General features: G+C 41.6%; 4 protein-coding genes, 2 long non-coding RNA genes, 1 other non-coding gene and 4 pseudogenes across 20 annotated transcripts in view; 6 read left to right on the top strand and 5 right to left on the bottom strand.

Annotated features, from left to right (window-relative positions):
- Positions 1–10,203: 10,203 nt before the first annotated feature.
- RCOR3 (REST corepressor 3) lies at positions 10,204–63,208 on the bottom strand. Of its 5 annotated transcripts, none has more exons than XM_019429182.2 (12): positions 62,800–63,204; positions 62,346–62,402; positions 53,386–53,463; positions 50,707–50,759; positions 48,668–48,829; positions 47,118–47,242; positions 46,284–46,362; positions 35,673–35,891; positions 29,938–30,015; positions 21,582–21,639; positions 13,299–13,540; positions 10,204–12,833 (listed from the first exon to the last, which is right to left on the bottom strand). In XM_019429182.2, exons 1-12 carry the CDS (start codon positions 62,972–62,974, stop codon positions 12,489–12,491), a joined length of 1,671 nt encoding a protein of 556 aa, XP_019284727.1. In that variant the 5' UTR covers positions 62,975–63,204; the 3' UTR covers positions 10,204–12,488. The 5 variants fall into 5 exon arrangements, with proteins under 5 accessions (XP_019284727.1, XP_019284737.1, XP_019284758.1 ...); XM_019429192.2 differs by having other exon boundaries at positions 62,803–63,203; XM_019429221.2 differs by lacking the exon at positions 13,299–13,540 and having other exon boundaries at positions 12,479–12,833; positions 62,803–63,206.
- Positions 31,493–33,633, bottom strand: LOC109254902 (vesicle transport protein GOT1B-like). Its single transcript, XM_053909136.1, is given in 3 exon segments — positions 31,493–33,190; positions 33,192–33,215; positions 33,217–33,633. Coding segments are annotated over 3 exon segments (549 nt in total). The 5' UTR covers positions 33,574–33,633; the 3' UTR covers positions 31,493–33,022.
- A 172-nt stretch (positions 63,209–63,380) lies between the features above and the next one.
- On the top strand, positions 63,381–64,908 carry LOC128778841 (uncharacterized). The gene is made up of 2 exons (XR_008424626.1): positions 63,381–64,159; positions 64,493–64,908. It is a non-coding gene; the product is annotated as an uncharacterized LOC128778841 (long non-coding RNA).
- A 25,637-nt stretch (positions 64,909–90,545) lies between these two features.
- LOC109250388 (ribosome biogenesis protein NSA2 homolog) lies at positions 90,546–95,654 on the top strand (annotated as a pseudogene).
- A 21,036-nt stretch (positions 95,655–116,690) lies between these two features.
- LOC109250394 (dnaJ homolog subfamily C member 2-like) lies at positions 116,691–123,764 on the top strand (annotated as a pseudogene).
- A 14,020-nt stretch (positions 123,765–137,784) lies between these two features.
- LOC128778963 (U6 spliceosomal RNA) lies at positions 137,785–137,889 on the top strand. Its single transcript, XR_008424816.1, has one exon. It is a non-coding gene; the product is annotated as a U6 spliceosomal RNA (small nuclear RNA).
- Positions 137,890–142,054: 4,165 nt separating this feature from the next.
- On the top strand, positions 142,055–144,517 carry LOC109250634 (40S ribosomal protein S4-like; annotated as a pseudogene).
- A 5,514-nt stretch (positions 144,518–150,031) lies between these two features.
- On the top strand, positions 150,032–537,860 carry KCNH1 (potassium voltage-gated channel subfamily H member 1). 3 transcript variants are annotated; one of them, XM_019429238.2, is made up of 11 exons: positions 150,032–150,339; positions 179,819–179,942; positions 183,582–183,688; positions 196,745–196,873; positions 205,276–205,394; positions 232,546–233,019; positions 300,619–301,048; positions 419,598–419,797; positions 426,022–426,274; positions 449,741–449,937; positions 532,027–537,860. In XM_019429238.2, exons 1-11 carry the CDS (start codon positions 150,261–150,263, stop codon positions 532,879–532,881), a joined length of 2,967 nt encoding a protein of 988 aa, XP_019284783.2. In that variant the 5' UTR covers positions 150,032–150,260; the 3' UTR covers positions 532,882–537,860. The 3 variants fall into 3 exon arrangements, with proteins under 3 accessions (XP_019284783.2, XP_019284787.2, XP_019284784.2); XM_019429242.2 differs by having other exon boundaries at positions 150,032–150,346; XM_019429239.2 differs by having other exon boundaries at positions 150,033–150,339; positions 232,546–232,938.
- LOC109254959 (uncharacterized) lies at positions 408,505–415,623 on the bottom strand. 3 transcript variants are annotated; one of them, XR_002075040.2, is made up of 4 exons: positions 415,509–415,623; positions 412,372–412,442; positions 409,178–409,372; positions 408,505–408,919 (listed from the first exon to the last, which is right to left on the bottom strand). It is a non-coding gene; the product is annotated as an uncharacterized LOC109254959 (long non-coding RNA). The 3 variants fall into 3 exon arrangements; XR_002075037.2 differs by lacking the exon at positions 409,178–409,372; XR_002075038.2 differs by lacking the exons at positions 408,505–408,919; positions 409,178–409,372 and adding an exon at positions 410,016–410,228.
- LOC109254953 (methyltransferase-like 26) lies at positions 505,746–506,184 on the bottom strand (annotated as a pseudogene).
- A 3,268-nt stretch (positions 537,861–541,128) lies between the features above and the next one.
- HHAT (hedgehog acyltransferase) overlaps positions 541,129–541,823 on the bottom strand; it is a 324,958-nt gene continuing 324,263 nt past the window's right edge. For all 6 annotated transcript variants that reach the window (XM_019429308.2, XM_019429317.2, XM_019429288.2 and 3 more), the window contains one exon: positions 541,129–541,823. This exon is cut by the window's right edge and continues 324 nt beyond it. The gene's annotated coding sequence lies outside the window, so the exon portion shown is untranslated.

The following is a 541,823-nucleotide window of genomic DNA, read 5'->3' as shown; positions in this document are numbered from 1 at the left end:
CAGAAAGAGACAGGAAGGAGGCCCAAGGCTGCAGTCATGGAGGAGGGGGAGGGACACTGGTGCACTACAGAGTTTGTGTGGGATCTGGAGGAGCAGCCAGGCTCCGGCTCAGGCTCAGGTTCCATGCCATCCTGTCCTCCCGTGGTCTCCATTTTTCCACAAGAGCCAGAAATCCAGATTCCAACTTTTGGGTTGGTGAGCCAGATTAACCACTCCAGTGGGCATTGCTTTGGGACTCTAGACCCACCTCACAATCCTGTGTGAAATAAATGAGATAGCATTCCTATATTCCTGACACAGAGTAGGCGCTCCATGAACCTTACTGTCTCTCCCTGTTCCCTTATACATCTTCTCTTATCGTTGCCTACTTCCTGACTCATTACCCACCACCCCCCATACCCTGACCAGCATCTACAAGTCATTGTTGATATGTTTTGTAAGGGTATATCTCCTTTCACTGGCTAGAAACATTTGCAGGTGTGCACTGGGCTCCTTGTACTGTCATTGACTATGATTCCATGGTTTCTCCCCTCTCTTCTTCCCTATCAACTGAATAAAGTAGGCAATTTGTCCCTAGAATCATATCTGAGTTTTAAATACAATGAAATCAGATGCTGGGACAGATAGAGAATCTTTAGTTGTGGGGAATGGGGGCTGCATGACTTCAGGGCTAGGAAGTTTAGAGAGAGGAATTTTCTTTTTTTTAAATTTTTTTTTAACGTTTTTATTTATTTTTGGGACAGAGAGAGACAGAGCATGAACGGTGGAGGGGCAGAGAGAGAGGGAGACACAGAATCGGAAGCAGGCTCCAGGCTCTGAGCCATCAGCCCAGAGCCCGACGCGGGGCTCGAACTCACAAACCGCGAGATCGTGACCTGAGCTGAAGTCAGACACTTAACCGACTGAGCCACCCAGGCGCCCCAGAGAGAGGAATTTTCAATAGGTGTTACTATTAGTCAGAACTAAAGGTCATGTTCCCAGCTCCCCATGTTGATCACAGAATCCTGGGCAGGGTGTCTGGGAGAATAGAGAAGACAGAAGACCCTGGGAATAGACCAGTCTGATGGAAGAGATATGATCCCTTTCATCAAGGATCTTGAAGATGGAGGGGAAGGACAGAATGTAAATGTACATAGAAAACCAATATTAAATACTTGCAGGTTATAGCTAACATTTATTATCTTATTATACACCAGGTACTGTGCTCAGTGCTTTGTTGATATCAACCCATTTAATCATCAGCCCTATTTTATAGATAAGAAAACCCATGTCTTGAATAATTTGCTCAATTGCAAAATTCTTAGTTTGGGAAAGGTGGGATTTTAACGTTGGAAGTCTCGTTCTAGGGCTCGTAACCACTACACTGCGTGTAAATTCAAACAGAACAACTTTAAGAAGGAGATGAATGTTAGCAATTTTATGTTCTGAAAATATTTGCAATGTTACAAACAGAATCCAGTCTTCAAACTAAATCCATCTAATAAAAATAAGGGCAAGATTGGTATATACCAACTTTTTACACCGAATAAAAGAGCTAAACTTTTTATCTGTCTCATATAAACACTCTAAATTTACCCCCAAACTTCAGAAAGACATGGCTTTCAGCTGTTTAATTTGCTGGATAAATTAATAGGGTAGGTGATTGTAGCCCTGGTTGTCAATGGAAAGATTGTGTTGATGGAGAGGGGAGGACGCCACCTACTGGAACAATAGATGGATGTATTACCTTCCTCAAGCTGCCCTTGTGTGACAAGACTGATCAATACAAGCATTAGTTAGAGCAGAGTAAAAGGTCATACCTTCCAACACCTAGAGATCAGTGAGATGAGAAAAAAGGAAAAAAATTCTTCTTGAGACCTAGATTGCATCTTTAACTTCCATTGTAAGTTACAATGGAAATTCTTTGCCCATAATGGAACCACACGCGGAAAGTGTGATATAGCAGCAAACCACTCCCAGGCAAAAAGCAAAACCTCAGGGTGCTGAGCACATAGAATGCTCACTTGCTCGCTAAGTAGGTCCTGCATCGAGGCAATAAATGAATGAATATCTGTGGGTTTTCTGAATTTAAATTCTTGACCCAGTGATATGTGGTCCCTTTGCTTTCATCAAATAACCTTTACCTCAGTTCTGCCTGTCAGTGAGCCCAGCAAACACCACAAGAGAGGCAGGAAGTGCTGGGAACAGGGAGCTTCTCCCAGGATGGATATAATTTAAAAAAACAAAACAAAACAAAAGATTTGTTTTCCAGATACTGTTTTTCCAGAGGTATATCCATTATCTGGTAGTACCAGAATTTACTTATCCATTCACCTAATGAAGATCATCTTGGTTGTTTCCCATTATGAAGTGGAATTAATTGGCAGTTATGAATAAAGCTGCTATAAATTAGTATGCAGGTTTTGGTGGGATATAGATCTCCATATAGTCTGTATTTGTTCCAGAGGATCACTCTCTCAATATACACATTCCTCCCTCCCCTTCTCTGTCCGTGGTTTGATTGTGTGATTGTCAGCTCTTTTGTTGCAACAATTAGATTTTTATTGTTTTAAAATTAAGCCTGCTGTCTTCACTGTATGCTTGGCCAAATGTGGATTCTGTCCATTTTGACAGTACCTTTAATAAGATTCACACATGCAATTCCCATCAGTGCTTGGCAAAACATTTTAACATGTTAACTCTGCATAGTCACTGTAAAGTATTAAATATATATATATGTATGTGTATATATATATACACATATATATACATATACATATATATATGTATATATATATGTGTGTATATATATATGTGTATATATATATATGTGTATATATATATACACACACACACACACACACACACATATATATATATATATATATATATATATATATATATATATTAAGGTTATTATTTAGCCTTAGGAACCATGAAGTAAGATTGTGGGTTTGATTGGCACAATCTGGTTTTGTTAGACCTTGTAGTAGGTTGGTAACAAGGAAGACCATTCATTATTTGATATTTCTCTCTTTTTTTTTTTTTTTTTGGAGAATGGGGCCTACTCTATATGGAGACATTTTAAACAATGCTCTTGTAACCCTGGTTATCCACATCCTCTGTTTTACAAACAGGACAGAAGCATTAAGAAAGAAAGGCATATGCTCAGAAAGGGTTTAACATGGGGAAAACTGACAAATTTCAAATGCCTTTGACTCTTACAACACCTCTGTAGTCCATGACCTTGCCTCTCTATCCTGAGAAGTTCCATATGATCCTCAGCAGTCACAATAAGGGCCTCTCATTATGGTACACCATTCTGGGGCTGCTGCATCCACTGCACACACTTTGGTTACATTTCCCCCCTTTTTAAACAAATTTACTGTCATACTTTCAATACCACAAAATCCACCCAATCAATGAATTTTAGTAAATGCATACAGTTATGCAACCATAAAATTTTAGAACCAACCCATCACCCTATGTGTCCTTTTGCGTTCCATCCCTACTCCCAGCCCTGGACTCAGGCAAGAGGGGATCTGCTTTCTGTTTCTATAATTTTGCGGTTTCTGGAAAATTTATTTAAATAACTACACAGTATTTTGTGTCAAGTGGCATAATGGTTTTGAGATTCATCTAGTTTGTTGCATATACCAATAGTTTCTCCCTTTTCGTTGCTGTTTAGTATGCCATTGTATGGATACGCCACATTTTCTTTATCTCTTCACCATCTGATGGGCATTTGGATTATGTTCGGTATTGGGATATGAATAGCGCTGCCATGAACATTTAAGCACAAGTTTTTGTATGCACATACGTTTTCACTTCTCTTTAGGTAGATACTGAGGAGTAAAATTACTGGGTTGTATTGTATGTGTACCTTTATTTATTTCTCTTTTAATTTTTTTTAATGTTTATTTTTGAGAGAGTGAGAGACAGAGCACGAGTGGGGGAGGAACAGTGAGAGAGGGGGACACAGAATCTGAAGCAGGCTCCAGGCTCTGAGCTGTCAGCACAGAGCCCAACGCAGGGCTTGAACCCACGAACAGTGAGATCATGACCTGAGCCGAAGTCGGACGCTTAACCGACTGAGCCACCCATATGCCCCTGTATGTGTACCTTTAATCTGTTAGAAATTGCCAGCTTTCCAAAGGGGTTGTATCACCACATCATACTGCATTTCTACCAGCCATATGAGAAATTTTCAGCTTCTCTGCAAATCTGGCAATGGTTAGTACATATTGTCAATCTTTTTAATATTAGCCATTCTAGTGGGTATTCTGGGTACCTTATTGTGGCTTTACTTTGCATTTCCTTTATGACTAATGGTGTGACATCTTTCCATGGACTCATTTGTTATTTGCATAACTTCTCTATCGAAATGTCCATCCAAATTTTCCGCCCATTTGAATTGATTTTTGTTGTTCTTGTCTTCTTATTGTTGTAAGAGTTCTTATTTTTGGGTTCTTAAGAGTTCATTATACATTCTGGATACAAATCTTTTATCAGATACATGTTTTATAAATATTTTCTCCCTGCCTTTTTATTCTCTTAGTTGTATCTTTTTGAAAAGATGTAAATTTTGAAGAAATCCAATTTATCATTAATTTTTTTCTTTTATGGATCATTCTTTTGATAATGTATTTTATTCCAGGAGTTTATAGTTTCAGTTCTTACATCTAGGCCTATGATCCATTTCAAGTTAATTTTTTAACTTGCACAGTGTGAAGTAAGAATCAAGGTTTTTTGTTTTGGGGGCGGGGTTCTTTTTGGCATACAGACATCCTATCCTTTCTGCCATTGAATTACTCTGGCACCTTCACTGAAAATCAATTAACCATATATGCGTGAGTGTACTTCTGGACTCTATTCTGTTCCATTGATCTATATGTCCATCTTTACACCAATATCACAGTGTCTCTATTACTGCAGCTTTATAACAAGTAATCAGTTAGTGTAAGTCCCCAGTTTTGTTCCTCTTTTTCAAAATTGTTTTGGTTAATCTAAGTTTCAGGTTTACATTTGTTTGTATAAATAAAGTTTTGTTGATAAATAGCCATGTCTGTTGATTTATATATTTTCTTTAAAAATTATTTATTTATTTATTTATTTATTTTTTTTATTTTTAAGAGAGAGACAGAGCTTGAGCTGGGAAGGGTCAGAGAGAGGCGGGCACACAGAATCCAAAGCAAGCTCCAGGCTCTGAGCTGTCAGCACAGAGCCTGACATGGGGCTCGAACCCACAGACCACAAGATCATGACCTGAGCCAAAGTCAGATGCTTAACCAACTGAGCCACCCAGGCACCCCTGATTTATATATTTCCTATAGCTGGTTTTGAACTACATGGGTAGAGATGAGTAGTTGCATGCAACAGGTGTGGACTGCAAAGCCTAAAATAGTTACTGTCTGGCCATTTATAGAAAAAGTTTGCTGACCCCTGGTCTAGAGCCTTTACATCACCATGTAAATTTTGGAAATAATCTGACAATTTGTACAAAACAAACCTGCTAAGATTTCAGTAGAGATTGGGTTGAATCTATGAATTTGAGGAGAATTACCATCTTAACAATATTAAGACTTCCAATCCATAAACATGGTGTATCCCTCAATTTATTTAGGTCTTCTTTAATTTGCCTCAGCAATATTTTATAGATTTCAATGAATAGGCATTCACATCTTTATTAAATTTATTCCTATTTTACTTTTTGATACTATTGTCAACAAAATTGCTTTCTTAATTCTATTTTTAGATAATCCATTGCTAATATATATGTAATTGATTTTATATCGAACTTGTATTCCATGACCTTCTTAAACTCATTTATTATTCTAGTAGGTTTTTGGAGGTTTATTTTTTACATGCCATCGTCCACAAATAGACAATTTTTTAAAATAAATTTTTGTTCTTCCAATCCGTATGTCTTTATTTTTCTCACCTTTTTGCATTGCTAGAACCTCCAGTAAAATGTTGAGTAGAAGTGGTGAGAACAGACATCCTTCCCTTGGTTTCAATCCAAGGAAAAGCCTTCAGTTAAGTGTGATGTTACTTATAGGCTTCTTGTGGATGGGTGCTCTTTATCAGGTTGAAGAAGTTCTCTTGTATTACTAGTTTTCTGAAAGTTCTTATCATGAATGGGTGTAGGGTTTTGTCAAATGTCTTTTTGTGTCTACTGACATGATCCAATGGTTTTTTTTTTCCCTTTATTAACATGATATACTACAGTGATTCTCAGCAGAGGGTGATTTTGCTCTCTGGGGGACATTGGGTAATGGCTGGAGACATTTATGATTGTCAAACTGTGGAGGGGACTGGTGCTACCGACACCTGCTGGATAGAGGCTGAGGATTCTGCTATACATCCTACAGTGCATAACAAAGAATTATCTAGCCCCAAATGTCAATAGTACTGAGGTTGAAAACCCCATTACATTAATTGATTTCTGACTGTTAAACGAGATTTGCATTCCTGGGATACACAGGAATGGGTTATGTCATGCAATTTTTTTTTGGATACTGGTGATTTTATTTAATATTTTCCTAAGGATTTTTGCATCTCTGTTCACTAGAGATATTAGTCTGAAGTTTTCTTATCTTCATTTGGCTTTGAATCAGAATAATAATGCTCTTATAGAATGAGCCCTGTATTTTCTGAGTTTGTGTGGGTTTGATATTATGTCTTTAAGGATTTTATAGAATTCATCAGTAAAACCATCTGGGACAAGACTTCTCTATGTGTGAAGATTTTTAAGTTACAAATTCAGTTTCTTTACTTAATTCAGATTTTCTCTATCTTCTGAGACAGTTCTGGTAAGAATGTGTCCATTTCATTAACCTTTCCAAATTTGTTGGCATAAAGTGGTCATAATATTCCTTTACTAGTTCTTTTAGTTTCTGTAGGTTATACAATGATGACCCCTCTTCCAGTTTAGATTTTGGTAATTTGTGCACTTTTTATTCTTGATCTAATGTATTTTGTTGATCTTTTTGAGAACTACTGGTTTCAGAGATTTTTCTCTATTATTATTTCATTTATTTCAACCATCTATTTACTCTTTTCTATTTCAGTTGAGTTTACTGCTTTTCCCCCCTAGCTTTCAAGGTAGAAGAAAGCTTAGATGACTTATTCTTTCTTCCTATGTAAAATAAATACTTAAAGCTATAAATTTTCTCCTAGGCACAGCTTTGTTGCATCCAAAAGATTTTTAGATACTATGTTTTTACTTATTTTCAGTTCAAGATATTTTCTAATTTCTCTTGTAGTTTATTTTCTGACCCATAGCATATTTAGAAATGTGTTTAATTTCCAGACATTTGGGAATCTCAGAGATTTGTTGCTTTTTTAAAGAATGTTTTTAAAAGTTTATTTATTTTGAGAAAGACAGACAGAGTGTCAGTGAGGTAAGGGCAGAGAGAGAGGGAGAGGGAGAATCCCAAGCAGGCTCCACACTGTCAGCACAGAGCCTGATGAGGGGCTTGAACTCTTAAACCATGAGATCATGACCTGAACTGAAACCGAGTCAGAGGCTTAATGGACTGAACCACTCAGGCCCCCTCTGTTGCTTATTTATAATTCCATTGTACTTAGAGGACATTCTCTGGATGATCTGAATCCTTGTCCACTTATTAACACTTGTTCATGGCACAAAGCATGGTCTATCTTGGAAATATTTCATGTTTATTCTGTTGCTGGGTAGAATGACCTATGAATTTCAATTAAAGGTAAAGATGTTGATAGTGTTGTTCAAGTCTTCTATATTCTTACTCATTTTTGGTTTTCATGTTGTCAGTTTATGAGAGATGGTTATTGAAATCATGGACTTTAATGAGGATTTGCTTATTTCTTCTTGCAGCTCTAAGAGGGATCCTCTGATGAATGGGCACCTTTATCATTGTTAAATGACCATCCTTGATAATATTCTTTGCTTTGAAATCTTTGACATTAATCTAGTCATTCCAATTTTCTTTTGTTAAGATGGGAGATAGTCATCTATTTCATCAGTTTTCTATTGCTGCATAACAAGTATTGCCCCCAAACCTAGCAGCTCCAAACAATACGAATTCAGTTTCTGTTGTAAGAAATTAGGGCACAGCTTGGCTGAATTCTCTGCTTCAGAGTCTCTCATAGGAGGCAATGCAACCAGAGAATGCAATCATCTGTTAACAAGACATAAATCACAATCTTTTAGCCTAACCATAGAAGTGACATCATCATCTTTGCCATTTCTTATTGGTCAGAAGCAAGTCACTACATCCAACCCACACACAAGGGCATGAATACCAGGAAGGAAATCTTTGGGGGCTGCTCCATATCTGTGCCTCTAATCTGAGGTTATTATGGGATACTTCTGAGAATGTTTTCCTGTACTTTTGCCTTCATGGAGTTGGGAAGTTCCTTAATTCTATGAGGTTTTGTCATAATCTGTCTCCATCTGCTGGTCGTACCTCCCCTGGCTTTCTAGCACTGCTAAGTGTTATTTTGATTTTTGTTATTTCCTGTCAGTTCAGTAAGATTTTGGAAGGGAAGAAAAATAAACTGAGGATTGTAGAGGTGAAGTAACTTGTTCAATAGAGTTGGAAAAGAGTCATCACAGTAGAGGGAGGACTTTTTTTTTTTTTTTTAAATGTAAGTCAAGCAACAAGCCCTTCAACGATCAATTGTTTTAAAACTCTTGGAAAAGCTACAGCATGTGAACAAAAATGGTCTCGGGAGTAGAGGCCTCTTGAAGCCAAATCCTGCCAATCATGAAAGCTGTTCTGGGCAGTAAGCTAGGTAGATACTTCAAGAAGTAACTTTTGTTGTGGTGTTAATTCAGGACCTCCTTAGTTTTGGTAACTGCACCCTATATATTTAAATAAGATTAGACCATATAACAGAGAAAAAAGACATTATATAAAGCAACCTGGGAGGTTAGCCTTTATGCCATTTATATTGTGAAGACTGCTCCTAGATCTCTCCAGTTCGCATTCCCAGCATCTTTTCCTTAGAGACTCTGCTCACCCAAATTCCAACTTTAGGATTCTCAAGTTTCAATTAACCACATTGTAAACACCCATTCCCTTATCAGTAAACAATGGTCTACTTTAAATCTGGAAAACATCTCAACCCAACACTAATTCCTGGTCTTCATCATTCTCCCTTAGGTGTGCCAGACTTTTGCAAGTAAAGGAAGGGCAAATAAAGCCACATGGCCTTTTGATAAAAACACACATCCAGGAGCAATTCAGTAATTTACTTCCCAACTCCATTGCTACTAAAAATTATTGCTGCAGAACATTCCTTCACTGAGGTAAAGTTATGATACGGATTGAAGTTAGGAGGGATTATATGTGACCTATTTTGTCCTAGGAGAAGGCAGTTATGTACTCCCAGTAATGCTGCGAGAAAATGAGGTCGCTTTACATTTTATATCACGTGGTTTCTCAGACTTGATTATTGGATTCTTTCTGCATTTACTTATTCGGTTATCTTCTTATGGATATCTATAATGAATGCCTAAGTTAAAAAACTAACAGACGTTAATTTCTTTTTCTTATGTTTCCTAGTCCAGATGTATTCATCATTTTGGAGAAACACAAAGAGAAACATAGATCTTGCTCTGAGTTCTAAGTCGGATTATTAGTAGCTTTGAGGAGACCTTGATACTCTAGTGTTAAGTGAGCAGCCATTATTAACATGTCTGAGTAATATTCCTTGGATAGCAGGAAGAAACATTAAAATACTATAACATACTTACTAACTAAACTTGGTACTTTAACAAAAAACTTGCAATATTATTTTTTTTTTAATCATGACTGTCACTTTTTGCTTATTCCCTACATTTATTCCTAAAAAGAATGTTGGCCTATATTAATACAGAATTTTATATTCTTTCATCTTTATTCTACATTTTTACTCACTTAATTGTAAAATTATTAAGGAAAAGTTATGATCAAAACTTACCTTTACCTCCATCCATATTACACTGGAATTAAAGAATATATAAAAAATATTTTTTCATTAATATTACCAGGCATATCAATAGTGTGATTTATTTTTAGTTATGTAATGAAAAAAAATACTTGGGTGTAGATTTTTCAAAAATGATAACCTTGACATTATGAAATGGTCATTAAAATATTTCTAGATTTTGCTTTTTTATAAAAATCAATAGAATTTCACAGTGAAGAGGTCCTAAATTCCTCATACAGCATGAAATTATATAAAAATAGAAGACATAGACACCTTTAACTCTTTAATCCTTTGATTAAGCAGCAAGCATATCACTCTTCCAGGCCAAACACTGCTTAAACAAAAAAGAAAATTAATGGCGTGCAAAATATTTACAAAATATGCAAAGCACACAATAAGACATCTCACTATATACATGTGTCATATTACTAATGAAGCTCAGATTCTTCTACTGTGTGCTCTAGTGTACGTAAATAAAATCACAGCACATCCCTCAGATACAGCATCTTGGCCCACGGGTGGGATAGAACAGATTTTTAAATGAATCATAATATACTTAACAGCCGGACAGATGCTGGTGCTGACCAACGTGACTGACATGTCCCACACACTGTATACTGAAGGTCTACTGACGAGAGACAAGACAATAAGAGCTGTATAATATGCACGTATGCAAGACAATCTTTAGAAAAATGCTTTAGATATTTTCTTTTAAGATATATAACTCCCCCCCCTCCCCTCGTGGCTTTTAAAGTAAAAATAAGTATAAATTCTTGAATATTAAGGGTTTTAAATCAGATTTTTATCTAGTTATAATCCAGGGGCAGGAACTATTTAAAATGATCCAATGAGAAAGAAAAGACACACCCTGGAAAAAGTTTGTGCCAGAACTTAAGGTCCTTCTGAAGAAGAGTGGTCTAAAACTTCAAAATTGAAACTAAACAATGAATTTAAATCTACAGCTCTTTTAAGGCTTTAGAGCCAATGTAAGGATTATTTTTCCAATATTGAGAATATATGACTTCTCAAAACAAATTAGGGCCTTAGATGTTGTAAAGTAGTTCTAAATATGAGAATGTAAATGTGCAAACATTTAGCCTTATGTTTCACTAGGATAGTAATCTAAGTGATCTGTCCCTTTGCACAAGTCATGATTCCAATATGAAATCACTGTATCAAAAATATTAGTAACACATTGTTGAAATACTATTACTTGCAAAATATTCTTTGTAGGTACTTAATGATTTATGAGTTCAATTAAGACTTGAAATGTTTTTGCTTCTTTATAAAAAGGGGCCTCAGCATTTTAAGTTAACAGCACAATTGTGACAATATACTGATACATCTTTAGATGACACAGAACAAATTCTTAAATTTATTTTATGAAATAATGTTGATGATTTAACCCTAAACCAAACCCACAAGCACAGGTCGGCTGCAAGGAATACACAAATGTATCCAAATAGTACAATAGAGATTTATCAAGAAAACATCCTTTATATTAAATGCAGACCATATTAATAAGTATGAGGGCAATTTTAAGTCGGAACCTAAACACAAAAAGGGTACTGTAAATAAATGCTTCCATAACCACTATCTCCACGTTACTGACAAAATATAATTCTCTTCTAACGTCCCCGAATATAGGCAACTAGTTGAAAGCAGATAGCATTTAGAAACATTAAAAAAAAAAAAAAAAAAAGTCAAAATTAACTCCATCTTCAAGGAACTTAAAGACACTGTACTTCAACAAATTAAGTCCTCATTTGTACGTAAAATTATTATTCCGATCCTCTTATTACTGATAGATGATGGGTCAATGACCTTTAAGCAAGGACTTTGTACTAGGACCCTGAAGTGTATGTTAAAGGGTTAGTAGGTTCAGTACATTCTTTGTGGTTTCATATAATTGCTTTGCAATTGATTAAATTGCTTTCTTTTAAAGGAATATATTAAAATTCCTTTGGAAAAAAAAGCAAGATTTTTTGAAAAAAGGGATATGCACTATAATTTCTTAAATATGCATTAAATGAACATATGTCAAAATCTGAAATGCAGGCTATTTATTCTTGCACTCCTAACATAGGAAAATGTTGTTAAAAATTAAATTAAGGAAGAAAGAAAAAAGTCAAACATCCTTAAGAAACTTAAGGAGTTTTCACAATTCCTAAGTCAATATTCCTGTACTAAGAGCCTTGACTATGAAGAGGCAGAAATATAAAGAATCTCAATAAAATAAATACAGTAAAAATAAAACAAGAAAACCTTGGTATATAGAATACTTAATCTTTTTTTTCTTTTAATGAGATCATGTCACTGAACGTATACTCTACAAAGGAGGCTAACCGTACGTAGGCTTTTTATCGTATAACATTTAGTTCAGTTGCATGAACTAAAAAATTTCTTAGACATCCACTTATGCTAGCCCACTGCCACAGAACTAGTTCGCAGCCTCAGTATCTAGGAAGGATTATCCTGTCCTCTTTTGCATCAGTCTGATGAGCACTGGTATAACGGTAGGGTGAAAAGTTACTGTAGCTCTGTCCAATTTAACTTTAGTGCAGTGAGGACTGTGAATCTGTCTGAATTCCGATAAGTGACGGTGGCTGTTGACCACCAACCGTGGACAACACTGGTCTTGGGTTTAGACGGGGTGGCATAGAATTAGCAGGGCGAATGAGAGGTGGTGGAGGCTGATTTAAAGTTGGCCGGGGCTGGATGAACCGAGCCTGCTGCTGGAGTGGAGGAGGCTGCCGGTGAAGAGCAGGGGCAGCAGGCAGTGTTGGACGAAGAAGTGGTGGAGGCTGGTTCAGAGTGGCAATGGGGGCTGTTGGTGTTGGAGTGGATGATGGGGCAGGAGGTGATGGACCCAGAGTCCGAGGAGCCTGTGGGGTCTGTGCCTAGAGGTGAGGAAACAAAAATACATGTATGAGATGATAGTTCCTAATGAACTTAGTACAACATAGTTCGGGCTGTCACAGGAAAAACAAAACAAATCAAAACAAAACAAAAACGTAACACCAGTGTTTTTTGGAAGCACAAGCTTCTTTTATTTTAAACAAAACAAAACAAAAACCAAAAACCGAAAAAGCAACGAAGCTACCAAACAGGCATCTTTATTAGTAAACAGCTTAACACTGGAAATAAAAATAAGACTATGAAAGAACAATACACTCTCCATTCTTCTGGGATCAGAACTTAGCATGTCATTAGGACTTAAGAGTCACGAGAGAGGCACCACTGAGTAAGTGTATTGTCAACCTTTCATGCTCATTTAGCTAGTCCTCTGACAAATTAACCTTACAGAACACCACACAAAATGATTCCTCAACTCATATGAGCTCAAATTCCATACACAAACACACCTCCTCTTCTTCATCAGTGCTCTTCCCTGATGGCACATTAGAAGCACTTTTTGTCTCCTCCCCTAAAGCAGAAGCATCACCATTAGAAGCCTGGGTTCCTTGTTCTGCTTCCCACTCCTGCAATACCTCCTCTAAGTTAAACCGACGCCTGTAGTTTACAAAGAAGTTCTTCACTTGGCCAACAGTCTTGTTGCCAATTACATCTGCAATAGCTTGAAAATCTTTACCATATTTGCGGACACCTGGAAGGCAAAGTAAATAATACACCTGTGAAGGATCAATAAGGAGAGCTGTGTGTACTACACATCATGCACACACAAAAGATACCAGCAATGAAAATCCTTTCTCATAAACTCTGCTCATTTCTCAATTCTGAGATAGAGACTAAGATATCAGGGTCACAGATGAAAACTATCAATTATGTCATTTCATCGAGCCAGCCACTTGCCTTCAACTGAACAATCAGGAACTTACCATTTTTTACATACTCAGTTATTTTCTCCAATCCTTTCTTGAACTCTCAAATACAGTCCATTTATTGTAAAGCATTGAATTCTTTGTTCCATCCTCAATTCCACATTCATTTATTTCCCTAGTAGCCAGTCACCTAAATTTGAGCAACACCGTTTGTAAACAAAACTGGATGGGAATAAGCCATCTCTTTTATCCCCTCAATGGACTGAGTGAGTAGTCTTAGAGTTCCCCCATTAAGAAAAGCGTTATAATTTGGTTTTAATATCGGCTTCACTATGATTACTTGCCTAACCTCACCAGGGTACCAACGTAGAGAAATAAGAATTTAAACACACACAAAAAAGAATCATCACAGTGTGACGGACAAAAACAAGGGAAGCTATTCTTTGGAGGTAGCTGGATTTCAACTCCCCTAACAGTTGCAAAGGCTGTGCATGTGGAGGAGTCCCAGTGGTACTGCAGAGAGGGCTTGTTGGGCTTATCGTCACTGCTGTAAATTTAAGAAGGACTGCACATTCAGTTATTTGAGAACTTAACTTTTCACTATGGAAGTTTTATTATAACAAAAGATTACATTTGATTTGTGAATTTGAGATAGTCAATTATACTACAGAATTTGAAATGACTTTCTGTAATCAGATGGGTAATAAATTGCTCTTAAGGGAACTGTAAAAGGAGGTTCACTGACTCATTCTAGAAAGAGATGCACTTAGCTCAAAAGATAAAAGCTGTCACAAATTTTGATTTTACAATTTGATAACTACTGTTTAAAATACAGAAACAGTAACTCATTAATTAGACATGAGAAAGGAGGAAAAAATGATACTTATGATATTAAAGTGCGTAATTTAACCTAAGCAACCAGAATCATGGGCCTTTAAATAAATTCAACATGTACACAATCACAGATGAGAGAATAATATGAGGATATGTTAACACCCCAGGAAAAACGCTAGACACGTTTAGTGGTACCTATTGATATCATCTCCCCAATTATCTTCTTAAAGCAGCATCATGATATGACAAAATTCTTGCTTTTAATTTCTGCCCTTCTTTTATATGGAGAACTTGGGAATGAGTATCTCCTGCTTACATTCAACTAGCTAGGCTTGACTCCATGGGGTGTTCCTTTATCTTAAAGGCCATTCTGGGCAAGAAGTTTGAGATTATTAAGCTATAGTGATTTTTAATATAGAGTTCTGGGTTTATAAACTATGCTCATTTCCTCTGTTCTCAAAGGCGAAGACATGCATGATAATAAATTATGACACTTGATGTTCTTTACAGCATTTAGCAATATAAATTCTCTTTAAATCCATGAGCTAATGTCCACTTTAAACTCTGTAGTTGAGTATAAATTCTAATGGTGACTAGGTTCCATTGAGGGCATATTTGGCAATAGAAATCCAAGGTTATTTAATATTAGAAATTACTTCTATATATTCAAGTACTTCTCTATTACTTATACTTTGAAAATAACAAATTATTTGAGATTGCTGCACTTGAAAATAACTACTCTTTAGAAATCAGACACAGTGTTCTATCGATGTACTAATTTTCAAGGGATATTTAGTTTACATTTTAGAAATGACCAAATCTACTGAATACATGAGATTAGAAATGAAAACTTCAAATAAATCTAAGATTAGTTCTTCTGTATTCTAGCAAGAAGTCACATTAAAATTAACTGAGTCCAAGTATGAAGATATTATAACGCTCAGAACACCTATTTCTTTAGCAAAATATATTCCAAAATCTACCAGTAAGTTGTCCCCATGTCTGATTCCATTTTATAGCTGTCCCCTTTTTTGATTTCCCATTTTCTCTTGCTCAATGGACTTTACCATGTCACCAACATTGTTGCACTTCCAGAGTTACAGACCCCTCAAAGCAAAACTACTTCCTATAGGAGCCTTAGTTTTCCCAGATACTCTGGATATCAAGGACCTTTTCCAAGTCACCTAGGTTCTGAGTCACCCAGCTATGTTTATTATTAACTCATGGATGCCAGTCTTATATAAACTACTTTGCAAAATTTTAAGGCTCAGATCAGACCTCTGGAGTCTGGTTGAGGATCCCACTCATGTCCGGAGAACAAGTGGGCCTTCAGGGATATTAATCCCCTCAGCCTGCAGGACAGCTGGGCAGGTTCTGGAACAGCCAGAGCTCTTTGGCAGTCTTTTCTGGACAACAGCAGTCTCATCTGTTTTCCCCAGTGTGTTGTGACAAATTTTGTATTTTTTTTTGTATGCCATGATGTGAGAAAGGTTAGGAAGTACTGTCCAATGAAATATAATGCTAAGTACACAGAAAGTGTTCAGGAAATAGAATTGATTTTTTCTTCCCCAAACAAGAGTCACATATAGCTAACTTCATCACCTTTACACTCCCCATGATGCTGGCTCAACAGCCTATTTTGGTTAGAAGGTGGAATTCTTAAGTTTATACCGTAGCTGATTAACTAGGTAAACTCTAGTGAAACACCAGCTGAAGACTTAATGGGGCAGCTCCTTCAGAAGAATCCCCAGCTAGCCTTCTGGAGGAAAACCTAGCAGGAGCAGTCAAAGCAGAGGAACTAACTTTAACAACACAGGACATCAGAGCTACTGTTGTGCCGATTTGTACCTTGAAGAAGGGTGGTCCATTCTTTTCTCATAATTTATAATAGGCAAGGCCATCTGATTGATTTATCAGCAAGGGAATTAAACACAATGATTAAATCTCTCTCTTTCTATAGATGAAAAAGGCTTATTAGGTCCATCTGAACCATGGTTTTAAATTAAACTTCTCACCTTTAGGGCAAAAAGTCAGTTTTTAAAGGTTAGTAGAATGAAATTTTAGAAAATCCTGGAAGATGTAAATTGTAAATTTCCCAGGAAGACAAAGAAAAGCATTTTCAGTCAAATTTCGAAAGTTCATTTGAAAGTTACAGTGAACAACTTGGCTTCCTATGCTGGCAAATGATACTTTAGAATCTTTAACATACACTTTTAAAGTTCTGTTTGGGAATTAATATAAAAATATGACTGATATTACATTTTATAAAAGCCCACATTTTCCAAACAGTATTCTTCATTCCACCCCCCAAAAACCATATTCGTATATATTTTTTAATTTGGCTAGTAAGATTGTAACTTCAGAAGCATTTGTAGCATGGTGTTTCCCAGCTTTCGACATGAAATTACAGACTTTTTTTTTCTTCCTGAGACAGAAGGGATATCCCGAGACCGTATTTGGTACGTTTAAAAAGTTATTTTTTAAAATCTGATTTTGGACTACAAAAAATAAATCAAAACATTACAGTGGCAAGCTGCTTCTGGGTAGTAAAATTTGGGGGAGGCAGAATATTGTTTCCTGCTTCTTGTAACAAAATTTCTTAAAGTGAGCATATACTTAGTATAACCAGGAAATCCATTTTGAAATAAGAACATAGTGACATCCAGAAACTTCAGGGATACAGCTCTTTCCTATCAAAAAAAGATTAATTTTAAACTCAAACCATTTGGGAACATGCACTTCTTTGTACCTCCTGCAAATCCCTTCAAGAATTCATATTAAGGTGAAAAAAAAAAAAGATATCAAATAGCAGTAGGACAGTGAATGGTGTCATGTAGGTGAGGGCTAAAAGTCAAAATCATATATTCTCTTTCTAATGTCTACCCTTTCTCTTCTGAATCTTGTGTTCCAATCTTCCCTGTTATAAGTTAAATTCTATCACAAAAATGCTGGAGATTTTGAATCAATTATTTGAAGTGCATGCATCAGAGGGCTGATACTTTTGGGTCTCCATTCTTATGATACCTTATGATAGAAGAAACTCTCTAAAGCAAACAGGTGTTTTTTAGATGGAAAAATATGAATCACCTATTTCCATTTCCTTTTGATCATTCATGTACTGGGTTACAATCCCTATGTTTTAATCAAGTGCCAAATCTGTTTTCCCCTCCTTTAGGAACCATTCTAGCTTTTTAAAAACGTATGAGATAAAATTAGAAAGACAATTTCTAGACTTGCTACTTAATTTCTCCTAAAAACAAATGAAACATACAAACTACAGGAAGAGAAGGTAACATTTAAGTGTAAAAGCATAACTGACTAGAACAGTTTTGTCGTTTCCTGTTTTAGAAGAGAAGGCAGGCAATATGGAAAAAAAAACACTAAAAATTGAAGTTGACATCTTGATAAAACTGGAAAAATTTCTTGTCGTTTACCTTAAAATAGCGCTAATATTTTAGGTGGGGGATGTATTATTTTTTAGCACTAATGATTAACACAGTTAAGAGAAGGTCTAAAATAAATATTGAATACCATGCTCTGCCTCTACACACTTTAAAGAGTCAATGGTTTGTACTATCATTTAAACGTATTATTTTTTGAAAACAGCTAATAATTGTTCCATTTTACATGAAAAAAAATACACCGAGAATCTAATTCCTTTCTTAATTCTTGTTAAGAAATGTTTATCATATGAGTATCAAGACTGATTTTAGGATAATTCTAAAAGCACTATAGATTAGAAAAAATATTTATATGTAGACGACACAAGCCATAAACAGAGATATTTCCATTAACACAAACTGTGAAGACTATAATTAATTTCAATGTTAACTAATTTGTTATAGTAAGAAAACACAGACACATAAGGCTGGAACAGATTACAGAAAATGTAGAAATACCATTCTAAGCAAGTACTTTTAGAGGTTTAAATTAGTTGGTGTTTATAATATCCTACCTGTGGACTCTTGAAGAATGTTACTCAAGTTTTAACATAGCTAGAACTAAAATTAACATTTAGTAAAGTGATAGATTACACAAGTATAAACCAGATATTCTTGTTTGGTCTGAGCATGACTTCCCCCCTTCCAAATAAGGGAGAAAGAAGGAAAAATAGTTTATTATTTATTTAAATATTTATTATTTAAATGGTAGTATTTAGTTAACAACAATATGAGTATATGGTAAAAAGAAAAAAGTGGGAAATATATGTTTAAGCCCTAGGAAATGATCTTAATATATTTATGTGGTTTTAAAAGAGTTACAACAAATAAGTTTATTTAACAGAATTATAAATCTCACTAAATGACACTAGAATTTACAAATTTCTCTTTCCAAGTCACTCTAATAGTCAACTATGAGCAAGATTTAAAAAAGCATTTAACAAATGAGTAACCAATCAGAATATACACACAGAATGTCTTAAAAATAAAGTGCTTATAAACTATTAATATCAAAATATAAATGATTTACTTTGTGAAACTGAAACAGTCATAAGAATAATATCATCTAAAGGTTTATCACAAATAAAGATTAAAGAGAAAAAAAAACCCAAACAACTGCCCGCTAAGACAGGTACTTCTGAATAGCAAACTCTAAAGTTAAAAAAAAAACTGCAGTTATGTACCTTACCTACACTGAGACTCAGGTTCAGGTGACATTACTATGTGATTACACTGTTTATAAGACATACTTCTAAGAATTTTATAAACGTGTGGGCTCATTAGCAAAAAAGGCACTTTTTAATTTTCCCTAAAATAACTATTTTGGACACAAATAGCTCTATATTATTTTATTTTATGAAACAAAAACCACCCAAAATGAAAAAAAACAAAAACAAAAAAACCCTTAACAAACCCAAAGAGAAACAAAAATTCCACATACAGAGTTAAAATAAATAAAACGATGACATTAACATATTAAGAGAGTACCTTCAAAATCCTAAGACATGCATATTTCTGTACAAATTGCTACATCAGTATGATTTATTTAAGGATTACTTTTCAAATGGGCATAAGAATACAATACTGAATATATCTCAGCAGAGGGGAAATGTTTGATTATATTCATAACTATTCTTTTAATATATATAAGCTGAGATAATGTCCACATAAATATATAGCTTAAACTATAAATGTAAACCTTGCCATTATCCCTTTCCTTGAATGCAGCTCTGCATCACATCCAGCCCAGCCATAAGACTCAATGGTCTCTACCACTTAAAAACAGTGCTGCAGAACAGTTTCAAATCCTGAATGCTTTGGAAACATCAGCCCAGATTTCCCAAGTAAGTCTCTTCAGAAAATCCTTTACTGGGATAATTTTCTTATACTAGAGTACAGGATTAATATACTAACCTTTAAGCAACTGAAATACTGGAAATCAGAGTTAAATTCTCCAGGCTTTATACACACATGCACACGCACGCACGCGCGCACACACACACACACACACACACACACACACACAAGGATGGACAGAGAACACAGGCTTTACATCAATAAAAACAATGCCTCCTCAAATAACTATGTTAGAGCTATTAAGTCACAGATCCAAATCAGTATGAAGCAGCCTCTGGGGAAAAAAAAATTTTTTTTTAAAGTAAGCTCTACGCCTAACATGGGGTTTGAACTCATGACTGTGAGATCAAGAGTCACATAACCTACCAAATGGGCTAGCCAGGTGCTCCTGCTAATTTTTTAATCTGAATTTTAAATAGTTTCTAATTTAAAACTGGCTACTACTGAACATTATAAACTAATTAAGCTTTGTTCTGACTCATTCAGAAACTTAGTTCCACAATTATAGATGTGCTCAATGCACGTCCAGTACCCTGCCTCCGTAGGATCAAGCATTCTGTTTATGAAATGACTATTTTGTGCTGTACAGGCCAAAGAGAAGGATGACATCACCGTGTTGGCACCGTCCTGTGACAGTTTCTAATCACAGTGGCCAGGTAATTCTTACTCACTCTAATCCAAACTGCAGAGTTGTCTATTAATCAGTTTTTAATTACATTATTCTCATATCCAAATGATACCTGCAGATCATTTTTGAGTTAAATATGTTCTCTATGCTTGAATACCTAGAAATATTTTTTAAAGTACTTATATGTTTCACGAGGGCCCAACTTTCTTAGATAAAAAAAAAAAAATTGCTAGTAGCTACTGACCTAGCAACTATTAGCGCTCAACACAAAGAGGGCTCAGCCAGGAAAACCAAATTATAGACCAAACTTACAATTACACAATCAGTCCTGCAGACAGTTTATCTTGAAGGGAAAAGAAAAAAACAAAACAAAACACAGCTACAACACTGAATAAAAAATATACAGTTTGTCCTTCCTTAATTCAAACATGGGAAAATCCAAGTTTATAATGCTTCCAATTTGCCGATAGGCATTCATAATACAAAAAGTGTTCTGTCATATAATTCAACAAAGCATTCTTATAAATAGTGCATTTAAAAATGCTTTATGTATATTTTTAAAAGCATCTCTTAACTCTCTCTTTTGTTTTACATATATATATATATTTTTAAAATTGGGTTTCTAATCATTCAGTGTCACATATCTCAAGTTACAATACGTTGAAAGTGTATCACTAATATTTTCAGTACCTGACATTTATCAAATAGAGAAACACTATTATACAGAGTAATTAGAAAAACCAGAAACATAATAGTTTATGCTCTTAATGATGAATTATCAATGACTAATATAAAGAATGAACCCAACTGCAGGAACACAGAAGCAAAGGCACAGAGAAACCATATGACTTGTTTGAGCTTGTCATCACCGTCATGGTTAAGGCTGAGAATGTGTTACATGCTATACAGGACCCAAAATGCATATAGGCTCAGTAAGTCACATCCACAAGAACAAAACAGAATTCCTGATTATCAGGAATTTTTGTGTTTGTGGTAAACACAAGAGCTCTTTCTTGATCCATTTCTAAAGAAAGGGAAGAACTATGGTCGTCACCTTTCATGACAGGTTAAATAGTTAACAACAATAACTGCTTATCTTTAATATACCTTGCACTGCTAGAAGCTGCTCCTCTGTGGTCCAACGGGCATTAATTTTCTGATTTGACTACAAAATTAAAGAGAAGTTTCCTAATGAGGATATGAAGACAGACATTTTTCCAAAGTGCTTATTTTTTTTTAACTTTTCACCAAATCACAGACATGAGATTACTAAAACTCTGATTTACGTAGATTCTGTTTTTATAAGGATTAAAAAAATATATTCTGAGTTACCTTTTACCCACACAAAAAGATAATGAAAGTGAAATGTACCAATTTGGGAGCATGAACAACATTCACATTTATACTCTAGTCAGAGGCATTAAAACTGAGAAAATCTATTAGTCACCCATTTTCCAACTACAATGTTCCTACCACACATGGCAAGTGTTAATTTTAGCTTGGTTTTAAACATTTAAGAGAATTAATCTTCTTTAGAGAAGATCTGTGACTCTCTTTAAAATTTTTTCTCTTCATATTTAGAATAAACCTAACCTTGCTCCACCAAAACCAGTGTTACAAATGAATATAGAACTAGAGACGAGGCCTAACTCCTAAAATATTTCTTTTACTTTCTGAAGCAGAGAGTGACGCACTATAAGAACAGATTTTTCCCCCAAGACCTCCCCACATTTCTCCCAATATTTTTGTTTAAAAAAAAATCCAAGTTCAGGATTTTTATTATGACAAAATTACAATATTAAACACCTAATCAAATTTCATTAGTGTATACTCACTGATTAGTACAAGGACTTCTGGCAGAAGAAGGAGGGACAGAAATAAGTACACCAGTCTACAGAGGTTTGCAGAAGACACTACCAGATAAATTGTCCTGGTGTAATACATGGATGGATAGGCTGTGATACATGGATGGATAGCAAAACAGAAAGAAATGCTTTCTTTGAGAACAAGTGTTTAGGTCTTATCTCACTCAAGGTCTTAGCAATAAGAGTTTCTACAGTACAAAGAGGTTCTGGGTACATCTACTTTCTCACCATGAGGAAGGTGTATAAAAAGCAAGCATTCAGAAGAAAGACTAAAAGAAAAAACTTAAATTAGAAAAAAATTATTAGAGAAGAAAGGAAAAAAGTTTAAAAAAAGACTGAATAAAGGAGGGACAAACCTAAACCAGAGAGCACTGAATACCAGGTGATGAGATTAAAAGAGATAGCAAGGCAAGGCCAGACAGACAGTGGATAAGCCTCAAGGTTAGGATACTGGCAATGAAATAAAAGAACAGCAAAAAGGTCAAGAAAAAGAGGGGGCTATAGCATAAAGAAGCAGTAATAAGAAAAGAGTGAACCAAACTTTAAAAGTGTGAAAACGAAAGAAGGAAGGAATGGAAAAGCAAAAGGAGACAACAAAAGAAAAATTCAAAATTTTAAACATATGTTCCCCCAAAAGAGGGCTAACAAGAATGGAATAGGAGCTAATATTTGAGGTGGCAATCTGATGCCACCTGGGCTGTGAAAGGTAGATAAAAGAGGTCCTTGGTACCCAAGGATAATTGTTCTAGAACCTTTTTAAAAGGCCCAGGCATTTGAGAATAAATGGTGTAAAAAAAAATAAAGGGTTGACTACAACTTAATCTGAAATATGAAACTAAAACTTATGAAAATTATTTTTTAAATAGTTAATGGTTTCACTCATATGCTTTTATTTATTTTTTTATTTTTGGCATATAATAGTATAATGGCATAACATTCACCAGCTTTGAAATTTGTAACATGAGCATATAATAGGTAATTCTGTTTTGAAAACTTCCAACAATTTTTTCAAGGGCCTCCCTTAATTCTTTGCTACTCAAATTGTTCTCTGAAATGCGTATGAGTCATCAACCTTTTTTCAATTGTTAACTCTGCTAAATACCCATCTGTTAACAATTTTGCAAGTGATTAAAGCCATTCTCTTGTACTTTCATAGACTTTATGAAGTTTTGCATCTTTTGCAAGGTTTATAATTTCATTTTGGTTTGTGCTGTATTTGCATTAGATTAGCAAGGAAGTAATAGAGAAGGATGCTGATGTGATGGATGGGAAAGATAACAGCCAGAGTTAATGAGGGATAGCTGGTGAGCAGGGCCTAATTTTAGAAGTGCTTAGTTCATCAGTGAATATTCTCTTGTTTGGCAAATTTGCTTATCCATGAATCCTTCAGATTAATGAACACTGGATACTGAAGATCTCCTGTAATACTACATTACAAGTGTTCTGAAGATTAAATTTAGGATAAATGTAAAATTTTTGTAAAGCTATGTTTAGAACATATGTTAAAAACCTCTAGCACAATGCCTGAGCCAACTGAAGTTGAAGTTGATTAACTGATGTTTGTTAAACCTGAAAGGCAGAAACTGGGAGAAAAGGTACCATTAATGAAAAGGGAACAAAAAATAAAAGAGCAGTAACACGCACTATGAAAACTTATTTTCAGTTTATAAGCAAATCAGGACACAGGAAAAACACAAATAGCTATTAATAAAATTAAAAGTTCAGAGTATATGGGGAATTTAAAGCTGAGAGGGAAAAGTCACAATGACTAGAACAAAAAAGAAGGAAAGTTGGAAGGGCTGGACATTGAGGTGGGTTTAAGAACAGAGTAAGTTTCCGAAAGGCAAAGATGAGGAGAAGGCATATCACGTATAGGCAACAACAGATCAACAATTAGGAAGAACTAATAAATAATCCTAGAAAGTTGGTGATATTTAACTAAACTAAAATATGGTAAGGATCATTTATGGAAGGGCAGTAAATATCAAGGTTAATGAGTTCACACTAAATTTAATAAGCAATAGTTTCTTGGGGGAGAGGGAACAAGGGGAGAGAAAGAGGATTCTAAGCAGAATAAGACTTTAAGCCCACACAGCTGGGAGAAGGGTGGTGCTGTTAAGGACCTAAGAAGTTCTGAATTGCTGACTGGGGAGGTGTGGGAAGGCAAGGCTAAGATGGTGACAGTAACTGGGGATTCACTGACAATGAGGTAATTAAGCCATGTCCATTCAGGTGGAGCTCAGGATCCACTTGAGGCTAAAACAGGTTCATCCATGTAAACACAGTTTTTAAGGGTATGGAAAAAGTTTGAGGGAAAACAATGGAGCCATAGCTTACTTAGATGAAGGTTCTAGAATCAGCCCATGAATTAAAGAAAGATTTTTGCTTTTAATTCCAAATTACTCTTGAAATATTCTTAAAGGTGGTAATGGAGACAGGCACACAATCTCTCAGTAAGTCCACATGGCCAGGTATTCCTTCAGCACTGAAACGGACCATTAGTTTTTCAGTGAATCCTAGATGAAGCCTTTGGTTGAAATTTAGGGTAGCAACGAATGAACAACATGAATACATACATAAATACTAGAACTTCAAGTCAAGGAAACTGCTCACACAGGAGGCACATGGAAGCTGAAGCTGACTCAAGAAACAGTGGATTCACAGTTCCACCTCCTAACTGCTCACTCTGGGGGAGATGCTTGATAAATGGAGTCCAGGCAGGACTGCCAGCATTACTCTACTTGCTATTATTAAACATTCTTTTTCATTTGGCTGAGTATCTGTGGTTGAGTTTGTGTCATTTATATGTACATATGATATAATTTTAATATTTGAAGTGATGAGCTTGTATGCTGTCTCCAAAGAGAAGAGCAATGAATGAGGATAAAAACTTGGGAGAATGCTTATATTTATGTACAGAAAGGAAATTACAGCTGAGATGGGAACATAATAGTTATAAAAGACAACATCACCTCTCAGAAGTTAAAGGGAGAAGGAGAGGCTGTCATCTATGTCAAGGGCTCAGAAAAAGGCCAGGGAAAGGAGTGAGAGCTGTGGAATTCGGTCACTAGCACCAGTGTTAGCCTTTAAGCAGCAGCTTCAGTTGAAAAATGTAGGGAGGGGGATTGAAACTGCATGAATTAGAAAGTCTGTGTATGACAGAAGGGAAGCAGTGGAAGAAAGGGAAGACAAGGAGAAACAGGGTCAAATTTTTTTAAATATACAGGATTTCTTTAAGTTATTGATTTTCCTATTCTCTTTTAAACTCAAGAAACTTTGGTAGAGATTCAACTTAGGGAAAGGACAACTAGAATATATCTAGCAGTCTAAAACTGTGTAGTAATTGTGGCTAGCTAGGTAGTAGCACAGAGAACATACTTCTACAGCAAAGCCCCAACTGAAATGCTGTTGTTTTAAAAATAACACATTACTCTAAACTAAAATAATCCAATGTATAATAGTCATGAAACTAATAAAAGGCCTAAAGAGCCTTCTAGAAGAATCTATGACATCCTTAGAAGATCCTTCAGAATCTTCACTGCATCCTTTCCCTGTTAAATCAGTCTTCACATCTTTCCCATTTTTGTCAGTAGCAGATTCATACTATCTCTGACTTGAAAGAATTAGGAAAGGTCACCAAGTTAAACCTTTCATCCAATGCTTAAAACTCCATCCAATATCTGTAATGAAAGGAGGTCACCCACTTATGCATGAAAGCATCCACAGATGGGGAAATTTCTAGCTTCAAAAAGCACTTTTTTAAGTTTCTTCCTTCCTGGATTCATTAATCTCCTTGTCCCCACGCACCTACCTCCAACTAAAACAAGTCAAAGCATAACCCCACATGTCACCACTCCTCCCAACACTCTTACACGGTTTCAAATAGATACATTAATTTCTATTTGGCAATGTTCTTTGGATTTATCACTTGCTGGCCACTCCTGCAATTAATACCTGACCCTACCCAAAACTCCTTTTACCATTTACTTTATCACTCACGTGCTTAGTATTTTAGCAGCTATAAAGATTCCAACTTAGCCTATGCAATACTACCAAGATAATCTTCCTAAAATTAAAAATTCCCATTACATCCTTCCTATAGGAGGAACTTACTGGTCTTCCCATTTGACTTAATTTAAAAGGCAAACTTCTCTTCCTAGCTCTCAGACTTTTATACTCCTGCCCTTGCCCACTGCTCTCTATCATAAAGAAGTCCCTGTGAAACCCAATCTTGTTAATATCTCTCTCATACACCATGTTTACTCATCCTCTGCATCCAACTTTGCCTTCGTAAGTAGACAACATGCTTCATGAGAAAAAACTGTTTTATGTTTTACACTTCCACTGGATTCTGAATAGTAATCAGCACTACAATGAGCACATCCTAAGTGCTCAGGGAATACCTGTTGACTGGTTTTTCCCCACTGGATTTATACATAGTTTGAATGTACTGTTCAACACCAAGCCAGTGTTCATACTATTCCCTCCACTTGCCCTTTCTTTATGTGTAAAACTCCTATTCATCCTTCAAACTTCAGCTAAAGCATCTCCCATTAGGAAGTCTTTCCTGATTATCCTAGCAAGAATGAATATTACCACTTGTTTTCCTGTAGCATTTTACTTGTAAATCTATCACACAACTTCAATCATTTCGTCTTATAACATCTAGACGGTAAGGTGGTGTTTTTTGGTTTTTTTTAAAGCAGATGAAAAAATCCATCTCTTCCTCATTTTAATGTGTCCCCTCTTTCCCTTACACACTTCCCCCAGTGCCTAAAACAGTGCCTTACATGAAATAGGTGATCAACAAATACTTATGGGAGTGAATGGACTTTCTTCACCAAATATTTTCCTAAATGAAAACAACAAATACAACCAAATGAGTAAGTAAAGCATCTTAATAACTGTTTACTTCCCGTTGAGTTACATCATTTAGTAGCCTACTGTTCCAATGGTTAATGAAATTCTTTTGTTAGGTATTAGGTAGAAATCCTATTAACTAACCTAAAGAAAAGGGGATAGATTAATTTTTCAAGGTGTTTACGGTGACTGTTAATCTAGTATTTTGAAATGTATCTATTCAGGTTATTCTCCCCTGCAAAGCAACAGAAATTATATGATAAATATAAATATATCCTGGGTATTTTCTAGATAATAAAATACACATATTTTTTCAAGTCATCTGAGTTCAATAAATCAACCTCAAAGTAATATTCAAACTTCACTCTATGGATAATAGAATGTTAAGATTTTGGTAGTTTCATTTTATCATTATTTTTACAAAAAAACCCCAAAAGATGTAATAAATGTTTGATAACTTCTAACCCCAAAACTGCATTTATTTATTTATTTATTTATTCATTTATTTATTTTAAACATTTTATTTATTTTTGAGACAGGGAGAGACAGAGCATGAACAGGGGAGAGTCAGAGAGAGGGAGACACAGAATCTGAAACAGGCTCCAGGCTCTGAGCTGTCAGCACAGAGCCCGACGCGGGGCTCGAACTCACGGACCGCGAGATCATGACCTGAGCCGAAGTCGGCCGCTTAACCGACTGAGCCACCCAGGCGTCCCCCAAAACTGCATTTAAATGTGAGAATCAATATACAATTTTGTTATTAAATGAAAACTTTCAAAAGTAAGAGGGAGCATGATATTAATCTAGGACTTCAACTGAACTCTAAGATTCTGAAATATAGCCAAAATTTGACTATTTATTAGATGTGTGGCTTTGATCAAGCCAATTAACCTCTTTGAGGCCCAGTTTTATCGTGTAAAATAATAGTATTTGCTTCATCTACTTCTTGGGATTGATATGAGCATCAAATGAGATGGCATAAAGTTGTAAGTGCTATTGCATTTTCATGTCTTACTTTATATAATGTTCATGAGTGAGGTTATCCTTCAATTTTCTGGAAATACTGAGGTCAGAATCAGTTTCCTTGAAAATCTGGTAGATGTTTTCTGTAAAACTGTCTGGGCCTGGTGTTTTCTTATGAAAAAAATGTTAATTGTTCCTTTATCAGGTTTTCTTTTTAAAACAATTTGGTGAGATAGATTTTCCTATGAATTTCTAAGTTTTATTTAAATTTTCAAATTTATTGACAAAATTCTTTAAGGTACTCCCATGTTTTCAGTATCTGCTATTTTTTTAAGTTAATTTATTTTCAGAGAGACAGAGAGAGAGAGAGCGCACATGAGCATGTGCACAAGTAGGGGATGGGCAGAGAGAGAGGAAGACAGAGAATCCTAAGCAGGGCTGGAACCCATGAAACCATGAGATCATGACCTGAACCAAGATCAACAGTTAGACATCCAACTGACTGAGCCACCCAGGCACCCCTATCTACTGTATGTTTTAAATTTAAATTTTAAGTTATGAAATTATAGGCATTTAAAGTTTTTGGCTTTTATGCATTTAAAGGCATAAATATAAAATTAAAATAATTTCAGTGTAAAACTTAAAATAATTTTTGTTACAATAATATAAAGTAGTATTCTTTGCATTACTATTTCTAGATAAATAGAAATGTCACTAGAATGTTTGCCGGATAACCTGTGGTTTTGGAATGAGATATTTTATTAGTCTATATATATCTTATTCTTTTCCATTACCTAACCTTCTTGAAAGAGACCATTTGAAACAAAAATACAAAAACAATTTTATTCCTAATGATTCTTCCTTTCTAAAAGATTCAAATGAGACAGAATATGGTGCATTAGCTCTGAAGCACTGTTTTTCTGCCCTCCCCCCACCAGCCCCTCACACATATTTCATTTGTAGATATTTCAGGCAACCTGTGATGGGGCGTGGGGGTTGGGGTACGGGGCATCACATTAGGACCAAATAAGATTATTTGATTATTACATACATAGAAAGGCAAGTACAGGATATGAAGCATAGCATAGGAGTCTTAAAAAGAGAGAATGGAGAAAAGATTTAAAATAGAAGCTTCTGTAGAAAGATTTGATTGGACTTTACAGGCATTTAAATACTCCTATGATTGTCACAAATATCAAAAATATATTAGATTTCAGACGAAATACAAGAAAGGCTTGAGAAAAAGGTTAATCTATATCTTGTTTTTAGATTTCACATTTTCAGGGGTATGAGTACAAGAATGTTAATTAAGTCCACCTACTAAAATCCTAACACAAAATCTGAATCAAAAGACAAATACCTTAAAATAAAAAATTACAATTGCTAAATGAGCTCCTTTTCTTGTAATCTTTTTCCTGTTGTATTACCAAGTCACACACCTTGAGCAAATACTGCTGTAGACCCAGAGATGTACTGGCTTGCTTCTCAATTACCTTCTACTCTCAGTGCACTGGGCCTATTTGTATAACTGTTTTTCCCTACTTCGCTTGATATGAATTGCTAAGGGCAGGAAAGAAATGAATTCACTTAAATCATTAGCCAAGTCTCAAAAGACTAACTATCTAAATGACAAAATAGAGACATGACAAATTACCCACATTATGACATCTTCAAAGTATTAACAACGCATGTGACCAAAATAGTAAATACTGGATAGATAATTCAGAGAATAAGGTTTCACCACACTTAGTCACATATATTCTTCAATAACATACCTCAGGAGGTTTGAATTCTTCAATTCCACCTTCCATTTTCTGTTTAAGTGCACTGTTTACTTGCTTAGCATTCTGAACCTTCAACAAAATAACCCAAAGTATGAATCAGATCACATACTTAGGTAAATGTATGAATATTCAATAAATGAAAAGGATATAGGATATATACCAAAACCTGCTTAAATTTTATTTCAGGAGGACAAACACTTATACTTTATCACACTTGGGGCCATTCAACTAATACCCACATCAACTATATATGTATCAACTAATTTTATATATATCTAAAAAACTAAAAGTCTACAAATCATAGTATCTGAGTATCTTTTAACAATATCGCCTCATAAGAAAAATGGTATATAAAGGAATTAAATTCCATTACTATTTCTCATTACCATAATGTTTTGATCAAATAATTATTCCAGTAAGAATGATAATTTTAATAATCATAAGTATCACTGTTGGTGCTTCACATGTAATAAATCATTTAATTCTCAACTATTTTGTGAAGTAAGTATAATCAGTTCTGCTATAACGTGACATACGCATTCTCAAAAATCAGCCCACTACGCAAAGCTGCACAATAAAAAACCACAGGACTTATGGGGAAACAGTTAGGGACACAACACTGAAAAACCTCATCGATGACAAAAAAAAGGAACCTCATAAAAATAATAGTTTTATGCATTCTAAATAAGAAAGAAATTCACAAATGCTACAATATAGATGGTACTTCACCTTGGAAAAGACCTGAGGTTGCTTAGAGAAGGTAGTGTCAAAACAGTTGCAGCTTGTGAGTTACTGGGAAGTGGCAGAAGGAGGTCATTTGAAATCAGATGCAAAGTTTTAACACCACATGTGGATGTGTGTGGTTCGTAATATGCAGTGAACTGAGGGAGACAGTACACATCTGAAGTGTGTGGATACATACTCAGCAAGGTACAGTTTTTCACTGACAAAAGTCAAACATAACCAAATGCAAAATGCACATTATACTCAAATTGTTTCCTAGTGTTATCAGTTGTGTTGGAACAGATTCATGTTTTCAAACCAAGCTTTATAGCAGAACTGACTCTACTTTTACTGTAACCATTTTAGAGATGAGGAAGGTAGGGCACAGAGAAGTCAAGAAACTTTCCCTAGGCCACAGCTCTAGGAGGCAGAACATGAATTTGAACCATGCCAAGTTTTTAACTACTATTTTACTAGAAATATTATTAACATTTACTAGAATATTAAGGGTTAGGATTTTTTTTTTGCTCATTTGGTTACATTTTTTCTTGGTTTGCTCTTTTTTTTAGTTTGCACAATATTTATAAAGTGATTTGTGGAAATTTTTTCCTCAGAGATCATTCAAATGTGGTCAGCCATGTTAGACATACAAAGATAAAATGTAAAAGTCTCAGTCTTTAAAGATTTCATAGATTAGTGGGGAGATAAATATAAAAGTATAGTAAATGCTAAAACACCCAACCTAGACTTGGAGGAAGAGAGAGAAAGGAGTAAGTGTTTTGTATATGTGTTAGTGGGTGTGGGTAGTGGGGAAAATAGGGTAAATTTTCCAAAGGAGATGACACCTAAATTTAGTTTTAAAGGATTAACAAGAATTAAGCAGGGAGATAAGGTTGGAGCAGGAAATGCCTTCCAGGCAGAACAGCAGGTAGAAAAGACAAGAAAGCAGTTAGGCTGGGCCAGAACAAAGAATTTGAATCTTGCCTAAAGACTAAAGGAAACTTTCTGAAGAACTTTTAAGCAAGGGAGTAAATGTAACCATATTTGTCTTTTTAGAGCAATAATTCCAGTTGTAATTTGGAGAAGGGGATAGAGTGAAGACGAAAATTAATCTAACAAGCCAGAGAAGAAATACTGAGGACTTCAATTACCACAGCAGGAAAGAAGGGGCGATGGTGGTGGCACACAGACGGATAAAATAAATAACTTGGAAACAAAATTAAGATGTGCTTGGGAAAAGCTGACAGGGGAGACTCAGGAATCAAGGGTAACTCCAGTCACTGGCCTGAATAAGTGAGTGTGCGTGGTGCTGAGACAGGGAATGCAAAACGAACAGGTAACTGGAGTGGGTAAGGGAGAAGTCCGTTTAGACACTAGGAGATGGGTCTGGGATATAAAAGTAGTAGAATTTATAAACCCAAGAGTGCAAACCTTTACTACGTCACACATCAAAGGACTAACCAAGAAAGGAGTTTAAAGCTTTAAAGAAGGTCCTTCATAAAAATCAATAAATATAAGCTATAAGTGAAGTAGTAGTGTCAAGGATAAAGTATAAATACAGGTGACTGAGTACATTTTATCCCTTCATTATTTAAAAAAATTTTGAGCACTTGGGCACCTGGGTAGCTCAGTCAGTTAAGCATCTGCCTCTTGATCTCGGCTCAGGTCATGAACTCATGGTTCGTGGTTCAAGTCCACATCAGGCTCTGTGCTGGCCGTGCAGAGCCTGCTTGGGATTCTCTCTCTCCCTCTCTCTCTCTCTCTCTCTCAAACTAAATAAAAATAAACTTAAAAAAATAAAACAAAAAATAAAAAAACAAAAAATTTTGAGCACTTTTTAAAAATTTTAACCATGTTACCAAAAAAAAAGTCGAACGACTTTCATACATCAAAACTGGGTTTTCCTTGGCTTTAATACATTAAAACGACATAATCCAATCTAACTCATGTTATCACTTTCAGAGACACAATGCAACTGGAAATACTTTTGCCATTCCAGTGGATATTTCCAAAAAGCAAATGCCTATGGGTGCTCCTGCATCTTCAAAAGAAAAAGAAAAGAAACAGAACCACAGTTCTCCAATGATGGCTGTATTTCCCACACTGCAGAAAAACAATAAAAATCATCCTCAAGAGTTTCAATATGTATTGTAACAAAGATTTCACTCCTTCAGTTTCCTTGCTGACTTCTTAGATCACTTGATTAGAAGACTGCTTTCATTGCTTTTTAACTGCTATTGGTACTTGGTGGGATCTAAGTTTTAAACTTCTGTAAAAAACATTACAAGCTATTTCATGTAATTTAATTTTGTGCTGAATATTCTTCAAAGGACTTTATAAATAATACAATATTTTAAATGAATCCCCGATTCACTTGTCTTTCTACCATATTGTTGCTTTCTCCAACTTTATCAACAAATGATCTAATTCCATGTAAATTCAAGAGGAACCCAAGGACTGGCACTCTTCTAATAAAGCCAGTGACCATAGGAAAGAAACCCCTGAAAACAAGAAAAAAATCAATAAATTTCAAAGATCATGCCTACCGAAGGGCCAACCAACAAGGACAACAAATATACCACCCAGGAAAAATCTTGTAGCTTTCATGTTATGTTTTTGGAAGAAGACTGTGAATGTTCTTTGTAAACCAATTGCAAAAGCCAAGCTAGTCACAAATAAAACATTTCCAATAGCCAGTAGTGCTTTGTCAAATAAGAGAATCACTCCAAAGAACAGGAAAAATACTCCATATCCTGTTAATCCCACTCCAATTCTCTGGGTGTCCGGTAAGGAGATCATGGCTGCCAATGGTGAGAGCAGTTGCAAAAGAACCTCGGGGTGCCCAGGGCGTGAAGCAAAGTCAAGAGAAGCGCCAGGAAGCAGCCCAGGCAAGAACCACCACATCTTCTGGAAAGATGCAGCCACTCCTACCCCAGCTTTAAGACCACTCAAGCCATTTTTAAAAATATTACAGACAAAGTGTTTTAGAAGTTCTCTAAGGAGAAGGGGTGTTGTAGTTTGGGAGATGGGAGTCTTACATACATTCACTGTTCAACTAAAGGCTAAGCATTCAGTCAAAAACATGCTACCTATATTGGAGTCCAGCGTCAGAGCAGTCAAAGGAAAGGAAGTCTAAGAAGGAAGAAGTGGTTGTCAGTGTCAAATATTATTGAGCAGTAATAGATTCAATAGAAATAAGAACCAAGAAGAGGGCATGAGATCTGGCAACTTGTTAACAAATAAACTTGAGATTGCTTTTGCAGTGGTAGAATTAGGATAGTGTATGGGGCAGAAATTAGATTGGGATGGGTCAGAGAATATGTGATGATAAGAAAGCAGAGGAAGCTAATATGGTAGATATTTATTCAAGAAGTCGGTTGGAGAAGAGAAGAGGAATGTAAGAGCAGTTTGGGGAAAAAACAAGGGTCAAAAGAGAGAAATCTGAATGTTTGGGACACAGAAAAACGATCTTGCTCCCACACTATACTGCTGCAAGATTCTTACATTTTATATACAGTGGTATAATATTAACTCCAAGGAAGCATATTGTAATACTTAAGCTAGGACGATTATGGTAGGTTGAAGATGCATACTGTAATCTCTAGGGCAACTACTTAAAAGATGCGAAGAGATACAGTTGAAAAATGTAAGTAAGATCATGTCACACTTCTCTTTAAAATCCTTCAGTGGTTTCCTAACTCATGATTAATTTTACATTTCTTAACATAAATTCCTGTCTGCCTGTGCTGTAACGTGAAGGCAAGTAGAAATTAACGAAGAGCTTTAAGATGAATGATTCTGATCATACAAGTATTTTAAGAAGATAACACTGACAGCAATGTATAACATGGAGCTGCAGAGAAGTGGATAGTAAGGACAATCAACAAGACAGTTAGGGTTGGATAAGAGGTGGTAAGGGCCTGAACAAAGGTAGTAGTGATGGGATTAAAAATGAGGGGACTGATTTAAAGAAAATTTCTCAGATAAAACTTACACAACTTGGTTACCACTTGGGTTTGTGTGTACTGGGGGATGTGATAATAGCAAGGGATAAATCAAAGATGATTCTCATGCTTCACTAAGACAGAAAACAGAAAAGAAATCTTTAGGGGATAGATTAGATGCCTAGCAGGTAGCTAGAAATACAGCAATATAGAGCTTGGGAGAAAAGTCATAGCCTGAGAAGTAGATTCAGCTGTCACTGGCATGTAGTGTATGGTTGATACAGACCAAGAAAGTACAGACTTGGAAGAGTACCTAGATCTAAGAGACACGGAAAACAACGGAGACAAATAAAAAGAGGAAAAGGTGACCGAGAAAGGCCAGACACCTAATGAAAACCATTAACTGAGTACATACTATGTGCGAGGCACTGTTGTAAGCATTCTCATGTATTTTCTTATTTAATTCTTCCCAAGCATCATGTTGTTATCCACATTTCAAGATGAAGAAACTGAGTTAAGAGTTAAACAGCTCCCCTAAGGTTACACACGAAGTAGACGATGTAGGTGGGGTTAAAATTTAGGTTCACTGACCCTATATCCTTACTCTTAACCATGATTAACCTAATTATGATGAGAATACATTTATAATACCTCGGCTGCTACCACTGGTAATAATGATGAGGAGGTGAGAGCAGCCAGTACTCACTGAGCATTCAAAATGTTCCAGACGCTGCTCAACAACCTACATGTAAAATCTCAAACAATTCCCAACAACTTGCAAGAGAAGTAGGATTATTACCCCCAATTTCATAGATATAAAATTGAAGCTCAGAGAGTCTATTATTTCCCAGTATCACAGAGCTAACAGGTAGTGATGCTGGGATTCAAATTTAGAATAGACAGAAGCATCTTTGAATTTGGAAACAAAGTAAATTTTAAAGACTGAAACTTATGTAAACAGGTAGCTGAGAAAACGTGCAAAGAGCTGAAGTTCACTGAGGTTTCAAAAGGGGATAAACAAAATGGATAGGATCATTAAAAATGATTTTTATGAAATACCTGACGTTTTAAAGAGATCAGCTCCATGTCCAGTTGCCGCAGGATGGTGTTGGCTGCATTGGGACTACAGGAAACTGCTACCACATCCTCCTGGGTTAAATACATGCCCTTAGGTGGACGGCACTTGGAGCGCTGAGAGTGATGGCGGTGTTGTAAACTCTGATACTCTCTCCTTCCAAGTCCAATCTTGCTGGTTTGGACAGGCTGTTCAGTATTGCCCTAGAAGGATAAAGGTAGAGTAACAGGTTATTTTGTTTTCACACACAAATAACCTGAAAACAGTCTATTACTAGAAGTATCTGCTGCACTAAGTACACCTAAAAAAGACTTCTAACCCATTACATCACATATGAGTACACACGCAGCACTTACCAACGGGGGGAAAAAAAGTATACAACATAATGCATCCCTGACCCAATCTACTCAATAAAATGTTTGGTTTCCAGCCCAGAGGCCTATAGAGGACTATGAACAAATGAAAAAATAAGTTGGACTCTAAACTATTCTTGTTTGCTTCAAAATAGAATACCATTTCCCTCAGCAATAAAGGGCCAAAAAAGCTATAACTTATTAAGTGCAAAAGTATTTTAAGAAATTAAAAAGAAGCAAATTAGGAATTATGACAAGTGGCCAATAACATTTCATTCTCACTTTAAAGTTGTTGAAAGAGAAGTAGGCCCCTAAAGATTAAAAAGGACACAGAATTATCTTTTTATTTTTTTATTTAAAAAAATTGTTTTAATGTTTATTTTATTTTTGAGAGAGAGAGAGAGAGAGAGACAGAGCATGAGTGGGGGAGGAGCAGAGAGAGAGGGAGACACAGAATCCAAAGCAGGCTCCAGGCTCTGAGCTGTCAGCACAGAGCTCGACGCGGGGCTCGAACCCATGAACCGTGAGATCATGACCTGAGCCGAAGTCGGATGCTTAACCGACAGAGCCACCCAGGCACCCCTCTTATTTTTTTAAATGTTTGTTTATTTTTGAGAGAGCGAGCGAGTGAGCATAAGTGGGGGAGGGGCAGAGAGAGAGAGGGGGACACAGAATCCGAAGCAGGCTCCAGGCTCTGAGCTGTCAGCACAGAGCCCAACGCAGGACTCGAACTCAGAACCATGAGATAATGACCTGAGCCAAAGTCGGACACTTAACTGACTAAGCCACCCAGGTGCCCCAACACAGAATTATCTTAAACTTGACATTTCTAAACTCTAAATCTATTTATCTGTGAATAAAATATGATGTGAATTTGTATTTTGGAAGAGGTTAAGACAGTCCTAATAATAATGACCATGAAATGTTAAGTAGGATTTCATTGTTACTTTCAATATTCTTAAAGTGTGACATAAAAATACAATGTCATTCTGTGCTTCTGAGACAGGAATCCATTTGAAACTGCCCATTAGGTTGAATAGCACCTAATTTCAACTGAACAGATTTAATACTCCAATTCTTTAGAAAAGGAATCCAAGGGGATAAGTGAGTATACAGGAGCTGGCACTTGCCTAACACCCATGCTTCAATGGACAACAGGTGTCTCACACTGGGGGACATCTACGCGGCTCAGTTGGTTAAGGGTCAGACTTCAGCTCAGGTAATGATGTCACTGTGAGTTTGAGCCCTGATCCGGCTATGTGCTCTTGATGCAGACCCTGCTTTGGATCCTCTGTCTCCCTCTCTCTCTGCCCCTCCCTTACACTCTCTCTCTCTTAAAAATAAATAAATTAGAAAGAGAGAGAGAGAAAGAAAGAAAGGGCCTCAGGTTGGTAGGGCCTTCAGACATTTAGCAAAAACAAATGCAAAGTGTCTCTAGAAGAATGCATTTTATTTATTTTTTCTTAAAGTTTATTTATTTTGAGAGAGAGAGCATCCATGTGCATGTGGGGGAAGGGCAGAGAGAGAGAGAAAGAGAATCCCAAGTGGGCTCCGTGCTGTGGAGCTTAAATTCACAAATCCGTGAGATCATGACCTGAGCTGAAACCAAGAGTCGGATGCTTAACCAACTGAGCCAACCAGGTACCCCTTAGAAGAATGAATTTTAAACCCACGTCTCAAAAGTTTTCCACAAGTATGTTCCAAGGAAAATGAGCTCTCAACCACAAACTGCAAACAAGTCCCATGAGTGACAGACAGCGGAACAAAAGAATTAGATCTGCAAAGATTGAAGATATTAGAATTACTGGATAAAGAAAATACAATGTGTTACATGTGCGTAAAGAAATAAATGACAGAATTGAAAATATGGAACATTCTTTTATGAGTCTATCAGAACTGACTAAGCAGATATGCAAAAGAACTGAATAGAACATCTAGAAATAAAAAAAAAAAATAGTATAAAGAAGATTAGAAATTCCGTGATTAGAAACTCAGAAAATTAGACAGAGCTCAGAAGAACAGCAGCAACTGCACACATGTAAAAATGACCATAATGCAGTACAGAAATATGGAAAGACAAAAAGATGGAAAATGAGATGGTTAAGAGACATGTTAAAGTCCATTAAAATGATTCCCAAAGGAAAGAATAGGGAGAATGAGGAAGACATAATATTCAAAGAGGCAACCAGTGAGAATTTTACAGAACTTAAGACATAGGGTTCAGGAAATACAATGAATCCAAAACAAGTTTACAAACAAAAACAAAAACAAAAACAAACAAAACAAAACAAAACAAAACAAAAAACAACAAAAACACCAACAACAAAAAACCCCAGCTCCACACAGATACATTAAAGTGAAACACCACTGGGGTGCCTGGGTGGCTCAGTTGGTTAAGTGTCCGACTTCGACTCAGGTCGTGATCACCCGGTTGACAAGTTTGAGCTCCGCGTCAAGCTCTGTGCTGACAGCTCAAAGCCTGGAGCCTGCTTTGGATCTATGTCTCCCTCTCTCTGTCTGACCCTCCCTGCTCACACTCTGTCTCTCTCTCAAAAATAAACATTAAAAAAAAAAAAAGTGAAACACCGTTAAAGACAAAGTAGACGTGTGCCTGTGTGGCTCAGTCAGTTAAGCATCCGACTTCAGCTCAGGTCATGATCTCACAGTGTGAGTTTGAGCCCCACATCAGGCTCCGTACTGGTGGTGTGGAGCCTGCTTGGGATTTCTCTCTCTGCCTTCTCCCATACCACACACGTGCCCGTGTTCTCTCTCTCTCTCTCAAAATAAACTTAAAAAAAAAAAAAAAAAAAAAAGACAAAGAAGAGACCATAAAGACAGAGAAAAAGACAAATTACCTCCAAAGGAATGATAATTAGCCTGACAGCAGACTTCTCTGCAGGAACAATAGAAATGAGAAGCAGTAGAATATTATATTCAAATAATTAACTGTCAACCTAGGAGTCTAATCCCAGCAAAACCAGGGTTTCAAGAACAAGAGAGATATAGACATTGTAGACATACCAAAACTAACTGTGTTTATAAGTAACAGATTCTCACAAATTTAACTTGTAGAAGATACATACACTTCAGGACAAGGGGAAATGATTTTTGAAGAAATGTCTAAAATTCAAGAAAGAATAATGAGTAAATTTTAAACACGTGTATAAATGTAAATAAAGAACAACTATATGAGATTTTAAAAAACAAGATGTAACTTAAATTAGACAAAAATAGCATATAAATGAGGAGGGTAGTGAATAAAGTCAAAGCATTCTAAGGGCCTTGTATTAATCAAAAAGTCATTAATTTAGATTTTAAGTTAAATATGCAGGAGAGTGTCTGGGTGGCTCAGTCAGTTAAGCGTCTGACTCTTGGTCTCAGCCCAGGTCTTGATCTCAGGGTCTTGAGTTCAAGCCCTGCATTGGGCTTCACACTGAGTGTGTAGCCTATTTCAAAAAACAAAAACCAAAAAAGCCTCCACCAAGTTAAACATGCAGGAAAATTTTCCAGGGTACACAATAAGAATAGAAATATAGAAACATCCCAAACTAGCAGAGACTAAAAAAAATGGAACAGAAATTGCAGTCTTAATGCCAAAAAAACAAACAAACAAACAAAAAAACAAGCCATGAAGGAAGAGAAACAAAACTAGAAAAAACAAGACAAAAGGTAAGAACAAGAAAGAACAAAAATACACATAGATCAGTGATTCACAGAGGACACTGTTGAAATGCTGAAAGAAAATAATAGAGATATACCAGGTAAATACTTAATAAATGAAAGATACCAGGCAAAATAATCTTTAAAGCAGAACACATTACAAGAGATGAAAGGGTCATTACATATTGATAAAAGGCTCAATTCAACAGCAAGATAAAATAATTCTAGACTTCTATGCACCTAATAATAGCTTCAAAACATAAAATATCACAAAAACATCACTTCTCAATTAATTGATCAGTAAGCAGATAACAAAAACCATGCTAGCAAGGAAGCAAGCAGTAAGAGAACATAGACTTCAAGCACAGAACGGACAAGCTACAATTAATAGACACAGACAGAATCCTGTAACCAAAAGGGTATATATTCTTCTCAAGCACATAAGGAAAAACATTTCTGAAAATCCCATATTCTAAACCTGGAGGTTTCAAAACATGTCATCAAAATTCTCAACATTCCAGTCACTGAGAAGTGGGGATCTATATCCTCTCCCCTCGATTCTGGATCAACTTCAGTAACTCACTTATAACCCACAGAAGTGATGCTGAATAACTTCCAAGGCTAGGCCAGAAATGGCTGGGTAGCTTCCACTTAGTGCTTTTGGGATGAATGCTTTGGAGAAAACAAGCCCATGGTAAAAAGCCAGATCACTCAGATCACTCACGGGCCATCAGGCTAGAGAGGAATGCCAGCTGACAGCTAGCATATCAACTACCAGTCATGTGAGCAAGTCGAAAACCTTCAATTATACTCTAGTCGATGCTGAAACATAAAAACCATGCCCTCTACAATTAGGAATAAGGTAAAAACATTTGTTATCATAATGTTCTTTTCAACATAATAATGGTGAACCTAGCCAGTTCAATAAGGGAAGAAATTAAAAGGTAGGTAAGAATTGAAAAGAAATAAAACTGCTATCATTTTCAGATAACATAAATACCTTTGTAGGAAATGTAAACTTATCTACAAATAAATTACACAAAAGTTTCATCTCTCCCTATTTGTATATCTCCACTTCTATATGTAGATTCAAAGGAATATCTAATATGGCTTTTCTAGGAATTGTTAAGCCTCAAGAGCAAAAGTCAAAGAACTTACTCTTTTTGTTTTATTTAGTTTTGAGAGAGATTGAGATCCTGCACAAAAGCAGGGGAGAGGCAAAAAGAGAGAGAGGAACACAGAGGATCTGAACACCAAGCAGTGGGACTTAATCTATCAGCTAACAAGACTTATTATAAAGATATAGTAATTAAGACATTGTGGGACGGGGGATATTTAAGTGACAAGAGGAGCAGACTAGACAGCCATGTATATACAAAACCTCATATATGATAAAGCTGACACTGCAGACCAATTAAAAGAGATAAACTCACTTCTATATTAGAAAACAAAAATAACAATGGATTTCTACCTCACAACATGAACAAAACTAAATTACTAACAGATCAAGGACTTAAGTGTAAAAAGCAAAACTTTAAAATTTGAAGAATATAAACGAACATTGAAATTTGAATATTTACACGCTTCTGACAAAATAGGTGTTCACCAAAACATGTAAAGAGAGTTAAAAGATAAACCACAAACTGCTAAAAGATATTGCAACATGCTTAACTAAAGGATTAGTATCCAAAATACATAAAGAATTCAATATGAAAGAAAACTTTCATATTCTGTCTTAAAAGACAAAAACCCAACAGAAAAGAAGATAAAAAACAAACACAAATAGCATTTTTTCTAAAAAAGACACAATAGACAGAAAAATATTCAGTGTCATTAGTAATCTGATGAAATTGAGAAGACAACACCATTTCATATTACCATATCTGTAACATTTTATAAGTGATTATGTCACATATTGGCAAGTGGCTAATAAGTACCCTATGGCCCAAAAGAAATACAACTGAACTTGAACAATGTAGGGGATGGGTGCACTGACCTTCCTTGTAGTCGAAAATCTGTATGTAACCTTTAACTCCCCCAAACCTTAACTACTACTAATAGCCTACTGTTGACCAGAGCCTTATTGACAATACAATTAACACATGTTTTGTATGTTGTATATGTTATACACTGCATTCTTAAAATAAACTTGGCTAGAAAAAAGAAAATGTTATGAAGAAAATAAACCTTACAGTACTGGATTTATTGAAAACATCTGCATGTAAGTGGACCCACAGAGTTCAAAACCCATGTTGTTCAAGGGTTGACTGTACATCAAATGTGGAAAATGGTTTGCCATTACCCAGTAAAGTTGAACATGGTTATACCCTAGAATAATTCCATTCCAAATACTGCTAGGGTATTACTTACTCCGTCAAGTCACTGGTGGCATTTTGGTGGGAAAAATCTGTGCTGTGCATTGCAGGAGAGCTGGTGGGCATGCCTTTCCCACCACATACCGGCAGTGCTCTACAATCATCGTAATAGCGAAAACCCTCCATAATTTCTACATGCCCCTTATGGTTGCAATATTAAAACCTGCTAAACCTGAGAAGCTCTGTTCCAAAAGAACGCTTTAAAAAAATTTTTTTTTAAGTGTTTATTTTTTGAGAGAGACAGAGCATGTGGGGGGGAGGGGCAGAGAGAGAGGGAGACACAGAATCTGAAACAGGTTCCAGGCTCTGAGCTATCAGCAGAGCTAGGCAGGTTTGGGAAGAAAGAGAATTCCAGAAAAAGAGAGAACCAACATAACCACAGGACAAAAGCCAGGGAACTAAAAAACTTATCTAAAAACACTGCTAGTAATTTGAAATATGTGGGGTGGGGTAGGGAATGCCTCACTGGAGAGCTTTGTGTTTTATCCTAATCCTACAAAGCCATGAAAAGGTTGCCAGCAGTAAATTTGGTTTTCAAAAGATTGCTTCAGTAATAGGGTTAAAGAACAGACTGGAAGGGGTGGTGGGAAGAGTCTGGAAGCAAGGAGAGAAGACAGAACATTCCAGTAATTCAAAGAGATGAAAACCTGAAAATAAGGCAATGGCATACAACATAAAGAAAAGGACAAAATTTATACTTGAAAGAAAAAAATTAAAAACAATGACAAAACAAACAGAATTGAGAAAGTATAGAATAGTATAGTTTAAAATAGTAACTGAAAAAGAAAAAAAGTCACCAAAATTGAGACACAACAGTTTAAAAAGTAGACAAGAATCGCGGAATCGTGTTACAAAAATCAAAGAACAGATTTTCAGGAAGAAGGGAGGGGTGAGTTACTTGAAATGATAAAGAAAGCACAAGTAGAATACAATGAACAATCAATCACTGGATATGGCAGTTAGGTCACTGATGACCTCTGTCCATAGTTTCAGTGAAGTGAAAAGACAGAAGCCTGACTGAAGCAAAGTCAAGAGTGAAGTAGTATTAAGGAGGAGAGTTTCTTCTAGACTAGTAGAGAGATACTTATGCTTTTCTATTATTTTTTACTTTAGTGAGAGCGAGCGAGTGCACACAAGCAGGGGAGAAGAGCAGGAGAGAGAGAGAGAGAGAGAGAGAGAGAGAGAGAGAGAGAGAGAGAGAGAGGGAGAGAGAGAATCCAAAGCAGGCTCCACACTCAGTACAGAGTCTGATGTGGGGTGTGGTTGTGGTGGGGCTCGATCTCATGACCTCAAAATTGTGACCTGAGCTGAAATCAAGAGTCAGATTCTTAACCAACCAACAGAGTCACCCAGGCACCCCAAGATAGTTATGCTTTTAAACAGAAGACCTGGATATACTTTTGAACTGCAATGAAAAAGCTGAGGGGCATCTGGGTGGCTCAGTTGGTTGAGCATCAGAGTTCATTCAGCTCAGGTCATGATCTCACAGCTCGTGAGTTCGAGCCCCACATTGGGCTCTGTGTTGACAGCTCAGAGCCTGGAGCCTGCTTCAGATTCTGTGTCTCCCTCTCTCTCTGCCTCTTCTCCACTCACGCTCTCTCTCTCAAAAATAAACATTAAAAAAATTTTTTAAAAAAAGAGAAAAGGCTGAAAATATGGCATAGAGAGGGATAACTAATGGGAAAAGTTCTAGATGTGACATGAAAGGATAGACGGGATCAAACAAGCAATGGAATTATAGCACAAGGGAAGGGACCTTTGTTACTGTGTGAGACAGGCATTTAGGCAGACTTCATTCAGTAAATGTTCCTGATATCATTTCATACTGACAGATCTGTAACATTTTTTTTAAAGTCTGATCACCTCAAATACTGACAAAGAAGTGGACAATGAGTACTGTGTAACGTGCTAGGAGATACAAGATACACAATGTAACTCAGTCCCTGACTTCAAAAACTTTGCTGGAATGTAAGGGAGCTCCTGCTTGATATTTTCTCTGTGGAGTAGGTGAAGTTCTCTGCTGAGATTTTGGGCGGGGGAGAAGCGGTAGATGATGTATACAGAAAACCAGCAACTTTTATTCAGGATTTATTATGTCCTGGGTACTCTAAGTGATTCTATACATATTACCTCTCTGATTCCCAGAACAATTCTTATTTTCATTTTACCAATGGAAAACCTGGAGGCTGAGAGGTTAAAAACAGGCATTAAGGACTACACAGAGACCTGAAGCTATTTTTTCTAAGTAGCAACAATTTACATGATTGTGCCATGTTCTCCTGCTGTGCCTCTCAGACCAAGAACAGCAACTGATGAAGCAGTGTGGGTTTACAGGGTTAGGGAAGGTATGCAAAATAGGGACATGGGGACTTAAAGATACTAGGAAGAGAGCAATTTAAGTAGTTGATCCTTGGGTCTATAGCTCAGGGAAACAAGGCAGACTTGGAAAAAAATTAAGGAATCAAGTAATTTGAAAACATTTAGCAGTAGTAAGAAAATTAGTTACATATCAAATTGAGGCAAGAGTAGGATCCTTAAGTTGTCACTGATGAGAATTTAAGATGATGGCCAAGGGGGGCGCCTGGGTGGCTCAGTCGGTTAAGCGTCCGACTTCAGCCAGGTCACGATCTCGCGGTCCGTGAGTTCGAGCCCCGCGTCGGGCTCTGGGCTGATGGCTCAGAGCCTGGAGCCCGTTTCAGATTCTGTGTCTCCCTCTCTCTCTGACCCTCCCCCGTTCATGCTCTGTCTCTCTCTGTCTCAAAAATAAATAAACGTTAAAAAAAAAAAAAAAATTAAGATGATGGCCAAGGGCCAGGATAGGCCACGGCAGTGAGTTCCTTAAGAGGAATAGGGGTCATTAAACAGGATGAGGTCACATTCTGTCTCCCAATTTCAGTTTCACCATTCCACAACTGTCTATAACACAATCTTTTACCCTTCAATATTGGGTCTATTTTGTACCATTACATAATTCCTTGCTTTTATAAATGAGTGTGTATAACAATTTAGCCTTTGCTTAGTAACTTTAAGTTATCATTATTATCATTTTGAGGAATATGGGTGCTTTTCTAGCTGGGGATTCTTCCATCTCTTCCTTTGAGGCCGCTTTTAAGTTTCACTGCTATCAGTATACCACTACTACAGACAGTCCCCAATTTATGATGGTTCCAGTTACAATTTTTCAACTTTACGATGGTGTGAAAGCCACAGGCATTCAACAAAAACTGGACTTCGGATGCTCCTTTTCCCGAGCTAGTAATACGCAGTATGATGCTCTCTCGTGATGCCGGGCAGTGGCAGTGAGCTGCAGCTCCCAGCCACCCACGCAATCACGAGGGTAAACAACTGATTCACTGACAGCCATTCTATTTTGTCCTTTTGGTACAGTATTCAATTACATGAAATATTCAACACTATATTATAAAATAGGCTCTGTACTAGATAATTTTGCCCAACTGTAGGCTAATGTATGTTCTGAGCATGTTTAAGTTAGGCTAGGCTAAGGGATACTATTCGCTAGATCAGGTGTATTAAATTTCATTTTTGACTTCAATATTTTCAACTTACAATGAGTTTATTGGGATGTAACCCCATTATAGACTGAGAAAGATCTGTAATTTCTAATTTGCTATAACATGGAACAAAAAAAGTATTTTCAAGAAAAACTGTGTAACAAAACCAGAAAGCGTAATTTTACGCTATACTATACTCATATTATATCATCTGAGGGTGGTTTTCTTTTCTCTGGATTAAAGACTAGGGATTGTGGCAGGGCTTTTACACTTCTAAGTGGATGAGATAACCCAGCAATTTTTTTTTTTTTAATTTACTTATTGTAAGAGAGTGTGCACAGAGGAGGGGCAGAGAGCAGGAGAGAGAGAATCCCAACCAGGCTCCTTGCTGCCAGCACAGAGCCTGACGCAGGGCTCGATTTCACCACCACAAGATCATGACCTGAGCCAAAACCAAGAGTGGCATGCTTAACTGACCGAGCCACAAGGTGTCCCCCCCTGCCAACAATTATTTAAACTATTGGCTAACTAGGAGTTCTAGATATTACTTTTTTTTTTTTCAAAAACCTCTAACACTGAAACTTACTACTTCCTATGCCATTATATAAAAATGTTTTCCTTAACATGAAATACGATTCATTCTTTTTTGCATGGATTTGTAGAACAACTATAAGCACTCTAATGATCATCATTACCTCTTTCTTGGCTTCTTTTTTTGGATCATAATCACTATCATTTCCATCCATTGGGTGTGTTTCTTCCACATCATCATCGCTGAGAAGAAACAAAGATCAGTAAACTTAATTCCATTTTTATTCTATTCCAGGGCTCTTATCAAATTGCAATACACCTTGCCAATAATCTCACTAAATATTCCCCAACAAAACATGAGCTGTCTTTGGGAAGATGAGCTTCTATAATTTAAATTTCTGTAGTATTTGGAAACATTGATCCTTTTGGGCACATATAATCATCTTAGCAAACATTTCTACCTAAAAAGCAGAGACCCAATAGGAAAAATATTTAGAAAGAGTATCATTGGGAAAGAGAACACATATATTAATTTGATATAATACTCATGATTTCAGTTCTCCAGTTGGAGGATAAAGACAAACACCAGGAAGCAAAATGATTTTATATCACCAGAAAGTGGTGAAATAATGTGGATTTCAATTACTCAGGTTACTGTACTCAGGCAAGCCATGTTCTAGAGAATACACTTCTTAATGTATTCTAAAATATGTATTGAATACAGCAATACTAAAAGAAAGCTATCATGAGTACAGTTAAACACAGCTCCAATATAACTCAGCTGCAAGTTTGCTGGCTATGACTAACAGTGAAAGAGTTGCAGAAAGTTCTTGTTCTTAAGACTTCTGATCACTCAACTCTTCCTGTCAGAGCAGAAACATGAATGTAAGGTTAAAAAGTATTTACAATGTGTTGTGATAATTTTTCTGCCTTGGGAAATGTAAGCAATCCAATCCAATGTCCCTAGCAATATAACTATATAAAAGCATCCAACCTACCTGTCACCCTGATTATGTCTATTGGCTAGTTTACGAGCCTGGCGATCCATCAAGCTTGTCCTAGATCGGGTTTTTTTCCAGGAATAGTAATATTTTACAAGGCTAGCAATTGTCTTATCTGGAAGCTTGAAAAAAAAATCATGTCAATATCAGCAAGTTTAATTCATAAACTGATTAACAGAATGAATAATATTTCTGATATTATTCTTTGATACTTAAAGTGATAGATGAAAAATATTTTCATGGGTACCTTTATGAATTATAGAACTAAAAAGTGCTGTTACAGTCACAGGAAACCGTCACACCTGTGTCACTGACATTTCTGAATGACTATTCCTATTTGTTCTGAGGGGGGAGGGGAGAGAAGAATGTCACAAACTAACATGGTAACAATGCACCTAGATGTCCCCCAGTCTGATGTTAGCATTTCATACATATTTCCCTTAAAGAGTTACTTTTTCCCTCCTCTATAAATTGGAATTTTTAAATTGATACATAATTAATATACCAGGAAATTCACCCATTTAAAGTTTACAATTCAGTGGTTTCTAGTATATTTGCTAAGTTATGCAACCATCACTCTTCAATTCCAGACATTTCCATAACTTCAAAAAGAAACCCCATACCCATTAGCAGTTACTCCTTGGTCTTCTCTTATCCCAGTCTCTGGCAACTAGTAATCTACTTCCCATCTCTATGGATTTTCCTATTTTGGACCTTTCATATAAATGGAATCATACAATATGTGACCTTTTATATCTGGCTTCTGTCACTTATCATTAATGTTTTCAAGAAAAGCTATTCAATTCTTAACAATGAATTCTTTTAATCATTTTGTTTTAAATCCAGGTTTTAAGATGATAAATAATACAAACAGACTTTAGCTGCCAAATAAAGTCTTTGGGTATTAAAATGACTAACGATCATGCACTGATTTGTCATCCTAGCAAACAAGGATACGCACTCCCAATCAAAAAGGCTCTCTTCAGTTAATGGAACACACTTATATATATTTGTAAACATTATATAATTTTTCATCCATTCATCCATTAATGCAGCAACTTCTCAGGTTTATATTATTTTGACACCATACTAAAAATTTAAAAAATAGAAATAAAGCGTTTTTCTCCTTAAAAAAAAGCAACAGCACCTGTGCAATATTGAAATACAGAACTTTAAAAATTGATTTTCATATCCAAAGGAATATAAATTAGAAAATAAAATCCTAATGTTAAAAAATGAAACATTTAAAAATAAAATTGAAATTATGATTTTTTCCCTAGAACAAGCACATTTAATAACTCTATTACACATATATTTAAGCCAAAACAAAACATGACTTATAATGAAATAGCACATTAACTGTCATGCTTTAGAATGGCTGTAGAAAATAGGACCATAAGCAAGTATATAGGTATTTTAAATGTCAGATATTTTTAAAAATGGAAATTAGACTGAAAACTTTTTTGTATTTAATAATCAGAAAGTGTTTAATCATAGCATAAGATATCTTTCAGGTATGAAACACAGTAAAACCAAAATTACCATACCATTTGCTGAATCCTGTGAAAGCTTTTCCCATGAAAACTAAAGGCTTGTTCAAACAGGACTTTATCTTCCACTGTCCACTCATCCGGAAAGGGAGTGAAATTAGGGAGATCAGCAAGGGACTTCTCAATGTTATGTTTATGCCAGAACAACATGCCAAGTGCCTTTGAAGAGAAATCATTCCCCTTTGGTTTTAATGGACTTATGTTCCATCACACTTAAGAGAGTTAAACACAAATTAGGTTAAAATCTTAAGCCTAATACTTCAACTGAAAATACACTCACAGTTTGGGGCTTTTAATCAAGGATGCCCAGGTAGCAGACCTCATTTATTTATTTCTTTTAAAACAGGGCCTCAGAACAGTGAATGTTCTTACATACCACACTTGCTGCATAATCTAGGAAAAACAGTGAGCTGAGGAGAGTGACTATAATTACTAAAGCAGGTTTGTAGGCTCATATCAAGACTCTGACCCACATTTACTCATTTGTCAATGTGTAGAGAAAAACATGCTATAAGGAAAAATATCTAGTAAATACGGGAATGAAACTATCAATCATAACACAAAACTAGAAGTGCTCAGTCAAAACATAGTCATGTTTTAAGTATTAACCTTTTAAAAGTATATCACCGGCTCAATAGTTCCAAGGAGTACCTCAATTGCAACCTTATTATTTACCATATATATTTCTTAAAGTTCTTCATTATCATAATATACACAAAAAATTTTTATGAGGCATATTAATAACTCCAATGACTTGTTTACCAAATCATAAGAAAGCATGAAATGGGTAATTTCTAACTATTGCACAACTTTCCCTTCTATGATTAAAGTAAGTCACAGACCTTTACCTTTACTATAAGGTACTAACACATTTCATTTTTTAAGAAGAGATATAGCAACTTTTTAAATAATGAGTTTTAAAATTAATTTTTGTACTTTGGTAATACTCCTTTAAAATGAATAAGAAAATTAACATATGTGCTGTCACATTTTCAAGGATTAATGCCTCAAACATTAAACAAAAAGTCAAGAATTAAAAACAAAATATATAATCAAAGGCTTCAAAATTCATAAAAAAGGTAACTACATTTAGATAAACATCTCGATTTCACAGAAATGATTTCTTAGTATTTAACCATGTTAGACTATAAAGTTAGTTCTCAAATAATACAGGTTATCAATAATTTATTTGTTTTACTATTAATTCTGATAAAGGTCATTCCAACAATTAGCTGAAGAGATTTAAAAATCTCTTATTTCATTTTTAATTTTTCATATTCTTCATTCCCTCATTATTAGAGATAATGAACCATCTGCTATATAGATCTTTTATTTTTTTTAATTTTCTTTAAAGTTTATTTCTTTATTTTGGGAGACAGACAGACAGAGAGAGCAGGAAAGGGGCAGAGAGAGAGGGAGAGATAATCCCAAGCAGGCCTCGAAATGTCAGTGTGGACCATGAGATCGTGAGATCTCGTGAGATCGTGAGACCATGACCTGAGCCAAAACCAAGAGTCAGACGCTCAATCGACTGAGGTACCCAGGAGCCCTGTCCTTTTAAAGCTATCTGATTTTTAAAAATGTTCTTTATGAATTATTTTATTCAAAATTTAAAAGTCTTAAACATTTCTTTCAATAAAAAGTTTACCTTGTAGGTCTTTTAGATTAAAAGATCACAGAAAATTACCTGTACTCAATAAATAAATAAATAAATAAATAAATAAATAAATAAACAAACAATTCCATTTTTTGGTAAACATTTGTCAGAGTCATCCTAAAGGCTTTCAGATACTTTTAGAACTCACAGTAGAGTAACAGACAGAAACAATGAAAGAAAAATGTTCAAGTCCTTGAGACAAATAGTGTTTATAAAAGCAAAATCCTTTATTCTGAAAGGTCAGACTTTGCTAGGACTTTTGTGGTATCTACAAAATTGGTTCAACTACACTTTCTTAGGACAGAAACAACCAGGAGATATTCTTTGGATTCAGCAAGTATTGAGGCAAGCTTTAATATCAGAACATTTCTCTACACACCTGTTCCACGTTGTAGCCATGTTTCTCTTTTGCAATTGCAATATATTCATCCACTGCAATGAAACAATATTATATAATTAATTATTCTTTACTTCATTTTCTCAGGTCTACATTTTTTAACAAAGTAAAAAAAAAATAGCTGAATTCATTTTCCATGAAGTCATTACAAAAAAAAAAAAAGACTTTTACTTCTAGGAACAGGATTAGAAGCTTACTTGGTTTAAAATTTTACCTACTATGATTTATAGCTATGATTATACAGCACGTATGTACTAAATGCAATGACATTACACAAGTATTTTTGTGTACAAAAAAGACCAATTGGTATGTAGTCTATAGAGCCTAATACATGTAAAATATTGGATAATTTCTTCATTTTCTGTTGCAATCTTTATTTGAAGAGACTTAGCTGTTTCAGATCCCACCTTGTAGTAAGAGTTGGCCCAAGTCTTTACCTTCCCCTTTCTGATCACTGTACAAAGGACAGTTTATGTATGGTTTTGCCAGCTATACATAATAACAACGCATTTAAGTGTGCTTCAGTATCCCTAAATTTTCTTCAGCTCTTCCTGCAGGCCATATAGAAGGTGTCTAAATATTCCATTTTCATTCAACTTCCATATGTAATCAAGCCAACAGAATTACTTAGATAAGCACAGCTTCAATGATTATATACTAGGTATTTCAAGGCCTCATTGCTGAGACATCTGCCATTTCACATTCAGCAGGACTCGGTTTTATGTGAAATCCATATAGTCACTCCTGTTTGATCCTTTTTTGAGTATATTATATATTTTTTAATATATAAAATTCTCCTTTAGTGTATTTGGAGAAGCAGAGGTTAAGAATTCTGATCCCAGAACAGCTAGTTTACCAGGGCTTGATTCTCAGCCTTGCTGCTAGCTTTTTGACTTTAGGCAATTAACTTGACCTTTTCGTACCTTAATTTCCTCACTTTAAAACAGTATCTTCTTCCTAGGATTAAATGAGCTAATATACATCAAATGCTTAGAATAACAACTGACATAATTTTAGGTACTTTATATGAGTTTGCTATTATTAGTAGTCAATATAATATAGCTTAATATATAAATAAGATATTATAACAATAATGTTGTTAGAATAACAACTATTTTTTATGGATGCTACTATATAGTTCCCTAGTGCAGGGATCCAAATATTGGTGCAGAAAACCCAAATATTATATTTCATTTAGAACTTCACATAGCATTAAAACACAAGACAGGTCTAAATACATGCTGATTAACTTTAACAAAAATGTCTTACAGTTCTATAAACAGAAGGCTAACCAATACCAGTTAACTTGTGGTTTTCAACCTGGGCTATGCATAGAATCAGTGAGGAAGCTTTTAAAAAGTAAGTCCAGACTCCACCCCTAAAGATTCTGATTTAATTGGTTTGAGATAGAGACTAGACATCAGTACTGTTTTTTAAAAGTTCCCCCAAACGACTCCAATGCAAAACGACTCCAGGGCTGAAAACCACTGCACTAGATGTTCAGTCTAGGACATTCTACATGGATACCACACAATCAGGATATGGTGGCTTTCTGAATTTTGTTTTCCACTTTGCTAAGAAATGCACCATTGTATAAAACACTGCTAAGACAGCAAAAGCCATTGATACCCTGATGCTCAGTTTATGAATGAAAACCTTTGCTTGTAATGAGAACTGAACCAGAGAAATCTGATAATCTCCTTCAGGTTTCTCAGTATACAGTCCCAGGCCAAATGTACAATTTTGTGTTTTCTGTTAAGAATGCCTCAAGGGCATGTAACTCCTAGATTACCAGCTAGACCTTTTTGTTGGTATTCCAAAGCTCTCAAATAGGAATTATCAGGTATGCAACATAATACTCGATCTTCCATTTTTAGTTCTCTTATTGCATCAATAAGTATGCTTAGCCTTATGCACATGATATATAAGACATCATTAATTTTCATGGGACTAAATAAACCATCATGGGACATCTTTAAGATTTAGCAAATATTTTTAAAAGACAAGCTTATTTTATAGCTGCAAGAATAACTGTGTGGTGGTTTTTGTTTGGGTTTTAACAAATTCAATGATAACTGAATGGAGGGGTGGGTATCTTAGTTTTGTTACCTGCACGTTTCCTATATCTGATGTGCCGCAAAGGATCAGGTCCGCTACATCACATTGAAGTCTAAAGCCACACCATGATTCAAGAAGTGCATGGTCAATGATCCAGAAGGTCTCCGTCCAGAAATGGAGAGCTCAAAGATGACCTGATTGATGGCTGCTGAAGTCAGTTCTTTCCCCTTTCCTCTTTAAAATGGTAATGATAGTGGGGTCTTTGAAGTTTGAAGGCATTTCTTTACAGCTCCATATACTGAGGAAAAGCCTGTGCAGATGTCTACATAGTAACTCCCTCCCCTGCTTGAGGATTTAAGCAGCAATGCCATCAGATCCTAGGTATTTTCAGTCTTCCTGGGACTGACACAAATTGGAACGATCAACCCACTATCTTTCAAAAGGAAAAACATTCTAATAGAACAACCTCCATCAAAACACAAAACAAAACAAAAGCAAACCGTTTTCTTACGAGAATCTAAGCAACCCAAAACAAATACAGGTTGGATTTTGAATTGGTTGATAGATCCCTATGGACATAACATTCAATTTCCGAAAACTTACATTTGGTATCTGGGATACTGTGATACGGAGACCATACAAGCATTCCTCCATTGTCTTTATCTGTGTATTTTGTAGCACCTGGGGAAAAAATTGATTACTTTAAATATGATGGATTTTATTTACATTCAAAATAAATATAAACAAAGCAAGCTTTATCTCTATTTTAGTATAGTACCTGCAAAAGGACAAAGAAAGTACAGGGAAACAGAAGGAAAACAGGCTCACATTAAATATACTAAATATTTCATTTATGGAATTGAAGAAAATTTCACAAACACTACAATTTACCCCCAATAAAGTTTACACTCTTTAAATTAAAAAAAAAAAAAAAAAACTTTCTTGAGTACATTATATAGCCCTAATTCTTGGCAGGTAATAAACCTGGTTTGATCTTCTGTACATTACTTAGGGATCATTAAAAACTTTTTTTTTTAAGTTTATTTATTTTTGAGAGAGAGAGAGCATGAGCGGGGAAGGGGCAGAGGGAGAGGGAGAGTATCCCAAGCAGGCTCCACAATGTCAGCAGACAGCCCAACAGGGGGCTGGATCCCGCAAACCACAAGATTATCACCTGAGCTGAAATCAAGAATTGGGCACTCAACTGACTGAGCCACCCAGGTGCCCCAATTCTGACTTTAAAAACTAGAGAATACATCAGGTGGTAACTTATTTCTGTTTTGCCCCATATCTAAATGGGCCAAGATTACCATAATTTAAAAATACTTATGCCTGCTTTTTAAGGTTTTTATTTAGTCTTATTCCTTGTGAATCTGCCAGCTATTCTTTTTCAGCATTAACTTCATTTATTACAGTTTATATTTATAAAAGTATGTACTCTGTGTAAGAGGAAAACAAAGTAAAAAACTGTAAAAGTTAATAATGCTGTTGAAATGTAACCTGAGAGTCTACCTCTAACGTAGATGCACGCCATTACTGTTTCTTATTTCTAATCTGTTATAATCTAAAAAGTCAGAAAAATCAAGCTCTACTGGAACTGCATGTAAATTAAGCACAGAATGGATGTAAGGCTGACACAGCTATCCCAATGCCAAGTACATGCCCGTGGGTTCTGTCTTTTAATTACTTGGTGGTCTTTTTCTGGCTTCTAATTCCTAGGTGCATTCAAGTTAATTAAAACCATCAAGAAATGAAGCATTGTTGCCACCTACTCACTTGAAGACTTGTGTATGAATATGTCATAACTGACTTTTATGAGGTGTTGATAGCTACCACCACTAATGGCAAGAATTCCAAAATTGTTCACATAAAACATTAACAGAATTCTCAGGTTCAACTGTAATCATTCATAAAGTTATAAGATATTTGGAACAAACAACATTCACTTCCAGGGGTAAAGAACTACTACTACAATCTCAAACTAGAGAAGTTATCTATCCAACAATAATTTAATATAGTTCAGTAGTTTTCAATTTTTGGAGAATCATTACACATCACTACTGTATATTCAATCAACAAATTATAGTTAGAGAATGATATATGTGATATATATGAAGCTAAAATTGTTGAAAAAATATATGTGTTTTACTGTAAGGAAAAATTAAGGATGGAGAAATCTGAAATGAGGGAACACTACCAAAGTAGTAGAAAAACCATAATTACAAGTGAATCGAAAAGCAAAACCTACTGCATTTTGTCATAAAGGTCTTCAAAAAAAGGTTTTTTAAAAAATCTTTATTCATTTTTGAGAGAGAGAGACACACACACACAGAGTGCAAGCAGGGGAAGAGCACAGAGACAGGGAGACACAGAATCCAAAGCAGGCTCCAGGCTCCGAGCTGTCAGCACAGAGCCTGACGCGGGGCTCAATCCCACGAACTGTGAGATCATGACATGAGCCAAAGTTGGATGCTTACCCAACTGAGCCACCCAGGCATCCCTGTCAGGAGTATCTTTAATAAAAGAGGACAAAAATAAAAGCTGAAAATTTACAAAAATGCAAGTTAGAAGTACATTATGAAAAATTCATATTCAATGAAAACAAATTCCAGGTTTTTTAAAAAAAAGACTTCAAAAGTAAGATCTAAATTAAATTTCTAACCACATAAAATACAAACACAAAAGCAAAACAGGCAGCCACTTGATGGAAATAAAACAGACATGCTATCTAAGTGTTAGAAACCTTTTATCTACTGCTATTTCTAGTGAGTATTCTAAATTTCAAATCTTTAACATGGCACTGATCCTTTTTCACAATGGATTATGACAATAAGATAATTTAAATCCTACTTAATAGAATAAGGAATGCAACAAAGGTTTCCATAAGTCTCAAGTCTTAAGAGCACATCATGCTTAATATTTAAACATATTTCCTTGCATTTGATTCTTGCATTAAAGAAAATCTTAATTAAAATATCTTCCTGAAATGTCTCTCCTTACACAGATATAAACTTTTTTTTTTTGTATTTTTCCCTATGAAGAATAACAGTTAAGTTTCCAAAAAAATTCTTAGCACTGTAATTAAGGGCCTGATCTGACAAAAACTGACATCCAAACTGTGAGGACTAACAGCTCTTCTAATATGGGGGTAGGGGGGTGGTGCTAATAAGGGAGAGTAATCATGTCTGGTAGTAGAGAATGCCTAATTAGGCATTTCACAATGTTCTTTTCCTAACCCTTGAACTAGACTTCACCATTTTCAATCATGTATGTGTCAACTAGGCTTAAGAGATGATTGATGTTCATAGGAAATGAGATATTTTAGCATAATGGTTAAGAGTGTAACCATTATACAGCCAGACTCCAAGTTTGAATCCAACCTCTGCCACTTCCTAGCTTTATCATCTTGGGGAAATTTATCTATGCTGTCTGTGCCTCAGTTTAAACTCTTCTTTAAAAACATGGATAATGAGGGTTGCCTGGGTGACTCAGTGAGTTAAGTGTCCGACATTGGCTCAGATCATTATCCCGTGGTATGAGTTCAAGCCCTACCTACATCAGGCTCTGTGCTGACAGTGCAGAGCCTGGAGCCTGCTTCATATTCTGTGTCTCCTTCTCTCTCTGCCTCTCCCTCCCCCTGCACTCTCTCTCTCAAAAATAAATAAAACATTAAAAAAAAAAAAGCCACGATGATGAGAGTACCTACTTCGTAGTATTATTTAAACATTAATGAATTATGGGGCACTTGAGTGGCTAAGTCAGTTAACCGTCTGACTTTGGCTCAGGTCATGATGTCACGGCTTGTGGGTTCAAGCCCCCATGTTGGGCTCTGTGCTGACAGCCCAGAACCTGGAGCTTACTTTGGATTCTGTACCTCTCCTTCTCTTTCCCTGCCCCTCCACTGCTAGTGTTCTCTCTCTCTCTCTCTCAAAAATAAACTTAAAAAAAATTTACGAATTAATGTATGCAAAGTACCCAGCATCTAGTAAGCTTTACCTAGGACATTTCTAAGCATAAGTATATGCTTATTGAAAACAGTTCTTTCTTGAGTTCCCTTCTATCTCTGAAACGGGTTCTAGTCACCGTATCAATCAGATAACAACATAAATGAACACAAACAGCTGATGCCTTCTCTCACCAACCCCTTGAAAATGAGATTGGATAGCTGAAGTGACTAGCAACTCAGACCTGACTCCTCTCCTACAAAAGAAGAGGAGAAAGTAACTTGTATTATTAAAAACAATGTACCCCGCAGGATGCTTTGCATCCCATAAAGTTTTATCCTTTCCATTATAAAAGGTGAACAAAAATATTAAAAGGACATAAACTCAATGGTTATTTTTCTTTTATGTGTACTAATATTTAACATTGTATCCCCAAACTGTCTGGTACTCAGAAATAATACTGAGAATCAAACTTGACTCACCACAAAATAATCCAGTCTTAGAAGTATCCTATCTTCTAAAGAGATGAAAAAACAAATAGAAACCTAGACAGCAAGCTACCATCATGTAAAAAAACTATATAGTAGCAGGACAGTTCTGAAAACAAAATTATTAAACAGTTTTTAAAAGCATGAAACACTTAAAAACTTAATCCTTTTGAAATGTTTTAGATATCCTTAACTGCAGTTGATAAAGTACATTTATGAGACCAACTGGGAAAAACCAACAACTAAAAACCAAAGGTATAATTCTGATAAGCCAGGATTTCGACATCTATAGGAAATTTCAAAATAGGTACAAAAATAAAAATCTTCTATTTCTTCTCAGATTTAAGACATTTAAAATAAGGATTTTGACTGAAATCCTGGGATACATAGTCTATATAAAGAACTTAAATCCTGGGGTGCCTGGGTGGCTCAGTTGATTGAGCATCCAACTCTTGATTTCAGCTCAGGTCATGACCCCAGGATTGTGGGATTGAGCCTCACATCAGGCTTCATGCTAAGCATGGAGCCTGCTTAAGATTCTCTCTCTCTCTCTTTAGGGGTGCCTGGGTGGCTCAGTTGGTTAAGTGTCCAACTTCAGCTCAGGTCATGATCTCATGGCTTGTGGGTTTGAGCCCTGCATCAGGCTCTGCGCTGACAGCTCGGAGCCCGGAGCCTGCTTCAGATTCTGTGTCTCCCCCTCTCTCTGCCCCTCCCCCGCTCATGCCGTCTCCCTCAAAAATAAACATTAAAAAAAATTTTTTTTAAAGATTCTCTCTCTCCCTCTCTCTCCCCCTTTGCCACTCCTCCCCATTCTCTCTCTCTCTAAAATAAGAATTTAAATACTGAGAATATTAAGACATACCAAATATATATTTTTAAAAATTTTTTAACGTTTATTTATTTCTGAGACAGAGAGAGAGACAGAACATGAACAGGGGAGGGGCAGAGAGAGAGGGAGATACAGAATCTGAAACAGGCTCCAGGCTCTGAGCTGTCTGCACAGAGCCCGACGCCCGGCTCGAACTCACGGACCGCAAGATCATGACCTGAGCTGAAGTCGGATGCTTAACCGACTGAGCCACCCAGGTGCCCCCATACCAAATATTTTTTAACATTCTACAATTTATAGATTTAATTCACCACCTTCAAACTGGGATAAACAAAGACTTTCCAAGGAGTACATGAGCATAAATAGATTTTATGGGAATCAATTTTCCCTTTAACTTCCCTATGTTCCCTTTCCCACAAAATCTGCCTAAGAACTCACCTGCAGTCTAAGCTGTATGCTCATTCTACTCTGACCCTCTTCACAAATACCTTCTCTCACTTAAAAAAGCAGCTCTCACCCCCTCCCACATCTGACAAGAGTATACTGCCTAAAATCTTAAACCTCCATAGTGCCAAACAAAGGGTGTTTGCAAGGCTCTCCTTTACTCAAGGCATCATAGCTATTACAATTTCAATCAATTACACAATAATTGTAATCATTCAAATCAGAAGAGACTTAACACTTAGAACCTTAGGTTCACAAGAATACATATTACAGTGGTAGAGATCAATAAAGCACTTTCAAGCAAAAAAATATAAAATCCTGTGGGGAAAATGCACGGAAACGATGTAAAAGATAAGAAGGAAAAATGTAAACTTTCAGACTGTGAGCCTATTCATTCTTTTTTTTTTAAAGTAGGCTCCTCACCAAGTGCAGAGCCTAATGCGGGGCTTGAACTCATGACACAGAGATCTAGATCTGGGCTGAGGTCAATTGGAAGATTAACTGACTGCGCCACACAGGTGCCCCATTTCATACTTTTTATAAATAGATATTATCATATTACTGCAGTAAATTTAATCTCATACACTTAAAATAAGGTATAACAACTTTATTTCAAAGTGTTAATATTTTCAATACACTGGAGATAATGTTTTTCAACTATTTAAACACAGCAACAAGTGATAGATGTCAAAAATATGTAAGAAAATATTTTTTTTGAAAATTCTTTTATGGATATACAAGCAAAACATCTGTAGACCGCTGCTTTATAGACATTAATTTTCACCTAATCTTATGATATAGTTAACATTATCTCCCATTGACACATGAGAAAACAAAGGTCTGGATACATCAGATGGGTCATCGAGGTCACTAGGCCCTATTAACTAAGAGGCATACAATACGATTTGAGGCTATAATCACCACAGGAAACTGCTCCTCCTTGATTGATGAATAGTCAGGAGGCACTAAATAAAAGTTGGGAAGACCTAGCGAAAAATCTAAAAAAAAAAAAAAAAAAAAAAGGCACCTAAGAAAATAATCAAATCCAATTAGTAAATTTTTATGAAGGTCTTTTTAGCAATGATCTGTTAATTAACATAAACTATTCCTAATCTCCTATATTCAGTAATTCCAACTTAAATCACACTTCTTCTCATATTTTTTAAAATACCCATTTTAGTAAGTCATTCTGTGTTTGATTTCTACCATCACTATCATCTCCCCCAATAAAAATATCCTCCAGACACACCCGAATCCTCTTTTAATTTTCCTATATTCTGATCATAATAATCTTGGTAGCTAAGGAATTTTTCTTCCAAATAGCTTGCATGGTTACTGGTGAATAAACTCTATGAAGTGGTTAACAAGACTAAAGATGATGTTCTGAAGAAGAGAAAAGGAGACAGGAAATGACCATTTCTCAATTTCTATCATTAATTAATGAAGATCTCTTTTCCTTTTTCCAATGAAATGTTTTAATTTCTCAGTGAATTACATTGAATTGATATGAAGTAGAAACTTCACACAACAGTACAACACTCAGAATAAAATAGACAATGGTACTATGTTGAAAGGTGTAGAGGTTCAATACTTCCTCGTAAAAAGTATCTAACAACTGATAATCTTCATGTTTGACAAGATTTGCTTACGATGGCCATAGAAAAGTCCACCTAGGTTTAAATGATAACTGGTTTTAGTTGTGTCCTTGGGCTCAGTATTCTTCTGCAGATGATTAAGGAGAAAACGTCTAGATGAGGTTTTAAAATAGGACATATATCCTTATTCTAATAAAGAGTATCAATTGTAACCTAAGTAAATTGAAAATATGACTAAAAAGCAAAAAACAAAACAAAAGAAAAACCTTTACAGTGGTCTATGCCATGGCATGTATAAATGGGTTCCAGCGAGAAGCCTGGGTTTTACACACAAGACCACCTAATCTACCTGTGTACAGCTGTCTATGAAATATAAACCTACCTAATGGAGCAAAAAGATAAATGTTTATTAACTTATGAACAGTTCTGACTGTTGAGTTCTAATCTGTAAGTAAGTTTATCATTTCCCCAAAAAGCAGAGTACCAACGAAAGCCCCAAATCAGAAAGGTATAAGTGTATGCAGAATCATTCTTCCTAATTATGAAATTTAACCTTTACTGAATAACTCCCACATGCCCAGTCATGTATTCCTTATAAGAATTCCATGAAGTTTTTTTATTTCCATTTTACAGCTAGGAAACTAAGGAACAGGGAAGGCCACTGGCTTGCTCAGAGCACAAAAATTAAACAGCTGGGAACTGAAATCAATGTATCTTAAGCCAAAGCATGCTTTTTCCAAATGTCAATACCTGAGGCAGCATAGTAATGTGAAAGTGTCATCCACCTACTAGTTGCATCAATAAACAAAATTAATTTCACAAAACATTTAAAATTATTTAAGCCCACCAGCACACACATTTGATAGCTTCTGAATAAAATCTATTAACAGCTATGTCATTTAGAAGGCAACCCAGATCTAGTGAGAGCTCTTGTATCATTGTTTTTACCTACTGAAAAACAGACTGCTTTGACAATCCTTTTAACACTCATTATTTTATCCTCTCCCCTGGGACAGGAGGAGCTGCTATCTAAAACTCTTCAAATGGTTGGTAAATAGTTCGCATTGCCGTAATGGGCAGGGGAAGAACGATAATACCCATCTACACCCTATAATGAAGCAAACAAGCTATACCCCCTCCCCAAAATACAAGTAAGCCATATTAATTAATATCTAATACAGAACTCGAGAGTTCGACACAATGTTATTATAAGCGGGCAATGGGCAAAAAACTGATCAACTGTAAGGGAGAAGGGAAGAAAAAAAAAAAGAAAAACAAAAAAGAAAAACAAAAAAATGAGAGAGCTCCTTCAAAGTCTGTCCAAAGCCTGCACTGAAGAGGGTCTGGGGTGGGGGGAAGGAAACCCGCTCCACTCCGGGAGGCTCCAGCAAGGGCGCCTCCATATGCGGAACTCTCGCCCAATCCCCGTCCAGACTGAAATCCCGTGACCGCCAGAGAGCCTGTTTGGAGAAAAGTAGACAGGGAGCCCGCAAGCTGGGTTGGCAGAGGACGCTGGAACCTGGCTGCTCGGGAGAAAATGTCTCCTTGGCAGCTGCAGCCACTGTCCTGTGGTCTGACTTCCCAGGGCTGGCTCGAGGGCGAGGTGTGCCTCTGGCTTCTCCCCACCCCCTTCCCCCATCCCTTTCTCTCCGCGGCTCCTACACTCCGCAGAGCTGTCTCGACCAAAGCTACACCACCTAGCCAAAAAGAAAAAAAAAAGAAAGAAAAGAAAAGAAAATCCCGTGTGAGCGCGGGTCGGGCAGGGCTCGCCCTCGGCTTCGGCCGATGACAGCAGCCCCCGGCATCCGCCGCCCTTGCGGAGCGCGGCCCTCCGCTCCCCGGGGCCGGCGGTGTGGCAATTGACATTTGCATGGCTCTTCCACACGCAGCCCGCACACCCTCTCTTCCAGCCCTCGGCCCAGGAGCCGCTCCTTTCCCAGCCCCGGACCCCCGAATCCGCCGAGGGCCGCCTCCCTCTGCTCTCTCCGACCTCGCCCCAGGCTCATGGGGGCAGAAAGGCGATGCCACCAGCGGGCAAGTGGCCTCCAAAGGAACCATGTTAACCTTGCAATGCACACATCTGCCCACACGCCCTGTGTCACAGCCCTGCCAAGCCTGACAGCCTCCCCGCCAGATGCCTGCCCATCCCAGCCCCGCATCCCCTCCCAACCGCACACCCGGACCCCTACCTCGCCCGCCCTTCCACCCTAAGCCATTCCCAGAAAAGGGGAGAAAGGATTTTGCTTAAAACAAATATATCTACCTGGATCAAATTCAGGGATCCGAGCTTGGTATTCAGCTCCGACTCTCATCCCAACATCTGCAAAGCAATGCCAAAAAGAAAAAAAAAGAGAGAGAGAAAAAGAAAAAGAAAAGAAAGAAAAGAAGAAAAACGAAGAGACACTTAATAAAATATAAAAATTGCTGGAGGGAGGAAAGAAGAGGCGGGTGGATGGGAAGATATTAACTCCGGGCACTCCGGGAGATGGCAGCGGATGGGGGCGGGGAGCGGGGGGGGGTGGCGAGGGCGGAGGATTGGTCGAGGGCGGAGGGACGGGGGTCGTGGGGGGTGCTGCTGCACTGCACCGGGAGTTCGAGGCTACCGCAGCGCCCGGGCTCCGAGGGGAGGGAGGGCGGGAGCGCGGCGAGGGGAGGGGGCTGGGGGAGGGGAGGAGGGAGAGGGGCAGGCGGGCTGGCGGGGAGGAGTTCGAGGCTACCACCGTGCTCGTCGTCGCTGCTGCAGCCGCTCTCGGGCTCCGAGTAGTGCAGCCCGCCGTTGGTGGACGAGGCGCCGCCGCCGCCGCCGCCGCCGCCCGCCGGGCTCTTGGCGCTGCCGTTGGCCGATCGGTTCTTCCCCAGTAACTCGGGCCCTTTCTCCATCATGCCGGGCATGGTAGAAGAGGGGAGGGGGAAAGGTGAGGGGAAGGGGTAGGCGTCAGGGTGAAGGGGGAGATGGCTTACGAGTGAGGGCGGGAGGGAGAGGAGGAGGAGGAGGAGAAGGAGGAGACGGCGGCGGCGGCGGCGGCGGAGGCGGAGGCGGAGGAGGAGGGTGTTAATACGGAGCCGCCATAACCGCCCCGGTCCGGCAGTAGCGCAGTCGCCTCACAACAACCCGCCCCGGCCCCGCCTCTCTCCCCTCCTCCCTCCGCCCGCCCCGCGCAGTCCCGGGCGCCCCTGTCGGCCGCGCCGCGCTCTACGCCGCCGCCGGTATCACTCCGCCCCGCAGGGAGGTTCCGGCCGCGGGGCGGGGAGGGGCGGAGGGGAAGAGGGGGAGGGGCGGGGAAGCCCGGCTCGTCGACAGCCCGGGCAACCCCAACCGTGCGCTAATAAAATCGCCGCAGAGGCGCGGCCGCCTCTCGGGCTTCCTTCCTAGGGGGCGCTCTGGCGCGCGGGCGCAGGCAAACGCGAGGGCGTGGGACTCTTTGCCCTCTTAGGGCGGAAGGAACGCGTCCAGTCTGAGAAAGGGCGGCCGCGACCCGAGGCGCCCGAGTCAAAGGAGCGGCCCCCCTCTCTCCGAGGGGTTGGGGGTCCGGACGGCCGGGCGGGTGTCGGCGGGAGCCTGGGCCCCTTGAGAGACTGTGGCGGTGCGGCTGCTCGGTTTCGCGGCTTCTCCGCCGCCGTCGAGCTGGTGTCGCGCCCTTGCCCGCCCTGGAGTCGGACTGTGTAGCGGGGCGCCCTGCGAGTTCCAGGCCCAGTGGGCCTGAGTAGCAGACGCGGTCATGGTTATCTGGACGCTGCAGTTATTGTTTCTGAATCCCGGAACTGGGGCCTGACTCCCTAGAGAGACCGAGGGTGCCGAGATGAGTTTCCACTGCTGACCAGTGCAGCTGTATTTTGCTAAAAGGTGTTTTGGGGTGTTTTTTTTTTTTTTCTAACCTTTCCCCCGTTTTCTCTTCTCACCTTTTTATTTTTAGCCATTTTTCGTCTTGCTGTTTTTTCAGTTAGAAGTGGGTGCTGTCAGTGGTGAAATAAAATTAGGACCGAGGCCTTGTCCAGTTGGTGCTTACTCAGTCCGTGCTGACCCGTGGTCAGGGCTTGGAGCAGAGCTCTAAGGGAGGGCGGAGTCCTCCAGTAGAGGTGAGGCAAGAGCTGCATTCTGGCAGGGTTTCCAGCCTGGCAGGCGACGTGCTCTGTAATGCTTTTCTGAATTGGCTTAGCCAGAAGGAATAGGGAACTGCATATTTCGTTTACTAGATTTGAGGATGTCTGCTATGTGCCACGCTGTCTGGCATTGGGAGCGATTTATGATTTGCTTCTCTTATCATTTACTTACTGTTTTTGCTCAGCAGTAAGAATTGAGGACTTCCTGTGAACATCTAGCATGCAAACCTATGCAAAGCAGTATTTGGGATCCATAGGTAAGGTCTTCTCCAAACCCTTAAAGATTGTCTTGTATGAATTCTGTTATAGGTCAATGCGGAGTGGATCAAAGCAGAAATAAGCCTCTCTGGCCAGCCCAAGACTTCACTGAAAGCAGTAACATACCTAAAGCAGGAATGCCTCAATCAGGAATTTAGCCAAGAAACAAACAAACAAAAAAAAAGCCTGGGAAGTAAATAATTTGGCAAGATCCCTGTCTAAAGGGAAAGTCTCCTGAGCAGGTACAAAACCTATCTTGTTCTGATAGTGGAGGTAGTTTGCTCTATCAAAGTTTTATGTGATTCCATTAAGGCATACAACTAAACCTATTATTCTTTTACTTTTCTCAATAAGTGCAGGTCTGAATATTATTTTATTTTCCATGTGGTTTTTCTACAATGAAAGAACGGCTTGGCCAAATGAAATAAATAGCCATTTCCTATGACAATTACATTTTTCACTGTAAATTAATACATTGGTATTTTTATTTTTATACACAAGCTTCTAATGAACATGATTCAGCATGTATGGTCCAGTAATGCAAAGGCCGGACCCTGAACTAAGTGAATTCACAAAAGATAAATATTGCTCTGAGGCCTTTTGGCCAGCATGTTTTCTAACTCCCCAATTTTGCAACACCTTCCAACCTCTTTTGCACTGAAAGGAATTTCTGCATACAGTCAAGGATTAAAACATGGTGAAGAGGGGCACTTGGGTGGCTCAGTCGGTTGAGCGTCTGACTTTAGCTCAGGTCATGATCTCATAGTCCGTGAGTTCGAGCCCCACGTTGGCCTCTGTGCTGACAGCTCAGAGCCTGGAGCCTGTTTCAGATTCTGTGTCTCCCTCTCTCTGCCCCTTCCCTGCTCATGCTCTGTCTCTCTCTCTCTCTCTCAAAAATGAATAAACATTAAAAAAAATTTAAAAAGAAAGAACATGGTGAAGATTTGGGGACTTTTGTAACTTATTTCTAATTATTAGTAAAACCCTTAAGGAAGATTCTACACTTTATTTGAGTAAAGCAAAGAGGGCAGAACAAGGGCATTCCACTCTTAGGAAAAGAACCTCAGGGATGGGGGCTTTTCTTTCTATTCTGCCCCTGAAGAAAAGGAAAGCACCTGAAGCTGGCCTGGTTCTGAAGAATAATAAGCCTTAAAATGATTTCCCGACAGTTAACAAGAACAGTATTTTAAAAAAAGGAAAAACCTAAGAAGAAAATCTTGGGGATGTCTGTATCATCAAGGAAGAAAAAAGCTTTAAGAAAGCATTAATAAATAAGGCCCAATGATACAGAATCATGAGAAGGGTTTAAGAAAAGGCCTCTCGATTCGTTAACTAGAATAATGTTAGTTATTTTGTTTGGCTGCTTTTTTATTTAAAAAAAAATTGTTGTTTTTTTTTTTTTACTATTTTCATTGTAGTTTAAATTTGGAATAGATGATACTTTCTCATACTTCCAAAACCAAAAATCGTAAGAGGAGGGGGCGGCTGGGTGGTCCAGTTGGTTGAGCATCCAACTCTTAATTTTGGCTCAGGTCATGATCTCACAGTTCCTGAGACCAATCCCTGAGTTGGGCTCTGCACTGACAGCTTGGAGCCTGCTTGGGATTCTCTGTCCCTCTTTCTCTGCCCCCACCTGCTTGCACTCTGTCTTTTCTCTCTCTCTCTCCCTCTCTCTCTCTCTCTCTCTCTCTCTCTCTCTCAAAAACAGACATTAAGAAAACAAAAGATATAAGAGGAAATACTTAACTATGGTACTGGACATCCAGCAATTGCAAAAAGGCAAGGGAAAAATGTATAAAGATAGGAAAGAAATACATAAATCTGTTATTTGGAGAAATCTTGATAGTCTGTAAGTAAAGTTATAATCTATAAACCTTTAGTATTAATAATAAATTTAGTGAATTGCTGGATACAGTCAGTATATAAATCAACTATATATATATATATTTTTTTTTTAATGTTTTTTTAAATTTATTTTTGAGAGAGAAAGGAAGGGACAGAATGCGAAGTAGGCTGCAGGCCCTGAGCTGTTGGCACAGAGCCCAACACGGGGCTTGAACTCAAACCCTGAGATCATGACCTGAGCCGAAGTCAGATGCTTAACTGACTGAGCCACCCAGACACCCCATAAATCAATTATATTTTTAAATACTAGCACTAAGCAATTAGAAAATGAAATCTTAAAAGTGGTTAACATACAAATGCATCAAAGATATCAAATACCTAGTGTATTAGCTTCCTATGACAGCTGTAACAAATTACCACAAACTCAGTGGCTTAAAAAAAACTCCTGTCATATTTCTGGAGACCAGAACTCTGAAATCAAGGTGTCAGCAAGGCTGCACTCCCTATAGAGGCTTTAGGGAGAATCTGTTCCCTGCCGTTTCCAGTTTCTGAGTTCTGCTGGCATTCCTTGGTTTGAAGCCACATCACTCCAATCTCTGCCTCTAGCTTCACATTGCTTTCTCTTCTGTGTGTGTCGTGAATTTTCCTCTTCTTCTATTACATAAAGACACTGATAGCATTAGGACCCATCTGGATAATCCAGGATCATCTCCTTGTATCAGGAGCCTTAACTTGATCACATCTGCAGAGACCCTTCTTCTAAATAAGGTAACATTTACAGGTTCCACAGATTAGGGCCTGATATTTTGGGGGCACCATTTAACCCATGACACCAAGGAATAAATCCTAATGAAAGATATATAAGAACTATATACAGTAAAACCTTAGTTTGCGAGCATAATTCATTCCAGAAACATGCTTGTAATCCAAAGCACTTGTATATAACAGCGAATTTCCCCATAAGAAATAGTGGAAACTCAGATGATTAAATCCACAACCTCAAAATGTTCATATTAAAATGATTATAATACTCCAATATAATACAAAATAAAGAAAATGCAAAATGTAAAGGAAAATAAAATTAACCTGTACTTACCTTTGAAAATCTTCATGGCTGGTGTGAGGGAGAAGAGAGAGGAAGGTTACCGTGTAGGACGACTTCCCCTGTCACTAATGGATCACTGCTGTCTGTTGGCGCAATGGAATCTTCTTTGTTTTGTGCAGCTAAAATGAAGAACCTATCCAATGACACTTGCTTTTGACTCCTTTGGAGGATTTCGTGGAAATGTGACATCACATTGTCGTTAAACAGATTCATCACTAACTGCTACAGCCTTATTCGGGTGGTGCTTTTCTACAAAATTTTGCACCGTTTCACACATTTTACACATCTCCCTAATCTCATTTGAAGTGAGGGATTCTTCTGCCTTTTTCTCCTCCGCTGCAGATGAGATGCAGACATAGACTTCTTATAAAATCTTACAGTTTCAGCCATTCGCATACCTCATTCGTATTTCTCAATGATTTCCTTCTTCCACTATAATCATCCCTTTCTTACCACCTTTCTTTTGAACCTTTTTCTTCAGGGGAGTGGGCATTGTAAACACTCGCACGGATATTGACTACAGTATAGTATTAATAAACTCTTGTCATCTACTGTATTTAATGTAACTGACAAGCAGCAGAGAAAAGGGTCTATATCTGCAGGCAGCCTGACCTAGAAAAAAGCATTCCTAGCTTACTCTTATATAGAAAAGCAAAGGACTAGCCACAGGTGCTTTGAAGTGACAAAAAATTCACTAGTGCCAGTTGTGACAACATTCTGAAAAATCACTGATTTCTGCCAAACACCACGTCTCATGTGACCAAGCATGGGAGATGATCACCCACAATCTCGCAGAGAGAGGGAGGGAGAAAAGAACCATTGGCTCAGTTGTGAACATGTGACATTTGGTGTCTCTTACTACTCGTATTGCAAGACGTCGCTTGTTTATCAAGTTAAAATTTATTAGAAATGTTTGCTTGCCTTGTGGAACACTCACAGAACAAGTTATTCTCAATCCAGGGTTTTAATGTACTGAAAATTATAGTATTGAGAGAAATTGGAGGAGGCCCAAGTAACTGGTTAGATACAGTATGCTCATGGATTGCAAGACTCAATATAAAAATGTCAGTCACTCCAACTGATCAATAAATTTAGTCTGATCCTTATTAGAATCCCAGCAGATTGTGTGTATGTCATTTGACAAGTTGAAACTTACATGAAAATTCAGCAGATCAAGAACAGCCAAGACAATCTGGAGGAAGAACAAAGTTGGAGGATTTATGCTACCAGGTGTTAGAAAGTAGATGGATGGAACTAAATAGAACTCGTGAACATTTTATGCAAAGGTGACCCTACTAATGTGGAGAAAACAATGGATGCTTTAATCAATGCTGCCAGGTCAATTGACTATGTGGAAAACAAAATACCTTGATGCCTACTCATACTAAAATAAAAAAACAAAACTCAATAGATTGTGGACCTAAAATAAAAGGTAAAACAATAGTGCTTTAAAAAACAAATTTTTTTTAAACGTTTATTTATTATTGAGATGGAGAGAGACACAGGATGAACGGGGGAGGGGCAGAGAGAGAGGGAGACACAGAATCTGAAACAGGCTCCAGGCTCTGAGCTGTCAGCAGAGAGCCCGAAGCGGGGCTCGAACTCACGGACCGTGAGATCGTGACCTGAGCCGAAGTCGGACGCTCAACCGACTGAGCCACCCAGGCGCCCTGAAACAATAGTGCTTTTAGAAAATACCATGGGTTATTGTCTTCATAACTTTGGGTAGTCAAATTATTTCCTAAGCAGGACATAAAAAAACATGAAAATGTTGAGGATTCCAGAAAATAGTATGGGGATTGCCTAGCTGGCTCAGTTGGTAGAGCATATGACTAAATCTCAGGGTTGTGAGTTTGAGCCCCACATTTGGGTGTGGAGATTGCTTTAAAAAAATCTTAGTGTAGGAAATGTAAAGGATCTTGAATTATGTCAGGAAACTACAAATAATTTTGTATTCCTGGAGCATGGAGTGAACTCAGAATGAGCCTAGAGAGGCAAGGACTGAACCACATAAAACCCTTGATAGTATTCAAAGGGTTAAGCAATTTATAGACCATGGAAAAGTATCAGAGGGATCTAAGCAAGAGAGTGATTTAGTTCAGTTGGTATTCTAGGTGAAAATTAAATGTGGCAAAGAAATCAATTAGGCTGTTGAATTAGGAAATTATGAGGTTTCAAATTATGGCAGTGATAGCATGAATAGAAGTGGGGACTGATGAAAATATTTAGGAAGTAAAATTAGCAAAATTTGGGGATTGGTTGAATATGGAAATAAAAAGGGGATAGAGGAGTCTAAGCTGATGCCAGGATTTTGGCTTCAGTGTCTGGGTGGATTGTGTCAACAGAGTTGATGGATACTGAAGGTGTATCAATTTGACAGACAAGGAAAATAAATTCATTTCCAGATATGTTGGATTCTCAATGGGGAGATATCCAGCATGCAGTTAGATATATAATTAAGATCAGGAGTGCAGAAAGTGTTTTATTACCAATTGATTGTAGCTAACTGAGGTCATGAGACCTAACTAGATCTCACAAGAAGAGGATGTAAAATGAGAAGTATAAAGAGCTGAGAATGAAAGCAAATGAGCACCAATGTTGAAGGGCTATAAAGAGGAAAAGAAATCCATAAAAGAGACTAAGCATAAATACAGAAATAAGAGAACTCGGAGAGTATAACTTCCTAAAAGCAAAAGTATAGAGAGATCTGAATAGAAACAGGATCACCAGGACAGCAGAGAAGTCAGTTAAGATAAGGCAACAGTGTGTACAATGCTTCAACAAGTAAGAGAACATGAATGATTTTGGAGAGCAGTTTTACTGGGATCATGAGCAGAAGAACCAAACTGCAGTGGTTTGAGAAGTAAAGAGGTCCTTTAAGGAAATGGGAACAAGTAATATGATCCTACTCCAGAAAAGTACTCCTATGGAAAAGAAAAACACGGAAATACACTTAGCATCTTAAAGCCAAGTAGCTATAGAGTTATAGGCAAGAGTATGTATATATGTAATATTTCAAAAGTTGAAGTACCAGGGATGCCTGGGTGGCTCAGTCAGTTGAGCGTCCAACTTTATCTCAGGTCATGATCTCAGGTTCGAGCCCTACATTGAGCTCTGGGCTGACAGCTCAGAGCCTGGAGCCTGCCTGGGATTCTGTGTCTCCCTCCCTCTCTGCCCCTCCCCTTCTCACATTCTGTCTCTGTCTGTCTCTCAAAAATGAATAAACATTAAAAAAATTTTTTAAGTTGAAGTACCAAATGCTATTTCTTCCCTATTATCAGAGGGATATACACAGCTGGAACTTTATGCTAAGGAAAAGAGAGAATAAAGGTTATCTAGGTCTCTGTACATAGTAGATGCTTAATAAATGTTTGCTGAATTGAACAAAACTAATATCCAGACCATAGCAGTATGTATCTCCTTTCTAATAAACACACAAGTAAATATATCTGCCTTTATATGCTGAGAATATTTCTGAAAGTATATATAAAGAAACTTTACTGTTGGGGAAGGGGTGTCACAGTCTGAGATGGAAGGGGGATTTTATTATTTGTATATTCCATTCACAGTTGGTCTCTTTTGCCATGTATATGTATTACTGTTCTGAGGAAATAAATGTTTAAAGAATCAATAGACAAAACAAAGATAAGTATAATTTTTAAAATAATGTAAAAGTAAAGTTCCACCTAATAGAAGCTGAAAAGTAGAAAGGAAGAGGAAAGATGGAAAGAGGATAGACATGTTGTCTTCATTTTACAAAAAGAAAAAAAAATTAAGCAGGGCGGTAATTGTGGACTACACCTTAATTCACCAACTAAACTAGGCACACAGGAAGAACATCAACAGATGTCCTATTTTATTCATACTATCAAGGCTTATAATGATTTTCTTTATGACACCAACTTTGCTGAAAAGTTTATTGGTTTTTGTACTCTTTCACTATTACTTTAGAAGTGCCTGTCTCAGAATAGGTTTAACGCCAAAACGGAGTGAGATGATGCTGTGCAGCATTGGCCCAATGGTGGGGAGAGCCCAAACATTTACATATTTACCACAGGAAGGAGCTTTATGTTTTTGTTTTGTTTTTTGAGAGCCATAGATTCCTAAGGTGGGATGGGGGTGGGATCATATAATCTTAAAGAGCTGACAGGACATTTAGAGGTCTGGCAATGCCCTTTTTTTTTTCTTCACTGCCGGGAATACTTACCATTTCTGAAGCTGCTCCTACAAACTCCATTTAAACAGATACAGAGACAGTAAACTGCAACACAAAGTAGATTATTTCATTTTTTAAGATGTTTGAATCTTAGAAAACCTCTTATTTCTCTCTTTTCTTCTTTTTTTTTTTTTACCCAAGGTTTAACTATATCTAGAAAACCCCCAAACAACTGTCTTAAACAAAATGAAAATTTACTTTTCATATAAAAGATATCCAGAAGTAGGCAGTCCTAGGCTGAAATGACAACTTCAATGAAGGTGTCAGCGATCCAGGCTCCTTTTATCTCAGCCCTCCACCTTTCCTAGAGTATCACTTTTTCCCTTGTGATCCAAGATGGCTGTTAGACTCCAGGAAGGAGGAAGAAAGGCAGAAGGGCATACCCCTTAGCTTTAAGGAGATTTTCTAGAAGGACCGCATACAATTTTATGCTGATATATCGATGTTCAGAACTTAGTCACGTGGCCCACTAATTTCAAAGGAGGCTAGGAAATGTCAAAGTGCTCCACTAAAACTCAAGGTTCTAGTGCTGAGGATAAAGGAGGAAATGGGTACTAAAAGCCAACTAGCAAGCTCTGTCACACTAGTCTCTTAAATATTTGAAAAGAACAATCATGTCCCACTTCAGCTTCTTTTTCAGACTAAACAGCATTATTCTCTTTGAGAAATCTTCAATGATACTGTTTTCAGATCCAACAGCTTTTTTATTATCTTATTAAAATGCTCTCGTTTATACTTAAAGTAAGACACTCCCCTCCCCGCCCCCCCCCCACCCCCATGTGAGGTCGAATTGGTGCAAAATCAATTGGAAATACGTTGGCCCCTTTGCACCTTTTTATGATTAATTAATCTCAGGGGTGCTAGGTGGCTCGGTCGGTGAAGCATCCGACATTTTATTTCTGCTCACTTCAAGATTTCATGGTTGTGAGATCAAGCTCCTGGTTGGCTCTGTGCTGGGGGTGGAGCCTGCTTGAGATTCTCTCCCTTTCCTTCTGCCCCTCCCCCGCTCGAGAGCGCGCGCTGCGCTGCGCGCGCTCTCACTAAAAAACAACAAAAGACACGTTAAAATTAATCCATCCTGAAATAAGCTTTATTGGCAATAACTGCACATGGTTACTAAATCTGGAGTCATCTCTATTATTGTTTAGCTTGTCTCTCTTAGACTCCAGGAGGTTTATTTCCCCTTTTCCCTCCTTCCCCTCCTGAGCAAATGAATATAAATGTATTGTCATTTAATTTCACCTGGTTGTTTTAGCTTATGTGAACCTTTTGTGGACTTTTTGAATTCTAACTTTCCTACTTAGCATATGACTTAGCTGTGGGCATTTGCACCTATGATAAAAAGAATTTCTCTTTCCAAAGCATAAGAGACTGTTAAAAACTGAGAACAAACTGAGGGTTGATGGGGGGTGGGAGGGAGGGCAGGGTGGGTGATGGGTATTGAGGAGGGCACCTTTTGGGATGAGCACTGGGTGTTGTATGGAAACCAATTTGACAGTAAATTTCATATATTAAAAAATAAAAAAATAAAAATAAATAATTAAAAAAAAGAATTTCTCTTTAAGAACAGAAATAGTGTCAGGGGGCCTGGGTGGCTTAAGAGGCCAACTTCCGCTCAGAGTCATGATCCTGTGCTTCCTGGGTTCAAGCCTCTCGTCGGGCTCTGTGCTGACAGCTCCGGGCCTGGAGCCTACTTGGGATGCTGTGTCTCCTTCTCTGTCCCTCCCCAGCTCATGCTCTCTTAAAAATAAATAAACATTTAAAAAAATTTTTAAAAATAGTGTCTTAATTTATATTCTCAGCATTGGGTACAGTCCTGTGCATAGTAGATTCTCAATATTTGTTTGTGAATGAATCCTGCAGTTAGAAGTAAAGTACATTTTCCTGAAGATTTTTTTTTTTTTTAATTCTGGAATTGTTTATGAAAGGAGACTATGAAATCTCCCTGCCTTTTAAAATAATATAGACATTTATGTGTCTGGGACAATTATATTTGAACACATATCCTGACTTTTAAAAGTGGGAAGGTGATTTAAGCAGTTTTGCTAAATTTCTAGATCATACAAATATGATTTGGTAAAGACTTATTTGGCTAAATTAAAAAAAAATGAAGACTAGACGCTGACAAGTTTAAAGTTTATATCTTAACTCTGCCCCTAATCCATATTATCCTTTCTTTACACACTTCTTTCCCTAAGTTTTACATATTACAAAAAATAGAATTCACAAATCAAAATTTGTTTTCAATTGAAAAAGGCGTTTAAAGAACATATTCACCAAAATCAGTCTAGGATCCAAATTCTGAGCTAATTTGAAGATTTGGGGATAAGATTAGGGGCACCTGAGTGGCTCAGTTGGTTAAGCATCTGACTATGGCTCAGGTCATGATCTCATAGTTCGTAAGTCTGGGCCCTGCTTTAGGTTCTGTGCTGACAGCTCAGAACCTGGAGCCTGCTTTGGATTCTGTGTCTCCCTCTCTCTCTCTGCCCTTCCCAGGTCATGCTCTGTCTCTGTCTCTGTCTCTCTTAAAAATAAAATAAGCATTAACAAAAAATTAAGATTTGGGGATAAGATTAGATAGGGCAACCTCTGAAATGGAAACAAACTAACATTAAATTCATTTGTGGAAATAACCCTAGAAAGTGACTTGAAAATGTTTTAGAAAAATGCTGCTCATGAAATTAGGGGGCTCCTAATGTATATTCTTATAGACTGGAGATAGTAATCTAAATGTAATGTATAGAATGATCTATAAATTTGGCACTTAGACCTTAATCACACACACACACACACACACACACACACACACACACCAGTAACTGGCACATAGCAAATATTCAGATGTTAATTATTATTATTAAATGTATAGATTAGAAATAAAATCAAAGAGCTTATTCAGAAAGAGACCAAGGAAATGGCACCCCAAATCTATACAATGTTCCTTTACTTAGAATACAATATTCCTAGAGGTAACAATACAAAGAAACAGGTTCCCTGAAGAAACCTGGATTTACTGGATATATACAGGATTTGTTAAAAGTAACTTACCAACTGTACTATGTTTAGTCCCCCTTTCCTTCTGGTTACAGGGTCTCTTAGCTACATCTTGATCTGATTTCATTACTTTTGGTTATCAGAATAATGTGATTCTATTTAGCATGGGCCAAATTTGTGGCTCTCAGGGCTTGCAATGGACCCTTATTGCTATTAAGTCTCTCTCTCTGTGTCTCTCTCTCACACCTACACACGCACACACACACATGCACACACACATACACACACACATACACACACTCAAGTACACATCTCATTTCTCATCTCTCAGCTCTATTTTCTCTGTGTTTACCTTCATTCTCTGTTACTGCAAGAAGCCACTTCTAGATAGGAACTTCGTTTAAGCCTTATTAAATAGCAAGGAATGAAGGAGAAATGGGGTGCTTTACTAGACCAGTGGCTTTTCAAACCTTTTATAACCCAGTGCAATACAGATTATATTGTCAACCCAATAGAGACAGACATAAATGTGTATCAGTCAGCTGTTTCTGCATTATAACAACAAGAAAATCTCAGGGGCATGCAACACTAAGCATTTATTTTCGCTCAATGGTGTATATTGGTTAGGGTCAGCTGATCTATGCTAGACTCAGCTGGGTGTCATGGCTAATTCTTGGCAGGGTTTGCTCATGTGTCTGGATTGGTTGGTGGTTAGCTGACATAGGCTTCTCTTACTCAGGGGAGGGTCAGCCTTTTTGTTTTATTATGTTTTCAACTGACTGGACAAGGCTCACCCACATTAGAGAGAGCAACCTGCTTAATTCAGTCTAAGGATTTAAATGTTAATCTCACCCAGAAACACCTTCAAAGGAACACTCAAAATATTTGACCAAATATCTGGGCACCCTATGGACCAGTCAAGTTGACACATAAAATTAACCATCACAGCCTTTTTATGCTTTGCTTTCCTAGAATAGTAACCGACCCCAATCTACCTCTTAGGTTACTCCTTCCCCACCCTCCTTCAGGAAGAAAAATCATTGTAACACTCTTGTTTCTGAAAGATGTATCATATTTATCTTGTGGTTTTGTGAACTCCCAATCCACCACTGAATACTCTTTGGGGTTTAATACCTCACTGTGAATAATACTATTTTACACAAAATTTGTCTTATATGATTGTATATTTTGTTTACAAACACACATAAAGCTATTTAAAATCCTTGTGAGGGGCGCCTGGGTGGCGCAGTCGGTTAAGCGTCCGACTTCAGCCAGGTCACGATCTCGCGGTCCGTGAGTTCGAGCCCCGCGTCAGGCTCTGGGCTGATGGCTCGGAGCCTGGAGCCTGTTTCCGATTCTGTGTCTCCCTCTCTCTCTGCCCCTCCCCCGTTCATGCTCTGTCTCTCTCTGTCCCAAAAATAAATAAAAAACGTTGGAAAAAAATAAAAATAAAAAAAATAAAATAAAATCCTTGTGAAATAGAATGGAATATAAATATGCATACATTGTTTTTACCAACCAAATGTTTTACATCTTTAACAATTTCTCTTATAAAATGAAAGCTGTGTTTTAAGAAAGGTCTTAAGTTGTTGGGTTTTCAGACTAACTCAGTCTTCTCTTTTTCTTCCTTTTTTAAAAATGTTTATTTATTTTTGAGAGAGAGAGAGAGAGATAGCGAGCAGGGGAGGGGCAGAGGGAGAGGGAGACACAGAATCCCAAGCAGGCTCCAGGCTCTCAGCTGTCAGCACAGAGCCCGATGCAGGGCTCGAACTCACAATAGTGAGATCATGACCTGAGCCGAAGTCAGACAGTCAACTGACTGAGCCACCCAGGTGCCCCTTTTTTCTTCCTGTTTTATTAATAAACCAGAAAAGGCTTTCCTGGTTCTTAGTTTTTTTCTATTTTTTTTTTTCACAGTTTCTTAGTTTGAAAGAACAGAGATGTTGTAGACACTAGCTGATAAACCCAGAGTCTTTAAAATTCATTCCATCAGGATTTCATAAACATTTACCCATCATAATTTTGAGATATTTGGAACACATAGATGAGTAATTTATAGTCAGTTGCTTTTAGGGATTCATAACCATATGAAAGAGAGAGAGAGAGAGAGAGAGAGAGAGGGAGAGAGAGATAGAGAATGATCAAAAACATAATCCTGGAACTTAAAGCCCCATGCTTTTCCACTTAACAGGTGAACTAGATGCAAAAATCTATAACCAGTTGGGCAGATTATATTGAATGGTGTAACCCAGTACAAGAGAAAACACTGAGGTGACACCCAGTTTTATAAATCTGTACCTGGGTTTGAGCCTGGCTCAAGAGAATTAAGCCAGTGGGCAAAATGCCAGTCTGGTGACTGACTGGCATGAGTTCAATATGACTTGCCATACCTCCCAACAATCCTGTTGTTTAAAGTCCACTCCTTTTCTCATTCCCAACAAGGGCTATTTCAGATATTCTCCATTGTTTTCATTTCTCCATCTGTACTACTCACTTCTCCACTTTAATAGATGACCTTTTTTTCTGACTTCAACCCTCTCCCCCAACCATAAGCTATTAACACTCAGCCACCAAATTATAGTCCAAGCCTCTACCTTCCCTCCCCTTCCAAAGGTCAGTGTAGAGATCAAGGGGAAGTTCGGACTCACATTGCCCTTAAGCTGCCTACTCAGTTTCTTTTCGAGGTACCTAGTCAGCTGTGTGTCACTGTTTTCTGTACTGCTGGTCACTGAGAGGAAATCTAGGACAGGGTATCCTTCAGGGAAGACATGAGACTGAGGAAGACTACCACTCCAGTTTATCCAGGATCATCAGTTAGACTGCAAATACACATGAGTCTCTTTACTGATGCGTTGAGCCAATTTTAAAAGTGGATTTGCAATGTGGAAGAAAAAAGGCCAAAACTCTGCACTGAATGGGCTTCTCCCTGAATCCAAAGGAAAACTATCTGTAGCAAACACTGTCAGTATCCTGCCTCATATCCCCCTGGGCTTAAGTTCACTGTGAGTATGGTTTCCACACACACAGTTTCTTACCTCAAGCCTCCATGTCTTTTTCCTTTGCCTGAAGGGTCTCTTCAGTCCCATGGGAGGTTGTTCTGCTACAGCAGGTATGCAACACACAAGTGTGGAGGGGGAGTTACACCTTTGGGGCCAATCTTCAACCAATAGGGATTGGGGTGGGTGAATAAATGCCCCAGCTACCTCACCACCACAGGGATGATTCTGTGCTGTCCCACCTGGTTCCTCAGAAAATTCTCTGTGGGATTGAGTCCTAGTTGTCTACTCATTAACAATGGAAAACCACTCATTGCTAACCCACTCATTAACGCCACTCAATAAAGCACACTTGCTGGCTTTTCTCCATTTTCTGTCTCACTTTTCCCAAGTCTTCTTCTGTGCTTCTTAGAATCACCTCACAAATAAACTTTCTACACCCAAAGCCTTGCACCCAAGAGTTTGCTTTTTAAGAAGCCCAAACTAAGATGTTGAACAACTTAGGTTTTTCAGAAAGGGATTCCCATAACTAGAGTCACCTACACTGACTATGCAGCTTTCAGATTTGTTTCTGTATCAGATACCTCTTGTGAAACTTCTTGTGAACCATTTCAGTGTGTCTTGGCCTCACTTATCTTTTATTCCAGCTCCTGCTGTGGCAACCAATTCTCTGCATATCCTTTCAGCTTCCTCTAGGTGCAACCTGGCAATATCTCACATCAGGCCCATGGAGCTTGCTTCTCACTCTCCACCTGGGCTTTGTCTGATGATTCCATAGTGAAGAACAGTGTAGAAACTGATTGTGGTTCTCATGCTTATGCAACTCAGGAGTACTGAGCCATGCAACTCATGGCTTTGGAGGGGGGATCTTTGAGCAGTGGGGTATGGGATCCAACTGATAAATACTACCCCCGTTTTATCTCTAATTAACAGCCTGGAGATGTATCTCAGGCAACTCCTTGGAAGCCCCAGTGGATCCTACAGTAAATCACCCACAGTAGTGTCCAACTTGATAATGCATCTTTGCAGTGTTTTTTTGTCTTCCCTGTTCCCCCACATCCCTTGATCCTGCCTCCTGGTTCACACTCCTCAATAAAGAATGTATACTTAAGCTGTTGTTTCAGGCTCTGTTTCCTGGTGAATTAGGGTAAGATAGTACCTTTCTTCTTATCAGCCTCATTTTTTAATTCTTCCCTGTGAAAGTTTTATCAACCTTTTGGTAAACCAAGAATGGTGGTGGCTCCCTGGATTCATACTTTTTGCCTCATTTGTACTATTTGTACTATTCTGTAAATTTGCATCATTTAGAGTGAAATGATGCCCTGTAGTTTCAGAGCCTGGTGAGGGATGTCAAATCACACAGATACTTTTTTTTCCCCCCTTTTTCTTTTTGCTTTGGTGCACAGCTGTGGGGAGATTTGATACACCGGCTCTCCTAATGGGTCCAAAATAGGTTGGAACTGGTGAGTTGGGCCCTTTCTTTGATGTAGCTATCAGTGTAAATTGCACAACTGTTGCTCTCCTGCTGTACACGAAGAGACAAACATGAATACACTGTGGTGGTAGTCACCATCTAAAATGGCTCCTGGTGATCTGTGATCCTGATATTCACTCCCTTGTACAATCCCCTCCTCTTGAGTGTCAGTGGGATCCAGTGACTTGGTTCTAACAAATAGAATACAGCAAAAGTGATGAGATGTCACTTCCAAGATTAGGTTAGAAAGGACTGTGACTTCCATCTTGCTCACACATTCTCTCTGGTTCTTCTCTCTTGTTCATTCTGATGAAGCCAGCTGCCATGTTGTGAGATACCCTATAGAAAAGCCTACATGGCAAGGAACTGAGAGAGGCCTCTGGCCAACAGTCTGCAAAGAACTGAGGCCTTCAGTGCAATAGCCCAGGAGAAGCCAAATCCTGCCAATGACCAGATGGGTGAGCTTGGAAACACATTCTTCCTTCAGCTGATCTTTGAGGTGACTGCAGGCAGCCCCCAACTTACTTATAATTTTTTCACTTTACAATGGTATGGAAGCAATACACACACACTCAGTAGAAACTATACTTTAAATTTTGAATTTTAATCTTTTCTGGGGCTGGCAATATACAGTACGATCTTTTTCATGACACTGGGCAGAGGCAGTGAGATGTAGCTCCCAGTCAGTCAGGCAATTATGAGGGTGGACAACCATTCTGTACCCAAACAACCAGGCTGGTTTTCACTTTCAGTACAGTAGTCAATAAATTACATGATATATTCAACACTCTATTATAAAATAGGCTTCCTGCTAGATGATGTTGCCCAGCTGTAGTATAATGTAAGTGTTCTGAGCATGAAGGTAGGCTAAGCTATGATGTTTGGTAAGTTGGTTGTATTAAATGCATGTTCAACTTAATGGCATTTTCAATTTATGATGGATTTATATGGATGTGATCCCATTGTAAGTCAAGGAAGATATGTATAGCCCCATCCAACATTTTGATTGCAGCCTTGTGAGAGACCCTGGCTCAGAGGACTCAGCCAAGCCATTTTGTGATTCCTGACCCACATGAACTGTGAAATAATAAATGTTGTATTCATAATATATTGCCCTCGGGGCACCTGGATGGCTCAGTCAGTTCAATGTCCAACTCTTGATTTCGGCTCAGGTCATGATCCCATGGTTGTGGGATTGAGCCCTACACTGGGCTTTGCACTGAGTGTGGAACCTACTTAAAATTCTCTCCCTCTGCCACTTTCACTCACTCGTGCATACACACACTCTCTCTCTTTCAAATAAAATAATAATAATAATAATATATTGTCCAAAAACAAATATTAATTCTCTGGGACAGTAAATCTAAAGCCATAAAGAAGAACATATTTTCTGATTACATTTGATTTGAAATGGGTTGCCTTCCACAACTCGCCCCCTATTGGAATCAACTAGTTACTTTAAACATTTTATTTATTTATTTATTTATTTATTTATTTATTTATTTATTCATAGCATGTGCACACATGTGAGCAGGGCAGAGAGTGAGGAAGAGAGAGAATCCCAAGTAGGCTCCAAGTTGTGAGTGCAGAGCCTGACACAGGGCTTGATCCCACAAACTGTGAGATCATGACCTGAGCCAAAATCAAGAGTCAGACATTCAACGAACTGAGCTACCCAGGCACCCCTACTTATTTTTTATTTGAGAGAGAGAGAGAAAAGGCAGGGGAAAGGGGCAGGGGCAGAGGGAGAGAGAGAGAGAGAGAGAGGGAGAGAAACCCAAGCAGTCTCCACTCAGTGCAGAGCCTGGAGCAGGGCTTGATCCCACAACCCTGGGATCATGACCTGAGCTGAAACCAAGAGTCAAACACTCAATCAGCTGAGCCACCCAGGTACCCCTCTACTAGTTATTTTAAACTGTAGAGTAGTTAGTTCCTTTTATATTTTCTCTTTCAGCCTTCAGATATAATAACAGAGTTATGAGTATACCTACCTTAGTTGAAACCACTAAAATGATGGTTTGAAGTGTTTCCCTTCAAGAAAAACAAGTTTCCATCCTGTTTTTATGGCTGCAAGGCCAAATCTCTCTCTCTCTCTCTCTCTCTCTCTCTCTCTCTCTAAAGTATGTATTCAGCAAACTTTGAGAACCTACTACTGGGTGCACCAAGTCCCCTGACTAAGGTTGGGGGTTACAAGGATTAACTAGACTTGGTCTTTAGTGAGGGAGTCTAACAAGCCGACAAGGCCATTAAATACGGTAGGATAAGCCTCAGCCGCTTTGGAAACACAGAGTGGGGATTCTGTAAGATTTTTTGTAGGACTTGATTTCTGAATTGAGATCTGAACAACAAGTGGTAGATGACCAGATGGAGTAAATGGAAGGGAGTCTGTGTTAAGAGCGGAACAGTATGTGCACAGCCTTGGAATCTTAATCATTAGGTTATTCTATTTCACTTTTTCTGTATTTTTAGTATCTCCCTTTCCATTTGGCCTCTTCTTCTTGGCCTTTAAACATCTTAATATTTATTAGAATCAAAAACAATGAAAAAGAAGATGGCAGAGTAGGAGGACCCTAAGCTCATCTTGTTCCACAGATAACAACTAGATAATATACCAGTGAATAACCCAGAAAATGACCTGAAGACAAGGCAGAACAAATGCCACAACTAAATATAGAGAAGAGGCCATATTGGAGAGGGTAGGAAGAGTGGAGATTGGAAGCTAAATGGACCTGCAGCACTATCCCTGGGAGGGAGGGAGACTGTGGGCATGGAAAGAGGAAAGAAACATACCCTTACACTGAGGAGCCCACACAGGAAAATGAATCCCCATAACATTTGGCTTTGAAAACCAGAGGGGCCAAACTTCGTGAGTTTTTACAACCAGTAGAACTTAAAACCTGGATTTTAGAATCAACAGGCTCAGCTCTGGGAGAGCCAGGAAAGTCAAAAGGAAACTGACTCCCCACCCTTAAAGAGACAATACGAAAAATAGTCCATGGAGATACAGCATAGAAGCAGCAGTTTGAAAAATGCCTGGGGTGTACAGGAGGGAGAGTAGTTTACTCATCTCAGAGCATGTCCCAAAGGGGCAGAGATCCTTGGGAGACCTCTCCAGGAATAAAGGAGCAGACAGGGGCCAATTTCCTCCCTTATCCCCTAGCATAAACACATGGCCACCTATAGGAACCACCCTAGTGCTGACACTACCTAACTTGCTAACACCAGTCCCCTATTCCTCTCTGTCGCCTTGTGCTGTGTTTCAGTCAAGTCTTGTCTCCAGCCAAGCCTGCCTCAGTCCTGAAATTGCAGGGCCACTCCCACAGAGGGCCAGTGGCCCAAACCTTGCTAATACCGCTGGACTGCTACACTGCCCAACACCCCCCCTTCCCGCATATTGCAGATCTGCTCCCTCCAATATGTTCTTGGCTAGAGCCCATCAAGGGAGGTGCCACACACCTGGTAGTGTGCAAGCAGCCCCTCACTGCCTAGCACCACTCCAAGATGACTCCTGCCCTGGAGAGAGGGGAAGATAACCACACACACCAGTCAGAGGCCTCAGCAGTGTGCTGAAGGCTGACAACTGGTCTGACTGCAAGCCTCGCACAATAAGGAAAGCCTTTGGGCTTTGGGAAAATACCCTGCAGTTTGGTGCTACCACATCTCTGGTAAATGCTTAGTCTGACTCAAACCCAAGGCAGCTCCAGACTGGCCCACTAACACCACAGGGAACCAAACACTGACCACAAGAGGCAACGAGAGCCACTGCAGATAACAGGACTGAAGAAAAATGTGGCTGAGCCACAATAGCAGGGCACATGCACATAGGAGACACACCTGAAGAGCCAGATTTCAGTAAACAGGGAACATTGCACTGCAGGGCACTATAGAACCTCTTCTTAATAAGGCCATTATTTTCAAGAGCAGGAGACATAGCTGACTTTCCTAACATAGAGAAAAAGACACAGGGAGTTAGACAAAATGTGGAGACAAAGAATAAGTCCAAAATGAAAGAAACGGACAAAAATCACAGCAAGATATCTAAGCAAAATGGAAATAAGTAATATGTCTGATAGAGAATTTAAAATTATGATCATAAAGATACTTACTGGACTTGAGAAAAGAGTGGAGGACATTAGCAAGACCCTTAACAAAGAGATTAAAAAAGAACCAATCAGAGATGAAGAACACAATAAAAGCAATTAAAAATACACTAGATGGAATAAATAGTACATTAGAGGAAGCAGAAATACAAATCAGAGACCTAGAGGGCAGAGTAATGGAAAGTAATCAAGCTGAGCAGGTGAGAAAAAAATTATGCAAAATGAGAATAGACTTAGGGAATCAGTGATACCATCAAGTGTAATAACATTCACATTACAGGGACTCCAGAAGGAAAAGAAAGAGAAAAGAGGGGCAGAAAGTTTATTTGAAGAAATAATAGCTGGAAACCTCCTGAATCTGGGGAAAGAAACAGAAATCCGGATCCAGGAGGCACAGAGACGCCCAACAAAATCTACCCAAGGAGGTCCACACCAAGACACATAGTAATTAAAATGACAAAAAGTAGTAAGGAGAGAATTTTATTTTTTTTAAGTTTATTTATTTGTTTTTTTTGTTTATTTATTTAGTTATTTATTTAGAGAGGGAGAGAGCACACATACACATGTGAGCAGGGGAGGGGCAGAGAGAGAGAGACAGACAGAGAGAGAGAGAGAGAGAGAGAACCCCAAGCAGGCTCCTTACTATTGGCGCAGAATCCAATGTGGGGTTCAATCCCATGAACTGTGAAACCATGACCTGAGCCAAAATCAAGAGTCAGATGCCTGACCAAATGAACCACCCAAGTGCTCCAAGAGAGAATTTTAAAAGCACCAAGAGAGAAGAAAACAGTTACATACAAGGGAAACTCCATAAGGCTGTTAGCTGATTTTTCAGCAGAAACATTGCAGGACATAAGGGAATGGTATGAAAATATTCAAAGGGCTGAAAGGAAAAAATCTACAGCCCAGAATATTCTATCCAGGAAGGCTATCATTTGGAATACAAGGAGAGGTAAAGAGTTTCCCAGACAAACAAAAGTTAAAGGAATTCATGACCACTGACCTAGCCCTACAAGAAATGTCAAAGGGGACTCTGAATGAAAAGGAAAGACCGTAATCAAGAATAAGGAAAGTAGAAAACACAAAAGTAGTAAAGATAGGTATACCTGAAAAATCAGTCAAAGGACTCACAGGATAAAAGGATGTAAAGTATGACACTGTATACTTAAATATGGGGAGGAGAAATGTAAAAAATGGGTTCAAACTTAAGCAGCCATCAACTTAAGATAGACTACTATATGCAGAATAGTAACCACCAATCAAAAGCCAGTAATAGAAATGCAAAAAATAAAGAGAAAGGGATCCCAGTATATCACTAAAGAAAGCCTACTAATCATGAGAGAAAAGAGCAAGGAAAGAAAGGAACAAACTACAAAAACAACTATAAAACAAGTAACAAAATGGCAATAAATACATACCTGTAAATAATACTTTGAATGTAAATGGACTAAATGCTCCAATGAAAAGACATAGGGTGATAGAATGGATAAAAAATAAGACCCATCCCCATGCTGCCTACAAGGATTCATTCCAGACCTACAGACACATGCAGATTGAAAGTGAAGGAATGGAGCAGCATTTATCATGCAAATGGATGTTAAAAGAAGCTGGGGTAGCAATACTTATATTGGACAAAATAAAAAAAAAAAAGATTCACCAAGATCAAATGGGATTTATCTCTGGGATGTAGTGTTGTTCAACATTCTCAAATCAAGTGATACATCGATAAGAAATGGATAAAAACCATATGATCATTTCAATAGATGCAGAAAAAGTATTTGACAAAGTACAAAACAAAGAGGGTAACAAAAGGCAAAGAAGGATACTATTTAATAATAAAGAGAACAATCCAGCAAGAAGATTTAACAATAGTAAATATTTCTGCCCCCAACAAAGAAGCACCCAACTATTTAAAGCAGTTAATGACAAACATAAAGGAAATAATCGGGGGTACCAGGGTGGCTCAGTCAGTTAAATGTCAGACTCTTGATTTTGGCTCAGGTCATGATCTCACAGTTCATGAGTTTGAGCCCTACATCGGGCTTTGCACTGACAGCATGGAACCTGCTTGGGATTCTCTCTCTGCCCCTTCTCTGCGCTCTCTTTCTCTCTCAAGATAAATAAATAAGGTTTTAAAAAAGGAAGTAATTGATAATAATACAATAATAGCACCCCACTTACATCAATAGATAGATCATGCAAACAGAAGATCAACAAGGAATTAGAGGCTTTGAATGACACATTGGACCAGATGGACCTAACAAATATATTCAGAACATTCCATCCTAAAACAGTAGAATACACATTCTTTTCAAGTGCACATTGAGCATTCTCCAGAACAGATCGCATATTAGGCCACAAAACAAATCTCAACAAATTCAAAAAGATCAGTCATACCATGCATCTTTCCTGACCACAATGTTCTGAAACTAGAAATCAACCACAAGAAAAAAATCTAGGAAAAGCTCAAAACATAGAGGTTTAATAACATGCTACTAAACAATGAATGAGTCAACCAAGAAATCAAAGAGGAAATAAAAAAATACATGGAGACAAATGAAAAAGAAAACACAATGGTCCAAAATCTTTGAGATGCAGCAAAAGCAGTTATAAGAGGAAAGTTTATAACAATATAGGCCTTCCTCAAGAAGTAAGAAAAACCTCAAACAACCTAACCTTATACCTAAAGGATCTAAAAAATGAACAACAACAACAACAACAAAACCCAAATACAGTAAAAGGAAGGAAATAATAAAGATTAGAGAAGAAATAAATGATATAGAAACAATACAAAACAAAATGAACAAACAAAAAGAAACTAAAAAACAATAAAACAGATAAATAAAACCAGGAGGTGGTTCTTTGAAAGTAACAACAAAATTGATAAACTTTTAGCCAGCATCATCAAAAGAGAGAGAGAGGGGATTCAAAGAAACAAAATCAGAAATGAAAGAGGAGATGGGAATGCAAGCTGGTGCAGCCACTCTGGAAAACAGTATGGAGGTTCCTCAAAAAACTAAAAATAGAACTACCCTATGATCCAGCAATTGCACTACTAGGCATTTATCCATGGGATACAGGTGTACTGTTTCTTTTTTTTTTTTAATTTTTTTTTTTTCAACGTTTATTTTATTTTTGGGACAGAGAGAGACAGAGCATGAACGGGGGAGGGACAGAGAGAGAGGGAGACACAGAATCGGAAACAGGCTCCAGGCTCCGAGCCATCAGCCCAGAGCCCGACGCGGGGCTCGAACTCACGGACCGTGAGATCGTGACCTGGCTGAAGTCGGACGCTTAACCGACTGCGCCACCCAGGCGCCCCAGGTGTACTGTTTCAAAGGGACACATGCACCCCCATGTTTATAGCAGCACTATCAACAATAGCCAAAGTATGGAAAGAGCCCAAATGTCCATCGATGGATGAATGGATAAAGAAGATGTGGTATATATATATACAATGGAGTATTACTCGGCAATCAAAAAGAATGAAATCTTGCCATTTACAACTACATGGATGGAACTGGAGGGTATTATGCTAAGTGAAATTAGTCAGTCAGAGAAAGACAAACATCATATGACTTCACTCATATGAGGACTTTAAGAGACAAAACAGATGAACATAAGGGAAGGGAAACAAAAATAATATAAAAACAGGGAGGGGGACAAAACAGAAGAGACTCATAAATATGGAGAACAAACTGAGGGTTACTGGAGGGGTTGTGGGGGGGGATGGGCTAAATGGGTAAGGAGCATTAAGGAATCTACTCCTGAAATCATTGTTTCACTATATGCTAACTAATTTGGATGTAAATTTAAAAAAATAAAAAATAAAATTAAAAAAAGAAATGAAAGAGGAGAAATAACAACTGACATCACAGAAATACAAAGGATTATAGCAGAATATTATGAAAAACTATATGACAACAAATTGAGCAACCTAGAAGAAATGGTTAAATTCCTAGAAACATATAACCTTCCAAAACTCAATCAGGAAAAACTAGAAAATTTGAACAGACTGATTACCAGTAATGATATTGAATCAGTAATCAAAAAACTTCCAACAAACAAAAGTCCAGGGCCAGACAGCTTCACAAGTGAATTCTACTAAACATTTAAAGAACAGGGCGCCTGGGTGGCTCAGTCGGTTAAGCGTCCGACTTCAACTCAGGTCACGATCTCGCGGTCTGTGAGTTCGAGCCCCACGTCAGGCTCTGTGCTGACAGCTCAGAGCCTGGAGCCTGTTTCAGATTCTGTGTCTCCCTCTCTCTCTGCCCCCCCACCCCGTTCATGCTCTGTCTCTCTCTGTCTCAAAAATAAATAAACATTAAAAAAAAAAAAGAAGACTTAATACCTATTCTCAAACTAGTCCAAAAAATAGAAGAGGAAGGAAAACTTCCAAATTCATTCTATGAGGCCAGCATTATCCTGATACCAAAACCAGGTAAAGACATTACAAAAAAAGAGAACTTCAAGCCAATATCTGTAGTTGCAACAATCCTCAACAAAATATTAACAAACCAAATTCAAAAATACGTTAAAAAATGATCCACTGGGGTGCCTGGGTGGCTCAGTCGGTTGAGTGTCTGACTCTTGGTTTCAGCTTCAGGTCTTGATCTCAGGAGTCATGAGTTCAAGTTCTGTATTGGGGTACATGTTGGGTGTGGAGACTACTTTAAAAAAAGATCCACTAAGATCAAGTGAGACTTATCTCTGGGATGTAAGTGGGGTTTAGTATTCTCAAATAAATCAAAGTGATACATCACATCAATAAGAAAAGGATAAAAACCATATGATCATTTCAATAGATGCAGAAAAAGGAGTTGACAAAGTACAATATCCATTCATGATAAAAACCTTCAACAATGTAGTGTTTAGATGAAACATACCTCTAAGGCCATATATGAAAAACCCACAGCTAACATCATATCCGATGGTAAAAAACAGAGCGTTTCCTCTAGGAACGAGACAAGAATGTCCGCTCTCACCAGTTTTATTCAACATGGTACTGGAAGTCCTAGGCACAGCAATCAGACAAGAGAAAGGAATAAAAGGCATCCAAATTAGTAAGGAAGATGTAAAACTTTCACTATTTGCAGATGACATGATACTATATATAGAAAATCCTAAAGACTCTAACAAAAACCTACTAGAACTGATACATGAATTTAGTAAGGTCACAGGATACAAAATCAATGTGTAGAAATCTGTTGCATTTATATACACCTAAAATGAAGCAGCAGAAAAGAGAAATTAAGAAAACAACCTTATTTACAACTGCACCAAAAATAATAAAATACGTAGGAATAAACTTAACTGAAAAGATGAAAGAAAGGTATTACATGCTCAAGGATTGGAAGAACAAAGTTTGTTAAATGTTCATACTACCGAAAGCAATCTACATGTTTAATGCAATCCCTATCAAAATACCAACAGCATTTTTCACAGAATCAGAACAAACAACACTAAAATTTGTATGGAACCACAGAGGACTCTGAATAGCTAAATCAATCTTGAAAAAAAAAAAAAAAAGCAACGGTGGATGTATCACAATTCCAGATTTCAAGTTTGCTACAAAGGTGTGGTAAGCCAAACAGTATGGCACTGGCACAAAAATAGACACATAGATCAATAGAATGAGACAGAATGCCCAGAAATAAACCCATGACTATATGGTCAATTAATCTTCAATAAAGGAGGCAAGAATATGCAATGGAAAAAAGACAGTCTCTTCAACAAATGGTGTTGGGAAAACTGGACAGCTACATGCAAAAGAATGAAACTGGACCACTTTCTTACACCATACACCAAGAAACCTCAAAATGGATTAAGGACCTAAATGCAAGACCTAAAACTATAAAAATCCTAGAAAAGAACACAGGCAGCAATTTCTCTGGCATCGCCCATAGCAACATTTTTCTAGATATGTCTCCTAAGACAAGGGAAACAAAAGCAAAAATAAACCACTGGGATGACCTCAAAATAGGAACCTCTGCACAGCAAAGGAAATAATCAACAAAACTAAAAGACAACCTACTGAATAGGAGAAGATATTTCCAAATGACATATCCAATAAAAGGTTAGTATCCAAAGTATATAAAGAACTTCTATAACTCAACACCCCCCAAAACAAATAATCCAATTAAAAAATGTACAGAAGACACAAATAGACATTTCTCCAAAAACATACAAATGGCAAGCATCTCAACATCAAAAAGATGCTCAACATCATTCATCATCAGGGAAATGCAAACCAAAACTATAATGAGGTATCACTTCACAATTGTCAAAATGGCTAAAATCTAAAACACAAGAAACAAGTGTTTGTGAGGATGCAGAGAAAAAGGAACCTTCTTGCACTGTTGGTGGGAATGCAAACTGGTACAGTCACTATGGAAAACTGTACAGAGTTTCCTCAAAAAATAAAAATAGAACTACCCTATGATTCAATAATCACATTCCTGGGTATTTAGTCAAAGAATAGGAAAACAGTAATTTGAAAGGATATAGGCACCCCTATATTTCTAGCAACATTATTTACAATAGCCAAATTATGGAAGTAGCTCAAGTGTCCATAGATAGATGAATGGATAAAGAAGAAGTGATAGATAGATAGATAGATAGATAGATATAGATAATGGAATATTTATTGGACATAATGGATATATATATATAATGGAATATTCCTCAGCCATAAAAAAGAATAAAATCTTGCCATTTGCAATGACTTGGGTGGAGCTAGAGAGTATAATAATAAGTGATATAAGTCAGAAAAAGACAAATACCATATGATTTCACTTACATGTAGGATTTAAGAAACAACACAAAGGGGGAAAAAATAAGAGAGAGAGAGACAGAGAAATCAAGAAGCAGTCTCTAACTGTAGAGAACAAAGTTATGGTTACTAGAAGGGAAGTTGCGGGGGGGTGGGGGATGGGTAAAATAGGTGATGGGGATTAAGGAGTGCATGTGTTGTAATGAGTATTGGGTGATGTATGGAAATGTTGAATCACTGTGTTGTACACCTGAGACTAATATTACACTATGTGTTAACTATACTGGAATTAAAATAAAACCTTAAAAAAACAGAGAAAGTCATTTTTATTTTGTTTTTATCTAACCTGTTTGGTGAATACCTTAGTCATGATCAAAATGAGATAATGCATTTGGAAGCAATATGTAAACTGTAAAATGCTACACAAAAGAATCTAAGACTATAGTTAAAGACATGAGATTGCTTCTTCTCTTCCCTAGAGGAAACAATCCTAAATCTGTTAACCTTTCTAAACAGGATTTCAATTCCAACCACACAAATTCTTGAGAATCCACTAAATTGCAGGCAGAAATAGGGCCCCACACTGATCCTTTACATCCAACATGTCCTTATATGAGGCCAGAACAGAGTTCCTAAGCCTGCGTCATGCTGCCCTAGGTCTGACTTGGATTTCTAGCTTTTAGTGAGGTGGAGTATTCTTTGCTGATTTGCATTTTCCTCATTGTAGCATTAAGCTCAATCATGCAACCTTTCTCTGTAGCGTTTCTTTGAAAGCACCAAAAAAATTAGCTTCAAAATTATTTTAAGTGGTAGAGAATATTTAGTCCTTCCCTCTCACCACCAAGAAAAATATGACAAGTTTCAGGTTTGGAAAAAACTACATTTTCCTATTTATATCCAAATTTGAATGACTGCTTTACTACTCACCAGAAAAAAAATATTTCCAGTTCTCAGAAACCCACTATCTACTGACTGCTAAGTAGCTTATTTGTAGTTGGGAGTTACTAAGTTACTTCAAAATTCCTTTTCTATATAAGATACCACTAAACTTTTGGCAACAATAAATTTTATTTTTTTTTATGGGAAGCTAGGCAAAACTGCCAAGGGAGTATTACAAACCACAAAATTGTTATTATTGAGAACAATCTTAATATTATGTGGCAACAAAGATACTGAGCCACATTCCACATTTGTATAAATTCTTCTGAAGTATAGCACGGCCATAATCAATGTTATATGATTAAATTTATTTCAAAATCTTGGTGGATCTGAGGCATATAAAATAATAATAATAATAATAATACAGAGAGTGAGAGAGAGAGAGCAGGCAAGGGAGGGGCAGAGAGAGAGAGGGAGACACAGAACCTGAAGCAGGCTCCAGGCTCTGAGCTGTCAGTGCAGAGCTGGACGCAGGGCTCCAACCCACGAGACCATGACTTGAGCTGAAGTCAGATGTTCAACTGATTGAGCCACCCAGGCATCCCTAAAATAATAATACGTTTTAAATGAAGTCAGAACACTTTCTGAGTTTTCCCCCAAATTTTTGGAGAATAAGTTTCTTGGTCAATGTCAAGAATTTTTGAGACCCTGATAATTTGTCTTAAAATAACATTTTATTTAAAAATTTTAGGCTCTTTAGAAAGAGAAATTGCTTTGAAATGCTAATTACCCCCACCCTCCTTGGTTTCTATTGCATTTGTCATCATATCATCTTAAGACATGTTGGTAAGAGGCTGATATGGAAGGGCTTTGAAACAAGAAGAAAGTCTTTCCAACCTTGAATTAAGGTAATTTTAAGTATCAAGTCTGCAGACATCCAGGGGGTTGTTCAAGAACAAAGCTTCATCTGTTGCCTGTTCTTATGCATTTTAATGTACTGTACACTAAGACTCAAGAAAAAAAGGTTTAACAAGCTTCTGACTTTTGATTGAAACTCTTTTGCAGGGTTTTTCACAAAAAAACCACACATTTTATAACCCAGAGAACTAAGTAAAGATTTTTTTTTTGTTGTTTTAAGAAGAATGAGCCAGGTTTTGAAAGGCATTCTTCTAGAAACCTAAAACTTTGCTGATTGCTTCCAGGTTTTGATATATTTCTGTGGTTAACAGGATACCACAGTAGGGGGCATCAAAGAGATAGTAAGTTTGCACCTAGAAAATAATTCTATTTTTGTATTGAAATTGAATTTGCCTTTACAGATAGAATAAACTTACATTTCAAATAGCAAAGGGAATTCTGCAAAGGACTCCTATAACATCCAGACCCAAGTTATGTATAGTCTACCACCGTCAGTGACTTCTTTGCCAATTATCCTGGATCTGCAGAGAAATTCTTATAAGGGCATTTTAAGCACCATGAGAAATGTATGATTAACGTTTAGAGAAAAGCAATCTAGAATATAAAAACTATGGGTTATATGTCCAAAATACCTTTTTCTGAAGATCAGGAACTGTGGTCATCAGGGAGAATAGACACCTAGTAAACAGAAATGGGAGCTGCTGGGGAGTAACAGGAGTTTAAGCTGAGTGAGGTGTGCCCAAAGCTCGGGGTGCTACATGGTGACCTGGATGGGGTTGGGGAGATGCCTGCCTGCATGGTGAGCCAGGTGCCTGTCAGGTGCCTGCCATCCTCAGAGAGGCTGTAAGGATTAAACTCACCTTGTTGCTCATCCCTGTTTTCATTTTTTAAAAAATGTTTATTTATTATTGAGAGACAGACACAGAGCGTGAGCAGGGGAGGGGCAGAGAGAGAGAGAGACAGAGCATGAGTGGGGAAGGAGCAGAGACAGAGGGAGACACAGAATCCGAAGCAGGCTCCAGGCTCTGAGCTGTCAGCACAGAGCCCAACGCGGGGTTCAAAACTCACAAACTGCGAGATCATGACCCAAGCCGAAGTCGGTTGCCTAAACAACTGAGCTATCCAGGGGCCCCTCATCCCTGTTGTCATTAATCAACACCTAAGTTTCTTGTCCTTGGCCTAGTCTTAAACTTTACTTCCCACCTCTTTCCAAATAACTTCACTGCATGTTTAGGAACTTCTAGTCCACAGATTAAACAAACTCTCGAATAATTTCAAACTATGACTGGGAACTCACCTTCAAGTCTTGGCTTAACTGAAACCTGGCTCTCACCTAGAGAAACCCTCCTCTGTGGGGATTTCCTTCCAGTCGCGGCTATTTTGACACCCAGCTATGGAGAAAGACATTTTATCAGCCCATAAATGTGACCGCCTCCTTCTTGCAAGTATTTAAAAGTTGCCTTTTTTCTTTCTGATTTTCTTAGCGTGCATAGCCTGACCCTGCTCAGCACTATCTTTGAGGTTCATTCAGCCTCCGAGAAGAATGTGTCCTCTTCTTCTTTTGTTTTTGTTCTTTGTTTTTGGCTGACAAGAGGCATGTAGTTTTTGGTGAGTACATTTAATTGGTAAAGGTTTGGTAAGTCTAAATGATGTTTAATAGGAAAAGTTTATATTTTGATCCTCATATTACCTTTCATTTTTTACAATATAAAAAGGTTTTTTATATTAAACTGTGAGTATGTATGAGAAGGGAGCCAATTTTTTAAATGTTTCTTTTTGGGGGCGACTGGGTGGCTCAGTCGGTTAAGTGTCTGCCCTTGGCTCAGGTCATGATCTTGCAGTGTGTGAGTTTGAGCCCCGCATCAGGCTGTGTGCTGACAGCTCAGCGCCTACAGCCTGCTTCAGATTCTGTCTCCCTCTGTCTCTGCTCCTTCTCCACTCATGCTCTGTCTCTGTCTCTGTCTCTGTCTCTCTCAAAAATAAACAAACATTAAAAAAATTAAATGTTTCTTTTTGTGTGTTAATCAACTACCTTATGGAGTTTTGTTTTGTTTTATATATCATTTGCCTGGAGTTACTTAATTATTTTCTTAAGTACTATTTACTGAAGCCAAGTACAATTACTGGTGTATTTAGGTTGTCTTTTCCAAGTTTTGCTCCCTAAATCAGACTCTAACTACTTTGAGGGCCACACTACCATGCTTATGTGACAATTACTTAAAGAAGCATTCTTAAGTCCTTGGAGGGATTCTGATCAATGCTTTCTCTGAAACCTTGTAAAAGTATTTTACTTCCTTTTGCAGCAAAGACAAGTAATACTGCTTATAATAAGTTTGGAAAGATTACTTGAATGGAGGCTGCTGCTTCTCACATTTCCATAAAAAGAGCCCTGTAGCAATCAACATTCTGCTAGTGCCATCCATGTTCTAGACCTTCACTTTTCCATCCTTATGTAACACTCCTTTCTCTGGAATTGATACTATCTGACTATCCTCATTGCTGTATCTTCACATCTTAAGGTTACTCCCCTCATTCTTGAAGATTTTGGCTCATGTCTTCTCTTCATAACAACTTCCATCATCCTAGATGGCTCTATCTAACACTAAAGCCTCAAAGTTCTTTGACAGCTTGACCCCATTAACCCATCCCTCCAGTCACAGTTGTGGGAAGGAAGGCAAGTGTAGTAGGCCGAAGCTTTCATAGGCCCTAATGAACATGCTAGTATTTATGCTCTGTATATCTCCTTGCCTTGACTCTGAGCTGGCTGTGTGACCTGTATGGAAAAATTACATCAGTTCCAGCCCTAATACTTAAGAAGTCCTGAGAGCTCTCTAAAAAACCTGGGTTCAGAACTGATGTGTCATGCTTTCTTTGGAGTCGGTCGTTTTAGAACTGTCTCTTTCCCATTGCGGGTTGCTTGGAGTGAGCTCGCGGGTCTGTAAGACCAGAAAATTGAGAGTTTCTTCGCGCCCCTGTAGCTGCACCAGGGGGCTCTGCTGCTATCACCAAGCCACAAAATGATCATGTTGAGTTACACCGGAAGCACTGTGGCTATCATTTAGATTACCATGAGAAAAAGAGAAAGAAAGAAGGTTGAGAGGCTCATCAACATTCAAAGAAGGCAAAAACGATGATTGGTCTGAAAGCTAAGTTCCACCATAAACAACGCCATCCTGAGAAAATACAAATGAAAAAGACTATCAAGATGCATGAAAAGAGAAACACCAAGCAAAAGAATGATGAAAAGTCTCCACAAGGAGCAGTACCTGAATATGTACTGGACAGGGAGGGACAGTCCCAAGCTAAAGTACTTCCCAACATGATTAAACAAAAATGAAAAGAGAAAGCAGCAAAATGGGAAGTCCTTTGCTCAAAGTTCGTGCCCAGGGAGAAACAGAAGTATTAAAAGTTATTCGAACAGGAAAGAGAAAGAAGAAAGCATGGAAGAGGATGGTTACTAAAGTCGGCTTTGTTGGAGATGGCTTTACTCTAAAACCACCTAAATATGAAAAATTCATTAGGCCAGTGGGCTTACTTTTCAAAAAGGTCCATGTAACACATCCTGAATTGAAAGCCACCTTGTGCCTGCCAATAGTTGGTATAAAAGAGAATCCCTCATCCTCACTATATACATTTTTGGGTGTTCTTATGAAAGGTACTGTCATTGAAGTGAACGTAAGTGAGTTGGGCCTTGTGACACAAGGAGACAAGGTTATTTGGGGGAAAATATGCCCAGGTTACCAACAGTCCTGAAATCGATGGATACATAAATGTGGTCTTATTTGTTTGACAGCAGTTTCAGACAAGTAACTTTACAATTACTGATTTCAACAATAGAATTTAGTGATTCATCACTTACATATAACACCCAGTACTCATCCCATCAAGCATCTTCCTTAATGCCCCTCACCCATTTAGCCATCCCCCACACCCAACACCCCTCTAGCACTCTTCAGTTTGTTCTCTGTATTTAAGAGTCTCTTATGGTCTGTCTCCCTCTCCGTTTTTATATTATTTTTGCTTCCCTTCCCTTATGTTCATCTGTTTTGTATCTTAAATTCCACATATGTATGAAGTCATATTTGTCTTTCTCTGACCGACTGATTTTGCTTTGCATAATAGACTCTAGTTCCATCCACGTAGCTACAGATGGCAAGATTTCATTCATTTTGATTGCTGAGTAGTATTCCATTAGTGTGTGTGTGTGTGTAAATATATATATATATATATATATCACCTCTTCTTTATCCATTCATCCATTGATGGACATTTGGGCTCTTTCCATACTTTGGCTATTGTTGATAGTACTGCTATAAACATTGAGGTGCATGTGCCACTTCGAAATACCATACCTGTATCCCTTGGATAAATACCTAGTAGTGCAATTGCTGGGTCATAGGGTAGTTCTATTTTTAATTTTTTGAGGAACGTCCATACTGTTTTCCAGAGTGGCTGTTGCATTCCCATCAATAGTGCAAAAGTGTTCCTCTTTCTCCGCATCCTCACCAACATCTGTTGTTGCCTAAGTTGTTAATTTTAGCCATTCTGACAGGTGTGAGATGGTATTCCATCATGGTTTTCATTTGTATTTTCCTGATGATGAGTGATGTTGAGCACTTTTCATGTGTCTGTTAGCCATCTGGATGTCGTCTTTGGAAAAGTGTCTATTCATGTCTTTTGCCAATTTCTTCACTGGATTATTTGTTTTTTGGGTGTTGATTTTGATAAATTCTTTATAGATTTTGGATACTAACTCTTTATCTGATATGTCATTTGCAAAGATCTTTTCCCATTCCGTTGCTTTTTAGTTTTGCTGTTTCTTTCACTGTGTAAAAACTTTTTATTTTGATGAGGTCCCAATAGTTCTTTTTTGCTTTTGTTTTCCTAGCCTCCAGAGACATGTCAAGTAAGAAGTTGCTGCAGCTGAGGTCAAAGAGGTTTTTGCCTGCTTTCTCCTCTAGGATTTTGATGGCTTCATGTCTTACATTGAGGTCTTCATTCCATTTTGAGTTTGTTTTTGTGTACGGTGTAAGAAAGTGGTCCAGGTTCATTCTTCTGCATGTCACTGCCAAGTTTTCCCAGCACTACTTGCTGAGGAGACTGTCCTTATTCCTTTGGATATCCTTTCCTGCTTTGCCAAAGATTAGTTGGCCATACATTTGTGGGTCCATTTCTGGGTTCTCTATTCTGTTCCATTGATCTGAGTGTCTGTTCTTGGGCCAGTACCATACTGTCTTGATGATTACAGCTTTGTAGTACAGCTTGAAGTCTGGGATTGTGATGCCTCCTGCCTTGGTTTTCTTTTTCAAGATTGCTTTGGCTATTCGGGGTCTTTTCTGGTTCCATACACATTTTAGGATTATTTGTTCTAGCTCTGTGAAGAATGTTCATGTTACTTTGATAGGGATTGTATTGAATATGTAGATTGCTTTGGGTAGTATCAACATTTTAACAATATTTATTCTTCCTATCCAGGAGCATGGAATCTTTTTCCATTTTTTTTGTGTCTTCTTCAATTTCTTTCATAAGCTTTCTATAGTTTTCAGTGTATAGATTTTTCACCTCTTGGTTAGATTTATTCCTAGGTATTTTATGGGTTTTTGTGCAACTGTAAATGGGATCAATTCCTTGATTTCTCTTTCTGTCGCTTCATTGTTGGTGTATAGGAATGCAGTTGATTTCTGTGCGTTGATTTTATATCCTGCAACTTTGCTGAATTCATGGATCAGTTCTAGCAGTTTTTTGGTGGAATCTTTTGGGTTTTCCTTGTAGAGTTCCATGTCATCTGTGAAGAGTGAAGGTTTGACTTCCTCCTGGCTGATTTGAATGCCTTTTATTTCTTTGTGTTGTCTGATTGCTGAGGCTACCCCTACCTTACTTTCTTTCCCTACCCCTACTTTCTTGAGGGTTTTTATCAAGAAAGGCTGCTGTATTTTATCAAATGCTTTTCAGCATCTATTGAGAGGATCATGTAGTTCTTATCCTTTGTTTTATTAATGTGATGTATCATATTGATTGATATGTGGATATTGAACCAGCCCTGCATCCCAGGAATAAGTCCCACTTGATTTGGAGAATAATTCTTTTAATGTATTTTTGGATCTGGTTGGCTAGTGTCTTGTTGAGAATTTTTGCATCCATGTTCATCAGGGAAATTGGTCTGTAGTACTCCTTTTTAGTAGCGTCTTTGTCTGGTTTTGGAGGGTAGGTTCTAAATATAATGACTGCTACTTTTATATTAGAAAGGTGAGAGAGATTTGGACACACAGAGACACAATGGAGACAATGTGAAGACAGAGACAGGGATTGGAAAATGGGTCTATAAGCCAAGGACTGCTGGAAGACACCAGAAGCTGGAAAAGGCAAGGAAGGTTCCCCCCTAGAAACATTGGCATCTTAATTTTGGATTTCTGGCCTTCAGTACTGTAAGAGAATAGATATCTCTTGTTTTAAACCATCCAATTTATGGTAATTTGTTACAGTAGCCCTAGGAAATGAATACATTGACATGCACTAATGGATGAAGTCACTGCCTTGAAAGGAAATGGGTGACCACAATTCTTGGATCCATCTGTACCTGGATGAATGCAACAGGCCTGAGCTTCTAATGCATATAGCTGATTAGAAAAGTGGACTTGGAATCTCTTATACAGATCCTGTCATATCCCTGACTCTCAGGAACTTCTTCCTTCCCAATGCTACTTCAGATGTTAAGTGTATCTACCTGCTCTCTGCCAATCCAGGATCCTATCTCTTCTGATATAAGGTAGTTCAGTTCAAATGTAGTGTTTCCAGTTAGCACCAAAGACAGTAACTGACTTAACTTTTTAATAGTACTGTCAAGGGACATAATTATGGACAAGGGACCTATGTTGAGGGACATAATTTAGGAGTTTGGAGGGCAGTTTGCACAGGATAAATCCAAAATAATATTGATATTCATCCTACACTATGCAGCTTGCTTTGCCAATGAACTATGAACTGAAGTAACATGTATCCTTTCAGCAGAAGTTTTGAGAACTACATGTGATTCATCATAATATCTTTTTCCTGTTTCTGCATACATGGAATCATGCGTCAAGATGGTCTCCATCAGTATGGGTCCTTGAGTGTCTTTAATGAGTAAATTTCCCTTAGTGCTCTATAGTAGATATGTAGTGTGAAGAAGAAATAATGTTTGTTTTTTAAACAAAGTACTTTTAAAACCACTGAGATTTTCAAGTTGTTTGTTGCCTCAGCATAACCTGGTCTATCCTGTCTATTTCAATATCAATATCAGTAAATTCAGTGAGCATCTAAAATTATACTCTTCCTTTCTTGCTCTAATGCCTTTAGAATTCATTTTAACACTTACTCTCCGTATTTCTGTACAACATAAGATAGCAAAATCTTAAAATTATTAGAAACCGTAATCCTTCTCTTCTTGTTTTAAGTTTGCAATTGGCTCTCAGGGAATCTCTAGAGGTTCCAGACATTGTATGATGCTACAGTGGCCAGAATTTTGGAAACTGCATTTCCTAAACTCCCTTGTCATCACGGTTTGGGTTTTGATTCTTACAGTAAGAGTTATTCATGCTAGATTGTGGAAGGTGGAAGACAGTAGAAATCATTATGGCTCAGTCTCAGCAGGTAGGCGTGTGGTCTTCAGCAACATCAGGTATGAGATTTTGCAGTGGTTTCTAGGCTTTCTACTGAACACCATGTTTTGGTGTAACAGGCTGTTGAGATGATTGATGTCAGTTTCATGTAATTCCTGAAACTTTCTGATTTCCAAATATAACTGATGACTTTCACTGTCCATTGCCCTCTTCCACACTTTCAAAAGTTTTATAAATACTTTCCTGCCCAAAAAGCAGTGGTTTCTGTTTTCCTGACCATAGACTTATAGACAATGATCTGACTCTAGTTATTATTCAGGCAGACACCAATCAATCAGAGCAGATGCTAACCTAATAAAAATAGATTCCAGTTATAAGAAACCAGTACAACTTCACTGGTGGTACCAACTGAATATAAATATCAGCTCTGGTTAAGGAATTGGAGAAATGTGTATGTGAGAGAGGCATGAAGTGCATTGCTCTCCCTATGGACGCAGTCTTCACAGTTTAAAGTAACAGCTTCATCTGATAGGTAAGAGGTAGCTGCATTGCTAGTATGGTGTAACAAATGTATATGGTCTTTGTCTCAAGTTTCTGGCACAGAGTTCCTAAGACCCTTGGAAATTCCTGAGTGATAGGATAGTCTTTTGTCATGCATTAGAAATCCTTTTGAGCACACTTGAGTTTATGCTAATGAGACAACTTAACATGGGGTCTCCAGATAGCCTTGAGATGGAGCTGGTCACCAGAAAGACCAAGTGATTAGAGTATTGGAACTTTCAGACCCACCCCCTGACCTCCAGGAAGAGGAAATGAAGGGCAGCTACTGATTAAGTGCTATAAAAACTCTTGAACAGCAAGAGTTGATAAACTTCTGGGTTGGCAAACATGTGAAAATGGGGAGAAGTGGAGCACCCAGACATCATGGAAGCTCTGTACCCTTCCCATAAACCTTGCTCTATGCATCTCTTCCATATGGCTGTTTCTGAGTTATATCCTTTTATAATAACTGGTAATACAGTAAGTAAAATGGGACAGGGAGGAAAACAATAAGAAAACATCATAAACATGGATTTATTAAGGAGTTTTTGTGTGTCTGAAAATGTCTTTATTTCACCTTCACTTTTGAAGGACATTTTATTTTTATTTTATTTATTTATTTTTTTATATGAAATTTATTGTCAAATTGGTTTCCATACAACACACCGTGCTCATCCCAACAGGTGCCCTCCTCAATGCCCATCATCCACTTTCCCCTCCCTCCCACCTCCCCATTAACCCTTAGTTTATTCTCAGTTTTTAAGAGTTTCTTATGGTTTGCCTTGAAGGACATTTTAACTGGATATAACTTTTTTGGTTGGTGTTACTCTCTTAAAATTTAAAAACTTTATTCCGTGGTCTTCTGTCTTCCATATTTTATTTTGAGGAGTCAGCCATTGGTTTTTATTGTTACTCCTTTAAAATTATGCCTCTCTCCCTCTTCCTCTGCTTTTAAGTTTTCTTCCTTCTTCTCTAATTTCAACAGTTTTATTCTGATATGTCTAGATATTATTTTCCTTATATTTGTCCTACTTGAGATTTTTTGAGCTTTTTGATTGGTGGCTTATTGTCTTTCAACAATTTTGGAAAATTTCTCAGACAGTGCCTCTTCAAATACAATTTTTGCCCATTTTCTTTCTCTTCTCCATTGAAACTGCATATTTTGATTGTTTTACCATGTTTTACAAGTCCATTGTATAATTTTCTTTATTTTCCTTTCTTTTTACCTGTTTTAATCTGTATAATTTCTTCTGACCTATCTTCTAGTTCACTGATCATCTCTTCTATTATGTCTAATTTGTTGCTAATCGTATATATATATATATATATATATATATATACATATATACATATATGTACATATATATATAGTACTTTATTTCTTAAATTGTATTTTATTTTATTTTTATTTTTACATGTCTTCAATTCTCTAATAAAATTCTCTGTATTTACCTATTTCTGCACCATTCCCTTGATATTCTTGGATATATTAATCAACTTATTTTATTTTTTATTTTTTATTATTATTTTTAAAATTTTTTACTCTATTTTTTTAAATTTACATCCAAGTTAGCATATAGTGCAACAATGATTTCAGGAGTAGATTCATTAATGTAATCAACTTATTTTAACTTATTAAAATGATAACTTCAAAAATGAATCATCTGAGTATCTATTTCTACTGTTTATTTTTAGTTTGCTTTTTAATCATTTGGTCCAGTACATTTTTTAATTTAATGCTGGACATTGTATATGAAACTTTTAGAGGCACTGGATGATGTTATCTTCCTCCAAAGAGAAATAAATTTTTAAAAATTTCTTCTTGCCCTTATTTAAGTAGAGACAGGTTACATTGATTCTTATCAGTCTTTTTGATGGTTGGAAGCTGGGTTTAAAGTTTTGTGAGGGATGACATATCACTGTTGTAGCCTTTAACCTAGAGTATAGTTATTTAAAAAATGTCTACTTGAAAACTGACATACTGTCCAGAATTCCTTTTCCATTTCAGACTCTGAGCTCCTATTTTTGTCTGTTTAGCTTCATAAGACTGCCTAAATCTCTATGTATCCTTTAGACACCTTAACAAGTTTGAGGTGTGTGTGCATGTGTGTGTGTGTGGTTTTTTGTTTGTTTGCTTTTTTTTTTTTTTTTTTTTTTTTTTTACTGTTAATGGTCTTCTTCCTTACACCATTCCCTCAAAGTCTTAGGATTCAGAAATTTTCTTGAGGCAAAATCCTTGTGGAATATTATACTAATTTCTCTGTGATTCTCTTCTGTGATCCTGGCTGTCATACTTCTCTTGAATCTTAATTTTTGTATTCCCATCCTCATGAGAGTGCTAAAAGCTCTTGGCCACTGCATTAGGCTGTGCCCTTATCTCTTAGTTTGAAAATGGCAAATTCCCTGAGCGGAAAAATTTGTGGAGAATGTCTGATATTTTTCAGTTTGTTTCCCTCTTTTCTAGGATTTTGACTTTCCTGGTCTGGCTATTTGGCTGTCTTCTGTATCTTCAAATGACTGACTTTTTGTTTCTGTATTTTATCTAGCTTTATAGTTGTTCTTGATGTGTGTTAATTTGACAAGAGCTTCTCTTAAAAATCTTAATGCTATACTTAAAAATTAAAAGTCTAAATCCCATACAGCCTTTTATGGTTAAAAGAAGCAGAATATTTCCAATTGCTACTTATTAGACTCTTAAGTTTTTAGCATCCTCTGGTTACACCGAATAGAAGATGACTTTCAAAGATTTTCTTAAAGCATCTCCTGTGTTCTCTTCACTTGTGATACACTCATATAAATGTCCACTATGTGTCTATTTTTCCACTACATTTATCCCAACAGAAGAGTCTGAATAGCAACAAAACAAATGCTTCCAAATAGATTAGTTGAGAGGGAGAAATACAACTCTTCCTTAAGTAAATAATGCTGAACACAATTCTCACTTTTTGCTTATTGAGAATCAGGGTAGTAGTCTGCATCAGTGCATTTTTGTTCTTGAAGTAAATAACTCTCTCTGGTCCTACTTTCTTAAAAAAAATTTTTTTTAATGTTTATTTATTTTTGAGAGAGAGAGAGAAAGAGTAAGAGTGGGAGAGGGGCAGAGACAGCAGGAGACACAGAATCTGAAGCAGGCTCCAGGCTCTGAGCTGTCAGCACAGAGCCCAGTGTGGAGCTCGAATTCATGAATGGTGAAATCATGACCTGTGCCAAAGTCAAATGTTTAACAGACTGAGTTACCCAGGCACCCTTATGGTCCTACTTTCTATTGCCCTCAGATAGTGGCTTATCCCAGTAGTGACTTTTCAAAATGCAATCGATACATTTCATTTTCCACTAGAAAAAATTTGTCATAATTTTTAACACTTTTTTGTGATGTGGCATCAATATGGTTATCCATGATTCATTGACTGAATGCTTGTCTTGTTCTAGGTATTGAGCATGCAGTGGTAAGCAAATAGACCCATGGTTGTTATAGTCGGTGATAAAAATGACATGCCTCGGGGTGACTGACTGGCTCAGTTAGTTGAATTTTGGCTCAGGTCATGATCCCAGGGTTATGGGATCAAGTCCCATGTCAGGCTCTGTGCTGAGTATGGAGCCAGCTTAAGATCCTCTCTCTCTCTTTGCTCCTCTCCCCGTGCCTGCACTCTCTCACTCTCTGACATGCCTCAGGGGGATGATGCAGGTAGAACTCAACCACTCTTTTCCCTGAATATTGCCAGGCTGCTGCACTGTCTTCATTCACAGTTTGGCTGTCTTCTCCTTCAGTGATGCTTCTGAAATTTTGTGGTTTGTAGTACTGAGTGCTTCCACATTGCATGCTCTTATTCTGTTTTTTTCGTGGTGATGATGTTGTCTTCCTTTTTGTTTCATCTATCTTCTCCATGGTAACTTCTTGAATCTGCCAAATTGATGTTACTTTTTTCCTCTTCCTTTCTCTCAACCATTCCTGCACAGTTGCCAAGGGAAACCTGATAAGTATTAAATGTAGTATTAATTTAAATATTCTCTGTTTGTATAGAGATAAAATGCATAACTTTAATGACATCTATTTCAAACTAGCTTCAGGCTTTTACTGCATTTGCTTTAGTTTTTTATTAGGCTCACAGATGTTCCAGAGTTGAGGTTCCTGGAAGTCTTAGTACCAGTTAAATAGAGTGATGTCTATGAGGAAAAAGTTTAGATAATGTTGTTAGGGAAATTGGGGGTGGGAGGTAAGCATTATGGCCTATTTGAGATTATCTTAATTAACAAAAAAAGACTCTAATATGAATACGTAAGGGATGGCCTATAGGCATTTTTAACTCATTCTTAGCATCTCTTGCTCCTGGTTCCCAAGTGGTAAACAGCAGGAAACAAAGGCTACTCTCTCCATAAAGTTGGCTAACTTCATCCTGCCCACTTTTCCCCTTCAATAAGCTGGTCAGTCTACTCTCAGCTTCTCAAATTCTCACTATCTTTAGTTCTACAGTTTTGATTGGCTCTGTCACATTATGACAGTTACTAACTAGTTGATTATTCTATTCTCTGCTTTGTGTTGCTGGACTCTGAAAACCACAGTTTTGCTTTGCCAGCTGCCTCCTGTTAGGCTTTGACAATAATGATTCTTTACATTGACAATGACAAGTGGTTGCAGTGTTTGGTTTCTGTGTGCAGTTTTTCCCATAATACCAGTACCAGAGAAAATGTAAATGCAGAGAAATAATACCACCTGACCAGTGTTCTTCCTCAAAGGATTAAGTACCAGCTCCATGGGGCTCTTCTTCCAAACCTCTACATTTTAATAATACCAATGTCTCCCTTTTCTGTTTTCCCTCAGCCCTAAGACTGGTACTTGCTTCCTGAGGTTACTTTCTTTGTGAGGCCTTAGCTTCCATGTTTGCCTTTTCCATTCCTTACACATGACTAACAATTGTTTAGATTAAATTCTCTCTGTTGAAATAATATATGTGGTTTTTCTTTTTTGAACGTGACCCTGACTGGTGCATATGTGCCATTTTATTTCTTCCATAAGACATGCCGTAGGTTTATGGCACACTAAAAGTGTATAGAGAGTGACCAACATTCATATCAATCAGCCCATAGTTCCTGGCTCCCAGGTAAGGAATATACTGTAGCAAAAGGCTGTTCAGATAGGTACAGGGTGGTATGTAGTTACTGATTTCTAAAACACAGAAATTTCTAGTAAAAATTTTAGCACAATGCAGAAAACTGATGAAAGCATGAGGAATGAAGTTTATTACTACAAAATTAAGCTTTCTTTTTGGTTCTCCAAGATAATTGAATGTTCCCAATGGACGAGGCTTAGGATCTCTGCTGAAGTAATCTGCAGTCTAACTCTTGTGGTAATTTTTACTTAACACTTCTCATAAGGATTATTAAACAATTATTTATTAACCCAATTAGGCTGCTTCTTAAGGACGGGGACTATGTCTGTTTTGTTCCTTTCTGTATTTCCAATTTATAGCACAATGTTTGGCAGAAAGATGTTCAAAAATTTTGTCAAGTGAGAAACAGGAGGAAAAAGATTTTAAATCTAAAGATCACATGCATAGAGCACACAAAATGTCCCTTTTTGGAAGTCACCAACTGGTCTAGATGCCCAGGACATTATTTTCCTCTAAAGTTCCTCTTATTTTATTGTCGAAGGCTGTCTATCAACCAGGAATAGAATTATTTGGTGCATATAAGCTGTTGCCATTCTACTTCCCCTTTCTAGTAAACTCACAGTGTAGGAGGACATCAGATTTCTTGTTCAGAAAAATGATGGGCCTGAAAGCCTTTCTGCCAAAAGCACCCAGAAATGCTGGATAAAAGTTAAGAAGCATCATTTTAAATATGTTTCTGAGTTGAGTCCTGCTTTTCCCCTCCGATTATCTATTCTGGTATTTGTTGTCCCCTTTTTTGGAATGTTTAGTCCCTTAACATTTAATGTAATGAGAGGTGTAGTTTGGTTTAAGTCTGGTTTTTCATATTTTTTTTCCTTTTTGTCTCCTTTGTTTTTTGTTTTGTTTTGCAGTTTCCTCACCTTCTATCTCCTTTGAAATTTTATTTTTATTTATTGGATTTTTAGCACTAATCTCTATTTATTCCAGAAGTTACAATATACATAATTAGCTTTTCAGTATATTTGGATTTAAAGTTTCATGTCTCATAATGTGTAAATCTTCATTTGTCCATTTAACCCTCTATCTGCCATCCTTATGCTCTAGTTATCATATGTATTACATCCACATTCATTATAATCTTCACAACTAATTTTATAATTTTTTCTTTAAACAATTATGTTTATTTGAAATAAAATAGGAGGAGCAGTCATATATATTTATTCGATATTTACCATTCTTGATTGATGGCTCTAATTCATTCCCGAAGATCTGAGCTTTTCTTTTATGTCACTTCCCTTTAGTCTGATGAATTCCCTTTAGCATTTCTTATAATGCACTCTGGTAGTAATGAAATCTCCTAGTTTACTTTTATTTAAACACCTTTTTATGGGGCACCTGGGTGGCTCAGTTGGTTGGGTGTCCGACTTCAGCTTAGGTCATAATCTCATGGTTCGTGAGTTTGAGCCTCTCATCAGGCTCTGCGCAGAGCCTGGAGCCTGCTTTGGATTCTGTGTCTCCCTCTCTTTCTGCCCCTCCTCCACTCGCACTCTGTCTGTCTCTCTCTCCCTCTCTCTCTCTCTCTCAAAAATAAATAAACATTAAAAAAATTTTTTTTTAACTTTTTAGTTTTCTTTCATTCTCATAGGATATATTTGCTAGATACAACATGCTGAATTAATAGTTTTTTTCTTTAAGGACTTGAAAATTATTGTTCACTGTTTTCTGGCCCTCATAGCTTTTGATGAAAAGTCCAAAGTCATTGAATGATTTTCCCTTTTGTACATAATGTTTCTTAGAGCTGCTTTCACAATTTTCTCTTTATTTTTGGTTCAACAGTATTTGCTTCTCTGTTGCTGTGTAACAAACTATTCTAAAACTTAGCTAAAACAATACACATTTATTATCTTACTGTTTCTGTGGGTCAGACATTCAGAACGTGGGTTCTCTGATATAGGTCTCTCATGGGCTAACTACAGTTTTCTCAGGCTTGATTGTGAAGAATGTGCACATAGCTCATGTGTGTGATTGTTGCCAACATTCAGTTCCCTATGGGCTGTTGGCCAGATGTCTCAGTACCTCATGAGCTGTTGGCCTGAGGTTTCCCTCAGTTCCTTGCTACATGGTCCTCCATAGAGCATCTCACATCATGGTAGCCTGTTTAGTGAAAGTAGGCAAGCAGTATGGAGGAAGGGGGGGTGGCAGTTGGGGTGGGGAGAGAGAGAGAGTGTGCACACTACCAAGAGGAAAGTCATAACTTTTGTCATCTAATCATGGAAGTTACATCCCATCAGTTTTCTCTATTTTATTCACCAAAAGCAAGTCAAAATGTTCAGCCGCACTCAAGGAAATGGATTACACCAGGGCATGAATACCATGAGGTTGGAGTCATTTGGACCCATGTCAGAAACTGCTTACCAGTTTGACTATAATATGTTCAGACATTGTTTTCTTTGTATTTTTTTTAAAAGTAGTCTCCATGCCCAACATGGGGCTTGAACTCACAATCCTGAGAACAAGAGTTGCATGCTTTACTGACTGAGCCAGCCAGATGCCCCTGTGTTTACTCTTATTGGGATTTGCTAAGCTTCTTGAATCTGTAAATATATGTATTTTATCAACTGTGGTATGTTTTGTTGCCATGATTTCCTCATATATTTTTTCTACCCCATTTTCTCTCTCTCCTCTATTTTGGGGATTCCAATTGCCTGTATGTCAGCCATCTTGATATTTCATCCCTCAGATTCCTAAGGTTCTGTTAGTTTTTTCAAAAATTTTCTGTTTTTTCAGATTTCTATTGATCTAACTTGAAAATAACTGACTCTGCTCTCAACTTTATTTCAGTATTAAATCTATCTAGGGAATTTTTCATTTCAAATATTGTATTTTTTCGTTCTAAAATTCCCATTTAAAATATGTAAAAATGTTGTAACCCTTATTAGAAATTTTTTCAAATTTTCACTATAATAGTAGCCTCAAAAAATGGAAGTGGTCAGACCTCTCACAACCTCTGGAAAGATGATTACTTAGAAGATATCCAACAAATGTTCACTGATTTGAATTTAGTCATAACAAAGCCAGTGAACAGAACATCAAGTCATAGAAATCCAGGAAAGGAGCAAGTAATACCAGATATCTTTACTGACTTGATCTGGGGAGTCAGGCACACTGACTTCAGATAAGTCTGATTAGTAGAGTACCAAGAAAAGGGATTGTGTGTCTTCACTTACAGACAAGGAAGGTTTCAAATCTGTGTGGCAGACAGATTGTAAGATGGCTCCCATGATTTCTGTCAATTGGTGTTTGCATCTTTGTGTAATCCCCTGCCCTTGAATGTAGACAGGACTTGTGACTTGCTTTTAACCAGTAGAATATGACAAAGGTGATGGAATGCCACTCCTGTGATTATGTTATATAAGACTTTGTCTTGTTAGCAGACTCACTTTACAGGCTATTTGCTAGCTTGATGAAGGAAATGATACTGTTGGGGAAACCTACATGACAAAGTCCTACAGGTGGCCTCCAGCCTCCAGCCTCCAGCCAGTAAGAAGCTGGTCTTACAACCACAAAGAACTGAATTCTACCAACAGCCCAAATCAATTTAAAAGCAGTTCTTCCCCCAGTTGAGCCTGCACATGAGAACGCAGCCCAGCTAACACCTTGCTTCTGTCTTGCAGAGGACTGAGCTAAGCCATCCTAAGTCTCCTGACCCACAGAAACTGTGAAATAATATATATGTGTTGCTTTAAGCCACTGAATTCATGGTAATCTGTTATGCAACAATAGGAAATGAATACAAACTGCATTGTTACAGAGTTGTGCTACCTTTTATTTTGTTGATTTTCTGAAGTGATTTCCATACTTAACATGCTGCTTAAGTTTTAGCAAATGAAATATTTTGAGAGCAGCAATTTTATAGAGTCATTGCAGGAAGAATAGGACTCCGGGGAACCCACAAGAAAAGCTTCTTTTTTATGATCTGGGGCCAGCATTACCACTCTTGTGAATTTGTCCATAAAAATAAAGGCTTATTCAGTGAGGATAAATGCATGTATATAGTTTTAATTGTATTGTTGTAGTGGCAAAATAACTGGAAACAAATTTTTAATAGCTAAATTGCTTTCCAAAAAGCCTGTTAGAATTCGCATTTCTTACAGCAGTGTGTAAGTGCCCTTTTTCCTCTGTCTTTTAATGGATTTCTCCTATCCATCTGTATTAGTTTGCTAAGGCTGCCAGAACAAAGTACCGGGTGGCTTAAATAACTGAAATATATTTTCTCACAGTTCTGGAGGGCTGTTTTTTTTCTGGGCCTCTCATCTGGGCTTATGGAAGGCTGTCTTCCACCTATGTCTTCCCATAGTCTTCCCTCTGTGTATTTGTATCCAAATTTTCTCTTCTTATATGGATACAAGTCATATTGGATTAGGGCCCACCCTGATGACTTTATTTTTATTTAATAAGGAAATATATATGTGCTTGTACTTATCCTTCATGATATATCACCGTTGTGATATTATCCTATTTTTTTAAGACAATGACAATTCTCCTTTGTGTATATGTTTATATATTTGTGAATAATTATATAAAAGTGGAAAAAGGTATAGAAAGATACAATATAGATTGGAAATATTGGATACATGGGGGGTGGAGGAGAGGGATGGTAAGGAGAGTGGCAGAGATGTAGAAAGCAAGCAAACAAGCAAATAAAAATCAACAACAAAATAAAAAAATACGGTGTTCATGCATGGATGGATAATACTATAAAATTTATTATTTTGAAAATTTTGGAGAGGGCCACCTGGGTGGCTTAGTCACTTGAGTGTCCAACTCTTGATTTTGGCTCAGGTCATAGTGCCAGGGTTGTGAGATAAAGCCCCGCATGGGGGTCCACGCTGAGCACGGAGCCTGCTTTGGATTCTCTCTCTTTCTCTCTCTGCCTCTCTCCCTCATTCGCATGCTGTCTCTCTCTAAAATTAAAAAAAATTTTTTTCTTTCATTGCCTATATATAGTTGTATAAAAAGAGTTGCAACCTCTCATTGACAAAGAGCAATAAGCATTTACTTATCTTCTCCAGCTGTGGCTTAACTGGACCAGCAGAGAAGGTTTTGCACAAAGCGGGATCAGTGGGAGGGCTAGGCAGGCTCTTCTTATGGAATAACAGAATCTCACGAGGTCAAGAAGAGATATGAGAAGCATGAGCAGGCCTAGGCTTGAAACTGGTACATTGTCATATATTGGCCAAAGGGAATGACAAAGTCAGGGGACTGGGAAGTATGCGCTACTCATGGAAGTGGAGTCGGGAGAGAGAGTTAATATTTCTGACCAATAATCTAATCTACAATAGTTATATAAATATCTATTTAGCGTTATGTATTTCTATGTGTACACAAAGAGTTTTATGAAAGGATAGATCCAAAATTAATGGGGATTATCTGAACATGGTAATGTTGGAAATCATGTTTACTTTTTGTTCTTTTTACTTTATGTGTTTAAATTTTTTGCCATGCATATACTGCTTTGTATCATCAACGATAACAATAAACGTATTTTATTGGGGAATAAAGTAATTTCCTCAAATGAATGGGATGGTAGGGAGAGAGAAGAGCAGTCTAAGTAGAGAAAGCCCTCTGGAGTCAGGCTGGCTTTATACACACAGCCATGAATCCTTAAATAACTTAAGTAGAAATTTTCTGACTTTGCCAACATAATTTTGGTTATTATGCAAAACCACTGAGTTCAGTCAAGTAGATATTCAGTTGTAATTTGGTATATTATCATCCTAATTTAATTTAATAATTATTTTCTGCTCTATAAGGAAAATAAAGGAGTGGTTCTCAAAAACCCAGCTGGTCCCTAATTGACCGGGGAGCTTTTCAAATTATATAAATTTCAAAGCCCTACTGCTGACTCAGGTCTGTGAGGTGAGGCTTAGAAAGTATTTTCACAAAGCTCGCGGATAATTTTTATGATCACTCACATTCGGAAACCCTTGGATAAAGCTGATGTTGTAGACATTGTCCAGCATCCCCTCTTCCACACAGACGATGAAAATGAAAAGAATTCAATTATGTGATTGTCTACAGGCTTTCAGAAGTCCTGACCGAGCAGACTAGCTCTTTATATTGCTCCCATGTCACTAGTGCGAACACTTGCCATGCGGCTTGACTGTGTAGACTCAGATATAAGTAGCCGTGAGATACGTGAACCTGATTCCTGGGGTTCATTTATATACCTGCTGAGGAACTGATTTACTTTTAAGTGAAATTTAATAGTTCTGAGAAATTCTTGATTAGGCTGACTTCCATGGAGAGGGTTTTCTAATAGGGTTGACAAACCTCCATATCACTAGAAACATCCTTCCTTAACCTCAAAATGCAAGTTTTCCTTCAGACATGCAGGTACTGGCTCAGTGAGCCTACAGGTACATGCCCTAGAGAGGGTATAGAATAAGTTCCTGAGGTTTAATTTTTTTTAACATGATTTGGTTCCTTTTATGCTTTGTACTTTCTTAACAGCCAGGCTTTGAGACTGCTTTATTCCCAAGTGGGCTGAGCTCAGGCCCATTGGAAGAGGAGATAAGCCTATTCTCTGCACTCTGGCTAAGAAAATAGAACAACAGACAAACAAAAAAACTAATGTCCAGAATTTGGGGGGTTAGGGGAGGTAGAAAAGATTTGGAATGTTTGGATATGCAAACGTCCTTTCCTTGAGAGAGGAAGAAGAGGAAAATCGAGGAAGCTACAAGGTTCTCTGACAAGCTTGTCAAATTTGTCTAATGTGGAGAACAAAATCAAATTGACAGGCAATTAACAATCTGGACCTGTTTTCAAAATTTCTCTGCATTACAGCCAAAGGAATTTGGAATTTACAGAGATACACAGTAGAGTAAATTTCCTCTCATATTTCATGTGCGTAAAGTGTGCTGAGAAAAATAAATAAACCTAAACTACACATACAAGAATATGTATTTCTTGTTCTCTTGCCCATCTCAAGGGCTGGAAAATTCCATCTCTACCCATTGCATCTTGAATTTCTCACTTGCTTGGTTTTGGAGAGAGTCTTATACTCCAGGCTGTAAAAGGTAGGCACAAATTCCTGTCAGGTACAGGCATCCTGATTCTTTCTAGCCACAAATTTGACCAATTTGTCCCTTGTGTCAATAATTAGGATTGCCAAGAAGAAAATGCAGAACAAATAAAAATGTGACTAGAATTATAAATTAAAACAAAAGACACAAAATTCAGATTTAAAATTTGGTTCTGTTGAAATGTGCTGACTCTGGTCTGGGGGAATGCCATCACTCTGTGGCTAGTCCTAACGAGTTCCAACATGGCCCTTTCCCTCAATTTTTCCGTCCATTATTCTTCCCTCACAGGATGCCATTCATCACTATATTAAAAGTGGTGATGTCTTAAGAAAAAAAAAAACACCTTTCAGTTCTTCTAAAGATATTCCATATAATGCTCAAGGTAAAAACGCTGCCTTCCCTTCTCAAAGAGTAGAACTTAACCAAGTGGCTATTACTTTACTTTAGGTTGTTTTGGAGAATATTTTTGTGGACCAAATTTATTCAATAGTTTTATGAAACAGCTACACATTCCCTTCAATTTGAACTAGTAAAGTGCTTTCAAAAACCTTAATATTCACTTATGAAATACAGCTAAAACATAGTACTCAAATTTATTATATGGATACAACTTGCTTTTGGATTTAGATTGTTTCAATTTCGTTCCAGTGTCAGTTTAGGCTACCACTGTTAAATCAGCCTTGGAAATGAAAGAATGAGTCTGGTTAAAAACATTTTTAATGTTAACTTTGGCCCTTGATAAAAGAAGAATTTTTTCTTCTAAATAGGGGAAGAGAAGGTTGGGAAGTACCATGTCAATGATTCTTTTTTTTTTTTTTCTTTTCTTTTTTTTTTTTCTTTTTTAATATATGAAATTTACTGTCAAATTGGTTTCCATACAACACCCAGTGCTCATCCCAAAAGGTGCCCTCCTCAATACCCATCTGTCAATGATTCTTAACATCATTGTAGCAGCCTGAGCTGACTAATAGAGATAGTTCAAAGGAGTAGTAGTCATAGGATGTACAGAGTAATCCTAAAAATAAGTAATGGCACATGTAGAGCATAACAGAAATAAAAGTAGAATGGGTACAAGTTAATCATCTGGTCTTAGGAGAACCAGACTGAAAATAAATGTTTAGGACTTCTCCTTTCCAACCATTACTGGACTAGTTAGTCTTGGATTTCTTCTCCTACTGCCGACAATAAGAACACCAGAAAAAATATGGTTTTAAGATTTTTCCTTATTTTTGGTTTTCATCAGTTTTCAAACTTATTTATTTTTTAAATTCCAGTACAACTAACATATAGTGTTATTGGTTTTTAGCAGTTTGACCCTGATGTGCTAACTAGCTGTGGTTTTCATTGTATTTATCCTATTTGGGGGTTTGTTGAGCTTATTGGATATGGAAATTAATATTTTCTACTAAATTTGGGAAATTTTCAGCCAACACTCATCAAATATTTTTCTGTCCCATACTCTCTTCTCTTTTGAGACTCCAATTATATTGTCCTACAGGTTTTTGAAAATGCTTCAATCTTTTTTCTGATTGTTCTTCATATTGAGTAATTTTTTTGATCTCCTTAAAGTTTACTGATTCTGTTTTCAAATATGAAGTTGAGTCTGACATTACAAATATGTAATGATTTCCATTTCTATATTCTACTTTTCACTCTAGAATTTGTATTTGTTCTTTTTTAAAAAATAATTTCCACATGTCTATTGAGATTCTTTATCTGTATGAGAATTGAGACCACTGTTTCCTTTAGTTCTTTGAACACATTTTAATTCTTTATAATGGCTGCTTTGAAATCTTTGACTTCTATATATAATATTGGGCCCACTTGGAATCACTATATGTTGACTTCCTTTCTCCCTGAATGTGTCATGCTTTCCTGTTTTTTGGGGGTTTTTTTTGTAAGGCTAGTAATTTTTTATTGAAAACTGAATACTATAGATAATACATTGTATCAACACTGGATATTCTTATATTCTTCTAAAGATTGTTGGTTTTTTTCCTTAGGCAAATCACATTCTTATCTTCATATTTTCTGCTAATATTATTATTAATTATTATTATTTTATTTTGAAGGGAGAGAGAGGGAATGAGCATGAGCAGGGGACAGGGGCAGAAGGGGAGAGAGAGAGAGAGAGAGAGAGAGAGAGAGAGAGAATCTTAAGCAGGTTCCACGTCCAGCATGGAGCCTGATGCGGGGCTCAGTCCCATGATGCTGGGATCATGACCTGAGCCAAAACCAAGAGTTGGACACTCATCTGACTGAGCCACCCAGGCGCCCAGGATTGTTGTTTTTTTAATTTTAATAAGCACTTAATTTGACTGGATTAAAACTGTTATCGTCCCATTGGTATCATTGGTATGTCCCATGCAATCATAAACTAGTAGTCAGTTTATGGGCAGATTAATATTCAGGTTTTGACACTTTTGTCCTTTTAGGATTACATTTCTAAATTTCTAGCTGCTCTTTCAGCTTTGAACTCTGCCCTCTGTTGCACTGAATGAGTAAGGCTTTAGTTTTCTGCTTCTGGATATATGGAGTTTGGAAGAATATTTTAAGACAAAAACATCCCAAACATAATTCTTACATATTTCAGTCATGGGTTTTCAAGTGGAAACTTTTCCGTGGTTTCTTTTGAATGCCTTTAAATAGTTGTTTTTTAAAAACATTTTGTCCAGATTTCATAATCAGTATCTGTGGAAGGATCTGCTTGAATATATCACCCTGTAAATATGGGAAACTAAACCTTCACCCTTACTTTTGAAAGATATTTTTGCTGCATTTAGAATTATGTGCTAAAAGCTTTTTCTTGTTTTTGTTCTGCACTTTAAGAGGTGTTCATTGAATTCTGGCTTCCATTGTTTCTAATGAGAATTTAGCTGTCATTCTTATCATTATTCCTCTGCATGTAATGTATCTCTTTTTCTCCAGCTTGGGTGTGTGTGTGTGTGTGTGTGTGTGTGTGCGGGAGAGCATATGTTGTACTTTGTCTTTGTCAACCTGGGGTTCACTAAATTTCTTGGATAAATATATGCCTAAGTACATGTTTTTCACAGTTTGGAAAAGTAATTTTTGCTCCATTTACTCTCTTCTCTCCTTCTGTGATTCCAATTATAAACATTAGACTGATTAATTTCTTTTAAAAACATATTATTTAAAAAAATAGTAACACTTCATAGTGGGATTTAAAACATATGTAACAATGAAATATATCACAAAAAAAAAGCCAAAAAATATGGAGGACTAGGAATGGAATTGTACAGTATACTCCCTTAATTGTATGTGTACAATATTAACCCTAATTAAGCTGTAATAAGTTAAAAATTACATATTGTAGTAAGTTAAAATTATATATTGTAATCCCTAGAGCAACCACTAAAAATAATGCAATGACGTGTTGCTAAAAAAAAGTAGAAGAATTGAAATGTAATATTAAAAATATTTGCTTAAGCCCAAAGAAAAAAGAAAGGAGGGAGAGAAGAAATAATAGATAGGACATATAGAAAACTAAAAGCAAGATTGTAAACCCAGTCCCAAAGATATCAATAATTATATTCACTGTAAATGGATTAAATACTGCAATTAAAAAAATAAGATGGTCAGAATGGATTAGAGAGAGAGACAAGTGTCTACAGAAGAATGCACTTTCAACATAAACTGATAAGTTCAAAGTACAAGAATGAGGAAAAAGGAGATCATGCAGGCAATAAGCATAAGAAAGCAGTTGTGATTATATTAATAGAATGCAAAGTAGACTTCAAGGAACATTGCCAGAGATAAAGAGGAACATTTTTTTTTAATGTTTACTTATTTTTGAGAGTAAGAGAGAGAGAGAGAGACAGAGCGTGAGCAGGGTCAGATCAGAGAAAGTGGGAGACAGAGAATCCAAAGCAGGCTCCAGGCTTTGAGCTATCAGCACAGAGCCTGATGCAGGGCTCAAACTCACAAATTACAAGATCATGACCTGAGCTGAAGTCGGACACTTAACTGATTGAGTCACCCAGGCGCCCCAAAAGAGGAACATTTTATAATGATGAAAGGATTGATTCATCAAGAAAATATAAAAATCCTAAGTATCTATAAACCTAATAATACAACTTCAAAATACATGAAGCAAAATTGAGAGAACAAAAGGGAGAAATAGACAAATGCACAGTTTTTAACATCCCTCTCTCGGCAATTAATGTAACAAGTGGATAAAACAAATAGACAAAAATCAATAGGAATATAGAAGATAGATCAACCAACTTGACTTAATTGAAATTTATAGCATATTTCACCCAGCGACTGCAGAATATGAATTCTTTCAAAGTGAATATGGAATGGTTGCCAAGTTAGACCATATGCTGGCTCATAAAGTAATTCTCTATAAATTTTAAAAGGTTGAAATCTTATAGAGTATATTCTCAGAACAGCATGAAATTAAATTAGAAATTAATTACAAATAAAGTACCTAAAGAAACTCTAGATATTTGGAAATGAAACAACTCATTTCTCTATAAGCCATATGTCAGGAAACAGCAAAGAGGAAAGTAGAAAATATTTCAAACTGAATGATAATAACAAATACTTCAAAAGTTATGGGGAAATTTTTTATCTTTTTTAAATGCTTATGTCAGATCATGGCAAATTCTCAAATCAATGACCTCAGTTTCTACCTTAAGAAGCTGGAAAAAGAGGAGGTAAACAAAGTTAGAAAAAGTACAAGGAAAAAACAAAGAGCAGAAATCAATAAGACAGAAATATCCAAACAATGGGGAATAATAAATAGTTAAAAGTTGGTTTTTTGAAAGAAGTAATAAAATTGGCTAACCAAGAAAAAAGGAGAGAAAACACAAATTACTAAAATGAGGAATGAAAGAGGGACTATGGATATTAATGAACTATCTGGGGTGATGGAAATACTCTGTATCATAATTGCTATTTTGTTACAGGAGTATGTACATTTGTTAAAACCCATTGAACTGTACACTTAAGATGTATGCATTTCACTGTAAGTAAATTTTACCTTAATTTTAAAAAGTTAAGTCAAATGTATCATGTTCTCTGTTGGCTTCTTTCTTTCCTTTTGTGTATGCTTTTGTGCAAACCAGCATTTAGGTAAGACTTGAATTTATTCATCCTGTTCTCTAACTTGGATTCAACCCATTCTCTAACTTGGAAATGCAGTCTTTTGACCTATTCATTTTGTAGTTACTGTAATTGTATGTTCTTATTTCCTTTCTTCTTAGATTATAAACTCCTTAAGAATAGGCCCGTCTCTTCTGTACACTATGTTCTGAGGACCTCATCTGGTACCATGAACTTTGTGGGTGCTTGACAAATATCTGGATTATTTCTCAATGTCCAGCTTTTGATCATAATTAAAGCAAGCAGAGCTAACCAAGATAGGGTCAAATATCAGGCATTTAAGAGGGTGAATTAGAGCATGGCTGCGAGTGCTTTTGTGAGTGACTGTACATGTATAGCTCTGTTCCACAACAGATGAAGAACAATTTGGGTTCATTCCACATTAGTTATTTTTTTTCTTTTTGTTACTGGGCATGCTTAAGACTTCTCATTTTTAATAGGTCTGGAAAATCATCTCAAGAATGTTACTTTGTTGTAAAAAAAACATCTCTAACGATGTTAAGGATTACCGTGCCTCACTTCCTTGTCAGAAACCTCATCGACAGAAATGAAATCACATAGGATGTATAGGGGAAAAAAATTCCCTAAGGTCATATAAATTGTTAAATGTACAACACTCCATGGTAAATGTTAATTAAAATAAAGTCAAATGGGAGGGACCATATCAAATATGCATTGGAGCCTTAACCCTAAGAAAGTGGGTAAGATTTACTTCTAAGCGTGTGACTTTGAGGGAGTAAAGAAGAATTAAGAGGGCTGGTGGGAGAAAGAAAGAAGTGGGGGACAGATTGGAGGTGAGGACAACTTATTTTTAAAGCATCAGAAGCTCGAGTTCATCAATTCAGAGGCCATATGCTCCTTTCTTTCCTCCTCAACATTTATTGTGCATTGATTTTGTACCACGTGCTCTGCATGGTTCCATGGCCATTGAGACAGTCCCTGCCCCTGGGACAGTCTGGGACTTCTGGGGATTCAGTGTGTAATCTGTACAAAGTGCCTCCTATTTCTGGACATTTGGGCACCTTTCAGTCTTACTGTGTTTATTCACTTTATGGATCCTAATACCCCTCCCTCTCCCCTGGCAGCTCTCCACTTAGATTTCAAACTTATGAAAAACTAGGCCCTGTCTTATGACTTCATCTGTTATTTTATACAGAACCTAACACCCTGTAGGCAGCATAGCATTACTGTCCTTAGCCTCCAGCAAAGGGGCCTTTGGCTTGGGTCCTATGCCTCAGAGGGCTCCATTTATCACACACACACACACACACACACACACACACACACACACACACACACACAAATATAAATGTGTGGACTGTGTGTCACTCATGAGATGAGCTCAGCTGTGGCACAGCATGACCTGTAATCCTAAACAACCCCTCTTGAGACAAACCCATTCATCTCTCCATCCCTTGTTCCTGTCCTCAAAATAAAAAGTGACTGTGTCTGCGTGCTGAAGATTGTAGTTTGTGCCACTGCAAACATTAGAAACAAACATTTCTGAGGGAAGGATTTGAGTAGTAGAAGCACTCAGGTAAGAGAGAAAACTAATTAACTAACCTGCCAATTTCTTCGTCTCAGATGATATGAATACATTTTCACACAATGAGTTGTTATGTTGCAATACTGCCTAGCATCCATTTTCTTACTCGCTTACAACCATTGAACACGACATCAGGGAAAGATTGTATAATACTAAATGATTCATATTACTCTTAAGTTGATATGTACTAGGTCTAGATATAACATGTGTTATAACTGATTCTTAATTTTTTTTAAACATTTATTCACTTTTGAGAGACAGAGTGTGAGTGGCAGATGGGAGGGAGAGAGGGAGACACAGAATCCCAAGCAGGCTCCAGGCTCTAAGCTGTCAGCACAGAGCCTGACACGGGTCTTGGACTTACAAACCATGAGATCATGACCTGAGCCAAAGTCGGACACTCAACCTACCGAGCCACCCAGGCACCTCTATAATTGATCCTTTATATAAAATCTCAGATATAGATGCTGATTTAAGAGATGATAAAAATTATTAAATGATAATGGTATATACAGTGAAATTAAAATACCTTGTAATATTTAGCAATTGCAATACTTTTTCATATGTAGCTTTATTACAGTGTTTGAGCATGATACAAAAATTCATGATTTGTTTCTGAATCTAAGTAATGCTGTAGAGATTTTACTTTAGTTGCTATTGTTTCAGCAAAGTTTCTCCAAATTCAAATCAGTAAAAAGCAAACAAATAAACAAACAACAAAACTTACATAGGAACTTCTCTGGTTCAAGAAAGGCCATCTAATTTGGAATGACTCACAGTAGAAACAAATTATATGAAAAATCTTGATTATGACCACATAATTAGTGGTTTTGCTAAGATGAAAACTAGAAAAGTAAATTTCATGGAATAAATGTAATTAATGAATTTTGTGTGTCTTTGTTTTGTTATTCCTCAGTTATTACTGACTTATCAACAGAGCACCCCAGACATGCAGTAATAATTAAATTCAGTTATCTCTGATATTTAGCTGACTTTTGACATATAAAACAACATAATTTCATACATTTAAAAATATTTGTTATGAAAGGTAATTTGTCAAGGTACAAGGATAGAACCTATTTTATTTGAAAGTTTATTAATATAACTCAGAACTTTCAAGTATTTTTTTTTTCTGCTGGTTTGTAAGTCTACATTTGTCCTCTTGCACTGGGCCATGTATATGCTAGGGGAAGTTTCACAAAGTATGGTGTAATGAATATATTTTTGTTTATTGGTTGATATAAGAACTTCATGGGAAATAAACATTTTCTTCATGGTTAGAATTCATTTTAAAAAAACAATGCTTTAATTTGCTGAAAATCTTTTTCTAGCAATTTTTTTTAAGTTTATTTATTTATTTTGAGAGAGAGAGAGGGAAAGCTCCCAAACAGCTCTGCACTGTCAACACGGGGCTTGGAGCTGGATGCAGGGCTCAAACTCAATAACTGTGAGATCTTGACCTGCGCCAAAATCAAGAGTCAGATGCTTAGCTGACTGAGCCACCCAGACACCCCTTCAAGCAGTTTTAAATGAAAGTTTCTGGTGATTTCTTTCCCTCTAGAATGATTCTCATATTTTAAAATAGCATTTGATAATGTCTCAGTTGGCTTCTTTTCTCCTTTCTAAAAAGCTCAGATATTAAATCAGATGCCCCTAAGGGAGGTATCTTGAGGTGGGTGGTGTGATGGGGGGAGGCAGAGCCCTCCAAACCAGTCAAGAGCATCTTGCCAGGCTCAGTCTGGTGTGGGGTCAGAGCCTCATTGGGAGAAGGAGGCAGTCTACTTTGTGGGGAGTGCAGGGTGGGGTGTTAGAGCCACGCTGGGTAAGGAGGGCATTCACATGGTAGGGCACCCAGAGCAGAGTGTCAGAGCCCAAGCCGGGTGGAAGGGTGCCCATGTGGAGTGCAGCCTGGCCATGAGGTTTCAAAGCCTGAGCAGAATAAAGACGTCGTCTATATAGGGAACACCTGGCAGCAATAATGGGAAATGGATTACAAACTGGGGGATTAATCAAAAAGATGAAGATATCAAGAAAAATGGGAGTCAGGATTTTCACTATGTAGTGGAAAGGGAGAAAACTGGGATGAACACTGTGGTGTTAGGTTGGAATCGGCTGTATTGGTGTGAACTCATGATTTCAATAAATATAATAGTTTAAATTAATAAAATAAATAAAGAGATGGGTATAGATGTGCATGTGTATGCACGATGGCCTTGCAGTAGCACCCCCTTTCCACCTCAGTAGCAATGAGCTCACTTTCCATCCAAGTTTCTAAATATCATTTTCTACTAAATAAGTATCAGGGTTTTCCAGAGATGACTGATTCCAGGGCTCAGTCAAAACTTTTGGGGCATCCTATTGGGCCAGAGAGTAAATTGTTCTCAGAATGAAGGCCCATATCAAAAGGATATATGCACAGCACAGGAAACCATCAACAAAATGAAAAGGAAACCTACCGAGCAGCTAATACCCAAAATAAAGAATGCATAAAAATCAATAGAAGAAACCAATTTGATTTAAAAAAGGTGGGGAGAGGAGATCTGAATATACATTTTTCCCAAAGAAGACATACAGATGGCCAAGGTATAATGTACCTATACCTGTTGCTCAACATCATTAACCATTAGGGAAGTGCAAATCAAAACCACAATGAGATATCACCACAACTGTTAGAATGGCTACTATCAAGGAGACAGGAAATGTTAGTGAGAGTATGGAGAATAGGAAACTCTTGTACACAGTTGGTGGAAATGTAAATTGGTGCAGCCACTATGGAAAACAATATGAAGTTTCTTCGAAAAAATTAAGAATAAAACTACCATATGATCTAGCAATTCCATTTCTAGGCATTTGAAGAAAATGAGAACACTAACTTGAAAAGATATATTTACCCCCAAGTTCATGGCAGCATTATTTCCAGTAATTAAGATACAGAAGCAACCTAAGTGTCCATCTACGGACGAATGGATAAAGAAAATGTGTTGTAGCCTGGTGCCCTCCTGCTGCTCCTGCTGGGCACTGCAGATGGCCAGGGCTCCACCCACAGTCTGACCTCTGCTTCAACACCCTGTCAGGTGGTTTGAAGCTTTTTGTTAAGAGAACAGAAATGCTTCTGCCTCTTTTCAGGAACTGGAGGATAAGAAAGAGTTATCAGAGGGATCAGAAGATGAAGAATTGCAGTTAGAAGAGTTTTCCTGTTGAAAACACTTGATCCCAAAGACTGGAAGATAAAGCAATGATTTTAAAACATCACCCAGACAAATGGAAAGCAGCTGGTGAACCAATAAAGAAGGAGATAACAACTACTTCACTTGCATAACTAAGGCTTACGAAATGTTATCTGATCTGGTGGAAAGACAAGCATTCAGCAATGTAGATCCTACTTTTGATAACTCGATTCCTTCTAAAAGTGAAGCAAAGGACACTTTCTTTGAAGTGTTTCCCCCAGTGTTTCAAAGGAATTCCAGATGATTGAGTAAAAAGAAAAATGTCCCTAACCTGGGGTTATGAATTCATCATTTGAAGATATTGATGAATTTTGTTCTTTCTGGTATAATTTTGATTCTTGGAGAGAATTTTCTTATTTAGATGAAGAAGAAAAAGAAAAAGCAGAATGTTGTGATGAGAGGAGATGGATTGAAAAGCAGTAGAGAGCAACGGGGCACAAAGAAAAAAAGGAGAAATGAACAAAGTAAGAACATTAGTTGACAATGCACATAGCTGTGGTCCAGTGATTAAGAAGTTTAAGGAAGAAGAAAAAATTGTGAAAGAAGCAGAAAAGAGAGCCAAAGCAGAAGCACAATGGAAGGGGCAAGAAGCTAAAGAAAAACAAAGACAAGCCGAACTAGAAGCTTCTTGGTTAGTGAAAGAGAAAGAGGAGGAGGAAGTTAGACAATAAGCATTATTGGCTAAGAAGGAAAAACTATTCAGAAAAAAGCCATTAAAAAGGAAAGGAAAAACTTTGAAACACATAAGACCTGGAATCACTTTTTTTTTTTTTTTTTTTGAGAGCATGAGAGCAGGGGAGAGGGGTGGGGGGTGGAAGGGAGAGAGAGAGAGAGAGAGAGACAGAGAGAGAGAGAGAGACAGAGAGAGAGAGACAGAGAGAGAATCTTAAGTAGGTTCCATGCTCAGTGCAGAGCCAGATTCGGGGTTCGATCCCAGGACCCTGGGATCATGACCTGAGCCAAAATCAAGAGTTGGACACTCAACCGACTGAGCTACCCAGGTGCCCCTGGAATCACTTTTCTGACAATGAGGCAGAGCAGGTTAAAGTGATGGAAGAAGTGGAAAAATGTTGTGATTGACTTGAACTAGCAAGCTTACTGTGTTTGAAACACTGACATCACCTACGAAAGAAGTAGCAAAATCTGCTCTGTAAAAAAGAGAAGAAATAAATGAGCACATTAGAAAAGAGAGGAATCTGAAGCTCTCCTGTGACAGCATCTAAGAATGCAGACAAATCAACTGACAAAGTGGAAATGGCAGTAAAAATTAGGCAGAAGATGATTTGCAATTACTACTTAATTGAACCTCTTTCCTGTGGAACAAAGTGAGGATGGGAAGTTATTGCTAATTACATGAACATACCTTCTTCTGGAGTCAAGAGGACTGCCAAAGATGTTATTGGTAGAGCAGAGTCTTCAAGAACTTGATCCTCATAAAAAAAGATGACACAAACAAAAAGGATTTTGATAAAATTTAAAAAGTGCATGGAATGGTGTCCCAAGCAACACCTTCAGAACGATTTGAAGGTCCATGAACAGATTTCACCCCTTGGACAACAGAACAGAAGCTTTTGGAACAAGCTTTGAAAACACACCCATTAAATACACCTGAGAGATTGGAAAAACTAGCAGAAGCAGGGCCTGGCAGGACAAAGAAGGACTGCTTGAAATGATAGAAGGAATTTGTCGGGATTGTAAAAACAGAGAAAGCTGCTCAAATGCAAGTGCTGAATGCAAGTAGACCCAAGAAATGGCTCACGACAATTTTTGTTGTATGTGCATTTTTAAAATAAAACTGAAAATACTGTACAAAAAGAAAATGTGTATATAAAAAATTTTTTTTGATGTTTATTTATTTTTGAGAGAGAGACAGAGTGTGAGCGAGGGAGGGGCAGAGAGAGAGAGAGGAAGACACAGAATCTGAAGCAGGCCCCAAGCTCTGAGCTGTCAGCACAGAGCCCGACTTGGGGCTCGAAATCACAAACTGTGAGATCATGACCTGAGCTGAAGGAGGACACTTAACTGACTGAGCCGCCCAGGCACCCAGCCACCCAGGCGCCACTGTGTGTGTGTGTGTGTGTGTGTGTGTGTGTGTGTGTGTGTGTGTGTGTTTATACACAATGTGTACACATACACAATGTGTATGAATATCAAATCAGTGTATTGTACACCTACAATTAACATAATGCTATGTGTTAATTATACCTCAATAAAAAATAAATAAAAAGTAATACAACAACAACAAAAGCACAAAGAAGCCAGCTTGAAGGAAATCTTACTGATCAATTTGAGCAGCAAAAAGATATTATCTATTATCTAAGAGATGGTAACCCATTGAATATAATAGAAGTCATAAGTTCATGCTAATATAAATTAATAAATGATGACTTGATGAAGAATGGAATATTCACATTATTTTAAAGTGTCTCTACATAAAATATTTATTAATTATAAAGAGAAGAGTAAGTTTGCAGTGGAGAATCTTGGCAGATACCAAATAGTTAAATCAAATAGTTAAAGCTGACATTCTCTATAAAGGAACAAATCAAAATCTGCACCACCTGGGAATGCAATGAGATCTCAGCATTGTTTCTGCAATATTCCCACCAAAGATGCAGAACCTGAATTTAATCAGGAGAAAACATCAGACAACTCTAAATTGAGAGACATTCTATAAAATAACTGGCCTGTCGTTTTCAAATGTCTCAGGGCCATGAAAGACAAGGAAAGACAGAACTGTTCTAGTCTGAAGGAGACTAGAAACAGAACATCTCAATGCAACGTGTGACTGTGAACTAGATCTATAAAAGACAGTAATGGGACAATTGGGGTCTGAGGATTAAACTGGAGTGTAGTGTCAGTGTTAACTTTGTGGTTGTGATGGTTGCATTGCAGAGTGTGGGAGGATGTTATTTGCAGGAAATACACACTAAAGCACTTACAGGGTGATGGGGCATCAGGCTGGCGATTTATTCTCAAATGCCTCAGGAAGAAAAGGTCTTTGAATTCCACTTAACTTTTCTGTAAGTTTGGGATTATTCCAAGACAAAAAAAATATGCTAAATATAAAAAATTGAAAATAATCCTTTCGAATTATAATTTTTTTTAACGTTTATTTATTTTTGAGACAGAGAGAGACAAAGCATTAACGGGGGAGGGTCAGAGAGAGAGGGAGACACAGAATCTGAAACAGGCTCCAGGCTCTGACCGGTCAGCACAGAGCCCAACGCGGGGCCTGAACTCATGGACCGCGAGATCATGACCTGAGCCGAAGTTGGCCACTTAACCGACTGAGCCACCCAGGCGCCCCTCGAATTATAATTTTTAATTTACAAATTATAATTCTGAACATGAATAGAAAATCACAAATCAGTTTTGGCCAACTAACCTGAAGCCACTTTAAGAGCACTGTTTATGTAAGACATCCCCATTGTTCTAGTGAAATGGCAGATAAAACGCAAGAAATGTTTTGCCTTGTAATTGATATATAAGCACAAAATCCCATATAGCGAGGGGAGAAGCCTACATCCATATGAATACTGAGTACTCAGTACCGAGGTCTGAAGTAGACTGCTGAGCACAGAGTAGATTTCTTACATCATTAGAGCAGAAAAAAGCATGTGTTCTGCCTACTAAGACAGAACATCACAAGTGGTTGGATTGTTAATTAATTGGTTGATTGATTGGTTCATCCTGGCTCTGCCATTTACTAGCTGTTAGACCTAGACAAGTCACTTAATCTTCCTATGTCTCAATTTCCTCATATGTTTAAGGATAATTACAGTGCCTACTTCATAGGTGCTCACAGGGTGAACTTTAAATGAATTAGTATATGTACAGTGCATAGAATACTGCCTGGCATGAAATAATGCTACCTGAAAGTATTAAATGCTACCTGTTGTTGTCATTGTTATTAACTCATTCATCAACAGTACAATCTGCATTTTTCACTGTTAATGATGGTAATGTCATGGTATGTCACTCCCTACAGGAAAGTGACAGAAACTTTCCCTGCTGTGGAAATTTCTTATACCAGCCCCAACCCCCTCCCCTGCACCCCCACCCAGACTGTGTCCCTCTGGACCCTTCTTAATGGCAGAGTGTCAGTAGCCACCATGGCCTGACCTCAGCCTAGAACCCCACTGGCTGAGCTGGGAGCCCTTAGTCAGCATATCTAGAACATATTTTATATTTTCTGGCAAATGGTTCATTGTTTCCTTTCATGTGACTCTGCCTTTAGGATGTTTGCCTCTTTACCTCCTTGTAGAACTAATCAAACTGTCTAGAACTACTGACCAAACTCTACCTCCTCCGTGTCCCGCAAAGCTCCCCTGTTCACCTCGGTCCATTTTGAAGTCAACACAGAATCTTCAATGCATTTGAAACTGATATACTGTTGCATTTTTATTTGACATTTTATGTTTTCAATAACTATTCAGTGCTTAGGCCCCAAAATTCTATGATTATGAGCATACGATTATGAGCCTTGACAGAGGAGGGTTTCCATAATTTTTTTAAGGATCATGTGTAAAATTTTAAGCTTTTATTATTGTTATCAGTCAGTAGTGAGACTTCAGTTCTTGTTTGCTTGCATCTATTTGTGGGACTCATTTAGGCAACTAACTCCCTTATGGTCTGTGAGTCATTTATTTATGCATTTTACTGCTGTGTCACTGTGACGAGCAGATGGCAGTAGATATCTCTGGACTTGATTTAAGGACTTGAATTTCCCTTGCATTTATGGATTGCCACTTTTAATGCTGCCATCCCCTTCAAAGTTGCTTGCTGGAGAGCATCTGAGAATGTACAGTAAACACCTGTGTTTGCTTTACCTCGTCTAGCACAGATGCCTAAGTGTGGACACCAGTGGAGAGAATAGGAATTTCAGAGTCAGTCGACTACAGCTGCATTTAACACTTGGCTCTTCAAGAAGGTAGATCATAATAGCTGATGAGTTTGGGCAAATTTCTTCATCAAAGAATAGTGAGTGGCATTGACTGTTGACTCCCCAGAAGGCCACCAGAAAAACAAAAGAAAACAAAACAAAACCTATTGATCAAACAAATCTATTTGTATTGGATTTGCTGTAGAAAGGGGGAGCATCATCTTGACAGAGTAATATCTCAGGAGAAGTCAGGGGAGGATACTTATAGGATTTAGATAGGTTGGATAGCTTGTAATGTGGAGAACTAGTTGAGGAGGGGGAGAAACTGTGACATAACAATACTGGGTTGGTGGCCCGAATGAGACAAGCATGCAGCTAATGTTGGAATTAACCTATTTTAGTTGGTTCACAGTCTTATTTTCCACAGGCAAGCAGGTCATTTTTCTTCTTTTCAGAGGGACAGGAAGGTGTGTCTAGTTCTAGGACTGCTTAACATAGGTTTAGGAAATGTGTTAGTTTTAGTTCTTAGTGATCAAATTATGTTGTTGGATTATCGTATTACAAAGAATACCATATATAAATGAGAGTGGCACTGAGTAAGTGCTCATTATAGTGTTTCTTTTCTCTCCTAGCCCAGCCACTCCCCAACCCTTCCACCTCTGTTTATCTATATGGGGACCTCCTCTTCTTGCTAACACCATCTAGATCAGTGGTGTGCCATAGTAATTAATAGTTCTCAAAAAAGTTTATTGATGGATGACTGCGTGGCTCAGTCAGTTAAGAATCCGACTTCAGCTCAGGTCATGATCTTATGGTTTGTGAGTTTGAGCCCCGCATCCAGCTCTCTGCTGCCAGCACAGAGCCTGATTAAGATTCTCTGTCCCCCACCCTCTCCATGTCCCTTGCTTATGCACGTGCTTTCTCTCTCAAAATAAATAAACATTAAAAAACGTTTATTGAATGAATAAATAAAAGTCAAAAGATAAAACTTTAAAAATCAAAATCAAAGTATTTGCAGAGTTTTAATAATAGTTTAAACCCGTGAAACTGGATTTCTTCCAAGCATAATTAATTTATTTATTGCCTTACTAAATGCAAATTTCTCATTAACTCATTAAAGTTCTGGAAACCTAAAAACCTAAGGGAAAGCACTTAGATTTTGATTCCAAATATTTAGTTAAATTATTCAACTTCATTAGCTCTCATAGGGAAAAGTTATCCAAATTAGTTAAGAGTCATTATCTAAAGATGTTCTAAAGATGCTACAACATCAGAATAAAGTGAGAGGACTGAATATTAGGTTCCTTTTAGCATCTTTTTCGTTTTTGAACTGGTAGGCTTTGTTTTTGATCACTTTCATTAGGAAACAATTTCAGTTACTTCTGAATCAGTTTGCACCTACTTTTATTGATAAAGTACAATAAATTGTACAATTGTAAAGGTCTTACATCCCATAATGTTCCATTTTCCCACAGCACTTGCCTGATTTCTCTGTCTCTGTTTCCCTGTCGTCGTCGTCTTCTTCTTCTTCTTCTTCTTCTTCTTCTTCTTCTTCTTCTTCTTCTTCTCTCTCTCTCTCTCTCTCTCTCTCTCTCACACACACACACACACACACACACACACACATACACACGGAGGATCCCAGACATCAAATGGGAATGACATTATATCAGCAGTTCCCTGATCACTAGAGCCTCTCAGAACTTTTAAAGGTACATGTATCAGAATACTTTCTCTCCTCACCAACCCCTAGGAGATTCTGACTCAGTTAAGGCTAAGCTGAGCACTTAGGAATCTATTCTTTTAAAAAGCATCCCAGGTGGGGCGCCTGAGTGGCTTGGTCGGTTAAGTGTCCGACTTCGGCTCAGGTCACGATCTCGCGGTCGGTGGGTTCGAGCCCCGCGTCGGGCTCTGTGCTGACAGCTCAGAGCCTGGAGCCTGTTTCAGATTCTGTGTCTCCCTCTCTCTGTGACCCTCCCCCGTTCATGCTCTGTCTCTCTCTGTCTCAAAAATAAATAAATGTTAAAAAAAAAATTAAAAAAAAAAAAGCATCTCAGGAGATTCTGGGGATCAAACAGGTTTGAGAATCAACCCCTGAGCAATATGGCCTTAAGAACATTCACAACTCCTGCTTTCAGAGGATCCCTGCATTCTCTGACAGTCATTCATGCACATCGGGTGCAATTGCTTGGATGTCTGCCTTTTCTGCCACCATTCTAGTTTCAGTGGACGCAAGCAGGGCACATCTGGTTACAGGCATGCTTCATTAGCTGCAAGGTTAACACAACTGTGACTTTTTTTTTTCTTTTGGAGGTCCATCAAAAGGACAAGATGAACAGGAAAAGGAAATTGAATATAGTAAAATTCTATTCTTCTTTTAAGAAACTGGAGCCCCCTTTATTCCTTTGTGTGCACAAGGTATATCAGCTGACAATGGATCATGAAAACCTCAGGAAGAAATGTCTGAGTTTCTATAGAATTTAAAGCCCAGACTGATCTATTTTAGTTTTGAGGCAGGTGCTAATTCTTGTGGCTAAGGCAGGCCTCTCTCACTCTTTCATGTGGTGTTGGACTAATAATAGCTACCATTTATTGGCAGCTGCTATGTTCTGAGAACAAGTTCAGCACTTTCTCTACTTTGTTTCATTTAATCTTAACAGCAACACTGTCTTCCTCATATTACAGAAGAAGAAACTGAGGCTGGGAAAGATCAAATAATTTACCCACGGTTAGAAACCATGTAAATCGCACAGCCAGCTGGACACCCAGGTTTTTTAGCTCCAAACCTGTATCCGGAAAGTATTACAGGATAGTGATTACAACTGTGGGCTTTGATCCCTCCTGCCTGGGTTCAGCCTCAGCTGTGTAACCTTGGGCAACTTGTGGAACCCCTCTGTGCCTCAGTTTCCTCATCTGAAAATAAGGTTCTTAACCCATTAAATGGGCAAAAGATCTTGGCAGATGGCAAATAACCTTATAAAAAGACACTCAACATTGTATGTCATTAGGGAATTGCAAATGAAAACAACAACGGCATACCATTACGTACATATTAGAATCTCTGTGATATCTACCTCCCACCTCTTTTCCAGTATGCAACTTGGACTATACTGCAATGAATTTCAGCTGTTTGATATCCCAGTGATTGTAGGTTCTTAGCCCTACAGTTGACTTTGAGTTTGAAATGTATCCTTTCTGGTCTATCAAACTTCATTGAGTTTATCTATAACCCAACTTCACAGTCTGATATGAATTCTAGATTTCAAACAAACTTTAATCTCTTAGGGGACAGAATTACAAATATTCCACTAAAGTTAATTACTTTTTCTAGAATGGTATACATATATGTGTGTGTATGTGTGTACCTGTGCATGTGTGTGTGTATTAAAGATAGGTATTGTTTTATGTTCCTATGAATTCTACAGATATTTAATTAAAATATGTAGACACTGAATATCCTCAAAACAGAATCACTTTTTTATGAGTGCTTAAAAGATTGAAATGTTTACGTATAGATCTTCTGGAGAAAGGACAAAGACACGGTTTTAACAACAGAAAAAGAATCTATTGCTTTGCATTTTTAGATATGATAATTATGATAATATTAGTGCGTGAAAATTAACGCATGAAAGCTATTTCAAACTAAAAAAATCTAGGGGAAATGTATGTATAAAATATGATATTATCAGTGATTATTCTAATAATACGCTGAAAACACATGTGTACTTCTTACAAGTAAACTCTAAATCATAGTTTTTCACTGGTGCTCTTGATTTATGGATCCTTGGAGTTCTCAAACATGAATCTTAATCTTTCAAGGTGGCCTAGAGGATGCATTTGGCTTATCAATGTTGATGGTGTGGAAAATTCTCAAAGGGGAGAACCCTGCCTTTCTGGATAGTTTATCAATAGGCCAGTGAATGTTTGACCCTTTTATTGAGTCAATCTATTGTGTTGATTAGTCCAGCTTCATAGGGAACCAAAAGGCTTATGAGACAGTGTTAATAAAATACTTTTATTCCTTAGAAGAGAGGCACTTCACAAAAATGAAATGTATACATCTTAAACAATTTAAAATTTTCTGGAATACCAGAAGTTTACTTTACCTTGAGTATGTTGCTCATAATAGGCTTTGTATTTTTATGATAAGGGAGGGAGTACTTTGCAGGGCCAGGTATGATGCCATTCTCTAAAATGAGAAAATTACAGGGCACCTGGGTGGCTAAGTCGGTTAAGCGTCTGACTTTGGCTCAGGTCATGATCTCACGGTTTGTGGGTTCAAGCCCCACATCAGGCTCTGTGCTGACAGCTCGGATCCTGGAGCCTGCTTCAGATTCTGTGTCTCCCTCTCTCTCTGCCCCTCTCCTGCTCATGATCTGTCTCTCAAAAATAAATAAATGTTAAAAAAATTTTTTTTAATGAGAAAATTAAGATCCCAGGTAGTCAAGTGACTTTTCGATAGCCAACATGAAATGTCTTTCTGCCTGATCGAACTGCTCTCATTCTACTTCCTATAAAGGTATGAATATCCCCTAACTTCTCTAATTTTTCATTACCATCACCACCTGGTCTCACTGCCTCCAGGCTTAGGCCATTTAATATATTCTCTTCATTGCATCTGAAATGATCTTTCCATAAAATGCATTTCTAATCCTATGACTCCTATCTTTAAAATTCTTTGTGGCTTTCTGTTGCTTTTTGATAGAGTAAACCTTTAACTGGGCCAACAAGGTCTGACATAATCACCTCATTAACACATCTCTACCCACATCTCTCACACTGTTGTATTAAGCTGCACCACCTCTTGTCCTTCTATTTCTCTAGCCTGTAATGCTCCCCACACCAACTGATTCTTAGAAGGGGTAATTCCTTCAGGTCTCTACTGAGATCTTTCCTCTCCCCATACCCTATACTCTGTTCTTACTCTCCTGACCCATTCTCCCAATTCTACATTGGAAAAGTTCTGGGACCCCTGATGGTAAAGCACATTCACTCCTTGAGCTTTCTGGGGGGTGTTGGCAAGTAGGGGACAGGAAGGCCCTTGGAAGGAACAATCCTGCACTGGTTAGAGTTGCAAGTTAGAGTTGCAAGTTAGTCACTCAAAGTATAGCAAGTAAGAAAGGTTAAAAAATGTTACAGTGATCTTTTCTGTCAGGTGATTTTTTGTTTCAGTATGTTTTTCCTGCAAAAGAAACACATACCAACTTAATAATTATGGAAGCTTATATCTAATCGTTTGCAGTGTTACTCAAATGTTGTCTGTTAACCCATAGCATTATGATCACCTGACATCAGATTGGAAATGAAGATTGACAAGATCCCCAGCTGATCTAAATGCAAAATAAATTTTAACACACTGACAAGCTAAGCATAGGCTTGAAGTTAGACAAGTCTGGGCCCTAGAGTAACACTTTCCAATAGAACTTTCTGTGATGATAGAAATGTTCCATATCTGTACTGCTCAAAACATTAGCTGTTAACCACATGGGTCTATTGAGCACAAGAAATGTGGCTAGTGCCTGAAGAAGGCCCCCTTGAGTATTTAGCAAAGTACTGGATTGGCACATATGTATGAGGAAATTATCCAGATTGGGAAAGAACCATCCAAGAAGATTAAACTATAGAATAGGAGAATAGGAGTTCCTGTTCCTACAAACTCAGTGCTTTATACAGTGTGGCAAATATTAAGTGTTTAGCTTTTGTTATCATTGGTGTTGTTGAATCCTTCTACCCTTAAGAAAGTTACTGTTATTAATCCTCATTTATAGATGAAAACAGAGGCACAGAGAAGTTAAATAACTTGCCTAAGATCATACAGCCAGTATGGGGTAGAGCTGGGTCTCAAATTGGTTCTACTTGACTTCAAAGCTCATATTTTCAACCACAAAGCCAACCTAACTCCAATAGGAGAGATTATATATATTTCTTCTCCTTTGCTCTTCAGTTCTGCACTAGCTCCAGATCGACTGGGTCTTAGTGTAAGCGGATCTTCAAAAAGTGTTTGTGGTTGATAAGAAAGATGGTCCTTTCATAAACCATTTCTGGAAAATGCCAATATTCCCTAGGAAGCAGCTCACATATTTCTGATTTTCCCCTGCACTAATATTAACATGATTTCTTAAATGCTGACAATATGTGGGAAGGTAATTTGAGACTTTCCCTCTCTGCTAGAAACTAGAAGTATGAAACAATGACTTGGTGATCTGAACAGCTGCCTGGCCTTTCTCTCCATCCCTTTGTCAATCACAGTTCTGCTCTCTGACCTGGGTTAATTAGTTTATTTTTAATGCCCCCATGTAAAATACTTGTCCCCATTAGAAAATGCTCTGTAATTTGCAACTTGGATTGCCTTCCCAACCCCAACTGAGCACTTGACTGTCTTTTTTCACGTCATTCCCTAACCTCTAGACACAGCTATCTTGCCATGCCAGTCACCTCAGTGACTCTATCATCTCCAAGGCCAAGTAGAAACTCTTTATTTTTGGTTTATGTAACCCATATGTCAGCTGTAGATCTATTACCCACTGACACCTAAATAAAGTCACCTCAGTCCTAGGAAAGTCTAGTATTTCTCTCCACGATTTCTGTGTCTGCATCGTTTGCATGAATACTCCTACTGCTGGGCTCAGGTTTTAGTGGGTAGTGCCTCCACAGCAACTCAAATATGTAATTCTGCTTGTTTTTAAGTTCTATACACATTTAAGGAGCTCCCTAGAATTTGACCATAAAATTAGCTGACACAAAGCTAATTTTGGAAAGATTTATACTGCATCAATGCAAATGACTTCAAATTGAACATTAGCCATTCCTTTTTTGAAATGCCTTTTAGCTACTCCAACATTACTGGCCTTTTACCCTACATGGTCTCCAACTACACATCATATCCCTGATTCTTCTCTTACCCTCCCTTTTTAGAAGTTAAAACATATATTTTTTTCTTTGCTTTAGGAAGATCACTCTAGCCACTTTCTAAAATATTTACCATGGTGCCCGCTGACATTCACACTCTTTGGTCTGTCATAAGCAGCAGTCCAAGTATTGGCTCAAAAAATTATAGTAACCTCCCTAAGAAAAATTCTGGTGCCAACTGTTAAGATAATACATTTTTCACTTCCATTGACCTAATTTTTGCTCACCTTTCCATCCTCATCTCCCCACTAGTGCAAGCGCTATTTCTGCTGTCAACACATTATGTTTTTCCTCATTTCCATATTTTAAAAAGTAGTCACTGCTTCTGCCTGGAACTCCCTTCCATCCTCCCATAAAAGGAAATATATTTTTTAAAGGGAAAGTCATGCCTTTTGTACAATATAAAATTTGAAAAAAATTAAAGATTTTATTCAGCTCATTAATTAATCTAGGAGTTAGTAAGATGCTACAACAGGTTCAAAGGAGAGTCCAGAGAGCAGAAACTTATATGGGCCATACAGGCCATTAGGAATATTGAGAAGAATTTGCTTCATAAACACTAAACTGTTTTATTCACATTGGTGGGGGAAAATCAACTGATGCTCCATCAGAAAAAAATTCATTTCTACATCTTTGGACAAAATTAATTTGCACTTCTGTAAGTTGTCTACAAATTACAGAGTTGTAAGTAGCTCAAAGGTCATGAAAGGCATGAAGACCCCCGTAGAACTGGATATCTTTGGAGGACATGCTAAAAACGACTTGGTTTTCATTAAAGACGTCCTGTAATCCTTTTGGTCCATTTCCAAGGAATTCACAATTTTTCTTTATAGTCTCTTTCTCTCCCTCTACTATCTTCTGCTCCTCTCTTTCCCCATTTGGTTTACCTGTCTCTGGTTCCTTGTGGTCAACTCATTCCTTTCTACATACTCTCAACCCATGTATTTAATAACCTATCTATAGTTTGCTCAGGATCTGGATCGTTAGCTTGCTAGACAGTGGTTTTTATTAAAAAAAATTTTTTTTTAATGTTTATTTATTTTTGAGACAGAGGGAGACAGAGCACGACTGGGGGAGGGGCAGAGAGAGAGGGAGACACAGAATCCGAAACAGGCTCCAGGCTCTGAGCTGTCAACACAGAGCCTGACGCGGGGCTCGAACCCACGAACCGTGAGATTGTGACCTGAGCCAAAGTCGGATGCTTAACCAACCGAGCCACCCAGGTGCCCTGTAGACAATGGTTTTTAAAATAATTTATTTCTTGGGGCCCCTGGGTGGCTCTGTCGGTTCAGTGTACGACTTTGGCTTAGGTCATATCTTACAGCTTGTGAGTTCGAGCCCCACAGCTGACTCTGTGCTGACAGCTCAGAGCCTGGAGCCCGCTTGAGATTCTGTGTCTCCCTCTCTGCTCCTCTCCCACTCATGCTTTGTCTCTCTGTCTCTGTCTCTCTCTGTATCTGTCTCTCCCTCAAAAATAAATAAACATCTAAAAAAAGTCTTTAAAATAATTTATTTCTTTCTCCTTAGAAAAGAATCAGGAAACCACTGTTTGTGTGCTTGCGCTTCTGGTTACTCTAATGTTTCACTCAGCTGGGTTTGGAGGCTTGAACTACTTGAACTAGCTATAGGGTTTCTTAATATATTTTTTCCGTATCTTAGATTTCACTTTCTTCTTTATGATGTTGGAAGGTTGAGTGCAGTTCAAATATTGTCCTTAACAAAGAACGTAAGAACAAAAGGGACCTTGAGGAATTCCACATTTTCTGTCATTTGTTACATTTTTTATGCATACGTATTCTACAAATGGTGGTCCTCTGCTTTATATATTCTTTCACTTGTTCTAAGAGTAAGGTTTGGCTGCCTGCAGCAGTGTTCACAATTCTCAGAAAATTAAGGGAATTAGTCTTTGGCATTTGGCTCACAGGTTGATACAACTCTTTGGCTTTCATCTTTGGTCATTTCTGCATTTATGTCCTGAATGTGAACTATGTGGAGAGCTGTAGTGCTCTGGGTTCTTGATGTTCTTCTTCACTTTCTTCCTTCTTGGGATGATACATAAGAGTACTCTTAGAATTGTATTGGAAAAGTCAATACTTTATAGAGGTAAATTATATTAAGGCTTCTGATAATTCATTCTATATAGTTCTTACTGAAAGATACTTTACTGAGTAACTTATTAGGTGGCCACATAAGGGGCCTGTTGATGCTGAGATGGTATTTTTCAAAAAAGGAGGGCCAATGAGTAAACAAAGTGGCATTTGAAGAGCAGAGGTAAGTAGATCCCATGCTGGTGAAGAGAGAAATCTCGTGATAACAAGGTCATATATAATGCAAACAAACCAAAGCTATCCAAACGGTGTCACAATGATTCCCCAGTGACTTACAAGCACCATTGGGAGTTGAGTAACTCCACTGGATTTTCAATTCTGAATCATGCCTAGTGTTAATTTAAGTACAGAGAGTAAAGTCTTACACTGTTCTCCTGGCTGCTCTGGGTACAGTTGGACAATCATTTGTGTGGTTGAGGCTATAAAATCTGCTGCTCACAAAGCTGTAGGGATTGAGGCTCTCTGGCGTGGGTCAGCCGGGGAGGAAGGCTCTGCCTGGGGTAGGCACTGTAGTGGGTGGAAAGCCAGGCTGTGGCAGGCGGATCCAGCCTTAAGTATGTTGTCATGCAACAATGGGCACCCTCAAGGCCTCTGCCCACCGTTTCTCTTAAGGAACCTCTGTTATAGCTTCCTAGAAAGATTAGTGGGGAGTGGAGATTTTAGCTTCAAAGGTAAACCCCTAGGGTTCATGGCTTTTCTTTTTTCTCTTCTTGTGCAGCATCTTTCTGGTCACAAACCCCTGAACTGCAGGCAATTCCGTTGCACCAACCATTTTTAAACAGTAAAAGGGAATGGCAGGGCATAAAGACATGACTGAAAACAAACAAACAAATAAACAAACAAACAAACAAATGTGTGCCAGACGTTGTTCACATTGCTTTACATTATTAATTTGCTCACTCCTCATCACACCTAAGTGAAGCAGATAATGTGTTATATGTTACAGATATATAGATTATATAAAATTATACACATACTGTTCTATATTACTTGGTTAATTTGCTCGCAAAGCAATAATTCATAAAAAAAGGCTCTTCTTGTTTTACACAACTTACAGTTATAGCTTGGTGGGGTTAGGGGGATGTGAGAGAGGGGAGTCCTTGTCTTTGTTTCATTGAATTAATTTCTGCCCTCTAGTCCAAAGTGTCTCCCCCTAACCCACTCTGTCCTCTTTTAATTTCTGAGGGGAAAAATTCCATGTGTGAAGCTCAGCCATTCCTTTTGTAGCTGGCCATCCCCAGAAATATTGATTCAGCATTTGATACCATGATTGAAATCACACTGAACTTTCCAACTTTCATGCTAAACGTCTTGGTCTGCTTCTCTATTTGTTGATCTATCTGTGATCTTCACCAGCAATATAGCCATGGTAGCAGGTCCCTAGCTGGTTTTATGTGTCTCATAGTTGATGAAAATCTTTGGCTGACAGATGGTGATGATAGGAATCTTTTAGAATAGTTTTTGGGTTATTTGAGCTACCACTGTTCCTTTCAGAATAATAATAGCTAACACTTACATAGTGCGGCACTGTGCCAGGCTGTATTCTAATTGCTCTATGTATACTATCAAATTTTAATCCTCACAATAACCTATGCAAGCAAAATTAGTTTGACTTATTTCCTTCCTTCCAGCATTTTCTTCTAATTCCAAGTCTCATGTGGATGCAGTAAGTAGTGGGACTTAACATCACATGCTCACACTTGATTACAAGGGAGGCTGGCAAGGCAGGCCCTGGTCTTTGCCTTGGGAGTTGGGACTCATCATGAAGAAAGTGAACACAATATGGAAATGTGTTTAGAAGATTCCAGGACACCATAAATATAAATAATGCCACTACAGAGACAGAGGAGGAAAATCAGGAATGTGGAATCACAGAAACCAAGGGAAAAGTGTGTTTCAAATGCCACAGAGTGCTCACTTTGGCAGCACTTTAGTAAAGCTGGAACAACACAGAGAGGATTAGCATGGCCTCTATGCAAGGATGACACACAAATTCATGAAGCTTCCATATTTTTAAAACAAACAAGCAAACAAAAACACCAAATGCCACAAAGAGATAGAGTACTACAAAGAGTGAAAAATATTCATTGGCTCTAGTGATGTGGAGGTCACTGGTGACCTTAGGGAGAACTGTTTCAGCAGTGTCGGGAGGGGAAAGAAATGGATTGGATTGAGGAAAGAATAAGATTGGAGGAAATGGAAGTAGTGAGTTTAGGCAATTTGTTAAAGATCAGCAGTGAAGAAGGGGAGAAATCTAGGATAGCAGTTGATAGAGTGGGAAGTGGGATCAGGGATTAAAAAAAAATTTGTATGTGAAGGATTCAGTAGAGAGAAGATGATGAAGATATAGGATAGAAAAGATATAATCAATAATGGTAAGCTTCTGAGAAGGTGGCCAGGGATGGGATTCAGCACTATTTCAAAAGGTGGAATAGATGAGAGAATGGCAGCAATTCAGATGAAACTTCAGATGAAACTTCAGTCCCAGCCAACAAGCTTGATTGGTCTCATGAGAAGCCTTTAAATTAAACAGGTCTTTGTGATAGAAATTCAAAGGAACCCCTACGGTAGACTTTGTCTTTTGAGAAGTGGAGTCATTTACCATTGAAATTGGGAGAATGAGGGTGTGTTGGTTGAAGGAAGAAGGTTATAAATGGTGACGAATAGCAAGCAAGCTGACTCAGGTCGTACAGGGTAACTGCCAGGTCGTCCTGAGGGCTCCGGCAGGGTAGGAAATCATTAAGGTATAGATAGAAATGCGAATCTGGCCTTTTTCACAATTTCCTGCAGCATGGTTTAGCCAGCAAGATGCAGGCACAGAGGGAACAGATGATGTATTCATCCAGGGTTGGATTTATGAAAAGACAGAGGGTAGAGGGGCAGGAGAGTTTAAGATGCTGGTGAGTTGGGGCACCTGGGTGGCTCAGTCTGTTAAGCGTCCGACTTCAGCTCAGGCCACGATCTTGCGGTCCGTGAGTTCGAGCCCCGCGTTGGGCTCTGGGCTGATGGCTCAGAGCCTGGAGCCTGCTTCAGATTCTGTGTCTCCCTCTCTCTCTGCCCCTCCCCCGTTCATGCTCTGTCTCTCTCTGTCTCAAAAATAAATAAAACGTTAAAAAAATTTTTTTTAAGATGCTGGTGAGAGGGGCGCCTGGGTGGCTCAGTCGGTTAAGCGTCCGACTTCGGCTCAGGTCATGATCTCACGGTCCATGGGTTCGAGCCCCGCGTTGGGGCTCTGTGCTGACAGCTCAGAGCCTGGAGCCTGTTTCAGATTCTGTGTCTCCCTCTCTCTCTGCCCCTCCCCTGTTCACGCTGTGTCTCTCTCTGTCTCAAAAATAAATAAACGTTAAAAAAAAAATTAAAAAAAAAAAAAAGATGCTGGTGAGAGAGTTACCAAATGGATAGACCAGGTAATCTAAACTAGTAACATGGAAAGTAAACAGCATGGTAGTGGTGGTAGTGTTAACTAATAGGGAGTTCAATGGCCTGAATGTCCTAAAGATACAGAAGATACAGAAGAATGTTTGTGGTGGGTAATGGTCGAATAGTCAAACTGGAAAGATAGAAGTTTAGGGTCAAAAGTAGATGTGGTAAGCAGCCTCTAAGAAAGTTCACAACGATCCCTGCCTCTGGGCATTTATACTCTTGTGCAATCCCCTCCCCTTGAGTGTGGGCTTAATTTTTAATAAACAGAATATGGCACAAATGATGGGGATGGGATGCAACTTCTGAGATTAGGTCACAAAAAGACTGTGGTTTCCATCTTGAGTATCCAGTCTTGTGCTCTCTTACTCCTCATTCTGAGTGTCTGCCATGTTGTGAGCTTCCCTAGAGAAGCACGTGGCAAAGACTAAAGGATGCTTCTGGCCTACAGCCAGTGAGGAACTGAATCTTTCCCAAAACCATGTGAGGGGGCTTAGAGGCAAATCCTCTGCCAGTTGAACCTTCAGATGAAACTTCAGTCCCAGCCAACAAGCTTGATTGGTCTCATGAGAAGCCTTATACCAAAGGTACCCAGCTAAGATCCCTGGATTCTTGACCCAAGTAAACTGTGAGATAATAAATATTGGTTGTTTTAAGCTTCTAAATTGTGAAGTAATTTGCTATGCAGCAGTAAGTAACTAAGCAGGGTTATCACAGTACTAATTAGATGCTATAATCTTTTGTTAGAGGAAATATAAGAACCTTTTCATAAAAGTCATGTTAGAATTGGATTAGAGTAACATTTTTGTTCCAATACCTAAAGACTGAGAGAGAGAGATATCAGGGAGTGGGGGAAGAACAGAGAGTGAGAGAGACAGTGGATCTGAAGCAGGCTCTGTGCTGACAGCAGAGTCCAATATGGGGCTTGAACTAACAAACCACAAGATCATGACCTGAGCCCAAGTAAGATGCTTAATTGACTGAGCCACCCAGGTGCCCCAGTTAACACTCTTCCAATTTATCTGTTAATGTCCTCATTATTTTTAGGAGTCAATATTTATTTAAGTTTACTAACACATTTTTACCAGTATCTCTGTTTGCCATCGTATCTTGTACTCCACCTCTCTCTTCAGCTCATTTTCTTTTCTGCTGTGGTATATTCTTAATCATTTCTTTCAGCAAATGTCTATCAGTTTTATCCTTTCTATATCTGAAAATGCCTTGTTTTATCCTCTTTTTATTTATTTATTTTAAAAAATGTGTGGTGTTTTTTTGTTTTTTTTTTGTTTTTTTTTGTTTTTTGAGAGAGCATGCACATGAGAGAGGGAGGGGCAGGGACAGAGGGAGAGAGAATTCCAAGCAGATTCCACTCCCAGCATGGAGCCTGATATGGGGCTTGATCCCACAACCATCATATCATGACCTGAGCTGAAATCAAGAGTCAGACACTTAACCAATGAGCCACCCTGGTGTCCCTATCCTTTTTTAAACATTAATAGTTCAGATGGATATGAAAATAATTCAAATATATAGAAATACTGAAAGACTTGTACAGTGAACACTATATACCAACTACTCAGATTCTTTTTAAAAATTTTTTAAATGTTTATTTATTTTTGAGACAATGCGAGAGACAGAGTGCCAGTGGTGGAGGGGCAGAGAGAGGGAGACACAGAATCTGAAGCAGGCTTCAGGCTCTGAGCTGTCAGCACAGAGCCCGACTCGGGGCTCGAACTCACAAACCACGAGATCATGACCTGAGCCAAAGTCAGATGCTCAACCAACTGAGCCACCCAGATGTCCCTAGATTCTTTATTTGTTAACATTGTGCTATATTTGTTTTATCTTACATCTATTTATTTATTTTTCCATCTTATTTTTTTTTAATTTTTAAAAAATGTTTATTTATTTTCTAGAGACAGAGAGAGCAAGCAGTGGAGGGGCAGAGAGAGGGAGACACAGAATCCAAAGCAGGCTTCAGGCTCTGAGCTGTCAGGACAGAGTCCGATGTGGGGCTTGAACCCATGAATTGTGAGATTATGACCTGAGCTAAAGTTGGATGCTCAACTGACTGAGCCACTCAGGCGCCCTAGTATCCATCTTATTTTTTGATGCACTTCAAAATAAGTCCTAGACATCCATATACCTCATTTTTAAACACTTTGAATATGATTAACTAGGGTTCAGTATGTGTTTAGAGTTCCTTTTTTGAAATAAAATATACACTATGCATAAAACTCAACTGTATCATTTTATGAGTTATGACAAATACATGTACTTGTATAACCTATACTCTCTTCAAGATACAGAATAGTGACATCACTCCAGAAAGTTCTATCATGCCCCTTCCCAGGCAATCCCCACTATCCCCCTTGAGAGACAAACACTGTTCTGATTTCTTTTTCACCATAATTTCATCTGCTTGTTCCAGAGTTTTGTATGAGTGAAATCATATACCATGTTCTCTTCTGTGTAAAACTTTTTCACTTAGCATAATGTTTTTGAGATTTATCCATTTATCTGTAGTTCATTTCGTTTTATTACTGAATATTATTCTATTGCATGAGTATGCATACATAGTATATACTCTGGTGGTGAGGGATACATGCTGTTTTTAGGTTTTAATTATTATGAATGAACCTGATATAAATAAATCTTCTTGTTGACATATGTGGAATTCCTGGGTTGGAGGGTAGGTGAATGTTTAGTTTGGTAAGAAACTCTCAGGCTAGGTGGTTCTCTTTTCATGCCTACAGCAGCCATGGCTTGTGATCCCAAGAAGCATCTGAAGCATGTAGTATATCCAAAGCATTGGATGCTGGATAAACTGACCCATGTGTGTGCCCCTCATCCTCATAAGCTGAGAGAATGTCTTCTTTTCATCATTTTCCTAAGGAACAGACTTAACTATGCCCTAACAGGAGATCAAGTAAAGATCTGTATGCAGTGTTTTATTAAGATTGATGGCAAGGTCCAAACTGATATAACCTACCCTGCTGGTTTTATGGATGTCATTCGCATTGACAAGATTGGGGAGAATTTCTTTCTTTTTTCTTTTTTTATTATGATTTTTTAAATTTTTAAAATTTACATCCAAGTTAGTTAGCAAATAGTGCAATAATAATCTCAGGAGTAGATTCCAGTGATCCATCCCCCATGTATAACACCCAGTGCTTATCCCAACAAGTGTCTTCCTTAATGCCCCTTACCAATTTAGCCCAACCCCTCTCCTGCAACCCCTCCAGCAACCCTCAGTTTGTTCTCTGTATTTAACAGTCTTTTATGTTTTGTCCCCCTCCTTGTTTTTATATTATTTTTTGCTTCCATTTCCTTATGTCATCTGTTTTGTATCTTAGATTCCTCATACGAGTAAAGTCATATGATATTTGTCTTTCTCTGACTAACTTCACTTAGCATAATACCCTCTAGTTCCATCCACATAGGTGCAAATGGCAAGATTTCATTCTTTTTGATTGCCGAGTAATACCTCATTGTATATATACCACATCGTTTTTATCCATTCAACTGTCGATGGACATTTGGGCTTTTTCCATACTCTGGCTATTGTTGATAGCGCTGCTATAAACATTGGGGTGTATGTGCCCCTTTGAAACAGCACACCTGTATCCCTTGGATAAATACCTAGTAGTGCAATTGGTGGGTTGTAGCTGTATTTTTATTTTTTTGAGGAACCTCCATATGTTTTCCAGAGTGGGTGCACCAGCTTGCATTCCCACCAGCAGTGCAAAAGAGATCCTCTTTCTCCACATCCTCACCAACATCTGTTGTTTCCTGAGTTGCTAATTTTAGCCATTCTGACTGGTGTGAGGTGGTATCTTATTGTTATTTTAATTTGTATTTCCCTGATGATGAGTGATGTTGAGAATTTTTTCATGTGTTGGTTGGCCATCTGGATGTCTTCTCTGGAGAAGTGTCTATTCATGTCTTTTGCCCATTTCTTCACTGGATTATTTGTTTTTTGGGTGTTGAGTTTGATATGTTCTTTATAGATTTTGGACACTAACCCTTTATCTGATATGTGATTTGCAAATATCTTCTCCCATTCCGTTGGTTGCCTTTTAGTTTTGCTGATTGTTTCCTTTGCTGTGCAAAAGCTTTTTATTTTGATGAGGTCCCAATTGTTCATTTTTGCTTTTGTTTCCCTTGCCTTCAGAAATGTGTTGAGTAAGAAGTTGCTGTGGCTGAAGTCAAAGAGATTTTTGCCTGCTTTCTTCTTTGGGATTTTGATGGCTTCCTGTCTTAAGTTTAGTCTTTCATCCATTTTGAGTTTCTTTTTGTGTATGGTGTAAGAAAGTGGTCCAGGTTCATTTTTCTGCATGTTGCTGTTCTGTTTTCCTAGCACCATTTGCTAAAGAGACTATCTTTATTCCATTGGATATTCTTTCCTGCTTTCTCAAAGATTAGTTGGCCATATGTTTGTGGGTCCATTTCTGTGTTCTCTATTCTGTTCCATTGATCTGAGTATCTGTTTTTGTGACAGTAGCATACTGTGTTGATGATTACAGCTTTGTAATACCTCCAGCTTTGTGATGCCTCCAGCTTTGTTTTCTTTTTCAGGATTGCTTTGGCTATTTGGGGTCTTTTCTGGTTCCATACAAATTTTAGGATTGTTTGTTCTAGCTCTGTGAAGAATTCTGATGTTATTTTGATAGGGATTGCAGACTGGGGAGAATTTCTATCTGATCTATGACACCAAGAGTCGCTTTGTTGTTCATCAGATTACACCCAAGAAGGCCAAGTACAAATTGTACAAAGTGAGAAAGATCTTTGTGGGGACAAAAGGAATCCTTCATCTGGAGACCCATGATGCTCGTACCATCCACTATCCTGATCCCCTCATCAAGGTGAATGACAGCATTCAGATTGATTTAGAAACTGTAAATAGTACTGATTTCATCAAGTTTGACACTGGTAATCTTTGTATGGTGACTGGAGGTGCTAACCTAGGAAGAATTGGTGTGATCACCAACAGAGAGAGATACCCTGGTTCTTTTGATGTAGTTCACGTGAAAGATGCCAATGGCAGCAGCTTTGCCACCTGGCTGTCCAATATTTTGTTATTGGCAAAAGCAACAAACCATAAATTTCTCTTCTCTGTGGAAAGGGTATCTGCCTCACCATTGCTGAAGAGAGAGACAAAAGACTGGTGGCCAAACAGGGCAATGGGTAAAATGGTCTTTAGGTGATGTGATTGGAAGTCTTTATGTTTAATGAAAGATAATACAGCATGATTTAAAAAAGAAACTGTAAGGCTATTTTCCAGAGTGGTTTTTATTATTTTACATTCCCACAACAATGTAGGAGAGTTCTGATGGCTCCACATTCTTGTCAACATATTGTGTTGTCAGTCTTTTTAATTTTAGCCATTTTGTTGTGTATATATGGGAATTCATCATGTATTCCATTGTTTCTGACTCTCCTGTTCGTGTTGAGATCTCTAATGGCAGCATCATGTTTTCATTTCTTTGCAGCTAATCTATTTTTTCCTATGATAGTTTTTAAGACGTTATCTTTTCCTTTTATGTTCTGAAGTTTTACTGCAATATGTCTAGGTCTGGATTTGTTTTCCTTTATGCTGCCTTTTCAGTTTGAGAATTTAATTCTGGAAAATTCAGTTTGGTGTAATTTGTAATTATGTCTGTATGCTCACTATTGTGGGGAGATTTATCAGTTGGACCTTAAGGTGTACTGGTTGGTATAGGTTTTTCCTATGGGAGCAGTTTCCTGTTGGTTTCTTATGGGACTATGTGAGATTTCTATGTAAATTTCTTGGCACAGAGTTGCTACACTGTGAGGGCACTTGGGAGAATTCCATCCCACATATGTGAATGCTTTGTCTAGGGGTTCTGATTTCTGAACATCAGCTGTTTCCACCTATGTTCTGGACAAGCTGAGAACTAGGGCTGGTAGGTCCTAATTTTCTAAGCTCCTGGCTCCATCAAAAATCCAGTTCCAGTTTCCCCACTGTCCACAGAGACTGTGTCCTCAGCTTATATCTTCACACAAATACTAAAACTGCAGCCCCACAGGTGCATTTCTCTTTGGGTTACAAGTCCTGCCCAACCCCCCCCCCACCCCCACCCCCACCCGCCCCCGCCATTAGATTCCTACTAACTGCTATGGATTCCTTCCTATTCTTGACAACTGAAATTTCCCCCTTTTTACTTTTGAGATTGAAAATATATTAAAGATATGTTTAAAAACATTTTTTTCCCCCTGGAATATCTATGTTTTGTGTAGAAAGGCAGTACTCACTACTCCTTAGCTCAATCTGTCATCTTGATTGCAAGTTTCTACTTAGTCTTTAAACCCATTGCAATTTGGTTTCTTCCCCACTATTCCATTGAAAATGTATCTACTAAGGTCTCAAATGACCCACTAATCATTAGATCCAGCGGACATTTTCCAGTGTTTACAGCAAATAGCATATGATGGTATTCTTCACTTCTCCCACTTAAAGACTTTCTCCCTCTGGGCTTCTATAAATCTGCTTCTCACAGTTGTCCCTGCTTCCAAATTTTCCCTTTTCTGCCTCCTTTGAAGGCTATAAATTGTTGATTTTCAGTATCTGGCTCTACCCACATGTGTCTCTTGGGCTCTTTACCTGTGGGTATCCACCTGCCTACTCAATATTTTTTGCATTGTCCCACAAACACCTCAACTTTTCCAAGACTAAATAAAAATCCCCCTAAATCTATTTTAAGAAATAAAGAAGAGTAGAGTGTTATTTCTGTTGATCATGGCCTTCAAAGGAGAAAGTTTACATGAATGTGGAAGAGTAGTGGTTTGGATATTGTAGTAAGGAATTAGACAAATTCTCGCCACAGCTTCTAGTTTCTAGGTACACAGACCAGGGAAGATGAATACTTTTCTCCAAAGAAGGGGGATCTGTGGGATTTCAAGACCTTAGAGGAAAGCCAGCTCTCAGTTCAGAGGCGATGGAAAAGTCTTCAGTGATTAGATCAAGTTGAACTATGGTTCATTGGCAAAGAAAGCAAGATTTAGTGTGTACAACAGAGAGGAAAGTAGCTGAAAGAAGAGAAAATATAAAGAAAGAAAGCACTCCCCAGGTGTTTTCTGAGCTTCTTGAGGGCAGGTGCCAATCATAACCACCTTTCCATCCTTAGAATCTATCCCAGCATCTGGTATATGCTAATCTCTGAGCAAATGTTTGTTATAATAAAATGAGACTGTTGTAAATGGCTTTTAATTATTTTCCATGAGGGGGCGTGCAGTAAAAGATCCTGCTCTCTGATGATAAGAGGAAATGAGAAAGAAGGATATTAGCTTTGGGCATTTAGAAGGACATAACCCAATTCTACAAACATTTATAAATGCCTATTGAGTTAGCCACAGTTGAATGTAACACCCACATCTGGGTATCCTTTCCCCCAGTCATATAGATTAATTGGCTATGATTCTGATTGCAGCAGATTCTCTCCCCTCTCCCAGCACTTAGGGGGAGATATCTATAATACAGAACAGGTCCTACTAGTGGATATGGCCCGCCCACTTCTCTTCCTGTAAGTTTATTAGAAAAGAATTTTTTTTACAGAAATTAAATATAATGAACAATAACCAGTCACTGGGTTATAGCAGCTGAAATGTCTCTTGCTGCAAATTCCCCCTCTTTTAGATATTTCTCTCATGGTGGCAAAGCAAGTGAGTTACCTCTGCGTATAATTTCTCCTAATGATGCTAATTATTTGGTAATGAGGCAGTGTCCCTGCTTGGCCATTCTGGTGCCCAGGCCTTCCAAGACTCATAGGAGACTCTCCCAAGTTTGAGGGGTTCTTGGCTTTCTGAAATCTGCCACCTATACCGCAAAGTATTAATAAAAGGAAAAAATGTAATTTCTGTCTTTGCATAATGCTGTTTCCCCCCTCTGGTGTGTGGCATTGTTTTCCTCTGCATTTGATAGATTTTTTTGTTGTTGGGCATAGAGATTTTTCTGTCTTCTCTTGGACTCTTCCCAGCCAGTCTACAGACCTCCATGCTCTCTCTGTAGTGGCATACCTCCATCACTATCAATCCCTTTGTGGACTCGCTAATTACATCATGGCTCAATTGCTTTTGTCAGAACAAAGATTGGAAAAGTTCATCTCTGTTTCAAGGAGGTCTGCATCTGTTGTGTGATACAGATATAAACCCATGTTGTGACTGAGGGGTAAACAAAATGCTGCAGAGTACAGGAAGAGAACTGCTAAGAAGGATAGGCGAGAGACATTGGAGTAAACGTTTACAAGTTTTCATTTTAGACTCTGTATTCTTCTTGGTAGAAGTTCTAGACAGTAGCAGTCCACTTTCTGGAGGGAGAGACAGGCAGCTTAATTGGAATTCTGGTCACAGGTATTTAAAATTGTCCCTTTAAATAAAAAGTACCTTGTCTGTTATGTAAAAATACAGGAACTTTCAACTGCTTTGCCAAAGCACATTGGTATATTGTGAATCCTATACAAATGTGTCACCAAATTTTGACAAATTTGTAAGATTAAAGCTTGCTCCAACTGAGATTCCTACATTTCAGTGATAAACCACTGAATTTTAAGCTGAGTAGATCCTGGAACTGAATGTAGAATAGGGAACAGAAGGTGCCAAGTAAGAGGTAAGAGGCATAGTGTATTGTCAAACCAGGCCCCCAAATGATGGTATGTTTACTGAACACTTGCAACCTTGGCCTGTGAATCATCAAAGAGAATGTGGACAGGGCAAATAACGTGACTTTCTTTTCACAGACAGTGTTGAGGGTTGGGCAGGAGAATGGGGAAACGGCTTGACAGGCTTTCATAGACACTGTGAGACATCATCACACTGAGTAGTGATGGTGGGTTAAAGATTATTGACTTTTCAGTGTTCTTTTAGGCCCTTTAATCTCTTCAAGTGTGCCACTAAAATTTATAGTATTCAAAATGGTACTCCCCCCAATGCCCTGAATGTAGTGCAAGATGAGAATCACTAGAGTAGGTACATTTAAAATTAAAATGAAAGAGATCTCCTTGTTCCTTTTTCTTATCGGGTAGAAGCCTTTAACATCTCTTACCTCAAATGAATATCATCTGTTTCCTTTTTATCGGAGTCACAGAACATGAGAACTCATTAAAATCTGAGTTTTATTAACTCTATGACAGTTTTCCCCCATTCTTTTCTTTATCTTCCTTGCACAAGCAGGATTATGAGGCTGCTTGATAGGTTTTTAATATTGTCATGAAAAATCTCCCCTTGGGCATGTTTGTGCAGGAGATAACATAACCTTAAGAACCTTATTCAAATGAAATGAGCAGATACCACCGAGACAGCTCAGCACCAAATACATTTCAGATAAGTTCTTGTCAACTGCCGTTTGTTAGCTCATTTGTAATAGAACAACCACTAGACGGAGCTAGGACTTAAGAAATCACAGCTGTAGGTTGGGTGACTAATGTGATGGGTAGAATGCTATCTTATGCAAGAAGTGTATCATTACTTTGATTTCAAAGCCTATGCAAGCCTTACGTCACTCGGCTAGCGGCTGTCATCTGTTTACTTTGTGTCCACACAAGATGATGTCCATAATGGCCCAGTTTACTTAGTCACTCGAATGACGATGGCTCATCTTGGTATAGCACTTTACAATTTAGAGTGCTGCCCTTGGCGTCATTATGTTTGATCTTCCCAGTTACTCTGAGGCATTGCTGGGCAAGAATCAGTTCTTGTATCTTTGAGACCAGTAAATGGAGACAGGGTATCTGCAATACATTAGGATGTGTCAGGATGGTTAACCCGGACTATTGAGGTTGTGGGGTCTGCTTTTCCCTCTTAAACTTGTGTTTCGACTCTTGACCCAGCCTGGAACTAACTAGAAAGCTGTCAATTCATTGCTTTTGTGGGGCAGTCTCTGGCCACACCCACTGGGGGGAAAGGGGTCATGTGCAGGTGGAAATCTCCCAAAATAATTGAGCACAGGAGAGTGAGCAAACGTGAGCTCCTGCTCAGAAACCTTTGGTGTGTGTGATTATTCATCATATCAGGGGCAGGTGTGGAGACAAGCACCTCACTCCGTGTGGTGTAGACCATCCTTCAAGCCCAGGCTGTGGTTATTACTTAATGTCAAATGTTCAGGAAGGTGCCCACCTCACTCTCCTATCCCAGTATCACTGGATAAGAGTAGAAATCAGGTCAGTCACTCAGCAAATTTATCAAACGACCAGGACCTGCATTAGTGCCTTCGGTTATCTTTAAAAACACCTCAGGACAGCTCTTCTGGAGCCCAATCAGTTGGCCACTCTGCAAGTCTGACCTCTTACAATTCAACTCCTTTAACTACTGGTAAAACACTGGCAACTTTCACAAATAAGGCTAACAGACCCTAATGAAAGGCGGGAAAGTGTTCCAAGAGCCTGGGAGCTCCCAGAGGCTCCAGTCTGAAACAGAGCGAAGGCAGACGGGTACAGCATCATGTTCTCCCAAGGCTCGTGGTGATCTTGTTGCAGGTGAATCCACCCAGGATGGCGGCTCAGAACGCCCTCCTCTTCACCAGCCCAAGGCGCACCCGAACCCATTTCCCGGCGGTGCCCAGAGGGTGGCGCTGTCAATCCAGCCTCGGCCCACGACTGCCCGCCGCTTCCCGCCGCTGCGGGAGCCCCCCGCTCGCTCTCCCGCAGGCCGGCGGGGGGCAACGCCCGGTAGGGGGCGCCCCGGCCCAGGCGCCGCGACTCCCTCCGCCCACCCGGAAGCGGCTGCGGCGAGGCGAGCCCCGGGCGAGTGCACAGCGAGGCGGGCGGCAGGGAGGGAGGCGCGAAGAGGGCGCGAGGGTGGCAGCCGGAGGGAGCCGCCGCCCCTGGCCGCCCGGGTCCCCGCGGGGCGCATGGGGCGCTTCGAGCCGGGATCGCGCGCGGGCCCCGCGCCCAGTTCCCTGCTGCCGTGAGAAGCCTCGCTGGACGCCCCCAGGACCCCAAGCTGCCGGGAGGATGACCATGGCCGGGGGCAGGAGAGGACTGGTGGCCCCGCAGAACACGTTTCTGGAGAATATTGTCCGGCGGTCCAGTGGTAAGAGGTGCATTCGGATTTCGGTTACCCAGGCTTATTATCCGTGCCTCGATTGCCGACGCCTCCCGCCGCTCGGCGCCAGCAGATGCAGCAGAACCCGGAGCTCTGCTGGGAGCCGCGGCGCGGGCGCCCGGGGCTGCCTCCCGGAGGCTGGGCTAGGTGGGCAGGGTGGGGCGAGGGCTGTGGGCCCCCATCCCAAGAGGAGAGCTCTGTTGGGGACGCCTTTGGGGCCTTTCTCGCGCCTTCTCTGTCTCCTCTCCAGAGAGCGTGACAGCTGATGGGTAAAGTACTGGGAAAAGTGATGGGAAGCCGGACGCGGCAGGAACGGCAGCGCGTTCCCCGTGGGTACTGCCCACCCCTCAGGGAAGGCTATTCAGGCTCTCCGGGGCTGCACCCGAGGCGCTGCCTCTCCCGGGGGAGAGCCAGCGGGAGAGAAGGCCACTCGGGTTCCGGCCCCCGAGGGATGGGGGACGGCGGCTGCCTCCACCTTCCATCCGGGAGCCGAAAAGTCCGAGGTGTAGGGACGTGGGGACTTAGGGACGTGCCGCAGGCCACCCGGTTCCACCTCTTAACCCACCCACCCACCCTCTTCGAGGTTAAGTTAAGGTTCACGAGGGGCAGAGTTTCCTGGACTTAGATGACAAGTGGAGCGCATAGTTGCAGAGCTGGCCAAGCAGTCACAGGGGCAAACCTGTCATAGTTCCTCTCTTCCAAACCCCAGCAGCGTTTTATGCCTACAAATCTTGCTCACCTATAAATTCCCAAACTCACCAAGCCTGTAAATCTCTCCGTTACCCAGTAAACCGGTGCTCCCCGCTGCTCTGTCTCTCCCTCCGGGGCATTAAGATGGACAGTGGCATGAAGCGCTGGACGGCGAGAGTCCTAAGAGCAGGGATGGAAAGGGATACATTTCAGATGTCTCCTTTAGGAGCCACAGCAAAGCATCCTGGCTAAAGCACTTGCAGAGTATATAGCTCGGCATCTGGAAGGTGCGGTGCACCCGTTCATCAAAGGGCTGAAACGAAAGGGGCCAAGTCTGGAGATGCTCTTTACAGGCTCCGGGACTCCTTTCCTTCCAGAGGCAGATGACATGAAGAGTTGACTTAGGAAATAGGTTTTAAAAATGTGGAAATATGACAGTTTCAGAGCCTTAAGGAGGAGCTTGTGTTAAAATCATGGGCTTCTATTTGGATTTAGTTAGGGGTTCAGGGGAAGAGCATGGAAGGTGACTTATGCTCCCAAGAAATGCTCTTTATTAAAAAGTGATTTAAGTTTAGCTCACAATGAAAACCTTGCTAATTAGGATAGCATATTGTGTATTTAAGTATTTTAGAAATGGTCATTTATTGTGTGCCTCGTAAGAATAAGGGCATTGAAGAGTCTGTGGTTAGTCACCTTTCCCTTCAAGGTCTTCCTCACTCAAACTAACTAAGGTGGCTTTTAGAACAAGGTCACAGCTATTACCTGGGACTTCAAGGGGATGCTGGTTATTACATGAATAGTCACAATGAACTCTTCTGTCATAAAAAAAAAGCTGGAGGTGTTCGTGGGGTTTTAAATAAAAGCACTATTTAAGAGTTAATTTGCTGGGATCTGGCGTATTAGCTGGGGTAGGAAGAAAAAAAAAAAGGCTAGAGAGGGAAGGAGGCAAACCATAAGAGACTCTTAAAAACTGAGAACAAACTGAGGGTTGATGGGGGGTGGGAGGGAGGGGAGGGTGGGTGATGGGCATTGAGGAGGGCACCTGTTGGGATGAGCACTGGGTGTTGTATGGAAACCAATTTGACAATAAGTTTCATATTTTAAAAAAAAGTTAATTTGCTGTGATTGCTATGGTTATTGACCTGTGAGGAGTCATGGAGATAGTTTTGCAGATTTGGGGACCCTATTGCCAGTGACACCAACTTTCTCATAAATAGCAGTGACAATTCCATTTTTTTTGGGGGGGGGGTGAAGATGCAGTGTCCTTTAAATTAGGGGAAACCTTGTGTCTAATGTGTACCATATTCTGTTTTTGAGTGGAGAGGGAGGTAACAGAATCTTACATGTAATAGTCATAAGGTTCCTTGGGCTTGTAGGAGGACCTTAAGAATTGTGGAACTAATACCACACACACACACACACACACACACACACACACACACACACACAATGAATCTTGGAGCTGAGAAGGCAGAATACCCTAGTTTAGTTGATTTTCTTAGAGCCACTTCTCTCTAAGCATATATAGAATGTCAATAGAATAAGTAGCTGGGAATATTTTTAGCATTGACATTTTAATTTTAGTACTGATTCCAACAGTTTGACTTCAGTTAACCCACCAACCAACCAACATCAACCACACAGACAAAAACACCTTAGGAAAGTCAGGTGAACTTTTACAATTATCTATGATTTCAGAAGAAAATATTCTGGTCTTGAAATGTGAGATTTAAGCTTTTAGTGATCCCTTTCATCACATTTCTAAACACAAATAGAAAAAAATAATGTGGACTCTTGGAAATATCACAATATCTACATGCATTATTTTATTTTACTGTGATGGAAAAAGTCTGTTTAAAAATATTGATTGTCTCCTCCTAAAATCCACCAGCCATTTTTTTTTTTTTTGGACATTACAGTATTTAAATAGCATTTTACCTTTAAATAGCAATACTTTTTGACCATCTATATTAAACATTTTCTCCCAGTAATCCTATGCAGTATTACTGTTCCTCTTTTACAGATCATGAAACGGAGTCCTAGGAATATTAAGAGACTTATTCAAAGGAGCAGGCACACAGTCCCTGACGCAGGTCTTTGGAGGGTATCATTCATCCTTTCTGTAGCATCATTGTTTCTCCAGCCATATGACTTTGCCTATGGAACTATTGTTATCCTTAAAAAACAAAAACAAAACAAAAAAACCCCCAACTCTCATTATATGCTTATGGGTAATAGAACTGGCTTTGTCTTGGGGCATTTGAATATCTGGTATCTGGAATATGATAACCTGTAGGATTAGATGCTATGTCCTCTGCCTCTTCTTTCCCATCTTTGTATAGATGAAGACACTGAAGGGAACACATCTCCTCAAATATTTAAGGGCACAGCTGATGAGACCCTTGACCCCTGTGTCATGCTCCTATGTTACACTATGCAATGACCTTCCTTGTATTACCATTATTTTATCTTAGAGAAGCTTAATTTCCCAGTGGAGATTAAATAAAATGTTATAACACCAAGAACAACATCCATTTTGGCTAATAACCACACTACCACATCCAAACAGAATAACAAGGCAAAAGAGGAGCTAATTCTGTTTTAAGGAAGGCAGTATTTTCACCTTTCTCGGGGGTTTAGCTAAAGTCACAGGCAGGGTAACAGGCACTTATTCCTGCACCTGCTGTAGTTATAAAGTGTTAAATAACTTTTCAGAAAATATCACCTCATATGCCAGTGGGGGAGGTGCAGTGCCTCCATTTTCAAGTGTCAAGAGCTAAGAATCATTTGGTTAAGTAATTTACTTACAGTTAGTAAAAGGCAGAGTTAGAAAAGGCAGAGGCACATCAGGGACTAGTCAGCGGTTGTGACAGGTTTGTTCATTCAAAAAGGATTTGTTGAGCACAGTTATTGAACACTGGGGATAAAGTGGGAAACAACTTTACCCTTAGAAAGTTACATTCTAGTGAATCTTGGTCTAAGCTTCTGGACCCCGTTCCACACTGTTTTCTGGCTGCAGCTCTTATTTAGGCCTGATGTTGTGTTTAAGGGAAAAAAAACCCCACAAGATAATTTTTAAGGTGTTTACTGGTCTTGATGGGACTAAAATCTAGTTTAACTTTCTCTGATACTTTCTGAATACCATTTGAAGGAGAGATTTGATAATTATCTGTGTTTTGAATAGTCACAAGTAGTTAGCAGGAATAATCAATTCCTCCCCAGTTTTGCTTGTGGTCATGTTGGTGATCATTTCAAATTCTTCTATTGATTTTTTTTTTACCACATAGGCAAAGCCAGCCTGATTTTCTTTATATTCATGATTGGAAAGTGTTGTTCCAGAATATTTTTTGATGGTTGCTTAAATCTGCAGGCACTTACTGTCAGAATGGTTGTTGAAGCAAATAGGAGATCTGTCTTAGGAAGGCTGGCAGACCTTAGTGCCAGGGAACTACAAAAATATTACCCTAAATGGTCCCATTCTAGGCAGAACATATGTTTTAGTGTTTGGAAACCTATATCAAACAATTGTAGGTGCCAGTAAGAATCCGTGCACATTAGCAGGAGTGAAACGCAGCACATTTTGGTACAGATTTATGTACATGTATAATTTACAGATTGCTAAATCAGCTGTGTTTTTGTATAGTGTTAAGTTGGTTCAGGTTGTTGATATAATTAGTACACAAACAGGATGAAAGCCGCGGGTAGTGTTGTGTCTCCTCATAGATGTGTTGAGCCACGGTAATATTTATAAAACAGAAAACTGGTTAAAATACATTGTTGCTCTGAAAGGGGGAATGGATGGTAATCTGGATTATTACCAGCCCAATAGCGCTTGTTTCCTCTTGTAATGAGCTCTAAGATAACCTTCAGCCAAGGCTCAGCTGTCTTGCTCTGAAAGTGTCAAAAAGTTAAACCCTGTGACTGATACCAGCTCGGAAACAGGGAGAAGGCTTCTGCTTTAACAGAAGGTAATAAAGCTTCCAAACCCCACGGTTTCTATGAAGTCCTTCTATTTCAATAATCTCTTGTAAAAGAATAGATGCATTTGTGGTCAGTCTTCCTTTGGCAGTGGTTTCTCCCACCTTACCTTGAAGTTTCTCAAATCTTTGCCTTCCCTTTAGTTTTGCTTGTTAATGGCTTCTAAGCAAACATTTAAAAAAGATTTTAGTTCTTTATCCAAAGGAATCCCTTTTGTAAAGTCAGTGTCTGCTTTATACATTTAGGGTATTTGGACTGTGGTTTGTTTTTGTGTCCTTAAGTGGCCACACCTGTACCTCGTGAGAAAGAGGTACGCCAGAATCACAGAATCTTAGTTTTTGAAGTACTGTTTTTTCCAGTGTTTGAGTAGACTCCAGAACATCCCTCTCTGTTGTTATCCAGCCGGTGCTTGAATACCCTCAGTGATGGGACACTCACTTTGTCAGGAATGTTCTGTTTTAAGCAACTGTAATTGAGCACTAGTGTCTCTTGTCTTGTTTTGCCTTCTCTTCCCTTCTCTTCCTTTCCCTTCCCTCCCCTGTCTTTCCCTTCCCTTCCTTTCTCTTTCCTTCTCCTCTTCTTTCTTTTCTTGTTGTTAGTCTTTGGTCTCACCCAATTCTGTCCTCTTATAGCCACCACTCATTTGAGATCTGCCCCATGGAACAAAACTGACCTATTTCGCTCCTTTTTCCACCAGAAAACCAAAAAAAAATTTTTTTTGGTGGTAATTTGATAACAGTTTTCCTGTCTTGATTCTTCTCCTTTTTTTTTTTAAAACCTTTTTCATTGTATAATACCACAGTAGGAAGGCACATAAGATAATTTTGTATAACTCAGCACATTTGTATAAAGTGAATACTGTGCTGTCCCCATCTACGTCAAGAAATAGAGTCTTGCCAGCTCTCCAGAAGCCCCCGGGGGCCCGTGGGACCCCTCCTGATCCCAACTCCCTTATTCTCCAAAGAGAGCCATCTCTTGACTTTATGGTGATCACTTTCTTGCTTTTCCTCCTAATTTGACCACCCTGTTTTATATTTCTGAACACCGCAGTTGCTTTTTGTCTGTTTTTGAGCTTTATATGCCTGGGGCCCTACCGCATGTATTCTTTTGTCAGTTGGGGATTAACCTGTATGGTTACATGTACCGTTGGTTCATTTTCACGGTGACATAATACTTTATGGTATGACCTACTATACGTTTTATTTATCCACTCTGCCGTTAATGGACATGTGTTGGTTCACACACTGGAAAGCAAAGACGTACCAAAGAAAGAGGCAGGCCACTCCAGACGGGTAGGTGGCAGGTTTAGTAAGCAAGGGAACTTACTTAGGAAGCTTGTCTTGGGCAGCTGAAAGACAGGTAGATTCCCCACCCACCACCAGAATCTTAAAAGTTTATATAGAGGCCTTAATTGGGGTCAGTCATGTATTCAGTCCACATGGTATCAAACCCTTCGTCTCTCAAGGCTACATGCTTGGAGTGGCTCCCACTGTGGGAGCAATGAGCAGAATGTATACCCCAAGGGCAGGGGAGAGGGTGTGGGGCCTTCAGTCACCTGGGTCCAGTTTGCAGGTCAGCCTAGTGGTCATGTTGTCTCAATGGCTTCCTCCAGCAACAACTGAGTTGTTTCCAGGATTTTGTTATTGGTGCTGCTGCAGGCATCCTCATACATGTCTTTTTGGACATGCGGGCAACATAGTTCTCATGCATGCACAGCTGGGGTGTGTATGGTTAACTGTGGTAGATGCTGTCGAGCAATTTCCCGAAGGGTTTGTATCAATTTACAGTCCCACCAGCAGTGGAGAATTCTTGTCACTCCTTTTTCTTGCCAAAATTTGGTATTTTCTCCTTTTTCTCTTCAATACTGACTTTGCCCAAACAACCTAGTAACTAGCAAAGCAGGGTCATTTAGAGTTATGTTAATAGCAAGCACATGAACAAGTTTGAAATGAAAACAAAACTTGCTCTTGTCCTTTGGGAGTCATCAGTATCTACTGTGTGTTGAAATGTTCTCACAGTCTGAACTCCCTCACGCATGATGGTAAATGACATGAAAGACTGGAACAATCAGAATTGTGTGCAAGAAAGGGTACAGGCAAGGGTGCACCCATGCATACGCGCGTGTGGATGTGTGTGTTTAGCAGACTCATTTTTCTTAAATAGAGAAGCACTAAACCCCGGGGACAGAGATTATGTAAGAAGTAGAGCTGGAAGTGAGAAGGAAATAGGAAGTGAATGATTTATGTTTATTTTAATGGAAGATGGAAAATGATGGAAGGGCATAGATGAAGGAGGAATGAAAAATCACAGATAAACTAAAAGGAAAAGCAAAGGCTAGCTTATGGGTTTAGACTCACAAACATGGTGGACCTCCTTTGTGCCCAATACTGTGCGGGAGCCTGAGCATACCAAAATGAGTGAGACTTTTCTTATATTGGGTCTCATTGAGGGATTTATGATAAAGACCAATATGCACATGAACTTCAGAAGATTTAAGAGATGTTGTGTCGACTGAACACACACTGTGCATTTTTCCTTTATAAATGCCTTACCCCAAAATTATTCTTAGATTTTTATAGCCATTTATTTTTTTTGTGTGAGATTGGTTGTGGGATGACCAGATGCCTTAAGTCAATTTAAAGAAGATTGCAGAATGTGTGAAGCTTCGTTTTGGTGGGTGGAAGCTTTCCTAAAAAAAAAAAATCTTATTTCTTGGGATATTTCATTGCTCTGACTTCTTTGGCATGCTGTCTTGGGTTGTTCACCCATTGTGAATTTTCAGCTGTTGGCTTTAAAAATAAAACAGTTATTTTATCAGCAAATTCGTTTTATTCAGAAATCGCAGAGAATGATTTGGGACAAGCAGGCTGTGGAAGAAACCATAGGCTAGTCCAACAAAGGAGAGGAACGTTATTTTATGGAGAAGAAGGAGGAAGTTGGGAGGGGTTGTTTTGAACAAACATCCATTAGAGAAAGGCAGGAATTCAGGGTGATGATGGTTTCTCATTGGATGAGTTGCTGAGGTGGTTGATTCTTCTAGGAGATTCAGTGTACATCTTTTCCTGTTGGGGCCTGTAGCTGTTGATTCTTTCCTGTTGAGGATTCTTCTTTGGGGTTCTGTAATGGACAGTTCTTGGTGTTGAGTGGTTCGGCATGGGAGCTCCCCTTTCTGGCCTCTGCATTCCATTTTAGTAGGATTTCCCATTATTAATTTTCACATAGCACATCTTAGATGCTGGAATTTGTTTGATGCTCTGGTTGTTCTATGTGCATGTGTAGTCTTGCTGAACACACTGCGACCTGACCAACTTCGGCATCTCCTCGGTTCTCAGGGTCTCTGCTCTAACAGTCATGTGCTGCTGTTAATGACAAACTACGAGAAATTCTTCCGATTGCATGTTAGACAGTTATGCCAGTAATCGTTTGCTTACTCATTCTAAGATTGTTCATTTTGCATAGTTAAAATGACAATCTTCTGATTAGTCCTATGTTGCATAAAACTGATGTTCTGAAATTAACAGAATCAATTCTATAATTATTAATGTAATTATTAACCAAGAGTGCTCCCAAACCATCATTTTTCATATCTTTTAAAAAATTTTTTAACGTTTTATTTATTTTTGAGACAGGGAGAGACAGAGCATGAACAGGGGAGGGTCAGAGAGAGGGAGACACAGAATCCGAAACAGGCTCCAGGCTCCGAGCTGTCAGCACAGAGTCCGACGCGGGGCTCGAACTCATGGACCGCGAGATCATGACCTGAGCCGAAGTCGGCCGCTTAACCGACTGAGCCACCCAGGCGCCCCTCATGTCTTTTTAAAGGTCCTGCCTGGGTGGCTTAGTTGGTTGAGTGTCCGACCTTGGCTCAGGTCATGATCTCACGGTCCATGAGTTTGAGCCCCATGTCAGGCTCTGTGCTGACAGCTTGGAGCCTGGAGCCTGCTTCGGATTCTGTGTCTCCCTTTCTCTCTGCCCCTCCCCTGCTCATTCTGTCTCTCTCTCTCAAAAATAAATAAACATTAAAACAAATTTAAAGGTCCTGTCATGACATTGGGTGCTTTTGTAAAGAATGGCCTCTCCTTCTTTCCTTCTTTTCTGAAAGCAGCAGCACATAGGCGCCCTGCCCTGACATTTGAGTGCTGGGGTCAGTATCTCAAAGATGATACTGTACTGGCAAATTTTACTGATATTTAGCTCCTGCTTAGGTTTGGTTTCTATTTTAAAGTAGGACTTCACAACCATGGCAAAGAAAATGGAGTTAATTTGATTTGAGTGGTAAGATCGTATTTATTTTATCTCACTAGATTTTTAAGTTTTAGTTTTCTTTTGTGTCTTCTCAGCATTATTGGTGTGGAATTGGTTGGAGTTCTGCACTGCTATCATGAAGGTTGTGTTTTGAGCCTCTTTGTGAGTCCGTGTACTGCCTGTCTTCTGCTTGCCTCCCTAGGGCCATTCTCTTTTCTTCTCCAACCTGCTCTCTGTCTGCGAGGCCAACCTGTAAGGATTTTGTCAGTAGGCTCCCTTGCCTTCTGGCTCCTGGCTCGCTTCAGCTTGTGGGGCATACCGCCAGGAGATGGGAGGGAGAATTTATTTATTCTGTGGTGTTTATTCTCCCAGTTTCCTCTCTACAGCATTCTCCCTCCATCCCTATATCATAGCCTTGCTGTTTTCCCTTGATTAAAGGTTACATATCCAGCTCGCTCTCTTTGGGTTTGGGTAGAGCTGAATGTCTTACAGTTTCCAAGCAATACTAACCTTGGGGGGTACTGTGCTGTCCCTGAAGTTTTCCTTAGTGGTGTTCTTGGGGCAGGCTACAGCTGGCTGGTACTACCTTTCAAGATCTGATTATGGGCATCTATTCTAGGTTCTGGGACTTCACATTGGTAGCTTTAAATATACCATGCTGGGAGTATTTGCACCTCAGAAATTGGCAAATGGTATAAATAATTTGCCATGACTCACCAGCATGCTACTGCCCATACCTCACCCATATGGCTTTGTAAATAGCTTTGTTATCAAACACTCCTCTAACTATTTGAGTGTGCCATTATTTCCATGCCACAACTGACTGATAGAACCAGTTACTTGTTCTCTGGATCAAGTACTTTCTCAACCTTTATGTCCAGACCAGATTTAATCATGGGTGTGAACTTGGTGAGGGGGTGAGCTCAGATATTTCTTTTAACTTAACAAAAAACCCCTGTGTTCTGCCTGCTGAAGGCAGTGTAGCCTTGTTTTTCAACTCGACAAGTTGGTCACCCTACTGGCTGAAGAGCTACTTTTATATTCCTTCCTTTATCTTTTCTCACTTTCATGAGCTCAGAAGTCAGGAAAGACCATAAGTAAATGGGGGAGTTTATCAGAGACATCAGAAGGCAGTAGTACTAGTTATAAGCACCCATTGTAATTACTGGTTATAATCATGACCTTAGACAAATCGCCTTTCTCACGTGTGGCAGTATGTGAAGGTTTTACATGCATTGACTCTTCTAATGCTCACTATAACCCTTGTTCTGTGGGTACTTCAGTTATTCCTATTCTACAGGTGCAGACACTGAGGTTTAAAGAGACTAAGTAAATTGTCTTCAGTTAATTTCTAATAGTGGAATCTCTAGGAATTTGTTAAGGGTGCAGATTCTCAGGCCCTACCTCAAACCTGGTGCATCAGAAACTCTGGGGAACGGGCCCAGTGACTGTGTTTAACTGAGCCCTCCAGGAGGCTCCATGCATGTGGCAGTTGGAGGACCAGTGATTGTGAGATAACCCCATGCGGTTTTTGTTTGTTTGTTTTTACTTGCAAAGTAAATGGTTGGGTGCTAGGGTGTGTGGATGGAGGAGGGTTCATTGGGTGAGTGGTCTTTTTCTCTATAGTCTTTCAATTAGTTTTCTAGTTTCTCTCACATGGTGTTCCTGCCTTAGGTAGGAGCTTGTGTTTCAGTGTCTTGATTCTCTCCAGGGATCTGCTGGCCCTAGTAGCCCCCTCCTTGGCCAGATCCCTCTGGAATTTTGAAGTTGTGGTTTCCTCTTCTGCATAGTTACCCTCCATCTACTTTTCCTCTTCCAGAAATGGAGCTCATGCCTGCTGTTAACTCCCTTCTCTTCATTGTTGTTATATTTCTTTTAATTTTTAAGCCATCATCCCAGAACGAGGAAATACATGTGTGGGATCAATCTGCCATTCTGAAGTGATAACTGATACTTTCTGAAGACAGAGGAGGCCCTCAATTCTAGTCATTCTCCTTCTGTCAGGTAAAATTATACTTTATACTTTTCCCACCTGGCGAGCCTGTCCAGGGATTGTGCTCTGGCCTGACTTCAAGGAGTGTGCCACTTTTCTCTGTTGTTCCTGACAGTGGCAAAACTCAAACAATTTATTTTTTATTTTTTATTTTTTTTTAATTTTTAATTTTTTTATTTTTTAATATATGAAATTTACTGTCAAATTGGTTTCCATACAACACCCAGTGCTCATCCCAAAAGGTGCCCTCCTCAATACCCATCACCCACCCTGCCTTCCCTCCCACCCCCCATCAACCCTCAGTTTGTTCTCAGTTTTTAACAGTCTCTTATGCTTTGGCTCTCTCCCACTCTAACCTCTTTTTTTTTTTTTTTTCCCTTCCCCTCCCCCATGGGTTTCTGTTACGTTTCTCAGGATCCACATAAGAGTGAAACCATATGGTATCTGTCTTTCTCTGTATGGCTTATTTCACTTAGCATCACACTCTCCAGTTCCATCCACGTTGCTACAAAAGGCCATATTTCATTTTTTCTCATTGCCACGTAGTATTCCATTGTGTATATAAACCACAATTTCTTTATCCATTCATCAGTTGATGGACATTTAGGCTCTTTCCATAATTTGGCTATTGTTGAGAGTGCTGCTATAAACATTGGGGTACAAGTGCCCCTATGCATCAGTACTCCTGTATCCCTTGGATAAATTCCTAGCAGTGCTATTGCTGGGTCATAGGGTAGGTCTATTTTTAATTTTCTGAGGAACCTCCACACTGCTTTCCAGAGCGGCTGCACCAATTTGCATTCCCACCAACAGTGCAAGAGGGTTCCTGTTTCTCCACATCCTCTCCAGCATCTATAGTCTCCTGATTTGTTCATTTTGGCCACTCTGACTGGCGTGAGGTGATATCTGAGTGTAGTTTTGATTTGTATTTCCCTGATAAGGAGCGACGTTGAGCATCTTTTCATGTGCCTGTTGGCCATCCAGATGTCTTCTTTAGAGAAGTGTCTATTCATGTTTTCTGCCCATTTCTTCACTGGGTTATTTGTTTTTCGGGTGTGGAGTTTGATGAGCTCTTTATAGATTTTGGATGCTAGCCCTTTGTCCGATGTGTCATTTGCAAATATCTTTTCCCATTCCGTTGGTTGCCTTTTAGTTTTGTTGGTTGTTTCCTTTGCTGTGCAGAAGCTTTTTATCTTCATAAGGTCCCAGTAATTCACTTTTGCTTTTAATTCCCTTGCCTTTGGGGATGTGCCGAGTAAGAGATTGCTACGGCTGAGGTCAGAGAGGTCTTTTCCTGCTTTCTCCTCTAAGGTTTTGATGGTTTCTAGTCTCACATTCAGGTCCTTTATCCATTTTGAGTTTATTTTTGTGAATGGTGTGAGAAAGTGGTCTAGTTTCAACCTTCTGCATGTTGCTGTCCAGTTCTCCCAGCACCATTTGTTAAAGAGACTGTCTTTTTTCCATTGGATATTCTTTCCTGCTTTGTCAAAGATTAGTTGGCCATATGTTTGTGGGTCTAGTTCTGGGGTTTCTATTCTATTCCATTGGTCTATGTGTCTGTTTTTATGCCAATACCATGCTGTCTTGATGATGACAGCTTTGTAGTAGAGGCTAAAGTCTGGGATTGTGATGCCTCCTGCTTTGGTCTTCTTCTTCAAAATTACTTTGGCTATTCGGGGCCTTTTGTGGTTCCATATGAATTTTAGGATTGCTTGTTCTAGTTTCGAGAAGAATGCTGGTGCAATTTTGATTGGGATTGCATTGAATGTGTAGATAGTTTTGGGTAGTATTGACATTTTGACAATATTTATTCTTCCAATCCATGGGCAGGGAATGTCTTTCCATTTCTTTATATCTTCTTCAATTACCTGCATAAGCTTTCTATAGTTTTCAGCATACAGATCTTTTACATCTTTGGTTAGATTTATTCCTAGGTATTTTATGCTTCTTGGTGCAATTGTGAATGGGATCAGTTTGTTTGTCTTTCTGTTGCTTCATTGTTAGTGTATAAGAATGCAACTGATTTCTGCACATTGATTTTGTATCCTGCAACTTTGCTGAATTCATGTATCAGTTCTAGCAGACTTTTGGTGGAGTCTATCGGATTTTCCATGTATAATATCATGTCATCTGCAAAAAGCGAAAGCTTGACTTCATCTTTGCCAATTTTGATGCCTTTGATTTCCTTTTGTTGTCTGATTGCTGATGCTAGAACTTCCAGCACTATGTTAAACAACAGCGGTGAGAGTGGGCATCCCTGTCGTGTTCCTGATCTCAGGGAAAAAGCTCTCAGTTTTTCCCCGTTGAGGATGATGTTAGCTGTGGGCTTTTCATAAATGGCTTTTATGATGTGTAAGTATGTTCCTTCTATCCCGACTTTCTCAAGGGTTTTTATTAAGAAAGGGTGCTGGATTTTGTCAAAGGCCTTTTCTGCATCGATTGACAGGATCATATGGTTCTTCTCTTTTTTTTTTGTTAATGTGATGTATCACGTTGATCGATTTGCGAATGTTGAACCAGCCCTGCATCCCAGGAATGAATCCCATTTGATCATGGTGAATAATTCTTTTTATATGCTGTTGAATTCGATTTGCTAGTATCTTATTGAGAATTTTTGCATCCATATTCATCAGAGATATTGGCCTGTAGTTCTCTTTTTTTACTGGGTCTCTGTCTGGTTTAGGAATCAAAGTAATACTGGCTTCATAGAATGAGTCTGGAAGTTTTCCTTCCCAAAACTCAAACAATTTAGTAATGAGTTTGATGCCCTTTATTCAAGGGAAAACAATCCATGGATTGGGGGAGTACAGTTCCTCACAGGCAACAGAGGCTTTTACAGAGGGATTTGGGACAAAAGCGGGTTTTATGCAGTGTTAGACAACGCAGAAACATGGCATTACTGTTGGTTAGGTGGTCAGAAATTTCCTTATGAGGCTAGCAGGTCCTGTTTTCTGGGTAAGGTAGGCTAGCTGAAGCTGAGATGGAGGACTGGAATTGGTGTGTGTTAGGTGTCCTTGATAGGCAGTTCCCAGTGTGGGCTGCCTTAGGTTTAGATTTGTGACATGGGCCAGGCCGCTGGGGTGGCCACCATTTTGTGGATCCCAGTATACAAATTAACTATCCTTCTCTCCCCCAACTTCCAATCCCTACCTTCTAATTGTCTCTAGTTATGCCTTCTCTTTGAATTTTCTGGTTTTCTTCTCTTTTTCTATCTTCTTCTGGCTCTTGGTCTCAGTCTCCTCTGTCTCTCCTGTATGTTCTTTCAACAGCCTTACATTCTCTTCTCACTCTTTATGTATTGCTACAGGTCTCTCTCTGTTTTTTTTTAAGTTTATTTATTTTAAGAGAGACAGAGGAAGAGAGAGAGGCAGAGAGAAAGACTCCCAAGCAGGTTCCATGCTGTCAGCATGGAGCCTGATGCAGGGCTTGAACTCATAAACCATGAGATCATGACCTGAGCTGAAGTCAAAAGTCAGACACTTAACCAGTTGAGCCACCCAGGCACCCCTGGATTGCTACAGGTCTCTTGCTCTTGGGTGCCCATTCTCCAGTTCTGGCTCATGCTGTTGTATTCTCTGTTGGCCCTCCTCCCACCCCCCTCCCCGCTTCCATTCTGTCTGTCTCTCCTCTCTCCATCTGTCTTCCCACCTATCTCTGCCTACTGCTGCCTGCCATGGATGGTCTCTGTTTTCTGTCTCTGTTGCTCTTGGCCTTTTGTCTATATTCCTGTCTGTCCATGTTGCTCTCTGCCATCTGTCCTCATCACTACCTGGCTGTCATCTCTTTCCATTTGTTTGCTGTCTCTCTTTGTCTGTAGTCTCTGCCTCCATCTATCCATTTCTGCCTTTGTCTGTCTCTTTCCAGTTCTCCTGCCACATGCCTCAGTAGATGCTCTTCTGTGTATCTGAGTGCCTTGTTTCTCTCTCAAGACCTCCTTTCTCCATTTACTTACCAGCTGCATGGGGTCAACTCTATAGATCTCTTGGCCTTAGTGTCTGGGTTTTGTTCTGAGAATCTTATTGGCCCAGTGCTGACTGTGGGTTGCTTGGCTAGTTGTACACTCCCAGTCTAGTCTGCTGTGACTGGGACCTGGGTGTGTGGTGGGAAGGGTATGGAGTTCTGTGATGTATGGGCTGTGGCAGATACACGTAGACAGGGAAGGTGGGTGGAGCTTTCAAATGGACAGATGTGTTCCCTGCACTCCTGCCATGCTTAGGACTCAAATATTTGTTGTGCTGAACTGGGCTGCTCTGAGATTCCTTCCATCCACCATGGTGCTATACTTTAGCCTCACTGAGCCATTTACCAAGAAAGTTTTAAAATAACACAGGAGACGAATGTAAAACTAATTAAAAAATCTTTGTCTAGTACTACTTAATATTCTATACTGCTTACTTTGAGTCACTTTTTTTTTTAAGTTCTGGGAATGAATTTTTATTGTGTGTTATTTACTGATGGTCAAAGAGTTTTGTTCAAAGTGACTGTAATATGTAAAGATGTGCATTAAGAAATGATTATGACTATAAAACACCTACTTGATTAATCTGTTGTACCATTTGTTAGCAACTGATGACACCAACAAATATTTGTTCACAGCAATTCAACATACCACTGACCTCTTGTTTATTAAGTAAACTATCATTGAGTCGTAAAAAAGTTTACATTTCTCACACAGTTTTATTCCCTTCCAAACTGCTTATAAAACTGATTCATCTGTTTTTAATGCTTTAAAATCCTTTAATTTGCTGAATGAAGGTGGAGGTCATGCCTCTGAAACCACGTACTTAGGGGCAACTACCCAGTTAAACAGAGTTTGAGTTTGCTCTTGAAATGGAAAGCTCTCATTACATTGTAACTTACTGATATAATCAAAACATATTTTTGAAGTATATTAAAATTAGAGGCAAAGCAAGTAACTATCGAATCTCTTGGGAATTCAGTTTGTATTGTACCAGGATTGGGCCCTTGACAATTTAGAAGGGTCCTTTTCATGGAATTTTATTGTTGAAAAACACAGTGGAGCCTAAACATGATTAAGATTTTAAATGTTTTATTTAAGTGTATCATCCTGACCTAACTCCTTGTTTCTCATCTCCTCTCCATTCTCCCAAATATTACCAAATCTTGATCTGGGTGGGTTTTTTTTTTTTTTTTTGCTTTTTTAAAAAATTAATTTCTGGGGGCGCCTGGATGGCTCAGTTGGTTGAGTGTCCGACTTCAGCTCAGGTCATGATCTCGCGGTCTGTGAGTTCGAGCCCCACGTCCGGCTCTGTGCTGACAGCTCAGAGCCTGGAGCCTGCTTCGGATTCTGTCTCCCTCTCTCTCTGCCCCTCCCCTGCTCATGCTCTGTCTCTCTCTCTCTCTCTCTCTCTCTCTCTCTCTCTCTCTCTGTCAAAAATAAGTAAACATTAAACAATTTTTAAAAAAATTAATTTCTGGTATGGATTTTATTTAGGTTCAGGCAAATCAAATTATTATTTTCTCGTCTTTGTCTAGTGCTTACATATATCTTGTTCTCATTTATCTCAATCATTTTTCTATTGTTTTAAAAGAAAGAAAAAAATAATTTTACTCAAACTTGCTTTTTATAAGAGCACTGATAGATAGCCTTAGTAATCTTGTAGCAGTGAAAGTATCACGAAGATATGTTCCCTTCTAAGAAAAATATCTCTAGTTATTAGAAGCATATTGTCAAATGTACACCACAGGCCTCCAAATAATCAGGGTTCACAGGGAACAATACATTTGTGTGAACTGCTTGCTGAATGTAGCTTTTATCTGTGTGATTGCCCAGACTGAGTCACCTTTCTAAGCCATTGCTTTAGTTAGTTTCTCCTTTGTTACTTGTGGTAATTATGATGAAAAGTAATTTTCTAATAATTTCTCTTTAGAATATTTCTGTGTTATGCTTTATGGGCAGATGGTAAGTTTGGAATGATTTTGACCCATCTTACTTACTACAATGTGGTTTGGCTCATGGCCCCAATCAGCTGAAGAAACTTTACACTGGGTGGGAGGGGGTGTCTTTCAAATTTTAAGAGTATTTGTTTTTATTCTACAAATTGGAGGAAACTGTGTGGGCTGAGGAAGGTTGAATTTGGGAAACCTTACATTTCACTGCATTTGCTCTTACAGCTAAAGACCTTTAGGGGTAAAAAGGCATCAGAGGGAGGCAGTAGAATCTGGCTAATTTGCATCAAAGACCGGGAGACACAGGGAACTTTAGATGAGAGCCAATGAATAAATCATGGCAAGGGCAGCCAAGTTGAACCTACACGTTTTACTGAACAGTGTAGGAGGGACTTGATCAGTTCAGAGAATATGAATTTGGAAACAGGCTGTGTGCTTCAGAATGAGCCACTGGCTGGCTGGAAGTCTCACATTCTATCTGCAGAAGCTATCACGTACAGTCAAAAGCATATGTCTTACCCGGATTTTATAGATTCCAAAGACACATTTAGGCATTTCCTGTATATATAAACTGACCCACCAACATGTGATTTATTTCTACTATAGCCTCCCTTGACAACATGGTATACTTTTACATTAAAATGGCATATCATATCATGTCTCTAAAACCAGGCAATTCACTGAGCAAAAAGCCTGGTACGACATGGTTCACCCGAAATGTATCACTTTCCACTTAGTTAAGTTTAGAAGGTGTTTCTGTTATTTTTTAAATTTAAACTCAAGTTAGTTAACATACAGTGTTGTCTTGGCTTTAGGGGTAGAACCCAGTGATTCATCTCTTACATATGACACCTAGTGCTCATCCCAACAAGTGCCCCCCGCCCTGCTTAATGCCCATCACCCATTTAACCCATTCCCCACCCACCTCCCTCCAGCAACCCTCAGTTTGTTCTTTGTATTTAAGAGTCTCTTATGGCTTGCCCCCCTCTATTTTTATTTTATTTTTGCTTCTTTTCCCCTATGTTCATCTGTTGTATTTCTCAAATTCCACATATGAGTGAAATCATATGATATCTCTCTCTGCCTGACTTATTTCCCTTAGCATAATACACTAGTTCCATCCACATTGTTGCAAATGGCAAGATTCATTCTTTTTCATCACAGAACAGTATTCCATTGTATATATATACCACATCTTCTGTTTCTGTTATTTTTAAAGTGGCCTAGACTCTACAGAGTCCAGCATTTAGAGAAGTGATATTTCAAGTTAATGACTGGTTGATTACTCCACAAGGGTGGGTGATTTGCAGGTTGTAGAGGCTTAGGCTTCATCTGATTTGTTCTTTGTTATGAATCTGGTTACTTAGTCAGATTTTATTGCTGCCGGAAGCATAGAAAACTAGTTTGCCTCCACTGAGATCCCTAGATCTGAAGTGACATTCACACAGCTCATTAGGGACAGTGCTGCCACTAGGACCCACCTTGTGGTTGTCCCCATGGCTGTTCTTTCAGACGGTGCTCTGGGGACCCTAGGGATTGCTGGGGAAGGGTGGATTAATAGGGTGTCTTTTACCCACCCCCTCCCCATTCTCCCATTAGTTCTAATTGTTGACGAGGTTCCTTGGTGCTTCTCTGTTTAATCTCATGGCCTCTGTCCTACTTGGTGCCCTGTGCTTGTAGATTCTCCATATGGTGTCTCCAGATGTATAGCTCTCGGCTCACCTGGCAGCTCAGGGCTCCCAAGAGTGCAGAAGCAGATGCTTCTGGACCTTAAATGTGTAGGCCTGGGATTGGCATAGCATCCATTCTACCGCAGTCTGTTGGTCAGAGCAAATCACAGGCCCACCCAGATTTAAGATGAGAGAACTAAATAATAAATAAGGGCATGAATGTGAGGAGGCATGGTTTATTGGGGGCTACCAGTATAATCTCAACTGACCGTACCAGTTGTCAGAGCCACGGGCCTGAGACATGTAAGGGGCTGGTCCCTACTAAAAGAAGAGAGAAGGTGAAAAGGCTTATAAAGCACCAGCAATGCTCTGGAAGGGATTGTATTGCCTCTTCCTTTGTAGGTATTTTATGAAGACTGTAACCAGTGATTGGTTTGATAGTGCCAGGAGGCAGGAAAGCAGATGACCTCTGCATAACCTTTGGTCTCTTGGAGCCTTGATCTGCGTCAATGTGTTGGAGAGCCTTTAACCTTTATCCCTCCAGATTTTTACCCAAGTGAAGACTCTCTGAAGGAGCCACATGAAGGTCAAAATACAGTATCAGATTTATAACTATTAAACTGGACAAGGGAACATGCTGCACACCTGTCTCCCTCCTCAAGCCTGGACTTTGACCTCTAGACCATGAGTCACTGACCTACTCCTAGGCCAAGAAGCTGGAGATGACAGAACAGAGGGCTGCCACAAATGGGTTCTGAGAGAAGTAGTTCAGGCCCTGGCTTCCCCTACCACACCAGGCACAGGCAAGTCTGAGAGGTCAAGATGCTCAGAGTGGATTCCCCTTGCCCTTGAGATACCTATTGATAGCTTGATCAATCTACTTAGGCAGGTATAAATGAGGGGGGTGAAGAAGGAGGTCAAAGTATTCATTTTAACACTTCTTTCTGGGGATGGGTAGATACTCCTTTCTCTCAGTGGAAGCCCCAGGCATGGAAAGATAAATAGCTATTTATCATAAAAAGCTATTTATCATAAAAGCTATTTATCAAAGTAGAGCTTTATAGAGGTACTGTATTCTGCCAAATCTAGAGTCCTGGAGTACTACCAAGGACTTTGAGGGAGCTGCAGAATTTGTGAGCTATGGTTCTGCTGATTTCTGTTAAAGATTACTGCAGGGCATTATACAGTTAAGAGCATTGGCTTTAGTGTTTGTGATGGTTAATTTTTGTGTGTAAACTTGACTTGGTTAGAATATGTCAAGATATTTGGTCAAATATTTTTCTGGGTGTTTCTGCGATGGTTTTAGATGAGTGTAACTTTTCTATCAGTAGACTGAATAAAGCAGATTGCTCTCCCTACTGTGAGTGGGTTTCATCTAATAAGGTGAAGGCCTGAATAGAACAAAAGGCTGACTTTCCCCTTTTGTCTGACTACTTTTAAGCTGAGACATTAGTTTCTCTCTGCCTTTGGGTTTGAACTGAAACATTGGCTCTTCCTTGGCCTACACCATCAGCTCTCTTGTTTCTTAGGCATTTAGACTTGAACTGGAACTACACCATTATGTCTCTTGGGTCTCCAGCTTGCCAACTGCAGATCTTGGGACTTGTCAGCCTTTATAATCACATGAGCCAATTCCTTATCATAAATCTTTCCCTCTTTCTTTACATATATAAATACGCACACACATACACATACACACACACCTCCTATTGGTTCTGTTTCTGTGGAGAACACTGATACAGTGTTAGATAGTCCCAGCTCTACCAGACATATGACCTAGGGAAAGTTTCTTCGATTTACTAAGCCTTTGTACAATGTCTATAAAAATGGATTAATACCAGTGTCTGTCTACCTTATGGAGTAATGATCCAGTGACTGTTAATACATGCAGTCTTGAAGGTGATGATGCCCTTTTCACTGATGAAGAATGGCAGATATCCCAACATTTTCCAGTTTACAATCTCCAAATCACTTATACCCAGATCGGGCCAGTTCTGCGGCAGTCTGTTTTTTGATGTTTTGTTCATGCAGTGGGATACTTACCTAATTAAGTTTTGTTTGGCTTTGAAATAAATTTTCATATATTCAGCTTGGAAAATAGTAAATAATCCCAGAGTCATTTATGTTTGGATATGTAGTGCATGTCTCTCCATTTGACTAGAAAGTCCATGTCACTTCACTAGAGCCCTCTTCTTTGGCATTCTTCACCAGCGGGAACATAGCCAACCGCCTGGAGGAATTAAGACTTGGTTAAGCAAAAGTGCTGTCATGGGGTTCTTGCACCAGAATTTATTGCACTTTTTTTCAGGGGATTCCCACTTTCTGAACCTATCTCTTTTGCAGACATACTTCTGGAGGCATGGTAGCAAATTGACTCAGACCCACCTAGGTCCACTCCTTTATTTTATTTAACAAATCTTATCTCCCTCAGAAGCTCCCGCTCCACTCAACAGCAAAGGGAGATTATGAATATCCCAGTTAGTAGTATCTCCAGCTCTTCCATTTTAACTATTCTTTTTTTAAGGTGTTTATTATTTTTGAGAGAGAAAGAGGGAGAGGGGGGAGGGGCAGAGAGAGGGGGAGACACAGAATCCGAAGTGGGCTCCAGGCTCCGCGCTGTCAGCATAGAGCCCAATGCGGGGCTCGAAGCCATAAACCATGAAATCACGACCTGAGCCGAAGTTGGACGCTTAATCGACTGAGCCACCCAGGTGCCCCTTAACTGTTCTTTTTTAGGTGACTTAGTCTCTTGTGCTCAGAATCCAGTTCTGCCCTTCCCATTGCTTTTCCCCATGATGGTGTGTGGGGTGGAGGCAACAGAACTTGATGCCCTGCCTCAACCCAACACATACTCCCTTGTGTGTGTGTGTGTGTATATGTGTATGTGTGTGCATATGTGTCTGTTATGTGTATGTGTGTAAATGTGTGTGTGTGTATGTAACTTGATCCCATCTAGGCCCCCATTGACTGTGCAGCTCATCTCTGATATTTGCCTGAACCCCCAAGTGGGGCAGTTTGACACACAGCCTTTGGCTACTGGGTTGCTTCACTCCACTGTGATAACCATCTGCTTATGCAACTTCAGCACTAGTGGCATAGTTGGAAGCTTCTGGATCCTTTCCAGACCCATAAGAGCCGAGGCAGTGCTCAGGAGGCTAATACAGCCAGGTTTACTCTGCAGCACCTTTAAGTTGCCAGTGTGGTGTCCTCTCCACAGATGTCAGATGGGGATCCAGGCACAAAGTGTCCCCTCCTCTCCTGTCCCTTCTCTTCTATCACTGTGTGGAAGGAGTGCTGTTATAGAATAGGTCAGCATACTATGTTTTAAGAAGTGGGAAGTGATAATTTGCAAGTGAGGAAAGAGACAAAACATTGAAAAGTAGACAGAAGAACCCAAACATTTAGAAGAGAAACAATTGCTTCTACCCACATCAATATTTCCTGAGGACATCATTGTAGATCACAAGATAGAATCATGATATATGATAACAATAATGGCATTATTGACTCATCAATTAAAGGTCTCATTATACTTAGTATTTTTATAGGAAGGAAAATTATTAATGTGTTACAAAGATTTTCATAGAAATGGTCTGATTTTAGTACTTAATGGAGTAAGAGAGAGATGATGTAATATGATGATTAAAAGCATGGATTTTGAAGTCCTGGATTCAAATCCTAACTCTAACCTGCTATGACTGACTGTGTCTGCAGAGGCTCAGTGTACTCATGAGTAAAATGATGAAATCCATGACACTTCCTTTAGTAAACTAATACCACCTCACAAAGATTGTTACAATCGTTAAAAAACCCCACCTTAATATGTGATAAAGTCTCAGTACAGAGCCTGGCACAGATAACAATAAATGTATATTATTATTAATACCTGGAATATTGCCTATGTGGAATCTCTTAGTTTCTAATGATACATGTGATGTTATTTGTATAGGTAGCCCACAATTTATAAATAGATTGGATTTTGGAAGTCAATTTGCAGGTCAATTATTTGTAGCTTAGGAATTGAAGGGAATCTAGAATATTCTCCCTTTCCAGCCAACCATAGTAGGATATACGTGTGTGCAAGGGAGAGGCAGGGGAAGGAGGAAGAATTTCTCTCCTGTTGGAGGCAAATGACTTTGTGACTAGGACTAGAATTCTTTCCTTCATTCAGTCCACATCCTTCAGTAAAGAGGGAATTCCTAAATCTTCTATCACATAGTGACAAGGGAATCTTGCTCCCTGCCAACTATAATTTCTTGCTTGGGTTAACAGTGAGAGATAACTATTTTGGAATTTTGAAATCTATGATTGAGAAATCCTCTGACTGGATGATCAGTAGGTTGATGTTTCTATTCCTACACTACTTCCTATTTTTCTATTTCCTTTCTGAAGTCCAAGAAGATACTAGGAGACGTGGTTTTTCCCAGATAAGGCTGTTATCTGCACCCCAGGGACAATGGAAATGCTTGAGGAAGGGTGAGCACATTTCAGGGATGGCCAGAATGCAGTTATGGGAAATTGCAGTGATATCTGGAGCTTGAGTGTATCCTGTTCTCATTTTTTAGCAAATAAAAAAATTAATCAATAAGTTAATTTTTTCTGATTAAGTTCATTAAAAATTAAGAATATACATATTTTTATCAAAGTAATAGACATTCTTGGTTGAAAAAAATCAAACTGAAGAGCTTATGAAGAAAAAGAATCATCCCATGCCTTGTCCCTTTGCCTATCCCGCTCACCAGAAGTCACATACTCTAATTTTAGCTGTTTCTTCTTATAGTTTCTGCCATGTCTCTAAATAATATGCATTACAGCTATTTCTAGATTTATCACTTTTAGCTATTAGCTGTTGACTTCAGTTAATTTAGCTGAGTTTTTATCTCACTTTATTTACTTTCTACCCTTTTCTCCTAATACAATTATTTTACTCCTTTATTGGTTATCTTTGCAACTTTAAGGAAAATCTTCCTTCCTTCCTTCCTTCCTTCCTTCCTTCCTTCCTTCCTTCCTTCCTCTCTTCCTTCCTCCCTCTCTTTCTTCCTTCCTCCCTCTCTTTCTTCCTTCCTCCCTCTCTTTCTTCCTCTTCCTTCCTCTCTCTTTCTTCTTTCTTTCTTTCTTTCTTTCTTTCTTTCTTTCTTTCTTTCTTTCTTTCTTTCTTTCTTTCTTTCTTGACAGAAGGAGAGAAAATGAGTATGAGCAGGGGAGGGGCAGAGAGAGAGAAAATCTCAAGCTGGCTCCATACCTAGCATGGAGCCCAACTTGGGGTTGGATCCCATGACCCTGGGATCATGACTTGAGCCAAATTCAAGACTTAGACACTTAACTGACAGAGCCACCCAGGCGCTCCTATATACCTTTCTTTTTTATCATGTCACCACTAGACACCATCCCATGATTGTTCTCACTTCTCTCTCTCAACTTATCATTTGCATTTTCACAGTGTTGGAATTGATACAGTTATATTCAGATACTTATAGTTAAGTATTTCATGCCTTGACCATATGTTGGTTTTAAATATTGGATATTAATAAGGTGTTTACACTGTTGTGAGAGTGATAATGACATAGTGTGATTTGGTTTCCTTTCTTGCACAGCTTTTGTTTTCTTTGATGCTTCTAATTTTTCCTGCCTCTCTTCCCCAAATTATAATAACCATATTGACTTTTTATGTTGTTTCAGGTGATCAAGAAAGTTATCAGAACCTGACTTCCTCTTTCCCTAGATAACCCTTCTGGAACTTCTGTTCTCTGAACGATTCTGTGCTAAATCTTTCTATTAGCTTCCTTCCTGCTTTCTGTATTTAGAGCCACTCTTCCTTCTAGTTCACATGTTGTCTTCTTTCCTTACTCCTTCACTTTGCTGATACACATCCCCAAGTAACTTCCTGAGGAAGAATATGTGAGAAATAACTTTCCTAGCTCTTTGCACATCTGAATATCTTTATTCTACATTTGATTGTTTTAATTAAAAAAAAATGTCTCTGGCTTTTTCTCATGTTGTTCTTTCTGCTGTTCCTGTTAGGAGTCAAATTGTTCCTCTTGGATTGGTCCTCTCTGTCTTATTTCTTTTTTATTTTCTTTTTTCTTTTTTAAAATTTACATCCACATTAGTTAGCATATAGTGCAACAATGATTTCAGTAGTAGATTCCTTAATGCTCCTTACCCATTTAGCCCATCCCCCCTCCCACAACCCCTCCAGTAACCCTCAGTTTGTTCTTCATATTTATGAGTCTCTTCTGTTTTGTCCCCCTTCCTGTTTTTATATTATTTTTGTTTCCCTTCCCTTATGTTCATCTGTTTTGTCTCTTAAAGTCCTCATATGAGTGAAGTCATAGGATTTTTGTCTTTCTCTGACTAATTTCACTTAGCATAATACCCTCCAGTTCCAGCCACGTAGTTGCAAATGGCAAGATTTCATACTTTTTGATTGCGGAATAATACATATACACACCACATCTTCTTTGTCCATTCATCCATCGATGGACATTTGGGCTCTTTCCATACTTTGGCTATTGTTGATAGTGCTGCTATAAACATGGGGGTGCATGTGTCCCTTTGAAACAGCATACCTGTATCCCGTGGATAAATGCCTAGTAGTGCAATTGCTGGGTCATAGGGTAGTTCTATTTTTATTTTTTTGAGGAAGCTCCATACTGTTTTCCACAGTGGCTGCACCAGTTTGCATTCCCACCAACAATGCAAAAGAGATCCTCTTTCTCCGATTCCTTGTCAACATCTGTTGTTGCCTGAGTTGTTCATGTTGGCCATTCTGACAGGTGTAAGGTGGTATCTCACTGTGGTTTTGATTTGTATTTCCCTGATGATGAGTGATGCTGAGCATTTTTTCATGTGTCGGTTGGCCATCTGGATGTCTTTGGAGAAGTGTCTATTCGTGTCTTTTGCCCATTTCTTCACTGGATTATTTGTTTTTTGGGTGTTGAGTTTGATAACTTCTTTATAGATTTTGGATACCAACTCTTTATCTGATATGTGATTTGCAAATATCTTCTCCCATTCCGTTGGTTGCCTTTTAGTTTTGCTGATTGTTTCCTTTGCTGTTCAAAAGCTTTTTATTTTGATGAGGTCCCAGTAGTTCATTTTTGCTTTTGTTTCCCTTGCCTCTGGAGACGTGTTGAGTAAGAAGTTGCTGCGGCCAAGATCAAGGAGGTTTTTGCCTGCTTTCTCCTCTAGGATTTTGATGGCTTCCTGTCTTACATTGAGGTCTTCATTCCATTTTGAGTTTCTTTTTGTGTACGGTGTAAGAAAGTGGTCCAGGTTCATTCTTCTGCATGTCGCTGTCCAGTTTTCCCAGCACCACTTGCTGAAGAGACTGTCTTTATTCCATTGGATATCCTTTCCTGCTTTGTCAAAGATTAGTTGGCCATACGTTTGTGGGTCCATTTCTGGGTTCTCTATTCTGTTCCATTGATCTGAGTGTTTGTTCTTGGGCCAGTACCATACTGTCTTGATGATTACAGCTTTGTAGTACAGCTTGAAGTCTGGGATTGTGATGCCTCCTGCCTTGGTTTTCTTTTTCAAGATCGCTTTGGCTATTTGGGGTCTTTTCTGGTTCCATACACATTTTAGGATCATTTGTTCTAGCTCTGTGAAGAATGCTGGTGTTACTTTGATAGGGATTGTATTGAATATGTAGATTGCTTTGGGTAGTATCGACATTTTAACAATATTTGTTCTTCCTATCCAGGAGCATGGAATCTTTTTCCATTTTTTTTGTGTCTTCTTCAATTTCTTTCGTAAGCTTTCTATAGTTTTCAGTGTATAGATTTTTCACCTCTTTGGTTAGATTTGTTCCTAGGTATTTTATGGGTTTTTTTTTTGTGCAACTGTAAATGGGATCGATTCCTTGATTTCTGTTTCATTGTTGGTGTATAGGAATGCAACTGATTTCTGTGCATTGATTTTATATCCTGCAACTTTGCTGAATTCATGGATCAGTTCTAGCAGTTTTTTGGTGGAATCTTTTGGGTTTTCCTTGTAGAGTTCCATGTCATCTGTGAAGAGTGAAGGTTTGACTTCCTCCTGGCTGATTTGAATGCCTTTTATTTCTTTGTGTTGTCTGATTGCAGAGGCTAAGACTTCCAATACTATGTTGAATAACAGTGGTGAGAGTGGACATCCCTGTCTTGTTCCTGACCTTAGGGGGAAAGCTCTCAGTTTTTCCCCATTGAGGATGATATTAGTGTTGGGTTGTTCATATATGGCTTTTATGATCTCGAGCTATCCTCCTTTTATCCCTACTTTCTTCAGGGTTTTTATCAAGAAAGGATGCTGTATTTTATCAAATGCTTTCTCTGCATCTATTGAGAGGATCATATTTCTTGTCCTTTCTTTTATTGATGTGATGAATCATGTTAATTGTTTTGTGGATATTGAACCAGCCCTGCATCCCAGGTATAAATCCTGCTTGGTCGTGGTGAATAATTTTTTAAATGTATTGTTGGATCTGGTTGGCTAATATCTTGTTGAGGAATTTTGCATCCCTGTTCATCAGGGTGTCTTATTTTTTTAAAAAATATTTCTTGTGTTTTTCTGTGCTACTCTCTGCAAGACTTTATCTTCTAACATTTACATTGAATTTTTAATTACTCACTTTTAATTTACAGGAGGTCTTACATGTTCTCTTATTTTTTTTTCTTTGTCATCCTGTTCTTGTTTTATGGATGTAATATCTCTTGAATCTCTCTAAGGATGCTAATTGGGGATCTTTTTTTTTTTTAAAGTTCTTTTTGTTTCCTGTATTATTTCTGCTTCTTCCATAGTCATTTTTTTTCTGTTTTCTTTTCCTCTAATTTTTGTGGATTTTTACCTTTTTAATTCATTTAATTTTATTTTAATGGTGCCTAGAGATGAGAGAAAATAAACACAAGCAGTCAATTATTATCTATAACTGGCTCTTATTCCCTCTTAACACATAGCTTTAGTGGGGCACTAGCCATGGAAAAGCTCACTCAGTTTTCTTCAACTGCTCTAAGTCTTTGAAGGAAATTACTGACAATTTTACTCAACAAGAGAGATAGTTAAACTGACTGGACTTCATATATACTCAGGGGTGATTTAGTGAATGTTGTGCTTTTTTTAAAGGCTTAGTTGTTCTTTTCAAGAAATGTGAATTATTCGGGAAGAAAAGACCAACATATAAAGAGTTATTCTGTCCCCAGGACAAAGTCGAAAATCTTTGACAGTCAAGACCCATCCCAGTCTGGTATTTGGGCTCATTCTCCAATCTTCCTGACTGACCTTTGTTTGTCTACACCTGTGTTTATGTGTTCCATGCTGTCAGACCTTTGCTCATGTTGCTTCTCAGCCTGGAATGTTCCCTTCCTCCCACAGCCTTACCAAAGGCAGGCATCATATTTTCATTTCTCTAAATATTGTTTTTGTATCATACATGTTAGGCATTCACAATGTTTGAATGAGTCTTACTCATCTTTCCAGACTAGAACAAGTTCATATATGACCCCTCTGAGACACAATTCTTTGCCTACCTTGGAGTTAATCAGTTTGTTACTGCTTTCTTCAGTTGGTTGTGCACATCTTCTTGTCCTGATAAGTTCCTGGAGTGCATGGACCATATCGCATCAGGCTGGATATCTCCAGGGTCTTATAAGGTGGTTGGTACCTAGTGGGCACTCAACAAGTATTCATGACTATATGGGAGAGACGGGGAAAGACTGGTTGTAGATTTTCAATAAAAGCTTATTTATAAATTTAACAGGTTTATAGATTAACTTCATGAAAGTTGTGTTTTATGTTCCTTTTAAATAGATGAAAACATTCTCAAAAGTAGATTACTGTATTTAGTTATTTCTCCTCCCTTTCATTCCTCCACTCCTCCCCACATAGATAGGAAGGATGGTTACCCATGTTGTGAATAAATAATAAATGCTGTACTAGAACAAAATTAACCTCCCAATTAAATGAAGACATTATATGTCACTACTGTTTCACTCTATCCAGTACACATACACAAACAAACCCCCATCAGTTTACAATAAAGAAGGGTTTGTGCATGTTCTTTCTTTTCTTGAGGAAGGGGTAAGTATTCTGTGGAGAGGAGAGAGCCAAGCTAAAAATGATTATATTTAAATTCTGGATGTTATTTGCTTAATTTAAGGTCTTGAAGAGAAAAAAAGGGACAGTTGATAGAGCACAGAAAATACTGAAGGCTTTTGATTTTCAGAAATGTGGGAAGTGATGAGAACCCACTGAGCAGCCATACCTGCTGACTTCATCCCTGCATCTGAAGTGAACGTGGGCTGGTGGTCAGTGAAAGAGCTCTGACACGTGGCGTCTGCTGCTACAAAAATCTCAAAATCAGCAAGAAACCTTTTGCCATCTCGAGCCTCTTGATCAGGTTCTGCAAGGCTCTAGTATGGGGGGGGGTGTCTAGTCACTTCCTTACCAAGAGGAGGGCTATCTGGTGTGCTTCTCGAGGCAATCCTCTGTCTCTCTTCCTCTGCCTCCTAAGAAGACTGTCTCCTCTTAGGATGGGTAAATGCTACTCAGGGTCAACAAGGCCAACGTGTAGCTTTTGGCTAAAAGACTGATAAGGCTAAGATGCTAGATGGAGCCCAGAAGAAATTCCTTTTATGTTCTCTCTTGCTCCATAGTACCAGTGTACATTCATTGAGATTAGTTAGAACTTGAATGTATCTCCTGGGAATCACTGGATCTCTGCAAGATTCATCGGTTGGTTGGTTAAGTATGCTTCCTTGGCTAACTTCTTCTTGGACTATAATAACATTAGCATTTGGATTCCAAATATTCAGCTCTAAAGGACTGTTCTTTCGTATTCTGCACAGGGCCATTTTCCTGTCGAAGAGACTGTTTTAGAGGGAAGTAAAGATACCTGGATTGGTTGACATTATTTATATCCTCATTGAATCTCAACTAATGTCTTGCCTCATATGCCCTTTTCTTTTCTTTTCTTTTCTCCTTCTTTTTTTTTTTTTCTTAACAGATACTAATTTTGTGTTGGGGAATGCCCAGATAGTGGACTGGCCTATCGTGTACAGCAATGATGGATTTTGCAAGCTGTCTGGCTATCACAGGGCGGAAGTGATGCAAAAAAGCAGTACCTGCAGGTATTTATGTTTGGGGTTGTTCTGTTGACCAGTCTATCCTGGTATTTTCTGGAAAAATAAAAATGGCTTACTTGGTGTGGGATTTGCCTTTCTCTCATTTAATGTTTATACGGGAATGTTTATGGTAATATTACCTCTAGTTCACGCAATATGCTGGGAAATCCAAGAAGCCTTAAAGCATGGTCTGTACAAAATGAGGGACTTGAAGTCACTGAGGTGTGGGGGAGGGGTGCTAGAAAAACTCAGGAAAGTCATTTTCTTTATAAAACAGGAATTCAAAAGTTTGTGAGATGTTACATGATTTGAAAGATGATTAAATAAAATTAAATGAAAATGAAATAAAATTTTAGATGAGTAAATTAATTTTTTAAGATTTATTTATTTATTTATTTAGAGAGAGATAGATAGATTGAGAGAATCTCAAGCAAGCTCTGTGCTGTCAGCACGAATTGTGAGATCATGACCTGGGCTGAAACCAAGGGTCAGACACTTAGCTGATTGAGCCACCCAGACATCCCAATGATTAAATTAATTTAAAAAAATACATGACTATTTGAGAAGAATCACTATGATGTTGGAAACAAGGACTTTGTTCATAGGGCTTTTCACCAGAAAAGGGGAAGAGAGCTAGGATTTTGTTGCCTTCTGAATCATTCTGTCACATCTCCGGTCACAACCTCAAAGACAGAGGCAAATGATGCTAACAGTGCACATAGCCTATGCATTTGACCGGGTTGCTAACCAGGCTGTACCCTTGAGCTGTGGTGCTAGAAACACTCTTTTAAAGCACCTTCACGGTGTGGAGCAGAGCAGAGCAAGCAGAGTAGAGCCTGTCCCTGGCCGTGCCAGACGCCCCCCTGCACTGCCCTGGCAAGGTCTTGGCTCAGCACAGCCTTGGGCTTCTCTCACTCCTTGCCTTCTTCGGAGTCTTCTGTCTTCAGTGGTGTTTGCATTAAGTGGAATCGTTTTCCCAGACCTGCCAGATCAAGAAAGCAACTCCTCTCTGAAGGGTGGCAAAACCTGTCTGACACAGGCATAGTCTTTGGTTTGCATTTTGATGGTATTAAATCAGCCATGTAACTAGTTTGGTGAAGAGTATTAAATGCTTTGAAAATACCATTTTCTTATATTTTAGGTGTTTTGGGTCTGGGAAATGGGAAATGTAAGATTCCCCTTCTTCCCTCAAAGATTTGGAAATTATGACTCTTAAATACTGCCATAAAATTCTGTTATATTTGTGGTTCTCCTCATAAGCATCTACATCCATATCTGCGTCTACATCGGTATATACACATATACAATAGGAACAAATTGGGAGAGTTAGCTTCACTTTTTGGTGTGACTGAAGCAACGTTTCCTTCCCTTTCTTGCTTCTTATTGGCTATAATCAGACACTTAAGTTAGCCAACTTTTTTATGCACAACTGTAGGAAACGTATTTAATTCTCTGAAAGTGTCCCCTCCCTAACAATAAAGTAAACATGCCTTTGTGCTCACTGTATTCCTAATGGCTCAGGAACCTCTTTTGCTTATTTCTTGCATTGTAGGCATATGAAATCTAATGTCCAGGTAAAGGAAACTTATGGCTACCATTATATTACAGTACATAAGACTGATGGAAGCTGGAAGTAATTATGGCACTTCACTTATTTCAAGTCTCCATTTTACAGGGATTCATTTTACCTTGTGAAGGAAACTGCCAGCATGTATACCATCATGTCACGTAAATGGGGGTCACTTATCTAGCAAATTAACTCAGAGAAAGTGGCAGAAAGCTAAAAAGGCAACTGGCTATATAAGATGGTCCCAGAGCTCCGTTTTTACCTCCTAGGAGAAGTCTTCTTGTTCTCAGGCAGGGCTAATTTAGTCTTGATCTAGCCATCTTTTTAAAGGTAATTCAACAAGCTCGGTTGTCTGTTTTCCTGATTCATAGATGAAAAGCAGAGTGCTGCATGAGAGAAGCACAAGGTGAACCATAGATAATAATGTCTCTCAGTGGGCTGGGAAGGGACATAATAACACAAGTGACACAGAATTTATAAAGTCAACAGCTAGGACACATTTTTTTTTATAGAGTGCTGGCAAGCAGAAGCCTACAGTAAGCTCAAGGCTGTTCCAGTATGAGGCCAAGCGAAGCATTGGAGTTGATGGTTGCCTCTGAGGTTCTTTGTAGCTCTGAAATTCTAAGATTCTGTGATTCAAGGCATCAAGAGAAAGTTGGATTGCATTCCGCGTGCACAATTTTGGAAGATGGGATTGTTTAGGAACACACGCCACTGCTTCCACATTACCCGAGATTCAGAGGCTGGGCGTTGGTGTCCTTCTTTTCTGGTCACATGCAGGCCTGAGGTGGTCAGGAGTGGCTTTTCCTGCCCCATTGAGAGATGGCTTTTGTCCTCTTCCATTTTGTTAGTGTCCCGTGCCATGGTTTACTCCACCTAGTTGGGGTGTGTCTTATTCCTAGAGGGACAAATCTTGGTCTTCAGACCATATTCATGGTGGTGCCCAGGAAAATGGACAGTCCTGGCAGTTTTCGGGCCTCTGCTAAGAACCAGTATTAGTCGGTAGGAATATCTACTACCTAGAGGTTTTCTCTAATTTTCTTCCATGTTACTTATCTCCACCACCCCCACCCCGCCTTAGTCTACTTTTCTCCAAGTGTGAGCAGTACTAAGAGTTACAGGATTTTATCATTTCAATTTTTTAAACCTGGTGCTTTTTTGGGGGTGGGCTGGGGTGGGGTGGGTAGGAAACAGAGCTTCACAGACAGTGGCTGAATCTTCTGTTTCTTTCCTCAGCTCTGCCTTAATGTTTAGAGCATCAAATTGCACCCTTTGGTGCAATTTTTTGGCTGATGAATTTCCGTGATTCTTTTCCCATTCTTTTGTTTATTTTGTTGGGAATTAGAAGAGGAAAAATATATGGCCCACATTTATTCTGCCATCTTTCCTGGGAAGTTTCGCTGAGTTGTATTTCTAAAATGTAAATCTGATTATGGAACTGTCTTGCTTCAAACCTCCCAGTGTTTGCTCCCTCCACCCCATTGCTTTCAAGATAAAGTTTAAATGACTTCACATGGCTTGTAATGCCATGTGCTCCTTCATGATTTGGTCTGTGCTTTTATTTCTATGTTATCTGTTGTGAAATCTCCCCACCTTGTGTATATTCCAGTCACACTGAACTGAACTACATTCAGGTTCCAGAATTAACCTCACTCTTAACCTCTGTGCCTTTGCATATGCTCTTCTTTTACCTGGAATGTTTTTTCCCTTCCTCTTCTCATTAATTTCTACCTGCTCTTTAGATTTCATATGCCTCTACCCTGGGAAGCCTTCACTGACCACTCTGTGCCTGTATTCTGTAATTCCAAAAGTGTTGGTCATACTGTTTCCTGATCCACACTTTTCTGGGTGTCTTCCTTATTATACTGTTCATTTTTGGGGGGCAGTGGTAGAGTGCCAGTCACAGTTGAATTAGTGAAGCTTTCTTGATTGAATGAATGTTTCCATTTGTGTGTGTGTGTATGTGTGTGTGTTCATTTCACATATCACAGTGCTGGGTATAGGAAACATATTTAACATATGATGGTACAATAGTCAGTATTTGTGGAACTAACTTCAGCTTTTTGGTTGATTTGCAGTTTCATGTATGGGGAGCTGACTGATAAAGACACAATTGAAAAGGTTCGACAAACATTTGAGAACTATGAGATGAATTCCTTTGAAATTTTGATGTACAAGAAGAACAGTGAGTATTAAGACCATCCTGAACCATACCTTTATTTATGCACTTGGGATAGTAAAAGAGGTCCTATTCCTTTGTTACTGTCTTGCATTTTCTTTTCCTCCATCAGCTGAGTGTTGTTACCTGAGGCTGTTGTGTCTGTTTTGAATAAAAGGTTTGGATTGCCGAGTTACCCTGATCCTTATGGAACATTTGAACTTGTCACCGACCAATTAAGACTTCTTGATCTCTTTTTCTGCCAAGTTGGTGTTTTTCCTGTATGGTGAGCTGTTGGCTCAAGGCACTTGTAGACTTTAAGCCTTCCTGGGGGAAAGGAAGACGTGGGACAGTGACTCTGGCCAGATCCTCTTTGTATTTGTCTTCCGTAGTACCTAGCACAGTAGGTAACACCATCAGATGCCCTATTAGGTGAAGGGGATTAAGAGTACACTTATCTTGATGAGCACTGAGTAATATAGAGAATTGTTGAGTTACTATGTTGTATGCCTGAAACTAATATAACATTGTATGTTTAACTATATTGGAATTAAAAAAAAAAAAAAAGAGTTTCTGAATAGGGGAGGCTGAAGGGGTTGAGTGTCCCAACTTCAGCTCAGGTCGTGATCTCACAGTTCGTGAGTTCAAGCCCTGTGTCGGGCTCTCTGCTCTCAGCACAGAGCCTGCTTTGGATCCTTGTCCCTCTCACTCTCAGCCCTTGCTCTGCTCACATTCTCCTTCTCTCTCAAAAATAAATAAAACATTAAAAAAAATACAGTTTCTGAATAGAGTTCTTCTCCTGATGACCCCAGCTTTCCATCAGAGACAGTGTTAATATTCACAGTGGGGTGTTAATATGTATTTGTTTTTGCTACGATACTTCCTCAAAGTGTATTAATGAAGAATTTACATCAATAGCCATACACAGCTTAAAACTTGCTTTTCTCTTAGGAGGTTTCCTGTTGAATGGGGATTAGCTATGTTAGAAGTATGGAAACGTGGGGCATGTGGTCATAGCAGAGCTGCAGAGATGTTAAATAGTACTTTGCTTTTGTTTTTAAAAAACGATTTTGTCTGTAAAGCATTCTGTTCTTTATGTAGGATTGAATGGTAGGTCATAGGTTCAATACAATGTTTCCCGCGTGGCCCAGATAGCACATGAAGATAAGTGTTTATTTTGGTGGCATTCAGAGTGATGCATTTTGCTCTGGAAAGCAAAGGGCACATGTTGCTTTTATCTGGAAGGTGCTGGGACTTTTCTTCAGTTCTGCAAGTGTTGGACCAGTCAGCTGAGAGGACTGTTTGTTTGGTGGCCTGTGCTGGTGCTGATCTGAGAGACTGCCTCAGGGCATCAATGAATCCAAGAGGGTTGTGCCTGTAGCTTTGATGCTAATGTGGCTCCTTGTTCCATCTCCCTCTTTCAGCCAGTAGGTCTTGTTCCTACCTCGCTATTAGGCAGGAGAGGAGCGGGGTGAAGACTGTGAATGGCTCTGTGCTGATGGGGAACACAACCCAAAGCACGAGCTCTTACAGGAGCACACTGGCCTTCTCCTCTGCACATGTGCCCTGAGCTAATGGAGTCAGTTCAAGGTTTTCCACACTGGGAGCCTTTCGTACGGAACAGTGTGGATTTCCCCTTGACACAGAATACCAATTGGGTAGGTGTGTCACAAAAATAATGCTTTGCATTTATATTTTGCTTCAGAGTTTTCAACCTTCGTTAGACTATGCATTTAACTTGTTCAAATTATATGTGTTTGGCACAGAAAGGAGAGAAAGGGGAACTTACTTTAAATGGAGTCAGTGATTTCACTTGCTAGCCCCGTCAGGGGGTATGTACTCCAGAGGGGGTATGCAATGGGAGGGGGGACGCTTGCTGTTCCCTCAGCTGCCTCCCGGGCTGAAGGCCTTGTATTGCGAGCATCTCATTGCACTGAGGGTGACTCTATACTTCAGGTAGACATGGCCCACATATGTGTGCCAATTAGTTCAACTATTGTTCTACCAAGGAATGAGCATCTCTTCCCTCCTTTCAGGTTGTGGTAGGCTTATTGACAGCTGCGTGCCCGTCTCCAGCGGGGCACGTCAGCCTAGCATGGGACTTTACTTCCTGAGTGGTGGTAAGGAATTTTCAAGAGTAATTTGGTCATTTGAAATTTTTACCTTACCCTTTGACTTCGGAAAATAGACTCTGTAGAAAGTATGATTCCACTCTATTTTAAAATGTTGATTCTCTAAGCCCCATACAGTAGGCATGGCTGATGTTATGGATATCCATTGTATAAGAAGTTAAATTCCTTTCTCAGGGTCATGTGGAGCCAGGACCTGGTTTCCAGTACTTGTTCCAAGGCCATTCTTCCAAGACTGGGACTATCTCACTGTGGGTACAAGGCAGGGCCACCATATATGGTTGTGCAGGCTACACCCTATATGGGGGGAGGGGGTGGCAACTGGAAACCAGCTTGTGGTTTGTGTGCTGAATCCTCCGTGCACCCTAGCCTAGCGTTACATCTGTGCTGAGGGAGGAGCTTCTCTTTCTGATTTATACAAAAATGTCTAGAGGGCCAGTGGGGAGTTCCATAAAAGGCTAGGCCTGTATCTAAAACATGCAGCATGAAATGCAGATAGTGGTGGTTTCTTCCTAGGAACCTGTTCACCAGCCCTTCCCCCCCCCCCCCCCCCAATCCCATCCTGTCCTAAGGAATTTAGAAACTTTAAATTATTTATTTAGCCTGGGAATTTTATATTTGCACTGAATTCTGTGCTTTTTTTTTTTTTTAACCGCTTTTTTATTGACCTGCTACTCTATGTCAGACACAGGCTTTATGCTAGGGATGTGGTTATGAAAAGACAGACACAGCCTCTGCCTGTACAACAGACGGTACGAAGCCCTAAGTGGTTTTTTGTTGTTGTTTGTTTGTTTTTAATATTCATTTATCTTGGGGTGAGTGCAAGTGGGGAAGGAATAGAGAGAGAGGGAGAGAGGATCTGAAGTGGGCTCTGTGCTGACAGGCTGACAGCAGTGAGCCTGATGTGGGGCTCGAACCCACGAACTGTGAGATCATGACCTGAGCCAAAGTCGGATGCTCAATGAACTGAGCCACCCAGGTGCCCCCCTCCTTTTTTTTAAATACTTACTTCCTGGGGCGCCTGGGTGGCGCAGTCGGTTAAGCGTCCGACTTCAGCCAGGTCACGATCTCGCGGTCCGTGAGTTCCAGCCCCGCGTCGGGCTCTAGGCTGATGGCTCGGAGCCTGGAGCCTGTTTCCGATTCTGTGTATCCCTCTCTCTCTGCCCCTCCCCCGTTCATGCTCTGTCTCTCTCTGTCCCAAAAAAAAAAAAAAAAAAAAAAAAAAAGTTGAAAAAAAATACTTACTTCCTAAGTGTGTGTGTGTGTGTGTGTGTGTGTGTGTGTGTGTGTGTGTGTGTTTTGATGGTGACACCATTTGGAGGAGGTCACTGAACCCTAACTTAGGAGGGCAGGGAAGGAAGTCTTCCTAGCAGACAGGAAATCATGCAGAAACTGAGGGAGGGTGGGAGTTAGGCAGAGGGAAGGGCAAAGAGTAGCCAGGGCTGATGAAAGGCATGTGGTGAGAGCAACCACTGAAGTTTCAAGAGACCCGAAGCAGGGCTTCTCAGACTTTGACATGCATAAGAAACCACCTGCACACTGCAGTGCTAGTTGTGGTCAGTAGGCCTGTGAAAGGGTCTGAGCCTCTGCTCCTAGGTGATGCCAGTACTGCTGTGCACGTATCACATGCTGCACAGCCAGGACAGAGGGCAGCTATAGTGAAAACTGACCTCCATGCCTACAGGGTGTGTCTCCTGCACGGCTGGATCCCCTGCACCCAGCACAGTGCCTGACACACAGCAAATGCTCCCCCCAAACTCATGGAGTAATTACATAAACATATACACTGAAAAGGGGTAACCATTGAGGCTGGAGAGGTTTGGAGGGACCAGGAACATAGGCACATTATAGAGTTTAGAATTCGCCTTAAGAACACTGGTTGAGAAAGAGGATGGGGATGAGGGGCGTTAAATATATAAGCAGATTTACATTTTATAAAGATGACTCCAGTAGAGTGGGGGAGATGGAATGGAGCATAGGAAACTGGAGGTCGGGGACCCACTTAGGAATGATACGTCCCCTCCCTTGACGAGATGGTTGCGGCCTGCTGGGGGAGGGAGGAAGAGGCAGTTATGAAGGAGAGAGATCCAAGGATGTCTCCTCCAGGACTGGGGAGGACTGAGTGTGGGGACTTCATCATTGGTGCCCACTGACTGGCTCTCCCCTCTGTCTGCTTGGCCCCGGGTGGTGCCCAGGAAGTGGGAAGCACCGCGTTTCCTGTCAGAAACTCTACTTCTGACCTGAGGTAGAACGTGCCCAGTATGTAGCAGAGAGCGCAGTTAAAAGAGGTGCTCTGTGAATGTTTGTTGAGTGACTTTGAAAGGGCTTGGTAGTTACCAAGAAGCAGATGAGTAAAAGAAGCATTTGATTCAGAGAGAGGGTATCAGAGCCGAGGTGGGAGCAGCGTGGGGCTGAACTGACCAGTGATGCCCTCAAGGAGCAGACTGAACAGAAATGGGCGGGAGGAGAGGAGGGAGGAGACAAAATGTCTGGTTCAATAGACTGAAACTCTCAGCATTTTAAAGCAGTGTAGAATCCCACGGGAGAAAAGTCACCCCTGTTGAGATTTTTAGCTGTGAAATGTCATCATCTAGAAGAATTTATATTTTGTTTCTCTGATTTTTAAATTGAATCATTTTTACTATGAGAAACACATGAAGATATGAAGAAAAACAATTGCCCCAAAGACTCAGAGAAATACTACTATGCTATTAACGTTTTGGTGTGTTTAGGTTTTTCTTGCACATGATACATAATTGAGATTTTGATGTGTATTCTTTCTTTCTTTCTTTCTTTCTTTCTTTCTTTCTTTCTTTCTTTCTTTCTTTCTTTCTTTCTTTCTTTCTTTCGCGTGCATGAATTGGGGGAGGGGCAGAGGGAGAGAGAGAATCTCAAGCAGGCTCTACACCCAGCGTGGAGCACAACAGGGGGCTGTGGGATCATGACAGGAGCCGAAATCAAGAGTCGGAAGCTGAACTGACAGACCCACCCAGGCGCCTCTGATGTGTGTACAACTTGAAGTCATACATACATCAATCTTTTATCATAAAAATATCCTCATTAAAATTCCCCATAAATATAATTTAGAAAAGAATTTCGTTAATACTTCTTCCATTGTTGGATATTTATGAGGCTCTAAACTTTATTAAACACAGTGCCAAAGTGGGTATCTTCATGTAAAGGTATTTATTGACATTCTGAAATATTTCCTAGAAGTTAAGAATTACACTGTCAGAGAATGTGAACTAAGGTTCCTGAGACACTTTGCCAAACAGTGTTTCAGAATTGAACCCATTCCCAAGTTCACTTGCAGATTTTGAGTCTGACTCATTGTACTACACCAGCACTGCAGTATAACTTTCAATTTATCAAATTGCCTACAATTAAATTTTTTTTGTTTAATGAGTATTTTTAATGCTAGTGAGACTGAAGTATTTTTTCCTATTTATCTTCCATTTAAAATGATCATTTCTTTGTTAATTGTTCAGTTTCTTTGCTCATATATTCTATTTAATTCTGGTGATTTTCTTATTGGCTTTTTTAGTAAACTCGTAATGAGTTGCTTTTTTTCCCTCTCTCTCATTCTTTACTAGTATTTGCAAGGACAGCCTTGTAGAAAGAATCTTCTGTTGATAAGCATTAATGTTTGTCCTCCTTTTTAGGAATTGGGAGTAATTAGCAAAAGGCTTCCTGGTGTGCTTTGGAATGAATGTGTGGAATACTATTAAATATCTTCAAGGATGGATTATTTGAAAGATTTCTTTCTATCTGTTGGCCAGCCTGATGAGCAAACCCAGTCATTTTAGTAGTGCTATGTGTTTTGTATTGTTACTTCACTCATTCACAGTATGTTGGATAATTTTGTTACATCAATGACAATCATTAATGAACTCATTCAGTAAATATTTGGGGGTTCGCTCTTGTGCTAGTCACATAGTTTTTCCATTTTTCAAACAAGAAAATCATGAAGTATGAGCTCTGAGTGAAAGCAGGACACTCTGGGTAACTCTCCACAGCATGTGACTGACCTCACAATTTGTGGTGTGGCAGGTGGCCTCATGTTTGAGACTTCTAGATCAGCTTCTCCATTAGAGAAGCTGAGGAAAAGGCTTCTTACTGTGGTTGTGCCAAGCCAGCAGGGAGAAGTTGCCAGCCAAATACTTATTGATTACCTACTGTAGGCCTATGGGTTTGAGCCAAAGAGATCCAGGTATAAGAAACTGACTCTGCCTTTAAGGAGGTTACAATCTAGTTGTGGAGAAATCTAATAGAAAAACCATCATATTTTGCCTAGTTTTCTAATGGATTGTCTTTCATTTATTCAGTGCTAGGAGCTCTTTATATGTAAGGGATATTGATTCAATGTTGAAAAATATTTTTCTTATTTAAACATGTTTTCTTTTTAATTATATTTTTTATACCTTTTATAAGTAAAATGAATTTATGTCACTATTTTCCTTTATGGTTCTTTATGTGTGTTTATATATAAAGCTTTATATGGAGCTTTATATATGTTTAGGAAGCTCTTTTCCTTACCTAAATGATAAAAATATTCTTCCTTTTTTCCTTCTGGTACCTTTATAGCTATGTTAGAATATTTAAAACATTAGGGCGCCTGGGTGGCTCAGTCGGTTAAGCGTCCAACTTTGGCTCAGGTCATGATCTCATGGTCCATGAGTTTGAGCCCTGCATTGGGCTCTGTGCTGACAGCTCAGCTCAGAGCCTGGAGCCTGCTTCAAATTCTGTGTCTCCCTTTCTCTGCTCCTCCCCTGCTCACACTCTTTCTCTATCTCTCAAAAAATAAACATTTAAAAAATTTTAAATTTAAACATTAAATATGTATTTTTATGTATTACGTGACGTAGCAATCTCAATTTATTTTCCACATTGCTTATTCAGTTGTCTCAGTTCTATGTACTAAAGAATTCAGCTCTTCCCTTCTAATTTCAAATGTCCTTTCCTTTTTTTGTGTATTTATTTATTTTGAGAGAGAGAGAGAGAGAGAGAGAGAATATGCATGCGAGGGAGGGGCAGAGACAGAGGGAGAGAGAGAATCCCAGTCTCCATGATGTCAGCACAGAGCCCCGTGTGGGGCTTGATCTCATGAACTGTGAGATTGTGACGTGAGCTGAAATCAAGAGTTGGACGCTTAACCAACTGAACCACCCAGGGACCCTGAAGTGTTCTTTTCTTCTATGCTAGATTCTCACACATTCATGGGCTTGTTTCTCTCCTCACCTTTTCCAGGAGTCCTTTTGTAACTTATTAGCTATGTGAGTTTGATTAAAATGCTCTCCCACTTGGGTTCCCCATGTTTAAAATTGGGAGATAATGTAGTCGCAATCCATCTCATGGTGGGGCTATGAGACATAAACCACAATGGGCTCCACTGTAAGCACTCAATGAATTCAATGAATGATGTTGTTTTAAAGCCAGTGCCCATGGCTCTTAGTTCCTGTGCAGTTGACCTTTGAACAACGTGGGGTTAGGGGTACCAAACTGTCTCGCAAGTGTGAGTATAACTTTTTTTTTTAAAAAAAGATTTTGTCAATTCCTTGGGTCTTTTTTTTTTTAAGCTTATTTATTCATTTAGAGAGAGAGAGAGAGAGAGAGCACGTGGGAGGGACAGAGAGAGACAGGGAAAGAGAGAATCCCAAGCAGGCTCCACAGCATCAGCACAGAGCCCGACAAGGCGCTCAGTCTTACAAACCATGAGATCATGACCTGAGCCAAAATCAAGAGTTGGAGGCTTAACTGACTGAGCCACCCAGGTGCCCCTGGGTGTAACTTTTGACTCACCAAAAACTTAACTACTAATAGCCTATAGTTGACTGGAAGCCTTATCAATAACATAAATAGTTAAAACATATTTCGAATGTTTTATGTTCAAAGATTTCTTGACTATTAATAGCCTATAGTTGATTGGAAGCCTTATGAATAACATAAATAGTTAAAACATATTTTGAATGTTATATGTCTTATACACTGTATTTTTAAAGTAAGCTAGAGAAAAGAAAATGTTACAAAAAATCATAATGAAGAGAAAATACATTTACCAAAAAAATACATTTACAGAAAAAAAATTGGGGTATAAGTCGATGTGCGCAACTCAAACCTGTTTTGTTCAAGGGTCAGCTGTGGTAGATGGTCCTTGTCACTATTTTTCTTTCAAAAAATTTCAAAGATTTCTTGGCCCTTCTTCTGCTTTATTTTTCTACTTGAATTGAATTTCAATTCATCAACTCCGAGAAAAACAAACAAAAAAAGAACAACTGAGATTCTGATTGAAATTCCATTAAATTTATATATTAAACAGGGAGGTTTGACATCTTACAAAATTGAATTTTCTCATCTACAAACAATGTAACTCTCTCCATTTATTTAGGCTTTGTGTTTTGCTCTTCAATCAAATTTGAATTATAGTGAGGCTTAAGCATTGATTTTTCTAGCTTTTCCCTCATGTTTGAGAGTGGCCCTCTTTCTCAGAACAGGTAGAGGCAGCTTTGGAGTTTCATTAAACACCTTGAGATACATTCTCTTTTGAGTCATCCAAACACCTCTGTGAGGTGAGATTGAACATTTCAATCTTACCAGCAAAGAATTTAAAAGGAAGGGAGGAACGTATCAGACATGTGTATAGGTTTACTGAATCTAAAGTAATTCTATTATCCCTACTTTGCAAATGAGGAAACCAATTCTAAGAGGTTAAGGTGACATGGCCAAAGTGTACAATAAACTAAGAGATAGGGCTCAAACCCTGGGCTTGGGAATCCCCAATCAGATGTTCTAATGGCCAGTAGCCACTGCTTCCCCCTGGTGTTCTCTCATACTCTCTGTATTTGTTTTTTATCTCAGTGAAGGTGACCTGAGACCAATTGGTCTGTTTCCTGGGGCAGCTGCCATGCCCTGGTCTAGTTTCTGGATCTATCTGAATGGCTCATGCAGCCATTCCCATGAGCCGGTGATAGTGGCTTGGTCAATTCTGTTGCTGTTGAATATGGCCTGGCTGCCTGATTACAGAGAGTACCTGGGAGGAGGCCCAGGGTAGGAGGAAGCCTGATGGAGGCCAAAAAGTCCCTTGTACATCTGAACCTTGCTGTTTTGTTATCTGACTTCTGGGGTTGAGAATCACTATAGCCAGGTCAAGTTGTCAGGTTCATTACTCCATGACCCAAGGGAGCTAGTAAAGGATGAGAATCACAGAGTGACCAGGAGGAGGGGCCTACCCCGGGGCTGCCCTTCCACTTGCACTTTCAGCCAGGAAAGACCTGCTGTCCCAGCAGCAGCTGCCTTTGCCATCAGCCTTTGCTGTGTTTTTCCTAGATTTGTGCATTGATCTTCCTTTATTTATTATTCACCCTTTGTCCTTTTACAGAAACAGGACATCAAATACTTGCTTTTCTCAATTTTTCCACTGTAGCCACTTGGGTGCAGAGGCAGAATTTTCCTGATTAACCTTATCTTCCTGATTTTGTGACTGTATATGTGAATTTCGTGCATGCATTGCTTCTCTTTATCTTGGTGGAAAGAATCCTACTCCAGAATCTGGGCTCTAGGAGAGATCCCTGGCCTCTGCCTCTGGGAAGCTCCTGAATATCCTTGGGGGCATCCAGAGGGATGGAAGAGAAACTGAGTGGGGCTCCAGCGTCTGGACAGCCTATGTTCACTTGAAGCAACTGTTTCATATATTGAGACTTAGAGTAATGTTTCACTAGTCAAAAATGCTTTGCTTTTATGATTAAAAGGTTGGAATTACTGTTCTGTGCCACCTAGGTGGGACTCATGTTCTCTTTTGAAAGAATTTCAGAAATAAAAATTTAAGCCCATTCTGCTTGCTTTCCTAGATTTTGTAGGGAATGATAATTTGGGAGAGAGTTCTGAATGACTGTGAAGACACTGGAAGTAGGACTTATTTCTTTGAAACTCAGCAGGCATTCTTAGAGTTCCTACCCTTCCAAGGTTGTTGGTTTTCACAACTCTAGAATGGTGCCTCCTGGAGTTGAGCCACGTAATGGCCTAATGGGATCCTATGAAAGCATTGCACTAGATGCCACTTAAATAGGGGTGCAGGGTGATAAGACAGCGGCAGTATTTCAGATATCTTCCTCCAGAGTGGATTATGGTCGGATTAAGGGAAGAGTCCTCAATTGTTAAAGTTGGAAGGGGGCCAACTCATAGCACTTTCTTTCCCTGCCTGTGATCAGAACCAATCAAGAGAGATACAGGAATCAGGCAAATGGAGGTTAAAATATCACTTTTAAGACAAGTAAAGCTGATCCTAGAGAATGTAGTTGATGTCTGTGTTCAAGTAAAGTTTCTAAAAGTGAATTCTAGAATCAGACAGACTTACCCACCTAACACAGGCAGCACTGGAGAACCACAGGCTTCTACCAGTCATCCCCTGCCTTTTTGACTTCTCCCCTTCCATCTATAGAATGGGAATACAGAAAAGAATGCAGATTCATCTCTAAGAATGCAGATGTGGAGAAGTGGGTGAGCTAACATATCCAGTTCTTGACCCCAAAATTACCAACCCAGGGAAAAGACTCAAGAGTTCCTTTGAAAGATGTCTCTCCACGAGGAAACACCGGATCGGGGAATAGGTTTCCTCTCTCAACAAGCCCAACTGATCAGCTTGAGATGAACTCTAAGGCAGTGAATACTGACTATGGGAAGTTTTGGTATGAGATTCATATTTATTTACTGAAAAGAAATGATCAGGATAGCATGTGTTTACTCAGGGAACATTTCTGGAGGAAGCATTGGGCACGGTTTGGTGGAGAAAAGCACACAGCCTTAAACAGATTGACATGTAGAAATGGGGAGAGTCCAAGATGAGCTTGAACTCTAGCAAAATGAAAAAGTCCTCCCAGCATGACTAATACAGTGGGGCTCTCATGATCTGGTTGATATGGGCTAACGTCATCAATCCCAAGAGTCATAAATGGAATATAAAGATTAGATGGCACAGTCCCAACTGGAAAAGTTCACAGGCATTAGGCCCAGCTGACACAGTGTAGTGGATGGCCCATAGGTGGTGGCTGGGAAGGCCGTGGTTCCAAGGATTCCAGCAAGATTGAGGCTTCTGGGGTTAGACCTCACGAGTTGGGCGGGGGGGGGGCTCTCATCTGATTCCTTACTGGTTTGATAAATTCACATTGTTTTCTGGTTTACCATCTGAAAAAACTTGCTTAAGTTTTTTTTGTTTTTTGTTTTTTTTTTAGAGCAGAAAGAAAATGGTTTTTTGATTTGTTTGCTTTTTGTCTTACCAGCTAGGATATAATGGAGAGCTGTGGGTGTATAAGTTCACTTGATGTGACACTTTATTCTGAGGTTTCTGTTGCTTAATTGAAAATGGTTTAAAACCCACAGGTTCTGAGCAGGGGACTGGGAGGAATAGTAACAGAGACCTTTCAAAAACAGTAGGGGTTTCGAAGGCCATATTCTTCTTGATTTTGGAATGCTGTATGTGATTTTTGTATGGTGGATTTTTCTTTTGAAACACATTTTTCTTAGGGTGACCTTATAACTATTTGTCTTCTATAAGCATCCAGAAACAGGCAGCCAAAAATTAAGGAAAGGGAAAATGGACAGAGGATTAAAATTAACTATGGATGATTACATAGATAATATCAGGATTTAAAGAAAATATATTCCCATATGATCTATTTGCTGCCTGTTTGTATATTTTATGGTTATTTATACTTCCATATGAATAAGTGGTATAGCCAGTTTTGTAAAGCTAATCTCAATCAGAGACATCTCTCTGTCCATGTCATAGGATAGAGTTTGCTGTGATTGCCAGCAGAGACCCAGGTACCTCTTGGGGGTTTATTTCCATCTCCAAGATTCAGTGAGTTGTTTGCTTGTTATCTTCTTAAAATAAAATAATATATGTAGAATGCTGAACACCATGCCTTCTCTAATTCTTAACATGGAGAAATACTTATTGTATTTTAACTTGAAAATGGTTATAAAATAGCATGTAAAGTTTTATCCCAGTTATGCAAAATTCGGCCAATAGTTATTATTTCCCAGATGCTGTTTAAGGACCTGGGGTATGAGAACTAGGTAGGGAAGAACCTACCATTTCTTTGTGTCTCATTAATTTTTGCATCAGAGAGTTGATTGGTGTGGCTTGCTGTGATGTCCTCTATAGTCCACCCACCTCTATATGTCCACCCACCTTCTCCTTGTGTAGATTAGGGCAGTGCTTTGGAAGATATCATTTATCCCCCATTTTCACTCAGGAATAAGGATTGGAAGTTAAAACACATTTGTTGAGCTTCCTAAAGCACTAATATAATCACAGCCTAAAGCCACCTAGAAACCTCCTTTTTGAGGGAGCCTATGCTGGGAGAATCATCGTGGTGGTTCTCCTTCTTCAGTGCGTTGTCACCTGCCCCATTGTATTGGACCTTTTGGATATTTATTTTTGGGAGAGAGACTTAGAAATATACCTTTTTGGCCCATGGTTGATTGAGCATGTGAGTCAAACTGATGGATTCCCAAACTGGATTTTGACAGTAGGGCCTTTTAGCAATGGAAATTGGAGTTTGCGTGGTCTGCTGTCTATGGTTGGCAATGCCCATTGTTGGTCCCTACTGTTTACTTGTCCACTTCATGGTCTAAGGCAAGTATGTAGGCTTCTGTACCTTAGTTCCTTCTGTAAGATCAGGAGGTTCTTGACCCATTTTCTAATCATTTTGCAAGGGTTAAGAGATCTACACTTACAAAATTATTTGAACTAAAGAAAATCCCTGCCAAATAGTCACCATGAAAGTTTTTTATTCCAGCAAGAAGAGGAATTAATGGTATGATATCCCAGCACCTAAAGGAATGAGACCATTCAAAAATGAATTAATATGTGTACCTATTCATTTCCAAGTCTTTATTCCATAGCCCCTCACGTGAAAATGAAAATTACTGACCGACCTTTTGATGTCTCTTTCAGGGACACCTGTGTGGTTCTTTGTGAAAATTGCTCCAATTCGAAATGAACAGGATAAAGTGGTTTTATTTCTTTGCACTTTCAGTGACATAACAGCTTTCAAACAGCCCATTGAGGATGATTCATGTAAAGGTTTGTAATTCTGATTTGTACAAAAACATTTATGCCTTTTTTCCCCCCCTGTGGTGTGTCTCCCATTATGGAGAATTTGAGGTTGCCAAGGCAATCTCTGCACAAAGATCAAGATTTAAACTCAGATTTGTGTTGGGTAAAGCACTGTATCATTCTGGAATGTATTAAGCGGGAGAAGGGGAGGAGGAAAAAAAAACTTTGTTTAGGAAAGCATTTGAATCAATTTTATACCTTTTGTAGCTTAACTCTTTCCAGTAAAGGTTAGACAGAAGAAGGTAGTTGGGCACCTTTGGTATCAGCGGAGTCTTTGTAGGTGTTCCCAGGACAGATCTCAGTCATGTAAATGAGGCAGTCCATGGCCACATTCATCTTACTTGTATATAAACTTTGTTAGATTTGACTGACATCTCTCCCTCTGTGGTTGATGGAGCTATGTCTGTGGCTGGTGAATTCATCGGAAACATGGTATTAATGAGGCCAGGGTCTTGAGTAGCCTTTCCATATGGGTCGTTTGATCAGCTTGTGACCACAGATTTTAGTGCTCACTTCAGCCATATCACATGCACGTATTGTTTGAATAATACTGGGGGCCAAGGAAGGAAATGGCTCAGGATTTATACAACATGTATATGCTTGAAGAGGTTCCACTAATCAGATGTACAAAAGATGGCTTGTGATTCCCAGAGGTTTGGGATTAGGGGGTGTCACAGCCCTCTCTTCCATCCGTCTTCCCGCATGCACGCGAGACAGTCAGGAGGCCGTCAGCTCTTCTTTTTTGCAGTGCTTCTTGGCTCTGTGGTTGATTTTCCAGCTCTCTCTGAGAACTCTGCTCCTTGTGGTTTCCCAAGATGCAGCAGAGAGATGCTAGAAGGGCCCGGGCAAGAGTGAAACTGACAAAATTGTGATTGTTAAAATGTGCCTTAGAGGAGGAAAGAAAAAGCATTATGTGGGTGCTGAATCCTCTAGCACATGTGGATGCTCACATTTACAGAGTTCAGAGCACAGTCCTGTGTAGACCAGTGCATCCTATTTTTTTAAACTGATAACGATAACCCAGTAAATCGATTTCAGCCTGCCTTTTGATTTTAAGACGACTGCAGATGTCAAGTTTCTCGGCCAGTTCCTCAGCCTCCTGCAGTCTCCTTTTTCTCCTGCAGATCTGTGATTCCCTGATTCCTAGTTTCTGACTTGAAGATTCCTCAGTGCAACAGGGATTACACGGTGATAGACTCACTCATGATTAAGGGTCACCCTTCTGTCCTCCAGAAATGCCATTGGCTTTTTTTAACTGAATAAACTCATAGATCCTGTTTTAAAGGCAGTCAGATATTTTGACATTTGCTTTTGCAAGTTTTCTCTTAAATCTTTGAAGTAACGTGGTTTGGTTGAGTCAGCACACTTGCGTTTCACCACCACTGGAACATTTTTGGGTGACGTGCAAGTATTGTTTAGTAGGAAAGACATACCCAACAGAGAATGTGCCACCTGGGTGTCTGCATTTGGTTCTTATGAAACGTGAAAGAAGAGATAAAAACAGTGACGCGGTGAGGCTCACCTAGGTTTATTTTCCAGGAGTAAAAAATGCTCTACTTCACTTAACCTGCCTCAATGATGCATTTCCTCGCTGATGAGAGTTTTGGTACGTGCACACGCACCCACCTTAGTGCTCCTGGCAGGAACGCTGCTAGTGGATCATCCTTAATGTCTCCTCCAAGACGTGACTTTGTAAGCCTGTACATTTTAAATGCCATGATGGGTATGTTTAGACACTCCCACTTTTATGTCACTGTGGCCCTGGCTGACGTTGATTTGGTAGTCCACTTGGGACAAGGTCAAATTTTATATTAGTCCGTTTACGATAGAAAAGCATGACAGTTCTCCAGGCCTTGTTAGTTGTAAGTCTATAAACTGAAATTCTGGCTGCAAGGATCAAATCTAGGAAAACGCGTTGCTGTGTAGCTGGGTTGTTCTCCTGACTTGACATTTCTTCTTGGATGTGCTCTCACATTGAGAGGTTCTGGCAGGTCCAACTGGGTTTTCAGTACAGCACCTCAGTCAGCAATAAGAGTCTCAGAAGTCTTGCTGACCCAGGCTTGTTTAGAATTCACTTTTGAGATGGAATGGAAGGGTGGATTATCCCAAACCCCAGAAATCCCCAGATAATTGCTCTTTGGCATAGCAGCACAAGATGTTTCCCAACATCAGATTAGTCTTCTTTTTAGTCAACTGTGCTCAAATTGTCTTTAAAGTGACTTTATTTTCTCTAACTTTGGGGCTTGGGAGTGGGATAAGTGCATCCAGTAGTGACACGAGAAAGCCACTTGGTGCCTAACATTTTCCCAGAAACACTCCACAAAGTGGTAAACACACAGGGTAATCTTCAGTGGACTATTTTAGCATCTGACACAATGTAACTCCCCTTTGGCGAGTGATTGGGCCACCCCAGACCCCCTTTCCTTTAGTGTATCAGTTCTCAATCTCCTTTTTATGAATGATCTGGGCCCCTGGACTTCCTTATCTCTTTTCTGTCCATCTTTTGACTACTTCCTTTGCTCTCTGACAAAAGGTGTCCACAGGACCTTCCTTTGGACAGAAAATGCAAGTCGAGCTAGGTTTGCTGTTTGGTAGCAGCTCTGGGGTGTGTGTATATGTATTTGAAGTCAGAATGACAGAGTAGGTGGGAATTCTTGGCTGAAATGAGAATTGAATCTCTCACTTTTCTGTTATTATGGATAATTGGTAGTGGGGCTGCAGGACATTTTTCTCTGTCCTATTCTCGCTTCTCAGCTGGGAGGCTTGGGCAAGTGGGTAGAGAAGAATTCGATGGTAAGGCTCAGGGTTTGCTCTCTGCATTGCTCCCCAGAGGATGAGGATGGATTACCCCTCTTGTTTTGTCTCTTACTCCACCAAATAGTCTCACACTGAAGGAGCGGATTCATTTTCAGAGACCCACAGATTTAGTGCTACATAGTTAAACTTGAGCCAGATTCAGATAAAGTAAAGGAATGTAAAACTCCAGAGGAGATTTTCAAAGGCCAAAGATTGAGAATATTCAGGGGTGAGGCCTCTGGCAAGCTGCTGTAACTGCTGATCTGTCCGTATGTCTTCCTGTGGGATATTCATGAGGCACTCTTGGGAAAGAAACCGGGCAGTGGATACCAGCCACAGGTGCCTTTGGCCCCTTCAGTATTAACATTTTATCCCTCTGCCCTTAGGATGATGGAAAGGTGATGATTTAGTGGCTGCTCCTTGAAGAAGCCACCCTAGATTTTTGGTTGTTTCTATAGTGATAGGGAAAAGACCAGGGGAGGAAGACTTGAGGGTACTTGGGCAGTGTCCACACTGACTGTCCATCTTGGTCCTCAGTGTCTTCTGTGCTCTTGTGTATGTTGGGTTATGGCACCAGCTCCTGTAAGAGAATCTGTGACTCTGCAGATTAGGGCAAGCTTGGCCTCGCAGCCTCCCCACCGAGGTCAGGACACCTTACAGCCATCTCCTCTTCAACTTCTACTCAAAGTGACTTGGCATGATTTCCCAGGGGAGGAGCCTATATGTCTGTCTTTTCTTGTATCCCTGGACTTCTCCTTGGACGAGCTGGAATTTCATTTCATCCCAGAGTCATCTCTTCTTCTGGCCTAGGGAAACACAGGGCTTTGTGGGCTAAAGAAGCCTAGTGGGGGGCTTACCCCAGTTGAAACCAGTAGCCATCGTGTGGTCAAGGAAGGGGGAAATAGTTGTCTGTACTAAGCATGGAGAAAAGACCTAGTAAGTGCTTTTTAGCTGATTGCTGGATTACATATTGTGTTCCCTTTCTTCTATCCTTCTTCTCCCATCATGCCTCCTCTTCCCTTCCTGCCCACCCCCTCTCACCCCAAAAACACACAGGAAGTGTGTGTGCTGAAGAGCTAGAGGTCTGCCTGAAGCAGAGGGGAGTGTACAAAGGAAGGAGTGAGCTGTTCTGCTGGTGGTAGGGCAGGATCCCGGAAATGTTCCCTTAGTTTCCTCGTGGAAAATGACCATTGGACTTCCCCCAAGGAAGATTGTCTTGAGCTAGGTTCTCATTGGGTTGTCTCCTCCCATTTGGCCTTTTGGACAACAGGAGCTCCGTTGTTTTCAGGAATGTTTCTCCTGATGGCTTTGGTCCAAATTATACAAGGTATCTTCCATAAAATCCATTTGCTCCTCTTATGTGTTTTTAATCTCATTGCATGGCTCTCACCCTAGTCACCCAAATTGGGAACCCAGAGGCTGCCTGGATTGCTACAGTATTGTCCAGGCATGCAGAGTCTCTTGCCTGGGGTCCTAACTGGTCTTTTATCTATCAACCTTGTTTTTTATTTTTTTAAAGGTTTTATTTATTTTTGAGAGAGAGAGAGAGAGAGAGGAGAGAGAGAATCTGAAGCAGGCTCTAGGCTCTGAGCTGTTAGCACAGAGCCTGACGTGGGGCTCAAACTCATGAACTGCGAGATCATGACATGAGCTGAAGTCAGATGCTTAACTGACTGAGCCACCCAGGCACCCCTATCAACCTTGTTTTTTAAAATCTATTCACATTACCATTCTGTCTTTTGTCTTTTTTCTTCTTCTTCCTCCTCTTCTTCTTCTTCCCCTTCTCCTTCTTTTTCTTCTCCTTCTTCTCCTTCTTCTCTTCTTCTTCTTCTTCTTCTTCTTCTTCTTCTTCTTCTTCTTCTTCTTTTTCTTCTCCTTCTTCTCCTCCTCCTCTTCCTCCCCCTCCCCCTTCTTCTTCTTCTTCCTCTTCCTCTTCTTCATGTTTATTTATTCTTGAGAGAGAGGGAGAGAGAGAGAGAGAGAGAGAGAGAGAGAGAGAGAGATTGAGAGCATGAGCTGGGGAGGGGCAGAGAGAGAGAGAGAGAGAGAGAGAGACAATCTGAAGCAGGCTCTAGGCTCTGAGCTGTTAGCACAGAGCCTGACATGGGGCTCAAACTCATGAACTGTGAGATCATGACATGAGCTGAAGTCAGATGCTTAACTGACTGAGCCACCCAGGCACCCCTATCAACCTTGTTTTTTAAAATCTACTATTCACATTACCATTCTGTCTTTTGTCTTTTTTCTTCTTCTTCCTCCTCTTCTTCTTCTTCTTCCCCTTCTCCTTCTTTTTCTTCTCCTTCTTCTCCTTCTCTTCTTCTTCTTCTTCTCCTTCTCCTTCTCCTTCTCCTTCTCCTTCTCCTTCTCCTTCTTCTCCTCCTCCTCTTCTTCCTCCTCCTCCTCCTCCTCCTCCTCCTCCTCCTCCTCCTCCTTCTTCTTCTTCTTCTTCTTCCTCTTCTTCATGTTTATTTATTTATTCTTGAGAGAGAGAAAGTGCAAGTGGGATAGGGGCAGAGAGGGAGAGAGAGAATCTGAAGCAAGCTCTGCATTGTCGGTGCCACCCTAGATGTGGATCTCAAACCTATGAACTGTGAGATCATGACCTGAACCAAAGTCGGACGCTCAACTGGCTGAGCCACCCAGGCGCCCACCATTCTGTCTTTCTAAAGTGAAATCAGAGTGTTTCCTCCTCCCTACTATATTTGAACTCCTCCCTGGTTCCCTATGGGTTTCAGAATGAAGTTCATATTTCTCAGTTTGCTATCTAAGTTGTTATCACCAAAGTTCTTCTCCATCTGGCCCCTGACAACCACTTTAACATCACTTCAAGCCACTGTCTACACCCCCCTCCTCTCTACCAGTCATGGCATTTGGGATGTCTTACTCTTCACTGACATGTTACCCTATTTTATGATTTTCGCTTTTGTAGGTGCTGTTCCTTCTGTGTGCAATGTCTATCTTTTCCTTCTTGTTTTTAACTCCTACTCATCTTTCAAAATTTGTCCTAGTGTTACCCCTTCTGGGAAGCCTCCCAAGCCTGGATTAGATAGATATGCCTTCTCTGGACAGTCTTGACCATAGCATCCTATACTCATCTCTGTTACAGAACTTAGCTAATGAGCTAAGTCATGGCTTATGTCATGGCTTTTAAAATTTATTTGCCAGTCTTCCCTACTAGAGCGCATGCTCTTTGAAGCCAGAGTCTGTATCTTATTTATCTTAGTATCTCTAGTACCTAGCACTATGCCTGGTATATAGCAATTATGTTTATGAATTAATACATGAATGAATGAAGTTTTTTCATCTGGGCAGGCAATGATTCCTACTAGAAAGTATCTGTAGTTCAGAAAGAACATGGGGTGGAACTTGAGGGAGAACTTATTTCCTTCCATCAGAACAGGCAGAGCCTGGCCGTCCTGGTAGAGATGTGATGGAGAATTTCACACTGCCTGTCCGTTTCCCCATCCAACACCCACTCATCTTCCCATGCTGTCCACTGAGGTAGCCGAGAGCCAACTCCTTTAAGAGCCACATTCTTAGAAAGGTTTCAGGGCTAGCCTGAGCCTGGGGAAATGCCTAGAGGTCCAGGGATCTTTCTTTTCATCCCTTGTGCTAGATAGACCAGGACCCTGAGCTTCCTGCCAGGCAGGGTCTGGGGTATCTGTCCTGCCACCTCCTTCTTATCATTGGTCCCAGAGTATGGGTCATGGTGGTGGTAGTAGTGATGGTAGTGGAAGGGTAGGTTGTGGGTTAGGTTGGGGGGGGGTGTTGCAGAACCCTCGTTGATGTCTGCATGCCCAACTATGTTTTGCCTGATTGAAAATTATACTTTCTGTTCTTGAAAATCATTGTAGAATTCAATTCCAATTTTGTTTGGAGCTGAAAGAGAGCCTAACTCTGAAAGAGACTTAAAAAATTCTGGTTGACAGCTCACAAAAGCAGATTCCAGTGAGCATCTTCATAAATGGTACATTTGGGGGAGATGTGAAACCCCTGCAGAGTCTGGGCCATCCCCTCCTGTTAACATTAATGGGACCCCTACTGCCTGACTACCATGTGTCTCTTTTCAAGCTGACTCCAGCAGTCCTATTTCTCTGCTTAATGGCATCAGGATGGATGAAAATGCCACTGTCTTTTATTAAACCTAGAACTTCTGGAATAAGATAATAAAGCACTGATTTGCTATTCTTTCCATGTTGACAAAAATTTATCCAGATCATGATTCTTAAAGGTGCAAAAAAAAGGGCCATTCTGCTGCTTAACTTCATTCCTCTGGATTCCAAGTCTATCTTGGAAAGGTGCTCCAGGGTAGAATTTGGCAGAACTGAGGTCTGCTGCAAGGTGTTGAATACTGCCAAACACTAAGGGATAAAAACCAAAAAACATCACCTAGTCCTGTTTTTAGCTGCCATGTAAAAAGAGCCAGGTGCTCTGTTTACTTGCTATCTACTCCACGTCTAGGTCTTTGGAGCACCTCAACCCCAAGGTTGGTCTTGAGAACACTGCCAGGGTTTCATGGGTCTCTTGAGGCAATTGCCATGGTCATAACCTGGATGCAGATGAGTTGGGTTGCTGGGTATTGGAATGGACAGTTGTCTTTGGAGATAATTAAATGCAGTAAAGATCACTCATATGTCTTAGATTCTGCGTTGTGGAGGGGGCTGGATTGGAAAAAGATCAGTATTTTACTTTTCCTGGAGGAGCTGGTCCAGAGTGCCAAGGAGGCCTCCAGACAGCCTCTGTTTCAGTCTCCTAACCTGAGCCCACTAAACTTAGCCCCTTTGTTTTACCGGACAAATGCACCCTGCCTTTAGGCAGCTAGAGTATTTTAATTTCCACTTTACAGATAAGGCTTAAGCAATTTAAATGACTGGTTGGTGATCACAAAGCAAGCTGGAGGCAGAAACGGGACTTGTGTCCAGATTTTTTTGCTCCAAGTTCGGTTCTTTGGGATTCTTGTTATTTGGAGGAACCTGTCACCAACTGTCCTTCCCCCATCCCAGAGCAGACTAAAATATGCCTGTGCTTCACCCCCCCCCCCCCCCCCCAAAAGGGATTAGATTCATTTCTCATTCCCCTGGCTTTGGAGAATGCATTGCATGGGATAGCCATTTAACTGGCTTGTCCACATAACACTTGGAACCTGCTTGGTCTCTACTAGATCAGACTACGTGGGGGTTGGGGGCAGCTTGAGCCCAAAGTCTGAGAAATATCTCAATTGCCTGGCATTATCTGGCAGAAAAGCCTTGAGATAGAATGGAAACATCTGGGTTCTGGACTCTGTAGTCATCTGAGCACTCTGTGCCCCAGTTTTCCTATTTGTAAAACAGTACTAAAACCTGTCACAAAGCTATGATTAGGATAATGTGAAAGGGGAAGAGTAAATTGCAACACAAATTTGTCTAGGTGCTTTTTTGAGCAGCGAGTCTGGGCTGGGAGGAATACAGAATGATTCATGGGAGCCCAGGAGGACAATGGGTGTATGTGCTTCTGACAGCTTAACTTGTGGTGTGAATGTCCATGATCTTCAGGACATGGTTGAAGCTGTCCTTTCTCTCCTCTACATGCTCCAGGCTGGGGGAAGTTTGCTCGGCTGACCAGAGCACTGACGAGCAGCAGGGGGGTCCTGCAGCAGCTGGCTCCCAGCGTGCAGAAAGGCGAGAACGTCCACAAGCATTCCCGCCTGGCTGAGGTAAGGGCAAGGGGCCAGCTCGTCTTAAACCGCACTTCCCTGGGATCCCTGGGACTGAGAAAATGCCACAAAGCAAGTGTGTGGTTTGGAATGGACTTTCAGGACCCTCACACTCATGTGTTGGCTGGGCTGCACACCATAATGAGTGACTTTGGGAAAGTGACCTAATTGCTTTGAGCTTTGTACTTTCCCATATGTAAAAGGGGCCTGCAGACAGCTCTGTTCTAACATATTGAGGTTACAGGTGTCAGTTCACTTTTTTTGAGGGAGTAGAGAAAGAACTAGAAGTGCTATAGACATGAAGGGGTTTTTACTTCTAAACCATAAACAATTTTGTTATTCAAGCAATACATATTATTAGAGGGGAAAAAAAAGGTACAGAAGCAAAAAGAAAAAAACAACAACCTGTAATCTCACTAACCACATAGCTTTATTATAATTTTTGTATACATTCTTTAACTCTTTTCTTTGCATATATTGTCTTTCCTAAAGCCTAATAAATACATTTTTCATGTTAATATTTATGAAGTTCAGATGTATCTAAGAATCAATGTGTATATTTGATACGGTCGTGTTACCTTTTCTTCCCTTTCTATAATCATGAACATCTTTCCAGGTTAATACATGTACCTGAAATTCTTGTTGTTCTGGTAACCTTTGTAGTAAGGAAAACCTGTGACAGGTGGTATTCTCCCTTTTACTGGGACAAATGAGCAGCTGGGATGCCTGGACTTAATGCACCCAAATTACTGGACTCTGGCATCCAAATCACTTATTATCTGCCTTTGATGGTGTCTGGTCCTCATTCTTTCCACTCAGCCTGGTGGACCAGATAAGAGCATTATACCCTGCACACAGCAAGCTTTCATTTTAGCCAGAGATGACTGTGTATGTTGTCTCTCTGCCTGGTGGTGGCCACTCAGCTCTTGACCCTTGCTCCGATGCCAGGACCCTTTCTGGCCTGACTCCTGGCTCCTGGACTCCTAAGAGAGAAACTGCCAGCATGGTGTGGCTCACAGGGGTGCTGCGCACAAGTGCACTGAGTGTCAGATGTGTTAACTACAGATCTCCTTGCGGCATCCCAAAGCTTTGGCCAATAGTGGGAGTGGGAGGATTCACTTGTGTCATGTTAGAGAAGGAGAGGCATTTGGAAGCATAGTTTTTGGTCATGATGTGGGCTTAGTATAAGACAGGAAGAATAATAAAGGAGACCTTTTGTTCACAGCCTGCACTTTCCTTGTTGGGTCTTTTGGTTAATAAAACAACCTCCTTTGGGGCTGTTCTCTGCCTTGCTGACTCTTAGCCACTCTGCTTGCCGTTCCTTGCACACACCTCGCCTGCTCTTCTCGCAGATATCTGCGGGGCAGTTCCTTCACCAACTCCAAGTCTTTGCTCAAATGTCATTTTTTCTGGGTGGCTCCCTGAATCAGGGTTCTACCAGAGAAACAGAACCACTAGGATATTTGTATGTTAAGAGATTTATTGCAAGGAATTGGTTTATGTGATTGTGGGGGCTGGCTAGGCAAGTCTAAAATTTGTAGGGCAGCTTGGCCAACTGGGAAAAACTCTTGGATGGATCTGATGCCAAAGTCCACAGATGGTATTTCTTCTCCTGCAGTTCTGCTCTTAAGGCCTTTCAACTGATTAGGCAGGGCCCGCCCAGATTATAGGGTATACTCTGCTTTCCTGGAAGTCGGCTTATTGTAGCTATCACATCTACAAAATTCCTTCACTGGAATGCTTAGATTCGTGTTTGATCAAATAACTGGGTACCATGGCCTAGCCAAGTTGACACATAATACTAACAATTACAGTCCATGCCTTGTCAGCTTGTCATACACATTTACTTAAACCATACTTAATCTCCCAATAAAGACAGTAACAAAGTCATACTTCCACTTAACATGCTCCCCTTATCCTGCATATAACCAAAAACATGGCAGCTCTTCCCACAGAAGAGGACGCGAAATCCTTGGGTGATGTTCACTCTTCCCCTTGATACTCTGTCACTTAAATACTCAGGTGTAAACTAGTATTAATACATCTTATGTTTGTTGATAGGGGGCAAGAGAGGGAAGAAAATAGAGTATTTGCTTAATATATGTATATATACATATATATGCGTATGTATGTACTATATACACACACACATTTGTACGAAAATGGAAATACTCATAACTCCTAATTCTCTCCTGCTCTTTTTCTCCACTTAGTCCCTTATAATGTACCATACAGCTTATTCATTTATTCTGTTTGTTACTCATCAATACATCCCAAGTACTTAAAACAGTGCCAGGCACATAGTATATAGCTTATCAGTAGTGGGTTTGTTTTTTTTTTTTTAATTGATTGAATTGATGACAGAAAGGAAATGATGTAGTGTTTTTGTCGACCTGTCTGGCAGAAGCACTTGCTCATTGACTGGCAATATGAAGCAGACATCTGGGTCCCATCCCAGGGAACAGTAAATTTTAGTTAGCCTGGCTAGAGGCTTATGGATTGTATCTTTACCAAGAACCAGATTTGGATTTTGTTGATTTACTCAAATGGTTTTCTGTTTCCAATTCATTGATTTCTGCCCTAATGTTTATTATTTATTTTCTCCTATTTACTTTGGGTTTAACTCACTCCTCTTTTTTTTTAGTTTCCTAAGCTAGAAACTTAGATTATTGATTTTTGATCTTTCTTCTCTTCTCATATATGCGTTCAATGCTGTAAATCTTCCTCTAAGCACTACTTTCACTGCATCCCACAAATGTAAGTTCTGTGTTCATTAAAAAAATCATTAAAAAATTTTTTTTTAATGATTACTTATTTTTGAGAGAGAGAGAGAGAGACAGAGTACAAGGGGGAAGGGGCAGAGACAGAGGGAGGCACAGAATCCCAAGCAGGCTCCAGGCTCCAAGCTGTCAGCACGGAGCCGGATGCAGGTCTCGAACTCATGAACTGTGAGATCATGACCTGAGCCAAGATAAAGGGTAGGATGTTTAACTGACTGAGCCACAAAGGTGCCCATCTCCTTCACTTTTTAAAGATCATTTTATAGGGTACAGAATTCTAGACTGGTGATTATTTGTTTGTTTGTTTGTTCTTCTCTCAACTCTAAATATTTTAGTCTGCTCTCTTTTTGCTTATGTTTCTGAGGAGAAGTTAGATATACTTCTTATCTCGGCTCCTTATAGGTTAGGTATATTTTGCCTCTGGCTTCTTTCAGGATTTTTTTTTTTACCTTTGATTTCCTGCAGTTTGAGTATGATGTATGCCTGTGTGTGTTGTCTGTTTATTTAATGGTCCTATATTCTGTTTGTGTTCTGTGAGCTTCCTGAAACTGGGATTTGGCATCTGATATGAATTTGGGGGAAATAGTCATTATTGCTTCAAATATTTTTTCTGTTTCTCTCTTTCTTCCCCTTCTGGTGTCTCCGTTACACCTATGTTATACCTTTTGCAGCTGTCCCACAGTCCCTGGATATTGTTTTATTTGGTCCTTTTTCTCTTTGCTTTCGGTTTTGGAGGCTTCTATTAAATCCTCAAGCTCAGAGATTCTTTCCTCAGCTGTGTTCAGTCTGCTAATGAGCTCATCAAAGGCATTCTTCATTTCTGTTAAGAGTGTTTTTGATATCTAGTATTTCTTTTTGGTTCTTTCTTAGAATTTCCATCTCTTTTCTTACATAACCCATCTGTTCTTGCATGTTACGTTTTCCATTAGAGGCCTTCGCATATTAATCATGGTTGTGTTAATTCCTGGTCTGATAATTCCAATGCCCCTATCATACCTGGGTCTGGTTCTGATGCTGCACTGTGTCTTTAGACTGTTTTTTGGCTTTTGGTATGGCTTGCAGTGTTTTGAAAGCTGAACTTGACGTGCTGGGTAAAAGGCACTTGGGTAAATAAATAGGCCCTTAGTGGTGTGGGAGTGAGGTGTCAGGGGAGAAGCAGCATTTATAGTCCTATAATTAGCTGTTCTAAGGAGCTTATGCCCCCTGGAATGTGAATTTCACGAATGTCTCTCAGTATATTCCCTACTTAGGCCAGACAAAATGCATAGAGGGGCCCAGAATTGGATATCCCCACCCCCCTATCAGAGAGGCTCCACAAAACCTAATACATTAATTAGGTTCTGGTTCAATAGTTTCTCCTGAGGGCAGACTTTTTTTTTTTTTTTTTTTAAGAAGAATAGAATGCTCTCATGTATTTCAGTATGGTTACTTTTCTCCTCCTCTTCAAGAAGCATGAGAGTATATTTTTCTTTGATTTTCACTGTGAGGATGGCTACAGGTCCTGGAGGTCAAGCTCTCAAAACCATGAGTGGCTCCCCCTGGAACTTGTAACTCTCAGACTTGGTCACACTGAGCCACATGCAGCTTAGATTTCCCCATCCGGCACTAGTTTTTGTGCAGGCTTCTGCTCATGGAAAGTTGTTATTTCTTTTATTCACCTGCCCTCTTCTCCAATTTTGGTACAGCACTTTGCTGTGAAGTTTCGCTTCTTGGATGGATCTAAGAATTGTAGATTTTTCAGTTTGTTCAGCATTTTTACTTGTTGTTATGATGGAGTGACAGTTTCCATTCTGAAGTGGAAGTTGGCAGGTAAGTTTTAAACAGAGAAAATGTGTTCCCTGCTCATGGCCTGTTGCCAGTTTCCTGCTCAGTTTTCTCACTGGTAGGGGCCACTGGCCAAATGGTGATTACGAGTGTGGATACTGCAGACCTCTCCCACTTCTGGGAAGGTGTGGACACAAAGCCCAAGTGGACTGGGAATAGCAGTTTTGCTTTTGTGTGGATTGCATGCGTTATTTTCAAGGCCACCTCATTTCCCTGTTAGACTGCTTTCCTGAGCTCAGGCAGTCTGGCTTTAGTGCTCACCTTACTCCTCAATATCTCCCTCCTGGACTGATCGTAGGAAAGAAGGAGGCACTTACTGTATGCTATGTTCTGGGCTTCTTGTCTTTAATCCTCTAAACAACTTGGAGCAGTTTTACAGAGGTGGAAACTGGGGCATAGGGAAGGTCACAAACTTGCTCATGGTCACCTGGCAGTAGGGGGTATGAGCACCTGTTCTTTTAGCGGGCCAGTTTATTTTCAGATCTTCGTGCGTGAGTCAGGCCAGAGGACCCTTGTCAAGGGTTGAGTTCTGTGGGGTACACATGCTGAGTAACATCTATGAAGGAGAAGGGGGAGGAAGCAGCACTGGGGGAGGAGGGCATCAGACCACAGTGCAGATCTGGTAGAGGCTCTGCAGCCTGACCGGAGCTTTGTAGCAGGGATGGCCTGCTGGGCCTGGCAGGGGGGTCCCATACAGGGCACAAGGGCCAGGCCTCTCAGCCACCGTCTTGCTCAGTCAGTGGCAGGTGCCTCAGTGGAAAGTTCAGGTTTCTGTCCCTGAGGAAGCTAACAGGGGGCTGTCCACTAACTGCACCTGCAGCTGGGCAGAGAATCCTTTCTGGAAGTGGGATCTGAGGGGTTGTGTTTCAGAGTTCGCTACCACACTGTAATGCTTTCTGCCTTAATAGGGAGGAGAGGCACAGTCAGTGTATGGAAGGGCATCACTCCTGCTTAGAGGATTCCGCACTGCGGTTTTCTTTTTTTTTTTATTTTTTTTTTATTTTTTTTTATTTTTTAATATATGAAATTTACTGTCAAATTGGTTTCCATACAACACCCAGTGCTCATCCCAAAAGGTGCCCTCCTCAATACCCATCCCCCACCCTCCCCTCCCTCCCACCCCCCATCAACCCTCAGTTTGTTCTCAGTTTTTAACAGTCTCTTATGCTTTGGCTCTCTCCCACTCTAACCTCTTTTTTTTTTCTTCTTCTTCTTCCTTCCCCTCCCCCATGGGTTTCTGTTATGTTTCTCAGGATCCACATAAGAGTGAAACCATATGGTATCTGTCTTTCTCTGTATGGCTTATTTCACTTAGCATCACACTCTCCAGTTCCATCCATGTTGCTACAAAAGGCCATATTTCATTTTTTCTCATTGCCACGTAGTATTCCATTGTGTATATAAACCACAATTTCTTTATCCATTCATCAGTTGATGGACATTTAGGCTCTTTCCATAATTTGGCTATTGTTGAGAGTGCCGCTATAAACATTGGGGTACAGGTGCCCCTATGCATCAGTACTCCTGTATCCCTTGGATAAATTCCTAGCAGTGCTATTGCTGGGTCATAGGGTAGGTCTATTTTTAATTTTCTGAGGAACCTCCACACTGCTTTCCAGAGCGGCTGCACCAATTTGCATTCCCACCAACAGTGCAAGAGGGTTCCTGTTTCTCCACATCCTCTCCAGCATCTATAGTCTCCTGATTTCTTCATTTTGGCCACTCTGACTGGCGTGAGGTGGTATCTGAGTGTGGTTTTGATTTGTATTTCCCTGATAAGGAGCGACGTTGAACATCTTTTCATGTGCCTGTTGGCCATCCGGATGTCTTCTTTAGAGAAGTGTCTATTCATGTTTTCTGCCCATTTCTTCACTGGGTTAATTGTTTTTCAGGTGTGGAGTTTGATGAGCTCTTTATAGATTTTGGATACTAGCCCTTTGTCCGATGTGTCATTTGCAAATATCTTTTCCCATTCCGTTGCTTGCCTTTTAGTTTTGTTGGTTGTTTCCTTTGCTGTGCAGAAGCTTTTTATCTTCATAAGGTCCCAGTAATTCACTTTTGCTTTTAATTCCCTTGCCTTTGGGGATGTGCCGAGTAAGAGATTGCTACGGCTGAGGTCAGAGAGGTCTTTTCCTGCTTTCTCCTCTAAGGTTTTGATGGTTTCTAGTCTCACATTCAGGTCCTTTATCCATTTTGAGTTTATTTTTGTGAATGGTGTGAGAAAGTGGTCTAGTTTCAACCTTCTGCATGTTGCTGTCCAGTTCTCCCAGCACCATTTGTTAAAGAGACTGTCTTTTTTCCATTGGATGTTCTTTCCTGCTTTGTCAAAGATGAGTTGGCCATACGTTTGTGGGTCTAGTTCTGGGGTTTCTATTCTATTCCATTGGTCTATGTGTCTGTTTTTATGCCAATACCATGCTGTCTTGATGATTACAGCTTTGTAGTAGAGGCTAAAGTCTGGGATTGTGATGCCTCCTGCTTTGGTCTTCTTCTTCAAAATTACTTTGGCTATTCGGGGCCTTTTGTGGTTCCATATGAATTTTAGGATTGCTTGTTCTAGTTTCGAGAAGAATGCTGGTGCAATTTTGATTGGGATTGCATTGAATGTGTAGATAGCTTTGGGTAGTATTGACATTTTGACAATATTTATTCTTCCAATCCATGAGCAGGGAATGTCTTTCCATTTCTTTATATCTTCTTCAATTACCTGCATAAGCTTTCTATAGTTTTCAGCATACAGATCTTTTACATCTTTGGTTAGATTTATTCCTAGGTATTTTATACTTCTTGGTGCAATTGTGAATGGGATCAGTTTCTTCATTTGTCTTTCTGTTGCTTCATTGTTAGTGTATAAGAATGCAACTGATTTCTGCACATTGATTTTGTATCCTGCAACTTTGCTGAATTCATGTATCAGTTCTAGCAGACTTTTGGTGGAGTCTATCGGATTTTCCATGTATAATATCATGTCATCTGCAAAAAGCGAAAGCTTGACTTCATCTTTGCCAATTTTGATGCCTTTGATTTCCTTTTGTTGTCTGATTGCTGATGCTAGAACTTCCAGCACTATGTTAAACAACAGCAGTGAGAGTGGGCATCCCTGTCGTGTTCCTGATCTCAGGGAAAAAGCTCTCAGTTTTTCCCCGTTGAGGATGATGTTAGCTGTGGGCTTTTCATAAATGGCCTTTATGATCTTTAAGTATGTTCCTTCTATCCCGACTTTCTCAAGGGTTTTTATTAAGAAAGGGTGCTGGATTTTGTCAAAGGCCTTTTTTGCATCGATTGACAGGATCATATGGTTCTTCTCTTTTTTTTTGTTAATGTGATGTATCACGTTGATCGATTTGCGAATGTTGAACCAGCCCTGCATCCCAGGAATGAATCCCACTTGATCATGGTGAATAATTCTTTTTATATGCTGTTGAATTCGATTTGCTAGTATCTTATTAAGAATTTTTGCATCCATATTCATCAGGGATATTGGCCTGTAGTTCTCTTTTTTTACTGGGTCTCTGTCTGGTTTAGGAATCAAAGTAATACTGGCTTCATAGAATGAGTCTGGAAGTTTTCCTTCCCTTTCTATTTCTTGGAATAGCTTGAGAAGGATAGGTATTATCTCTGCTTTAAATGTCTGGTAGAACTCCCCTGGGAAGCCATCTGGTCCTGGACTCTTATTTGTTGGGAGATTTTTGATAACCGATTCAATTTCTTCGCTGGTTATGGGTCTGTTCAAGCTTTCTATTTCCTCCTGATTGAGTTTTGGAAGAGTGTGGGTGTTTAGAAATTTGTCCATTTCTTCCAGGTTGTCCAATTTGCTGGCATATAATTTTTCATAGTATTCCCTGATAATTGTTTGTATCTCTGAGGGATTGGTTGTAATCATTCCATTTTCATTCATGATTTTATCTATTTGGGTCATCTCCCTTTTCTTTTTGAGAAGCCTGGCTAGAGGTTTGTCAATTTTGTTTATTTTTTCAAAAAACCAACTCTTGGTTTCGTTGATCTGCTCTACAGTTTTTTTAGATTCTATATTGTTTATTTCTGCTCTGATCTTTATTATTTCTCTTCTTCTGCTGGGTTTAGGCTGCCTTTGCTGTTCGGCTTCTATTTCCTTTAGGTGTGCTGTTAGGTTTTGTATTTGGGATTTTTCTTGTTTCTGGAGATAGGCCTGGATTGCAATGTATTTTCCTCTCAGGACTGCCTTCGCTGCATCCCAAAGCGTTTGGATTGTTGTATTTTCATTTTCGTTTGTTTCCATATATATTTTAATTTCTTCTCTAATTGCCTGGTTGACCCACTCATTCGTTAGTAGGGTGTTCTTTAACCTCCATGCTTTTGGAGGTTTTCCAGACTTTTTCCTGTGGTTGATTTCAAGCTTCATAGCATTGTGGTCTGAAAGTATGCATGGTATAATTTCAATTCTTGTAAACTTATGAAGGGCTGTTTTGTGACCCAGTATATGATCTATCTTGGAGAATGTTCCATGTGCACTCGAGAAGAAAGTATATTCTGTTGCTTTGGGATGCAGAGTTCTAAATATATCTGTCAAGTCCATCTGATCCAATGTATCATTCAGGGCCCTTGTTTCTTTATTGACTGTGTGTCTAGATGATCTATCCATTTCTGTAAGTGGGGTGTTAAAGTCCCCTGCAATGACCACATTCTTATCAATAAGGTTGCTTATGTTTATGAGTAATTGTTTTATATATCTGGGGGCTCGGGTATTTGGCGCATAGACATTTATAATAGTTAGCTCTTCCTGGTGGATAGACCCTGTGATTATTATATAATGCCCTTCTTCATCTCTTGTTACAGCCTTTAATTTAAAGTCTAGTTTGTCTGATATAAGTATGGCTACTCCAGCTTTCTTTTGGCTTCCAGGAGCATGATAAATAGTTCTCCATCCCCTCACTCTCAATCTAAAGGTGTCCTCAGATCTAAAATGAGTCTCTTGTAGACAGCAAATAGATGGGTCTTGTTTTTTTATCCATTCTGATACCCTATGTCTTTTAGTTGGCGCATTTAATCCATTTACATTCAGTGTTATTATAGAAAGATATGGGTTTAGAATCATTGTGATGTCTGTATGTTTTATGCTTGTAGTGATGTCTCTGGTACTTTGTCTCACAGGATCCCCCTTAGGATCTCTTGTAGGGCTGGTTTCGTGGTGACAAATTCCTTCAGTTTTTGTTTGTTTGGGAAGACCTTTATCTCTCCTTCTATTCTAAATGACAGACTTGCTGGATAAAGGATTCTTGGCTGCATATTTTTTCTGTTTAGCACACTGTAGATATCGTGCCAAGCCTTTCTGGCCTGCCAAGTTTCAAAGGAGAGATCAGTCACGAGTCTTATAGGTCTCCCTTTATATGTGAGGGCACGTTTATCCCTTGCTGCTTTCAGAATTTTCTCTTTATCCTTGTATTTTGCCAGTTTCACTATGATATGTCGTGCAGAAGATCGATTCAAGTTACGTCTGAAGGGAGTTCTCTGTGCCTCTTGGATTTCAATGCCTTTTTCCTTCCCCAGTTCAGGGAAGTTCTCAGCTATAATTTGTTCAAGTACCCCTTCAGCACCTTTCCCTCTCTCTTCCTCCTCTGGGATACCAATTATGCGTATATTATTTTTTTTTAGTGTATCACTTAGTTCTCTAATTTTCCCCTCATACTCCTGGATTTTTTTATCTCTCTTTCAGCTTCCTCTTTTTCCATAACTTTATCTTCTAGTTCACCTATTCTCTCCTCTGCCTCTTCAAGCCGAGCCATCGTGGTTTCCATTTTGTTTTGCATTTCGTTTAAAGCGTTTTTCAACTCCTCGTGACTGTTCCTTAGTCCCTCGATCTTTATGGCAAGAGATTGTCTGCTGTCCTGTATACTGTTTTCAAGCCCAGCGATTAATTTTATGACTATTATTCTAAATTCACTTTCTGTTATATTATTTAAATCCTTTTTGATCAGTTCATTAGCTGTTGTTATTTCCTGGAGATTCTTCTGAGGGGAATTCTTCCGTTTGGTCATTTTGGAGAGTCCCTGGCGTGGTGAGGACCTGCAGTGCACTTCCCCTGTGCTGTGGTGTATAACTGGAGTTAGTGGGCGGGGCCGCAGTCCGACCCGATGTCTGCCCCCAGCCCACTGCTGGGGCCACAGTCAGACTGGTGTGTGCCTTCTCTTCCCCTCTCCTAGGGGCGGGATTCACTGTGGGGTGGCGTGTCCCGTCTGGGCTACTTGCACACTGCCAGGCTTGTGTTGCTGGGGATCTGGCGTATTAGCTGGGGTGGGTAGGCAAGGTGCACGGGGGCTGGAGGGGCAGGCTTAGCTCGCTTCTCCTTAGGTGATCCACTTCAGGAGGAGCCCTGTGGCAGCGGGAGGGAGTCAGATCCGCTGCCGGAGGTTTGGCTCCGCAGAAGCACAGAGTTGGGTGTTTGCGCGGAGCGAGCAAGTTCCCTGGCAGGAACTGGTTCCCTTTGGGATTTTGGCTGGGGGATGGGCGGGGGAGATGGCGCTGGCGCCTTTGTTCCCCGCCAAGCTGAGCTCTGCCGTCCGGGGGCTCAGCAGCTCTCCCTCCCTTTGTCCTCCAGCCTTCCCGCTTTCCGAGCAGAGATGTTAACTTATGACCTCCCAGACGCTAAGTCGCGCTTGCTGTCGGAACACAGTCCGTCCGGCCCCTCCGCTTTTGCCAGCCAGACTCGGGGGCTCTGCTTGGCCGGCGAGCCGCCCCTCCGCCCCAGCTCCCTCCCGCCAGTCCGTGGAGCGCGCACCGCCTCGCCTCCCTTCCTACCCTCTTCCGTGGGCCTCTAGTCTGCGCTTGACTCCGGAGACTCCCTTCTGCTAATCCTCTGGCGGTTTTCTGGGCCCGCACTGCGGTTTTCACACAGGGCTGACCCTGCTGGGGTTTGGTCCATCTTGGAGCATTCTGCCGCCATGCCAGCCTCTCTGTCTGGAACGGCTGTGGGGAAGACATGGAGGGGAAAGCACCTTTCCCTGTCACGTCCTCTTTCAGTGCTTCCCTGTGAGCGAGCCAGCTCAGGATATAATGTAGATATGCCATCGTGACGGGCACATCATTCAGCCATGTGCCCGGGGGGTGCGTGGCCCAGCTCCTGATTCTCACCATCTCACCGTAAGGACACTTGGTACATGGCACGTGTTCTGCTGTTCTCCACGCCAGTGATCGCAGTGATGGGCTGAAGTAGCATTGCAGGTTCCAACCCACTGAGCAACTTACTCAGTTGTGAGAGTTCAGGCAAGTCATTTCACCTCTAAGAGCTCCCATTTCCTCCTCTTCCTTCTCTTCAAGTGGAGGGAGTGAGTTCAAACGAGAATAATATGTACCCACAGATTTGTTCAGAGTAGGTTCTCAATGCAAACACTTTGGCATATAGTAAATGCTCAACGGTATTAACTTAATATTAAATTTTCATTTTTGGTTCTTTACATCTTTATTTAAAAAGTTCTCAAGGGGCGCCTGGGTGGCTCAGTCAGTTGGGCATCTGACTTTGGCTCAGGTCGTGATCTCACAGCTTGTGAGCTGTGCTGACAGCTCAGAGCCTGGAGCCTGCGTTGGATTCTGTGTCTCCCTCTCTCCCTGCTCCTCCCCCACTTGTGTGCACGCTCTCTCTCTCTCAAAAATAAACACTACAAAAAAAAATTTTTTTTTAAAAGTTCCTCAAAAAAGGAACTTTGGGACAAGATGGATGGACATTGAGTACAGTGCTAAGTGAAATAAATCAGACAGAGGAAGGGCAAATAGTGTATGATCTTACTTATATGTGGAATCTAAAAACAAACAGGCAAACAAAAAAACCTGAAGTCATAAATACAGAGAATAGTTGATGGTTGCTAAGTTGGGGGTGGGAGAAATGGGGGAAGGGGTTCAAAAGTGTACAAACTTACACTTATAAAATGAGTAAGTTAGGGGGATGTAACATACAGCACGGTGGCTGTAGTTAACAATACTGTATTGCGTATTTGAAAATTGGTAAGACAGTAGATGTTAAAAGTTCTCATCAGAAGAAAAATTTGTAACTGTATAGTGATCATTTCACAACTATACACATATCAGATCATTATGTTGTATATCTGAGACTAATATGTTATACGTCAATTACATCTCAGTAAGGAAAAAATTTCAGTTTTCAGAAATAAAACAGGTTCTTTATCAGATTTTAAAAGAGAGGTATATAAAGTAAGAAGTGAAATGTCCACTATTTCTTGGAAGTAACCATTTTTAAACAGTATATGAGTTTTATTACAATGTTTGTATATATTTATAGTGATTTTTTAAACAAAAATGTGGTCCTAGCATACAAATTATTTTCCATTGTGCTTTTTTCCCCCTACTTACTCGTGTATTTGGGATATTTCCCTAACAGTACATATGCCCTTCATTCTTTTTTTTTCCCCTTTAAAAAAATTTTTTTGACGCTTATTTATTTTTGAGAGAGAGAATGGGGGAGGGGCGGAGAGAGAGGGAAACACAGAATCTGAAACAGGCTCCAGGCTCTGAGCTGTCAGAGCCGGATGTGGGGCTTGAACTCACTAACCCTGAGATCATGACCTGAGCCAAAGTTGGAACCTTAAGCAACTGCACCACCCAGGTGCCCCCGCCTTCATTTTTACTGGTTCTTTTGTCTTCCACTTCGTGACTATATCCAGATCTATTTAGCTATCTTCCCTTGACGGGTATTTATACAGTTACCAATTTTTGGCTATTATAGATAATACTTCGGTGAACCTCCTTGTATGTATATTTTTGGTTTTAAAATAGAAATCTTTTAAACAGAGAGGTAAAGAGTAATTTAACAAGCCTTCTTTTATTATACAATCTATATAGTGAATGTTGACAGTTTCTCAGTTCAGATTCTTTTGTGAAAATTAAAATATTAAAGATAAAGTTGAGGTCCTCTTTAAACTTATTCCTAGAGGTAGTCATTATCCTGAAATTGTATATCTCCTTACTACTGGTGTTTTAATATTTTTATCACTTATGTATTTAACCATAAAGCACATATGGTATGATTGTGTGTATTTTAAAAATATATTTGTACAAATGATATCATACTGTGATATTTTATAACTTGCATTTTACACCCAACATTGATTTTTGAAAGCTTTTTATTTGAAAGAATTACAGATTCACAGGAAGTTGAAAAACTAGTATGGAGAGTGGTTCCTTTCACCCAACCTCCCTCAATGGTAACATCTTATATAACTGTCCTACAATAGCAAAACCAGGAAATCGACATGTGTAGAATAAGAATTGCGTTACTTAAATTAAAGATTATATATGGGCTTTACCAGTTTTTACATGCATTCGTGTGTGTGTGTGTGTGTGTGTGTGTATGCATGTAAGTGTATATTTAGTTTTGGAAGGAGCTGCCAAACTATTTGCCAATTGCAGTTGGTTATATCACTTCATCTTCCTACCAGCAATGCGGTTTCTCTACATCCTTGCCAGCATTTGATATTGCCACTCTTTCTCATTTTTCACACTAATGAATGTATCGTGATAGCTCATCGTGGTCTTAGTTTGCATTTTAGTAAATGGCTCAAGATGCTGAACATCTTTTCTTGAGCTTGTTTCCAACTACAAGCTTATTGGGTAAAAAGCTTATTCATGTCTCTTGCCCATTTTTAAATTCAGTTCTGCTAACATTTCTTTCTTTTTTTATTGCATTAAACATGTAGGCATACTTTAAAATCTTCTCTCTTACCATTTAATTTTCTCTCGAGCTTATCTACAGCTAGAGGTTTTTGGTGGGAGTCTGTTGGGTCCCCAGTTGTGGAGGCATCTGGATATGGTGGTTGAGTGTGCCTGTACCATATATCATAAAGTTTCCCCAGGGTTCAGACCAGCTTTTCTGTGAAAGTTTTAGCCCTGGGGCTTCCAACCGTGTGCACAGTGTGAATTCCGGCTCCACCCTTGTGTATGGCATACGTTTGGGGTTTTGATTTGTCACACATAACGCTTTTTCTCCCCAAAGTTCCAGACACGTGTCCAGGTTCCTTTTATATGTGGTGGAGGTCTTTTGTTCTGTGTTTCTCTGTCAGGGCAGCCCTTTGTCACCCCAGCCAGAGCCTGTGTGACCCCCTCCTGTCCTCTACAGCGTGCCCCCTCTTCTGATAACCCCGCTTCCAAAAAAACACCTAGGCTGTTTGGTTTCAGCTCCTACTGGCCTCTTTGGTTTTGTGCTCCTGTTTCGCTTCCGATACCTGAGATTTTGAACTTTACGATTTCTTTTTAAATGTTTAATTTTTAAACAGCATCTCAGCATGTTTGGTATAACTGGAAGTTTGCCGTATTTGCTTAGTTCACTCTATTGACTGTTGGCTCTGTAAATACTTGCGTTCATGTGAATATGACAGGTTCCTAGAAGTACGATTAAGGAGACAGAGGGTGCAAACATTTAAAACTTGGTAGAAACTGCCAGAGTTCACATGACAAGGTTGTACCCATTTATGCTGCCTGTCTAACCCCGTGTGCCACTTTCTTCTGTCCCCATTACTGCATGTGGTGCTACTGATTGCTTTACTCAGTCTAAAGTTTTAATATTTAAATTCATTAAATTTTTTTTAAGTTTATTTATTTATTTTGAGAGGGAGAGAGAGTGAGCACAAGTGAGGGAGGGGCAGAAAGAGAGGGAGAGAGAACCCCAAGCAGGCTCCATGCTGTCAGTGCAGAGCCTGATGTGGGGCTCAAACCCATGAACCATGAGATCATGACCTGAGCTGAAATCAATAGTTGGATGTTTAACCCACTGAGCCACCCAGGCACCCCAACATTTTCATTAATTTTTAAAGGAGGAGCACTTACTTTTTTATGTACTGCACAGGGATTTGATAGGATAAATATAGAGGATGCCTGCCTTACATGGTCAGGGATGCTGCCCCAGCCACCCATCAGTACAACGTGCCTGAACTGCATGAGCTGGTGAAGAACCAGCCAGCAGCCTGGGCAGCTGGACAGAGATGCAGAGAACTGAAGTTTACTTACTGCACATATGCACAGCCACGCTTGCTGTCTGCATTCACAAGTGACGCTCAGAGGCACTGCCTGCTGCAGAGGCAGGTACCAGGTCCAGGATGAGTCTGTCATGGTTCCTAGTTTTCCAGTCTCACAGGCCGGAATCACCGGTGGAGGCTGCCAATATGTATGGGAGCAAAGGGTTATCCTTTTTCCTGGAAGCAGACTGTATGTACCTTGAAATTGGGATTTCCTGCTTCACTTTTTTGCTTTCTAGGTGTCGACTTCATTTGACTCTTCAGACTCAGGGAAGAGTGACACGCTCCAGTGATGCCTCGCTGCTACATGATACTCTCCTGTCTTGGAGAGGAGTCTAACTTTGACAACAGAAGCTTCTGCTACAGGGTTTTGGGCTAATTTTGCCTCTTGAAAAGAGTCATTTTAAATAGAACTGTCTCAGTGTGCTTGTAGGTAGTAAGTTGGTCATTACCGGAGGTATTTGGATGACCACTTGATGGTATTTTGAATGTGAGCTTGGGAAATAAGGATGGACTAATGGCCTTGCCGTTGCCTTCCAGCTCTGAAGGCCAGCATCGCTCCGTGGGCACTCCCGGTCCATGGGGCTCCTTCTGACCAGCCCTCTCTTGTCTGACGACTGGCGTCTTGTGCTTGGGGGAGGACTCTCAGCTTTTCTCCTTGGTGTATCATTTTGTGTATGGTTTATTATATTTTAATAAACTGTTTATTCAAGACAGGCAGGGGAAAAAGCAAGTGATCAGTTATACCAGGGATCACCCATACATTTGATTTTGGTAAAAAGTTATAAATGATCATGTGAAATGATGCTTAAGGATTTTCTGTAGTTTTTTTCTTTTCTCCTTTCCCTCTCTCTCTCCCTCTCCTTCTCCCTCTCCCCATCCTTCCCCCTCCCTCCCTCTTTATTTTTCTCTCTCTTTCCTTCTTTCCTCTTAAGAGATAAGATGAGATAGTAGAATGAGAAGAGGATTTGGAGTCAGACTGACCTGAATTCTCATCCAAAACTCCACTACATTCCAGCTGTGTGACTTTCTGAAAGTTACTTCACCTCACTTATCTTTCCTCATCTGATGAAATAAGGATACTACCTGCCCCGAAGGATGGTAGTAAGGATTTGTGATGCTTTACGACAAAAAGGGATCTTATCGCTTCCTGCTTAAAAATCCTTTAATGTCATCTCGCCACTTCTTTGGGTGAATTTAAAATTTATGTAATGACTTACAAAATCCAGCTCATCTCTCTCCAGCCTTATCTGGCTGCCCCGGCTCTCTCTGAGCGTTGTCGGCCAGGTGGCACTCACACCGGTCAAACTCTCTTGCCTCTGGGACTTGGAATGTGCCCTTCCTCTGCCTGCAAGTTCTTGCTCCTTCTCTGGCTGGGCTAGTTCCTATCCATTCCTCAAGTCTCCAAGTAGACATCACACCTTCCCAACGGTCCCTGCCCCACTCAACGCCAGCTCAACCTCCTCAGTCCCTCTCCTTGCCATGTGCAATTTCCGTGTTGAGCACTCATGCCGCCGGGAATGCTGTCGTTGAATATTTGCCTCTTCTGGTGGATGGAAGGTGTGTGAAGGCAGGGGCATTGTCTCTCTTATTTATTCTACATCCGTGCCATCAAACGTAATAGTAAGTGCTTGGTAAAATGTTCATTAAATGAATGAAAGAAGAAGGAAGCAAGAACCTCATTCAGTGCTTCACACTTAGTAGGTCCTCACTAAATGTCAATTCCCTTTCACATTAACTGCCTCCTCCCTTGTCTGTCTTGGCCATGGTAGTGGAATACTATTTCTTGCTGATTTGGTGGGATGGCAATATTACTGTCATTCGTCCTCATCACTTATTCTCAAAACCTGAATTAAAAAAATTTGGATAAAGATTTCAAAATACAAAGTTAAAAGAATTTCTCAGCAGAAACCAGAGTAGAAGTAAGAAGAGTAAGAAGTAAGAAGAGTAAGAGGAAACCCAGATCGTTACCCTATTACATTTTGTGGGGCTTGGTACTGGACCATGACATAAAGTATATGGGTTAATACTTTTAACTGCTTCCCACTGCCTTTATCTCTTCCATGAAAGAACAAGGACATCATGGAAAAAGTTCTAAAAATAACACCTGTCTGGTTTATGGAGAAGGGTGTTTATGACAGGAATTAAACAGTTGTTTAGCTTGGAGTGTTTGAAACCCCAAATCAGGCTTTATTTTGTAACTGGAGCATCATTCTCAGCTTCGTTAACATCCTGCTCTCCCATTTCCTTTGTACATTTTCTGGCGGGGACTGAGTTTGTCCTCACTCTGTAGTCATAAAAACCAAAATCGTTTCTAAATAGAAACAGAGTCTGTGTTAGGGAAGTGGGCGGGGCACGGGGGGGGGGTGGCGCGTTTGCCTGGAGTAAGGGGTTCTGAGGGCTAGGGTTTCTCTTTGCCCACAGGGGAAGGATGTTTGAGAGAGTCGTGGTGGATGATGGGATGGTGGTGTTTGTGGGTTGTCCTGTGTCCTTAAATGATCAGTGAAGCCAGTTTGGTTGGTGAATCGTTGAGTACGTTGGGGCCACTGTGAAAGAGGAAGTTCCCTGTGTCTGACCCTGGGCCCTTCTGCTGCCATCCTCCCGGGAGATGATGGCTGCCACCCTCCAGGAGATGGCAGTCTTTAGGCTGTTCGCTCCTCTGACCCTTGTTAGGACCCATCCTGGCCATGGTGGATTGGCCAGGTCTTCAGTGTCCCAGGACAGGAAGACTTTACAGTTTGCCCATGATCTTGTCCACTGCTCCTCCCTATTCAGCCCGCATCATCTCTTTCCTGGAATTCTGTGGTACCTCATAGCAGGCCTCCCTGTGCATCCAGGCTTGCCTCTTCTCCTTCTGTCACCCGGATGCTGGAGTACCTTCGCACACAGCAGTTGATTATGAACCTCCCTTACTTAAAATTCTTACCTTGACGTAAAGGGCACATCAAGGTTTGCCTTCCTCTTCCCTTATATTTAGCATCATTTTCCAATTTTGTCTTCTGTAGACACGTCACCCCATCAAAACACAAAATGACAACAAAATGCAAACCACTTCTAGGCCTCAGCCACACCAGGCTTCTCCCACACTCAGCTTTTACCCCACTTCCTCTACATAAGCCTTGTGTACACTGGGTGCTGAAAATGCCCTGCCTGCGTTTTGTCTGTCCATGGCCCATCCTTCAAGGGAGGTCTTGGCAATCACCTCACGTCTAAGCTTTTCCTGACTACCTAAGTCAGTTCATTGCCTCTTTTCCTCTGCTCCTGAAGTACTTTTATACATGCATCTCTTACCACTTTTGTATTATATTTTAGTAGTTTGGTTGCACATCTCTTTTCTCTTCAAAAATTTTTTAATGTTGTTGGGATGGGCACTGGATGTTGTATAGGAAACCAGTTTGATGATAAATTTCATATTTAAAAAAATAAAGGAATGCCAAGGTCTCTGGCATAGAAACTCAAAAAAAATTTTTTTAATGTTTATATATTTTTGAGAGAGACAGAGAGACAGTGTATAAGTAGGGGAGGGGCATAGAGAGAGGGAGACACAGAATCCAAAGCAGGCTCCAGGGTCTGAGCTGTCAGCACAGAGCCCGACGTGGGACTTCAACCCACAGACCGTGAGATCATGACCTGAGCTGAAGTTGGATGCTTTATCGACTGAGCCATCCAGGCACCCCTTCTCTTTTCCTCTAAACTGTGGGATCTTTGGATCCTCATGGGTGACTTTGGTGTCCAGGTGTTCATGGTTGTTTCCATAAGAGTCCATAGAATTGATGGGATCTCTGAGGCCATTTTATTTTGCCTTTTTTCCCCCCAAATAAATGTATTTTATCAGTCTTCCTTTCTTACAAGGCCATTTTAGTTCTGTCATTCTTGGTCTTTGAGGAAGCCAAGGCTGTTAGGCAAACAGGATGTACTTCATGAGCTGATTGCTGGAGTCTTCCTGATTTTCACCCAGGATCTCCTGAATGGGAGAAGATATTTGCAAATGATCTATCCAATAAGGAGTTAATATCCAAAATATATAAAGAAGTTATATAAGTCAACACCAAAAACCCCCACAAATAATCCCATTAAAAATGGGCAGAGGACATGATAGACATTTTTCCAAAGAAGACATGCAGATAACCAACAGACACATGAAAAGATCCTGAAGCAATCTTTTCCTTTATTTGTACAAAAATACTAGTGTTTGGATACTGCTTACCTATTTACAAGAAAAATTCATACATGTACACCCATATCTATATCTCTATTTTTGCTTGACCTTCACAGTATCTATCTGGAATAAGTGGTATTAGCTTCATTTTTCAGTAGAGGAAACTGAGGCATGGGGACCTCGCTTTGCCTGAGGCTCATCAGTAATGAAGCGAAGATTGACTTCCCTGATTTTTTCCTTGATTCACAAGGGAAAAACATGAGCTGGGAGTGAGGCATAGCAGAGGGCAGCACTTGAGATGCTCTAATTTCTAATCTACTTCAGTAGGAATCACTTTGTGTGGTGACCATCTTTTGACACAGAGGGTTTCCGGGTGAGGTGGCTTGGTCCCGCTTCTTTCTTAATCTAGCTAGGCGTGGCTTGGGGACCATGGCATATGGTCTTCAGGGAGATAGGCTCTGGCCAGTGTGGCTGGTTTGGGACTTTAACTGGGAAGGCCTAGAGAAGGTCTACACTGGGGGATGTTGCTTTCGACCAGAAGCTGGGTTCATAAGATGACAGGGTGACGTGTTGCCATCATGCAGAGGCCTTGTGGAAAAGCTGTAGTTTTCAAGGGTCCTACGACAGAAGAAAAGCATTGAATTAGGAAACTGGGCTTGGTCATCTGCAGTATGATTGTGAGCAAGCCCTTTTGCCTTCTGGGCCTATTTTCCCAATTTGTAAAATAAGAAAAACACCGGCCTTCCCCTCTCAGGAGGTTGTGTGAGATGTGATGACGTATGTCACTGTGCTGCGAAGGGTATTTCAGACTGTACAAACAGATTAGTGAACACACTTGAAGGCTCGGAGTTGGCAGCCTGGCTTGCGCTCCTAGCTCTCTGCTTACTCAGCCCTGGTATGACTCAGGGTGAGTCACTTTGTCTCTCTGAGCCTCTGTTTTCCCATCTGTAGAACCCCCTCACAGGGTGATTACGGGGATTCAAAAATCCAATAGAGGATTTTGGAACTAAAAGCACTGGAGAAATGTGACAGCCAGACAGATGTGCCTCTTCTTCATCTAGGGAAAAGCCCTAACTCCAGAATCAGTGTTTGAGATGAGCATTCTTTGGCATCATCAGTAATGGCCTGTAATGAGCCTTTCCGGTGGGCAGAGCCTGGGACTGGGTGTTGTAGGGGGAGGAGGCACAGGGAGAGTGTGACACTTGGTGAAGTAGTATCTGCATTTGGGGGACTCCTGGTCTGATTGGGCAGATAGGACAGACACAAGCCTGCTCTTGGAAGCGCATTTTGAAGGGGCTTCCAGACCTCTGCTTTGGAAGCTTCTACTGTACGAAACGAATCAAATGAAAGAAACTAGAAGCTCGTGTTCATGCTGACAAATGCAGAAAAGAGGTGGGGAAGATGACTGGCTGCTATGGTCCCTGGGACCGCCTCACCAGGTCATTGTGTCCTCACGTCTGGGGAAGCTGTTCCTCTGCAAAGCTTTGGAAGTGTCACTGAACATCTAACATAAGGCAAGCCTCTTATGGCTGGACACAAGGTGGGCATCCCATCTCTTTTGAATCTGAACTCGAAGACTTCCTCCCTTGGGAGGACCCTAACCCTTTCCCAGATAATGATATTCTGAATGACTCTGAGAAAGCTTTTTCTCCTGAGGATGACAGTCCTGGAGCTCATCAGAGTGGTGCCTGGTCTGAATCCATTTCCAAACACACTTCTGAGGGGGGAGGTAGGCCAGTCTCACAGGAATCTTTCTGATCAACATGCATAATTAGTCCTTTGCCACTGGACTCTGAAAAGACTGTTGGAGTCAGGTAGTTAAATGGATGCAAAATATTCTTTTGATCAGGAAACTTTTCTTAAGAATATAGGTTATCATGAAAAAGTTGCTTCATGGATATTTCCACCTTATGTTTTCTTTTTTTCTTTTTTTTGAGAGAGAGCATGTATGTGTGCACGTGCAAGTGGTGGAGGGGCAAAGGGAGAGGGAGAGAGAATTCCAAGCAGGCTCCATGCTGTCAGCACGGAGCCTGATGTGGGGCTCGATCTCACAGCAGTGAGATCATGACCTGAGTAGAAATCAAGTGTTGGACGCTTAACCGACTGAGCCACCCAGGCGCCCCTCCACCTTCCATTTTCTATAGGTAATTGCTAAAGAGTTAACATGAGAGTAAAATATATAGGATCACCAAACTACAAAAGCTTGACCTTCTGGGAATCATTTGTAGCCTTTAGCATAAAGATTTGGAAAAGAGTGTCACATTTATTCCGATCAAATATCCTAACATCTGAGTCTACTCCCAGAATGCAGTTACCCCATGGTTTCAGTGTGAAAGGCTACATCTCAGAGATGGAAGAGAGAAACTGAATTCGAGTCCCCAACAACCCTCCACGTCTAGCTTCACACCTCAGTCAATCCCCTTTGAACACATGATACAGGAATAGAAGCGGGGGGCAGAATCTGCGGTCAACCTGGTGTTTGGGGGAGGTATGAAGACACTGTTGACTCAGGCCTCATTCAAGCAGGGCTTCATAGTGTCCCGGAAAGGTTGGGAATCCACTTAGAAATAATTATGGATTATATTAAAGTGTCACAGGAACAGCCATTTTTCTCTAAAAAGGCATTTCCTCCTGAGGGCTTGTTACCAAGAATCCTGGAGCTCCAGGCAACTTTGCTGTACCGTCAGCAGGTGGCTGCTTACTTGTGGATTCCTTTAAGTTCTTGCTCAATAGTCTTATCACCCAGACTGTATTTTGCAAACAATACAATAAACCACTAATTAAGTCACCTACCTTTCCCCTGCCTTTCCCTTAGCTGAATGCCCAGGACCTCTTCTTTACAATGCTTGTAATTCATCTATATTCATTGACTTTGTAAAATTAAACTTCTTATTTTGAGATAACTATAGCTTCCACATGGAAGAAATAATACATAGAGATCCCATGGGCTCTACCTCAGTTTCCCTGGATGGCAGCTTCCTGCAAAACTATAGAACAATATCATAGCCAAGATACTGACATTGGTACAGTCAAGATACAGAATATTCCACTGCCACAAGAAAGCCTTGTGTTGCTTTTGTATAGCTACACTCACTTCCTTTCTGCCCTCATGCCCTCCGTAAGCCCTTGGCAACCATTAATTTGTTCTCTTTTGGTACAATTTTGTCCTTTCAAGGATCTTGTGTGAATGGAATCATGTAGTACCTTATCTTTGGGGATTGTTTTTTTCAGTCCAGCTCACTGCATGTATCAATAGTTTGTACCCTTATATTGCTGAGTATTTTCTGTAGTGTGGATGTACTGTGGTGTACCTAACCATTTATCTGTTGAAGGACATCTGGGTTCTTTCCAGTTTTTAGCCATTAGGAATAATGCTCTGTAAATATTCGTGTACAGGTTTTTGTGTGAGCGTAAGTTTTCATTTTAATGGGATAAATGCCCAGGATTGTAATTGCTGGGTCATACGGCAGTTGCATATTTGGTTTAACTGCAGAATTCTTTCTGGAGTGGTTGTACCATTTGATGTTGACACTGACAGTATACGAGTGCTCCAGTTTATCTGCATTCTCACCAGCCTTTGGTGTTGTCACTCTTTTCTAGTTCAGCCATTCTCATAGGTGAGTATTGATAGCTTATCATTATATTAATTTGCATTTCCCAGATGGCACATCTTTTCATGGGCTTGTCTGCCATCTGTATATGCTCTTGGAGGAAATGTCCCTTCATGCCTTTTCCTCATTTTCTGATTGGATTGTTTGTTTTTTTTTATTGTTGAGTTTTGAGATTATACATTATACATCATATATTCTAGATACTATTTCTTTGTGGGGTATGTGGTTTGCAAAAAATCTTCTCTAGGTCATAGTGTGTCTTTTCATCCTCCTAAAAGAGCATTCTGCTCTTGGTGGGTGGAGTGTTTTATAAATATCGACTAAATTCTGTTGGTTGATGATGTTGTTGGGTTATGCTATATCCTTGCTAATTTTCTGTCTGGTCTGGTTGTTCTATCAAAGATTGTGAGAGAAGTGTGTGGACTGGACCGTTTCCCCTTTCAGTTCTACCAGTTTTTGCTTCGCACATATTCATATATCCAGAGCTGTCTGGTATATACACATCAGGGTTTCTATGTCCTTATGAATTGACCCTTTTATCATTATGTAAGACACTTTTCTGTCTCTGTTGTTCAGATTGGGTAATTTCTATTGTTTCCTCTTCAAGTTTCACTGATTGTTTCCTCTTTCCCCTCCATTTTGCTGTTGAACGTATCTACTGAAATGTTTACATTGGTTATTGCATTTTTGGTTCTAAAATTGATATTTGGTTCATCTTTATATCTTCTCTTTCTTTGCTGGGACTTTCTACTCTTTTGCTATTTCTGACACTTTCTATTTTTTTTTTTTTTTCATTTGCTTCAAGCATGTTTGTAATTGCCTGTCCAAGCATTTTTAGGATGGCTGTTTAAAAATCTTCATCAGATATTTCTGACATCTCTGTCATCTTGATGTTGGCACCTATTGGTTATTTTTCATTCATTTGATATTTACCTATTTCTTGGCATAACAAGCGATTTTTGGTAGAAATGGGCATTTTGGAAATTTTATGTTTGGAACTCTGGATCTTATTTAAGCTTTTGTTTTAGGTGGCTTCCTTTGACCTGAATATGGCAGAAGAAGGGGGAGGTATCCCCTCATTTCTACCAGGTTGGGGTAGAAGTTTAGGTTTTTAACCCAGCCTCTATTGACACCTAGGGGTGCTGCTTGTTATCTCTGGGTCGGGGTGAGAATTCTGTTGCCCATTGAACTTACACTGATACCTCCCTGTCTTGTGGGCAGAGGTGGCTTCATTACTGCTGGGTGGACATGGAAATCCAGGCTTCCTACTGGGCCTTTTCCAGCACTAGCCCCATAGGGAGGAGGAGAAAAAGGAGGAGGTTGAGTGCTTCATTACAACTTTGAGATGGGGGAAATCTAGCTTCCTAGTAGCCTTTGCTGGCCTGGGTAGTTATGGGGCCACCCATTTTACTGTGCTGCTTGCCTATGGTAGAGTGGTTATTATCTAACAATTTTCTGTCTCGGGAGGCTGCCCCTTTCCCATTCTTGTCACTATAGAGAGTGGGCTTTTGTTGGAACGTTTTTTTGTCTGCATCCATTGGTCTTTCCAGGTTCTTGGCTTCTTTAGCTTTAAGTCTGGGAATACATGAGGCACAAAGAAAACCCAGAGAACACATCTCTGTTATGCCTAGGCAGTTTTTTGCTTTTTTCCTCTTTCAGAGTCTTAAATTTGTGTTAAATGTAATGTCCAAGATGTTTAGCTGTACTTAGAGGAGGAGTAGAAAAAGTGTGTCTACTTTATCTTTCTGGAAGTGAAAGTCCCTTACAATTTATTTTTATTTGCTTTATTCTTATAGGTCTCTCTCTTTTCCTCCTCTGTGGTTTCAGGGCTCAAGCTTCCTTAACCACACTTGTATAAATTCCTTTCCATGGGAAGAGAAGTTAAAATCCCAAGCCTAGAAGGGCTATGTGCATCGGGGGGAGGGGTGGAAACAGTTCCCGTACCCAAAGATGTACACTGGGCACTCTATAGATTTCTGGCTTTCTTTCACTTGCCTTTTAAGGCCTGGAGCCAACCATAGAGGAGACAAGGATATTCAGATTATTTTATATTCACTAAGGGCTCTTTATCCTCTAGGGGAAAAAACAAGTTCTCATGACACAAGAGGAAGTTTCACCTAGAGGTTTATAAGAACCTGTAGGTGGCACAGAGGAGCAGCTGGGGGTAGGGGGTGAGGGTCCCTTCCAGCTTGGCCTGGCCTCTGAAAGCTGGCTACTGAGTGTGAAACCCATCTGTGATACTTTCTTGGAGCTGAGCTTCTCTGGACTTCATCCTTCACTGAGTCTGCTTCTGCAAAAGCCTATTATTTAGGGAAATGTAACCTTGATGTGAAACAGCATGTGTTTCTAATCCAGCTAGACCTAGTCTGGGGCTTGGTTCCATCTTTTGCTAGCTGTATGACCTTGAAGTTCAGTCATCCACTTAAAAACCATCCTGTAGTGCTTGCCTACTCTGGGCCAGCCACCATGCTGGGTTTTGGGACAGAGTAGTGGTACTTTCCACTGCTCCCTTTCCTTTCCTTTCTGACCATAAGCACGTCATCAGCTGGTTTTATGTAAAAAATATGTAAAAAAATCAGACTACTTTACCCCATCACCTCATCTCTTTCCCAGGCTGTTATAACAAGTTCCCTGAGTCTGTTCTTTGCTCTAATCCTCTGCCTCAATTCATTATCTACATAGTAGCCAGGGTGATCTTTTAAAAACACGCACCAGATTAATGTCTTTTGTTAAACCTCTCCAGTTCCACTCAGACATACTGGGAATGAAGTCCAGTCCCTCCTCATGGCCCACTAGGTCCTGTGTGGTCTGGTTTCCGCTCCCCCTCTGAGCTCATCTGGCATCCCTTTCCCATCATCCAGTCGGCTTTGGTCACGCCAGACTTCCCTTTTTGCCTGAAAACATCAAGCTTGTCCCCCCCTGGGGTTATTTGCTAGTTATTATCTCTGCCTCAGATAGTTTTTCATACAAGTTTGAATAGATGGTTTCTGGTTGTCATTAATAGTTTCAGTTCAAATGCTGTTCCTCCCCTTCTCTTTATGTCATATTCTATCCAGTCACCATGTCCCTACCCCTTCCTCTTAGTTAGCTCTTATCACAATTTGAAGTTATCTTGATTTGTCTACTAGTCCCAGCTCCACGAGAGCAGGCATCACACTGTTTCCTTCATTGCTGTACATCCAGCATCTAGGAAAGTTCCTGGCACAGAACGGTGAATATTTGTTGAGTAAAGTTGCTTAATCGTCTTCAGCCTCAGTTTCTGACTTGTTGCATTGGAATAATAATTAGCCAACAATACAGGGTTGTGTTTAGAATTAAGTGAGATAATAAATGTATGTGAGGTACTTAGTACAATGCTTGGCTCACAGGAAGCCAAATAATAGATTTTCATTGTTTCCTCATGATTATATTATAATGTTCACTTCGATTCTCTCATACTCCTCTAGTACCCCCCCCCCCCCCGCCTTTTTTTAAAGAGAGTTAGTGTGAGGGGAGGGGCAGAGGAAGAGGGAGAGAGAGTATCTTAAGCAGGCTCCATGCCCAGTGCAGAGCCAGACGTGGGACTTGGTTTCACGAACTGCAAAATCATGACCTGAGCCGAAATCAAGAGTTGGAGACTCAACTGACTGAGCCACCCAGGCACCCTCTCTAGTACCTGTTTTTGCTCCTAACGATCCATCTGGAGTCTCATGAGCATTTAATAGTGACAGATGCTGATTGGTCAGATGCTTGCAATGAAATCCTAACTTAGTTCTCTCTTGATCATGTTTTTCTGTACAGGTTCTACAGCTGGGCTCAGACATCCTTCCCCAGTACAAGCAAGAGGCACCAAAGACTCCCCCTCACATCATCTTACATTACTGTGTTTTTAAGACCACGTGGGATTGGATCATCTTGATCTTAACCTTCTACACAGCTATCCTGGTCCCTTACAATGTCTCCTTTAAAACCAGGCAGAACAACGTGGCCTGGCTGGTTGTGGATAGCATCGTGGATGTGATCTTTTTGGTGGACATTGTGCTGAATTTTCATACTACTTTTGTTGGACCAGCTGGGGAGGTGATTTCTGACCCCAAACTCATCCGCATGAACTACCTGAAGACGTGGTTTGTGATTGACCTTCTGTCCTGTTTGCCATATGATGTCATCAACGCTTTTGAGAACGTGGATGAGGTTAGTGCCTTTATGGGTGATCCAGGGAAGATTGGTTTTGCTGATCAGATTCCACCACCCCTGGAGGGGAGAGAGAGTCAGGTACATGCCTCAAATCTCAGACCTTGTTGTCATGTCTTGAAAGCTGAATAAATGTGGGTGGTCAACAGAAGAGTAATTACATGGGTGGGAACTAGCATGGCTAATGTCTGGAACAGAGGGAGCATGCTTGATAGATATCCTCGCCTGCTGTTTTTGTCCTTTGGAGGTTTGGAGGCCCTGCATGTCCATGAATGGATGTGGAAGAGACCAGAAGCTTCCTTCTTATTTTACGTGGAGTGCAAGCCACTGGCTCAGGGGGGGTGGGGCTGCAGAAGCAGGCATGCATTGCCACTGCATTGGTGAATCTTTCACTTGGTATGCAATTGCTGAATGCCTACTTACTGATTATTCTAATTGTGGGGATTTTTGTATCATCTGCTGCTGACCTTTGGCTGTTGCATAACTAATTAACTCCTGGCAACAGGGATGCAATTTAACCCCCAGGTTTGCTTGCTTTTTTTTTTTTTTTTTTTTTTTTTGTAAATGTTGGAAAAGAATGACTTGTTACTTGGCAATGACCACTGGAATTCAGCGGTCCATACTCTCCCTTGCATACATTTGCCGAGGGAGTCAGGCTACGGTCAAGTTCGCCCTGTGACTAAGAGGAGTAGTGCTATTGCTGGATTACGCTGCTTTGGATTGTTAGTCCTGCAGGCAATGGAGGGGATGAAGAGAAAAATGCTCTTTAAGTGTATTGGAATTAGGACATGCTCAAACAGTCAATGAATGGGTGCCTGGGACGAGTTGCACAAGGAAGTGGCCACTGGCCTGGTTCAGGTGATTTTCTCCTTTGAAAAAGCAAGGATATCAAGTCATCGCAAAGGAAAATGCAGATTCTTATCCAGGTTAAGTGTTACATGGGAGTTGTTCTTTCTTTTTCCTGCTGCCTACTTGATCCTCCAAATGCATTAAAGATCAAGTAGTTCATCTGGTAAATCTTCAGCATCATGTAGCAGTGGGCCCTCACTGCCTCAGATTACCGAGGGTCCTAGAAATCTCAGTCTGGCTAGGGTGTTACCTGGGTGGGTAATTCAGGAAGCCATCTGGAGACTGAGTTGAGGCAAGATTCACTCTCTGGGCTAAAGAGCTAATGGGACTAGTCTTGAGGTAACTGGAAGGAACAGCCAGCTCCCTGCCAAGACCACAGGGCCTGGCCAGTGACTCTGTGACTTGCTGGTGGCATAATGATACCTCTCAGCCTTCAGATCAGTGTCAGTAATGGGTGAGGACTCCAGCCCTTTTCTCTTTGAGAACCCAGCTATCTACCACTTCTCTCTCCAGGAACTGATGTGGAGATTCTCTAAACCCAGAACAACCTCTGCTTTTATCTGTGTGGTGTGTTTTAATGTACTTTGAAATCCCAATGACTAATGCTCTGGGTGGCTGTGTGGATTTTGTAGCTGTATTGGATGAGTGAGGCTGATCATTTACAAGAATGAAATTGTCCCTGAAGTGAATGTTGGGATTCTTCAGTGTGAATTTGAGTACACGTTGGGAATGATATTTTTCTCTGTGAGCACATTTCTAGATTTTATGTTAGTGAGGAAAGTATTATCATTTTGGCTCAGATAACTGAATGACTTCAGCCTAAAAGAGCTTCTCCTACACATATGGGAAATGAAATTTAACTTAAAAAAAGAACCTCTCGAGTTTTAAAAATAAACCATTTGCTATTTAGAGCAATAGCATTGAAAAATTGCAGATAAATAGAACAGTTCTTTGGCTTCTGCAGGTTCTTGTTAAACATTGGCAGAGCCATAAACACATTTGTAAATGTGTCAAGATTACCTCGTCGGTTAGCAAAGCAGGGCTTCTCCTCAAGCTCTGTATGTCAGGTTGGAAGTCCTTTGCCATCAATCGTGAGTGCCCCTGACATGGTTTCTGATTTCCATAGTCACTAAGTAGATTGGCTGATAAGGAAAATGCCAGTTACCCGTAGCTTTCTAGTTGGAAAGGGTTTAGCATCAAAGCTCTCACTACCATCTCTTGGTCATAAATAATAATATGAGTATTAAGGGGCTATAGCTATGATTTGCTTCCATAAAGACTTGATTTTGTATTTAGTGATTTCTTTTCAAGCTTTGGCTGATACCCAAAATAATGCCTTCTCATAACATCCGTTGTGGTCTGGGGGAAGTCAGCACTAGGAAACTGAAGATTTGGCTCCTGGGCCTCTTGGTATCACCTGTTAGGACAGCTGGGACTTTCCAGGGGCACCTGGGTGGCTTGGTGGTTAAGCATCTGACTTCTGATTTCGGTTCAGGCCATGATCTCAAGGTTTGTGAGTTCAAGCTCCGCTTTGGGCTCCACACACACAGAGCCTGCTTGGGATTCTCTCCCTGTCTCTCCCTGCCCCTCCCTGCTCTCTTTCTCTCTCTCTCTCAAAAAAAAACAGAAGGAAAAAAAAAGCAAAAAAAGCTGGACTTCGTGCAAGACATTTAGCTTCTCTGGATCACAGTTTTCCTATCTATTCCTAGCTATATTTCCTATCTATGGCTACCTTTCCTGCCTGAAGGCATGGCCTCTGTGCAGTGTAATATTTGAGTTCCCTACTAGCTGCAAAGTGAGTTTGAGGAGTTGTAAAATCTCACCTGTGTTCATTTTACCTCTAGGAGCTCATGATAAAAAAACAAGAAGCCCAGCACTTTGACCTCCTACTTGCAGTGGGGGTGGGAGGAAGGTGGGATGGGAGGAGGACTCAGAGCCCAGGAGGACCACGAAGGTCATCCAGTTCAACCCTCTTAACTCACAAATAAGGGAACAGACTTGGAGAATATGACTCACTCAAGAGGATCCAGCAAATCATATGGTTACAGCAATATTGAGTCCCCTTCTGACTCCTCTATATTCTTATATATTTTTTTACATGTTTATTTATTTTAGAGACAGAGAGACAGAGCGCAAGTAGGGGAGGGGCAGAGAGACACAGAGACAGAGACTGAAACAGGCTACAGGCTCTGAGCTGTTAGCACAGAGCCTGATGAAGGGCTCAAACCCACAAACTGTGAGATCATGACCTGAGCTGAAGTCGGACACTTAACCGACTGAGCCACCCAGGCGTCCCAACTCTTTTCTATTCTTAATAGTGAAAGAATGGATAAAATAGGAACAAAACATTGATGGGCATAGTTGAGTCCAAACTGACCAAGAAGCTTCCAAAGTCGGTGGCTCACCCCTTGGCCTGGTTGTGGTGGTGGGGAAGTTGGGCACTGCATATGAGGAGTGGGTACATCTGTATTCCCCGCAAAGCAACTGTTTTGGTGATGAGATGGGCAGTTGAGGCACTCTCTGAGGGACAGACCCAGCATGGTTTCCCAGGCATAGGCCTTTTGTTGAAAGACACCATTAATTTAGTGGGAATGGAAGTTTGCGGGGCGGCGGTGGTGGGGGTGGTTTAGAGGAGGTTGGGGAGGGCATGAAAGGTATCCCAACTGTTGAACCTGGATTACGCTGGATAAGAAAATTCTGATTAATGACTCAGCGGTTTCCCATCCGCTGCCTGCTGTCTTCTCGCACTCACTGTATCGTGGAGTTGCTGATCTAAGTTTGCAACTCCCTCTGCTCTAGTCCCTTTCTTTGGGGGAGTGTGAGGAGAAAAAAACATACTGACGCATTTCTCATAAAAAATACATGGAGCTGAATTCTCTCTGGTGTCTTCCTAATTATACCAATGGAACTGTATCCCAGTGGGGACCACCAAAGAAGAGGAATGTGCGGTGGTGGCTTTACCATCTGTGTGTGTCGGGGTGGGGTGGGGGGGACTGGGGTGTGGGGGTGGGATGGGGGCTCTTGAAGTGAAAGGACTAGACCCACCCAAGGCTTGGGTCAAGAAAGAACCAGGTTAAATTGCTAATGCCAGCCATTGTGAATCCAGTCCTGTGGATGTCGCCCACCTCCATGATTTAAGCCACACAAATGATCCCTTTTGACTCAACTTGTTTCACTTATGGAGATGGCCTCCATTTGCGTCATTGTCCAGTCTGTTGGTAATAATCTGTTTTGGAGGCTGTTTGGGAATATGTTTGCACATTAGTTAAACTGGTGGGAGCACAAAAGGTCTGGAAATGGGGCGAACCGACGCTTCAGTGGGTATGCTGAAGCAAAAGCCAAATGGGTCTCTCTCAAGCGCTTAGTGGATTACTGGCCTGGCGTGCTTCATGGATTAGAGACGGAATTATTCTTCACAAAACATATTCCCTTTCCCCAGGAAGCCTTATTGCCTACTGCCATTGGAGTGCACAGGGGGAGAATGCAGCCAATCAGGCTACCTCGCAGGTCACAGTTCTGGGGCCAAGAGCTTCCTCCATCCCTGGCTCTGTAACTTGGGATGGCAGCACCACCAGCTGGTGCCGGTGACATAGCTGACCCTTGCCAAGAGCCCTCTCTCACAGGAGATGTTCCCCTTAGAGCAGAACAGGACTGAGGAGTGAAAAGATAAATAGTATGGACAACAGCTTCCCTTTAGCTAGTGTGTTTAACTTTCCAAAACATTTCATACAGATTATCTTTATTCTAACTCTCCTGTGGCCATGCACAAACTGCAGTGAACTACGAGGAAGGCAGTTTGTCAGTCAGGAGTTCCTCTGCTACCCAGCTGTGCAAACTTGTGCAAGCGTTTACTCTTCCTGGACTCTGTTTGTGTCACCTGCAAGCTGGGTCCATCCCAGCTTTAACTTTATGGATCTAGGGCACCTATTATCCTGGCTTTGCTGATGAGGGGAAAGGACCAGGCCACCCAGGTAGTGAAATGGGGCTTCATTCAGTCTCTGACTTCTAGGCTTGCACTTTTCCCCAGGCAGGTCATGCTGCCTTGTCACAGAATTGGAGCCAGAGTGAACCAAGCTGTGCATGTCGGTGCCCAAGTCTCCCTTTCTGAATCATTCCCCAGCATGGCCACTTCTGCTTCCCTCCTACACCACGGACAGGTGAGAGGTTTGAGCGGTCAGCATGGGCGACCCTAAGTGGAGGTTGCTGGTCCACATGTGCAGGGCTGGACAGTGAGTGTGAAGGTCACAAGTGACTCCAGCGGTCGGTCATCTGCCCTGCTTCTCTCTCCTTGGCAGATGGACTCCTTTCTAAGTTCCCCTAGGTTCACTGTTCCTGGCGCTTTCAGGCTTTCACTGATGCTGACAGCAAATTGGACCCCCATGTGTTCTCAGCCTGTAAATTGGTGGTTGTCAGTCCTAACCTGTGGCTTTTATTTAGGTGGATGGACACCAGTTTAATTTTCACACAGGTGACTCCTGTGAGGTCAGCCGGAAGTTATGAGATGACCTGGGATTTCCTTTCCTAGAGTCCCAGCAATAGAGGCCATATCTATGGCTTGTAGTAGCAATTAAAAAAAATTAAGTCTTTTTCAGAGCAGTTTTAGGTTTATAGAAAAATGGAACAAAAAATGCAGAGACCACAGTTTCCCCTGTTGTCACCGTCTTGCATCAGTGCTGACATTGGTGATAGCCAATGTTGATACATTATTATTAGCTGAAGTTCATAGTTGACTCTAGGACTCATTCTGTGTAGAGCACATTCTAAGGGTTTGACATGGCTCCATCATTATGTATCATACATAATGTTTCACTGCCCTAAACATCTCTTTGCTCCACCTGTTCATCCTGCCCTCCTCCCTAATCCCTGGCAACCACTGACCTTTTTACCGTCTCCATAATTTTGCTTTTTAAGAATGTCATATAGTTGGAATCATATGGTATGCTGCTTTCACTTAGTAATATGTATGTAAGGTTTCTTCATGTCTTTTCGTGGCTTGAAAGCTCATTTCTTTTCGTTGGTGAGCAATATTTTGTTGAGTGGATGTACCATAATTTATTCAGTAAGAGCAATTAAAAAAGATACTGAAAACCATTGGTTATTCAAGCCTGATCAGTGCAGGCTTTGTCCTGGGATTTCCTCTTCCTGTGGGTCCCTTGGACACCGAGAGTAGACAGGAGCTGAGACCCTGGCAGGCAGACTGACATGTCTCAGCAGCCTGTGGTATCTCCTGGATAAACACTGACAGTGTTTAATTTAACACAAGTTGTTATGTCTGACAGGAAAGCAAACGTGCTATACTAGCCTCACGTTTCATATGCTTTTCCTTGGCATTTCTTTTATTTTTGTGCTATTTGTACATCCAATTTTGGCAAAACAAAAGAGGACAGGAGCAGACACACTATAGTTTTCATGTACATGTCTTGTTATGGGCACGAAGTACTGCTGATAGGCATGTTTCTCTTTTGCCAGCTCACAGCAGTGGCCAGGGGCCAAGGTCTGATGGCAGTGATGTTACCCGTGTTGTTGTTGTCTCCTCCATCTTACCCGTGAGGGGAATCCAGCCTAGATCTTTCCCTCTTATTTTTTATTTATTTTTAAAATCAGCCTTCTTCCTAACTTGTGCTCAGAGCTCATAAAGGACTGTGGAGATCCTTGGAGCAACATAGACTCAACTACTACCATGCCTCATTTCCCTCTGCTTTCTAACTGTTCTCCCCTAGGCTCTGTTCTGGCCAACTCCAAGTTCTATTTCTCTTTTAATTCTCCACCAGCTTTTCTTGGTACCTCTTTAGGGTTGTTCCTTCTTTAAAGAATCTTATTGACTTGGGTGATCAGGGATGGGAATACAACTCTTCAAAGAGCTTGCAGCCTGATGGGGGCCACAGGTGATTGACGCCGGCAGAGAATGCGAGAGGTGCTATTCTAGGGGTCAACTCAGGGTGTTGTGGCTTACAACTGGGGAGTACTTAGCCTAGTGAGAGGATCCAGGAAGGCTTCCTGGAGGAGATGGCTGGGGTTAGATTGGTGAGGAATAAGGAGGGTGTTCTTGGAAGAGGAGAGAGCATATGCAGAGGAGTTTGCTGTTAGGGCTGAGCAAGGCATTCACTGTGCCAAAGCAGAGTTGGCACTGGGGGAGGGAGGAGTAGTGAGAGGGAGGCAAGATCCAGTGACAGAATCCTGGAGGCCTTCCAAGGAGCTTACATTTTATCATGTGGTCAAGAAGAAACCGTTAAGGGTTTTCATTAGATGTGTAACATGATCTGACTTTGATTTTTTTTAATGTTTATTTATTTATATTGTGAGAGAGAGAGCTCGAGCAGGGGTGGGGCAGAGAGAAAGGGAGGCAGAGATGCTCAAGCAGGCTTTGCCCTGCCAGCGTGAGCCCGATGCGGGGCTCGAAGTCACAAATCCTGAGATCGTGAAACCAAGAATTGGATGCTTAACCTACTGAGCCACCCAGACACTCAATCTTTGATGTTGAAGGTGTATCCAGGTGAGAGGGAGAGGGAAATATCACATCTCCCCTCCTGTAGTTCCCTTGAACCCAAAGCTGTCAGGCTGTTCCCTCCACCCCTGCACTGAAGCAACCACCACCTCCCTGCCCCAGATCTCCCATTCCTCTGGCCCTCACCCCAATACCTGGCCAAGCCCCCACCCCGAATCCTGATTGGACCCAGTTCTCTGGCTCCTCCAGGCTGTGCTCCAGTGCCTCAGCATGACTGGAGAATCCATCCATGTAGACCCACCCTTAGCACACTTGGGGTGCCTACTGTGTTTCTCCAGGCACTGCCTTCCAGGGCAGGTCATTTGTTCCCCTAACCCATTGAAGTCTGGCTATCACCTCCACCCCTACTCTGAGCCTTGCTCACAAATCAAGTGACTGCATGTGGGGGTTTATTGTTGGACTCTGTTACCATGTTCCATTGGTTTGTCAGTTCTTAGGTCGATACCGCACTGTGTTAATTAGCATGGCCTGACAGTAAGTATTAAAATCAGTTACCTGTGTTCTTTTGCTTCAAGATTGCTATGTCTATTTTAGGTCCTTTGCACATCCATATAAATTTTAGAGTTGGCTTGCCAGTTTCCGCTCCAACCCAAAAAAACCTGTTGGGATTTTCGACCAATTTGGAGAGAATGGAAGTCTTCATATTAAGTTTTCCAAATGTTGACCATAGAATATCCTTTAATTTAGGTCTTTTTTAATTAGCAATATATTAGCAAAATATTCTTAGCAATATTTTGTTGCTATTCTTTTTTTGTTGATGTTGTTAAACTTATTCCTAGACACCTAGTGTCTTCAGCACTCTGTAAATGGGACTTTTAAAATTTTCATTTCCTAATTGCTTTTTGCTGGTTTAAAGTGTTTTTTGTTTATTGACTTTGCAGCAGAGTTACCAAATTTGCTTATTAATTTGAATATTTTATAGGTTACTTAGAAGTTTTTACATGTACGATCATGTCTTTGTGAATAAAAACTACTTTACCCTTTTTTCTCTGCAACGTCTTTATACTTTTAGTATTATTATTACTTTTTGACTTAGTCTTTGCTAGGATCTATAATATAATGTTGAATGGAAGTGGCTATAGCAGACATCCTTCTCTTGCCTTTCATCTCAGGGGGAATATGTTCAGTGTTTCGCCATTAAGTATATTATTGACGTTAGTTGTTTATAAATATACTCTTTGTTAGATTAAGGACCGTCTCTTATATTCCTGGTTTTCTGAGAATTTTTATCATCAATGGGTTTTAAATTTCACCAAATAATTTTTCTGTCTTTATTGAAATAATGTTTTTTCCTCCTTTAATTTAATAATATTATTTATTAATTTCTTCCTTTAATTTAATTTATTAATTTATTAGTTATTAACTTATTAATCAATTATGTTGGTTGACTTATTTTTATTTTTGAGAGAGAGAGAGAGTGTGTGTGTGTGGGGGGGGGAGGGGAAGGGCAGAGAGAGAGAGGGACAGAGGATCTGAAGCGGGCTCTGTGCTGACAACAGCGAGCCCCATGTGGGGCTCCAACTCATGAACCACGAGATCATGACCTGAACTGAAGTTGGACACTCAACTGACTCAGCCACCCAGGCACCCCGATTGATTGACTTTTGAGTGTTGAATTAACCCTGCAGTCTGGAATAAATCCTAGTTGGTCATGATGTATTGTACTTTTTTATAACTGTAAATGATTTTCTAATATTTTATTTAGGGATTTTGCATTTATGTTCATGAGAAGTGTTGGCCTCTAATAATTTTTTCCTCGTGATATCCTTGTCAGGTATATGCAGGGAAGTGTATCTTCTTCCACTATTCTATGAAAGAATTTGTAAGATGAGACTTTCCAGATATATAGGAATATAGGACCATTCAGGTATTTTTTTTTTCTCATGTCAGGTTTGCATTGTTAAAGATTTGCCCATTTCTTCTAGTGTGTCAAATGTACTGGCAAGAAATTACACATAATTTATGGTTATTTAAAAAAACTTTTTTAAATGTTCATTTTATTTTTGAGACAGAGAGACAGAGCATGAGCAGGGGAGGGGCGGAGAGAGAGAAAGAGAGAATCCCAAGCAGGTTCCAGGCTCTGAGCTGTCAGCACAGAGTGGAGCTCGAACTCATCAACCGTGAGATTAAGACTTGAGCCAAAGTTGGACGCTCAACCGACTGAGCCACCCAGGCGCTCAATTTTAAAGAAATGTTGGATCTATAGTGATTTCCTTTATTATTCATTGGTCATTTGTGTCATCTCTCTGTTCATCTTAATAAGTTTTGGTAGAGTTTTCTCAATTACATTAATCTTTTCAAAGAACCAACTTTTGGCTTTGTTAATTAATTGTCTGCTTTATATTTCATTGATTTTTGCTCTTATTTGTATATTTTCTTCTACTTTTCTGGGGCATTTAGTTTATTAGGATTAGCCTCCCCCCCAACCAGGTTACTGGGATGGAATTATGGATTATTCAAGCAAAGATTTAATATGTGAACTTAAAGCTATTCAAATTTTTTTAATGTTTATTTTTGAGAGAGAGAGAAAGAGAGAGCGAGAGCGCATGCATGCCAGACAGAGAGGGAGACACAGAATCTGAAGCAGGCTCCAGGCTCAAGGCTGTAAGCACAGAGCCCGATGTGGGGCTCGAACTCATGAACTGTGAGAACATGACCTGACTGAAATTGGAGGCTTAACTGACTGAGCCCCCCAGGAACCCCTAAGGCTATTTTATCTCTAAAGACCTTTTAAGATCATCCCAGAAATTTTGACTTGTCATAATCTCATTATTCAGTTCAAAACACTTCTTATTTCTTTTGTTTCAAAGTGTGTTGCTTAATTTTCAATCTTTTGATAATTTTCTACTTACCATTTTATTACTGATTTCTAGATTAATTTCTTAGTGGTAAGAAAGTACACTATATGATTTCAATCCTTGAATTTTGTTGAGACTTGCTTCATGGTTTAGTATCTGGTCTATTTTGGTAAATATTCTATATGAAATTGCCAAAAATATATATTTTGAAATTGTTGAGTGTTTATTCTCTATAGACTAATTAGGCCAGGTAGATATATATTTTTTAATTTAAATTTTAGTTAGCCAGCATACAGTGCAATATTGATTGCAGGAGTGGAATTTAGTGATTCATCACTTAACATATAATACCCAGTGCTCATCACAAGTGCCCTCCTTAATACCCATTACCCATCTAGCCCATCTCCCACATACCTCCCTCCATTAACCCTCAGTCTGTTCTCTATCATTAAGAGTCTGTCATTGGGGCGCCTGGGTGGCGCAGTCGGTTAAGCGTCCGACTTCAGCCAGGTCACGATCTCACGGTCCGTGAGTTCGAGCCCCGCGTCAGGCTCTGGGCTGATGGCTCGGAGCCTGGAGCCTGTTTCCGATTCTGTGTCTCCCTCTCTCTGTCCCTCCCCCGTTCATGCTCTGTCTCTCTCTGTCCCAAAAATAAATAAACGTTGAAAAAAAAAATTTAAAAAAAAAAAAAAAAAGAGTCTGTCATTAAACAAACATTGTGGTTTGTATCCTTCTCTCCTCTTCTCCCACCCCTTCCCATGGATTCATCTGTTTTGTTTCTTAAATTTCACATATGAGTGAAATCATATGGTATTTGTCTTCCTCTGATTTACTCATGTCACTTAGCATAATGCATTCTGGCTCCATCCATGTTGTTGCAAATGGCAATATTTCTTTCTTTTTGGTGGCTGAGTAATTTTCCATTGTGTATATATACCACATCTTTATCCATTCATCGGTTGATGGACATTGGGCTCTCTCCACAGTTTGCTTATCATTGATAAGGCTGCTGTATAAACATTAGGGTGCATGTATCCCTTCAAATCTGCATTTTTGTATGCTTGGGTAAATACCTAATAGTGTAATTTCTGGATCATAGGGTAGTTCTATTTTTAGTTTTTTGAGGAAACTCCACATTGTTCTCTAGAGTGGCTGCACCAGTTTGCATACCCACCCAACAGCACATCCTTGCCAGCACCTGTTGTTTCTTGTGTTGTAAATAGAGTTTTAAAAATTGTCTGTATTACTAATTATTTTGTCTACTTGTTCTGTGAGTTACTGAGAAAGGGGTATATACAATCTTTAACTTTAATTATGGAATTTTTTTATTTCTATGAATTTTTGCTTTGTATATTTTGGAGCTATGTTACTAGATGTATACACAGGTAGGACTGCTTTTTCTTCTTGTTGAATGAGTTCTTTTGTTGTTATTAAATATTCCTGTTTTTATCTTATTGCATTTAAGCCTACTTTGAGGTTAGCATAGACACCCAACTTTCTTTTGGATAGTGTCTGCATGGCATGCCTTTTTCCATTTCTTTTCTTTACATTTCCTGTGCCTTATTTACTGAAGTATAGTTGACAAACAATGTTACATTAGTTTCAGGTGTACAACATAGTGATTGGATAGCTCTGTGTGCTGTGCTAACTACAACTGTAGCTACTATACAAGACTATGGCAATAACGTTGACTATATGCCCTACGCTGTACCTTTTATTCCTGTGATTTATTCATTCCATAACTGGAAGCCTGTACCTCCTACTCCCCTTCACCCATTGTTTTCCTGTACCCTCGCACCCTTCCCTCTGGCACCATCGGTTTGTTCCCTATATTTATGGGTCTGTTTATGCTTTTTTGTTTGTTCGTTTGTTTTGTTATGTAGATTCCACATATAAGTGAAATCATACAGTATTTGTCTTTCTCTGACTGACTTATTTCACTTAGCATTTTACTTTCTGGATCTACCCAGCTTGTTACAAATGGCAAGATTTCATTGTTTTCATGGCTGAGTAATATTCCAGTAAGTGTGTGTGTGTATACCACTTATCTATTCATCTGTCGGTAGACACTTGGGCTGTTTCCATAATTTGGCTATTGTAAATAATGCTGCCATAAACATAGGGATACATATATCTTTTTGAATTAACGTTTCTGTTTTCTTTGGGTAAATACCCAGTAGTAGAATTACTGCATTTCAGGATATTTCTACTTTTTATTTTTGGAGGAACCTCCATACTGTTTTCCACAGTGGCTGCACCAATTTACATTACTGCAAACAGTGCCTAAATGTTCCTTTTTCTCCACATCTTGGCCAACACTTGTTATTTCTTTTTGATAGTAGCCATTCTGACAGATGTGAGGTGATATCTCACAGTGGTTTTGATTTCCATTTCCCTGATGATTAGTGATGTTGAGCATATTTTCATGTGTCTGTTGGCCATCGATGTTTCTTGTTTGGAATAATGTCTATTTAGGTTCTATGTCCATTTTTTAAATTGGATTATTTATTTATTTATTTACTTATTGGTGTTGAGTTGTATAAGTTCTTTATATATTTTAGCTATTAACCCTTAATTAGATATATCATTTGCTTTATCTTCTCCACTCAGTACGTTGCCTTTTCATTTTATTAATGGTATTCTTCCACGGTGCAAAAGCTTTTTATTGTTGATGTAGTCCCAATAGTTTATATTTGCTTTTTCCCCCTTGCCTAAAGAGACATATCTAGAAAAATGTTGCCAAGGTTGATGTCAAACAGATTATTGCCTGTGTTTTCTCCTAGGACTTTTATGGTTTCATGTCTTGCTTAGATCTTTAATCCATATTGAGTTTTTTTGTGTATGGTGTAAGAAAGTGGTCTACATACATTCTTTTGCATGTAGCTGTCCAGTTTTCCCGGTACCATATACTGTCTTTTTCCTACTGTGTATTATTTCCTTTTTTGTCATAGATTAATTGACCATATAAGCATGGGTTTATATACGGGACTCTCTATTCTGTTCCATTGATTTGTGTGTCTGTTTTTGTACCAGTACTGTACTGTTTTGATTATTATAGCTTTGTAATATATTTTAAAAATCTGTGATTGTGATGCCTCCAGCTTTGTTGTTCTTTCTCAAAATTGCTTTGTCTATTCAGGGTCTTTTTTGGTTCCATACAATTTTTAGGATTATTTGGTCCAGTTCTGTGAAAAATGCTATCGGTATTTTGATAGGGGTTGGATTGAATCTGTTGATAACTTTGAGTAGTATGGACATCTTAACAGTTCCTCCAATTCATGATCATGGAATATTTTTCCACTTGTCTGTGTTGTCTTTAATCTCTTTCATCAAATTTTATAGTTTTCAGAATACAGGTCTTTCACCTTCTTGGTTAAGTTTGTTCCCAGGTATTTTATTCTTTTTGGTGCAATTGTAAATGGAATTGTTATCTTAATTTTGCTTTCTGCTAATTTGTTATTAGTATTTAAAAAAAAAACACAACAGATTTCTGTATATTAATTTTGTATCCTGCAACTTTACGGAATTCATTTATCAGTTCTAATAGTTGTTTTGGTGGAGTCTTTAGGATTATTTGTGTATAGTCTTGTGGCCATATTTAAAAAAAATCTCTTGTAAATAGCAAAGGATTGAGTCTTTTTTATTTGTTGAAGATCTGGTCTATCAACAGTTGTCTTATAATTGGAATATTTAGTCTACTTACTTTTATCATAGTTGTTGCTATCACTGTGTTTTAGTTTGTCATCTTGCTGTTTATTTTCTCTTTCCCATACTTGTTTTGTGGTTCCTATTTCTTTTTTTTCCCAAGCTTCTTTGTATGAATTAAGTATTTGTTTATTATTCCATTTAATTTCCTTAGTTTTTTAGTTGTATATATTTTTATTATTCCTTCAGTGCTCTCCCTAGAGATTACAGCTGGATTCTCCACATATTGAAAGCTATTCAGTTAGTACTTTTACCCCTTTACAAACTACATAAGATATCTTCACAATAGTTTAATTCTATTTAACCTCCTTTTTACCCTTTGTGCTATTTTTGTTATAAACCCACAGGTCTTTGTTACCATTATTGTTTTAAATAGCCAATATTATTTTTTTGTTGAAAAAAAATTTTTTAATGTTAATTTATTTTTGAGAGAGAGACAGAGTGAAAGGAGGGGAGGGGCAGAGAGAGACAGAGACACAGAATCTGAAGCAGGCTGCAGGCTCCGAGCTGTCAGCGTAGAGCCCAACGTGGGTCTCGAACTCATGAACTGTGAGATCATGACTTGAGCCAAAGTCGGACACTTAACCAACTGAGCCACCCAGTCACCCCTAAGTAGCCAATATTCTTTTGTATTTATTAATATATAATATTAATACATTATTAATTATATTATTAATATAATTATATTAATAATATTAATATATCTTCTTTTTAGTTTTGTATTTCTTGGGGGGAGGGGGATCAATTTCTTACAGCCTGAGCATCTCCTTTCATTCTTTTTCCCAGTGCTGTTCTTTTGGTGATGAACTTTTGATTTTTTTTAATGTATTTATTTATTTTTGAGACAGAGAGAGACAGAACATGAGCAGGGGAGGGGCAGAGAGAGAGGGAGACACAGAATCAGAAGAAGGCTCCAGGCTCTGAGCTGTCAGCACAGAGCAGGGCTTGAACTCACAATAGTGAGATCGTGACCTGGGCTGAAGTCGGATGGTCAACCAATTGAGCCACCCAGGTGCCCCTTTTGGTGATGAACTTTTAAAATCATTTGTTTGAATGCATCTTATTTTGGATTATTTTCTCAAGGTATAAAGTCATAGGTTTCCTTTTTTCTTTTTAAACCTATTAACAATTTAAATATGTTATTACTTCTGATGAGAATTCAGATGCCATTCTTTTGTTTTTCTCCTGAACATGATGTGTCTTATTTTCCTCTGCATCTTTTAAAATTTCTTCTTTATTTTTTTATTTTTAAATTTTGACTGTTAAGTTCCTGGGTCAGATTTGTTGTTGTTTGTTTATCTTGCTTCAGATTTGCTGAGATTCTTGAGTTTGTGGATTGATGGCTTTGATAATTTTTGGAAAAATCTTTGCTCTTATTTATTTTATAGAGTACTTCTGCATCCTCTTTTTTCTTTCCTTCTAGGACTCCAGTTATATAAACATATTTCATATGTTTCTTGTGTTCTGTTCTGTTCTTCATTCTCTTTTCCATCTATGATTCAGGTTGACTAATTTTTTTTTTTTAAATTTTTTTAATGTTTATTTATTTTTGAGACAGAGACAGAGCATGAATGGGGGGAGGGTCAGAGACAGAGGGAGACACAGAATCTGAAGCAGGCTCCAGGCTCTGAGCTGTCAGCACAGAGCCTGACGTGGGGCTCGAACTCACGAACCGTGAGATTATGACCTGAGCCAGAGTCAGACGCTTAACTGACTGAGCCACCCAGGTGCCCCACAGGTTGACTAATTTTTATTGACCTATATTCGAATTCACTAATCCTATTTCTGCTATAATCAGTCTGCTGTTAAATCTATCTGATTAATTTAAAATATAGGTTTGGTTGATTTAAAATATAGATTTGTTTCTAGAATGCCCATTTGATTTCTTTTTTCCCCTTTTGTAATAAGTTAGTTGAGATACAATTCAGATACCACACAATTCACCCATTTAAAGTGTACAACTCAGTGGGTTTTAGTATATTTCCAGAGTTGGGCAACTGTCACCAAAATCAAGTTTAGAATATTAACAATTTAAAAAAAATTTTTTTAATATTTATTTATTTTTGAGACAGAGAGAGCAGAGCATGAACGGGGGGAAGGCCAGAGAGAGAGGGAGACACAGAATCTGAAACAGGGTCCAGGCTCTGAGCTGTCAAGCCCGATGCGGGGCTCGAACTCACGGACCACGAGATCATGACCCGAGCCGAAGTCGGACGCTTAACCGACTGAGCCACCCAGGCGCCCCTAGAATATTAACAATTTTTTAATCATGGTAAATACATAGAACATAAAATTTACTACCTGGACCATTTTTAAGTGTCCAGTTCAGTGGTGGTAGGATATTACTCATTGTCTTGGTCTCAACACTACCATTCACCCACAGAATTCTTTTCACTTTGCAAGACTAAAACTCTGTGCCTATTAAACAATAACTCCCCATCTACCCATAAATGCAGGTTTTGTGTGTACTACCACCTTACTGTTGATGGAGTCTGAGACACAGGGAGGTTGGTGCCATTATTGGAAAGTACATTGCTTGTGAGAGGCAGAGCAAATCTTGTCTTCCCATTTGAGGAGGTTCCAGAATTATGGAATATTTGGATGATTACGTGTTTAACTTTGAGTTCATTGCAGCCTGGGGGCCCCATTTAGATGATTGTGGCTTCTATTGGAATTATCCAGCCCAAACCAACAACAGCATCCATGGCCACATATACAAAAAGGGAGTCTGAAGGATGTGGAAGCTACACTAAGGGCTTTTGAGATTACACCTTCTCAGAGAATTGGTGTCTAGTGTTATTTCCCCAAGCACAGGAAAGCTCTGTGGATAAGACATAAGGTTTGAGGATTAGGTGTATTTCAGGGTGTAGGGAGGCAAGAGAGCATTGTCTGTCTGATGGCCAAGGCCTTTGTAAGAACTCAAGGCTAAGCCTTCCTTTAAGAAGTAGTAGTTTTTAAGAAGTAGTAGTTTCTGTGTGTCTGTGCTGTTACCTTCTTTTTTTCTCTTTTTCCATTTATTTATTTATTTTTAAAATTACATCCAAGTTAGTTAGCATATAGTGCAACAGTGATTTCAGGAGTAGATTCCTTAATGCCCCTTACCCATTTAGCCCACCCTCCTCCCACAACCCCTCCAGTAACCCTCTGTTTGTTCTCCATATATAAGAGTCTCTTATGTTTTGTCCCCCACCCTGTTTTTATATTAGTTTTGCTTTCCTTCCCTTATGTTCATCTATTTTGTATCTTAAAGTCCTCATATGAGTAAAGTCATATGATATTTGTCTTTCTATGACTAACTTAGCTTAGCATAATACCCTCCAGTTCCATCCATGTAGTTGCAAATGGCAAGATTTCATTCTTTTTGATTGCCGAGTAATACTCCATTGTATGTATATACCACATCTTCTTTATCTGTTCATCCATCGATGGACATCTGGGCTCTTTCCATACTTTGGCTATTGTTGATAGTGCTGCTATAAACACTGGGGTGCATGAGCCCCTTTGAATGTGCTTTTACCTTTTTAATATGTTGGAAGTTTTTAAAGGCAAGAATGGTGCTCAATGCATATTAATTGATGGCCTGAATGTCACTGTCCACGTATTTGATTTAGAGCATAGGGGAAGCATTTGTCTTAGGTTGAATGAGAAACTCCCCCATAGAGAGATATGAGATGGTCAAGAAAAGTCCCTTACAAATATTATTTCTCCCACTAGCCTGCTTGAAATCTTTTGACTTTTGTGCCTCTTGTTATTTGTTACATGTTTTCATATTAAGCAAAGTAACAAATCAAAATAATTGTAATTGTGGGAATAGTGGTAGGCAGTGGTCTCTCGTGACCTTTGGGGAGAAAGAGGGGTGTGTGTTCACTGTCAGACCACGGCCTTGTGGGGTGGGGGCCTGCTGTGGAGTTTCCTAAAGCATGGCCTGCCCCAGAGACATGGAGGGTGTCACCAGAGATGGGCTGTCTTCCTCACAGTGGTCCAAAGATGGACCAGCGGAAGTGGTGCAAATAGTGAATACAGATTTAGGTGTGTTGTAAACAGATTGCCAGGTGGATGTGGGGCTATGTAGGAAAGAGAGATGGAACCTCATTAAAAGGAAACATAAAGAAAGAAAAGGGAAACAAAGAGTACTAAGCAATAGAAGAGACTTACCTTTTTTAGTTACATTTTTGTATAACCAGAGTTCTTTGAAAGGGACGTGTATAAATGAAAAGCTTCTATTTGAATAGAAAAAGCAACAAAAAGCATTGCAACACTTGGAGGAAAGAATGGGGCCTTGTAAATAATGTCATTTTAAATGTTTTACAGAAACCCTTCTTTATGTCTTATTCCAATAAAAGTGTTTTGTTTTGTTTTGTTTTTTAAAGCAACCACTAGAGCAGATGAGAGAGTAAATATGAATGTGTTTTGTGCTCTTTGAGAAAAGAATGACAGAAACATGCCTCTATTTATTCACCATTGACTGAACAGCACAAATAATAGAGCTCTGTGTTAAATTCTTTGGGAATTTTAGAGGAAATAAAATTTCTTCAGGCTGAGGGTTTTGAGCCAAGTCTACAGGAAAGGGATAGCCAGAGACTGGAAGATAGAATTGTCACTTGGTCAAACAATGTAACTTTCATGATGAAATAACCAATTGCCTGCCTGACTCTGTCACTGACTAGCTATGTGACCTTGGGCACATTAGTTATCCTCTCTTAACTTTGGTGTTCTTATCTTTAATGAGGGCAGTGTCTGTCTTTCAGGGTGTCATGGGCATTAAATTAGGTAACATGTGTGAATGGGTGCAGTCCCTGGCACATCGCTAGCACTTAGGAACTAGGACTGCTATTATTGTTTCTGTTTGCTCAGGAAATGATCCAAAAGAGTGATGATTACTTTCCTCATGAAGATAGTTGGCCCTGGGAAGTATTGCTGTTGGGAAGCTCTTCTTTATTCCTGAGCACATGGGCTTGAACCACCTGATGACCATTCACACGCCACCCTTCGTGGAGCCTTGGCTAAAAGTGAGAGGCCCCCAAATGCGGGAGAGATTTTGCAGAGATTTTGCATTAGAGGTCTAAAGGCCAGACCAGAATAGCCATGCTTAGGGCTCACTCCATTTTCTGGTTCTGGGTACAACTTGATTGCACATTAAAATTACCTAGGTTGCCTGTTGAAAATACATATTCTCAAGCTCCACCCCAGTATGCTGATTCTGAGTTCCTGAAACTCATATTTTTAACATTCTCCTCAGCTGGTTCTTCTGTGGCCATCCCTGACTAGCATTTGGAGTCATCTCGGACCATTGGAAACTTTCCTGATGGGCTGTTAGTGGCCTCACCGATGTTCTAGGCCTTAGCTGTGTGCTCCCTGTTTTCCTGGCTCTTGGGATGTCTTTAGATGTTGACCGGTTCCTTGGGGTGTCCTCCTCTCTCACAGCCATGCCTTCTCTGGGTTCTTAAAGGCTGCACAATCACCCCAAATTTGAATCAACAAACAAGTACTAAGCTCTAGAGCAGCAAAGTATGCAAACAAAACAGAACAAGTTCTTGTTCCCTTTGTTCTTCATGCATTGGTCTGTGACACACACCTCTTTATGCTGTAGTGGTGATAATAATTATACCATAAAAAATAGCTCCTGTTTATTGGGCACTTATTACGTGCTGGGCATGTACTGGGCTAACTGCTTGATGCTTATCATCTAATTTTGTTTTATTTTCACAATTCAATGAAGGAGACTTACTCCCATTTTATAAGAGAGGAGATTGAGGCTAAGAGTGGCTGTATTAGGGAGGACTTGAAACTTTGGTGTCCCCACTCCCCCAACCTCTTACATATGCTAAATGCACCTGACAGGTTAGGTTAGTGAATGCAGGGATGCCTAGGTACTTGCAAAGTGCTCTGAGAGCCCAAGGAAGTCGTTAAATGGGCATGATGGGACACTTCATGGAGGAGGGGGCAGATGGGCCATGCCTTGAGGGAGTAGGCTTGTTTTGACAGATGACACTGTGACCAAGCAGATTTTCCTCACTGCCATGGCTGGAATGATTCAGGACTTCAGCGTCATAACATCTCTGGGTGGTTTGGGGGGGGGGGGGGAGGGGGGCTTAGCCTATTTTTGTTACTTGTTGACATGGTTGTGCTAATATTGATAATATTCTTCCTTGAGTCATAGTTTACAAAGTAGAGTTTAAAATGTAGAAAACATATAAAAATGTTTACATTTTACAACTTTTCAGAGGAAACACAGGTGGAAATAGAAGGTTCCCAGTATAAAAGGTGGTTATTTTAAAGGACTGCCTTGGCTTTGTTGAGGGTCACTGGAGAAACATGTCTTGAAGCTGACCCTTCTTTAAGAGTAGTTAGGAATGGGGCGCCTGGGTGGCTCGGTCGGTTAAGCGTCCGACTTCGGCTCAGGTCATGATCTCACAGTCCGTGAGTTTGAGCCCCGCGTCGGGCTCTGTGCTGACAGCTCAGAGCCTGGAGCCTGTTTCAGATTCTGTGTCTCCCTCTCTCTCTGCCCCTCCCCTGTTCATGCTCTGCCTCTCTCTGTCTCAAAAATAAATAAACGTTAAAAAAAAAAAAAAAGAGTAGTTAGGAATGCCAAAGTTTAGGAAGTTTTAACCAGGGGAAAACTAGGATCAGGAGACAGGAGTGAAGAGGGACCCTCTAGCCTGAGCAAGTAGCATAGCCAAAGCCTGGAGGTAGAACCTGCATGGTGTGTTCAGAGCACAGGGAGCTGCCCTGTAGGAGCTGGAACATAGTGTGTGGGGGAGGGAGTGGGAGATGAGTCTTGAAAGGTGGGATTGTGGGGGCACCTGGGTGGCTTAGTCGGTTGAGCGACTGACTTGATTTCGGCTCAGGTCATGATCTCATGGTTCATGAGTTCAAGCCCCATGTTCTCTGCATTGACAGCTTAGAGCCTGCTTGGGATTCTCTGTCTCCCTCTCTCTCTCTCTGTCTCTGCCCCTCCCCTGATTATGCTCAGTCTCTCTCTCTCTCTCTCTCTCTCTCAAAATAAATTAATTAAAAAAAAGAAAGGTGGGATGGTGGAGGCTTTGAATTTGGGGTACCCTTTTGATGGAGGTATATACATCCTCGACTTTAACTCCAGTGTGGGGGATTAATTTTACATCCTCTTATCCAGTAGGGGCCAAAGGAAGGGCCTTTGGGGAGCATCCCACATGGTTATCTTACCTGTTTTGCCGTAATCCCTGTTGGTATAACAAAGTATATGTTGTCCAGGTTATTGTGGAGTTCTAAAGAAATACATACACTCCATATTGTAATGCTTTAGCACTTTACATTTTTTCCATATGAAATATCATTTTTGATTCTCATCATCAGAACGGATGGAATATTGCTCTTGGGTCCAGTAACAGTTGTCATTTACTGAATTCCTAAAATGTGTTCCCACCTGTGTCAGTGCTTCACAAACATCACTGAATCCCTACAACTGTGCAAGGTAGTTGTCAATTTTTTTTGTCTTGGCTGATGAGTAAACCAAAGTTTAGAAAGCTTCAATAACTTTTTCATAGAGGCCCCATCCCAGGGTTTAGAAACCAGACTTGTCTTACTGCTGAATCCATGTTCTTTCCACCAAGCCTTGCCACCGCCTCCGTCTTCCTGCTGGGGGACCTAAGGTCTAGAGGGGGTATCTTGTCCAGGGCACACTTGGAATGGTGAGACAGCAGCTTGTCCAGGTTACTGTGAGTCTTTTCTTGACCTGTGAGCACCCTACTGGCTGCCAGATACCCCTAGTATAACCCTTAGTATAACATGAGTTATCGGCCAGCTGGCCCCTCTGGAATGTTGTAATATTCATTCTTCTTCATTTGTTCAAGGATGCACAGTCTTCCCTCCCTGAGTAGTTAGGACTCCGAGCTCCTTCCTAGGGTTGACAGCTTAGTCATTATACCGTCCTCTCATATTTACAATTGTATTCACCCATACTTGCTGTGTAAACCTCCAGAAACAGCCTGTTTATAAAGGGTCCTTTGACAAGGCTGTACCTCCAGTCTGATTTGAGGATGCTGCTATATAATTCGTTACAGGTTGCATTAGCTAAATCGAATATAATCCATCATGCTTATTAGATGTGGTGGGGGAGATGTGCACCCTGAAGTTTCAGCAGGAAAGACACATTAAATATAGATAAGCTTGCGTATTTTCCCAGGCAGCTGGATATGCGGAGTGGGGCCGTGTGTTTATAACATGGCAGCTTTTCTGCAGTGGCATAGAAGAGATAGTGGGGGCTGGGAAAGAGAAAGCACTTAGAAGCCTTAGAAGTAAACTGAGCTAGTTACAAAGTACCTCTTAGAAAAACTAAATAGTAACATGTGTGAGTGGAAAACCGAATAAGTGGTTCTTGAGGTAATTACCAAAGATTTCTCAGGTAAGGATGGAGCTTTCTCCAGGCACAGGTATCTTGACACCTACAGGGTCTCCTAGTTACCCAGTGGTTTTCACAGCATTTGGGCACTCTGGCTGTTTTCAGTCACCTGAAGTGCTACATATACTCTACATTCTAGTTAGTTTGCAGCTCTTTCATTTTTGTTCCTCAACATCAAAACAAACCTTTATTAATAGCCTCATTTTAAGAGGCACTAGGGCATATGAGGTCTATGGCTTGGTTCAGTCCATATTTTGGAGGATGTGCCCTTGAAGGCAGCACTATTGTAACTGGCTACCTAAATCTCAAAATCAACCCAGTATTTAAATACCCATATGGATAGGCTCTAATACTGGGTTTGTGTATTTCCCAGCTGGGCAGCAAATCTCAGCTCATGGCTAATAATAAGAAAATTCGCAGACTGGTTGTGATGTGTATTTCTTTTTTTTTTTTTTTTAATTTATTATTTGTTTTGAGAGAGAGCAAGCACAAGTGGGGGAGGGGCAGAGAGAGAGGGAGAGGAAGAATCAGAAGCAGTCTCCATGCACTGTCAGCGCAGAGCCCAACGGGGGCCTTAATTTCATGAATGGCGAGATCATGACCTGAGCTAAAATCTAGAGTCGGTTGCTTAACCGACTGAGCTGCTCAGGCACCCCTTGATGTGTATTTATGATCACAATGAATACTTGGTGTCTTTTACCTTTATTTTTGCTTCATAAACATATTGGAAGTTCATCAAAAAAAATTTACCTACAGTACAAGCTAACATCTATAACAGTCCTGAGTTTAGTAGTGTGGCACTTGTGTGGGGCAGGTGCGTTGAAATAATACAAAGCTTGGCCCCAACTATGTTTTCTTTTACCACTGGTGGGCTGGCCCATGATCACAGGGGCAGTGACAGAGGATGTGAAAGTGCCATTGCTTGATCCAACTCATTCCTGGAAAAGCCACCTTTTCCAGTAATACTATTCTTTTAAAAAAGAAAAAAAGGAAAGAAACAGAGCTACCTAGTTTTCATTTCCTATTGGACACCTTGCCACACTTATTCTGTCTCTCTCCTGGTTGTAGCTCAAACCTAAGGACATGCATTGACCATCTCTTATTTTCATCCTACTAAGCATGTCAGTCTCTGGGGCATGATAGAGACACACACAGCTCATTGGGCAGCGCTGCCATTGCGGTGAAGGACATTTTCTTGCTTTATTAAATGTTGTCAAGTCTAATATTGAGCAGACAGCACAGCATGAAGCATAGCTTCCATTTTATTTTGGTTTTCTTCTAGAGTAAGAATCTGATTGTCTTCGCTTTCACTCTACTGGAACATGGGCACTTCTTCCCTGCTGAAATTCATATATTAAACAGATATTTGTGTAGAGGGCTTATAGGTCTGTTTTCACAGAATCCGATCCAAATTAATCATTATGATCATTTATTATGTCTTGGAGGCAGCACTTTCAAATGTGTTACTTCTAAATATTTATCCCATGACCAGGAGGTGGATTTCCCAGGTGATAGCTTATTGCGATAAAGCTGGCTCACGTTGCTTAGTTTATTTTAATTTCATCTGAATTTTTAAACAGTTCTCAGCCTATCTTGCAATAATAAAGGTTTTTATTACTTTTCACATCCTTTTCCTATCTGTTATTTAATTCTGTTCTCAACATTCTTATGTGGTTGTTGAGAATTTTATGGAAAAGGGGGACAGAGGTCAGGAGCAATGGACTTATTCAAAGTCTTATGGCTGGTGGAACTGAAGACCAGATTTCCTGACCCCTAGACCAGTTCTCTAATTCTTGCCTGATTGGTTCCTGAGATTTTCTCTGTGGTTAATATGAACTTTTTGACCTCTTCTTTTAAACTGTACCTCCTCTCCAACCTACGCACCAGATTTATATACATGTTTGCACATGCATCTGTCCACATATCTGTGTTCTCCTTTGCCTTTACTTCCCCATCTGACCTTGAAATTATGAGTTCTTTACTGTGTCCCCAAACAGTCTTCACTTCTAGAACTAAGTGGGAAATGGAAGAGGATGCTGGAGCAAAGGGGATAATTCTGGTATGGGGGAAAAAAGCTCAGGAAGTTTCCCAGTATACTTTGCTTGGGTCACTGGAAAGCTGGCCCCATTTCTGCTTCACTTTGACGGTATAGATGGACTTTGCACAATTTGAAAACAATTAGACGGGGAAGAACCTGGTTTCAGATTATGCCATTTATAACTGAGGGAGTATTTATAGCTAGAAAGCTGAAAGATTTTTATATGGAAAAAAATTCCCCTGTATTAGGGACCTGATTCACTTGGGACAGCTACACAGTCACTCCTACTCAATCATTAAGAAAGACAAACACTGCCTTTTTTTTTCATGCTGGTGATTTTCTTCGTACAGCTATGGTGTGATAAGGGATGATTCATTTTGTTGTTGTTGTTTCTTCTATGACTCATTCATGGACTGAGGAGTCCTTTGGACTTGTTGTAGTTTCTGCAGTGATGACATCTCTAAAACTCCGCTTTCTTTTGGGCAGTCAGTTCCATGGCATATCAGCCCATCATGGTCAATGTGTAGAATAAGACATGGGTTAGACTCCCTGCCTGTTTCCATCTTGTCTAAATATGCTGTAAGCACTGTCTGCCTGGATGGGGAAAAGTCTTGAGTGGCCTTATCTGAGCGGCTCTAGTATCTGTTACCCGACTCATGAAAAGGATTTTTTTCCAGAAAGCCAAAGGATTACTTAGAGAAAAGGATGAGTCCGTATTATGGGATATTCATCGAGCTTTCTCCCTGGTTTCAAGATACCCAATAAAGATTTTAAAAGTGGTCATAGTGGAAAATGCATAGGTTCTGGAGCCAGTTGACCAGAGTAACATTCATAACTAAGCCTCCATATCTTCATATGTGAAATGTAGGTCACAGTGTCTTGTCATATGTATACACACACACTTGTATGTACAGTATATTTATATGCTACATACAAGTGTGTGTGTATATATATGTATATACACATGCACATACATACACAGTTACCTACTACATTGTAATGACTGTTCTCAGGTTTCTTATGTTGCTTCTTAATATATATTGGGTGCTATCACCCTATATAGGATTTAGGATCAGAGTAGAGAACTGGAGGGACTCTCTGTGCCTATTACTGCTTATATTTTTCTCAAGACTAGACAATTCAGCTACAATGGACAATTTCTTTCAGTCTTGGATTGTATCATAAGACAGTCCATATTATTCTTTCCTTTTCTTTTCTCTGAGCTTCCTGCTGACCCACCTATTTGTACAAACTGTTTCTTTGTCATCTGTCATCAGTATGCTTCTGTAGGGATGTTGGGCTCTTAACAACAGGCTGCTTATAACTCGCATGTTGGCGTGAATTTGTTATGGGAAGATTACTTGAGGTAGAAATCCCTGTTAGAGGGTAGATTCGTGTGAGCACCAATTATAGAAGGTGATCTCCAACCTATAGCCTTCAGTCTGTCCTGTCCATTATGGCTACCTTGGCATGTCTTGACCTGCATTCTGGGGACCAGGTTTACTTTTGAGCTCATGTGCCTTGTCTAGCTTCCAATTTCAGGCTATGCTCATTTAACAGTTGTTTCGGACAAAGCCTGGATTAAAGCTTGCCAACCATGAAGGAACCATTTCAAGGGTAATTGAGATGGAAGAGATGGACAGAGGAGGACAGAGCATATTTATTCCAAATTCTTGAAATAATTTAGCATTTTGTGATATGTTAATATTGGTGCCAAATTAAAAAAGTCTGTTTATTAATAAGTGTTCTGCCAGAACCACCTGATGTTACTTTATCAGAAGCCAAAGATAGTGCAATAAATATAATAAAACTGCATTACATTATTTAATTTGGATCTCACTAATTAATATGGCCTCCTCTTAGCATTAGTTTTCTGTTAAAGTAATTTGATTCATTAAACACTAAATGAATGGCTTGTTTACTTAAGAAAAGTACTGTGTACAGAGTGGGCTGGGAGATGGGAGATGGGAGGATTAGTTGAGATGCCACTGTAACTGGTTTTAGTAGAGTGTAACTGGGCAATTTTCTCAGGCTTGAAGCACCAGAAAACACTGTAGAGCTTGAAATAAAAACTTCTGAGGAAAAATTATAAAAACAACATAAGAAAAATAATTGAGGTTAATACACCAAATATATAGGCAAAAGTTTAACACCTACAGTATGTTCACAGAAATGAGAGAAATATCAAGATGAGGGGGAGCAAAAAAGAAGAATGGAAAATTCACTTGGTGGAAAATATAAACAAACAAGAACATGTTTGAATTTCTAATAATTAAAAATAGTAAATGAAACAATAAGAAATTTCAAATATGGACTAGCAATGCTTAAATGAGGAGGTGGTCACATCTTCTCCCTAAAAAGTAACTCTAAAGCTTGATGAAATTAGTGAAAATAACAATTTCAGTACTCTAGAAATTGACCTAAATTATATAATCATCTGAGAAACATTTATACATAAAAAGAGCCCCTACAGAACTTCAGGTAAGAACAGTGGCCGTGTGTGGTCTGTTTGCTTGGGGCACCTGTTGTACCCCCCTTCCCCCACCGCTCAGTTGGCATAGAGGTCTGCCCTGCAAGACAGGCTGTGAGGACCAGCAGTTGTACTGCTTCAGTCAGAGGGGATTCACTTGATTTGGAGTGACTCATGATGCCCGCACCCACCAGTGTTATCAGTGGAAGTGACAATCTCTGTGGTGGGGTAAATGGGGAAGGTCACTATCTCTAGCTAGAGCTTGAGGTTGCAGTTGTGATTAGGGCAAAATGTCCCCAACTGAAGTGCAGCAAAGACCAGAGAGGGCCCAAACTATCCACATATTTCTGGACAACCTTGAGGCTGTTTGCACATGCAGAGAAGACACTAAAAGCCAGCAGCAAACAAAATACTAGGCAGACTTAAAACAGCTTGAATTTTTTTAAAATATAATTTATTGTCAAATTGGCTAACATACAGTGTGTACAGTGTGCTCTTGGTTTTGGGGGTAGATTCCTGTGGTTCATCGCTTACATACAGCACCCAATGCTCATCCCAACAAGTGCCCTCTTCAATGCCCATCACCCCCCCCCCCCCCCGCCGCAATCAACCCTCAGTTCTCTGTATTTAAGAGTCTCTTATGGTTTGCCTCCCTCCCTCTCTGTTTGTAACTATTTTTTTCCCTTCCCTTCCTCTATGGTCTTCTGTTGAGTTTCTCAAGTTCCACATATGAGTGAAAACATATGTTATCTGTCTTTCTCTGACTGACTTATTTCACTTCGCTCTCCTACTTATAAATAGATTCACTGGCAGAGGATGGAAACCTTATAGGCTTGAGGTGTTTGATCCCATCCTCTGACTGACTACCAAAGCTATGTAGACACAGGAGTGAACATGAAGAGTCCAGCCTTAAAAATAAAAACAAGAATAATGATAGTTAAGAAACACAACTCAGCAGAGACATCATGAGTATATACAGTGAGGGAGATAGATTTCACAGATTTACCTGAGGCAAGTTACTAAACAAAAAAACAAAACAAATAGCAATAACCTACTATGGTTGTATTATCTATAATGTCCCGTTTTCAACAAAACATGAGGCATACAAATAAACAGTAAAGTGTGATCCATACTCAGGAAAAAAAAAAAAGCAGCTAGTAGAATCTTCCTCTCAATGTCCCTAGATATTGGATTTAGCAGACCAAGACTTCAAAGTAGGTATATACATGTTCAAAGATGTAAACAAAGCTATATTTAAAGAATTAAAGGATAGTATGACAGCAATGACTCAACAAGTAAAGAGCCAGAAATTATGAAACAGAATTAAATCATGATTCTGGAGTTGAAAAGTATAATTGAAATAAAAAAAAGTTACTGGAGGAACTAAGCAGCAGATCTAAGATGGCAAAAGAAACAATAAGTGAATTTGAAGATAGGTCAAGAGAAATTATCTAATCTGAAAAGAGAGAAAACGATGAAGAAAAATGAATGGGACAAAAGCCAAAGTGAAAATTATGGAAGCTGCAAGAGAAAATTAGTAATGGACTCATTGATACAATTAAAGTTAGACTTCTCATCTGAAATAATGGAGGCCAGAAAGCTATGAAATGATTTACTCATTGGTCAACCAAATTTAACAAAGAATCCTGTATCCAGGAATCCTATACCCATCAAAACTATCCTTCACAAATGTAAATAAAATAAAGATGTTCCCAATAAACAAAGGCCGAGAGAATTGGTTGCTAGCACACATGCCTTTCAAGACATATAAATGAAGTCCTTTGCAATGAAAAGGAAATGATTAGGTTTAGCTTAAATCCCCAGGAAGAAAATAAGGGCATCAGAAATGGCAAATATGTGTGTGTGTGTTTTTTTAAATTTTTTTTAACGTTTATTTACTTTTGAGACAGAGAGGGACAGAGCATGAACGGGGGGGAGGGTCAGAGAGAGAGAGGGAGACACAGAATCTGAAACAGGCTCCAGGCTCTGAGCTGTCAGCACAGAGCCCGACGTGGGGCTTAAACTCACGAGCCGCAAGATCATGACTTGAGCCGAAGTCAGACACTTAGCCGACTGAGCCACCCAGGCGCCCCAAATATGTGTGCTTTAAAAAAAAAACTTTTAAGTATATCTTTTTATCATTTCTTCTCTTAACTTCCTTAAAAGACAAGATTGTATAAAGCAATAATTATAATCATATATTGTTGAGTGTGTAACATATTCAGATGTGATATGACAATAATAGCATGAACTCTTTTAAGAACAGAGGAAGAGGTAACACATCAAATAGAGAACACTTTATCTCTAGAACTAGTAGTGTTCTGATAACAAAGACAGACAGTATAAGAAATAAAAGAATAGACCAATATCTTAGGAACATAGACATAAAACAACACAGTATTAGCAAACCAAATCTGGCAATATATAAAAAGAATCATTCACCATGAGTAAGTGGGATTTATCCCTGGAATGCCTGGTTGTTTTAACACCCCAAAATTAGTTAATGTAATAAAGGCAAAGGTTGCATGATCATCTTAAATGTAGAAAAAACATTAATAAAAGCCCAACACCTATCCATGATAAACACTCTTAGCACACCAGGAATAGAAAGGAGCTCTCTCAACCTGATAAAGAGCAGCTATGAAATACAATGGTGAAAAACTGAATGTTTTATCCCTAATATTTGAAAGAAAAAAAAAACCACAAAAGAATGAAGGAGGAAGGAAAGAAGGAAAAAAGAAAGCAAGGAAGGAGCTGTAGTCATCCAAATTGGAGAGAAAAAAGTACTATTGTCTTTATTTGCAGAGTAAATGATTCTTTATATAGAATATTCCAAGGAGAATACAAATGACCAAGAACTAATAAGGAAGTTTAAACAAGGTAACAGAATACAAGATCAGTATACAAAACTCAATTCTATTCCCAATTCTATTCTGTTTTCTCGGAAAAAAAAATCCAAAAAATTAAATTAAGAGAATGATTCTATTTACAACAGCATTGAAAAGAATAAAAGTTGGAGGGCTTACACTAATTGATTTCAAAACTTACTATAATGCCACAATAATCAAGAACGTATGGGGTACCTGGGTGGCTCAGTTTGTTAAGCATCCAGCTCTTGATTTTGGTTCAGGTCATGATCTCACAGTCATAAGATCAAGCCCTGTGTTGCAGTCCATGCCGAGTGTGGAGCCTGCTTAAGATTCTCTCCCTCTGTCCCTTTCCCCTGCTCATACATGTGCCTGTGCTCTCTCTCTCTCTCTCAAATAAAGTTGAAAAATTAAAAAAAAACAAAGTATGGAATTAGCACAAGAAAAAACATATAAATCAGTAGAACAGAATTGGGAATCTAGAAATAAACATTTACATTTGTGATCAGCTGACTTTCTACAAAGGGGCTAAAATAATTCACTGTGGGAGAAGGATAGTGTGTTCCACAGCTGGTGCCAAGACAGTTAGGCATCTTTATCCCTTCCTCACACCATACACCAAATTTAACTCAAAATGAATCATAGATCTAAATGTAAAAGCTACAACTATAAAAGTTCTAGAAGAAAACATTGGAGAAAATCTCATCACCTTGGGTTAGGCAAAGAATTCTTAGATAAAATACCAAAAGCACAATACAATGAAGGAAAGAAATGGATAAATTTAACTTTATCAGAATTAAAACACTTGTATTTCAAGAGATACCAGTAAGAAAGTGAAAATATAAGCCACAGACTGGGAGAAAATATTTGCAAACCATATAACCATTAAAATATTTGTATCCAGAATATATGAAGAACTCTTATTATAATTCAGTAGTTGCTAAACCATCCAAGTAAAAATGGGCAAAAGAACTTCCTCAGGCCTTTGAGAACTTCCCCTTGGAAACCCAGCCTGAAACCCCTAGGCCATGAAGGTGACCTCTAGCAGATCACATTTTATAGCGACCATTCTCCCCTTCTCAAAGAAGAGCCTTCAGCCCTGCTGGGAACTCTCTTCCACAAGGGAGTGAGTATGTGACCCCCCCACCCCCAGCCTAGAAGGCAGATGCAAAGGAATGAGAGTTGCTATTTAATGAGTGTTAACTATGTGCCAGACACTTGACCTACGTGGTCAGCTGAATAAGGGCCCCAAAGATATCTCTGTCCTAATCCCTGGAACCTGTGAATGTTGCCTTATATGGTAAAAGGAGCTTTGCAAATGTGAGTAAATTAAAGATCTTGAGATGTGGGAATTATCCTGGATTGTCCAGGAAGGCCCTAAATGTGATCACACGTGTCCTTATAAGAGGAGGAAGAGGGAGATGGAATGGCAGGAGAGGAGAAGGTGAGGTGATAACAGAAGCGGAGACTGGAGTGTTGAGATGTGAAAATGGAGGAAGTGGCCACAAGCCAAGGAATGGGGCGATCATGAGAAGCTGAAAAGTTAAGGAATCAGATTCTCCCCTGGAGCCTCCAGAAGGAACCAGCTGTGCCAACACCTTGACTGTAGTGCAGTGAGACTGATTTCAGACTTTTGACCTCCAGAAGTGTGAAAGGATAAATCTGTGTTTTTTAAGCCCCACTCTCAGGATGGGCAAAAGATTTGAATAGATTTTTCATCATTACAAATGGCTGTTAGCATGACTAAAGGTCCTTTTCTTTTTGTCCTGTGACTTATTTATTTTATTTGTTTTTAATTTTTTTGCCTTTGACTAAAGATCCTTAACATCTTTAATCATTAGGGAAATATATATTAAAAGCAAAAGTAAAGTACAGTAAAACCTTGGTTTGCAAGCATAATTTGTTCCGGAAACATGCTTGTAATCCAAAGCACTTGTATATCAAAGCGAATTTCCCCATGAGAAGTAATGGAAACTCAGATTATTTGTTCCACAACCCAAAAATATTCATATAAAAATAATTACAATACTGTAATATAATACAAAATAATAAATAAAATACAAAATATAAAGAAAAAATAACCAAATTAACCTGAACTTACCTTTGAAAACCTTCGTGGCTGGTGTGAGGGAGACAAAAGAGAAGAGGGTTATTGTGTAGGATGACTTTCACTCTCACTAACAGAATCACTGCTATCTGTTGGCTAAATAGAATCTTTCTCAATGGGGGCCATTGTATGTGCTCGCACGGATGTCAACTACAGTACAGTATTAATTAACTCTTGTCATATACTGTATTTAATGTAACTGGCAACTAGGCAGCAGAGGAAAGGGTCTATAGCTGCAGGCAGCCTGACCTAGAATGAAGCAAAGCATTCCTAAGCTTACTCTTGTATGGAAAAGCAAAGGACTGTCCATAGGTGCTTTGAAGTGACAAAAAATACGCTAGTGCCAGTTGTGGGCACCTTCCAATGTTCTGAAAAATCAGTGATTTCTGCCAAACACTGCAGCCTGAGACCTGAGCATCTGAGCATGGGCGAGGATTACCCATAATCCCGCAGTGTGCGTGCAAGAGAAGAACCACTGGCTCAGTTGTGATCATGTGACGTGTGGCATCACATACTACTTGTATTACAAGACATTGCTCATTTATGAAGTTAAAATTTATTAGAAATGTCTGCTCATCTTGTGGAACACTTGTAGAACAAGTTACTCGCAATCCAAAGTTTTATTGTATATCTATTTACCCACCATAATAACAAAGACAATATCAAATGTTGATGACAATGTGATGAAACTGGAACTCTCATCCATTGCTGGTGAGGAATATCAAATGAGGTAACCACTTTATTTATTTACTTTTTAAGTTTATTATTTTGAGAGCACATGTGCTCAAGTGGGGGAGGGGCAGAGAGAGACTCCCAAGCAGGCTCTGCATCAGTGCAGATCCCGATGTGGGGTTCACACTCATGAACTTTGAGATCGTGACCTGAGCTGAAATTAAAAGACACTTAACCTACCTAGCCACCCAGGCGCCCCATCAAATGGTGCGGCCACTTTAAAAATAGTTGGGCAGTTTCTAAAAAGTTAAACATAAATTTCCCACCCAACTGAGAAATTTCACTCCTAGGTATCTACCTATGGTATATGAAAGTGTATGTCCACACAAAAACATGTATGCAAATGTTCATGGTAGCAATTTTCATCATAGTGGAAAATCTGGAGACCACCCAAACGTCCAGCTGGTGAATGAATGCATTTTTGGAGGATATTGGAAATGTACGACATGCTGGATTATGGTGATGCTTTCACACAGCCTTATACATATACTAGTGATCATTTAACTGCATACTTACCCCAAAATGGTGCTGATTTCTTGGGAGATTGTGGTGAGAATGGGAAAGTCATGTTTTGAAAACTGTGAGTCTTTAGGAAAGTAATGTAGCAATAGATGGTATGAAAAATATATATTAATGTAAATGTCTGGACTTCACTCACTCTTAAAAATATTTTTTTTTTTTGGAATAATTCAAAGGAAGAAAAATATACTATGTGCATGGAATGTTCCTTGAAGCATTCTTTCTAAATGCGTAACACCAGAAGCAACTCGTAGTTTCATAATAGAGAAATGGTTAATACATCATTTAGATGAAATATGATATTTTCATTTAGAAATAGCTATGATATGAAGATACGTATAGTATTCTCATAATCAAAGAAAATAGTCTTTAAAATTATATGTTAGCTATAATTAAATTGTGTAAAGTTTTGTATTCCAGGCCCACACTGGAAGGGAGTGTTAACTGTGTAGAGTTGACTCTTTTTACCTTTTTAAAAATTCCATTACTCTTGCTGTAAAATTGTCAAAATAAAACAAATATGGCACCATGAGGGAAGAAAAATAGTGACAAATGGTATTGGAGACATTTATATTTGTATCACTTTTTAAAAATTTTTTTCATTTATTTATTTATTTGTTTATTTATTTAAATTTTATTTTTTGTTTTTTAAAATTTACATCCAAGTTAGTTAGCATATAGTGCAACAATGATTTCAGGAGTAGATTCCTTAATGCCCCTTACCCATTTAGCCCGTCCCCCCTCCCACAACCCCTCCAGCAACCCTCAGTTTGTTCTCCATATTTATGAGTCTCTTCTGTTTTGTCCCCCTCCCTGTTTTTATATTATTTTTGTTTCCCTTTCCTTATGTTCATCTATTTTGTCTCTTAAAGTCCTCATATGAGTGAAGTCATGATTTTTGTCTTTCTCTGACTAATTTCACTTAGCATAATACCCTCCAGTTCCATCCACGTAGTTGTAACTAGTTGTAGCTACGTGGATGGAACTGGAGGGTATTATACTAACTGGAGACATTTCTATTTGAAGAGAAAAGGAGGGATGGATGGATGGAAGGATGGATGGTTAGGAGTTTTGTTTTATAGATTCAATTGGCATGATTCAGTGATTGGTTAGGATATGGGGTTGGTAGAGAAAAGAATCTCTGTGGTCAATAAATTTCTCTCTTGGAAGATGGTGATTCTGTTAATAGAAAAAGAAAAGAGGTCTAGGGGCCACAGGCAAAGATAGTAATCTCATGTTTTGTTATGTTATTGAGTATGTACCTGAAATAAAGGTATTCAGTTAATATCATTTCCCTTTTGGGAAGTGCCACTGTGATTTCCATGTTGAGATGTCCAAAGGTTTAGAATGAAATGGGTATATAGAAGTTCGAAGGGTAGATGTGGAAACCATATAGATGTGGGTGCTAGAGCCTGAGGAAGTCATGGAAGTTGATGAGTAGGCATCACTGTGACATGCTAGAGAGCACATGGCAGTAGATGGTGGTCCCTGGTGTCAAGGAGTAGAGGGCTAAGTAGATAAGAGGCAGGCAGCCAGTATAATTGTCCTTAGGAGTTTGGCAGTGAACAGGAGGAGAGAGGTGAGACAAAACTCAAATCATAGCCAGACTGTAGAAAGAATTTGTTCCATAGGTTTTCCTGAAGATTTTAGGGTGCAATTTTCCTGTTGCTTGAAGAACCACCTAGATCCAAGGTACTTCAGCCTTCCATTGACTTTAATGCACTTTGCCTGGCAGATACAGACCTTTCCCAGTGTAGCAAACACCATTTCCTGGTGTTCTGTAACTGAAATGATTGTTGCCCTAATGATGATTTTCTACTGCAGTGAGAAAAGAATTAAAAATAATCAATTTCTCATTTTACTGACTCTTTCAAGGACTGTCTTCACCAGAAAGCAAACTAGCTTGCCAGTTTTGACAGCTTCCTTGTTAAAAGCAGGGTTTTATCATTTCTTTTCTCCCAGTGTATAAATAAGCCTTTTTAAAAAGGCTTTTACTTTAACTTTAGGACAGCTGAAAATCATTAAAAAGACGGAGGGTTTTCTAGATGAGGAGTGACAAAAAGATCACACAACTCCTTGGTCTGAAATTACAAAAGTGGAGCAGGACAGAATCAGAGTCTAAATTGACAGAAGCTACGAGGAAACAATCTGGTCCATACATCTTGGACACCAAAATGAGAGGCAGTCTTCTGATACTACCTACCTCATGGGGTCTTTGCTAGCATTAAGCGATACTGTACATAAAAATGCTTTGTAATCCATCAAGCACTATTCAAAAATGACGTTATTATTAGAATTTTGTGAGTGGTGTTTCGGAAAAATAGAAAAAAATCTCTGCTTTGTAGTTGGGGAAGGAGCATAAGCCCATGGAGTGTAAACAGAATGCCTACGTGAGGTCACAGACATTTGAACCCAAGTAGATTTTTAAAGCCTACTGGGTCTTCTTTGTGTGTTCCCTTGACCCTGAGGTTGAACTACTATGTGCTCATTATCACATCTATTTGTTAAAGACCCGCTAATGGATTTGATGGACACTAAACCCACCATTTCCTTCAGTATATGATATAGCATTTTAAAGTTCCTTTAAGTTATAAAATATTATATACTAGAAAATAATTATAAAGTGTGTAAATATTTAACAACTTGTTCTCTAGAAGAAAAAAACATCCTGATTTGTAGAGTTTACTAATTTCTATGGTACAAATACTTCTTCCATAACTGATTTCAGGCTACCAATCTGAGGTCGCTGAATGTCACTTGGGAAGAGATGCACAGTGGCATATCATTATATAATATTTTCACCATCCTGACACAATAAATGACCTCAAGAGCATGGATAATACTAAAGTGGGATAAAGATAGAAAGTAATGTGTTTGAGTATGTATTACCTTTGCTTTAAATATAATTCATTTAGTTTTAAGTTTGTGTAATTTTATTTTATTAAAAATTTTTTAATGTTTATTTATTTTTGAGAGAAAGAGATAGAGTGCTAGTGGGAGAGGGGGACACAGAATCTGAAGCAGGCTCCAGGCTCTGAGCTGTTAGCACAGAGCCTGACGTGGGGCTCGAACTCACAGACTGCGAGATCACAACTTGAGCCGAAGTTGGACGCTTAACTGACTGAGCCACCCAGGCGCCCCTAACTTTATTTTTAATAATATCTGTGTTTAATAACTCTCTTTCAAATTTCCTGAAAATTTAATAATTGCTCATTTGAGCTCATTTGAGCTGGTGCTCAAGTATGCAATGCTCTGAATAAGTTATGGGTCAAAGATCAGAAAATATTTAGGCCTATTAGATGGGAAAAGTACCATATATTAAACTGTAGAATGAAGCTACAATATTGCTTAGATGGCAATTTAAAATATTAAATGGTTCTATTAGTAAATAGGAAAGAATAAAAAAATAATGATGTAAGCACTCAAGATGGTAAAAAACAACTGAATAAATCTTTAAAAAGTAGAAAGAACATATAAAGTTAAAAGCAGAAGTATTGGAAAATATACAAAGGCAGGCTCATCCATGTCAAAAGTTGGTTCTTTGAAGAGACACACAAAATTGACAGAACTTTTCTGAGATTAATTCAGAAAATAAGAGAAGGCACAAATAAAGGAGCAAAAATAAGGCATTTGTACAGATATAACAGAAATTCAGAGAAGAGTAAGAGAAACTTAAGGACTTCTAGCAATATGTTTGAAAACTTAGATAAAATAAGATTCTGGGGGTGGGGTGGGCATGTGGGGATTTAAAAGGGACTCAATTAAAAAATATAGAAAACTTAACTTCTCTTATAACTATTAATAATTGAAGTGGTATTTAATAAACTTCTAATAAAGAAAATACTAACACCAGGTGATCTTATAGATTAATCCTACCAAATTTTCAAGATAGATATCATGGTAGTCGGTAGTCTTAGGTAAAGTTGCTGAGAGAATAGAATAAGGAGGAATATTCCTAATTCACTCTGTAAGGCAAGTTAAGTTCACAATACCAAAACACACAAGTATGGTGAGGTAGGAAAAGTACAATTATAGGCCAAACTCACTCATGAATATGGATGCAAATTCATAACAAAGTAAATAAAGTGCCATACTATACAGAAAAGGTAATATGTTGTAACTAAGTGGGGTTTGTTTTAGGAATGCACAGGCAGTTCAATATTAGAAAATTTATGAATTTAATATATGAACAGATGGAGGTAACCAATATAATTATCTTAAAGATACAGAAATGGCAATTTCTTAGAAGTCAGTACCATTTATGATTAATGTCCTTAATCTGGTAAAGAGTATTTACTAAGAAACCTCTGTTAACATCCTTCTAATGAGGATATTTTAGAAGCATTTTCCTTAAAATCAGGAACAATGATGCTCATGATCACAGCTTCAAATCAGCATTGTACTGGGAATCCTTACCAATAGGATAAGAGAAAAAGAAAAAATAAACAGTGTAAAGATTAGGAAGGGACAAAAGAAGAAAAATTAAATGGGAGGATATCCTCTAGCAGATATCCAGACTTTCTTTATAACAACATAGTGATTGGGACAGTATAATTTGATGCAGGATAGACAAATTGATGGAACCAAATAGATGGAGGCCCACACATATGGGAATCTGGTAATAAACAAAGGTGGCATTGCATGGTCCTGGGGAAATAATTGGTTCTTGGATATTTGATTATTTGTATGGGTAAAATGATAGTGTTTTTTTCTTATACCACACATAAACTCCATATAAATTGTTGACTTAAATGTGAAAGGCAAAACTTTCAAACTTTTAGAAGTGAATCTAGAAAAACCCCTATCTCCTTTGATAGCAAAGGGTTTGTTAAAGCCATTGCTGAAAAGGCTAATCATAAAAGTTTGAGGTGTTTGGCTGTAATAAAATTAAGCATTTTTGTTTGGCAAAGATAGCATGAGAAAAATGAAAAGACAGGTTACTAGTCCAGAGAAGGTATTTCCAAAACTTATAATCATTAAAGTATAAATTCCCAGAACATGTATTTTTAAAAGTTCAGCAAAGCAATAAGAAAATGGTAAAATGCCTAGTGAAATTAATAGGAAACACACATGAATAGGCATTACGCAGAAGAGGAAACACAAATGGTCAACAACATAGCAAGTGATGCTCTGCCTCATTTGTAATGAAAGAAATTAAAGAAACACTGCAAGAAGATACTCTTACATACTCAGTAGCTTACAAAATTTGAGAGGTTTTATAACATCAAGTGGCAATAATGTGATGGGACAGTATAAAATCCAGCAGTCCTACTCCTAAAATCCCAGAATCCCTAGAATCTCTTGCAAAGATTCATTAAGGGACATGTTCAGAAGCATTGTTTCTAAGACTTAAAATCTGAGACAACCCAAAGCTCCATCATTGGGAATATAGGTAAAGATGTTGTTGTACATTTACCCCATGGGATGTTCTTAGGTGGTAAAAATGAATAAACTTCAGTTATTTATAAGCAGTAGAATACCTGAATCTTAGAAATATAATGCTTAGCAAAATCAAATAAAAAACTGAGGAGAAATTCACAAGGTGTATTTATTATGTTCATAATGCTCAAGAACTCAAAACTAAGTAACATATTATTTAGGACTCCATATACTTGTTAAAAGTGGAGAGAGCGAGAGAGAGAGAGAGAGAGAGAGAGAGTGAGAATTAACCCTGGCATAAACACTGCTCTGGTCTTGTGTAGCAAATCTTAAAAGCAAGACCTGAAGAGATCAAAGAATATCTAAGTGATGTAATGGTCTCCTAGAACAAAGCTCAGTAGTATTTATAGGAATACAAAAACATCCAGCATCCAGTGAGGTGAATTCACAGTGTCTGGCATCAAATAAAAAATTACCAGTCATGCAAAGAAATGGGGAAATAATCAATCAAAACTAACTTATAAATGATACAGAGGATAAAATTAGGAGACAAGGCATGAAAGCAATTAGTATAATTGTATTCCGTATGTTCAAGAAACAAGAGAAAAGACTTAGAATGTTAAGTGGAGTCATGAAAGATATATATATATATATAAAAAAAAACCCATATCAAACTTCTAGAGATGAAAGCTGATGTGGAAAATGTTGGGGCTTAGAGCCAATGCCTCCAAAAAATTTGGAGAATTCCAAAGAATTTGAAGCCAAAGGCTCCAAAGAATTCTTGAGACACCTTTGGTGCAAAATGGTGGTTTCATTAAAGCACGGGGACAGGACCCATGGGCAGAGCTGCACTGGGGTTGTGAAGAGTGACTGATTATATACCTTCAGGTTGGGGAAGGGGGTTAGAGATAGTGTAAGTCTCTAAGGTATTTTGGAAGCAAGGTTTCCAGGACCTTGAGGGGCTAGCTGCTGTTAGGAAAAGGTCATTTATTACTGTTTAGTAAAAACTCAAGTCATGAGACCCTTCATGTATATATATATATATATATATGAAGATATATATATATGAAGATATATATATGATATCATATATGATATCATATATATATATATATATGAAGATATAGATATATATATATATCTGGGGGTCATAAGCTTGGAGTATGATTGCCAACATATATCTTGGGTGTGTGTGTGGGGGGGGCGGGTAGCAATAAAGGAAGTTTCAAAAGGAATTTCTATATGTTAAAGTAGACTTACAGGATCCTGGGGGGTTGGGATGATGTTAAGGTAAGATTCCCTTTTGCCCTTAGCAAAGTGTCATCATCAAGGCAGCTGAACTCCTAGAGGAAGGTCACTCTGCCTGTTTCAAAGACTTGTCAATGAACTGTAAGTTGTAAGGAAATTTAATTTGTTCTTTTGCCTTTGTTTCTCACATCAAAAACTACTATATCTAAAGTGGAAAATATGCTGGATGGGCTTAGCAGTAGATTGGAAATTATAGAAGAAAAGATTCATCATCTTAAGGACATTCTAATGGAAGTTATCTATTAGATAACAGACAGACACACACAAAAAAAGAAAAAAAACCACTGAAAAACAATTCCACTTTTGAAAGATGCTGTTGAGAGAATGAAAAGCCACATATGGGGAAGATGTTTTTGCAAGTCACATATCTAATAAAGGATTTGTGCCAAAATGTAGAAAGAGCTCTTAAAACTCAAAAATAAGAAAACAAACACCCAATACATGTGAGCAAAGGATTTTAACAGACACTTGATCAGAGCACACATAAAGATGGCAAATTAGCACAGGAAAAGGTGCTCACATCATTAATTATCAGGAAACACAAGGAAAAGTGCAGTGAGCTATCACTACATATCTAGAATGGCTAAAACGAAAGACTGACTGTACCGAGTATTGATGAGGGTGTGGAGGGACTGGAGCTCTCTCATATGCTGCTGGTAGGCATGTAAGTTAGAACAATCATTTTGGAAACTGGTTCGGAGGTTTCTTAAAAGGTTCAGTGTATGCCTATTATGTGGGCCAGCTATTCGACTATCACTTGCCAAAGAGAAGAGGCAGCGTATGACCGTATAAAGACTTGTACACAAATCTTTTTGGTAGCTTTATTTGTGTTTTATTTAATTGGACAATCCTAAAATCTATGGACAGGCCTTGCGTTAGCAAATTGTGGTACATTCAGGCAATAGAATACTACTGGGGTGGTGAATATGTTCATTATCTTGATTACAGTGATGGTTTGATGGTTATGCAGAAAATGCCATTTATGCCTCAGTAAATCTTTGTGTATTTCAGGAGAATAAATAATCCAAAATTTATGATGGTAGTTCCCTCTGGAGAAGGTTGGGAAGGGGTGCACAGGTAGATGCAACAGAATTGGTAATGCTCCAGTTCTTAGATTGGGTCTTGGGCTTGTTGTTTTTATGTAACATATGTATACTTAAACAATAATTTTATGTATGTGAAAATTAAATAATAGATTTAACAAAATGCTATTGGTAGTGAAGAACATTCTTGGCAGAGAGAGCCTTTTAGGCTAAATTTTGAAGGCAAGAGAAAGCATGGCACAAAAGGAAAACCGCTAGTAATATATCTGGAACTGGGAGTAGAGGAGGTCAGTAGGAAGAGAGAAGACGTAGGAGATTAACAGGTGCCAGGTTGGAGAGGGCCTTGAATGCCATCTGTGGGACTTGAACTTTACTTATATAGACACTGGGAAGTCACTGAAGTATTTCATGCAGGCAGGAGACAGGAGATAGGATTAGAGTGTTAGAAAGAGTCCTACATTTATTTCTCCCTTAAGGAGTCTAGATCGAAGGGGGTTGCACTGGAGCCAGGGAGACCAGCTGAAGTGCTGTTGGAGTAATCCAGGCAAGAGGAGGTGAGCGCTGTGGAAATAGAAAGGGAGGCATGCAACAGATTGCCAGAGAATTAGGAGAAGAACCAAGAGGGAGTTGTCAAGAAGCCAGGAGGGGAGAATTTTAAGAAAGACGTGATTGTCAACAGTAGTACATACTGCAAAGAGATCAAATACATGGGGCTAAAAATCTCCTACTGGTAGACCTGATAGAAATCATGTGGTGAGCCCAAGCGGGCGCACTGAAGGTGGATGCCAGCTTGCCCTGGGTTCTGCGTGACTGCTGAGGAGGTGGAGACCTTGGGTGAGAACTTGAATTTCCAGAGACTAGTCTGACCCTGGAGGGAGGGAAAGATTTGTTTATATACAGAAGGAAATGGAGGTTAGAGATGGGAAAGTCATAGAGTTCTCTGACTTGGGGAATCCAGAGCAAAGTGGGAGGGCTCAGCCTTGACATACAGAAGGCTCACTTTTTTCTCTAAGCCTCTAGAATAAAGAAGCAAAGGTGGCTCCAGCTCTAGATAGGAGTAGAGATAGTAGGTGTGAGAGAAGGAATCTGAGGGAGTTGGTATTTGATAATTTTGATTATCTGGGTCAAATAAGAGCTGGGTTAACTTTTGAAATTTGGTACAGAAGTTTAGAATAGCTATAATAGCATATTAAAGAAACAAACAGACAAACAAAACCACGTAACATTATTGCTATAGTTAGGGCCATTGCATATGGTTGTGTGGCTTAAATATTGCACAAGACTAGAAGCACCAGCTTTCTCATAATATTGTATGTGAGTGGTACTCTGGAGGGTTGTGAAGTAGGTGGCCTGAACAACTGGACATGGCAGACTTAGCTCTAAGCTAGGCTGAGATTGGAAACCATAAGTTTACAGTAAGAACAATTGGTCCTGAGATTAGAAACTATAAGTTTACAGTAAGAATAGTTGGCATGTTTGTCTGATTTGTCTCTAAGAGTGAATCTTTGGGTTGATTCCAAATATCCAAGGTTCATGGACTTTTGGGAGCATGGAGGAGAAAGACAAAGGATTGAATGTTAAAGATGATTGTTCAAGGGTGAGGGGAATGCTTAACTTGAATCTCTGTTCTAGCTCAGATATCAGTGTGTTCTCATCCCCTCCCTGTACTGTGGATGTTAGTTTGTCTCCTCCACAAAGCTATAAGCTCCATAAACAAGTGACCAGTCTTTTTTTTTTCCTATTAATTTTTATTTTTAAATGTTTTTGTTTTGTTTTGTTTGTTGTTTTTTAATATGAAATTTCTTGTCAAATTGGTTTCCATACAACAGCCAGTGCTCATCCCAACAGGTGCCCTCCTCAGTGCCCATCACCTACCCAACCCTCCCTCCCACCCCCCATCAACCCTCAGTTTATTCTCAGTTTTTAAGAGTCTCTTATGGTTTGACTCTCTCCCTCTCTAACTTTTTTTTTCCCCTTCCTCTCCCACATGGTCTTCTGTTAAGTTTCTCAGGATCCGCATAAGAGTGAAAACATATGGTATCTGTCTTTCTCTGTATGACTTATTTCACTTAGCATAACATTCAGTGACCAGTCTTAATGTCCCCTATATCGCCATGCTTAGGTCACACCTGCGTATAGTAAAGACTTCATGAATATCTGTTGAATGGACAAATGGATAAATGAGGTCTAGGCTGCATGAGGAAGGAAACATTCAAAGAGCATGGACTAGGGAAAATGGAAAGAGGTAGGGTGTATTTGATGCATTTCAAGGACTAATGAAACAGGAGTAAAGGTGTGAAAGAGCTGGAAGGGGTTTGGTGGTCAGAGATAAGAGTTAGTACAACCCTGTGAAGTGCAAATTCTCAGATACAGCCCTGGGAGTGGGTGCCGGGAGTGAGAAGAGGTAAAGGCACGAGTAGGAAGACTAAGACACCAATGTCCGGCATATAGCTGATTCCAGTTAAGGGAGTGCAGGGTGGGTGGCCCGAGTTCAGTTAGGAGTGAATCTGCCTGTACTGAGTAGCTGTGCTACTTTTGTTCTTTCCCTGAACAGCCAGCCCTTTTTTTTTTTTTTTTTAAATACAATTGCTGGTCAATAGTTTTAATAATACTTTGATATTTTAATAAAATTACTCCAGTACAGAAAAAGCATATTCTACTGGATTTTATCCCATTGCTGATACATTTCTCTATGCCCAGGGAAAGCTTATCCCATTCACCCCTAGAACTGTGACAAGCAGAATATCTGGAAAGAAACTGCTTCTGCCAAGAAGCTTACACCAACAAGTTACTAGATGTAGCAGACACCCCGCCCTATTATATAAATCACGTGTATAGCAGGTTCAAATGCTCTTCAAGTATGGAGAACATTCTCTTTGACAGACATTAACAGGGGTGTCTCCATTTCACTTTTTTCCACTGGATCCCATGCTCTACAAACCCTTTCTGTACTTTCCTGTGTACGTTTGTCTGGTTTCCTGGATGCACACAGGCTTCTGTGTCCCCCCCTTTATGCATTGCAGCCCTGCAAATGGGGTCTACCCCTCGTGGGGTTTCTGTAACAGCCCTGAGAAAAGAACAGCCTACTTCCCGGACCCCCTGAGTGTGCTGTTTGAATGCAGAGATCCTCACTGCATGTTTAGGCTGAGCCTATCTGGGGGCAACTTCTCTTCCTCCCACTTTTCGTTAAAAATGGTCCTTTACCCATTTAACTCATTTACAGCCTTTATAGCACTTTATAGGGATATTATCTTGTTAAACTTTTTTCCCTTATTTTTTGTCTCTCTCACTAGAAGAGTAAGCTCCATGAAGGTTGAACTTACATGATTTGCTTAACATTGAGTCCCCAGGACTTTGCACAGTGCCTGGCACGAGGGACCGCTCGGTAAATAAATCTCTCACATCATTGTTTGTTGTCTGTTCCTACATATTTATTGAAATGAGGATGAGGGGCGCCTGGGTGGCTCAGTCGGTTAAGCGGCCGACTTTGGCTCAGGTCATGATCTCGTAGTCTGTGAGTTCGAGCCCCACATCAGGCTCTGTGCTGACAGCTCAGATCCTGGAGCCTGTTTTGGATTCTGTGTCTCCTTCTCTCTGACCCTCCCCCATTCATGCTCTGTCTCTCTCTGTCTCAAAAATAAATAAACGTTAAAAAAAAATAAAAAAAAAAAAAAGAAATGAGGATGAAAGTACCTGCTTCGTGGAGTTATGGGGATGAAGATGTGATGCATGTAAAGCACTTAGCATAATATTTGGTGTGTGAGTTATGAGTCTCAATAAACGGTGGCTGTACAAGGGAGTGGACACATTTAGGGCCTGCCCTTGAGACCTTTGAGCTGAGAAGTGAGGAAATCGTCTGCGTCTCACTTGCCCTCCCCCTACTGAGCAGTAGGTGGTGCTCTGGAGAGAGAACAACAAGGGGTTCTGTTTGCTGGAGCAAGGAGTGTGTGCACAAGAAGAAATTCACCTCCTACTTATACACCTGTTTTTATTCTTGTTCTCTTGTGTCTGTGTGGCTTGATAATCTTCTCCTCCCTGACTTCTGGTTTCAGAAGAATACTGTGTTTGATTAAAGAAGGCTTCATTCCCATTGTTGGTTTACCATTCTTCCTTTTAAAAATCTTCCCTATACCTGAGGGATTGATTCATAGCATCTCTATATAATGAATGTTATCTCATCATGTCATGGCTAAGACCTATAATTGTGGCGAGCGGTTCTGTGCACAGAATATAATTACTTTTGCAGCAGCTTGGAATGTGTCAAAATAATGACCAGATGAACAATCGTAATGGGCAATATGGCTCATGGTGGCAAATCTGCAGAGAGCACTAACCATATCATTACTAAAATCAACAGCAGAAACCTGGACCATCTGCTAGCACACCCCACCCTGTTCATTGGCTGGGTCTCTTCTAACGGCTTACACTCAGCTAGCATTTGTGAAGTGCTGCTGTGTGTATAGCAGCCTGGGAGGTGCCGTAGGAGATAGAAAAGTAGCAGAAGGCATTGGTCTCTGACCTTGATCTTGCTATCTTGTTGGAAAAGAGAACATGTATTATGATGTAACAATTGGAAACAGTATAAAAATTCTATTTTCACATCGCTTAATGAAGCAAAGGAGTGAGCTATTTGGGTTGAGGTCTGTTAGGGGAGACTCCTTGGAAAAGGTGAGTCTAGAATGTGGTCTTCAGGAAAATGGTCAGATTTGGGCTGTCAGGGTGAAGACATTAGAAGAGAACTTGAAATGCAAAAGTTGAGAGATGCACGTCATGTACTGGCATCTCCAAGGAGAGGTGAGGCCAGACTCCTGGGCCTATGGCAGCTTGTATGGGACATGAGTTTGCAGAGGAAGTAAGGGCCAGCAGGTTTATGTGTGAATCTGAGCTTGGTCAGTTTTATTTTATTTATTTATTTTATTTATTTATTTATTTATTTATTTATTTATTTTTAATTTTAATTAATTTATTTTTTATTATGAAATGTATTGTCAAATTGGTTTCCATACAATACCCAGTGCTGAGCTTGGTCAGTTTTAAATGGCTCTAGGAGACCCGGGGGAATGCATGGCATCTTCTTTTTTCCCCCTTTAGATGTAAAAATCATGGGACAACATTAAAGACAATTATAAGGAAAGAAAATTGTTTACTATACATCATCGTAACCCAGGGGTTAGCAAACTGTAGCCTGTAGGTCAAATCCAACCTACCATCTGTTTTTGTATGGCCCATGAGTTAATAATAGTTTTTACATTAAAAAAAGAAATAACGTTTATTTGAGACAGAGAGAGACACAGCATGAAGGGGGGAGGGTCAGAGAGAGAGGGAGACACAGAATCTGAAACAGGCACCAGGCTCTGAGCTGTCAGCACAGAGCCAATGTGGGGCTCGAACTCACGGACTGCAAGATCATGACCTGAGCCGAAGTTGGACACGTAACCGACTGAGCCACCCAGGCGCCCCAGTTTTTACATTTTTAAATGGTGGAAAACATTCAAGCGAGAAGAATAACTTTGTGACATACGAAATGACATGAAATTCAAATTTGAGTGTGCATAAATAAAGTTGTATTAGAACACAGGTACATTCATTCATTTACATATTGTCTGTGGCTGCTCTGGGCTGCAGTGGGCAGAGTTGAGTAGTTGAGGCTGGATGGCCCACAAAACTTATGTGGCCCTTGACAGAAAATGTTTAGTGACCCCTGCCCTAACCCAATAATTTCTTTTTTTATACATTAAATATAATTTATTGTCAAATTGGTTTCCGTACAACACCCAGTGCACATCTCAACAACTGCCCTCCTCGATGCCCATCACCCACTTTCCCCTCTCCCCCACCCCCCATCAACCTTCAGTTTGTTCTCTGTAATTCAAGAGTCTCTTATGGTTTGCCTCCTTCCCTCTCTGTAACTTTTTTTTCCCCCTTGGTTCTCTGTTAAGTTTCTCAGGATCCACATTTGAGTGAAAACATATGGTATCTATCTTTCTCTGCCTGACTTATTTCACTCAGCATAATACCTTCCAGTTCCATCCATATTGCTGCAAATGTTGCCAGATTTCATTCTTCCTCATTGCCAAGTAGTATTCCACTGTATATATAAACCACATCTTCTTTATCCATTCATCAGTTGATGGACATTTAGGCTCTTTCCATAATTTGGCTATTGTTGAGAGTGCTGCTATAAACATTGGGGTACAAGTGCCCCTATGCATCAGCACTCCTGTACCCCTTGGGTAAGTTCCTAGCAGTGCTGTTGCTGGGTCATAGGGTAGGTCTATTTTTAATTTTCTGAGGAACCTCCACACTGCTTTCCAGAGTGGCTGCACCAGTTTGCATTCCCACCAACAGTGCAAGAGGGTTCCCGTTTCTCCACATCCTCATCAGCATCTATAGTCTCCTGATTTGTTCATTTTAGCCACTCTGACTGGTGTGAGGTGGTATTTCAGTGTTGACCTCAATAACTTCTTTGTTTCTGCCTGTTTCCTTTTAGTTTTTATCTAAATGTACACATAGTTTACATAGTTGTACACAGTTTTGCACACAGGTTTTCTCCCTTTATCCTAAACATTTTCCTGTAATAGCCATCATAATTATAATTTGAACTTGTATCGTGCTTTAACATGTAAAAAGTGCCTTATATCCATTTTCTTGTTTTACTATTAGTGCCCCTGTGATAAGAGGGAGTGCTCCCATTTCACAGAATGGTCATAGTGATTAAGTGATCAAGGTCACAAAGATAGCAAGCAGGTAAAGCCAGGATTTTTGACTCCAAATCCCTTACTCATTTCAGTTTATAATATTGCTTCCTGATAATTGTGTAATTTCCCCCCAAATTGATGTAAATTATTTTTAATTATTCTTCTATTGTTGGATATGTAAATTGTCCCCAGTTCTTCCCTTTTACCAGTAATGTCTTAGTGAACATCATGTATATGACTTGTTTTGTCTTTCATTTATTTTAAGGGAAGAATTTAGATTTGTCCTGTCATCTGCTTTTCAGCAGAGAGCGCCAGTGGTATGAATGAGGTAGGGATTGAGCTGTAAGTAGAGGGGATAAAAGGTGGTCTACCCTTGTTCAGAAGCTGCCCGCTCAGAGGATGAACTAATTTCCACAGTTACTTAGCAGTTATTTGTGGGGTGCCTGTTAGTGCCAGAGGGCTGGTAGGTTTTGGGCATTTGGTGTTGGAATCGATGGAGTCCCGGCCTTCCGGAAACTAACAGTCACGTGTAGGACAGAGAGAGGATGGGCAAGCTGGCCATGATGTTCCCCAGTGCTGAGTACAACAGGGATGCCTGCTGGATGCTTAGGAGAAGGCTGGTCTGGCTGGGAGCTCAGAGAAGAGTCTTAAAATGCAGGAGTAGGGAGTTGGTCAGGTGAAAAAGGGGAGATTGGAGGGAGGGGACAGTGGGACCAGATGTAATTTCAGGCCCAGGGACCAGCCTATGTGAAGGACAGGTTGGTGAGACATACCTGGCACATCGAAGGGATTCACGTTGTTTGCCATGGCCAGAGCGTAGGTGTGTGAGAAGGTGGGGAGAGGGAAGGCAGGAGGAGCAGGGTGGGGCCCAATCACGAGGGCCTTGTGTGCCCCACTGGGGAGCATAAGCTAGATCATAGGGCACAGAAGAGTCTAAACAGAGGAGGATTGCGAGCAGAACTGCCTTTTTGGAGAGAATGATTGAGTCGCAGCACAGAGGATAAATTAGGTAGGGGTAAGCCAGAGGCAAGGGGCCAATTGGGGTGGCTGGTGCAGCAATCCAGGTGGGAGACGAGTGTGTCTGTGTGGATGGGAAAAGGTGCGCTGGTTCCAGAAACCACTGGAGGAAACATGAATAGGACTCCATGGTTACTTCATGTGGGGGATCAGGGAGAAGGAAGACCCTGATGTCATCCAAGATGACATCTAGGTTCCTGGAATGGGTGTTTTGTCTTTTAGATTTTCCTCCCCACTGTTAAGGTCCAGTAAAAGGATTACTGGACAAAGCATAAGCATCTTTGAAGATTCTTGACATGATTTGAAGGTGTTGCATTCTCAAGGAGGCAATCAGTTTACAGTGCCAACAAATGGGTTTTTGTGTAGAAGAGAGTAATTTGATAAAAATAGTGTAAGGTGATAGAAATGTGGAGGTCACATTCAGTCAGAGAACCCGGGGTTGGGGTGGGGGGCTCTTGCAGAAATCCAAGCCTGAAAGTAAGGGTAGGGTATTAGCCAAAGTTTGTCATGTTCCTGTCAATAGCTGATCATTTGTTCATTCAGGAATCAATTACTGTGCGCCTGCTCTGTGTGAGGACTGTGCTGGAGGTCTCAGGGACATATCAAGGAGAAAGCAAAACGTTCTTTTGCCTAGAAAGGGTTCCTATATGTAGTAAGAGATCAGGATATACAGCAAAAACTTTGTAAAAGGTAGGACACGATGAATGTAATAATAATGGTACAAAATGCTATGGGAATTCAGGAAAAGATTGATCTGGAGCAAGGGTGGGTGGGGTGGAGGAACAGGCAGATTCAGACCAGGATTCCTTGAAGAGCTATTGTTTGAGTTGGTTTTTATTGACTCTAAGTGGAAGTTTTGGGCAGGTGAATGGGAATAGTCCAGGTGGAGTATGCGACCCAAATCCAGGGACATGATGCTTTGCTGTTTATTGTGAGATCTCCCTTAGGGCTGTAGTAGATGCTGCAGAGAAGGCAGCGCTGTGGGTTTCTGCATGTAAAGCTGGATGAGTAATACAGGGGTTTCTAAAACCAGGAGTGTCTCCATGATTCTGTGCCTCAAAAAACAGTGCCCTAGTTTTGGTCACAGAGTGATGCAATGGAGAAGGATTTCTGATTCTGAAACATGGTTTTGCCTCCGGGCTTTTTACTAGTTACGGGCAGGACATCTTGCCCTCCCTGAGGCAGGCTGGTGTGCTTCCAGGACTGGACTGGGTATTCTCTGGCTATTTTCTGGTTGGTGCTCCCTAATCCCCCCCCCTCCCCGCCCCCCCGCCCCCCCACCAAAGTACAAGCCACACCTCAGGCTACCAGGAATGTGCTTCCAGACCAGTGGGACACATAAAGCCTGACCTTGATGGTATGATTGCATTAAGACATTTTCTGTTATTTTATGAAAACCAACTGGAATAATATTCCTGGAAGAGCTTTGTAAGCTGTTAACTGCTGGGTGGGTGCTATGTAGTCATTCATTCACCGAATCATTATGGAGGGCCTGCTCCAATGTTCTAGGTGCTGAGGATATAGCAGTGCGCCTCGGCTTTGTGTATATATTCTAGTATGTGGGGCAATCAACAAACAAAATGTAAAGCCTATAGTATGTTAAATCTGATAACTGCTCTGGAGAAAAATGAAATAAGGAAAGTAGATAGGATGGGTATGTTGGGCTGGGCATCGTGAGGGGTATCAGAGGGGCATCAGAGAAGGTGTTGCTTGAGAAGGTAACATTTGGGAAATGGCCCCTTGGTGAATGAGGGATATTGGGGGTGTTGGGGTACAGGTGTCCCCGGCAAAGGAAAAGCAAGCACGGAGGCTCTGAGGTGTGAGCCTACCTGACATGCCTGAGGAACAACAAAAGTTCTCTGTGACTTAAGGCGAGGGCAGTGGTAGGAAATAAGGGTGGAGATGTCCTGAAGCAGGAGAGAGAGCAGTGCAGAATATGTGGGTCTTGAGGCCACTATGAGGACTTCAGCTTTTGTCCGGAGTGAAAGTCATTGGCAGACCCGTTTAGTATAACTCTCGTCCCTGCCCTGTCCTCCCAGTCACCCTGAGCCAGCCGGCCTGGTTAGAATCCAGCTAGGACACTTGGCTCACTTTGTAATCTTGAGCAAGTTACTTAACCTTTCTGTGCCTCAGTTTCTCCTCTATAAAATGGGGAGAATAGTGGTTCCTACCTTATAGGATTTATGAGAATTAAATGAGCTTGTGCTTATAACATGCAGTGCCTGGCATGTGCTAAATGCTGTGCAAGAGTTTGTTAAAAACAAAACATTTTTTAAATTACCACATCCTCAGAGACTCAAAACAGATATTCGTGCACTGATTCATAAGCAGCATTATTCACAGTGGCACAGGGGAAACACCTCAAGGGTCTATCCACAGGTGAATGGAGAAACAAAATGTGGCTAAAACTGCTGCAACCACTATGGAAAACAGTGTGGAGGTTTCTGAAAAACTTAAAAACAGAACTACCCAGGGCGCCTGGGTGGCTCCATCAATTAAGCGTCTGACTCTTGATTTCGGCTCAGGTCGTCATCTCAGGGTTCCTGAAATCAAGCCCCATATCGGGCTCAGGGCTGGCAGTGCAGCGCCTGCTTGTGATTCTCTCTCTCCCTCTCTCTCTCTCTCAAAATAAATAAATAAACTTAAAAAAATAGAACTACCCTATGATCCAACAGTTCCACTCCTGGGTATGTCTCTAAAGGAAATGAAAATACTAACTTGAACAGATACCTGCACCCCCATGACCATCGCAGCATTATTTATGACAGCCGAGACACGGAAACAACCTAAGTGTCCGTAGACAGACAAATGGGTAAAGGAATTGTGGCACATATATATACAGTGAAATACTGTTCAGCCATTAAAAAAAAGCAAATAACTGTCACTTGTGACAACATGGATGGACCTTGAGTGCATTCTGGTAAGTGAAGCAAGTCACACAGAAAAAAATAAGTATTGTATGATATCACTTACATGTGGAATATTAAACAAAGGTGTAAAAACCCAGCCTCATGGGAAAAAAAAGACTAGATTTGTGGTTACCAGAAGTGGGGCTTGGGGGAGGGGGAACAGGAGGAAGGTGGCCAAAAGGCACAGACTTGTAGTTATAAGATATGTACAACATGATGGCTATAGCTAGCACTGCTGTATAAGGTATAGGAAAGTCGCTAAGAGAATAAATCCTAAGAGTTTTTATCACAAGGAAAAAAATTTTTAATCTATATGAGATGATGGATTTTTTTTTAAGAGTACAGATATACAAATTTATTTTTATTATGAAATTTATTGTCAAATTGGTTTCCATACAACACCCAGTGCTCATCCCAACAGGTGCCCTCCTCAATACCCATCACCCACCCATCCCTCCCTTCCACCCCCCATACCCCCCAAAAAAAATGGTTAGAGAGGGAGGGAGCCAAAACATAAGAGACTCCTAAAAGCTGAGAACAAACTGAGATAATGGATATTAACCAGACTTACTGTGGCCATCATTTCATGGTACCAAAGCAAGACAGATCATCATGCTCTACACCCTAAACTTATACAGTGCTGAATGTCAACTATGTCTCTGTAAAACTGGGGCGGGGGGGGGGGGAGTGGGTTATATACACACAATGGAATATTATTCATCCATAGAAAGGAATGAAATTCTGACACGTGTTACAGCTCCGTGATCCCTGGGGTCCCAAAGTTCTGTGATGCCGGGACTCCTGAGCCGAGGCTCATGTCCTCAGCCCTCCATGTACATCTGGGCCATTCTGCAGTCCCATCCTTTGGCAGCCTCCTCTGGCCATCTGCTTTGTGGTCTGGGGCGCTGCGGCTCTGTCTGCATGGAGGGCTTTGCAGCTGAGAGCTCTGTTCTGTACAAAGATGGGTCTGTGTCCTCGTGCCACCAGGAAGGGATTTTAATTATTGTCTGTAAGTGCATCATGACTTTAAAAACCATTTGTACATAATGCCACCACTACCAGCAGCACTCATTTGTAGAGCTTTTGATTTTAACTTTCTAACAGACGCCCCTGTGAATTATTTTGCTGTAGCCTCATTATAGTTCTGTGAACCAGGTGAGGGTTGAGAGCCCTTCAGAAGAGCCCCAGCTTGGCCATTGTCCTTTGGGTCAGCCTGTCCCCCCTCTCTGGGCCTCAGAGGCCTCATCTGGGGTAGGGCTGAGAGTCTTGGGAGTCTCTTAGTGCCCATTTTGTTTCACATCTGAGGTGAAGTAATTGGAATAATCAATAGCTTGCTGTTGATCATATAGCCAGCTTGCTGTCCCTGGACCTGTTACGTGTGGGAAACCCACATCAATGGAGTCCCCGTGGAACATACATGAGGTGCTGCCCTGGGAAGTCCTAGGATGCCATCCCTCCTGTCTGCAGGTCACCTTGCAAGAGTCCAGGATCCTTAGTCTGTCCAAAGACAGCATGGTCCAAGTCTAAGCTTTTCCATGGTATTGGTCTTTAGGCATTGGTCTTTAGGTATTGGTCTTTAGGAGCATCATCTTTTCATCCTAGTACTGCTTTTGTTTGTTGCTGTTTCATGCTGTTTCATGCTGCTTGCTGTACATACACACAGCCTACCCACTGCTTGAAGAGAAGGTGGGAATCATCCGTCTCTCCTACTATGGCCAGCTTGGCTTTGGGGGAGGACTTCCCGAGTGAATGGAGGAGAATAGTAAGCTGGTTTATGTCTTTGGAACAGCCATTGAAGGGTCTGATTTCATTGTTTTTAAAAATCTGATTGTAATCAACATACATCATCCTTTGTGGCTCTTATCCATCAGTTCATAAAAAATGCATACATTCACATAAAATGGGGAGAATTAAATTGTTTATCCTATAGAATAGTTATAAGAATTAAGTGAGTTGGTGTATATAAGGCTAAGAGTTAGGGTAGCTTGCCATATTGCAGATGCTTAATAAATCATGGCTGTGATTGTTTGCTGTTACTTAGCAGGAAGCAGGATGGGGTTGACTGGTCAGGGTCTGTGTTCCAACTTTTCCATCGAAATAAATTCTAAGTAGCATGTTTGTTATTTTAATAATTTCTAATCATGGTAGTCAGAGAAGTGATAGGTCTTTTAAAGTGAGTTTAGAAATCCAAATACCTAGGTATACATTGTATTCTGTTAGTTTTCCAGGTATCCTTGGCCTTTCCTGTCCTTATGAAGTGAGCCCAACTTTCATGTACCCCTGGAACTCTGCATGTCCAGAAGTACAAAGCCAGGACACCTGCCTGCTTTCCTTCACCTTATGTGGTGATTTGGGAAAATGCCCTTGACTGGTTGATCTCAACTTTTCAGGGAGGGGCCATTATTTTACCTCTTTATTAATTCTCACTTAGTGGTGACTTCTTTCTGCATTTCAGATCTTTTTCTTTTTTACTGAGAGCAGAGAGTTTCTCTCTCTTTCTCTCTCTCTCTCTCTTTTTTTTTTTTTTTTTTGGCTGGATTTTTATAGCTGAAGGGGAGCAAGGTGACCACCTCTCAAATAACTACAAATACTTTTGTGAACATTAACCCTGTGTAAATGCATTTCCCCCACTTGACAGGTGATGAAATGAAGTTCAGAAAGGTTGGGCGACCCGCTGGGGTCATGGAAGTAGTAAGAACCGTACCAGAGGCAAAGGCCTGGTTCCAAGCCCAAGTCCCACACGTGGCTTTGGGTGTGCAGATGCTTTGGGACTTCTCATGGTGGCCTTTTTTTTTTTTCTTTCCTAATGAGAAGACAATTTCTCTTCTCTATGGCTTCTCTTAGTCTCAAAAGTTGTAGTTACTGATTATTTTAACCATATAGAATGGTGACTATTCTTACTTCTGCCTGCTTCCAGAAAGTTTAAAACTCTATATTTACCAGAAGCCTCTTAAAGGAGCCATAATTTTTCCTTAGAACATTCCTACAGAGACTTATCCTCAGAGGGCCAGATGGTAGGAGGATAGAACTCTGTGTATGCGAGTTGCTTCACAGAATGAAAGAGTCTAGAATGATTAGTGGTCCTATCACTGTTCACTGGTAAGGCTGCAAAGAAGAATAGCCCTCAAGGGCTTTAAATTTTTTGTGAAGATGGGGCACAATTAAAACCATGAATAACATGAGGGGTGCCTGGGTGACTCAGTCAGTTAAGTGTTTGGCTTCAGCTCAGGTCATGATCTTGAGGTCCGTGAGTTTGAGCCCTGTGTCGGGCTCTGTGCTGACAGCTCAGAGCGTGGAGCCTGCTTCAGATTCTGTGTCTCTCTCTCTCTGCCCCTCTCTCTCTGCCCCTCCCCCATTCGTGCTCTGTCTCTCAAAAATAAATAAAATGTTAAAACCCATGAATAATATTAGAGGTAAAGCACTGACACTACATTAGCTCTGAGAATTTAAAATCAGATTAGTCTAAAGCAAATTAAGGGCTAATTAATGAATGACTAATAGTAGTGGGTAATAAGGGGTCCTTATTACACTTAACCTACAGGTCCCTTAAGTTACGAGCATGCAGTCTTCCTGAGAGTCTTCTGTTTCTCCCTGTCCTTTTCTCAGTACCCAGTATGTCAGTCACACACTGTGCCCTGGGGCTAAGCCAACCCCCATGGCCTGCTCCAGGCACCATGCTTTGATGTCCCCGGTGGTCCCTCAGAAGTGGCGCCCAGTGCTGTTTGCCCATTTCAGCAAGCTAGTCCTTGAGCACTGGGGACACCTTGCACCCGCCCCAGTTCTCACAGATACAACCCAGGTGGCTGGGCTGCTGGCCTGCAGCTTGCTGTATACCAAGATCCCAGATTCTGGGGCGCATTTTACACGTCCAAACCAGCTGCTTGAGCCTTCCTTCCTCACCACCCCACCGGAGGCCTCAAGGCCATACCACAAATTCCAGTGTTTGTCAGGAAACATTTAAGGGCTCCTTTATAGTGTCTGGGGACTTCCACCTTCTGATTGGAAGCTTCGTTTTGGGTGACAGTGAAGCAGAAGTGGATTATGTCTGAGGAGGGAGGGAGAGTGGTTTTTATTTTTTTATTTTTTTATTTTCATTCTTTTAAATCTTTTTATTTATTTTTGAGAGAGTGAGCACAAACGGAGGAGGGGTGGAGAGAAGGGGACAGGGGATCTGAAGCAGGCTGTGTACTGACAGCACATATCCCGATGTGGGACTCAAACTCACCAACTGTGAGATCCTGACCTGAGCCGAAGTCAGAGGCTTAACTGACTGAGCCACCCAGGCGCCCCAGGAGTGTGTTTATTTATTTATCTATTTATTTAAAATAGTTTTATTTATTTTTGAGACAGAGAGAGACAGAGCATGAGCAGGGGAGGGGCAGAGAGAGAGGGAGACACAGAATCCAAAGCAGGCTCCAGGCTCTGAGCTATCAGCACAGAGCCCAACGTGGGGCTCGAACTCACAGACTGAGATCCTGACCTGAGCCGAAGTCAGAGGCTTAACTGACTGAGCCACCCAGGCGCCCCAGGAGTGTGTTATTTATTTATTTATTTAAAATAGTTTTATTTATTTTTGAGACAGAGATGAGCAGGGGAGGGGCAGAGAGAGAGGGAGACACAGAATCCAAAGCAGGCTCCAGGCTCTGAGCTATCAGCACAGAGCCCAACGTGGGGCTCGAACTCACAGACTGAGATCATGACCTGAGCTGAAGTCAGACGCTCAACCGACTGAGCCACCCAGGCACCCCAGGAGTGTGTTTTTTAAAGCCAAATTAGACTGCATGGGGAATGATCTCCACCTCCCTCACCATTAAAGAAAGTGTTATCACATGTAGTCAGGAGGTCACAGCTGCATGCTCACATGCTACTCTTTGAGGCGATGCTTTTATAATGTCAGCGCTGTTCCATATCAAGAGCTCTGGCCAAGCAGGGACCCATGCCCTCCTTAGTCCCCAGTGCCCCACATTTCTATGTACACAGCCCTCAAGAAAGTCACTGGATTTTCACCTACACCAGACCCTAATGTGGTGTTGGCTCTGAGAATTTAAAATCAGATCAGGCTAAAGCGAATTAAGGGCTAATTAATGAATGACTAAGTTCTGCAGAAATGTCAGAGCTGCAGGTACAACATGTATTTATTGCCTCTTTTGGTAGGAGAGAAAGTGTAATCTAGGCTACTTGGATTCACTTCACTTCCTTGGAAGAAGAAAACCTGAGATAAATATTCTGAGAAAGACCAAGACATGGCGTGACAAAAGCAGATTCTCTATTCTGTATACCTAGGATTTTATTTGACCAGTGATAGCTTTCAATTTTCGGTGCCTCTAGGAAGAAAAAGAGCCAATGGTTTAATATCGCAACTGAATACACAGTTTATTTCAAGGTTTGAATTGTCAACAAAAGGAACGTGAATGGTTTCAAGTGATATTTCTAAACTTCCTTCAATGATTGTTTTCTGTGGAATCTGCAGATGTGTCTTTTGGATACATTCTTGGATTAAACAAAGGGAGGGTTGCAGGCTATCCCATTTCTGGTTAGAAGGCTCCCCTTAAACTCAGTAACCACATCCTCCTCCTGAGTATGGTCCATAGACCTGGTAAGTAGAAAACCATTCCCTTCATGCACAGCCACAGCCCTTGTGGTAGTTCAGCCTTTATGGTGGAAGCTGACCTGTGTTTGCTGCTGCACTGTGGTCATTTACAAGCTATTTTCTCTGTGGCCCCATGGTAGGCATCATGAGGACAGGGTGTTCCATGTTTGTTTTTGTGCCACTGGTGGCTCTTGGCTGTATCTTCCTGCACTAGGTTTTCAGGAAGTGATTGTTGAATTAAACAAGCCTAAAGTGAAATGTTGAAGCAATGAAAGGGAAGCAAATTATATTTAAGCTTCAGTGAGTAACTTCCAATAAGATCTGGTAAGCCAATTTATTGCTTGTAGTTGAGATGGGTCTGTAGTGCCCAGAGTGGTGGGATCATCGTGGAACATTTCTTCTTAAAGTCATATATGTTGTTGTTCTTGTTGTTGTTTTAAGTTTATTTATTTTGAGAGAGAGAGAGAGAGAGAGAGAGAGAGAGAGAGAGAGAGAATGCATGAGCAAGCAGGAGAGGGGCAAAGACAGAGGGGGAGAGAGAGAATCTGGATTCAAGCAGGCTCCACGCTGTCAGCCCGGAGCCCCATGTGGCGCTCAGTCTCACTAGATCATGACCCGAGCTGACATCAACAGTCGGATGTCTGATTGAATCAGCCACCCAGGCCCCAAAATCATCTCTGTTTTTAAAACAGACAACAAACAAACCAAGCTCTGTTAATAAGGTTGTAAATCCTCACACCAGACCACTAGGTTTGCGACCCTCATGAGTTCTTGTCGTAAGGAAGCATCAGCATACGTTTCCGTTAATAAACGTGTATTGAACAACTGTGAGGAGCTAGCACTTTAAAGATGGGAACTTAGAGCAAGGAGTTAAGGGCATCCACTTAGGAGTCAGTTGATCAGCCTTCTAATTCTAGCTCCACCACTTTTTACCTGTGTGATACTGGACAAATGAAAACAGTGTCTTCATCTGTGCATTGGGTGTATAATATACTTACCTCCCAAAGTTGTGAGGATTAAGTGAGGCAATCCTTGCAAAGTCCTTAATGTGCCTGGCACTTAGTAAGGACTCAACCAATGTTAATTAGTACTCTTACTAAAGGTGTGCTTCCTGACCTCAAAGGGCTGTCGGCCTAATATAAAGACATTGTGACATTCCTGCCTCAGGACATTTGTACCTGCTGATCCTTCTATCCGGAACATGTGTCCCTTAGATACTCTCTGGCCCACATTCTCATCTCCACTGGGCCTTTACTTAAATGCCAAGATCTCAGGGAAGTTTTCCTTCACAACCCTATTTGATGCTGAACATCACCCCCTTTTCCTGTTACTTTTTATATTCATTTCCCACTTAATTTTTCATCTTTTTTTTCTTATGACATACCATTTATTTTACTTATTTATTCTTTTTTTTTTTCAACGTTTTTTATTTATTTTTGGGACAGAGAGAGACAGAGCATGAACGGGGGAGGGGCAGAGAGAGAGGGAGACACAGAATCGGAAACAGGCTCCAGGCTCCGAGCCATCAGCCCAGAGCCTGACGCGGGGCTCGAACTCACGGACCGCGAGATCGTGACCTGGCTGAAGTCGGATGCTTAACCGACTGCGCCACCCAGGCGCCCCATACTTATTTATTCTATTGTCTATCTTTCCGAATTGAATTCCAGAAAGGTGAGGATTTTGGTCTAGTTGGCCGCTGATCTGTTATTAGTGATGGAAATCATGTGTGCCCCATATTAAAGTGCTCAATAAGTGTTTGTTGAAAGAATGAATCAAGGACCAGTCATGGGAATCTAGTAGAGGGCATGTTGAACTCTGCCTGTGTGTATCAGGGGGAGGCATCACAGAGAGATGATGCTCTGTTGAGTCTTAGGCTTACCATTCTTGACCTTTTTTCTGCTAACACTGTCAAAGATTTTGGAGGCCGAGAAGTCCCATAAGCTGCCATCTGCAAGCTAGAGACTCAGGGGAGGTGGGGGTGTAAGTTCTAGTGTGAGTGCAGGAGAAGATTTGATGTCCCAGCTTGAAAACAGTCAGGCAGGGAGTGTGAATTCTCCCTTACCCAACTTTTTGTTTTATTCAGGCCTTCCGTAGATTGGAGGGGGCCCCTCACACTAGGGAGGTCAGTCCGTTTTATTCAGTGTATGGATTCAAATGTTAATCTCACTCTAGAAACGTCCTCACCGACTCACCCAGCATAATGTTTGACCAAATATATGGACACCCTGTGTCCCAGTCATATTGAGACAGAAAATTAACCATCACAGCCACACACAGAGGATTCGTTTTCTGTGTGTGACATCTGATTCACAGTTTCGAGGGTGCTACTGTATCTACACCCCTTTCTCTATAGGTCAGGAAAGCAGATGGGAACTCAGATGAGAGAATAGTACTATTATTGGAATAAGTTTGGGTTCACTCTAACACTTATTTTAAAAGGCAAATGTCTTGTATACTTGCTAAGGATATATGACTCATCCTGTCACTGGGGTGGTGAGAAAGGTCTTTAAGAATGGGTGTTTCCTAGGCAGACAGCCAGGGAAATAGTGTTTGAGACAGAGGGAATGGTACATGCGAAGGCATGAAGCCACAGTGTGATTGTTGAACCACAAATAATTTGATATGACCAAAACAGAAGGTGCCTGGAAAGGAGGCAGTGTGAGGCAAGGCTGTTGGGGGACCAAATTACAAAGGATTTTGTTTGCGAAAGAAATGGAATTTTATCTAGAAGGCAGTGGGAGCCATTGAGGGGCTCTAAGCAGGGTTGTGTCACATTTTTTTAAAGTTTATTTTTAGCTATTTTGAGAGAGATATACAGAGCAAGCAGGGAAGGGCAGAGAGAAAGGGAGTACCAAGCAGGCTATGTGCTGTCAGCACAAAGCCCAATATGGAGCTTAAACTCACAAACTGTGAGATCATGACCTGAACCAAAATTAAGAGTAGGACACTTAACCAACAGAGCCACCCAGGTGCCCCTAAATTATATTTAATTGTTTTTATAACTTGATTTTTTAAAAATTTGAAAAAACATAATTTACATGGTATAACATTCAAAAGGGTATATACAGTAAAGAATCTCCCTCCCTGGGACAGTTAGTGTTTTCAGTATCTTATCTTTACTTCCAGAGATGTTATATGCATAGACAAGAAAATATGCTTATTTTCTATTTTTATACAAATGGCAGCAAAATTATTCATTGGAATACTGATGTACCTTAATATCACCTCTTTAAAAAGAACATTTAGTTAAGAAAAGTTTGTATAGCCAACTGAGAAGATAACACCTAGTTGTCTACTTGGGAGACTGTAGACCTAGGACACATTCTCCACATTGGGTTGTAGGAGATGGGCTGAAGGCTACATGTGTCAAACTCAAGAACTCATGGGATGTCCCAGTGAAAAGCTCATAGGGGTCTTACAGTTGGGAGAAATGTCTAGTTTGGAAGGATGGACTTATAGGTTATTAATGTATAGATATGGTGGTTAAAGCCACGTTAATGGATTCAGCTGTCAGGGAAAGGAGTAGGTGGAGAAGAGAAAAAGGCCCAGAGCAATGCCTTTTTAATAATTATTAAATGTCTAATATTAGATATCTAATTAGGAATAGAGTTATTGTGGGAATCAAGGGAGAACAGTCCCTTCCACATGGTTTACTCGGGGCTCAAGTCTGGCAAATATAAGGGAAAAAAGTTTATTGAAAGGTTGTTAGGTACTCACAGAATTTTTGGGAAGACCCAGAAGATATTTGGAGGCTATCTGGCAAAACCATATTCTAGAACTGGTGCTGTCAATATGCCACTGCTGCTATTGGACGTGGACTTGCAATGTGCAGGATCGATAACCACCATCACTGGACCCTGGGCACCAATTCCAGAACCACCACCTGCTACCTCTGGGAATGGGTGATGCTGCCATGCTCTTGCAAAAGGGGTCCTGCACAGTTCTCCATTAGATACTATTCAGTGATGGGGGTGGGTGTCTCTGGTGGTAGATTCTAGGTTATGTGCCCACACTTTAGCTGCAGCAAGGGTTGGAGAAAGAAGATTTGTGATCTTCAGCTTCTGGGGTGTGAAAGAAGTTCTACTTTGTAAGGTGGTGATTCCTTAAATTCAGGAAGACAGGTTAGACACTGTGTGGCCATGAATAATGTTAAATGTCCATTACAAATGTCAAATGCTGTAGGGTATAACAATTAGAAGGTAACTGGTGATCTTCAAGATAGTAAATTTCTGACAAGTGGTGGGAATGGATGTCTGAATGCAGTGGATTGAGAAATGAGGGGGAAATGAGGAAATTGTGTGTTGATTATGGTTAGAAGGAAGGAATATTAGGAAGGGGAGGGGAGTTATATCTGGAAAGGTGCGTAGGTCTTGAAACAGTGGTATGATCTAGTCTAAGAGAAATTAGTCTTTGAAAGGGAGGTTTGAAGACAAAGAGAAGAGAGAGAAGTGTGGATAGTTGATGGAATGATGCCTGTGAGCGGGTGGAGGAATAGGTTTTGGTGCAGTGTGGAAGGACGTGCAAAAGCACATACTTGTATTTGTGGAGATGGGATGTAGAGGGAGAGTTGATACTAACAGCCTCTACTTTCTTTGTGTGTGGGGAAATAACGTTGGCTTAGAATGAGAATGGCACAGGTCAGGTGGGATTTTGAAAAGAGTAGTGAAGATTTGGAATATCTTTTGGTGTGAAGTGGAGAAAGGGTTGTTCAAGGAAGAGAAAAAGGATGGGTTAGGAAAGTCGAGGGACCCAAATGAGAATGGAAATGATAGCTAGGCCCCCGCTGTTGGATCCCATGCAGTACCAGATTCAGCAGGAGGGCAAGAAGAGAGCTTGTTGGTTGGTAGGGAGATGGAAGTGATGGAAGTGATGTAACAGGGTCTACTATGATGGGAAAAGAAGTGAAATCTAGAGAGTTGATGGTTGGAAAAGATACAAATATCAAAGAGAAGCCAAAGAGTAGATTGGGTTGGATGGGGATAAAGGAGAGAGTGGAGCAACAGAAGAAAGCACGTAATCATCATGTTGAATGCTGGGTGTGTAAGATTTCAGAGAGGGAGTGGTTTCCAATGATGACTAGGCTCAGAATGTGAAGAGGAGGTGAAGGTCACTGGGAATAGAGAGGCTGGAGTGTTGAATAATTTTTCTTCATGGACATTGAAGGTTCCCAGGCTGATAGCAGGAGATAGGCTGAAAATCCAGGTGCAGAGATTTAAGGGATGAAAGGACAAGGTTGATAAGTGGGATAATTAGTGAAAGATTAAGTTAAATTATGGCATATTTGTAAGCATTCAACAGATGGTAGCCATCAATAATCAGATGGCTGTAATGAGGAGGTGTTTTTGCTAGATAGCATGAATCTTAAAGGAGGGGATTTTGTTTTGTTTTGTTTTGTTTTTTTGGAGTGCCAGCCAACTCTTGTTTGGAAGATGGAAGTGTGGAGATTGAAAATTCCCTGCTCTGAACTCCAGGATGTAAGGGAAAAGCAGGGTGCTCAGGGAGAACTGGCTTCAACTAAAGCAAGAAGATGGTAGGAAAAATCCAGGAGGTTGTTGAGGCTGGGAGTTTTTTTTTTTAATGTTTATTTATTTGAGAGAGAGGGAGAGGAATGGGGGCAGAGAGAGAGAGAGAGAGAGAGAGAGAGAGAGAGAGAATGAATCCTAAGCAGGCTCCATGCTGTCAGCCCTGAGCCTGACATGGGGTTGGATCTCCTCAATGATGAGATCGTGACCTGAGCCAAAATCAAGAGTCATGCTTAACTGACTGAGCCATCCAGGTGTCCTGAGGCTGGGAATGGTTTCCAGAAGACTCGCAGGGAAACATGTGAAGAAGGCCTTTAGCTGCAGGAGATTGCAGGAGGAGAGTAATCATGTGTGGTTGAACACAATAAAAAAATCAAGTTTGCCTGCAGAATCTGTTATGGATGCCATCATGTCACCACCCCAGGGAAATTATTCAAGGACCTGAAAGACTGGGTAGATCTTTTCAATAGCACATTGTCATTAGTCTGTGACAGTGTTATATCAATACATATGGCAGACGAAAATATGAACCAAAAGTTGATGAATCTGGCTAATTGAGAAAGTAACGTATAGATAGCTCAAGTTAACAAAATGATTTATTTAGTCTGGGTAAATAGGTAAAACTTGATAGTTCACATACTGTCTGAATAAGATAATTGCCAAATGTCCATTTCAATCTGAATTGCATCAATATCACTACAGCTGAGTTTATTGAGGTTTCAGAAGTCTTCCTTGTAGTCATAGTTGTTGGCCTTTGGTGATGAGGATGACATGGGTTCTCACCATCCCTTCATCCATGTTAGTTCAGCTTGAAAGTCTTGGTTCTTCATAATTTTAAGGTTGTGATAAAGAACTTTCTGGTACAATCTGGAATGTGAGATAGGCTTTCTGATACAAGAAACTCCTGGGGAAATGTGATTCTCTACCATATGGTGCTATCATGTTTTTAGCATACCAAAATTAAAAAAAATTTTAGAGTATTCTGTTTATCCCATCTAGAACTTGAAGCAAATAAGGAAAAAAAACCACACAAACTAATAGTTTGAAATGATTTTAAATAGCTAGAATTCATATAATAGCAGACAACTTACACAAAACCGTGTAATAGAGTATCAGCGTATACAGATCAATAACACGATGAGGAAGTGTTTATTTTATATTGTTCTGGAGACCTCTTAAAATGAGAAAGAATTCCTTAATAATCCAAACTCTTCAATTCAATTTAGAAAATGTTTCAGACCTTTTCTGAGAAGCTGCTGGCTTTAGATCCTGTGTAGGTATGTTAGTCTTCCAGGGCAGCTATGACAAATTACCACAAACTGAGTGGTTTAATACAATAGAAATTATTCTTCCACAGTTTGGAAACTAGAAATCTGAAGTCAAAGTTTCAATAGGGCTGTGTTCTCTCTGAAGGCTCTAGGAGAGAATCTGTTCCATTCCTTTCTCTTAGCTTCTGGTTTTGCTGGTAATCTTTGGCATTCTCTGGCTTGAAGACACATCACTCCAATCTCTGCATTGGTAAAAAACAAAAACAAAAACAAAAACAAAAACAAACAAACAAACAAAAAAACCACCTGGTTTTCTCTCTGTATGTCCAGCTCTTCTTTTTTTATAAGGTTTAATGTGACCTCATCTTAACCACCTATACCTACAACAACCCCTTTCCCAAATTAATGTGACCTCATCTTAACCACCTATACCTACAACAACCCCTTTCCCAAATAAGGGGTTGTTTCCCAAATAAGGTCACATTCTGAGGTTCTGGGAAAGACATGAATTTGGTGGGGACACTATTTAGCCCAATACAGGAAGCTTCTAAAGTGAATAGCAAATGACTTCTGTCTTCAGAAGATGGAGTGCCTACTGTGGTTGGGGAAACTATAGGGCCAAGGCAACGTGTTCAGTTGGTAATGGATACAGAATACCGTGGACACACAGAGGGGTGAGCAACTGGTTGTGAGTCCAGGGTAGACATGGAAGGCTTTAGGGTAAAGGCAGTGGCAGACCTGAAGGATAACTAGTATACCGGCTGGTAGAAAGGGAAGAACAGGGCATTCTGGGCTAAGGGACTAGTCCGAGCAGGCACGGAGATGGAAGTGTGCATCCACCATGCGGGAAGCTCAAGACATCTGGGGTGTAAGGCTATAGAAGAGCAGGCCTTTGGGTAGTGTGGTTGCATGTGTTGTGTGGCCATTGGGAGGGGAGGGAGAACGGAGGAGGGAGCAGAGGGAGATACGAAGGGTCATGGGAGCACAGTCATTCATGTCCATGAATGACTGCCAGAATGGGATCTTAGAGATGTGAAGTGGTTAAGGGGGGAGTTCAAGGAGAAGCTGAATGACCATTCCTTAGGGAGCTCTAGAAGGCATCCCTGGACTTGGAGGGCTAGACTGGATGACATCTGTTCTCCCTCTCAGCAATCAGGTTCTGTGACTGTGAGATAGAAGTATTGTATCTTGCCTCTTGCACTAGTTACTATGCTCTTACTTCCTCTCCTCTTTCTTCCTATCAAGCCTCTTCCCCATGCCAGGCACTGCGGCCATAACAGTGAACAGGAAGACAAAGACAGCATCATTTTAATCTTTTCCCTGTGGTATTAGCACAAGGAGTACATAGTAGGTTCTCCTTAAATGTTGCTTTGAATTGAATCTGAGTGGGGAAAAATGACAAGGCAGTTTTGCCCTGGGTAATAAGTTCTGCTTCATGGTTGATCTGCTGTTGAAAGATGATCTCAGTAACCTCTTTATGAACAGGTGGAGAGTAGGTGGCTGCTTACATGTGTTTGGTTTCTGAGTCATCAGAAAGGCTCCTTTGCCTCCCAGAATAGCTCCTTCATTCAGGCTGTAGGTACTTTTAATTCTACTATTGGAGGTTAGTTTCCCTCTGTTAAAATGCAGATGCCCTCTGGAGAGAGGATATCCATTTACTCTCAGAAGTCGTTTGTACCTTAATGGGGGGGGAGGGGTTTCTTGGCCTTTTCTGCATGGCAGGTTTTTGAGGAAAGCACGTGGAGGGAAAAGGGAACCCAGGGGATGAGTACTGGACATGCCAAAAGTAAATTTTGTCAGAGTTAGCAATTTGGATAGCTGACCCTGGGGATGTAGTCTCTTGGCTTAGAAAAATCCATTATTACTTATTTGCTGATGTATGTTGGGCAAGAAGTGCTTATTTCTATAGTAAGTTTTATGGCTCCAAAACTGTTATTTATTTTTTAAAAGGTGCAATACTAACTAGAATTTAAATAAAAATTTGAAAAAAAAATAAAAAAGCCAAACCAAAAAAAATAAAATAAAATAAAGGTGCAATAAATCCCATCTTCCCCACTCTCACCTCAACAAAAGTAATTTGTGTGGCAGCCTGATTTGTGGTCTTTATGGACAAGGCTATGCTACATACAGTTTGTGTGTTCACGTATCAGGGAAGGCTAATAGTATCTACTGTACCAAATATCCTCCAGAGTTTTGGTGGCTTGTTTCAGAGGTTTCTTTTTTCATTCACATCATAATATGATTCAGATTGATTGGGAAGGAGAGGGTGTTCCACATAGTCTTTCAGGGACCCAGGCTTCTTCCATGCTGCATGTCCACCATCTTTATTACTTGGCTTCAGGGTCACACTAGTCTCATCTGGAAGGTATGTCAAAGGGAAGAGAAAGCATACTTCCTTTTAACTGCCTTGACCTGGAAATGGTACACACTTCACCTCACATCCATTGATGAGAACCAGTCTCAAAGACCCACCAAGATGGGAAGAGGCTGGGAGATGTCCAGGAAGAGGAAGCAGCCTTGGTGAGCCTCTGACAACAGGTCATCAGAAAGCATTTACACATTTTCCTTCTGTCTGTGACATAACCTGACCCTTGGGGGTTGTTATTAAGGGAACAGGGAGCAAGAGAGACTAGCAGTGACCTGGAAACTGTCCAGTGTTTAGAATGGTGAAAAGTCATTCATTCTGCTTGGTGAAGGACATCATCCTGCTGTTGGATTTTTGCTGTGTGAGGGAGACTGCGGTTGTGGTGCAAAGAGATGTCTCTATTTTGTTTGCTTGTTTATTTCCTTTTTCATGGAAGTAGGAAAAGCTATAGGAATTTGGGGATTTTGAATGCAGTGGCTTCTATAATGTTACATTTCCTCTAGTCCACTTCCCTCATTGGGATGAGAGAGGCAATTGGATGAGAGAGCCAATTGACTTGTCCAAATTCATATAGCAAGTTAGTGGTTTACTTCAGTCTCAGACCTGTTTTCCAGATTTCTACTCTGGTGTTCTTTCCACTACTGCTATTCCCTTGGAGAACCACTATTTGGAGACTAGACATGCACTGCCAGGGTCCACAGGATGATAGGAGGCTTGATCAGGTGAAATTGGAAGCTTCCTTGTAGCTTGGAGATTCCTTGATTGTGTTTGAATATATGGTGTCTGATTGTATAATCCCTGGCCTGATGGGAGTGATGTAGTTTCCAAAAATTTGTAACTCTCCTGAGAAAACAGAATCTTAGCTTTTTATTCTTCTCAATTGTGTCTTTAATACATTTTTATCTTTTTAAAACTGTTTTTTAAATACATATTTTTTCTAACTGTAAAAGTAACAATTTCAATTTTAGAAATTAAGTATATTTAGATGTAACAAAAATATATACAAATATAACAAAAAATATTCTGTAATTCCATAACTCAACAATGCAGCAGTAACAACTATTAATATCTTACTTTTCTATGTGTGTTCCCTAGCCATTTATTGAATACATAAATACTTGTACACTTATGTACAGTATAATTAGAATGAAATATTATACAATATGAAATAAATATTATACAACTCTTAAAATATTTCATATTACTTAAAATGAAATATTATATAACCCTTAAAATTGTTTTAAAATAGTAGTGGTATGAAATATGCTCATATATATTTGTATACTTATCATAATATAATTAGAATAAAAATCTAATTTTATTTGTCTTGCTTGTCTTTTTTTTTTTAATCTGCTTTTTAATGGAAGTAGGAAAAAGCAAATGGAAATTCATATATCTTGGAATAAAATTCAAATTGTATCATGCATAACTGTACAAATATGTATGAGCATTTCTCCATATCATGAATTACATTAAAACATTTTTTAAAGGGTTGCACAATATTTCATCTTGTGGAAATACACCATGCTGAAGGAAACAGCCCAGGCAGGGAGGAGGGAAGGAGTAGTAGTATCTTTAGTTCTTGGCCCTCATGCTCTGCTCCTCTTCTCCCAGGGCATCAGCAGCCTATTCAGCTCACTGAAGGTTGTCCGGCTGCTACGTCTTGGGCGAGTGGCCCGTAAGCTGGACCACTACATTGAATACGGAGCCGCTGTGCTGGTGCTGCTGGTGTGTGTGTTTGGGCTGGCTGCTCACTGGATGGCCTGCATCTGGTACAGCATTGGGGACTACGAGATCTTTGATGAAGACACCAAGACCATCCGCAACAACAGCTGGCTCTACCAACTGGCGATGGACATTGGCACCCCTTACCAGTTCAATGGATCTGGCTCAGGGAAGTGGGAAGGTGGTCCCAGCAAGAATTCCGTCTATATCTCCTCATTGTATTTCACTATGACCAGCCTTACCAGCGTGGGCTTTGGAAACATTGCCCCATCCACAGACATCGAGAAAATCTTTGCAGTGGCCATCATGATGATTGGCTGTAAGTATGACAGTTGCTGGGGCTGGGTGGGGGATGGGCAGGGGACATCCTGTTTCACCATAACTTCTATTGGTTGGAAATAGGGTGATGGCTACAACGCTCACAGGATCAGGGTGTAATGACTTAAAATAAGCCACATTCTGTTCTTTTTTTTTTTTTTTTTTTGAGATGAGCTTTAAAATTTTCCTGATAATTAAAGCATTGCATGTTTGCTGCAAAGATATTTAGAAAATATTAAAGGGCACATGTAGAAAATCGAGACCAATGAAATTCTACTTCTCAGAAATAACTATTACCTAATAAAGTTAGAATGAAATCATCATATACAACTTGGTAACCTGCTTGTTCATAGAACAGTGAATTGTGAAAAGTCTTTCCACGTCTGTTTAAATACAGCTCTAGGTCTGCACAGTCCCTTATGGTACCAGAGAAAGAATATATGGAAAAAAAGAATGTTAGCTATCTCATTAATTATCTTTTATATTTATTATATGTCAAAATGATATTTTTATATAGGGGGTTAAATAAAATATCCCATTATAATTAATTTCATGTTTCTTTTGGATATTTTTAATGAAAAATTTAATTTAATGCTCCTAGGAATATTTTTAAAATTTTTTTTAAATATGAAATTTATTGTCAAATTGGTTTCCATACAACACACAGTGCTCATCCCAACAGGTGCCCTCTTCAATACCCATCACCCTCCCTCCCCTCCCTCTCACCCCCCCATCAACCCTCAGTTTGTTCTAAGTTTTTAAGAGTCTTTTATGTTTTGGCTCCCTCCCTCTCTAACCTTTTTTTTTCCTTCCCCTCCCCCATGGTCTTCTGTTAAGTTTCTCAGGATCCACATAAGAGTGAAAACATATGGTATCTGTCTTTCTCTGTATGACTTATATCACTTAGCATAACACTCTCCAGTTCCATCCACGTTGCTACAAAAGGCCATATTTTATTCTTTCTCATTGCCAAGTAGTATCCCATTGTGTATATAAACCACAACTTCTTTATCCATTCATCAGTTGATGGACATTTAGGCTCTTTCCATAATTTGGCTATTGTTGAAAGAGCTGCTATAAACATTGGGGTACAAGTGCCCCTGTGCATCAGTACTCCTGTATCCCTTGGGTAAATTCCTAGCAGTGCTATTGCTGGGTCATAGGGTAGATGTATTTTTAATTTGTTGAGGAACCTCCACACTGTTTTCTAGAGCGGCTGCACCACTTTGTATTCCCACTAACAGTGAAAGAGGGTTCCCGTTTCTCCACATCCTTGCCAGCATCTATAGTCTCCTGATTTGTTCATTTTAGCCACTCTGACTGGCGTGAGGTGGTATCTGAGTGTGGTTTTGATTTGTATTTCCCTGATGAGGAGCGACGTTGAGCATCTTTTCATGTGCCTGTTGGCCATCTGGATGTCTTCCTTGGAAAAGTGTCTATTCATGTCTTCTGCCCATTTCTTCACTGGGTTATTTGTTTTTCAGGTGTGGAGTTTGGTGAGCTCTTTATAGATTTTGGATACTAGCCCCTTGTCCAATATGTCATTTGCAAATATCTTTTCCCATTCTGTTGGTTGCTTTTTAGTTTTGTTGATTGTTTCCTTTGCTGTGCAGAAGCTTTTTATCTTCATGAGGTCCCAATAGTTCATTTTTGCTTTTAATTCCCTTGCCTTTGGGGATGTGTCAAGTAAGAAATTGCTGTGGGTGAGGTCAGAGAGGTTTTTTTCTTGCTTTCTCCTCTAGGGTTTTGATGGTTTCCTGTCTCACATTCAGGTCCTTTATCCATTTTGAGTTTGTTTTTGTGAATGGTGTAAGAAAGTGTCTAGTTTCATCCTTCTGCATGTTGCTGTCCAGTTCTCCCAGCACCATTTGTTAAAGAGACTGTCTTTTTTCCATTGGATATTGTTTTCTGCTTTGTCAAAGATTAGTTGGCTATACTTTTGTGAGTCTAATTCTGGGGTTTCTATTCTATTCCATTGGTCTATGTGTATGTTTTTGTGCCAATACCATGCTGTCTTGATGATGACAGCTTTGTAGTAGAGGCTCAAGTCTGGGATTGTGATGCCTCCTGCTTTCATCTTCTTCTTCAAAATTACTTTGGCTATTCGGGGCCTTTTGTGGTTCCATACAAATTTTAGGATTGCTTGTTCTAGTTTCGAGAAGAATGCTGGTGCAATTTTGATTGGGATTACATTGAATGTGTAGATAGCTTTGGTTAGTATTGACCTTTTAACAATATTTATTCTTCCAATCCATGAGCACGGAATGTTTTCCATTTCTTTATATCTTCTTCAATTTCCTTCATAAGTTTTCTATAATTTTCAGCATACAGATCTTTTACATCTTTGGTTAGGTTTATTCCTAGGTATTTTATGCTTCTTGGTGCAATTGTGAATGGGATCAGTTTCTTTATTTGTCTTTCTGTTGCTTCATTATTAGTGTATAAGAATGCAACTGATTTCTGTACATTGATTTTGTATCCTGTGACTTTGCTGAATTCATGTATCAGTCCTAGCAGACTTTTGGTGGAGTCTATCAGGTTTTCCACGTGTAATATCATGTCATCTGCAAAAAGTGAAAGCTTGACTTCATCTTTGCCAATTTTGATGCCTTTGATTTCCTTTTGTTGTCTGATTGCTGATGCTAGAACTTCTAATACTGTGTTAAACAACAGCGGTGAGAGTGGGCATCCCTGTCGTGTTCCTGATCTCAGGGAAAAAGCTCTCAGTTTTTCCCCGTTGAGGATGATGTTAGCTGTGGGCTTTTCATAAATGGCTTTTATGATCTTTAAGTATGTTCCTTCTATCCCGACTTTCTCAAGGGTTTTTATTAAGAAAGGGTGCTGGATTTTGTCAAAGGCCTTTTCTGCATCGATTGATAGGATCATAGGTTCTTCTCTTTTTTTTTGTTAATGTGATGTATTACGTTGATTGATTTGCGAATGTTGAACCAGCCCTGCATCCCAGGAATGAATCCCACTTGATCATGGTGAATAATTCTTTTTATATGCCGTTGAATTCGATTTGCTAGTATCTTATTGAGAATTTTTGCATCCATATTCATCAGGGATATTGGCCTGTAGTTCTCTTTTTTTGCTGGGTTTCTGTCTGGTTTAGGAATCAAAGTAATGCTGGCTTCATTGAATGAGTCTGGAAGTTTTCCTTCCCTTTCTATTTTTTGGAACAGCTTGAGAAGGATAGGTATTATCTCTGCTTTAAATGTCTGGTAGAACTCCCCTGGGAAGCCATCTGGTCCTGGACTCTTATTTGTTGGGAGATTTTTGATAGCTGATTCCATTTCTTTGCTGGTTATGGGTCTGTTCAAGTTTTCTATTTCTTCCTGTTTGAGTTTTGGAAGTGTGTGGGTGCTTAGGAATTTGTCTATTTTCTTCCAGGTTGTCCAGTTTGTTGGCATATAATTTTGATAGTATTCCCTGATAATTGCTTGTTTTTCTGAGGGATTGGTTGTAATAATTCCATTTTCATTCATGATTTTATCTATTTGGGTCATCTCCTTTTACTTTTTGAGAAGCCTGGCTAGAGGTTTATCAATTTTGTTTATTTTTTCAAAAAACCAACTCTTGGTTTCGTTGATCTGCTCTACAGTTTTTTTAGATTCTATATTGTTTATTTCTGCTCTGATCTTTATTATTTCTCTTCTTCTGCTGGGTTTGAGGTGTCTTTGCTGTTCTGCTTCTATTTCCTTTAGGCGTACTGTTAGATTTTGTATTTGGGATTTTTCTTGTTTCTTGAGATAGGCCTGGATTGCAGTGTATTTTCCTCTCAGGACTGCCTTTGCTGCATTCCAAAGCATTTGGATTATTGTATTTTCATTTTCATTTGTTTCCATATATTTTTTAATTTTTTCTCTAATTGCCTGGTTGACCCATTCATTCTTTAGTAGGGTGCTCTTTAACCTCCATGCTTTTGGAGGTTTTCCAGACTTTTTCCTGTGGTTGATTTCAAGCTTCATAGCATTGTGGTCTGAAAATATGCATGGTATAATTTCAATTCTTGTAAACTTATGAAGGGCTGTTTTGTGACCCAGTATGTGATCTATCTTGGAGAATGTTCCATGTGCACTTGAGAAGAAACTATATTGTGTTGCTTTGGGATGCAGAGTTCTAAACATATCTGTCAAGTCCATCTGATCCAATGTATTATTCAGAGCCCTTGTTTCTTTATTGATCCTGTGTCTAGATGATCTATCCATGGTTGTAAGTGGAGTATTAAAGTCCCCTGCAATTACCACATTCTTATCAATAAGGTTGCTTATGTTTGTGATTAATTGTTTTATATATTTGGGGGCTCCCGTATTCGGCACATAGACATTTATAATTGTTAGCTCTTCCTGATGGATAGACCCTGTAATTATTATATAATGTCCTTCTTCATCTCTTGTTACGGCCTTTAATTGAAAGTCTAGTTTGTCTGATATAAGTATGGCTACTCCAGCTTTCTTTTGAGTTCCAGTAGCATGATAGATAGTTCTCCATCCCCTCACTTTAAATATGAAGGTGTCCTCAGGTCTAAAATGAGTCTCTTGTAGACAGCAAATAGATGGGTCTTGTTTTTTTATCCATTCTGATACCCTATGTCTTTTGGTTGGAGCATTTAGTCCATTTACATTCAGTGTTGTTATAGAAAGATACAGGTTTAGAGTCATTGTGATGTCTGTAGGTTTCAGGCTTGTAGTGATGTCTCTGGTACTTTGTCTTACAGGATCCCCCTTAGGATCTCTTGTAGGGCTGGTTTAGTGGTGATGAATTCCTTCAGTTTTTGTTTGTTTGGGAAGACCTTTATCTCTCCTTCTGTTCTAAATGATAGAATTGCTGGATAAAGGATTCTCGGGTGCATATTTTTTCTGTTCATCACATTGAAGATTTCCTGCCATTCCTTTCTGGCCTGCCAAGTTTCAGCAGATAGATCCATCACTAGTCTTATTGGTCTACCTTCATATGTTAGAGCATGTTTATCCCTAGCTGCTTTCAGAATTTTCTCTTTATTCTTGTATTTTGCCAGTTTCACTATGATATGTTGTGCAGAAGATTGATTCAAGTTATGTCTGAAGGGAGTTCTCTGTGCCTCTTTGATTTCAATGCCTTTTTCCTTCCCCAGATCAGGGGAGGTCTCAGCTATGATTTGTTCAAGTACACCTTCAGCCCCTTTCTCTCTCTCTTCCTCTTCTGGAATTCCTATGATACGGGTATTGTTCCATTTGATTGCATTACTTAGTTTTCTAATTCTCCCCTCATACTCCTGGATTTTTTTATCTCTCTTTTTCTCAGCTTCCTCTTTTCTCCATAATTTTATCTTCTAATTCACCTATTCTCTCCTCTGCCTCTTCAATCCGAGCTGTGGTCACCTGCATTTTATTTTGTACCTCATTTATAGCATTTTTAAGCTCCTCATGACTATTTCTTAGTCCCTTGATCTCTGTTGCAATAGATTCTCTGCTGTCCTCTATACTTTTTTCAAGCCTAGCAATTAATTTTATGAGTATTATTCTAAATTCTTGTTCCGTTATATTGCTTAAATTGTTTTTGATCAATTCGTTAGCTGTCACTACTTCCTAGAGTTTCTTTTGGGGAGAATTCGTCTGTTTCGTCATTTTGGATAGTCCCTGGGGTGACACAGAACTTCGGGGCACTTCCCCTGTGCTGTCTGGAGTAACTTGTGTTGGTGGGCGGGGCCACAATCAGACCTGATGTCTGTCCCCAGCCCACCACTGGGGCCACAGTCAGACTGGTGTGAACCTTATCTTCCCCTCTCCCAGGGGCAGGACTCACTGTGGAATGGTGTGGCCCCTGTCTGGGCTACTTGCACACTGCCAGGCTTGTGGCACTGCTTTGATGGGATCTGGTGTATTAGCTAGGGTAGATCCACAAGGTGCACAGGGGCTGGAGGGGCAGCCTTAGCTTGCTTTGCCATCGGTGGTCCCCTGTGGGAGGGGCCCTGCAGCACTGGAAGGGAGGCAGGCAGATCTGTTGGAGGGATGGATCCACAGAAGCACAGTGTTGGGTGTTTGCACCGTGCAAGCAAGTTCGGTACTGGGAACTGGTGCTGGGAAATCCCTTTGGGGTTTCAGTTGGGGGATGGGAGAGGGAGATGGCGCTAGCCAGCACCTTTGTTCCCCGCCAAGCTGAGCTCTATCTTCTGGGGCTCAACACCTCTCCCTCCTGGTGTCCTCTCGCCCTCCCGCTCTCTGAGCAGAGCTGTTGACTTATAACATTCCAGATGTTAAGTCCCACTGGCTGTCAGAACTCACTCCATCTGGCCCCTCCGCTTTTGCAAGCAAGACTCGGGGGCTCTGCCTTGCTGGGCAGGCTGTCCCTCCACCGCCCCGGCTCCCTCCCGCCAGTCCATGTAGCACGCACCACCTCTCCGCCCTTCCTACCCTCTTCCATGGGCCTCTTGTCTATGCTTGGCTCTGGAGAGTCCGTTCTGCTAGTCTTCTGGTGGTTTTCTTGGTTATTTAGGCAGATGTGGGTGGAATATAAGTGATCAGCAGGACGTGGTAAGCCCAGCCGCCGCAAGCCTTCCCAAGCCTCTGGAATACTATTTTTTTTTAAAGTTTATTTATTTGAGAGAGAAAAAGAGACAGAAAACAACTGGGGGTGAGGCAGAGAGAGGGAGAGAGAATCCCAAGCAGGCTCCGTACTGTCAGCACAGAGCCCAAAGCAGGGCTTGACCTTACAAACCATGGGATCATGACCTGAGCCAAAATCAAGATTTGGATGCTCAACTGACTAAGCCGCCCAGGTACCCCAGTGCCATCTTTTATTTAGTTAAAAAAATGTTTCTTGTAATGTTATTTATTTATTTAATTTTTAATTTTTATTTTTATTTTATTTTTTACATTTTTATTTTTTATATTTATTTTTTATATTTATATTTATTATATATATTTATATTATTTATATTATATATAATTATATTTACATATTATATTTATTTATTATATTTTATATTTATATTTATTTTTTATTTATTTTATATTTATTTTTATATTTATTTTATATTTTTATTTTATATTTTATAATAATTTTATAATATATTTTAATAATATATTTACAATATATTAATAATATATATTAAATATAAATATATACATATGAATATATATAAATATAAATAGAAATAAATAATTTAATAATATATTTTAATAATTTTATAATAATTTATAATATATTTTATATGTATTTTATATGTATTTTTATATGTATTTTTATATTTATTATTTATTATATTTTATATTTATATTTATATTTTTTATTTTATATTTATTTTTATTTTTTATATTTATATTTATAATTTTTATTTTTATTTTTTATGGCTACATGTAGCATATAGTGCAACAATGATTTCAGGAGTAGATTCCTTAATGCCCCTTACCCATTTAGCCCATCCCCCTTCCCACAACCCCTCCAGTAACTCTCAGTTTGTTCTCCATATGTATGAGTCTCTTCTGTTTTGTCCCCCTCCCTGTTTTTATATTATTTTTGTTTCCCTTCCCTTATGTTCATCTGTTTTGCCTCTTGAAGTCCTCATATGAGTGAAGTCATAGGATTTTTGTCTTTCTCTGACTAATTTCACTTAGCATAATACTCTCCAGTCCCAACCATGTAGCTGCAAATGGCCAGATTTCATTCTTTTTGATTGCTGAGTGATACCCCCTTGTATATATATACCACATCTTCTTTATCCATTCATCCATCAATGGACATTTGGGCTCTTTCCATACTTGGGCTATTGTTGATAGTACTGCTATAAACATGGGGGTGCATGTGTCCCTTTGAAACAGCACACCTGTACCCTTGGATAAATGCCTAATAGTGCAATTGCTGGCTTGTAGCGTAGTTCTATTTTTAGTTTTTTGAGGAACCTCCATACTGTTTTCCAGAGTGGCTGCACCAGCTTGCATTGCCACCAACAATGCAAAAGAGATCTTTCTCCGAATCCTCGCCAACATCTGTTGTTGCCTGACTTGTTCATGTTGGCCATTCTGACAGGTGTAAAGTGGTATCTCATTGTGGTTTTGATTTGTATTTCCCTGATGATGAGTGAAGTTGAGCATTTTTTCATGTGTCGGTTGGCCATCTGGATGTCTTCTGTGGAGAAGTGTCTATTCATGTCTTTTGCCCATTTCTTCACTGGATTATTTGTTTTTTGGGTGTTGAGTTGTTAAGTTCTTTATAGATTTTGGATACCAACCCTTTATCTGATATGTCATTTGCAAATATCTTCTCCCATTTGTCAGTTGCCTTTTAGTTTTGCTGATTGTTTCCTTTGCTGTGCAGAAGCTTTTTATTTTGATGAGGTCCCAGTAGTTCATTTTTGCTTTTGTTTCCCTTGCCTCTGGAGACATGTTGAGTAAGAAGTTGCTGCGGCTAAGATCAAAGAGGTTTTTTGCTTGCTTTCTCCTCAAGGATTTTGATGGCTTGCTGTCTTACATTTAGTTCTTTCATCCATTTTGAGTTTCTTTTTGTGTATGGTGTAAGAAAGTGGTCCAGGTTCATTCTTCTGCATGTCGCTGTCCAGTTTTCCCAGCACCACTTGCTGAAGAGACTGTCTTTATTCCATTGGATATTCTTTCCTGCTTTGTCAAAGATTAGTTGGCCATACGTTTGTGGGTCCATTTCTGGGTTCTCTATTCTGTTCCATTGATCTGAGTGTCTGTTCTTGGGCCGGTACCATACTGTCTTGATGATTACAGCCTTGTAGTATAGTTTGAAGTCTGGGATTATGATGCCTCCTGCCTTGGTTTTCTTTCTCAAGATTTCTTTGGCTATTTGGGGTCTTTTCTGCTTCCATAAAAATTTTAGGATTATTTGTTCTAGCTCTGTGAAGAATGCTGGTGTTATTTTGATAGGGATTGCATTGAATATGTAGATTTCTTTGGGTTGTATCAACATTTTAACAATGTTCTTCCTATCCAGGAGCATGGAATCTTTTTTCACTTTTTTGTGTCTTCTTCAATTTCTTTCGTAAACTTTCTATAGTTTTCAGTGTATAGATTTTTCACCTCATTGGTTAGATTTGTTCCTAGGTATTCTATGCTTTTTGGTGCAATTGTAAATGGGATCGATTCCTTGATTTCTCTTTCTGTCACTTCATTGTTGGTGTATAGGAATGCAACCGATTTCTGTGTGTTGATTTTATATCCTGCAACTTTGCTGAATTCATGAATCAATTCTAGCAGTTTTTTGGTGGAATCTTTTGGGTTTTCCTTGTAGAGTAGCATGTCATCTGCAAAGAGTGAAAGTTTGAGCTCCTCCTGGCCAATATGGGTGCCTTTTATTTCTTTGTGTTGTCTGATTGCAGTGGCTAAGACTTTCAATACTATGTTTAATAACAGTGGTGAGAGTGGACGTCCCTGTCTTGTTCCTGACCTTAGGGGGAAAGCTGTCAGTTTTTCCCCATTGAGGATGATACTAGCATTGGGTCATTCATATGTGGCTTTTATGATCTCGAGGTATGCTCCTGCTATCCCTACTTTCTTGAGGGTTTTTATCAAGAAAGGATGCTACATTTTGTCAAATGTTTTCTCTGCATCTATTGAGAGGATCATATGGTTCTTGTCCTTTCTTTTATTGATGTGATGAATTACGTTAGTTGTTTTGCGTTTATTGAACCAGCCCTGCATCCCAGGTATAAACCCCACTTGGTCGTGGTGAATAATTTTTTTAGTGTATTGTTGGATCAGTGGCTAGTATCTTGTTGAGGAGTTTTGCATCCATGTTCATCAGGGAAATTGGTCTATAGTTCTCCTTTTTAGTGGGATCTCTGTCTGGTTTTGGAATCAAGGTAATGCTGGCTTCATAGAAAGACTTTGGACGTTTTCCTTCCATTTCTATTTTTTGGAACAGTTTCAAGAGAATAGGTGTTAACTCTTCCTTAAATGTTTGGTAGAATTCCCCTAGAAATCCATTGTTTTTTGGGAGTTTTTTTTTTCAATATATGAAATTTATTGTCAAATTGGTTTCCATACAACACCCAGTGCTCATCCCAAAAGGTGCCCTCCTCAATACCCATCACCCACCCTCCCCTCCCTCCCACCCCCCATCAACCCTCAGTTTGTTCTCAGTTTTTAACAGTCTCTTATGCTTTGGCTCTCTTCCACTCTAACCTCTTTTTTTTTTTTTTCCTTCCCCTCCCCCATGGGTTTCTTTTAAGTTTCTCAGGATCCACATAAGAGTGAAAACATATGGTATCTGTCTTTCTCTGTATGGCTTATTTCACTTAGCATAACACTCTCCAGTTCCATCCATGTTGCTACAAAGGACTGTATTTCATTCTTTCTCATTGCCACGTAGTACTCCCTTGTGTATATAAACCACAATTTCTTTATCCATTCATCAGTTGATGGACATTTAGACTCTTTCCATAATTTGGCTATTGTTGAAAGAGCTGCAATAAACATTGGGGTACAAGTGCCCCTGTGCGTCAGTACTCCTGTATCCCTTGGGTAAATTCCTAGCAGTGCTATTGCTGGGTCATAGGGTAGGTCTATTTTTAATTTTTTGAGGAACCTCCACACTATTTTCCAGAGTGGCTGCACCAGTTTGCATTCCCACCAACAGTGCAAGAGGGCTCCTGTTTCTCCACATCCTCTCCAGCATCTATAGTCTCCTGATGTGTTCATTTTGGTCACTCTGACTGGCGTGAGGTGATATCTGAGTGTGGTTTTGATTTGTATTTTTGGGGGGGAGATTTTTGATTACTAGTTTGTGTTCCTTACTGGTTATGGGTCTGTTCAAATTTCTATTATTTCCTGTTTCAGTTTTGGTAGTGTATGTGTTTCTAGGAATTTCTCCATTTCTTCCAGATTGCCCATTTTATTGGCATATAATTGCTCATTATATTCTTTTATTATTGTTTTTATTTCTTCTGTGTTTGTAGTGATCTCTCCTCTTTCATTCTTGATTTTATTTATTTGGGTCCTTTCCTTTTTCTTTTTGATCAAACTGGCTAGTGGTTTATCAATTTTGTTAATTCTTTCAAAGAATCAGCTTCTGGTTTCATTGATCTGTTCTACTGATTTTTTTGGTTTCGATAGCATTAATTTCTGCTCTCATCTTTATTATTTCCTGTCTTCTGCAGGTTTTGGGTTTTATTTGCTGTTCTTTTTTCAGCTTTTTAAGGCATAAGGTTAGGTTGTTTATCTGAGATCTTTCTTCCTTCTTTAGGAAGGCCGGATTGCTATATACTTTCCTCTTATGACCGCCTTTGCTGTGTCCCAGAGGTTTTGGGTTGTGGTGTTATCATTTTCATTGGCTTCCATATACTTTTTAATTTCCTCTTTAACTTCTTGGTTAGCCCATTCATTCTTTAGTAGGATGTTCTTCAGTCTCCAAGTATTTGTTACCTTTCCAAATTTTTTCTTGTGGATGATTTTAAGTTTCATAGCGTTGTGGTCTGAAAATATGCACAGTATGATCTCAGTCTTTTTTGTACTTACTTAGTGCTGATTTGTGTCCCAGTGTTTGGTCTATTCTAGAGAACTTTCCATGTGCACTGGAGAAGAATGTATATTCTGCTTTAGGATGAAATGTTCTGAATATATCTGTTAAGTCCACCTAGTCCAGTGTGTCATTCAAAGCCATTGTTTCCTTGTTGATTCTTTGATTAGATGATCTGTCTATTGCTTTGGGTGGGGTGTTGAAATCTCCTCCTATTATGGTGTTACTATCGATGAGTTTCTTTATGTTTATGCTTAATTGATTTATATATTTGGGTGCTATCACATTTGGGACATAAATGTTTACAATTGTTAGGTCTTCTTGGTGGATAGACCCCTTGATTATGATATAATGCCCTTCTGCATCTATTGATACAGTCTTTATTTTAAAGTCTAGATTGTCTGATATAAGTATGGCTTCTCTGGCTTTCTTTTGTTGACCATTAGCATGATAGATGGTTCTCCATCCCCTTACGTTCAATCTGAAGGTGTCTTTAGGTCTAAAGTTGGTCTCTTGTAAACAGCATATAGATGGATCTTGTTTTGTTATCCATTCTGTTACCCTATGTCTTTTGATTGGAGCATTGAGTCCATTGACATTTAGAGTGAGTACTGAAATATATGAATTTATTGCCATTATGATGCTTGTAGAGTTGGAGTTTCTGTTGGTGTTCTCTGGTCCTTTCTAATCTTTGTTTCTTTTGGTATTAATTAATTAATTAATTAATCTTTTCTCCCCTCAGAAAGTCCCCCTTAAGATTTCTTGCAGGGCTGGTTTAGTGGTCACAAACTCCTTTAATTTTTGTTTGTCTGGGAAACTTTTTATGTCTTCTTCCATTCTGAATGACAGCCTTGCTGGATAAAGAATTCTTGGGTGCATATTTTTCTGACTCAGCACATTGAATATATCCTGCCTTTCCTTTCTGGCCTCCTTTGTTTCTGTGGATAGGTCTGCTGCAAACCTGATCTATCTTCCCTTGTAGGTTAGGGACTTTTTTTTCCCTTGCTGTTTTCATGATTCTCTCCTTGCCTGAGTATTTTCTGCATTTGACTATGATGTGCCTTGTTGATGGTTGGTTTTTGTTGACTCTAATGGGGGTCCTCTGTGCTTCCTGGATTTTGATGCCTGTGTTTTTGCCCAGGTTAGGAGAGTTTTCCACTATGATTTGCTCACACAACCCTTCTACTCCTGTTTGTCTCTCTTCCTCTTCTGGGACCCCTATGATTCTGATGTTGTTCCTTTTTAATGAGTCACTGATTTCTCTAATTCTTAAATCGTGCTCCTTTGCCTTAATTTCCCTCTTTTTTTCTGCTTCATTATTCTCCATAAGTTTGTCCTCTATATCGCTGATTCTGTGTTCTGCCTCATCCATCCTTGCCGCTGTGGCATCCATCCGTGATTGCAGCTTAGTTTTAGCATTTTTTATTTCATCCCAACTAGTATTTACTTCTTTTATCTCCGCAGAAAAGGATTCTAGTCTATTTTCGACTCCAGCTAGTATTCTTACTATTGTGATTCTAAATTCTGTTTCAGACATCTTGCTTGTATCTGTGTTGGTTAAGTCCCTGGCTGTTGTTTCTTCGTGCTCTTTCTTTTGGGATGAGTTCCTTCTTTTCATCATTGTGAAGGGAGAAAAGGAATTAATGAGGTATAAAAATTAAAATTAAAAAATTAAAATTAAAAAATATTAAAATTAAAAAGTTAAACACACACACACACACACACACACACACAAAATTGAATAAATGATGCTAGATCCTAGGTATGTTTTGGTCTGTGTGTTGAAAGTGGTTTGATAGATTAGAGAAAAAAGGGGAAAAAAAGGAAATCATTTGAGAATTTGAAAAAAATGAATGCACTGAAGTAGACTAAAATGAAATGATGGAAGTAAAACAGAATTTGAAAAAAATTTACACAAAATTGAAGAATATAGTAGAAAAAAGTAAAAATATTTTTAAGGATTAAAAGTAAAAATGAATTCTCTTGCTGTGTTCATGAAAAAGAAATGAAATGAAAAAGAAAAAAGAAAAAAGAGGGAATCGGTGGACTAAAAATGATGGAAGTAAAGTAGAATTTGAAAAAACTTACATAAAAGTAAAAAATATAGTAAAAAAATTAAAAATATTTTTGATAAAAATTGAAAATAAAAATGATTTTTTTCTCTTTCTGTATTCATGAAAAAGAAAAGAAGTTAAAAAGAGGAAAAAAAAATTGAATAGATGGACCTGCTAAAAGATTTAAATACGACTGAAATTACTTTGTTTTCCTGTAGAAGTCAGACTATGAAGTGCTTTTTAGTCCATAACTATGCCGGCGGTGAGACTTGTGTTCTTGAAGAGCAAGGTTGGCCCAGTTGGGTGGGGATAAGTGTAATGGCTCCGTTCTCCAGTTGATGGCACTGCTAGCCTACTGGGGTGGAGTGTTGTGGCGCTCCTAGGTGCATATGCGCAGGTGTGGAGCAGTGAAAATGGCGTCACCCAGCTATCTAGTCTCTAGTATCGGAACTCTGTTCTCCCCCATCAACAATCGTGCACCCGTCCTCTGTTTCAGCTTTCGTCCACTCCCCACTTTTTCACTGTCCATGACTAAGCCCCAGGAAGTACCTCTGTCCCTAGTTTTGTCTCAGATGTGACTGTTTTTCCCAGCCCCTTACTTCTGAAGGACTGCAGCTTTGAACCATTCTGCCCCTCTGCAGGAGGGTCTTGGTGTCTCACCAAGCAATGGTCAAATGTCGGCTGCACCCAGGAACACTTGCTGGACCCTGCTGTTGCCGGTGCCCCGAGACTGTGACCAGGTGCCAGCCCACCCCAGAAAAAGTTCATGAGATAGTATAGCACCAGCGTTTCAGGGATTATGGAAAATCACAACACACATCTGGAACCAGGCTTCACCCTTAACGACCTTGTTTCAACACCAGCAAACGTGGGCGTTCTCTGGGTCTGCTGGGACCAGGGGTCCTCAATAGTTTCTACCAAATGTCCTTACAGCCATGGAACTGCTGCTATTCCCTGTGTGGCCCAGGAACCTCCTGGACCCCACTCTGCTCCTGGGGATTCGCCCTTCCCACCAGAGCACCGCCAGGTATTGAGCTGCAGAGTTTCAGACTCTGTGCTCCCCTTGTTTACAGTTTTAATGGAATTTAAACCCTCTCCTTTCTTCTTTCTCCCTTTTTAGTTTAGTTCCCTCTAGCTGCTTTTGGGTAGGGGTGCTTTACCCGTATTCTCCCTCCCCACCATGTCTTTGTCATCTCTCCCCCCTCAAAAGCTGTTCCCTGCCAACCGCGGCTCTTCAGTCCCCAAGTTCACCTCTCCGTGCCATGTACCTGCTGAATTCTGTGGTTCAGGTTGTGCAGATTGTTGTGTTAATCCTCCAATCAGTTTTCTAGGTGTGCAGGATGGTTTAGTGTTGGTCTGGCTGTATTTCCTGGACGTAAGACACAAAAAGCTTCCATGCTGTTCCTCCATCTTGGCTCCCCCCCTACTTTTCATACATTTTTGATATCTGCTTGATGGTTAAGAAATTTCCCAAATCCCCATAAAACCCCACAGGTTAGAAAGGCTCCTGTTCAGTTCAGTAGTGATGGGTTATTGGACTACTTGACTGGACTGAAAACCAGAAACAACCCCAGTTCTTGAGGAGGGTGTTTAAATACCTGTCAGTTATCTATTGACCATCACATAGCTGTTGCCAGTGGCTGGTCTGGGAACAGCCTTGGGCTGGAAACAATGAACTGCCTTCACTGAAGGGAGTCTTAGGGGGAAGTAGACCTAACTGGGCTGGGGAAAGCATTATGTATTCAGATGGCTTGCACTAACTTGCCGAGTGTACCCTGTTGGCACTTCCATGACAAATGGCGACATGGGAGAGGACAGTCCTCCCATGAATTGTCAGTGTGGACCGGAGTCTGGTCACACCAGGCAGAGGCTGTTTTGCTTGATGTACTCCTTCCAAGTGGAGTAGACACATTAATTTCTATACCAACCAGGAAACCAGGAAACCCACCAGGGATGCAGCAAGTGGGTTTTGTTACCCCAAATGGTCACATGTGCTGCTTGCCCCTTCCTTTTCTGCAACCACCTCGTCATGTCTGATGCAGTTCTTCCATACAGGCCCTCTCTGCAAGGCACAGAGCTGGCCTCTGAGTATTTACTGAATGTGTCTAGGGGTAATTGATTTGTGGGAAGTGTGTGCTGATCGAGCTTTTGGGTTTGTGTCTTACTTTAATACGGGTCTTAATAGAGATGATTGCCTGGCCATGGGAAGCAGCATTAAGTATCTGTGGGTGGCTAATTGCTTTAGCTTAATTAGAACTTGAGGTGCTTTCTCATGTCGTATAAAAGGATTTAAGACCTCGGCTCTTCTAAGATTATTTCAGCCTTACTAGTACAAGTTTTCTAGGTAGTGCTTGCAGCGTTTTTGTGAGCTTGGGGGCACCAGGTAAGCAACAAGATGTGCCAGCCATGTTGTGGGCCTAATTTCTGTCTCTAAGAGGGGGAGATGAGACATTTTGTCAAATGAAATACCTCATTATATCAATTACAGAAAATTTGTTAAGAGTGGTCAGTTAGAAAATGGGCCCCGTGTCATGGGCTCGCCAAAGGCTTTCAGATATGAAGAGACTTCATTGCAACTTTTTTCCTGGAAGAAAAGAAAAAAGAAAGCGAAGATAAGCAGTTTGTGTTTCCAAAATTGTTCTTTTAGGAAAAGCGTAATTTCCTGGGTATAGTCTCTGAGGGAAACCTCAATTATTATCACCTCTTTTCTTTCCCTTACCTTCTCAGAGTTTTACGATCTTCCCATTTCTTTTTTTAAGAAGTGTAATAATACACAGGTAGTCACCTCTGCATTATGCAACCAAGTGTGATGTTTAAGTAGGCAAGTCTACTTAACTGTAATCCTATTTCCGGAACACTTGTTATTTGCCAGGTGCTGTGATAAGTGCTCCATCCGTGATTTCTCCTGCTCGTAACAACTTTGTACTTTAGAGATTATTATCTCCATCTTGTATGGAATGAACTCAGAAAAGGTAACTTCTTGGGTCACCTGGGTGGCTCAGTTGGGTAAGTGTCCGACTTTGGCTCAGGTCATGATCTCATGGTTTGTGGGTTCGAGCCCTGCATCGGGCTGTGTGCTGATAGCTCTGTGACTCTGTGTCTCCCTCTCTCTCTGCCCCTCCCCCACTAATGCTCTGTCTCTCTGTCTCTTTCTTTCTCAAAAATAAATAAACATTAAAAAAATTAACAAGAAAAAAGAAAAGGTAACTTCTTTCCCCAGAACATGGGGCTGGTAAGCAGGAGAGACAGGATTTGGATCCAAGCCCCTCTGAATTAAATGCTAGGTTCTTCCCATGGAGGCCACCTGTGGTCGTGTGGGCTGAGAACAGAGACCAGCACAGCAACGCCTTGAAAATTCTCTCCATAAATTTTAACAGGTCAACAGTTTCTGCAGTGGAAAGTTTTTGTATGCTTGTTGTTGTTTTAATTTAAGAACAAGATTACGATACAGACTTGTGGGACCAGGTGCTTTGGAAGTCAGCCATTTTTCATCAACCTGTCACTAACAGTTACAGCTGTTCTGCTTTCCACGTGACACGTCTGACAAATTGTGGTGCTAACAGCAAAGCTATTGTGCTCTGTGTAATGTGGTGGTAATTATCCTTGTAAACTCACATTCTGAACAACCTTTGTTCAGGACAACTGCTGATGTCTTCTTGGATTTATGGGCCCTCTTTTACCTTGCTTTGCCTGTGTGCACACATGTGCACACTTTCATCCTTACTGCTGGCTCACAGGATTGGACCGATGCCAGAGCTGGGCTCACTGGTGGTAGGGAACATTGCCCACAGCCTGCATTTGTGCCAAGGGGTCATACCTCTCTCCCTTTCTAGTCACTCTGGCACTCAGGCCCAGCAGTCCCTAAGGAGTAGAGACACAAAAGCCAGTGCACTTTTGAAGTAATGGTTACTTTGTGAATTTTTCCTCTTTGTGTTGAATTTTACATGTGCTGGTAATATTTTTTGGCTATTCTGTGGCATTGTGTTAGCTATAATATAGGTTATCCAGAAGCCTCCTGTTGTGTCTCCTCTCTGCTCTCTGGCACTGAGTATCTCATGATAACTTGGCCAGTTCCCCAGAGAATGTCAGCAAAAGTAGGAAAACTATTTTCAAGCTTGCCCACCTTTCTAAATTCTGATGAAAAGTTGTAATAGGAAGAGGTGAAAACTATTGGCTAAAATGAGTTTTTGCATAATACAGTCTAGTTCTATCCATGTTGCAAATGGCAAAATTTCATTTTTTTATCACTAATATGCTAAATGAACTAAGTCAATCAGAGAAGACAAATATATGTGGAATTTAAGAAGATCTCAAATACAGAGAAGAAACTGAGGGTTGATGGAAGGGCGGAGGAGAGGGGGGAAATGCGTGATGGGCATTGAGGAGGGCACTTGTTGGGAAGAGCACTGGGTGTTGCATGTAAGCGATGAATCAGGGAATCTACCCCCAAAACCAAGAGCACACTGTATACACCATATGTTAGCCAACTTGACGATAAATTATATTTAAAAAAAAGAAACAAAACAGATGAGCATAGGAGAAGGGAACGAAAAATAAAATATGATAAAAACAGAGAGGGAGGCAAACCCTAAGAGACTCTTAACTATAGAGAACAAACTGAGGGTTGCTGGATGGAGGTGGGTGGGGGATGGGCTAAATGGACGATGAGCGTTGAGGAGGGCACTTGTTGGGATGAGCACTGGGTATCATATGTAAGAAATGAATCATTAGGTTCTACTCCTGAAACCAGTACTACACTGTACGTTAACTAACCTGAATCTAAATAAAAATATAAATAAATGAGTTTGTTTGTGATTAGGCTGTGGATATAGGTGATCTATGATGTCTCACTTCCATTCTGACATCTTAACCTGGACCAGGGGCTAGGCCAGCCCCCACCCTGATCTCCCTGACCTCCTCATGTGGGTCTTTGGTCCCTTGCAAAGGCTCACCCTGAGGTGTGGTGAGGCGGCTCCTTATATCTTGCACATCTCCTGTGTGCTGGTGATGCTGAGATGAGCAGAAGGCCACCCTAGCCCTCTGTGTGACACCTGGGAGAGAATGTTCCCATTCAACAGGCATATGCTGAGTGCCTCCCCAACAGACCCGGAGCTGTGTGCTAAGATCTGCGTGCTATGGATGGCACTTGCAGAGAGTCTGAAGGGGGTGGGGGCAGTGGGAAGGACAGAGACAGGTCCCATCCCCCACCAGCCAGGGACGAAGGCCTGGAGATGGAGCCACCACTGTGGGCCAAACCTTGCCCAGGCCTCCCAAGGATCCCACAAAGAAGGACTGCCAGAAGGAAAGAGTCTCTTTATCTGGGACGTCTCAGGCTAGGGACACGACCCTGTCTTGGGAGCTCTCCAGGGAGAATTTGATGGTGAGGAGACAGTTCCCATTTTCCTAATATGGGCTTTGCACTTTTCTGATTCTCTCCTCATAATGTCATTGCTGTCATCCTGTCATTATAATTAAGCCACATTCATTTCCTTCCTCTCTGATAATGGCAGAGGGTCTAGACATTGTACTCCTACCCCAGACACATTCCACCCCTAAAGCTGAACATCCGTCTCCTACCTCAGCACCGCACACCTGTTTCTTTGGATTCGTTTCTCTCTTGCCTGTCCTCCCCCACCTCAGCTCCTTAAAACCAGAGCAGAATGTCAGTGCTGGAGGGACCCTATAAGTGTCTATTTAGTCCACATCAGCCCTCCTTCTGGTTCTTCTGCTGTGCCAGATCTCGTCCTGGTCATTGTTTTAGTCAAGTCCCCCCTTAGCCCAGGGGATACCCGAGACTAGCTGGCTTCCAGACATCACCTTCTCTCCTGGGGAAGGGACACTAGTAACCTGCACACCTGGACATTTGAGCCCACTACCTCACCCACCTCCAGTATGCTTTGTGGCTTCCTTTCCGCTTAAATTGTTATTTGCAAGCAAATAGAGACTTTCCCTGCCTCCTTCATGATCTTTTTCAAACATTTCTTGTTTCTTTCCATTTCACTTTTGTTGAATATGCTTTTTTGCATTCTATACCAATAACGTGGTTTTTCAAAAATGATATGGTGCTCCTCCCCCAGGAGGCTGTAAATATACTCTTAGGAGACTTTAAACACATAGTAGACTCTTAATAAATATTTATGGCTTTGTTGATTCTGAACAATCGAGGAGCCTCTAGAGTTTTGGAAGTGGTCTTTAGTGCCATTGGCAAAGCTTTATTAGTTAGGATATGGATTCTGCTGCTGGACAGAGACAGAGAGTACTGGTAGCATCAACAAGGGATATGTTTCCTAAAAGTTTAGGGTTGGTCTGGCTGCTCTGCAACCATTAGAGACCCAGGCTTCTCTGGTGTCTACAGCACATGCCTTCTATATCTGGATTCCATATGGCTGTTCTGGCTTCAGCCATATGTTATTTTTCAGAAAGCAGAAAGAAGGGGAAGGGAAAGACTAGAAAGTTGTACCATATTATTTTTGTTCATATCACATCGGCTGGAACTTGGTAACCTGGCCACACCTAGCTGCAAAGGAGGTTGGGAAATGTAGTCTATTCTGGGTGGTCACGTGGTCAGGTGGAAACACAGTAATACAGACAAAGAGAACAGCTGTTGGAGAGCGAAGCAGTGTCTGTCTGCCTCAGCTTTCCTCCCTCTTCTCATCTCCCTTCAGTTGACCCCAGCAAACATTACAGGCACACCCTGTTGGAGCTTCATCCCTGAATAGCTGGTTGAGAGACTTTGGTTCAAGTCCTGGATCAGCTCTGTGCTTTGGGTTGTACCCTTTAATTTCTGTGGATTAGGGGTAAGAGGCTCTCCTTATTATCTCACTTAGTATAAGTGAGAACTAATGACATAATGATGTATGATAGCTCTTCGAAAGAGCTGGAAATTTTACTTTCAGATGTCGGGATTTTATCGTTGTTAGTAATAGCTATTATTTCTTGCTCTTCCCAGTTAATTTTTCTTTCCTATTCTCAGAAAAAAAGAAAATAATAATTGCAGCTCCCTTCTCAGGAACATGGAAGTGCTGTTTAGTTTCACCTTTGGTTTATGTTTATTTGGGAAATGGAGTACTATCCAGAATGCTATGGGAAAAGAAACTATTCTTTTCTAATCTATTCTTAGAGGTTTATTCCTAGCCAGCAAATCAGTTTATTTTTTTCTCTAGAACCTGATTTTTTTTATTTCTGCCTGCCACTGTGCAGTTCACATGAGTATCAAGCTGCTTTCTGTCTTCTACTTGCCTTTTTCCTCTCCTCCAGAAAACTCTCTGGCTACTCCCTCCTGGTTTTCAACCATTGGTTGTCTTCATGCTCTTAGGGCTAATGGACTCTACTTTGGGTTTATTAGCTTGCACTTAGAATGTACTGCTCTTTAAATATTCTTGTGACTTCCTAGTTATCTGTCTTGCCTCATCTATATTTTGTTAACTCCTCTGAAGCTTTGAGCTTCTGGAAGGCAGGGCCTGTGGGTCTCCTGGGCCTTCCCTTTTCTCCTTTGTGCCGGGGCACATGCTGTTGAACCTGGGAAAGAACATGAGCTTTGGAGCCGGGCACTTCTGGCTTTCAGACCCACCTCTACTCCTGATTAGTGCCTTCACTTTTGGCACTTGCCTCAACCAAAAATGGAGACCCCAGACCCTACATGACCAAGTTTGGAGGTGAGACATTGAAACGTTGCAGCATACCTAGCACAGTGCTTCTCACATGGGGTGTTCAAACAATGGTAGTTCTCTCCCTAGTCCTCCTGTCCCCCTCTTCTGCACATTTCTAGGGCTCTCCAAACAATATGTCTCAGCCATTTATTAGTTATTCAGGTGCGCTGTACTTTAAGAGAATTTGACCTTGCATGGAATATCAGGTGTATTGCACTGTTTAAGGTACAGGTCACTAAAATACACACACCTGGATGTGAGTTTCTTTAGCTATAAAGCTCTTTAAAAAGAAAATTTGTCCTGACTTCAGAGCAAGTTAGAAGAAGCTCTTAAAAATGGAGAAAGGTATTATGTATGGTTGGAAAGCCTCCCAGGCATCTCTGTCCAGATCTGACTGGCGGGATCTTCACTGGGCAGGAAATAATGCCATGAGGAGTGAGAGAAGGGGCTTCTCCTTCCCTGGAGAAGGAGAGCAGGGGCTAGAAACACAGGTGCACTGGGCACCCGGAATGTGCCAGGTGTCATGTTGGGAACTTTACCTTAATCAGTAACCTCATAAGTGGGCGTTATTATCCCTGTTTTGCAGCTAAGAATACTTAGGTTCAGAGACCTGACATAACGAGATCACAGGTTAAGAGGCAGCTTAATTGAGTTTTGAACCCAGTTTTATCTGACATCAAAGTTTCACTTCGTTTTGTTGCTTCTTTTGCTGATTATTTTGGAATATGGGAGCAGAAAATGTTCTCTGTGGTATGTGTGGTGTTGGGAGACAGGAGAAAGAGCTGGGGAGAGAAGGGGCAGTGGAAGGATTCCAGAGAGGGGGTGCTTTCCTTGGAATCCTTCCCTATTATTTTGAGTTACAATCACAGTGACAAAATATCTGAGTATGTGTGTTGTGGGAAGACATTATCCTCATTCATAGCGGGACTACCGCACTGGGCAGAAGAATTTACAATAAAAGTCTTGAGATGTCAGGGAATTCTGCCAATGGGAAGCCAACTGGATGAGGCCTATTGTTCTTGATCTTACAGATACCCATGTCATTCACAAAACTTCTTTTTCTTTTTCAAAATACAGTTTCCATTCAAGTGAATATTATCATGTGGAGCTGTTGCTTCTATGTCTTTTGTTGCCTTTGAAACTCTCAATGTTCCACAGAACAGGTAGCATTCTCTCCAATTTTTGGATAAGGAAATTGTGGAGTCACTTGCTGAAGGTCACACAGCCAGTCAGAAGCAGAGCTGGGCTCAAGCCTGGGTCATCGCCCTTGGCTCAGCGCTTCCCCTTTTTGCAGATCTCCATGGTAGCCGTTGGTACTGGTAGGCACGGCCACAGGTTATGACAGCTGGCCCCTTGATGGGATGCCCTCAAAGCTTGATAAGAAGAAGTGACGGTGGGTGAAGAATGGGTAAGGCTTCCATTCTATTTTCAGCAAAGGAATTTGATTCATCAAGTTCACACCTCTTGGGCTGCTTTTTTAAAAAAATTTAATTCAATTTATTTTTTAAATTTACATCCAAGTTAGCATACAGTGCAACAATGATTTCAGGAGTAGGGCTGCTTTTTATAAAGCCTTTATTCAATGTGGCTCTCCACTGATAGGCTGATGACTACAGACAGCCAGAGAGAAATCACACAGAGGAGAAAATCATTTTCCCCCTCCTTCTCTAAAACCTGAGAGGAGGAAAGCCCACCAGGGAAATATGAAGTATGGTCCCTGAGAAAACAAATGTTAGATTGACCTGCCAATTCCCCCCAACCCCGGTCAATCAGCGGTTTACCTGAGTAGCCCTTTGTTCACTTAACAAATGGTTTTTGAGTGTCTGCCACATGCCAGGCACTGTGTAAATTCTGAGAACGAAGCAGTGAATGAGTCCAAAGCAGGCTCTGCCCTCCTGTTGCTCATGGTCTGCTGGGGAGCCAGATGAGTATATAAGAAGTCGCGGTGAAGTGAGGTGAGTCTCTGCTAAGGAAAGGATAGGTTGTTATGGGAACATGGGCAGGGGCACCTCACCCAGGCAGGGGTCAAGCGGGAGGACAGAGAGTCTATGCCCCGCTCGTTTGGGAAGAGCCTTGGGAAGACATCATACCTTCCTCAATTTGCTTATAATTTAGCTTGGGAAATACAATTGCAAACCGGAGAGACTGTGTGAAGATGGAAAGTAGGACAGTAGTCCCCACTCCCTGTCATCTGTGGAAGACACATTCCATGACCCCCAGTGGATGCCTTAAACTGCAGATGGTACCGAACCTATGTATACTGTTTTTCCCATATAAACCTATGAAAAAGCTTAATTTATAAATTAGGCACAGTAAGAGATTGACAACAACTAATAATAAAATAGAACAATTATAACACTAGATTGTAAATGAAAGTTATGTGGATGTGGTCTCTCTGTCAAATGTCTTACTGCACTGGGTTCATATCATCCTTGTTCTTGTGATGACATGGGATGAGGAAATGTCTGTTGCTGAGATGAAGTGGGGTGAATGACAGAGGCATTATGACATACTGTTGAACTACTATCAACCTTCTGACAGTAGACAGAGGAAGGGTCATCTACTTCCAGACTGTGACTGACCATGGGTTACTGAAGCCACAGATAAGGAAGGGTGGGGTTGTAACGACTGTAGATGTTTGTGAAATAGAAGTAGAGCCTCTTGCTTCCAGATCTCTGGGAGGGCAGTGATTTTTTTTTTTTTTTTTTTTTTTTTTTTTTGTAAAGTGGAGATGAGAGTGACATTAAAGAAGAAAAAATTTACTGACCAGCGAATAATAGGATTGTCAGGGCTTATAAAGATGGACAGGTAAGAATAGTGCTAACAATAAGCTAACCATGATGTGCTGTGTATAGAACACTTCATATGAATTTGTCATGAACTCTCCTAACACTCCCGGGTTGCTGGTGTTCTTATCCCAGTTTCGCGGGTGAGGAAGCTCAGAGCAGTCAGGTATGTTCCCCTGACTCAACCTCTTGTGACTGGTGGAGTAAGAAATCAAACCCAGATCTCTGGCCCCCAAGCTCATTGTCTCTCCATCATCTGTATTGCTACCCCAGTCACTGTCGCCAAGGGAGGATGGCCCTGAGGATATCAGTGACATAGCCTGGAGCGGAAGGCTGCCAAGAAAGCAGCCACCACCCCTTCCTGTGAAATAGGACAGCAAAAAGAAATATGTGCTGATCCAAGAGGGACCAAGTCCCCACTCTGTGCCTCTTGGCTTTTCAGCACCTCAGTCTCCTTCCTGTGGTGGGCTAGTTCTTGGTGACCACCTCCAACTATCCATCATGTGCCAAGAGACAGGGATGGCCATGAGTTGTAGTGGGGCTAATTTACTGAATTTCTTGAACACCCAGATCTCAGTGTTTTGGTGTGCCATTTAGAAATGTCATTGCAATGCAGACTTTGTTATCTTTTTTACTTGGAGGACATTATTAGTGATTTCTGGATTAACTTGCTCAGTTTGTTAAGCTAAAGATGCCACAGTCACGATACTGCTCAGCTTCAAAGCCTGTCCCCTTTTCCTGGGCAGCCCCCTTTTCAATCAATGCTGCTTAGAGAGGAGACCAACTCGGAAATGAGGATGGTTTCTGAAAGCCATTTCCATTGCCAACGAAACTAGTTAAGCTGTGTGTGCAGTTGACATTGGGTCAGGAAGATCATTTTCATTTCTAAAGTCATTATAATGTAGATAGTCCATGGGCACAGAAGACCTGAGCATGGCTATGAATCCTGACTCCATTACTTAAGAGTCAAGGGAACAAGCTACTTAATTCCTGAGCCTGTTTCTTCATCTGCAAAATGGAAATTCAGTGGCATACAGGACAGTAAAAGTTCTTCCCTTTTGGAACCTTTGTTTCTGCTTGGTGCTAAGCCCAGAGCCACAGATGGCCTGTTGGTTGATGTTGATGCCATTCTTCCAGCACCCTTGGTCTGTACTGTTTGTTCAGCAGCTCAGCAAGGGACTCTGGTAGGTGTTGGCTGGGGTTTTAGAGACTGGAGGAGGTGTGCACAGTTGGTGACGGAATAGGGACAGTGCAGGGCTCTGCATACAGAAGTGCCTGATGAGGATTTGCTCACGGAACTAAGTATCTAGATGAAAATTTCCTAGCGAGGACGCCACAAGCAAGGAGCTAGCTGTCAGGGCCAACTCTGCAAATCCTCACCGGGTAGTGACTTTGCAGACTCGAAAAATGTTTCCATTTTCACTTTTCCCCATTGTGGTCCTCTGTGTGTATGAGAGAGAATAATTTTAGCTCTCATGAGCTAGAGGTCTGGCTCTGAATCATAGTTACATGGTGATAAAAACCCACTGTTGCCACAAGAAAGCTTGGCAGGGAGAGAGGTCTTGGTACGAAGAACAAAATGAAAGAGCTGGAGGCTTAGAAAGAAAATAAAATACGTGAAAAATCACCAGCGATTTCTGCAGAGCTGTGGGTGCCCTGCTTGTAGAGCCAACTGTGTTCAGGAGGGTGACCCTTTGTTCTTCTGTGGGGATGCAGAGAGGAGCTGGGCTGGGCTGGAATGGGCGTGATGGCAAAGCCAGAGCAGGGGAGGGATCCATCTTCCTTACCCTCACCGCATAACTGAGGGCCAGGCCCCCCTCTCAGAGCTCCCTGGGGTAGGTATGAGGGAAGCAGAAGGCACCCAGTGGGGTAACAACAGTAAACTCTAAAGGGTCCTTATAAAGCAAGGCACATATGTGCATCTTAATAGAGAACAGCAGACTGACCCCTGCTCTGCAGAGACAATATGCAGTGGGGCTCTCTCGGGCTGTGGGACTCTGTCAGTCTAGCCTTGGTAGGCAGCAAGCAGGAAGGTGAGGAAGTGGCAGAAGCCACAGGTTCTCTCCTGATTGTCGTTTGATCCGAGCCCTCCTGGGAACTCAGGTATTTAATTACACTGAGCTGTATTCATAGGCCTACACCGGAGACCTTGGCTGCTATCCAGTGCCTTAAGTGGAAGGGAGGCAGGATTTCTTAGCAGAGGATTTTTTGGACGTATGGCGGAACATGTGGTTCAGGCCTTCCATCTTTTCTTCTTTGTCTCCCTCCTTTCCACAAACATTTGTTAAACCCCTACTACATGCCAACCACTTAGAAATGGTGAATAGACAGATGAATAATCAGCCATTCTTTTTCCGTGATGATTAACTAGGTCTCCAATTAGATCAGGGGCACTCACAGCATTTTGGAATTGAGAGTGACCTCAGGATGTCATCAAGGTGGCATTAGATCCTTGAATCCCTTCCCTCAAGTTTAAACAGCATCTGGAGTGAGACCATTCCATTTCCAGGGAAGCTCAAGGGTGAGAATTTCCCTTTCATATAAAGCTAAAATTCCCTCCCTGTGGATTCCACCCCCTTTTCTTGGCTTTTGCCTCCTGGGACTTCGTGGGACAAACTAGCTTTCCTTTCCTACAGTAGGGGTTCAGATATTTGAGAATGATTATGTCTGCCTTGAGGCTCCATGGCCAGCTTCTTCCATGTGGTTCTGAGAAGTTTTTGGTGATGATCTTCTTTTCTCTCCCCTTTATCCATGTGTCTCTCATGAGGGGCCCAGGAGTAAACTGCTTTCTGTCTGTGGTTTGGTCCCAAAGGGAGTAGAACTATTGCTTCTCTCATTTTGAAATCACATTTATGGATTGAAAGAGCATCAGAACTAGTAGGGGTCTTAGAGACCACCTGTCCTGACAGCATCACTGTGAAGATAAAAAGATGAGGCCCAGAGAGAAGTGGCTCACCTAGTTAGTGGCAGAGCAAGAAAAGGACTTAAGTCTCCCCAAATCCCAATCCGTTAAGGTTCGAGTACTTTCCATCACTCCTTACCATATCTCTACATCTCTCTTAATTGCTCTTAATTCAAATTTGGTTTTTTTTTTTTTTTTGACTACTACATCATGCTGTTGATTAAGATTCACTGGCACACAGCTAGAGTCTTAAGTTATTACATAGGCTCTCCTATGAACAGTGTTTCTACCATCTTCTGCTTTTCCAGTTGGCTTTTTGGATCCAAGTCTGTGATTTGACATTTCTCCAGATGTGTTTCCCCATTTCCCTTAGCTGTGCCAATCTGGGAATATAGTCACGGAACAAAGTCATAGTAGTAGGAAGAAAACAATTCCTTTTTCTGTCACTTCAAGCAAGATCATTAGAACCTGGTTTATGGTTTCAGGGGTATTAGTGATATCTCATGTTGACTCAGGAGTGACCATCTCCTTCCACCTGGTCGTATTCACTTTCCTTCCCTATCCAGTGCTGTCACTTACCCTGTGGTTCTCCAGTTGTGAACCCCACCCTGCTGGGCTATGGACTTTCTCTATGAAAGTGCTGATGTTACTTGTTCTGTGTCTCCCACAAAGACATGCAGAAGCTTGTACTTCACTACAGTGGGGGTGAGATGCCCTCCTCCTACCTGTGCTAAACTCTGGCACCAGCACACAACAGGATTATATCATGCTGCCAGTTAGAGAACACTTTTATCTGACTCTTGGTTCAGCTTCTTGAGTTTGGGTTAGAAGACACCGTGTACTGCTGTATTCTCCCTTTCCTGCTCTCACAGGGTCTCACCCTATCCCAGTGTTTGTAGACAAAGGTCATTCCTGGTAAGCCAAGAAAAAGTTGGCTTTTGAGACTCCACTCTGTGACTGCTGGTAGGGTGAATCCTTCCCCATTGGCTACAACTTCTTGGCACTAGGAGGGCTATTGTTCCCTGGCTACTTACCCGTCTTATCTGGGAAGCAGCCATTAGTTCCCTGCACCACTCTCATCGGAATGGCTCCTGGGGCCTCATATGTAAATAGATTCCAGCCTTTTGCCCCCATGTGCTTCGACATAGTTTTGGCCAAGTTATGGTTTTGGATTTATCTTTATGATTTTTTGATTGTTAGATATATGATTTGTAAATATTTTCTTCCATTCTGTAGGTTGCCTTTTCATTTTCTTGATGGCGTCCTTTGCACAAACTTTTTAATTTTATGAAAGTCCCAATTACCTGTTTTTGTTGTTGTTGTTTATTCCTCTTGCCATGTTAAAGGATGGCGACCTTTTCTTTAATGTTTATTTATTTTTGAGAGAGAGAGAGGGCATGCTGAAGGAGGGATGGGTAGAGAGAGGGAGAGAGAGAGAGAGAGAGAGAGAGAGAGAGAGAGAGAGAGAGAGAATCCCAAGCAGGCTTTGCACTGTTAGGGCAGAGCCTGACGTGGGGCTCAGTCTCACAACTGTGAGATCACAACCTGAGCTGAAATCAAGAGTTGGCCACTTAATTGACTGAGCCACCTAGGCACCCAAAGGATGGTGATCTTTAATCTATCCTCTTGGTTATTGCCTCCCTGGCCTAAAGTTATCCATGACTTTGATCAGCACATCATCTGTCTGATGGTGTTCTGGCCCGATCATTCCTTCATGTCACATCATATAAAAGCAGTGCATGCTCTAGAACCCCTCTTCTCCTCCTACTTCAGAAACTTGCAGGGGAACTTCCTAATGGATCAGTGAGGGTATTAGAGTGAATATGAGGGAAGGCACAGAATTAATAACCACCCACAACTTTATTATAGATAGGAAATACTGCTTTGTGAATTTCACTGGATGTCTCTTATTTCTGTGTAGTGAAGGAAGTCCTGGGAAATGATGATGAAAATCTCTTCATTTTTCTGGGATACTGCTAAGAGCTAGAGCCAAGACTGTTGTTGTGGGGAATGAGAATCAGCACTGTCCTCCAGTGGGCATTCCTGAGTGTTACCTGAGTCTGGGTCCAGGAAGCATGTGGTGTTGAACAGTGATACCTGACCTGGTAGCATCTTGTCATCCGGTCCCCCTGCACCGTGACCTCCATGATGCTCTGGAAGCCAAAAATGGCTGCTGCTCACCACATGTTAAACCCCTGACCTGCTTTTCACAGTCAGCGCAGCCCTAGGGAACTGTCTACTCCTGAGGCTTGGAAGCCAAGCACGAGGCTTGGGGCAGGGAGAGAACTCACATGAGGTCACATGCTGACCTTTCCACAACCAGCCCAGCTGAAAATAGCACCCACAACTTCTGACTCCGGGAGTTCAGACCTGACTATGCATTTGTCATGCACATTGTTCCCTGCAGCCAGCTGCTCCCCTGAGACCCTGAAACCAGCTGAGAGAAAGAGAGAGAGAACACCAAAGTGTGAGTATGATGAGTGTGCAGGTGAGGTCTGATTTGAGGGAAGTAAGAGCTTACATTGGAGCAGGTGCACTTGATTAAGGGAGAATGAAAATATTAATTCTAGTTCCCTGCGTTGCTATGATGCTTTGCAACAAACGGAGTGTATTGTACACATTATGCCATTTAATCCTCATAGTAACACAGTTGAGGAAGCGAGACTCAGACTGGTTTCCCTGACGTGGCACGGCTACCAGAGCTCACACCTAAGTCTTCTGAGGTGTTCCCTTAGCACCCCACAGCTGCCCCTTTGGGAGCCCCACTGAGAACAAGGGAAGGCTGGGCCAGTTTTACCTTGTTCTTTTTTCACTGCGATGAAAGACATGAGGCTCACACAGAGTTCTCTTGCTCACAGCTGTCAATTTGGACAGTTTATTGTTAGCAAAAGTCTCAGTTCTGTGGACTTAGGGCCACATGTCAGGAACGGAAGGCTGAATAATGGACTCTGCTTTGGGGAGGTATCTGCATTGGCCATTTAGGTCCTGGCCTGTCTGAGGGAATAGTCAGTCTCCTGGTGCTCTGTGTATAGAAGCTCATCAGTACCAAGATGTCTTGCTTTTCTGTGTTTGGGGCAGTCGGGATAATGGCAGTATTGCCAATGATATTAGGCACTAGGATTTATTGAATACTTCTTATGGGCCAGGTACTCTGAACTCGTATGGACTTATTTAACCACCACAACCCTATGAGATGGGACTATTACCATCACCCCCACTTTATAGAGATGAAAACAGAGGCACAGAAGGTGATACATCATTTGTCTCAAATCAGCTAGGAAGTGGAGGAGCTGGGTTTCACAGATTCCAACTGCAGATACTTACCTAAGTCAGTGAGTGTGGAAGACCTACCCTATGCCCAAGATCTCTGCGGTACAGTCAAGCTTTCTTCCTGCTCTGCGGATCCTGTACCCCTGCTTCTGCCTCTCTAAAGGGCTGAAGGTGTAGGGAGTTGTGAGAGAGGACCAGGTGGGGTAGACCCTCTGATGAAAATAGGCCGTAGAGATGTTCTCCGATTCACCTTGCCTTCCCTTAGCTACTCACTCCCTTTGTGGCTTTGAGAAGTTCTCAAAGCCGAGGCTACCCTCTGAGCTCATTTCTTCATCTGCAAAATGAAGCTGATGATGTTTACTTGGCAGAGTGGTTGTGAGGACATAGTGTCTGTGAAATCCCTGACACGGGGCCTGGCATGTAATAAGTTCCAAATAAATAAGTGCTGGAGTTATTAATCACTGTTAGTATTTTCCCTTTTCCTTCTCCTTTCTATCCCTACCCTAGATAAAGATGTGGGTGTTGCCCCGTGAGCACTATCTGGATGTTGTCTGACCCCAGCCCCTCTCTCAAAATTGGTACAGAGGCCTGTGAAGTGGGAGAATGTGGCCCATTGCCATGCAGCCCAGTTCCAGAGCCATCTCTTGTTATGAAATGGCAGGCATGGCTCACTTATTCATGCCACTGGCCTTTGGGATAAATTAAGTGCAGTGCACCAAAGAATTTTCTTCCCACCTTCCCCTCAGTTTATCAGGCCTCCCTCCACAGCTGCAAGCCACTAGAGATGGAGGCCCTGGATGGTAGGCTGGGGAGAGGGGAGGTCTGGGGAGAGGAACGATGCTCTCCTTCTACATTGTGGGCAAGCTTCTGTGACATCACCTTTCTGCAGGGCTTACTCAGCTGTTGCTTTCTCCATTAATCAGGCTTCTTGCAAAGCTGTTATCTCATTATTTAAATATCCTCCAGTCGAATGTTCTCACATTCATAATTTAATGACCTTAATTATGCATATTAGCTGCCTGCTGATATTCCATGAGGCCAGGAATTGGACTTGGAAGTGCATGTTCCCTGGCCAGGTACATGAGGAGATCAGAGAACATGAGAACCCCTAACGTGCCATAGCCCTTTCCCCGATGACTGCCACTCACTGTTCTCAGAGGTTGGGTGTCTTGGCTCAGCTGTGCTCCCTCTTTGGGGTGGGGATGAGAAGAGAACAAGCACTTGGAGGGCCTGGTTCGGTGTCTACTCCCAAGGAGCACTTTTCCTTGTCTCTGTGTTTCTCCACCTGGAGACAAGACAAGTAACCCTCATCTCTGCCTTCCTGAGAATAGATGCGTGGGGTACATTTGAGATCTGCTGTGTAACTTTGGGCCAGATCTTTCCAGAGAGGACTTCAGTGAAAACCTTAAGGGTTGACTTGAGGTCTCTTATTTCAGTGAGAAGGTGAACAGAGTTTAATCTCTTGGTTATGTAGCATTCCATTTTTTCCTAAACTTTTTTTTAAGTTTATTTATTTGAGAGATACAGAGACAACATGAGTGGATGAGGGGCAGAGAGAGGGGGAGAGAGAGAGAATCCCATGCAGGGTCTGAACTCACAAAACCTCAAGATCATGACCTGGTCCAACCGAGAGTTGGACGCCTAACCAACTGAGCCACTCAGGCACCCCTTCCTAAACTTTTATTTAATGCCTACTGTGTACAAGACATATGGTAGGTATTTTCCAGGTAGCCAATAGACCTGTCTTTGCACTGAGCCTACATATTGATAAAAAAATGTTGCTATTTGCTGATGTAGGAAATACCTACTGTGTCCACTATCGGTGCATACAGTGGGTGGAGGCAATATTTCTGAGCTACCCTAGTAAAGATAAGTCCTTTTGCCTAGTTGTGCCTCCATAGGCTTGACATCATCCCTTCTGAATCTTCTCAGAGAGGTTGATGATTTACTGTCATTCATTTGACAGAAGATTGAGCAGTTAGATGCTGAGAATAAATGAAACAGTAAAAACGTTGCAAGGAGGTGACAGTAGCAGGGGGACAGACAAGAACACAGGCAGTTGCAATGCAGTGGGAGAAGTTCCGTGGTTGTTGGTGAGTGTGTTTCTAAGAGAAGATGTGGGTAGAGGTTTCCTAATCCGGTCTTTGGAGTCAAGGAGAAATGGGTGTTTACTGTGCCCTGAAGGCTGACTGGAGTTAGCCAGGTTAAAAAAAAAATTTGGAGATGGGAGCACATGGAGGCAGTCCAAACAACATGGTGCATTTGAAGAGAATGAACTGAATTCACATGGCTGGAACATAGGGAGAGAGAGCAACTAGCAAGCATCAAGGCTCCAGCAGAAAGTAGGGGCTAATTTTGCAGGGTCTCATGGGATCAGAGCTCACACTTTTGCCAGAGGGCAGGTGGAGCTGTCCAGAGATTTTCAGCAGGGAATTTTACCATGAGAGAATGGATGGGAGCGAAAGCCTAGATGCAGAAACAACAGATAGGAAACTTCAGTATTATTTTAGTGGAGAAATGATAACGATCTGAGCTAAAGCAGTGATAGTGAGGATGGGGAGAGATGGAAGGATTCCAGAAATATTAAGAAAGTCAATGGACAGCTCTTGGCAATGTCCCTGCCTGGGGTTGAGGACAGAGTGTGCCGCTGCACTGCTGCCTCACCGTGGGCTTCCTTCCCAGCCAGACAGGTAGATAGATGCGGCATTTTAACAATGCCCAAAAGCACCACTTTGAGCCATATGGAGGGTCTGTGGGCGGCTGGGCAGCGCCAGTGGGAAACAGACGGGCTGGCCAGGAGCGATGATGAATGAGCACGTCTGCTGGAGCCAAGACTTCCCTCTCAGCCTCCCTCCCACAACTGCTGTGTGCAAGGGCCCGGGGGCACCCAGTGGCAGAGATGCCACGGTCAGCAGCAGAACAGCGTCTTTGTTTTTTCTCTTTTTCCTGCAGTGCCCTTTGCTTGAGCTCCTTTGGGGCAAAGCTGAAGAATTGCTCTGTCTTTATGAGATTATTTTACTAAAGAAAAAACTGGTCAGATCCCTCTCCAGCCAAGCACCATGTGTAGATTTTGTTTGCTCTGCAGACCTGGGGAGAGACCGCTCCTGGTTGAAGGGGCTGTTGGGGGTGGGAGGGAGGCACCCTTTTCCACCCCTCCCCCTCCTCTCACTGGTCCATTTGGTCCTGGTTGATGTTTCCTCAGGGACTGTTCATCACAGTCTTGCTAGACCCCCCACCCCTAACCTCATCCCACTCCTCTGGGCCACCCACGTGTGCACTTTGGAAGGTACCCAACCTCCTCGGAGAGGCCAGCCCTCAGCGCCGGCTGTAACACGGTGGTGTTTGGAAAAGGGAAGGCTTCCCACTGTCCTCCAGAAGCCTGGGGTTTGGAAGTCTAAGTGCTTTGATGTTTGTTCTCCTAAAATCACAACCCACGTTTTTCTCATTTGGGGCCACCGGACTTTGCTGAAAGTGATCCAGGCTGGCCCCACATTTGTATCTTTACCCACTTCCTCCTCCTACTCAGGCTCCTCTCCTCCTTCCTTGTGGGAACGACCACACTCTTACCCATTCCCATTCCCAAGCGCCACATTCCTTCCCTCTGGCTCCTTTCCTTCCCCACTGCTGTCCGTCATTCTCCTCTTCCTAGACAAGTCTTTGATTCTGGGCTGCAGAAATGTTTCCCAGCAGCTTCCCTGGATTGTTGAAGGATACTGTTGCCCTCCTCGCAGTCAGGTCTTGGATCCTGCTGCTCTGCTCACAGTTGACAGGTGTGCCTTACTTGGCCACAAGCTCCAAAACCACCACGGGGGCTTGAAACCTCTCACCTGGGAAGCCTCTCCCAGCAGCCTTCAAATCCTTGGCTCTGAAACCAACCTGCCAGCGGGGCCTCTTATCCTTTGTTAGTTGTGAAAGAAACCACTTCTGGGGAGAGGCCCCTCCCTTCTCAGTCTCCTTTACATAACCGAGGCGCTGGCTGCCTTTGGCCTGGATAAAAGTACTCAGTGGATGCCTTTTTTTCTGAACCTCTTTCTCTCACCCCTAACCCTGATGCCCTAAACTCACAGCTTCCTTGGAATCACTAGAAATAGAAATGGTTTGGGGCGCCAGGATGGCTCAGTCGTTTGAGTGTCCGACTTCAGCTCAAGTACTGATCTTGCGGTTTGTGAGATCGAGCTCTGTATCCGGCTGTCTGCTGTTGGCACAGAGCCCGCTTTGGATCCTCTGTCCCCCTCTCTCTTTCTGCCCCTCCTCCACTCGCTCTCTCTCAAAAATAAATAAACATTAAAAAAAGAGAGAAAGAAATGGAAATTGTTGGGTTTGCTCTGGAATTGTCTCTTCCAGTGTGAGGAGAGGGGGACAATGGGGTGGGCGCTGTGTGTTGGCCTGTTTCTGAAACTCAGTAACCATGGTGAATGCCCTTCCAGCAGTCCAAGACCAGGGAGGCCACGGAGCAGGGGGCTGGTTGGATTGATTAATTCTGGCTTTGGCCGTGTCTTGTGAGCTGTTGGGATCCAGTTGCTGTGAGCCAGATGGGAGCAGTGGTGTTCTTCGGCCCAACTGGGGTACCTACTAACACAGGTAGTAGAAGCACCTGGCATGGCTCCATGGCCCCTGGGACTGCAAACACTCTGCTCTTTCCCTTTCTCTTTGTGTCATCTTGTTGGGTCCTTGTTGGTGTTTGTTTTGGAGTTGGTTGCTCCCCAGTGCCTAGGAGGTCAAATTAGTGCCCTTCTGTCCTTGGAGGGGGTAGGGGGAGAGGACCCTGGCTCCTGGGGGACTCGGCATGCCTCCTCTGCATGGCTGCTCAGCCTCGCTGGTGCCGTCAGCAGGGGCATTAAGGGAGCCTCGAGTAATCGCCCTGTGGTGTGCTCCTCTTAACGATTTTTGTTTGTATTGTAGTGTCATTTTATCTACCTGACAGCATTGGTTCCAAGCCTCTAAGCATTACTCGGGTTTTAAAATTTACACGGAGAGCTATGTGGACTGTGCCTTTTTCATTTCTTTGTTGTTCATATATGCATGGAGCCCTGTGTTCCAGGCATTGGGCCAGACTGTGGGGATCCTGGAGGTGGATCATTCTCAGAGTCTGCCTTTTAGGAGTTTGTAATCTGGGGGCTCAGCAGACAACTCTAAATCAAAGTGGGTGTGATCCATGCTGCAAGAAGGTCTCTGGAGTAAGGGCTAGAGTTTAGAAAATGAGAAGTGACTCTCAGGAAGATACTTCTTCTACGACTGCAAGAGCAAGCCTTTGAGAATACTGTGTTCACGCTAGTGTGCTCCCCACAGGTCTGTTATCATTACTGGGCAAGCAGAGATGGATTCGTGGACCGTGTAGTATCTGATGTGAGTCTGAAAGAAAGCTCTGTGTAATTCAGATATGGGGACAGACACTTCTTGTCTGTCCATCTGGCCAGTGGAGATGTACCATGGACCTTAAGCAGCCAGAAGAGGAAGAGTCAGGAGTCCTACTTGCTTGGAAAGACCTCATTTATGGGCTTAGACGACATTTACACTAGGCAGCTAGCAGATATGGATAGCTCACAGCCAAGGAATGCCAGTGTGTAAGACAAATGGGCCCAGGAGACCTGGGCTGGGATGTTGTAATGTTTGAAGCTATACAAAAGAGGCAGGAAAAGGTATTTTGAAAATAAGCACTGGCCTTTGGAGGTCAGAGATTCCAAGCCATAGGAGATGTGGTCCTAGCCCCAGGCAGCTCGTCATCTGAGTGACTGTTAGATCCCTTCACATAAAACACATAAATGGGGCATAAGACAGTGTGTGAGACTGTTCTCCACTATCTCAGGATCAACAGGGTTGCTCTAAACCCCCAAAGCACCTCTTCTTCCTGACTTCCTTAACTCTCTTAGTAATACCACCATACTCCCAGGTACCAAGCTTCTGCCCCTAGTCCTTTTCTCTCCTCTTCTGCATCATTTCCTCCATGGAGAGCCTGGAAAGTTGCATCCCCTTGAACTTGGTGTCTATATACTCCTTTAGGGTCTTGTTACCACACCCTGATCCTGGCCCCCTTCACAGCTCATAGGAATACGATAAGAGCCTCTTGATTTGACCCCTACTTCTTGCTTTTCCCTCTTACTACCATCCCAGAGCTGGCCGCCGAACCCAACCACCTGCTGCCATGCAGGGATTGAATTGGAGGCTGAGGGTGGAATGCATGCCAAATCCTGTAAGTAGGGCATTGTGGTTGTCCAGGTGAGAGCTGAGGTAGGCTCTGATGATAGTAGTGGCAGTGAAGATGGAGAGAAGTGGGAAGACCTTGGGTAAACTTTGGAGGTGGAACCAACAGAAGCAGGTGATGGATTGGCTGTGGAAGGGGTGGGAGTGGAGGTTGTAAGATTAGTTGACGAGTTGAACTAGTTAGACTAGTTGGGAGACTAGTGCCTTACCTGGGGCTGGGTTGGTGGAGGAGGCCCAGGTCTTGAAGTGAGGATGGGGTGTTATTTAAGGGTGGATCATGAGTTTGGGTTCAGATATGTTGAGTTTGAGCTATCCAGGAGATGTAGTAGAGTTGACTTATGGACTGGGGCTAAAGAGGGAGTTTTGACCCAGAGATAGAAATCTTGGAGCAACTGGCTTATAGCATCCCAGTTAGATCAGGGTGTTAACTGAGTATATACTGTTATATCCAGCTTCCCACCAAAGGTCTTGGAGGTGGTGTGTGTGTTTCATTTTTATATAGGCGGAGTGAGCCATGTGTAACAGGGTACTGAAGCTGGGCCCCTTTCTATCTGGCCAGGTTCAGGAAAAGGATGATGGGGATAGCAAACAAGGAACCATCTGTGATTAAGCACATTGATGAGGGAACCCCGTTGTTCCTTTAATCATTGCCTGCGAAGATGTCCGTGGCCCTTCTATTAGTCCCGCGGAGAGGCAGTTTGCGTGAGCCATTCACACCTCTCCTCACTCCCTCATGACCTTGGCCCAGTGTTTGCACACCAAAACTAGGAGTGTGGCTAATTGCATCAAACCCACCTCAATACCACCCACCGGCCTAGTTATTATTCCTGCTTCTACCCAGAGTCCTGTTCCAGAAATTCTGTGAACAGACCAAACATACCCAAGTGCTTCACACCTCCCACAGACTTCCCTAGCCCACCAGGCCTCACAAAACATATTTGTCCTTTCAAATGAAACAGTAATCTTGGCTTATCTAGATTCAATAGTCCAGAGATGTCTGTAGCTGAAAAAAATAAAGGAACTTCTAATGCGCTTCTGCTCAGGCTCACTGTGCAAACAGCCCCAGCCAGGCTCTGACAGGAGGACCAGGTGTGGTTTGTGCCAGATGGGTGCCTGCCCTCCCCGATGTGGCCCTCCTGCCTCTCTCAGTGTGTTATGAATGGGGACTGCTCTGAGCAAGCTCCATTCCCATCCAGACATCTCTGTGTTTTTGAACTGCTTTATGTTTGTGTAATTACTTGTTTAAAGTCTGCCCCCTTCTCTGTAAGCTCCTTAAAGGGAAGGAAGAGTCTGTCTTGTTTACTGCTGTATTCTTGAGGCAGCAGACAGCACCTGGCAGATAATACATGTTTAGGATTAAAGAATCATATTATTCACTCATCATTTATTTATCATATATGCATCATTTACTACCCCTTTATCCTAAAGTTTTCTCCTTCACAGTGGGGCTTCTCTAGTTCTACTATGCCCATGGTTTTGTTTTGTTTTGTTTCGTTTGTTTTTTAAACTATCCTTAACATATAACATCTTTGCAGTATTGGTTTTGTAAGAGCAGGATAGCCATTAGCAGCCTGGGCCCTAGCATTTGGGTTTGGCATGGGCTTAAGACATGGGCTTGTGTTCTTCTGCCCACCAAATAGCTGCATGACCTTAGGCAAGTGACTCAACCTCTCTGTGCCTCATTTTCCTGACCTGCACAAAGGGGACAAGTTTCTTACTCTAAAATGTTGTGAGGAACCAGTGAGATCACAAATACAAACTGCTTAGGGCCATATCTGGCCCACCAATTAGTGATGATTAGACACAAATACATTTTAAGTGTGTCTACCATTATTCGTTACATCGTTTACATGGCTCTCAAACTTTTGGGTTCAAGACTCCTTTATAATCTTGTTTTTTTTATTTTTACTTTTTTTAGAGAGAGAGAGAACAAGTGGGGAAGAGGGGCAGAAGCAGAGAGAAAGAGAGAGAGAATCCACACTTAGCATGGAACCTGACATGGGGCTTGATCCCACAACTGTGAGATCATGACCTGGGCTGAAATCAAGAGCTGAAGTCTCAACTGACTGAGACACCCAGGTGCCCTGACTCCTTTATAATCTTTTAAAAAATATATTTATTTATTTTGAGAGCAAGTGAGAGAGAGAGAGCGAGCACTGAGCCTGATGTGGGGCTCTTCTCATAAACCATGAGAGATCATCACCTGAGCCAAAATCCAGAATTGGATGCTTAACTAACTGAGCCATCCAGGTGCCCTGACTCCTTTATAATCTTAAAAATTATCAAAATACCAAAGAGCTTTTGTTTGTATAAGTTATATCTATTAATACTTATTGTTTTAGAAATTAAAACTGAAAAATTTTTAAATGACATATTTTGTTAAGTCATTTAAAAAATAACAAACCCCCATTGCATGTTGCGTATAACTATATTTTCTAAAACAAAACAGAAAACATTTAGTGTCAAGGATAGTATTGTTGTACATCTTTGCAAATCTCTTTACTCCTGTCTTAGTAAATGACAGCTGGATTCTCATATCTGCCTTTGCAGTCCATTGCGTGATCACAGACCACATAACCCCTGGAAACTTGTGAGAGATTGAGGGTGAAAAAGAAAATCAATGGCTTAGTATTATTATGAGAATAATTCTGAACTTAAGGACCCTCTGAAAGGGTCTCAGAGATTCTCATTGGCTCCTGGCCACATTTTGGGAACTGCTGTTCTAGGTATTGGGTTCCAAAAATTAGGATCATGGTCAGATATTTGGGGCTAATCTGAGGAGGAAATCAATGAGATTGAAAACCTTTGTGAGCTGACTGAGCCCCACAAGGTGCTGTGAGAATCTCAAAACCTGAGCATCTTCAGTTCATTCTTTTCTCCTTCTTCAGCATGCAGGCTGGTTGATAACTCTCAGAAGAGCCTTCTTTCACTTTTATCTTCTCCATTTTTTCTGTCTCCACTTGAGTCCAGGTTCTAATAACCCACTCCTGAATGTCAATGCTGGGATTCTCTCCTGGGTGTTGACCATGGATGTAGGAGAAAGAGCATGAACTCTGGAGTCCATATATAAGTGATGAATCACTAAATTCGACTCCTGAAACAATAAATAAATAAATGAAACAATAAAACAAACAAACAGCTCTGGAGTCAGACCTGGCTAAAATTCTAAGTTCATTTACCATGAGGCAATGGTTGCCCCATCTGTAAAAGGCAGTTGCCAGGACTGTCCTCAGGGAGTCGTGTAGTTCTAAATGAGATCATGATGCCACACACCTGGCATGGGGCCTGGCTTGCCGTGGATACTCAGTTCTGCCAGCTCACTCCTGGGGCATCACTGAACCCCCCTCCTCTGAACCCCCATGGGTTTAAGCCAATACTATCTGCATTCACCACTCACTTGCAGGTTGTGTTGTTTCTTCAAGATTGTTTGGCACAAGAGGCACAACCATGCCTATAAATATTTCTGTGCCTTCCATGGGGCCGAGGTTTATAAATATTTATTGCTTTGTGTAAAAGAAGTAGAGGATGCATTTTCTACCCTTGCCAGATGAATGGTTTGGTTGGAGGACATATTCCATCTGTCCGAGGAGATACTGTCCTACTTAGAAACTGGTGTTCTGATGTTACCAACAAGTGACAATCAGCAGGCAGGTCAGATGCATGGACAAGAAGAGATGGCGGGGCGCCTGGGTGGCTCAGTCGGTTAAGCGGCCGACTTCGGCTCAGGTCATGATCTCGTGGTCCGTGAGTTCGAGCCCCGCGTCGGGCTCTGTGCTGACGGCTCAGAGCCTGGAGCCTGTTTCACATTCTGTGTCTCCCTCTCTCTGACCCTCCCCCATTCATGCTCTGTTTCTCTCTGTCTCAAAAATAAATAAACATTAAAAAAATTTTTTTTTTTAAAAGAAGAGATGGCTACTACAAACACATCTGTTTAACGAAGGAGATTGCCAAGTCTTTGCCAATGATGGGCTTATTTTGAGTGTTTTTCAGTATAATGTAGTTCACAGAGAGAAAAAAACATAATGCCTCAGAGGTCTTTAGAAAGGCATTAGTCTAAGCTAGATGTTACTGGAAGAGGCAGCTGAAAGGTGGTCCTGGCTAATCACCATCCAGCCCCTTCCACCAGGCCCTTCCAGGGGCTTCTACCATCTCCCCAGCCCTGTGAGGAAACTTGTTCTTCCTAGAGCCTGCAGACTTGTGTACCCTCTGGTATTAGAGCGTTAGCTCTCTCTCCCTGCTTCTTTCTAGGTTCTGTCTGTAACTGACACCCTAAAAGTACTCAGAATGGCAGGAAACAAAAGCCCAGGAAAAGGTGTCTGAAGGCAGGTTTTGCTTTGCCCTTCCAAGCATGCTGCCCTCTCCCATATACCTGCAAAGACAGGTGAGCACACAGAGCTCCCCACACACTTACTTGGAGTAGGGAAGAGAAAACCATAGCAAGAACAATGAAGAATCCGAATTAGTATCTCAGTAAATTGTCTTGTCTCATTAGGAAATCATAGTAGGGTTCTCGCCTGGTTTCCTTTTCTCTAGGAATCTGTGCAAGCCCTGGGACATAGGACTGGGGGCGGGGGGCAGTCATCATCACATCTGGTAGAAAACTGTTGACTTTCTTGCCCACCCGTGCAGGGTCCTGTGGAGTGTTCCAGATGAGGGCAGTCTCTAAAGTGGATACTGTCTAATCTGTCTCCAGATAATATTATAACCAACCAGGGGCACCTGAGTGGCTCAGTCAGTTAAGCGTCCAACTTCGGCTCACGTTCTGATCTCGCAGTTTGTGGGTTTGAGCCCTGCATTGGGCTCTGTGCTGACAGCTCGGAGCCTGGAGCCTGCTTCGGATTCTGTGTCTCCTCTCTCTGTTCCTCCCCTGCTCACGCTCTGTCTCTCTCTCGTGCGCACGCTCAAAAATAAAGATTAAAAAAAAAGATTATAACTAACCCACTCAGAAGGGCTAATTATTTGCCTTAGTTTTAAAGATTTTTAAGCCAAACACCCCTCAGTCTTTCTTGCTTACCCAGTTTGTGTTCAGTCTGTTCAGTGCCATGTCCTGCTCCCAGGTGAGAGGTGTTCCACTTCTGTTTTCTGCTGAAGGAAGCACACCTGACTGACCTTTCTCAAATGGCCCTTCAGTCACCTGAGGACCAACCCTGTCTGTCCTCTATGCTAGGTTGCTTTTGAGCCATCTAGCTGTTAGTCCTCCTGGTGCTGGCTTAGGGAGAGCTCATTTCTGATCCCATCATGATGGGGCAAAGCCCTAGGACCATGGACTGCTTCTTTCTGAAGAAGACCACCCCATTTAAAAGTGTGGATGGGTCACAGGCAAGGGTTTGTTTGCCAAAACCAAATAAACTTGTTTAGAAATGCTGTGGGGGGGGGCGCCTGGGTGGCTCAGTCAGTTAAGCGTCCGACTTCGGCTCAGGTCATGATCTCGCGGCCCGTGAGTTCGAGCCCCGCGTCAGGCTCTGTGCTGACTGCTCAGAGCCTGGAGCCCATTTCAGATTCTGTGTCTCCCTCTCTCTCTGACCCTCCCCTGTTCATGGTCTGTCTCTCTCTGTCTCAAAAATAAATAAACGTTAAAAAAATTAAAAAACAAACAAACAAACAAAAAAAAGAAATGCTGTGGGGACATGCTGTTGGGAGATACTATTCTATTGCTGTGTACTTGCTGGAAGGACCCAGAAAAAAGATAGGATTTTATAATTGTTTAGTTATCCACAACCCCTCCATGGGGTAATAGGAATAGGAAAGCAAAGCCTAGTTTTTCCCTTTTTCTTCTATTCCTTTCTTTTTCTCTTTTGTTCCTGTTCTTTCTCCTCTCTCCTTCCCTGTTCTCTTCATCCCCTTCCGTCCTTCATTCTTATCTTTCTTTGTGTATCAGGTCAGCATGAATTCTCCTCGAGAAAGTTGAACTTTACTCTGGGTTGCTGGGCACCAGGAATTCAGAATGTCCCTGTTTCAGGTTGCTAGGCAGGTTTCACATGGCTTTCTGGAAAAGGCTTCCATTTTTAACCATATATCCTTGGTTCATATGTAAAATAAACTCAGTTCTTCAGAGATGTAGGTGCTGTTTAGGGTGCAGGACACTATTCTTTCCTTATTCTGTCTACTTGCTGACTGGATTCAGCTCCTCAGCCAGTCTATCCATGGCGGGGACAAGAAAAACAAGAGAAAACCTCCAGTTATTTTTGCGGTAGTCTTTGAGCTCATGTCTCTCACAACTTTACCCTGTACTGCTTAGCAGGGTTTGAAGGTAACAGACCACAGCCTGCTTACTAGCCAGTTTTTCTCTGGGGCTTATATTTTCCATGGTGGGGGTTTGTTAGATAACATTTAAAAAATATCCCATACATTGGTGACACCAGCTTCATCAGTTACCAATGATCTAGTATGATTGAAGCTAAGATCTTCGAATTAAGGACTGGGAAAACCAGTTCTGGACTTTGTCATTTAATCATTTTGGATTTTAGTTCCTATATTTAAAATAAAGGAGCATGTCCTCTCTCCACTAAGGTCTGGGGATGAGGATGATTCATGGAGATTGTTAGTATAGAAGTTCCTTGTAGTAGTTCACATTAAGTTACTTCTCACATACCCTAGTCTGGATAAGCAATACTGATAACAATTGTTGACCTCTTATGTCACCCAGAATCTCTGGTGGCTGTCTGCAAAATTACTGTAAGATTGCTTGTTTGGTGATCTGTCTATATTAATCTCAGACACGTGATATGGTTTAGGGTCTGTGTGCATGATGCATGCCTGTGCCTGCATATGACTTGGTTGGGTTGGAAAACGAAGGCACAGAGATGGTCTCCTGCTAAGTTAGTACAATGTGAGAACAAAGGAAGAATATGAAACTGGGGAAATATGGAGCCCCTGCCCTTCTTCTTTTTCAATACTCTCTCCTCCACGGAGTCTTTATCTTTTGTTTGGGGCATGCCTCTTCTCTGATACCACCTCTGCCCTTTTTTCTGCTCTCAACTTTTGTCCCTTCCCTGTGTTTGGTGGTCCTGACGTCTTTGTCTCCAAACCCATATAGGTAATGGGTATATGTAGGGAGATTATTATGAGCCAAAGAAGCCTTCTATTGCAAAGCATCCCACATACAGATGAAACAAGGTACCTCATCTCTCATCTTCTTTCCTTACCTAAACACTGTATCTCCTGGTGCCTTGTTAGGGATGTTTTGCAGAACTTCATGTTTTTTAAAGGGATAAAATGGACGACCTGTATGTTCTTCTTCAGCCCCACGATGCTGTAATTATACAGTGGATCCTTCTTGCCAGTGCTCCCATTGTGGTCAAAGCAATGGTATCTGTGATACTCTTTTAGCCTTGGCCAATTATTGTTGCATCTGCCCTGTGTAGCAGGCATGTATGAAGGTTTGAAGGTGAATAAAGCATGGGCTCTACATTTAAGGAGCTCCAAGTCCAATGAGAAGATAGACAAATAAACCCACTGTTAAAATATTGTGCAGTTGATTGGGCCAAGATGGAGTAACAGAAACTAGATTTAGCCTCCTGCTTGAAAACAAAACAAAACAACCAGACAAAACATATGAAACAATGCCTTTCAAGATACTGGGCATCAAACAATGAAGGACAATGATCTCTAAGACACATAAAATAAAAGAGGCAAGCACTGTGACGGCCCCAGATTATTGCCTTAGAACAATTTTGAAGCTGTGAGTCCAGGAGGAGGAGCTCAGCCCTGAGGACAGGCAGCAGGATTTTACAGAATAGAGCAGCAAACCGGAGAGGCTATGCAGACAGAGAACTCTGGGGATATGTAGAGAGTGTCCCCTTGAGTTTTCAATAGACCACTAATCACTGTATGTGAATGAAAAGACTACCCAAGTCTAGGGAAAGAACCATGCAAAAGGATTAAGAAAAATGTGCTCACATGGGGCTGGTAATAATGCCTATTCCCACCAGCCAGTCTGGATGCATAGGCACTGGGTTGAGTTCTCAGGAGGGTCTTTCCTTGTGGGGAATAACCAGGTTTAGACTAAACACTGTTCTGGTCCCACATAACAAATCTCAAAAGCAAGACCTCTAAGGATCAAACCGTTTCCAACTAACTTAACCATTTCCTGGAACAAAGCTCAAAAATATTTGTAGGAATACAGAAATATCCAGCACCCAAAAAAGGTCAAATTCCCAAAGACTGACATTCAATAAAAAAATTACCAGCTATACAACAAAGCGAGGCAAATACAACGCATGATGAAGGAGAAAAATCAATTAATCAAAAATCAATTAATTGATTAATTAACTAATCAATTGATTTTTGATTAATCAATTAATCAAAATTAATCCAGAACTAATACAGATGTTAGAATTACATCTAGCAAAATAATTAAGTTAGTTATTATAACTATATTGTATGTGTTCCAAAAGCTAAATAGGTACATGGAAGATTTTTTTTTATCTAAATTAAGCTTCTAGAGATGAAAAGAATAATGTCTGAAGTTAAACAAATACAGTGGATAGGATTAATGGTAGAAGCAGACACTAGATATTACAGAAGGAAAGATTAATGAACTAGAAGATCTAGCAATAAAAACTACACAAAATGAAACCCATAGAAAGAAAAGAATTTTTAAAAAATGAGCATATTATCAGTGAACTATGGCACAACTTCAAGGGGCTAATATACATGTAATTGGAGTCCTTGAAAGAGAGGAGGGAACAGAAATAATATTTGAAGAAATAATGTCTGAAAAAATTCCAAAGTTGATAAAAACTGTGAATTTACCAATCCAAGTACCCAGAGAGCCCTAAACACGAGAAACATGGGGGGACAAAAGCCCTATGCCAAGGCACATCATTATCATATTGCTCAAAAATCAGTGATACAAAGAAAATCTTTAAAGCAACCAGAGGAGGGGGTGGAAATACGTTCTATATACTGAGGAATAAAAATACCAGATTTCTCCCTGAAAACAATGCAAACAGAAGACAATGGAGCATCACCTTTAAATTAGTGGAAAAAAAAAAAAGTAAGGAAGGAAAGCAGGGAGGGAGGGAGGAGAGGAGGGAAAGATACAAACACTGTCAACCTAAAATTCTATGTCCAGCTAAATATCTTTCAAAATTAAAAAATAAAATGAAGACATTTCAGACATACTAAATCTAAAAATATTTCTCACCAATAAACCAGTACTATGAAAAAAATGTACACAGAAGTCCTTCAGACAAAAAAGAAAATGGTAAAAAAAAAAGAAAAAAAAAAGAAAATGGTACTGGGTGGATTATGGATCTACATAAAGAACTAAAAGCACCAGAAATGGTTGCCCCTCTGAGCTTTCTTTTCTTCTTTTGCTGACTCCCTTCTACCAGTCCTTCAAGACTCAGCACAGATGACCACCATCTTTCCCCAACCTCTGAGGCTGGAGTCTGCGTCCCTCCCAAAGTACTCTGTGATGAGCCCTTATACTGCATTCATCATACTGTATTACAATGGTCTGTTCACTTATCTAACTTCTCTAGGAACTTAACAAGCTCCTTGAAGGCTGAGACCATGTGCTGATAACTGGCGGATAGTCATTGACTAACAAACGCTTATTGGGTGGATCAGAATTCTGAACTAAGACATGATAGTGATGATAAGACAGAAAGGGCTCTGTCTGGAGACACTTCTGAGCAAAATCATTAAGACACCATTGGTGACCAGGGAGTAGTAGTAGATTCTACTTTGTTTCCCAAGATGTTAGTCATTTCTGGACCCCTTTCTGTCATATCCAAGTTCAACATGTATTATTATTTACTTAACATTATTTTTAAATTGGCTCATACATTTTTTAAAATAATGAAATGTATTTTTTAAAGAAAAAAAAATACATGGTAACCAGTTCTGGGATGGAGGCATGATTGGCAGAGCCATTGGTGGGTGTGGTGAGCCCCTGTGAGTCAAGGGAGGCTTTGCTATTGTTTGCATGAGTGAGTGACTGAAAGAAGGAATGAGGTGTCATTTGAACATTTCTAACAGCAAGAATAAGCAAATCCTCAAGCAGAAAAGTAGAGAAAGGCTACATCTTGCAGAGGGTACTGTGTTTGCAGAAGCTGTGAGCCTGGTTTGCCGATGCATTTCAGGCATTCAGGGAATGGTAAGTGTGACTGGGGGTGAGGGCAGGGTTTTATGGTGAGAGTTTATTTTTGGCCTCAAGCTGGTCCTGAAAGAATGAAGCTCACTCACAATAGGCCAGTGTCTGACCTCTTCCCCTCTGCCTAGTATCTCCTCTAGAAGGGATGGAAGAACACTCATCTGAAAATGCCATGAAGTCTCAGCTCAGAAACTGTGATACAAACCGGCATGAATGCCTGCCAGAGAGCAGGGCAATCTGTGAGCACACATCCAACTCCTCTTACCAAGCGCAGTGTTGGTGGGGGAGTGAGGCTGGCATGGCTCCAGGCCAGGCCTGTGGAGGGGGACGGGGGTGGAGTGTGGCAGGCAGGTTTCCTGGCTCCTGCTCCTCTTCTCCCACCAACAGTCGGAGTGCCCCTGAGGTTGAGGAGAGAATAGCCCAGAACCTGAAGGCAGGTCAGGGGTTGAAGGCCTTGGTCCATGACTTATGACTTACTAGTTGTGTGCCCTTGGGCAAAAACAGTCTCTTTGACCTTTGGGTTCTTCCATCTATATAGTAGAGCTAGAAAGAAATTCTCTGCCTACCTCAGGATGCTTGAGGCTCACAATGTAATAGATGCAGGAGTGCTTTGTAAACCCTCAGATGCTCTGCAGGTGCTAATTGTTTATGTAGAGGAGAGAAGCCCTCTCAAGAGGCTTTTGAGTAGGAGGCTGCCTTTCGTGTAGACACCATATTATTGGACTTGCTCTTGGAACCAAAGATGGCATACATGGTCCTTTCCCAGAGTTAGAGTGAAGCTTGCTGAGGGCTCTTTCCTTTTCAAAAGGTAACGGGCCTGGCTCTATGCATGCAAGTGCCTGTGAATGCAACACAGGCATTGTGTCTCTGCCCTCTCTTTGCTGCTTCTAGTTCTTTTTCTCTCCATGACATGGGCAGCTAGGGGCATGGCTTAGGGCTGTTAGTGGCTGCAGAGCCAAAGGGGCTGATGAATCATTGTCTAGATCTCGGGCTGGGAGGAGGAGGCTTGCATCAGACCATATGTAACCCAGGCCCTTGGTTTAACCATCTATGTTTAATCCTTTGATGAACCTTGTTCAACGGCCATTTAGCAGTGCAATACATTCCTATTGAACCTCTTGCATTTCAGACCCTGTAGTAGGTTTTGCCTGTTTCCTTTTCCTCAGTGGGCCAAACTCCACCAGACTTGCTTGGAATTGATGAAAGGGGGCTGCTCAAGACAGAGCATCAGAAACCTGTGATTTATATAGTGTGTGTGTGTGTGTGTGTATTACAAAGGCTTTCTCATGGTCCTCTTTAATGCTCTAAACAACACTATGCAGTATGCAATATAATTTTATGTGCACTTGAAGTCAGGTTGGCTGGGCTGAAAAGAGATTTAGCAGCTTGTTCAAGGTTGCACAGCTAGTAAGTGGTGGACTCAGGAGCAAACCTAACTTCTGATTGATTCTAGAATCCCCGTGCCGTCCAGAACAGGACATGAAGTACATTGTGCCTTGTCCGGGAGGAGGGCCAAACATCTTTAGGATGTGTGCTTTGTGTCTTTCCAGTGCTGACAGTGGGTTTGTAGAGAAACTCCTTCACTCCCAGATTTGGTGTGGTCCCTCCAGTGATGGAGTGATGGAGTGATGGAATGCATTAGGCAGGCTGACTAGGTTAGCCTCACACATGATGGCCAGGAAATCTGTGCTCTTCTCCTTTGGAAGCAAATCCCTGATGGCACCCTTTGTCTTCATTAGCACCGATTCACTTCTCTGAGGCACCGAGCTTACCGTCTATGACTGAATTCATTTACATTCATTCCTCTGAGGAGACCTCCAAATGAAAGTCTTTCTAAACGTTCCCTCCCCCTAACTTCATACCCAGCGCTTGTTTCTGGTCTATGAGATTTATAATTTAGGAAGAAAATTAGGTGACTTCATTTTTTAGGGCAGGATTTATTCATTTTAACCCCCACCATTGCAACTGGAGCTTAGTACTTTATTCTTCCAAAATGCATTCCTGCTAAATGCTGGTGGCTGCATGCTTCACAGCCTTTTTTCACAGTTTCTATGTTTTACAGGGTATTAATGACTCCATTTTGTAGAGTGATAATGTGGTGATGCTTTTTCTTTTCAGGGCTGAAAAGGTTTAGAGAGTCTGCCTGATGTGGCTTCTAATTAGAGGGGAGTTTAGATGCAAGCATTGATTTCTTCTTTCCAAACAAAGGGAAACACCTCAGCCATTTTCCAGCAAGCACATTCAGCCAGAAATGGGAATGATTTTTTCCCTCCTACTCCTCATCTTTCTTATGTTTGTATTTTCCTCCTCCTCCTGACTGCTCACAAGTACACCAAAAACTTCTCTGACTCATAGCACACAGGAGCCAGCAAGTTCTTCTTCTAATCTTGAATGTTCCATGCTTTGGAATAAGAGAGGGGCCAGTGGGTTTGCCATTTGAGCTGCTTCAGCATCTGCAGGCGTGGGTCTGAGCCCTTGAGATTCTTGAGGGCTATTTTTTTTTGGCTTTTTAAGTTTTTATTTTAATTCCAGCTAGCTCACATACAGTGTTACATTAGTTTCAGGTGTACAGTGTAATGATTTCAACAATTGCGTACATCACCCGGTGCTCATCAGGACAAGTATACTCCTTTGAGGGCTACTTTGGATCTGGAGATCTGGGGAATGAGGTTAGAAGTGTTTGTGGGTGGTGAGGGAAGGTGGTTCCTTCAGAAGCTTTCTCTGAATCTGTCCTGATTTCTTCTCCCTTGATTGGAGTTTAACTTACACCCACATGAGAATCACTATTTCATAGAAATATTGCTTGTATATTTGATATGTGTACCCATGACTACACATGTCTGTGAAAACCACCTCTTTTAGACACCTTTTTATATTTATTTATTTATTTATTTATTTATTTATTTATTTATTTATTTAAGTTTATTTATTTTGAGAGTGAGAGAGCAAGCAGGGGAGGGGCAGTGAGAGAAGGGAAAGAAGAGAATCCCAAGCAGGCTCAGTGTTGTTAGTGCAGAGCCCAATGCAGGGCTGTATCTTATTAATTTGAGATCGTGACCTGAGCCAAAATCAAAAGTTGTTGCTCAACCAACTAAGCCATCCAGGCACCCCCATCTTTTTAAATTTTTTTTTAATGTTTATTTGTTTTTGAGACAATGTGAGAGACAGAGGGCAAGTGGCAGAGGGGCAGAGAGAGAGGGAGACACAGAATCCAAAGCAGGTTCCAGGCTCTGAACTGTCAGCACAGAGCCCTACATGGGGCTCGAACTCACAAACTGTGAGATCATGACCTGAGGCGAAGTTGGATGCTTAACCGACTGAGCCACTCAAGAGCCCCATCTTTTTAAAAAAAGACCCCCATCTTTTTTTTTAAAAAAAAACAATACTTAAGGAAGTTCTTTTAGCTGGTGGCTTCATAAAATCCAAAGATGGCCAACACATAGAAATAATTTAGTTCGGTAGTGAATTCATGTGCCAGATTTATAATTCAGGAAGATAATTAAGTGACTTCATTATTTATTCATGTAATTAATTTCTGTTCATTTGTATGTTTGGCTTATATTGTTAATGACAGGATGAAAGGGATTATTCATTCATTAATCCACTTGGTACCACCTGTGTTCCAGATAAGTGTCTTGTTGGGAATACAGCGATGGGTAAGACAGACAAGGTCCCTGCCATCTTGGAGCTTATGTTCTAATGGAGAAAACAGAAAATTAATTAAGTCATAACTAGTCCCGGTGGTGTAGATATCTTTTATGTTTTCCTCAGATGGTAATACAGCGATACACACACAACAGGAGTTGTTCAGTTATTTGCAGAACAGAAGGATTGAAGAATTTGTATGGAATAGTGCATTGAGAAAACGAGGGCAGATTTAGGGAGGAAGTTTTGGGTGGTAGCGGGTGAACTTTTGGGAGTTATCGGTAGCATTGCTGATGGAGCTGGTGGACTCTGATGGAGGGATGCAAGTGTGGGAAATGGGACATCATGTGCCCTGCTAACTAAAGACTTCCGTGGCCTACCCAGCTCCTCAAGTTGTAGTTTCATTCCTTCCCACCTGGGAGCTGTACCTCAGAGCCACTTTCCTGGCTGACTTATGCACCAGTGAGACTCCCCACAGGGCTGCGCCCAGAATCTTCTTCAGACTCTGCAGCCCCATCTTCTGCTCCTCCCTATGCTCCTACTCCTGCCCCTGCTCCCTCTTCTCCACACAAATGACTAGATAAGTATACCCTTAATTTGGGGTGCTTCTAGGGGTGCCTGGGTGGCTTAGTCAGTTGAGTGTCTGATTCTTGGTTTGGCTCAGGTCATGGTCTTGTGGTTTGTGGGTTCCAGCCCCATGTCAGGTTCTGTGCTGTCAGATTCTCTCTCTCCCGCTCTCTGGCTCTCTCTCTCTCTCTCAAAATAAATAAACAAACTTCAAAAAAAAAATTAGGGATGCTTCTAAACTTCTAGAAGCAGCTTTCTCCCTCCAGTAGCAAATAACACTTTCCGCAAGGAAGTCATTTATCCTGACTGGTGAACTGTGGAAATCAGGCGTGGTGGTGGTGGTGGTGCTGTTTTTTGTTTTTGTTTTTGTTTTGTTTTGTTTTTAATTCAGGGGAAAAGCCACACCCTAACACCCTAAGTTGACTTAGATTTTCGTCAAGAAAGAAAAATCACCAAATCACCTTGGAGCTGGTTAACTCAAGCCCAGAGCTAAGGCTTAAATGCTGGGGAAGGAGAGGTGGAGCAGGCAAGCTTAATGTACTTAATCCATTTTGAGTTGATTTTTACCGTGACTTGCTGGAGGCAGAGCAAATTATGCCTGCATTTGGCCATGGACTTAGAGGGGTGTTATGGTGCTAAATGACAACAAGGACACCAAGGGATTCCTTGAAAAAACTAGATGTCCTTCACAGCCCCATACAGAAGTGCTCCTTGAAAGAATAGGGATTGTACTGGTTTCCCTCTTTAATTTGTGGACATTAATGCTGCCGCATTTTTGTGGCTCTTGAGAGCCACCCGTAAAACTGATGGCCCCACAGAGACGGAGAAGCCTCAGGGAACTCTGTACATGTGAGGAGAAGAGCAATGAAAAGATTTCCATCTTTCCCCTAGTCCCAGGTACCCCTGGCCATTTCAGTATAGTTTCAGGGAACATGTCATGGCCCATACCCATCAATGGAGGAGCAAAGAATTAAATCCTAGAGAAATGGACAGAAAACACTTTTCTACTATGTTAAACAACCAGATTCCAAGGAGTGTCTGTCAACTGCAAAGGGAAGATGGGGGAAGAATAGGTTTAGGATGGGGGTGGGGGAGGGGAGGGATAGATGAGGGGTTTAGTTTTGGACTTGTTAAGTGTGAGATGCCAAACAGATGTTTCAGAGCTTTTTAATCTGATCTACCAATCCTGCTTTCTTGGTTTAGCCTATCACTCTATTGACATCTAATTTAATATAGATGTTTAATACATTTTAACCAGTAGGTCAGTTTTCTTCTTTGCTCTTCTTTTAAAAAATTATCTTAATTATTCATGTACTGTTATTCTTGCATTGAAATTTTAAAATCAGTTAAAGTGCTCTAAAAACTCTTGGGAATTTGCTTGGAATCACCTTTATAGCAATTAGGGAAGAATTAAGATTTTAATAATGTTGATTCTTATCATAATTAATGATTTATTTCTCCATTTACTCAAGCATTAAAAAAATTTCTTATGCTATAGATTGGATAATTTTCTCCATAAATGTTCTGTGTATTTAGGTTTATTCCTAGATGTTTTACACTGCTTCCATTGTGAATGGTCTCTCTTTCTCTCTCTCTTTTTATTATGCTTTCTAATTGATTATTGCTTCTCAAATAATGCTGTCAATTTTTAAAAACTTTAATTCCAGTGTAGTTAACATCCAGTGTTATATTAGTTTCAGGTGTACATTATAGTGAGTCAACACTTCCATATATTACTTAACAGCGATAAGTGTATTCTTACTCCCCTGTTGACTTTTGCTTGCAGATTTTACATCCAGCAACCTTCCTGAACTCTCCTATCAGTTCTACTAGTTTTTTTTTTTCTGATGGTTCTTTTGTATTTCATACATAGATAAATACATAACCTATACCTACAATTTTAACTCTTATTTTTTAAATCATTATCACTCTTTGTTGTTACTAAATTTTTAGGATATTGAGTATAATATTCAATAGTAGTAGTCATAGTAGGCTCATTTTCTTTGTCCTTGACTTTAAAGGAAAAGCTTTTAAAGTTCCCCTACTTTATTCACTACTGAGAATAATGTTAAGTCTTGGTTCTTTACAGGTTAAACCACAACTTCTTTAATCTTGGCTTCTTAAAAGTAATTGATAGTAAGTTTTATTGAATACTTCAGAAGAATCTCTTGAGAAGAATATATATTTTATCTCAATCTGTTGAGGTGGTGAATTACATTCCCTCCCTTCCTTCCTTCTTTCCCTCCTCTTCCCTCCCTTGTTCCCCCTCCTCTTTCCCTTCTTCCCCTTATCTTAGGTATAGAGAATTGAGTTGCTCGTAAACTCCCCAGAGTATGGAACACTCACAGCCTTGGTCTGTCAAGACCCTCTTCTTAAATTATCATTATTATTCCCTTTAACTCACTATTTTACCTTCTATTTGTATATTTAGAGATATGTGTGTACTGGGAAATATACACTGGAGCATTGTGTGTATGTAGAGGTATATGTATGTGTGTTTAATTTACATAAAAGGTACTGTGCTGTGAATGTCATGGTTTCTTTTTGTCTCCTTCAACTCCGTGGTCTTTGGCATTCTATCTATGCTGCTATATATAAATATATAGAAATCTTTTAGTTCATTAATGTTTTAAAGTAATATGATAGAACTATATTACTACTGATGTGATTCTGCACAGAATGCAATTTATACAAAACTACATTTTACTTCTCCCCTGGTAATGGGGACTTAGGTTACCTCCCATGGCTTGATACCACAAATAGTGCTGTGATGAATAATCTTGTTCATGCTTCCACAGGACCTTTGGGAGAGTTCTTCTGGTATAAATGGATGAAAGTGTGGCACTCTGCTAGCTTTTCTCATATTGGTCAATTCTTACATTTCCAGGATAATTCCTACTTGATATTCAGTTAGGATGCTTTCAGCTATAAATAGAAATCTCTAACTCCAATCGCCTTAAATAAACATTAGGAAAATGTATTATCTCACATTATAAGATGCCCTGATGTAGAGCATCTTCAACGCTGTTTAATTCAGTGGCTCAAAGGCAACATCAGATTTTTCCATCTTCCTGCTGTGCCGTCTTCCACATTGCTGTTACCTTCTGCCACAGTTCCAGGACTCACGTACAGGTACTACAGTGCCCAGCAGAAGAAGAAGACAACCTTTTTTCTTTGAATCTTTTTAAAAGTGAGGAAACTTTTCCCAGAAGTTTCCACGTCCACCCTCAACAGACTCTTTTGTGCCTCACTGGCCAGAATTGCATTATGTGCTGAGGACTAATCTGCTCCCCAGCCTGGGGAATAAAATCATCCCAACTTCCTTAGACCAGTGACTCTTAAGCCTGGCTACACATTAGAATCACCTGGAAGCTTTAAAAAAATGAATCAGGGGCTCCCAATTTCACTTACCTGAGTTCTATTGACTAATATTTTATCTAAACTTTTTACTGCTCTCTAGTGTCTCTTGTGGTGATTGGTCTACTTGAATGTTTTAAATTCTTTGCTTTAAGTCTTTAATGATTATAAATCTCTGTGATCATTTACCATATTCTGTATCTGGAGGAATGCTTCTTCATTTTCTATATTACTTTTGGATTCTCTTTTCTTTTTATATCCTTGAACCGGTGGTGTATCCTTTTCATGGCAACAGGTCGGGGCACAAGAAGGAGATCCCACCTACCTGAGCACATTTCAAGTCTTTGTTCATGGTACACTTTCTGATATCTCATTTTTTCAAGTAAAGTCACATAGTCAAATCCAAAGTCAAGGAGGAGACAATTTCATTAAACCAACCATAAGGCCATTTTGTGGGTATGGATAATAATATAGCTCAGGAGAATGAAGGAGTAAGACCAGCGATTCAACCTATACCAGGTAAGAAGTGAAAAAGGACAATTCAGTGGTTATGGTAGCCAAACAATGAGAGAATGGGCAATGCCGCCAGGTGCTACAGAAAAGGCAAGAACTAATAGGCCACTTAATGTGGCTCACTGGTCTTTGGTGAATTTTAGAGAAGTTTGAAGTGTTGGGGATAAAAGCTGGATTAAAGGGAGTTAAGAATAAGGTGGCAGTAGAGTCATAGAGTTGAGAAGCTGTGTTTATGAAGAGCTGGGAAGAGAAGAAAATACACTGCCTTTTTTTTTTTAATAGGGGATATCTGGTAAAGTTTAGAAGGGAAATGAAGGGAGATTGAAGAAGCTGTTTGATAGGGAAGAATTGTAATCATCAGGTCAGGCAGAGGGGTGGTATGTAGAGTACATGGAAGAATTAGCTTTAATCATCACTGCTGTCATCATAGCTAAATTTATTAAGCTTTTATTATGGTCCAGGCACAGTATTTTCCATGGATGATCTTGCTTAATCCTTAAGATAACTTTAAGAGATACACAGAATGTATTATCCCAATTCCAAAGTATGGACACAGTCTCAAAGGAAGAAAGTAAATTTCCTAGGACTACCCAGTTAATAAGCAGCAGAGCTGTTACTAGGAACCAAAGGCAGTGTTATTCATCCTAAGGAAGGATGGGTGTGGAGGAGTGATGAGTTGAAGTGAAGGTGGTTATGTACCCTCAAACCTGATGATCTCACAATGATGCAGTGTATTGAGTTAGGGGAATAAAGTAACCTGAGTAAGGAGAGAAAGAGGCAACTAAAGTAGGAAGAATGTATAAATACCATGGAGGAGCAGGGGGATATTAAAAAGGGCCACTCTGTAATAGACCAATTCTCATTCCTCTCTGTCAGAAATGATCAATTTGACAAGAGATAGAAAGAAAAGGACTAAGATTTGAGATTTGACATGTCCACTAATGAGATATGACTAATATGATTCTGGGACCAGGATAAGAGGAAAAGCTAGATAGCTAACAGAGGCTGCAGCTGTGAGCAGAGATATGAGTATATTTAAAATAGGGATTGGGGGAGGGCAGCTGGGTGACACTGCTCCCGTTGGGAAAAGAGCTGAGAATTTTGGCTGGGAGAGTACCCTGTGCATTTTCATCTCAGCTGTGGTGTTGGGGAGCCCACAGTTTCTGTTTAAGAGAAGACCATCAAGCCCAAACCAAGTCTTGGATATTGAATACCACAGAGACAGTTTTACGTGGGGGAGGAGGGACAACACTGGATCTTTTCATGACACCAGTTACCTCTTCTGTATACAAAGAATAACTGGGACTAGACTTGCTCTCCTACCACATACAACTGGAAAACCAGACAAAATCTTTGAAACAACCCTTTATAGATACTAGGCAACAGGAAGTACAGTTCTGTGACTCCTCAAAGAAGGGAAGCAAATTCAGTAAGCCCTATGAAAGTTCCAGCTTTCTGTCTGGGGCACTTTCTGGATCACCAAGCAGACCATGGAGATATTGCTGAGCTGAGGAGATATAGGAATTTGGTTGGGGCACCTGGGTGGCTCAGTTGGTTAAGTGTTCGACTTCAACTCAGGTCATGATTTCATGGCTTGTGAGTTCGAGCCCCGTGTTGGGCTCTGCTGACAGCATGGAGCCTGGATCCTGGTTCAAATTCTGTGTCTCCGTCTCTCTCTGCCCCTCCCCTGCCCTCATGCTCTCTCTCTCTCTCTCTCTCTCTCTCTCTCGCTCTCTATCAAAAATAAACATTAAAAATTAAAAAAAAAAAGAAATAGGAATTTGGAGAGGCTAGGGTAGCTGGAATGTGCTTGTAGAAGATGCTCAGGATCTACATAGAGGTCTTTTTGAATTTATAGCTAAATACTAACTATAAGGTAAAACTTCATGAGGCAGGCAAAGGATGACTAGATACCTGTAAGGTGAATGATTCCTAGAGATAATACACAGTTAGTAGAAACTTGAGTTCTAGCCAAGCAGAGTGGAAGATCCTTGATGAACATTGAGGGCATTCCAAAAGAGATCCCAAGAGAGTCACAGCTCAGTAATAGGACTAAACGAGTCCTAGAATAAACTCTACTTAATAATATTTTAATAAAGCTTAGAAAAGGATTAAGCTGATATGCAAATAAATTAACTGCCTGACAGAATACAATCCAAGTCTTTATTAAAGAAGACAACAAAATCCAGCATTTAATAACATAAAAGGCACAATTTCCATCATGTAATCCAAAATTACTAAGCATATGAATTAAAGCAAAAAAAGAAAAAAAAGTGACCTATAATTAGGAGAAAGACCAGTTAATAGCAGCAGACCCAAAATAACAGAGAAGAAAGAATTAGCAGACAGGTCTTTAAAACAGCTATTATAAATATCCATGTGATTGGAATCCCAAAAAGGGAGAAAGGTAAAAAAATAAAAGGAATTAAAGCTAAAAGCTTTCTAAATTTTGTGAAAATGATAAAATCACATATCCAAGCAGCTCAACAGTCCCCAAGTAGGATAAACACAAAATAAAAGCACGCCAATTGAATTTAGATCAAATTACTGAAAACAATTTATAAGGAGAAATTTTAGGACTGTGCAAGAAAATATTGCATACAGAGACACATTACATATGGAAGAACGAAGGTTAACAATGACCACATGCTTCTTGTCAGAAACTTTTAAGCCAAAAGCAGATGGCATGGTATCTTTAAAGTGTTGAAGCAAAAGCACAACAAAATAAGCTATTAACCTTGGACTTTATATACAGTAAAAATATCCTTCAAAAATAAATATGAGATAAAAACTTTTTCAAAGGAGCAAAAATTGCCAAAATTTTTCACCAGCAGACCTGAAATGCAAGGTGGATAATATCAATGAAACTTAGATCTACACAAATGGAGGAAGAGCATCATGTGTGGGTAAATACAAAACAAACAAACAAACAAAAACCAAGAAAACACAGCCTGAAGAGGGTATATATTTTATGACTCCATTTATATAACATTTCTGAAATGACAAAATTATAGAAATGGAGAACAGACTAGTGGATGCCAGGGCTTAAGGGAGGGAGAAAGGGGGGGAGGGTGGGAGTGAAGTGGCTATAAAAAGGAAACATGAGGAATCCTTGTGGGTTGGGAAAGGTGCTAAGAGTGTTTCAATGGGGAAGTAATCTTTTCAACAAATGGTGCTGGAAAACTTGTTATTCATATTTGAAAATGAACCCTCCCATCACACCAGGCATAAAAATTAACTTGAAATAGATAAAAATTAAAACCCCTAGAAATCAGGGCATTTTTGTAACCTTCAAGTAGGCAAAGATTTCTTAGGATACAGAAAGTAGTTTGAAACATAGAAGAAAGAATGGATACATGAGACTTCATCAAAAACACTATCAAGAAAGACACCGTTAAGAAAATGAAATTTCTAGCCACAGACTAGGATAAAATAACTGATAAAGGATTTGAATCTAGAATATATAAAGAACTCATACAACTCAGTAATGAAATAAATCAATTCAGTTTTTTAAATAGGCAATTTAGACAGACACTTCACAAAAGCAGATATATGAATGGACAGAAAGCACATGAAAAGATGCTCCATTTAATTAGATATCAAGGAAATGCAATTTAAAGCCACAATGAGATACCCACCAGACTAAAATTAAAAAGACTTGAGCCTTGCTGGTGGTGGGTGTGCAAAATGGTATTAACATTTTGGAAATCAGGCAATTTCTTATAAAGTTAAGCATGAAGTTACAGTAAGACCCAGTGTTTCCACTTCTGTGCATTTATCAAAGAGCAATGAAAACATATGTCCACACAGAAACTTAGACATTAATGTTTATAACAAATCAAATCAGGAAAATCCCAAATGTTCATAAGCAGATGAATAAACAAATTGTAGTATATTCATATGATGTAATACTATCAACAATAAAAAAGCAATGAACTAGACATACACAAAGCATGGTTAAATATCAAATATATTACACTGAGTTTAAAAAAAGCCAGATCTGAAATAGTACACAATGTATGATTTATATGAAATTATAGAAAAGGCAAAGCTAACTTACAGTGAGGTAAAAAAGATAGCTGGTTGCCTGCAGCTGGGCACTGGGGCACAGATAAAGATGTTTGAGGGAACTTTTTGGTACTGTAATTAAAATGTTCTGTATCTTGATTGTGTTGGTGGTTACATTTGTCAAAACTCATCAAGCTGTAAACTTCAAGTGGGAACATTTTGTCACACCTAAATTATACCTTGATAAAGTTGTTTTTAAAAAATTAGCATCATCTAGTTGCTTTTCAGTCTACCTCTGGCGCACAGCCCCATATGCTAGGCTGAAGCAGAGCTCCTGGAGGTGGTTCGTTTCATTTTTGACATTGCCTAGCTTTTCTATGAAACTTTTATATGTATGTATGTATGTGTATGCATATTACATATATGCATATATATACACATGGATATATATACTTTATTGAAATAAAAACATATATATATATATATATATATATGTAACTCACACATTTAAATTTTATAGCTTAGTGGTTTTTAGTGTATTCCCTGAGTTGTGAAAGCATCACTACTATCAATTTTATTTTCATAATCTCAAAAAGAAACCCCATACCCATTTGCACTTCCTATGTCTCCCCACATCCCTTAGCCCTAATTGCATTAGTAGGACTGTCACTAATATACCTTCTCTCTGTATATGTATAGGCTTGCCTATTTTGGAAACTTCATACAAATTAAATCATACAATATGTGACTTTTCTGACTGGCTTGTTTCACTTAGAATACTTTTTTTCAAAGTTCATCTATATTGTAGCATATCCCAGTAATTCATTTCTTTTTACTGCTGAATAGTATTCCATTGTATGGATATATCATATCTTATTTATCCTTTCATTATGTGATGGACACACAAGTTATTTCTACTTTTTTGGCTCTTATGAATAGTGCTGCTATGAACATTCACGTACAAGTTTCTTCATGGACATGTTTCCATTTCTCTTGGGTCCATACCTAGGAGTGAAATTGCTCGGCCAGTGGTAACTATATTCAACATTTTGAGGAACTGTCAAACTGTTTTCCAAACCATTTCTGCATTCCTACCAGCATTTGACAAGGGTTCTGGTGTTTTCGCATCATCACCGACCCTTGTCTTTTTGGTTATCACCTTGTTGTGTGAGGTGGTGGATGTCATCATGGTTTTGATTGCATTTCCCTGATGACGAATGATGTTGAGCAACTTTTCATGTGTTTATTGACCATCTGTATATCTTCTCTGGAGAAATGTCTATTCATTTCCTTTGCTTATTTTGTAATTAAGTTGTCTTTTTATTATTGAGTTTTAAGAGTTCTTTATAGTCTGGATACAAATCCCTTATCGGATTTATGATTTACAAATGTTTTCTTCCATTCTGTGGTTGTGTTTTCACTTGTTTGATGGTATCTTTTGCAGCACAAAAGTTTTCTCATATAATCCAATTTATCTGGTTTTTTTTGTTTGTTTGTTTTTTTTTTTTTTTTTTTTTTGCGTGTGTGTTTTTGGTGGCATAATTAAGAAGGCTTTGCCTAACTCAAGGCCATAAATATATACTCTTACATATATATTTGAAGAATTTCATGGTTTTAGCTCTCATAGGTCTGTGATCCATTTTAATTAATTTTTGTGTGTGGTATGAGGAAAGGGTTGGACATCATTCTTTGGTGTGTGGATATCTAGTAGTCCCAGCTCCATTCGTTGACAATAGTTCTTTCCCCCATTGAATTTCGTTAGTATAAATACATTAAAAAAACACTAAAGCTGGCCTTCATCATACTTTTTGATTCATACTTAGCTTATCCATCCATCACCTAGCTGCCTGACAGGGAGAATAACAATGAGGGTCAAAATGAGGATCATCTCATTTGATTGTGCTTTGTCCTACAATCTAGGTTACATTTCAAAATAAAAAGTATCTATTTTAAGGAGTTGGGGCAAAGTAAGAGAGGGGCCTTTTCCCACTTTGAAAAACAGAGATTCTGAGCTGTGCCTTCCTTTTCCCCCTCTGGGAAATGTGACAGGGGTGGAGGGGACCAAGGAGGGACCAGCAAGGCAGCCCACACACATAGCTTCCATCCCATCTGGAGATATAGCATTTTTCTAAACTCTTTCCTTATTATATAAAATGCCTTTATCAGCAAGAGAAATAGCATTTATGAGTTACAAGGCTTAACTATGGCATTATGTGTACACCGTGAACATTTAGGTGTCAAATGAACAATTTTTGATAAAAGGCTGCCTTCTAAAAAAACAAAAAACAAAAAAGCAAAACAAAACAAAATAACCGTGTTCCCACTACCCTAGAACCCAGGATCATTTTGTTTGCATCACAATGCCTGCAAAGGTTAGCATCTTTGAGTTTGAGTAAGTTGTTAACAGATTGAGATCTGGACTTGATACTGTTTCTGTGCTTAAAAACTACATGACCTTGGGCAAGTTATTGAAAGTCTGAGTTGGGTTTTAGATACAAAATGGGATAATAAACTACCTTGCAGCATGTCTGTGACGACTAAATTAACAAGCTGCCATGTGAAAATACTTGGTCCAGACCTGGCATGCACAGCCCTGCAGGGGGGATAGTATCTGCCCAGGACTGTCCTTGGTAAAGAGCATGTGCTCAGTGGATGCATGGATAGGCTCACCAGTTAAATCAGACCAGGTCTCTCTGCCCCTTGGCAGATCCAGACATAGAAAGCTTCCTTTTTGGAAGCTTTTCGTGGATTCAAGGAAGTTCTCTTGGCCATTTTTTACTTTTTCAGGAAATAAGTAATGCTGACTGTTTCATTTGTGAATCTTCCAATTTAAGTCCTCACAGCCTAATGCAACTTGCATGCCCTAAAAGTTCCTTCTCCCGCCTGCCAGGACAGGGCAGATTCCAGTTAGCATTTGGTTTTCTTGCCCAGGGAATCACCATTGTTGAGGTTTGGCCAATCAACAGTGAGCTGAAGCCTCCCTAGGCGGGGATAAGGACCTCTCCTTCACATCCCCTGAGTGTTTCTTTAATGTTGTATTTCCACAAGAGCAGAGGCTGGGTCTTTCTTTTTTCTACTTGTTTGCCCAATGCCTAGCACAGTACCTGTCACATAAATGTGTACTCATGGATGTCTGTTTTGAGTAAAGCATGAAGGAACACTTATCAATCTGTCTCTAATGAAACTATCCAAGACAAGCTTCTTGATCTTAGGCTCAACTCTCTGGGTCATATGACTTGGTTTCATCCCAAGGTCTGCCTTCATGTGTAAACAAAATAGGCATCCATCCTCATGGTGTGATTTCTGGGCTGCTGATGAGGCATCAGGCCCCTTGTTTATTCCTTTTTTTTTTTTTTTTTTTTTTTCTGCTTCTACATGCTAGAAATTCTTTTAAGTAAAGCCTTTTATTATAAACAATATTAAATGTATTTATTGGTGTGACTAGTTACCTATTGACCCAAATGTACTGTAAACCAGTGCTTCTCAGATGTCAGTGTATGTACAGATCACCCGGGGATCTTATTGACATGCAGCTTCTAATACGTAGGACTGGCATGAAGCTCCTGTGTCTGCATTTCCACAGTGCTCCCAGGTGATGGTGCAGCTTCTGGCCTGTAGACCATACTTTGAATGGAAGGCTCTGCTATGGACTGAATTGTGTCCCCTTAAGAGTCATATGTTGGGGGCACTTGAGTAGCTCAGTTAAATGTCCAACTTTGGCTCACGTCATGATCTCACAGTTTGTGAGTTCAAGCCTCACATCAGGCTCTGTGCTGACAGCTCAGAGCCTGGAGACTGCTTCAGATTTTGAGTCTCCCTCTCTCTGCACTCCCCCCCCCCCCCGCCAACCACCGCCGCCTGCTCTCTGTCTCAAAATTAAATAAACATTAAAAAAGAAGATTTAAACTCATTTGTTGAATCCTAACACCTAGTATTTCAGAATGTGACTATATTTGGAGATAAGGTCTTTAAAGGAGATAATGAATTAAAGTGAGGTCATTCAGGTGGCCCTAATCTAATATGATGGGTTTCCTTATAAGAGGAGAAAATTAGGACACAGACTCACACAGAGGGACAACCAAGTGAAGATACGTGTTAATCCATCTACAAGCCAAGGAAAGAGACCTCAGAAGAAACCAACCCTGCCGACACCTTGATCTTAGACCTCTAGCCCCCAGAACTGTGAAGAAATAAATGTTTGTTGTTTACACCACTCAGTCCATGGTCCTTTGTCATGGTGACCCTAGCAAACTAATACAGGCTCTGTTCGAGGGTTTCTCAACTGAGAGGGCATCCAAATGACCTATGATGCAAAGTTTAGATTCAAGACCTTATTATTAGAGGTACTGGGTGAGCATCTCCAGAGTGAACACCAGCTATAAGTATGAGTACTTTTTAAAAAGACCCACCCAGAGTTCTGATGTGCTCCCCTGGCTAAGAACAATTCCACTTCTTGGTGGAAAGTTCTACCAGGGGGTTGGATAGTGGGTGAGTGTCTAGTCATTACTGCAAAGCCTGTAAGAGAAAGACGTTAATATGCTATAGTGAGTCACCAAATGGGTGACTTGTCCACGTGGCTGGCAAAGCTGGGGAAGGAGGAAGAGGCCAGGCAAAGACCCTCTGTCTGTTTCAGTGACTTAAGAGTTTCCTCCTGCTTAGTTTTTTCTCACCACCTCACCCCTGAGGTCAGTGGGGAAAACAGGTCTGAGGTGGAAGATGGGCAGCATAGTTTTTCTGTGAATACCCATTCAAAGAGCAAAGGAGCAACAGACATTCAGTTACTTTAAGGGGGTGTTTCTGGCTCTCTTAGAGAAATAGGGGTGGAGATCATGCCAGTCGGGCTTGGTTTGTGAAGGCTACATGGAACGCCTCTCACAGCAAGTGTCTCTAAAGAGTGGATGGTACTCATACTAAGAATGAGTGCAATGAAAAATTTTGATTCTAGCTAAATATGGCAAGTAGGGTTTTGGATGGCAGCTACCCAAAGGGTTTGGAACTCTTGCTCTGTGTAACAAGCTCAGTTGAGAACTCAAGATTCAATAAGGAGGAACACTTGAAAGGATCTTGATGATAAGGGTGAGAAAATGCTTCCAGAACATCGGCACCATTGCCTGAGGCATGAGATCACCTGCCAACCAAATCGCAGTTAAGAGTAAGCGAATTGCTTGATTTTTTTCTTTTAAAGCTTGTGAATTTATTCTTTGTGTGTGTGTGTGTGTGTGTGTGTGTGTGAATTTATTCTTTGAAAATAAATGAGCTATCTAACTACAGTTCAAGTACTGGCAGGTAGAATGAATCACTGGGGGGAAAAGCGCTAAGGGGAAGAGTAGATTACAGTAGAGCCCAGCCCCTTAGACCATGTGTGAAAGCATTGCCGGCTTTCCCCACTGAGTCCTATGAGGCTCTGTTCTAGAAAACCAGCAGGTAGGTGGGGAAGGTAGGGGACCTGAATATCCCAGAAGATTCACTGAGACTGGGCTTGCTCTCCATGGTGCTAATGGGGCAGCTTCTAGCTCTCCAAGCTAAACAATATTCTTGATACCCTTACTTGCTCTATGTCTTATGTTTAGTTCCCAGCCTAAAAAGGAAGAAAATAGTCAAGGTCGCGTCCTTAAAAATTGGCAGAAATCCAGAGCCTGGGCTTACTTCTCCCCAGATGGGGCCTGTAGCCATGGCCACAGTTCTCACACCTTTGGTGGAGCCATTGGCCACCACAGGAGAGGTATTATTTTGGGGGTGAGGAATCAACTCTGGCAAAAGCTTACAGGAGATAGTGAGAGAGGTTTGAGAAAGAGTGAGTTCACATTTCTTTTCTTTTAAAATATTTGTTTTAAACATTGTGTGAAAGAGTCAGAGTCTTTATCCCCTTGTTATAATTTCTATCCCTCTTTACTGTGGTCCTTCCTCTGACTTTCAGTGTGTGCCTTTGCCCATGGCTCGTGATGTCACTGGCCTGTGGACCAATTTCAGGTGGATAAACTTTAGATGATGCTCTGGAGAGGAGGCTTCCAGAACTTTCCCACACTGGTACCTTTACCCTTTCTCCTTCATCAGTAAGCATTTGTGTCCAGGTGGGGTCAGGTCAGAAGGAATCAGGAGGGCAGATTTTTCAAGAGAAATAAATTGCAAAGGGCAAGCTGAGGGGTGAGCCCCAGGCATTTTTAGCATTAGCTAAAAATCTCCTAGGGGTTGTCATGATACGAAAGCCAGGGCTAAGGACAATTGCTCGATTCCCTATGCTCATATTTGTTTTGGCTAATGTGAGGTGTAACTTGGACCTTGATGGGCCGGTCCAGGTAGATGATGTACTCAGTTGTCATTGGTTGTGACTGGTAGACAGCCACTAGTTGACAGCCTGGTCCCCAGGCTTCTCTGACATAAGCTCTGTCATATTCCTTTTCAGTCTGCTGTGGTTGTAGATTGTCCAGGTCTATTTTCCCTTTTTTGTTTTTGACCATACTGGAATCTGGCAGTGACCATTCTTCCCTCCTCTTAGACTGGATAAATTGTCTGAGGCACATTGTTCTCTGAGCGTTGATGTCTTCATTTTTAAGTGGAGGGGGTCCTCCTTCTATTTTTGTTATTTTGTGAAATGAAGTAAAATCTTTCTTCTTATGATTTGACAATAAATAGAGATTGGGAAGAGAATCCATTATTGTATAAAATAAGATTTATGGATTTTAAATTAATGTGTGGATTCCAAATAGAAAGGCTCCTCTGTTCTGATAATTGATCATTTGCTGAATTTTTCCTACTTCACAGAAAGTCAAAAATGGGAGGTAACATATTTCTGGAATAACATGATTTTTGATCCTGGGTTATTTTACCTATGTGTTAAAAACTTATCAGGAATGTCAGACACATTACATCAATAGATAAGTCTTTGGTCTAATTTTTTAACTAGATAAGCCCTTTTATTTCTAGGGATATTGAAATGTTGCCTGATTCAGATTTACCAGTTTCCAAGAAAATGAATTGAACTGCTTTACAAGAAGCAAAAGACAGTTGGGCTGACCTTAAGCAGGATGGTTGGGTCTGTAGGCAAAATTTAGACAAGAACATTGATCAGACAAGAATAACTAATAATGGGCTCATCTGGCAAAACCCAAGAAATCTCTCCCAAATTGTGTTTCTGTGATGCAGAGCTAGGGACGGTGGTAGGTTTTTAAGCTCTTAAAGGCAAATATTCTCTGTGTAGTTCTACCCCATTAGGCTGAGTCTGGGCTCTATGGGATGCTCTGGTCCCTGGATGCTCTGGGAAGCCCTTGCCCAACCAGGGGCCCTTGGTCCTCTTGTTCTCCAGTAGAACAGAGTCCCCTTGGAGGTTTGAGGTCCACTGGAGGATTTGTGTCTAGTGGGCTCAGTGGTGGTGGGTCTGTCATGGTGAACTCCACCTCTCTCTCTTTGTCATCTGTCTCAGTGGTCAGGCCTCTAGGGAGCAGTCCTGCCAGCAATGGCTTTGCCACATCCCAATCTTGAGCCCCCTTCCAGAGCTGCTTTTTGTTATTTCATGCCTATTGTGCTCCATACACTGGGCTAGAGCCTTTATATATGATCTCTTCTAGGCCACAGAGGCCCTGCCAGCTAGGTGTTGCCTTTGGCTGGCAGAAAAGGAAGACTCGGAAAGGGACAAAAGTTGATGTGGCCAGTGAGTGGCAGAGCGGGGTGTTGCATCTAGCTGTGCTTCACTCCAAACTTTCTATCGCAACTGAGGGACAGTAACCCTGGCAAAAGGAACATCTTAGTGGTATTTTATCCTGCTTTTTCAGTGGCCCTGCATTCATTCCTGATTGGCACTAGGAGAGCCAATGAATGATGGAAATGTTGAAACCAGAGAAAGAAGAGAAGACATGGATCCCCAAAAGAGGACACGTCACTCAGATGAGATGTGGCTGTGAACCTCCCCCCCACCACACTTTTTGGTTTTTTTTTAGCATAAACAAATGGTGTAGTTGTACCTGGAATTTTCTAAATTGCTTTTGATTCTGTGGGTCTTTTTAATGAGACACCTAAGAAATTCCAGCATTTTTTCTTGATGTGTGAGGCTAGTGTTTATTCATGAAAGAAAGGGAACCATGAAATGATGTTAACCTTGCCAGACATTTGTAGCTGTAGAAGGATTTATTGCCTCCCTTGGGCTGAGCATGTTTGCTTGAATTGCATTTAAATAGTGAATCCTTACTTTGAGTGGATGAGCTAGTGGATGAGATTTCTAAGGGTAGAATTCCCTTTCCACAAGGGTTCTGTTAATTGTGTGTTTTACAAAGGACAAGGGAGTCCTAGATTTTTTTCTTTCCTTAGCAATTTGTGGACTAGAATCATTGAAATAGAAGGAGCCTTAAAAATCACTTCGATTATGTATTAAAATGGACTCTATCAGCCAAACAAAGCATTTATATGGAGCCCATGTTAATTGAGGGCCTACTGTATGCTCAGTGGATAACCTCTTGGTCAGCCATTCTCCAGCTTCTGTCTTACAGTCTCCTCTTGTTTCCCACAGTCCCAGCTCCGAACACCTGAGCTCTTTTGAGTTCTTGAGCATGCTGAGCTCTTCTACCCCTCTGGGCCTTTGGCTGTGATATTCCTTTGGCCTGGAAGTCCCCTTTTCCAGTTTCCTTAGCAGGCTTTTCCTCACCCCTCATGCATGCCTCCCCTTAAAGCTGCTTCCTTCACTCCCCAGCTGGAAGAAAGTCTACCACCCATCCCATCTTGCTTTCTTCCTAAACATACTGTTTTTATTCTTTGAACACTTCAAATTTGAAATTATATATTTGTTTACTGATGTGGTTTCTTTTTCCCCCATGAGTCTTCAAGCTGTGTGAGAACAAAGGCAAAGTTTATTCACCAGGGTATCCTTAGCATTCAGCATGCTTCCTGGCACATAGTAAGCAGACACTCAGTAAATATTTACGGATGTTTGGAGTAGGTATTATAATCCCCAGTTGATGTAACTGAGGGGTGGAGAGGTGATGTGACTTTTCAAGGTCACCCACCTAGTAAGTGGCAGTTAGGAGTCTACTCTTGTACCCTATTATCAAATCCAATGCTCACTTCACTTTAAAGTTCAGTTTTTGACTTTTCCTTAGAAACGTAGTTTTGGGCACCTGGGTGATTCAGTCAGTTCAGTGTCTGACTCTCGGTTTTGGCTCAGGTCACAATCCAGTCTTGCGCCGGGCTCTGTGCTGATAGAGCAGAGTCTGCTTGGCTTTTCTCTCTCCCATTCTCTCTGGCCCTCCCCTGCTCACGTGTGCTCACTCTTGCTCTCTCTCGCTCTCTCTCAAAATAAATAAAGAAGCATTAAAAATAAAGAAGCATAGCTTTCTTGCTTCATTGTTATACTGACAGAAACAGACTCTTTCAGCCATAAGAGTTATATCATAGTTCAGGAGTAGAGAAAGTACTGAATGAGGTACATCAGACTGAGAAGACAAGGTATCTTCTATTAATTGGGAACTTCTTGGGCTCAAGAGGCACAGCTCTCCAAAGGCTGGCAGCACTATGACCAGAGAGAGGTCTGGGTTGACTCTTTTTACTGTGTCCCAGAGCAGAAAGCACATGGTTTAGTCTTATGGAAATGCATGGGCCAGGAAGGCTGGTTTTGAACAGCTCTTGAGGTGAGCAAGAAGGTTGATTTGGCAGGTGTTGGAGGCAGAGAGGTGCCTCTCTCTTCCTGGTCTAAAATGACCTCTTTGTGTGTGAAAGAAGAGACACTGGGAACATGGCTACTGGAGGTCAGCTCTCTCTATAGAGATGGAAGAGACATCTGGAACAACTTCTAGAAAGTGGGCTTTGATCTGCCCCTGGATGCTGACAAACAGAGCCCATGTTCCCTTTCCTTCTATGAAAGGCTGTTGTGGTTTTGACTCATTGTAAATCACTGATATTAGAGTGGCATTGTTCTGCCTCTTGGCTTGCCATTGGGGCTGCTGCATCAGGCCTGAGCTGGTGTCCTGAAATCCCTCAGGAGCCCCTGCTTTGCCAAGGCTGAGCTAGCAGAGCTTTAGGAGAGGTGATATGCCTGCCCATCTCTGGATCCTGCTTTGGATTCAGCATTTTACCTCTGGGTTCTGAGTTTAACACTGATCCAAAGTCTTTTAGATAAAAATAAATGACTTGCTTTGCCTCCTTGCTGCTAATGTCTTCCTTGACTTTCTTCCTTTTCTGAAAGCCCTTCTTCCTGGGGTGGGCATTTCGACAAATGCTTTGCTTTCCTTCTTCTCACATGTGTTTAGCTTTCCTTCCCCAACTACAGGAAATACTCCCAGGGAGGATTCCAAGTCTCACACAGCATGCTCTTCCTTCTAGACCATGCACTCACTGTTCCATAGAGACTTAGACTTGAATCACAGACAGTGACAGCAGGAAAGGACTTGGTGATCATCTCGCGGGGGGTGGGGTGGGAGGGTGGGGTTCCATCTTGGGATTTGCGAAGACCAAGGGTCTTTGGCAAGTTGGAGGAATGTGCAGGGCAGGTGGGGCTCCCTTCCCTTCCCATCTAATGAGCCATTCTTAATTGTTTTACATATTGAACTTCTATCTAAAATGTTGTTTGATCAAAGGGCTTAGGCTTAAAACCATGGTTTAAGGAACTCTATTCTGGTTCAAACCCTCCAGGGAGGCAATACAGATCAGAATGAAACCTCATGCTCTTCACCTAAGTGGAGTTGTCAAGCTTTCAGCAGACACCATATTATTTTTCATTCTAATTATATCATTTTAATTCTGAATTGTATCCATGTAGTAGAATTTTTATAGAATTCTGTACAAGTATAGGTATATTTTAACATGTGTACACAATACACACACTCACATACAATACACACATATATGTATATATATGTTTAAGACCTGACTCCAATGCCCACATCTTTAAAGAAACAGTTGGTAAACAGTTGGTAACCTCCCATCTGGAAGTAATCTTGCATTGCCTTTTAACATGCTACTTAAAGATTTTTTTTCTCTCAATTTCCCTCTGCCTTGAATTGTAATTACTTGTGTGTATTTCTCTCCCCTATAAACTGTAAGTTCTTTAAGGTTTGAAACTCCGAACTGCTCATCTTTGTAATCTCTGTAACACCTAGCAATGTGCTCTGCACATGCAATGAAGGAATCAGTATTTTATAGTGTAGTATTTTATTATGAAGTCAGAATTTCATGCTTGGACCTCATAAGGACCTAATTAACTTTTCATAGAGAAAAATGCCACATGGCTATAGACTGACCATCCACCTCACAGATGTATGCTGTTATTCACAAGGTGGGGCAGAGAAGATGGTCCTGAGTGCTCAATACAAATTAATTTCCATCACTGCAAAAACAACTCTAGCTATGGGGCTTATTATAGGAGGCCAAGAATGTTAGTTATTAGGGAATTCATGGAAGTGGATGTGATGGTTAATTTTAATACATCAGTTTAATGCATCAATTTGACTGGGCCCCTGGGTGGCCATGTATTTGGTCAGACAACATTCTAGGTGTGTCTGTGGGGGTGATTTTGGATGAAATTAACCTTTGAATTAGTAGACTGAGTAAAGCAGATGGCCCTCCTCAGTGTGGATGGCCTAAATAGAACAAAATGTTGACTCTGTCATGAATAAGAAGGACTTCTTTATCTGACTATTGAGCTGGGACATTGGTCTTCTTTTTTCTTTTGTTCTTCTTCTCCCCCTCCACCCATTGGTCTTTTTCTTGCCTTTGGACTAGAACTGAAAAATTGGCTCTTGGTGGTCTTGAGCTTGCCAGCTTTCATACTGAAACTGACACCATCAGCTCTTCTGGTTCCTAGGCTTTCAGACTCAGGCTGAACTATGTACTGGCTCTCCTGGGTCACCAGCTTGTTGACTGCAAATCGTGGCACTTCTTAGCCTCTATAATTGTGTGAGCTAATCCTTATAATAAATGTCTTTATCTCTGTCTTCCATTGGTTCTATTTCTCTTGAGAACCCTGATCAATACAGATTTTGGTATTGAGGAATGGAGTCTTTCTGTGACAAAAGTATAAAAATATGGAAGTAGCTTTGGAACCAGGTAGAGGCTGGAAGAATTTTGAGGTGCTTATTAGAAATATGGATGTTAAGTGCATTTCTGGTGAGGTCTCAGACAGAAATGAGAAACATGTTATTGGAAATTGGAGAAAAGGCATTCCTTGCTATAAATGGCAACAAGTTGACTGAACTATGTTCTAGTGTTTTGTGGAAGTTAGAACTTCCAAGCAATGACTGGATATTTAGCTGAGGAGATTTCTTTTTTCTTTTTTACTTTTTTTTTTAACGTTTATTTATTTTTGAGACAGAGACAGAGCATGAACGGGGAAGGGTCAGAGAGAGGGAGACACAGAATCTGAAACAGGCTCCAGGCTCTGAGCTGTCAGCACAGAGCCCGACGTGAGGCTCGAACTCACGGACCGCAAGATCATGACCTGAAGCGAAGTCGGACGTCCAACCGACTGAGCCACCCAGGCACCCCAAGCTGAGGAGATTTCTAAGCAAAGTGTTGAAGAACTGTTTTTTTTCCTCCTGACTGCTTATAGTAAAATGCAAAAGGAGAGAGATTAAATAAAGAAGAAATTGTAATGCAAAAAGGAATCAGAACTTGAAGATTTGGGAAATGCTCAGCCTATCCATATTGCAAAAAATAAGATAGTATGTTCTACCTAGAACATCAAGGGTATGTCTGGACTATCACTGAGTAAAGAATTTATGGGATTATGCAGAAACACTGTGTGTTTGAACCAATGGGGACAGAGATGGGGCAAAATGATGGAAGCTGTCAGACTTCTTGGATTTGACAGGACAGGACAAGAAAGCTATTCAACAGCAAAGATGTACTGCTCTTCAAGAGGGAAAGTGACTCCACAAGCAGTTCAGAGATCATCAGGGCCAACGCCTGAGTTTTACCAAGCCAGACAGCCTCTGCCTGAAGCCTTGGGGTGGGACCCTGGCTTGGCAAAAAGCCTCAGGGGAACAACTTGTGAGGTTAACTGGGAACTGCCATCCCAGTGGGCCTTGGGGCAGAGTGTTGAACCAAAAAGGATTATTCATGGGACTTAAAAGCTAATTTGCCTTCCTAGGTTGGACCTATGTGATGTTTAGACAAGACTTTGGACTTAAGACTTTAGAGTTGATGCTGGATTAAGTTAAGACTGTAGGGACTTTGGGGATGGAATTAATGTATTTTGCATGCCAGAAGCAAATAAATTGGGGGGGGTGGTGGCAGAGAAAGAATGCTATGGACTTGATTGCATCCTTCTGAAATTCATGTATAGAAATTCTAATATCCAATGTGATTATATTTGGAAATTGTACTTTTATGAAGTAATTAGGGTTAAATGGGGTCACAAGGATGGGGGGTCCTAATATGATGTGATTGGTGGCCTTATAAAAAGGCCAGACTCTTGTCCTCTCTCTCTGTACATATGCACTGAGAAAGGCCATGTGAGCACACAGTAAGGAGATGGCTGTCTGTAAACAAAGAAGAGAGATCTCACCAGAAACTAAAGTTGCTGGACTTTGATCTTGGACTTTCCAACCTCCATAATTGTGAGAAAATTAATTTCTCTTGTTTAAGCCACCCAGTCTTTGGTATTTATTGTGACATCCCGAGCAGACTAATATGGTGGGATGTCTGCAAATCACTCTTGCATTAATGGTCCAGGACCTGGGTGGTTAATATGGACTATTGAGTCTTGACAGAACTCAACTCAAATGCTTATTGTTTTGAATTGAATTTATTAAGACATGGGTCAAGAGAAAGCAGTCGTATGACCAATAAGCCAATGAGAGACATAAGCCTTGGATTATTTATATTGTTTATGCCCTAAACTCTCTATGTCAAATCATCTTCTTAGGTGTAAAATAATAGGCAGGAGAAGTCATGCATTGAGTAATGTAATTCAACAGATATTTATTGAGATCTACTGCCTGTAAAGGTACCTTGCTAAGTCTAAGTAGAAGGTATTAAGACTCCTAAGATGAGGCCTCTGCCTTCCAAGAAATTATAGCTCCCTGACATTCCTGACTCAACAATTCTTAAACACGTAGGTGGACATTACCAACTTTTAATGTACTTCAGGTTGAGATTCCCCATCAATCGTAACTATTGTTCATCTTCAAGGACTGTTACCTCCCAGAGTTTGGCCCAGTCTGTTATTCATTCTTCCACTCTTCATCCCTGATCTGTACTGTTGGATCTTGGGGAATTGCTACATTTGATCTAGCTTTGTTTCTGGTCATCTTAATCACCAGGGAGATACTAAAAAACCTCTAAAAAATGGAAAAAGGAGGGATAGGTTCATGGGTTACAAGATTATTGCATGAAAACTTGACATAATTTAGGTGGGAGATGTTAAGAGGTGAAATTTAATTTAAGTATATTATAATTTCCTGATAGGCACTAATGATCATAATGAAACCTCACTTCTAACCAGTGATTACGATTTACAGTGGTAGTACCTTGAGCCTACTTAATGGAGGCATTCATTGTGCTTCTTTGCTGTTCCCCACATTTCCTTATCAGCCATGACATGAGCAATAGTCCATTTTAGCTTTTGGGTTGGGTGTTACTCTGCACGTAAAGGAGGAGACTTTGTCACTTTGCTTTGAAATCTAGTACCTATATCATGGAGAGTTTCAAGGGGCAGGGATATCTTTTGACTTTCCCACATAAAAATATGGAAAGAACTGGCCTTTCTTGTTGACACTGTCTTTGCCTTTCTTCCATAGTAAAAAAGGCTGCAATTTTTAAATTTGTGGGAAAATTGGACATTTGTGGGTTAATTGGCAATATTTGCATGTGACAGTTAGTCTCATTATGCTCCAATTATATTAATTAAACTCTGTCCTGGAGAGTAGGCATTCACTCATTTTTCTTCCCTGCATCCCTCCAAATGTGCATCTGCAAGCTGCTTCCCTGTGGTTTTATGAGCACGTGGGGCAGGGTCCATATTCTCTCATCCTTTTATGCTCAGCACAGTATTGGCATATCAAAAGTGCTTATAAATGTTTGTTGAATTGAATCAAACACGTAGAGACACAGTTTGGAAAATCAATGATGGTAACTCCAGTGGTTTTTAGACTCCTTCTCCATGTCAAGCCAGTGCCTACATTTGCTAGTCCACACACGTGCTTTGTAAGCCTTCCCATTCCCATTTATTTTATAAATTAGCAAAGTAAATAAGAAAACAACCTATATGCAAGGTGAGAGATGGGAGAAAGGAGGAAACTTATATTTCAATGCCAATTTTATGCCAGGCACAGGGTAGGAATTTACACATTCTCTGTCTTGTATTATCACCAAAGCATTTTTCCCCTCGGTCCAGCAGGTTAATTTTAACAAAAAAAAAGCCAGCTGAAGCAAAGAAAGAAAAAAAAAAAAGGAATTGCAACTTGGCTTGCTGAAAATCCCTAAAAGCATCAGGTTCTGCTGAAGGGGTTGATAAAAATGGGTTTAACAGAAGTCCTTCTATGTGGTCTCATCACTAAATCGTTACCTGTTGAGAAAACAGTTTTCTAGATGATATACTTACAGTGAGCCATACTGAACTGCCAAATCCTTATTATTCCTTACTTACTCTGAGTCAATTGCTCCTCACTTGGACAAGGTAGCTGTTTCTGAAGGAGGGCTGTACGTGAGGTAGAAGCGGGAGGCAACTTGCCTCCTTAATATGTCCATGCTTTTAAAAGGGGATAAACTAGGTGACGTCATGGTAAATGTGCTCCTAAAACAAAATGTGATTACAGATAGTAAATAGTTGCCTTCCATTCCTGATAGTAAATGTGAATATTAATGCAGTACTTTTTCATACACACACATGTATTAAATGAATGTCATCTTGTTACTCTCTGGTAAACGCTGTCATTTGGTTATTTTTTATTAGCCATGACCTCTCCAGGACTACCTTAACGTGGGCCAAGATATAAGAATGCATAGAGGTCAAATAATATCCACTGAAGGGCAGTTCATCTCTAGTATGTCAGGTGCTGGAAGACTTTATTGCAGAAACAAAAGAATTCCAACCCCAAGACTTACTAATAACATTACCAGAGTACAGTTACAGAATAGAAAGATCAGTGTTCACCAAGAATAGGGAGAGCATAAACATTTGTCAAATGGCTAGCTTGGTCCTTCCACCTTCTAAAGAGGCAAGCATATTAGTGGTTGGTTTCCTAATAAATTATACAACAGGATGCTCCAAGGGGTCCATTTCCTGAAGGTGATTGCTCAGCATCATGGAGCACCAAGCACTGTTAGCACCATTAATGGTCTTTCAGAATGGTCCAGTGGTCTAGAAATGCCACTCACACATTTCTTGGAAGCACATTAATTCAGCCTGAGAAGAAGCAGAGCTTTGCACCAGACAGTTGATGCACTGTTATATCATCCCTTTTTCTCGCTTCTTCTAAGAGAGCTCTTCCTACCTTCTGCAGATCCAAGTGATGGGTCCATAGTGGGTGATTTTGAATATTTTGCAGGCTACATTCCTTATTTGTTTCATTTATGGCATTTTAGAGGAAAAACTACTTTCTCCTTAACTGTGGCTTATTGACTTGCTAATATATATAATGAATGAGGGAATGTGGGTCATGGGGCAACCATCCCCAGCTGGGAAACAGCACTCCTTAGAGTTCTTACATTCATAGTTACCAATCGCATCATCACTGAGGGGTTTTTCATCCTGTCTTACTTAAACTCCAGCTATTTTGTCACCTAAAATTAAAAAAAAAAACAAAAAAACAACCAGTAACACTATACAAGGGTGGTATGAGTAATAAATATCATGATTAAAGGTGCTACCCCTGCGCCTGACACTTTAGTGACCACTCAGTAAATGTTAGTTGAATTTGGATTCCCCCCCACCCCCGCCTCCCTGAGGAGTCACCTCATTAAAGCATTGTACCTTTGGTTAGAGTATAATAGGTAGTTTTCATCATGTCCATTTGTTAGCTCAGTCCCTCACCATCTGTGTTCTTTGTTCATCTGCCAACCTAGAAAAATCCTCTTCTTGTCTCTAAATGATGAGTTCAGTTTTTTTAGATAACACTTTTTATATTTTGGGCTTTATTAAGGTGGAATGCTGTAGAGTGTTATTATTTTCAAGAAATAATTTAGTGTCTTATCTAGATAATTAAGGTCTTTGTGTTCTATAGGTAAGCTTCCCGGTCATGGTAGGAGAGAAAACAACGTGCTCTTGTGCCCTCGTGCTATCTTTGGCTAATGGAGCAAATGGGAAATCCAGAGCTGGTGGGGACAAAGCCAAAGCTGCAAGTATGTTAGATTTACTGAGTAGGCACATGTTGGTTCAGCATCCGTAGCCAGCCTGCAGTAAGTGGAATTAGAACACTCAGCAGGGACAAGTTGGTTCTTTGGAGAAATTTGTTAAAGAAGGAGTTCATGTTGTATCCAATTTAAACCCTGGGGGATTTGAAAGTCCTTGTCCATGCACCTCCTTCCTGCACCATGGGCTTATATTCTAGTAGTATTTGCAACACACTAAGGTTGCTTGTACTTGTAGATTCATTGGTTCTTAGGAGAAAAAGCGTCTTGATCCATACAGGGGAAAAGCCTACTAGGGGGCAGCTGCCCCATATTAAAGTAAGAGAAGAGATTGTAGAATTCTTGGGGTTCTTCAATTCATGTTAGCAGCTACTCTTCCAGCATGGATTCAATCTTCTGGATCTTCATGGCCCTGTTACCTTTTCCCTATGCCTAAGAAGGCTTGGTTAGGTTTTCACAGTGGGTGGTGGAAAGAAATAGGCAAGTTTATTCAGTGGTTTTTAAGAACATTTACATTTGATCTAGCTTTAGAGGGGAGTAAAGTCACCATCTCACAATTTATTATTATTTTTCCCAGCCTGACTGATATTCTAAAAGTCAACTTCACTGTTCTGGGAGGATAAACTACATTCCCTGTTCCCTGATGGCTCTCTTTACAGTGCAGAGGATCCCAGAAGCTTTGGGCTGGAAGAAACCAGCTGGGAGCTTCTAGTCTTAGGTTTTACAGGGGGCCTTCGAAGCTGGTCCGTTACAGTGTTAATATGATATTGAACCACCATGGCTCCCTTGTAGTAGAGGACAGTCAGATGTGCAGGTAACTAATGGAGATGAGCATAGCTGGGAGGAGGATGAGGCATAAACTAATGAATCTTTTACATACTTAAATGGTATTTAACAGGAAACAGCCCCATGTGTTTGTCCATTACTGACTAACCATTTTGGGGGTCCAGATTTTGAACTGTTTTTTAAGTAGCAAGGACAGATTTTTGCAGATGCTAATGCCGTTTTGCCTGAGCTCCTTATTTACTGGCCCACATTTGCAGGACAGCTGTCCTGGTGTCCATTTATGGGGAGAAAGGTAACAGACCAACACAGGATTCAAAACCATGAGTTTGTCCTCATTAGAAGTGGGCTTACCAGTGGTGTAAACCATGGCATCCTTCCTCCTGATGGTTTGGGTGAGCTTGTGATTTCTATAAGTTTTGTTATTTAAACTGTAACAGGGAGGCGGCTATAAGTTTAGGAGACCTAAGGGGCCTTTTGTGTCTGAAATGATAGTTTCACAGAGAACTCTGGGTATTGGCCCCGACCATCCCCTGGCCTCTACATCATCTCTTGAAAACAGAGCCTTAACTTTCTCTTCAGCATCTCTGGAGAAGACTCCAAACTTGATTTTGCAAATTGCTGGAAGCAACTTCTTCCCAATATCTCATCACAGGCCCACCTGGTATGATATTATTATTTCCATGTTGTCCTTTCTGATGGGGTGCAGGGGAGAGCCTCCTTATACCTGAGTGTCCCTCCTGCCTTGCCTGGGGTGTGTTTAGAAACGATTGTGTGAAATGGCAACAGCCAGTTCTGGTTTTCATGGTATGGGGTCCCCCCCCCCTTTTTTTTTCTCTTGTCCTTTGTAATATATTTTCTTTCCCTGGCCCTTCATTTAACCCTCTCAAAGATTGGAAATACTCTGGAGATTACCTACTGGGTATCTTGTTTCTTATTTTTTGTTTGTGATCTAGGCTGCTTTTTGTGGAAGAAAAACTCCCGAGCCACTCTCTGCAGTGTGTACAGTGCCTTTACTGAAAGGCAAGTGCCCTAATGCAGTGAACGCTATGGACGAGAGACATCTATCCATGACTCATGTTGTCACAGACTGAGAAAGATATGTGTTCAGACATTTCCTAGAGACACTTTTCAGAAAACATCAGAACACACACACACACGCACACCCCTCCCTGTCCCAGCCCTGGTTAGCTTATTCATGGGTCCAGGGCCTTTATTCCAGGTAGATCTTCCTTTAGACTGGCTGTCCCCTGATTCTTCATTTGTGCTAGGGAAGATCGAATCCAGCCTACAAGTGCCAGGGCAATTTCTTCTACTGTGAATACAAAATATTTTCTTTGAAGTCTTCTGAGTTTTAAAAGATATCAGGATATTTCTCAATGAAATTAAGTAGACTGCTACTTTAAAACTGGAGTCTAATTCTACATAGTTATTTTCTTATAGCTCTCAAGGGACTTTCCTTACTGTAAACCTAAAAAGATTTTTGAAAATGTTATTTTTAATATCATAGACATCTCTTTAGCTATTATAAAACATTTTCAAAAGGCAGTAATAGCAACAATAACAATATCTGTCATTTACTAATTGCTGACTATGTGAAGGACACTCTTCTAAATGCTTTCCAGGCACTAGCTCAATGAATCCTCTCAATCACTTTATTGATTACATGCTATTGTTATCCCCATTTTCAGATGTGTAAACGAAGGCATCAAGGGACTAAATCATTTCCCCAAAATTGCATTGCCAGTGAGGACTAAGGCAAAGGATTCATTTCTAGGTATGGCTGATTCCAAAGTTCTTGAACTTTCCAGTGTCCTATGTGGCCTTTTAATCCTCAGTGTCATGTAAGAATCCTGAGTTTCAGAGCAATTAAGTGACTTGATTCTGGTTCCCCAGTCTGAAGTAACAGAATAAAATTTAACTTGTTTTTTCCTTTTCCTTTTATTGGTTTCTCCCTCCCATGTAATAGGGCTCTAGGTCAATATTTTAGTGGGCTCAAAGCATTCACTAATTCCCTATTGTGTTCCAGGTGCTGGGGTAACCTTTAGTGATACAAAGATAATAAACTTCCTGCCCTTAAGAATTCACAATCTGAGTTTGGGGGGTTATACAGATAAAAACACAGTGACAAATGCAAGCAGTATGATAAATGTTCTAATAGGGCTAAGCACAGGGTGTTTGGGGGAACATAGGGGACAGGTGGCTAACCCAACCTAGGGACTGTCCAGAAAAGCTTTGTAGGGGAACTGAGTCTCTAGGAAAGAATGGGAGTTAGTCAGATTGAGACCAGGAAGATGTTCTGGACAGAAGAAACACCTTGTACAAAGACCCAGATATATTTGAAAACATGGAGTCTTTGGGTACCACCAAGAAACTTCTGTGTGACCTTGGGTTTAGAAGGAAAGAAGTCAGAGAGATGAACAAAATTTAAATCACAAAGAACACCATAAGTCATGCTAAGCAGTGTTGACTTCTGCAGTTGGCTGGGTATCACTGAAGGATTTTAAGCAGGTGTTGTAGAGGATGGGCTAGAATAAAGAATTAAGCTTGGAGGCAGGGAGACCCACTTAGGAGGCTATGAGAATTGTCTAGATAAGAAATGATGAGGGTCCTGACCTCAGGGAGAGGCAGTGAGTCAAGCTTTTCCTATCTCCCCAGGATACGCTTAATTGATTTATTTGTTGCCTTCAGCAGCCAGCTTGTCTGCCTGGCTGTCTGTGTTGTCACCAAACTTTCATCCCTCGTCTTTGTAGTTTTGCCTTTCTTTGCCTTTCTGACCTGTGATTCATGTATTGTCTCTCCTCTGAGACCTCAGCTCCTTGGGGGCAGCAGTGTATCTTTCTTATCTTTGTTTTTGCTGTACTATGCCTGGCTGGGATGTGTTCTGGCTGGGATGTGTTCTTCAAGTTTAGTATAGCTATAGTCTAGAGTCCTTTTTGAGAAATAGTAGGAAGAAGGGGTTGTTGGAAAGGAAGGGCGAGGGAGGAAAATTCTTCCATGCTACAATAAATTGAGGGATGTTGATGGATGAGAATTTTGTATGACTCCACTTGGACTCTGCCAAAGGGCATCAGCCTTCTTCTGGGACTTAAGGTAATTTCCTGGCAGACTCATTATTTACTCTTATTATGTTACACAACTTCTGTGCCATCTCTTAGAAATAAATGAGACCTCAACACAAGTAATTAGAGATTAAAAATAGCATCTGTTGTTTTATTGTCTATGTTCCTAAGTATGTACCTACCCTCTACATTATAAGTGAAACCCTGTGCTGTTTCCTATAAATTCTGTGGGAGATGGTCATTTAGTTCAGAGGCTTTCAGAATCTCTTTATCTTAAATACAAAGCCTACATGGAAGCCCAACATAGAAATCAAGTTTTTATACAAAGAGCTGCTCTTGTTGAAGCCAGATCCAAATTTGGGGTCCTGAAGCCGTGTCCAGTCGTTCTCTTTGTCATCCCATCCGTACCTCCAAATAAAGGGACTGTGAAAATCACTACTTAAGAATAGCAATATTTTCCCTTTAACCATTCACTTTGATCAATTTCTCTTAAGTTACATGTGGTTTTTCACCAGGACTTGTTGGTTTTGTTTTTATGGTCTCTAGTGCTCCACCACTTTTTGGGCCCTCCTGTCTACCAAGAAGAGGGGGATTTGGCCCTTCTTCTGCCTACCCCCACTTCCCTCCTCCCAAGTTCTTATAAACCATTCTTCAGCATTGAGTGGAAGAAAATCTTGCACCTAGCAGTAAATGCCTACAAAGACCCTAAATCAGAGGTAATTATCATTTAGATAAAAAGATTTCTTTGAAAGGGTGTTAAGGAGGTATGCTTTCCTTGAATTCATGCAGTATATTGTTCTGGTTAAGATTTGATTATAATGGAGTTCTGGCTCACGTGAGTGTGTTTCGTGGCCTTCATGCTTTAACTGTGTTAAAATTACTACTTGACTTTGTGGAATAAGAGGCTGAACTCTGTCCTAAAGATTTTTCAGGGTTACTGAAAGGCTTAGAGAGGAAAGAGACCTCAGCCTGTTTGTGCCTACATGTGAAATTGTAGTCATTTATTTGTCTTGAGCACTCACAAAAAGAATTTGTATGAAATTTGGTAAAGAATTACTTTATTAGAAGAATCCAAGGGAATTCTATGGATGTGAGTTTTTAGGCGCTCTGTTGAAGATAATCAGCCATTTCTCCCCTTCTGTTCTAGAAGACTTTACCACTCATATACAGAAGTTCATCAGCAGGTGAGGTGAGGGGCTCACTGTCAGCCATGCAAGGTGGCACTGGAGTGAATTCTTTCTTTTAAAAAATTTTTAAATTAAATTAAATTAAAATTTTAATTTAATTTAATTTTTTTAAGCAGACTCCACTGCTAGCATGGAGCCTGATGTGGGGCTTAAACTCAAAACCCTGAGATCAAGACCTGAGCTGAGATCAAGAATAAGACGCTTAACTGATTGAGCCACCCAGATGCCCCTGCAATGAATTTTTTCTGTCCAGTAAAATAGTTGTGAAGTTGTGCCCAACTCGAGAGGTTGGATTTATAAACACAACGTATTTAGTAATTGTCAGCTCTGTGAAGTGTGATTATTCACTTTGGAAAAGGTCTTTGCGAGTAAGTGTATTTATCCAAATTCCTAAAAATAGTCCTCTCGTAGTGCTTCCCAGGGATTGTTTACAGATCATTAACAATCTAGAGTAAAGAGAAGAAAAACTGAAGGCCAAGATGTTTAGGTATCTGCTGGCTCTTAGAAGAGAAATCTGCAAAGATGATAAAGAAATGATTTAAATTCCTCAAATTCAACTTATACATACTTTTTTTTTTTTGAGAAAAGCAGCACCCATTAAATAGTTTGCCTAAAGAATATGTTGACTATAATTTGCTGATGTTTGATTTTCTGTGTAATATATAAGACATTTAAGTGAATGTAATGAAATCTGCAGCCCCCTCTGAGGTGGCTTCCAGGGCTGAGTGAATGAGAAGAAAAGGTTCCGCCTACTAAGCAGTGAGGATTGAACTTTCTCTCACTTTGGTTAATGTCAGTTGTAATCTCTGAAGGGAGGTACTTACCTAGAAATGTTATTTCTCCTTCAGATAATGATTATTATCTTTTCAGAAGGTTATTTCTTGTTATCTTCTAGAGGGAGACCGAGTAATGCTGGTTGTCCTTAAAAATACTTATGTTTGAGTTTTTCATTTGTTTTTACATAATTTTAATGTAGGAATATCTGATGTAATTAAGAGCCACAAATCCTCAAAGCCAACAACAACAAAAAATTGTAACCAAGGGAGAAAAAAAAGTAGATGTGAGAAGACTCTGAATTGGGAAAGTGAACTCCTTAGATTATATCAAGATACTTGGAATATTCATTTGAACTTTAAATATTTACAGAGTGTCTAGCACATGCCAAAAATGTATAGGCTAGGTTAGGTTTAAGGAGAGGATTATCAAACATCTGAGAAGGGTCGGATAAGAGGCTATGGTCTTTTGGGCAGACCTTTCCTGGAGTTCCTGGGAATTCCTAGGAAGTTGGCAAATCAGGACATATCCAGAGAGGACTGGATGCGTGGAGAAGGATCTGGAAGCCATTTTATTTGAAAAACTATTGAACAAACAAGAGCATTTACCTGGAGAAGGGAAGATGTTTGGTAAAGAGATCATGAAAAATGTTTTAAAATGTTTACTTTTCAATATGATAGTCACTAACCACATGTAGCTATTTCAATTTAAATTACTTAAAATTAGATAAAAATTTAAAGACTAGTTCCTCAGTTACACCTACACCTTCCAAGAGCTGAGTAGCCACATGGAGCTACTAGTTACCATATTGGCCAGTCACAGATATAGTAGTTTCCATCACTGCGGAAACTTTTATTAGATGCTGCAGTTTTAAATACCTGAAGAATTTCATGTAAGAGAAAGAATGGATTCATCTTGCATATCTCTAGAAGGTATAGTTATGCCCAATGGAGAAGAACTGGAGAGGAAGTTTTTCCAACAATTGAGTTCGGTCAGTAACGTAAGAAGCAGGGTAGGAAGTTCTCTAAGAGGGGAAATATTTTTTTAAATTTATTTTTGATTTTAGTTTTAATTTTTTAAATTTACACCCAAGTTATTTAGCATATAGTGCAACAATGATTTCAGGAGTAGATTCCTTAATGCCCCTTACCCATTTAGCCCATTTCCCCTCCTACAACCCTCCAGTAACTGTCTGTTTGTTCTCCATATTTAAGAATCTTTTATGTTTTGTCCCCCTCCCTGTTTTTATATTATTTTTGCTTCCCTTCCCTTGTATTCATATGTTCTGTGTCTTAAAGCCCTAAGAGGGGAAATATTGACTCTTGGTGACCCTTGTCAAGGTTACTGTAGCAGGAAGGATGAATAGGTGAGTTTTGCAGCTTCCCAGCTAGCAGACTTTGTCTGTCTATCCATTTCAGCCCCTAAGCCACAACCCACCCAGCCCACTCAGGCATCTGTTAGAGCTCTCTGCCACTTCCTTTTGTTTGGTCATAGAAAGTACTTGATCATCTGACTGAGACTAATCTCACTTCCCTCTCTCAATTCTGTCATAATCTGATTTGAACCCTCCTTGGGAAAGCTGGTGATTTATAAAGCATATTAAAAGCTTATTTCTCAATGAAATTATGCCTAGAAATAACTTATTTCTGGAAGTGCCAAAATGGAGATATATTTTCTGAATATAAATTTGGATGGATGATGGTTGGGGATAATGAAAAGGCATTGTCTTCTAACCCTGCATAGGCTTGAATTGTCCAGGGTCCTGTATATTCAAATACTTGAATTTAAGCAGAGTGAATCATCAATTAAAAGTTGGCAACAATAATTTCTTTGGATAAGCCACAAAGCAAATAGTTCACCTATGAATTTGGAGAGGTCTGTATTTGTAGGGTATTTTTATGGCAAAGTCATCCTTCCTCAAATGCTTGGTCAAACTTACAGAGAATTAAGGAACCATAATTAATAGGTATTTATAAAGTTCTTTAGTAGCTTTTAAAGAGACTACCTGATAACTCAGAATTATTTCTGGAAATCTAAAACCAGGGTTGGTTACCTGAGCATATTCCTTAATTGAAGCTTGATGGTGTTGCCTTGTATAAGAATCTTAATTCTGGTCAAGGCTGGGCAGGTTTATTGGTCTTTTGTACTTCTTAAATGACACTCCCAAACTGCCTGAGATTATCAGAGGAGAAATCATTGGGAATCAATGGGAAATCATTGTCTACTTTTTTTTTTTTAACCTTAGTTGTTTATCTTTAATGTCCTTTAATTTGCTCCTTTGAATGATGTATAGCTGGTCTCTCTTCTTTCTTTCTCCTCTTATTCAACACAGAATCTGGTTTACTCTTGTCCAATGGATGGTGTGAAAATACACTCTAGGCAAGTGTTTTATCATTGACATATCGTTGACATATTCCAACTCACCCTGTGCTTGAAGCTTAGGTATTATTTCTGTGCCCTGACCCTCCAAAGAAATGTCTCTTCAAGGCAAGCATGGGTGCATTTATTTGTCAGAACTAAGTTTCTTCAGGAAAGTACCCTTGGTTTGATGTGGCTACAGTGAGGAAGGACCTCTTAACTATGTCTGCACACAGTCAAGAGGAAGTTCTCAGGGGCAGTGATGCTTAAATCAAACTAAAGGATGAGAAGGAGTTTGTGGTATGGATGAGGGGAAATAGCATTCCAGGTGGTGGGAATGGCCCATACAAAGGGAGAGAAATCACAGAACTTGAGATATTTAAAGGAAACACAGGGATGATTCTGTGAAAAGAACTAGTGGGAGAATCATTAATTTATTAACAAATATTTATTAAGCACCCAGGATGTGCTAGGCACCGCAGATATATTAGTGGATAAAATGATGATTCCTGTCCCTATGAAACTGATATGTTAGTGGGGAGAGTGAGACAATAAACAATACCTACAATAATGGTATTAAATTAGTTATTTCCAAAGAGCTTAGAACAACCCTTGGCACATGATAAGGGCTATATGAGTGTTTGATTGATAAACCAAATATTTTATGCGCTTGCTAGACAGCAGTAAGTGCTGTGAGGGTTGAAGGGTGGGGATCACAGAGTTTGGTAAGGAAAGTTGGAAGCACCAAAGGGAGGCATTATGAATGGGTTGTAATGGTACACCCTCTTTGTGAAACCTTTTGGAAAAAGTACCATTGAACAAAGACTTAAAAGTGGTACAGAGTTCACAGTACAGTTATTTTGGTAAAGAGCCTTCTTGTGTATGTAATAACCCTTGCAAAGGCCCTAAGGCAGGAGAATGTCTTCAGGAAACAGCAAGGATGCCAGGGTGGAGGAATGAGGTTGGAGAGATGAGAGGGGACAGACAGAAGGTCATCATAGAGGCTCCTAGGTCATTATGAGGACTTCTTGGTCATCATGAGGACTTTGGCTTTTATTCTGAGTAAGATGAAGAGTTGTAGGAATGTGATCTGACTTAAGTTTTAGGAGGTCAGTCTGGCTGCTCTGTTGAAAACAGACTTTAGGGGAACAACATTAATGGTCACATGAAGCCACTTAGGGTACCAACCTATAAAGGGCATTGTTATAGCCCTAGGAATTTTGTAAGAAAGACATTGTTCCTACCACTTTAGGGAAAGTACATAGGAAGTGAAACTTAACACTGGGACATGTTTGGTTGGGTAACAAAGATATACACTGAATGCCTTCTGAAGACCATTGGTCTAGTTAGCTGCAGGGCTTTTCTTTACTGAGGGAGAACTGCAGTTTGCTGTCAGAGTTGAATTGTCAGAACCATAGAGGAGAGGCTAAATGGGCCTTCCTTCCCTACTTCCCTCTACTGATAGCTCATTCTCTCCTTAGACTAGGGTTCTTATTGAATCAGACTACCCAGAGAGCCCTGTGTGTCAGTACCACCACACTAAGGAGAAACGCAGGGGGCAGATCCTAAGTGACTTTAAATGCCCTTCATAATATACCTAGGAACATAAGCCACATACACTTCCATGAAGACCTTTATTTTCCAGACCCTGTAGGAGGATATTCTATTCTTTCATGCTGGGAACAGTTTTATTCCACTCTTCAGTAATAATGATTCTTGTTCATTATTCAGAAAGTCACTGCAAATCATTTCTGAAAGTGCCTGCTGTTGAACAAATGGTTTAGCTGAGGACGGCTCAGAAGATTAACTGTCACTGTCCTAAAAGATGTGGACTCTACCTGGGAATGGATCCCTGCAGATCTTTGACATAGATGAGTAGTTTCCAAAGCCCATATTTAGAAAGGATGGTCTTGGGCATTACATAATGATAAAGAGGTCAATTCTTCAAGAAGATATAACAACCTTAATGTGCATGTGCCTAACAACAGAGCATCAAACTCTGAGGCAGAAACAGAACTGCAAGGAGAAATAGATGAATCCACTGTCATAATTGACAAATTCTACACCCCTGTAACGAAAATGGACAGAGCTAGCAGGCAGAAAATCAGTAAGGACAAAGTTGAACTCAACAATACCATCAGTCAACTGGATATGATTGACATCTGTAGACTACTTTATCCAACAATGGCAGAATATACATTCTTCTCCAGCTCACATAGAACATTCACCAAGACAGACCACATTCTGGCCATAACACACATAGTAACAAATTTAAAAGAATAGAAATCATACAGTGTCTGCTGTCATACCACAATGGAATGAAATTAGACATTAACAAAAGAAAGATAACAGGAGAATCCCTGAAAGAGTAATCTAAGCATGAACAACCTACTTTAATTCAGCACACTTTGTTGAGTGCCTCCATCATGGCAGGTCCCCAAGGCAAGAACCATGGCTATGTCTTTGGCACACTCATTCCCTGACTCCATGATCTGTCAGTACTTGTATAGTAAATAACTAAGGATTTAGCAAAATAATAAAAATTACCTGGAGTTCATAATGTACTGGTAAGAGGTGGGAGTGGGGTATCCAGAGATCCTGACAATGCTAGCATATTCCATAAATGCTCTGAGATCTAGGTGTTAAGGATAGTGTATTCCATAAGTGCTGAGATCTAGATGTTATTATGAAAACATTGAGGAGGCAGTCTTAATTAGTTCCTGATCTGTGGATTTTGTTTTATCATGTTACGTCCTTTGCCTATTTCTCCTCGTATTACATTGTGAGTTCCCATGTCTGTTATTTTCTGCACATTGTAGTCCATGGAAGTGGGGACTTAACAGGGACTCTTGATGGAATAGTGATAACTCATCACTTACTGAGCTCTTCCCATCTTCACGAACATTTTCTCAGTTAATCCTCCAAGAGCCTATTGAGGCAGGTGTTACTTATCTCCATTTTATAGATAAGAAAGTGAAAAGGGCTAATTCATCCAAAATAACCAGCTAAGGTGATGACCATTGGCACTGGTTTGTGAAAGCAGATATATCTGATCCAAAGTCATGCTTTTAGCCACCACTGTGGTCTGAATCATACCCTTGTGGTGTGAATGTAAGAAGATAATTTAATATGTCCTCCTTTACAGTTTCTCTTTGGGAAAATGGCAGTAATTATTCCCTGCCTATTTCAGTTGAGATATTCAAATGTGAGCTGTAATGTACAAACATAAGGTATTGAAATAATGACCTGTTTGCTATGTACCAAAAGTGCCTTTAGCATAGAAATTGTCTTACTCATCTTTGATCTTCCGGGTTCTCCACCCAAACCCTTGAAAATTAGTAGTACTTGTTAATGTGTGTTGCATGACAGAATTACAAGATAGGGAGAGATTAGATAGTCATGAAGCGTTTTGCAAATGGATATTTTTAAAAGGTTGGAATTATATTTATGAAATTGGAGAAGGTAAATTTATATTCTCTCCAGGTTTAAGAAATGAGCTCTTTGATGGTGAATGTGTTTCCCAACCAGACTCTGAGTTGCCACGTGCCAACTCTGCAGGCCCTGGGCAGACTTGGCGAAGGAGCTGCCTCGGCTCTGTGCCTACACAGCATGGTCAGGAGGGATAGGTAATTGCTCACTGGGCTCTGCACACAAAGGCACATTTTGCAACGCTGCTTTCTGCACGTCGTCATTTGGAAATGTAACTTTCAGAGCAGAAGTCATTTTAGTTTGTATGTATTCAGAGTGACTGCAGAATTGCTGTAGCAGATAATTTCATGGTGAGAGGAAAAATACTTCCTAGATATTCTCAACTGAAATCCTGAAAGCTGAACTAGAGGTTGTCAGCTTTTTCTTTCGATGACTGTGCTCCCTTGAAAAAGAAAGAAAAGAAAAAGTAATCTTCAAGTTCTTCCCAGGAGGGATGAGATGCCATGACCTCTACATTGTTTGACCTTTTCCACTCTTTTCTAGTTGGTTTTATTGTCTAAAATGAGTTGGGCTGATGTGAGGTTCCATCCTTATTATTTTTACCTTATTCTTTATGGACAGCATTACTCACTCCACCGGGAACTGCGTTGTGAAGTCATGAGCATAGGGATATGGGTGTAGGAGAAGGGGTATTGGAGGCTCCCAGAAACCCATCGTTGCAAGTAGAAAACAGCTCAGAACACACCTACTGATCATGGGTCTGGAGAGTCTCCACAAATAAAAAATGAGAAGCATATGTGCTCTTGTCAGTTTGCTAGTTCAGTGCTTCTCAAGGTATCTGTGATAAAGAACTAGTTTTTGATTTCTTAAAATACCCAATCCCTCTCAGACTAATACTTTTGTCAAAATATAGTAAGTTCAATTTGGAAAAATTAAATTTTAAAAAGATGAATAAAATACAAGCCCCAATTTTTAAATTAGATTCAACAGACATAAACTTTTAGTTCAGTAAACATATTCAGAACAAACAGAAAAAGAAAGAAATTACAAACACGGTGCACATCTTTTATTTGACATGCACACGCTGGTGATTAATATAGAAAATTCCTATTACACTTGTACTTTTGTCATTCCACAATCATAATTAAACAAAGTTATGAGTGAAAAAGCAATTCCTTCTATTAAACGCCTATATGCACACTTTGAATGAACACCACGCATAGATGAGCTTGCTTCTTGCTTGTTAATTTATTGAATCTAGGTTGGATTGACAATAATGCTGTTCTCGGGGGATAGATGATGAAGCCCAAACGGAGTGCATCAAGGACACAAGCCATGGTTTAGGCACACAACAGAAGCATGCTGAATTAAAGTAGGTTGTTGGCAACTAGATGATCCTTTCTGATACGTAGTTCTGGGAACTACTCATCCATGTCAGAGATCTGTGGGGCTCCACTCCCAGGTAGAGTCCACATCTTATAGGACTGCGACAGCTAATCCTCTGAGCCATCCTCAGCTAAACCCCTTTGTTCAAGAGCAGGCACTTTCAGAAATGATTTGCAATGACTTTCTGAATAACAATGAACAAGAACCATTATTACTGAAGAGTGGAATAAAACTGTTCCCAGCTTGAAAGAATAGAACATCTTCCTACAGGGTCTGGAGACAGGAAAGAAAGGCCTTCATGGAAGTGTATGTGGCTTATGTTCCTAGGTATGTTATGAAGGGCATTCAGGGTCATTTAGGATCTGGCCCTTGCGTTTCTCCTTAGGGTGGTAGGATTAACATACAGGTTCTTTGGGTGGTCTGATATAACATTCACAGGAATAAAAAAAGAGACTCTAGCTAATTTAGCATTGCTCAGAATATTCATTTGTAATTTTTATCTGAAACAAAGCAAGTGGTGTTGTGTGTCTAAATTCATCTTCAGTTCTTCATCAGTAGCCAGTTCCAAAAATGTTAAATTTAAATTATCTTTTGATGAAAAAATGAATCCACAGAATTGTATATATATAAACTTAAAAAAATAAATTCAAAACACTCAAATTCAGAAAATATTTGGTGATAACTTTTTTCAGATATGCTATATCAACATCATCTCCTCCTTCACTGATACTTGTTAAATTCTGGAACATGTTGTAAACTATGGAAATTGTTGTTTTAAGTGTCCACATTTTGTTTTTGGTCTTCAGTCTTACCTGTCATTAAAAAACATGTTTCTCCTTTACATGGAGGTGTTAGAATCATTAAAGTAACAAGGACAGACAAAGAAACAAGTTTGGATGTGTTATTTACATCTTTGTAAAGTTGAGACCAAGATGGCAAAACACCAAGAATTCTTTCTGTGCTTAAGACATTATTGACAAAACTTTTCCCCTTGGTAACTGTCAAACATCAACATGCAATGCTGTTGGTTATTATTAGCTTCCTTCTCAATAATTTATTCAGAGTAATCATGAACTTAATGTATTTACCTTTATGTAATTTACAATTTTTACTGCATCACCAAATACAGTATTTCTTTTAGCTGACTTATTTCTGAAGTAAGTCTTTCTCATCAAAGGCAGCAATGCATTAATTTACACTCTGGTGCAAATTTATTAACTGGGTAATTCCAGAATGTTTTCTTATCTTTTTAGCTGTGCTATCAGAACATACTCTACACAAAACTTGAACTCCAAAGCACATCTGTTGACAATGTAATTTTTCTTAACTTTATACTTTTGAGAGCGAGTACTATCTTTTGGCAATGAGCATGGAAAAAAACAAAACAAAACAGGATTCGTTCTTCATATCACCATCATGTTCAAATCATCCACGTACTTGAAAGATTGCGGTCTTAGGTCTTAGCAGCATCAGTGCACTCAACAGGTTATAATGGGAAATACTTTGCTTGCTTTCTTTGGTCTATGAGTTGGTCTTCTGTATCATTAGCCTGGTATGTTACTCTGTGATATCATTTGGAAGTGGTAGTGGAGCCTACCTTCTTAACCACAGATTCACCCGACATTTCCAAGTAAATACCTCTGATGCAGATTTTTACATTTATTGATTGCGTGTGGTTTTTTGCCTCAGCAACCAAAAGTGCTATTTTTATTAGAAGGCTGCAGAGTGTTAATAGGTAAAAATTTGAACATCTGCTTCTGTGGCTTTCTAAGGCAATGTACTCTTTTATTTCAAATAATTCCACTGATTTTGAGCTTATTTTTTTTTTAACTTGTGTAAGTAAACCCTACCCAAGAAGTTTTGGAGGTGTCATTACTTAGAACATCTCTGCCAGTAACACACTTGGGGGTTTAGCATGCCACCCTCAAACATGGCTACAAACCCAAACTTAGTGTATGAGGAATAGTATTTCCAAATAAAACTGGCATGAACTTCTTGGTTTCCATTTCTTTGGAATCACTTCCACTGCCATTATTTGATTCACTTCTACTGATGCATTCAGCCAAAGTATGTCTTTTCTTGAAACAAACAAACAAGTGCTGTGAAATTTCATTTACGGTCTTAAATTAGAACTAAAAATACATGATACAATTTTTTCTTTCTTAATTTAGCTAATAATGTTAAGCTATAAATGAAGCAAAGTTCCATTAAAAATGGAAACATTCACAAAAATAGCAAGTTATAAAAGTAAATACATGCCAACATTTTCTCTATCTGCCTTGTCTTCTCTGGCCTCCGTTGTCTGACTTCCTGACTGGCTACCTCACATTTCTCATCTGAGCTGGCGAGGAGGTAGGCAGGAAGACATTTATCTAGTAATGACTGTTTAAAATCCTTCTGTAGCCTAATTCATGGGGGAAAATAGGAGACCAGGGTTTTATGGCTTGTGTTTTACATTTCATGTCATTTCCTAACGGGTATGGTAGTATCTGTATCCTGGGGAAATGAGATATATTTTATCCCATTGGATATGTGGCATCAAAAATAAGTACTGACTTCAGGTCAACACATATGTTTTGAGCATTACAATGTGCACAGCCCTGTGCTAATGTGGTAGGGAATACTGGGGTAAGTATATCATAGTTTCTGCCTTCTCTGACCTGACAGTTTGGTAAGGAGGATAGCTCAAATATAAAGTATATTGAACGTCTGTTGCTGCATAATAAATTACCCCCCAAATGTAGTGATTTCAAACAGTAGCAATTTATTATTTATTTATTTAGTTAGTTTTTTGCTCATAAATCTGTAGCTGGTCAGTGGTTCATCATGGTGTCTCATTTCTGTTCCATATGTTGTCGGTAGACTCAGCTCAAGTGGGGACTAGATGATCCTTTTTTAAGATGGCTCACTCACGTGGGTTCCTGTGTGCAGGCTGGGAACCCAGCTGGGGCTTTGAGCCAGGGACCCAGGTTGCTTTCCATGTTGGCCTCTCCACAGTCTGTTTGGACTTCCTCCTGGTATAATGGCTGGAGTCCAAGTGTGAGTGTCCCCAGAGATCAAGGCAGAAATGGATGGCACTTTAAAGACCTAGCCTCAGAAGTCAAGTGACATCTTTCCTACCATGCTCTAAAGGTTGATGCCATCACAAAAGCCTACCAGGTTTAAAGAGAGGGGAACAGACCTATTGATGGGCATGTGTCAAGATTATAGAAGGGTATGTGTGATGGGACATACTGTTAAAACCATCATTAGAAAACACAATCGTACAAATTATTCATCCATTCAGCAGTGTTTATCAAACGCTTTCTCCATGCCTTGAACTGTTAATGGCTTGATATTCAGAGATAAATAAGACAGTTTCTGTCTAAAGAAACTTATAGTTGAACTGTTAAAAACTGAGAACAAACTGAGGGTTGATGGGGGTGGGAGGGAGGGCAGGGTGGGTGATGGGTATTGAGGAGGGCACCTTTTGGGATGAGCACTGGGTGTTGTATGGAAACCAATTTGACAGTAAATTTCATATATTAAAAAAAATAAATAAATAAATAAAAATAAAAAAAAAAGAAACTTATAGTTGGGAGGGGGGGGAGATGATATAGTTAACTATGTGTCATAAAACGTTGTAAGTACTATGCCAGAAATTTGTACAAATTACAGTGGTGGCTCAGAAGGCGAGGTGGTAAAACTCTTCAGGGAAGTAGCATTTTAGAGCATTGGCTCTAAAAAGATATGTAGGGCAACCGTTCTCAAAGCAGGATCTTTGTATCCTTGGGGTCCCCAAGAGCTTTTCAATGAGGTTGCGAGTTCAAAACCGTTTAGGTAATAATGTGAAGACATTATTTGCCTCTTTTACTGTGTTGATATGTGCACTGATGGTACAAAACCAATGGTGTGTTAAATAGCCAGCACCTTGGCATGAATCAAGGAAGTCCCAAACTGTATTAATTGTGATTATATTATTCACTGCTAGGCACTTGTTAACTTTCATTAAAAAATTTTTTTTAATGTTTATTTTTGAGAGGGAGAGAGAGAGACAGAGTGCAAGCAGGGGAGGGCAGAGAGAAAGGGAGACACAGAATCCGAAGCAGACTTCAGACTCTGAGCTGTCTGCCTGGAGCCTGATGCAGGGCTCAAACTCACAAACCATAAGATCATGACCTGAAGTCAGACACTTAGCTGACTGAGCTACCCAGGAGACCCTGCCAGGCACTTGTTAAAAAAAAAAAAAAGTCTAGTTTCACTTAAGAATGCCCTTGATGAAGTGATAAGAATAGTTAAATTGATTAAATCTTGACCCTGGAGTATATATTTTAATATTCTGTGAAACAAAAAGAGAAGTGTACGTAAAGCACTTGGGCGTACTGGAATATTATGGTTGTTCCAAGGAAAGGCATTTGCGCAATTGAATTCCAAGCTGAAATAGCCATGTCCTTTCCTGCTGTTTTCATTACCATTTTTACTTGAAAGAATAACTGACAAAGTGTGGCTTTCCAAACTGGGGTATTTGGCAGACAGTTTCATGAAAATCAATGAGGTGAGCCCATCGCTTCAAGGGAAACAACTGACAGTATTTGTTGCCAATTATAAAACTAAAGCTTTCAGGCAAAAATTAGAATTATGGAAAACTGGTAACTGCCATCGTGAGTTTGACAGTTTCCAACACTAAAGTCTGTTTGATGCAACTGATGGTGATATTAATGAATGTGATTTCTTTTGATATTACTTGATGGAATGTGTTGTCTTTTGGAAGATCAGCATAACTTAATGAACACATCATACCTGGGTACGAAATCCATTCAAAGTGCAAGATAGACCAATGTATTAATGTAACACAATATGAAAAGTTCATTGATATGATTTCAGATTCCACATTAGGCTCTAAGAAACTACTGCTTGTTGAATATCAGTATAATATGAAGGAAGAATGTCCTTAGTTGTCTGAGAGGTCTGTTAAAATATTTCTCCCTGTCCCAACTACATATCTGTGTGAGACTGGATTTTCTTCATATGCTTCAACCAGACCAATATATCGCTTCAGGCTGAGGGCAGCAGGTATAAAAATCTAGCTGTCATCTATTAAGCCAGACATTAAAAAGATTTATAAAAACATAAAGCAGTAACACTCTTCTTACTAACTTTTTTATTTTTTGGACAGTATTGCTATTTTTGTAAAAGATGTTAGGTGTGTTAACATATAGTGAGTGTATTATTATTTTTAAGTGGATAAATATTGTAAAATGTTCTCAGATTTAAGTTCTAACATGGTAAAGAGTAATAGATATAATCTGCATAAACAAAAGCTCTTTGTTGTCCTCAATGTTTTAAGAGTAGAAAGGAGTCCTAAGACTCAAATTTGAGACCCGAGTCGTAGGGGTCACATTCACTGGAATAAAGGACATGCTGGGAACAGAGGCTCAGAGCCTAACTGAGGGGAACAGGGCACAATCGGCACACTGAACAAAGCCCAGAGGGGCTTCAGTGAGGGGCCTGAGAGGAGACAGCAGAGAGGTGCGAGGGATGGAGCTGCCTGGGTAGCCAAGTGCCAGGGCAGTGATAAAGTGCTCCGGCCTCGGATCTCCTAGTTCAAATCTTCACTCTAGCACTTGGTTCCTGTTTGATTTGGGGCTACTTAACCTCTCGGTGTCTCAGTTTTCAGGTATTTGCAATAGGGATAAAAATAGTGCCTGTTATCTAGGTCTGTTAGGATTCAATGAAATCAGCTCTGTACAAACCTGTATAGTACTTGGCACAAAGAAAGCACTCAGTAAATGTTGGCGATTTTTTACTAAGGTGTTTGGGCTCTGTTCTCCAGTAAGAAGAGTGTTGGAAGGCTTTTGAGCAAGAAACAGATGTAACTGGATTAAGATGTGTTGTAAGAGAATTTCAGGGACCGTCCATGTCACAGTTGGGACTTTTCTTCAGGCAGTATGGTCCTTCGGGGAAAATACTGAAGCTGAGCTCCCCTGGCTACTTTTTTGGCGGAAGTCTTCAACCTCAGGAAACTTCTTGGACATACCAGTTACTTCAGGAACAATTTGATACACAACTGGAAATCAGTTCTCTTTTGTGGAAAATTTTGCTGGGCTGTGAACTTACAAATTTGGGTTTGTTTGTTTTTTTTTCTCCTTTTCACTCAGACTGCTCTTCGGGTGCATTCCTAGTTACAGAGCCATTTCACTCACCTAAAGTAATTGCCTGCCTGGTGCCCATTCTTACATTAACATAGTTTCTGAGATGGCCAAACGTTACCATGGGCACAGTCACTGGAACTTGGCTGGGCCAGGAGCAGCTCACGGGAAGAAGAGACACTGGTGGCAAGAAACCACTGGGTTATTCTGGAGAGTGAAATTCAGTTCATCAATAATGAGTTGAGGGTTTACTCTGTGCCAGGCACTGAGGAGCAAAAGAGGTGAAAGAATACACCTGCCAACCCCATCCCAGAGAAGCTTGCTTTTCTTTTGTGAGGGAAGGAGGCACGTTTGCAGATAACTACCTCGTAAGGTTGTGTGTGACACATTGTGTGTGTCACATTATGTGTGACAAGTGCTAAAGCAGAAGTAAAGGCGAAGTATGTTGGGAGCCCAGGGGAGAGCCTACCTCAGGCTTGAGCTGACAAAGACTTGTTGGCATTTGAGCTGGGCTTTGACAGAGGGATCAGGTTCTAATAGGCAGGATCAGTCAGCTAAGATTCTCTCAGTGTGGAGAACATGAGTAAAGATGGGGATGTAAAGTAGGCAATGTCGGCAATGTATTTGTGGCACCCCAACGCAGAATGAAAATGTGAGGCCCTTTGTTCAAAAGCCATTAAGAATTTCAAGATGGGCAGCACAGGACTCACCCAAGCAGGGGGCCTTCTAAGGACAGAGGCTACATGACTGCACAGGTTCATGTCCACGGAACCAATCCCGAATCAGGGTACATGCAAGGTTGTCTGAGGCGTGGTGCATGAGAGCGGGAAATGGGAGACAAGCGTGCACAGGCACGTTCAAAATGTGGCCACTGCTGTGTCGAAGCAGGATTTGAGGTGGTCTGGGAGGGCCTGGACAGAGGACGAGGGCTCGGGTCCTTCGAGAAGGGAATGCTCTGCCCACCAGGAGTAACGGCAGGAATGGAATGGAGAAGATGGACACATGTGTAACTGAATTAAGAAGGGTTAGGGAAGGGGTATGCAGAAATGAGACCAAAATGTTCAGCCTGTGTGACAGGACTGATAAGGCAGAGGAGAGCTGGTAGGTGTGGATGTTGGGCGTTCAAATACATGTTCTTTACTGATTGGCTGATTTATCTGCAGTGACTTCATTACCCTGCTAGGATTTAACCAAAGCAGTAAGACTTAAATGGTGGAAATAACTGAGTATGTGTAAATTCTTCAGCAAAGGGCAGGGCCCGTATATGTTACATGCATATTTTTTATGTTCATTTATTTTTGAGAGAGACAGAGTGCAAATGGGGGGAGGGGCAGAGAGAGAGGGAGATAGAATCCAAAACAGGCTCCAGGCTCAGAGCTGTCAGCACAGAGCCCAACGTGAGGCTCAAACTCGGGAATGGTGAGATCATGACCTGAGTCGAAGTTGGACACTTAGCCAACTGAGCCACCCAGGCACTCTTAAACCAATGATTTTAAATTAAAAAAAATTTTTTTTAATGTTTATTTTTTGAGAGAGAGGGGGGCAGAGTGTGATTGGGGGAGGGGCAGAGAGAGAGAGAAGGAGATACAGAATCTGAAGCAGGCTGTAGGCTCTGAGCTGACAGCACAGAGCCAGATGTAGGGCTTGAACTCATAAACTGCAAAATCATGACCTAGGCCAAAGTTGGACACTCAACCTACTGAACCACTCAGGTACCCCTGTACCCTCATTATATATAATGAAGCTCTGAAAATGTCCACTGCTAGGAGTGGAAACATGCTAGCAGTTTGGGGAGCAAGTCTTGATTTGTGCAAATCCAAGCATCTTAGCATGATGTAGGGCTTCAGACCTGGCCCCTGTGCACCTTTCCAGTCTCCTCTCTCACTGCCCCCCATCCATACCCTGTGCCCCAGGGCTAAACCAGTTGCTTTTGCTTGGGAGTCTTCCTTTACCATTCCACTACCATACCCTCAACTCCATTTATCCCTCAAAACTCCTCTCTGGACATGCTGCACACCCTGCCCACCTCCACGTCCCCCCCTCCCCCACCACTTCCCCCAATCTAGATTGCATGCTGACCACACCGAGTCTCATTTGTCTACTCATGTAAACATTGGTCTTATCAGGCATCGTATCTCAGTGCTAGCACCACACCTATCACCAGGGAGACAGTAAATGTTTGCGGAATAAATGAATGAACAAAGTGATGAGTTTGGCCATTAGTTTGAAGCGACTATCTGAAAGCCCATTCAGTTTCGCATTAATAGTTGAACTGCTTTTGGTTCCAAAGAGGGCACACGGCCTACAGTTTCTAAGCAGCAGAGTATATACTGCTGCCAATTAAACTACCACATACCAAATGGGGCTCACTTTTATCATTCTGACACCTCAGCCCACTTGTTGTAACGAGACCAGGAGGAGCAGGACTGGCCCAAGTGCAAGATGGGGGTGGGGATGGTCCACACTAATGCACTGTTAGTAGAGAATTTAAAAATATTACAATGTCAACTGAAAGTTGGACTATTTCTATCACACCATGGGCTGGCACTTCTAAATGTCAGTGGTAAAATACTCCTTCCCCCTCAGAGGCTCTCCTTCTTTCTCCCCCCAGAGACTGCCTGTGAACCCCACTGGGGAGCAGCCCAGGGTTTTAATCATGCCTCTCAGGGCAGAGTAGAGAGTATTAATCTGCTCCTTCTATAAGCTTGGGCCCCTCAGAACTTCCTTTTCCTCCTCATATTGATGGCACTGTCACAGTGACCTTCCCAGGGCCAACCAAGCCTGTCACTTCTCAGGTTTTCTGCATTCTTCTTTCAGATTCAGGGAGGCATCCAGAGGATTGACTGGCTCAGAAAGAGCCTCTCTGAGTGGAGTTGAATTCTAAATTTCAGAAGAGAAATAGAGGGCTGTCATGGAATCAGGATCTCTGCCCCTGTGTGTATGCTGCATGAGAGTCTACTTCTGGTCTTCCATTTACTGGTGCATGTATAAATTGTAGACCCCAGTCAATGAAACCATCTTTCCGAGACTCCACCCTGTGTGCTGAGTTAGGTTGAAAAATATTTCAAAAGCTACAGAAGCTATGACAATTTGAAAACTTTTGCTAGAGAAAATTTTGCTAATTTTGCATCAGAATTAATGTAATTTGATACTGTGTCTAGGCAAAGCAAATTAGCAGCTTGAAAGGTATGGTGATACCAGTGGATCACTCAGAAATACCAAGGTGGATCAAAACCCTAGAGGAGAAAGCAGGAAAAGACCTCTCTGACCTCAGTCGTAGCAATTTCTTACTTGACACATCCCCAAAGGCAAGGGAATTAAAAGCAAAAATGAACTACCAGGACCTTATGAAGATAAAAAGCTTCTGCACAGCAAAGGAAACAACCAACAAAGCTAAAAGGCAACCAACGGAATGGGAAAAGATATTTGCAAATGACATATCGGACAAAGGGCTAGTATCCAAAATCTATAAAGAGCTCACCAAACTCCACACCCGAAAAACAAATAACCCAGTGAAGAAATGGGCAGAAAACATGAATAGACACTTCTCTAAAGAAGACATCCGGATGGCCAACAGACACATGAAAAGATGCTCAACGTCACTCCTTATCAGGGAAATACAAATCAAAACCACACTCATATCACCTCACGCCAGAATGGCCAAAATGAACAAATCAGGAGACTATAGATGCTGGAGAGGATGTGGAGAAACGGGAACCCTCTTGCACTGTTGGTGGGAATGCAAATTGGTGCAGCCACTCTGGAAAATAGTGTGGAGGTTCTTCAGAAAATTAAAAATAGACCTACCCTATGACCCAGCAATAGCACTGCTAGGAATTTACCCAAGGGATACAGGAGTACTGATGCATAGGGGCACTTGTACCCCAATGTTTATAGCAGCACTCTCAACAATAGCCAAATTATGGAAAGAGCCTAAATGTCCATCAACTGATGAATGGATAAAGAAATTGTGGTTTATATACACAATGGAGTACTATGTGGCAATGAGAAAGAATGAAATATGGCCCTTTGTAGCAATGTGGATGGAACTGGAGAGTGTGATGCTAAGTGAAATAAGCCATACAGAGAAAGACAGATACCATATGGTTTCACTCTTATGTGGATCCTGAGAAACTTAAAAGAAACCCATGGGGGAGGGGAAGGAAAAAAAAAAAGAGGTTAGAGTGGAAGAGAGCCAAAGCATAAGAGACTCTTAAAAACTGAGAACAAACTGAAGGTTGATGGGGGGCGGGAGGGGAGGGTGGGTGATGGGTATTGAGGAGGGCACCTTTTGGGATGAGCACTGGGTGTTGTATGGAAACTAATTTGACAATAAATTTCATATATTGGGGAAAAAAAGAAAAAAAAAGAAATACCGAGGTGGTTAGTGTCTCCCTTGGCCTTAAGCCACCTGTCAGAATGAGCACCCAGTTGGCGGGCCGCTCTGACCTTTCCCCTGGAACCTGTGAGCGGAGCGGCATCTGCATCTTGGGATGCTGGTTGAGGTTGCCACACCTGTGTTGTGCCCAAAGGTGAAGAGACCAGGCATAAATAAGGAGCTTCACTGCCTGCAGGATAAAACCGAGGGACGCCTTGCATGATGTGGGGGTCTTGTTACAACCCAACTTCCTCTCTCAGGGTTGCCCCACCACCGTCCTTGAGTTCTAGGAACCAGCTATGCTGAGAGACTCGTGGTTCGTTAGATGAGATTTGTTCTCTCAACGGTCCAGCCTTGGCCATACTATTCCCTTCGCCTGGACTTTTCCATTTCCCTGCCCCCTTCCTCACTTACCAGACTAATTCAAGACCAAGTTCTGGCAGTTTCTCATGCAGGAGGGCTTTCTTCCCTCAGTTCCCCAAATGGAGTCAGTTAAATGCAGACTTTGTTTCCAGGTACTTCTATCACAGCTAAATAACCTCAACTGACCTCTAGCCCACATTGTCCTTGTCCTTGCCTTCTGTACCTTTGGAGATGTTGTTTCCATGGTCTGGAACACCTTCCCACATGCTTCCTTCTATCCTCAGCTTTGCCTCTCCAGAAGAATTCTCTGGGGATGGTTTCTTCTCTTATCACAAAGCCAATTATGTTTTGCTAAGCACTGGTCTTCCAGTCCCTGATAGCTAGCACCAAGTCCACTGTTCAGTGGTAATGGTATGGTGAAGCTGAATCAGAAATCCAGAGGAGTTTACCACTCCGGCCTTTTCTCTTAATAACAACACTATCAACAGAAGACTAGAATCTAGTGATTTCTGATTGCTATTTTTTGGACAAATTTATCAAGGTAGGTACATACCTTATCAAACAGCTAAATAGAGGTTGGATGTTGTTTATTCCTCCCTAAACTCAACATATCCACCACTGCTTAGCTTCATTTTTATTTTTCTCTCTCCCCTCAGGGTAATTTTGACTGTTTTGCAGCCCCAGTGATTCAGGGCAAGACGCCCAGGGCCCTTGGCTTGTCCAAGGCATCATGGCAGACACTCAAGGCTTGGCTGTTCAAAGCTCCAGTGAGGCTCTGTTTCTTCCTCCTGACATTTGGCCGCTCCCCCCCCCCCCACACACACACACATACTTAGCCATCTCTCTTCATGAAAAATAATGACCTTGCTAATTTCAAGGCCTAAAATTACCTTTTTCTCTACATACTATTTCTTAATCTTTCCTCTTTCAAGTGAGAAAAGAAAAAAAATCATAAAACCACCTTTTTCCTACTCTCTGTAAAATCTGAATCTAGCCTGTGATTATTTCTTCTCAACTAGAAAAAAGTTCATTTATCAACTTAGTTACTAATTTCTTCAATTAACTACACCGCCTCTTTTATTTTTTTAATCATCAGTACGCAGTTAGCATGAAGTACTTTCTTGGCTAAGCCTGTTCTTTTATATTCTGTTTCATAAAGGCATCATACTCTTTTCCTTAACATTTTTACAATAGTTGAACATAGCCAGACTTTTTCAAAACAAGGCATCCAGCGGTTACTTGCAGACTAATCCTGAGGCTCACAGATGGGAGTTAGATAATGGTGCCTATAAGAATCATGGGAAGTTTTAAAAAACGTACCTGCTAAACCTCTTCTCACCCCACTTCACCCCTGAGCATAACTAAACCTAGGAAAATGTAATTTTTAAAAAAGCTCTTTTGATGATTCTAATATGCCTCCTGATTGAGAATCATGGTCATGGGGTGCCTGGGTGGTTCAGCTGATTAAACGGACGACTTCAGCTCGGGTCATGATCTCGTGGTTTGTGGGTTTGACCCTGGTGTTGGGCTCCGTGCTGACAGCTTAGAGCCTGGAGCCTGCTTCACATTCTGTGTCTCCCTCTCTCTCTCTGCCCCTCCCCTGCTTGTGCGCGCGCTCTCTCGCTCTCTCTCTCTCTCTCAAAACTAAACATTAAAAAAAGAGAATCATGGTCACGATGGTTGGAGGTAGGCAGGGCCCACATGAGGATTGTTGATTTCACACATGACTTACATTGGGGAACAGAAGGGGGGGGGCGGTTAGATGTGATGGTTATGGGAGGCTTCTGGAAGAGTTATGTCTGTTTTGAGTTGGATCTTGAATAATAAAAATATAGCAATAACTGACATGTGTTGAGCAGGTACCGCATGGAGCACTTCATATACATCATCACGTTTAATCCTCACCAAGGGTGGTCTTATCCCCTTTTTGTACAGATGGGGAAAGTGGAGCTCAGAGAGATCAAGCGCTTAGCTCAAAGTCACCCAGCAAGTGAGTAGCAGAACTGGCATTTAATCCTGTATTCAGTGTGAGTCCAAAGCTCTGACTGCTATGATGTGTCAGATTTACTGGGAGGGAAGCAGCAGGGATTCGTGGTGTGGGTTATGGCAGGAAAATGATTTCTACCTGATCAAAATCTCTGCGGGAGACAGATATCTGGGCTTCTAAGAAGTCCTCAAAGTCAATTATGGATGTCACCATTAGGCTGGAAAAATTGTCTTTCTGTCTCTAAGAAGATGAGAAAGGCCAAGTTTTTATCATCACGAATAGACCTGGTGTATTATCATCCATTTCAATTTTTCTGTCTAATTCCATAATCATAATCCATAATCATAGTCATTTCTTGGAGATCAGAGGGACTTCCGCATCCATGCAGTCTTGCTTCTTGTCTGACTCCCTCATTTGGTAGGGGTTTTTTTATTCAAAGAAAGGCAGCAGCATCACGAGGCCAAGGCAAGCCCGCCACCACCCGCCTCCAAGAGCAGTGCGGCCCGTGGCCGGGGGCGGCGGTAGTGAGACCAGCGCTGCTCTCCCGCCCCCTTCCCTCCGCCGTTTCTCTGCTCGCCGGAGTCGCTGGGTTCCCCGGGCCCCGCTGGCCTGCCCGCCGCCCCTGACCGTCCGACGGCCCTCCCCACGCAGGCCTGGACGCCTGTCACCCCGCCGCGGAAAGCAAAGTGTGAAGAGTGGGGAGCGGGGAACCATGGACGCGAAGAGGAAGCTCCAATGGAGATGAGGAATCAGACTCCTGCAGCTGTTGGAAAACTTCTCCCCGACAATGGCAGATCAAATGGTGGGAAAACTGAGGCTGAACAACTGAATTTGTGAATTTAGACTTGCTCAGTGTCATAAACGCAGGCTTGATTTCAGTTTCAGATCTCCAACAGATACTTAAATGGAAAAAGCTTGAGCTTAGTGACAATAGCATCTTTGGAGGTCTGGACAAGTTAGCAGAAAACCTTTCAAATCTCACACATCTGGACCACAGTGGCAATACACGGCAAAATATCAGCACTGTGGAAACTCTGAAAAAGCGGGACTGCCTGAAAAGTGCGCATCTGTTTAACTGGGGTTACTAGTCTGAATGACTAGGGAGAGACTATCTCCCCCAGCTGACCTACCTGCATGGCTATGGCCAAGAGGATGAAGAAGCCCCTGGCTCAGAAGCCCAGGTGGATGCTGTGCAGGAAGGGGATCAGGGCAAAGGGAAAGATGAGGACAAGGATGGTGAGGAGGAGGAGTGTGATGGCCAAGAGGGTGACGAGGAAGAGGAGGGTGGAAAAGGGGTGACGATAAAGATGAAGTGACTGGGAAGGAAGAAGACTTTGGACGTGATGGACAAGGTGATGAGGATGAGGAGGAAGACGGGTAAGAAAGCAGGAAAGGTAAGAGAGGAGAAGAGAAACTGATGATGAAGGAGAAGATGGTGAAGACCCAAACGACCTGCAGGGAAAAAACTGTTCAGTATTGGTTGGACTGCTCACTGGTAGCTGTTTAAATGATAATAATAAAAGGGTGGCTGTGATACCAGCCACAGGACACCCACCCACCCAGAGAGCCAAAGGATAGTCCCTGTCAAGTTCTGCCTTCCTCCTTTTGGTTCCTCTTCAAAATCCACCATCAAGCTTGGAGACTTCACTCCAACAAAACTGTGAGCACTGTTGGGTCTTTGTGTAAGACTCTTGCTGTAGCATGGGTCATTGTGGTTGGCCACTGACAGTTACATGAAGACTGTAACAGCATTTTTACTTTCTGTACAACAAAGAAGGTTTGCAAATAAAATCTTAATGTAAAAAAAGGACAATTTTCCACAGCAAAGAATTAGCTGGCCCCAAATATCAATGATGCCGAGGCTGAGAAACCTGGTATAAATGTTTGGGGCATGGACTTTGTAATCCAGATTGTCCGAGTTTGAATCCAGCTCCATACTTACTAGCTGTGTGACCTTGGCCAAGTTACTCAACCTCTCTGTGGCCCATCTGCAAATATGGCTAACCATAGCCCTTCCTCATAGGGCTGTGAAGAGATTTAAATGAGTCAGTATAGTTGGGGCACTGGAGCCGTATGTCCACACAGTCAACGTTTGTTTCAGAGAGGTGTCTGGTGCCGTGGCAGGACGGGTTCCCAAGCCAGCCTGCCTGCGTGTGAATCCTTCATCTGCCACTTACCATGTGTGACTTTGGGCAAATCACTCAAACATTCTTGACTCAGATTCATCTGTAAAATGCAGATAATAATAGTATCTACCATTAAGATAAATTATGTGTGCAAAATGATAAGAACAGTGATTTACACATCATAAAAGCTGTGCACGTACCGGTTGTTATTATGACTCTTAGAATTTCTTTATTAAGTAAATATTTGAGCCTCCTGTGCACAAAGGGGTGGAATCACGTGTGTTACGGCTATGAGACTGCAGAGTCAAGATTAGGACCACTGACTCAGGAAAGGATAGCCCTGCCCGATATGAGAGTTTACGACTCTCTCTACTCCTTGGCATTCTGTGTGGTAGAGAGCTGGGTGGGGGATGACCATTTGGGATAATTATTACTTTGGAGGCAATGTGGAGAGAGGCGCTGTGACCCCACAGTGTCACTTAGCAACCAAATAATTCCAGTTCTGACTTTGAACAACTAAGATCACGGCTGGTTTCCAGTGAGGAAAATCACCAGATGCTAGAAGTACCAAGACCAGACTTGTCAACAATGGAGAAAAGGATTTTAATCTCTTTCTATTACTACTATTGGAAGAGGCAGTTCTTTAAAAGACATTTTGTGCAGTCATTGCGCTGTTCCATTCTGATTCACCATGGTGATTGTAGGGCCTTTTGAAAAATTTTCTTTTAGGTAGTTGTTTTGAGATGTAGAAGAGAAAGTTTGAGCTTTCTGTGAGCTTATAACTTTAGGTGTAGACATAAGGACTATTGGAAAATGAGCCCAGTTAAGGTTAACACACACTTGTCTAAATGGCTTTAAAAATTATGTGTTCTATTAAATGGCTTTGTTAATTTGATTCTCTTTGATGACTCATATTGGAGAAACAGAAACTTAGGGCTCTCGTTATCAAGTAAAGCAAAACAGTGGGTTTGCAAACCTGCAAGCCAGCCTACCTTGTTAGCCAGGTGCAACTGTGCCTAAGCGGTTGTCTCTTTGCAATCAAGAACTCAGCAAGCACAAAATAAGTACAAGTAGCAAATTATTTGGAGACCTTTCCAACCTGTGTCTGACCTTCTTGATTCATCTGCGGAAGTAATTGCTGTGGAAATTGCCGTGCTTTCATCTGTGGCGCTATTAAAACACTGGTTGCAATGAGGTGGTACAGATTGCTTGGTTAATGGGTTACCGTGGAGTGGGAGCCGTTGTTTCATTCGACAGATGAGAAGTAGCTGAAAATAACCTTCTCTCTCTCCTGTAAGAATTTTGCTTGTTAAGTGACATTCACCAACACAGCAGAGTTTCAGCGTGGTATAGGAGTTTGTGCTATTCTTAGCAAGATATTAAGTGAGAGTTTTCAGGCTTTTCTTGTTATAAAGTAGGGAATGTATGAGGGTTTTATATTCCCTGGTTTCAGGGAATCTTTCTGTGCTCAGGGGAATAGCTGTCTGGCTTGAGAAGGAATGAGGATGTGGAGTTGGTAGGACATTCAGAGCCGAGTAGTCCTTTGCATCAGTGTCCCACGTGTCATGTTACCACTAAGCTGTGGGATTATTCCCTCATTCTCTCCTGGCTTCACTGCCATTGCTCTTTCTTGTGGGGTAAGGTCAGCTGCCTCCATGGCCTCATCCTGCTTCCTCAATATGGCCCAGTATTTTTCCCCCCTCCAACCAGCCTCCCTCTTGGAGTGGAGCATTGAGGATCCCTGTGGTATAAAGCAGCATTTCTCAAACTTTAAGATGCCTCAGAATCACCCGGAGAGTTTGAAAAAATACAAATTCCTGGCTGTCACCCCCCAAGATTTTGATCCAGTAGATCTGGAGGGGGCATGAGAATTTGCATTTCTACCAGCCGCCCAAGCATGTGATCCTTGTGGTTTGAGACCACACTTTGTGAAGCCTTTGTGTGATATTACAATAGTATATTGTGTGATTTATAATAGTAAGTACATATTTGGTGTTCCTCCCTGTTTCTGGCACAGAGCTCCTAAAACCCTTGGAATTTCTGTGCTGACAGCAATAAAGGTGTCCCTTGTTATGTTAATGAAGTGACTTTTGGAAGCACTTAAGGATCTGGGTTGGTTGCCTGGGGAGCTAATCAGGTGATTAGAGGGATGGAACTTTGACCCCCTCATTTGTGTTACCCATCCCCCAGCCCTTCCTGGGAGGGGAGAGGGGATGGAGTTCATTCACCAATGGCCTATGATTTAATCGATCTTGCCTATGTAACGAAGCTTCCATAAGAACCCAAAAGGAGAGGATTTGGAGAGCTTCCAGGTTGGTGAACCAGAACACTTCCAAATACCATGCCAGGCCCCAAACTCCAGGAGGACAGACGCTCCTTTGTTCAGGGTCTTGCCCTGTGTATCTCTTCATCTGGCTGTTGAACCAGTAATCTAGTGAGTGAACAGATTTCCTGAGTTCTGTCAGCTGCTTTAGCAAATTATTCGAACCCAAGGAGGGGTTCACGGGAACCATTGTCAGAAGTACATGTAGCAATCTGGACTTGCAAATGACATCTTAAGTGGGGCCAGTCTTGTGGGGCTGAGCCCTTTGCCTGTGGAATCTGATGCTGCCTTCCATAGATAGTCTCAGAATGGAGTTGAATTGTAGGACACCCAGTTGGTGTCAAGGAAATGGCTGTAGGGTGTAGAAAAGGCCCACCGACACCATAAACCTTGCACTATTGAACCTGAGGGAACTCTCCTCTATGGGACAGTTTCTTCAATAGTTAGCCAATACCAATTTCTGAGCACCCACTGAATGCAGAGGAAGATGTCCCTGAAGTGACCACCACAATTCCTGCACTCCAGAAAGTATTCTGTTTAAAGAATGGCACAAGCCTACATATCACAGTAGGATGGAGCCACTCAAAGCCAAGAGCTGAGGGGACCAGAGTCCAGGGGTGATGAATGGAGGGATGTTAACACTGGGTGGGTCAAGAAAGAAAACTAAGATTTATTTTGGATCCCCCCGCCCCATGCCAGCATTGTGGTTGGCATTTGTTGTGTTAATTCCCTGAATCTTCACAGAAATCTGAAGGGTGGAGATTATGCTCTCTTTCATGAATAAGGGACCTGAGGCTCTTATGACTCGAATTGGTGGTGTCAAGGCCAAGGGCAGGCCACCCCAATATGAGCCACTTTGGCTGAATATTATTTTGAGCATAAGAAGACAATCAACACCCTGTGGGCTCAAGAGAAGCTTTTGCTCTTCTCTTAACTGCATAGGAGAATCTAAATTGGGGGTCTTTCTCAGAATAAGGGGTATTAGTAGAGATAAATTTTATCTGCGTGATCCATCTATATGGCAGGAGAAACATCAAATTACCAATTATCTGCTCTCCTTATCTCCCTGTGAAGGAGCTTTCCTCTGGAGTCCCAGACCCCTGCCCCCTTCTCCATAGTTCAAGATGACATCTATACCTCATTTTGCCTGTCTTTGAAATTGCCATGTCTATGTGGATTCTCTGTATGCATGCTTTTAAATTTGATTTTCTCCTGTCAATCTGTCTCAAGTCAATTTGATTCTTGGTCCAGCTCGAAGGACCATGAAGGGGATAGGAATTCTTGCTCCCTGACAGTGGCAGAGTCAGTAGGGTTCTTACTCTTCAGAGACCAAGTTATTTTTACTATACCATGTTGCTTCCCAGCACAGCACATGACACTCCTGAGTATTCAGTTAATACTTGTTTGTTGAACGAAGACATCAGATAATTAAGTTAATGGAGGAATGTTTCCAGGAAATGATGACTCTGGAGATGGTCCTTAACCGTCCTACTATTAATTATTGTTATTATCTGTTGAGCATTTGATATGTACCAGGTACTGATAAGCATTTTCTATATATTATCCCACTTGTTAAAAAGTAAACTATAAGGCAATTATTAACTCCATTCTATATGAAGATATTTAAAGAGGAGGAATGATTACCCTAAGGTTGGTAGTGGAACCAGATTTCCAAATTGCGGCTTTTTGTCTTCAGAGTACAGGTTTCTCCTACACCAGGTTGATCTGCTAGCATAACAGTTTCTTTTTTATCTTCCCATTGTTACTACTCATTTCTTTCCAGACAATGAGATAGATTCATAGCTATGGATTTCAAATCACAGGAAATAAGATTTTTAAACTTAGTTGCCAGTTACCATGCCAATATAAACATTATCCTCACACCCACTCATCATTATCACATTAGAATAAGCAAAAGCAATAACAGCAGCAAAGACCAAAAATACTACATGAACAAAATTAGATGTGTTGCTGTCATGTGGGCCAGATGATATGGAATGAGGACTTCAGTCTGGTTCCCAGGCCTTCCTCCCTACCCCCTCTGCCTTCCTGCACGCTTACGGTTCTTCATTCCTTCCTGATCTCTGAATAGCTTCATTCAGAATCAATAGTATTTCAGATGATGTGTCAAAGCTCTTGGCATTGAGGGATTTTTGAGATTCCTTTGAAGGCCTCTGTTTTTGCATGATGAACTTGATTTACATCATCTCTTTCTGGACTCCAGTATTTTCCTCTAATGATAAATTTTGAGTCCATCTATGCAATTAAAAGATAATAGTGCCCATTCAGACTAATGTTCCAGGTTACCATCCTAACAAAATGCTGTCTGATGTGTGCGTTCTGACATTTGACTCCAGGACGATAACTGAAAGAGACGATAACATTGAAGATCTCTTTGTTCCAACTCAGTACTCTGGGTGCTTTCCCCCAGTGCCTCGTTCCCCCGGATAACCCAGGGAAGTGAGCAGGTGTCATGTCTTTTGTCAGGCTGATGGAAATGGAGGGAAAAAGAAGTAAAGTAGTTTGCCTCGGGCCACACAGCTCTAAGTCGCTGAGCTGGAATTTGAACCCAAGAGGGTATAACTCAGAAGACCCCATCTTCTGCCTTTATCAGATAATATTGTCGGTGCCGAAGTCACTGGGTTCACCTGTCATAATTTGCTGGGCTGTTCCTAACAAAGAAAGCCAGGAGATTCCATTTGTGAGCTCTTCTCTGCCTTTTTTCAGTTCTACATGCTGTATCTCATTACTGTCTTAGAAGTGAAAGGATATCTGTGGACTGCTTTGAGCTCCCAGTGCCAGTGTTGTGTGTGTTAATGATTTTTACCCCCAACCCACCAGTGCAGCTATATGATTTAATGAGTGGCTCATCCTAATCAGATGGCTGGCTAATGGGGAATAAGGATCATAAGACTGGTGGTTTTATTCTAACAGAAATTCATATAACAAGAGTCATTTTCTTCAAAAAAAAAATGAAGAAATTAAGTCTCATTAAAATAAGCAGTAAGGCATAGTCTTAATGGATATTGAATTTGAGGCACTATCTGGTTTAAAAGCAGGGATTGGAAAGGGCTTCTGCTTCCTTGGTTTTTCCTGTTGGCATCTATGAGATCTGGGGGTGGTGGGATAGCCAGGGTAGGAGTAGAGTTGAAGAAGAAAAGGGGTGGAGAGAAGGAAGGAGGGAGGGAGGAAAAAGAAAGAGAGAATGTTATAATCCATTTTCTGGAAGTGGGCTTTTTATAGATAAGCAACTCTTTCCTTTTGGTCTGTCTAAACCTACTCTAAAAAAAGAAATTGGTGAATAATGTAACCAGCCTTGATCATGAAGAACAAATCAAAACCAACATTTATGTCCACAGAGTTTGACACCATATTCTGAAATGAAACCTGAATCGCACAAGAGGATAGAAAATCATAGTATTGTGCTTTTCAAAGTTCCCAGCAGTAACAGTATCACCTGGGAACTTGCTAGACATATACATTCTCTAGGGCCCACCCAAGACCTACTAAATCAAGAAGAGTCAAGGGTTCAGAACTGTATAAAATGCCCTGCGGTTATTAGGACACACACTGAAACTTGAAAGTAGGTGATTTAGTAGAGTATGGCATTGGAGTCAGAGAGACCCTGAGTTCTGACCTCCCTGCATGCTGTTTCTCTGATTTTGGACTTCCGTTTCCTTATCTGCCAAATAGTGATGGTACCCTTCTTTAGGTAGTGTTGTTTTTTATGATTACTACATTGCTTTGAGCTCTCGAATTGCTGGCTTTGAAGATTTGGAAACTATTTTCAAATTTGTAGGGGTCACTTTGTGCCAAAGCCAGCAATTCCTAATTGCCTTTGCAAACCATTAGTATTATTGTCAGTAAACATGGCTAACTGAGCACACACATTTACATCTATCTGATCACTCCTGAAACCCCTCTAAAGAAACAACAAAGGAAAGGTCTTTTTAGGGCTTGGAATCCATAAGCATAAAGAGCCCTAGAGTAGGATAACAAAAATTTGAAAGCTAGAAAGCAGTTATTGACTTGGCAGACCAAAGAGAGATGAACCGTAAGGTGACAGAGGGGATATCTAAACAATAATTTGTTTTCCAGCAGAACTGCCCCAAAAGCTCAGGCATTAGTGGCAATAAGTACCATTAGAAGTGAGAGTGAAGGAAGGTTAAGAATAGGGCTGGTTGAAAGTTTGTTTAGGAAGCATTTAGACCCCAAGATATCCTTCTTCTGTGAAGCTGGGTTACTACCCCTCCTCCACTCACAGAAGCCTTGTGTATTCTTGAAAGAGAGTCTCTGGGCTGGGAGACACCAGGGACATAGGAAGGCAGAGGTACCACAGGACAGCAGGGCTTAGGGGGAAGTTTATATACTGAATGCTGAGACTTTCAACCTCCCTACTTGTTTGCTACATGGTGTGAGCATTCTCCAGACAAGAGATTGAGGACTTCTCTAGGAACTCAGAAAAGTGCAAAAGGACAATCCTAACGTTGATGGCACCATGGATTCTTCAATACAAACTCCAGCCAGGTCACCCTATCATGAATTCTCACAGTTGAACCCCACTCATACACACAAAGGCTCTTGATCATTTTTTTTTAACTCCTCCTCTAAAATATGAGCAGGCATCTAAGATTACCATATATTCTAATATGAAAGGCAGGCAAACATAAATAAATGAGGAAACAAAGACCAAACAGGGATAAGAAAACTGAAAACTATATCTATTGTTGATATCCTCAGAAAATAAGATATTAATGTCAATGAAACAGAACAGAATTGCTGTTTAAAAGCAACATTTAAAGAACCAGAAACTGATGGAAATGAAAAGTATGATAGTAAATGAAAATTAAATAAAAGGAATAGGAGATAAAAATTGAAGAAGTCTCCCATAAAGTGATAGGAAACCAGAGAGAAAAATAAGAAAATTAGATTAATCTAGGGCCCCAGCATCTGATTAACAGGAGATCTGGGAAGAAAGAGTAGAAAATGAAGAGGAAGAAACCATCAGGGAAATAACCCAATTAATTATGTAACTAAACTATTAACTATATAACTAAACTTACTGTCATATTTTTCAATATGTACATAAATCAAATCATTATTATACACCTTAAACTAATAAATGTTATATGTCAGTTATATCTCAATAAAACTAGACAAAAAAAAAGATGAGACCAAGAGAATCTTTTACCAATATGACTTTGTAAGCCTACCTCCATTTTTAAGAATTCTCTTTTCAATTATGATGTTTTTACCTGATTTGTCTCTTGCATCAATACTTATTCCCTCTGTGTATTCATTCAGCCCATGCTCTTTTAGTCTTTTCCTGTATTCGGCATAAAAGGGGAGAAGAAAGATGTCAGAGATGTCGTAGCTGTATCCATATCAATTCATCTTCCATGACCACTATGTTCCCATCATTGCCAGATGGAGTGGCAATGTGATAAGAGCTAACAAAGGCCTAATGACCTTCTGCTGAGAATCAAGAGTATAGAAACAAGAATGGGTATGAGAGTAGAGTCTTCTTTAAATTCTGTTTTAATATATCATTTGGAATCCTGTATGAACAAAGTTAGTTTGGATAAACCCATAAACTATCCACAGAAAGCAATAATTGTTAAATTATTAAAAAAAGAAAAAAGACTTTAGTCCTTTAACTCTAAGGTTTGATATACCTGCAGAAGTAGTTTTTTTTTTAATTACTTTTTTAGCCTTTTTGAATTTAGGAGTAAATTATGCTCTGTAAGTTTATTAGAAGTTGAAGTACATTTTCCAACAGGAGTAATTTTGTGAGTAATGACCAATTTCCTAGAGAAGCCCACAAGTCTGTTTAACCCACTGCTTATTAAAAGTATGTGGGTGACATTCTAATGGCTCTGCAGAAGCCAGCCACCCAGAATGCCGGGGATGCCCTGCTGATACAGAGGTGGGGTCTTCACATCGTCACTCCCCTTTGTTAGCAGGCAGATGAGGTCCTGCCTCTGCTTCAAGACCCTGGAGTAGACGTCCCAAAGACACAGAGATGAGAGATGGGGAAGCAGTGTGGCTAGTGGCTCTAGATGGGGTGGGGTGGGGGGGTGCTAAGGAGACCTGGGAGCTAGAGAGCAGGTTAAGCATAAACAAAGAATAACCAGGAACTTAGGACCTGAGACCTGTTAAACACACTTCTTATTTCTAAACTCACTCCTGCAGTGTCTCTTTCTGTTCCACTGAAGATCCTTGAGATTGAACTACCTACTTTACTTCCTTTTCCATTGCCCTTAATTTGTTGCTTCTAACTAGGGTTTCCCTCCGTCTTGGGTTCATAAAATAGAACGGTCTCTCAATTTTCCTTCTCCCTTGGCTTTTGAGAAACTGTGAAGAATTTTATTTTAAGTGATTAAAAAAAACTGACTAGAAATAAAAATTGTCCTTATTATGCTTATCCTTCTGTCACCCCATCCACCACTGTCACCACCCTCCATGTTTACTTTTTTCTTTGCCCTTCCCTTCCCTTCCCCTCCCCTCCTTTACCCTCCCCTCTCCCCTCCCCTCCTCTCTTCTCCCTCCTTTTCTCTCCTTTTTTCTCCTCTCTTCTCTTCTTCTTTTCTTTCAGTTTGATCTGCTGGAGGCAGGTCTAGGAAGGAAGGAAGGAAGGAAGGAAGGAAGGAAGGAAGGAAGGAAGGAAGGAAGGAGGAAGGAAGTGAAGTAACCCAAGAAAATTTCGTTGAAATGAAGGCCATAAGTTTCCAGATTAAAAACCTAGCACAATGGATGAGACCTGAGCCAACAATCAGCAATAGGCACAGCATTATGAATTTTCAGAACATTGTGGAAAAATAGTTTCTTGTCAGAAAAAACAGGTTCAGTATGAAGGATAAAGGATCTGAATGCTTTTGACTTCTCAACAGAAAGAGAAGACAAGGGAGAGATGCTTCCATCGAGAAATGAGAGAAATGATTTCTCATCTAGAATTCTACACCCAGCTCAGGTATTGAGTGTAAGAGTAAACATTAGGGCTCAAAATTTTTGCTCCCATATACCTTTCTCAGAACACTATTAAAGGATGCCTTCTACGAACAAAAGTGAGTAAACCAAGAGGGTGGAAGATCTGAGATACAGGAATCAGGGGACCTAACCCAAATAAGTGAAACCACTTCTAGAATGCTTAGGGCAGAGACACCCACGGCTGGTGATGGAACAGTTCAGAAGCCTCCAGAAGAGATTTTTTTTAGCTTCTTTTTTTCCCTAAGTTTATTTATTTATTTTGAGAGAGAGAGAGCATGGGAGGGTCAGAGAGAGAGAATCCTAGGCAGGCTGTGCACTGACAGTGCAAAGCCCAATGTAGGGCTCAAACTCATGAACCGTGAGATCATGACCTGAGCCAAAACCAAGAGTCAGGCACTTAACCTACTGAGCCACCCAGGTGCCCCCAGGTGAGATTTCTTTATGGAAATGAAATTAATAGGCTGACTAATATATTTTCATATATTAAGAAGAGACTTTGTCTGTGGTAGAATTTGGAGTCAAATTAGAGATAGGTAAATTAAGCAGATGAAAATATCATTAGCTACAGGGAAAAGGAAAAAACTGTAGAAAAGGAAAAGTAACCTGAGTATACTACATGGCTTTGCTGTGAATATCATTCATCTAGTTACAATAATATCAGCACAGATAATTATGGAACCAAGATGATGATATAACTATGTTGGAGGATGGGGCCATGGGAAGAGGTGTGGGAAAGGAATGTGAGATGGGGGGGGGGAGTACAGGTAAGGAGCTAAATTCTCAGAGGACAGTGGATAATTCCTAAAACTGAAATATCAGGACATGGTGATTTGAGAATGACATTCAACAATGAACCTCAACAGCAAAACAACCAGCTAACACAATGGAAAAATGGGTGCGTCTGCAGAATAGGAAAGTGGGTGAAAAGAAAGAAGGTCTAGGGGAGTAAAGATTTTAAAAGATGTTCTGGCCACTTAACTCTTTAGCCTATATGTATGTGTATGGATACAAAAATAAACATGAAAATTTGAAAAGGGAAACAAAAATTTTTGCCAGCAAGTTGTAATTAAGGGCCAGAGAATACTGTTTTTATTTCTTTGGGTGGGACCCAGGGCTCTTGCTATGATACAGTGTTAACTCTAAACTGCTCAAAGATAGCGTGCCTGGGTGGCTCAGTTGGTTAAGTGTCTGACTCTTGATTTCAGCTCAAGTCATGATCTCATGGTTTGTGAGATTGAGCCCCGAGTTGGGCTCAGTGCTGACAGCATGGAGTTGGCTTGGGATTCTCTCTGTCCCTCTCTCTGTGCCCCTCCCCTGCTCACACACACACATGCTCTCGCTCTCAAAATAAATAAACTTAAAAAAAAAAAAACCTGCTCAAAGAAAGAAAGAAAACTGCTCTTACCCAAATCAGCATTTTGCTTTGGGATTAGGAAAGGTCTTTCCCACCATGGAGGGGCCCAGCTGTTTCACATTTAGAGTCATCCAGGGAATCCTCAGAGCTGGGGGGTTCTGTTATGCAGGGATGTTCCAATCCCCTTCTCTTCCCACATCACAATCAAATATCTATTCAAGTGAAATCTGGACATACATGTCATCTTTCCCAGTTAGGCTGTGAGTATGTAAGGCATAATGCTTTATAGAGAGATATTAATAAATAAAATGTGTGAATGAAAAATGTATAACCTCACTTCATATAAAATTAGAGAAGGGGCATTGAGAGCAGAATTATCCATTTTTAATAGTAATAATGTTTCTGATAGTAATAAGGCCCTCCTGAGGACCTTCAACCTTCTAGAATGTCTCAGAAGCAGACTGGCACGAGAGCAGCCCTGGGCTGTAAATGATAGATGTGGCATTGCTGCCTTAATTGACCAGCATATGCCGGTGTCTCAGACCTGCACCTTGTTCTCAAATTATGGACAAGAGAGCTATTCTTACTGTATTGATTTGGTGTAACTATATTTTTAAGCTCAAAATTAAATTAATTTTCTAGCAGCCATCTCGAGAAAGGCACCTCTTACTCTTCATGCATGACCTTTGGTTCATTGTGGACCAGAAAACAGAGCTGAGCCAGGACTGCCATACAGGCTTATTGAGTTAGAGTCAGACTCACTGGGAACAAGGCAGCTAGCCCAGGCCCTGGGAGGCCAGTTTTGAGCACACTTGGTGATGCAGGAGGCAGGAAGCGGGAGGCCTGACCCTGTTGTGTCTGAGGTTATTTATGAGCTTACAGAGGCTGTGTCTGCATTAATCAGGCTTTGACTACTTTTGCTTTTATCAAGCTTCTTTTGTTCAGATTGGTATCACTCCCTGGTACATTTCTAGAGCTGGCAGCACTCTTTCCCATCCTCATTTGTGTCTTTTCAGGTAGAACTTGGTCCTCAGTTTCTTAGGCAACCGTATCTGGCACTGGTGGACAGACTAACTGAAAATTTCCTTCCCTAACATCCATATCCCTGCCTTTCTCTCTACTCTTCCCTCTCTTAGTTTTTGGCTAAGCCTGAGTAAGATCATTTGAAAGAAATTATTGTGGCCCCTCCATGCGATGGGATGGCAGGCATCAATAAAATGGAAGGAACCATTGATACATGCAACAACACGGATACATCTCAAGGGCATTTTGCTAAGTGTAAAAGGCCAATGTCAAAAGGCCACATACGTGATTCCATTTATATAGTGTTTTTGAAATGGCAGAATTATAAAAAAGGAGAAGAGATTAGTGGTTGCCAGAGAGAGTGAGTATAAAGGGGGAGCACGAGAGAGGTCTCTGCAGTGATGGCACAGTTTTTGTATTCTGTGTGGTTCTAGTTACATGAACCGGCACGTGTGATAAAATGACACAGAATTCTACGCATACTTCATGGCAGTGTAACTCTTCTGGTTTTGACATTGTGCTCTAGTTCCATGAGATGTCACCAGTGGGGAAACTGGGTGAGGGGTATACAAGATCTCTCTGTACTGTATCTTTACAGCTTTCTGTGAATTTATAATTATTTAAAAATAAACTGTTTTTTTTTTCTTACAAAGAGGAATGAGGTATTCATAATGAACAATATGGATGAATCTCAAGATAATTATGCAGAGTGTAAGAAACTAGTAAAAAAATAGTACAAAAGAAAAATATAGACAAAATGGACTACGTCAAAACTAAATACTTTTATGCTGCAAACAATGCCATCAAGAAAATGAAAAGACAACCCACATGGTGTGAGAAAATACTTGCAAATCATATATCTGATAAAGGATTTGTATCCAAAATATATAAAGAACACTTACAACTCAATAATAAAAAGACAAACAACCCAATTGAGAAACAGGCAAGATTTAAGTGGACATTTTCTTTAAAGAGCAGATAAGAATGACCAGTAACCATATGAAAAGATGCTCAGGTCATTAGCCATCAGGGAAATGCACATGAAAACTACAATGAGATAGCAATTCTCACTCACTAGGATGGCAGTAATCAAAAAGACACATGGGGCACCTGGGTGGCTCAGTCACTTAAACGTTCAACTGTTGATTTCAGCTCAGGTCATGATCCTAGGGTCATGGGATCAAGCACCATGATGGGCTCCTGGAGGCTGCTTAAGATTCTCTTTCTCCTTTTGCCCCTCTCCCCCTGCTCGTGTTCTCTCTTTCTAACAAAGCAAAACAAGACATTTGGAACTCTCATACACTGCTGTTGGAACTGGAACACAGTGCAGCAGGGAAAAGAGTTCCTCAAAATGTTAAACATAGTTACCAGATAACCCAGCAATTCCACCCCTAGCTATATGCCCAAGAGAATTGAAAATATGTTCATGCAAAAACTTGTACATGAGTGTTCATAACAGCATTATTTATAATAGCCAAAAAGTGAATGACCTGGATGCCCATGAACTGATGAATGGATAAATGAAATATGGCTTGTCAATATCCTTGAATATTATTTATTCAACAATAAAAAGGAATGAAGTACCAATACATGTTGCAACATGGATGAACTTTGTAAACACTGTGTTAAATGAAAGGAACCAGCCACATAAGTTCATATCTTGTATGATTTAATTTATTTGAGAGGTCCAGAGTAGGCAAATCTATACAAACAGAAAGCAGATTACTGGTTGTCTAGGGCTAGGGGATTGGGAGGGAAATGTGGAATGACTGATAATGGGTATGGCGTTTCTTTGGGAGGGGGATGAAAATATTCTAAACATAGATACAGTGATTGCACAACTCTGTAAATAACAGCCATTGAATTGTATACTTTAAGTGGGTGTATTTTAGGGTTATGAATTATATCTAAATAAAATGTTTAAAAAGAGTATATATTGTATGATAACATTTATAGAAAATTCTTGAGAATGCAAGCTAATTTATGGTGACAGAAAATATCAGCAATCACTTGGGAATGGGAAGGATTATAAAGGTCCATGACCCAACTTTTTGGGAAGTGATGGAAATGTTCACTAATTTGATTGTGGTGATGGTTTTATGGGTGTATACATATGTCAAAACTTATCAGATTGTATACTTTAAATGTTCAGTTTATTATATGTCAACAATAACTCAATTTTTTTTTAAAAAAGCAGAGCAAAAACATGTGTGAACTTCACAAATAAGTATTTATTAAGTTTTAAAAAATAATTTGACAGATACTTATCGGGTACTGGCATAGTGGTAGCTCCCGGGGATACAATAGCAAGAAAAAGATGGGTCCAGCCTTCAAGCAACCCATACAGGCACAAGGAAAGAAAGAAGCATATAGTTGCAAAATGGTTTATATACTATTTCCAGCTGTGTAGAAATATGCCTGGGGAGTCATGGTCACCTTCATGGGGAGGCTTACTGGAAGTGGTGGCACTTGAGCTCAGCCTTCAAGGGCAAATGGGAGTTAGAGGCAGAAGGTGGGGTTTGGTGATGATGTAATTGTCCTCTTTCCTGACACCAATGTAGGGGGAGCAGTAGGAGCACATGGTATGTACTTGTATCTCAGAGGAGACCTGATTTTATTCTCGCCATGTGAAAGCCGTGCTATTTTCCCCAGGAGCCGTATCACAGTGGATTATTATATTTACATGTACCTTAACAATAAGTGTGAAGCAAAGCTATAAAGAACATCCTTCATTGCTTGGCAGACTTGCTGTTATTTAATTGTTTGTGATGATGGATTCGGGGTCTGTCCTTGCACTACATTGTTTCCTGTGTGAAAGCCAAGACTAAATGTTTCATTCACCATCCTGTCCTCGGCAGGTAGCGTAGTACTTGGCACAAGAGGAGCTTGAAGAAGATTACTTGCCAGTAAGTTAGGAATTGGGCTGATACAGAATAACATATTTGACTGGTGGCCTTAGGCATGGCTCAAACTTTTTGAGGTTCTTCTGCAAAGGTCAGGACAGTCTGCCCTAGGTTGGGGGCAGGTCTGGCCATTGGCCTGCTCTGGACAAGTTGAGCATTCTTGGGGCCTGGTTCAAGGACCACTCATGTGTTGTCTCTTGTCTTCCTGCTTCAGCACTTCTCTATGCCACCATCTTTGGGAATGTGACGACCATTTTCCAGCAGATGTACGCCAACACCAACCGGTACCATGAGATGCTCAACAGCGTTCGGGACTTCCTGAAGCTCTACCAGGTGCCAAAGGGCTTGAGTGAGCGAGTCATGGATTATATCGTGTCTACCTGGTCCATGTCCAGAGGCATCGACACAGAGAAGGTAAGGAGGGTGACAAGCTCAGGTAGGCCCTGTGTGTTGGCTTTCCCAGAGAGACCTGAGGCACTCCTAGGGCAGTGGTTCTCTAACCTGGCTGTGCATCAGAATTCATTTGGGTAATTTGGGGTTCCCACATCCTACCTCCAGAGGTTTTGATGGCTTCCAGCTCAGCTTTGCTCAAAGACCAGCAATTAAGAGATTCGGAGCCTTTATTTAAGAAACTAGAAAGACAGCATGTATCTCTTAGATAAGAGAGGAACTGGAAGTCTAACTTATATGATGATAAGACTTAGGGCCATCCAGAGTGAGGTAATCGTTGTGACTACTTTTCCTTTAGCCTCGGGCTCCGAGATGGCACAGCACTGCCACTGATTCTATCTTTATTCAAATTTTTGATATTTTGTTCATCGTGGATTTTTTTTGCATGAATTCTGATTTTTTGAGATATTGTATTAAACTATAATTTATCTTGATTACTGAGTTTTTAGCTCGAGACTGTTGCCTCACTGCAGTCTCAGCTCTGATGAGAATCCTGTGATTCGTGGTCATTAAAAACAGATTCCCAGCCTCTATCCCAGATGTATGAAATCAGAATTTGGTGGAGGGGAAGGTTTGAGGAGAAATCTGCATCTTTAACAAGTGCCCAGGTGATCCTATTCATCAGATGAGTCTGGGGAATACTTACGAAGGGCTTGCGCCTTAGTAGTCGTTGGCTTGAGCAGAACATCAGACATCTCTCTAAGGCTAAGGTATCTGTTTTCCTATCTGGAAAATGGAAACAACAGTAAATCCTTATTTTTCTCTACGAGTTGCATGATTCTAGATGTATTTCAATAAAGTGAAGAAAATTTGGTGGCTGGGAAGAATACAGAAAAGGTACGGTGGGTTTCTATTCATTTAGGAATTATCTCCTGTGTATATTTCTATAAGCAAAAATGTAATCCTATGTCCATTTTTCTCTGCTTCTCAGTATTTTCAACCACACTTCTCTTTTTACTGCTAATCTCTAAGGGCTTGGGGAATTCTGATTCCTTTCATTGTTAGAATAAGAAAAACAGAAATATAATGCTGTTGCAGAAATATAACACATTCAAAGCCAAATTCAACTGGCTTTGGATCAGCTATCCTTGCTCCTGCTCTTCCTCCGTTAGAATAGTTAGTTGAGAGTTGACCGTTTGAAAGGAAACCTTGAACTCAATTGAACGGCTTCCAACTTAAAAGGAATGATCGTTCGGTTTTGTTGAAGATCTGCCATAATCACAACAGCAACATAATAAGCATACCACCATAGCACCAGCTACCATGCCTTGAACACACATTAAGAACAGATACTTAATGGGGCGCCCGGGTAGTTCAGTTAGTTAAGCATTCGACTCTTTTTGTTTGTTTGTTTTTATTATCTTTTTTAACATTTATTCATTTTTGAGAGACAGGGCATGAGCAGGGGAGGGGCAGAGAGAGAGGGAGACAGAATCTGAAGCAGGCTCCAGGCTCTCAGCTGGCAGCACAGAGCCTGACGTGGGGCTCAAACCTACGAACCATGAGATCATAACCTGAGCCTAAGTCGGATGACTAAGCATCCGACTTTTGATCTCAGGTCAGGCCTTGATCTCAGGGTCATGAGTTTAAGCCCCATGTTGGGCTCTGTGCTGGGAGGGAATCCTACCTTTAAGAAAAAAAAAAGAGGGGTGCCTGGGTGGCTCAGTCGCTTGAGTGTCCGACTTTAGCTCAGGTCACGATCTCACAGCTTGTGAGTTCGAGCCCTGCATCAGGCTCTGTGCTGACAGCTCAGAGCCTGGAGTCTGCTTAGGATTCTGTCTCCCTCTCTCTCTGCCCCTCCCCCACTCATGCTCTGTCTCTCTGTCTGTCTGTCTGTCTCTCTCTCAAAAATAAATAAACATTAAAAAAACAAACAAACAAGTATTTACCACGGTTTCCGTGTGCCTGGCCCTGCATTCATGTGTCAGTTATGCTCTACAGCAACTCTGGGAGGGACCTACTGTTATTTCTACCCAAGAGATGAGGACACAGAGGCCCAATTAGTCTTGTTAACTGCCTCTGGTCGTAGAGTTAACAATGGCAAAGTCAGAGTTTGAATCCAATTTTTGTCTGACTTGGAAGCTTTTCCTACTCTTACTTTTTTTTTTTTTTTTTAATTTAAAACTGTACTGGAGGGAAGAAGGATAAGAAGATGAGTCCAGATGGAGTTGCCCTCATTTCTCACCTAGGCAGAGAATCAGCCGGGCAGGTCTTAGTCTCTGGCTTTGCCAACCACCTGCCCTAACTGCGCCTGTTGTTTTTGCCTCATTCAACGAGGCACGTAGGTTCTGTGGGTGCCTGGCAGCTGATGGAGCAGAAAGGAACTTTGATCTCTCAGCCCTGGGGCTCCTTTCCCAGGGGCCAGGATGGCTTTGTAAATCTGGTTGTCTGGAAAGAAGCCCTTCCCCACCCGACTGCAGGGCTGGGCTGGGTGGCTACCCATGGGAGATGGCGCCTAGTCAGCATTTGCCCTGCCCCTCCCTGCCATCTCCCTTTCCTGGCAGGCTTTGGGATTTGCAGCAGGTCCTGCTCTAGGTGAAGAGGGAATACTGTGGCAACTCACTGCAGAGCCCAGCCTGGCCTGGGTACCCCCTCTTCCTGGCGGAGGCTTTTGGTGGACGACTTTTGGGGAGGGGTCCAGTCTTGTGGTCCCAAGCCTGTCCCTGGTTCCCCTCCCCTCCATCCTGAGTCAGAATGGTCAGTGATGACCACAGAAGTCTAGGGGTATGTGGGGGTGGGGGGTGGGAGGGTGGCAGTGCTGGGCTCCTCTAGTTTGATCAGTAATTAGCTGGTGACCGTGAACATGTCACCTGTCCCTCTGAGCTTCAGTTTCCATGTCTGTAACACATGAAACTAGATGCCTTTTAATACTAAGGCCAACCTCTAAGGCCCCTTTGGCTATGACCTTCTGGACTTCAGAGGCTCTCTCAGGCTGACCTGTTGCTCTGCTGTGGTAACAAAATCAGAAACATGAGCTCACATGCACTGAGCACTTGTGTGTGTCAGGCATTGTACCAGGACTTTCCACACACCAGCTCATGGAATCTTCAGAATTCCTTACTCATGTTCAAAAATGAAGACTTGGGAAAAGAAACTAAGTATTGCTTCAAGTTCACACAAATAGTAAATGTTAAAGTCAGGAATTGAATCCAGGTCTGCCTGACCTTAAAGTCTGTTCTCTCAACCATGTATCTGTCCTGTCCAGCCTGGGGAGGTCCCATGAGCCTCCGTGGCGACATTTCCCATTGGCCTTTGAGGCCCTCAGGAACCAGCAGGGATGGTGTGTCCTAAGAACCAAACAGAAAGGAAGGTGCCCAGGAAGGGGTCTCCAGCTGAGAAGCATTCAGCTCAGAGAGGAGTATTTAGGACCCCTCTAACCTGTCCAGTGTAGAACCAACAGAAGAATGATGGAGATATCTGATGGCCATGACTGTCCGAATTTCTCTACTCCTGGGCTCCCTCTCCTCCTCACACGTGCTTTCCAGTGGCTCCGGGAGCAGTCCTCATGAATAAAACATTGTCTCCATTCCAAGGGCTCTTTCACTTGCAGCCTCTGCCAGCAAAGCCCAGCCCAGGGGAAACCAAATATTTACAGGTGAAGTCACCTGGAGAATAAATCTTGGCTTTGAACTCCTGAGCACAGTTTTGACATGACATGCAAGTGTTCTTCACTCCCTGGTGTTCTGCTTGGGGAAAAGAGGATCCAAATTAAATCTGCATTTAACAGGAGTCTTGTTTTTAATGAGCCTCAAGGAGGGAAATACTTAGCAAGCGTTCATTCTAAGCCTTGGCAGTCTGAATTTTCCTCTGCCTCAGTCTGTGCTCTGTCCCTGTCTCAGAGATCCTGCTTATTTTCTCAGCATCCAGCCACCCAAGAGCAAGAAGGAAGAGGTGCACAGAGCATGTATGGAGTCCCTTCCTGGGTCCCGCGCTATCCCTGGGGAAATTACCAGTAGATGTAATTTCATTTCATCCTCACAAGCCAATATGCATTTTATGGGAGAAACTGAAGGGTAGAGCAGTTAGGTCACTTGGAGGGGAAGGAGCTGGGATTTCAACTGTTTGACCTCCTCTGTCCACTGCCTCACTTCCACGCAGAGTGCAGGGGCACCTGACAGGATGGGGTATGAGCAAAATTGTCATGGGCATGGTGAGACTTGGACAGAGTTTTGAAGGAGGCTGAGAAATTTCCAGATTCCAAGGGGAGCGCCAGCCACAGAGGCACATGGGTGCAGAGAAAGCAGGGAAGCAGGGAGGGGTGCAGGCACCCCAAGGGAATGTCTTCACTGAACGTGTTTGATTTTATGCCCCCAGCTTTGTTCACTAGGCTAGGATGGGAGAAAGGATTATTTTAAGAACACTCCTAAAGAAAAAAACAAAAACAGAACACTCCTAAATTTTTCTGGAAAAGTCCATTTGAAGGCATCCTATTGTGTTACTTAATGCTTGCTATGTAAGGAGCCATGCAGTGTTTTCTTACAAAATTTGGTCCAGGGAACTATTTCTCCCCCTAGAAAAGGCTGAAAAATTTTCCTTTCTCGAAAGAGAAGACCCATATGACCTCTTATAGTTCCCCTTCTGTCTTGACTTTCTAGATGCTAAGAGTCAAATTACAAGTGCATTTAGTTTGGGCAGCTACGCGATATAAGGAGTGGTTAGTATCTAAACTAAGCTGTGGACTCAGACTACCTAGTTAGAGAGCCCAGCTCTGCCATTTTCCAACTATGTAACTTTGGGGAGATTATTTATCTCCCCTGTGCCTCAGTTTCCTTGTCTGTATGATGATATAATACTTGCACTCACATCATAGGGTTATGTGAGGATTAAATTAGCTACTAAGTGCATGTAACACTTAAAAATGTAAAATCGTTGCTGGATTTTACTTATTTGGTTATTATTTGTCTCTTCTCACCAGGTGGTAAGTTACACAAGGGCAAGGATTTTTGTCTGTATTGTTCACCACTACATCCTCAGAGCCTAGAATGATTCTTGGCATATAATAAGTGCTCAATAAATAAGTATGAAACGAATGAGTGACTTTAAAGCACTTAGCAATGCCTGGCACGCATTAAGTGCTTACTGATTATTACTTTATTTCTCTAAGCCACACCCATATTCAGTCCATCAGTAGTGTCAGTTCTGTCTCCAAAATACATTCTGAATTAGACCACTGCTCACTGGCTTCCCAGCTAGCACCCCAGTTCAGGTCTCCTTATTTCTCACCAGGATGCTTGCAGCAGTGGCCTAACTCAATTCCATAGCTCCATCCTTGCCACCCCTTGGTCAGGGCCCTGTGACTCCATCTTAAAATATAGTTCCATCTTGTCACTCCCCCGCGTGTCATAATAATCCTCCAGTGTGTCCCCATCACGCTCAGAATGAAATCAAAGGCTTTTCATAATCTAAATTCTCTTCATGCACACTTGGCATTCTCCTGAAATCTCATCTCCTACCAGTTGCCCCCCTTTCACATTTTCACATCTTTCACATCGGTTATTGCTTGGGTCCCCCCACAGCCTTTGCCTTTCTGCTGAAATGTTCTCTTTCACATGGTTCCCTCTGACATATGTTGCAGGTACCAGCTTAAATGCCCCCTCCTCAGAGAAGCCTTCCCCAAATATGGATCTAAAGAGTCCCATATAGGAGTGCCTGGGTGGCTCAGTCAGTTAAGTGTCTGACTTCAGCTCAGGTCATGATCTCATGGTTCATGGGTTTGAGCCCTGTGTCGGGCTCTGTGCTGACAGCTCAGAGCCTGGAGCCTGCTTTGGATTCTGTTTCTCCCTCTCTCTCTGCCCCTCTCCCACTCACACTCTGTCTCTCTCTCTCAAAAATAAATAAACATTAAAAAACGTTTTTAAATAAAATTAAAATAAATAAAATTAAATTAAAAAAAGAGAGAGAGAGAGAGAGAGAGAGAGAGAGAGAGAGAGAGAGTCCCATGTACTCCTAGCCCTGACTCTCCAGCCCTTCTTCTGAGCATTTAGCACGGATTTTTGTGGTCACTGCTTATCTCTCCCACAAGAGTGTAAGCTCCATGAGCATAGGGACTGTGGCTGTCCTGTCCACCAGTGCATTGAAGAGGGCAGTCTAGCCCGGTGGGGGTTACTTCCACCCCTGGAGTCCTGAGGGGCAACGGGATGTAGACCACAATGAGGACCCTGACTCTGTTTGTTCCTGTGCCCGGCCAGGTTCTGCAGATCTGCCCCAAGGACATGAGAGCTGACATCTGCGTGCACCTGAATCGCAAGGTGTTCAAGGAGCACCCAGCTTTCCGGTTGGCCAGTGACGGCTGCCTGCGGGCACTGGCCATGGAGTTTCAGACAGTGCACTGCGCCCCAGGGGACCTTATCTACCATGCAGGAGAGAGTGTTGACAGCCTCTGCTTCGTGGTCTCCGGCTCCCTGGAGGTGATCCAGGATGATGAGGTGGTGGCTATTCTAGGTAAGTGTGTTGCTTTTGCTGGACATATACCTCTGGTGCCCAGGGTGGGCTTAAGCTACCGGAAAGCTCAGTGCCACTGCTACCTTCAACCAGGGAGAGATTGCTCCTCAGAGCAAGGTCGGTTGCTAGCGTCTATCCTACAAACAAATATTTCAGTGCCTGTTTTGTGCCAGCTGCTGTCTTAGGCACTTGGAGTATTTCAATGACAAAAATGGGTTTTGTCTTCAAGGGGCTCCCAGGCTACTAGAGGAGATGCACAAATGAGCAGATACCTGCATACAGTGCAAGAGGTATCCAAGTCAGTGTTCCAGTGGCAGTAAGACTTTCTGGAAGAAATGATACCTAAGCTGAAACCTAAAGACTGCAGAGGAGAAGGGACAAAGGAGTGTCCTAAGCAGAGGGGAAAACTCATGCTGTGTTGAGAGAGAGAGAGCATCCCTGTTGAGAGAGAGCATGATTCATTTGTAGAATTGCCAGTGTTTCCCCTTTAGCATGGCCGAAGCACACAAAACAAGAAGGGCCACAGGGAGAGATGAGGCCGGGAGGGAGCTAAGCCGTGGGCAGATCATGGCAGGCTCTGGGAGCCACGTTAAGGGACTTGGGCTTTATTTCAGGGAGCCAGCAAAGGGGTGTAAAGCAGGAGAGAGGCACAGTTGTATTTGAACTGTAGAAAGATGGCTGTCATTGCTGCTTGGGGAGTGACTGAAGGGGGATGGCTGGGGCAGCGAGATGAGGTTGGAGACATGCTATCCAGGGGCAGGTTGATGGGGCCCTGAACTGACGTAGTGGAGGGCACGTGCAGAGAAGCAAATGGAGTTGACTCATTCAAGAAGTAGAATCAATAGATGGTGGGTTTGCTGTCGGGGGAGAGGGAAGAGTGGATGGGGACTGCGGGATTTCTCACTTGGGTGACAAGGAAGCCTGTGTGCCACCCACTGTACTAGGGGATGTGGGAGGAGGAATGGGGTCATAGGGAGACATGTTGGTATTTTGGCATTTTGAGCATCAGTGGCCTTTGAAGGATTCATCTGATTGCCTGAGGTAGCTACATAACAGCTCTTTACTGGGGATAGGTCCACCTCTCTGAAGGGACAAGCCATCATAGTAATAGCCATCATTTACTGTCATCTAGTCTGTGCAGGCATTTTACATATGTATTCTCATTTTAGCCTTATGGTAACCCTATGAAGTGATTTTATTATCCCCATTTTTAAAACATGTTTATTTATTTGAGAGAGAAAATCCGAAGCAGGCTCCACTCTGTCAGCGCACAGCCAAACTAGGGACTCGATCCCACGAACTGTGAGATCACGACCTGAGCTGAGATCAAGAATCGGACGCGCTTAACCAACTGAGCCCCCAAGGCACCCCATTATCCCCATTTTGTAGATGAGCCAGTGAAAACTCAGAGAGGTTAGGGAACTCTCCCAAGGCCTCACAGTGGATGAGGTCCATGGAGCCAGCATCCTGGAGTCCCTCTGAGCCCAAAACCTGTACGCTGATCCATTTGGCAATACTGTAATCCTCACAATAATTTATGTAGATTGCCAGGTACTGCTAGGAATTGTGGACATCTTTAATCCTTTACATATGATTTCTTAGGAAACTGAGGCAGGGAGAGGTTAGGTAACATGGATGTTAGACGTGAGATTCAAACTAAGAATACAAACTAAGTATCTAAGAATATATATATATGACTCAAATTTTGTTCCTGCTTGATTTTGGAGTACATGATATGCAGCCTTTCTCTTGCTCCTCTGGCCGCAAGCCAACTTGCCCTCTTGATTACATTCTGCTCAGGTTAACCCAAGGATGATTTATATTCCTTCAGCATGAGATGGCAGATGGTCAGAGGGAGCCTGGGATAGAGACCGGGTGTGGGGTGAAAGTTGTAACTGGTTTTTTTGCTAAAATAAAGGTCTGGATTCCTGCTCTGCAGACAGGGTTATTCTGTTCCTTGCCTTCCTCATCCACAGAAAGCTGAGATTTTACTGCGTATAGGAACAGAACGCACAAAGGGTAGGGCCACTGTTTCGGGATGGCAGCAGGGAGAGGCCATTTATCTCTTCTTTTAATACTCATCTGTGTCCTGGATAGAGAGGACTTTCTATTGGAAATCACTGTTGAGATATTCACCTGGCTGAGAAGAAGAGTAGTGGCTAGTGAGCTCTCCTTTGAGTTGTAATTGGAATTGAATTTGAATTTGAATTGATCCTTCAGTTAAGGGCATCTTTCACTGATCCCCCTCAGTGAGAACTCACCATATGCCTTTCCAAGGAGTCTATGCTGGTGACCAGCACCATCCCCCTTGCATCCTCATAAGCAGAGCATCCTTAATGAGCTCAAACAGCTGCATATTCGGAGTTGGGGTTGGACACTGAGGCATGGAGATAAGACAAGAGCTACCGGAGGGTTGAGGAAGACAAATGACTACTTCCCTGCTGGGTCTCAATTCTCCTCAGCCGGGGATTCTTGTAGGGAAGCAAACCAGGCCTTGCTCCACTGTTGATTTACTTGGTCAGTCGACAGGTTCTCCAAATTCAGCCCTCTGTCTCCGGCCCTCTGGACATCCTGCCTGCTTCAGTTAGCAATGTGGACAGGACCTCCGCAATAACACAGCAGCTTCAGATTCAGAGTGGTTGTTGCCCTGAAGCTGTCCAGACTAGAAGAAGCTTCTTCTTTGTGTCCCCAGGGGCCAGATTAGATCCAAAAAGTAGGTCCAAGCTTGACATCCTAAAAAGCCTGTAATATTTCAAGTGGCTCTTATTCTAATACAAGGGCATGAAACAAGTCCTTTGAACTTACTTGACCTCTGGGCCAAGAGTGATTTGCTCCCTGGAAACTTAAGTTCAGAGTTTTGTTGTTATTGTTGTTTTTTCCCAATTAGGGTATCTTTTGCTCAATTTACTGAACTTGATTTTTTCTTGCAAAGGGGGTTCAGGTGACAAATGGTTACTAGAACCAGATCTTGATTGCCTTTGGATGCATTTTAGTTCAATCCAACCACAATTTATTGAACACCTACTACTTACCAGGCACTGTCATAGAATTGGGGTTATCAGTGAACCACACATTAGCCCAGACTTCAAGGAGCTTCTATAAATGCAGGAGACTGACATTATTGAAAAGGCAACAGTCACGCTGCTTGATAAGTGTTACCACTTCTAAAGGATCTAAAGGATCACTGGACAAGTAATTATTGCGCAGGTACCGTATCTAGTGCTCCCACAAGGAAAAGAAATAGCCAGGAATCCTTAGTTATCATGAAGCGGAAGGCTTTAGAAAAAGCCCAAAGCTCCTCTGTCTCATTCAGTTGTCTCTACTGTCTTGTTATCAGTTCACTCATTTGCATGCTGTTAATTTGTTCCTTCCAGTTCTAATATTCTGTTTAATTTTAGCATGAGAATGAGGAAAAGGGTCTGTATCCCTGAGTATGTTTAGTATGTGTTAAATACAGAACCCTAGAAGAGTTTTCTAGAAGAGTGTTCGTCAGACTTTCTTGATTCATCTCACCATATGAAATGGTGTATTGTGTCATCAGCGAACACACACACACACACACACACACACACACACACACACACACACACAGTTATACATCAAGCTCAGTGCTTACTCTTGCTGCATGAGATGCAACCTGGTGTTTTCTATTAGATTCCATTCTCTTTCATTTAAAAGGAAATTGACGTCATGACTCACTGAATTGCTTTCTTAACTGACTCCAAAGCCTGCAGTTTAAAAACACAAACGTAGACAATAGCTCTTGTGGATTGAAAGGCTTGCCCGTCCCCTGTGGGCAGAGAATATACTGGATAATCTCTTAGAATCTCCTTTTCCTCTGATGTTCTTTGCCTTATGTTTGAGAGAACACCTTCCCACTCTTCTCTCAGAATTCTCTTGGAAATCATAAATGTGTTCTCAAATTTACTTTCTTCATTCTCTGAAATAAATTCAAGCTTTTCACATGTACATTTTATTCATTATATTTTTAAAGTAATTTTTATCTCATTTTTCATAGATATCAGAATAGAAAGGTATAGGTAACCATTTTGCCCCAGCCCAAGCGGTGGAAATGCCCAAGCACCTGCAGGGAAGTTGTTATCTCGGATCCGTGTTACTTGACCAAAGGAGATGAGTCATAGACTTTCATCAGGGCTCTGCTTGAGTGTGATCCATCTCCCTGTGTTTCCATCTTAAAATGCAGTGTTTAAATGATTTTGTTTCACTGTGATTTAGTGTCCCTACAGTAACTTCTATGGGTTTTGCATTTTAATACTTAATTTGTATTTTAACCATAGATCATCTCGTGTCTCTTCTTTTTGTTTTGGTTTGGTGGTTTTTCATTCTCCTGGGCAAGACAGAATCTCTTTGGCCAGACTGCACTGAGTTGGGGAGAGAACCCTGGAACTGGAGATTTAGCTATAGTCCTGGTTCTGCACTAATTCCCTGCAGGAGTTCCACCACTAATTGATAAAGTCTCCAAGGCCTCCTGTGCTTCTCCTATTCCCATCACACTGCATCAATTGCATGTTTACTCATTTGTCCTTCTTGTGAACTGATATCCTTTGATTTCATATCTGTAGCTTGGCTCAGCATATGGAAGGCACCAGGGGCTGTTTGTGGAATTGAATTGAATTGAGTTGAGTTGAGTTGAGTTGAATTGAATTGAAAGGCAGTTAGAGAGTGGGATGTGAAGGGTCCCATGGTCCAGAATAAGGGTCTGGATGTTATCTTGTGGGGTTGAAGAGCTCAGAAAGAGTTTCCATAAAGATTTGGGTTCCACAAATACAGAGGCATGGAGGTTAGCTAGGACACTTGGGCGAGAAACGATGAGGGCCTACGTATGGTGGTAGAAGGGAGATGTGGAGAAGAGCCAGAGCCCAGAGATATTAGGGAAGGGATGGCCTCCGGGCTGTGGGAGGTGGTGGGAGGGAATCGGTTCTGGCACTGCATGGACAGGCAGCAGAGCCAGAGGAGGATGAAAGATGAAGGGTTTATTTCACTGAGTTTATAGTACCTTTTAGAATACATCTAGGCATGGTTCTCAACTAGTAGAAACTCTTTTTGACTTCTGGCTGGGTCAGAGCCTGCCCAAGGAAGGGGAGCAGCCATGGGCAAGATTGACAGGCCGTGGCTCATCAGACACTCTGAGTTAACTTGCTACTTGCGGTCCTGTCACTATTGAACTAGGATTTACATGTAGATTCTCCTTAAATGTGCACATAAAGTTGTAAATGCTTTTTCATGATGCAATCTTTTTTTTTTTAATGAACACCCCCTTCTCATGATTCCTACTTTAGAAGACACTCATCTTTGCTTAGTTTCTTTGTGTCTACTGACCTTGGTTGACTATTAATGTGGCATCTATTTAGTTAGCAACTATCACAGCATAACAGGGTGTTAGTCTCTTTGCAAGATGGGTGGTGTAGAGAAAATCCTTGTCTTGGTTGAATGTTCTGTTCTACTTGGGGAGACAAATGCATGATTAGTGACAGTAAGTAACACAGGTACATATTCATGGAGGAGGCAGGAGTTGACTAGGCTTGAAAGGACTAGTAGGAGTGTTTGTAGGCTGTGGCTTGAAGTGGGAAGAGTAGCATAAGTCTAGAGAGTCACTGGAGGTGGGGATATATGTAGGCATATTCAGGGACCAGTGTGAAGAGAGTAGAATGAGGAGAATTTACATGTGGCTAGTGGTTCTCAACTTTAGTGAACACAAGACTCAGCTGGAACTCTGGTGCTCAATGAAGATTCCCTGTCCCCTCCCCAGCTCTAGGATGGAGTCTTGGAATCTGCATTGTTCACAAGCCCTCTCTCCTCTGGGTGGTTCCATTGCATATGGTTAGAAGACCTGTACCATGAGAAACATTGCTTTAGGCAGTCACTGCTTGATGTTTTTGGTAGAATGTGATCAGAGGATGACATTGTAGAAAGTAGTAAGGCAGGGAAGCACATGGCAGGGACCTTTTATTACATTAGCCTAAAGCATATGAAATTGCCAATGTTCAACTATTTTTGACCTGCCAAAATGGTAGAATAAACATCTTATGATCTGTATTCAAGGGGAGGAGGGCCCAGTTTAGGATGATGGTTCTGTGAAGGTGGAGTCAGGATTTGGACATATGAGGTAGAACATTCTAGATGGAAAGAATGGCATGAGTTGAGGCCTCAGGAAGTGAAGAGTATATTTTATGACCACAGGACCAGCATTTGAGTGGGAGCTGAGAGCCCTGAGGGGCAGCAGTGGGACATGGGGCTGGAGAGGCAGATCAGAGTGGACATTTCTAAATGTCAGTGGGGAATAACTGAAGGCAATAGGTAAAGTATGACACCATTGGAGTTGTGATTTGTACAGATTAATGAACTAGACAAAGAGATAGGGAGGGCATTGGGTGACTGTGGCTTATAAGTAGAGATGAGAGGTGTTAAGGTATGGGCAATAGAAACTGAGTCAAAAGTAAGGTTGCCAAATCAAATACAAGACATCCAATCAAACTTGGATTTTATATAGATGAGTAATTTTTTGTGTATTTCTCAAACATTGAATGGGATGTACTTATGCTAAAAAATTATCCATTTATCTGCAATTCAGACTTTAATAGGGTGTCTTGTGTTTTGCTAAATCTAGCAACCTTTGATGGGAAGGACAGATTGATGAGACATTCTGGAAGGAAGAGTCTGAAAGATTGTATAGAATAGGATGCAGGGAACAGCCAGAGGGAGGTGAGGGAGGGGATTCTGACAGTGAGTGGGGAGAAGGAAGCACCAGAACAGAGGAGATTAAGTCAGGAGGAAGACACAAGAAAGGTGATGTGCTTGGTTTTGATTTGTCCCATTTAAAGACCAATTGGAGTATTCAACAGCTATTCGGAAAGATGGGTCTGAAACCAGGAAAAGAAGCTAGGGCTCTAGATAGAGATTTAGGGTTCAGGGGAAGGAATAGGAAATAGGAAAAATAAACAAAAGAGACAGGAAAAATAAACTAAAATAAACAAAAGAGAGCATTTTTTAATGTTTATTTATTTTTGAGGAAGAGAGAGAGATGGAGTGTGAACGGGAGAGGGGCAGAGAGAGAGAGGGAGACACAGAATCCGAAGCAGGCTCCAGGCTCCGAGCTGTCAGCACAGAGCCCGATGTGGGGCTCCCACTTATGAACTGTGAGATCATGACCCGAGGTGAAGTCAGATGCTCAACTGACTGAGCCACCCAGGTGCCCTGAGAGCATTTTTATAAATGACCAAGTATAGCAGAGCATTTTAAAAGAAATGGGAGTGTAGCTATTCAAAATGTTCACAAGGAATTTTAAGTGGTATTAGAAATCCTTTTGATAAGCAAAGTAAGTAAAATATAACTTTTAAATGCAATATGATCTCAGCTATGTGGGGGAAAACATTTGTAGATAAAAGCCCACAAACATCTCTACTCACATGTCATAGTTGATGTCTTTAGTCTGTGAGGCTATAAGAGATTTTCATTTTCTGCATATATGTATGTGTCTTTCAAGTCTTCTTTTTAAAATTTTTTTTAACATTCATTTTTGAGACAGCATGAGGGGCAGAGAGAGAGGGTGACACAGAATTCGAAGCAGGCTCCAGGCTCTGAGCTGTCAGCACAGAGCCCAACGTGGGGCTTGAACTCAGAATGGCAAGATCATGACCTGAGCCGAAGCTGGACTCTCAACCAACCGAGCCACCCAGGCGCCCCTCTTTCAAGTCTTCTTTAAAAGAGCATATGCTACTTTCAAAATTGGGGGAAAATTTTTTTTTTTTAATTTAAGGTAGATCTTGAGAAAGCATTATTCCATATATCCTTTTGCCTATTAGGATGCAATTTGAAAGAATAAAACTTTTTTTCAGAAAGAAGTCTTGACAGCATTTCTTCCGTTATTTACTGATCCGGTCAGAGAAAAAATGACATTTATCTAGTGGGTACTACCCAACCCTTCCCCCAAACGCTTCTTGAAAAGGAGGATGACTAGACATTGAAGACAGAGTGGCTATCTAATAAGGATTTTAAAAAAGAACAACAGCTTCATGTAAAACCCTCATTATTTTAGAGATGGAGGGGCTAAATCCTTCATGGAGATGCTTTCTGGGATGCTTGTGAGCTGGAGGGGTGGGGGGGAGGCCCCCCACTTCCTGTGCTACCATCTCTGCAGTGCATTGCTCCACACCACCCCGGGGACCTGGTGTAGGGGCCGGGTGAATATTACAACCGCACACCATATAATAATATCTTTTGCTCATGCTCAGCACAAGGGGAGGAGGCTACACTGAAGTGTCTCTCTAAACACTCCAACCAAGCATTAATATTCATATAGCTGTTCCATCAGCCGAAGCAATTATATTAAATCCACACTCCCAGCAAGAATCTATCGTATGAATAATCTAGAACTTCAGAAATGCAAAACATTTGTGTCAGGTAATGCACACATTACTTGATTGAGACAGGGTGGGGGTGGGTACCAGGTTCTACTTCCTCATCCTGTTTTTATTTAAGCAACTTCAAAAATTGGTTTGCCTTCTCTGAAGACACTGGTAGTTAGGAGAGTTAATAGATCTTTCTAAAGGAAATTCTTATAACTTTAGTGTCCAGACAGAGGGGACTGGTTAAATTTAAAAAAAATATGGTAAATCAAGGCTGTTGTTATGATGATGGTATAAATAGTTTTATCAGGATGCAAAATGTCTTAAATATAATGTTAAGTGGAGGAAAAACAGAGTGTGTAACTGTATGTGCAGTAACCTCAACTACATAAAAATGCATTTGTAAACAGAAGGAAGATGGAAAGTGTACCAAAATGTTCATCAAAGTTTTCTAGGTGGTGGCCTTAAGAGCCAATATTTTCTATTTTTCAGTACATTTCAGTCAGCTGCTGCAGTGCACATGTAGTCTTTTATAAACAAGAAGGGGGAAAAAAATCAAGTCAATTTGCAATTCTTATCTGTAGTGATCTTGGAAAATTATCACCTGCCTCCAGTGAAAGATTTGTGATCTGTTTACTTAGTAGAGAGACGTTCAGCTAATTTAATTTTATCTAATTGCAGTTGTGGAGAATATAAGGAGAGTGTCATGATGTTTCCAAGCCATTGCTTTAATTTAACCAGTGGTGAGTGAGCCCCGTTCAAACAGAGATGCCAGCATCATTTGCTCATGTTTAGTATAGTCTCTACAAGGAAGGCTGGTGACCCACATTTGAGTGGAATTTTAATTCCTTTAAGCAGAGCCTTTGTATGATGGAGTAATTTCTAACGTTCATTATCTTTACATCTTCATTTTAAATTCGCCTATAAATTTTTCAGCTTAGCATTAAGCTGGATCAGAGTGAATTACGGGACTATTTCTGAACAGGTCAACAAATTCCTTCTTGAGCCGGGCTGACAACATAGCTACCCGAGGACACCTGGGTTCTTGCACTCAGGCTGGGGACCAATCTTCTCCTCAAAGCCTCCATCCTAAGACAGTCTGAGTCTTTTACACCCTGGCCCACCTTACCATGTTCCACTCAGACCCGTCTTTTCACTGATGTGTTGATTTATTCATTCCATAAACATGCCAGGTGTAGTCTAGGGATTGAAGATACAATGGTGAACCAGACAGATACACCTGGGATAGAGCTAATGGTCTTATCACAGAGACAGACAAGTAAATATGTAGTTTTATAATATAGTATGCCAAGGGTTGTAATAGGAGTAAGAACAGGATGCTACGGAAGCTTATAAAATAGGCATCTAATCCAGCCTGGCCAAGAGAAATCAAGGAAGCTTCCCAGCAGAGATGGTATCTGAGCTGAGATTTGTATGAGGGACTGAATTCTACCACATGGAGCAGTGGTGGTGGGGTTTGGGATAGGGGATTAAAGAGAAAGTCTTCGAGGCAGAGGGGATGGCATCTTCAAAGCCTTAAAAGCAGAAGAGTGACATTTGTGTTTAGAAAGGTTATCCTGGATCCTGTGGATAGAGGGCAGGAAGACCACCAAGGACAATGCTAAGAGATGAGAGTAGCTTGAAGACAATGTCAGTAGAAAGGAAGTAGACAAATTTAGGAGGTATTTGATGGATAAAATTATCAGAGTTTGGTCCTTTATTGGATTCAGAGAAGAGCAAAAGGGTTAAATCCAGAATGACTCGGACAATTTTGTTGTCTGAATGGGGAACACTGGAGGGTGGGTAGGCTTACCTGGGAGTGGGACCAGTTCCATTTGGGGATTTGCGGGTTTGAAGTAAGTGAATGAATCCATTGTGAGATTCTAGACTCAGAAGAGAGACCTAGGCTTGAGGTATGAACATGAGGACCATCATGATCCAGGTGACAGTTAAAGCTGGGGGAAGACTGAGAAAAATCCAAGGAGAAATAGGAGGGTAAGAAGCAGTGAGGTCTAGGTTTGTGGGTTCGAGCCCTGTATTGGGCTCTTCACTGGTGGTGCAGATTCTCTCTCTCCTTCTCATAACCCTGCGTGCTCATGCTCTTCTCTCTCCCTCTCTAAATAAATAAATAACATTACAAAAAAAAGAAGCAACGAGGTCTAGAGCAGAGCCCCAAGGAATGCTAGTTTATCTGGGACATGTAGAGGAACCTGAGATGGATGGCCAACAGGGGAGGGTGGGATATCACAAAAGACGGGAGAGAGGGAAGGAACATTTTCAACTGATACAGAACCAAATTTCACTGACTGGAAGATGCTATGGATTGTAAGACATGCCAATATTTTATGGCCCACTAGGACATAATGCTGGCAATTAAATGGTGATATGTCATTGATTATAAGACACAGTCTGATTTCAAACATAAAAAATGCTAGACAACTTAAATATATACTAGAATCCAAGAACTAGAATACGTTGAGGACTAAAATACATCTGTTAGATGTATCAGGAAAAGAGCTATTATTGACTATGGTGCGAGTATCATTAGTGGGGTTTGGGGTCAGAAGCAAGATTAGAGTAGCTTGAGGAATGGAGAGAGATGGCTGTTAGTTCCAGGATGCTTCATAAATTGCAAAGATCTTCCAGAGTTCTGAACCAAGAGAGACACAGCAAGTAAGATAGACGCCAGTCCAAGTATCACTTTTTTTTTCCTGATTAAGCTAATATCAGAGAATATGCTTTGTATCTGTGTCCAAGAAGGCTTCCCAATAGTACGCCCCAGAATTAAGCCTACCCTGGTGCTGATCAGCACAAGCCTACCCCCATGAGGGTCTGCCTGGCAAATCTCACGGCCTGGAGGCGCAGAGAAGGCAGGCAGATCTTGAAGAGACCAACGGGCTACCAACATGCAGATTCTCCTTCCAAACCCATCACTCAGAGGAGGAGAAGAGAGAGGCCAAGAGTGGGATGCATCTGGAGTTGCCTTTATGGAAGGGGGAGTGTAGAGACAGTATAAATAACATTATCAAGAAATTGAGCCATAAAAGAAAGGAAAACATAGCCCAGACCAGCTAACTGCATTTCCAGCCATCCAGCTTCCCATTTAGAAAAATTGCCCATCTCATTCCTGTGTCTCAATTCTCTTGCCTCACCATAGAAGGCCAGATCCTTTCTCATTTTTCTCCATGAGATCTCCATGGTCTTGTCTAAGATAACCTCCGACATATGTTGGGATTATGTTTTTTTAATGTAATTATTTTATTTTATTTTTATTTTATTTTTTTTTATTTAAATGCAAGTTAGTTAACATATCATGTAATAATGGTTTCAGGAGCAGAATTTAGTGATTCATCACCTACAAATAACACCCAGTGCTCATCCCAGCAAGTACCTTCCTTAATGCCCATCACCCATCTAGCCCATCCCCCTACCCACCTCCCATCCAGCAACCCTCAGTTTGTTCTCTGTATTTAAGAATTTCTTATGGTTCGCTTCCTTCTCTGTTTTTATATTATTTTTCCTTCACTTCCCCTATGTTTATCTGTTGTTTCTTAAATGCCACATATAAGTGAGATCTTCTATTTGTCTTTCTCTGACTGACTTGTTTCACTTAGCATAATACATTCTAGTTCCATCCATGTTGTTGCAAATGGCAAGATTTTGTTCTTTTTTAAAAATGTTTATTTTTGGGAGAGTGAGTGCGCAAGCATGCATGCATGTGTGTGTGAGTGGGGGAGGGGCAAAGGGAGAGAACAGAGGACCCAAAGCAGGCTCCATGCTGACAGCAGTGAGCCCTGTGCGAGCTCGAACTCACGAACTGTGAGATCATGACCTGAGCCCAAGTCTAGTGCTCAACCAACTGAGCCACCAGGTGCCCCAAGATTTCATTCTTTTTGATCACTGAGTAATATTCCAATGTATATGTATATACCACATCTTCTTTATCCATTCATCAGTCGATGGACATTTGGGCTCTTTCCATACTTTGGCTATTGTTGATAGTGCCGCTATAAACATTGGGGTGCATTTGCCCTTCAAATTAGCATTTTTGTGTCCTTTGGATAAATGCCCAGTAGTGCAGTTGCTAAGTCAGAGGGTAGTTCTATTATTTTTTTTTAATTTTTTTTTAACGTTTATTTATTTTTGAGACAGAGACAGAGTGTGAACAGGGGAGGGGCAGAGAGAGAGGGAGACACAGAATCTGAAACAGGCTCCAGGCTCTGAGCTGTCAGCACAGAGCCTGATGCGGGGCTCGAACTCACAGACCGTGAGATCTTGACCTGAGCCGAAGTCGGATGCTTAACCGACTGAGCCACCCAGGTGCCCCTATTATTAATTTTTTGAGGAGCCTCCATACTTTTTTCCAGACTGGCAGCACCAGTTTGCATTCCCACCAGCAGCGCAAAAGGGTTCCCCTTTCTCCACATCCTCGCCAACATCTGTTGTTGTCCGAGTTGTTAATTTTAGCCATTCTGATGGGTGTAACAGTCTTGGTATTATGTGTTTATCTGTTATACTTCACTGTTACACACTTGTAGGTGTTGTCTCCTCACAGTCCAAGCCCCTTGTAGAGACCATGTCTTTTCCTTGTTATAACACCCCCTTCATCACTGGGACACTGCCTGGTCCATGATAGGTAGGGCTCAGATTGTTGCACTGGATTGGATTGTGTGCAAAGAGACACCATCTGGGGTAAGATGGGGGTAAGGTGTAACCCCATTTTGGGGCGCTCCCAATCTAATAGCTGCCTGGGAGAGAGAGTCAGACAGTTCACATTGGACCTGGCATATGACATTGGACTGCCACAGTTCCTGTGTGGGTTCCATTGACCAGGTTATATGGCTGATCCACACCAGCATCCTGTCTCTGATACAGAGATGGTTTGCTGAAGAGCATAATGATTGCTGTCCTTTGTACTAACTTCATAAGAAGGCAAATGATCCTTCAACATCTCTGAGCTCTCCTGACAACACCTAAAATGAGACCAAACCTTTCTAGAATGAGATGCACCTCTGAGAATGGGGTGACGTGCGTGCTTGTACCTGGAGCCTAGGCCTCCTGAACATCTCCAGGCCCTGCTTTCTTTGTTGGCAAAAGAAATCCAATAGAATTTGTTGGCTCAGCACCCAACCCCACACCACAATCAGATAAGACCTAGCACTTAAAGCTAAGGCTTTATTCCTAGTAGTATATTTTCACAACTTGGACGGGAAAGCAAATTGATGAGGTTTCCACTATGCCTGTTTGTATTTGATGTTCCTTCTCACTTCTCTAAACCATCGCAGATGAAGCAGAGGTCACAGACTGCCAGCAGCATTTGTTTTTTCAGTAAGAGCAAAAAGAAGGGCATTGTGGCTTCATTACAGATAAAAGAAGGCAGCGTTTACAAGGTACCAAAACTTTACTTATCTAGTCTTCCCCGTGGTCTCTGATGACCCAAGGGAAATAACCATAGATACACGTGGGAGGATTAAGTATTCCAAAATAAGCTGGAAAATCTATACTTCATCATCTTTGGAGTAAGACACATGGCGGGGGGGGTGCCTGTGGCAGCATCCCTGGCTGGTGTCTGGCCTGGTACACGGTGAGTTTTCAGCAGATCCTGGCCCGCTAGCCACACAGTCAGGGCTGGTCTGGGAAGTGGGTGGGTATCACCAAGGTATTTAGCTGAAGTCATTGGAGCTTTTGCCCTGAATGTGCTTCCAGAGCTCCATTGTCATGTGACTGCCCAATCCTTTAGACACGTGGAAGCCCACACTTTTCCCTACAGCAGGTGGAGAAAGCAGGTGTGGATATACCTTCCCCATAGAACTCAACACATTGTACTGCCCCACTGGATGGTGTCGTGGACTCCTGAATTGGCTAGGATGTGGGTTTAGCTACTCCAACAGAAAAACCCAAGGTAACAGAAGCTTAGACAAGACAGAAACTTGTCTTTCTCTCATTCAGCAGTCCAGTATAGAAGGGCTAGCATGTCAACCTCATGGTGTTGGGCACCCTGCTTCCTTCTTGCCTGTTGCTTCATCCTAACTGGGTTGTCACCGTGGCCTCCTGGTCCAAGAGAGCTCACATCCTTGTTCCAGCCACGAGGAAGGGAGGAGAGGGGAAGGGAAGACCCTAGATGTCGCACACATCCTCTCTGCAACCCCAGAGGTTTAACCAGAACTTGGACAAATGTCCACACCTAGATGCAGTGCAGCTTTTAATTCTGGTCATGTTTGTGTCCAGCTACCAGTCATGGCTTCCATTACCATAAGAGGACAGAACTGGTTTTGGAGAACACTTAGATTCGTAGGCCATAGCTCCTTAAAGTCAAAGCTGTCTTTGATATATCCTTTTTCCCATCACCTTGCATGGTGCCTGATCAAGGTGGATCCCCTTAATTGTTGACTGGAAAAGAGGGTTGTTTGAAGGACGGAATGCAGAGGACAACCCACTGGGAGCATTGTGGAGACTCTCCTAGCGTGGAGACCACATGGCAGCTTGGGAAAAGCCTGTGGAGTCACAGGCAATTATTTAACCTCTCCGGAGCTCACTTTCCTCTCTTTAAAATGGGACTGGTGATCCCTGTGGAATTTGCTTCTTGGGGCCATTAAGAAAACTCTTCTTTTATTGTGTCTGCTATTTACTGAGCACCTACTGTGTTCCAAGCACAGGCTAGGGCTTTGTTCACATTAATTACATGTAAACCACCCAACAACCCTATGAGGTGGGTATTATTATCCACATTTTTTAGCTGGGTAGGTTGAGACTGGGTGGGGTTTAGTAAGGTGCCCAGTGCCATTGGTTTATGTATGTACCCAACAGCTGTTGAGTGCCTGCTGTGTGCCAGAGCCATTGCTGGGGATGTGGTGATTCCAGGTAGGAAGAATGTTTCCAGAGTACAGAGGGTACACATGATAGGGAGCCGCTCTGACCATGGTCAGGGAGGAGGTTGGGGAGTGTTTGGAAGCTTGAGCAGGAGTTATCCAGACTAGGGAGCACCGTGGAGGTCTGAGGTGGTGCTGGCAAGGCCCTGAGGTGAGGAGGGAGCCAGACATGGAGGGACCATAAGAGCTGCCGTGTGGCCGGAAGGCAGAGAGTGAGCAAAAGAGGTGGCAGGAGCCCCCTCAAGCTCCTAGTCGGGCAGTCTGACCTGTCTGGCCCTGAGGCTTGTGTTGAGAGAGGATCATAAAATGCTTGGAAAACACGCTGAGGGCAGCACCAGGGGGCAGGGCTCGGCAATTTCTCTTTGTGTCTTCAAGATGTTTGGGACCAAACCGGGGACCTAGAGGTCACATGGCTGCCTTATATGATGAATCTAGGACCTCTGAGAACTGCCCTTGTCCCCGTCCTCATCCTCGTCCTCTTGGGCCGTACAGTCCAGTGGTGTGCACACAGTCTGCTCAGAGCTTGCCTGGAAGTATTTGTCCAGCCTGTCTTCCATGTCTCATAAGCAGAATTATTCCTAGGGCGGGAGACGGCAATGCCAGTCACCATCCTGATGAAGTGAGTGACAAGACACCTCTGGTCTCGAAATGGCTTGAGGGCAGAGGACCTCCTGATACTCCAGACAGGAGGAATATAGACAGTAGGGTGAGCTGAGGGGGCTGGCCCTCACCGCACCCCATGTTCTGGCACCTCTCTCAGCACCCTCAGCGTGGCTCCCAACAGCGTCATGAATCCAGGTCTTTAAATATTGATTAAGCAAGTTGGTGTCACCCACTCAGTGTACAGAGTATGCAAGATGCTTAGGTGAGTTTGCAGCTGAATGAGGAGACCAGGCACTTTCCTCAAAGGATTACAAGGTATACTGGCAACACTCACCTGTAGAGTTAGTCTTGCTAAAGGGTCATATGCAGTGCCTCAGGGCCTTTGTATGTGCTGTTTCCCCTCCCTGGACTCATCTCTGTACTACATCTTTATGCTGGTTAACTGTTCTCAGCTCAGACATCACATCTCCTTGAAAGCCTTTCCTCACCCCATGAGTTTGAACTGGACACCCCTCCTACATGCTATGCTGTCCTGTCATGTTAGAATTAGGCACTCAGCCCTGATATGTTATAGTCACTGGGGTCTCTGTCTCTCACTACATCATGTCTATTGTCCCCCTACCATACCTCAGCTTCTAGAACAGTGCCTGCCAAAAGTTGCATGAATGACTGAATGAGTTCTTTCTAATTAGTTTGGGTCTAGAAATGCTTGGTGATTTTATTTTATTTTTTTTTTATTTTTTATTTTTCCAATATATGAAATTTATTGTCAAATTGGTTTCCATACAACACCCAGTGCTCATCCCAGAAGGTGCCCTCCTCAATACCCATCCCCCACCCTCCCCTCCCTCCCACCCCCCATCAACCCTCAGTTTGTTCTCAGTTTTTAACAGTCTCTTATGCTTTGGCTCTCTCCCACTCTAACCTCTTTTTTTTTTTTTTTTCCTTCCCCTCCCCCATGGGTTTCTTTTAAGTTTCTCAGGATCCACGTAAGAGTGAAAACATATGGTATCTGTCTTTCTCTGTATGGCTTATTTCACTTAGCATCACACTCTCCAGTTCCATCCACGTTGCTACAAAAGGGCATATTTCATTCTTTCTCATTGCCACATAGTATTCCCTTGTATATATAAACCACAATTTCTTTATCCATTCATCAGTTGATGGACATTTAGGCTCTTTCCATAATTTGGCTATTGTTGAGAGTGCTGCTATAAACATTGGGGTACAAGTGCCCCTATGCATCAGTACTCTTGTACCCCTTGGGTAAATTCCTAGCAGTGCTATTGCTGGGTCATAGGGTAGGTCTATTTTTAATTTTCTGAGGAACCTGCACCCTGTTTTCCAGAGCGGCTGCACCAATTTGCATTCCCACCAACAGTGCAAGAGGGTTCCTGTTTCTCCACATCCTCTCCAGCATCTACAGACTCCTGATTTGTTCATTTTGGCCACTCTGACTGGCGTGAGGTGATATCTGAGTGTGGTTTTGATTTGTATTTCCGTGATAAGGAGCGACGTTGAACATCTTTTCATGTGCCTGTTGGCCATCCGGATGTCTTCTTTAGAGAAGTGTCTATTCATGTTTTCTGCCCATTTCTTCACTGGGTTATTTGTTTTTTGGGTGTGGAGTTTGGTGAGCTCTTTATAGATTTTGGATACTAGCCCTTTGTCCGATACGTCATTTGCAAATATCTTTTCCCATTCCGTTGGTTGCCTTTTAGTTTTGTTGGTTGTTTCCTTTGCTGTGCAGAAGCTTTTTATCTTCATAAGGTCCCAGTAATTCACTTTTGCTTTTAATTCCCTTGCCTTTGGGGATGTGTCGAGTAAGAGATTGCTACGGCTGAGGTCAGAGAGGTCTTTTCCTGCTTTCTCCTCTAGGGTTTTGATGGTTTCCTGTCTCACATTCAGGTCCTTTATCCATTTTGGGTTTATTTTTGTGAATGGTGTGAGAAAGTGGTCTAGTTTCAACCTTCTGCATGTTGCTGTCCAGTTCTCCCAGCACCATTTGTTAAAGAGACTGTCTTTTTTCCATTGGATGTTCTTTCCTGCTTTGTCAAAGATGAGTTGGCCATACATTTGTGGGTCTAGTTCTGGGGTTTCTATTCTATTCCATTGGTCTATGTGTCTGTTTTTGTGCCAATACCATGCTGTCTTGATGATTACAGCTTTTAGAAATGCTTGGTGATTTTAGAAGCAGACAATCAAGTATACGGCAAAATTATGTTTTGCTACTATAGGTTACCATTATGAGTGGTCCTTCTAAGACTACACAGTAGGGAAAAGTGAAACAGCTGGAAATTTCAGTGTTGCTCTGACCCCTAGGGCCTGCTAAACTCAGCCTGTGTTTGAATAAACAGGGCCTTGGGGTGCCTGGGTGGTTCAGTCGGTTAAATGTCTCTTGACTTTGGCTCAGGTCATGATCTTGCGGTTCTTAAGTTTGAGCCCCACATTGGGCTCTGTGCTGGCAGTGTGGAGCCTGCTTGTGTTTCTGTCCCACTCTCTCTCTGACCCACCCCACTTTCTCACTATCTCCTCTCAAAATAAAATGAAAGTAATACTTAAAAAATATTAAAAATAATAATAAACAAACAAACAGGGCCTTTTCTGAAGGGTTTCAAACTCAATTGTCAGTTTCAGAGCCGAATTGCTTTCCTGTGACTGTTTAACATTCGAGTAGGCTTTTGATCCTCCCAAGGACCCAGTTCCAGCACCGCTAGCATTTGCCCTGGTCACCCCTCCCTGTGTGCCCACCTTCCATGCCCCTCCAAACTTCCTCACGTGGCTGTTCCAGCCTCTGCCCATCATTAAGACCAATTATCTACAGGGTCTTGGTTTTCTCCTGGGCTCCTCGCAGAGACCTGCCCTCCCTCTCCCTGTGCCTCCTCAGTCCTGTGTCCCACCTCCCACCTGTGTTTTATGAATGTTCTTCTGTCCCGCGTCTGTACCCTATGGGGCTGTTTGTGTCCACTGCAAAAGTGGAGGTACAGTGAAGACAGCTGCACTGAAGGGGTGGGAGGGGGAGGAGGATTAATTATCACAGGGATGTTTGCTTGGAGTTTTTAATTAGACTGTCCTGCCTTACTTCCCCTCTTCATGCCTTTTTCTTTTCCCTGGCTCGGAACTTCCACTTAGAATGTATTTTAGAAATTTGGAACACTTAGGTTTTAACATTCTGCACCCAGGGCCTCAGTGGAATAAGTAAACCAATAAGCTGATTGTCTCAAGTAGTTTGATTGCCAAGTGCACTGGGGTAACTTTTGTTCTTCAGTGAATGATCATTTCACGCTAGGGAACAAGGGATGAATGTGAGTGTAGGGCTTGTCCAGCCTTCCTGATTCCTAACCCTGACCTGGGAAGTCATTATTCCCAGAGCTGTGTGTCGCTTACAAGCAGCCTGCCAAATGCTCTGTATCCTTCCTTTTGACAGTTTCCCCCAGTGACATGTGTCATAAATACATTTCTCATTTGCCAGAATAGGTTTGGGTTTGTTTTGAATCTGACGGGTCCTCCGACACCACATTCTTAAATCTCACTAACAGATCATTTATACCAAAAATGCTGCCTTGACAGGAAGAAAGATTGTATGATTTTCAATGTGGGTTGAAAATCAAATCCAAGTTCTAACAACACTGAGACTTCCTGGACCCTACAGATTAATCGTGATTATCTTACCGTGAAATACTTTGGGTAGTAGGAACTACTCTCTACTTATTGTTTCTGTCAAACCTTTGATTGGAAAAGTTTTCACAGTAGGCATGTTGTCATTTCTAAAGATGCTTATAAATTTCATGGTGTGTTTCAACTATAAGATGGTTGTCCTTTGTTTTAAGCAATAAGTGTGCCCCTGAAGAGTCATTTATAAACGGAATTTTTACAGATAAGTTCATATGTTGAATACACGTGAGCAGCTATTATTTTACTTTCTGGGTTCTTTTATAATTGGAAAAACTACTCCAAACTTGTTTGAGAAGTGTAATGCTCACACATTAGATTTTGTTTAAATGAAGGACAATTGGGGCGCCTGGGTGGCTCAGTCGGTTGAGCGTCCGACTTGGGCTCAGGTCATGATCTCACGGTTCATGAGTTTGGGCCCCACGTTGGGCTCTGTGCTGACAGCTCAGAGCCTGGAGCCTGCTTCGGATTCTGTGTCTCCCTCTCTCTCTGCCCCTCCCCTGCTCATGCTCTGTCTCTCTCTCTCTTTCTCTCTCTCTCAAAATAATAAATAAACATTTAAAAAATTAAGAAAAAATAAATGAAGGACAAATGACCCTTACATACGGTGAGGGTTAGGGGTGCTGACACTCTGTACAGTTGAAAATCCACGTATAATAGGGGCATCTGGGTGGCTTAGTTGCTTAAGAGTCCGACTTCAGCTCAGGTCATGATCTCGCAGTTTGTGGGTTTGAGCCCTACATTGGCTCTATGCTGACAGCTCAGAGCCTGGAGCCTGCTTCAGATTCTGTGTCTTCCTCTCTCTCTGCCCCTCCCCTGCTCTCACTCTGGCTCTCTCTCAAAAATAAATAAACATTAAAAAATTAAAAAAAAAAACCGAAAATCCATGTACAACTTTTAACTCCCACCAAACTTAACTACTAATAGCCTACTGTTGACCAGAAGCCTTACTGATAAAATAATCAATTAACATGTAATACATATAGGATGGATTTTCTATCTTATATGTATAATATACTGTGTTATTACAATAAAGTAAACCAGAGAAAAGAAAATGTTATCAAGAAAATCATAAGGAAGAGAAAATACATTTTTGGTGGCATACTGTATTTATTGGACAAAATCCACATGTAAGTGGTCCTGTGCAGTTCAAACCCATGTTCTTCAAGGGTCAGCTATAATCTTAATGAGAATCAGATGGTATTACCAATGATCTTGTACTCTCAATTGTTCTGGCTTAGTTATACCACATCTCATCCCAATAGGAGATACAAGATTTGTAAATTCTACATTTTCGCACTGATACACAAAACACTCAGGAAAATCTGCTCCTGTGAGAGCCACTCCTTGCTCTTTCTTGTCTCATTCTTTCAGGGAGGGATGTGGGGTGCTGCCAGCTCAGAGTTGGGGGTGATTTGTGATGTTTTGCTCAAATATTAAGTAACTTACTAAGTAATTTCTCACAGGCTTCTCAGCCCAGAGCTCCACAATTCTGTGTGTTCTCGTTACCTATTTCTGCATAAACTTCCCCCAAATTTAGTGGTGTAAGGAATTTGTTACTGTTTCTCACCATTCTGTGGGTTGTTTAGCCCAGCTGGTTGGTTCTGACTTGGGCTTTCTGCATGTGGCCCGCACACCAGTGTTGGCTGGGGCTGCGGGCATCCGAAGGCTTGATTGGTCTGATGGGCCAGCTGGGATGGCTTATTTAAGTGACTGACAGAGGCTGGCTGTCAGCAGAGAGCTCAGCTGGGCTGTCCACCAGAGCACTGATATGTGACCTCTTGCATGGCTTATTCTTCTCAAAACGTGGTGGTTGGGTTCCAAGAATGGGCATCCTAAGAGTAAGTGTTCCAGGACACCCAGGCTGAAGCTGCAAGGCTTCTTATGATCTTGCCTTAAAGTCCCAGTCACTTCTGTCACACTCAAGACAAGGGACTAAGACAAGTTGAGAATCAAGGGGAAGGAAATTAGGGCTTGCCTCTTGATGTAAGTTGCAGCCTACAGATGGGGTCCATTTTTTGACTGTCTACCATACTGCATGTTGGAAGAGCTCTCTCTAGAAGAATAAGATTACATAAAAATGAAAGGCATGGGAGGCATTGCAGCACAGTGAGGGGGGGGGGCAGTTGTAGAATGTTTGCTATGCATGAACTAATGGCCAGCCTTGTTGGTTAGAACTCAGTACCAGGAAGCACACACTGAATGAGCCCATCTCCACGGAAGCTGGTAGCATCCCACAGAGAGAAGCATTCCCATGCAGTGGCCCCCACCCCAAAGTAACCCCCTCATAGTACAGATGATTGAAAAACACCTGGGAAGGGAATTGAACTAGCACAGTTTTAAAAGCACTTTTATCTAAAAATTTTTATCTACATCCTCATGCATGTGTCTTGTTGATACTGAGTCTGTAAAATGATTTTCATAAATCAGAAGTATACATTGCCACACAAACACATAGGAAACTGTGAAGTAATGTGTCTAGTGCACTTGATTTCCAGCTCATGCTGTGGAGGTGCTTGGAGAAGGCTGTGCCCCTGGAGTACCTTATATATAAGAATGGATACTTTGGCATTTGAGAAAAGATCTAGTTCTGTCCAGGTGCTTGGGAGTCTAATTGCCTCCTTGGCCTGAATGAGGAAAACACTTGCCTGTTAATCATATGGAGTCATGGGTACCCAGGTTCCTGCAGAGAAGTGTGGCTGGTCTGGATACATAGGCCAACAACCCTTGAGGGTTGTGAGAGTTACTCTCTACCCTCGTAGCCTTGTTTATTGCCCCCGGAATAGTCCTCTCCAGCTCCCTGAAGATTCAAATTTGTGTTTATCTGTGCTGAAAATTTAGAGGCAAGATAAACAACATTTCAAGCCATTTATAACCAGAGGCTGTGCTGGCAAGGGATTGGGCTTTCCATTAGACATATGTCAAAATGTTGGACTTTGGGAAAGATAGGGAGAATATCCCTAGATGTGAAAAGCAGGTGATTAAAAGAGATTGATACAAGTTTGATCCAGAAGATGGTTATGTGGGATTAGTACTCTGTTGACTTACTAAATATCCTCTTGTGGAATGCCAGGCATGGAGGGTCCTGGAGATGCCAAGTGTATGGGGCCCATGTTTTTATACTAGCAGGAGGGCCTTTGGCAAGGGTGAGGAACATGGAAGGAGGTGGGGGAGAGAAGGTGAGGAATGAGACACCACGCAAACATAAGCCTTAGGGCAGTGGACAGATTATGGGAGAGAGTGAACTCCACCCTCGCCTGCCTTTTTCCACGCGGATCGTCCTAAACAGAGGAGACCTCTCTTGATCTTCAGCTCCTGATGGAGAGTCCACACCTTCTCCATACTAGTCACCTCTCAGTCAGTTGCATGAATGGAGATCCATAATTCAGCCTCCTTCCTTACTTCTCTTTTGCCTGCACATATTGACAGAACTCCTGTTAGGTGCCAGACACTGTGTGACGTGGAGGGAACTCTCCTATTGGGAGTTACACAGCAAACAAGGAAACAAATGATGTAGTTATAGATTATGATTGGCGTTTTGGGGAAATGGGGGTGTGATAAAGAATAATAGGATGAGCACTGGGTGTTGTATGGAAACCAATTTGACGATAAATTTCATATATTGAAAAAAATTTTTTTTAAATGCAAATCTCTCAAAAAGAAAAAAAAAGAATAATAGGGAGTTCCCCGTTTGGATAGGCTGTTCAGGAGGTAACTAATAGTCAATGACCCTAAAGTCATTGGTTAAACTTTGACATGTCTTATACGGTATTTTAAAGTTCCTTAAGTTACGTGTTGTTAAGGTTCAAAATAAAACCTGTGGTTTTTTTTCCTTTTCTGAGCCTAAGTTGTAGAATGCCAAATGGACAACAATTTGGGGAGACAAAGGGAAGCCAACCTGGATGGCCAGACGCCTTCTGGCTGACACTTTCTTCACCACCACTTTCTCTCCCTAGGGAAAGGAGACGTGTTTGGAGATGTGTTCTGGAAGGAAGCCACCCTTGCCCAGTCGTGTGCCAATGTTAGGGCCTTGACCTACTGTGACCTGCATGTGATCAAACGGGATGCCCTGCAGAAAGTGCTAGAATTCTACACAGCCTTTTCCCACTCCTTCTCCCGGAACCTCATTCTCACCTACAACTTGAGGAAGAGGGTAAGCTGGCAGTTTTGGTTTCTTTTCTATCAAGAACAGTCTCTGTGCACTTAAGATAACCACATGGGCGGGAAAAGTCCTTTCGCGGTTTATTTAAGTGGAGCAGTGGTTCTGTGCATGGCTTGCTCTTCAGAGCTTTTGCTATGAAATAAGGGAAACAGGAATGTTGCTAGATTGAAAAGATGGATTAACTTTGCTGCAGAAGGGGTTGGTTCATGTGTCCGTGGGCTTTTCCCCAGCAATATCTAGACCTTCTGGCATTTTGAAAAGATGAGCAAAAAATGAGGTCATTAAGCATAAGAGACTCTTAAAAACTGAGAACAAACTGAGGGTTGATGGGGGGTGGGAGGGTGGGGAGGGTGGGTGATGGGTATTGAGGAGGGCACCTTTTGGGATGAGCACTGGGTGTTGTATGGAAACCAATTTGACCATAAATTTCATATATTGAAAAAAAAATAAAATTAAATTAAAAAAAAGATGAGGTCATTAGTCAGAAAAGTGACTGACTGGGGCTACTTAATTCAAATAAACTGAACTCTCCTTGGTGACTAGGACTCACTAAATGGTGTGAGGCCATTCGCCAGCTGATAATAATAATTTTTAAAAGCTATGAAGATGATTCAGTTGGGCCCAGAAAATCAGAAAGGTATGGAATCTGATTGCCTAGAGAGTATCTTGTATACACCTGCTGATTTAAGGGTTTGAGAAATGAGCCATTTTAAGACCCAGAGAAGATTTCTGGTCTGAAATGGTTTCTTTCAACCCTCAGATCATCAGGTTCCATCTGCCTCTGTGAGGACTAAACTATTCGTCTTGTACTCTTTAGGTTTTTCATGTCCGACTTTCTTGCACTTCATCTATCTCTTTTAGTTAACAAGGTAGCTCTGACCCATAGAAACCGCCTATAGGGATTATCATAGGAATCTTTCAACAAATGACCTCATAACCTTTCCTCCAAAACTGTTCCTCTTCTTAAGGTCCTTGCCTCTATTGACATTGTATCACCCTGGGGTTCCAAGTTAGAAATGCTGGCATCATGGTTGATGCTTCTTCCCAGTCTCCCATGTCTCAGGTTACTCCTCAAATCCTTTGAGTTCCACCTAAGCTCTCAAACCTGGGTCCACACTCTACTTCCATCCTTGGGGCTCTCCCTGAGCTCTTGGGACACAGCACCCGGATGCAGACCTTTCCTGTTTCTGGCACCATGCAACAGGCTCCCGCTTGTATCTGTCCTCGACATGGCACTTCCTCCTTTGGCCGATCGTATGACCTTAAAAACAAATGGGATCATGTCCCTTCCTTTGTAAAGACTTTTTGCCCTCAACCTAACTTTAGGATAATGTCTGTATGCTTCACCATGGCTTGTGTGGCTTTTCACATCTGGCCCTGACTTAACTCCCAAGCCAAAACCTCAGCCACTCTTGCCATGCCCACTGCTACCACCCTGAACACTCCCACCATGAGGACTCTGCACAGCTCTGCAAGCACCACACCCTTCAGAGCCCTGGGCGTCCTCAGCCAGGCATTCTTTTTTCTCCTTCTCTGTGTGACAAGTGCCTACTAACCCTTAAGACTACTGAAATGTTTACTCATTCACTCATCAAACCCAGTACACACCAGCTGAATGAGACTAGACATATAAAGCTGAATAACACTCAGTTCCTCGTTTCCAGGAACCTAAAGTCTAACAGAGAAGATCAACACAGGAAGGATAAATGTAGTACCGGAGGCTAAGTACAAGAAGTATGATTTATATAAGCTATCGTGGGAGCAGTTTGAGCTAAGGCACAGAGAAAGGAATCAGCCTTTTGTCTTTCAAGTTACTTGTACAAGTTCCAAAGGCCTATTACCTGGTTACCCCTAATATATGCTTGTGAGTCCCTGCTCAGAGGCCCAAGAGGGCAAGGCCTGGGTACCTGGGTAGCCCCAGTGCCTAACCCAGTACAGAGGATTAATAAACATTTGGCTTGCCAAGGACAAAGAGATGGAATCTCTCTAGGCCTCAGTTTCCACATCATACAATGTAAGGTTGTGGATTGTTTTTATGGTTCTGTGATTTGAAAGCTGGCCATTTGAATTCTCATCAGGAATGGGCAGTGGTGTTGAAGTGTGCATTAACAGTTCTTATTTGTTTATTTGGGAACGTGGAATGCTTGCTAGTGGTACTTTTAGCCACGTGGATTCTTCTAAAGTCTATTTTTTAAATTTTTTCCTTCTTTTTATGAGAGGAAGTTGATTATAATCAGCTTTCGGTGCCGCTGATAATATAGGTTGAAAAAAACACAGTTTGGGTTATTTGGAGTAGTAATCATTTTGGAATAATTGTGGATCAAATAAATCTGTCTTATAAAAAAAAAAAAAACAAAAACAGCAGTGCCTCCATGGTCAGACTATCTTCATAAGTACAGAATGCTTGACTGCTCTTGCGGAAGGGAAGACTCAAGGGTGGCATTTCAGAAAGGCTGTCATGGAGGAAGATTAGGTGGGGTCTGTATGGACACAAGGTGTAGAGGAAGCATCCAAGCCGTAGAAGATATGAGAAAGATCAGGTGGTCCTTAAGGTATTTAGACATTCCCTTGATACCCCTCAGAGATATTGCAGAGGGCCCTGAGGCATCCAATGGAGAGTCACATTAGTTGACCTTCAAATGTCTTTCCAATCGCAAATGCCTCTGAGTCTGGCACAATTTTAGTGAGGTTCTTTACAAGAAGAGTAGCCATTCTTTTTCTTGGAAAAAAGAGGCTGTCATGTTTTGGTGTTGCCATTGTAATCTCTCATTGTGTCCTTCTGAGAATTAATTCATAGTTACATAGGGCATAGAAGACAAGAACATTACATGCATGAATTATTCTTGTAGCTATTTTTTTTCTGGCAAAGTGAAGTGTATTCTTGTGGCTGTTTCTATCTTGGCAAAATTGAGTGTTATTTGCAAAGATTCCTGAGAACATAGTGCCTTTGACATCTGTTTGGGGAGTTGTTTGGTTCTGTCGACGTCCTCTAGTGCACAGCAAAAACTCTGAGCTGGGAGGTGCGTCAATGGCCATCCAGTATCCCCTCCATTTTCCTACCACCCTCATTTCACAAATATGACCTTTTATAGAAAGGTCACAGAGCTGTGTCAGTAATGAAGGAATTGGAGCCAGAAATGACTTATCGCCCAGGCCTCTTGCTGATAGGCCTCTTGCTGATTCTCACAGCTTCGTGGCCTCCCCTGGCCTCTGCATTCTAAGCCTCGTCCCTTTTTCCCTGAATCCATGTGTGTGAGCACCGCCCAGCTCTCTGCACTGCTGTTGGGACCCAACTCAGGAAGGGACATGTCACCTTCCTCTATTTCCTCCAAAGACGCCTGAGGTCATAGGCAAGGATGAAAGGCATGACCCTGAAGCCAATCCTGCATTTTGACCTTTGGATTTCCTTGCCTGTGGGCACTGAGCCAGATGAGACCTGGGTCTGTGTCCTACCTCTGCCACTTAGTGCTTCTGCAAGTCCTAAGTGCTTCCTCAACTGTAAAATGAGGATGATGAGAAGTTCTACCTCGTAGGATAATTGTGAGGATTAATTAAGATAATACCGGCAAAGCTCACACACAGGATCTCACACAGTACAGGCTCAGTTACATTGTGGGTTATTATTTTGTTTTACCCACTTGACACCCTACTTCACTCTACTCTTTATTATCTTGTGCCTTTTGGAAAATAAAAAGAAGGAAGCTTGGGGTGCCTGGGTGGCTCAGTTGGTTAAGCGTCCAACTCTTGGTCTTGGCTCAGGTCATGATCTCGTGGTTCATAGGATCGAGCCCCATATCAGGCTCTGTGCTGACAGTTCAGAGCCTGCTTAGGATTCTGTCTCTCTCTCTCTCTCTGCCCCTCCCCTACTTGTACTCTCTCTCTCTCTCTCTCAAAATAAATAAACTTAAAAAAAAAAGAAGGCAGCTCTTCTGCCTTTGCTTATATAGGGTACTCACTCTGCAGAATGTTCTGTGGGGCAGGTGTTATTCCAGGGTTCTCTGTACCTCCTGCAGCTGCTCTGGAATGCTGACATGGTGCTTGGCTCCTGCCAGTAGAGAGGTCAGCATTCCCTCACTATTTTCGCCAGTTTCATTCATGGAGGGAAAAATTAGGCCATTCTGACATCTTAAGTCAGCCAGGGAGTCAGGATTTTTCCAAGAGGAAAGCACAGCATCCTTGTTTCCTCTAAGGGAGGTTGCATGTGGTTGTCCATGAAAAGAAGGGGAGGAAGAGCCTTCCTCCTCCCAGACCCTTGGCACTCTGGGGTGAAGGCGCTCCGGGAATTTTCCTCAAGGCCCTGAGTGGTCTTTTTTCTGCAATCAGAGCTTTGCACAATACTAGTAGTAACATTATTACCCACTCCTGATATTGTGCAAGCTGCAAGTTACGCCCCAAAGTTGGTATGTGTTTCATGTCTGTTTATTAAATCCTCAGAATAACACCATGACATTATAGTATCAGTCCCGTTTCTCCAGGGAATAAACTAGGGCCCTGTGGCCCTGTGGAGAAGAGAATCACTTCTCCAAGGTCACCCAGCCAGTAGGTGGCAGGTTCCAAACTCTGCACGTGCTCCTGCTGCTAAGCAGCATCGCATCGTCCTGTGCAGCTTCTCCCATGCTGGCATTCTTTGGCTTCTGCTTTCTCCCAGTTCACTGACCTTTCAGGGGTGGAACAGAGTGTCTCCAAAGTATCTTCACTATCGCCCAGCACACTCAGAAATCTGTACAGTAAATCCCAGTCTGGGGACACAAGATGTTCCCCCCAACAGAGTGACAGCCACACCACAGCCGGGGTGTGTGGGAGGCATAGCACACCTCCCTTTGGTTAAACAGCAGGCTACGCAGGCCATGATATTAGTAACTTACGAAACAGAGCACCCACTTTGGGGCTAGGGACCTAGGTTTGAATCCTGGTTTTGGCTACTGACCAGCTGTGTGCTCTTGTGAAAGTTCCTAAACTATTCTAGGCTCATCTGTAAAAAGAGTCTAATAAAAGTCTCTCCTAATTAGGTTTATTGAGAAGATCACATGCATTACAACCAAACAGTGACATAGTACCTGTAGGAACTGCTCAATACCAATTTATACCTTCTCCTTCCTGCAGCCCATTTTTTCTCTCTGTCTTCGGTCTCAGAAGTTCTGAGTTCATGCTTTGCTCCCCTTTGTTTATAACCAGACCCTTTGTTTAATTAGTGTCTCACTTGGGCTCTACTGTCCTTTCAACCTGGGATGAGGGTTCCTTTCCCAGGTGCTAGCTAGGAGATTGGGTCTTCCTGCTCATCATTAGGACAGTAGAGAAAATGTCTCACAATTAAATGATGTATTGTAGACAAGCAATTAGGTAATTAACAGCATTCTGTGCACGGGATAATTGGCATGTAGGTAATTGGTAGGGTGGTTCTCATTCTCTGTGTGTGGGGCTTTATTTTTAAAGCCAATGTTGTTGTGGTTTTGAGTATGTTTTGTGTAGCGTTTGCCTATGATAATTTGTTCCAAGATAGATTTTTCTTAGCTTGATAAGGTCCCAACCTAGTGAGTTTGGAAGGAGCTGAGACTGTAGTTACTGGTGGCTTCAAAACAGGGGCCTACTAATAATGCCTGTTTTCTAAAACTGAGGTTGCCATAGTGAACTATCTTGAATACTATATGTACTTTTCAACACTCCCCCCCCCCCCCCCCACACACACACAACACCTCGTAACCAAAGGGCATTTTATTCTGGAGCGGAGAAGGTGAAAGCATTGGAGGCTTGGAAAAAGAGCTCTGCTCAGAACTGGTGTTGGAAAGCCTCTGTTTTCTTTCTGCACAAATTCTTGTAGAAGGTGATAAGATGGAAAGATCAAAAGGCCAGGTGCTTGGAAATATATCCCCTTTCCCACTGAATCATCACAGCCTAAGTTTTAAAAATGATCTCTACATAGCCCATATATATATATTTTTTGTCATTCTTCCATAGTGAGGGCTTCTGTGGAATAAAAATCATCCATTAGACTGTCAAGCTATAAAGATAATAAAATCAGGGTTTTGGAATCAGGGTTGGGGAAGGGATAGGTCATGTGAGTGGTAAGACCACAATTCTTTCAGGAAAACAACATAAAAATCAAAGCCAAGTCCCTTTTCCCTCAAGAGGATCAGGGGATGATGTTAGGGACCTATGTAGACTTCCATGGATCCTTAGGCATTCTCCCTAGTGCTCCCAAAACACATAGCAGACCCCCATCATGATCCCTGGGGTGTGGGAGAAAATGAAAATGCTCCATGCTTTGTTATGAATCAGCTTGAAATGCAGCTGGTTTGGGTATATGCGGCCATTTCCAAGGAAGCAATAAAGTTCTGGAGTGAATGTGATCTTTGAAGCTAGATCACTGTATCTGGGCTCAGCCACTTGCTAGCTGGGGGTGAGGGTGCAGGAGGAGATTGAACAACTACAGCTATTCCTGTTTTGTGGATTCATACTATCTACCCCAAAAGGTAGCTTTGGGAAAGATAATCGTGGGCCACCCACAGTGCCTTACACATAGCAAGTGCACAGTCAAGTTACTTTCCTTCCATTATCCATGGGAATGAGGGTAGCAGAGTGAAGAAGGAGAGCAGGAGTCCTAATAGTGTGGCTCATAGAATAAGCATATGGAGGCAATAGAGAGTGATGGTTACAGATGTGGACTCTAGAGTCAGAGTTCTTGGGTTCAAGTCTTGGCTCTCCTTAGTGACCTTGGGCCAGTAACCCAACCTCCCTGGGCCTCAATTCATTCATTTATAAAACAGGAATAATAGTAGTACCTTAGAAGGGTACTTTGTCATAGCAAGATCTCAGTGTATGTGTTGCTCTCACTATTGTTATTGTTGAGCTTAGCTTTTCTGGAAATGAAGAGATGCCATCAAGTGCTAAAAGTTTTAAAAGGGGAGTAGGGGCTGAAATTTAACACCTAGAAATCTCCCAGACAGATGATTTCAAGATCTGTGCCTAGACCTCTCAGGTAGTACCAAAGGAACAAGTGATTCATCAGTGAGGTTTGGTAAAGAATGGCTCCGTTGGACTCATCACAGATCCTGACTTCCTCCTGTGACAGAATGGATAGAGGGAATGGTAGAGTCTAATGTGGAGAAGGTGCTGGGGGAGGGAAGTCGTAACTTATCTTAAGCCTTATCAATCCTGATGCACTATTACATAGTGTGTTTACCACAAGTTAAAAAAAAAAAAAAAAAAGATCTGTCCAAGTTCAGAGAACCATAAGGCCAATGCAGTCCTTTGGAGAGTAATGTACCTGCCTAATATTTTCTTAGAAACATGTGATTGACTTGTAATAAATAGGGGAGTACTAATGAGTCCCAGATTGTGGGTTCAGTCCCCAGGTGAGCAAGCTGGCTTCCTGAGGTCTCAGATGCTTGGTCTAGCATTTTGCACATTTATTTGCCCCCTGAACAGTTTTTGAATTCCACCTGCAAATTTCTACTATCTACTATAATATACCTATTAACATCTGTCAGAGCTGGTATTTTACAGAACATCTCTTGGAAACAGGGACTAGATTGTCTTTAATGTCTCTTCTGTTTTACATGGTCGGTGACTTGTAGAATAGACAGGACTTGTCTGGGAAACATCAAGAAGCCAAAGAGAACTCCAGCACAGTGGGAATCCTGGTCCCTCGGTCCTCAGTGAAATCCCAAGCAGAGATTGTGGGCAGACTCTACCAGCTTTCTGAACATCCCCTGAACTCAGCTTTCCCCCCTCACCTCTCAGGGGCCCAGTGGCTCATCCATTTCCAGTGTGCAGTCAGCCTTGTTGGCAAAGAGCAGTTTGTCCTTGGTTTGGCAGTGCACGTGCTAATAAAAGGCTGCCGACAGATGTTTTCTCCCTGGCTTCACTAGTCCCTTATTGGCCCAGTCAAACTTCATGTTCTGACCCCATCTGCCATGTTTCTGTGCTTCCTTGTTCCCATTTAAGTCCTCCTTCCACTCTTAAAAATTTGCGCTTTGGCTTTGAACGTGTTCTTATACATCTTGCCAGTGAGTCATGGAGGTTTTTTTTCTAGCCTGTGCTTTTAGTAAGTGGAGAGTTAGGATTTCAACCCAGGTGACCTGTCATAATAATAACTACCTTCTAAGATGTTAGATTAATGGAAGCAAATGTTAGTTCAGCCCCTCCCCCCCAAGGGCGCTTTGAACACCTGCATCAGGAGCTCACACACAAAATCTAATCCAGTCCAGATGTCCATGTGGATGGTTTCTGGTATAATGTGTGTCTCAGACCCACCCAATTTTGGTGCTTCTCATTGCAAACTTTGCTGGTTGCAATTTACTTGTTACTAGTATCACTTACTGATTTGTCCTTCCTATATTTAATTTAGGCTTCTAGAGTGAAATTCTAAATCCACAATGGGGCCCTGACTCCATATAGCTTCTCTTTAATCTCTCTAGGGTAGGTGAGACCCCCCCCCACCCTGTCTTTTGATCCAGTAAGTATCAGTCACCTTCTCTTTGTAGGTCTTATCATGCTTCCAATTAACTGTTCACTGTAGGTCTTCCTTTGCAGTCTAGAAGCTCTGTAAGGGCTAGACCTTGTCTGCCTGATTTACCTCTCTTTCCTGATTAGCTCTCTTAGAGCTTGGTACAAAGCAAGAATTCAATAATTAAATGAATGAATGAATGAATGAGTGGACCAAACAACTATCCATCCAACCAACAAATGATCATAAAAGTACACCAGCCGATATTGGGCATGTGCCCACTTCTTGTTGTATTGTTTTTTTTTTTTTAATGTTTATTTCTTTTTGAGAGAGAGACAGACAAACAGAGAATGAGCAGGGGAGGGGCAGAGAGAGAGGGAAACACAGAATGTGAAGCAGCTCTAGGCTCCTAGCTGTCAGCACAGAGCCGGCGCAGGGCTTGAACGCATGAACTGTGAGATCATGGCTTGAGCTTAAGTCAGATGCTTAACCAGCTGAGCCACCCAGGCGCCCCAGTATAAGTTTTTAAAGCCTTGACTATGAGATAGTTTAGAGATCTCTCCTTCTGTCTGTCTCTGAAACTTTGCCCATATATCCCATCTCATCCCTCTCCCATTTTCTCTTTCCCAGGCCCTGAGTATCGAGGTATCTCAGCTTCTACAGGTACCACTGATGCCAGCATAAGATAATAATAATCACCCCCATTTATTGAGTGTCTCCCAGGCCACCTATGCACTAATGCATTTGTAGGCATTATCTCATTAAGATGCTGAGGAAACTGAGGCTCAATTAGGTTAAATAATTTTCCATGGATCCAGTAAGCTAAATGGAGCTGGAATTTGAGCCCAAGTCTGGCAATCACCAAGACCATATTCTTGCTTTTGTGCCCCTCCTGAAAATGGAGACCCCAGCTCACTAATCTGGGGTTAGCACTCCCCAGAGGAAGCAGAGCCTTGTGAAGCAAGTTTAAGTCCATCATGAGAAGCCAGAGGAATGACCTTCAGCTCTGGGTGCCAGCTTGACTGGAGCTGTGGACCTGGGCAGGCCCCTGAAGATCAGGCCAAGGCCAAACTCATCCAGGGCTGCAGAGAGGCCTTAACAGCAGAATGGGTATAGGGTAGCAATGAGTCTAAGGCCCTTTCTAGCCCAGAACTAGTTAGCAAGGGCTGTGAGGAGGAGATTTTGAGATGGGTATTGATCAGGGGTGGGGGGGGGGGGTAGAATTTACCTGACTGGGAGAGAAATATTGTCCTTTGTGGGTACCCCTGTGCCTCATTGTGGACAGGGCACAGATGGTCAGTTAAATGGCTGATACTTAATCAGGAAGGTGTCTGTGGAGAACAGTGAATCTGAGTTACTAATCGGTAATAATCTGAGAAGAGAGGGCCTCCTGAGGGAATCCACTGGCCAGTTTCCCCACTCCCCAGGTTTTTTTCTTGCTCATTCCCCACCTGGTTTTGAGGACTCCTGAAGGGAATTGTTCCAGACTCACAGGGTACGGCAGCTTCAGCATCAGGGTTTGACTTTTCTGGAGGTGCCTAGAGACCCCAGGGAAAAGTGGACCGACACAGGGGACATGATGCTTTCAGGGGCCCGAGTGAGCTTGACATCTCTTCCATGCACTTCCCACCACACCTGCTGATGTTATAGGAGCCTGGCAGCCCCTCAGACCTCTCACTTTTCAGGCTTTAAAATCCACCTGACTGTCCCCGGGCGGCCTGTAGTAGCAAAAGCCAGCAGATTTTCCACGACAGGTTTAATTTTTAAAAAGCCCCTTGCTACAGGCAGCATGTGGAAGATGGTGCCTTATCCCTCAGAGATCAATTTGCAGACAGCTCCTGCATTCTGCTGCATTTCCCAGCGCACTTGTTGCAAATGCTTAAACCAGACATGAAAACAGCCTCTGGTTCACAGGGTATGAATTTCTAAAAGAGGATACTTGTTCATATTATGGCGCCTAAAATCCTGCCCTGCTTAGGCTGGAGCACATCACACATTTGGCACTTCCTGGAGGTGTGGCGTGAGAGTGTGTCCTAACCCTGTCGGACCTCTGTAATCATCTGGATGAACAGAGAAGTGAAGCTCGGTCCCAGTGACTAGAAGCAGGGTGAGGACTTCCCCAGGCATGGGACAAATCCAATGGCAGGTGGCAGGGGGTGGAAGAATAACATGGAAAAGGAACAGAACACCTGTGAGCATAAGAAATGGCATCGGATACTAAAAATCCTCAGTGGTGGATGTTCACTGGACTTGTGATCATTTTGCAATGTATACAAATATCGAATCATTGTATCATACACCTAAAACTAAGAGAATGCTGTGTGTCGATTATATTTCAATTAGCCTGACAAAGCATGTACATTACTGAGGATTCTGCAGCCAGCAGCATGCCGCGCAGTAAAGCGGCCAACTTTCCTTCCCTAAAGTCCCTCACTCAAGCACAGGGAGGAATCCTGCCATGGGAATTTGATTTCACTTGATTTCATAACAGACAATAAATGATTATATAAGGCTCAGGTGGCGGGAAGGGTGCTGCCTTTCTCCGATCTCTTCCCTGTTTGGTTTACGCTTAGCTCCAGGGAGGACTCTGGAAATCTGTTCCAGGTGAAACTACTTTCTCTTGCCCTAGGACAGCAAGGAGCTGGGGAAAGAACGGGGCTCAGGGAAAGAAAGGGGACTGAGAAGTCAAGGTGTAAAGGATGCCTGTGACTGGAGAATTTCAGGAGGATGAGTAGATTTTGCCAATAGTATTCATCCAAGAGAGGAACCTGGCACCTGCTCGGCGTTGCTGAACTTTGCCTGGGGAGGCGCATGCCTTTGCTAACCCCGGACTGAGTTGGGCTGGAAGAAAATCCCAGGGAAGAGCTTGTCTGCCAAATCCAGCTTTCCCAATCCTTCCGCCCCGGGGCCAGATGAATGTAGCTGCAGAGCGGCTTTGTTTCTCTATTAGGCCGCACGTTGAGGCAGCTGGGAAGGTGCCAGGATTTTCATCCTGGGCTTTCTGCTTAAGCTCTTCCTAATTCTACTCTGACATTTCTCTCAGGTTAGAACCTGAACAGGGATGCCTTTGGCTCAAGGGCTCAAGGCTTGCTGACTAGCGCTGGAGGCAGCTCCTAATTACCTGCGGTTACAAGCGACACAACTCCTTGGAATCTATAACCAACCATTTCCAGCAGCCCCAGCTTCCCTGATGGAAGAGTTGCATCCCGCAGCCTGTGCAGGGCGGCACCCCCTGTGTTCCGTACTTCTTCCTTCTCTCTCTCCCACTGTTGGTGACTGCTCCGTGGGCTCAGGGGTCCCACAGGAGGCCGGAGCATGAGAGGTGTGCCTTGGTCACTGCCCAGGCTCTGGCTACCGTCTCCTTCTGCAGAGCTAGGCACTGTTTGCCTGTGTGCGTGCACACCCCTCGTGCACCCTTGGCCAGAAGTTTTCAGGCTTCTCAATGGACTGGTCTGTCTGCCAGCAGTGCTGCTGCTGCTGGTGTGTGTGTGTGTGTGTGTGTGTGTGTGTGTGTGTGTGTGTGTGCGCACGCGCACGTGCTTGCACACACGATTTCCTCCCATCAGTGATTAGTCCTAAACGAGGCTGGATAATACACCAACACTTGCTGGATCTGATCACCCCCCAGCAGCCTGTTCCTCTACCAGCTGTGGTTGCGGGGTCAGCTCGGCTTAGCCACGGAAGTTTTTTTAGGTTTTTTTTTTCCTTTGGGGTAGAGGTAAAGATTAGCCTGACATTTGTAAGTTTGAAAACCCTGTAAAATGCCATGTGCAGTCAGTTGTTATTTGTCCACATGTGTACTTTGTAGAAGGTAAATGCCCCCATTTGGGGCCACGGACTGGAGCCCTAAATCCTTAGTAATTATAGTGGGCAGAGCACATGGGGGGAGGGGGACAGGAGAATAGAAACTGTACATGCTGTGTACTCTGAGTGCAGGGCCTTTGGGGCCAGGGACCTTTCATGGCATTTACAAATGATTCATGGCTACAAACCCCACAGGGAGTTTACTATAGGTTATTTAGGATCCTGAGGCTTTGGTTCAGGACACAAAAGATACTCCTTCATGGAAGCAGTGGGAAGCAGTACATCAAAGGCCCCAGCCCAGAGCTTGGGAACAAATGTTCGGGGTAGATGCTAATTCTTCCCCTCAGTGAGGCCAAGAGCAGTCCCCTTGGGGAGCCTGGCTTCTGCCTCTCCTAGGCTGCCATGGTGTTGAGATTCCAAGTTTCAATTGTTGTTGACCTAGCTTCCACTTTGTTTGCATGCCCTTCCTATTGTCTGCGTGTGTCCGGTATGGTACAGGAGTCTGATTTTCCTTGTCAGTCTTGAGCTTGCCAAGGAAAATAAAACCATCAGGTTGGAAGCTTCTAGAGAGTGGCACTGTGGCGTCCCATCCACCTTCTGACACACTAGCCGGGCTTCCCCAAGTGTATTACTTCCCCGTGGCTGCCATCATGCATGACCACACACTGGGTAGCCGAAAACAACAGAAATTGACTCTCTCACACTTCTGGAGGCCAGAGGTCCAAAGGTGAGATGTCAGCAGGGCTTTCCCTCGGAAAGCTCCAGGGGAGAATCCTTCCTTGCTTCTCCCAGCTTCTGGTGGCTCCAGGCACTTGCTGGCTTGTGGAAACCTAACTCTAGTCTCTGCCTCTGTATGCAGACGGCCTTCATCCCTTGCCTCTGTGTGTCCAATCAACCTTTCCTTTTTCTTATAAAGATACTGGTTGTTGGATTCGGGGCCTGCTCTAATTCTAGGGCAGTCTCATCTCCAGATCCTTAAATTAATTACATCTGCAAAGAAGACATGTAAATATCTATTTCCAAATAAGGTCACGTTTACAGGTACTGGGATTTAGGACTTGGACATTTTGTTGTGGGGGGGGGGATGCAGTTTAAGTCATGACACCACCCTTTTCCTCCCCTCCTTCCCTCTCTTCTTCCTCTTCCTCCCCCTCCCCTGCTCCCCTTTTTTCCTCTCCCTCATTTTCCTCCTCCTCCTTCTCCTCCTCCTCCTCCTCCTCCTCCTCCTCCTCCTCCTCCTCCTCGGGTCCCTTCCCAGAACAGGAATTTTTTTCTTATGAAGAATATTCTTGTGCAAGCTGTGTTCCTTCTCCTGGATGGTTCTTGGAATAAGGTTCAAGTATTTGGTTCATCCTAGTTCCCTTAAATCTTAGAGTAAAATATTTTCCTTTGCTTTTCTCATGAGTAGTCTACTTAGAACCCAGTGGAACTCTGCTCCAAAGAGAGATTGACAAGACACACAAAGCACCAGGCTCTCAGAAAAGAGGTTTGTGTTAGACGTTAGAGAGAACTTCCTGCTGGCAGAGGTTGTGAGATGTTGGTAAGTAATACCCACGGCAGATGGTTACGAACAACCTTTTGTTGACCTTCCAGCTCTGATCTCTCAGATTCTCATTCTGAAAACCTTTGATGGTCCCTTACAGCCTCAGAACAAAGTCCAGGGATCTTGTGTCAACCCATACTTCCCGCTGCAAATTGCACCTTCATGCTGTTGTCTGATGCCCGGCTGCACCGGCAGTCACAGCACGTGCCATGTACTTAGTTCCATGTACATCCTCTCGCATGGAGCGCCCCTCACCTACCTCACCTCCTCCCACTGATCCCAATCCAGCTGTCAAAACAGGATCCAGATTCTACTTTTCCCACTCAAAGCCTCCTTCAGTCTACTTCCAGCTAGAATCTTTCTCTTCCCTTATTTGTCTTTCCAGGGTATTTTGTTTGGTCCTTTAGAGGAGGTATCATTCATGTATGATTGAGCACATATCTGATGTTTCCTGTGGATTTGGGGGCCTTACTCCTATTTTTATTCCTTGCATTCCTCCATGCAGTGCCTGGCATATAGTAGATGATAATTTAATCTCCTAGAGTAACAACTCAGTTGCTACTCACCTGCCTTTGCACTTCAAGTCCAGAAGTGGGGATTCCAGCCCTGGGTTTTCAGATAGGCTGTCCTTCACTGCTGTCTCCAGCAGGCATCCCCAGGTCAGGCTGCTCTCCCAGTGGCCCACACCCACTGCACCAGGGTGACAGGCTATCCCAATTTGTATGGAACTGTCTTGGTTTCGGCATCTAATGCTCTACATCCTGAGAAACTCATCAGTCCTGGACAAACTGGTTATCCGACTCCACACTCAGTCTCTACTGGCTCTTGCTGAAAGTTCCTAAGAATTGATTGTAAGTCTGGTTCCATCTTTCTGCAGTCATTTGTTGTAAAACCACTTTGCTGCTTTCTTCACCTGTAGGTGGGCATCTGGCCCTGGCCGTGCACAGCCCTTCTGAAGCTGTCCCCGAGACAGTATCATAAATGTGACTTCTGAACTTTCCACCCAGCTCTTAGGCATCCTGGTCTGGTCTCCTCCACACCAGCCCAAATTCTAACTCAATCCATGTAGCTGACCCTTCCAGGTAACCTTTCTCCCCTCACTCCTCCTCCCAACTCTGTGCCTTTCTCATATCAAAGAGGGCCTCAGAGGATTGGAGCCCAAACCAAACCCTCCCCTCTGTAGAACCACAGCTCAAAGATGCCTCCTCTATGAAGCCCTCCTTAGGAAACTCTTCCCCACCAGCTCATCACCACTCCATCCTTCTTCCTCTAGGGGCTCCTAAGTGATTGAATGGATCATGACCTCTTGGGGGGAAGTGCCTGGTTCCCTGAACCAGTGTTGGGACCTGAGTTCCACCCCGAGTTTCCTGTAAGGTCAAGTTCTTAACCTCAGTTTCATTAATTGTATAATGAGAAAGTTAAGTAAGCTCTAGTATTTTTACCAGCCTTACCGAATTTGGATTCCAAGGGTATCTGCTCTCCCTCTATGCTCTGGAGAGCCTCAAGTACAAATGTCTTAAGCAAGACAGCAGTGGAAAGAGACTTCTGGAATCTCCTCTCCAATTGGTACATTCCCTCCTCCAGGCCCTGCTTGACTTATAATTCCCATCTTTATCCTTTGACTCCCCAGGATAATCCCATCCTGGCCCAGCTGTGAGTAGGACAAAAAAGCCACCACCTACAGCTTAAGAGATCTTAAGGTACAATTAGAAGACTGATTCCTTTACCATGACTTGGCTTACAGAACTCAAGATTTGAGAGGAGAGGTTAAATTCCTGAGCCTTGTCCTGGGCTCAGTTTCCACCAGACCCACAGCTATGTCTCCCTCTCTGTGCCCAGGATGAACTTGTCAGGACCTATGTGTCACTTCCCTTGGATGTTTTCAGTGTAGCTAAGTCTATTGAAAAAATGGACTGGGTGAACCTTGGGTTTCGAACTCTCTAACTTGTGCACATCTTTGTGTGTGTGAGCACCTACTTTTAACGTTGCACCCCACTTTACCTTCAACAAGGCATTGTCACATATTTTATTTCAACTGATCCTTGCTACAACTTCTTGAAGTTCATACTATTATTACTCCTGTTTTCAATGTGGGGAACCTGAGATTCAGAGAAGTAAAATGTAGGATGTGTGGCAAAACTAGAACTTAAACTCGTATCATCCAACTCCACATCCCACATCCTTTCCACTAGCCCACTTGCCTGTGTGCACCTGCAGTGAGATAGTGAACAGCCTTGGATCTCCCCAAACTCCTGTTCTCCCTGAGAACATTCCACTGACAGAGGCAGGTGGCCAAGGGACCTACCTCATCCTTGGGCTTAGTTCTATAAACTAGTGTCTTCCACCCAAATCATCTCTTTGGTCTTGTTAAAATGCAAATTCTAATTCAGGGCTGGCGGGGGGAGTCAACATTTAGCATTTCTAACACAGCCCCAGGTGACACTGGTGAGATACAGGAGGCCATCAGGAACCAACATGCCACGTTCCTGAGTGCAGACACAGCCTCAGTTGATGGCACTTTGAGGAGCACACTTGAGCAGGGCTGTAAATAGGTGGACAGGAACAGGGAATCTCTATCTCTCCAGGCCAGTCTCCAGGAGTCCACTGTTCTTCCCCAGTGACATAGGCCATGGAGAGGCCCAAGAATGCTGATCATGGAATAAGAGAACCTAAATACCCACCCCTCCCCTCCACCCCCATGGAATCTGTCTGCACTCAGGAACGTGGCATGTTGGTTCCTGATGGCCTCCTGTATCTCACACATGATGTGTCAGCCTGGGACCTGGCCTTCATGCCCTTGAAGCTGTGGTCCCTTGGCAGAATGAAATCAGCTTTGTCCCGGAGTGGACCCGAGGCACGTTGTAGCATGACACCTGCCTTGCACTGTGTTATACCAGATGGATGGCTCTCGAGTCTGATAACCATAGTTTCTCAGCTGACATATACAGTCTAGAAAAGGTCTTTTCAGCTACTTTCAGGAGCAAATGGACATCTGGAAATAGAGTTTTAAATATACCAAATACCAGTATTTCCAGGTTTAAAAAGCAAAGCATAATATTTTAATCCTGGATGCCCTAGAAAATCAAGGCAACATAAGGCACCCATAAAGCATTTCCTCACAGAGACCTTCCCTGACCCTGATGCTTCCTGATTCAAGTTAGTTCTCACATCCGTTTTTACTCAAAGCGCTTTTTCCCCCTCATATCACTTAAACGATTGATAATATTAAGTATACAGTCTTTGACTGGTATTTGCTTCTCAGAGTAGTTTTGTCTTTTGCTGTATCCCCAGTAATTAATGCTACCTGTGTCTTTGAGGATGGGTCCCCTGATCTTTACCTCTCAGGCACTAGGCAGTGGTTTTCAGGGTGTGGTCCCTGGTTAGAAAGACAAATTCACGGCCTCACTCTAGACCTATTGACTTAGAATCTGGAGATAAGCTCAGAAACCTGTATTTCATCATGCCCCGCTGGTCATCCTAATGCCCCCTAAATCTGGAGAACCATTGCATTAGGGTTTGGGACAAGTTCTACAGTATCACACAGCATGGGTTCTGGTGCAGCCTTACAGCAGACGGTCAGTAAGAGAAGAGTGACACGGGCTCCTCGGACCTTCTCATCACCTCACAGAGAGGTGCTGGGGCCCATTTGAGGTCTGCATTCCAGTGGAGGGACCCTCACCCCTTGCCCAACTTCCCCCTTATAGTGTGAGACAGCAAGCTGGTAGAGAGGGGATGCAGAAAGGTTTTGGCATGGGCATGCTGGATCTGGGGAGCTCACTGGTTACAGGAGTACTCTTGGAAAGCTAGCTTCCTGGACTCGGAGAGCCCTGAGTCCAGGAGAAGCTGTAGACCCCACCACCCCCAACAGAGTGGAAGCCCCAGGCCCTGGGAAACAGACCTTGGATGTAATCCCTCCCAGGAGAGAAGCAGTCCAGCCAGCTCACTGCCCTGAAAATGCAGAGTGATATCCCAGGGTCTCTGTGGGACAGCTCTCCTTCCAACCCTGGCACTTAGTAGGCACTGGATGTTTTAGGGGTGAATGAGTAGGATCATTTCCAATTCTGAGGCCGATTCTGCTTTTCTGAGGTTTGGGTTGGTCACCAGCAGACTGGTAGCTTCTCAAATACCCAATCAGTCATGATATCTCTTGATGGGCTGGCCAGAAGCTGCATTAGCCCGTTTTGTCGCCATACCTAAAAACAGGTGCTTGTGCTGGACTTCCAGATTCCTCACTCCCATGCGGTCAGCCTGGCTTTGTGAGAATGCTCAAGGGCTCCTCAGCTCCCCTCTCCAGCTGTAACCAGCACCCCCAGGCTTCCAGGCCAACTCAGGACAGTAGAGAGACTCAGTCTGTCTGTCCCAGGGCCACCCAGGCAGATGCAGTAGCGGGGACTATTTCTTTCTACCCGAATGGAAGAGCTGACTAGAGACCTGGCCCTCAGAGCTTTCTCTGAGGCATCCTGACCCTCCTGGGAAGATTGATCTTGCCTTGTTCCTGCCATCCACCCAAGGAGCCTCTCTCCAGGGCACTTTGATTGACTTTCATTGTTTAATTAGCAGCCTCTGAACAGCTCAGGGAAGCAATTACACAGCACCTTCCAGACACCCGCAGAAAATGAAATGATGGGGGCTTTCTTGTTGGGCAGGTCCCCAGCCCCAGGCTCTCATCTCTTTCTTCTGCTCTCCATGCCTTTTGCTTTGGCCAGAAGCTCACGTTTCTCCCCCATCTTTTGTGAAGTAATCTCTTTATTACATGAATCCTTTACAACCGACCCTCTTCCTTTACTCTTAATTTCTGCTCAGTGCCTTAATCTCCATCCTCTTTCTTGATTTCCTCCCTGCTGCCATGCATTTTCTGGACTTGTAAATAATGCCACTGACAAAGCTTTGAAGTACTTTTGTAGTATTTGCCACCCCTGAAAACACACACACACACACACACACACACACACACACACACACACACACCCATGCCACGAACTGAGCTTCCTTCATCTGTTTTCATAACTTGAACCTCTCAGGTACCTTATTCCTCCTCTCACTTTGCATTAGGCTCCCACAGCTTGTTAAATCTGTTCCCAGGTATGATTACCTTCCAGGCAGCTTCTCCATGATCCTTCCTGCAGAGATGAGAGCTGGGAGGTTGGGGGCAGTAGGGACATAATCAGGGCCCCGAACCACAATGCTCTTACTCAAACCCAGCCCTGTCCTGCAAGCCCCACTGTGTGCCCAGTGCTGTGCCAGGAAAAGTGCAAGGGATGGAGCATCTGAGTGCTGCTTCCTCCAGCCCACATGAGATCGAGGGCTCTGGAATTCTCAAACGGGATCTCACTCATTCTGCATCTGCTGTGCCCCAGCATGGTTCTCCTGGAGACTTAGAGAAGCCATGGGTACTAGAGCATCAGGAATTCTAGTCTAATGGAGGGAATTCTTTTATGACAACTCTCTTTGGCCAAAGGTCACCTTGAGCCAGTAGTCTCCTTTTGCTAAGATTTATTCCAGTCAAATTCCTAGGAATAGAATGATTGATTCCTTCCGAATTCATGGTGACTAGATTTGATCCATTGTTATTTGCTCCATTGTTTTTGGTTTTCCCAGACTTCCCATGACCCAACGTGGTGCTTCTGAGAAAGCCTGCATTTGTGCAAAGACATCCCCTCCTGCCCTCGGCTCCAACAGGTGACTTCCTGACTCATCCCTGGCTGCTCACCCAGTTGTCTCCCTTCCAGGAGTTATGGGAGCACTATCTCTAATCAATTTACTTCAGGCAAATTAAGCAAGACCTTGCCTTCCAGGAATCCTGTCCACTCCTTTTAATCTAGCTGCATTCTTCAGCTCACCCCCAGGACATTTCCTTTATGCAGTTCTTTAGAATATTCCTACATGGGTATCAAGTTAATTAATGCATAATGTCACTACAGGGATCAGCAAGTCCCCTGGGCTGTCCCTTACGGATGGCAGGAGGTTGACTTTTTCCACATGGTACCTAAGGCTGGTCCTGGGCACTGAGCACAGTGGCTGTTTGTGCAGTTTGGGATGCACAATCCATATAGGGTTGTCTGTGAAGACTTCCCATCCTCCTTATGACTGCTTCCTTGCAGTGGAGCTTGGGTAGAACCATTGCTCACATGCAGCTTGGTGTCAATATCCCAGGGCTGGGAGCCCCAGGAAAAAAAGGTGTCTTCACTTCTTCATTTCTTCCTGGCCTCTCTTTTGCAGCTGTAGTGTTTTCAGTGTCCTTATTCCTTCCTCTTTTTTGCCCCTCCCTCCTGTACAAGCAGAAGGACCAAGGAACTAGACTGCCGAGGAAGAGTTGGGTTGGCCTGGGTCCTTCTGCATTCTTCTTGCCTTTTGGGATTTTCCTACACCGTGTATATAGAGCGTGTCATATTTGCTAGCATGTTTCAGGTTAGTGATACAAACTCATTTATCCTATTGGTGGTAAACTCTACATTTACAGAAGCCAAAATGAAGAGGAAGTTTGGTAATATTCCATTGTTTTGTATGTCTTTATTATCATGGATCATGTAGTGACGTGATTCAGAAAACCCTCATGGTCACACTCAACAACACATGTGCCAGCCATTTGAAGGATCCCAGTGACCAGTTTACCAAAGCCTGAAATGGACCGGTTTAAATGAGCATGTGTCCCCTCGGGTGAAAGTTATTTGCCTTTTTAGAGATGATTTTCTATGAGGGGCAAGCAAGTACCTTGGTCACTTGTTGAGCAATGATTGAAGGGATTGCCTTCAAGTTTAGTTTCAGTGCCAAGCTTACCTTTCCCCTGTCTTAGCCCAAGGATGCTGAGTGTGTTTTGGTTCTAACTAACCTGAGTTTGGTTTTTCAGAAGGTTCTTTAATAAAGAAAAATATTTTTAATCATAAAATTTAATCAGAAGCTTTGTCTCAAAGCAGGGAGAAAGGAAAATTAGGCCACTACCCTAAAGAGAAGACTGTTTCAAATCCACCTAATTAAGCCCCAACAGGTAAATAATAAAGGGCAAAGGAAGTAAGACAGTGGCAGCCTGTAAGTAAAATTCTAAAGGCTTTTCAGAGGAGAACAGCTTCTGGCAGAGTGTAGGACTGAGGATCTAGAATAAAAGGAGAGAAAATACACCCAGAAACAACAGAATTGGGTAATCGGAGGAGAAAGCAGCACTAGATGTGAGAAGCCTCCTAGCATGGCTAACATTTCATCAGTTCTAAATCTAGTCACCATTCTTAGAAGGTAAAAGTCTGTTTTTAAAAAGATAGGAGGGAATGGAAAGAGCTTTATCAGAAGTTGATTTGCGATTCTATTTGAAGAATATATTTGAATATAATTAGAAGAAGACAGGGTGGGGTATTCTTTTCAGAGACTGTATTTCCTGGTGTGGTGGGGAACACTGAATGTATTGACGGAAATAAGTGGGTCATACTTTATTGTCTTGTTCATCTTTATCTATCTGTGCTCTCCTTCCTTGTGCACCCTTCTCTCGATTGCATCAAGTCCCTCCCTTCCTTCCAATCCCTGGGTAGGTCTCAATTTTGCCAGGAAGCTCTACTATCCTTACTTAGTTCTTATCACTCCAGCTGGGTTGAGGGTGCCCTCAGAGGTCCTTCCTCTTCTGGATCACAGAGGAACACTCTGTCCAGGGTGCTGATTGACTGTCCTGCAGTTAAGGTGACTTGTAAACTTCCAGATATCTTGGACTGAAAATTCATTTTGGCTAAAGCCCTGTGGCCAATGCCCAAACAAAACTACAAACATTTTTAGTTAGAGAGTTGACAAGGGCTTCCAGTAGCACTCTGCCAGACTGTTAAGGAGGTTTTTTTTTTTCTTAACAGTCTTTTTTTTTTAAGTGTATTTATTTATTTTGAGAGGGGGTGGGGCAGAGAGAGAGAGGGAGAGAAAGAGAATCCCAAGCAGGCTCTGTGCTGTTTGTGCAGAGTTCAATGTGGGGCTTGAACTCACAGCCCTGAGATCATGATCTGAGCTGAAATCAAGAGCCAGACATTCAACTGACTGAGCCATCCAGGTGCCCCAATTAAGGAGTTTTGTCAACATTTCTTTTTCTCTATCCCTGCTGGTCTCCTTTCAGTGAAAACAGGCCTGGTGATGTCAGAGAAACTGGGTAGCACCAACCCAGCAGACATATCTCATGGTAGATTTGGGCCTGCCAGGTTGTCATGATCTCTGAGGATTTTTTGTGACCAGCAATGGCCTTTCAAAAGCAAGAATGCCGTCTAGTGGGGGCCTCCAGCTGTTGCTTGGAGGGCTGTCTTATTCTGGCAACTATGATTAGGGATGAAGGGTTCAGTTCTAGATGCCATGTAGGAAGATGGCTGACCCTATTATTCTAGCCCTTGCCAGGACATAAAGCGAGCATTTTTGAGCATACGAATGGCCAGTCTCTGAATTCTGTGTTCTTTCTTTGGCAATCAACCCCTAAATTCTGGACTCTTTTCACACAATTTCCCTCTTCAAATTCTTGGGCTTCCATTTCCTTTTCAGTAAAATGAGAATTAACCCACATTTTGGAGCTGTAAGGAATATGGGAGCCCATCAGTAGTATTTTTGGTAGGGGAGTAGTATCTTAGAGCAAGAGGAGTTCTTCGAATGTCAGTAGTAAGACAGCTAGACTGACTAGTCCTCTCATGGAGCATCTAACACTTCTGCTGAGGGGCTGGGGAACCAAGAAAGAGAGAGTACAAGGATTGGGAAAGGAGATGGCCTATCAATTAGAGTTACTGTTTCAGGCAGCAGAAAGTGACATTGGCTAATCTGAGAAAAAGAGAGTTTGTTGGAAGGAGGTAGAATAGCTTACAGGTCTTGCTGAAGAATTGAGCTGAGAGAAAATAAGATCCAGGACAGGAGAGACTGCTGGAAAGACTGTCAGGACATCACTGCTGGATGGATTCATTCCAGTTGGTTTTTCTCTCTTCCCATTCTTCAGGATTCACAGACCCAGGAGATAAAGTCCTGTAGTCCTATCTTGGATCATAGGCCCAGCTTTAGCTAGATTTCTTCATGGTTAAAAATATGTAAGTGTCTCTGATGTGTCAGGCTGTGTTGTATATCAGGGATACATCAGTGAACAAAGTTGCTGTCTTCATGCGTCACTTGATGTAGAGTGGTCAGAGAAGCCCTCACAGACTAGAAAACGTTTGAGCAAAAACTCAAATTATGTGAGGGGAATAGGCTGTGTGGATATCTGGGAAAGAGGGTCCACACAGAAGAAACAACAAGTGCAAAAGCCTTGAGGTATACAAAAGAAAGCAAAGAGGCCAATATTGTTGGGGAAGAGTCAGTGAGGGGAATGTGGTGGGAGATATTAGAGAGGTTGAGGTAGGGGACTCACCCTGTAAGATAGTATGTGGATGTTAACTCTTACTTGGAGTAAGTAAAGTGGAACCATCAGAGAATTTTGAGCAGGAGAGCAATGTTCTCTTAGATTTTGAAAGACTGATCTGGTAGCTATATTGAGAACAGAGTGGAGCACAGCAAGGGTGGGTGCAGGGGGATCAGTTCAGAAAACACTGTAATAATCTAGATAAGGAATAACGGTGACAGAGAGTGGAGGTGTGGGGGAGGTGGTCGGATACCATGACAGAGTTTCCTGTGGGAGTATAAGAGAGAGTGGAAGATGATTATAAGGTCTTTGGCCTGACTGACTGGAAGGATGGAGTTGTTCCTAAGTTGATGAAGACTTTTAGAGGATCAGGTGTGAGGAATATGTGTGGGTGGGGCAGGCTGGGATCAGGAATTCAGACTCAGATCCTGGGCTGTATAAATTTGGGAGTCATCAGTGTGTGTGTGTGTGTGTGTGTGTGTGTGTGTGTGTGTGTGTGGTCAGTATCCTGGACCTGTGTACTCCGCCAGTGGAGAGAAAATGGTATAGTTTGACTCATAGGCAAGTAAAAACCCTGTTCCCATTGTGGTCAGCATATAGAAACCTTTTGGTGGCCCTCTTGTCTTGCAGCACTGGGTTGAAGACTGACTAGCAGACTTTTATAGATGGGATCCCTGCCCTCTGGGGCATGACAGTCCTTTTTTACAGGCTCTAGTGCTGAGCATGTATATCTTCCATCTTCCTTTGCACCCATCACCCCCTCCCAGCATTATAAACACCCCCCAACACAGCCACATACACACATTTATTCAGCAAACATTTGTTGAATGTCCAATGTATGGAAAAGATAGCAGAGATGAAGTGTCACTCCCCAAGGAGCTGGACTTCTGAAAGATGAGATGGACAAAGGACAAATGATGGAGATAGTGCATGATGAGTGCTGCCTTGGGGATGCACACTAGGCCCATGGAGGCAGGAAGGGGTTGAGAAGTCTCGCAGACCAGATGCTGCCTTCTGCCAGATCCCATCACATGAGGGAGAGTTCACTGGCGGAATGTGAGGCTGTGCGGTGGGCCTTCCATAGTGGTCAGCATGCCCCAGTCCGGAGGTGAGAAAGAGCATGGGAAGTGTGGTGACTCTAGATCATTCCAGACGAAATGGAGTCTGAGGCCTGAGTGACTGGAAGGAAGAAGCAGAAAATGAGGCTAGAGAGTTAGGTGGTGGCCACTTGCAGAGGGCCTTGTAGCCTTGAGGAGCCTCCAGAGAGGTGTGAGCAGGGGGAGGATATCATCATTTTTTAATTAAATAGGAGGAGGAGAAATATTAATGTTAATATTAATAGTGGCATTTCTTGAGTGCCCAGCATGGAGCATTTCACATTTATTATTTCCTTTAATCCTTTAAACAACTTTGTGGAGTAGGTACCATTAAGGCTTTAAATGGGCACCCTCTCCAGTTCCTAAGAAGCCCCATGAGCAGATTGGCCATCACAGAGTCCAGGCCTATGGCTCTCACTGTGCTCTGCTGCCACAGGGCTTGGCATCTGCCCACAATGTTTTGATGGCAGGAGAGAAGGCTGAGCCACCTGGGAAGGTCCTTGTCTGCTTCCTGGAGTGTCCACTGTACCCAGAAATTTAGGGGGTGATTATGAAAGAATAAAAGCAGGTGTTTTGTGGAGTAGAATACAATGCAGTTACTGTAAGATAAATGTAAGACTTAAGGAAAGAAATGTTGCATTTTTTAATAGGCCTTTTTGGGGGCTTCTGTTTTTTCCTCTTGCTCCCTGCCCCTTCTGGAACATTTTGGTGGGAATTCTTGAGAAGCACAGTACCCTAGTGTTCTGACCCCCAAAGAAGAAACAGCTTCTAGTGAGGTCTCTGCAGGGGGTGGGGGGGTGCTGCTTGAGAGTAGTTAGGACTGGCTGAGGAGTAGGGGATCCTATCTAAAGGGGCTCAGCAGGATATCCTCACATGTAATCAGTTACTGTGACTCTCCCCGGTTCATCTGCTTTGTAAGTTCATCATCCTTTGGAATTGGGTGCGGGATATATATGACAGCTACATAAATTTGGAGTTTGTTTGAAGTCTGCTTCCTTTGCACAAGATTTCAGAAACTTGCCTAGTAGCACCGTGCACCGAGCCATCTGAGCTAGGATTGATTTATCTCCTCTAGGGGAGCTGAGCATGACTTCAGAAATGTGAGAAATGGAAAGACTAGTTGGAGATATTTCAGACATTAACTTTTGGAGATGAAAGGTAAAAGACTACTTAGGACCTGACCCTGCACAGGACAGAATAAAGTACCAGCTGAGACTTGTCCTCTAATCTCTCCTTCTTTGTTGTATACTGCAAATGAATTTGATCTCCCATCCCAGCCTCTCCCTTTACGGCCCTGCCTAAATCTGCTCTCCTCAGAAGAATCTGTGTCTCTTCCCTTGACTGTCAGTCATCAAGGTCTTTCTCTAAGCCAACAACGTTTAAAATTTCAGGACTACCCTGGTCTTTGCCTGCAGCTGGTATGACTTATGCTTCTCAAAGAGCAGTGCAGTTTCAATAACCAGAGTGATGTCCTGAATTTGCTCAAAGGAAAACATAAATGTTAACACAGGACCTTGTCAATTAATTTTCAATGGTGTGATGGCTTTGTGACAGGCTGGTATGGAAAGTAATTGAGGTGAAGGTGCTTCGTCAGGGTTCTCAGATCCCCTACTTCACCTGCACATAAACAGAGAGGCGTTGTGCTGCTCTGTAGCCACTTGGCATAGTCTAGATTGATCCTCAGGGGAAACTCCAACCTTAGCCCAAATCCCATGAGCTTTACTTCCTCTTTCTCAAGTCAGAACATTTTCTAAACTTAAGCTCATTTGACTGGAGCTCCACTTAGAAAATGTTTACTTGCTTTGCACGGCTTTCTGAGAAGGGAAAGAAATACATTCTAAGAACTTGAGGCAAGAAAGACAAAAAAATATTAGACCCTGTCAGATGACTTTGTTTTCCATCTAGCTTGCTTCATTTAATTGATAATTTGATCCCCGGGTTCTCGCGTCACCAAAAGCAAGGAGAAAGGACCTTATCTTTTCCACTGATAAATTGAGGGTCCCTGGGCATCTGAACAATTCAGAGGCTGCACCCTGGGCTCTGAATAGCCTGTTGCCTAATCCAGAAAGTGTTGGGGCCTCTTGTGTGCTGAAGACTGAGTGAGGTTCTGTCCTAGAAGACAGGCAGAGGGAAGAACCTCGAGCCAGGAACACACAATAGATGAGTCGGCCAGGCTTGTGGCAGAGCGCAGAGCAAGGATGTACACTGAGTTCTGCAACGACCCAGGTCAGTGTATACTCCGGTCACTGGGAAGAGCTCTGGGGCTTGTGCATAAACCGTGCCCTTTTGTGTCTGACCCACCATCTCCTGAGCACCTCTCCCAGCCTGTTCGTGTTCTTTCTGTGGGCCACTTGGGTTCTGGACGTGAGGCTGCTGAGTTGATACCTGAGCTGGCAGTGCGTCCCAGGGGAGCCCACACAGGGTTACCCGGTTCTGCCTGGCAGGGGTGGGGCTTGGGAGGCATTTCCTGCAAGAGGAATTGATCCTCACTCAGCTAACCCTTCTCAGAGCTGTGGTCTGATGGTGGAGGCTGCAGCCACCTTGATTTTGGGCGTCCTTATGATCACAGCTGGTCTGAGTTCCCTCCGATCCGACAGGCTCTTGAATGACTCGGAGATGCTCAGGGGCCCATGTGCCACCATGGCACTGCGGGCCACGGGCTACAGGAGAGCACTAACTTGTTTCATTTGCTCCAACCTGACGTAAGTCAGCTCTGCACAGAAAATCAGAAGTGGTTGAGATAAAAGGCGTGATCTCTCCTTCTCAGCGTGGGTGGTGAAGCATCTTGCTGAACCGGGAAGAGGAATCAGGCAGAGCGTACTTTTCATATATTGATTCTCACACTTGCTCAGTGTTGGTTCAAGTAATGATTTGTGAGTTTAATAAATGTACCTAGAGCTCTGTGACTTCACCTGAGAACTCCATCAGAGCCCCCCTAAGATAGCTCTGTATTTGAACAGCAGCATGCGTGTTTTTTAAAGAGGTGGTTTAATCAGAATTTATACCGTGCGTTATTTTTTAAAGGACTTGCGTCATTTCTTGAAATCCCAACTATTTCATAAAATCTCCCCAGTAACTGGAAATAAGCCCTTGAGTTCCTCCCCCTTCCTGTAACATGCCCATTTCTACGTTATTAAATTCACTTATTTAAGGCTCTGTAAATAAATTGTGTATAAAGAGAGGGCATCTTGAGGTGGAGTAAAAAGTGAAGTGGGCCCACCATTGTGAGGGACTGTGTGGTGGCGGTAAAAGTTTCTGAAGCCACATAGCTCAGATCCAGATCCTGGCTCTGCCTCTCCTCTCTGGTAGTGTGGGCAAGTGTCTGCATGTCTCAGGGATAAGGGGCCGAAAGAATTTGTACTCCAAGTATAAGAACATTTTATAAAACATCAAGAGCTATGTCTACGTTATTACTGTAACCATAAATAACCTTTCATAGGAAGCTAGGGAAGGTGATGGGAGAGCCAGAAATATTTCAGCATCATTTCTGCTCTTAAAAAGCTTGCAACCCAGCTGGAGAGATAAAACACAAGAAAATAGCAGGGTGGAGACAACTCTCAAATCTGCTATCCTTATTTAATCAGTAGGCTTCTTCTGTGTCAGAGATTCAGCTGTCTTGTAGACAACAGAATCCTCATTTTAATAAGGAAGAGGAGAGTTAAAAAGACAGGACAAGGAAGGTGAATACCCAGGTGCCTGCCTGGATATTGTCCACAAGAGAGGGTTATAATGGCCATCGAGTATATCGCAGAGCACAGTTGAAATCAGAAGAGCCACTCGGTTTGATTACGATTGAGCCGGAGTAGGCAATATGAGTATTGCAAATTGTTTTAAGTATCGTTTGAAAAGGACAAAGCTAAACACGAGGGTTTACTGGGCTCCAGACTGCGTAAGAGGCTTGCTGTGGGGCCCTGCAGCCCTGAGGCCAGGTCAGGAATCCAGGCTGAGTTTACCTTGCTTTCTGCTTCATCTGACCGCCTGCTCCCTGCCCCCACCCCCCAGAAAGTTTTCCTGCCCCCAATGACCCCGGGCTCTCCCTTCAAGTAATAAGGCACCAGAAGAACAGCACTGGGGCAAAAAGCATGAGGAAATAGCAGGTTTCATCACTGATTACTAGATATGCTCAAAATTGGAAGGGACCAGAGGTAGAAATGAGACTAGGTAATATCACTCATCTGCTTCTAAGCTCAAAGCCATTTGCTGTCCTTTAACAAAGGTGACTTGTGAAGAGGCCACTGTACCTGAGGTCACATGGCAACTGGTACAGACCATTCCAGCCCTTTTTCTCACTTCCCTATCAAGAATTCTTTCTGACTCAGATGTACTGTGTTTTGACACCCAAGGGTGTTCACCCCTGACCATGTCCCTTTGGAAACTGATACCAGCTGCCTTTTAGAAAAAAGAGAATTCAGACAGTGAGTCTCATTTTCCTGCCTAGCCTCAGGCAACGATAGTTCTCAGCTGCAGCTTGGAGAGGTCGTCACCCCCACGATAGCCAACAAATCCAGCATTTACTACAGACCACATTCTATCCTTAGCACTTTGCAGATTTAACTATTTTAATCTCACCCCTAAGTTGCAATTGTTCTGGAAAACAAGACCAGTGGCCCTTCTGTTAGAATAAGACTTTTGGCTTTACTGAGAGGTGCCTGCAGGAATGAATAGAGAGGGCCTCTTTTCTCCAATCTCTTCCTTGACTGATCTCACCAGGCCTGGGTGGTTTATATCCATGAAAGAGGGTGGGGTGAGCAAAAAAAGACAATGGATATTCTTTAGATAAAGTAAGGCTCAAAGCAAGGTGATCTGGGGAAGCTATAGCGTTTTGTGGCTCTTGTTTTGACTTAACGCTGCATTTGTACACTTTGAGAGCTATTTGTGGAATGCTGATAACATTTCTTTGAAAGGAGTCACCATCATCACCCAAGGGGAAGGGCCTTATCAGTTTGCTAGGACTTTTCATTTTTTCTAACTGATAGCCCGAGGAACAAGTACTCTGTCTATTTTTGAGTAAGATAGATTGATTTCTTTTTCACAATAATTTTTGAGGTGTTTTGCAAGTAATTTATTACTAATGACAGTAAACTACGATGTTTTCAGATGATTTACTTTAAAAAATTATGCGATATTCAAAATGATAGCTGTAATAATGCCATTCCCACTCATCGTGTTCCAGTATGTTTTCTTGAGCAGAGAAAAATGTGAAGTTATAGCTTGCCAGCTGGGAGGGCCATGCTCAATGCACAGTGTGTTTGAACATCCCCTGCCATGCGTCAAGGTGACACTATTGCCCTAAGTATTTAATGCTAGATTGGAGTATGTTCACTAGAATCTTCCACTTGATTTTGAAGCAGGGGGGAAGGACAGCTGAATTTTTTCTTGATGCTAATGAGTAAAGTTAAGTTCAGGCCAGTGGCAACAAAAATAAGGAAACATAAAATGTAAGAAAACCTAAAGAAGAACCCATTTATTGTGATTGATTTGGTCCCTAAATTCATAAATGTACCCCATGCTCTAAATTATCTTCCCCTCTCCACCTACATGCAGGAGAATTTAAAAATACAGACTAGATCGAAGGGAAATGATTACTTTTAATCCGTTTCTGCCCATTGCTCATAGTCCGATCTATAATCCAACCTCAGCCACCCTATTTGAGCTTTCTTTTTAAATTTGGTAGCCTTTGTGTTCTTACCTGCCAATATTTACTTTGGCTCTTGAGTCTCCAAGAGACAAGGGACCCACATCCGAATTGCTCTGGAAAATATCTTTTACAAAAAAGTGCCCAACAAAGGCCCTTTGGCAGTTTGGGATGCAGATGACTAGGGATCAGAAGGGCAGCAGCCCAACCCAGCCAATTGCCAGTGAGGCATTTTCTGGCTCTGTTTATGCTCCCATGTTAAGTGGCAATGCCATCAAAATGTAGACCTGAACTTTGTACTGAAGGGACTACCCAAGGCTGAGATTTTCCTTAGTAAACACATCTGAAGCTGGCTCCTCTTGCTGAGCTGATCAGGACTGAGTGTGGCAGCTGGATCCCTGGGTGACTCTGTGTATGTGTGTGTGTGTGTGTGTGTGTGTGTGTGTGTGTGTGTGAGAGAGAGAGAGAGAGAGAGAGAGAGAGAGAGAGAGAGAAAGATGCCTGCACACATACCTCAAACCAGTAATATCCACTATTTCTTTTCCTATTTCAAATGCATGATATGGAATGACCAGAGAGAAATTTATTTTGGATTTTCATGTCATAAAAGCAAAAAAATTCACTCCAAATTCATGTTTTGTAATTGCTATATTGAAATCTATTATTTCTCCTTTAGCCTTCATCATTTCCTCCATGCGATCACCTGTCCTTCTATTTGATCTCTCCACATAGTTTATTCACCCATTCTACCATCCACCATTCATTACGAATTCATCATGTGCCAGGCATTGGAAGGGAAAGATACTCACAGCCTTCCTTGTTCACATGGACTCAGGCTGAGGTTATCATGAAAGAAAGCACAAAGACAGTCTAGAAACACAGAACTTATCAGAACTTGGGAAAAAAGGCCAAGAGTCTTCAGGCTCCTAAGCCTCAGTTCATTATGGCTTAGAGCAGTTGTCTGCCAACTGTAGTTCCCAAAGAGCTTATTTAAAAATTTAGGCTCTGGTGCCAACCCCCCAAGATTAAGAGTCAGTAGGTACTGGGTGTTCCTTAAGAGCATGCATTTTAACAGATACCTGGTGATTCTACTGCAGGTGGTCTACTGACCACAAAGAACACAGATTTAGAACCCCCGAGTCTCATCATCTCACTTTAGTGGTCCATCATAGCTGCTTTACTTTGCTTTGTGGTTCAGATCAATTTCTTGTTCAGAAGATGGTTGAGATCCTTGTGGAATTAGTTGTGCAAACCCCTAGAGACAGAAGACAGACTTCAGAGGAATTTTGTTTTTAATTTTTTTGCTGCTTCCCATCCCATGACAGTCTTTTGAACTATTTTGAATATTGGAGAGAGGCTGAAAATGCACTTGGCTTTTGCATGTTAGCAGAAGCTGGACTCCAGAGAAGGCTTGCTGAGCATTTCTAAAGAAACAGACTCTCTCATGCCTTTATTAAAAGGAACTTGTTTTGTTTGAGGTCAGAGTAATTCCTGTTGTCTAATGATAAAACATCTATACACATGTTTTTGAGATTATATCTCATCTCGCCTCTTTGCCTAGAGTTGTACACATCTTTTGCATCATTTCCTCCTGGACAGTGACAAGTTTACCAGAGGCCTTGCTCCTATGTCCTATGTGCTTCTTGAGTAATGGAAGCCTCTATGTGCACATTGGAACTTTCATATACTTAGCATGAAGGAGACCGTATTGATATCTTCCTTGATTTTGCTGATCAAAAAATAGGGCTTCAATACTGAAATACATACTTCTTTGAAATACTCTCTCTCTCTCTCTCTCTGTCTCTTTCTCTCTCTGTTTGGTGGCCAGAATAGTTTCTTCTGAAATATGAAGACTTACAATAGAGTATGAAAAGACTTTGTGTTCTTTCTAATCATAAACAGCATCAAGGCATAAATAATCATTCGCCATCATTAAGAATTGTTGGCCCTTTAATACATGCCAAGTAGTGACTAGTGCCAGACTGAATGTGGTGATAAGTGGCCTTAACCTTCTTGAGCTCATTATGGTTTCTCACAGCATTTGTGGTGAGAAACATGGGAGACTTCCATACTCTACCGAGGGCTCAGTAGGAATTTTTGGGTTGGAACCTACACTTTTGAATGAATAGTGAGCAGTGCCCTCGCCCAGGCACTGTCCGTGGTCCTGAAATATTAGGCATGTCTATCACCGACTCCTCTTTTTTGGGGACCCACTGCAGCACATCAGCAGCAGAAATTTCTGTCAAATTCATCTTGTTAATCATCTCATCATGCATCTAAAAGTGCTGTCATTAAAATGGGACAAATTCTGGGTGACTGGCTTGGATAAGGGGTACAGGCCCTGGCCACAGAAACGTATGCCTCGTTGTGCTGCCAAGTGGTCCAAGAGGATTTGAACCTGACCATGGCCCTGTCAGGTCTGGGGAGTTGAGGTGGCCTGCCTGGGATGATTCACCACATACCAGCCCAAGATTCCTGACACTTCAAGGTCCAGATGCTAACCTGTCAGGGCTCCCTCTGTCCTCTGCATGAATTATTATAGGCATCTGAAAGGGGCCTTTCTTGAGCTGTTAGTTGTAATTGGATTCATGAGTAATCAATTTGCTCCCAAGTCTCCCCATTCTTTTCTGCTTGTTTATGGTGCAATTGTGCATGTGCAAATCACCAAATGAGCCTTCCTTTCATAAGGTAGGCAAGTGCTACTGCCAGTTGGGAGCCGGTACCAGGATCCCAATTTTTTTACTCCTATTTATACCCTGCACTGGGGAGACTCTGGCTTGTGTGTTGGAAAGGATGAAAACAGTCCATGTGAATTTTTGATATGCTGCTTTTTCTTCTTCATTCCTTCATCAATATTGGTAATGTGAGAATGATTAAGAGGCAGTTTCTGTCCTCCAGAAGCTTGCAACCTAGAGAGGCAAACACATAACTATAATACAATGTCACAAGGGCTGTGATTACCCAGAGGTAGGGAAATAGTCACAGAAAAGGTGGCATTTGTACTGGACCTTGAAGGATGAATAGGAGCTCAGTGGACAGTGAGGGTGTGATGGGCATTCCTGACAAAGAATACAAGGCCAGCAAGAATGAAAATACATGGATGTGCAAGGCCTGGCTGGGGACCAGTGAGTGGTAGTGTGCGGCTCAGCACAGGGACTGGGAAGGAGAAGGGGCCAGAAACCCATTTGGGGACAGGCCTTCAAGGAGACAAAAACTTGTGAATGAGGCAAATGCAGTCTTGGCTGCTCTGCAGAAGTGAGCATCCACAGTTGGTCATTAAGTTCCTGATGATCCTTGATGTTTCTGTGCAGATTTCCTCCATTTGTATTTCCTTTTGTTTAGGAAGCCTTCCCTGTTCACCCTCCAGTCTCTCCTCTCAGGCTGAGTTAAGTGATCCATGGGCAAGTTCATCATTCCGCCATCACGTTGGGTTATATATTTACCTTTCCTGTATGAAGCTTCCCCAGCCAGACCAGAAGCTTTCTCAGGTTGGACGCTGGACCTTATTTGGGTTGCCTTTTTTTTTTTTTTTTTTTTTTTTGACCAGCATCTAGGACAGTGCCTAGGTGCCTAGCATGGAGAGGATACTCAGTAAACGTATCTTGGATGAATATGTGAAAAACTGAATGGATGCCCTAAAATTTCCTGTAAGATGGAGACTAAGACATTGCATTTAGGGATTTGAAAATACTTTCATAAGCAATTCAGACACTAAAATATATCTTTGTAGTGTAGCTATGGGCTATCAACAGTAGGAAGATATTGGGAACAGAAGTTTCATGAAAGGGACTGTTAGCCAGGGAGGCCTTAAGGCAATTCTAAGCTATCATCTGGCCTGGAGGAAAGGGTTAATTGGATGGCAGTGACAGACTGATGGCTCCAGTTAGCCAAGCCTTTATTATACAGCCCAACCTAGACATATCAGCTGAAGTGACTGTGTGGCTCTCATCCTCAGGAAAGCAGTCATTTTAATATGGAAAATCATTTTCCATCATTTCCTCATGACAGGAAAAGTCAGGGAGATGGGATGTTCTGTTCCACATGACAGTCAGTAGAAGATGTTTCAATCCTGATGATTTTGCCCTAGAAAATGAGGACTATTAACTGAAGCATTCATTTGAATTGGCAGACAGGACCCATCTGTCTGAACAGATGAGGTAGGAGTGTGACGTTGACCATGAATGTCCTTAGTGAGTCGATACACTCACTTTGGGCCCCAGAAGGTAGCATCAGACCCTAAAGTCAAATTCCAACGTAGGTCTCCAGCACATGGCTGGAACTGGATGGTAAAACAAAAAGATTTTGAATGTCTGAAAATCCTGTTCACAAAGCCCATGCACTCAGCTGTATGGGAAGGACTCTTAGTGTTCACCCTGTTTCTTATCCTGTTTATAAGGAAAGTAGAGGTTATGCCAAATGGACTTCCTTTTTCTGAATCCCAGGTCTCTCCATATGTCCAACAGGAAAGCCATTTGATGAAATACTCTTTAAATCTCTGGATTGTTCCTTCATGATTGGCAATGTCACAGAGAAAAATGAGCAGAAGCTTGGAATCAGATTCAGATCCTAACTCTACTGTTTACTGGATCAATGGTTATTCAGCCATTGTGGCCCATCAGAATCATTCAGGGAGCTTTAAAAATATTCCACCTCAGAGATTCTAATTTAATTGGCTTACAGTTCAGCCTGAGGGCTAGGAATTGGGGCTCTAAGGTGCAGCCATGGTTGGGAACTGCTATATCAAAAAAATCACCTTGGAAACATCACCCAGCCTCCCTGAGTCTTACATTTCATTGCATGTAAATTAGGGATTATATTATGAACCTCACAGAATTGTGAGATGAAATCAGATAAGGTCTGTTTGGTAAGTGACGGCTACTGTTATTATCATGTTGCTGAAGATGGGATTGGGGATGGGCACTGTAAGGTAGTGACCTTGAGTCTCCCACACGAATGACACAGACCACACACTTTCCCAGCCTTGGTGGGGACCATGCAAGAAACTGTAGATGGCTTGGTGAAGTCCATGCCTGGTGTGTGGTGAGGAGTGCTCAGTTCACTGCAGGAACAGACCACAGGCCCTTTTTCCACATGAGGACATCCGGTTCTGCCCAACGACCAGGCTTTGGCTCACAGGTGACCCTCTGATAACCTTCTGAGGGCTGGACTTTTCCATTCCCATGGTTAGATTGTTTGTCTTCTTTGTTCTAGAATTATTGATTTCTTGTTTGTTTCTTTCTTTTTAATCTTAAAGAAATAAGGACCTGAAGCCAGAGGAACTGAGGGAACAAAAATACCTTGCTTTTATTTTTCACTTTGTTGCTCAGCACACTGGCTGACAGTCCCTACATTGTCATCAGAAGGTCCCTTAGATTTGATGAGGTCAAGTTACCAATTAGCTTTATTTTAAAGGAAAGATATGGGAAGGGTTTCCTCTCAGTGTTTCCCTGGGGAGGGCTTCCTGGGGGCCAAGGTAGACCCTTCTCCACTTCTCCTCCACCTCTGAGGAGTGGCTAGACCCACGAGGGATGGTTCTTCTCCCTGGGGGCCACAGTCACTCCCAAGGAAGTCACTCCCAAGGCTCGACATTGACCACCATGATTGACCATGACCCTCCTGATAAAAGAACATTTTCCTGATGACTAAAGGATGAGAGAGGCCAATTTTACTCTATATAACATAGTTTTACATTTTTAAGTATAAAAATGTCAGATTTTTTTTTCAGGAAAGAAAGCGATTTGATAGATTTTCAGACACCAAATATGGGTGGGATCAAATGGGTTTCCTGTCTGATCTGCCCTGCTTATTTAAGTACTTTGGTGAAACATCTCCAATGATTAATTTTCCCCTTAAAGTTGCTTAACCTTCAGAAGTCTGTTTACATTTCCATTAATCAGTGATGATTTTATCAGGTTAAGTTATCTCCTCTGAGGCCTTTCAGTAACCAGAAGCACATTAACCCCTGCAAGACAAGTGTGGGATTTTTTCAGAAATGCCTCAGTTCTCCTGTACATATGGAGTTAAAACAAACAATGAAATTTCTAGGAGGGTGTCTTTTGCTCATTATGTAAACTGAAACTCTCTTCTTCCATCCCTTAGACTTTAGATTACTGTATTTTACTGGACCCAATTCTATGGTATCTCAAAAACCCACAGAGAAGGACAATCATTAGTTCCATCAACTTATATTGAGTCCATACACTGTGCCAAGCCAAGATGTGGAAGATGAATCAGGACCCAAGGAGCTCGGGTGGCTGAGAAAAGAGACAGACATGTAAATTATCTATTATAAATCCAAGGGTAAGGGTGATAAGTACAGGGCAGAGGCACACAGACACAGGGGTAGCAGAGTGCAGAATCCATCTGTGCTGTCAACACCACCAGGCACTCCTCTGCTGCCCACTTCCTGAGGCACAGAAGAACAGATCCTTTCCCAAGGAGCTCTGTCTTTCCTTCATTCCCTGGTTACTCAGTGCGCTCTTGCTGGGTGCCAGGCATTGTTCTCAGCACTAACAATATAGTGATTAACAAGACAGCTACAATTTATCTGTGATGGCCGGAATAATGGGGGAGGTGGTCCCTCCCAGCAAAATGTGAGGGTAAATTTGAATCTGTGCGACTGTATCTAAGCATAGCTAAAGCCAAAGCAGCCCTTGGAGCCCCAGGCAAACTTTGGGGTTGATAGAAAGGATCAATAGTCCTTTCTGTCTGTGGAGCTTCATCTTTTCCAAGTGTCTTCCATTCTCGCCTTTGAGCTCTAACTCCAGCCCCTCGACATAGCACAGCTTGGATCATTATTCCTGTTCATATAGGACAGGGAGGGGGCTGCTTGGGTTTGAAGTGTAGTCTCTTGGCCTCAGAGAAAATTTTCCTTTTTATGTCTTGGTAAAGTTCATGGTCTCTTATGAGGCTCCATCCCAGGGCTTTGGCCTCCTTACAGAGTCTGGGGCTGGAACCCATTGGAACTTGCTCAGTGCTTAGTCATGGGTTGATGGGCATGGAGGGAAGTGTGAGGGTATGTGGGAGAGAGGCTCATTCTCAGTAGACCATGAGTCAGTTTAAAAACATAAGGACAGAAAGCTGGGCCACGGCTGTGGTCCCTTCCTGGATCCACAGGGAAAAGGACAGCTCAGACATAGCAATTGGCTTCTGACAGCTTCTTTCTGCAGCTTCTGACATGCCTCAAAAAAGCAATGAGGAGCTGAGACAGAGTCTACTCTGTGCTTTGTTGCCTGGGAGCAATTATATCCCTCCACTGAGGGAGAATCTAAATTTTATTTCAGTCATCCACTTCTATGTGGTCTTCCATTTAGTCTTGGAGTCATATCAGGGATCTCATTATTGTAAATACAACACAAAAATACCTCAAGAGAAAATGCATTTTATGAGATCTAAAAATTTTATTAACTCAAACTAACAAGCGCTTATACAGCTGGTGGCAGCCTTTGTGAGCCAGAGCTCTTTCACTGAAGAATTTTCATTAGAATTAAAACCTCTCTGGTTATTAGGTGGGGTTGGCTAAGAGCCAGGGCAACAGGACCTGGGTCATGCAGGTTAAATTTAAGTGCTTTTAGTCACCAAAGCATCAAGCATCTATTATATGTGCAAATCCAGCACCAAGTGGAGAGGTCACAAAATACAGTGGAGAAAGCCCTGAATGGAACGTGTGTTGTGTAAATCTGGCCTCCTCACCTTGGCTCCCAGTTGCTCAGGGCTCCTGTGCACAGCACTTCTCTCCTGCTCTCTGGGTCATTGAGACCCACCTGTAAAAAACGAGGAGATTGAACTTGGGTCCTTTAGAACTCTCCTACCACCAAAGCTCCAGGAGAAAAGGTATGGACTGTGAAAATTATAAAGGAAGGAAATGCATAAGGGTGAAATAATATCAGCTTACCCTCATATTATGATGGTAGTTTTGTTGACTCCACTCTCGTCCCCCCACCCACACCCTGAGGAGGCCCCACTCCCTGGACAACAGTGAGGAACGGGGAGAACAATCTAAAGCTGCTATAATTGCTCCCATCCCTGGTCAGGAGAGAGATCTGCCACCTTTTCCTGGGCCAGAGTCCTTCCAGACAGGGGTTCAGCCAAGAATAACAGGTGAAACAATGTGGAGACAGCACTGTATGATTTACTATATACCACTTTCAGCCAGAGTCTGTGAGAGGAACAATAGATCTGTATTGTTCCTAATTCTCTTGAGCAAGCAGGTTCAGGTTAACCCATTTAGATATAATTAAAATTCTATCCTATATGACTTACCCTTTGTCTTTGGCACAGATCATTCCACGTTCTTCCCCATATCATCCCTAAGCTAACCTGACCTTGAGCGACTCCTCCTTATTTACTACTTACTTTAATTGCATGTGGTTATTCTCACATTGATGTCATTGTCATAAAATAAAGGTTTCATGGCCTGGACAAGCCTTGATGAAGCTTCATGGACTTCATGAACTTCTGTTTGGTTAAACCCTCCAGTCTTCTTGTCTCACCTCATTTTGCTTTTTTGTTTGTTTTTGTTTTTGTTTTTGATCAAAAGAATGCAAAGAATTCCTCAGTTCTCTCCTTCTCCACCCCTCACTTCCAGTACACCTTTGTTTTCTTCCCCCCCACCCCCGCCCCACCCCCATCCTTAGGTTATGGCTGACCATAGTAATTATATTGCTCTCCAAATTCTGATGCTCTTTCTAGTTTCTATAGAGTGGTTTTTTCCTATTAATTCTGTCCACTTGGCAATTTCCAGTTTGCCTTTTCACAAGTCCTGTTTGACCTTAACATGCCCTTCCTGTTGTGGCTGGTGGGGGGGGGGGTGGGTCTCCAGTGTAGTACAGTAATGTGGCCCTTGTTTTCAGAGAGGTGGACATCTGCCTGCTCCCCCATTTGAGAGGAATGGAGGTACACACACAGACACACACAGCCTTAGAAGAGGGAGGGGAGGGAGCCCAGTGTGCCAGACCTTGGGTTGGGTGTCTGACCTTTTGTCTCTTAATCCTTACACCACGTCATGAGATGGTATGGATTTTTTTTCCAAGTTTACAAACAGAGCAACGTGCTCCTAGAGTTAAAAAGAATGCCTATTAAAAGTTAAAACAAATTCATCTCATTCCACAAATTCAGTCACACGAGAAAAATAACCTTATCTTTCTATAAATCAACTTAGGTTCTGTTACAAGCCCCCATGCCTACAAGTAATGGAATTTGGGGTGACTCCCCTCATTTCTCAGGGGTTGACTCAGATTCTGTCCAGTAGACCTCCCTGTGATGATGGAAATATATTTGCACAACCCTATACAGGAGCCCCGAGCCACATGTGACTATAGAGCATTTGAAATGTGGCCAATGCAATTGAGCTAATGATTTTTTAATTTAAATTAATTTAAATTTAAAAAGCTACATGTGGCTAATGTCTAATAGTATTGGACAATGCAGTTGTGGACAAACTTACATGGTGCAAAGGCATTTAGTTTGTCTTGGTTGGAGGCACATCCTGGGAATCGTCATTTACTACATTGAGAACCCTGAGAGTGATTTTGTTTCCATCGGGATGTCCAAGTCATTGATCCCTGCAGACTCCTGGGTCACCTCTATTTCTGACCCCATGCCTCTTTAGGATTGGCTTCCTCTTAGTCACCTCTTCACACTGCATTGGGTCTAGAGCTACAGTGTTTAATATGGAAGCCACTAGTCATATGCACCTGTTGAGCACTTGAAATGTAGTTCATGAGGATTGAGGTCTGTTGTAAGTATGAAATATACAATGGACTTTGAAAACTTCAGTATAAAAAAACAATATAACATATCTCCTTAATAGTTTTTTAGGTTGATTACATGTTGAAATGTAAATGAATTTTGGACATATTGGGTTAAATGAAACACTAAAATTAAATTTCATCTATTTCTTTTTACTTTTTTTAAATGTAGCACCAGAAAGTTCACATATGTGACTCACATTTGTGGCTTGCATTATATATCTATTGGACAGCACTGGTCAAGGGGGTTACTGTGCTGTTCCTGAGTTCCCCACAGGGAGATATAAATCCATTTTCTGAGAGTCTGGCTTACAAGATGGGGGAAGTGTTAAGAGGTAACAGGAAATACCAGAGGTGGAGTATTTCAATATATTACTACCCACCCCAGCAGCTGGGTTCCCCAATGAAGAAGAAAGAGTGCCCAGACTTTTGGATCCATGAACCAGGGCCTGGGCCTCCTTACAGGGTGAGGGTCTGCCCAAGAGTGAAGTGAGGCCCAGGGAAGGAGAGGGAACACTAGTTAGCCTCTGCCTTAGGGCACAACATGTCTCATGGATCAAAAGCAGAATCCCTAAAGGTAGTAGTAATAGTAGATGCTATCCTGAGGTGTAGTCTGGGGACTAAAGTACATTTGTATCCTGATCCATGATGGCTCTACTGATGGATCCTATCACAGCCTCTACATGTCTTACTGGGTGCACTGGTTGGTGCATTCAGTCCCCATGTCAGGAACTGGATCCTTCCTCTGTCACTCCAGACTCTAGCTCAGGGCCTGGCCTTTCAGAATCCTTAGGGAAATGATTGTTTAATTAAAGTTAGGCAAACAAGGGCTGCTTTTTCTTCCCACAGTGTCTCACCTGATCCCAGAGGCTCTCTGGGAGGCAAAGAGAGGTCACTTGTAAAGCAAAGTATTTTTAGAAATTAATTAGTATGTGGTCAGAAAGAAGGTATAACTTAAACAGAAGATGTAAACTCATCCCTTTTGATCAACCAGCTGTGCGTGAAGTACCTACTCTTGGCAGAGCCCTAGGGATCTCCAGAGTTGGAGTAGAGAGAACAGGAGTTCCCAGGGAGCCTAGTTGGAGAGGCAGGACATGAAACCAGAGACAACCTGGTCCCCATGCCCAATGGACCATGGAAACAACCAAAGATGAGCAAAGGAGGCCTCAGATATGTTGGGGGAAGGTAAAGTTCCATGCAAGTTAAAGTTCATAAATCCCATCCCATTCCAAATGCCTGTAAGGAACACCCCATCATTTGAAGAATCCTGCAGACAGCCATCCTATAAGGTAAATTCTTTAAACAGCATACAGTTGTTGCGGGTTTTCAGAAAAGTCTTGATTTTTGTGTCACACACCCCCTTTTAAAGCAAGACCCAACTGAGTGTTGCAAAGGAATGTCTTTGAGCAGGGATAAGGCATGCTTAGAAAATGGGATGCCAGGAAATGTGACATATAAACATGCTGGTTGCCTTCTCTGAGGGACCTTGGCCATTGTCCCAGCATCTGCTTCCCTTTGGAGCCCTGAGGCCAGGGCAGCAGGGCCCCTGGAGCTTCTCTTGAAGCTTCTGGTCTTCTGCCCAGCTGCTCTGGTCTCAGAGCCTGTGCTGAGGCCAGAAAGATCCCAGCAAAGACTCCTTTTATCCCAGGCCCCCCAAAAAGGCTGTGTTGGTTCAGCTACATACCTCAGAGAGCCTCTTCCCTTCAAGTCCTACAGAGGGGACTTGAAAAAACAGGAGCTTATTTTTATGATTATTTTTGCTGATGTTGGGTTAGAATCCCACCCCACTTTCTCAGCCCTGAAAAATCATAGTTATTCATGGTTGTCTATAACAATTAGCTCTTGATAGGAAAATTATGCCCAAGTGACAATGGTGCAAAATCCTGGAGGTGGGGGGTGGGTATGAGAAGATTAGTAATGTACAGTTGAACCAAACTAAACTAATCCCATGAAGATTTATATTGTGTGTTGGTTAAATCTGGCTGTTGACAGCTGAGGCTCAGCAAAAGAGAATTGGGCTCCTTGTTTCTCCCATCCTGGTCCTCATCCTCATGCAGAGAGTGACCAGAGGCACACTCAGTGCCTGGGCATGAGTCATCTGGTGCAGACAGCACACTGGTTCTTCCCAAAATGGTCCCCAGGCCTGTCAGAGTGGGTGGAAGCTTGTGCTTGCCCCTAATGGAGAAGAGCTGGGGGGTTCTATTTCCAGAACTTTCCCTGAATCATCACCTGTCTTTGCTGCTTCCAGCCTCGCCGTGGAAGCAGATCTTTCATGTAGACTTGACCTGAATGAAGGCTTCTCTGAGGTCTGGCTGCCCCTATGCTCTCCCTCTAGAACCAACACAGACCTCCAACAGAGAGTCTGTGCTGATCAGACATTGCCATGGATTGTCTCTTTGGGAACCAGCCCTCTGTCCCAGAACATTCCAGGGAGGACTCCCCTTAGTGCAATAGCGAGGGGCAAAGGGGGTTATACATCAGCTTCACACAGGTACTGCATAAATCAGGTACCTAAGCTTGCTGCTTATCATCCGGGTTGTTCCCTCCAGAGGAGACACCCAGGAGAGACAAAGGGCATTCAGAGGAGGGTGGAATATGTACAAGATAAAGACAAAAAGGAGGGGCACCTGGGGGTTAGGTCAGGTTTTGACTCAGGTCATGATCTCACGGTTTATGAGATTGAGCCTCGTGTTGGGCTCTGTGCTGACAGCGTGGAGCCTGCTTGGGATTCTCTGTCTTTCCTTCTGTCTCTGCCCCTCCCCACCCCACTCTCAAAACAAATAAATCAACTTTAAAAAAAAGACAAAAAGGATATAGACCTCACACCCTTGGAGGGCAGGGGTGGTGTCATGATCCTCTGTGTTTCCTGTATGTAGCACAGTGAGTTGTACACAAGAGCTATGGGCCATCTGTTTGAGTGGATGAATGAATAAATGGATGAATTGAGACCTAATTCATGAATTATGCTGCACATATGAACCCCTGTAATAAACATGTATATTCTGACCCCTGGTATGGATGCGGCAAGCTCAGTACATGTGTAATTGCATTTAGTCCTTGGTGGCCCATTTCACTGACGAGTTTTGAGTTGAGCAATTTGCATAAAGTCACATGGCCAGTAAGCAGCAGAGGCCTCCAAAACTAAGTAAAGGGAAAAAAAAAACAGAGAGGAAAAAATATTTAACAAGCACAATCCCAGGATGGGTTTTATTATAAACCCTTTCACCTACCTTATAACATTCATACTTTATAAAATTGGGCAATAAATAGGGGAGCATGGGAGGCTTAGTCAGTTAAGTGTCTGATTCTTGATTTCGGCTCAGATTGTGATCTCATGGTTCATGGGTTCGTGAGTTCTAGCTCCAAGTCAGGCTCTGTGCTGACAGTGCAGAGCCTGCTTGAGATTCGCTCTCTCCCTCTGTCTCTGCTCCTCCCCCACTCCTGCACACACACACACACACACACACACACACTCTCTCTCTCTCTCTCTCTCTCTCTCACAAAATAAATAAACTTAAAAAAAATTGGGCAAGTTAGGTTTTACTCTCCTTATGGACAATTGTAGAAACAGCTTCAGAGAAGTTAAGTGATGTGCCCTCGGCCATTAGCCACACACACAGCCATGCACGCCACCATTAACCATTACACAAAGACTTGGAATTACATCCACTTGCCACAGCCAGAGCTCTTTCTGTGACCTTCATGCCCCGCCCTCCACACCTTAGACAAGACAAGGCCTCTCTGTCACTTGCTTCTCACAGTGGAAGCAGTGCATGCAGTATAGGTCAGTAGGTTGAAGAAAAATATCAATACTCACACCCTTTGGTTAGGGAAAACTTGAGAAGCCACCCTCCTGAGTGGCAGGAGAATGTGTGAGTCCTTCTAGGTTGTGGAGGCTCTTGGCACTGGGGCCTGATTTGTTGATGCTGAATTCCTGCTAACTTCACTCAGCTCAGAGCTGCCTCGGTCCTGAATGAAATTAACTGCTGTGTATCTGACTTCTGAACTTACCATTTCATGAAAATAAATGATCTTTAATACAACACAAGGAGATGTATTATTGATTACTGCCTATGTTGACTGGGACTGGGCTGTACCCTGAAAATACAGACACGAATAAGTTAGGCCAGGGGGAAAGGCAAAAAAGTCTATGCCAGAAGGAAAAATGAAATAAGTGCTAAGTTAAATCACATGTCATGTGCTATGGGAACAATTAATTCAGGCTGACAATGTATTGGAGGGTTTCCTGGAGGAGGTGGCATTTGAGTTCGACAGTGAAGAATGAGGACATCTCTGGGCAGCGAATGAAGGATTGGGTATTGCAGGCTGAGAAAATAGAAAAGGTAACCAGAAGGTCTGTTCTTTTCCACAACCACTTCCCTAGCTCTCCACACCTCTGGGCAAAAATTCACCACCCAAAGCCAAACTCAATTAAAAATGCAAATCTCTTTCTTTATGGAGAGCAGGAGTGGGATCACAGCTTGATACATATTTTATCCCCAGAGCCTACAGGTCAGGGCAATTAGAAGATGCTCATTTAATATTTATGGAAGAAAGGAGAGAGCCAACGACATTCCTCCAGGCCAGAGTTAAACCACATCTTTCATGCTGAATGCATTATTTGGACACTTAATGATCTCTTTGTGAGGCACTGGGCACTCCCAGTTGTGTCTGATCATATTGCCATCTTTGCTTTGGCCTCTAGGAGACTCAGAACCAGATTGGCATGTTAAAACCTTCCAGTCAGCTTTTAACTGCATCTCATTTATTACCTTATTTTCCTCTGTTCTCATCTATTTGCTAATGTTATCATTTATCTTGTGGGTTGTATGCAGTCTAAAGAAAGTGTATTTGAGTCCATTGGTTTTTGAACCAAGATGGAGAAATCATTTTTAAAGGTGAATAAATTGGCAAACACAAGAGCGAACCCAAACTAAAGGAATGTTGCCCACACAATAACACCCCCCTGATAGAGAAGGTGGGGTGAGAGGATGCGCAATTAGTTATCTGAACAAGTGTCAGGGGAGCCAGGCAGAAGGGAAGGCCACTGGCAGGATGGGAGGAAGGACACAACTGTTCACAGCCTCTTCAAGCCCTTGGCCCTGGGCCTAAGGTTCACAGGCTAGAATCCCAGGGCCCTGTGAGGGTCATAGAGAACAAACGCTTCAAGAAAACAAAGATACGAAGCTGTTAGAACTGCAGCAGTTTTGGCATTGCCTCCTGCTTCCTTAAGCCTTGGTGTGGGAGGAATGGACAGCCAAGGTGGCCAAGAGAAAAATCAAAACAAAATAGATCCAGGATCAAAGTTTCCCTTGCCGTACCGCAAAGGGTAGACCAGGCCAAACAGATCTAGAAATAACAGTAAGACATATATTCATTATCTTCCTCTCTTCCTCTCTCTCTCTCTCTCTCTCTCTCTCTCTCTCTGCCTCTCTCCCCTTCTCCTCCCTCTTCTTCTTCTTTGCATCCCCCTCCTCCCCCTCCCTCTCTTTACCTTCCCCCTCCTGCCCACCTTCTTCCTCCTCCTCCTCTTTCTCCTTCTTCCTCCTGTTATGAAGTTCCAGGTAGGCCTGGGCTCTCTTTCAAGTTTCTCTCTCAGCCCTTAGCCAGTCAAACTTCTTTCAAGTATCAGGAGGTATCAGGAAACAGCTCCTGAAGAGGTATTGATTTGATGTGAAAATTTCACATGGGCTGAACGCCCCTGGCCTTGGTTTTACATTTAGCTCATGGAAGTGCTATTTTTGTGAGTTGTAGTCTTTTAAAAAAATTTTTTCAGTTTGTTTATTTTGAGAAAGAGAGAGTGTGAGCAGGGGAGGGATAGAGAGAGAGGGAGAGCATCCCAAACAGGTTCTGTGCTGTGCTGTCAGCACAAAGCCCAAAGTGGCGCTCAAACTCATGAACTGTGAGATCATGACCTGAGCCAAAATCAACAGTCAGACGCTTAACTGACTGAGCCACCCAGGTGCCCCAAATTGTGAGTTGTAGTCTTAAGGACAAGCAAATATTGTTCATAGTTGACATAGCATGACCATGTTCCTTTCATGGTTGCTGGAGACTTAACATTGCTGGTTTGAATGGTGGAGTTTTCTTGTGCCTGCTTCATGCTGGTTTGTGCTCTTTGCTAGACTTCATGGTGTTCCAGGGACGAGCTTTGAGCTCAGAGAGTAGACTCCTGGCTCACTGTTAGGGGTGGGTCCAGTGGGCTTTGAGTCCCGTTGGGGCCCACGGTGGTCCTGAGAAGCTGTCCTTCTGCCCTGATGGACAACATTTGTGGGGACGCTTTCTAGGCTAGGGGCCCAGGGGCTTCCTCTGGAAAAACTTACTTGGCCTCTGAAAGTCACAAATGCCCCATTTGTGGCCTTGGTCTTGCACTCCTTCACAGTTGTTTATCCTTCCCCTACTGGGTGCTGGCCCTAAAGGTTCGGTGTGAGCAAGGCAGGCAAAGGTCCTGCCTGTCCAGATGACAAGTTGGTGAGGACCTCAGACGAGTACATCACCCTGGAACTTAAGGAGGGCCCTGATGAGTATTACCAGATGATAAAGATGACATAACAGACAGTCACCCAACCCAGGTGTAGGATGAATCTAGAGGAGGTGCCATCTGAGCTGAGACCTGAGGGAAGAGTAGGGGCTGGCTAGGCAAAGCAGAGGAGGAAAGGCCTCAGGAGGAGGCTGAGGTTTCTCTCAGACAGAGGAACAGCATGAAGGCATCTCAGAGGCCACAGCATCTGGCATGGTTGGGAATCTTTGAGAGCAGTATAGAAAGGGCCAAGTGAGATATGAGCCAGGTTCTGTAGGCCTAGGGTTACAGCTAATGTGCTCCATCAGGCCAAGTCCTGGGAATGGGAGTTCAATTTAGGGACATGAAAGGGAACCACCAGGCCTGGGCCCCTGAAGAGGGGACCTCCACCAGCCCCCCGCAAAGCTCCACAAGACTCCAAGACATTTACATACATCTTAGCAGGTCTCCAGTGTGATTGCCCAGCAAGATTTCTGACATGCAAGTATGATTGCATTTGTATCAGCCATGGTGTCTGGCCTCCTCTCCCTCCCCCATGGAGGGACTGGGGCTGGCCAGCCCCCAAAGAAACAATGCTTAAGGCTAGCTTGGCTAAGAGTGGACCAGGGGTGAGTTCCATGGGCCAGAAATTAGAGGAGCCAAAAGAAAGGGGGGATTCTGGGGCCAGAAAGGCATACTGAGCCAGAACCTCCACAGGACAGCAGAATCCAGAAGCTAGATACACAGCACGAGGCAGCATGAGGCCAGTGGTTAGAGCCAGTACTTTGAAGGGAAGCAGGTTAGAATCATGGATCAGAGGGCAGGGGCCTCATGATATGTCCCCTGACTGGTGAGGATGGGCTGGCCTGGATTATAGGGTGTAAAAATACTTCCCCCTCTAAGTTGGTCTAACTCTTTGGTTGGGTCTTTTGACCTCCTTTATTTGAACATGGGATCATTGAGGGAAGTGTTTGTGCAAAGCAGCAGCTGTGACAAAAGGACCCGTGTTTGAGGATAGGCAGATCTGATTATGAATCCCAGCCCTGCCACTTACTAGTCTGGTGGTGTTAGGTTAATGACTTAACTTCTCTAGCTTCATCTTCCTATTTTGTAAAATGGGGATAAGGATAAGGGTGCTCAGGAGGTCTAATTGCCATAGTGATTGTACAGTATGGATTTTATTGTCTCCTTGTGTGATGCTTCTCCTATGCTTCTCCTATGCCACCCAGACAGGCAAGTCTCTCTCCAGCCCTGTATGGGAAGGCTGCTAGGCTGGGGGGAACCCAGGCACCATGTCCGCACAGCAGTCAGATCTATTTATACATTATCTATCCATCTGTCACTCTATCTATTTATCTATCATCTGCCTACCCATTTATCCATCCATCCATCCATCATCGATCTGTATGCCTATGTATCTGTCATCCATCCATCCATCCATCCATCCATCCATCTATCCATCAATCTACTCACCCATCATCTATCTATCCATATATTGATCTATCCGTCCATCTATCACAACCTGTCTGTCTACCTACCCATCCATCCATCCATCCATCCATCCATGCATCCATCTATCCATCCATCCATCATCTATTTGTCCATCTGTAAATCTCTCCATCCATCCATCACTACCTATCTACCCATCCATCCCTCCATCCATCCATCCATCCATCTGTAGCTTTTTTAATATATGTTTCTTAAACTAATAGGAGCCTGACTCTTGGTTAACTTAGCTTCATGATATCACCACCAGCACAGGTAGTCTGTCTCAGGTCTCTATGTTCATTTTCTCAGGGTGCCATTATAAAGTACCACAGCTTGGGTGACTTAAAGAACAGAAATGTATTGTCTCACTGTCTTGGAGGCAAGAAGTCCGAGATTAAGCTGTCAGTGGGGCTGGTGCCTTCTGAGGGCTGTGAGGGAGAAAGTGTTGCAGGCCTCTCTCCTGGTTTTGATGGTTCGTGGAATTCTTTGGTGTTCCTTGGCTTCTGCTGCGTCACCCTGATCTCTGCCTTATCCTCATATGGCATTCTCCCTGTGTTCATATCTATCTCTGTGTCCAAATGTCCCCTTTTTATAAGGACACCTGTCATATTGGATTAGGGGCCCACTCTACTCCAGCATGATCTCATCTTGACTAATTACATCTGCTGCCATCCTGCTTCCAAACAAGGCCACATTCTGAGGTACAAAGTGGTAGGACTTAGGCAGATGCATCTTTCAGGACACGATTCAACCCAGAACAGTCTCCCACTCTTTTCTCCAGCTGCCTGTGCACTTGTAAGATGGCTGTGTAGGATCATGGCCACAACGAGGTGGGGTGTGGGATATTTGAGTCAAATGAGCTGCTAGAATTTGAATCTACAACCTTGACTTGGCAGGACTCACAAAGTGGATGCACCTTATCATTGTGGGTTATTTACACCTTTATTCCCCATGTATAAAAGCATGAGAAGTACCAGAATATCTTTAGTCCACACACCCCTGCCAGGCACTACTCCAGCCCCTGGCCGTGGGCCTCAAATACAAATTCCTCCTCCACCCTCATCCTCCCTCCTGGGTGACTGAGAATCGTGATGGTGGGAGGCGTTTGGAGACTAACATAGCCAGACAGAGACTTTCCATTTTGGAATTAGGAATCTAAGTGTTGCAATAGGACCAGAGGTTCTAACTTTGCAGGAAACCTTCGCAGAAGCAAATGTGACCCAGTTCAGACTCCCCCCTGATTTCAGACTGTGTCTGGGTGAGTGCCTGGGAGAATGGGAGGTAACCCTTCTCCCTTGGTGGATTGGTCCAGTAATTGCCGGAGTGAAAGAGCTGCGCATAGTCCGAGAGCGGCCAGCATATTTCAATGGTCAGTTCATGGAGGCTGTAACTATGAAAGTTGCTTATGAGATGTAACTGTGTAAATGGAAGCTCTAGGGATGGTCACTGTGTCATTAAACATGCAGGCACAGAAGAGATGTTCCATTTCGGGGGCTCAGGATTCCCAGGGGTAGTTTCTGAGTGGAGGAAGCCTCTCCAGTCCTCACACGGGATGCCTCCTCTGGGTTTGCTGCTGGGGACAGAGGCCTTTGGACTGTGCCTCACGGCAAGGGCATGGCTGTGCAACTCCTATCAGCTCCAGGGTAACTGTGGTCTCCGTGTCAACTCTTCGGAGCACATAGCTGGCCGAATGCCTTCTCATGTCACCATACACGCAGAGCCCACCTCCTGAGTGCCGTGTTGGTTAGGGAGGCCCTTCTCTTGGATTCCAGCCAGCCACAGCTCCCCCCACCCCCCTCCAACCTTTTCCAACTCCACCCTCCTCTCAAGAGCCCCGCTCTTTCTCCAAAGGGCCACAGCGAACCTTTGGGTCCTTCCAAGGGAGCAGATGCCTGATTTTTTCCAGTCTTGAGAAGAGAATACCTGACTCTTGGACACTAATCTGCCTTTTTCCTGATGCCAGCTACCACCCAATGCATACATTTGATATAAATGATTTACTGAGGGGAAAAAACAAAAACTTCCACCTAGGTGAGCAGGAAAAGGAGTGAAACAAGGGAGGGAAACTGAAGAAACCTACCTGCCACCCTCGTGTATCTTTTCACGTGTGTGTATAGAATGTCGTGTTCATTCAGTCAGGAGACGCTGGGCTCCTGCTGTGTGCCAAGGACTGTGCTTAGCCCTGAGGGGGTTGTGCAAATGAATCAGACACGAATCCTGCCCTGATGGATTTTGGGGGGAGCTCAGATATTTGCATAAGAGAGTAATTTCAGGGCAGAAAGCGTTGTTTATTATTAGAGCAGAATGGAGATCGTGCTGTGTTTGGATCTGGCTGGGAGACTCAAGGAAGGCTTCCTGGAAGAAGTGGCATTGCAGGCCTTTGCAGAAGAGGTGGGATTTGAACCAGTGGAAATGGGCATGGGGGAAGGGAGAGCAGTCCAGCATGAAGGCGGCATGGGTCGCTCTGGAGTTGGGGTGGAGGATGGGCATGAGGCATTCAGCGTCCTTCTCCGTCTAGAGAGTAAGGCAGCTCAGGGCTGTCGCAAACACACGTGATGCTCCAGGCCCCGTGTTGCATTTGTGCATCTGTGCTACATGCTGTCGTGTCTGTGTTCTCATTCAGCGTCCAGTCTCGTCATGTACCTGAATTACACACCTGGATCATAGCTTGAGCACACCTCCCAGTGGGTGGCGGACCAGGAAAGGAGGACTTGTTTGTAGTTCTGTGAAAACTTTCTGCCTGAATGGATTCATGTGACATTTCAAGGGAGCACAGGGAAGGCCCTTTTTATTTGTTCTGTCCCTGGGACCAGACACATTGATAGCTCTTTTATAGGCTCTGCAGGGGAGGGAATGGCCTGGCTGTAGGAGTTTCATCTTTGTTAGCTTGAAGGGGCTTTTTAGAAAATGCCCCCGCAGACAGGCCACATCTGGAGCCAGCAGCCTGCCCCTGGGCTGGGGCATTAAACCTACAATCTGATGAAGACAGTCAATTCTCCCCCTGTGCGGCCAGCTGGTTTCCCGGCTGAACACTCACACCTAAACTCCGCTGCCAAGAGGGCGGATCCGGCAGCCACTTTATTGACCATATGAAAAACAGGGTGGGGGAGTGGAGCAGAGCCGGGCTTGGGTTTTACTGCCAGTAATTGCTTGTGCTGTCCCTGTCCTTGAACAGTTCTTGATGTAAATAGCTGTCTCTGGGAGCAGAGTCTGGGTCAAGCCGGGGTAAATGCCTGCCTGCCTCATTATGGGCAGACTCTCCGTGTGCCTGGCAGGGGCAAAGGCCTTGTACTTCTCAGTGCTGGGGGCGCGGGGACAGACGCCTCACTTCAGAGCTGGGGTGGGGGCTCTGCCCAGCCACCGATTACCTGGCACCCCCTCCCACCACTTCTGGGCTTGGCTGCCTTGCCCACGCCTACCAGAGTCGTCTCAGATATTGGTCAAGAAATAAGGTATATGGGGGTGCCTGGTTGGCTCAGTTGGTTAAGGGACTGACTCTTGATTTCTGCTTGGGTCATGATCTCATGGCTCAGGGGACGGAGCCTGTACCTGGCTCTGTGCCAACAGCACGTGGGATGGCTGACCGCGGCTTGGGATTCTCTCTCTCCATCTCTCTCTTCCCCTACCCCCCCTCTTTCAAAATAAATAAAAATTAAAAAAAAAAAAGAGCATCTGGGTGGTTTGGTTAAGTATCCAACTTCTGGTTTTGGCTCAGGTCATGATCCGAGGGTCTTCAGATCCAGCCCCAGTCCAGCTTGGGATTCTCTCTTCCTCTCTCTTTGCCCCTCCCCTGCTCACTCTCTCTCTCTCTCAAATAAATAAACATTAAAAAAAAAAAAAGAAAAATGTATATGGAAAACTGACCTCAGTGCCTTCTTATACCTGTCCCAGCACACAGTCCCTGCCCCCCACCTCAACACCTGCTGCTTTCCTGGATCGTGAATTCCCAGAGAGAAGGCACTTCCTGCCCCTCCTTCTGTGTGGTGCCCGACATAACTTGGGTGCAGTATGTGTTCATCAAACGTGAGGTGAGAGAGAACCTGGGAAATGCTAGTCAGGGACCTCCTCAGCGCTCACTCTTCCACTTAGCGCTGACATGTTTTTGAGCCTTAGTTTCCTCATCTGCAAAATGAAAATAACAGGATCCACTTGGGTGGCATGGTGAGCATTAGCCAGTATGCTTCGTAAAAATTGCTAGGAAGTGCTTTTATTGCCTTCCATCTACTTGCTAAAAGATACAGTCTGAGACACAGAAGAACTGCTGGTCCCGAGGTCAGGCCACCATTTCCTGGCTGTAAGGCCTAAAGGACGTCCCTACCCCTCGGTGGGCCTCAGTTTCCTCATCTATAACACCACGGAGTTAAGAAAAATGGCATGTGAGGTCCTTTCTAGCCCTATTTGTGGTTCTAATTAAATCATTAAGCGCCTGTCACCCACATCCTGAGTCACCAGTCACGGCGCACATAATCCCAAATAGTGGCTAAAGCAAAGGTCATTTTTATTTGATTTTCAAACGCTTTGCTTATTTTGTGGTAGATTGTACCCTCCATGCTGCATTTTGCTTCTGCCAATACTGAAGGTTGTTTGCATCTCGTGATGCACAGCACTCTTGCATCTCTTGAGCACAGCGAAGGTTGTGGACAGGGAAGGGGTGACAGCATGCCCTCAGGGGACAGAGGTCAGGCCCTCTGGCCCATTGAGTCTGGAAGAGGCCCTTCCCCCACCCCCTCCTATATTGCTTTGTGGAAGAGGGGAGATTTCGGGATGAGTGAAAATAGGGACCGTGAGGAGCAGAATTAATTGCCAAAAGGACAGGATCTGCGGTTCAACTTTCTATGTCTGAATCTCCACTATACCACCTACCGTTCCGGGTCTCAGTTTCCTTATCCGTAAAATGGGGCTGGTGGTGATGGTATCTACCTCAGGGCTGTTGTGAGGATTAAATAAAACACAACACTCGAAGAGTAGGTGACACATCACCTGGCAGTAATGCTGTTGTTGATTATGCTTACGGCTGGGGGGCATTGTTTAGGGGAGGCATGGCGTAGGTGCAGACTGGGATTGGAATTGGGGGGCCCAGACACTGGGGAGAGATGCAGTATGACCTGGGAGGGAGGGAGGAAGGGGGAAGGATGGCTGACCATAACAGGTGGGTGTGGGCCGGGAGGAGGACCCTGGCTCAGAACAACGGGTGAGGGGGTCCCCAGAAGGAGGATGACCAAGGAAGGGAGACCATGAGGCCTCTGAGGTCTGTCTTCTGAGCACTTTCCTTCGATTATATCTTCTAAGCAGTCATATCAGGTGGTTTTAGCCTTTTGTTGTCGTTGTTATAAAAATTGCAGCCAAATGGGGTCTGTGTCTGGGCCAGCCAGGGTCCCCCAGAAACCCCACCAGCCGAGAGGGACTAGAACTTGGCTCTCCAGCCCCAAGACTGTGTCACTGCCACTCTGATGCTGATGCTTGGCTACCCAAAAATCACACACCTCAGGAAATTTATTTTCTCTGTCTGACCTGAGACCTCCTTGCATTTCTTGAGGAGAAGGTTAAACCCCCAGGGAAGAGAGATTTCATGAGTCCTGTAATTCTTCTCCACCAGCCTCGTCAGCTCCTCAGGTACAAGCTGCGGGAGAGCTCAGGTCTGAAGACTTAGAAGGAAGTATGTTTCCACCAGGGGCCTGAGCTGACAGTTCCTTTCCCCTGGAGAGGCTGGCAGGCCTTGCCTATTCAGGGACTTCTCAGCAGGCGCCCTCGGCTTGTCCCTCCACCCTGGCCTGGCAGGGAGGCCTTGGAGGGGAGACGTGATGAAGTCTATGGCTTTCTCCAACATTCTCCGTGCCAGTGAGATAGATGAGTTCTCGTCTCCAGAGCACACACTGCCCCACCTCCCTGCCTCCCCCCCACTTCCCTCCCGCCTGCCTGGGAACACTCAGAGCCCCTATCCACCTACTCACAACCCTCAGACCCCTGCTGACCAGAGAGGGAGAGAGAGCTTGAGTTTGCAGCCTGGCCAGGAGAAGGCTTCTGGATGAGTCATTTGCTGTCCTTGACTTTGCAAAGCATGTACAGAAGAACGGACAGTAACCAGCTGTTCTCCATGCCTGTGAAGGAATGAGCAAGTGAAATTGGGTTTAAATAAAAGCAGACACAACTATATGTGTGTATGTAAAATTGACCATCAGATGATGAACTACAGAATTGACTCTGTGGACCTTCCAGAAGGAGAATAGCATTTGGGGTTGGAAGAGCCAGGGACCTTGCATCTCCCAGCCTGTGCCTTCATTTGTACAAAATAAGAATACTTTGCCCCACATAGGCTGCAGGGCCGCTATGACCCCAAAGGAGATAGCATGTGTCCCAGCTTTCTGTCAACCATGAACGCAACAAATGTCAGTTGTCATGCTGTTAATAATGCCAGGCATAATGGTTGCTTGCATTGAGAATGGTTTAGAAGGTCACTGACCTGAAGACAGAAGACTGGGCCAGGTGAGCCCTTGGGGTCCCTCTGATTCTAGCATCACTCTCTGTGTCCCTCTGCCTTTGTTATCAGAGGAGATGGGGCTGCTGGGAAACAAAGGAGGAAATGAGAGCGTCTGGTGGAAAGGGCCTGAGGTATCTAATCTTTGGGGCTTAGAGACTGTGATTGAAAATGGCCAGGGCATCAAGATTCCTCCTATCTAGACATCAGTGCTCCTCGGCCCCTCCCTTCCCTCAGACTTTCCAGCAGGAGACAGGAAGGGCCCCTGCCATTCAGACATGTCCTCAGGTGGTACCAGAAGCTTCCCCCATCCTTGATCCAGGGAGATTGCATTGTGGTGTCTGCCCTGGTCCAGGCACCTTTCCCTGACCAGGCGTTTCTTCCTGGGCATTGGCAATTGGCAGTGTTAGTGATCGCAGAGTAATGTGCCTCATCCATCAGAGGGGCCGTCTGCTGATGGGGTGCCCTCTGTACTCCAACCCCGGAGTCCCAGCTCTGCACACAGACCTGGTGTCTGAATTCCTGTCATTCATCCTAGCCACTGGCCTCTGCCCTCCTGCTTGGGGACTGGGTCATTCCACAGCAAAATAAGAAACTAGGAGCACAAACCCAAGATTACAGGTGTAGCCTAAGAATGGACCTTTATATTTTAAAATCAGGTATTTAGTGAGCACATGCTATGTGTCCTGCACTGTGCCTGGATCTGAGAGCAACACAGAAATGTGAGACATCGTCTCCGTCCTTGGAGATCCCGCAGGAGAGTAGGAAGACAGCATTTATTCCTGACTTCTGTAGAAGCTTCAGTGAAGAAAAACATAATGATGTGATCAAATATATCTTAGTAATGTTAATAAGCAGTGTTTATTAAGTGTGCAGTAGGTATGTGTTAGGCACTTTACATGTATTCTTTCTTTTCATCCTATAATAATCCTATAAAGTATGTGGGCATTGTTATTAGCTCTATTTTACAGATAAGGAAACTGATATTCAAAGACATTACAAAAACTTGCCAGACATGGATGAGAATGCTTGTTTCCCACACCCTTATCAACAAAGCAGATTGTCAAACTTCAGGATTTTTGCCTGAGAGTTGAAAAAACAGTACCTCATGGTAGCTTAAATTTGCACTTCTGTTATAATGACTGACATGTGGCTTTTCTTCATATGCTTTATAGTCATTTAGATTTTCCTCTTCTGTGACCTCTTTTCATATCCTTGTCCATTCTAAAAATTGGAATGTTTTTTTTCTGATCAATTTCTAGAAGCTCCTTTTTGTTTATATAAATACAGATAAATATCTTCCCATTTTGTCATTTGTCTTTTAATCTTGAATATGTTGTCTTTACAGAATTTTTTGTATATAACCAAAAATTTATTTTTGGAATAAATCCAGCTTCTGGATTCCAGATTAGTTAAGAAGGGCTTCCTGTGGTCTCTTTAGGTAATAAATTGTAATAAATATGGGGGATTGGACATTGGTATCTATTTCTCATTTCTCCTTGAAAACCCAATGAAATGATAGTAGAGGTTTTGTTTTGTTTTGTTTTGTTTTGTTTTGCAGTAGGAAACATTTTATTCCCAGGTGCTAAGCAGCCCCATGGCCACCAGCCAAGAGCATCTAGACTGGGCAAGGCCAGTCCTCATGGCCCAGCCCTGGGAAACAGGGACTGGCAGTCTGGGTTTGTTCCAGAAGGGTTTTGGCAGAGACAGAAGCATGCGGGACAAGGAGGGGTTACTCCTTCCGGAATCTCAGGCACTTGTTAGCTGGCATGTCCACCGTCTTCTCCAGGAGCAGGCCACTGGCTTGGCCCAGGTCCTCCAGGAGGACTGTGTCTGAAGTCCCTACTCCAGGCTCCTGCATCTAAGGGCTAGTTCAGAATCTTCGTTACTTTGTGGAGTGATCTTCCAGTTGGTTTCATAGGGCCAGTAGGTGATCAGCGGCACCATGGGTTTCAGCAGGTGCCCTGCTGCTCTGAAGAGCCCCTTGGTGCAGTTCGGGGGGCTAATGTGGATCACACTGATGCCAAGCAGCAGGTCCAGTGACCGTGGCAGGATCCCGCCCCATTTCTCCCAATCCCGGGTCATGTCCAGGCATAATAGGGCCATCACGTGGGATGGCCCTGAGCCTGAGTGGTGGCAGAGGTTCTGCTGTCCAGGCAGCGCTGGTCCATGGCTGCCACTCGGTGTGGGGGTGGGGGGGAGGCCTGCGCGAAGTGAACCCTGAGCTGGTCAGGGCCCAAGGCCACCTTGTGCCCATGGACACCACACACGCACAGGATGGGCTCCTGTTCCTCTTGGCAGCCGCTGTCACCAGCAGTGCAGCCGGCCTGCCAGGAGCGTAGTCGGACCTAGTGAAATGTGTGTGTGTGTGTGTGTGTGTGTGTGTGTGTGTGTGTGTGTGTTTTAAAGATAGAAACCTACAAGGACAAATAAATTGAGAGAAGAGAAAGTAGCAGATAAGTAGTTTCAACAGATTTTTTTGCAGATGGAAGGTGGATGGAGGAATGGTAAATGCTGTAGGAAAGTGAAGAAACCCACAGCCCAGATGCAAACATGCAAGGATGAAAAAGGAACCTTCTCTTTCTCTCAAAACTCAAGGAAAACTCTGGCCTTAGGGAGGGGGAAGAAAGGGATACAGCAGCTAAAACTAGGAATGGGGGGTGGTGGTTTAAAGTTTTGATCTGATGTCTAAGATCTCTACCTCAGGCAGCCAGGTGACTCCAGAGCTAATGCAGGGATCAAACGAAGGACATAAAATGTATGTATCCCTGAAATAAAGTAGGATTCTATAAAAGAAATAATCAAAATATGAGCAAGAACTTTTGCACCTTAAAACACAGGGCAGCAGAAAATTTAAAACATAATAATTTTGGAAGATAAAATCAAAGAAATCTCTCAAAAGGTAAAAAGACAAAAAGAAAAAAGGGGGAGGGGTGATAAAATTGAAACATCAGTCCTACATTTTGGTTCATAGGAGTTCCAGAAAGAAAGAAGATAAAAATTGAGGAGAGAAAAGCTGTCAAAGAAGATAATGTAAGGACCCTTTTCAGAGTTGAAGAGCAAAAATCCTCAGGTTGCCAGTCATCAAGTGTCCAGCTCTTTGAATAAAGAAAACTCACATAAAAGCATATCATTGGGAAATCCCGGAGCTTCAGGGGGTTAAAAATAAAAGGCCTAAAAACTTCCAAAGGATGTTTGGGGCGCCTGGGTGGCTCAGTTGGTTGAGCGTCAGACTTTGGTTCAGGTCATGATCACACCGTTCATGAGTTCAAGCCCCGTGTCAGGCTCTGTGCTGACAGCTCAGAGCCTGGAGCCTGCTTCAGATTCTGTGTCTCCCTCTCTCTCTGTCCCTCCCCTGCTCATGCTCTCTCTCTCTCTCTCTCTCAAAAATAAATAAACATTAAAAAAAATTAAAACTGTCATAGGGATGTAATTGTTTACATGAAAAAGATTAGGTGTCAGAGTACCTATCTCAATAGTAACACTGACATACTTTCAAAATTCTGTTGGAAAAATATTTCATCCCAGAATTCTGTATCCAAACTATTAGTCAAGAGTGAAGATAAAGACATTTTTAGGAATTCATGGATGCATATTATTTTCAGCGCATTTTTCTTGGGGAACCACTGTAGGGTTTGCTCCTATGAAATGAGAAGGAGACTAAGAGAAAATAGCAGTTGTAGCACAATAGTGGTGGGGGGGGCGGCGAGATCCTGAGCCTGGAAAGCAGCCAGACCAGATGAGAGCAAGGGGACAGAGGGTTCCAGAAATGGTATCTGTAGGGGAGAAAAAGTGGAACTGGTTATTTAGAAATATAGAATATATTATTGGACATAGTATAGAGGTATCAGAATGTATGAAATAGTGAAAGGTTCATGGACAACCAGGCTGATTTTTTTAAAATTGACATAATAATTAACTCCAGGTAAAAAGAAAAGTTGTGTATATAAATATAAATATTTATATTTATATATAAATTTATATTTATTTATTTGTGTATATATAATATATACATTGTGTGCATGTGTGTGTGTGTGTGTGTGTGTGTGCGCATATATACATATCTTGTCCAAGCATAAATTGCAGAGCCAAAATTCAAAGCTGAAGCTGTCTGATCCCAAAGTTGGTGCCTTGCAATCTTATAGGGTAACTGTGTGTAGAGTAACTGTGTGACCTTAGTAAGCCGCCTCCTGGGCTTCAGTTTCCTCACCTATAAAGTAAATAGGCTACACAAGAAAACACAAACCATACATGAAATGATAGAAAAATTTGATCATGTCAAAGTGAAAAATGTTGGTATGACAAAAGAGAGCATAAAAAACGATTAAAAAACAAAACTATGGACTAGGACGGCAGTTAGCAAACTGGCCTGACTCAAATTCGGCCCACCACTTGCTTTTATAAATAAAGTTTTATTGGAACACAGCCACTCCCATTCACTTATGTTTTGTCTGGCTGTTCTTGCACTACAAAGGTGGAGTTGAGCAGTTTTGACAGAGATGGTATCGTGGGCCTCCAAAAGTAGAAAATATTTATGATTTGTCCCTTTACAGAAAAGGTTTGCCAACCCCTAAACTGGGAGATTTTCAAAATGTATGTAAACAGCAAGAAATTAAGACCTAAAATATATAAAGTAAGTTGACAAATCGATATGAAAAAGACAAAAGAGAACACAGGATTAAGGTGGGAAAGAAAGGCAGTAGATGGTGATGTTGATCTCCAGGCAGAGTGCCTCTGAAGGAACCGGGGGTTCCTGGGCACAGATAGTCTCCAGACCCCAGCCTGGGACCTCACACACATGTGGCCACAGAACCCTGGTGAGGGAGTGAGGCTTCCCCTGGGCACTGCCCACCTGCTGCAGGGACTGTGGCAGGGATTTGTGAGTCCTGCCAGCGGGCAGTGGGGAGTCTGCTCCTCGTTTTAAGGACAGCAGTGCTTTGCTCATTCCCTGCTCAGAGCTTCTGTAAGCCTCTCGCTTGTCACTCCCAGTGCCCTTGGGAGAGAGTCTAATTGTTCCAACCATTGTATATAAAAAGATATGTCCTGAGAGCAATACCTTCGGTGGCTTGTTGCTTTCCAATTTGCCTTAATTGGCTCGCGTGTTGGCTGGCTGATTTTCAAGGGGCAGCAGGAAGAGAACTCCTCCTAAGTGGGAGGGGGCACTGGGGCCATCAGCTCCCTGTTCATGCTTTTTCAGCCAATTTAGCTTAATCCTGGGAGCCAGCCACCGAGGAGTGGCTGAGTTCTTGGCAGCTGGGCGGGAGGGAAGCAAAATTAACCTGGGTTTGTGAGCTCATACCTTAGGTTCAAATATGCTCTATTTATCAGCCAAATAAACTCTGAGCATCAGTGCCTACTTACAAAATAAATGATAATAGTTGTAGTCCAAGCACCAAGTACACTCATCTGGTAAGGTTGACATTTTTGTTTTATCCAGGAAAAAAGCATGCATAAAATGTCCATTGGTGAAATAGTTTTGACATGTCATGGCAAGTTGGGAATGGGGTGGGAGGAGCAGAGAGCAGTGCCCGGGAACTTGGGGATCCTGCCAGCGCGGGCAGTGACACTTCCACCACCACCAGGCAGACCACTCTGGTTCCACTTCCCTCCTTTCATTATGCAGTGACTTCCCCGCATACCTGAGGACCAGCCTACTCAGGCCTGAGGGGTTCCATTCCTGCCCCTAAGACAGCTCATTTAAGCTTCTCCTGTTCAGAGTAGGGCTCTGTCTTGGCCATTCTTGGGCTCACAGGACGAAGATGGTCATCTGCCAGGCTTCATCTGGGCAGCTCTGTGTCCACATGCCCACGTCTGAGCTCCTGTGGTCTGGGTGGCGGGACTGCCCTTCCCACTGAATCGGTGACCCAGGGGGGCCACATTCACTGATCATCAGGTGGTGCCATGAGCTGTGTACACCTTAGATCTCATTTAATTCACACACCCACCCTGGGGGGCACATTGCTCTCTCTATACCAGGTACAAGAATGACACAGAGAGACCAGCTTTGGAGAGGAGAAGGTCCACAGCATAGAGACAGAGCGTGCAGGCAGACATCTGGCCTGGAGACTCAAGCTTACCTTCCGTGTGTCTGTTACATAGGCTGGGAGGTGAGAATGGGGAAAGGAAAGTGACTCCCACTTTCAAGTCCCTGTTTTCTTCTCCCTGGTGAGAATCCAGGAGGAGGAAGGGCCTCGAAGGGTCTGCAGGCTGGATGGCAGGCAGGTGCCATAGCCCACAGGCTCCAGTTTCAGACAAGGCTGAGCTCGGCCCCTCTCTCACTGTGTACCCTCTCTCCACCTCAGCCTGCTCATCTGTGTAATGGGATTACAAGAGTGGCCACCCCGTGGGGTTGTTGGGATTCACTGAAATAATGTGTGCAAAGTGTTTAGGACAGCACCTGACGGACAGGGAGAGCACAGCGCCTGGCGGCCACTGTCATTTTCAAATGATTCTGGGCCCCCTCTGTGGGTGCAGCCCTGGCTTGCTCCCTTCCGTGGTTTTGATACTTGAGTGCTCACTTCTCTGCCACGTCTTGTCTGCCCTTTCTCTTGCTGTTTCTTATTTCACCCTCCCTGTGAGGCCCTTCTGCAAGGGCTGCTTCTCTTTCTCTTCTGCCTTCTGTCCATCTTGTCCTGTTTTGTTCTGTCTGTTCCCCTTTTAGGGACTCTGTCCCTCTCAGAAGCCCAGTTCCCCTGGAACAGAGCAGGCATCCTCATGACAATTTCTCCTGCTTCCACCGGATCCCATTGCCCCTTTCTTGCCCCCTGGGGATCTCCATAGCCTTGGGGGGGGGATCAGAACAGACCAGTGGGACCGGTTTTGTTGCACTTTTGCCACCTCTGCCCTGTGTCCCCGAGAAAGCCAGGGATCTTGCAGCGTCCCTGCTTCAAGTCCGTGGGCGAGCATAGGCATGGGATGGAAGGAAAGATGGTCCAAATGTTCAGCTTCTGGGGCAACTCAAATGCCAAAATTGTTCCTGGAGTGAAAGCTTCGTCATAGAAACGCTGAGAAACTGAAGGCCAGATTCTGCAGCCCGACAGCTCAGCCTTCCTTTGTTGTATTGGATTCGGGAGCAATTTCTGCCATCTGTATATGGAAATAAGGAGATACAATCCGTAAGCTGTCTCTCTGAGTGCCATGTGCTTACGATGGTCTCGTGTGAAAAAAGTCACAGAGAGAAGGGGGTGGAAGTGGTATAGCCACTTGATAGGCAGCACAAAGCCCTTAAATGTTGCACTGGCTGCATCCTGGCAGGAAATTGCCTCTCCCAGAGGCACCGATGTGGTTGACCCCACCTGGTGTGGGAGCATGGCTGATGGGACAAGAAGAGGGTGCTTGGCCTTTGGGAGATTGCACGGCCAGGTCCAGCATAGATCCGCAGGCTAGGAGGAGGGCACAGTCCCTCCCTCCATGTGGGTGAGTGGCAGCGGCACGAGTGTGCAGTCTGCTCGGTCAGGCTGGAGCTTTATGTGAGTGTGCAGCTGGGGAGACAAGTTATTGCACTTGCTCCGTAGGAGTGAGGAGTCGTCTGGGATTGAAAACACACATCCCGTGTCTGCACTTGGTAAAAGGGCCTTCTGGGGTTGCAACAGACGTGGGTGGGTGCGTACTCCTGAGGGCTGAATTGCCTTCTCAGCCCTCAGGCTTGGAGCCTGGTCCCACCCGGTAGGGAGGCAGCACTGGGTGTGGGTAACTGACATTGGTCATACTTTACCATTATCTCATTAACCCTCAAGGGTTTCAGTGCTCATCCCGGGATAAGCAAGCGCAAGTAGGTGTCTTGCCCACGTTCCCTGTGTTCAGTCACCAGCAAAGTCCTGTTAGCCCCAGGTGCTCAGCTCTCTCCAGAGCCCTGGAGACCTCCCCAGGGCAGCTTTCTGAGCCCTTCCCAAGGCTCCTTTGCTCTGGAATCTGCAGAGATCCCAGCCCTGGTGGCAGAGCTTGAATATCAGCCAGCTTGGGCTCTGGTCACAGTTCTGTAGACTAATTGAGTAAACAATGAAGGACCTAACCCCTCTGAGCCAGAGTCCTTCATCTTTGAACGAGGGGTAATAATAGTTCCAACCTCATGGGCCTGCAGTTGGGAGTTAGATAAGGCATGTAAATGCTTAGCACTGGAACTGGCTCAGGCGATGGTGTGAGTCACACAGGCCACAGCTGGGCAGGGGGTGATTCATCCAAAGACTGGGTGTTTCTAAGACAGATTTGGGTGAAAATCTGTGTCCTCCTCCCCTGCACAGACCTTGTGCCTACTGTTTTCTGGAAGCTTTAGGAACAACAGATCCTCTGAATGATGGGAATAGACTGAGCAGAGAGGAGGAAAGAAGGGGACCCCCAGTCCTTGTAGCGAAGAGAACCAAGAGAAAATCAAGGCCTTGACGAGCCCTTACAGGCTCCAGAGAGAGGAGCCAAGGTGCTAGTGACACTGGCAAAGGTGACATTAGCCAGGGCCCCCAGCCAGCCCCCACAGGCAGTCTGTGGTAAATAAAACAGACTATGAACACCAGGTGGGAACTCAGTCCTCTCCTTCCCATGCACTGCTCCATTTCAACTTAAACTTTTTCCCCTTTGGCTCCTCTCCCTGCTGCACTGAGGATCCAGTTGGGAAAACAGAAATTACAACCACACTAATTGTTAAGAGAAGATTTAAATCAGGGAATTGGTGTTAAAGGCTGAAAAAGGGAAAAGATGTTAAGGACGCCCAGAGACTAAGAACTAGAAGCAGTAGGGGCGCCTGGGTGGCTGTTGTTTGAGCGCCAGACTTTGGCTCGGGTCATGATCTTACGGTTCATGGGTTCGAGCCCCTCCTCAGACTCTGTGCTGACAGCTCAGAGCCTGGAGCCTGCTTCAGGTTCTGCGTCTCCCTCTCTCTCTGCCCCCCTCCCCTGCTCACACTCTGTCTCTCTCTCTCAAAATTAAACAAACATTAAAAATAATTAAAAACAAAAAGAACTAGAAGCTGCAGCAGCTCTCCCACAGATGGGAACACAGAGAGAGGCATTATCATATCCAAGGAGGCTGGAGGAGGCCTCCGGTTTCCTCGAGGGGCACTCTGTGCTGCTAGTGTTCACACCTCCAAGGAGAGGCGCTGCGTCCCTGGTGCCAAGACATCTGAGACACCCCCCTTGTCTCAGCTTGTCCCCCAGCTCTGGAGCTGGGACCTGATTTGGGGGTGCGCAGGGGGTGAGGAGCGCCACGGAGGTGTGCTCTGACCAGCACGTGCACAGGGGGGCTACTGCTGGTGCCCCGGGGAGCAAGCAGAGCTTGCTTGGGGAACGACACAAGGGGCCTCTGGGGGGTGGGGCTCAACTGACCACTGCTGATCGCACAGGAAGTACAGGAGCTGCGAGCAGGGAGGAGGCTTCTTCCCTCCTCCCCCTGCCTTGCAGTCCTGCCGGGGCCCCTGCCATGGGCAGAACCTAACTAGAAGCCAGCTGCCCAGGGAGCCTGGGAAACGTGGGTGGCCAGCTCCCAGCTCCAGCATCTCCAAACAGAGTATGGAGGGTGGATTTGATGCCGATTATCAATAAGTAAATAACTGAGGCCTACAGCATGCGCCCACACACACGCACACACATACACACACACGCACACGCACCCTGGAGTGTGCTGTCTCCTTTTAGCCTCATGGTGTTCCCCAAGAGATCTAGTAAAGGGTATTATTGCCAAGTGATAAAGACAAAACCAAAGACCAGAGAAGTTCATTGATCTGCCCAAGTCAGACAGTCAATCACCAAATAGTCATGGAATATCCGTAGGATGCCAGGCATTGTTGTAGCTCCGGGGCCACAACAGTGAGCAAGACAGAGCCTGCCTCAGCAAGGACTCTGGTATTGTAGCTGGTGGTGTGGGGATAGTGGGAGTGGGGAGACGATCAAAGCACACTGGAAGACAGGTAGGCACACCAATAATCTTAGGCACCGAAAACAAATGCTGAGCGCAGTGTGAACACGTCAGGTGCTATGGGGGGGCAGGGGTTAGGAGAGGTCGACGCCCCAGGGGATAGAAATAGCAGCTGAATACCAAGAACCCAAGTGCATGGCCAGTGGCCATTCCAAGTCACCCTCACCTCTGCAAACTGGGAGCTGTGCCCCTCCCCCACCCTGCTCCCAGTGGGAAAGTTCTTCGTGCAGAGCAGCGAGTCTGCGGACACCTCTGAGTGGCTGCTGTGGCGAGACCAGGTAAGGGGAGCACAGGGTTTGAGCCGTCGGAGGCAGGGCCGGGACCTCAGCTCAGGAACCAGTGGTTGGCCTCTCCCAGGGGCAGAGTGGTAGTGGCCCAGCCCGTGCCCCAGTCCATGGCTGAGGAAGGGGGCAGTGGCAGCCAGTCCAGCCTCAGCTTGGTAGGGATTGTGAGAATATGATGGAGGCACACGGGGTCTAAACCACCTCATGGACTCATAGGAGAGGAAAGGCAATGGACTGTCACTTCCCAAGGGGAAGTCTCTTTTGTTTTCTTTACATGCGGACCAACCACCTCATGCATATTATCTGTCTGCCCGTATTCAGTAGACACTGCATAAAGACTTTGTGAATGGCTGATCAGAGCTGTCTCCTCATGGAATGAGGTTTTGTAGAGAGTGTCCTCTCTCCTTATGACAGAGCATGAGGCTTAGGGCTACAGCGAGGAATTCAGGTTAGGTATCACGAAGGAAGTCCTGAGCGGGGGGAAGCTCGGCTTGCTCTCTTGACGGGCAGGGGCACTGCCCAACTCCAGGGTTGATTCACGTGGTTTGTCTGGTGTCAGAGAACTGGGCCCCTTTCCAGCTCTGGGATCTGGGGCCTACAGCTGCAGACCCATAGCTGAGTTTCTTCCTAACAGGAGGAGGGGACCTGGCATGGCTGTGCTCCCCACCAGTGTTCCTCCTGCAGGCAGAGGGCTCAGACAGCACAGACATAAATACCAGAGGGCCAGGAAGAGCTATTTTTGTCTTCAGATCCAGTGCCTCAAGGCCTCTGCCCAGGATGGGACTCCGGACTGGGGAGGGGGACCGTGATGCCTGATGCCCAGGAGGGAAACACAGAGCAAAAGAGAGTGGGTGTGGCTGGTGAGGGGCTCTGTGTGTACGCATAGAGCTGGGGTCAGCTCTCCAGACGAGCCCACATGCTTCGTTCAGGGGGCTGTGCTGGCAGCTCCTGAGGGGGCACAGGCATCTGGGGGCTCATCAGAGAGAACTGGCCCCCACTCTGACATTGTCCCAGACCGTGTCCTGCCTCTGCCCACCCTGGTGTGAGCCACTTCACTGTGCAGACAATTCTGATGATACGTCTGTAGTTTAGATGTGACTGAGACGCTGTGGACACCTCACGGAGGGCAGAACTGACGAGCTTCCTTGACGGTAGAACAGCTGCACCCAGTGAGCAGTGGGGCCCCCCTGGACTCCTGGACTCAATGGTGTTGAGATTCAGCATCCTAAAATGGGGGTGTTAACCACACAGTAGAAAATTGTTTATTGAGATGGTCAAACCCTAGAATAATCTAAATAGTGAAATTGTTACAACCATTATTTTACACAACTAGATGATTGCATGAATCTAAGAGCTGTTTGCTCTAGAGCCTAGTGCATGGGACAGTGCAGCTTGCCGGCTGAAGCGGTGAGTGTCCCAGCAACCCAGTCACATGCCACAGACAGTGTGCCACGGATCACGAAAGATGACAGTGATGTCAGAGGCAGCTTTCTAGGAATGTGCAAGTTGTCAGGATTCACAGTTGTTTGTCCATTTTGGTAGAAAACACCTCTTTCTAAGAGTAGGATAACAATTATGCAAATATATGCTTTGTCCCAGAGTCTTTAATCCAGAAAAAATGAAGAGAATGCAGCCAACCAGAAGACGCTGGGGATGGATGAATCTCTCTTTCATTATTGTCCCCTCCGGGTGCTGGGAAGTACACAGTGGAGAGACATGAATCCAGAGGACATCGGGTGTAGATTTACCTGGGTGAATGACTTCTGTGTCCGCCTTGGGAGGCTGTGAGGAGTCACTGATGTGGTCAAAGCAATTAGCCCCAAATCTGGTGCTTTGTTGAATGGCTGGTTGGCATTAGCCACTGTTGGGCTTGAGGGCTCAGATGAGGAAGTGAGGAGAAGCACTGGAAAGAGACTCAGATGCAAGATGGTGGTAGTAAAATGTTGACCCTTCAGTGCCTGCCCTGAGTTGTCCCTTCTCTCATGGGCTCCCCTTGCTGCGGTCTCAGGGCAGACCCTTTCTCCTATTTCCCATTGCCCTTTGCCTCGGGTCAGAAAGCAAAGAGAGTATTCACTCTGTGTCCAGGATGGAAAGAAACAAGGAGACAATGTGAGCAGGATTGTGTGGGATAATATGGCTGAAGGGGCATGGGGAGTGGGCATCTGCTCAGAGAAGTATTTGGTGGGTTTGATGTCTGCAGATTCCAGGTCACCTTCTACTTTTTTAAGTTGTCATGTGGAAGAATGAGACCACATTATGTTAACACAATTTCACAAATCACGATTAGAGTGTCCCAGACAGGAGGGAGGCATTATGGAGGGTGTATTGGAGGCTGAACCCTGGTTCACCGGTCTTAACCCCTTGGTATCTCTGATGCGAGAGGAAGGAGGTCCATTTGGTCGGGCTTTGAGTCTTACCTCCACCATTTGCATGCCCTTAGGTAGTCATTGACCTTTCAAGGCTCAGTTTCTAATTTGGAAAGTGGGGATAATGACTGTGCCCAGCCGCCAGGGTCGCCGTAAGAATGGCACGAGATACCACACGTCTGGCATGCCAGACATTCTCCATCGGCGTCCGCGCTTCCACCGGCACTGCGGCCACAAACACGTCTTTCTCCATTGGTGGCATTTCTCCCTTTTGCCATTGCATGTGCTGTCCCCTGTCTGAAACCTTCACTCAAATTCTTTACCCTTTTTTTTTTTAATTTATTTTTGAGGGAGGGGGGCAGGAGGGGCAGACAGGGAGGAAAAGAGAGAATCCCAGGCAGGCTGTGCGCCTGCACAGACATGATCATGACCTGAGCCGAAACCAAGAGTCGGACGCTTAACCGACTGAGCCACCCAGGCGTCCCCCTGAATTCTTCACCTTTGACACCTGACTACTTCCAGCTCATCCTTCCAGAATCCTCTCAAGGGTCGCCCCCACCAAGAATGATAATACACTTAACTCAGCAACCATTAAATGTCAAACGCTCTTTTTAAGGGTTTTGCTGCTACTGTCCAACTTCACCCTCACGAGAGCCCTGCGAAGCCAGTCATGTCATCTGCTTGCACAGGTGAGGAAGCCAAGGCACAGGGAGCACGACCCCAAGTCTGTCTGATTTCTGGAGCTGGTGCTCAGCCCGTCACTCCGCCCTGACTGCGCCGCCAGTGCCCACCCTCCCCACCACCCTGGCCTCCGCGCCTTCTGTTGAAGCTGTGTTTGCCAGTCTGTCTCCCGACAAGCCGGCACCCCTGGGAGGGCAGAGCCAGGCTTCATTCTCTCTAGCCACAGATGCTGGCAGCACATGGGCTTAGCTCAGTGAGGGATGACTGGCTCTCGTCCTTCTGGAAGCCTCGACCCCTCCCTGAAGCTCAGGGCCTCCCTGTTCTGGGCAGTCCACATGTTCATGCTGCTGTGGAGAGAAAATGCAGCACTTGATTCCATAATGAGCCATTCTGAGGGGGTTAAGAACTGGCCTTTTCAAAAAGCGAAACCCAACCCACCGCCTTATCAAATCAGTCCATCTCCACTTTGTTTTTCCATGTTTTCAGTTTGTAAATGGCCCGGTTTGTCAACCTTCATGTTTCATGCTCTGCCATAAAACCAGGCAGGGCTACTGGTGGAGGGGGCTGGTGGGAGAGGAAATGATGAGGAAGGTCATGTCACCAGGGCCTGGAGGGACCTCAGGGTGGGATCAAAGTGGCTTGGGTCCATGCCAGCATGGGCCCCTGCTCTGGGAGAAGAGGCCTGCCTCCCCTTGTCATGGAGCAGCAATGTGTGTATACCTTGCTGCGTGCCCTGCTTGCAGTCGCCCGGCTCTGTGCCCTCCATTCCAGACAGCAAACCACTTTTTGTCAGATCAAAGGAAGGAGGAGCCAAAAGTGATAGCAGGGCCTATCAGACCCCTTTCAGTCACCCTTCAGGGACCAGGGGCTCCTCGGGTCTCCCTAGGGTCACCCCTCTGCCCCTCCTCAATCCCAGGCAGCACACAGGAGGGCTGAGCCTGGCTGGAAGTGTGGGCTCTGGCAGAGAAGTGCAGGGCGGGGACTGGGGTGCTGTGTGGCCGCACTCCCATGTGAGCAGGCGTGCACAGACGGAGGATGGCAGCGTGGCTGTGACCTCACTAGTCATCAGCCCAAGGGTTCTGAGACCCCAGTCAACAGATCTGGGTCGGGCGGCCTGCATCAGAATCACCTGGGTTCTTGTTGCAAATGCTGGTTTCTGGCTGTGCTGAGGGAAATCCTCACTCAGCAGTTACAGCCTCTCCCGGAGGTTTGAAGCACAACCAGATTTGTGACGTTGATCTGGTCCAGGACCAGACTTACCCAAGTAAGTCTGTAAGTAAGGACCTGACTTAGCCAAGGTCCACAGCAGCTGGTCAGTGGCCGGGTTGGGACCCCTCCAAGCCTGTGTACTTTCTACGGTTTATACATGTTTGGGACTGGGGGCATGTGTCTGAATCTAATAGAAACCAAACTAAATTCCTTTTGGTTTATCTGTAGTTTTCTATGATTCATGCTTAGTCTTTGTTCATTTATGTAAACCACTGAGAATTGACATTATGTGTATATTCTTACTTCCAATCTGAGCTCTTTCAAGTAACTGAGCTTCCACTCGGGTGTCCTCCCCTCATCCTCTGTGCCATCAGGGCTCCAGGTGGTCCATTCCCCTCCCCATTCTGTCTTTCCCCTACTTGTGCGGCTAGGACCCTCTCGCTCTTGCTCAGTGGCCCTGAGGGGACTACTGCTCCCCTGGGCCTGGTCTGGGGCTTGGAAAAGGCTTGGGCTTGAAAGGGGCTGGACCCTCCTTGAATGAAGCCCAGAAGAAGGTCGGTGGCCCTGACTCACCTCCGATTCCAGGGGGATTGCTTTTTCAGACACATCTGAGATAGTGGCTCAGAAAGCCCTACAGCTTGATGACCGGATGTCAATTCAGTTCAGCTCAACAACCGCTTATGAAAGGCCTCCCGGGCCCAAGGCTGTTGCTTGGTGAGCCCCCAGCAGGATGCAGAGATGGATGTGTGAGGCACAGTGGCCATCCTGCCCCGGGGCAACCTTTGTCTCCCCTACTGCAGTAAGTCAGGAGCCGCTCAGCATTCTGGGGGGCCACCCTTGCCCAACACGTCAGGCAAAGGAAAATATATGCCCCTGTGAGCCGACAGGACTCTGGCTGGCCAGGAAGGATCCAGACTTATCCTGTCATTGGTGACTGGACCCATGCCAGCCTGTCCCCAGGGTCCTGGCATTTCTGGTGGGCGAGTAGAGTCCCAGTAACCATGTCTCCAGACTGGCCCCTGTTGCCTGGCCCCGTCTACCAGTCACCATGTGAAGAAAGGTGACAGCAAGGCACGAGCACCAGCTCAGTCACCATGTGAAGAAACCATGTCTCCAGACTGGCCCCTGTTGCCTGGCCCCGTCTACCAGTCACCATGTGAAGAAAGGTGACAGCAAGGCACGAGCACCAGCTCAGTCACCATGTGAAGAAAGGTGACAGCAAGGCACGAGCACCAGCTCGCCCCTGAAGTTGTTTTTACCTAGCTGTGTGACCTCCATCTAGCACAAAACCTGTTTCATAAAGAAGTGTTGAACATCTCATGTAATTTATGGAATACTGTACCAAGAGGGAAAAATAGCCTGGTTGTGTGGGTACAGAATGGTCATAGTGTGTCAGTTATCTGCTCCTGTGATCACGTAGCTGATGGGGAGCCACAGCTCACTGCCACTGCCTGGCATCAGGAGAGAGCATTGTACCGCATAGTGCTAGCCCCAGAAAAGATCCAGATGCAGAATTCCAAGTACCGTTTTTTTTTTAATTTTATTTTTATTTTTTTTTAAATTTACATCCAAATTAGCATATAGTACAACAATGATTTGAGGAGTAGATTCCTTACTGCCTCTTACCCATTTAGCCCATCCCCCCTCCCAAAACCCCTCCAGTAACCCTCAGTTTGTTCTCCATATTTAAGAGTCTCTTATGTTTTGTCCCCCTCCCTGTTTTTATATTATTTTTGTTTCCCTTCCCTTATATTCATCTGTTTTGTTTCTTAAAGGCCTCATATGAGTGAAGTCGTATGATTTTTGTCTTTCTCTGACTAATTTCACTTAGCATAATACCCTCCAGTCCCATCCACGTAGCTGCAAATGGCCAGATTTCATTTTTTTTGATTGCTGAGTGATACTCCATTATATATATATATATATATATATATATATATATATATATATATATATTATACACAATTATATATACAATATATATATATACACACACACCACATCTTCTTTATCCATCCATCCATTAATGGACATTTGGGCTCTTTCCATACTTGGGCTATTGTTGATAATACTGCTATAAACATGGGGGTGCATGTGTCCCTTCGAAACAGCACACCTGTATCCCTTGGATAAATGCCTAGTAGTGCAATTGCTGGGTCATATGGTAGTTCTATTTTTAGTTTTTTGAGGAACCTCCATACTGTTTTCCAGAGTAGCTACACCAGCTTGCATTGCCACCAACAGTGTAAAAGAGATCTTCTTTCTCCGCATCCTCGCCAACATCTGTTGTTGCCTGAGTTGTTAATGTTGGCCATTCTGACAGATGTAAGGTGATATCTGAGTGTGGTTTTGATTTGTATTTCCCTGATGATGAGTGAAGTTGAGCATTTTTTCATGTGTCGGTTGGCCATCTGGATGTCTTCTTTGGAGAAGTGTCTATTCATGTCTTTTGCCCATGTCTTCACTGGATTATTTGTTTTTTGGGTGTTGAGTTTGATAACTTCTTTATAGATTTTGGATACCAACCCTTTATCTGATATGTCATTTGCAAATATCTTCTCCCATTCTGTCAGTTGCCCTTTAGTTTTGTTGATTGTTTCCATTGCTGTGCAGAAGCTTTTTATTTTGATGAGGTGCCAGTAGTTCATTTTTGCATTTGTTTCCCTTGCCTTTAGAGATGTGTTGAGTAAGAAGTTACTGCGGCCAAGATCAAGGAGGTTTTTGCCTGCTTTCTCCTCTAGGATTTTGATGGCTTCCTGTCTTACATTGAGGTCTTCATTCCATTTTGAGTTTCTTTTTGTGTACGGTGTAAGAAAGTGGTCCAGGTTCATTCTTCTGCATGTCGCTGTCCAGTTTTCCCAGCACCACTTGCTGAAGAGACCGTCTTTATTCCATTGGATATCCTTTCCTGCTTTGTCAAAGATTAGTTGGCCATACGTTTGTGGGTCCATTTCTGGGTTCTCTATTCTGTTCCATTGATCTGAGTGTCTGTTCTTGGGCCAGTACCATACTGTCTTGATGATTACAGCTTTGGAGTATAGCTTGAAGTCTGGGATTGTGATGCCTCCTGCCTTGGTTTTCTTTTTCAAGATTGCTTTGGCTATTCAGGGTCTTTTCTGGTTCCATACACATTTCAGGATTATTTGTTCTAGCTCTGTGAAGAATGCTGGTGTTATTTTGATAGGGATAGCATTGAATATGTAGATTGCTTTGGGTAGTATCGACATTTTAACAGTATTTGTTCTACCTATACAGGAGCATGGGAACTTTCTCCATTTTTTTGTGTCTTCTTCAATTTCTTTCATAAGCTTTCTATAGTTTTCAGTCTATAGATATTTCACCTTATGGTTAGATTTATTCCTAGGTATTTTATGTTTTTTTTGTGTGTGCAACTGTAAATGGGATCGATTCCTTGATTTCTCTTTCTGTCACTTCATTGTTGGTGTATAAGAATGCAACCGATTTCTGTGTTTTGATTTTATATCCTGCAACTTTGCTGAATTCATGAATCAATTCTAGCAGTTTTTTGGTAGAATCTTTTGGGTTTTCCTTGTAGAGTTCCATGTCATCTGCGAAGAGTGAAAGTTTGACCTCCTCCTGGCCAATTTGGATGCCTTTTATTTCTTTGTGTTGTCTGATTGCAGAGGCTAAGACTTCCAATACTATGTTGAGTAACAGTGGTGAGAGCGGACATCCCTGTCTTGCTCCTGACCTTAGGGGGAAAGCTCTCAGTTTTTCCCCATTGAGGATGATGTTAGCATTGGGTCGTTCATATGTGGCTTTTATGATCTCGAGGTATGCTCCTGCTATCCCTATTTTCTTGAGGGTTTTTATCAAGAAAGGATGCTATATTTTGTCAAATGCTTTCTCTGCATCTATTGAGAGTATCATATGGTTCTTGTCCTTTCTTTTATTGATGTGATGAATCACGTTAGTTGTTTTGCGTTTATTGAACCAGCCCTGCATCCCAGGTATAAATCCCACTTGGTCGTGGTGAATAATTGTTTTAATGTATTGTTGGATCCAGTGGCTAATATCTTGTTGAGGATTTTTGCATCCATGTTCATCAGGGAAACTGGTCTATAGTTCTCCTTTTTAGTGGGGTCTTTGTCTGGTTTTGGAATCAAGGTAATGCTGGCTTCATAGAAAGACTTTGGAAGTTTTCCTTCCATTTCTATTTTTTTGGAACAGTTTCAAGAGAATAGGTGTTAACTCTTCCTTAAATGTTTGGTAGAATTCCCCTAGAAAGCCATTGTTTTTTGGGAGATTTTTGATTACTAGTTTGTGTTCCTTACTGGTTATGGGTCTGTTCAAATTTTCTATTTCTTCCTGTTTCAGTTTTTGTAGTGTATGTGTTTCTAGGAATTTGTCCATTTCTTCCAGATTGCCCATTTTATTGGCATATAATTGCTCATAATATTCTCTTATTATTGTTTTTATTTCTGCTGTGTTGATTGTGATCTCTCCTGTTTCATTCTTGATTTTATATATTTGGGTCCTTTCCTTTTTATTTTTGATTAAACTGGCTAGTGGTTTATCAATTTTGTTAATTCTTTCAAAGAACCAGCTTCTGGTTTCATTGATCTGTTCTACTGTTTTTTTTTTTTTTTTTTTTTTTTTGGTTTTGATAGCATTAATTTCTGCTCTCTTCTTTATTATTTCCTATCTTCCGCAGGTTTTGGGTTTTATTTGCTGGGGTTTTTTTTCAGCTTTTTAAGGCATAAGGTTAGGTTGTGTATCTGAGATCTTTCTTCCTTCTTTAGGAAGGCCGGATTGCTATATACTTTCCTCTTATGACCGCCTTTGCTGTGTCCCAGAGGTTTTGAGTTGTGGTGTTATCATTTTCATTAGCTTCCATATACTTTTTAATTTCCTCTTTAACTTCTTAGTTAGCCCATTCATTCCTTAGTAGGATGCTCTTCAGTCTCCAAGTATTTGTTACCTTTCCAAATTTTTTCTTGTGGTTGACTTCGAGTTTCATAGCGTTGTGGTCTGAAAATATGCACGGTACAATCTCAATCTTTTTGTACTTGCTGAGAGCTGATTTATGTCCCAGTATATGGGCTATTCTGGAGAACGTTCCATGTGCACTGGAGAAGAATGTATATTCTGCTTTAGGATGAAATGTTCTGAATATATCTGTTAAGTCCATCTGGCCCAGTGTGTCATTCAAAGCCATTGTTTCCTTGTTGATTTTTTGATTAGATGATCTGTCCATTGCTGTGAGTGGGGTGTTGAAGTCTCCTACTATTATGCTATTACTATCGATAAGTTTCTTTATGTTTGTGATTGATTTGTATATTTGGGTGCTGCCACATTTGGCGCATAAATGCTTACAATTGTTAGGTCTTCTTGGTGGATAGACCCCTTGATTATGATATAATGCCCTTCTGCATCTATTGATATAGTCTTTATTTTAAAGTCTAGATTGTCTGATATAAGCATGGCTACTCCAGCTTTCTTTTGTTGACCATTAGCATGATAGATGGTTCTCCATCCCCTTATTTTCAATCTGAAGGTTTCTTTAAGTCTAAAGTGGGCCTCTTGTAAATAGCATATAGATGGATATTGTTTTCTTATCCATTCTATTACCCTATGTCTTTTGATTGGAGCATTGAATCCATTGACATTTAGAGCAAGTACTGAAAGATACAAATTTATTGCCATTATGATACTTGTAGAGTTGGAGTTTCTGGTGGTGTTCTCTCATCCTTTCTAATCTTTGTTGCTTTTGGTATCTATCTATTTATCTATCTATCTCTATATCTATCTATATCTATATCTATATCGAGATATAGATATAGATATTTTTTTGTCTTTTCTTCCCTCAGAGAGTCTCCCTTAACATTTCTTGCACGGCTGGTTTAGTGGTCACAAACTCCTTTAATTTTTGTTTGGGAAATTTTTTATCTCTCCTTCCATTCTGAATGACAGCCTTGCTGGATAAAGAATTCTTGGGTGCATATTTTTCTGATTCAGCACATTGAATATATCCTGCTACTCCTTTCTGGCCTCCCGCGTTTCTGTGGATAGGTTGTGCAAACCTGATCTGTCTTCCCTTGTAGGTTAGGGACTTTTTTTTCCCTTGCTGCTTTCATGATTCTCTCCTTGGCTGAGTATTTTGTGAATTTGACTATGATATGCCTTGTTGATGGTCAGTTTTTGTTGAATCTAATGGGGGTCCTCTGTGCTTCCTGGATTTTGATGTCTGTGTCTTTCCCCAAGTTAGGAAAGTTTTCTGCTATGGTTTGCTCACATAACCCTTCTACCCCTATTTCTCTCTCTTCCTCTTCTGGGACCCCTATGATTCTGATGTTGTTCCTTTTTAATGAGTCACTGATTTCTCTAATTCTTAAATCGTGCTCTTTTTCCTTAATCTCCCTCTTTTTTTCTGCTTCATTTTTCTCTATAAGTTTGTCCTCTATATCGCTGATTCTCTGTTCTGCCTCATCCATCCTTGCCACTGCGGCATCCATCCATGATTGCAGCTCAGTTATAGCATTTTTTTTATTTCATCCTGACTAGTTTTTACTTCTTTTATCTCCACAGAAAGGGATTCTAGTCTGTTTTTGACTCCAGCTAGTATTCTTATTATTGTGATTCTAAATTCTGGTTCAGACATCTTGCTTGTATCTGTGTTGGCTAAATCCCTGGCTGTTGTTTCTTCGTGCTCTTTCTTTTGGGATGAATTCTTTCATTTTGTCATTTTGAAGGGAGAAAAGGAATTGATGCAGAAAAATTAAAATTAATAAAATTAAAACTAAAAATATTAAAACTAAAACACACACACAGACACATAAATCCAATAAATGATGCTAGGTCCTAGGTGTGTTTTGGTCTAGGTGTTGAAAGTGGTTTGACAGATTAGAGAAAAAAAGAGGGATGGGGGGAAAGGAAATTGTTTGAGAATTTGAAAAAAATGAATACACTGAAGTAGACTAAAAAGAGATGATGGGAGTAAAATAGAATTTGAAAAATTTATACAAGAGTAAACAATATAATAGAAAAAAAAGAAAAATGTTTTTAATCAAAATTAAAATTAAAAATGAATTTTTTTCTCTTTCTGTATCCAAGAAAAAAGAAATGAAAAAGAAAAAAGAGGGGGAAAAAAGGAAATAGTTTGAAAATTTGAAAAAGTGAATACACTGTAGTAGACTAAAATAAAATGATGGAAGTAAATGGAATTTGAAAAAAAATTACATAAAAACAAAAAATATAGTAAAAGTAAAGAAAAATATTTTAATGGAAATTGAAAATAAAAATGAAGTTTTTCTCTTTCTGCATTCAAGAAAAAGAAATGAGAGAAAAAAGAAAAAGAAAATTGAATAGATTGACCTAACAGATTGAAATAGGACGGAAATTACTTCGTTTTCCCCTAGAAGTCAGACTATGAAGCGCTTTATAGTCCATAAACTAAGCAGGCGGTAAGACTTGTGTTCTTGAAGAGCGAGATTGGCCCAGTTGGGTGGGGCTCAGCGTAATGGCTCCATTCTCCATGGCGCTGCTAGCCTACTGGGGTAGACTGTTGTGCCACTCGTAGGTGCGTATTCACATGCACAAGGGGGGTGAAAATGGCGTCACCCAGCTACCTAGTCTCTAGTATCAGAACTCTGTTCTCCCCAATCCGCAATCATGCACCCATCCTCCATCTTCAGCTTTCTTCAACTCCCTGCTTTTTCACTGGCCATGACCAAGCCCCAGGCAGAACCTCTCTCCTGAGTTTTATCTCAGATGCGGCTCTTTGCCCTGGCCCCTTGCTTCTGAAGTACTGCTTTGACCCGTTCCACCCCTCACTGAGCAATGGCCAAATGTCGGCTGCACCCAGGAACCCTTGCTGGACTCTGCTGCTGCCAGACTGTGGCCAGGTGCCAGCCCGCCCCAGAAAAAGTTCGCGAGATAGTGTAGCAGCAGCGTTTCAGGGATTCTCACAACACACATCTGGCACCAGGCTTCACCCTTAACGACCTTGTTCCAGCACCAGCAAATGTGGGCATTCTTTGGGGTCTGCTGGGACCAGGGGGCCTCAACAGTTTCTACCAAATGTCCTTCCAGCCATGGAACCGCTTTTCCCCGTGTGGCCCAAGAACCTCCTGGACCCCACTCTACTCCTGGGGATTCACCCTTTCCACCAGAGCACCGCCCGGTATTGAGCTGCAGAGTTGCAGACTCTGTGCTCCCCTTGTTTACAGTTTTAATGGAATTTAAACCTTCTTCTTTCTCCTTTCTCCCTTTTTAGTTTAGTCCCTGCAGCTGTTTCCAATTTTCCACTTTCTCTCCAGCTGCTTTTGGGGAGGGGTGCTTTTCCTGTATTTGACCCCCCCCCCCCCGCGGTCTCTGTCCTCTGTCTCCCCGCAAAAGCTGCTCCCTGCCCACTGCAGCTTCTCGCTCCCCAAGTTCCCCTCTCCACACCACGTACCTGCTGAGTTCTGTGGTTCAGGTTGTGCAGATTGTTGTGTTAATCCTCCAATCAGATTTTTAGGTGTGCAGGATGGTTTAGTGTTGGTCTGGCTGTATTTCATGGATGTGAGACACACAAAAAACTTCCATGCTGTTCCACCATCTTGGCTCCTCCCTTCCAAGTACCGTTTCTAATGAATGTATATCCTTTAGCACCATCATAACATCGAAATATAAATCAGGGCCCATCTGTTCACTCTGTGTGAACATATAGTTCAGAAGCATATCAGTTGTGCATAGAGAAGTCCACTTGTAATCTCTCGCTCTCCATGGGACCATGAATATCAGACACAGATGTGTGTGTGTGTGTGTGTGTGTGTGTTGAGGGGTGGCATACACATCATTTCTTTCACCCTAGCATGGGCTCACAAACAGGGAAATGGCTGTAATTTATTCACTGACATATTCAGTGAGTCACTGACCACTGATTAAGCACTATATATATTAGGCATGACACCAAAGATGAAAAATAAAAAACTGAATAAAGCATTGTGCCTGCCTTGAGAGAGCTTCCCCCAAAGGAAAAGACAAATAAGCAAAGTGTTTCTTTTCACAAGGGTTGCAGTGATCTTTGATGGAGGTCTGTGTGGCTGCCCCATGTTTGCTACCAGCAGGGTCTTTGATCCGGGGTGGGGAGAGAAGCTCGTTGGGAGTACATGACACCTAAGCTAAATCCTGAAGCTCACATAGGAGTCAGGTTGAATGGATGGGGCAGGAGATGAGATTGAATGGAGCTTCAAGTAGGTGAACAGGGCTTTTTCAGAACCTGAGATTACTCAGTAAGGACGGAGCATATAGAGTGACCGAGGGGTGGGAGGCAGGAGAGTTAATCATGCAGCTTTGTCCATCCACTAGGGGGCGATGGAAACCCAGAACCCCACACTCTGGCTCAGCAGCAGGGTTAGAGATAGGAGGCAGCATCTGACTGGAACACAGCATAGGAAATGGCCTTCTCATCCACGAAGGTGATGCACAAATACAAAGGGCACCCCATCCCCCACATGGGGGTGGATTTCAGTGTTTTCCAGAGGGGTTTCTAGGGAACACTACTCTTTCAAAACAGGGAGTCTAGGGGAAAGCGTTCAAGAAATGCCATATGCAGTAGTCTCCTCTTAGACATTCATCAAAGACACATTAACATGGTAAGACTCTGAGAAGTCCTGCAGTAAAGCAGCCAATTTACCATTGTGGTGTGGCTCAAGTTTATTTTATCTTGAGATTTATTCCCCCTCAAGATCCCTGTTAAAACATCATGGAACACTTTAGAAAAGCTGGATAGACTTATCCTCAGGCCTCTGTTCATTGCCTGGTCAGAGCAGACAGCACCCTGGGTTCGGGGTCTCGGGGTCTTGCCTCTCATTCCTAGAGTGCCTGGTGCTGGCAGCACAGACCTCATCATTGTGAGTCACGGGGCCACCCCTGCCCACTCAGATATGAAATACTTGGCCAAATGCATGGACATGGCTGCCTCTGAGGTGAATCTTCCCAGACCAACTTCTCCAAAAACATGGGTGACACTAGTAAGCGGAACCCCAGACCCCAGGTCAGCACAGCTGTCAGACCACATCACCCCCGTGTCCCCAAGGGGGTTGCTGGTTTTACTCATTGATCCTCAAAGGAGGGTTCGGGCATTTTTGCAGGGCAGGAAGCTCTTTCCTGGTTCATCTGTCCATCGGATGGGCCAGTGCCGTTCAGGTGGGGCTGCCGCCAGTGACAGCAGCACTAGGGTGACCCTTTGGGATAAGCCAAGAGGCTTCAGAAGAGTCAGCACAGAGCCAGAAGTCCCTGTCTCCTTCCACGGAGAACCCCAGCCCAGGAGGGCTGAGCTGCCCCCACCCATGTGGCTATAAAATCTAAAGACGTTGCCTGGGTCAGGCCGGGCCCCCAGCCCTTAGTCCAGGATGCACAGGGCATCTGGTTGAAAAGCAGAGGATACGCTGCCCCTCACAAACGTCCACCACAGGTGCATATTACAGCCTTTGTCAGCCTACTGGTGTACTTCACTGTACAGCCTCTTGGGATCAGCTTTGTGTTGCCCCCTCAATACTTGAAGAAGTGCTTCCTTTTCTTTAGTCTTAGAATATCTCACTTCACGTTCAAGAGCTACCTTAACCTTTGATGTTGAGAGAGTTGCTCAGAGGACCATGTGTGTTCCAAGCCAGCCCCTTCCTTTATACCATTGACTACGACATCTGTCGTTCATCTTTTCCAGGCAGAGGACATTCTCCCATTGATTCATTAGCTCATGTATGTCTTTTATTCATTTATTTATGCCACAAATTATTTATGGAGGGCTCTCCAGGTACCAGGCATTTTCTAAGTGCTCGAAATAATGGACAAAACATACAATCCCTGTTTTCTTAGGGTAGACAATTTTTTTTTAATAGAAGATACAATGTGACATGCCAAATACTGTTCTAGGACCTCAGGGAGATTTCAGAGTTATAGGCGTCAACAACTGGTATCATGATTGGGAATGGCTGCTTACAAGGAACAGAGCCCTACTCCACCTCAAGTAAAAACAGGATGATACCGTTAAAAACCAGGCGTCCTGCAGGACAAAAGGCAGGAAACGAGCAGTCAGCTCAGGCCACCAACTCTTGAGTACATGTGCGTTCTCACTCATCCTTTCTCTCTTCCTCCCTCTTTTCTCACTCCCCCCTCTCTTCCCACCTTCCTTCCTTCTTCCCATCTTCCCTCCTCCCCTCTGTAAGAAGGGATGTGCCTGGGGGAGGAAAAGGATGGCAGGGCTACCGCAGGTGGACACAGGCCAGAGAGTAGTTAAGGCAGAAGAGAAGTTGGAGCACAGAAAAGGTGGTTGGTGTTGGGAAGCCAGAGGTAACTTAGACCTCCATGGAATCAGGGAAGCCTTCCTGGAAGAGGTGCTATTTGAGCTGGGTCTTGGTGTTAGGGGGATTTGGATGCCCAGTGGAGAGCAGAGGTCATTCCCAGAACAGAGAACAGGGGGCAGAAGTGGGGAGGGAGGTGGAAGTCTGGTACCTCAGAGCGGGAGGAGCAGGGAAGGTCCTGTTCCTTCTATTTATCATTCCTCCATCCCCGTGATGCCTCTCATTGGCTTTCTCTTCAGGTTGTTTTCCTGAGTCCCACAGCTTGGATCTGCAGGCTAGACTATAGAAGTAGATGGGATATGGCTGAAGGGAACCAGGGGAGGCGGGGTTGTTAAATCACCACTGGGCAGGGCAGGGCTGGGAGAAATACTGCCCAGCACAGGTTAGAAAGTCATGCACTGTGACCCAAGGCATGTAAAGACTTAACCAGGTGGCAAGAGGAGCGGCCGCATCCCACCCACCTGTTAGTGACCCAAGTGTAGAGTCATCTGGCATCAGGAGCTTTGATGGAGAAATCAGGTGACAGGTGTGAGCCAACGATTTGTTGATTGCATCTAGCAACTCAGTGTGTTGGACTCCTCTGTATTTATGGGCGCTGTAAAATCAATCTCGTCGGTCAGACCGGAGAACCTAATGAGTGGTGCCATCAGAGAGCTCTGGCCAGGGGGCTTCCTGGAGGAGAGGGTGAGTTATAAACCATCTGCACCTGGAGGTTAAAAAGGCAGAGGCCTTGAGATGGTGGGGGAAGGAGGGTTCATGTTAAGCATCGACAGTGGGCCTGTGCTTTCACATAAGTAATCTTGTGTTGGCTTTACACCAAGTCACAATAGTGGGGATTTTCCCCACTCTTCAAGGAGGAAATAGACTCTGAAGGTAAGATGCCTGCCTGAGGTCACACGGCTAGGTGGCAGGGCTGAGATTTCTTTCTGACCTCAAAGCCTGTGGTCCTGGCATGCTACCATGTGTGCCTCTCCAAGACCTGCAAGTCCTGTGGCAGGTCCTTGGGGCAGGTTCTGGGTTGGTCCGAGGCTGCCCGCACAGGGCGCAGGGGTTTCCAGGTTGTGGTGATGGAAAAGCTGCTGCTCCCTTACACAGGCCTCTCCTCTGCTTCTCGGTGATCTCAGGACTGGTCCTCGGACCGGTGATTTATATAAAATAGACAACCTATTGCAGGTGGCTTCCCACAAGTTGAGATGTGGGATGGGTCAAACGTGTCCCTGAGCGCATCCGCCACACTCAATGTAAGCCAGAAATTATACAGCTTGCCTATAATCAGAGGTCAGCACCGGGGAAAGCCCTGTGATTTATGGCTCTTGCTCTACTCAGAACCAGATTCATGGACAGTTTGCTGACTGTCCATCCTTTGCATGAAGCACTGTCATCATCAGTAAGTACCTGTTGGACGTTTCATGGGTCTGGGGTTTGATGACTTGGGTACAAGTCCCTTATAGCAAACTTCTATTTTAGGTGACATTTAGCTACCCTGAAACCTTGGTTTTCCTCTTCTCTAAAATGGCAATGTGTCCCAGTGACTTTACAGTGCTGCTGTAAGGAATACATGAAGTGACGTTAAAGTGCCTTACGAACCATCCAAATGGCTGTTGGTATTAGGACAAGCTCGTGTGCAAGGCCGTGGGCTCTTCCCCTGTGAGCAGCCTGAGGATGGGGAGGGCTTCTGTGTGAGACTTGCTTTTGCTTTCACGGCGAGCTGAATTTCATTTCACCAGATCTGCAGGTGGCAATGGCAGTCTTAGCTGTGGCCCTGCCTGGGGATTTGTCTGAACTTTCTTACCCTGCAATGTGGTGTAGACCAGGAGTGCTCAAATTTCCATGCAGAAGAGTCACCTGGAAAGCTTGTTACAGATTCAAGGGCTTCCTGTTGGGAGGTTCTAATACAGCAGGTCTGAGACGAATGATTTCTGTAAAGCTCACCAGGTGACCCTGGACTGCAGGCAGGGGCCCAACTCAGGCACTGGGACAGTCTCCTGGAAGGAGGCCATCTGGCACCTCCAGCCTCGTGGCGTGTGGGGATGGAGAGACTGAGGTTTGTTCCTCTTGAAGAGGATGACAACAGGAGTCCCTTCCTTGCTGTGGGCAAGCTGGGAATGAGTGTCCTGGAAAAGGCAGGTGTGGGCAGTTCCCTGAGCAAAGCCCGGGATGGCGCTGGAGGGATGCGAGCCCTCTGGGAGCCGCAGCCCTTGGCGGGGCGCTGACAGCCTGACGGCCGATGGGCTGAGCTTTGCTGTCCTTCTGTCTCACTCCAGATCGTGTTCCGGAAGATCAGCGACGTGAAGCGGGAGGAGGAAGAGCGCATGAAACGCAAGAATGAGGCCCCCCTGATCTTGCCCCCGGACCACCCTGTCCGGAGACTCTTCCAGAGGTTCCGACAGCAGAAGGAGGCCCGGCTGGCCGCGGAGAGAGGCGGCCGCGACCCAGACGACCAGGATGTGGAGAAGGGCGGTGCCATCCCCGAGCACGCGGCCAACCACAGCCTGGTGAAGGCCAGTGTGGTCACCGTGCGTGAGAGCCCCGCCACGCCCGTGGCCTTCCAGGCGGCCTCCACAGCGGCGGTGTCGGACCATGGCCGGCTGCACGCACCCGGCGCTGAGTGCCTGGGCTCCAGGGCAGCGGGCGGCGACTGCGCCAGGCGCAAAGGCTGGGCCCGCTTCAAGGATGCCTGCGGCAAGGGCGAGGACTGGAGCCAGGTGGCCAAAGCCGAGTCCATGGAGACGCTCCCCGACAGGACCAAGGCGTCCGGAGAGGCCACCCTCAAGAAGACAGACTCTTGTGACAGCGGCATCACCAAGAGCGATCTGCGTCTGGACAACGTCGGTGAGGCCAGGAGCCCTCAGGACCGGAGCCCCATCCTGGCGGAGGTCAAGCATTCTTTCTACCCCATCCCCGAGCAGACGCTGCAGGCCACGGTCCTGGAGGTGAAGCACGAGTTGAAGGAGGACATCAAGGCCTTGAACACCAAAATGACAAATCTTGAGAAACAGCTCTCTGAGATACTCAGGATATTAACTTCCAGAAGATCCTCTCAGTCTCCCCAGGAGCTGTTTGAAATATCGAGGCCCCAGTCCCCAGAATCAGAGAGAGACATTTTCGGAGCAAGCTGAGTGGTCTAAAAAAAGAGTCAAAGACCAAAACCCACCGCCCTTCCCTGGACACCATCCCCACCACACACACCTACATGACCAACAACTTCCAAAGTAGGCTTTCCTGACAGAAAATCAAAGTGGGACCAGTCGCTTAGGCAAGCGCGCTCTTTCTCTATCTGGGCACAGATACGGGAAGAGGCGTGTGTTACCACCCTGCTAGATGACAGCTGTTTTCCAGCTGTCTGCACAATTTTGGAAGAGGGGGCATGCTGAGGGTATTTTCCTTCATTTTTAATTTTTTTACTGCCACGATATTTGTAAAAGATGACAACCCACCAGAAAAGAAGAGCAGCTATTTGGGGATTGGTGGGAAAGCACTGGAGAACCCCTCATGTATATACCAGACTGGGCTCCTTCACCAAGACCCCAAAGACTGCGGTGGGCACAGGGATTTCCCAGCATTCCCTGTCCTTGTACAGCCCATGTCTGTTGTCACCTTATATTTTCCCACAGTCATCATTTGTAACAAGCTCGGGACAAGGGGAGTTTGAGGGCCAGAGAGGTTAGGGCCTTGTGACTTTCTGTCTTTAAGGCCAGAAAGCAGGGAGGTGCTCTGGGCGCCTCCTCGGCTCTCCTTTCCCAAGTGTAAGAGCTGCACGGGGCCCTTCAGGAGGCAGAGAATCTCTGGGCTGTGGTCGGCAGCCTGCTGTCACAGGAGAGGCCTCAGATGAACCTCTGGCCCTGCTCCATGCCACTGGCCTCATTGCATGGGCCCCTTTGCTTCTTTTCCTTCTCGGCCTCTTCCCAAGTGTTCCTGTGGCATTTCTCAGGGTGTGGGGCACCGGCAGGAAGGGTGATGAGCCCAGAGTTGCTTTACTAGCAAAGCAGACACACAGACACACACATACAACCTCAGAAAAACGATTGTAGCAAGTCCTCTGTTTATATTATGATTCTCACCGGGATTGATGGCCCTTCAGCAGTTTGCATTATGTCCATTGCATGGGGTCGTTATAGGACACTTGGGAGCCATGCCTGGCCTTATTTTAAGATTAACCTTTCTTTTACTAAAGTCAGTAGGATTTCAAGAAAAACCGTGAAGACGTCAGGGTCACGGTTGTACTTGCTTCAGGAACAGAAGGAGAATGAGGTGGCAGGTTTTCAAGCTGTGTGAGGTGATGGACAGAGACGGCCATGGAGCTGGGGGCCCAGAGAAGGTCTGAGCTCAGAGGGATAGTCACAGAGCCACCTGTGGGTCATCCAGGTCCCTATGCCATGATGCTTGGGGACACTCCATGGCCTCCTAGTCACCTGGGGTCAGATTATTCACGTGCTCCTTTCAATGGCATCGGAGAAAGGAAAGAGGGCCCTCCCAGTCAGAGTGGAGCTAGCTCAGGGGTTATGCCCTGCCCTGACAGTTGACAAGCAGGGTTGGAAGTTCAGCTCTAAGAACTAGCTTGGAGAGAGTAGAATTAGGACCTGGACTATTGGTGACAGCAGGGACCCAGCCAGCATGTGTCACACTGCATGTGTCACACTGCAGCACCCTCACCCTTAGCGCTTGGTGTAGCTTAGCTGTACAAATCCAGAACCGGTGTTAATCCCCTCAGTACCGAAGGGGACCTGCCAGGCTGGCACTTGCCCTACCAAAGATAGAATTTCTGAAGGCCTCCTGTCTGGGCCCATCTCTCCCCTCGGCCCTTTGGTCCTGTTCGGTGGCCATGGCAGGTCCCAGGACGTGGCCCTCAGTTGTCTGGGCAAAATGGGGCTGTCCTCTCCTGGCTGCCAGCATTGGTGCAGATGGCCCTGGGGAACAGAGTCCAGGGGGTCAAGGGAAGGGCCCTTCCCCAGGGGTCCCCGTACACTTATGCAGCTTCTCATGGGAGGCTTACCGGGTGGCCGCTGGTTTCCTGAGGCTGCAACATTAGATTTAGCCTCAGATGGCAGCATACAAATAGGAGGAAGTGTAACTTCCCAAGGCCAAGTCTTAACTGTTTGTGACTCTAGATAAAGCACTGAGACTTTCAGTCTCTTTGAGAAGCTGCCAACTAGTCCAGAGGCTATAAAATATCTGGAATCCCATCTGCCCCCAGAATGTTCTAGTTTGCTGTTCCTTAAATGTGCTCATTAGCCTGCTTCTAAAGTTTAGTACCCACTACTTTTAAGTCAGGGCAAGGGCCCTGGATGACTCTATCATCCAGCTTCAGAAGCATGTGCCCAGCTCTCTGTGGGCTTGGTGACAGGCTCCTGTCCAGCACCCTGCAGGCCACTGGAGAGGGGCCCTTTCCTTCCCCACTAGCTCTGCCTGAGGGGACAGGTGTTTATTAAGAAATGACTCCCCATCTGGGTCTGAGGGGCAAAGATGCTAATACGCCAGGCTTGGAAGCCAGACCTGTTTTGGGGGGAAAATAAAGCTTCATGAATGTACTCCTGGACTGACTCCTAGGACATGAATCGGGCTAATGACCAGAAAAGCCTGGATCCGCGGTGGGAATGTGCTCATCTCAGGGCCGCAGGGCCCACATGTGTGCCTGTGGTGACAAATCCCCACAGTGTGGCCTGTACACGCTTTTAGTCTTCTCCACTTAAGGACTCCACTTAGGGACTTTTGCTTTGTTTCCTCTGAAAAAATTAATTTCTAAAACGAGCCAAACCTTCTCTCCTTCCACGTTTATGACATGCACTTGGCCATGGACCACTTCGTGCCAACTACCTACTCTTGCCTGGACGCTGCTCTGGCTTCCTGAGCAAGGACCACAAGCTTCAGATACTGACTGAATCTTCCACTGTCTGGTGGCTGAATAGAGGTTAGGGAAACACAGAATTACCAGGTGTTGGACTTAACATTTAGACTTTAGAAGTTATGTTGAGATATTTACCTGTTTTTTGTTTTTTCCTTCTTGAGGGAAGAGGACATGATGTATTACACCATTGCCCAGTACTTGCCGGTTACTTGATCTCGTACTTAAACTCCTTACCTCGGATGTTATTCGTAGGGTGGCTCCACTTCCCAGAGAGTGTCCTGACGGGCTGCTTTGGAGCAAGAGGTCTTGCCCCAGCACTTGGCTGCTTGTTGAACTTGCTCTCCCCCACCGATGGGGGAGTGGGAGCGAGGGCTGAGTCTATGAAATATGACGGCCAACGAGACGGAGTGCCTGTTTCTCTGTGGAGGATGGGACCCCGGCACTGAGTGCTGCTGTCCGGTGCACCTGCAAAGGCTCCTCCAGTGACTATGCCGGGAATCCCCTAGAAAGGAGAGGGAGGCAGCCCTCTGGTTGAGAAGGTCTGGTCTAGTGCACAGTTTTGACATCTGCACCTCCATCCATCCCATTCACTCATGCTTAGACCTCCTGGCTTGGTTCTAAGACGATTCCTTATATTCTCAACCTCAGAGTCCATCTGTGTGCAGAAAGTTTGTAGCCAGTATAATAGGCAACCAGTGGCTTACAAAAACAAAAACAAAAAACAAAAAAAAAAACAGATGCTATGACAGCATGGGCCCAAGGGTTCCAAAGCTGTTTCCATTTCTTGTTATCCAATCCCTGGGCCTGTTTTACCCTCCACCCTCTAGATCCTGTGTGGTGTTGCTGGCCAAACATCAGGCCCTTTTCTGGAATCTTCTTTCAGAAGCAGAGCCAGCATGGCTTAGAGTAAAAATGCACTCCACCACCACACCCCATCCAGCAACTTCCCCTCCAAATCCTTCGGTGGAAGGTGAAATAGGCCAAGTGTCAGAATTTTTGTCGAAGCCTCTGTAGGGACTAAAAGAATGCCTTAGGAGCACCCGGTGTAGGGACAGCCTCATCTCCCCTTGCTGCATTGACCACCAAATGGCACATGCACTCTCTGGAAAACCGTAGGAGTCCTGGTGGAGATACAAATTGCTGTGCGTTTGATGAGTAGATTGTACAATGTTTTGCAATAAAGATGTTTAGCCTTAAGACCCTTGAATGGAACTCCAGCTGTGATGGAGCTGCCGACACCCTCCTCCTCCTCCCTCCTCACGTCGTGTTGCTTTAAGAGGAACCCACTGAGGGCACACTCAGACCCCGGGGTGGCCTCTCTTCTGTCACTAAATCGTTGTACTGCCTTCTTGCTCGCTTCGATACAAATACCTTCACCAGCTCTTGTGCCCTCCAGCTGGGGGATTTCTCTGTCCCCTTAGCACCAACCGCAGCCATCAAAGAAAGCACCATTTTCTCACCCAAGGTATTCATGTTGAGAAGTGTTGACTTCCACTCCCTCTGATCCACAGTTCAAAAGAATCAATGTGAATGTGCAGCTTAAATTAGTTTCAAGTGAAACTTCATTCTCATGTGAGCAAGTCAGACTTACTCTGGAACCTCTAGAACTGGACTTGAACGCCCTGCAGGTGCCAGGCCCCATGGGTGCCCTCTCAGCCCCACCATTAAACTTTTCTTAGAGCCATTGTCTCTTTATCTGGGACTTCAGAGCCGGTCAACGGATCGAGGAGCTATTTAATGAGAAGTTCACAGATCTTGTATCAGGATATGAACAATGAGAAAGATCTTAAGATGCACCCTGCCCCAATGAATGTATTCTCTTAAAATTCAGACATTGTACTTGTGCATCGGTTGGAGACTGCCCACATCTGACGTTTCACCAATGCTGTAAGGACACTTCTACTCCTGAGCAGTTTGTCAGCCTGGGGCTTCTCCTTATATTGATACTCTTTTCATTGAGTTCCGCCAAATCCTTCACTGGGTTTTTCTTTTTCCTTTGCATCTGCCACTTTGTCCGAATGAGCATGAACAGACAGAAGTACAAATGAGCTGATACTATTTTTATGGTCAGTTGAGGATGCTGCCAGAAACTCCACTGTATGTGTGCCGCTTGGGAATGTTAAAAGGAACATGTGGGCCCCTCCATTGATAATATTCCCTTCTCAACATTTTTAAACAAGCACAAATGATATTTGTAAAAAAAAAAAAAAGTTTAATTTTATTTATTATGGTAATAAACTATTTTATACATGATACTTGCCTTTGCCTTTTCTTCTATAATTTTAAGGCACTGAATTGGGTGTTCTGATCTAAGGTGCCAGAGCAAGGATGGTACTTTGTATTCAAGAGTCTGAGAGGCTCTAATCTGGATAGCACCTGTCAGTGTGGTTTTGGAGAACTCAGAATTCTAGAGACACCAAGACTGTATGTCTGAGTACAGCACAGCGAGAGAATGGTCGTGAAGGTGCTTTGCCGTATGATCTAGAAATAGAGCTGTGTCTGCCATACAGATGTACAGAGATGCCTTCAAAACCTGGCGTCCTGGAAAGCTGTGGTACAACACATTGATTTAACACTTATCTGAAGGTGGCCTCCCAAGGAGAGGTGAACTTTTAAACAATTTGGATTGAAATTTAAGATTTATGAAGGCTTCCCTGCCTTTTCAAATACAGTGTAAAAAACATAACCGAATCTTTTTGGAATGATTCCGTAGCAACAGTGGGAGTTAGGGTCTGTGCTTTAATTCATTGATGGTCTCAGAAACTAGTAAGGTCGAGGGCTGCTTGCCCCTAAACCAACGAGTCTTCTCTAGCAGCCCTCACTTCTGCTCTGGTTTTAATAGGTATGACTTCCTGCTCATGGCAAGATTCTCCATAATACTGTCAACCTGAGTTCTTATTTAATACTACTGGACCACATTTCAAAAAGGGCACTTTTCTTTTTGTAGACAGAATTTAACTCAGGATGAGGAATCTGTGGTCTGCAAGCCATATTCGGGCCTCTGCTTGCTCTCATAAGGCCACAGGATGAATACGGCATTCTTAATGACATCCTCCCTACAACCTATTATTTCATTATGTTGCAGAAAAGCATAATAAACATTAAAGGTGATAGTATTTAAAATTCCAAGTGATTTGATATTCATTCGAAAATCTCACCTAAAAAAAGGAATCTCACGTAATAAAGCACTGAACAGTATGTTCTTGATATATCTTCAATTGTGAAAAAAATCTCTTTGTGAATATGATTTTTATAATTAGTCAAAAGGACTAGTAATACAGAGCTAAGTAACAGATACTACATTCTGGGTGCCAAAGGGGTTTCAACTATTAAAAAGGGGGGATTTTGTTGGTTTTAAGTTTATTCACTTATTTTTTAGAGAGCACAAGCAGGGGAGGGGCAGAGAGACAAGGAGAGAGAGAATCCCAAGCAGGCTCTACACTGTCAGCCCAGAGCCTGATGCAACGCTCTCTCTCTCACTGTGAGATCATGACCTGAGCCGAAGTCAGATGCTTAAACGACTGAGCCACCCAGGTGCCCCTGTCGATTTGTTTTAAAATAAAATGGCTCAGGTCATGCTCTCACGTTTGTGAGTTCGAACCCTGCATCAGGCTCCACACTGGCAGTGTGGAGCCTGCTTGGGATTCTCTCTCTCTCTCTCTCTCTCTCACTCTCTCTCTCTCTCCCTCCCTCCCTCCCTCCCTCCCTCCCTCCCTCAAAATAATAAACATAAAATAAAACAAGACAAAAAACAAAATAACTTCCCTGAAAAAGGGCCTCGGATTTCTCAATGCCCACTGAGAAAGGCCAGCACCATCAAGATGATCTGGTTTCTCAACAGTTGGTCCTACTGGATGTATATGTTCTGGTACATTTGTTAGAAAGCAAACTCATTACGATTAATTTCTTATACTGGTCTACAATTATGTTATTATTTTAAATAAGCAAGTGAGCAGTCTCAGTTTTTTTAAGGGGAACACCTGTCCCGCTAAATTACTATCCTCCCAATACAGACAACATTGTATAATTGTATAGATGATATATTTTCTTTCTATGCCTGCAGTCTTCAATAGAACAAAAGGTTTTCTCCTGTCACTTCAAACAAATTAATCTGAAGGAATAATAAAATACCTTTAAGTCTTCCTGTACAGTCCCGAATTAGTCAAGATGGCCACGAGTTGGCTGCCCTTCAGATGTCTTGCTTGCCTCCTTGGGGATCATCTTGGCAATCCTGCTTGGAGCGCTCTGGCTTGCCCAGGGCTAGGTTGAGGTCAGAGGATCCTGGGGCTAGAAGTTACCTTGGGACATCGTCTAGTTGCTTTCCAGCCCCATGCCTGAAGTTGCCCAGGGCTGATGACTGTGGAAAGTGACATGTCACACGCTCCTCAGCTGGAACTGCTCTGTCTTCTCAGAGATACTTCAAGAGTCTCATTTAAAGTAACTCCAAGATTTTACTTCACATGCATGAAGAGAGACTTATTATTGTTTTCATATTATAGTTGGAGAACAGCAAGAGGCTAAAGTAAGAAAACAATGGTCCTAGAAAATCCACATGTTGGTTAACTGGGCCTCAAATAATTTACTAATTCTTGAGAACCACTCCAAATCATGTGATAGTTTAAAAGAAATTCAGGCTTATTACTTTCAAGTATATTCACCGATTCTTCTAATACAGTTGAGTGAATGAATAAGCCTGTTTGTTTTTACATCAATGGTGTCTCTGAAGCGTTCAAAATTCTTTGTATTGTTTACACACGTACGTACATTAAGACACTTGCCTACAATCATCTTCACATTCCTGTGTTTCCTTAGCCAGCCCTTTCCTTCCATGTGAACTTCAGCCAAACTCCCTGCAGCTGACCACAGTTCCTGAACTAGTATCGGTCCCTGACGTACTGTAATCATTTGAGTGCTCACTCTTCCCAGCACCTTGGAACCACCTGCCTGGGCCTCCTTCTCACTTACCAAGTCGGTTGCTGAGGCCACTGCTACCGGCCCGCCTGCCCCTCTGGGTCTGTTCCTTGAAGGAGCCAACACCGGGTGTGCCCACTCCACACCATCCACCCTACAACTGCTCTTCCAGGCAGAAGGGCTAGGAAGAACGGATGTCAGCAAGATGGCCGGTCCTGCAGTCTAGGAGTATCTCGTGGAGTTCAAACCATGGCCAGGACACAAGGACCACAGTAGACAACAAATACGAGATATGTGGCCAGACCAGGTCCAAGGGAACCTTTCATTCAATGACAATTTAATTCAGGTGTTTGAGATATATACTAAGTTTGCCCATGACGAGGTACACTATGTCTTGAAACCTCAAAGCTTCTTTACCACTTAGCACCTGCCCTCTCAAAAGAAAACAAAGAACCAAAACCTCCAAAGGCAAACAGACATATTCAGAATTATCTACCACTTGGGTCAGTGGCCTGTCATCACTTTCCAAAAGAGTGAATAATTGAGACTTATGTGTTTCGGTTTTAAGCATTTTCCTCAAAAACTAATTCAAAATGGTTCTACAACTATGTAAATTATCAATGTGATAGGAAAGGCTCCATTTTATTTGAAACAAAACAAAACAATGTGAACTACTGAGTGTAAACCACTGAGTAGGAAGATGACTGCTGGAGCTTACTTGCATGGAGAGGAGAAAAGACCATCCTTTACCCTTTGTCACTTACCAGATAGCACCTGTCTGTGGACACACTTATCTCCTGGTTTCTTAATTCTGCTTCTATATTGGGAAATGAAGATTAACTGTCTGCTAGAGGAACTGCCATATTTATACTTCTCTGTAAATCTAGGGCACAAAGCATCCAAATGTCAGTCACCTGGGTAGTGTTTAAATAACTGGTCTTCTGTACTGACCCCTGGGAAACCACAGGACATGCTGTATGTTCTTTGACTGGGTAACTAGAAACATGACATTGTCCCCGCCATGCTGGGGAGCTGAAGTGTGAAACTCAGACCCCAGTGCTGGTTCTAGCGACCATACTGCAGGACATGGGGAAGAGGTCATTTACATGTTACCAAAATGTTTCAGAAGGATGCTCAGTGGATAACAGGCCTTATCACTATCAGGATTTCTGTGCTCTAATCGAGAAACGTCTATTGCATGTAATTCTTGGTAAAGTAGAAAGAACCCAAAGGGCCACTGGGCCTGGGTTCTAGACCACAACGTCACCATGTGCAGCTGAGCAAGATTCTCCTGCTCTGGACCCC

The sequence above is a fragment of the Panthera pardus genome, unplaced genomic scaffold, assembly GCF_024362965.1.
Source record: "Panthera pardus isolate Hobbes unplaced genomic scaffold, ASM2436296v1 HiC_scaffold_21, whole genome shotgun sequence".
In the NCBI taxonomy this organism is placed as follows: Eukaryota; Metazoa; Chordata; class Mammalia; order Carnivora; family Felidae; genus Panthera; species Panthera pardus.
Note: the sequence above shows the minus strand (reverse complement) of the source record. Positions and strands in the feature narration are given on the sequence as shown.

Excerpts from the sequence above, each read along its gene's own strand:
- RCOR3 (XM_019429182.2), bottom strand. The coding sequence starts at position 62,974 with ATGCCCGGCATGATGGAGAAAGGGCCCGAGTTACTGGGGAAGAACCGA. Across the intron at positions 21,640-29,937 it reads AAGAATTCAAACCTCCTGAG|TCAAATCAGAAAATTAATGC; the intron begins GTATGTTATTGA and ends TTAATTTTGTAG. Across the intron at positions 12,834-13,298 it reads GCACTGATGAAGAAGAGGAG|GCACAGACCCCACAGGCTCC; the intron begins GTGTGTTTGTGT and ends CCTCACCTCTAG.
- KCNH1 (XM_019429238.2), top strand. The coding sequence starts at position 150,261 with ATGACCATGGCCGGGGGCAGGAGAGGACTGGTGGCCCCGCAGAACACG. Across the intron at positions 183,689-196,744 it reads TTTGATGTACAAGAAGAACA|GGACACCTGTGTGGTTCTTT; the intron begins GTGAGTATTAAG and ends TGTCTCTTTCAG. Across the intron at positions 196,874-205,275 it reads TGAGGATGATTCATGTAAAG|GCTGGGGGAAGTTTGCTCGG; the intron begins GTTTGTAATTCT and ends TACATGCTCCAG.